Genomic DNA, 436,855 nt, shown 5'->3' on the forward strand with positions numbered 1-436,855 from the left:
TCCCCGCGCGCACACTGGTGGGTGCTGGGCGGGCGGGTGCTCAGTCGCAGCGCCGGATCCTAGTTTGGGACGAAGGGGCTTAGAAGTTGGAAGGCTGGGTGAAGTGGGAGGCTCCGATCCATCCTCCTCTCCCTTCACGCTCAAGCTCACGCAAACACACACACGCACACGCACACCCTCCCTTGGTCCCCCGACCCCAGACCCCCCCTCCCCCAATACCTCTCTGACTTGATCTCCCTCGACGCTCTGCACAGCGCCCAGGGTACTGGTCCCCACGAGCAGCAGCGAGTTCGCTGGGGAGCGAGTGTCCTTGGGCGTGTTCGTGTTGGGGGGTGGGGGAAAGGCGTGACGGGTGGGCTTGATAGGGGGTGGGGAGAGATCTGGAACTGAAAGGGTCTAAGGTTTGGAGCAGGAGTTTTCACATTAGACCCAAGCTGCCCGGAGAAAGGGGGCAAGAGAGGCCTTTCTGCCTAGTGAAGAACGTCTTTATTAAAAAGAAAAAGGAAATTTAAAGAAAAACAACAAATAAGACAAGCTGAAGGTGTTAACATGTAAAATATAGTGAAAAGTTGACTATTTCGTTTTTTCCTGGGTCTCTAAAAAAGAAATCAAGGGGGAGACTGAAGCAGATTACTCGTTTGAATGTTTTTTGTGTTTTTCTTTAAGAAGGGCTAGGAGAAATGACCCCGTCCCCTCGCTGGCCCCCAGAACCCAGTCTGAGGGGCGCTGGGGAGCAGGCCGGCGAGTCACCGCGGGCCGGGCGCGGGGGCGGGCGGCGTGGCGCGTAAGGGGTTAAGGCGCTGAGCAGGGAGCCATCTGGCTGGGTTGGCTGGTTATAACCGCGCAGATTATGTTCACGGGACTCAGAGTTGAAGGCTCCTCTCCCTACCGAACAGCTCCGCGCGCGGCCCCGCGAGAGAGCCCGGCGCAACTAGTTTTCTCCCTTTTTTTTTTTCCTCCTTCTGTTTTTCCCCGTGCTGGGTAGTGGCGGCGGCGGGGTGGGGGAGACTTTGAATGACCCAGCTTTCGTCTACCTTTCTCTTCATGTCGACGTCCCTGGAAACAGTCACACGGATGCCATGGTTACTTCTGCCACGGTAAGGGGAGGCGGGCGCGTTGGTAGGCAGGTTCGGGGCTGGGGGGCCTAGTGGGCTTTTTTTTTTTTAGTGGAGTAACACAGGGGCTCCAACTCCGCACCTCGCCCCACCCCCATCGCGCTGCACTACTTTCCCGGGCTTGTGCCTTCCCCGAAGTTTGTGCTGGGAATCAGCCCCGGCCGAGCGCAACCACACCTCCCCCCCCCATACACACACACACACACACACACACACACACACACACTCACACTCCTCCCCACCTCCTCTCTCTCATCCCTCGGCTGCCCGAGAAACCACCCAATATCTGGGAAAGTGATCAGGTTTAAGGGACCTGGATTGGAAACGGGGGGCGGAGGCGAGGGGAAATGGGGACGATGGAAGGGCAGGGAAAGGATTCAGCAGAACCGCCAACCCCCCCGCCCCAACTCCCCAACACACGCGTGTGCTCCTGCGGAGAAGGCTCCCCGCGCACCCTGTAACAAAAGGGGGTGGCAGACAGATTCCGGGCAGGAAGAGGCGAGGTGCCGCCGCCACTCCCCGGCACGCGCCCCGCGCGGGCTCCCAGCCGCCAGGAGTTCTCCGCACGCCTCCCCTGGCCCGGCCGGGGCGTGGGCTGGGGGAGGGGACTCGGAGCTCAGGACCTAGAGGTTCGCTTCCCAGTGTGGGGAGTTGAGACTCCTTGCCCGGAGCGGACTACCTGCTTTGGAGCCCCCTGCCTCCGCGGAAAGCTTTTCTCGGAAACTACCCCACACCCCGGGCAGGTCTTGGCCAGCGCCCACCCCACAGCTACCCCTAGCCTTCGTCTCTGCGCAGATGGAGCTCCGTGCGCGGGCGGAGCATCTGCGACCCCGCCGAGGAGCGTCGGGCACCCGGGCCGGGCCATCCCTGGGGAATTCCTTGAGGTTTCTCCGAGCCAGCTCTAGGAATTTGAGGCGGAGGTGTGGGAAGCTGGGAGACCCGGGAACCCGCGGGGCTAGGTCGGAGTTAAAAGGGCCCACAAAGGTTCAACTTGCTCCATTGTCCCAGAGTTCTACCCATACTCCGAATGAAATTTGGGGCGCTTGGGAGTTTAAAGTTCGGGGAAAGAGGGCCTGGGGTGGGGAAGAGGACTCTGCTTGTTACTTTCGGGCGCGAGTGGGTGCGCGGCGAGGAGGAGCTGCTTCGTTGGGGGAGTTTGTCTGCTGCGTTCCTCATCTGCGCTTCAAACGCACGGAACTGAGACCCCTGCGCCGACTGGTGAGGATCCCTCTATTGGATCCGTGGCTCGGGGAGATTCCAGGTGGAGAAAAACACGGAACCGGATCGCCTGGTCTCGACCTCTGGCGGCGGGCGGCAGGTTCAGAGTCTGAGCGGAGCCAGCTGCCTGGAAGCAGCCTGAGCGCTAGGCTCAGCTGGAGAGCTCGGAGACTGCGCCCCGTGGACTTGTTTATGTGTGTGAAGAGCAGGGGGCGGGAGCAGGGGGACGGGGGGGGCGGAACTAAAAGGGGGTGGGTGTCACTCCTGGAGTCTGATGTTTGCAACTCAGCCGATTAGAGAAGGTGCTGGGCTACCTGCTTTTAAATAAAGAAATACCCTCTCCCAACCTACAGAATACAGAGCAAGAAAAACATCTAAGCCCTCTGCCCTAAACGTCAGGATGGGAGACAGTGGTAACATAGAGGGAACTTTTCCGAGGGTACTGTTTTCACCCCGCTCAGAAATCCTCCTTCAGACTCAGGCTGTCCTCCGTCCCCCAATTCTTTCCTGACATGTTGCACAAAGAAAGTTGAGCGGTAGAATTCAGGGGATAAAATCCAGCAGTCTCTGCCTTGGGCTTAAACACTGAGACCTCGGTACGACTTTGGAAGTGGGGAGAGATGAAAAGAAAGGCTCTGTGAACAGTGTTGGAGGAAAGTAGGAGGACGGGGAGACAGGGGTGCAGTAGGTGGTGTGTAGGTGAGGACTGCATTGTAGCTAGAAGTGGAAGACTGGTTCTGTGAGAACGGGGTCTGTATTCCTATGGAGGTCAGCTCCAGACCCTTGGATGCCCCGTTCCCTCAGGGAAGGAGGTTCATGATGGAAAGACTCTGCCTGAGGGTGTGCATGGGGGCGGGGCGGGTGTGTGCGGCCAGAGAGCAGGAGCTCCCCTGTGCCCTGTGTGCAGCGGAGGTGTTTCTGAGGAGTGTGTGTGATGGGCATGTGTGTGACTAGCAGGAGATGAGAGCATGTGGGAACATAGGTGTAGCTAATGAGAAATCTGTGCCTGCGAAGGGTGTTAGAGCAGGAGGAGAGGTACAGTGTGTTGAAGACAGATGGCTTGTGCATGCCTGCACAGACACATGCAGTGGGTGTGGTGTGCGAGGGCTGCTGGGCTGTGTGTGGGAGTGAAAGGTGGACGAGTATGGAAGGCTGGGCGGCTCAGGATTACCAAAGGGATATGTGTGGAGGCGGGGAAAGATTATCTGAGGAGAGCAGGGTGCGAACTTGATGAGTATACACTGGGAAGTTTGGCTGGGATGACACTGGAATACACCGGGGATAGAAAAGTGTGGGCTCGGATTCTCATTGTGGAAAGACTGGTCGGGAAGGATGCTGGGATAGAAGGTTTTTGCCTTCTATCTCTCCCCAGCTCCCCAGACAGCAGGGAATTGGAAAAGGCTTAGAATGAGGGAGAATTTAAGGGGAGAAGTCCTGTGTGTTAGCACCCAGTGGGATCAGGGAAGATGTGTGCATGGGAGTGGAGTGCTGGAAGAAATGTTTTGCATACCTAGTGGCAGAAATGCATCCTATATGATGCTGTATAATGGGTTTCTTATTTAATAGAGGAATTCACTGTCAATTAATATTGATCATCAATTAAAATTTGTGGAATGACTGCCGGATTCTCAGCCCATTGCTGAGTACTGAGCCGTAGAGCCGTGCCCTGGAAAAAATTCTTTCTTGGGGCACAGCTCACTGCAGCGATTTTGTCAGGAGGAATGAAGCCAGCTCGATGCTAGTTGAGGTTTCTTCAAAAACTATAATTCAGTTTCTCGAGATGTTTATGGATCTTGGGGGCTAAAGGGAAGCTGTCTTGAAATATATCCGTGGTTTTGTAAAAAGAGGGTGTAAGGATAGGGATGGTGTGTAGTTTTGTGTGTTGGGAGTGAGCTAAAGCGAATCACTGTTTCTTGTAGCGGGTGTGGGCTGGGAACAGAGATGGGTGGGGTGCCACAGTCTAGGTCAGAATGCAGGTCCCCAATGAAGAGTGACTTTGAGAGTGTGTAGTGCCTACTTATTAGCAGAAATAAGACTTGCTATGTGGACCTGGAGAAGGGTGAAGCAGTGATCGGGGAAGATGAGGGAGTGTTTGTTAGTCTTTGATGTTTTCTGGGCCATGAGTATAAAACTAACCTGGAGTGTATGTGCATGTGTGTATATCACACACACACAACAATGGGGCTGGAGTTAAGTGACTAGGAGAAACCTAGCTAGGAGAACAAAAAGGGTATATATTCTGGCTCCTGTGAGGGGTTGGATGTATGTTTTTGCAGGAATTCTGTGTGTCTGGGGAAGGATGAAAATTGTCTTGGATGCTCAGATATGCGTCTTAAGTAAAAAAGGTACAGATAAAAGAAGGTCTGTAGGCTTCGGGAGCCTTCGGGAAGTGAGAGGAGCATGAGGTTGGTTGGGTTCATGCCCTGACCACTAGTGAGGTAACTAGATCAGAGCAGGGAGAAGCGTGTGCTTTGGCTGCACGTACTTGCTTGTCTGAACCAGGTGACAGGAAACCTCATTTATTAGGCTCTAATCATATGAGGGCACATTCTTGGGGGGACTTTTTTTGACTTGTGACATTCTTGAATTCATGAAATTATAGCTGTACCATTTTGACGTTCAGCCTTATTTTTAGGGGAAATTCATTTATGTAAGAGAGAACTGACATAGGATTTGACCATTCGTCAGAAGATCTGGTGGTAGATATTTCTAAGGGTGTGTGGTGGAGGGGGGAGACTCCCCAGTGAGAATGCCTTATTCTAGTCCCACTCTACCCCTGTGGAGCAGTGTGACTTCAGGAAAGTTCTCTCGTCTCTCTGATCCTCTGTTTCTTTTTTTTTTTTTTCCTGATCCTCTGTTTTGTTTCACCTTTTGTATAATAAAATGGCAATGTCTGTGATATCTCAGTGAGGAGCAAAGTTCACTCTGTTTCACCCCAACCAAAGCTTGGTGAGCTGACGTCGGAGCACAAAGCTTTACACTGAGATGAAGTCTAATCGAATGCAGGCGCTAGCATGTATGTGAACCATTGTAAAATGGGATCTATACCTCTTCCCCATGATGGGGCAAGTTGGTGAAATAGTCTTAATGCCTTCTGCATGTCTACTGCTTACCCACTGTGCAAGTAGAACTTTATATAACTGCTTCCGTTTACTCATCCATAAAATGGAGGTAGCCAAACCTGGATTATGCTTGATGGAAATCTGTGTTCATAAAAGGTCTTTGAACTATTCATAAGAAAGGTGGTCCAAACTCGATGTTATTAATTATCAGAGACAGCCATTGTCCTATTCTTTAACAGCTGTGCAGACCACAACTCCAGAATGAATGTGACTTTGAGAACACAGAAAATAGTAATTATCCTTGGCATATTTGAATAAAAGAGGAGCAAAGCCCAGCCATCCTGGGTTACTATGAAGATTTGTTTTTCCCTTAACTATGGGTCCCTGGTAGGCAACAGCCTTTAGATATGTGAAAAGGCTGCATGCAGTACTGCAAGTTGGTACAGCCACTTTCCCCAGAGACAGACATGGAGGCACAGAAGGGCAAGGAAACCCACTGAAGCCTCCGAGTCGTCCCAGAAGTCAGCACATGCTGTCAACTCCTGGCTCACAGTCAGACTCCCATCCTTGAGTTCAGTGGCCATAAATAGTCAGGAGCTAAGCTATTTCCATGAGGCACTAAACCAATTCTGTTGCTTTTCTTGGCGAGATTGGGCCAATTAAGTTGATTGGAAGAGGTCACTGCTGATGGGTCTCACATTCCCCAGGCAGGACAGGCCAGCAAAGTTTAATTACATAACATTTCCCATCTCTGCAATTCCACTCCCAGATGGATCACATATTCAGGCCTCTCCTCTTCCCCTCCATTCAGGACGATTAATTGAGCAGGCAGCTTCTGCTCCAGGCTGCTCCAAACCTTTTCCTGAGCAGTTAGTCCCACCCCGAAAGAGGGAATGTAAATCCACGTGTTGGCTGAAGTGAGAGAGGGGAGTCAGGCCGACACAGAAGGTCTTTAAAACCCACCACCCTGCTTCAAGACCTCACCAGCTGCTCTTTTACTCTTTAATGAGGCAGGCAGTTTCTGGCGGTGGGTTGAACTAATGACCGTTGCTAGGGTTTTAGATTTAGTTTTATTTAAAATTGAGTTTGTTGGAGAAGGACCAAATCTTCTACTGGAGACAAGCCTAAGCCCCATGTGGTGCTGCTGATAAGGTCTGTAGATGTACTTTGTGCATGGACAGGCGTGTGCAGAGTGAGAGGAGAGCATGGGAGGTGTGTGTGTGTACGGGGGGGGATGACGCGTGAGCAGAGTGGCCCTGGGTGGGCAGGACGCATTTGTAGAGCTTATGCTTTGGGTGACAGGTAAATGGGGATCTGGCTCAGATTGGGCTGTCATCATAGTACTTCTTGTGAAAGCGCCAGCTTGTGGAAAAGTTGGGAGCAGCTTCTATTAGATCATTTTTATGTGGAGGTGGAGGATGTGTGAGATTTAAGTATGAGGCCATTGTGGATAGGACCTCCACTCTTTCCTGGGCATATTTCTATTAATACCAAGGCTGGGCAAAGGAAACCTTTCAGAGGACTCACTTAAAAATCTGTGAAAGCACATGTAGATGGCCCAAGATCTTTAAAGTATTTTTTCTGTAGTTGATCATTTTCCATAGCTCAACCTTTCACTCTACCTAAAAATACCAAGGGGCTGGAGAGTGCATGCACCCCTGGGTGGTCAGAATGCATTGGCTGTGTCATGTCCTCATCTGTGCTGTGGTCCTTCTCAAGCAATCTTCACTAGGAGCCACCAGAGGCTGTCTGTGCCTCTGGCATCCCCACAGGACAAACCTCTGACTATACCTGTGGTTTAGCTGGAGAAGGACAGATTTTGAAGTGAGATTGGGTGGGGTCTGTTGTGGTTGCTCACCTTTTAGAAGTATATCAGAGAAGACATTTGTTGAGCCCCAGATCTTTTATAGATTTGGTCAGTCAGAAAGAATTGTAAAGGATTAAGGTTCTTGCTCAAGGCCAGAGCTGTGGAGTAAATGGTAGCTTACTGATCTCAAAAGATTCCAGGCAAAGGTGGTCTTAAGCAGCATGGGGCAGCAGAAAGTCTTCAGCAGCATGGGGCAGCAGGAAGCCTGCCAATTGGAGGTGGGGGACCTAACTTGAGACTGAGCTCTGTCACTAATCAGTTGTTGTGAGACCCTGGATATTCTCTCCAGGCCTTAATTTACCTATCTGTAAATGAAGGGCTTAAACTAGAATATCTCCAAGTCCCATTCCAAGCCTACCATCCTAGGATTCTACAGTAGTCCCTCCATCCTACTCAAACAGTGCTAGTATGCGTTGCTTGAAGTGCATTTTGGCACACCCTAAATGAGCTCCCGTTTTTGTATCTTTGGGGAATGGCTGAGTCAAAGGCAAAAAGGCATGCAAAGAATTTGCCATAGTGTTTTGTTTTGGCCAAGCATGTTCACAAAGTTGGCTTAGCCTGCACAGTGTATACAGAGTTGAAAGGGGTTGGGTTTGGCTTTCTGGTCGGCCTGATGCTAATTAGTCATCCAGCTTCCACATGAATGTCTTTTAGTGTCAGTGTTTCTGACTGAGATAAGTACCCACCTTTAAGATGATTGATGATGATGATGGTGATGATGATGATGATGATGATAGTTAATATTTGCATACTTACTGGGTATGATTACAAATATTGCATGGCATTATCTCAATGCCCCAAATAATCTCATTTACAGATGAGGATACTGAGGTCACATGAGGTTAAGAAATATGCTTATACAACTAGATGGTGTGCTGGCTTTTTATCCTGAAGCCGGTGGCCATCCTAAGTCCATCACCTGCCAGTCAGATTCTGTTTTCTGCATTGTATGTCATCCAGATGGAAGATTTTTCAATTGTCCTCTGCAAAGTCTGTCACCCCTCAGGGTAGCCTGCTCCACTGGAAGATTCATTTTTACTTGAAAGACAAACATTGCTTTCTAGCCACCTGCTGGCAAGCATGTGTCAGATTTGTCTTAGCTCCCATTTGCATGCCCCACTTTACTCCCCATTCTGTTGACAAGGGCATCTGCCCTTCAGAATGGGGATATTGATTTAAGCCACAGTGGCCTCCTTGTAAACCCGAAAAAGATTGGAGCTGGACATCTGGTTTTGAACCACACACCTACGGTAGGTGGTAGGTCCCAGCATTGTTGAGCCCTGTGATAAGAGTTGCATAGAACTAAGTTAAAGAGAATCTGAATGGAGACCATGAGGGCTTTTCAGAATTTGTAAAGTGGCTTTCCTTGATAGGCTAAGAAATTCCCTCCATTTATACCAGGGCCAACGTGAACATAGATATTTGTGCTGAGAGGTTGGAGGCAGGGGTTGCTGCTAAGAACTGGGGCCCCGCAGGCTCTGTTTGATGCAGAGCAGAGCAGCTGTAGTGCCCTCCAGCCCTGGGACATGCCTGCTGCATGCCCTTCTCTCTTGGCAGTATCAGAGGTAAGGAAGCAGAAGGGTGCTTGGAGGTGCATGTTGCTATCTGTGAAGGCTGTCACTGAAGGTTCTTGTTCTTCTTTCTCCCTCCACTGATTTCCCCACCACCATTATGCACACTTATCTTCAAGGCAATTCATGAGAAAGATGTTTTGTTGCTAAAGGTATTGCAGTGTGTAAATAAATGTACAACACTAACCTAATGCTCACGAGGTTGTAGGTGCTCCAAAAAAATGTGTTTATACTTTGTTTAGAACAACTTTTCATGTGTAATGTGTTGCTTTTCTTCTTTATAAGATAACATAGCCCTTCTATTACTATTTTTTGACGATAGCCAGCTCCTTGCAATTTACTTCCCTACCCCCGCCCTGTGTCTATGTCTAAGCCCCCGGCATTTAAAAATATCTGCCCCTCTGGTTCCAAATGATCCCTTAGGGAATATGTTTCACTTTCTCAGGATTATTTCTATCCTGTGTCTAGCAGATCTACTCTTGATGGTTCACAGGGCACGTCCCCTACTTCCACTGAGTTCAAGAGGAAAATGCAGCTCTGGAAATCACCTGATTCCCAATAAGTGTGGTCCATGATTGGGAAGGAGTCCAGCTCCTCTGACACCCAGCTTGCTACCTCAAACAGCCTGCCACACTTCTCTTTGCAAAGGGCTCAAACTAGCTGTGTGGCCTGCAGCAAATCACTCTTCCTTCACGGGCCTCTGTTTCTTCTTCTAGAAAAGGAAGGGCTTAGATTCACTAGAAGGTCAAGTGGGTCCTGCCAGTTGTGACAGCTCACATTCTGTGATCCTGCTGGTTCCTAAGCCTTACTGTGGCCCAGGCATGGGGCTTCCAGGTATCCCCGCTGGTCTGGAGGACTTACAGACACAAATGTGGAGGGGAGGAGGAGGAAGAAATTAAGTTATGTGGTGCCAGCTAACTTATTGAGCATATGGATGAGTGCGTGTTTACAACGTGCTGAAGAAGCAAGCTTGCCAGATTTGTGGCATATCTTGGATTGGAAGTTAGGAGCATAGGGAGAGATTTGTGTGAGATAAAATTGTCTGTGGGTAGCTGAATTCAGTAAGCTAAATCAGAAATATCCCAAACTAAGAGCAAGGAGTCCAGACTCTACTGCTAACTCTACCAGAGACTGTGCATTTAGGGGAGTCCCTGAACTACACCAGGTTTCACTTTTCTTGTGTGGTAAGTGAGAGAGTGATGGGCTTTGGTGATCCCTAAGGTCTTTCCTGCCTCATCATTTTTACGATGCAAATTTGGGATTAGTAGAAAAACCTGGATGGATGGCTCCATAAGAGGATATGACTTCAGTGTAGGGGAAATGTCCCTTGCAGAACGATATGAGTGACAGGAATATACATCTGTTCTTGAATTTGAGACTGCGTTGGACGATATGTTCTGTGTGCCCATTGTGTTTAGAATGCTTTCCCCTCCATCTCCACCAAGGCTATGGGCATCATCCTTCACATCTTTGCTTCACCGTTACCTTCTCTGGGAAGCCCCCCTGCCTTCCCCAGAGAGCCTGGGGCTCCTTCCCCAGCTTCCCTGTGTGATACCACTTAGCAAGGACAGTTTTATTTGCATTTCTATCTTCTCAATAGAACATGAGCTCTGCGGAGAAAGGGGATCTCAGCTTTTCATCTTTGTGTCCCTCAGCACCTTGATCAGTGTCTGCCACAGAAATGTGTTGGGTGAATGAATGCATGACAGGCCATAGTGAGTCCAGACTGTGCAGGGGTAAGAGTCCGGGCTCAGAGAGGTGATGCACTTGCCAAGGGTCCGAAGCCATGCTCTCTGTCCCAGGCCTGAGGTCATGAAGCTCACTGCCTGCTCTCCAGGAAAGGCTGCTCTTTGTCTCTTTAGAGACCCCTCTCCCCCATGTCTTAGTTTGCTTAGGTCTTCTGTAAATTTGGGCTTTTGGTCACAGGGGAATTGGGTGTCATTGCACGTGAAATATGGCAATTTATGTCTAGGCACTCGGAAAGCACATGGTTGAAGATTATTCAGTAAGCATCCCATTGAAACCTGCTAAGTCTCAGGCCCTCTGCTAGATGTTGGAGAAGAGGTGAAGTGAATGCTGCAGCTCTGAAGGAAGGTCTAGTTGCTGTTGAGGGAGACCAGCTGGGTTACATCATTGTGCTTCTGGAGGTCCAGTGTGAGCATGGAATGTCAAATGCAGGGGTCCCAACTGTAGTGAATATTGTTTTTTAGTGTGAATGACGATGGAGGATCCTCTGGCCAACAGCAAGCTGAAAGTTCTGTGTCCAGTCTTCACTTCAGCAGGACAGTGGTTTTCTGGTCCCTGCATTCCCAATGCCAGACCAAGTCTCTGAGCATCTCAGAATCCATTGTGATGTGTGCCCTTGATTCTTCATGGGGAGAGCTTGGGAAAGGTGCTGGGGCTTGGATGTGTAGGTGTGTGTGCTCACAGGTATGCTTGTCAGAAGTCTCCTGCTCATGGCTGCAGTCTGCGGAGACAGGCACGTCTGTGTGTGGCATTAAGCTCTCACTGTTGCCTCAGTGCACAGTGTATTGTCTCTGTGACCACTTCTGACACAGAGACAGACTGCCATCTACTGTCCACTTCTGTCCTCTGAGTCCCTCCTGCTTAGTGAGCTCCATGTCATTTTTTTTTTCACATCCTGTTTTTAATTGGTTCAGATACCAGGAAAAATAGAATAGACATCAGGTCCTTATTTAGTAATTTCTTTGGAATTTAGGAGGGAGCCTTTCAGAAACAGCACATCTGTTAGATGTTTTTCTTATCTGCTTAACAAAAGTGTCATTTTAAGGGGGCCTCATGTCTTTCCTGATCCTCCTGAACGGCCGTGCTAAGTACCACGTGGAATACCATGAGGTGAAAGGCATGGCCCTCCCCCCGTGAGCCTTGCACTCTAGTTGGAAGTTCAGGACAGACTTGTGGAGAAATAGACACTAGGGTGGGGCAGGATGTGTCCGGTAAGTGGCACATGAGTGGCAGGGACCACAGAGGCTCTGGGAGTTTGGAGGAAGGGGGAGTCCTAGCAGGTTGGGTGGTTGGGAAAGACAAGTGTGGGCAGCTTGACTCAGGTCTGCTGTTAGCAACCCCAGGGTTCCGTGAGAGCCTCCTGAGAGAGCTGTATGACGTTGTAGAACGGGCTCTACTGGGAGTTCCAAGACCTAGGAGGCCTGAGGTCTACCAACCCCTTCCTCCCCCCGACCCCCACCCCTGTCCCTGTGACCCAAAGCTGTGGGTCTTGCTGTCTGAGGGTCCTCCATCCCTGATTCTGCATTGGGTACCACACTCACACGCAATAGGAGGTGGCTCCTGGTTCCAGCTTGTCAAAGAGCAATAGCGCCAGAGTCCCACTAGGGTCCCATGCAGGGAAGGGCACCTCAAGGTGTGGTCCTATCTTGACAACTCCACACACAGTGGGAGAGAGAGACTTTCCCCAGAGGAATCTCAGGTGCTATACAAATACCAGGGGGTGAATGGCTTCGGGAGGTGTCGGCCATGCTGCTTCTCTCTGTACATCACCTGGCCCTTTCTTCCAAAAACTGTCTGCATAGTACTTCAGTCAAAGATGGCACCCCAAAAAGAAATTGCAGTAGTAGTTTAGCTGGGCATAGCCCAAGTGTAAGATTCTTTCATGTTAGAATACATTTTACCATTGCTTTATGGAGTCTGTTTGTTTGTTTGTTTGTTTGTTTGTTTGTTTGTTTTTTAACTGAGACTTTTTGATGGTTGTGGATGAAAATGGGAAAAAGTTTTCATCACTCATTCTCATACTTTTATCTCTCTCTCTCTTTCTTAGTTTTTAAATTATCACCAAGGAAATCTTCGGTGTATATTTGAGGTTCTTTTCTGTGTGTGTGTGTGTGTGTGTGTGTGTAGGGAGAGAGGAGGAGGGGGAGTGAGAGAGAGAGAGAGAGAGAGAGAGAGAGAGAGAGAGAGAGAAAGAGGTTGGGAGAACAAGAGAGAAAGCTATTTTAGATTGTGGTCTATTAGCAAGTCTAGGAAATCAAGTTGAACTTGGTTTGGGTTACTGGTGGAGAGACCTCAGCTTGTCACTCTAATTCCCTTGTACTTTTGGCTCTTTACGCATCAGCACTATATCTTTCCAGTCCCGCATTCACTGTTTACATCTCCTTTTAGGGTTGCCGTATAAAATTACTGTCTGTCTACACAAGTCTCCTGAATTCTTTAAGGGACCACTTGACAGAGGCACAGTCAAGGAGAGAGCCATAAGGGAAGGTCCAATTTTAGACAAAGAGAGACAAGAAAATGTTAGAGGGTTGGAGAAGGATTCCAGTGGTTTTTTTTAATGTGCTTTCCTGTGGCACAATGATATCTGGGACTCTTATCCAAAGAGACACAGTGAGCAAGGGCTGCGATAGTGACAGAAAGGGAAGTTCTTCCAAGAAAACCAGCGTGGAGGGAGAGCACCAGTTCTGAGCAATGTCCACGGAGCCACACACCCTTAGGAAATACTTGGGAGGTTTGCTGAGTGCCTGTCAGGTGATTTGCGAAAATAGGAAGAGATGGGGAGAAGAAAGCTCTAGGTGGGGAAACAGGTGGAAGGAGGCCGTGAGGTGAGAAAAACAGGTGCTAACAGACCTGAAAGAAGTCCAGGTGGGTGGTGCTCAGGGGCCATCCTGGGGTGAGGGGGGTAGTAGGCAGGAGCCAGCGGGGGCTTACTCTTTACCCCCTGAGTGATGGGGCACCATTGGAGATTTAAAACTGGCATGGGAGAGGGCACAAGCAGGCTTATGTTTTAAAAATGATCGCCCTGGCTGCAGGGTGGAAGGTGGCTCTTAATAGTTTATCAATGAAAGAATGACGGGTGGTTGGATTGATGGGAAAATGAATAACTGAGTGAACAAATGAATAAAATGTAGAAGGGGAGTATCAAGCCTGATTTTACCTCTGGTTACTCTGACCAGTGCTGGCTCCCAGGGCAATTAAACCAGCCTGGGAGGGTGGAGGGAGGTCGACACATGAATTATTAGCTCTAGATATGAGGAAACGGGGACTAGAATAGTAGCTCTTAGTGCTGAGAGTTTAGGGTGGTTGGTAGTGGGGGGCTCTCCCAACCTTTTCCCTTCTATGCATTTCCATCCTAATTTGACTGAATTCAGGATCAAAAAAGAAGAGGACTCATGGAGTTGCCCCCCAGACAACCTGAAACTGTGACAGTGACCTGCGTCAGAGGGGGCTGCTTGCACTGCAGACCTTTTCTTAGGCTCAAAGTGGGATGTGGACGCATGTTAAGGCTTCTGGGACACCTGAGGGGGACCCAGATTCCTGGACATCAGAGGCACCTGTAGATGATTCCTGTGTGTGTGTGTGTGTGTGTGTGTGTGTGTGCACATGTGCACACACACACGCACACATGTGAGTTTGAAAATCTCCAAAAAATTGCCAAAATCCACAGAATTTCTTTTGACGGAAATGGGTCTATATAGACAGTTACTTGCAAGGTTGCATTGTTTAGCATACACAAGGTGAGTGTGTATGACAGTGACCCAGACAGACACCTGACATGCCATCCAACAACTTGGGATGTGGGAACATAAGAACTACCCTTGGTAAAGCCAAAGAGAGCCAAAGAGAACCTCTAGTGCCATTGCAAATGTGCTTGCTCAGCAGTGACTCTCCCATGTTCTGACTGTTCCAATCTCACCTTGCACTTTCAGATATTTTAACTTTGGCCAATTAAAGTTGAATGTGTAGGCCTGGGACACAAGAATATAAAAATGTTAAAGCTCATCATGCGATTCCAACGTGCAACCACTAGCTTACAAGTATGACTGCTCTGCCCCATCCCTACCCTCTCCAGCTTTACTGTGTGACATCTGCCCCATTCTCACCCTGGGTGTGCTTGTGAGGACACCCCACTTAGTTAAGGGTGTTTGGCTCATTTGAGCTGAGGTCTCCTATTCCCTACCCATCTAGGATTTGCCTCCTCTAGGAGGACAGATCACAGGTGCTCAGCAGATTCTGATTGCTGACCCTCATCTACTAGAGGGGTATTGAGGGTGAAGGGTAGGGAGAGGGACATAGAACAGTATTCCCAGGGCATTAAGGCTGTGCAGGTACTTTTATATATGTCATCTCAGTAGTTCCCGCAGAGGCAGGTGTTATACCAGGCTGGAGGGCACGGTTTCCACAATGCATTCAGAATGTAAGATACTTTGTGGTCTCTGAATGATCAGTTTTCCTGTGCTGGTTCTCCCTGGGAATATGCATTCCAGTCAGAGCCGCTCCTCTAGGTTTAGCTATGGACCAGGGCTGCTGCTGTCTGGCACCGGTGGCTCAATGGGAGAGTGAACACCTCCCTTCCCTCTCAGTTCTGTGGAATCCAACCCAAGCACCAGCCTTGGGATGGTGCTTCCAAGAGGCCCAGCTTGAGGCCTTGCTTTAATTTAACCAAAGGACCTCCTAGGAGCAGTTGTTCTCCTCTCTATTTTCCTGTTGGAAATCAGGGCTTGCAGAAGGGCTGGGGAATGGAAGGTCAAAGAAGGAAGCTAAACATCAAGGTCTGAAAACATGAATAAGGTCTGAAAACGTTATGTTTCCAACCACATATTCCTGGATTGTAAAGTAGACCATGTGGAATCATTGCAATCCCTGGGTTTCTCATTTACAAAACAATATTACTGTGTATGCTGTCAGGCAGGCTGGGGCCGGATGTCTCACATCCAATGCTAAGTGCGTGCTTCTGTAAGCATTTGGGATTTGGGATTCTCCAGACTGCTGAGTGGCCTAAGTGTAGAAGGGTGGAGTGAGCCACGCTGACCAGATGTGAGGACATGGTCTGCAGCAGTGGGCATTGAGATGGGGACAGGCCTTATTCTGCACCAGGAACTTCTAGAGGATTGCACATCACAGACAGAGACAAGCCCTGCAAAGAGCAGTGGGAGCAAAAAACCACAGGGCTCTCGCTGCTCTGTCTGTATAGCATGTGGATGGAACTGAAGTCACTCTTGGCCAGATGTATCTGCCACTACCATCTCCCCCTTCCCCGATTTTCCCTTCCTCACACCAAGTCACCTTCAGCCATGGCTTTTTTTTTTTTTTTTTTTTTTTTTTAATCAAGAGACAGTAATGTTTTAAGGAGGCGGGTAGAGAGATGAGCTAAAGAATTTACATCTGGACTCTAGGCAATTTGTTTTGTCCAATGGAGAACCTGTTCATAAGGGACCATGTAGAAAGTCGCCTATAGTATTGAAGAATATTAGATACATTGACTGTAAGAGGAGTTAAGAGCGGTCCTCCAATAACCCCCCTACAGGATTACGCACAGGCGTTGAAGGAGAAAGTGCTCCTCGGGCTATTTCTGCCTTAGAGCTAATGGTGAAGGAATGTAAACCTCATTAGAGTGAACGAAACTGGGAACTAACATTTAAGCAAGAGGACCCACGTTGTATTTCTATTGCTGTCTATCACAACCTCTGGGAGCCTTCGTGCCTCTTCTGTAAACTGGGATAATAAACCCTACCTCCTTCCCATCAGTCAGGGGGAGTTTCAGATGAGATCATGCATGGGGAAGTGTTTTACAAGCTGTAAATTATTTTACAAATACATGTTCTGATTTAAACTGGTATAAACAGTTTGGTTCAAACAATACTAATAGCTAGCACATTGTTCTGTTTGGAAGGTGGCTGTCCTCCGAGTCAGGCTGGGAACATGTTCCTTAATAAGACACTGCAGCCCCCCGCTGCTCTGGCCACACTGAGAGGTTGGGAGGTAGCCGCCGTCAGGTGGCACCATAAGAAATGTTACAGCTGTGGCTTGGAAGAATTAAAGTATTCCTTTCTGATGATGTCATCTGGGGTATAAGCTCAGGGTAGTGGCATTTGTGAGGGGTGGCTTGTGGGACAGAGGGTTGAGAGTGGACATGCCTAGGGCAGTCAAAATATTGTCCAGGAAAGTCGAGTGTATTTCAGTATGTGTCACCCACCCCTTCTGCAAGGCTGGTCACCGAGTTTGTCTCCAGCTCCTTAGTCTTGGTATATGCTCTGCACAGTTATATATTTGTATCTGCAAAACAGACTTTCCCTTCCATCACCATCGTGGGTCTAGGTGCAAATCTCACGGATGACTTCCCCTAGGGCAGTGGCCCCCGCCTTTTTGGTTTATTTTCTTATCATTATGAAATTCCCTTTGAAACATCCCGATTCGCATTTTGTGAATGCAGTGTCATATATCTTTGAGATCATGAAATATTCAGAGTCCTTTTCCGATTGCTGTTTTAACTGCTTCCTTGTGTTTGAATTTTTCTGGTAGTAGTAGAGTTTGACGTGTCTTTTCATTGTGTTGGCTTTCCTCATGCGGGTAGTTGGTTATTCTTATTGCCGTGTTATCTTCTGTGGCAGATTCTCCTAGATTCCTGGCATGTGGCTTCCGTGCTTGGCTTCAGCTTCTTAAATTGTCTGTGGTTTCTTGAATGTTTACTTTCTTTTAAGGATTCCTTACAGTTTCTGGCCTCTGAAAGTCTCCCATCTTGCTTTCAAACCTAAGCACTAGTTATAAGTCTATGTTTAATGTATTTCTGTTACATATGTGGATTTGATACCGGAGGAGGACGATTGCAGGGGTACTCAGTCTGGCATCTTGAAATGGGAATCCCTTCAAAGTTCTTAAGAATGCTTTGGTCAAGTGAGACGTTTAAGCAGATGGCTACAGTGGAGATGATGGTGATAAAAGCTAGGTGACTTAGCACTGTGCCTGCCTCCTAGCAGGAGCTTGTTTTTGATAGATAAAATTGTTTTTGTTATCTGAATATTATTGTGATGAAAAAGAGAGTATGGACCTCGTTTGAAATCCCATCTCCACCTCCTCTGGGCTGCGAGACTGTCACAATATCTCAAAGATACAATTTCCTGAAGTGTAAAAGGATGACATTATAGTGTCAGAAGGACTAAATAAGGTATAGTATGTATCTCTCTGTGTCTGGAACATGTCAAGATTCAATAAATGTTAGCCATTGCTATCGTGATATTATTATTTTGCATATAATTAACCCCAAAGGGAGGAGGGAACCAGATACAGTGCCATAGTAGGGAATCCAAGGGCAGGAATTGCAACCAGGCTTCATGAGAGACTAAGGAGACTGGAGGCCATTCTGTCTGCAGGATCACTGGCTCTGCTCTCCGGGCATTGGCATCTCACTCGCCCTCTCTGTCATTCTAGACATACCTTAAGCTGACTGTTCCAGGGCCCTAGTTCCCAGTTCTGTAGACAGAGATTCTGATTGGCCCAGCTTGAGTCAGAGGTTGGCACCAGTTCATTAGCTGTGGACCAGAGAGCAGGGTCGTGTCCTGTGGGACATAAATAACTTCAGTGGCCCAAACTTTCCACGAAGGTCGCTGTTCTCAGAGTGCAGGCCTGTGGACTGAGGACTTCCCCCTAGTTACCCACTCACATCCCTACATCACTTCAGAACTAAAAAGCTATGGAAACACGTGAGCATTCCCAGGTGAGTTTAGATAGGGGCAGTGTGAAGGGGGCCAGTCTCTTCTGAGCTAAATTGTGGGGCAGAGCCTCTCCCACCAGGGAGGAGAGCAGCAGTCAACAAAATGCAGACTAATATGGGTGACAAATAAGTGGGCCATGTGGCGCCCCCAGTTAGGAAAGGACAGGTTGGTTGATGTGTCCCCCTGAAGGACTCTTGTCTCATGTTTAGGACCATGCCTGGGCTTTATCTTTGGGTAACGATTCAATCAGGGCTTTTACTGGGAATAGACAGACATGAATGGATTCTGCATGTAGTGTAGGGAGGCTTGGCAAGGTTTGTAGGGCGGCCCCTCCTACCTCCCTCACGCGTGCTGGTGGCCCTTGGAGCCGAACATGCCTTCCGGCTGGCAGTCACTCCACTTATCAGCTCCTTTTCCCAAGTACAAATCTTAGGCTTTTCTCTACAAAGCTCTCCCTGGGCTGTGCCTCTTCAGTTCAAAAGTGCGGATTCTCAGTGTACATACGCAGGTCCCAATTTGTGTGGGCTTTTTCCTTTGAATTCCCCGCATTTATCAAGCTGAACACAACAGTCAGCAAGGAAGGCCTTGGACATAGCCAGAATGGCAGAGATTCAGATCCTTAAATCCTGGGCAGTTAGATAACCAGTCTGTAATCCAGGACGAGGGATTTTAATGGGACATTTTAAAAAATGATTCGTTCAGGATTTGTTCACTTATTTCTTTGCACGTGTGATCATGACACCGGGTGTCACACTGTGCTAGGTCCTTTCTGTATACATTCCCAGTCCCCATAGCAACTCAGCAAGACAGACAAACTTCCCCTACATGACAAATGTAGAAACTGAGGCTCAGAGGTGTTAAGCAGCTTGCCCAGCAGAGCCTGGACCCCAAGCTAGACCTCCCACTTGCTGCCCATCGACGCTCATCTCTTCTGTCCAGCTTCCATTCATCCCTGCTTTAAATAAAGCTACATACCTTTCTGTAAGAAATACACAATGCCATTACTGAAGTTTTTCTTATTTGGAACCTTTTATCGAACTGTTAGATTAATTTTTAGGTTAACCTCAAAACGTTTCAAGCCATCGCCTTGCTTTTCATTCTTCTCTTTGTTTTCTACATTAGCCGAGATTTTGGTTGATGAACAATTTTGTTGCTTATGGAAGAAAAGAAGGAATACACCCAATACCACCTAACATTTGTACATCTGGAGAAACAAGGCGTGGTGGAAGACTCCATCACATGCCAAGCACAGTCACGCTCCTCGAACATGACTTGCTCATCCCTCTGTGACACACTCTGCCTGCCTCACGTTTTATGCTTGAGTGTCCTGACTCCACGGGCTTTCATGCAGTCGTACTTTTATTCATGTTATTCCAAAAGTTCAGGACCTCTTTTCTGACTTTGTTTACCTGGCTGACTATTACAGGTGCTCCTATAGGAAACCTTCCCTGACGCCCCAAATGTCCCTAGTTTACCGTTACTGCATTACATATGATAAGAAGCCGGGGTTGCCCAATGCTCCCCTCCAAATGTCTTGGGAAGCCATAGTTCCCTCCTCTTCAAGTGTGGTAGAAAGCCACTGGAGGGTTTGGAGCGGGGAATAATGTCAACCGCTTGACGTTTTTTCAAAGGTTGCTCTGCCTGTTTGGAGGCGGGGTGGGAACAGGCTGTGGAGGCAGTGAGACAAATCAGGTGCCAATACAATGGGCAAGAGAGCGTGGTACCTGGACTCACATGGTCACAAGGGACACATGAAGAAGCCAGAAGGTTTGGAATCTGATTTGGAAGGAAGGCTGGAAGGACTTGCTGATGGACAAGCGGTAGAGTGTGAGGGAAAGAAAGCTGTGATGAAGAAGGAGCAATCACAGGCCCAGAAGGAAGAGACACCTTTGTTCTTGTGAGGTCCCTAAGCCCCAGCCCCAAGAGAGCTTACTTTCCATGCCTGAGCACTGTGTGTGTCATTACCAGGAACACAAAAAGAAAGAAAGAAAGAGAATGTTCAGTATGCTTCATTTAGCTGCTCTGAAAAACTGAACTCTGCTCGCTGACCTAATGGGCATAAATTCTGGTTCTAAAAAAGCCGTTCATTCAGCAACCAGCTCCTGAGTGCCTGATATGGTAAGGTATTGTGCCTGTGCTGGTGGGGAGTACAAAATGCGTGGTTCCTTACTTCTGAGAACTTGGAGTAGATCTAAGGCAATAAGACATCCCCAACTAAATAAAACTTGAGATACAAATGACAGGGCCGTGGGAATGTTACACGCAGAGGGCAGTGAAGTCCCAAAGACTTCTGGTGGGTGATTGAGGAGACCCTTCGGGGAGGCAAGAGAATTTTAGTGAGTAGATCGGCATAGCACAGACCGAGGCACAGAGGTAGGAAAAGGCACGGAGTGCTTGAGGCTTGGACAGACTTCTACATTGCTCCTTAGATCACCTGAGAAACTATATATTTGACTTGTTTTTAAAAATGTATTGTCTGTTTCTCTCTAGTGTTAGTCAATTTCATGGGGGCAGGACTTTTTTGTATTCCTGCTGCACTTTTATACCTCTAGGACCTGGAATACTAGTACAAGGCCCATGGGAGTCTCTCAGTAAATATTTGTGGAATGACCGTACAACATGCCCAAGGTCAAATGCCTAGGGGGTGCTGGCACCAAGCTTGGAATCACTGTTATTTTGATTCCAGAGTTGGTGTTCTGAACCCCTACCTCACACCACCTTCTTGTTTATTTATAAATAATTTCCCTTCTGCCACTCAACCCTTCTTTTCAGTGCCTTTCATCCTCTACTGTAATTGAATAAATAGCACAGCTGTCATTTACTAAATGCAATGACAGGAGCCCTCCAGATGGTATCCTCGTCCCAGTCTGCCTCCTGAACACAATCCTTTGTTGATGCTCCATTAAATCAGCAGGTATAGTTCACATTCATATGGTTCTTTGATCTCATCAGAAACACAAAACATTTGTCTCTTTAATTCAAGAATTTTGGCTTTTCCTCGATTAACGTTAGGGCCAAAGAAGTACCATAGAGCAGACAGGAACTGCTTCAAGATCTTGTACCTGTTCAGTGGAAAGTGGATGAGACTGACCACTAAAGATGACAGCTAACGCTTTGGGGGTCCTTCCACAAGTAGTTGTAACATACAACGTTGTTTTCTGATTATGAAATCAATTCTGTTCTAATGCATGTCCATTTTAGAGAATTAGGAAAATATTTGAAAAACTAAAGAGGAAGACAATTACCAGGAATTCTATCAACATTTTAGTATATAGCCCTGGAAGTTCTTTTTCTGCATGTGTGTGTTCATGTACATGCATGTTTCTGTGTCGCTGTGTGTTTCCTTTTTTATAAGGGAGCTCATTATACTTTGTAAACAATTTTTAATTGGCGTTTTCCTCTTAATATTGCATTGCATGCATTTTCCTATGTCTTAATGTGTTTTTGTGTGAGAGGATACAGTGTATTCATTCCATCTGTATACGTTAACCATTTCATTACTGTGGCACATTTTCACTGTGGCCACTGTTTTTCTACTGCAGATAACCATCCTTTCATATGCATTTTTATACACATACATGGTTATTTTCTTAGAATAGATTTCTAGACATTACTTGTCTGGGCTTAAAGGTGTTAACATTTTGAAGAAAGGCAGTGATTTTTGAGAGGTTTATCAGCTACGAGTGGGGAATCTGAGTTGACAGTTATCACAGGACAGCAGAAGGGCTCATTGGTCAGCTCCAGTGTCCCTACATTCCCGACACCCTCCAGCATGCAGGCCCAGTAAAGAACACTGTAGATTATGAGAAAGACTGTCACCCCCCTACCCCCCACCCCCGCTTTGTGCCATTAGCTTGATATTCCAGGCCTATGTGATTCCTCGACCTAATTTTTGGATTGCTCTGCTCCTGTCTTCTCCCCCCACCCCACCTCCAGCCTATCAGCGTGTGCACATTTCATAGCGCAGTGGAAAAGAACTTGGGTCCCAGAGCCAGGCCAGCTTGGCTTTGACTCCCAGCTGCATCACTACTAATGGGGTGACCTTGACTAAGTTACTTTACACATTTATTATCCTCAATTTCTTCATCAGTAAAATGGGGACAATAATCTAACTACCTCATTGGATTGTGCAAGGATTAAAAGGTTGAATTGATATAGAATGCTTAAAACACTGCCTGGCCCATAGGAAGCATTTACTAAATGGCAGTTTATTAAATGAATTTTAAGATAAACAAATAAATAAGAGATTATTATTATTAATATCTATATTTATATTGTTTTGACCTCTATAGTCTTTTGCAAGTGTGTTAGCATTACAGTGTGTATGTGGCTTGCTGACAAGACTTTTTCTCGAGTCCTCAATACCAGCTCTCTCCTCCCTTTTAGTGTTTTCCTATCCTTCTCTCTCTCCTTCCCTAAGACACTCGGTATTTTGCAGAGTGTGGGCTTTTCTCTGGCTTCCCAATCTGCCCACATGTGCATACTTCTCCTTCCCATTCCTCTTGGACTCTCCCTCCTTATCAGTTTATTTGTTTCATTTAGGAAGAATTGAAGCCTGGCTGGCAGCTTTTCTAGCTGGCTTTATTAGTGCTGCATTGTAAAGCATTCTCTCTGTTACTTAGAAATCTCTGTGATCCATATTGCACTGTATTTGTTCTCCCAACAGATGTGTTGGGTAGTTGCAGGGTTTTCTCCTACCGTTTGCCTAGCCTCCTGCTGCTGCAGGCTCCCTTCTTGTTTAGGGTCTTTTCTCCAGCTGACTACAGACCAGCGACATCTGATCTCCTTAAAGAGCTCCTCTGCCCAGCAACACCAACACGAGGAGTGGCACGGCCACCAAGACTTTCTGGAGTGGCTGCTTAGGGGGGGAGGATGAGGTTGGGGACCTTGCAGGGTATAGTGTGAATTTCTTAGACAGGTTCCAGGAGCTTTTTTGATGCATGATATGCATGATTCAGCTTGTACTCTGTGGCATGTTAACAAAGCCTCAACCTTGCCTTGTCTGTTGTGGACAATAGAGTGGGGCTCTATGGGACGGCAGGCAACGTAGGAAGACTTCAAGAGTGGGGAAGTGTATGAGTTTCCTTGGGCTGCCATAACAAAGAATCACAGCCTGGGTGACTTAGAAAAACAGGATTCATTACCTTACCATTCAGGAGACCAAAAGTCCTAAATCAAGGTGTGGACAGGGCCGTGCTGTAAATGAAGGAACTATCCCATACCTTTCTCCTAGCTTCTTGTAGTTAGAGGGGTGCCTTGGCTTGTAGATGCAACCCTCCAACACTCCATCTTCATATGGTATTTTCCCTGTGTGTTTTCACATTGTTTTTCTTCTGTGCAGGTCTGACTGTGTCCAAATTTCCTCATTTTATAAAGACAGCAATCAGATTGGATCAGGCCCACCCTAATGACCTCCTTTTAACTTGATTACCTCTATAAAGACCCTATTTCCAACTAAGGTCACATTCTGAGGGTTAGGACTTCAGCATATCTTTTTGGGGGCCCCAATTCAACCCATAACGGGATGGAAAGACCCTGAGGATTCCTAACTCCTCCACATACCCACCATGTGCGGGTCGGGCTATGTACAAATATGCAGTCAGTTCTTTTCAGGATTAAGGTGAAGAGGGGAAAGACCTTTGAGTGGAGTCTCAGTCTCCGCAGTAGTGATAGCCAAGGAGGAAGGTATCTTGCCATCCTTGTCTGAATCCAATCATTTTTTATTTTCAATATGACTCCTGCCTTTTTCTTTCATCAATGTGGGAGTTTCTGAGAGCTGAATAGAGAAAGCCACACGGTGGGAGGCCACCTGGTAGGGGACAAAGGGAGGCGATGGAGGTCTGGGAAGTGGAGGGTGGAGGTGAGGGTGGAGGTAAGTGTGGAAGAGGTGGGGAGACCAATCTGAGTGGAGCACCAGATTGGTGGGAGGCTGCAGAAGGCTGCTTGGCAGCCGTGTGTCCTTGTTCCAACCCTGCCACAGGCTGTGTGGCTTTGTCCTGGGCATTTAACATCTCTGTACCTCCATTGCTCCATGCACGAGATTGGAAGGTGGATGGTTGCTGCCTAATATCCTCTTCCTAGCCAGAACAGAGTTCTTAAAGCCTAATTTTAGAGCAGTGGGAGCCGTTGGCCCTGGCCCCCTGAGAAGAGCACAGCTCTTCTTCTTGTGGAAGCATCTTCCCAGCAGGGCTGCTCTGTCCAAGGGTCACCCAGCATTAGGGTTTCCGGGTGGGAATTCCTGCCCGTTCTCAGGAATTTTTTTTCGCTTTCCCATTCCCGAATCCCTAGCTATAAACTGTTTTCTGTTCTTCATGATGAATCGTTTCCACAAAGTGACGACCGATACTACCAACCACCTGGGCTCAAGGAGCCGATGTTCCCAATTTCCCGACCAACTTTTCTCTGGATTTGGGAATGGGAAAGCAAAAAATTTTCACGAAAACGGTGGGGGGAGGGGAGAATTCCTGCTGGGAAACCCTACCCAGCATGCATCTGCTGCCCTGCCTGTTTATACTGCTCCCACTTCTCCCAATCCCGACTCTTGTTTCTTTCCGCATGTAAGCTTGCTACTCCTTTGCACGATCCCCATTATTCTTTGACTACTCATATGTGTCTTTGATCGTTGTCAGCTCTGGAAGGCTATGCCAAGCTTCTTGGACACAGCCCATGACTGCCTGGGCTATACACTAAGTTAGCAGGAAGGCGACAGCAAGGATGCCTGCTTGCCAGGGTGGGGGACAGAAACACCTCCACACATTTCCAAAGTCTCCAGCTTTGACTGCAGAAGTGCTATACTAACAGATTAAATAAATATTTGGGCTGTTAACTTAAAAATATAAAGGCCTTTCGAAGCGAGCGGCAACAAGCATTTGTTTGAGATCAATAAGAATAGCTCTTTGGGCCACACTGATTCGGTCAGAAGCCCAAACAGTGTTCTGATTACGAGACAAAGGCAGTGGTATTTGTGAGAAGGGGAAGGGGAACAATTACATCAATAGAAGGAAGGCATTTCTATTGGTGCAGGTAATATAACTCAGTGATGTTAATTCTAAACCATGTTTTTAACTTTTAGACCACTGCTTTCTTGTTCTCGTTGCAAGTAGTTATTTGGGACACCAGGTTGCTTAGGCCCAGGCCAAAGGTGATTTTTGCCTTGTTTTTAACATTCCAAGATTTGAGGTATAATATGTATAAGGCAGTCCCCCTGGCATGGCTCCTTTTCTGTTGCTGTTCACAGGGCCTTGATCGCCTGTTCACCTCTCCTCAATAACTAACACACGCACACACACACACACACACACACACACACACACACACACACACCCTGTATTCAAAGGAGCCTATGCCCCGCTCAGACCATTCAATTTAGCCTTTCTGCACCCTGTTATAGGGATAATGTTATAGGAATAATGAGGAAGGGGAAGGGAGGTGTGGCTCAGAGAAGTGAATGTCTTGCTCAGGGGCGCTCAGCAATTAAACAGAGCACATGCTGCCAACTCAAAGACACTGGCATGCAGACTCTGGCTCTGCCCATCTTCTACTGAAGCCCCCTTTATGATGGACAGGGGCAAGGAAGAATAACCAGGGAGAAGGGTGGGGAATGAACGTCAGTACTTAGAATCAAATCGTTCAGAGTCTCGGAAAACAGTACCAACTCTGACTCTTCCCAGACTGGATAAGCTTCAGTGCTATGTGAGCTGGCAGAGAATAAGGAGGGGTGTGATTTCACTGCAGGGCAAGCAAGCTGTTTGCTTATGGATGACTTCTTCCTTCAAGTGTCCTAGGAATTCCCCAACCAGTGGGTGGGCTGTAGGTCTCCAATGGGCATAGAATTTTTCTTAACAGGAATACTACAGTCAGTTTGCATTGGTGCAGGATGCACTACAAGCATTAAATAACTCCTTTCCAGTCACCATGACAACCAGGTGTCAACCTCACATTTCCAAATGCCCTTTAGTAGGCCCACTACCAGCCCTTTTTGAGAATCACTTAGTCTAATATTAACTAAATGAGTGAAAAACCAATGAATGATCAACTACCTTTGTGATTTTGCAATATACTGCAGCGCTCTTTTCTTGCTCCACAAATGGGCTGAACACTGGGGGCTTTGGCCTCATCGACCCCAGGTGGAGCCTGCCAATGTTATTTAATCCATCCCCCTGCTGCGGGCCGCCTGTAGCTAACTACCTCAGGCAGGGCTGACGCTCGCTCTTCAGAAAGCTCTGTGGGCCAAGGTGGTCCTCATTCTGTTTCTGTCAGGCTGTGAGCTCTGGGAGCCCACCTCCACCTGCACCCCTCCTTCATGGAGTGTGACTCGGTCATAGCTCTGGCATTCATCTGCTGAGTGTCCCACTGTTGCAGGGGGAGGTTTGTGTAAGATTCTCTCTTAGCAGCTCAGTGCAGATGGGATGACGAGGACCAGATTCAGTTTCTGAGCTCTGATATTTGCCAAGATTTTTACCAGGCTTCCTGGAATAGACAGGGAAACCACACGAGCTCCCTTAGGTCAAGTGATGTGGGCCCAAGTTCACCAGAGTCTCTGAATGACGGCTCTGTTAGTAGGGCAAGTGATCGTCCTGCAACTGCTCTTCCAGGAGAGACGGGGGAGGGAGGAGCTGCCTTCCTGTCTCCACCACCCAGCTACTGGGTCGCAGGGCCTGGACAGTGTCTGCCTGCTTTTGCTCACCTGCAAAATAGAGAAAATGATCATCCTGCTCCTTTTGCTACAGAGGTATGAAATGAGAGCAAAGGGGAAATATTTATGAAGTGCTTTGAATTCCAGAGAGAACAGGAACTGTAAAAATTCATGGCATGTTAGGATTTGAGGAATTCAGGGTCAGAAGTTAGAAATGAATCTAATCCAGTCACGAGTGTCCTAGTCGCGAAGTTCCGGGGCTTTGTGAACTAGTGGCTGCACTGTCCCTCTTGCCACTCTGGGATGCCTGCCTTCATTCCAGCTCTTTCCTTGATTCTCTCCTCCTCTTCACGACCAAACATCTTTAGTGGAAACTCCATTTCTGCAATTTCTGTCCGATCCTCAAACCCACTGCATTCTGGCTTCCACCATTGATAAACCACAGAGTCTTCTCAGGCCCATGGCCCAGTGAAGAGACCCAGCCTCTTCATACTTGCCTTGTGAGCACACGTTTCCATGTCGTCTTCTTTCTTAAAATTCTCTCTTCCCTTGATCTGCCACACTGTCATGCTTTTGGCCCTACATTTGTGGCAGTGTCTTCTCACTTTTCTTAGCTGACATTTTCTCCTCCCCCGACCCAGGCTCTTGTCTCTCCACACACTCTCCATAGTCAGTTTCAAGCCTTTCAGTGGTCTCCTATATCTTGTATGAGACTGACTCCCAAAGATACAGGTACATTCTTTTAAGCCACAATCCATATATCTAGCTGCCCAACAGATATTCCACCCAAATGTCTTATGGGTCCCTAAAACTCAGTGTGTCCCAAACTGAACAGGGGCTCCCTCTGTGCCCCAAACCTGTTCTACCTACAGTGAATATTCTCCATTGTTGCCCAGCTTAGGAAGTGGAACCACCTGCTACTGCATTTGGTCAAGTGAGAAACCTGGGACTCATCCTCAGCATGTCCTACTCATTTATTCCCCACAATCAGGCAACTTCCAATTCCTCATAATTCCAACCTCTAAATACCTCTTGAGTTTGTCCAGATCTCCTCCTCCCCACTGCCACGACCCTAAAGAAAGCCATCTTATCTTTTGCCATTCTCCACACTTTGCAAAGCTAATTGGGTCATTTGACTACTTGAAATTGTGTAATGGTTTCCTCTCTCCTCCCTTCTCCTTTTTCATTCAGCCATACTGAATTTTGTTGTGTCCCAGAAGGCACAATGCATCTTCTTGCCTTTGAACCTCAGTACTTAGGTTCTACTACCTGGAACCATCTCTCTCTGCCCCATCCCACTCCTCATTCCTGTGGCCTGACACCATCTTTCAGGTCAGCTCAAGCATCACTTCTGTAGGAGGTCGTCCCTAACCTGCTGTCTTATGCTAGGGCCCCTTGCCATGAGGTTCCGTAGAACCATGCACTTTCCATCACACCCAGCTTCTCTTATTCTAACTATTGGTGCAACTTCTTTCTCACTAGACCATAGACTTCTCGAGGGCAGGAACTCTCCCTGCTTGTTCATAGCATCATTTCCAAGTACACCTAAGACAGTACCTGGCTTATAATAAAGAGTCAATAAATAGCTGTTGAATGAATGGATGAGTGAACAAAAGGTGTTTGCCTAGCAGAAACTTGGAACAGCATCAAAGATCAGGGCTGGAATTAAGGAAAAAACTTCCTCAGGGTGGCATTATGAATTCCCAGAAGAGGTGACTAAACCTCCTTCACTTTGGCAAACATTTCTTCCATGCCACACAGCCAGGTAAAAAGTTGAATGAGGCTTAATCCCTTCCCACAAGGAGCTTATTCCTTCTTTGAAAGTCTCTGAAAACAAGCTCTGAAATGATTTTGGCCGGTAGATGAACTGGTCCATCCTTCTCTGTGGCCAGTGATGTAGTAAGGGTGTGTGCATGCCCCCATGTGTGCACACACACACTCAGATGTGCTCACACATATGGACATGCCCCAAACCTTCTTCTCTTTTACAAGATGCTAACTCATATTTCAGTCTGGGCTCTTGGCATGCCGTGGAAAATCCAACTAGTCTTAGGTCTGGGGAAGCAGCTTGGACTGTCATAGTGCAGTTTGTAGTTTGATCTTTGCTGATTTCCTTTATGTCCCCATTGCTTATTCAGTGAGAATTGCTTCTGCACTCTCCTTCCTCCCAGACTTAACACCTGACTAGTCCCTCCCCACCCCCAAACCAGCTTTCTCTTTTCTGTGCTTGGAGTTCATCTTCTCTTCCTCTTCTGGACTCTCAGAATGAATGAAGTCAGAGGATGGAGACTGACCACACCTTGCCTCCTTGACCCCAAAAAACTTTCTTGGAAACTACCCAGAGGCAGCCAGTTCTTAACAGCGGAGGATCCTTGGAGAAGAGGCCTTGGGAAGCCCAAGGCCCAGTGTTTGCCCCAAGTCCCTCAGTTAAGGACATGTCTGTGCTTCCCTCTCAAGGATGTTGCTGTTATTCCCCTGCTAGGGTGACACACAGCGCTGGTCCTGTCCTTCTCACCCCAGCAAGGGGGCTATTTCCTGGAGGTTTCATAAGTGATTCCATTCTCTTTGGTGCTGTTTTCATTTTTAATTATCTTCAGGAAGAAACGTACATACTGGACTTTTGCCTGGCTGTGAAATTTCATTTCCATTTCTTTACACCTGTGGTTGTAATATGAGAAAAAAGACCAGAGCTCAGTTGATGTTCCAGACGTAGGTTATCAAGGTACTTTGACTGTTGTTTCCCAGAAGGAGCTGTGTTCCAAGAGCAGATTTCATCAGCAGGGCCTTCGAGGGGCTGCATTTCTTCAGCTGCTTTCTCTTTGGGGGTCTCTGGCCTCTAATTCTTTCTTCTCAGTCACAGCAGCTCAGTCTGTGCACTCGGTTCACATCTTTAAGTCTGACATTGAAACGATATTTGATTAGCCATTCCAGATGCTCATTCCAATTGTAATTTGTCCTAAGGGGCCATCTTATCCTCTTGCTTTTTCCTTTTTCCTGATCCCACCTGTCAGCTCCCCCGTGAGACCTCACAGAAGCAGAGCTGGTCTCCGTTTTCTTCTTCTGTTACCTCAATGCCAATCATCTGAGGGATTTCTTTATCATTCTGTGTTCCTCTCTACCTCTATACCAGTACTTGCAATATAATGGAGGTACATTTAGCGATCATTTCCTCCCACGACCTGGGGCACCTTCCCAGGGACAACAAAAGAGGGCTAGGTCAATCCCAGCACCCACACCAGATTTAACGTCATTCTCTCCTTTCTGTAATAAAACTGGATCGGAACCAGCAGCCCTGTAGGAGTACATTTCTTTGCCTCAAAACCAGGCCCCAGAGAGCATTTGATTCCTTGGCAGAGAGGTGTAGGCTTAATTAATTTTTCTCTTTTTTCCTTTGAATCTCTTGGAATACACACACATACTCACATTCATGCACAATTGGGTGTATAAGAATTTTAATGGCAGGTGGTGTTAGCAGTTCTTTTCCTCCTGAAACAGACCAGGGTTTTTCCATCTGGACTTTTTAACAGGACCTAAGAATATTGACTTTCTAACCACTTGGATTTGGGTGGAGTGAGCAGAATGGGAATGGGGGAGAAGGTTCAAGGGGGAAATATGCTTATATATAAATCACATGTGAAGGGAGTTTTGAAGTCATTATTGCTTCAGGATGTGTGAACTGTAATTATTTTTTAAGGTCCTGATTTGCCCAATGAGCATTTCCTGGGGTTGCTGCTCCAAGCATGACGTCTTTGCTGTCAGGGGGTCCAGCCTGGTCTGATAGGAGTTTAATCGCTTTAAAGGGGGCCCAGGGTAAGATCCGGTTTCTCCAGGTTCTCAGCTGCTGTCAGTCCTGCTTGCAGCGTGACATCCAAATGACTTCGATGATTAAGACAATGGAGTTCAAATGAAGAAGAGACATTTTCCTCCACTCTTTCCTTTTTATTTCTTTTTAATGGTTGGCTGCACATGGCAGTAAATCACTTTTAGGCTGCAGGGCTATTGGCCATTAAACTTGCTCTTTGCTCTCCTCTGTTTCTTGCTCAAAACAGGCAGTGCTGTTTTGCCTAAACTCTGAACGTGACTTCTCAGCTACTGATGCTCAGCCTTCTAATTCCCAAGCCTGGACCTGCCTTCTTACCATCCTCCATCCACGTCCTCACACACCCAACTCTCCTTGACTCCATTCTTCATGCTTCATCTGCTGCAGCCCTTGGTCAGTAATGGTCATTCCAGGGAATAGTTGTCAAGGGTCATGTCAAACATGGCCCCTCTGTGTTTTGAGAATATTTTCTATCCCCAAAGGGCCTTTCTGGGTAATGAGGAGGGGAAAACTGGGGCAGTCTACAGAAAGAAGCCCTTAGAAAGGAAAACCCTATCTCCATATGGCATGCTGATCCAAGGCTTATTTTTTGGGCTAGCTACTTAAAAAGAAAATTGGTGAACTTGGGAAAATTGAGAAAAGAAAGTTGAAAGACTGTTGAAAATGTTTGAGAGACCTGTGTACAGGGAAACTTTAAAAGGACATGGTAGAGAATTGGGTTTGTGGTAAAACTTTGTAATGGGGTAACCTGTTCTTTCACTGAAGTATGCTTTAGTGCAAGGATGACAAATAAATTCAGCACATGTGCTAACATTCTCAATTTTTGCCCATAGCAGACATCACTAATCAATCACAGCACCCTTTCCCTGTCACTACTTTGCTCATAGCAGACATTACTAATTCCCACTGAGCTTTACAACATCTTTTAATCCTCAACACAGGTCTCAAAGTAGCCATATGTCAATCAATTGGACTTGGAACTTAGATTGAATCCCATTGGCCACCTCCAGTTTAATAGAAAGAACATTGGGGTTAGTCAGAATACCTGAATTCTAATCCTGACCTACTACTTATTAATAATTAATTATTAATTAATAATGATGATCTAACCTCAGTTTTCTCCTCTATATTAAGAAAATAATGTTTATCATGGAGGTCTGAGGTAAGGATTAAGTAAGATAACATATATAAGATAACATACATGGTGGTGCCTAGAGCATTGGCACATTGTAAGCACTCACAAATGATAGCCAAATATGAATTTGAAGTGGCACAGGCACGTTGTGCCCCACCCCCCACAATATATAGAACCATAGATGGTACTTCTTTCATTCTTGCTGCTTCTTTAAACGTCCTCAGCAAAGGCAGATGGAGAACAGCTGGGCCCTCTAAATCTACCTCACTTTAATGTCACATTCTTAATACTCTTATTAAATCTCTCTTTACAGACTAATGAAGTGCTCCCTTGTTACCCTGGGAGAACAGAGTTAACACCCATGTGTTAGGACCTGACATGTTACGTGTGTAGCCGTGTGCCAACACCAGGCCTGCCTTAGTATGTGGCTCTCCAGAGCATCTTCACTGTGATTGAAGAAAGCCAGAAAGAGATCTGAGGAGAGATCTTTGTATAACGTATTTTCATTGTGTTCCCACTGGTGTGATGACAGAGAAGTGGGTTGACACAGAGGTGCTAGGACAGGCTTTAGGGAAGCGATTTCACTATAGTTCACCTCATTCCAAAGTGAAAAGACGGGAGAGGAAGGTGTGGGGCATCCCCAGGAATGCCTTCTCCAAGGTGATATCTGTCAACAGACAGACTAGGAAGGCATTATTTTCAGAGAAGCAAACTCAGGGAGCATTCTTTGAGCAAACTGAACCCTTAATATCATAAATTCATACATCCTGCAGTATCAATGACTTCAAATACCTTTCTCAAGAGAGATAGGTAGATAAATAGATAGATAGATAGATAGACAGATGATAGATAGATACATGATAGATAGAGCATTTAACTATTCTACTTCCTATTCTACTGATCTGCACCCAAAAGGCCAAGCTGAATACATCTCTTCCATGTGGCTTCAAATTCTCTTTGGACTTTGCCTTCCATTCAGGTGTGGACGCTTCATACTAAAGGTCCATCAAGGACATTATGTCCTTTCTTCTGAAATGAAAGGGACAGGACCCAGACAGTTGCACCAAGTTCCAATTCAGTTTCATTAGGCAAATACATAGTGATCAGCTAAATGTGTGCTAGGCAATGCAAGGTGTGAAGTATATTGAAAGGTGTGAAGTATAGTCCCTGCCCTTACACAGCTTAAAAACTGTCATGAGGGAATAAAGAAATACACAAAGGACAAGGCAAAATAGAAAATCTACAAAAGAGACCATCAACATGCCTGGCAGTTACAAGGAGGCAGATTCCAAAAGGCTTCATGAAGGAGGAAGCATTTGAGATAGCATTTGAGATGAGTCTTACAGCCGGGCTCGGATGGATAGGCAGGGATGGCTGAGGGTGGGAGAGTAGAGTAGGGGCAACAGACAGAAGGAGTGAGATGGGGGATAAAGAAGGATATAGGTTACTATGAGAATGGATTTATATAAGGGCATAACCCGAGAGATGGGATTCTTGCTCTTGTTGAGGTTGGGTTTTAGAGGCAGGAATCTGGTATGTATAGCTATGAGAATGAGTCCAGTGTGGGATCTTGGCAGGTCTGTGAAATGCTTGGATAACTGCACAGCTGGCTCGGGCCTCGTTCCATTATGCCACTCACTGGGGTACCAACTTGCTGGGAGAACTTGTCCAGCTATGCCTCTCTGGGCCTCTGTGTCCATACCTGTAAAATCAGGAGGTTGAGTTAGCCCAGTCTAGGTCTGACACCTATGATTTCACGATGATGATGAAAAGGTAACAGGGATATCTGTTTATTTAACATGCCTTTTCAAGATGGAAGTGGGAACAAAATAGTATCTGTTTCCACACGCAAGTAAATTCAGGGATCCCGTTCTGGGCTTGGCCTGAATTTGGTCTGAGCTGTGCTTTGTCTGTCTGCTGCACAGGCACAGGTAGACAGCTGGCTCCTTCCCATCTGGGAGGCCCAACGGGTTCTACATTGCAGGGCCACCAACCTGGAATTTCAGCTGAGTTCAGCAAATGCTTTTTTTATTATTAAAGTGTAGTTGACATGCAATATTATATTAGTTTCAGGTGTACAACCTAGTGATTCAACATTTATATACCTTACAATGTGATCACATGATAAGTCTAGTAACCATATGTCCCCATGCAAAGTTATTACGATATTATTGACTGTATTTCCTGTGCTGTACATTATATCCTGTGACTTATTTATTTTATAACTGGAAGTTAGTACCTCTTATTCCCCTTCACCTTTTTTTACCCATGCCCCCACCCCTCTCCCCTCTGGCAGTAATCAGTTGGTTTGCTGTATCTACGATTCTGTTTCTGTTTTGCTTTCAGCAAATGCTTTTTGACAGTTCCTGTGTTGGCATTGTGCTGGGTTTGGGTGGGAGAGACAGTTCTGCCCGTCTCGAGGTTGATACGTAGACATGGAGGGAGAAGTGGTTCCCTGACCTGGTACTTTTAGAATCATTTTGGTGGATATTTTTAAATGTAGATTCCTGGGCCCCATCCCTTGATGATGTTGATTTAGTAAGTCTGGGGTAGGGCCTGAGAATCTGTAATATGCAATATTAACTGCTCCCAGATGGTCGTGCTGCTGGGCCAAATTTAGGGGCTTTGATCTAAGGAAGATTATCAATTGTCACTACTCCGAATGACTGTTCTACCTTATTTGGACTTATTTTAATTTATTGAACATTTGTTCTTTTGTCCCATTTACTTGATATAGACATCTATGTCCCAGGGGTGGGGGGTGGCAATGGAGAGTATAAATCAGAATATGGTAAGATCTCCATTTCTGAGCATCTTCCCAAGTTAGAGCCTCATTAGGAAGGCAAGCCATTCACATGGGAAATTATATCATCATTATCATCGCCATTCTCTTTGTATTTATTTAAGACTCACATTTAATCAGCCGAGCCTAGAAAGAACCCCTTAAGGTGGACAGGTCAGGTGTGATTATCTTTTTTTTGACATGTGGAGACAGAGGCTCAGAGAGATGAATCGATATGTCCAAACTCACAGAAGTAGCAAGACCAGGCCTCATAGCAAAACTTCTTCCCTCAATCCAGTGCTACTCCCTACTTCATGCTAAGTGAGAAGTGTCCTCTTCCCCCAAGAGTGGTGGATTGTGGACTGGGAAAGGCCAGTGTGGGGAGGGGTTGTTGGGGACAGTGCGTGGAGAGCCGGAATCAAGGTGGCAGAGAACTCAGACTAGAGCCTGTTGCCAAGAGCAGGGTAGCTGACACAGCTTTGATCTGGAATGAATTGTGCTGCTGAGAATGACAGCTCTTTTTATATCTGCTTTCTAACGCAATAACGCCATGACAACCTGTGTTTATGTCATTTTATCTGCACAGGATTCACATGAGGCAGAAAGAAGACAGAATTTGGTACACAGACATTTATCAGTGGGAAAATTAAGGTGGAAAGTAGGAATTTTCCTACATGAATAGAACTACTATTTATTAGATGCCTACTATGTGCCAGGTGCTGTAAATACTGACATTAATCATGATGTGCTCATTTTATCCCCAGAATGGCTCTGCGAGGTAGGTATCGTTAGTCTGATTTTACAGTTGGGAAAACTGAGGCTTACGGAAATTCTGTGATTTGCTCATAGTCAGACTACTAGGAGACTGGCGAGCAAGCCTTTGACTGTGGGTCTGTTTGACTTCCCGGTCCCCCCACATCAGTGCCCCCTACTGCCCAGCCTTCCTAATGGAACTGGATCTCCTGAGTCCCACGCTAGTGGCCCTACTACACTGCTCCATCAAGGGAACCACAGCAGTAGCAGCTCCAGCAGAAGCTTGGCATTTTTGTCACGGCAGCCTCCATGCTTATCTAATAAGAACCATGCACCAGGAGTGGCTACCCAAGGAACATTTCTACAAGAAATTTCTTAGCTCCCTTTCAAGGCTCAGAGAGATGATGGGAGTTGCTCAAGACCATCCAACTTGTAAGTGGCAGAGCCAAGGCTAAAAGGCAGGTCCCCTGACTCCCATCCTTATATCGTACGTGGCTCAGCCTCTCTGAAGAGTGCTGAGCATTCTGAGGTATCACCAGGCTCCGGGCCACCAAAAGCGGGGCCTGGACGAGACCTATGGGTGCCATGGGGCCCATGCTCCAGCCTCTAGGCTAAGCTGCCTTCAGCCTATCCCAGGACAGATCCATAGTAGAGCTCTGCACATCTCTGAGGCAAGCTGCATTATCTCTTAGTGTCACAGTTTGCATGTCCTTCCTGAAAGGCTGACCCAGCTGTGTTCTGCTGTGGCCTCTGGTGAAATGTCTCTTAGTGAGAGTGGCTCTCAGTATTCGGTTTCAGTGCTGTCCCCAGTGTCTAAACTGAACTCGAGCCTGCCCGTTTTGTGCTGTTGAGGTCAAAAACCAGCCTGCAAAGATAATACCAGAAGAATGTGCTGCCAGCCCCAGGGGTGTCTTTTACGACAACTGCTTGTTCCCTCATAATTCTTCTGACAAGTTCGCCTTTTGATGCAGACTTTCCTAGGCACTGATTCATTCCAGAAGTGACGTGTGTGCACACATACATGCTTGAGGGGGATCCAGAAAAGGGGAAAGAAGAGACATGGGAACTCTACATCTGTTCCACTGTGGTAGAGAAATATATTCAGAAACTGCTGCCTACTCACCGAAATGTTATTTGCTTTTTTTCTTCTTCCCGGTAGAGTCTCCTGTTCAAACTTGAACATGAAAATTCCTCCACTCAGAATGAACAGGCAAGAAATGCTGCAGGTTGGGATTTCCCAGGACTGGCAGGGAATCTGAACTCTCTGTACTTGTTAGTTTTGTTCATGGAAAGGATGAGGGAAGAGAGAGGGAGAAAAAGAGCAGCAGGGAGGCACTACCCCTTGAAGTTTTCCTTCAAGCCCTTGAGGAGTGGGGACTTTGCAGGCTCCTTTTCTGGAGCTTTGGGAAGGAAATTAGGAAGAGCTGATCCTGTGATTTGGGTTCTGTGATCTTCATCAGACTTTTTCTTCTCTCCCTCGCATAACCTCATTGCAGTCAAAGAGAAGAGTTTTGTTCTTCCAAACGGGGACATCTAGTGCCTGGGAGGAAGACGTCTTCAGCATGGTGCTTGTTCTTCCTCCACATTTAAGTTACCTATTTTTAGGCCATGTTCCTTTGATTGTCTTCTGTGATTTAATTAATTTATAGAGGGTTACAAAGTTTTCATAAAATCACAACATTTTTAAAAATAAAAATAAAACAGGTAGAAACTTATATCTAATTAGGTACACAAAACCCAGTTCACACTCAACCATTACCTGGGTGTGTGACCTTGGGCAGCTCACCTGAGCACCTTGGGCCTTGGTTCCTTCCGTTGTAAAATGAAGGTACAGGGGTAGGTGATCTCCAAGTTCCTCTGAGTACTAAAATCTTGCTCTTCTGTGATTACTGCTTTTAAAATGCTACCATCATTTCGAAGCATGTATTTGGGGAGATTCCCCCAGGTGAGCGTGACCTTGTGTTGGATTTGAGAGGTTTTATCGTTCAGTCAGGCTGGGATCACTGCAGCTGCAAGTGGCTTTGCTTGCTAGAAGGGTGGAATTCTGAATTTGGCATTTTTTTCTCCAAGGGATTGGCCAATTGCCAGATTCTTCCGTCTCCTACCTCTCACCCTTCCTCAAATGGTTGTGTCTAAGAAGATTCTTTTGATGCACCCTGTAGACCTGTCCATTAATCTTGCTTTTTTGAAACCTTTACATGATGTATGTCCATCCTTGAATTCCAACAGGTAGAGATGAGGTATGTTTCACTGTTCGTTTTATCAAATCGGAGTGAATTTATTGCCCAGTTCGCCGCAGCAGACCGATAAACAGGCCAGTCCTTACGCACTGCCTTTCCTGTCCTCCTTCTCCCTTCTAGCCTAGATTCCCCTTTCCCAACCTCTCCCCTGGATTTATCGCACTGTATACCTCATACACACTTGCAAGTGGAGAGGTGAATCTTTTTCATTTCATTTTCCCAAACTCAGCCTGTAAAGCAACTTCAACTCTACTCCCCACCTCCCCATGGCTTCTTCCCCACCATGGTTTTCCTCTGATGAGATTTTCTCTCTGAGGGAATATTATGGTCCTGTTCTCTGTTCCCAAACAAATTCCCCTGGCTCTTTAAATCTGGTTTCAATCAACATAATCACAGTCTGTTCAGTGATATCAACTCTCTCTTGATTTGTTCTTGTAATTCACGCTGTGTCTTCCACCTCTCGGGCTGTTTCATATATACACACTTAAGTGCATATATATGTGTATATATATTACATGTAATGTATGTGTATTATACATTGAAATAGAGATACATATTTCATCATGTCTGTAATTTCTTTTCATCTTTCTCTAAATCGGTATCTTAATGTACATAACTTAAACTGGATTCATTTGAGAACCCTATGGGCTTTTCTTACTTTTTAAGAACAGCTATCTAAATCAGGGTCAAAAACTAGTTATAAATTGAGGGCAGACTTCTTTTATCATCCTTCATAAATCTCATCCACAGAATGGACTAGTGAAGCGGTGAGGTGGGCAGTTTGCTTCTCCACGTCTCACCAATGCAATATAGTGTTTTCTCCTCAGTCTTCATCCTCATCCTGTTATAGGTTCATTCTTTTAACAGGAAGAAAAGATATGAGGTGGCCCTGGGGATGCTCTGACACATGGAGGCCATAGAAGACATTATAGACACGAACTTGGAAATGGCCACTCAGTGATAGAATCTCAGTCTACCCGCTCCCTGCTGAAATCTGTGAGCCCAATGATTGTGCTGCCCTGGCTGTGCTAGGATACAGGGAAGCAAGCACTATTCTGAGTGATAGTGACGCTCCCCCCACCAACTGCCCCCCCCACCTGTTGGGTCAATAACACTCATCACCTCATCAGGGAGGGTGAATACCACCTAGAATAGAGAAATCAGTTGAACTGCTGAATGGATTTTGTAATCCTGTAACAGACAATTTTGGCAAGTCATGGCTTTAATGTCCAGAGCCAAGCACTTAAGAGAGAAAAGTTTTTTGTGAATTCTGAAAATTTAACTTTACAACATCAGAGCCAGTCTAGAGTCAGAGCATAATGATATCAGAGCCACTTTCCCAAACAACAGGCTAGGAGGAGAGGGCTTAAAGGAGAAGCCACAGAGCTTAGGCAGGCTCCACGGAGGGAGACGGGGAGCGGCTGGAGTGTGTAGCATCCTAGAGAAGGAAGGAACTGTATTGGGAGGTGTCACCATGGTGGGGTCAGTGATGTCTCCCACGGAGCAGCAGATCAGCCATCATGTAGTACATCATGTAGTAGGATAATGGGGAAACACACGTCATTTAACTACAGGCTATGGAATTAGAATTAGATGGGATTTTCTAATTAATCTAGAACTGACCCTCACCAATAAGGCAAAATGTTGAAATACTGGCCAAACCTTTCTTGAAAGTCACAAATTTTGTAGAATATCTCTCTTTCACATTCCAGAATAATATAAAAATAGCTTTGAACCATGCATTTTTATTTTTTTAAATTTTGAGGTAATTTTAGACCCATGGTATCCATTGGGTCTAAATTTCTAAATTACCCATCTCTTTGATTTAGTGAGATACCCTGTATTAAAAAACAAAACCAGAACGAGATGAACCCCATTTCCCTTTTGCACTGTGACTTGTTCCTTAGTTCATTTGAAGAGAGACTGCTGGCATAGAGGTTCTCATGGGGAAATCATATGATCGGGATTCTTACCCTTTTCTTTCTCATCTCCTCTGAGAACATAAAGCTGGACTAACTGCCACAAGCTCCAGGAGGCAGTATCTAGTACATGCAAGTTTTTCAGCAGGAAAACACCCCCTCACCCTGAGTTTAATTCCTGAATCCTGTGTCATGGTCTGTATGCCAAAGTGGAAGCAGGGACATCCGTGTCTCTGGGACATTTCACTGGGAGGCCTGCTGTAACCTGAGTGAACCATTTGTGCAGTTCCTGTTGATAAATCTCCCCGCCACCCATCTTCCCTTGACTGTAGGGTAGGGGGCTTTGTCTGCCTTCCTCTTTACTTCCTGTTCTGGAGGAGCATGCCTCTGCCTTCTCCTAGGTCCTGGGTGCAACAGTTGGAGAAGGGGGACCTGGGAAGGCGGGGTAGGGGGTCATAAATGGCTTTCAACACTGTCCTGCCTTCCCTGTCTCTGCCTATCCACACTGGTTCAGCAGTGCTATGAGATGAGAAGACCTAGTGTTTCCCTCATCTACGAAGTCCAAATGCATACTCTGCCCATGCCACTGAGGCTTGAGGCCTCTCTGCCATAAAATACTGATTGTAAGATGAGTATGCAACTCTGATGACTTCTCATAAAGACCATTATTTTGAAATACAAAATGTGTGTCTCTTAGCTGCTGGTATTCACGGAAGCCGGGTCTGCTGTCAACACCTGCTTTGAGCTCCTTCCTTCCCCACCCTTCCTTCTGGTGACAGAAGTTGCAATTCCTTTCCTCTGTTATTGGTCTCCTCTCTTCTCTCCTATTGCTAGATCTTGCAATAGACATTTTAAATAGTTTATTCATTCACACTATAGTTTTTGTTGCAAACCATGGACTCACTGACTTTAAGGTATTTTTTTGGACTAAAAATTCCTCTGGTTTTTATAGATTGTTTCGTGGGCTATTAACATGGGGCAGACTGCCTCTGGAAACAGTAATTCAGAAAGGGTCAGAACACCTGGATTCACACTTCTTGTGTCATCAACCAGGAAATGACCATGAATATGTCATTTTCCTCTTTGGGCCTCAGTTTCCTAATCTGTCACACAGAAGCACTATGTGAGTTTGGGAACCTCTAACGCAATAATACATATTAGAATTATAACGTAATACTAAAATACAGACCCACAATCATGTTGATACTCTGTTCCCAGCAGGAACATATCAAAAGGAAAGGGACTGATGTTGCAGTGAGAGGATTTGGGGTAGACCACGGGAGAAACAGCAATGCACAGGGACATGGATGGCTGAGGGGACCCACAGCCCTTCCCAGAGGAGGCCTTTCGGAAGGGTCAGCTGCAGTATCGGCTGTTGATTATCTATGGCTCCTCTGTGGCCACACTCTTAGGGAGCTCTTCTTGGAGACAAGGAAGCGGTTCTGGGTGGGAGGCAACTCACCCAGAGAGTGGAGAGAGGGAGGACCTTTGCACTGAGATTTGAACTTGTTTGCTGGGGATAGATTTCTGGGTCTCTATGGAATTCAGGAACAGATCTCTTGGTGGGAAGCCTCTGCTTCCTAGCAGAAGGTAGAAAGTGGACTTTAGGCATCCTGGGGGTTTTTCTGTCTTGGTTGGTGGTAGGAAGACTGGGAGAGATGGAGACACAAACCCCCCAATGCGTTGCATAACCCCAACCAGTCTGATGCAGGAATGCATGATGTACAAGGCAGAAAACCAGCGTGGGGTCCTGAGACCTTGTCTGCATATAGTCAATTTTCACCTGGTTTCATTTTGTTAAATGTGATGTCTGAGATCCTGTCGAGAAAGCATCATCTGGCTAGAGGAATGTTGTTTAGCTAATGGCAAGGTTGTGATCTATACATAATTAAGCTCTGAAGGAGGGTTCGGATTTATTTATTTATTTATTTATTTATTTATTTATTTATTTATTTATTGGAATAATTTGAAATTTCCACACACAGACTTGACCTTCATGGAATTGCTAGGAATACCAGGACTATGTTGATGAAACGAGGGTTCAGGAACGGTGTGGTAGGATAGGCAAGCATGATCAGGCCTATAGTGTACATGAGTAGTTAGGAAACAGAATGAGAGTCAGAGGATGGGGAATCTTCCCAGCTGGATGTTTGCCATTGGACAAATCATTTAACCTTCCTAAGATTCAGTTTTCTTAAATTTAAAATGAAGACAATATTGGCCTTCATGTCTTTCATGATTGTAATGATCGATTCGAAAACTGACAGAGAGATGATATGTTAAGAGTTAATGACCTTTGGGACCCACTACTACCACTAACCTTGCTTTTCCGCTTCAGTGGTTACTTACACTCTGTTCCTCTTTCTGGTCAGTTTTTTTTTTTTTTTTGTCCCTATAATTTGAACCCGTCTGGGGTGAGGGAGTGGGGCTGCTGAATTCCGGTGATGCTGGGGACAGGGCAGCTTCTCAAGGCTGGCTTGACTGCTCTCACTGGTTGCTTTCCCATTTGCACCTGTCTTTTCCACAGGCCCCTGGCAGGGCGATGCTAAGGGATAAATTCTTGGCAGTGGGAAGTGGCAGGATGAGGGACCACTACTGCCAGGAGTTAGAAGCTAGCTATCCTTCTACTTTCTGTTCTAGACAATCAGTGACCTCAGATTTCTAAGTTGATGCCAGTACTGATTTATTCCCAGAGTTGTTATTCAGTGAACTTATTAAGCACAAAAAATAAAATTCTCAAGCCTTCTATTTCTTTGGATCAGGAAAGTGCCCTTTCTGAGGCTCACTCGCAAGGTATATATACAAAGGGTGCCAAAAAATGTATAGACATTTTAAGAAAGGAAAAAACTGTATTAAAGTTGTAATGTTCAATATATACTGATAACAAAAGATGAATACAAGTCATGAGTATACATTTCTCAGTATATATATATATATATATATATATATATATATATATATATATATATATATATTCTTGGGAGGTTTCTTCAGAGTTTCTGTCTTATTTTAGTTCAAAAACAGCCTCTTCTCTCCTAAGTAAGTGGTCTTGCCAAAAACATGAATCTGAACCTTCTTTTTGTCACCATGGGGGAGTTAAGTTTTCTTTCTATTTACCTTTTGCCTACTCAGCTCTTCCCAGATCTTGTACATCTCCTGGTAGTAAATTCTTTTCAATCGAGACACGTAATTATACAACTCATGTGCCAGGTACCATGTTAGGCACTGGACTGCAGCAGAGAATGCTCTGTGGGCCCTGCTGTCAGGAACAATGAAACCCAGTAGTTCCCTAGGGCTTCAGGAGCCCCCTGAGCTGATAGGAGGTTCTTCCAGAGCCATGTTGCAGCCTGGACTTGGCTTCCATAGCATTGGCTAAAGGGCATTTTGGCCCAGCCCTAGTCTCTCCTTCACAAGTCCTGTTGGGTGCTGGTTCCCACTTGCTTTTATTTGCAGGTTCTCTGGTCTTGTGTATTCACTTCTGTTCCTAGGAATTCCCAATCGAATCCTGACCTTAGACCAGAGCTGTAGGATCAGGAATTCTCGTTAGAAGCATCATGGCCTACCAGGTGATGGACTGTACAGAGACGAGACGCAGGTGCAGAGGGGCCACTTCCTTCCCATGTTAGTGCAGGCGCCCTTGTCTGTGCCAGAGAGCTGCCTTCCTCCTGGTCCCTCTTTCCTAAAGAGAGGCTACCACGCTGCTTCCGGGCAGTGGGCTGGGGCTGCTGAAATTGAAATTTTTATTTTCCTCAATGGCATCTGAATTCTTCCTTTGCAGTTACTGACACACAGTTTTGTCTGAGAGATCACCCATGTCGTCCATCATTGCTCAGCACATCTGGAGACCACTCACATACGCAGCCTCAGCTGACTCACCCTGGGTACTTTATTGCTCTTAACTCTGAAGAAGTCTCTTTTTTCTTTAATTCAAGTTTATTGGGGTGACAATGGTTAGTAAAATTACATAGGTTTCAGGTGTACAATTCTGTATTACATCATCTATTGATCACATTGTGTGTTCTGACCACCCAGAGTCAGTTCTCTTTCCATCACCATGTATTTGATCCCTTTTACCCTCATCTACCACCCCCTCCCCCCTTATCCTCTGGTAACCACTAACCTATTGTCTGTGTCTATTATAATGCTAAGCAAAATAAGTCAGACAGAAAAAGACAAGAACCATATGATTTCACCGATATGTGGTATATAAAACTGAAAACAACAAAAGAACAAACAAATGAAGAAACAAAAACTCATAGACACAGACAATGAATAAGTCTCTTTAAAGGGTGTAGGTGAAAAAAAAAAAAAGGGTGTAGGTGGTCCATATCTGGGGCCTTTGGAGATGAGAGAGCGTGAAAGGGAGAACTAATACTAATCATACCAGGACAAAATCATAAATGGTCACGCTTCTTAAGAGCTTCATCTCTTTGACACAGTGTCATTGTTTCTAGGAGCTTTTATTGAGTACCTACTATGAGCCAGGAACCATGGTAGGTACTAGGGGGATCAAACACAGAATGAGAGCTTACAGTCTGTGGGGAGATAGGCAAGTAAAAACATCAATATAAAAGAAGGTGGTAAGTGCTAAGGGGGAGTCTTCTTCAGAGAGGTGATGTACGAGCATGACCAGACAGATAGGAATTAGCCGGGTAAGGGGAGAGGTGGGGAACATTCCTGGCAAAGGAGGTAGTCAGGGGAGTCCTCTCCTAGGTGAGAGAGCACATGCTGTGTCTGCGCAACTGAAGTCCCTCCCTGTGGCTGGCATGCACAGTGTGAGAGGAGAACTGGTGAGAGGGGCACCTGAGAACCAGACCATGAAGGGTCTCATGCCAGGCTAAGGAACTGTGTCTTTACCTTCAAGGTTTTAGAAAAGAACAGAAATTTCTCCAGCTGGAGAGTGACTCAATTAGGTTTCATTTTAGAAAGATCTTCCATTGCTGTGTGGAAAAGAAATGATAGGGATGCTGGGAGAGGGCAAAAGTGGGGTCTCAGAAACCACCTAAGAATCCACTGAAGTAATTCAGGCAAGAGAGAGAACATGGGCTATAGAGAAAAGGGGGGTGGATTTTGAGAAATACGGGCAGAATCAACTAGAATGAAAGATCAATTTGATATTGGGGGCAGGGAAGAGAGAGGACTCCAGCAAGATATCTGGTGAATATAGGTGCCCTTTCTTGAACAAGCACAGGAGGCTGGAAAAGGAGCAGGGTTTGGGGAAATATGGAGACCTCAGTATTGGATATATTGCCTTTGAGATGCCTCTGAGACATTCAAGTGGAGATGTTCAGTGGGCAGTTAGACCTGTGGGCTTGGAGTTTAGGGTTGAGGTCTGTGCTGGAGGTGGGGATGTGGAAGTCATTCACGCATACACCGGGTGCCTGAGACTGTACAATCAGCACAGATGAGAGGAGAAAGACAGGATTTGGGGAAACAACATTGAAAGAGTGAAAAGGTAAGTACTGGTGGCACTTGGACAAAAACCATGAGACAGGACTGTCACCAGAGAAGGAGCTGTGAGAGGTTAAGAAAGGAAGGACTGCATTGCATCTTTCTGATTTTACAATGAGGAGCTCAGTGTTCTAGAGGTGTGTGTCATGAGGGACCTGGTGGTGCAGACGGTGATGATGGAAAGAGAGAATTCTGCCTGTTGCAAGGGGGTTGAGGAAGTGGAGGTAATGGACACGGGCTCTTCTAAGAAGCTGGGCTGGGATTAGGGAGTTGTCCTTAAAGGAGAACAACTAATTCCTTTTCTATTTTTAAGATTGACAACACAGGAATATTATACACTGATTAGAGAACCTGTAGAGAGGGGCAGGTTGAAGATATGGCTGGGAGGGAGCCGTGGAGAAATGAGGCTTCTGAGGAAATAGAGGGAGGGACTAGCCTGTCAGTATAGGTCCTGTTAGACAGGGTTGTGTGAGAAGGACCACTCCACCACTCAGGAAATTATAGCTTACTGAGGGTGGCCACACATCCTGGTTGACCAAGGGTAGGCCTGCTGTGCAGCTGTTATCCCAACCAAACGATTAATAGCGCCCCCTTTCACTTTCACATGTGTACTAATTAGGGTGATAAAGTATCTGGTCACTTCAATACAGTATCTGGTCTGCTTTATACATTTAAGTCGAATTGTGGGTGGGGGTAGGGTTAGAGTTCCTACCTGAGGGATGTTTTCTTTTCTTCTTTTTTTCTGTGAAGTTGGAGGCAAGATTTTCTGTGTTCTCAGAGACTTCAGGAGACAAATGCAGTTTTCAAAGAGCTGTTGTGAGGAATGGAAGAAAGACCTGGCATGGGAATAAAAGCAACAAATTGTTGAGCTACAGCAAGGGCTGAGTTGAACTCGAGAACATAAATTTATTTGGCACCACACAGTGCATATGCATGGTTTGCCCTTCTCAACAGCCTGGGTGTCAGCTGGGAGAAATGAATGTTTGAATTGACCTGAGGTCGGAAATGTACGGGGCAGATGTGACCAGAGTGTAGGGAGTGGCTGAAACAATGGACCATGGGAATAACTTATACCAATAGTTGGCTTTGAATATGAAGACATTAGTTGCAGCATTATTTATGAGAGTGGAGAATTGAAAATACTACATTTCCTGCAAAGGGGATGTAATCCAGTAAATTACGGCACATTTCTATGATGGAATATTATGTAGCTATCAACATTTTGTTTATGAGGTGAGATCAAACAATACGGTGACTGGTTAAATAAAGAAAAATGTATTACAGTAAAAAACACATTGCCATTAATCCCCTCAAAATACTCCCCCTTGCTTCGAACACACATCCCATTGTTCTTGCCACTTTCTGAAGCAGTTGTGGAAGTCCTCTTTCATGAGTGTCTATAGTTGTGCTGTCATGGCTGCCTTGATGTCCTGAATCAATTCAAAACGTTTACCTTTCATGGTCATTTTGACTTTAGGAAAGAGCCAGAAGTTGCACAGTGCCAGATCCGGTAAATAAGGTGGATGAGGACACACTATAATGTTTTTATTTGACAGAAATTGCCATACCGGAAGTGATGTGTGACACGGAACATTGTCATGATGGAAGATGAAGTAAAGACACTCACGAAAGAGGACTTCCAGAACTGCTTCATAAAGTGGCAAGAACGATGGGATAAGTGTGCTCAAAGCAAGGGGGAGTATTTTGCAGGAGATTAATGGCAATGTGTCTTTTACTGTAATAATTTTTTTTAAAATTTAAACACTCACTGTATTTTTGGATCACACCTCATATGAAGAATTTTAATATGATGGAAGAATGCTTAGGTTATAAGATGAAGTAAGAAAGTCACAGAATGATATATATTAAACAATCTCAACTACGTAACGCATAGAAAAACTTCGCATGTGTGTTCAAAAAGCTGGACACCAATATCCCATGGTGATACCTGGGGGAGCTGATAGATTTCTTTATATATTTTTTTGTATTTTTAGAATGTTCTTCAATATGCGCTTATTCCTTTTATAATAAGGAAAAAGAATCTCCCTAGAAAAACATATTTAAGGAAAAAAAATTTTTAAACCTAAAAAGGGGTGTATGCATTCACAATTTAATTCGGCCTCCTCAGAAAACTATAATACTGAGTTTTTATGCTCTCAATCTTCAGGGTGGGGAACGTGACCATCGTGGCCTGGCATTTCACACCATGATTCTGGTGTCATACATGCCTGGGTTTGAATCTCAGCTCTGCTACTAATCTTTGCTATAGTATGGCCACGGTGTGATCTCAGGCAAGCTATTTTCTCCTGGGCTTCGTTTATTTATGAACTAGAATAATACACATCTCCAGTCTCTTCCTTACAATTCCCAATTCTAAAAAGCTCAGAAAACCCAAAGTGATTTCTTAAGACGACAGCAGATTCATTTGACTGCAAAATATGACCTGAATTGACATGATCTTTATCTCACTTAGTGAATATAATTTTGCAGCAGAATATGAACTTACTTAGTCATGGGATGCTGCTCCAGACCCATTGAGGATATTAGGTCATTGCAGTAATATACGGGGTTTCCGATGAGGGGTTGAGCGCTGCAGGACCTGCCTCATAGGGTTATGATGGCATTAAATCAGATTATGATTGTACAGTTCTAAGCACAGTTCTTGGCATGGAGTAGATGCTCAGTCATGTTAGCTATCATCATTACTAAAATTATAATTATTCGTGAGCCTTCACTAAGTATAGAGCGCATGACGTCTTCTTGCCGTCTCTTCCTTCCCGTGCTTTCTTTATTGGGATTTTTGAGAAGACTGAAGTGCCATTTATTATGGGAACTTAGGTTGACGTTGTTTAGGACATAGGAGTGGAAAAATGGGAACTTCCAGCAGGGAAATCTCCTGCTTCTTTTTTTCTTCCAGATTTCTAGCTTCTTGAAGAATAAATCATAGAGAATAATGCCTGTTAACAGGGCACCCAGACAGCTGAAGAGCTAATCAAAGAATAAATATATATTTTTTAAATTTATTGGGGTGATAATTGTTAGTGAAATTACATAGATTTCAGGTGTACAATTTTGTATTGTACAAAATTGTACAATAAATCCCATTGTGTGTTCACCACCCAGAGTCAGTTCTCCTTCCATCACCATATATTTGATCCCCCTTACCCTAATCTCCCTCCCCCCACCCCCCTTACCCTCTTATTTCCTTGATGAAGACTTTAATCTCAAAGCATTTGTGTTTATTGTGGAATTGTAATGTATTTGCAGCATAGTTGGTCTACGTTTAAAGATGTACTTTGCTTTAACCTAAAAATAGTCCAATATATAATGATTTAAAATTGAAGAGTGATTATTTACTGCTTTCTTAGGAATCTACAGTTAAGATTCTTTATTGCAAACCCTAGTAGTATTTTAAAATATAATTCAGCCTTTTCCGAAGTATGCATAGGGTACAAACTGAGATCAGCACTTCTTCCTTTTCTTGGATGCGTCAGTGCTTCATAAATTCCGTGAAAGTGGCATTAGGCAACTACATTATTAACATCACCAAGGCAATGAAAATGTATCATGTTATAGGATCAAAAGTTCCATGTTCTGAATCAATACTAGTGTATTTCCAGACCCTTCATTTAGACCACAGTTAGCAGCTTTCCCCTCCCCTCAACCATGTCACTCTCCCACATTGGGGTAGAAGTCTCTCAGCACCCACTGATTTCTGTGGCTCCATGGATCTCTCTGTGGTGAAGGGTTTTGCCTTCACAATATCAGTGTAGAATCACAGAGCCTCAGGTCTGGAAGGGACTTTTTTGCAATCCCCTCTATGACATCCAATTAACCTGATCACCTAGACTGCTGGCCTGGAATCTCAGTACAGCATTCTTTCTAGTAAACCAAAATAGAACTCCCTGAAATAGATGGCTGTAAATGCTTTATGAGTTGGTCCAATGGCAGAAGAGCTAATCTGCTGGCCAAAAGTGACTGCCTGTTATGAGGTCTCCGACCTTTTTCCACTTCTTTTTTTTTTTGCATATATTATGCACACTTAAGTTCCCTTTGCCTTTTTTTTTAAAGATTTTATTGGGGAAGGGGAACAGGACTTTATTGGGGAACAGTGTGTACTTCCAGGACTTTTCCAAGTCTAGTTGTTGTCCTTTCAATCTTAGTTGTGGAGGATGCAGCCCAGCTTCAGGTCCAGTTGCTGTTGTTAGCTGCAGGGGGAGCGCAGCCCACTATCCCTTGCTGGAGGAGAACGACAGCCTTGTGGTTGAGAGGACACACTCCAACCAACTGAGCCATCGGGAGCTCAGTGGCAGCTCAGCTCAAGGTGCCCTGGTCAATCTTAGTTGCAGGGGGTGCAGCCCACCATCCCTTGTAGGACTCGAGCTGTTGAACCAGCAACCTTGTGGTTGAGAGCCCACGCTCCAACCAACTGAGCCATCTGGCCACCCAGGAGCTGAGCCACAGCTCATTGACTTCATTCTAGTTGTAGAGGGCACCGCTCGCTGGCTCATGTGGGTATCGAACCGGCAGCCCTGTTCCCCAGATCTCGCACTCTGACCAACTGAGCCACCCGTCCACCCCCCTTTTTCCACTTCAATTCATCAGGTCCTCGTTCACCTCCCTACTGCGTGCCCAGCACAATGTCAGGACACATGCCTACACATTCTTGGGTTCCCACTTATCCTCCATATTAATCCATTCATTAGCACCAAATTGCAGGGCTCCTTGCCAAGCCTATCAAGCATAATTGGAGCTCCTGAAGTCAGATTCCCCCAATTACATTAGTTCAGTTGTCTCATTAGCTGCTATGCATCATCCAAACACATCATCAAACATATTTTCCTTCATTATTGTCATTTTCTTAATACAGGTATTGTTGAGAAAGATTGTTTTTAACATATACTTTGGCTTAGCCTGTTGTTTGATCTCCAGAATACAATAAATCTTCAGACTAACTAGAGCGAAGGCTGGGGGGAGGATGGGAATAGAGGAAGCTTAGAAAGAAATAGGTGCAGAGCTTGGGCCAATGACAAGCCACATTCATCTCCCTGGACAGGAGGATGCTCTTGCAGCCACAGGTGGCCTACCTTTGGAAATGACTGGCTTTGTATAAACTATTGCAGCAAAGATATGGTGAGCCTAGAGAAAAGTGTAGTCTGCACTTTGTACTACAGGATGTCTCCCTGTGTTCACAGATAGATGACAGATCTCCACTTCCTGGGTGATCACAGGCATGTGGTCTGTCCTCTGGACTCTTCAGGACTTTGATAATAGAGAGGATTACTTTTTAGGAAGAGTGTAGGATCAAGAGTTGGGAAGCAGGGTTCTGGTTTTAGCTTTACCGCAAGCTGTGACAACTTTTGAGTCTATCACTCACTTACTTTATGCCCCAAATTTCTCAGCTTTAAATAGCAATGCCCTCTCTGTGTAGTTTTCTTAACTCCATCTGCACCCAAAAAGCTAGAGACAGTGGGATTAAGTCTTAAAATGCAGGTCTTGGCATATATAGTTGGTGCTCAATGTATCATCCTTCCTTCCTTTAAGAAGGTTCTACCACACCCCCGGATGTTTCTCTGCCTAAGACGTGTGTGTCTGTTTTGGAAAGCCTTGAGCCCATGATCGGGCCCATGGGATCTCATGTTTTCCCTGCTTGCTCCTGCCTGCACTTGTTAGGTTAAAGGGTTGCCTCACTTCCTGCTTCAATATAGTTTCTGCTCACTCTCCAGAGAACCCACAGGGGCCTGAAGCCTTTAAATACAATGATGCTTTTGAGGAAAAGGAGCTGCGTAGAGTTCTCAGGCTCCTTTGACCAATCTGAGGTCATCTTCAGCCCACCCATCTCAACCCCTCCAGACCTGTGGAAACTCACAAAAAGTAGTGCGAAGCTGTGCATTGCATTTTTCAAGAGTCAAGCTCAGTGGCCAAAAGATGTATCAGAGGGGGATAGGGGAGGTGCGTGGTGTAGGGATCAGGCAAGGAGGGATGGAAAGTCTGTTCACATCCCCAAAAGGAGCATTGGAAGTTAGGTTGGAAAAATCTCTTCAGCCTTTATTTACTCACCATGGTGGGTAGCCACGGGAGGAGGGGGAGGAGGGGGAGCCGGGGTGGGGAAGGAAGACAATAGAACGCTGTGTTGCCCTGCTAGAAAAGCACGCTCTAAGCAAATCATGTGGCCAGCTCCGTCAGAGTGCTGCTCAATTAGCCCCAGTGCTTAAAGGAGGGTCTCTCACAGCTGTCGTGTCGGCGGGTGGGCTGGAGCAAAGGCAAGCGCTCTGGGCACTCAGGAGGCAAACCTGCAGGAATGCTTAATGGGAATTGACCTTGGGGGGAAAGCACAGTGTGCTCCAACCTGAACTAAACTCATCCTTCTCGAATAGAGAGGGCTCGAGAGGAGCTTGGTAGGCTGTTCTCAGGAGAGGCAGTGTGGGGAGACCACGGAGGAGGTGACCAGAAAAGTGAGTGCAAACGTTTCATGCAGAGTGACCGACATATGGAACGTGTTATCCAGAAGGGTTACAGGCTGGAGGAGCTCCTAGAGTGTTTCAGGGGTGGGATGGGGGAGGGGCAGCTTTCAGAAACTCAAGGAGGTTTCCAAACAAAAGGAATTTGAGAAGGCTTGGAGAAATAATGAGAAATGCAAACTTGACCTAGAGTTTCTCTTTCTATCTCCCGGGTTTCTCTCCTGCCTGTCCTTACGTGTTTCCAATTGACAGGGACCCAAGAAGGCCATTGGAGCCATGTGCCTTACTATGTAAATGAGCAGAGCTGACAGTGTGTAGCGGGGTAAGTAGGAACCCCCAGAGCCATCTTTCCCTCCTTTGTATCCAAGGGCACCAGAGGGACAGCATCAAGCCCAGAGCCTGGTTTAGACCTCCTGTGGGCAGACACACAGCTAGCACTGGAATGATCTTAGGATGATGTATTCTGACTCCCTCCCTATGGAGAAGAGCAAACTGATACCTGGGAGGGGGGAAGAAAAAGGCTTGTCCAAGGTCTCACAGTGACTTAATGGGGAAGCTGTGGGGGCCTCCAGTCTTGGGATCCCTCTTAACCCTTAGACTGTCTCCCCTTCTCAGCATCCCTCTCCCAACTTACAGCACAGACATACACATACATACACTCACACACACACTCAAGGACATATCAACAGAGATATACTAGACACACACAGACGTACACACGCTCACATACACACTGCCTGGCCTGTTTCCCAGCAGCACGTATACTGATTGGAATTCTTCTCCACCACCTCTGATGGCAGTGTTGCTGGGCATTGCCCCAGCCACTCTTGGGACAAGGAACAAATGACCTGTGTGACCATGGCCTGTGTCGCGGGCCTCTTCATCACTGCCAGGGAGCTCTTTTTGAAACTGAGTCCTCATGTCTTCATGCTTTCTCATAGCACCTGGTCTGTGGCTACCTGCCGTGTCTGCAGCACCAGCTTGTTCATTTCCCTGGTGGGAGGGAAGCAACTGTACGTCAGTGCAAGGATTTAGCTAGCTCGGGGGGATAGTGGCGGGGTGGAACAGTTTCTAACAGGACTCTAAGTGCAGACACCCTCTGGAACTACTGTAGTAGTGGCCTCGGAGGGGGCATTCTCTCTCATTACCCCCATTTTTCCCTAGACCGGTAAAAAAGCCACGTGTCCAGGGGCCTTTGACTCAGCCAAAACCTCCTGTTCAAAAAAGCCTTATCGGCCTGCCCCCCCGCTCCCCGACACACAGAGATGTCTCAGAAAGTAGAGAGTGGCTTCAAGCCTCTGCATTGCCAATTTGCAAATTTGCAATCAGATCCACTGGATGGCAGTACCTTAGCCCGAGCACACCTTCAGGTGATTGACCGCTCCAAAGGACATTCCTATTCTGCATGGTTCCAGCCTCAAGTAGCTAGTAGTACAAGTAATTATCCTAGCGATCCAGCTCGGATCCATCCTCCAGGAATTGACTCAGATCCTTCTAAGCAAATCTAATGACATGCCATTATTGACACTAAAAGGTGACACCTCTGATCCTCTGTAGTTTTCCCAGCTCTGAGTGTTTGCTTATCTTTTGCTGTGTAACAAACCATCCCAAAACGTAGTGGTGTAAAACAACAACCATTTTATCATTCCTCATGATTTCTATTGGGTAGAACTGGATTCGGTGATTCTTCTGTGCCATGTGGCATGGACAGAGGTTGTCACTTGGTGGTGTTCTGCTGGCTGATGGGCTGGTGCAGACCGTCCAGGCCAGCTTCACGTGCAAGACTAGAGCCTCGGCTTGCTGGCTAGAACACTGTCGAGGGGAGCCTCACTAGCATGGTGTCCTCGGGACTGTCAGATGACTCACATGTCAGTTTAGGGCTCCAAGAACAGGAAGAAGCTGCATGGCCTCTTACAGCCAAGCCTTGGGAAGTCATATAGCGTTACTTCCGCTATGCTATACTGGTCTAAACGGCCATAAGCCACCACACACAAGGGGAGGCCACATGGACACCACCTCTAGATGGGAGGAGCATCAAAAATTGGCGGCTGTGTTTTAAATTAGCAACATGCTTATGGACTGTATCTGGCCCCAATGTATTTTCTGGCTAGATCCTCTTGTAGCGTGATGAATTTACGTGCTTTTGCTATCTGACATATCAAAGGAGCCTCTGTTTACGCTGAAGCTTCCTCTCTCGAGCTTTCAGGGGTGTCTCCCTAGGCCAGTGTCCTGTGACTGCCCTGCAGTCTCCCCACCTCCAGCTCCACCTCCTGAGAGAACGAGCTCCTACAATCATAATAGCAATCAGCTCTTCAGAAACAGTAGTTTCCAAGGTAATGGAGAGCACTGGTCTTGAGGACATTGCAGAACAGGGAGACCAAAGGGATGAAAAAGCCATCAGGTTGGAAGTGAAGTCATCCAGAGTGTTGATAGATGAGAGATGGAAAGGAAAATGCACAGAATCCCAAAGCTCTCAAGGAATGTGGATGTCCCTAGGTGATACGGTGCCAACACTACCCAAATATTTGTAAGAGGAAGGAGGGAAAATGCTGCCTCCATGGGCTACCTCTCAGGCTGGAGGAGGGGAGGCTGTCAGGGCCCCAGCCCTCTCACATGAGTGTAGTGTTAAACATGCTGCGTTGGTCAGGCTCACGTGGGACCCTTATGCCTCCCTGAGAAAGCCCCACTGGCAGTTGAGCCGTGTGGGTGGATTTTCTTCCTTGTGTTCTTAAATATACCATTCTGTGTTGGTTCCAGATGAGCAGCCCAGGCTGATTTTCTGGAGAGCTGGATTTCAGTTGTGGCTCTTCCACTAATTTATTGTTTCATTTTGGGCCCATTACTCTCCCATCGTAAATTTCCTATTATCTGAGTTCAAGATGCCATTACCTGGCTGTGTAGCTTCAAAGGGACACAGAAAACAGGGAGGACCAGAAAATGAGACTGGTAATGAGTATCATGTGGTCTGGTGAAGAAATGACTCAGGGCTGGCAGAGGGTAAGAGACGCATAGAGTACTGCGGCCAGCGAGAACCTTCAAAACTCTGTGATTCAAGGATTCTTCACCTAGGATCTGTGGGTCTGTGGGTTAAGCTTTAGGAAGCCTGTGAACTCACTTGAAATTACTGTGCAAAATTTTTCCTTTATGTGCACATGTATGTTTTTTAGGGGAAAGTGTTTTTTGTTTGTTTTAACTTTTATCACATTCTAAAAAGGTCAACAATCCAAAAACAGCAGGGAACAACTGCTTTAAGCCACCAGCATTATGTTATATGATTCTTAGCCAGGAGGGGTAAGTCCTCCCCAGATGCTGTTTGGAAAAGTGATTGATATTTAGTAGAGGGCCAGGGCTTCATGTGTGGGGGACAAAACTGAGCATTGAAGAACTGTCCTTCCCAAAATACCAGCGGCACCCCTGTGGAGAACTCCCATTAGGAATTGAGACCACAAGATCAGCCATGGTTCTCACGCATCCACAAAGCTGGTTAATAGAAGAGTTGGTTTTCATTCATAAGTCAGAGCAGGAGATGTGCCAAGAATCCATGTTATTATATTTTTCCTTGTCAACTGCAAATATATTAAGGTCGATGAAAACCAAAGAATCAGAAATCTGTCTCACCTTCAAAAATCCAGCAATTTTCAGAAAGAATCCCTGAGTTACTAGTCTTCTTTACCATCAAATAAGGAAAGAGGAATGTTTTCCCTTTGGGGAAACTGAAGCATCAATAAATGAGCCTATTAGTCCCATGTTGCAGAGATGTGTTTCAGCCTCTATGCACTGGTGATGCCAGCCTCAGATGGTGAAATGTCCTGTATGTTTCAGAGGTCCTGTCTTGGATGTCCCTTTCTCTAAAAAAGGAAAGAAGCATTAGTATACCAACGTGGTGCTCACTGCCTCGTTCACTGCAGGCCTGTGGCAGGTGCTTTAGACTTTCTGGAGTGAATTGGAGAGTGTTAAACGTGGTATCTGTCCAAAGTCCTGTGGGGCTGCACAGACGGGTTTGCAACCTGGCTCTGCCTCCCAATTGATGTGTGATCTTGAACAAAATGACTTAATCCCACTGAGCCTCAGTTTCCTCGGCTGAACAGTGGGGTTAATAATCAGATCTGTGAGGATTACTTGAGCTAATCCGTGTGAAGTGTCCTGCGAAGTTCCTAGCATGTGGCGCAGCTCAGTAAATGCTAGTTGTTATTATTAGCGATTATTATGGCTGTGTCTGCTAAAAGACGGCTTTCGCTTCGGGGTGTTGGTGCCAAACTTGCTTTCAGAGGACAAGCTCTGGGTTGGTTTTAGTCTCACCCAGCTGTCCAGAAAGAGTCAGTAGACTGTGTGGGATCGGAGTCATCACATTTATGAAGTGCCCATCACACACTCCAGTTGGGGGGGGGGGAGATTGATTTTCTTCCTGGGTGCACATCCTAGCATCACTTCACAAGTGGGCCACGAGACGCTCAGAAGTCACCACATAGCCAGCTCTCTTGCCTCAGTTCCCTGGTCTGTCAAAGTGTTCATGTGAAGAATGGTGGCCAGAGTGAGCAGAGGGGAGAGATGCTAGCAGAGTAGAAGGAAGCCTTGCCCTCAGAGTCTTCAGACATGGCATTTTCCTAGAGAGGAAATCCAGACCAAAGACAGCCACGGACCATTTACCGATTCCTTATCCTCATGAAAGGAAGTTGGCTGTGAGGGGGAAACATAGGCTATATTTGATACCGTTCTGATCGCCACGCCTAGAGGAGAAAAGCTGCCATCTGACCACACTTACTGCGGCCAAGTCCTCGTGGGGCCAAGCCATTATGGTTTGGTTTGATCCCGGCCTTGCTATTGCTGCTCTGGTTGATGCACAAAGGTTTGGGTGTTGCCAAGCCAGCTGTGGTCTTGGTTTGGAAGAGGCACCCAAAGTGTGAATGGAAGTCGTGCTTTGGGTTTTCCCTTAGCTTCCAGCTCTCAAGAGGAAGCCAACTTCTTTATTCTACTATTTTATGACTTTCTTGGCTAGGTAAACAAGATTGATACTTTATCATCATCATCATCATCATCATTTATTCTAATTATTAAAGATTAATTACTCAGCAACCCATCCCTTGTAGTGATATTAACTGACAGCTATATGGGAACTTTGTAGGTTGTACATGTGCTTAACACATAAACCCAACTCAAACATGGGGCATAAATCTAAAATGAAAAGGTTCACTTGGAGCAGTTCTCTGATACGAAGAGTTCAACACCAGGTGTACCCTCGACTGTCTATGTAACTGAAGCAGCCTTCCCTTGTGTGTTTACACACTTGGAAAGTGGAGTTAACCAGATGCAGAAAATGAAACTGAAACCCAAATGCCTCAGAATATTAAATTATACGATAATTTGGAAATAACCTGACTGTAACCCATCCTCACCTTGGGGAGCTAAAGTGTGTGTGTGTGTGTGTGTGTGTGTGTAGACAAACCCATGTGTATGCACCTTTATGTGCAGTGGCAGATGAGTATTAGTGCCCAGAACAGAGACTAAGTTTACTAGATGGATGCCCTTCTGGCCAGTAGCTGGATTGATACAGATTGCCCCTGCAGATTCTTCCTTGTCTGCCCTCTGCCGATGAAATGAATTTGTAGTATGGAAAGGATAGAGTAAATCGGGGTTTCCTGGGGCTTGTGTCGGCATACCAAGCTCCTTTCAGATCTCTTTGCCAGGATGGGAGCACGCCAGAGGGTTCCTTGGCCCGGGTAGTGACTGCACGCCCTTCCTGTCAGAGCTGCTGGCGCACATTGTTTTCACATGTGCCATACCTTCCATCTTTCACTGCCTCAGGGCCAGAGGAGGGTATGCTTTGAACAATGTCAAATTCCTCCCCAACAGCTGTGCAAAGCAAACTCACAGCTTTCAACATCCATCTCAGGGCACTGAGCTTGTTTTTTGCATGTAGGCTCCTTGTCCATTCAGAGGTCTTCAGTCCGCATTTTCTGGCCTCTAAGAGAGACCATTTTAGAAATTCCTTTCTGAGGGAGGTGAGTCAACCTTCCGAGGTCCTCTGTTTTGTTTTGTTTCATTCTGGAATATGTTTTCCCTGCGGACTGTGTGTCATGTTTCTACTGGGAAGCCAGCATCTCCTGAAAATGGAGGAGCTTGTCCTCCTATTCCACAGACGTTGAGCCGAGAGTTGCCTATGTCAGTCAGTTTGAGAACCCTGAGTAAACCAAGTTGTAACAGAGGAGCTATGCAGCATGAGGGATTTTTACAAACAGAAGAGGAATCCATCTCCTTGCCTCTCCTCTGTCCTGTGTTGACCCTGCATAGACGCAGGCCTGCCCAGGGTTTAGGGGCTCCCAAACAAGGTCTCACCAAATACAGCACAAAGAGGGAGGCTCTTTCTCCTCTAGATCGCTGATGATTTTTGGTTTGGGGAATTTAGAACCTGCTTGTCAGCATCTTTCAGTGGCAGTCATTGACCTGCTCTCTGATCTTGGCTCCGATTTTGTGCCCTCTGAGAAGCTCAATTGATGTATTTGTGCTTCCACAGTCAAGGGATATGAAAATTGCCACCACTCCACAGGTGTGCTGAGAGTGAATGAGGTGGGTTTTGGAAAAGGACGTAGAGCTGTGGGGGAAACGCACACGGCCCTCTTCATGTGAGTTCGTTTCTCATTTACTCCATATGCAGCGAATTCCAAGTCTCTCTTTCCCTTCATCCTTTTACAAGCCTTGCTCTCCCTTGTTGGTTTTGGATTCATCTGGCCTCCGGTGAATTAACCTACGTGTTTCCAGTTTGAATCTCATCATACTATTTCCAGGTTGCCAGCCCCCGCGGGTACCGGGGAATAATTGGTCTGTCCTCACCGGTGTTTGCAGCACCTTCCCTTCAAGCGTCATCTGTGCATTTTAATTAATCTGCCACTTTCCCCTCTCTCCTGCTTCCGGATCATTAATAAAGAGATTAACCAAAACCAGACCAATCCCCAGCGGAGGCTCCACCAGGATCTCTCCCAGCTCCCAGCCTTGTCATTGGTCAGAACATCTTCATGCGGCCTCACTGCTAATTTTTAGGCCTCAGGACCTGTGTTCAGAACAAAGCCTATTTCAGTTAATTTTGCAATTAAGATATGGGGGACAAGCTCAGCTGGTCTTTTATATGGCCTTAGTGTAATATTTCCACCACATTCCTTTCCTTTTTGTCATTCTACTTGAAATCCATCGCTTTCCCACCTCTCTCCCTTTCCACACCCTGAACAAGATGTTAGGGTTATCTGGCAGGATGTGGTCTTTGGAGCCCTTAGCATTAGTCAGAGACCATGTCGTAGCTGCAGAAATTCTCCAAAGATCAGGCCCTTCTGGATACAGCTGGACAGTGTCCCTGTTAACCCAGCCAGAGGATGCATTTGCCTCCCGGGGATGTGGCTGGACCAGAAATCATGAGATCTCTTGAATGTGCGTATTAAAAACTTGGCAAATTTAAAAGTGCTTCCACATTTGATCTCAAGTCCCCTCCCTGAGGAAAGCTAGCGTCTTTATGCCTTCTTCGTAAGTCACCCTGATTTGCAGAACTGATGGCAAACCCAGGGCTTCCGAAGGTACAGCCAGTGGTCTGTCCACAAGCACACGGCCTCTGCGGGGATGGGTGATCTGCAGCGGAACCGGCCTCGGAGAGCCCCGGGCCCAGGCGGGACAGGACTAATAAGCTGAATGTTGTTCACTCATCTCACGGGCAATGTGTCCATGGGAGGTACGGGGCGAGGAGGCCAGAGCGGTGGCCTCCAATCCCTGGAAACTCTGCTGAGGGCTGAGGCTTCTTGTGACGATGCTCATTCTGCTGGTGGCAGCTGTCCTGGCTCCAGGCAGGGAACTTGAGTTTCCTCTGGAAATAAACTTTTGGGAATGTTCGAGAGCAGGGACAGACAGTATAATCATTCAGAGCATCACCTCCAGGGCCAGACTATGACCAGACCATGGCTGTACTTATTATCTGCTTATTAGCTGGTTATTAAACCATCTTGTGGCCTCAGGTTCCCCATCTGAAATGGGAAATGTGAGTACCTACCGCAGAGGAATTGTTATCAGTATTAAAGACTTTATGTACCCGGCACATAGCATGTTTGTTCTCGGTGCTCCCACTCGGCCCAGGCTAGATATTTACTCCACACAGACGCAACGGGCAAGGTCCTTGGTCCTTTCAGGAAGAGGTGCTCCCGTGTCGGGAAAGATACATCAGAAGTCAGCGGGTACAGCCCCCTGTGTGCGTGACAGGACAGATCCTCGTGCTTGCTGCGGGCTCAGCTCCTGTACCACTCGCCATCCCAGCTTCCTTTTCCACTTCAGCTGCTTTTCGAATACCCCCCTACCCTCTGTGTGTATTGTAAACTGAGCCAAAAAGGAGGAACCAGAAATTGCTCTCTTTTGAGTATTTTGAGGGATGGTGAAACCTTGTAGGAATGTTGCCCCAGGGACTGAGAAAACACCATATGTGGGAAAGCATTTCTAAGTGAGGAAAATAGCATATGCAAGTTGGTCAGGATCTTGGAAAACTCCGAGCAGGGGGAATGGGCACTGGGGAGAGTGTAGGAAGAGGGTTTTACTGAGGTCTTTAACAGGTCTTTTTCCAATTATAGCCAAGAAGAGCCGAGGGACTGTAGCCTATATCAGAGCCAGGGCCTGTATTTGCGTTGGGAAAAGAAGGCAGAGTTGATTGGCTTCCAAACCAGACTTGGCGGAGGTCCATCCACTTCACAGGCCAGTAGCAGGGTCTCGGGTAGGTCTCGGTCGTAGTAGGCGCTTATTTAGTAACAGACACTGAGGCTCTGCCATGGACCTGCGCGGTGCTGGGCGTCAGGCGTGTGTGGATGAAAACGACGTGGACTCATCATCAACGTGGAGACATACGACAGTGATGACACGATAGGGTAATTGTTTATGAACTCTAGTGATCCTTCCCTTTTTCATAGCCCCACTCCTGGGACCTGGTCCTACGGCAACTTGTATATATGCACGCACGGCAGGCATGTAGCATCTCTGCTGCCACGGATAACTCAGGTTTATGTTCAGGGCGTCATTCTGTTCCAAACACTGTGCTAGGAGCTTCCATAGAGATATCATCATTTACTCTTCACGATAACCTTGAGTATGCACAAGCCACAGGATTTTTGTTGAGCTGAAGAACCAAGTATCATCTATCATTCTCTACTCTTCCTTAGCAGGCTGAGCTTGGGTGGCTCAATCACCACCACTCCTGGCTTCAGTTTCTTTCCTTATTCCTAAAAATAAGGAGGTTATCTAGGGTCATTTCCAGCTTCCAACATTGTGTTTGGGGAGTTCTACTACCAACATTTGCCAACATTCGTGACCTTGTTCTCTGTGGAAAAAGCTGAAAGGAGATTATCAAATGGTCTTCCCAGGAAGCCTGCTGGTTTCGATGCGGCCTTGCAAATAGTTTAGAAACACTTACCAGGCTGCAGATGATGACAAAGAATCATGGCAAGGTTTGGGATTTGATGGTAAGGAACAGTATAGATCCAGAAAAGGCAGGACCTAGCCTCAGGGACTTTGGGGAGCTGTTTATATTATTAAGTTTTATAACTTGTCCCACCAGCGGTTGCCTGATTTCTTTGTGCTTCGTTAGTGTGTTGGGACTCCAAAAGGGGGCATGGATGTCTAAAAGAGTCAGGAGACCTCCATTCTAACCCACCACATGTCTTGGGATTCCCAAGTGCACACTGAGCTGGGATGGTAGGAAAGTCCACCAGGGTACAAGCAGCAGTATTGTCTGCAGAGAATTTAAAAACAGTCATTAAATCAACTAAAAGTCAGCCTGCTTTTTATGCTCACCATGCTTTGGCAATTCATAGCAATGTCAGTGATAAAAATATTCCTCCTGGATGATCCTGATCTCTCCCACTGCCCCATTTCGTTTCCTCCATCCTTGGCCACTGCTGCCTGGAGGAAAAAAGCAGGCAGTCTCAAGGGCTTTTGCATTTTCCACAACCCCAGGCTCTCTGCCAGACGCAGCTGAAGTCATAGCTCCTGTCCACAGCTCTGAACATGACACCCTGCCACGCAGCACTCTGTGGGCTGTGGCCATCCCTTCTGACCAAAAATGGATTTCTACTCTTACCTTCAAACAATTTCACCGCGATGGAACATCTGAGTTCCTGCAGCCAGGGTTGGCTTCATGAACCTGCAACCAGCGCTGTGGCCCAGCACTCAGCAAGGGGACCCCATTGAACTCAAGGTTCAATGCTCTGTGGTTGCCATCTTGAAATTCTTAAAATTTTATCTCTGAATATGTGTTTTGTATGTGAAGTGCAATGGGACAATGGAGCATGCACTTGGGGACATGCCATGTTGGCTCAAATGCTGCCACACCTTCTGCAGCCACCCTGCCTCAAAATAACTTTTGCACGAAGCCCTGCACATTATGTAGCTGGTTCTACTTTCAGCCACCCTCACTTCCATCTCTGACTCACTGCACCTAGACCCCCACCTCCACCTTGTATGCACTGTGGTGTGGACACTGGGGATAGGCACACACACAAGCAGGAAGGAAGGGGCTCCTGGCCTTGGAGAAGAGTCTTGTGAGTAAACCATGTACAACGCTGTACCTGCCACCACCATCATTCAGACCACAAGCTGCAGGAATGCAGAGGAAATGGCCGCTGCTGCCGCCGGGGAGTGTCGCAGAAAAGTCAGTTTCTTAAACCAGGCACTGAAGAATGGGTAAAATTTCAGCAGGAGAAGTGGTGAAAATGTGCAAGGTGAAAGGGACAACACGCACACATGGGTCATAAAGCTTATTCAAGTAGCTTTCGAATAGTGGAGCAGACGGTGTGTGAGACCAATCGTAATAATGAAAAGGGAGGCTGGGCCCTGAGTGCAAAGGACCCCTCTCTCTTTCCTGTGTGTCTCCCTTCTTCAAACTGCAATTTAGGTTTTCCTCATCTGTAGGAGTTGGATTACAGGCTCTTCTCTTTCTGGTACCCTTTGGTTCTATATGCAGGCCCCCAGCCATAAAGACGCTTCCACAATCCATCGGCACCATCCATCTTTCTTCCTATCAACTCACCCTTGTAAGGACCTTGCTAATCTCTACGTCGACTCTTATTCTACCTGGGACCTCCCCCCAAACCCCAAACCATACCTGATCTCTTTCTCTATGAACAGATATCTTGTGTACTCTGAGATTGCAGTAGCTGAGATTTTGGGGGATTTAATAAATTGAGTTTGATAGATTCTCAGTCGCAAATTATTTTAGTGTGGTTATATTCTATTTGGGCGTAAGGTTTGGGAGCAGGAGGTGTAATTCTAATGACATGTATGCCATACTTTTTAGGTTTTTCAAGTTTCATTTTGTTGATCCTGCAAGATTAAAGGAAATGTCACTTACATGCAGAGCTGGAAGGAGATTAGTTATCCTGTGGGAACCATTTTCCTAGGATAATATGAATCCTAGGGCAGTTTTTAGGGTTGGGCAGCAAAGCTAGCATCCTTTACTCAGCTTTGACCTTGAAGGAGTCAGTTATCCAGAAAGTCGTTCCCATGGAAGAAAGATAGTCTCCTTATCAGAGAGACAGGCCAGGAGCCAGAAGGAAGAAATTGGAGCAAAGTGCCTGCAACATTGCTGGCCTTTGGGGACAAGAGAGCAGTTCTTTAGACAAGATGGGGAAAGTGGCTGCATCTGTGAGTCCTAGGAGCAAGTTAGTTAGCATGGGCAGGTTCAGACATGGGAACATGGTAAGCAGGACAGCTTTTCTATTTCTCGTGCCACCTTTATTTTATTTCCCTTCCGGTTCCCCCCTGGATTTCGTAAAGTCTTCCTGAAACGGAAAAAAATTCTTCTAAGGATTTTTATTTTCCACGCTTGCACAGAACCGTAAAGAGAAAACAATGTACCCCTGGGGGTCAGGGAGGTGGTAGCAGTGGTAATTAAAGAATGGATACCTCTAGGCAGGTGATGTCAATCTCAGAGCACAGACTTGGATCACTCATGCAGCCACCCCTCCCCACCTGGAGAGTCTCCTTCCAGTTCCAAGCTTCAGAAAATCCGAGCGTGGATCTGCTGAGAGAGACCAGCAAGAACAGTATCTTGAGATCAGCCCACTAATTCCACAAAGACTCAACAGAAACCCCGTGTTGAGGTTCTACTATGGCAACAGAATGAGAGCGTTGATGGGTTAAAATGTTGTTTCAACAGAGAGATAACAGAATTAGAAATCTGACCATTAAAAGAAACATTTCGTAATGGTATCTTTAAAAAGCCAAATGAGAAAAATCAATCAGCAAGGAATCTTGCTATTCAGGGCAAGTCCAGCTCATTAATTTGAGCTGGATGTTGCTGCCTCTCCATTTTCTGCTGCTGTCTTATAAAGAGGGTATCTGGGAGCAGTTGGGTGTCCAGGGGAAGCATGTTCTTTGGAGAGTTTGGTAGAACACCATAAAACTCAAGCCTTGTCACAGCGTGGATAGTGGCCCCATGTGTTCATTTTCAAGGTAGAAGAATGGCCCCAGCAGGCATGGACCCACCAGGGTGAGTCCATCTCTGATGCCATAATACGGAAGCAGCCTCAGGGCATTCCTTTGAGAGATCCCAGGGTTTGCAATTAAGGGGCAATCGAGCTCTGTTTCTTGAGATATTTGCCAGGCTGCTGCTGCTCATACAAGACTGTAAATACCCGTTGTCATTTTCAGGTTCAGTTTCTTCACAGTTTGCCAAGGTGGAGTGGACTATACGGTCTTCTCAGGCTCCAGTGATGTTTAAAGAAGTGGCAGGATATCGTCCACACCCAGCAGAAAGCTGCAGATATAGTAGACCTCCAATGCCAACGCAATGGGTCTGCGTAGGAAAGAGCAGAGACGGAGGCCCGGAATGCATTCCTCACTCTGTCTTTGCCTTTGTGACGGGGGTCTTAGGAAGAGACCTAACTCTCTTCTCCTGTACTTTTCTCCACTAGTGTTTTTGGTTTATTTTATTTAAAAAATTATTTGGCCCTGGCTCTCTTGCTTACACAACACGTGTGTGCAGACACCCACACATAGACACATGCATCTTTCTCCATCACAGTCACAATGCTAGAAGAAAGACTGTGGAGGGGAAGGCCCTTGGAGTCTAGGAGAGCAAGGCGTTTCAGAGATTCGGACTTGGACGAGGGCAGCAATTCCCAGGGGTGGGGAAAGAGGTAGATGGGCTCTGTGTCTGGACATCTGACAGAATTTTGTTTGCTCACCTAGGATGGTGACACCTGCTCTCTCTTATCCGCACAGGGACATTCGGCCTCAGGCAGCTGGTCCCAGAATGACATGGACTCAGCTACCACAGCCTGCCATTAACACCTGTGTTTCCTTTACAGATCTTACAGGTGAACAAGGTGATGTCCATCTTGTTTTATGTGATATTTCTCGCTTATCTCCGTGGCATCCAAGGTAACAACATGGATCAAAGGAGTTTGCCAGAAGACTCGCTCAATTCCCTGATTATTAAGCTGATCCAGGCAGACATATTGAAAAACAAGCTTTCCAAGCAGATGGTGGCCGTTAAGGAAAACTACCAGAGCACTCTGCCCAAGGCAGAGGCCCCCCAGGAGCGGGAGCAGGGCGAGCCCGCCAAGTCGGAATTTCAGCCGATGATTGCGATGGACCCGGAACTGCTGCGGCAACAGAGACGCTACAACTCGCCCCGGGTCCTGCTGAGTGACAGCGCCCCCTTGGGGCCCCCGCCCTTGTATCTCATGGAGGATTACGTGGGCAACCCCGTGGTGGCCAACAGAACGTCGCGGAGGAAGAGGTATGCGGAGCACAAGAGTCACCGAGGGGAGTACTCCGTGTGTGACAGCGAGAGCCTGTGGGTGACCGACAAGTCGTCGGCCATCGACATTCGGGGACACCAGGTCACGGTGCTGGGGGAGATCAAAACCGGCAACTCTCCTGTCAAACAATATTTTTATGAGACGAGATGTAAAGAAGCCAGGCCTGTCAAAAATGGTTGTAGGGGGATTGACGATAAACACTGGAACTCGCAGTGCAAAACGTCCCAAACCTATGTCCGAGCACTGACGTCAGAAAACAATAAACTTGTAGGCTGGCGATGGATACGGATAGACACCTCCTGTGTGTGTGCCTTGTCGAGAAAAATCGGAAGAACATAAATTGACATCTTTCCCCATATATAAATTATTACTTTAAATTATATGATATGCATGTAGCATATAAATGTTTATATTGTTTTTATATATTATAAGTTGACCTTTATTTATTAAACTTCAGCAACCCTACAGTATATAAGCTTTTTTCTCAATAAAATCAGTGTGCTTGCCTTCCCTCAGGCCTCTCCCATCTGTTAAACCTTATTTTGTGACCCGGCTCTCAGGAGCCGCTCTGTAAAATCTGTGTACACCAGTATTTTGCATTCAGTATTGTCAAGGCCATGACTGTCATTTTAGTAAACTTGTTAAAATCAGATGATGTCAGAGTTGTGTATAGACAGTAATAACCCCCTCCTGGTATACTTTATATTTGATTCATTAATTAAAAGAACTGTTATCACCTCCATTGAAAACAACACCCGGTAGCTTGGAGCCCCACACTTAATTCTGACCAGCAAGCTCACTGCCGGGAACTTGCTCTCCTTTCTCTGCTGTCAGTTTTGCCCATTGGAATTATGATCTGCTCCAGTGGGATAGTCCTGGAACAATAACGATGAACCTGGCAATTTTAGTTTTGCAAGTTTCTTTTCAGCACATTTGTTGTTTGGGGTTGTTTAAGGGTTGGATGTTTTTTGGCTTTGGTTTCTGTTTTGCTTTTTATAAGTGGTTTTCATCCTTTTAGGCACACAGGAAAAATTTTTTTTTAACTGTTTGTAACAGAATAATTGTATGGTTACCCAGAAGCAAACTGAAATGGATCATGAATAATCTACCCACAGAAGAGAATTTACTCATTGGAGATTCTTTGGCGCATGGCCTTCCCCCCTTCTGGCAGCCCCTCAAAGACTGCATGAGGAATTAGAAAATGCTCAAGCTTTGGAGTCAGACCTGGGTTCAAATTCCAGCTCCTCCCCTGTGACTTGGGGCAGGTTTTGAAGACTTCTGAGCCCATGTTTCCTAGGGTCAGAATGTCAGATAGGGATTCTGCCTACCTTACAGGGCTGTCCTGAGGATTCGGCCAAATAACCCCTGTCGACTTGGTAGCGCAGGGTAGGCATTCGAGAGTGATAGTCCCCGGTCCCTTCCCCTCTTCTCCTTTCTCAGCTATTGTGTTCCTCTATATCATTTTTGGTTTGGTTGAGTCATCACTTGGAAATGTAAAAGCTCAAATGGAAGGAACCTTCCCAGTACTTACTGGGTCCCAGAAGGAGTCACAGCAGTGGAGGGGTAATTGTGGGGATGGCCACACTGTCCTGCCTTGGCAGGCCTGGGGAGGACACTAGTGGCGTCCCTCAAGCCTTTTTCCCACTGGGAAGCAGTTTGTCCTCTTGGGGTTGGAGCCTAAGGACTCTTATCTCCCATCTCATGGGCTGCATGAAGGTTTCACTGTCCTACCATGGAGGCTGCCATTACTGCCTGAAATTTGTCCCATGCCTCCCCTGGATTACCTTGCTTCAAGGTCTGCATGTGCTCTCTCTATCTAGAGCAGCCCGTACCCCGAGATTTCTCTAGCACATGCCTGATAGAAGATGTGTGCTTTATATATTATGAACTCTTGAAACAGGATCACCAAGTAGCACTGACTTTGGTTAAGTCTGCACTCAATTCTAGATGCCTGAAATATGAGGGCCGGAAATGAGGAATTTGTCCTATGCCCGTTATGTGCAGGACACCTTCAAACACAGCCACCTTTAGTTGTCACAAATCCTTTGAGGTCATTATGATCGTCTCCAGTTGACAGGTGAGGAAATTGAGGCTTGAAGATTTGACTTGCTCCTGATCACTGAGCAGGTAAGTGGCAGAGTGTAGATTGAAACCTCTGTTTGAATGATGACGCAATTTTCTTTTCTCCTTACTAGTCCTCCCTTTCCCCCTTCTGCATGTCACATTGCATTTCAGAATAAACATTAAAATCCTAGAGAAATAAAAAGTGTAATTGTCATCGTGGCAACCTTTTGTACCTCTTGCTTCATGAGCCTGCATCAAAAACACAGTGAACCCACTGATAAGCTGATGGCAGCCTTATGATTGACCCAAGCCTAGTTCTCAGGCAGGAACTTGGGTTCCTCTTCTGGAACTTCTACTCTAAATGGGTAGAGGGCTTGTCTAGAGGGTCTGGCTGCCTGGGGAGATGGGCTTGGGTGACAGAGGCCCCACACCCCAGCCTGGGAAACCAAAAACCCTAAACAGCAGGGCTGAGTCCTGGGCCCTGCCTTGAAAGGAAGGAGTTGGCCTGCATGTCAAGAGTGATTCTGGAGCAGCATGCTTCGAGGGTAAGTGTAGCTCTGAGGGAAAAGTGAACCTGGGGATGAGTGAAAACATTCCTGAAAGGAACTCTGGGCTTCGGGCCATGTGACCGCTCGGCCTCTCCCATGCTGGGTGGCAGAGCAATGAAGCATTATCCAGTTCCATTTCAGTAACTTTATTAGCAGAAGAGGGCATTCACGTGCTGCCAAAGTCAACTTGTTAGGCTAATTGGTCCTGGACAGAGCCGTTTTCGAGGTTCATAGCAGGCCTATTTCTATGCAGTATGCACATCTGCTTCTGCGACGGGTTAAACATTAAACTCATCTCTGAGATAGAAGGAGGGCTAGTGTCTGGCTCCTGCAAAACTCCAGTCTCTTTCACCTTCCCTTACTGTTTGGAAATCCTTGGATAACTCCTGTCCTAATGATGCTTTCAGCATCATGAGATTCTACTGCAGAGGTCGGAGCCTGTCCAGACTGGACAGTCCTCACCTCATTTGTGAATGCTACACTGAGAAGCTCTGCTGGCTCTTGGCAGGAGCTTCTCTCCACCCTCCCATCCATCTCTAAGGTTCCCCGATGTATGGGCTGTGTGACCTTGAGCAAGTTGCTTAACCTTTCTGAGCCTTTGTTTCCTTGTTGATAAAATGAGCATAGTGCTTACTTCACAAGACTGTTTTACAGTGTAATGAAAACATCTAGTTCCTGGCGCATAAGAAACCCCTGTACCATCAGGATGATGATGATTATGATGATGACGATGATGACAGTGACAACTAGCTTTTAGGTGATTTGCAGGAAGCCTCGTCGGAAACTCGGGGAAGAATTTCTAAACGTCACAGTGGACATGTATCAATCATACCGCATGGCAGGTAGTCCCCAGGGACTATTCCCAGGGACAGTTTCACTGGCCCAGTCTTACTGACAGGCCTTGAATCCTTCTCAGTGACACGCCAGGGAAAGATTTCTAATTCTCCTCAGCAAAACTACTCACAACCTATGTGATTCTCAAGTGTGTGTGTGTGTGTGTGTGTGTGTGTGTGTGTGTGTGTGTGTTATTTCTTCTCGCGAATTTATGAGACAGCTTGGTTCTTGTTCTCATACTCTCCCTCTTTCCCTCAGCCTCCCTCCCTCCCTCCCTCCTGCTCTCTCATGCCTGTCCGACAATGCTTTCTCCAGGTTGGTGTTTTAGGGTTTAGAGTTTTTGAGGATTTCTTTGTTGGTCCCTTTCCCGTATCTGTGTTTATGTGTGCTTTTTAGTTCATTTACTCAATGTAAAAACCCTCCACTGAGGCTTGGAGAAACCATCTGCATTTATTTTATCACTTTTGAACATGTGTTTGAGAATGAAATCTGTGTATTCAGTTTATAGCTACCTGGAGATTTCTCTGGCTTCACCTGGAAGACCCATCCCCCAGGCTTCAAGCTCTGATGGCCCGGGACAGGCAAAGCCAGTGCCAGGTCCTCGGCTACGCCTGGCTCTACCTCGCAGACCTCCAACTCTGCTCAGCCTCAGGGAGGGTTCTCTGGAGCCTGGAGAACAGTCAGTCGTCTACAACACCCCCCCACTCACACCTCACACCCCCTCACAACCCTGGCCAAATGGCCTTGACCCTGTCAATTCCACAAACCCAGGAATTGCTGCAGCCACTGAAGATTGCTTCTCTCACTGCAACCTTCTTCAGTGTGACCCTCTTCCTCAAAGGCCCCACTCCAAAATCTAAGGAGAACCCAAACTCCTTACACACGCCTTCTCACGTTACAGTGGGTGAGTGGACTTCTCAAAAGGCACATGTGTTTCACAATGAGCTGAAATGCAAGTGCCTCTGTGTTGACTGGAACCCCTGGGTTTTTGGTTGGTTCCAGATGGAGGTTGGCCCAGCTTGGAAGAGCACAGTGACAGAGCAGGTTGAAGCAATCTGAATGAGTGTGGATTTGTTGCCTTCAGTCCTCGCCTGTATTTGGTTACAGTGTATGGAAGGCCAATGAAAAAGCACAGATGTGTCTGCGGTGGGGAACAGGGATACAGAGGAGTAAAGAAGTGGAAAAGGCAATGGCCCAAAGATATCAAAAGTCTTTCCTAGAAGCTGGCTACCGCTGGTGAGTTTGGCTGAGTTGAACTGTTGAGGAGTTCGGTAATGGTTTAGACTGTTCACTTACAGAAGGCTCTGTGGTGAGAAAACATAGAAGTTTATTGGAAAATTGTGAAGCACAGCCTAATGAGTTAGATGGCTTTTCACAGGGAGATGTATGGAGGTGGGCGGGCATGCCTGTGTTTGTACATGTGTGTGTATGTGTGTATTCATGCGTGTGCATGTGCATGTGTGTGTTTGTATGTGGTTGCTTTGATATTCTAACTCTTAATGTGTTGCATTTTTTAAAGGGAAGGTAATGCTTGAAAAGAATGCTCCGGAACACAAGTTTAACCTTTAGGAGACTGAGCTGGGGGCCAGCTGGGGAGCATATGGAAAACGAACATTCTTGGGGCTAGAGAACAGGCTGGTCAGGGTTGAGGATTTGCTGAAAGAAAAGGCATCAGGCTGACTCCACCAGCCAAAGCAGAAGGAGGTGGAGTTGTGGACCTTCTGATTTGGTAGGAAAGCACTAGAAGCTGGTGTGGGGTTAGGGGGTGGAAGATAAGGTCAGACCAAAGAATGAATGATAGTAGTAATCGTTATCATTTACTGGCTGCTTCCTCTGTACAAGGCACTATGTACATCTGGTAGTTTTAACTCTGTTGTGCAGTTGAGGACATCTGGCTAAGAAAAGTTCCGTAACATGCCCAGGTTGTTCAGCTGGTAAGGGGCAGTGCCCAGAGAGGAGCCCAGGAAGTCTGTGCAGTGTGGAAGGACTTAGGTAAGTAAGACAGTAATGGAGAAGATGCTGAGTGCTTCAGGGACCTTGAACGTCGAGTATCAATGGGGTGAGGGGGGTGGCATGCCCTTGGCACACAGGAGAGATTACAGGGTCAATACAGCCGAGATTCCCAACAATTGTCCCACAGGAAGGGGGTGCCAGACACATCAGGATAGCAGCTCACAGCAGTGGACCTCCCACTTGAATTTTACAATCACTATACTGGGGGAAGGTGGTTGTAGTTTCTCCCTAAGAGTAAACATCAGTATTGCTCAGCCCTTTGGGGCTCTTCTAAGAGAAAATTTTCAAATTTGGACAGAACCTTTTATCCTTCCTTATAAGGCAGATATCTGTCTTTTATTCGTTGAACACATTTTGTTTTTTAATTTGTTGAATGCCTATTAGACATCAGACACTCTGCTCAACTGTATGGACTCAGCACAAGAGATGCCAACTCTCTGGGAAGAGCAGTGAATAGAAAGGATAGGACCTTAGAGCAGCTTAGAGCAGCCTTGACAATTTCCACATCTTCTCTATAAGCACCTCCACACAAGGAGCTCACTCTATTTTAAAACAACTCTAACTATCTGATAGAAATTCATTCCCTATGTTGAAACCAAATCTCCAGATAAAACAGCCATAACTAGATTGTCAACAAAAAGGCTGCAGAATACCAGATAAAAAGCAACTAAATGCTGCTTGGCACAGTCAGGGGAAGCTCCACTGAGGTGGTGACCTCTGAGATGGCTCTTAGGGATGAGTAGGAATTTGACAGGGAGGAGTGAGGCGAAGGCTATTCCAGACAGAGGAATAGTCTACCAAAATATGCATAATGGTGATAGGATCTGACATACATAGAGAAAAGTAAAAGGTTTGGGCTAACAAGAATTTCATGACTAGGAAACTGGAGAGAGAAGTTGGGACCAAATAATTCAAGGTCATATGTGAAAGGCTATGAAGTTTGTATTCGATTATTTGGGGACCCCACCATCAGGATCAACTGGAGGACTTATTAAAACTGATTGCTGGGACCCATCACCTGAGTTTCTGACTCATTAGATCTGGAGTGGGGCCTGAGGATCTGCATTTCTAAAAGTTCCCAGGTGAAGCACACTTTGAGGATTGCTGGTTTATTAAACAATGAGGAGGCAATAACGGTTTTTTTTTCCAGCTTTTTTTTTTTTTTGAAGATAATTTTTGTGGCAATGTATCAGATGGATAGACTAGAGACAGACTGATGGCGTGCTAGCTGGAAGACAGCAGTCAATAATACAGGGAGGACTGAGGCTAAGGAGAAGGCCATGAAAGTAGAGAGAACGTCAGGTTAGAGAAGCACTTTGGAGATGTACTCGATAAGATTTGCACATTGGATGTGGAATGAGAGAGAGGGAAGCACTAAGGAAGAGGACCACAACATTCTCGAGGAATCATGATTCTAAATCATAATCAAGAGTTCAGCAAGACGAGTGGTTTGAAGGCGGGAATAATAGATAATGCATTTGAGATGCCCATGGGCCATCAAGGTAGAAAGATCCAATAGACGGTTGATCAAGATAGAAGCATTCTTGAAATTATGAAAGAACAGCTCTTTATTTACAAATAATCCAGCATAAATACGCTTTTTGGTTTACAAATAAGTCTAGTTGAAGTTCAGTGGAAACAAAAATGGGTGGGAGCTCGTCAGCAAATCAGGGTGTGGAATCTGGACTCCCCGATGGAGGCCTGTGGTCAGGTTTCCATGGCAGACTGCCTATTCCACCCACTGCTTCACCACTTTGGAAGCTGGACAAGTGCTTGGAGATGACTGAGGAGAAGGAAATGTGTATGCTGAGGCCCAGCGCACCGTCAGACCAGCGTCACTCCATGGAGGTGTGCCGTAGTGGTCAGTTTGAAGATACCGTCAGAAACAATTCAAGTTAGATTTTAAGGGAATAGTCAGATGGTGGGAAGCTGAAATATAAAGGACAGAGAATGAACAGGGAGCTGTCAGGGCAGGGTGAGGGTGGTGTTATTTACCATATATTTCCATGATTAAAATGCTTGTTGCTATGAAATTGAAGACATGAAATGTCAGTATGCCTCAGGGAAGTCAAACACATTTTCATAGACTCTGAGCATTTAATAGCCCTAATTAAAGCATAAGATCTTTACCCAAAAATCAAAAGCCAGGCTTTGGCAATGGAAGTGTAAACAGGACGCAGTTCATGAGTCACCTCATCATTCTTCAGCTCTGAGGGAAGCTTTTTATCAAAGACCGTAGGCACCCCATTCTCCCTGACAGAGGCCAGTGTTACGCATAGGGCTGCTTTCCCCCAGAAACTCTTCTTCAGGCTGCCCTCACTCTAAGGGACTTTTTATCCTGTCAGACCTGTTCCATTCCAAAGCAGCAAGACTCAGTCACTCCCTGCTGAGGTCGGGGAGGACCCTGGGGTCCCCCTTCAGCTGCAGAAAGGCCTGGGCTGGGGGGCAGGCAGTGGGCAGGGCCACTCCCTCTGAATTCCTGTGCCTCTGGCTCCTGCTGGTAGTTCCCCAACCAGGGAAGGCAGTGGAGGGTAGGTAGCTAGATCTCTGGCTCTGACACCCAAGGGAATTTACTTATAATCTAAGGCATGTTTCTTATAATCTAAGACAACACCTGGGGCCTCATGACAGTAACTTTACTTGGGACTGCAGTCGAGTCATTTGTACTCCACTACCTTCAGTTTTCCTTTCTGAAAAGTGGGTATATAGAATCATTTCAAATTTGATTACAAAGTACCCTGAGAGCTAACCCAGCCTACCTTAAAAATGAGTGGCAGGGGTGAGAGCTTTGAGAGGATACAGGAGAGATAAGCTGGATGGTCTCTGAGAAGCCCCAGAAAGGCCATTAGAATGGCTTCCATCTCCAACCTTCTAAGCCAGCTAGACTTCAGAGAGGCTAAGCAACCCAGCAAGGTCACACAGCTAATATGTAGGGCAGAGACGGGATGAGAGCTAGATCTTCTGCCATCCAGTCCAGAATACCCTCCATTATCCCACTGCCCTAATAGCACCTTCTCAACCAAACTGTAGGAGTGGGTGACATGAGTGCTTTAGACACTTCACTGGGCCAGCAGGAGGGCTTTTATAATGGTGCCGCTGATGTCACTCCAGCAATTTCCCTGCCAGCAAGTGCATTGCTGTTCCCAGGGACTTCTCAGAGACCTGGATTTTTCCACATCGGATCTTAAATTTGCAGTTACAAGGCCCTCCAGAGGCTGTCCCTCTGGTTGGTGTGGTGGTACAATGGCCTAGGCTGAACCCCGGATCCCGCCATTCATAATCATGTGACATTGGGCAAGTTCCCCGATTTCACTCAGTCTCAAGTTTTCTATGAAATGGATATGAGGATAGGACCTACCTCTTGGGTGATAGTATAATGTCTGTAGCTGGAACAGGCAGTGTGATACAGTGAACCAGTAGGGTGGAGCAGGGTCCTGGGCCTTCTTTCAGTGTTGGAGAATAAGGAATTCCTGTGGACCCCAGGGAAAGGCCGTACTAACTGGTACTGCAGTCGTTTGGTATTTTAACAACTGGCCCAGCTGTCCCAACACCTTCCAGTCTGACATCCACTCTGCCTGCTTAACAGGGGTGTCATCGGGAGGGACAGCAAACACGAAAGGCCTCTGGCAGCTTGCTTGGCATCCAGGAAGCTTCCAAGGACGTTGGCTCTCTCCTCAAAAGCCAGGACCTGTGCCTGCAGACCCCACCCCCCCACACACACATTATCCTGCTGCTCATCGCCACCCTCATCTCTAGGGAAGGGGCTCTTTTTCTTGCCCAAATACCTCACACCATAGCCCAAGTCAGTTCTTCCAGTGCTTTTGATTTTTAAGTCCAGACCAAACCTGCAAGCTTTCTAAAGCCCTTGTGAACCTACTCAAGGCTGCAAAAGCTCAGTGCCAGGTGGATGGGAAGGGAGGTCGAGAAGCAAAGGATTTCTGGTTTCTATAGGCTTCTTTGGCAACATCTACCCTTCCTCCTCTTCATGCTGTAGCAGAGGGTGGCTCCACCGGAGCTCAGGCCCACCTCTGCTCCTGGTGGGGCACTGCCCGTCCTGGTCCTTTCATTTTAGCAAGAGGTAAGAGTGATGCTGCACAAATGAGCGAGAGCTCGGTGTGGCCATCGAGAGCGGCAGATGTGAATCCTAGAACCCTAGTCCCTCTGCATGACCTTAGCTGAGTCAAGGGTCTATGGGTACCATCCATTCCCTCCTCCCTCTGTACTAGCTCGGTGTCAGATCCTCGCTTGGGGACACGGACTGCAGCACAATCTCCTGAAGAAATAGACGCAGATAATTGTGATGCAGTGTGATCAACGTTTCAAGAGTTTTCGTGACAGCTTGTTATTAGGGCGCAGATAAGGGACTGTTTGCCTGAAGCCATCACATAGGTTTATGTTGTTGGAACATAAAGAGTGAGGTCAGCAAGAACCAGATCACGGAGGTCCATGATGCCATGCTAAGGAGCTCATCCTCTAGAGAAGAGGGGGTGGGGAGCTATGTCCTGTGGGCGTTAACTAGGAGAACGGCCTTCAATAGCTAGACCTAAGTGTCTCGTCTGTCAAGCAGGGCTCTGAGCTTCATCGCTCCAGCCCCTAGACCACCTGCACTGGCTGCTCTGTTGTGTCTGTGCAGTGTGCAGACCCAGGCCTGCTGGAGGCGGAGGACAGGATGTGACCACCATGTGGTGCCCTGTGGAGAGCCCAAGATGCCATATTGCATTCTTTCTGGAGGATGGACGTGCTCAAAGTCGCGTTGAAGGGAAAGACCTGGAGGGGCATCCTGGCAGACGGAAAGCCAGGTTTGGAGAAGGTAGATACAAGACTCAGGCTGTGGTGGGGCCACTTGATCTGTCGTCCCCTCATCTGGGACCCGTTATGCAGTACCACCCTGTGCATTCCTTGGTTCCCTTGGGCTGGCGGAAGGGCCGGCTCCAGTCATTGCCCTTTCTGGTCTCCTGCAGCTGGAAGTCCAGGTGCTAGGTCTCAGCGCTGGGATGATTGCACTGTCCACATTGCTTCCTCTCTCTCTTATCCTGTCAAACTTCCTCCTGAACTTTTGACACGATTCCTGCTTCTTGTCAGTGTGACTGTCAGCCCAGTGCACTCAGCCTCCTCAGGATGGGTCTGACAGCCTTGTTCAGCCTCTGGAACCCACAGGCCCTGTTCCAGGCCAGTGACCCACATTTCCCTTTTCAGACCCAGGGCAGCAAGACTGCAATTCCTCAGGAGGGTAGGAAGACAGCAGCACAGTTCTGGTGGCCTTAAGAATACAGACTCCTTGCTGCCCCATGGAGTCTTTCTCATTGCTGAACCAACGAGGCAAGGTCCCTCCTCCCTCATGCTTCAGGCGCCCCACAGCAGAGCTGGCTTTTCTCGCTCCTGATCTGGCCTTTTAAAGGAGCTGAATGAGAGTATTCCCAGACAGGAATTTTCATCATATGCCGCTTTCATCAGGCCCCACCCAAATGCTTTCAGGAATCCCCATCGTCTAGAGACCTAGCTCCCTGGCTACGCATTAGAGGTCACTGACAGTGTAGCCCAGCCGCTTTACTGGCTATTTCTCTCTCTCACTAACGCTGAGAATGGCCCAGCTGACTAATTCCCCATTTCTCAGGCCTCCCTTGCACACACCCACCTCCAAGCCTTGGTGAAGGTGGTTCCCAGCCCTCCCCATCCTTCTCTGACCACGGTCTTCATCACACCCAACATTCTCTCCCTCTCTGACTCAAACATGATGCCAGAAAAGAAGAGGTGGCTCATGTATGAAGTCTCGACTCTTGAATTTAGGACTCTTCCCCCTTTGACAGGTGAGGGTGCTGCAGCCCAGGGACAGTCAGTAACTTGCCCATAGTCACAGTTGGTCAACAGACTGCTGGCACTCACACCCACGTGCTCCAGCTCCAGAGCTCAAGCCTCAGTGTTCTCCATACAGAGCTTGTGTCCTTTGACTTGTGAGGAGGCAGAGAGTTCTAGATTACACACTCAGGGCTCCCCGACTCTTGTCCACACGTCTTGATCCCTGAGACATGTTTCTTCTTCCTGGAGTGCTCACCCTCCACTTTTGCTAGGGGGAAAACTCTAGCCATACTTTATAGCTAACTTGGCCTTAATCAGAAGCAACATCCATTCTCTTCCTCAGGCCTGGCTACAGAATTTTGGGGGCTGATGCAAAAGACAAACATAAATGATTAAGAATTTCAAAATCATGACAGCAAGACATTAAACCCCAAGCACAGGGCCTTGTGTGACTGCCCAAGTCACACACCCATTAAGCCCACCTTGCACCTACTCTGGGCTGCAGAGCTTCTCCTCCAAGCACTCTCCACCCCTGGCCATCGCGGAAGCAAAGCCTGTGGCCATCCTTGCTGAAGCCCTAGTGTGAGCAGTGCCTGGCACAGAGTAGATCCTCAATCATGTATATTGAGCTGGAAAGATGCCTTGTATGAAAAGATTATAAACTTCAGAATATGTGACTCTTAGAACAGAAGAGATACCTATATGTCAGGGCCAGATTTTCTGGTGGTTGAAACTTAAAAAAAATATATCTGAAATCCTCTTTAAAAAACAATGCAAGAGTGGGTACAATTATGGGTTTAATTGTGCCCCCCATTCAAGTGTTGAAATCCTAACCCCGGTAGCTCACAATGTGACTGTATTTGTAGATAGGGTCTTTAAAGAAGTAAGTTAAAAAAGAGGTTATTACAGTGGGCCTGAATCCAATCTGACTGGTGTCCTTGTAAGAAGAGGAGGTTAGGACAGAGACACACGTGGAGAGAAGATGGAAGACTGACTATGTAAAGGCACAGGGAGAAGACAGCCATCTACAAGCCAAGGAGAGAGGACTGGAACAGATTCTTTTTTTCATGGCCCTTAGAAGAAACCAACCCAGCCAACACCTTGATTCTAGACTTTCTGCCTCCAGAACTTGTTGTTTAAGCTGACCAGTCTGTAGTCCTTTATTATGGCAGCCCCAGAAAACTCATACAGGTACTTAAAGAAGAAACATAAATCACAACACATTATAAATGTTAAAAGCTGACAGGTACCATAAAAAGTCAGAAAATATAGAAAACCTACTACTAATATTTTATTAACTGTTGAGCATACTTCTATAATGCTTTATTTCCCGTGTTTTTGTTTGCAAACTCTTTATACCTGACAAAAGTTTTATAATATTATTTTCTATAGAGAGAAAAGAAAGATAATTTAGCTTCTTTTGTAACATGATTGATCAAATTTTGTTTTTTAATATTAATATTTCAGAAAAGTTTCTTTCAGGTTTACAGCTTAACCTTGGTAAGGTCATGTACATGTTCAGAATTGTTACCAAATTTAGGAAAACCTCTATTAAGGTTTTCCACATGTCAGCTGAAAAATGTCAGAACATTTCCATTTGTTTTAATGCAGTGATTGATCTTAAATGCTCTTCGAGTTGCCAGCACTCATTAACCAATCTGTCAACATTGTTCACACTGTAGGGTTCTGATATCTTTGTCCATAATAGCAGGTTATTTTGAATCAGCAAAAGAAGGAACATCATTTTTCCAATGTGAACATATAATTTGTCCCTTTCCTTTCATTCGATTATTTAACAATCCAAAGCCTACTCATTACTTCAGAAAATGTATCTTTTCTACTGGAAATTTATCTTTTCCTCTTAATGAATTAATACTGTAGTGTGATCTGAGATATTTTGGTGACAATTTATTTCTTAATATGAGAATAATTTCAATCTTACTTTCACAAGGTTTTAAAAACCGTATAACATATTAATACATTGCTAGGGCACCTCCCAGCCTCGGGAATTGGCCGGAACAAATGAGGGAACTTGAAGCTAAAGCTTCATTAACTTTCTGGTGAATCAGCCCTAGTTAAGGTTGGAGGCTGGGGCTCAAAAGAACTGAACCAACACACAGTTCCAGCCCCACCCTTGCCCCAGACAGTGACACCCATCTTCAGACCCATGGTCCCAGGCTGCAGCACATTTCTGTGAGGTTAGGATGAAATTACGCACATTTTCTGTGTTTGTGTGTACAGAAAGAGAAACAATTTTCTGAACCCAAAATGAAGTTGCCTTAGGGGCATTGTCTATCCATCTAGTCTACCAAAATAAGATTTTCTCTGGTTTCTTGTGTAAAGTTTTTCTGTTTGATTTTTTCAGCAGTCTTACAAGGTTTGTTTTTTGTTGTTATCCATTCCACATAGAACCTCTGAGTGAGAGAGTTGTTAGAAGTAGGTGACAGATGGCCCAGGGCCTGAGTGTCCCTCACAGTGGTTAAGAGTGTGGCCTCTTGAGCCAAACCGCTGGGTTCTGACATGAACTCCATCCTATGCTAGCCATGCAACCTTGGGAAGCCAACTTCTCCGGTCTTGCCTTTCCTCGTCTATAAAGTGGAGAGACAAGTACCCACTAACACAGGACAGATGTTCTAGGGAGAAGTGAGTGAGCTAATGTTGCAAGTAAAGCACTAGTACAGGACTGAGTGCTCACTACAAGACCGTTTTCATTGAGGTTATGTCAGAGACTCAGGGAAGCTGGTAGGAACACAGGCCTCATCCCTGCTCTGGGGGCTCCTCGGATCCCCTTCCCTCAAGCCTCCTTTAAAGCTGCACCTTCTGCTCCTCTAGCCTGGGAACAGTTTCATGTCTAGTCTCCCATTTCCTATCACACTGGGGTGGAGCAGGGGGGTGGTGTTCCTACAGACTCAGGCCTTGAGCTCCTTGCATGCTGAGAGCACGAGAGGACTGTACCTGCCCAAAGGCCATCCAGTAAACACCTGGTGAGTATTCCAGGAAGGCCCAGGCTTCAGTTCCCAGACCATCACTGTCTGACAAAGACCTGCTGCCAAACGTGACCCAGTGTGTGTCAAACATCAACCATGAAAAGTGCAGGTCACACTGCTTCTTCCCAGAAGCCTTTCCGGATTTCACTCCTACATTGAACTCTGCCCATAACCTGTACCTGCTCTAACTCTGGGCTCCGCTTATTCAAGAGCTTGCCCCTACTGTTATGTATAGTGTGTTTCCAAAATTGTGCACTAAAATCAAATATTCAAAAGCTTAATCATAGGCTTATATGACATGGTGGTGTATTTTTCTGGGGATCTAAAAGAAATTGCAATATCGTAATTGTACCTCACCTTTTTTTGACACATTTTTTTGCAGTATATTACCCATATTTTGAACGTACAGTAGTACCTTGGTTTTCGAACATCTCCGTTGACAAACATTTTGGTTTACAAATGCTGTAAACCCGGAAGTAAATGCTTCAGTTTTCGAATACGCCTCAGAGGTCAAACATGTCACGTGGCTTCCGCTGAGTGCAAGATCCTGAGGCCCAGTTGTCGGCTGTTTTCCAATGTTTCAGAACTCCAATGGTCTTCCAGAATAGATTATGTTCTAAAACCGAGGTACCACTGTATTTGTTAAATTATAGTTTTACAATTCAACATTCATTGATATTAATGAAGCATCAATATTGAAAAACCCAATGGTGTCCTAGGTGCCAGATACCAGTCTAGGTGTTTAGGATATATCTTTCATGGAGTTTACTCTCTAATAATGGAAGGAGACAGACAAAAAGGACATGTAATAAACAAGTCACTCTGTCAGATGGTGATAAGTGCTATGGGGAGAGGGGGAGAGAGAAAGCAGAACAGACTATAGAGGGCCCAGAATGCAGGTGGAGAGTGGAATGGGGGTTGCAGTTGGAAACAGGACGGTCAGGAGAGCCCCCTGATATGCGGAGCTTTGAGCAGTCACTTGGAAAGTTGGTGAGGGAGTGAGTCCAGAAAAAGAGCATTCTGGGTAGAGGGCCTACAGTAGAAACGTGTCTGGCTTCCATCGTAGCACAATCTGCTTAGTTCTTTTGAGCATCTGGTTGTGGCTTCTTTGCTCCCCTTGGGCACGCCTAACGACACCTATCTCATTTGTACTGTGTTTACGAGACCTATGCTTTCTACCGCTTTCTTTTTATAAAGCAATAAGGACAAAATTCAATCAAATGTGTAAAATAACTACATGAACTCTGTGCCTGCGGCAAAGGGTGCCGGGCTGACACTGAACTGTCGGCTGGCATGCTGCGCCCCCACGTGGAAGCTTGGCAGGTTTGGCCCCTAGGCATGGAAGTTCCAGTCTGGCATTTGGAAAGAAGTCCAGGCGGGTCGGTGCGCAATGTCCCAACGTGCATGTTGAGCAAAGGGAAATTTATGCAAGTCAAGGACTTCTTGCTCTATTAAAGAAGAGCCCAGGGCAGAAGCAGGGAGTGGGGGAGGGGTGTGCGGTGCTGGTGGAATGTGGGCCACACCCGCTTTCTTCTCAAAGCCAGGGAGGGCTTTCCTGTCCTTGAACCAGAGAGCAGACAGTCTCCCTGAGGCAGCTGTGTGTGCAGGGCGGGGTGGTGAGGGTTCTGGGAGAGGGTGCGGTACCAGGGATGGCTTGGGACACGCAAGTGCACTTTGTACTTCTTGGCAAAGGCCCTTCTGTTCGCTGGATGTGCATGTCTTTTTTCCCCCAGGGTGCTCTGGATGAGAACCTCTGAGGCAAGGCACCCATGCTGCCGTTCCCAGAGGCTTAAGGACAAGCTGTGGAACATGTGAGCGTCTGGGCTCGTGAGCCTGGGAATTGGGGAGGGGGTGTCTGTGTAGGGAAGCTGGCCCACCCCAGTCATAAATGCCATCCTCTTAGGGAAATGCAGGAGTATTTTATTGTTTCATTGAAAACTGAGCCCCCAGTGCAGCTGTTCTGCCCAAGAATTCCAGAGGGCAGGGATGTTGCGGGAAGTGGGGAGAGGGCCCGCTTGTCAAGTATTTGAGATCTTGTTACTGGGGTTGGGGGGAAATCGGATGCGGTTCCAAGGCTCAAATCTTTCTTGCCCCACACTCCAGGGCGCTGGCTCCACTACAGGCTATCAAGACCCAAGGGCCGTGTGTTTAATCCCCTGTCAGCCGAGCAATGGTTTCTGAGCCAATTCTGACAGAGTCTGTTTTCAAATAGGAAAAGATCTTTTTGTTGTTGTTAAACTCTTTGTTTGGAGAGCAAAACCTGCTTCGTGTTAGAGGTGACAAGTTAGGCTATGTTGCAGACAGGACCTTCCCCTCCTGGGTTTGCTGATGGAGGCTCTTGCTCTAGCTGCTCTATCCACCTGGAATGCCCTTTCCTCGGGTGTCCAATTGGCCATCTCCTTCTTGTCTTTCAGATTGCAGCTGCAAACGTCACCTCCCTGAGGATGTCTTCCCTGGCCACCCAGTATAAAGCAGTCTCCCAATCACTCCATCTGCCACCTTCCTGCTATGACCCTCTCCGGCAGCTCTCTCAGCCTGATATCTTGGTGCTCATGAGAATGCAAGCATCTTGAGAGCAGGACTGTCTGTTCTTTTTGCTGCGCCATTACCAGCACCTAGCAGGCATTCAATAAATGTATTTTATTATGTTGAAGAAAGAAATGGTGTTTGAGACCTGGGTTGGGTGTTTTCTTTGATGAAGAGATAGAGAAAATAGAACATGGTTAAACAAAGGAGAGTTTAAGGAGAAGCACCTGAATCAGGAAAGAAAAGTAATGCCTTTTTTTCTTCTTCACAAACAAGCTCTTTGAGATCAGATCCCATCATTGTTCCTGCCAGGCAGCTTGGAGACACTGGGATGGACTCCTAACAGCCATGACTTCAGTTTCCATGACCTCTCCCTTTGTGAATCCCATCCCTATCTCACACGGCCCTGAAATCCCTTTCTTATTTCTAAAATGCTTTCCTACAACCTAATGAGTTTGACTTCCTCCCTTACTTAGGAAGGGGTTGTCATTTTACATTTTAAAAGTCAAAAAGAAAACTTTCTGTCTCTCCAAACGTCTCTAGATTCTCTTGTAGCTGTGTGACCTTGATCAAGTCAATTCCCTTCTCTGGTCCTCCATTTTCTGTAAAGGGTGGAGATGCTGCTCGCTGATGTCCAGGGTCCATGTATTAGGTTGGTGCAACAGTAATTGCGGTTTAAAAGGTTTAAAATAATTGCAAAAACCGCAATTGCTTTTGCACCAACCTAATAGAAAGCTGTGAGCTTCTGATACCCACAGTCTGGGAACATCCACAAAGGGGCCGCTCCTCTTATGAAAAGCCTCAGGAGCCAGTATTCCTGAGAATTATAGGAAGCGGAGGTCTCCTTCCTGGTGCCCAGGCTACTACCTGTTTGTCCCTTGGGGCTGTCCTTCCTTTGTGATACACCAGTACAACACATCATGAGGACGCTATTTGACAAGGAAGGAAAAGTTCCCCGGAGTATATTGACTGCAAAAATGGCCCCAGTTCTCTACCCGACCCTGTATCCAAGTCCTTTTCAGTGTAAGTTCACACACCTCTCATCAAGAGCTGGAGCCTACTCCCGTATTCTTTAATTTGAACAGGCTTTATGGCTGCTTTGGCTAAAAGAATGTACTGGAGTGTCAATGTGCAAGTTTGGAGCTCAGGTTTCAAGAGGCCTTATACAATTCCTTCCTCCTTCTTTGACCCCTGTAACGGCCATGAAGGTAGGTCTAGACTCGCCTGTTATAGGATGAGACACACGGTAAAGTGCCAACTGGCCCAGCCACGTCCATTTTAGATTAACCAACAGCCAACTGGGCATCAGACACATGCATGAGCCCCAACCAAGACAGGAAGAACTGCCTACTTAGCATCAGTCAAGCTGGCTCAGATTAGTAGAACTGTGCAGCTGGCCCATAGACTTGTGTGTAATGATAAGTGGGTGTGTTAGGGCTGTTTGTTATGCAGCATTAGCTGATTGATGACCCTGTCCAGATCTTCACCAATGGCATCCCAGCCCTCTCTTATTTCCCACTCTGGAGCATCCTTGCACATAGTTTGCCTTTCTGCCTCCACACTGCCTAATTTATTTCTTAAAAATACAACTTCCCTCCTGTAAGTACCCATAAAGGTATATGGACAACTGCCTATAGGATGTAATTTTATTTTTCAAGGTCTCTTAAAAATTGGTTGGCAGAAAGCATCAGTTACTTGGGCCAGCCATGGTATCTGACCCTGTCACTCAAAGAATCAATTTTTTGAAACACAGTCCAGATTACATACATTATGTCGATGAGCACACATCCTACCTCCAGCTCAGTGGCATGAGCTATCGGGTGAAGTGGAAATTGGATGCAACAATGAGCACTTTTATGGTCGGGAAGGGACCCCTGTGAGGATGCAGATTTGGTGGGGTGCTCCAATAGAGGGCTCCATGAGGTCACTGGAACCTAGCAGGCCAAGGAAGCAGGAGCCCTAAGGCGTGTCCACACCCATAGATTGGCTGAGGATTGACCCTACCTTCTTGTGCCCTACCATTTCCCTCATGTGTTCAGTAACATTTGTCAGAAGTCTACATAAAGCAGGCAAGCACTGGGCTAAGCCCAGGGGGTGACAAAAATAGATAAGGCAGAGTTCCTGTCCTCAATGAACTTACTAGTTCATAATCCCAAAGGTGCATAAAACAACTAGGAGAGTATGCCAGTATATCATTAGGTTCAGATTCAGTTATTTCTTCTATAATCTGGAGAAAATGCAGATAAATCAGTGATCAACAATTAGGTCAATTAGAAAGATGTTTATATTACTTATGAGCTTATATTTCTTAAATTTTACTCAAATTGCATTTCTCTCTGCCAATACTATTAATATTGATTTCCAGCCCTCTCCCCAAATTCATCTCCCAGTTTTATTCACCTCTATAAGTGATTCCTCTGTTCATCTAATTGTTCGGGCCAAAAATAACAGGCAGCATGTAAAAACAAAACAAATAAACAAACTATACATATATATGTACACTCTGTTTTCTTTTATACTATATCTTATCCTTTGTAATCCTGTAACTCTACCCTCACAATATACACAAAATCAACCAATTCCTAAGATCTCCGCTACCACCACCATCCTAGCACTAGTCGGACACCTCTCACCTAGAGTTTGGCAGAAATCTCCTAGCTGATCTTCTTGCTTCCATCCTTCTCCCCTACATTCTTTACTAATCTGTGTACAGAAAGATCCTGTTCAAACATAAGTCAAGTGATGTTAACCCTCAGCTCAAAACCCTCCAATGGCTTTCCATCACACTCACAATAAAATCCAAATTTCTTATCAGAGCCTACCAGGCCTCAGAGGACGTGGCCTGCACCGCTTCTCTAACCACATCTCCCAGCACCCTCCTCTTCACCAACCCTGCTTGAGTCACATGAACAATACTGGTTCTCCTTAAATTTGCCAAACATTCCTACCTCAGGGCCTTTGCACTTGCTCTTCCCTTTGCTTGTGACCTTCCTGACCCAGATCCTGTCACGGACCATTTTTCATGGCATTGCAATCTCTACTCAAATTTGAACTCTTTAGCGAGAACCTCCTTGAACATCAGAGCTGAAATCACCGCCACCCTTCCTCTCTCCACAATGCCCTCCACCCTCTGCCCCTTTCTCCTGCTCACCACTACCCTATATTATACTATGCATTTGTGTATTCCCTGACTTGTTGCTGAATGTGTGCTACCTGCATGCAGAGGTCTCCGCTGTCTTGTGTGCCTATATATCTAGCACTTTGAACAGTCCCTTGCTCTTCCCAACTGCATAATAAATGCTGGTGGAACACATGGCTAAGTGTTCACATTAATTCTCCTAATATTTCTAAATGTTTCATTTTGTAAAATAACCATTAAGTGAATGGACAAGAGTATAGTATAGCTTACACATGACTTTTGGCATTCAGGAATGAATGGAACCCCATGGCTTCTCTATTAAAACAACAACAACAAGAAGCATTTGTGTTTCCGTCTTCAAATCATGCCTTCTCCCCTCCCAACCTAAGAGGTACTATTGTTATTTCTGTTTTACCAGTGAGGAAACTGAGGTCCGGAAAAGGTTAAGTCAGACTCAGTCTTTTGTTATCTCACCAAGAGGGTCGACCTCTGGGATGCAAATTCTGTCTAGGAACTGTGGCCAGAGAAAGTGATCTGTGGATCACTTCTGAGGCACCCCTTCCTGCCCTTTATGTCCTCCACACCTGTAACAAGGGAGCAAAGAGCCCCTTCCCAGGCCCCGGCCTCTGTCCAGCCTGTCCCTCCCCTTGTAGGGAAGCTGGGACTTGCCTCTGTCTATGAACAGGCGCTGTGCATGTGAGTCTCTGCTTACTAGGAGCACTGCCAGCCTCCAGGAGCCCAAGGCTGCACTCTCCAGCACCTTCTTGTCAGGCGCAAATAAACAGTTGTTAATATCTTCCTGGGCGTATGTGCTTGATGTCATCACAACAAGGAGCTCTGCACTTGGCACAGGCCAGGGTGTAGACACCGAGGCCTCCAGGCTGACAGCTGCATGGGGTCATTTTGAATTAGAGGATGTCTTGGAAAAGAACAATAAAATCCAGCGTCGCAGCCTCTCCTGAAGCCTGACTGCCCAAGGCCTGGGGACTCCCAGGTGCATCTGGGCCCTGCCACTCCTCTGCTTGCAGGGAGAATAGCCCGCAGTGTGCTCAGCTGGGGGCAGCTTGCAGAATCTTGTCCTGCTCAGGCTGCTCCTCCAAATAGGAGGAGAGAGCACAGGGGCCTCCACAGGTGAGTGGCCTCCTGGAAAGTCTCACTTTTTCCAGGTATTTTACTTACATCAAGTCCTTGTTCTCTCGGGGGAGAGGGAGACCACATAGCACAGAATGGGCAAAAACTCTGGAGTCCTACAGAATTGGATCAGAGCCTGGGTTTTGATCCCTGCTAGCTGTGTGACCTTGGGCAATTTCCTTGACCTTGTTGTATTAGTAAGGACTCCAGCAGGGAGCAGAAGCACAGTGAAATTGGGTAATTTGAGAAGGGTATTAACAGACTCTCTACCAAGGTGTGGGCACAATAGGCCACGTGGCACCTGGGCCTAGGAACAGCAGGGCACCATGACCCAAGGAGGGCCAAGAGGATGATGAACAAGGAAGAGAATGCTAGAAAGCTCAGCCACCCAGGTCAAAAATATTTTAAGCAATATTTTTAAAACTAATGTAAAAAGTGTATGGTGAACAAAATATAAAATCTTAAATAAAAACAGGCTCCTGCAAAGCCATGTCCACCCATGTTGGAGGCTGAGGCCAAAGGGAAAAATGGGCTTCCCTATGTACATGTTTCTGTACATTTTTATAGTTATTTTTTCCCAAACCATTCAAGGAATTTTTTTAAATATTGAAAATTAAAAGCAAGTGGATAGAACTCACATTATTTTAAGTATTTTATTTACACCAAAACCAGAATGTATTATAATTTTACTTTCCTGGCTTAAAATGGAAGCAAACTCATCGATAATGTTTTCAGAATCTACTTGTTGATTTAGGTCATTTTCAGTTGAGGACATTGCCATATTTGACAATATCTCTTGACCAAGTGACTATCTTAAATAATTTTTAGCTTCAGTTCACTAAAACTTCTTTCGGAGAACGACACTAACACGTATTCTTCAAAGAAATATCCTCAAGGCCACTTCGAAATTTGGAGATTGCACTAAGCAAAATGTGTGAATCAGTTTTAGAAGATCCAAATGCAATATGATTTTACATTATAAATGTTTGATACTCCATGTTAGTTACAACTATTTCAGATGAAATTTCTATAGCGCTTAAATCATCAGTATATTTAAGAGCTAAGTCAATGACTTCTTTTTGTAAATCAGATCTATTCATGGAAAATAACTTTTTATAGCTAAAAATTCAAAATACAAAAATACTTTGTTTAATTTTCCTATCTCCGTTTAAAATGTGAAATTAGGACATTTAAAATCTTAATTCCTATATTTGATATATACTGGTCTCATCCTAACTGATACTCTTAATGATTCCTACATTTCCAGTTTCCTTACATTCCCTTTCATTTCTTTCTAAATTCAGAAAGTATACTCATATCTCATGATAAAGTTTTACATTGATCAAACATTTTCAATGTTATTTCCTCTTATTTGTTGTAACACCACTTTCAGTAGAAAATAAGGTGAACAAAGAAATAGATTTTGGAAGTATTAATGATGGTTTTGCTTCATAAAGACAGGAAGATAAAATTATAACACATTCCGTTTGGAGTATATGCAAAATATTTAAACCTAAAATATTATAAGTTTTAATACACCTACTTTTCAATTTTTCAGTATTTTTTCAACTAATGATCTGGGGAAAAACTAGCCATTAAAATATTATATTAAAGCATGTTAAACAAAAAAAGGGGGCACTTAGGTTTCCTGTTGCCTCAGGCTCCAATGTGATTCTGTAGGACATGGCCATGAGGGAAAGGGGAGGAGGGGCTTACTGGAACCTGCAGACCGAGAGAGGACTGATTGACAGGAGCTGAGACTCTACAGAGAGGAGCCAGGAGAGCCTCTTGACGTCCCTCTCACATCTCCTGCTGGTGTTCTGTCTGGGCTGGACCCAACTGCATGCCAAAGGGCAAGGGAGCCTGTTGGTGTGGTCCACGGGAGTCACCTGTAGCCCAGAGCCAAGTGAGAAAGAGTGGAGAAAAGATCTGGGGAGCAAATAGAAAGTCTGCAGGACTCTGTCTCAGTCTCAGCGTACATACTCAAACATGGAAGGTAAGTACCCTGCAAGGTTTTTGTAGGAGTAAATAGGGCATTATATATAAACTGCCCAAGACAGAGTAGGCATCTCCAAAACTTGAGCCAATATTACAGTTAAAATGGAAGGAACCACTGCTGGCAGCAGAGGGAAAACCAGGGACTCACTGGTCAAGGAGGGGGCAGGCAGGGTCCTGAGGCCATATGCGACCACTGAGGCAGGACTGGCCCCAGGATCACCAGCTCTGCCTTCTGAGAAGCAGAGGAGGGATGGAAGGAACTTAAACTCCCCAACCTCGGTTTCCTGGCTTGCACAAAGAGCCTGATGGTGACAGAACAATGCCTATCTCACAGGATTTTGAGGGCTGAGAGAGATAATTCATGTGAAAGTATTTTGTAAACTATGAAACATGTTAATTTTCACTTGGGGTGGGAGGGCTGGTGCTTGTTTGATCCTCAAAACAGAAAACCACATAAAAGCTGTGAGGACATATTGTCTCCTTTACTATGAAATCAGACGTGGAAAATATTTTCCTTACTTTAGGATGCCATGTGAATTGTTCTTGTGGGACAGAATGTTACCGTGCAGAAGTAAAGAATAAAGAGATTATAAGACCAACTTTATCCTGTTTTGCCGAGATATTTTAAATTCATGTCCTCCCATTGCCTCTCAGTGTCCCTCAATTCAAAGCATGGACCGTGATTCTCACTGAAGTGCTTTATGCTTTGGAGAAGAGAGTCACCTCGACAAGTCAAGGTTTTGTCAGCCTAAGTGACCTGTCCCAAGAGGAATATGTATTCTATGGTAGAGTTCAGAAAGATAGAAGAATGTAGACACATCACAAATGTTCACCAAATTGGAATGGCACAGAGGATTCTTTTCAATGGCTTGTTTTCCTGTGGGCAAAATGAGTTGGAAAACTGCCACAGTTACATCCCACGGGCAGAGCTCAGCCGCAGGCCCCATGGGCAGAATCAGAGGAAAGTAGGAACTGTGGTCACCCCCAGTGTCTGGATGAAAGATGGGACTTACAGACTCAACGTGACCTCAGAGCCCCAGGACTGGTGGCCACAGGCACACCTGTAATACCTGACCCAGCCAAGGATAGCCTTGCTGCTGGGTGACAGGGGTGGGATCATGTGTCAGCCAGGGGATCTCGCCAGTCCTGCTGTGCTTGGCTTTGACCCTGAGCTAGCCACATCACACCTCGGCCTTTATTCCTCACCCGGGCGATGGGGCCATTGGGCTAGGCCAGCGATGCCACAATCTGGGTGTGCAGGAGAATGGCCTGGGGGTTTTAACATACTCGCTTTCCTAGGCTTTTGCCCCTAGAGATTCTGAGTCTGGACTTGGAGCACAACTCTGGAATCTGTATTTTGTTCAGGCACCCGCGGTAACTTTGAGGAGTGGCCATGCTTGGGAACCACGGGTGTAGGTGGTCGCTTGGGGCTTACCAGCCCTAGCTCTGGCATTCTCTTCCTCTGTGGGTAGAAGCTCTAGAGACCGCAGGTTTGGAGCAGAATTCCATGAAAGGACAGCGAGGGAGAGTTTCTTCTCTGGCACAGGGATGGCATAAGGACAGCTGTGGTAGGTATAAAGACCTGGACTCTTTCTTAGCCTATTCTGAGACCTGGTTGGTTTTTACTGCTGTCACCATGTGAAATTATTATGCTGTCTTGACTGATTCTATGGCTCAGATGCTGTAATTTCTCATCTAACCCCAGTTAAATTCAATGTTAATTGATCTAAAAAGGTTGTAATAGTATCAACACCCAAAATATTGTGTGTGCCCTCTCAATCTGCTGACAATTCCTCTGTGGCCTGAAAACAATGTGCAAGGCACCTGCATCCAGCTCTAGGTTTCTCCTCAGATCGGCTGTTTTGTAGGTAAGCTGTGTCCCCAGAGTCTGCGCCTTCGTGCAAGGAACAATCAATTGGCAAGGGGAGTTTCTAGGAGCTGAGGGTCAGGGAGCCCACAGAAAGTGGGACAAAGTAACAAGCACAACAGGGCAAGCTGAGGCCCAGAGACTGGATCTGCTGTTTGCGCATATGGCACAGCCCCACTGAGCAGGTCAGGCCACAGACCCGAATCCAGGATGAGACCGAAGGCTGCAGAGGCTAGCCCCGAAGAGGCATTAAGATGAATTAACATGACGCCCGAGGCACATATTAACTGGGCTCCATCCTGTAGGGCAGTGGGCAGGGCTCCAGGCAGCACTCAGTGCTGGGAATCAGCAGTCACGCGAGCTTTGCTCAGAGCCTCAGCAACGGCTGGCCCCCAAGGTCCCGCCCCAGGCACAAGGACTCTGTGCCAAGGTGCCAAGTCTGGGGCAGGAAGAGGTGAGGACGTCGGGGAGAGCAGCTGCCCTTACCCAGTCCTGCCTATGCCAGCTGCTGTGCTGTGCCTCTTCCTTCACTATGGCATTTTGAAGTCATAGGATCACCCATTCTATGGGGGAGGAAACTGAGGCTTAGCGAGATTCAAGGTCATGGCTATTGGGTGGCAGGTTTGGTGTTTAAACCTGAGTCTGTGACTACCAAACCTGTGTTCTCTGCCACAGGGTAAATGAAACACCAGGAGAGGAAGGCTGGGCAGAAATCAGTCCATGGAATGTGCCCCAGGACTGGTGTTGGTGTGGCAGGTGAGGCCTCCATGCGTACTCATTGCATCCCCTGCCCTCCAGACCCTGAGCAGTGCTGCTCACAGAAAGCCAGGAGGTTGGGGTGAGGGACAGGGATGATGCCGGCTCTATGTTCTCTCTCCATCAGGCGGAGGTGGTATCCACTCTCTTCCCAGATGGTGAGTACACCTGGGAAGGGCTGAAGAAGTCAGGGCAGTGGTGAAGACAGCAGGACCCTACGCTTGTCCAACCCCACCTGTCTGCAGATTAGAAATCTGAGGTCCAGGAGCTGCCCAGGGCTCCAGCTGGCATCAGCCAACATTAACCCAGGGTCTGCGAGGAATTTTACAGCAAAGACAAGTGCAGTCTGGAATAAAACGAGGGAGAATGAGGCTGCTGGAAAAGAGCAATCGTGATGATGGTGAGGGGTGATCAAGGCTTGGAAGGTGCAGAAGGACGTGCTTGGCAAAGACGCCGAGGGGAGACATTTCGGGTTGGGGCAAGAATGGTGTGTGGGACGGCTCAGAGATGGAGGTGACTGAGAAACAGGTGCTGGAGTCGGGCCAAAGCACGTTCACATCCCAGCTGCCCCCCGTTGAGCTGGGCAATCACGGGCCAGTCCATGACTTACCTGCTCCTCCTTTTCTTTACCTGTGAAAAAGGGAGGAATAACACAAACCTCGTAGGGTTGTGTTGTGAGGAATCATTTAGAGCACATGTGTAAAGCATCTGGCACAGAGATCAGCATGTGCTAGGGCTCCAGAAATACAGCTATGCTCTGATAATTGCTGATGGCGCACAGGCTCCTGGTAGCCAAGGCGGGAGGAGAGAAGAGATGCAGGGATGCTGAGGAGGCGTTGATGAAAGGTCCTCTCACAGTGCAGGAGACCATAAATGACATCACAAACAGACGCTTGCGGGCTGCCCCACATGAGCAGAGGGTGCAGAGCACAGGGCTGGCAGCCAGCTTTACAGAGCTGGGCTTTCAAAGCCAGAGAACAAGCTAACAGAACTGCCTGGCGTGGTGGCTGCTCTGCTCTGACGGGCTTGGGCTACCCACCTGCCTAGGTTCCTTGGACATTCTCCAGAATGCCAGGCAGCCAGACGTGAGGTCATGTATTTACTACAGGGACCTGTGCAGCTGGTGGGGAGGGGCAGCTGGGCAGGGCTCAGCCTGTTCCTGGTGTTCTTGTTGAGGCCCAGGCCGCTTGGAGGCCCTCAAGCAAAGGATGTATTCGGTGTAGGAGTGAGGAGAAAGGGTCCTGCATCTCTGCCCTCCCCACCCTTACCATTTTTTCCTTCTCACTGTCCTGGGCAAGGTGGCCCCTCCTAAATGAAGCTTCTGAGCTTGGTAGCAAGTGTTGGCACAGACACAGCTAACAGGTCTGACAGGCACCACGTGAGAGCAGTCTGCTCAAGCTGCCTTTCAGTCTCTGCCTCAACACCTCAGGCAGTTGAAAGTTCCCAGGAAGTGGTTCTAGGGAAAGAGAATGTGCCCGTAACCTACAGACATGGCCTTCAGGGCTGAGAGGAGATGCAGGTTGTCATGCAGGGCGGCCTGTGGGGTCTCTGCTCCCACTCCTTACATAAGAACGCAGGACATGGTGAGGCCAAAAAGGAACACCCACGGAGCCATAGATATGGGAGTCACACCACTATATTCTCGCTGGCGGCTGGGTTGGAGACACAGGAAGTGGGAGCCACACTGTCTGCAACCCACCGTCCTAACTACAATCTGCGCTTGCCAGCCACCATCTTCTTGCTAGCCCCCATTTTCTGCTAACGTAGCCACATCAGTTATATTAGTGGCCAATGGCTCACTGATTACAGCTGACGGCCAACTAGCCACAGCTGATGGCTATCCAGTCACAGTTGATGGCCATTTACTACCTGAGCCAGCAGCTTTCCACGGGAGGGCGAGAGCCTGGAAACTGCACTCCTGGCGCTGTCCCCACACAGGTCCATCTGCCTCTCCAGGAAGGAAGACCAGGGAAAGGCTGCCCCAGCGGATTGAGTCATGGCGCGAGAATGAAGTCAGCGCATTGGATGGGCTTCTGAGGCCATCTAACCCAGTCCTTGCACTTCAAGAAAGGGGAAACTGAGGCCCAGAGAGGAGAACTTCTCAAACAGTGTGAGGAATGAGTGGTTATAGAAGGCTGACAATGGCCCCCAAAAGATATGTCCTGATATAGAACCTGTGAATGTTGCCTTATAAGGAAGGGAGAGGGAGAGTCTTTGCAGCTGTGATCAAATTAAGGATTTTGAGATGGGGAGATTATTCTGGATTATCTGGATGGATCCTAAATGCAATCATATGTGTCCTTATAAGAGGGAGGCAGAGAGAGACTTGATGACATACAGAGGAGAAGGTGATGAGAAGATGAGCAAGCAGAGATTTGAAGACGCTAACCTTGCTTCGAGTAATGCAGCCACAAACCACCAGGCCCTGGAACAGGCAATAAGAGCTTCTCCCTAGAGCCTGCGGAGGCAGTGCAGCCCTGCCAATGTCCAGTGGAGCTGAACTCAGGCTCTTGTCCCAGAACTTTGAGAGAATAAATTTCTGTTGATTTAAGCTACCAAGGTTGTGGTGATTTGTTATAGCAGCTGCAGGAAACTAATACGGTGATTTAAGGACCAGGTCCCACCCCTGGAGCCATGTTTTTCCCATTGTTACCTGCTGGAGTGATAAGAGGGGTAATGATGGGGGCCAAGAAGGCAGGGATCCTGATTTTCATTGTATGCGCTTTCTACCAGCTGTGGGGACAGAGTCCCAGAGAGCAGTTTCCAGGCTCTCGGCCTCACGTGGAAAGGTGCTGGCTCAGGTAGTAGATGGCCATCAACTGTGATTGGATGGCCATCAGCTGTGACTGGTTGGCCATCAGCTGTAACCAGTTAGCCATTAGCCACTGATATAACTGCTGTGGCTACGTTGTTGGTTGGTTGGTTGGTTGGTTGGCTGGCAAAGAAGAGGATGGCGGATTGTGGATTATGTGGCTCCTGCTTCCTGTGTCTCCAACCCAGCTTCCAGTGAGAATATAGTGGTATGACTCCCCCATCTATGGCTCTGTGGGTATTCCTTTTTAGCCTCACCATGTCCTGTGTTCTTATGTGGGGAGCGGGACCAGAGTCCCTGCATGACACCAACCCATGGGATAAGGACAAAGATTCCCTATTTGGGGGAAGTAGGATGGGCCAGTGAGGGAGGTGCCATAGGAAATGAAGGGCAAATATATGTTCATTCTGTCTCCTGTGTGTGCGCAAGGAGAGGACCAGAAAGACCAGAATGGAGGCAGGGCCCTGGACCAGCGGCAGCCTGCTGCTAATCAGTCTTTAATGCTGTCTAAACACAATTTGGGGTATTTACAGTCGGAAGTTGCTACTGTGTGACATGGAGCATTTGGAGTGTCTCAGCCAGTATCTCCCTCCAGGCCAAGGCGGAGCTCCTGGGGTTGATTAGGAGAAAAGCCACTTGGGGAAAGAATTGTTGGAGCTGTTTAGCATTTCCTCCCTCCTGTCTGAAGGGGCTCCAAAGGAGTGCTGCTTCTGCTGAATACAGGCTAGAAGCCCAGGCCCAGAGCGCAGGCTGGGGCATCCCACTCTCCAGCAAACGGCAGTGGTCAGTCGGCCTGGGCTGCTCTGAAAGCATCCTAGTGGTGGACGCAGAAGGTTGGGACTCCAACCTGCCCCGGCCACTTGTAGCTACGTGGCTTTGGGTGAGATGCTGGGCCTCCTGAACTTGTAAGTGTGAACCGTGAAAGGGCTTTTGGAAGCTGTAGAGAGCCAGACTCGCAGGGCTGTTACTCCTACCTCATTAGCTTTGTTGCTTTTCCTACTAAGCTTCTATTACACCCTAGTCGAGTAGGTTGGATTGGAGGTTGGGAGGGCTGTGATGCCAATGCATGCCTGGCTCAGAGCCTGTCCATCCCATTACTGAAAAACGGCAGCACAGACATTAGCTTAGGGCACATGCACACACATTTCCAAGGCATTGGGTGGATGGGGATGGTGGTGGGCTAGGGAGAGAGCCTTATCCCTTGAGAGCTGTCAGTCTAGCAAGACACAAGGAATGCATACATGGGAAATGACCTTATCAGAAAGTAACACATCTACCAGTGCCCAGTGACACAGCCCAGGCAGACAAGGCCATGCTTAAAGCCCACACAGCTGCGATGCAGGGGCAAGGCGAGGCCACGGCAGAGGACACTTGGCACTCTCCTGAAGTCTGACACTGAGAACGTCGGGACCCAAGGCCAGGCGGTGGTAGGGCTGACTGAGAGAAGTGCCACTCATCTGCCTCAGGGCAAGGTACGAAGGGCTTCTTCCATGGGGTTATCAGGGTGGCCAAGGGAAAAGGAGGGCTGAGTCAGGGATGCTGGGGTCTCCGAGCCTGGCAGTGGCCAGCAGTGATAGGGCCGGGCATTCTGGTGGGAGAACGCTGCTGACCTTAGCACTGGTGGGGGAGTAGGTAGTCCCTAGTGAGGAGGAGCCCTGCTCTGTGCCAGAGCTCTGTGCCACCATCAGCACAGCGTCAGATGCCCAGCCCCAGGCAGGCGGCCTTGGACATGATCACGAGTCCATGTTCTAGGAATTACACAGCAGAGAGAAGCCTCGGTCTCGCAGAGCAAGTCTGAGTTCTGGTCGCAGTAACCAAGAAACAAATCACAAGACAGGCTCTTACAGGTAGGTGACATCTGCAGACTGGGACTTCTCGGGCAGTGGGGAGATAGAGTGTTCATTCTCCTCAGACCATGGCAAGCTGCGGCCATGCAAAAACTTTAGTTGCTTCAGTTTCATTAATGTTTTTCCTCTTCCTCCTTGATCCCTACTTCTCTTCCCCACCCCTGATGTGTTTGGTGTCAATCCTTACATAGGAATGTACTTTTCTAAGATACATTTTAAGTCCATTGTGTGTGTGTGTATGTGTGTGTGTGTGTTTAATCTATGTAAGTGGCATTGTGCCATGGTCTTTCTGTTTCTTCTTTTTTTAAAAACTAAAGTTATGTTTTTAATATCTACCCATGAACCTGTATGTCCCTCTACGTTTTGGTTTTGATAGTCAGTGCCTGGTGTTCCAGGGTGTATCCACCCCCGTTTTACTTACCCAGGCCCCTGGAGATGTATACCCATCTGCACCCAACTCTGTTCCTGTCCCCTTGTGACCAAGGCTGGCGTGATCACATAAAAGCCTACTGAGTTGTACTCACCGTTCCCCGATTTCTCTCCAGAACCTCTGCACCAGACTATCTTCCTGCCAGCGGTGCTTGAAGCTTTCTGTTTTCTTCATCCTTTCAACATCCTTGTTAATCTGATGAAAGAAAAGTTTGGGTTTTGTGGTAGTTAAGAGTGTGGATTCAAATCTCTCCATCACTTACTAGTAACATGACCTGGGGTAAGCCAGTTCTCTGTGCCTTTGTTTTTGCATCTATAAAATGGGGATAGTAATATAATTATCTCATGGGGTTATTATGAGGATTCAATGAATTAATGAAAAGTGTGGTACACATTTATGTGTTTAATAATTCCAAATACTACTAGTACTATTTGCTGCTACTGCTACTAGTACTACCACTTCTAGTGAGGTTTAGCATCTCTTCATATCCTTATTGGCCATTTGGGTTTTCCTCTATTGCGGATGGTTTATTCATATCTTTTTCTCATTGTTCCATTGGGTACCCATGTTTTTCTTGCTGATTTGTGTTTGTTGAATATCCTGGATACTAATCCCATGTTTATTTTTTATTGTTGCAAATATCTTCTCTCAATCTGTTACTGATTTATTATCTTTGATAGTAATGTCTTTTGTTAAACAAAAATTCTGAAAATGTCAAATCTATTTTTTTATTTCTTTGCTATTTGTGCTGTTGAAGTGTTATTTAATAAATCTTTTCCCACCCCAAATTATAAATATATTCTCTATTTCTTTCATGATGTTATAATTTTACTCTTCATATACAGATCATTAATCTTTCAAAAGTTCACATTTACTTTTAGTGAGGTAGGTATGCAATTTTATTTTTCTCCAATATAATTCTTTGCTTTGTGATTTTTATGGTGATTTATACATATATATTTAGGAGACAGATATATAATATTAATATAATCAGGGTTTTTTTTAGCACTGAATTCTATTGCATTGGTTTCTTTGCCTATCTCTGCACCAAAATATTGTTTTTATTACTACATTACTATGGTTTTGTAGTATTTCCATATTTTCTTATTGAATAGGATGATTATCCTGATTTATTTTTATCTTACTGAGTTTAATTACCTATTTATGGATCTATATTTTTTGATACACATTTGGAATGAGTTTATGTCCCTTAAAAAATTCTTATGAGATTTAAATTGGGATTTATAGATTACTTTGGAGAGAATTGATTTTTTTATAATGTTCGGTTGACCATTCATAAATAAGATATATTTCTTCACTTATTTCAATTTTTTATTTACTTTGAGTTTTTAACTTATTTTCATAAAGATCTCACACATCTTTTTTTAAAGCTAATTCTATTTTTTGTTGCTATTTTGTTTTTAATATTTGTTATTTTATAATAATGTTAATATTTGTTGTTAATTTATTTTTAATATTTCTAATATATAAAAAAGCATACAGCAAAGTTTTGCAAGAATAAAATCATACTATTTTTTATAAATTGATCTTAACGTTCATCAATGTAGATGAATTCATCTTAGTTCTGATAGATGGGCTGATGGTTCTATTGTTTCTCTATGTGGAGAATTCTACCATCTGCAAATAATATAGTTTTTCTGTTTCCTTTTTATCATTATTTCTAATGTTTATTTTTCTTGCTTTATTGGGCAGTGCTTTTAGTACCATGTTAAACAGTAGTGGTCATAATGAATATTCCTTGTATGGATCCCTAGATTAAACAGAGTGTGTCGAAAATTTTTCTCTTGAGAATGATGTTCACTGTGAGATTTTGGTATATATTCTTAATCAAATAAAGAGAGTTTTATTCCTGGTTTTGTGAGAATTATTACTATTATTCTAAGAAGGTTTAATGTCTTTTCTGCATCTATCAAGATTATCATATCACATTTTTCCCTAGACCATTATTTTAGTGAATTACTTTGAAAGAATTTTGTTATTCCTTGCTGAAAATATTCATTTTGAATATAATGTATTATTTTAAATACACAATTGGAGTCAGTTAACAAATAGTTTTAGTTGTTTGAATAGTCATATATATGCTCAAAATGAAATAAATACTTTTAATTGTCATTTGTTGACTTTTGAATCAAAGTTATAGTAGCCTCATAAAAAGTTGAGCAGCTTTCTCTCTCTCTCTCTCTCTCTCTCTCTCTCTCTCTCTCTCTCTCTCTCTCTCTCTCTCTCTCTCTCTCTCTCCCCCACCCCGGAAAAATTTGCATAAGATAGATTATATATAGCTTGAAAGCTCAATTACACTCACCCATAAAACTTTTTGGGTTTGCGGATTTGTTGGCACATGTGTGAATTTGGAGGGAGCACTTAATATTTAAATTTTTAAAAGAAAGTTTGATTTATTCATTTTTTCTGATTTTTTTCTTCTGCTATCTTTGCTTTTTTGGAATTTTATTCATTATACCTAAGTTTTCAAATATTTTTCTGAGATACTGTGTTTCCCCAAAAATAAGACCTAGCCAGACCATCAGCTCTAATAAATCTGTTGGAACAAAAATTAATATAAGACCCGGTCTTAATATAATATAAAACCAGATCTTTATAAAATAAAATATAATATGATATCAGGACTTATATTAATTTTTGCTCAAAAAGACGCATTACAGCTGATGGTCTGGCTAGGTCTTATTTTGAGAGAAACACGGTAGCACATTGTAGTTCTTTTGTTGTTTCAAATTCTCTGTTCTGTCTATAGTACTGTTTATTCTTTCTATATTTTTAAGTTGTCTTTTCTCCTTTCTTAAAATTTTGATGTCTTGCCAGAGATTTATCAGAAGTGTGAACTTTTTCACAAAACCAGACTTTGGTTTTGTTAATTTTTCTACTTTTTTTAGTTCATCATTTTGTTAATTTCTACCCTGTTTTTATTTTCTATTTCTTTCTTAGTTCTTTCAGTTTACTCAGTCACTCTTTTTCTAACTTCTTGAGTTGAAAGCTTAGCTCATTTGTTTTTGTTCTTTCTTGCTTTGTGATAAATGTATTTAAAGCTGTAAATTTCTCTCGAAGTGATTTAGTTGCGTACCACATATTTTGACATATGGTGTTTTCATTTTGTTCAGTTTTAAGTACTTCATACTTTTCCCTGTGATTTCCTCTTTAACCAAAGGGTCATTCAGTAGTACACTTTTTTAGTTTCCAGGCACATGGGATTTTTAAAAAAACTGTCCTCTTTTTACCAAGTCCTAATTTTATGGTCAGAGTGTAGTTTGTGTAATATTGTTTCTTTGGAATTTATAGAGGCTTCCTTTGTCACCCAAGTTTAAAACTGACTTTTGTGAATGTTCCAGGTGTTCTTGAAAAGAATATGCATTCTGTATTTATTAGGTGTAAAATATACATGTACTAGTTAAGGCTTATTAGTGCATATTTATATAATTCAAATGTTCCAGATCTTTCATTTTTTTGATCAGTTTGATGAGTTTCATGGAGGAATGTGTTAAAATCACCAACTACAATAAATGATTCATCTATTTATTTCAATAGCTATGTCTCAGGTTTTTAATTTACATATTTCAAGGCTTCATTATTAGGTGCATGTTTGTTGGTGATCATTCTATTATCTTGGTCATTGTTCATTTTACTGATATAGATGGTATCTCTTTGTTCATTTGGATGGAATTTACCTCAAAATCCATTTTGTCTAAAAAAATTGACACCCTGGCTAGGTTTTGGGTACGTATTTGTTTGATATATATTTTCTATATCTTCATTTTTATATATTGAGTATATACAAAGGGTATGTCTAAAACAAAAGAGTGTAAAAATCAATAAAATAGACTCACTACTGAGCTCAAATAGTGGAACATTAGCTTCCTGTATTCTTCTAGATTTCATCATGCTTCCTTAAACTCCAACGTAACCTGAATTTTTCTTTATCATTTCTTTTCTTTATGTTTTTCACATATTCATGTATCCTCACATAGTAAATATTTTTTTCAGAAGCTCTATCACCTAAAGCATACGCATGTGTGACTCTGATGTCTTTTTTCTGGAGCTAGAGATTAGTAAAGGAAGAGTAGCAGTTTGCTGTGTGCGATTACTTCAGCGGAATAGGCCTACTCCTGTGGATTTGGAGGAGCTAATCCCAGCAGCCAGGCTTGGTTTCCTGTCCATCTCTACCTACCTATACCCACTCTGTGATCTACATTGAAAACACAAAATGAACAGGTTATTTATCTCTCAGGCCATGACTCTGTGATTCTCTGAAGGGTAACCTAGGAAGAAATGGGATTAATACGATGTTGGATTAATATTATTTTCTATCTGTAGAGTCACATGGGAAAGAGGTCTGTCATCTTCATGCTGGCTGTATCCTACCAGTATCTTTAGAACTGTGATAGAGAAATATCATATTCCTCACCTCTACCAGGCAGGCAGCAGAAAGAATCAGGGCAGGGAGAGAAGGGGGTTCTTTACAGTAAGCCAATCCTAAGTGGGAATTGTGAGCAAACCTTGTTTATTAATAATTCAGCCGTCACTTCTTTGTCCTTCCCAAAAGAACCCTGACATTTCTCAGGCATCCACCTCCTGAAGGCCTGTTCTTCAGAGAGACTGAGTGTGTTTTTTTTTTTCCATTCTTAACGAGAGATAGAAGAAAGAGTGGCCTCTGCTCTTCTGTTGGACATTGTCACAAATGGATGAGATACCTGGAACTGCTGCAGCCAATTTATGACCATAAGGGGAGTCAGCCTGAAAAGGAAGCCAGCCATTGGAAGAAGACAGAGCCAGGAGAATTGCAGCGTGAGGAGCCAGAGCCCCGACATGCAGAGCTGTCTGCTTGTGACTGCTCATATCAGAGATGGATCTCCTTACCCCTGAAAACTCTTGAGTCGAGGCTTTCTGTAACTTGTAGCCAAAACATCCTAACTCAATCAAACGTAGGAGAGAATACTTCCAAATCACAGTCATAGAATGGAAGAAAGCTAAGAGAGTATCCAGTGTCTGCCATACTTTCCACATAAGGAAACCAAGGCTTGAGTCCATGCTAATTCAGAGCAGTAACTGGAATCCAGGTCTTCTGGTCCCGAAGCGTAGTCATTTTGTCCATGACTGACTAACCAGCATTTGCTACAGTTCTCCCGTAGTGGACAACCATTACTTTTTTCCTGCCCCAAGTCCCTTCTTTGCTGGATTTGCTCCTCACCCTACTCCATGTGATTCTGATGGGGCTGTCAATCAAGGGACACTGCTGGAGGGATAAACATGTGACCCATGTTGACCAATAAGACGTCATTCTTACTCTGACCCGTTTGTTCTGGGATGAGCATGTGACCCAAGTCTGGTCAGTCAGAATCTTTTTCAGGAATTGTTACATGTACTAAAAGTGGCAGGATCAAAATCTTTTCCTGTCCCCAGGATTTTAGGAAAGATCTAAAAGTTTCCTTTCATTTAGATCAAATATTAAATGTCACCTCTGATAACTCAAGCTAAAATTGACCACCAAGCACTCTATCTCATCATACTGCTTTATTTTCTTCATGATACTTCCCGTGATCTGATTCTTTTTGCTTATTTGTTTATTGGTCTATTTTTACATCCTCCTACACTGCCCACCATCATCAAGAATTTGGTAACTCCACGAAAACATAGATCTTGTTTGTATTGTTCACTGCTGTTATCTCCAGTCCTTAGAACAGTGCCTGGCACAAAATAGATGCTCAATAAATATTAACTGTGGTAGATGGTAGTATTATCTAAAATATTTGCTAGCTGTCAGTACAGGGCCCTCTCCTACAGGTCCCTCTTTCCTGTAGGAGGAGTATACGTCCCACACCAGATGTGACCATATGCCTATTTTGGCCAGCAGAAGCCATTGTGAGCATTTGACCAATGCAAGCTGAAGTGATACATTCTGCTACTGAGCAGAAGCTTAAAGAACTAATGTATAGCTTCATGGCCGCTTTTTACCTATTTCTCAAGACCAAGAAAGAGGCTGCTCTCTCAATCTGGTCCAGTAATGAAGACTGATATAGAGCAGAGCTGTAGCCTTCTTAAACTATGAAGGACATATAACATGGGTCAAAAATAAACCTTTGTAGATGTAAGACCCTGAGATTTGGGGAGTAGTTGTTATTGCAACAAAATCTAGGAAAAGCTGATGACACATTTGTTAATTAAAAAGCCAATAAGTTATTTTTTCCTTAAACTAGTGTGAAGTGGGTTTCTGTCATTTGCAATTAAAAAGGTCAGCATTAATATGCTATCTTGTGCTGTTCTCTTTTTATCTGTTTATATTTCATCTCTCTCTCCAGAGTATGAGGAGAGACATCACCTTATTCACCACTTAATCCTCAGGGTCAAGGATATTTGCTCATTACATGTCTGTGTTTTGATTACTGGGTCCCTGCCTCTACAGTCAAGCCATTCAAGACAGAGGAAGAGGAGGGAACTTTCTGGCCTTCAGTAGCTCCAAATTAAGGATATTCTTGCTCAATTCTGGACATTCTACTCTGCCATCTTTCTTTCTTATCTCCACTGACCTAACCCATCTCGTTAAAATGAAGAAATTTTAAATTGCTCAGGTGGTTTCAGGCCAAGGAATTTTACGTATGGGGCCAGGGAAGTGGGGGTGAAGAGAAATGACCTAGAACAAAGGTTTTGGGCCTTCTGAAGCTCGCCTCTCTTTATATGGGGACATGACAATTTACTAATTTTCAGCTGAGGGTACCATATTTTGTTTTTCTAAGTGGAGTAAAGTTTTTGGATCTAAAAAGAAGCTCAAACTTTCTGTAAATAACAGATGGACAGAAATAAGAAAACTCAGGGGGATGATCAGGGCCAGTGTAGTCCTGGGTGGATGAATGATGACAGGGATCAGAAAATGGGCCCAGGGATAAGGAGTCCATTGACCCAGCTGGTCACCTGTGAGAGGAGATGGTTCTAGGTGACTTCACAGAGATGTAGAGAAGACTAGTGCATGATAGGTAGTTACTGTCCAGGCCTGCTGACACCAGGCAACCTGGTTTTGTGACAGAAAGAAAGGATCAATGTTTGACCTGGAGGAGAGAGTTCATGGAATTGGTTTATGGTTCACTTTTGAGTCAGGAACACGAACGCGTCTGTGTGTGTGTGCAGTGCATCTGCGCACATGTACACACACAAGATATTATACAACATCTACCTTCCCCTTCTGGATGGTCCAGAGAGAGGGGTGTGAGTGAGATGGTTTAAAGACGTATTGTGAACCACAGATCACTCTGGCAGTCGGTTGAAACCCATCAACATTTCTCAGAATGACGTTATGAAAATCCATGTAACATAAAGAAACACACAGGAACACAAACAAAACCAATGCTATTAAAACACAGTCATCACACAGACAATAGTTTAGGGGTTACCAGAGGGTAAGGGGGGTGGGGGGAGGGAGATGAGGGTAAGGGGGATCAAATATATGGTGATGGAAGGAGAACTGACTCTGGGTGGTGAACACACAATGGGATTTATAGATGATGTAATACAGAATTGTACACCTGAAATCTATGTAATTTCACTAACAATTGTCACCCCAATAAACTTTAAAAAAAACAAAAAACAGTCAGCAAAATATAATGACAAATGATTGAAAATGTCTTTAGTTATGTATTAAATAACAAGACATTGCAGCAATTATAAAAACTACCATTATTTCAAAATGGTGAGTATGAATGATATTCTGTGATATCTGCAACAACAAGAATGTGATATGAAACTATCTGTGAATTCTATTGGTAACAAGGTGTCATGTGGGGTCTCAGCTCCTGCTCCTGGCAGGTGAACGCACGATATGGTGAGGCCAAAAAGGAACACCCACGGAGCCATAGGTAGGGGAGTCATACCACTATATTCTCGCTGGTGGCTGGTTTGGAGACACAGGAAGCAGGAGCCACACTATCCGCAACCTGCGTCCACTTTTCTCTGCCAACCAATCAACCCCACTTGCTAGCTGCTGCAATCCGCCGTGCTAACTGCAATCCGCACTTGGTAGCTCAGCCACCATCTTCTTGCTAGGCCCCCATTTGCTGCTGGCGTAGCCACAGCAGTTATATTAGTGGCCAATGGCTCACTGGTTACAGCTGATGGCCAACTAGCCACAACTGATGGCCATCCAATCCCAGTTGATGACCATTTACTACCTGAGTGAGCATCATTCCACATGAGGCCAAGAGCCCGGAAACTGCACTACTGGCTCTGTCCCCACACAAGGTCACAATACCACTAATAGTAATGTGATTAGGTGCCTATATTCAAAATAGAAGGACATGCTATACTTCATTTAGAGGTTAATAAAATAAAGTCGTAGTTTTTCCCATCCAAGTTCTTAGATGAGTTCTATTCAAACATGCCTTGGGAGTCATGAAATCTTGGGAAAGAGCCCTTCATTTAGAGATAGTCCACTTGAATTGAAAGAAAAAGAGGCAGTATTTTCTTGGGATCCCATCTGCCCTATCAGTTCAGACCTAAATGCCCCAGTTAGTCAGTGTTTGACTCAAGGAGGCAAGCTGTTACCTGCTCTGTTGTTCTGGCCCGTTGTGCCAGGGAGCCAGGCTGGGCTTTGAATATGCATGATCTGGGTTAGTGCTTGTCACTCCTCCCAGAGTGTCACAGAAGGCCTGGTGGCACAGATGGGCCTGCTCTGTGCCCTCCAACTCAGCAGGCCTGGGAGCCATCCCAGCAGAAACCATGGCACCAATCCCTGCCCCCATCCCCATCTCTAGTCCCTGCCTGAATCTGTGTCCCCACCTACTCTTATATCCTTGAAGTTATATGTCCATGTGGGACCACCACACCCCTTCAGGGATGAGAAGGGAGAGAAAGGGAACCAACTCTAACTATGCACTAAATATGTGTGGAGCATTTTGATAAGCATTTTGTAGACACTGTCACCACAACCCTGTGACATAGATGATAGTACCCCATCTTGTAGATGAGGATACAGAGGCCCTGAGAAGTTGAGTTGCATCATTTGAAGTCCAAATTGGCAGAACCTAGATTTCCCAACATAATGCACAGATTCCCAAAACTGACAGCATGCCATCTCTTTGAAAAACAGCTCATTCAACCTGTGGGTAGCTTTGACTCTTAAAAAGTTCTTCCTTACTCTGAACTTTAGCCTAGTAAGAAAGATGGTTAGTACTAATCATTAGTTTTAGTCAATGATAGAGTGCTCATTTATTCATTCATTCAACAATTTCATTGAGCAACTAGTAGGTGCAGAGAAACACAAAGCCCCATCTCTCTTGAAAATCACATTCCAGTGGAGAAGACAGGCAAGAAAAAACAAATAAGTAAGTAGAAGGCATATCAGATCGTAGAGAGAACTTTGGAGAATGAAGCCGACAAGGGAGAAACACATGATGGGATGCTCTGGTCAAGATGGGCTTCTCTGTGAAGGCGAGATTTGAACAGAGGTCTGCAGGACTAAGGGAGAGCAGTACCCACACAGAGGAAACAAGGACACTCGGCACATAGTCGTGGAGGCCAGTGTGGCAGGAGCAGAGTAAACAGGAAGAAAATGGTAGAAACATAGCGGATGTTCAGCCAAGAGGAGCCTGAATGGAGTATCGATTGTCAGGCGAAATCTCAGCTCCCGCTCCCCACATAAGAACGCAGGACATGGTGAGGCCAAAAAGGAACACCCATGGAGCCATAGATAGGGGGTTCATACCACTATATTCTCACTGGCAGCTGGGTTGGAGACACATGGAGCAGGAGCCACACAATCCACATTCTGCCATCCGCTTCTCTGCCAACCAACCTCATTTGCTAACTGCAATCTGCGCTTACCAGCCACCACCTTCTTGCTAGCCCCCATTTGCTGCCAGCGTAGCCACGGCAGTTATATTAGTGGCCAATGGCTCACTGGTTACAGCTGATGGCCAATTAGCCACAGCTGATGGCCATCCAATCACAGTTGATGGCCATTTACTACCTGAGCCAGCACCTTTCCTTGTGAGGCCGAGAGCCTGGAAACTGCATTCCTGGCTCTGTCCTCACACCGATCATGGAAATATTGACAACCTATTTACCTGGTTGGTAAATAGCCACTCTTCCGAGCTCTCAAGTGCCACCTACTACGACCCTGACCACAGCAGCCACCCCTTTGGAAATCCTGATATCCAGCAACTATATATAAGGGTAGTGCTCGGCAGAGCAGGGCACCTTCACGACTTTCTTCCAGCCATCTAGTGGGCTCCAATTTAGATTGGTCTGTACCCATGCTGTACCTTTTTGTGCCATTTAACATTTTGAATATGAACCTTGTGTAGCAGACAAAGTCAGAGAGGGAGTGGGGACCCAGATCAGGTGGTAAGGACTATGTTTTTTATTTTGAATGAGAAAGGAAAGCCTTTGCTTGTTCTGAGCAGAGGGAAGGCACGGACAGATTACAGGTTTAAATGGCTGATGTGACCGCGAGGTGGAGAATGCTGAAAATGGACTCCAAGGAAGCAAAGACTGAAGCAGGGAGGCCAGTAAACTATTGTCATAAGCCTGCAGAGGTGGTACTGGTTGAGAAGGGGTAGAGCTGGTAAGAAATGGTCAGATTCTGGATATATTTTGAAAGCAGTGCTGACAGTATTTGCTGATGGCGCAAATATGGGTCATGAAGTAAAGCGAGGGGCCAGAGATGATGTCAAAGTTTTTGATCTGAGCAAATGGGAAAGATGGAGTTTCCATTAACAGAGGTGAGAAAGACTGTGGGTGGCCTTTCAGTCTTTGCCTGGCATTTGGATGAACAACAGGCTCTTTGGACTGAGTGAGGCACTGGAGGGTTGAGACAATGAAAGGCTTTTTACCTAAACTGAACAGCAGGGTCATTATATACTGTGATCGAAGTCCTGCAGGAGGGATTGGGTTTGGGAGATATTGGACTTAAGATCAAATTAGATATTCATATAATGTCCAATAGGCAGTGAGAGGTAAAAGTCTGGGCTTGTACTTAAAGCCTTGTGACTGGATGATAAAAGAATGGAGTAAGGATAGGGAAAGAAACAAAGAGATCCAAGGAATGAATCCCTGGGCAGATGTAAGTAAACCAACAACAACAAATCCCGAAAACTAGGAAAGGAGCAAGAGTAAGAATGAACAGTGAAGAAGGAGGAAAATCAAGGACAGGGGTGCACTATGGTCAGATGAAGAAAGCATATCAAGGAGGAGGGCCTGAAACCCACCGTGGCAAAGCTGCTGGTTATCAACTAAGTTAACAGCTGAGAGCCAACCATGCATCCATGGAGCAACATGGAGGTCTTTGGTAACCTGGACAAGCAGTGGGGGCAAAAGCCAGATCGCGAGGGTTCAAGAGAAAATAGGAGACAATTCTTCCTGGTGGACACAATTAAAATGTAAAACTTGTTGAAGGAAATTTGTTCCGAAAGGGAGCAGATCAATGGGACAATAATTGGAGAGAGAAGTTCTTTTAATTTGTAAGATGGGAAATATTACAGCCTGTTTGTATGCTGATGGGAGCCATTTAAGAGAGAGGCACTATGGTGGTGCAGGAAGGGCAGGATGCCTTCCTGAGAAGAAGAGAGAGTGGAGTGAAGGGGAGTAGCCCAGCTAGGAGCACCTGAGGACCCGGTGATGGAGGGCAGGTGTGCAGGCTGGAGGAGGTGGGGCAGGAGTGGGTAGAGGATGTGCTCTACTGGCTCCAGCTTTCTCAGTGAAAGAGAGAGTGAGGAGGAGGGATGAACTGCTGAAGGTTTGAGGGGAGAAAGGAGATAATGAGATAGTTACTCAGCAAAGTGGGAGAATGACTGGGCTAGGAGAAGTCGGGCAAAGAGCACAGACACCCTCCACAGGACAGATGGTCCAAGTATTCGCATTTCAGGTTCCTTTGGAGATGCCATTCAGTCTGACACAGAAGGAATGGAGGTATAGCAGAGAGCTTCCCGCGTGATCTCCAAAGCTCCTTAAAGACAAGGGTGGGTGGTGCTGCTACTGCCCCCACAGGGCTCAGACACTATGTGCGGAATAATGCTTGCTACTGCACTGATGAGGACCCCACACCTAACCTACGTCAGTCCTCAGTTGCCACAGTGTCTGCAATCCCACTATTCAAGCTTCTTTTGTATCTTACCATTTTAAAATGATAGCATGACATACATACAGTAAGGTACATACATCTGAAGCTCATGAAACCACCCCTCCGGTCAAGGGCATAAAACATTTCAAGCACCAAGGAGACTTAACATGCCTTCAGAAGCTTTCCTCCTCCCTTCCATTCAGAACCCTCCCAAAGTAAGCATTACTCTTGTTTGATATAAAAATACATTTTTGCATGTTTTTGAACTTCAAGTAAATGGATCATACGGTGAATATCTTTTATGTCTGTCTTGTTTTGCTCAATATTATGCCTGAGAGATTCATTCCTATTGGTGCATGTAGCAGAGTTTGTAGTTTTCTTTGTTGTATAATATTTCATTATGTGAATTTACCACAATGTATTCCTTCACATACTGTTGATGGACATGAAGTTTTTTTCCAATTGAAGGTTATTACAAATGATGCTAGAATGAACATTTTTTTTATCTGTCCTTTTTGCTGAAATATGTACATTATCTGTCAGGTGTATTTTTAGAAGTGAACTCTGGTGGCTCCTAGAGAACATTAGCTTGTAGAAAAACATCACACAATTTTCTAAAATGCTTACAGCAATGCTCTACAGCTGTATACTGTTCAATTACACAGTAATTCCTTCTTTTCAATGTTTTTCAGTCTTCAGAAGACCCTTCTTATACTACTTTATCCTTTTTGAGAAGATAAATGATTGAAGCCTAGGACAGTTAACATCATTAGCATGCTTACCTGGGACCTGGGAATAGGATATTATGAGCATCAGGTGGCAGCTGGACGATGATGTTAGGAGCCAGGCCAGGGCCTGGTGGCGAGGAAGTGAGAAGGCACCAGAATAAGCTGCCCCTTCTGCCCTGGCTGGCTCTGCATAGAGTCAAGCAGACCCTCTGCAAGGTCAGGAAGGCTTTTCAAGGTCACAGGATACCGAACCCCCCCATACTCATCCCTGCATTCATTCACTCACTGACTTGCATTTTTTTCCCTTCTCCTTATGGTCCACTTCTGATTCATTAATGGCGTTAACGCTTTTTGGGAGGAGGAAAAGGAAAGCTCAAATAGTTTTTGGAGAGCTGCATGATGTAAATAGCACCTTAAATTATAAAGCACTATTGAATTTATACACAATCAAGGATCTTCTAACAGTAAATGGGCAGAAAATAAAAGATTATAGAACCTCCTTCTGTGATAGGCCAGGATCTCCTATGAGTAGGTCTGTGGGAAAGCAGGAGGATGAATACATGGTCTCTCCAGGTTGTTTTGAATCCTGAGGGAAAGGAGAGTGGGTGGGAGCCATAGATGTTTCCCTCTTGAGCATGTAGAAGGAAGCAGGAAAGAGTCAGAATACCCTGAGCAACCAAGTCACTCATTTCAACCTAAACTCCAGCTCTCTACGGAGTTTTCATGGAAGACCAGTTGTGTATCCCTAGCTCTGGAATGGAGTCCCAGAAAACGTTACGAGGGGATTATCTGACTGATCTCCTTACAGGGAAGGCTTTATTTTTATTTTTTTTTAATTAATTAATTTATTTATTAGTTTCAGGTGTACAAAACAAGGTAATACTTAGACGTTCATCATTTATATCCCTCATACTGTGAACCCCCCTCCCCCCATCCACTATCCCTCCGACCTCACACTGAACCATCACATTATATATATAAAATTATAGTTGGCATTCATTAATGTTTAGCTTCTGATGTACAATGCCATGATCAGGTATCCACAGTATCCCTGAGGTGGTCTCCCAAATAGGACGCATGTCCATCGGATACCCAACAAAATCTTTACAACATTATAGAATACCTTCCCCAAATTAATTTTCAAAAGAAAAACCCTGAGGCCATCTTGTGGTTACCAGCTGCTTCCAAATCCCTTCACCTTTCCCCTTATCCCCAACCCCCTCCCACACACCCATCTAACCACTCTCGGTTTTTTCTCTGCGTCCCCAAAACTGACTCTGATTAGTTCATTCACATAGTCTTTTCTTTAGATTCCATATATAAGTGAGATCATATGGTACTTGTCTTTCTCTTTCTGACTTATTTCACTTAACATAATGTTCTCTAGATCCATCCATGTTGCTGCAAATGATAAGATTTCTTTCTTCTTTATGGCTGCGTAATACTCCATTGTATAAATGTACCACAGTTTCTTAATCCAGTCATCTACCGATGGGCATTTTGGTTGTTTCCATATCTTGGCTATTGTGTAAAGTGCTGCAATAAACATAGGAGTGCATACAGATTTTTGAATTGGAGTTTTGGATTTCTCCGGGTAGATGCCTAGGAGTGGAATTACTGGATCATAGGGTAGTTCCATTTTCAGATTCCTGAGATACCTCCATACTGTTTTCCATAGTGGCTGCAACAGGGAAGGCTTTATGAAAAGGAGCTCAGGAAGTACTAGCTGCTGTAATAAATAAATCCTAACGTTTCAGTAGCCTGATTCAACAGAAGCATATTTTTGACTCCTAACAGCCCAGTGTGAATTCCCCTGGTTAGCAAGACTTCACCTCAGGGACTTAGCCTCCTTTTATTTGTGGCTCTGCATCCAACTGGCAGGTGGACAGAATAGTAAAGAAGGCAACTCTCCTTTTTAAAAGTCTTGACTTGGTAGTCACTTACCTTCATCCACTAAGGAGAATTGGTTATCTAGCCATACTTGACCGCAACGTGGAGCAGGAGGTGTGGTCTACGGCAGCCATCTCTACGACAAGACCTATAGCTTCCCGTTTGATTTATGCAGACACTTCATTACACCAAATACCTTCTGCCCCAATTATTTTATGTCCTAGAATCAGGGCCCAGACCATGTCTCACACATTTCTGAACAATAGCTTTTTCTCAGAGAATTTTTTCTGGAGTTTTACAAAGGACCAAGCTTTAATTCATATTTAATTCACTATCTCACTACACCTCCTTCTCTAGTCCTGCAGACATCGCCCCATCTAGCCTGCCTATCTACTGCCTGGACAACTATTACCTCCCCTTTCTTTTTTTCATCTGCAGAAAACCCAGTCAAACTCCTTGGCTCAGTTCAAAAGAATCCTCAACAGCTAATCCACCCCTGTGCGAAAAACAAAAATTAAAAAAAAAATTGTTTACTAATTTGATCCTTGGAGTTGCTTCCTGAGAATGTTCTCTTTTCAGGTGCCTTTGCCTAACTGCCCCTGTAAATTCCAGTACTTTCGTGCCTCTGTACTCCTCTTAACACTTTGTGTCAAACCAGGCAAAGAGAAAATGCCCAGTGCTGACTTGTCAACTAATGGTTTAGCAAGACGAGATTCTAACATTCACAGAAAAATATCTGCTAGACCAACGATCTTCTACCCCCGCCCCACTTGAGCATGTAACTCATCAAAGTTGAACTTTTCTGACACATTCAGGCAGCACAGATTAGAAAGCCGTTTCATCTCCACCCCACTCCCCTTATCTCTCCCTTGTCATCACATGTGAAACGCACAAAAGAACATCTGAGCAGAGAGAATATTTGGAAGAAAGGATTAGATGATCCCCATGGTGTGAGCTCGTGTGTGTGTGTGTGTGTGTGTGTGTGTGTGTGTATGTGTGTGCGCGCGCGTGCACGTGTGTGTGAAAAAGGGAGAGGCTTGCTAAAAGAGCACTCATTCTACATTCACTCTGCTAAGTGTCAGAAGTCAGCTGGCCCATGATCAGTAGTCTCTTAGGCTGGGAAGAGGGTAAAGAGTACACCAAACCTGAACACCCTTTCCCCTCTCCAGGGAGCAAGAGCCCTTTGCTGGGTGCCTTAGCCACCTGGCTAAGCGCATGAGCCAGTGTACTGTAGAGGGGAAAGCACCGGTTGTGTGGTCTGGGAGGCGAGCTCCCCACTGACTGTAACAAGGAAAGTCTCTGCACCTCATCTGTCTGCTACCATCAGGTCCAGAGAGGCATGGAGGGCCAGCTTCCGTGATCCAGTGACCAGGCTTGCCAACAAGGGGCTTTATACTAAGTATATTCCAGACAAATCCCTGGAAATATTATAACCAAATCTCCCAAAGACTTCAGCATCCTCGACCCACAGGTTGTGAATGTCGAAGAGACTTGAAAAGTTACTCTAGAATTACCTTTCCATTTTCTACACAAGACATGTTTCGTTTCTGAGCCCTCAGTTCATGTGCTGAGGTTCCAGAGAGCCATTATGCATCTCTGCCTTAGGAGCTCTGGGCTATCAGGAAAGACCTCCAGGAACCAGTGATGACCCTCAGACTACCTGGGAGAAATGGCAAAGCGAGGGGACCACAGACCAGCTTCCTGTGGGCCAGGTTGAACCCCTCTGTGACCAGACCTAGCTAACACAGTAAATCATGTCCATGACTCTGGCTAGTGGCCCAGGGATAGGCTTGTCACCCCATCAGAGTTTTTCCTTGGTCTTTTAGTTGTAGATGCTGGGAGAATGACTCTGACCTCCTTCTGTAGTCACAAAATTGGGATAATGTAAACATAGAGCTGTCCTTAGCCATGCCCTCCTGACCTCACCCCATCAAAATGAAGAGAGGGGAAAAGAAGGGTGAGGAAGAGAAGGAGAGAGAGAGGGAGAAAGACCTGTTTGAGTGTCCATGGTTCTTGAGGTCAACTTTATGCCTGAACTTCCCAGTTACACAAATAAGGTTTCTGCCACTTGCAACTTTCAGTAGAGTATACTTGTATAAGATTTTATACTTAGTGTAGCTCTGATAAACTTGATGTTCTGGTCTTAGTTAGACAATTAAAGGATGGGTTTCTTTCTATGCAGTGACAGCTGCAGCTCAAGGGAAACTTGACCAGTGAAGGTGAGAGGTGACCTGCCAAGGAGTAGAATGACGGGTCGGAGCCAAGCTGCAGCTAAGGAGGGTGTGGCAGCTGAGACAGAGGGATGGTACAAGGCAGGATTCCTGCAGGGATTAACAGAGATTCTTCAGAAAGAGAACCTGGTAAGCTGGAATTGGAGCCTGAACTAGGCATTAAAGTTGCATGTGACCTGTAGCTTGCAGAAGTCTGGAGTCAAGCTTACTCCTTCTCTTCCTGTCTTCCTCCTTTTTTTGCTCCCTTCCTCCCTTTTTCCCTTCTATTCTCCCTATCTGTCTTATAGAAGTAGGCTCCTTCCATGGGGTAATGTGAGGAGGGGTATGGCTGAAGACCTGGTGACTGCATAGAAATCACTCTCCTGGTGTCTATACATGTTTACTAAGTTCACATCACTTTAACACATTTCTTTCCTTGCTGGGTCGTAGAAATACCCACCATGTTAGTGGTGGTGGTGGTGGTAGCGTGTTGCTAGAAGTTTGCAATATAACCTCACCACATTGGGCCCTTGGAAGTGCTCAAGTGACCAGTTGGCCCAGACTTCACTGGAGGCAAGGAGCTGAGCCTTCCTGTCCTCTCCTCCTCCTCAACATTTGGGGTCCCCAGCACTCTTCCTGGCAGGACTATGGCATCTGACTGGGTTGGAGGATGGAGACAGCTCCAAACCTGATGTCTAGGCTCCATGGATTGCTGCTGATAGAAGGAGCAGGAGGGCTGCTGTAAGGAACTCAGGAAAGGGAAAGGGCTGCGGAGGAAAGGAATAGGAGGCGTGGGGTTGGAATATGTGAACGACCAGGGCGAGGACTGAAGGACCTCGGGAACTGGGTTGTGGAGCCCAGAGGCTGTTGCCTGGTGGATAAGAGCATGAGTTTTAGTGTCAGATACAGATAGGAAGAAAGCCAGGCTTCACTCCTTATAACCTTTGACAAGACACTTATAGCCTCGAGCTCTTCATCTATAAAATGGAAGCCATAGAATCCACCTCATGGCATTGTTATTAGGATCAAATGAAATCATGTACATAGAAAGACACTTGACTTTGTGCCCAGCACATAGTGAGCTCACACACAGGAAACCATCACCACCTGAAGCCTTATGAGCCACACTTGGTCTCTCCATTATTCTAAGTCTGCCATTCAAGGCCGGTTATGATCTTACCCCTTCTCCTCTGAGCAGCCTCCCCTCCCCTAGTGCTTCTGTGTCATTCACTCTCAGTTTCGAGTTAGAACTTCTCTTTCCTCATTTAAAGGTCCAGGAGAAGCACATGGAAGGAAGTACTAATTGTCTATGCAAAATCCATTTTCCTCTTTTCCCTCACCAATAGAACCCTGACTTTGTTGGGAGATGGGGCAGTGTGCCAAGCAAAGAAAACTACATTCCCCAGGCTCCCTTTCAGTTAGGGTGGTCATGTGACTAAGTCATAAGCAGTAATGTGTAAACAGAAGTTAGAGGGTGGGGCTTCCAGAAAGCGCCTAAGGAAAAGAAGCTAACTTAACTGACAGTTTGGTTTTACCTTTCCCTTTTACTCCTTTTTCCCTAGAACAAAATGATGGCTGCAGCAGAGGCTATCTTGCAACTTGGAGGTGGCCTTGAAGAGAGAAGCAGCACAGACTCTCTTGATCCTGCAGGAGGTCGTGTGTTTGCTCCTGATGTCTTCTGCCCAGGCCCCTGCCCACATGGTGAGGAGTACCTCCTCCTAGACCACTTTGCAGATAGTCAGAACCCCAGAATTTCTGCCTAAAGGACCCCCAGCCCATTCCCATGGCTGTGTGCCTTCTTCCCTGGCTCCGTCCTCCCAAGAGTGGCCCATGTCACCAGCGTGCGCTAAGTCCAGGGATGGTCAGGGAAGGTCTCCATGAGGAAGCAATAGTTGAGCAGAGACCTGAATAAAGTGTGGGAGCAAGCAATATGAGCATCTCAGCCACAGGAACCTCAAACACAAAGGACTTAGGTGAGAAAAGATGGGTTGTGTTTCAGGAAGCTCTAGAGCCTGCCCCCTACCACACCCCTGCTGGTACTTACTGTAGCATTTACCTCAGAACCTGCTCCTCCCAATACTTATCAAAGCCACCCATGCCACTGGGGCAAACTTCCTGCTGGAATTCCACTTCTTAAAAATAAATGATAAACGTCTAAGTATTACTTTGTCTTGTGCACCTGAAACTAATAAAAAAAAAATAACCAACTCTGGGTGGAGAACACACAATGCATTATATAGATGATGTATGACAGAAATGCACACTTGAAATCTATATAATTGTCTATAATTGACTAACCAATATCACCCCAATAAATTTAATAAAAGTTGAAAAAAATAAAATTAAAGGTTTAAAATAAATAAATACAATTTGAATCAAATACATTAGAATTTAAGTTCTACACAGTTAGCCTTTGACCCTCTCTCAAATGTTCTCCTCACCATGCTTGCCCTTGCCAAGGCTACAATGGTAACTGGCCTTGTGCCTGGACCTTTGGTTGGTCGTGTCGAAAGGCTGGTCTGTATTATCTGTTCCAGTTGCCATTCTCTCTTTCCTGGAACATGGTTTCCTTTCATCTTGGATTAATTTATTCCAGGTCCTGGGCTCATTTGCCCATTCGGTCTTTGGCATACCAGTCTGGGATGAGTTTAACATGGTTCCTGGCCTGGAGGCAGCCGGATGAATGAGGTGACCTCTAGAGGAATCCACAAGCCACAGGAATTATCAGTGTGTTTCTGAGTCATGTCACCACGAACCAGGCCAGAGTTTGGCACATTTCAGCATCTTGGAGTTCTTTCTCGGCAGGAGGGAGAGAGGGGATGGAAGCAAATTAAGTGTAGGCAGGGAAAACAGTGTGAGTGCTGTCCTCTCTCTCCTGGGCAAGATTTATTGCACGGAGAAGATAGCAGGTGTTCATTAAAATGGGCTTGTTGGTATTTCAATCCATTACATAGTGCTGAGAAAAGATAAGTTGCCGTGAGTGGAGATGCATCTTAGTCACTTAGTTGCCCTTGGAAAGGACCCCAATTGGCTCAGAATGTATTCACTAAAACATAATAAAGTCAGAGGATCTCCAGGGCTTTGGAGATGTGATGAAGGGCCAGCTGTGATTAACATATTTCCTCAGGATCAGATTAGAAATGATAATTACCTCTTCCTTTAGGAAGAGACTGGGATTTGGGGAGGTCGAAGAGGGGAAGGAGGGGGCACATGAGGAACTGGAGACGCACAAACCTTTGCTTTTGCTACAGTCTCCCCAGGAAATCTGGACGGTCCAAAATTTTTTGATAAGATTTCCACAGAGAAGCCAACTTGAAAGATGCCAAAGGTTTTCCCATCTTGGATCTCACTTATGTTCTGGAGTGAGGCAAAGTAGGCAGATACCTTGCTTGTTTCTTTTGGAATGCTCTGGGCGAATTCCTCACGGGTTTGTTTATGTTGGCCACCTACAGTGACTTAAGAGCCTTGAGACAAGAGGGAGTAACTTCCACTCAGAGGTTCTGAGCAAATTCCAAGGATTCAAAGCTACTGCAGGGGAGTTTCTGTGGGAGGTAGGAGGGAGAGCAAGTGGGAATTGATGAGACTCCCAGGATTAGGCATCCAAGAATTGGTACCTTAGTGCAGAGATATTTAAACATTTGTACTTGATGCAGCCTGGATACCTACTGATTACAGGGACTGAAGTCCCCTGCTGTGACAAGCATCACTCCTTTGTTTACTTCCAACATCATAGGGAGGACCAGAGGGCCTCCAGAGAGCAGCTGGGGTTGCCTGTTAGTACACTCAGGAAACTTGGGGGATAATAGCTATTTATAATCTAGTATAAAATTATTTCAATATTGTAGTACTCAGTATGGCCCTGCTGGTGTGTCAATGAAATAGCTCTGATTCTTTATGACGTAGTTAAGGAGACTTGGGCAGTGAGGTATAGAAAGGGGAGGGCGGTGGCTGGTCATTGTTGCTTTCCAAGAAATGACCCACCTCCTAAACACCTCCGTGGGTATCCACCCACATTGCCTTACTCACCTCTCTTCCTCAGTTCCTGTCCTCCTTCTGGCTCATGCACTGGACTAGCTAGGTGTCCTTGAGTGAGTTAGAGAATATCTTAGAGCACTGGGTTTCCATCCGTAAAATGGGGTTATTGTTACGGGTGTTATGGGTTGTAAGAATTACAAATAATGACTATGAAGTGCCTGGTCCAAAACAGGTCTCAATGAGTGGTTGTTACATCTGTACATGTGCCTTCCTTCACTCTCCCTCTGTCCCTTCCAATCCCAGACCCACACTTTGTGTGTAGTTCCCAAAAGTAATTGGAGGGAGTTGGTGGAACTGTAAGCCTGAGCCTAGTGGACATGTTCACAGTTGGCCAGGAGCCTCCCCACCTGCCCCAAGAAGCATCACAGAAGGGCTTGCTCAGGAACAGGCTGACATAAGCTTGCAGGAAGAGCCCTGGGCATGAGAATGAGGGGAGGGCACAGATCTCCGCTGATTGGGATGGTGCAGGCGAGGGGAAGGGTCAGGCCAGGGCTGGGCACCACACGAAACACAGGCAGTGTGAAAGTTTAGGCTGGGAGCCACAGCCAGTCTGGAGCCATGCTCCTGCTCAAACAGTTGGGATCATGTGACTCAAGGGGTCCAGTTCGCTGTTCAGTGAAGCTACACAACCTCTTCTGTCTTAATCATTTAACAAACTGGTCATCCTTTCGTTGTTCATTACACTGACACACTTTGTATATAGTTCCTAATCTCCGTTTTCCTCTCTAGTAGTTTAACTACCTTGTATATTATAATAGCAACTTCAAATCTCTTTTGAAAGTACATGATAGATAAAGAAACAGAAATATCTTCGGTTTTTAAAAATCTCTTTACCAATGAGAATACTTTTATCTGACTCCTTGCTTTCCAAACCACATCCAACTGCCCACATTCCCTACTGATAATGGGCAGATAAAATGCCTACATCGAGTCTTTCCAAAATAAATTCTCATCTGAATTGGTGCTTTTCAATGTGCATCTGATTCTTCATTTCTGCCCTTACTGGAAATAGATTTGAGACAGCAGACTCTCACCAATAGACAAAAGACACTTTTCAGAAAGCCTATTCTTGGTTGCCAGCTCTTAAAGTTCTTTTGGCATTTTCTGACTGAGTGATCCTGGAATATAATTGCCTCCATGTGGCATCCCAAACAGGCAGGAGTATAACCAGAGTCACCATCTTGGATTCTAGATGTGCTGTGATGCTATGAAGTAATCCTCCAAAGCCCAGTAGAAAAGCCAGTTTTCTTCTAAGGGGATTTCAGTCTTGATGATGAAGCATTTCAATCTAAAAGTCTATTCTGCTCCCACAATAAACTCTCTTTTCTTTGGTAGACACTTATAAAGAACCACTCAAGGAAACCACAAAAACCATGAAAAATTAGTTTAAATTAATGCATTTTCTGAAAATCATGGTCTAGAGACTGAAACTTATACTTGGGCATCACTTGATATGTTTTTAATGGAAATGGTGCAATGTTTTTAAAAAACCGCAACGACATACTTACTCAATGTCAAAACAAGGCATTTGTTTTAGAAGCCAAGACATGTTAACAGAAGTGGGGAGAAAAGACAATAATTCTTTAGCGAATCCTGGGCAGTGATAGCGCATTTGAAGTCCTACTCCATAGTTTACTCATCTGGAAATGCACCCCAAATGGAATTTAGCAAACGTGCTGATGTCAAGAATACTAACCAGGCAGTGCCGGGTACTCTGCAGAGATTATTCCAGCACACGAACCCTCCATTTCCTGGCATCTGTGCCATCCTCTGGGAATGGTCTCTCCTGGATTTTAGGTTTCTCGTTGGCCACAACAATCTCTGCCAATGGATCTCATACTGGATCTACGCTTCTTTTAGCCATTAATGATAATGTTCGTCTCCTTAGAAATGTATGTGTTAATTATGACACCACTCCCTCATATTGATCTTCTGCTCTGTGGCTTACCAAGGACAATGCTAAGGAGGAAGCAGGGCAGGGCAGTACCATTTCCATGCTCCAAATGCAGAAAGCACCTCAGAGATGCTATGGGGCTTGCTCCACTGAGACACTAGGCACTAGGACCCAAGTCTGGCTCCAAAACAGAGTGCGTTTTCCATTAGAGACACTCCCTCGGCCCCATATGAAAAACTCTGTCTCCACAAGTCTCCACAGACAGCTGGGAAGTGCACCTCTCCTTTTCCTCCAATGAGCAGTGAAGAGCACAGGCTCGGGGGGCTGAGGCCGACTGCAGTTTGACTCCAGCTCAGGCACATCCTCGCTGTGGACTCAGAAGCAGAGGCAGAGCTTCTCAGAACCTCAAATTCTCAGCTAGGTGGGAAGGAGTGTCAGCGACCCCCGGCCACCACCCCACACACCATCTCTGCCAGATCTGATTAGAAGGCTCTGGATTTAGGGAAGACTGACACAAAGGTTTTCTTTACATCATGAAGGATTTACCAGAGAGCAGAGAGAATGGAGGCTTCTGCAGTGTGACAGGCAAACTCTTAGATTCAGCTTGGTTTGGAGTGGAGAAAATGGACTGATTTTTCTCGACACTCTGAGAATCCCCAACTAATAGTCCAAAATAGGCCTTTATCAGAGCGGATCAGTGTGGCAGGAAAGACCTCCAGGGCCTCACAGGGGATGTCCCTGTGTGTAAGGGGAGTGACGGCTGGTGAACCTGGCTTAATACACAGATCTGAGAGTGCCTTGGTAAGGGCTGAATTTGGTACATATGCGGTGAGGCTGAGACACCTTGGAGACCCTTGTGGACCCAGCCTCTCTACCACAATGGGGAGATAATACTGAGCAATAAATCTAAGCAAGGAAAAAAGAATCAGAAGAGACAGGTGGAAGGAATACAGTAAGTCAGGGGTGGGCAGTTAAGAAAACTGAGACAGAGAAAAGTTTCTGAGAGTCTAGTAGGAATGAGGCCCATGGAAAAGGATTGAAGAGGCCTATTTTAGGGGCCTCATCTGTTTCTCAACTAGCAGCCTCCTTTAGACCAAGCAGATGTGGTTCTTGATAGAAGTTGACAACACACTTTCTGAAGAATTGGATGCAGGCCAACCAGAGTCCATCGTGCTGGGAGAAAACTAGGAGTAGGTTATGATGTGGGTCCATGTCAAAAGCCTGCCTCTTTCCCTTAGGGCTTATGGCTTCATTCCCCTAATTGAGGAAGACATCCTGGCTTGGAAACCTCAGTCCTCTACTCCTTGCTCTGTTAGGCCAACAGGAAGTGAGTGAACAGTGGCGCAATAAAACACAAAATTTCCTGAACTCATCTGGAGAGCTGTCTTTTTGAATTCCCATCTGCCTTTTGCCTAGCACCTCCTTTCTGCAGATAAAGCTGCAAGAGCCGTGGGACGGTCAGAAGAATAACTGGGTTCCACTGTGACTGGGTGAGTCCTGCTGAGAACATCTTCTAGCCTAGTTCTGAAGGGATATGGTTTTGGTGGCACTGCCATTCAGTGCCGTGCAGGAGAACAGGGAAGAAGGGGAGGGGGGGCAGGAGGCTAACCTGATATGCAACTAGGCCTTCTGAGGAAACATCTGCTTTGTTTTCCAGAACGTGTGGCTAAGCCTTGAAGTGCGGGTTCTGCTTTCTGGCAACTTCTGCTGTGGCTGAGCAGATCAAATACCACTGTGAGGGTTGGGGGGCCAAGAGTGGAAATTCGGACGAAACTTACATGGACTGAATTGGGTTAGGTTACCTGAGACACAGATGCCCGGGGCCTGGGTTGCAAAACATGAGCAGAATGGTAACAGGAAAGATAAGCCTAAGCCATCAACACTCATCCACACTCTTCATTTTGGCAATGCTGTGGTGAACCTGGAGAATTGTACATGTCAGGACCGGGATGGAAGTTAGCACCTGATGAGTCGAACCTCTTCATTTACTAGGAAGGAATGACTCTTGGTAAATACATACTTCAGACAAAGGTGAGGCTAGCAGTGGCACAGGAAGTTCAGAAGTAGGGTTATGAGCACTTAGGGAAAATCTTTACCTCTCTTCCCGATTATCCATGAAGATTCATAGACGTGAGAGCTTAGAAGCTGCTGGAATAACATACTGGAGATTATACAGTAAGTCTTCACTTCAGTAGGTCCTTGGATATTGTGATTTTAAGCAAACGACTACTCGTATAAAGAAACCAATTTTGCCAGAGGCTAACTGATATAAATAGGCGTTAAGTTCCCACGACATATTTCTGGTCACAAAAACGTCACCAAATGTCTAAATAAAGACCCAAATACTTCTACCATTAAACATTGAAATAAATCTAAATTATACATACATTTAAGAAAGATGAATGAAAACAAGTAAGATCATTCTTTTCCAACCTGCTGATTCCAGTTCAGGGTCACAGGCGGCCGGATCCTATCCTAGCAGCTCAGGGCTCAAGGCGGGCACCCACCCTGGAAAGGACACCCTTCCATCGCAGTGCCACTCACACCCACACCCACACTCACTCACACTGGGACAAATTAGACATGCCAACTAACCTCACATGCATATCTTTGGGACATGGGAGGAAACAGAAGTCCCCAGAGGAAACCCATGCAGACATGGGGAAAATGTGCAAACTCCACACAGACAGTGGCCTCTGGCTGAGAACTGATTTTTTTTTTTTCCACATCAACATTATAACAAAACGACATTGAATGAAATGACATTATTATATTTGAAGACCCGCTGTGGGTGGATGGATTCTGCGGGGAGTGGCAAGAAAAGAGTAACAATAGTTTAGAAAGAGCATGTTCCAGAAGTAGGCAGGATGAAAACAAGGAGAAAAAAACGTTGCAAAAGAAGAGGTGGACATGAAGATAAAACAAACAAACAAACTGGAAAATCAATCTAAAACTTCAGTATTTTCTTATAGTAACCAAAACAGTTGGAATGGATATACTGGAATCCATTCCTGCGCTAGAAGAACACTTTTCAGAGCTGATAAGAAGGGAACATGCGGGCTGAATGCAATCATCCCATTTTAGGTATATTAAATAAAAAGAAACTCCTATCAAGATACATTTTTGAAATACAAGAATACATTTTAAAATTTAGCACCAAGGCAGGAGGAAAAAAAAAAACGTACAAAGAAATAACAATCAGGCTTATTCCAAAGGTATGTCCTCTAAAAGCCTGGCAGAACATGGATAGATTGCCATAGCCACATTGTTTGGACAGAAAGGATGGTGACCTGGAAATGGTAAATCAGCCAAATCATCATTCCCACGTAAAAGCAAATATTCCGTGTGGGAGGTCAGGTTCTCTGGAAAGCTGCCTCTAAGTTGAAGACTGTATACCTGGCAAACCTGGCATGCAGGCGGGGTACTGGGGAGTGTGCTCCAGAACAACACCTGGAGAAGTGAGAAAAGCAGAATTAGGCAGAGGGAGGAGCCGAGCTGCAATCAGTGGCGATGGAGACCGCCGCCAGTCCCACAGGGAGCTCTGAAGCTGGGGTAGCCCTTTGGAGTCTTCCAGAACTGAAGCAAGGTGGGCCTCACCCTTCTGCAGTGATCAGTGGCTGGATGGGCTGTCCCAGGCCAAAGTAGTGGCCTTGGTCCATACCGCCCTTCCACTGAAGGCAATTCTGATAGGGTCTCAACTGCAGCTGGGCAGCAACCACCTACGTCCTGAAGGAAACTTGGTACATCTTTAACGCAACCTTGTTAAAAAGATTTTTACCTGAAGGTGTATTCTGGCTAACAAAGGGATGACCGCGACAATATAAAAAGGCAGGGAAGTTTTCTGAACTCATTTTTAACCCCAACCCGTTTGGTTATATATTTCAAAACAGCCACGGGACAAAAGGTTCCCGGGTTTCTCCATCTTGTTCTTGTCCTTGCTCCTAGAAATGCCTTCCACAGCCTGATGGTGTCGCCTACTACAACTTACGGCCGCTTAGATGAGCAACTGTTCTGTTTCCTTCCCATTTTTCTTAACAAAGGCTAACCTGTTTACAAGGTTAGAACATACGAGTAGAACATACGATTAGCAAACAACAGACTTTCATTTCTCTCACAGAAAAACCAAGTTAGATATAGCCAAACAATGGCCATTTTCTGGAGAAGGAACTTAGTGATGATTCTCTGCATCTTTAAAATCCTTGCTGAGGATAGCGTAATTCCATAATTCCACAAGTGGAATTACACTGGACAGTGCTGATTTGGAGGGGCCGTGAAAGGGGAGAGAGTGAAGGAAACGCTCAAGAGTATTTCAGACTCTTCTTTTTAAAAAGAACACCTAAGGAAAATAACCATCAAGATGATTTATTGAAATCAACCATTAAGTTGATTTCATTTCTTTTTGGTCTTAATAAGGAAAGACTAATGAACTCAATGGTAAATACTGTTTGTCATCAAGCCTTACTTTATAATAACCACTACTTAGGGCTCGTGGCTGTTTCTCTATTAACAAGTTTAAAAGTTAGTACGTGTAGAGTGATCTCAACTATGCATGAAAATAAGCAAACAGAAAAAAGAATGATTGCAAAGTGTCTCTTAGAAATGAAAGTTTTAGTGATCTGAACTTTATTTACGTTTTGCTTTTTCTAAATCATCTCCAATAAGTATGCATTACTTTCATAATTAAAATAGATGCTATTACAAATCAACGTAGGGGACTGCACATATTCCATAAGAATACAAATAAACTTGAAATGAACCAAAAATATTTTCTATTATTCTTTCTGAAGAAAGGGAATAGGATCAGTAGTGATGTTTTCTTCTTTCTTCAGTGTTTCAGATATTTGCTCACAATTTTTTTCTGTATTTTATAATTTAAAATGTTTCGTTAAAGAGCTCAGAGGAGTTTTTACCGTTTGCTCTGTTTTTAAATTCGGACTGCACCTATCATCTCTCCACTCAGCTTAACAAGTCCTTTGGAAAGTTCTTTCTCAGCCTAAATTCCTACTGCTTCTGTTTGTGTAAGGCAGGCACATCTAGCGGTCATGCTAGAAACATGGATGCTGCTGAGATGATCTGGGCCTGGGGTGGGGGCAAATCACAAAATTCCTAATTCACTTGCAGTGGTAGTGGGAGAACGCTAGGTCTTTTCAGGGTAGAAATCTGCAAATGGTCAGATAAAATCTCCCTTCTTCATGCCATCTAGACCGCCCCACAGGGCTCTGTCTGACCTGGTCCCTATAGCCTGAGCTATGGTCACCACAGGCTTGCACACCCAATCCGCACTGGGTCAGCAGGATGGGATGAAAGCAAAGCGAAAGGCCCATCTATACAATAGAAATAAAACGGATCCCCTCCCCCACTACTAATGCCCTTTACATCACTCTACTTTTTTTTTTCCATAGCACTTACCTCCTTCTAACATTACTATATAATTTACTTTCATTGTTTATTATTTGTCTTTCTGGCTCACCCACAAGAGCATAAGCTCCCTGGGGACCTGAATGCTTGTTGTGGTGAGTGACATGGCCCACAGGCTCCAGAGCCTACAAAATAGTAGGTGTTTGGTGTATACTTTTGAGTAGATGGACTTAAATTTATGGGATGAAAGGATTGGTGAGATACATGAAGTGAAGAAAAGGTAAGACAGCATTCACCACATAATTGTCATTAAAAGTATCGATTTGCTTGAGAGGGCATGAGAGTCTAGGAAAAAACACAGTAATTGTTGATGTTGATTATAGATTTGGGGATTGTGGGTAATTTTACTATCTTCTTCATTGTTTTTTAGATTGTCTGACTTTCTTGGTGTGCAAATTTCACCTCTATGATTATATAAAAATATTCAATTTAAAAAAGAAAAAGGAAAAGAGGTGGGGTCTTGAACCAGCCATGGCAGCCAATGAGTTTGGGTGTGGTTCAGTCAGTACAAAGTGGGTGCCCTGGTGGTGGCGGCAGCCCCTGACTGTGGACCGTTAGTCATTCCTGGAAATATCAACTCACACTGGCAGGCGTCACTGGGGATATCCTCCTTTTTACAGGCCTGGAGTCTCCCTGTCATTAATGACCCCTGAAATACAATTTGCCTCCTACTGGCCGTTTCACTCTCCCCAAATTAACTGAAGCCTGTTGTAAGATGATGCCATGTTTTCATACTACTGTGGCTTGAATCTAGGCTCAAATGGCAAGTTTGAACATGAAGGTGTGATGTAATTGAAAGTTATTACAGGATTCCTTGTGTACGAGTGGCCTGGGGCATGACTGCCTGCTGCTTTTACTAAGAGATGTATCTATGCCCTGAGATCCTCTTAAAAGAAGGGACCACTTTCCAGAGCAAGTGTTGGTGACAGCACAATCTTACATGTGTCCAGGAGGAAACAAGAAACCGTGGGGAGGAACAATGACCAGCCCAAGCACCCACAGGTCCTCGCATCACCGGAAGTGTTGAAATATCAGAAGAGCAAGTCTCTGGAGCATGGGCCGCCTTGCAGCTTCCATGTGGGCATTGAGTGAAGACTAGTCAGACTGATCTGCAAGAAACTGGGGCCAGATCCAGAGGAATAAGGCTGTGCCACTGGTTTCTGGGCAGCAGGTTGGGATGGGTGAAAGGCAATGATGGACGATGTTTGATCCTTGCTTTTAGTTATACTTGAAAATGTTCTCACCATCGAACTCTGGGAGGCTGCTACCAATCAACGATGTTAGCATGGGAATGTGCAAGCTCTTAACCATCTTGGGTTCGAAATGAATTTGTATATGAAATGGCCAATCCCTCATTTCCTGTGACCTCACAATGCCTGTCTCTCTCATCCTATTTTTTGTTTCTCCACAGCATTTATTACTATCTAAAATACTATACATTTACTGGGTTAGTGTCTCTCTCTCCCTAGAACGTAAGCTCTATGAGGCAGAGATTTTGTGTCGTGTATCTCTAGTCTGAGAAAAATGCCTGGCACATAGTAGGTGCTCAACAAATATTGGTTGGGGGGGTGTATGCAAAAGAGAGACAGAGACAGAGAGAGAACCAAAGACAAGGAGAACTGTCTTTATAAAGAATGTTTCAATTTATTTAATTATGTTAAATCTGAATCTGCATAAACTGATGGTTGGTTGCATTTAGTTCAAAGCATCCCTGGGACATGAACTGAAGACAATCCTAAGTTTGAACTTTTGCTACTCACCATCAGGTCCAGTGGCCACAGCAATCAGCCCTGTAACTTAATTTGCATCCACGGATGCAAATGACAGCCCCAGAGGCAAGTGACTCAGAGGGTTTTTGGGGGTGGGCGATGGTGGGAAGGGGGTCAGGAATCACTTATGATGATGGGTGCCAGAACAGTGCCCTGACTGCGCTTCTGTCACAGCCTATGGCCATCTGAAACGAGAGGGTACCTGAAGGAACACAGGGAAAGCCAGTGGTGCCTGGGGATTCTGGGATACAGAGACTCAATGCTTTCACTGAGTTCTGATACACCCCAAACAGGGTACCAATGCCCCAAAAGGATACAGCTCAAAAGAGGACCTAAAACAAACATAAGCATGAAGTTTCTGAGAAGCAGCAAATCTTTCCTGTACTCATTCTCATTGGATTTCTCTAATTTCTCTCTCTCTTTACACACACACCCTTTTCAAGACCCCCCTCAGGCCAGATCCGGGCAGAGGACAGACACACCGCGTGGACGCACAGACACACTTGTGCGTGGTCTCTCACTGCGACAGAGCCCACTTGGTGGAGGGGCTGCCTCGCTCACACGTTGGTGTGCTGAGAACCAGAAGACGCGCTGCTGCCTGGCTGGCTCCTGCCCGAGGGTGCCGAGCTGGCCGCCCGGCTCCTCCTGCTCTGATGCCCCTCTCCCTGGCTCCTGGGGGCCGGCTCATCCATCAGCTTGAGCTTCTCATGCTCCTCTTTCAGGAAGAAGTCCACCAACAAGCTCTTTTCTTTCTTGATCTGGTCACTGATGTCTGTGGGGATGTCTGGGATCATCCAGTCCACGAGGACACTCAGGAACATCACAAGGTTCTGCCAAAAGCAAGAGAGGAAGATTGAGAGGGGAGGCCTGGCCCGGGGACGCTAGTGTGCCACTGTCCACCCCTGCCCATCAGAGTGACCATCTCAGCAGTGGGGCTGGAGTAGGATGCAGCCATGAAGATCACACACCCAGGAGCAGATGCCTCTGTGTTATTCTGGCTCCGCGACTCACCAGCAGGTGATCTAAGCCAATAAGCATAACTGCCTTTTGGTGTCCCCATGTCCTATGTAGAGAGTGCGATAGTAACAGTTTCTACCTCCTGGAGTTGTGTGAGGGTTGAATGGGTTAATACCTCGTGCATTGCGGGGCTCGATAAGTGTTGAGCATTGCTTCTTCGCCTCCTCCAGCCCATCTCATGTGTCCTGCTCTGGCTTCTTGGCCTAGAAGCCTCCAGGTACCCTGCTGCAGAGCTTCTTGGGGAGTGGCCATGAGGCCCAATGGCCTCTCCAGGGCTTTCCCAGGGCTAGCTGCTTCTTTCTTCCTTGCACCTGACCCTCTGCCCTCCATATCAGAGATGAGCCTTTAGTCTCTGCACTGAATTCTGGCCTTAGCTGACCCCACCCATTATTCACACTCACAATATCCTGCTCTCCATTCTACTTTAGCTACTCTAATCCCACTGGCCTGTCTGGGACCCCTGCCTCCACCTCCCCTTTACCAGTTCTAACCTTTTGTTTGCACTTGTAATTGGCTCCCTTCTGTCTTCTGGGCCACGTTCCCTCCCTTATAAATACAGGTAGGATAAGGCTGCATTTTCCTGGGAGCATTTTCCATTAAAGTGGGTGAATATGTTACAACAGAGCCAGCATGGCCCAATAAATGTTTGCTACTTCGATAATCTGGTTTCCACCCATTTCCCCAAGCCACCGTCACCCATACCCTCCCAATAACTCCTTCAATTGTGGTATTCTTCTCTGCCTGACAATTATGTGGTCATGTGTCTTTTCCCCTCTGAGATACAGAGGACAGTGATGGAGCCCAGGACAAGATAACAGAGCACTGCTGTCTTCCAAGCTCCAAACTTATTCACAGCTCTACCTTGAACCCTGTGAGTCCCTTAGGAGCCCAGGGGAAGACTTTGGGGAGCAACTGCTGCTTCCAGAGGCTCCTGGCTGCCTTAGGTAATCTAGAGCTGCTTCAAGTCATACACTCTTCGTTTAAACCAGCTCCTTACTGTATGAGTGAATGTTACAGGTGACATATGGTAAAGTGAGGCGACTTCTGCAGGTGGGGCAGCAGGGGGATGTCTGAGCAATTTTTCAAATATATCTCCCCATCTCTCCAGAGGAAGAATGGCTGTCTTCTTTAGGTGAAAGACTAGCCGGTGGATTTCTACACTTCCTGGGCTGGGGTCGGGGGCAGGATATTTTAGAGCCCTCCAGAGAGCTGCCTTCAGGGAATACAAAAGCCTGAGGGAGTCTATGAGAAAGGGATCTGGGCTTGTGCTCCAGCCCTGCTTGAAGAGCGGCAGGACCCCGAGTGGGAACTGGGGCCTCGCACTCAGAGAATCTCGGCAGTGCAATTGGAGCTGCCCCTATTGTCAGAGATAGGAATCACTGGGCTCAAGTTTGCTATTCATTCAGGGATGGCGGATGGCTCTGGCGGCCCTCCTCACCAGATGTCTCAGGGGCTAAAACAACACTAACAAAGGAGGGAGCCGGCCGAGAGGGCTAGAAGAAAGGTTCAGGTGGGGCCGTTTGTCTGCATTCAAGTTGAGACTCTGGTTTCTACTGCTCTTCCCACTTCCCTTTGTTGTCTGAGGTTTAAATGGGAATCTATGTCCACCCTGCAATTTATTCTACGTCTGTCTTGTAACCTTACTCTGTGTTTTAGTCTCTTTCTGCAAATCCATCAATTAATGGAAGCCCTCTCAAGAGTGCTTCCTGCCTCACCCAGGGAAGGGAGCAAGCACTCACTCTGCCTGCCACATGCGAAGACCCTTTGTGTCACACAGTGCCATGAAAACTTGGGAATGAGGGGCAGGCAAGGAGACATGGCAGCTTGAATTCTAATTGTCTACTCCTTAGCCAAAGAACTCACCTGGAAGATGATGACAAAAGCCAGACGGGCAGACAGAACAGACCAGTACTGTTTGGAAAACTCATATGGGTTCGGGGCCCATGGCGGCTCTCGGTAATCCTTAAACCTGCCCAAAGAGAAATATGCTGTTAAGATTGGGAAGAGATGGAGGGGTGAGGGGTACTTCTCTGAGGGAAACCTCAGGGGTCAAAGTAGCAGGCCAGCCCTTGGCTCTCAAACTTGGGAAACAGGAGGAAGAGGGGAGGAATCCAACCAGTAAGTGTCCATGGAATCAAAGGACCAAAGTCCCAAAAAGCCAATGTCAGCTTAGAAATGTCTTTTCCTACTCTTTCTCCAACATTCCCAAAAGCTTCTTTTTGGTGTTTGGATTCTCCCTCCAGAGGAGTCCAAGAATCATGAGAGGACCCCAAAACAGTGAATGGCTTTTGGCCTGTAGAGGGGAGGGGAGATCCATAGACCCTCATACAGTTCTCTGTAGCCCGTCGGCTCAGTGAAGATACAGGTGCCAGCAGACAATCCTGGGCTTCATCCCCAGGTGTCTGCTTTGAGACTGTGGCTATGAGAGAGGCCAGCCTCACTTGATAGTTGCATTCTTATACCCAAAGGAAAGCTGACAGCAGCCAAGTTGACGGCTGAATGAATTTAGGGTGGGGGAGAGCCGGTGATACGGTTGGTCAGTATCGTCCTCTTTTACTAACCATCTTTACACTTTGTCTAGGTGGCTTAAGAAACAAAATGTCAGTGCCTGATGTGAGCTCCTCAGATTCATGGAGAGGTCCAGGACTTTTCCTCACCGTTGCCTTTTCACCCCCATCTTGGGATGACGCATGAGAAAAATGGCTCATTTTCTCAGACTCACTTTTTTCTAAGCCTGGAAAAATTACAAAAGCTGGTACCAGAAGAATTATGACCCTTCATGAAGCAGTTTCCTCCATGGAATTCAACAAAGCTTTGATGCTCAGTGAAAGCAAAGCAAGCCCTGGGCTGGAGGAAGAGGTGGGGTGGCACCAGGCCACCATGTGGGGTGCACGGCTGCCAAGGCAGGAAGGGTGGGGCCTCTATCCGAGGAGGGGCCAGGAAGGGAAATGAATATATACTGAACAGACAGTATGTGTCAGTCTCTGATCAAGAAATTTTTCTGTAGGTTTTCTCATTTTATCTTCACAACGGTATCGTCAGGCAGGCACTGATGTCCCCATGATACAGGAGGAAACTGAGGCTCAGAGAAGTTCAAGTACTTGGCAAAGGTCTCATGGTCAGCAAGAGGTCAAGGCGAGAAGCCAAGTCTGGCTGAATTCAGGCTTTTCTCCTACCCTCACAGGGCACCTTACTACCAGCTGCAATTTGGGGGGGGGGCGGTATTCAGTGGGTGCTCTCTGTAGCTTCCTTTGCTGTGAATGCACCAGTCGCTCTGAAGGATTCATGTCAAAGTGTGGTGGCTCCCAACTGCCCAAGGAGATATGAGGGAAGAGGAAAAATACAATCTGAAAAGAGATGCACATGAAAAGGCAGAAAAGGCCTAGAAATAGAGTGAGCAACAGAAAAAGACAGAGAGGTGGACACTAAGCATTCGGCTAGGTCTGGGCAAGAGGCCAGGAGCTGCTCCCTCTCCACCCGACTCTCCCTCTTCCAACAGCTGATCACAGCTGTTGCAGGCTTGGTTTGACATTGGGATGAAAAGCAAAGCTAACTGCAGTCCAGTAAAACACCACGGCATTCATCACATCCATCCGTGGCTGAGGACAGAAACACGGCCAGCTCCAATCATGCCTGCTAATGGGAGAGGGGGAGAGCGTGGCTAAAGGAATAAGGACATCTTGGGGTGGGAAAAAACTCAGCTCCCCCACCCTCCTGCTGCCCCACAATCCTTCCCTAGGTCTAGCCCCATATCTCCTGCTGTAATCAAAGTCTGTTTCTCTTGTTCTCTAGCTCCATCTATGAAGGAACAGATGTTCACTGACCTTAGTATGAGAGCCATTGCTCACCCTGCTTTTTTCCAGTCTGAAAAAGAATCCATAAATAATCGAATTCTAGTGTCCCACCTCTACTACTAACTCACACAGCTTATGGAAATATCACTTTGCCCTCCCTGAGTGTCCACAACTGTTTTGAATCTAACAGGCACACCCATCTCATCAAGCATCTGAGGAAAGACTAACACAGAGATATGTCCAGAAAACTCTATTTGAAAATACCCCTATACCAATGGGCTAAGAGTGCTCTGTTAGAAACTACAGGGCAAGCTATCCACGGAAAAAAACAACACACTATTTAATAAATTACACATCTGTTCACATTTTTCTTTCCAAAGCTAACTTTTTAAAAACGGTGACCTACAGTAGTAAGAAATACATTTTAAATTAATGTATAAATATGTCACTGAAATAAAAAGTACTCAAAACATACTTCTCCTTGCTATATGCAAATGAACTGATATTTTTCTATTCTATTCTGTTTTTTAAAATGCTGATCATGACCTACTAAAGTGATTTCACAACCCATTAACAAATCATAGTTTGAAAAACATTGATTCCAACAAGCCTCTGCCACCAGGTAAATGATTGGTTGTTTACATTCCAATATAGATTCAGATTTCATAATTTAAAAAAATTTCATCCTTCTTAGTCAAGCTTATCAAATGTTTTTACTGAGTAACTAGAAGACACTAATTAAACAAAGAGATAATTAGCTTTGAGACTAGAAATGTCCACAAAAGACAAAGTGGCTACAGGACTTAATTGTGCCCCCCCCCCATGGTGACAGTTGTGACAGTTGTCTCTTTTGCTTCTAAGTCCAAGGCAACATTGGCACAACACTGGCAAAGGCGTAGGCTTTGTAGTCAGGTGTTCTGATGCCGCCTCCATCGCTTCAGCTCTGTGCTATCTGGCCTAAAGTTCTGATGGCCAAGGCCGTCGTCTATAAAATGGGCCTCAACTTTCTCCATCTCACAGACTTGTAATGAAGATGCAATATCAGAGAGGGGCACTCAGAACACCACGTGACCTATCAGCTATGCACCCAGTAAACAATAGCTATTCTTTCTCCTTTGACTGAAGGTAACTTATGAAATACACCTTTTATATTAAAAGAGGACAGATATTCTTACTCCCAGTTCCCCCAGCTTTCCAGGGGGATTTCTAATACTCGAGCACAGACACTCTAAGTTTCCCATGGTGCTAATATGAATCGAAAAGAGTAAGCCAACTCCACAACTGAAAGGGGCTTCTCTCAGGATCTCTGTCCAGGTAAATGAAGGCGAGGCGCAGGCTGGTGGAAAGTAACTTCTGCTCCATTCCCATCCGCTCAAATGCTTTCCCAAACGAGAACCTTTCCCCTGGTGGAGGGAGCTTGGTAGATGACAGCCCCATTGGGCAGCCAAGCACTGGGTGACCTCCATATCTGGTCATTTCCTGCATCTGCTGGCCGGGATTCAAGCTCAGGGATATCGTTTCAGAAACCGTTCCCAGATCTCACCCTCACCCAGCCAGTCCTTTAATTTTTTTGAGCCTTAACATTAATTTTGAAAGTTCCCTTTAGCCTTCTAATAAGGAGAGTCTTTCAGTAATGAAACAACCAGTGTGCAAGTATGCATTTGGAGTGGCTATGTCACTTACTAACTGTAAGACCCCGAGGAAGTTATTCCACATCTCTGGATCTCGGTATTCTAATCCATAAAGTGAAGCAAACAAAATGTGTATCTCAGTACTGAGGACACAGACGGTGAACACTCCAGCTCTCTCACCCCAACCACAAATAACAGAATATATATGTGTGCGTGTACACTAAATATTAAAGGGAGACACAGTGAGAGTTCAATAAGACAACACATGTGAATGTGATTTCGGGAGACTTCCACAGAAAATGGACACAATGGTTTCTTCTGGAAGAGAATGACTGAGGTAGGGCTGGGAAGAGAGTCTTTTTCTTTTACATACATATACATATATATTTTCAATATATCTATATAAAATATAATTAATAATTATACATTAATACTTAATGTAAATAACATTAATTATATATTATAAATTGCATATATACAATGCTTATATTTAAATTATATAATTTACATATTATATATACGTATATAATATATACATACAGACAAAATTTTATATATAGACACAAACACACAGGATTAGGGGCTGAGAAGAGTGCCTTTATACACACACACATACACACACACACACACACACGCACATACAGAATTATGTTTACAACAAAGTTCATAATTTCAAAAGAAGAATGTAATTAATAGCAATATTCAGTTGACCCAATACATTTTTATACTAAGATTCGAGAACAAAATCACAGCATTAACTGAGACAGACTTGCGTACAATATAAGAACCAACTAATTTTTAAGCTTTAAGATTTTGAACTTTAAGTTTACATTAATATTTTATCTCGATTGCTCTAACACTATGAAAAATTACATTGATTGAGTTGAATTTATACATTCCCTAAAGAAATAAAGTTTCCATTAACTCAAAATATATTACAGTATTATAAAACAAACCCATGAAACAATACCTTAAAGTTTCTACAAATTTATTTTATGTTAATGCACGGATAAATGTCTAGAAAGATTCACACAAATATATTAACCTGGCAGAGGTTAGAGTGGGGGTGGGACAGAGTTCCAGAGGTTGCCTGTAATGTTTAGAATTGTTATAGGAATAGATTAATATTCTACATGTGTAAAAAACTTTTTTCTTTTAAGCAGGAAAGTATCTTTGGAGCTTATTCCAAGTCCTCATTTTTATAGTAGGGAAACCAAGGTGCAGAGAGGGAAGAGAGACTCAGCTCAGATGTCCCCCTTCCATCTTCCCTTGCAAGGGTGACCAGTGACATCTGCCACAATTCATTACAATACTAAATCACTGGGCAGGATGGGTGCTGAAATATCAAACCGAGGAGTTGGTTATCAACAATCAGTAATTTTTTAAAATGAGGTTTTAATTACATTATGAATTAGTCAGCAAATGCATTTATTAACTCCAATCAGTGACGTGTAAAAATAATTTTTTAACTAGTCCCAGTGGAAATTAATGTTATACTGATGCTAAGTACGATTAGATACGGTAATTTCATACCATCTGAGCTACTTAAAACTGCTTTCTGAATTTGCCTTTAAAAAGGGAAAACAGTATAGGCAATTAGGAACTAACGAGAACCCTGTCAGTCTAATGGTTGACAAAGATCAGGAAAAGCAACACCCAGAAAAGCTGACTCTACCTTTGGTTTCAGCAAAAAGCAGATGAGAGGGAACTCACCTCTTCAAAGACTTGGGATCTGAAAGAACTTAGGTCCTGTAGAAAAACCCAGCAGGAGCCACCCAAGGATGCTGTTTCTGCAGGCCCAGCACCACCAAGAAGACCCTTTGGGTTGACCATGCCCAGGTTGGCTCCTCCAGCTCTGGAAACGAGGTCCCTGGCCAGGCCCTGCCCAACTGATATTTCTGCTCCCTTGCAGCTGAGCTGGGAGCCCAAGCCACCATGTATCTTCCAGGATGCAGTGGTCCTTAGACCTTGTCAAATGGCCACTAATCATGCCTATAGAATGACGTCACAGGACTGTTTATGGAGCAGCCCTGCCAGAGCACTTAGATGGCTGAAACCAACATTGCTCCAAAAATGCTGGGAATGCATCTCAAATAGGAAGCTGGAGACTTGTCCTAACGTTTACTGCTATTTTTAAGATACCTCTTCCCTGGTTAGACTGGGTTGGAGCCGGAGACCTTAGTTTTATTTGACCACATTTATCTACAGAGGTCACTGAAAACTAAGAATAAGAAGGGTCATCGAGTTCCCAACACTATTTGCCAGAAAATCAGGGCAAACTTCATTTCCCACCACAGATGCAGTTTTAAATGCTGGTTTTGGGACTAGCTGTAGAATTGTCTCTGTTTCTCACAATCTCTTTCTCATACATAGTCCCTTCCCCATTTCCAATCTCTCTCTCTCTCTCTCTCTCTCTCTCTCTCTCTCTCTCTTCCTCTCCCTTTCTCACTTCCTTGGTCCCTCAGTTCTGTTTCTTAGCCACTGACAATTCCTAGCTTGCAAAGACATCAGTAGGTCGTGTCTCCACTTCCTAAATCTCCAGAGAATATGATGGCCCAGACAAGTTCCCACAGCATGCACTGAATAGGACCCATTTGAGGCAGAAATACCCATCAACACTTCTCATCCATTAGGAAAGGCAGCCTGTAAAGCACACCTATTTGATCGGTTCTATCTAGATGCTCTGCTGATCCTGTTCTCTAGACATCTGCTCATACTTTAAAGTGGAGTATGTCTTCATTTTAAATGTAAGCCAGTACTCTTCACACTGCGGTCAGAGACAACACCAAGGAAAAGTTGGAGCTCATCATCACTGCTCTCAGTGGCTGTGTGCTGCCCTAAGAGGGAGTCCACACACTTCCAAAGGACCACCATGCCTGTCTTGGTCTGGCACTTGTGCTTTCTTCCAGCCTCCTCTCTCACAGCTGAGCCGTCTCACTCCAGCCCCAACCGCTGAGCATGAACTGGCCCCTCCACCTGGAATACACTGCTGTCCCTGGAACTCCTTCTCCACTGGACACTCCCCTTCCCATCCACCACCACTCCTCCCACCCCACTCGCCACCCAGGCTGGCTTGGTCATGTGAATGAGGAGTTTCAACAAGACGATCTCTCTCGCCACTCTGGTACTGTTCATTCTTCAGGTTTCACCTCCATTGAAGCTTCCCCTGAATGCTCAAGTCTGGATGAGGCACATGGCCTCAGGGCTCTCAGCGCTCCCTGCAGTGACCCTACTTTAAATAGGTAAAGCTATATTTTGATTGCTTATTTACTTACTTAACTCCTCTATCTAGACTCCTTGAGGGAGGCACTGTGTTTTGCTCCCTGTTATACAACCAACGCCAAGCAAATAGTAAGTTCTCAAAAAATAGTTGCATAATAAACCTATAATCTTCACTGGTACTGAATAAGGAAAAAATGATCAGATGCTCCAAAAATCATTTTGGTTTGATTCTGGAATGATGTATTTTCTGTGAATAAAGTGTCTTGGCAGAAATACAGAATTCACTTCCTACACATGCACCCATGCACTCAGTGGCAGAATTTTCAAAAAACGGGCCACAGATAAGCCCTCTACTCATATGGAAACAATGGAGAGAAGAGTTACTGGGCCTTTACAATTGGCTGGAAAATCTAGTGACTCCGAAGGCAGATAAAAGAAATCTTGATCTGATCCATGTGTACTAATAATACCTGGAGTCATGGGCATCTGAATGGTATCCATTCATTTTGACTTTTCACTAGGGAACTACCTCCTACTTGGGGATCACATGCTTCAGTTGGAGATGATTTCACCCCGCCCCCACCCTAATGGTCCCAAAGCCATAGAGAGAGTATTACGTTCCTCTGGTTAGTGATTGGTTCTGGGTAGGACATACATATTGATCCTAGCCAATGAGCTGCAATGAGACTTTTGCTGAGGTCACTGGGAAAGAGGTATAGGCTTTCTTCTCACTGGACTTGGACCCAGAGTGACAATGGCGTGTAGTTGTTGGCAGTCATATAGAGCTGGAAACTACACCACATCAACTGGAATGGAGTTGGGACACAGAGAAACATTTGGTTGGAGCAGACTCGATTGAATCAACCATTGCCTAAAATTAGGCCTACCCTCAACATTTAATATGGGGTCACTCAATTCCCTTTGTGTTTAAGCCTGTTTAAGCCACTGATATATCTGGAAAGCATATTCATATGTGTTACTGGAAGATCTGAATGTCAGGGGCAGCGTCAGAGAACCTCAGTGCTCTGGGCAGACATTTGCTTCTAGACTAACTAAAGAAACAGACAGTGTTAACCTTGGCTCCCCACACGGTAAGTCACACTGGTGTTGCTCCCCCACTGCACAAAGAGGTGGGAGCTTGTGTTCTTGGATAAATGTGAGTTTTACTTCAGTATTTGTCATCAGAAACCTCTGTAATCTTGGAGAACTCTTCAACTTCCTAAACCTCAGTTTCTCTTTATGTAGAATTAGGAGTTTCAACAAGATGCTTTCTATGGTTATCTTCCACTTATAAAAATGATTGTATAATTCTCACTTTTCAATGCCTGCTTGTTTAATGTAAACCTATTGACTGATTTCATAGACCCTGCTGGAGCAGATCTAGAAGCCACCAGAAAAGGCCTCGAGCTGGTACAGACTCTCTGTGCAGTGGAATTATATCTTTTGGATCTGCAGACCAAAATCCAGCACCATGGACAGACAGTCTGGCATACCAGCCTGTGGAGGAGCAGCCCCTGGGCCGTGCAAAGCCTAGTAGAAAATCGGCCTGCATGCTACTTCAGTCTAAGAGTCAGAGTTTTCATAGCCCCAGATGTGGAAGTTTCTGAAACATCTAGGTTGATATAAATTGATATCTGTGAATAAATTTACTCATCTATTTTTGATCTGGGCTTTGATTTTGAATCTTTTCTTGGTTGCTTAGAGTTGAACCCTAAAGTTGTTGCTCCTGAAACAAAACTACCCTTCTATTTAAATCACACATTGGTAAGGTTGTTTAACTCAGCCATCTGGATTGGGAAGACCAACTCGTTTTCTCTCTTTTGTGGTCTCAGACTGTGAATCTGAACTTAAGCAGCCATCTCACACATGACTGCCCTTGAACACCAGGGTGTCCCAGGCAGGAAAGCATGGCAGACATGCCCGGGATCATCAGTGCTGCAAACGCAACTGAAACCTGGCTTCTTCAATAGAGTCATCAACAGCTTTCACATCAGACACTATTGGGGATGGTCCGAGAAAGCCCTACATCTTCCTAGCAATACCTTTTCCTAGGTTTTTGTTTTTGTTGTAGTTATTGTTCTACTTTTTTAATTTATGAGGTGTGATCGTTGATCAAGCCCTTTACGGGGACTATCATTTAGCCACAGTACGAAAGTGTTAAATAATTTATTCGCCTCTGCTCTTCTCCTCCTTATTTGCCCTTCTTAGGTAAATAGTGCAGAGTTTTCTGTTTCTTGGCTTCAAGGACCCCTGTGCTGATGGTTTTCCATCATGACTCTAACCCGGACCTTTCTGGAATTCCAGCTTAGAGTGTCTAGGCGTTAGATGAAAATTTCCCCTTAGATTTCCTACTACTGTTTTAAATGCAACATGATTGAAATAAAATTCATCGTATGTACCATAAAATTTGAGTCTGTTAGTATCTTCCCCATCTCTGTCAGTGGACCCACAATTTCCTAGTCCTCTGACTTCAGTCCAAACTTTGAAGATCTCTCTCAAACTTTGAGACTCTCTCTTATGTGTCTTGTCACCAATTTGTAATGAGTTATATGAAATAACTCATCTTCTCCTTTCATCTTCCACCACCTTGGTCTGTGCCCACCATGGTTCATGTCTGAATGCTGCAGCAGCTCAGCTGCCCTCCCTGAGCTCCCCCAATTTTAGTTCATCTTCCTGTCTGAGACCAGATCAATTTTCCAGAGCCTACCATTTATTCGATCATTCCTTGATATTAAAAAGGTCAGTATCTTCCTATTACGTCACCTTAAATTCTTGTAAGATTTCAAATTTTCCCATTATCTACTTTATCCTACCTATTTGAATTCAACAATTGTTTTGGCTTATATTATCTTAGGAGTTTCTACATATATTTTATTTCTTGGATTATTCCCTATTATTATCTTCTAAGCATTCTCCTTGCTAACAATATCACCTAGTCCCTAAGTGTTTATCTAACACCGCAGATTCATCCCCACCCCCATAACTTTGTCCATGCTGACTCCCCATCTAGGATACTCTCTCTTTCTGTTCTAGAACTCCCCGTGGCCTCTTCGGGAAGCCTACCTCTCTATTCTAGCCAACACTGATCTCCCTCTCCTCTGAATACTTACAATGTTTATGGTCCATATTAGAAATAATCACCGAATAACCTGCTATTTCCTGTCTGTTCTGTTTGATTTCTTCCCAACCAGACCATAAACTCCTTGGTGGTATAGACAAGGTTATACATGGACTGACAAGTAAGTTCGCGAACTTGTTGCAATGATGTTGCTAACCTTTTTTTTACATCAGAGGGATGATTCATTATGAATTTGTACCAACTGGACAAACAGTTCACCAAATTTACTATTTGGAAGTGCTGAAAAGGCTGCATGAAAAAGTTAGACAACCTAAACTTTTTGACAACAGTTCATGGCTCTTGCATCACGACAATGCACCAGCTCACAGGGCACTGTCTGTGAGGGAGCTTTTAGCCAGGAAACAAGTAACTATTGGAACACCCTCCCTCCTCACCTGCTCTGGCCTCCAGTGACTTCTTTCTTTACCCGAAGATAAAGGAAATATTGAAAGGAAGACATTTTGATGACATTCAGGAAATCAAGGGTAATTTGATGACAGCTCTGATGGCCATTCCAGAAAAAGAGTTCCAAAATCGCTTAGAAGGGTGGACTAGGCACTGGTGTCAGTGCATAGCTTCCCAAGGGGACCGAAGGTGACCATAGTGATATTCAGCAATGAGGGATGAAGCACTTTTTCTAGGGGGAGTTCATGAACTTAACTGTCTGGCCTTGTATATTTCATTGTCTGCTCCACAGTGTCCAGAAAAAGGCACTCAGTAAATATTTAATGAGTTATTGAAACTGATTTATAGCAATTGGGTTGGAGTAGGAGGGAAAGGGAAAGGAAAATGATCTAAGTCTAGGTCACCCAGATAATTACTTGGGTCTACCACTCCAGGTCCCCTGCTGCCCTCCCCTTCATGATTACTTTACCTGCAAAACTGAACCTCCGGGTCAAACTGTGAGTTTTCGGGTTGTGTCCCCTCCTTCAGCTGGCTGACGTTGAAAAAGGAGAGGGTATGGTTGACAAAGCCATGCAGAGTTCCGTTGTGACTATAGGCGTACTGGTATACAAGGCGGGGGATAAAGTCGGAGGTGACAGCAATGACAAAAGCCTGAGGAACAGAACCACAAGCACTTGAGGAGAGGTCAGAATGGATGTTGTCCAGGTGGCACTAGGTCCATCTGGCTGAGGGACTGTCCCCTCTTCGGCTCCCCATCCACAGGCACTACTCTCATTGATACAAAAGTCCCTATCTCTGAGCTCAAGTACTGACTTATCCGGTTTTTCCGTCTTTGACATGTGTAAATAAATCTACAAGACAGTGGCTGTCAAGAGAGTAAATTACAACCACTGTAGCAAAGGATACTAAGCCATTTTGAACCATTTGGTGTTGGAAGGAATAAATCAGTTCTGAGATATCTGAATTGACACTGATGTTGGCCAAGCCAAAGCAGAATGGAAGTTTCTGAGAAAATTACCAATAGAGATGAGAGTGCCACTGAGGAACAATGCACAAGCACACTGAATAACCATGTACATCTGCCCCTGAGTGACAGCAGAAAGCCAGGAGTACCAAGGATATGGTTCCACAACTCCCACAATTTGACCATTATCTCTTGGCACCATTTGGCACATCACATCATGGAAGAGGTTCTTTCATTCATTTTACTTTGGAAAAGTGAGACATAGAGGGGAAATGAGTGGGTCCTGCTGGATGGAACCACACATACCCAACATAGCATCTGGCATATCTAAGCACTCTATAAATGTCTACAGAGCAAACCAAACGACAAATGAATGATTGCGTGTTTGAATGTGGAGGTACTTTCTGCAAAGAATATCTTAAATCTTTTTGGCAAGTGTTTATACTGTATTCCATACCAACAATTAAAGCCCTTTAAAAATGTAGTTTAGGGATTGTTTTCTAAATGTATATACGAGTGTGGATGGCCATAACCATATTTGAGAATGAGTAACATAACAATCATAGCTACAACTACTGAGCACTGGCTACCTGTCCTTTCTTCATCTCATTTAATTTCCAGAATGATTCTATTTGGTAGATGCTGTTATTCTCGCCCATTTTTACAGATAAGTGAAGAAGGCTTAGAAAGACCAGGAAAGTATAACTTCTTGTCCTGTTGTATAGACTGAAAGGGCTTGGAACTCAAGGCCTCTTTCTAGTAGATACAACTCCAAAAGTAGCTACTGATCTATTTTCCAAATTGTACTTTATTTCTTAGCCTCAGAATGTGTGCTTCTATATCAAACATTCGAAATGCAACGAGCTGATCCTCTCTGCCTCCCCTCACACCTCTCCAACCATTTTGTGTTCTTAGTAGGGAACCATGTCACAGCCAGAATCAATGTTTCTCTCCCAACATTGGAAAACGGACTGTGGCTTTCTGGGTGTGCACTGAGTTGGCTGATGTTTTCTTGGGCGATGGAAGAGGAGGCCCTGCCTGGCCACCATCCATACAGAATGCAGAAGCAAAGGAGCTGTTGGCTTGGGCCCAGCAGGATTTCCTCTGAAACGTGGACACGTCTGGCAAGGCAGTTAAGGAGATCACAACAGGTAGAACCTCTCTCCTTCCAGTCCTATCTTCACCTACACAGTGCCAGAGTCCATGGGGATAATTAAGACTTTGCACTGACAACTTGGAGGAACCGTAATTAGGAACTACAGCCTGGGCAATGCTCCAGGTATTGTTTAGCTCAGGAGTAGAAAAGGAGATGGCTAGATACATAGAATTCTTTCCTTATTAATCTTGGCTCTGAGGAAAGATCTGATTTGGGCTCTTCAGTGGAAGGTATGCATTCTGGTGGGCAATTACCCTTCTTTCTTTTAGTGAAATTAACATTTAAGTGGCACAGCTCTAGTGATGAGTTAGAAGGCTCGCATACACTATTAACCAGGGGGTTGTATTAAATAAAGCTCCAAATGGAAAAGGCTGGTTTCCTGCTTTGAAGACCTCAGCTCCTCTGGAAAGCCCTTCCCACACAGCTAGGGTGTCATGAGTATAAACACTTACATTGCTGATAACAGAGAACTTGCCGATTCCAGAGAGAATGTCAAACCAAATCCCTGTAAGACAGAGAGGAGGGCATCTGGATCACTCCCACCCTTTGCCCAGTGATGACAACCCTGTAGCTTAGGGTGACGCTCTGCAGGCACATTACCCAGGGAGGTTCGCCCAGCCCTCTAGGAGTGGGGTTGTCTGGGGAGGCTTAGGTGTCCCCCTGTCTGGAAACCAGGGGAACAAGTGGGGGTAGATAATGTGGCCTCTGAAGGCCTCCCAGCAGCTAAAGATTTGAGGATGAGGAGCTCAAAGGGATGAAGAGTCAAGGGTTTCCCCCAGCCCTCTCGATACCCGACACAGTGTGAGGGTGGTGGGGGACGGGCCTGCACAGCCTGTAAGCAGGGGACATACCTATATCTTTGGTTCTCACAGCATCTGGCCTTCTCAACTCCGTGACAAACTTCTTTGCATCAAGCCGAACTTCAATGACATTGTTGAGGAGGGCAAACACAGGTGCCAGAGGGAAGGAAGCCACAAAGAGAGTGACAAAGCCAAACTGGATGACTAAGAGAGAGCAGAAGCATGAGAAGCATCATCAGGAAGAAGCACGATGTAGGTCTCTTCCTCCTTGCCATTTACCGCCCTGGTCTTCTCTTACAGAGTCTCTTTTCCACCTCACTCTCTTAGGCTGCCTTGTCCTCCTGCCCCACAGCCAGGGATATTTCTTCTCAGTCCCTACAGGCCTATTGGCCGATATTATCACTCAGGAGCAAAGTGCTGTATGAGGCACAGAGGAGATAGCAGAAAAGGAAAAGTCTTGACTCTTTCCTTTCTATGACCCTTTATCTAGTGACTAATCCTGGTCACCTAACTCAGAGGTTCACAAACATTTTCAGCAATGGTCCAAATAGTAAATATTTTTGCATTTGCAGGCCATCTGGTCTTGTCACGATAACTTAACTCTGCCATTATAGCATGAAAACAGCTATAGACAAATGGGCTTGGTTGTGTTCCAACAAAACTTTATTTATAAAAGCAGTAAAGAAAGCGGGCTGGATTTGGCCTGTGGGTCATGGTTTGCCAACCTCTGGTGTAACTTTAAAAATCATCTCCCAAATTAGGCTTGTCTTTCCATATCCATAGCCACTGCCTTTTATTTAGCAAGATTATTCATTCATCTCACATTTATTGAGAGCTCACTGAATGTCAGGCGCTGTGCCAAGTATTTAAGGAGGCAAAGGTCTGGTTCTGCCTTCAAGGAGCTGGGTGTAAGCAGAAGAGAGAAATGTACACAGAGATGTGCAACAAGATTTTATGTGTGCCGAGGGAGAAAAAAGAATGTGCCAGAGACAGTGGAACGCCAAAGGAGGGAGAGTGCAAGCCTGTTCAGGGTGGCACTAAGGAAAGTCTCTGTATCGAATACCTACACTTAGTCTTGAAAGATGGGCCTATAGTTCCAGGAAGACTGGAATAAAAAGAGCATTCTAAGCCATGGAAGCAGTGTGAAAAGCCAACTAGAGGCAGCCTGTGCCAATCAGATTGCTGTAAAGAGTCCAGGCGCTCATCATTTCCACCTGGACAATTGCAACAACCTCCTCACTGCTACTTGCTACATAATGCCATGATTCTCGTTCTCTTGGACAAGCTTCGAGATTCTAGAATATTCAAATAAAGAATGAAAAAACAGGATCAAAAATAAATAAATAAATAAAAGTTCACAGAGGGAGAGCCTAACCACAGTAGAAGTACCAAGAAAGAGAACATGTGTGCAAATTTAGCAGAACTGCTTTTGATCTGGCAGTTTGCGTGGATCGCAGTTGTGGGTTATTGCTCTTGCTGATACAACATTGTCACTGCCATCGTCCTTGGTGCCCAACTGATGCTTGGCAGGCCTTAGGAGACTGACAGGTGCCAGTTGTTAGCGAGACACAGCAGAAGGCACAGATTTGTCAAGGTTGAGCCCTTGGAATGACTGCCTGGCTAGCTGGCTGGCAAAGGGGATTGGGGTGAGGGGTCAGGAAGAAAAATATTCAAAAACAAGCTCTGGGAATCATTTAAAAATGCAGGGTCTATAGTATCTTTTAAATGAGGCTTTACTAAAGAATTTACTTTAGAATTGAGGGGTGGGTGAGGGCAGAGGGGGTGGAGGGGGATGGTATTAGCAAGGAAAGCAAAACAGATGTTAGATTGGCTTTCTAAAACCTGTAAAATGCATGTCTGTATTTAAGTGTGTGTGTGTGTGTGTGTGTGTGTGTGTGTGAGAGAGAGAGCATGTGTGTGTGTGAATATGTCTTTTACATATGAACATATCTTTATTTATAGAGTTCTAAGTTGATTTTGATTCTAATGAGCTCAGTTCTATAGCGCAAATGTTCTTTCCATAGGCGACTTCCTCTGGCAAAACTGTACAAGCCCCAGCAAGGGCCTGGGAAGGTGACTGATGGGGGTGGGCAAGGGACAAGTTACTTTTGAGTGACCATAAATGTACTCGTATATATAGCATACCCTCATCACACTCGTGCAAATGGCACTTGGAAACACAATGTCCTTCCGGGATTATAGGAAAAATGGGCCTCTCCACTATTCTTTCTTTCACATGAACTCCAGAGGCAGCCCTGAACTCTCTCTTCTGGGCTTGCCCTGATGATTTGCTTTTCTACCTTCACAAACTCTCCAGACAGAGGCTCTCTTTTGTCTCTCTTCTGTCGACACAAACAACTTCCAGTGGTGGCTCAATGCTAATAGTGCCCACAAATTTTCCCAATCCCACAACACGATGTCTCTCCTGAGCCACTTCCCTTGAGGTTGCCCAGTCCTGAACAGACTTACAAGGCCAGGGGAAAGAGAAAAGTCCAGTCATGTTGGGCCTGAAGTGACAGAGCACTACTGCCCCTCCTCTGTCACTCTTGAGTATCCTGGGCCAAGAGAAGCCACTCTTTGATGATGTCCCATTGCTGCAGTTGTTGCCTGCTTGGACTGCTTATCCTGAGCATTTTCATGAATCAACCCAAAGAAGCAGAAACAAATAGGAAGTTTTGTTTCATCTTCGGTAGAAAACACAAAAACAAAACATACTCTTCTAGCATATAAATGCCAAATCCAAGACTTGCTCTTTGTAGTCAAAGGTCTAAATGCTGTATCGGATGCTTGTCCTTCTGGGTTCACTTCAGAGGACATAATGATACCGGCCTTCACCAACACCAAGAATTGCTTCTAAAAACAGCCAGCCTCCATTAGGATAAGAGCAACGCCGGAAGTCCTCGGTGCACTGCATAATAGAAGCCAGCTTGGCTTGACCAATAACAGAGTAAATCTGGCCAAGCCAAATAGGGAGAAATCCATAGTTGATTTTCAACTAAATCTTTACAAAGCCTGCCATAAAGTGCCCCAGAAATGCTGAGCTGGAAGCACAAAGACTGGAAATAGTCTTGGGCACAGACCCCATTGGTTTTCTCTCTTCTCACTCTCCAGCAGCAAGGAAACTTTTAAAATAATTACCAGCCCTATACTGCCTGATGCTGGAGATAATTAAAATCTTGGCCTTGATTACCTGGGCTTAGGTTAAAATAACAAGGAGGAATGAATTAAACTAACAAGATGGCATCCAGCAAGGACATTCCAGGACAATCGGCTTAAAGAAGAAAAATAGCACATTAGGTAGAACAGAGGGGACACTGGCCAGGATTGATGGAAAAGCTCTTGATGGAATACAACTCTAATTTTTTTATTCTTTTATTGAAAATTCTTCAATGAGAATATCTATCTTCCTAACACACACACACACACACACACACACACACACACACACTAAAGTTTAGATCCTTGGTCTGGCATTCAAGACCCTTTGTGATCCGACCCTAACTTATGTTTCCAGACACATTGCCTCCCCAGCCATGCTCTGTGCTCAGGGCTAGTACTTAGTTGGCATGCTTAAAGGTCAACTCTGTGCTTTGCAACCATTTCAAAACCATGTGCAGTTTCCCAAACTCACCATGTTGTCCACATTTTCCGAGCCTTTGTACATATCACCATTATCTGTAATTTTGCTTCTCTTCTTAATGAATTACTATTTATCTTTCAACTTAAACCTAACTGTCTCTATTAAGACTCTCCTCTCTCCCAGTCCCTACCATTTTATCCAAGCTGAATGAGTGCCATGGGAAGCTCTCCTCCCCACTCCCATAATGCTTTGCACATGTCATTCTATTTGTTTATTTGACTTGCTCCCTAGATGTTAAGTCCTTTGAGACCAGGAACATATTTGATTCTTTTCTGAGTCCTCCCCATTTTGTGTGGCCCCTGTGCTCAGAGGTTATCTGTTTTATAAAGACAAACTTATTTTCATCAGCTGTAAACACAAAACAAACCCCGAAAGAGGCAGACAATTAAGTGAAAAGCAATGCATTTAGTGATGGTTAGACAAGATGAGGACATGAAATAACCTCCACACAGCAGTTTTCAGTGGTGTAATTTGCACCAAAGGCTTTGAAGAAAGTTGGAGTAGAAAAGTTACTTAGGAGAGTCCCATTCTAATAAAAATGATTACAGTAGTTTTTTTGTTTGTTTGTTTAACTTTCTATAGTTTAGTAATAGCAACACAGTCTGTTTAAGGGGACTGAAAACTGGAGACTTAAGAATCCTCCCTTTCATGAGCCACTAAAGAGCAATGCAAAGGCATGATTGAGGGACACACTGGGGTGAGATTGTCTTCTCACTCAGAAGGCAGACACTGAAAAGATTCGGCTAGAAACAGCCCATTAATATAAACACTTATGTAAAAACACAGCCAGAGAAGGTCATCACTGTTTACTTCATCAGCCCATATTTCAAGGTGGTGCCCAGTGATCCCCTTCTCCTAAGGGCAAGGGAAGCCATCTATACTCAGCACTGAGATAATCTGGTATAAAAAAAAATTGCAAGTGTGGATTGCCACAGTAAACAGGATGGGATAATGAGAGAAAGAGGGCATGAGCTGGTTCCTCAGCACAGTCCTCTACTGCTTAGTAAAACGGCAGAAGTCTTGGCAAAAATATAAGAGGGTTTTCAATGCCTATCATTCACCATTGATTCATTCAGCCACCAAGCATTTATGGAGCACATTCTACATACTGGGCACCATGTTCATTGCTAGGAAACAAAGGTGCGTACATCACTGTGCCATCCTTCCAAGAGCTTAGAGTATGCAGTGGGGAAGATGAACACATCAACAGCCCCTGCCAGGGTCACGGAGTTAGAACTCTAATGGCAGTACTGACAGAGTGCAGTGGAGCCCTGCAGCTCACTCTCACCAGTGGTGACCTGCAGGCTTCACAGGTTCATGACCATTGGGCTTGACTTGAAGAACAAGTAGAAGAGGCCTCTGAAGGTCTGCTACGTAGTTGGTAGTAAAGACCTTTCCTGCAACTCCACTGATCCAAATTCACAAACTACTTAGGAAATAAAGACAATGAGTGGAATTCCCTTGGGATTTATACAATGGCTTGAGCTCACTTCACAAACCCTGGAAGTCCTAACAGGAAGGACTATGCCTTGAAGTAACAGCTTAAGTATTAAGAGTTCACTGCATATAAATCAATGTCACACGGGGACAGACCAGCAAGGCACATTTTCCTCATTCCTTTGCGATTAAGGGAGACTTAGTTCCCCCTTTTTCCTCACCCCCACATATATGGAAAAATATTAGCTCCTTCTGATGCAGAGTGGACCGATGACTTCTTGAGTCTTGCTACTCAAGAATTCAAAGTCTAGTTATAACAGCAGATCTCAGGTTGATAGTGTGATACAGACCATAAGAAGCTCTGTTCTCTCCCTTGGGAACAAGGCTAGCTACAGTCAAGGGAGACTCCAGAGGTTAACCCTGCTAATGGTGACAGCATAGAGCTGGAGAATGTGATTCTCAGCCACAGGAGGCGTAAAGGCCTGGACACTATGTTCTCCCTGGAAAAATCTGCCTGTGGCTCCCCTTCCAACCCCTCTAAGCAAAACTCTAAACCTTCAGAGGTCATGGAGCTTCAACCAACATTTCTTAAGCACCTTCCATGTGTAAGCAACATGCTCTCCGGTTCGTAAGATAATCTTCAGTGTCAAGTACGATTACGTCTGTTTTACAGGTGAGAAGACTGAGTCTCAGAGAGGTGAAATAACTTTCCCAGAGCCACACATCTAGCAACTGATGAAGCTGGGAAACAAAGATAGCTTTTGATGCCAACCAAATTCAATGTCCTTTCACTATCAAAAATGTAAATATTCAATCCTAATGCAGGAGTTTCCTTCCCCCTCCCTCGTTACTCTCACACATCTGACATTTCTTTCATTGGGCCTTCTCCAATCTGATTTCTATCTTTTCTTGTACAGATATATTCATTCTCCAAAGTGTCTTTATTCACATACACATGTGTTCTATCCGCTCTGTCTTCTGTGTCATTGTTCCTGTCTGGCCAGTATTTGTGCCACTTCAAAATTCTTACATTAGTGGACCTAGTTTCAGCTTCTCAAAACTAGAGAGAATCGAGTTGGTGAGATCTACTGATACATTTTTGATTTTCAGACAATAGCCTGGTGAATTTCCAATAAATGTTTACTGAGTGAACAAATTAATGTCTTGGCTTACTCACTCTTGTTTACTTTATCTGCCTGCAAAATGGGAATGTGAAGGCTAGTTATTTCTTCATCCTTCCTCCCATCCATCCATCTATCCATCCATCATCCTCCCATCTACTTATTTGGGCTGTGGTCATGCAGTCACTGAGATGGAAGGGCAGTGAAATTAGCCATGACTGGAAAGAAGTTCCCAAACAACAAATCATTACTGAGAACTTTGATTGCTTTATTCCTTCACCCTTATGCCTTCCCAAAAGGCTGTAAAAAAAAAAAAAGTCAACAAGAAGAACACACAATTAGGTTTATGGAATTTTAGAAAAAAATAATTAAAGAACAGAGAAAGGAGGGAGAAATAAATGTGCAAATTCTAAGGACTCATAATGGGGCTATGGTTGAACAAAAACGTTCACTCTGAGCTTCCTGACGTTAAAACAAGAAAAGAAACTGGAAAATGATAGAGTTTTCAGTAAGTTTTAACTTAAAAGACTTCCATTCATTCATTCATTCATTCATTCATTCATTCATTTCTCAAGCACCTGACTGGGCATCTCCTGTGTGTCAGGAACCTTCTGTAGTACACTGAGGGGTGTGGCATCCAGACATACTCTTGCCTTTTCTTTTAAGTCTTTACGGAGAGAGGGACTCCTAGCACAGATAATGAAAAGCAATGCATGCTTCAGAAGCAGAGAGAAATGACCTGTGACTCACCCCACTTCCCAGAAATACTGGAATGAGACCCTGGATGCTGCCTGAACTCATTTAGGTGCCATTTGGAGAAGATGGTAGGTGTCTGATTATCCAGTAGGATGACTCAGTTTGTATAAACAGGATAGCCCAGGAAAGGAATTTCCTGGTTCTTTGAGCCACTGCCTTGTTGCACACACACTTGGAATTCTGTGACAGAATATGCAGGCTTCAGTGCTGATGGTTGGGCAGATACTCTGGAATATTTTGTCACTTATAGCTAAGGTACCCTTGGGACTAGTTTTATATATTCAGCCTCCGTTGGAAACTTGGAAGTTGCCCAGTATGATCCCTACCACCCAAAACCAAGGAATATCAGAGTCAGAAGGAATGTTGGATGCCACCTAAGTCATCGCTCTCTCTGAAGCCTCAGCCCTTTCTGTTCTTTCTTTAATAAGCTGTTACTTTTACCTGACCATTTCCAGGGAGGGGCATTTGGTAATGTCTGGAGCCAGCTCTTTCCATTGCTCTTTATTCTTTGTCTCAGTTGTAAGTCACTGAGACTTGGGGGTATTTGTTATAAAGCATTATCATAGCAGTAGTTGACTATTACATGGGGTATTTTTCCTGAACTATCAGATAATAAGTCCATTAATTTGTGTTACAGGAGACCTACCCTTACTTAAGAGGATAGCATTCCCAAATTACAAGCACTTCAAAATAAGACATGTTGGACCCTGGAGGTAGGAAACGGGGGTAGACTGTCCTAGTTAAATCAATACAGCAAAGGTATCTGGAAAGTTCTGATGAATGGTAATGTCTATAGAGTCCAACTGTCACTTCATCTTTAAGGTCCTCTCTATAGGATCAAGTTTTTCATTCTTTATATTTTTTCCAATTGTTACATTTCCTCTCTATAATCTATTCTCTGAAAACAACCACAGTTCAAAACACGCTTTCATTTTCTTCCTTCTTTATCAAACATTTACTGAGCACCTACTGTATGCCAGGCCCTGTGGTTAAGTGCTATGAATAAATAAGATAAAAGTCTTGGCCTCAAGAAGCTCCCATCACAATTTAGTGAATAACATGAATCTAGACCATTGGTGTTCAGGTGAGAAAAACTGACAGTCGGATCATTTATTGATCTGATCTGATAGGATGGTGATAAAACTTCATCAAGAGATTCTTTTGGAACTTGTCACTAAACTCTTCTTGTAGGATTAAATTTAGGCTTATGTTTTTATGCCAAATTCCACTCTGTAAAAGTCAAACTGCTGCAAGTGTCCAGACAACTTAGTTTGCAGCTCTTAAAGCAACTCAAGTATTTCCTCTCGTCAGGCCCTAAGGAAAACTCCACAACTGGGCTGTGAGGGGCCTGCAGCAAAGCAGCTTTGAAGCCCCATTTTGGGGTTGGGGACAGTGATGATTAATGTCAAGTCTTGCTCCTGGGCCAGCATTCTTTCCTCCCCTCAGAGATGGGGGATGAAGGACTACCCTTGAAGTCCTTCTTAGTAAGCTCTTCAGGAAAAGGGTTTGATATTGGAGATTCCCTCGAAAGCTTGCTTCTCCTCTCACAGGTTTTTCCAGCTTAATCCCTCACTCTCAGGTTTCTCTTTGTCTGGAGCCAGCCCATCCCCACCAGGAATCCTGCCCAGAGGTAGCTCCCTACCCCCAATGCCCTTCCTCAGGCTGACTCCCAGCCTTCCCCCCACTCCCAGCTTCCCCTTCACCTCATGGCCCCTCCCCCATGCCTGCTGGGCCCTGGGCCCTGGTTCCAGCACAATTTAGAAAAATGTAAATATAATACATCTCTCCCTGCTGCCTCCCTCAACTGATGACCTGTCTCACCATTACAACTGACAGGCTCGGAGTGGGCGCAGAGCACTTCCTGTCTGCATGGGTGGTCCTGGGGATCACTGGGGAAGGAAGCTGACAGCTGAGAGAAGGGCCAGGGATCACCATGTCAGGCACACCAGAGGGAGCACGCAGCTTTGGTTTCACTGCTCTCATTTTTGTTCAAAGCCCAAGACAAGGTCCTTTCTGGAATTGGGGAGGTCTAGCTTGTTCTGAAGGAAGCAGAAAACCTCATTCTACCCCATCCCTTCACTGAAGCCCAAATTCCCACAGGTCCTGATAAAATTCTTTCATGGAATTATCTGGAAAGTGGCTCTAGACTCAGTTCCACTAACGGGTCTCTGGGGTGACCTTAGGCAACTCGTATCACTCCCTGGGCCTCTGGGATTCTAGGAGCATTGTCTAGCTGGTATGTATGAACTAGGATGCCAGCACTGGAAGAGCCCCTGGAGGTCATCTGGTTCAATGGTTTGAAACTATTCTGTTGAAGACACTCAATGAAAAATGACTACAGCACACCACTCACTTCTTTGGTGTAGCCAGGTTTTGTGCAGTCTGAAAACTTCCTTGCTTTCTCACTCAAAAATAATCTAGAAATGCAAGAAAGTGAGGGTGAAATTAACTCTATATAATCTTATATTTTTAAAACATTATTAGCAGCAGCATATTACCTGTAACACATTACACAATTGATTATGACCATAGACCAGTGGGCTGCATTTCAGCAAGGAAACACTCATCATCTGGTCTAATTCTCTAAACAGCTAACCCTTCAATAACGATTTGAACTGCACAGGTCCACTTATCCGTGGATTTTTTTTTAAACTTATGGTTTCAATAAATATAGTAAAGTGCCATAAATGTGTTTTCTCTTCTTTATGGTTTTCTTAATAACATTTTATTTTCTCTATCTTATTGTGAAGGTACAGCATATAACACATATAGCATACAAAATATGTGTTAATCAACTGTTTACTGGGTATGATAAAAAAATACAGTGAATGTTGCTGCCGAGTGCCATTCAATAGAAAGGCAGGGATCTTCAATATGGGAAGCAGAACGTTGAACCTTAGTAATAGTGTGACAAGTTTCAACTTGTTCGGTGCAGTCAGTCACATGTGAGCTATGGTTGAGAGAAGGTGTGTTTTAAAGTGTGCCATAAATCATCCTCCATCATGACAACATCCCGTGTCATACGTTGCTTCTGATATATGGCAATTTCTGTCAAATAAAAACATTACGGTGTGTCCTCATCCACCTTATTCACCAGATATGGCACCATGACACTTCCGGCTCTTCCCCCAAGTCAAAATGACCATGAAAGATAAATGTTTTGAATTGATTCAGGACATTGAGGCAGCCACGACAGTGCAACTAAAGACACTCACGAAAGAGGACTTCCAGAACTGCTTCAGAAAGTGGCAAGAACAATGGGATAAGTGTGTTTGAAGTGAGAGAGAGTATTTTGAGGGGGTTTAATGGCAATGTGTCTTTTACTGCAATATATATATTTTTTTACTTAAACATTCACTGTATTGTTTGATCATACCGCATATGTTTTGATAAGGCTTTCAGTCAACAGTAGGCTATTAGTAGTTAAATTTTGGAGGAGTCAAAAGTTATATGTAATTTTCAACTATGGGGGGTGTGCTCAGTGCCTTTAATCCCTGCATTGTTCAAGGGTCAACTATAATGTCAAGGAGGAGAGTGAGGCCCAGAGAGATGATACGACATGCCCAAGGTCATACTGCTAGGTAAAGGCAGAGCTGGGTTAGCACCCAATTCTCACCTGACATCCTGGGAAGATGGGAAGAAGAGATACTGCTCTCACTCTGCCTGACAGTGATCATCTGAATATAAAAGGGGCTTTTACTTCGTGATATGATTACTATCAATAAGTCTTAGTTATCCATGGGTTGGCAGAAACACTTGCCTTTCACAAAGTTTTGACATGTGTGGACTTCAGTCTTCTCTCCCACCAAGATGTTTGCCAGAGCTGCTACCTATGAGTAGCGTGGATGGGTTCATATTACACCTTCTCTTATTTCTCTGACTTACTTCCTGGAAAAGAGTACATAATAGGCCTGGAGTGGGGGAGGAGAGAAGGCAGAAATGACGTGGAGAAGGGAGAGGGGGAGACATAAAAGGAGAAGGAGGCAGAGAATGAGAAATAAGTAACCACCATTCTTGATAATCCACTTACTGGATTATCAGCCCATTAAATGAAAATTGATGGCAGCATTACTAGAAATGAGATTGTTTCTGCCTAGATAAGAGAAAGGGGACACTACATAAATGATATTCTCATTTATTCAGTCACTCCTTTACAGGTTTTCCACAATATGTTTTCAGGGCCCATGCTATGGTGGGTACTAGGAAAGGCCCTGAGATTGGAGGAACCTGCCCTTGGGAAATTAGTTACCAACAAGCATCACTGTCTTAGGAAGCAGCTTGTCTGCAGTCCTGTGGGGGAAATGGGCTAAAATATAGAGAAAGGGGAGAGGGATGAATAGAGAGAAGCAAAGGCACTTTGGGGAGGAGGTGGCATAAGGGCTGGTTTTGGTCAGGTGACTAGGAAGGCACAGGGAATTCCAGGGCAAGGAGAATAATATACCAGGTCAGGCATCAAAGGAGTAAAATGCAGCTTGTGGGTGAGAAATGATCTGTGGGGTTCATTTGGGCTAGACCTGGGGTATGCAAAAGGGCCTAGTATTAAATAAATGGACAGGATGTCCCATGAAGGCCTTGTTAAAGATATGGGACCCTGGAAGTTTCTGAGCAACACTGATAAGACCAACACTACACCTCAGAAAGAATAAACAGGATAGTAGCGAGATGGTGGTTGTCAGTGGCTATGTTGAAGGTATAGCAGAAAACGTAGCAAGTGGAGGAGGCTAAGAGGTTACATGCAGGAGCAGCTTCCAGAATACTCCAGAGGAAAGACCCACCCACTGGACAGGGCTGCGTGGACACAGAAGAATGAAGGAACAGTGATGGGGGGGTTGTTCCTCAGCTAGGGGTCTAGAGGATGGTGGGGTCACAACATGGTAGAGAAGAACTCAAGAAGTAGTCGCGGGAACAAAGTCTCCAGTCAGAAGGCCTGAGAAGTGATTCCCCTGAGATGGATTCTCTTGCTTGGCCTTGTCTGAAGTCCCCAAACAAGCCTGAGATGGCAGCTGGGAGACAAGTCTCCCATTTCCAGCCCTGAGTTTGCTCTGCCTCGGTTTCTAAAACCCAAGGATGTTCAGTAGGCAATTACAGGCCAAACGAAGAAGAGAATGAATAATCCTCTATGACACGTCTCTGCTCGGTCAAATGAAAGCAGCAAAGACCTAACTTCTCTGAAGCAAGCATAGCTAGCTGCATTTTTTTCTATGACAATGTGGCCCTTTCTTTTCACTGTTTGCCCATCTCCCTCTCTGCCGCTAGACGCCGAGGGCCTGGAAGTGCCCAGGCCCTGTTTGGTGCCTCTGTATCCCCAGTGCCTGACACACCACGACCTTTAGGGATGGCTGGGAGGGGAGCGGTACAGAGGGAAAGACTTGAAATTGGAGTTGAGCTTAAATCCAAGTCTGAGTGAGAGCATTCCACTCTGTCCACTTCCGCTAATGACTTGATCCCTGAAGGCAAAGGAGCAAATTAAAACCAGAAGTGACTTTGCTTTGAGGGAAGCCCGGATAATAAACAGGGTTTACTTTGGTCTTGGGAGATGAAAATTGCTGTGTATTAAAAATATATATAAATATGTCCATGGTGAAAAGGGAGGCCGGCCCAAATATCATAGAAAAGAGAAGTGAGGCCTCTATCTCCCTGCCACTGAAAGAAGGGGAGTTTAAGGGCCATTCATTCAATAACTATTTTATTTAGCTCTTACTATGTTTTAGGAACTGTGCTGAGCGTTGTGACTACAGAGGAGTAAGATTCATCTTCTGCCCCTAAAGCATTCACATTTCCTCCTAGACCAAAGCACCTATAAGACAAGAGAGGAACTGAGGATGGGAGAACCAAAAATGCTTCTAAGAGATGTGTCTGTACGTGCAGAGCTCAGCAAGAACTTGCTGCAGGCAGACAGGCCAATTCAGACCTGGGAATGTGAGATAAGCAGATGCATGGATGCGGCACCAGGAAGGGCCCGCAAAGCAGAAGCCAGCTCCTGGACGCCCTGGTCAGGCTACGACGCTAGGGGATTTGAATTTTAGCTTAAAGGAAGTCAGTAGCGTTGAAGGATTTCAAATAGAAAACATAATATGGTCTCAACTGCATTTTAGAAAAGTGAGAAGGAAAGAGGGAAGAAAGAGTGAGAAAGGAAGCTGAGAGACAAGTTAGGAGGCATTTACAGGTAACCAAGGAGGAGTGGCGAGGGCTTCAATGGGAATCCAAACTTCTTCATAGAGGTGAAGTGAATAAGGTAAGGCGCCATAAGTAAAAAAGGCTCAGGATCATACGGAGCAGGTCTCTCCCCCCAGCTAGAGTTGATGCAAAGTCAGAAAGGAGTCCTGGAGAAGAAGACAGGGTTTATGTCAAATCCTGGATGCTCCTTCTGAACTTAGGAGTTCAAGCTAACAATTGGGAGAGGCTACAAGGGTGTTGATGTCCTGGTGTCTGAGGTGGACCTGGTGTCTGAGGTGTCTGCCCCATGCATTTCCATTTCTGAGGTGTTTGCCCCATGCATTTCCATCAGTTGGTTCTTACAGGTCTTGGTGTCCATACCCAGAGAGCCGAGGAGACTGACAGCCTCTGGCCCTTCAGAATAATTATCTGGTTTTCACTCTGAATAAATGAATAAGTAAATACACTATCACCAAAGTACCTCCCTCCTATTAGTTTGACAGGACATAAATTCATGACTAAGAAAAATGAGATTTTCCTCTAATGACTGTGAATAACAGAAGAAATTCGTCTCATCACCCACGTTAATGGCCCAAGGGCCTCAGAGTTTGGGCTGCATTTCAGAAGCTGGAGGAAGACTCTAAGGAGTATAACTGAATTTCTGAGTTAGGAAGACAATAGTGATTATTTTTTGGATGACTAGAGGAACGAAAGTTTGTCAGTTTTAGATAAACAGATGATACAAAGAACGCATGTGAGATGCCAGATTTCTCAAGCATAGCCCTAAGGGCTTAGGGTTCTCTCAAAAGACAAACTTCTTGGAATGTTTATATCTCAGGCTTCTGAATGAAAGTCAGATTTGCTTTGGAGTCTGGTATCCTCAGTCTTTAAATATTACTGCCTCTCACAATAGGATGGGAAGACCCTCCAGGGCTCACTACATTCAGGATCTTCAAACTGTGTTTAGTCAATTTCTAGACTAAAGAGAAAGAAATTGGACTCCTGACAATAACAATGGTGGCTAATATTCTACCGTGTTTCCCCGAAAATAAGACCTAGCTGGACAATCAGCTCTAATGCGTCTTTTGGAGCAAAAATTAATATAAGACCCAGTATTACATTACATTACATTACATTACATTACATTACATTACATTATATAAGATCCAGTCTTATGTTATAGTAAAATAAGACCGGATCTTATATTAATTTTTGCTCCAAAAGACTCATTAGAGCTGATTGTCCAGCTAGGTATTATTTTCGGGGAAACACGGTATGAGACCCTATGTGCACAAGCACTGTTTTTTAAACGACTTTATATTCATCACTTACTTCTCAGAACCACCTAATAAGGTAGGTGATATTATCATCAAACCCACTTTTGAGATACGGAAATTGGGCCTGGCTGACTTTAAACATCAAGCTCAGAGTCATGTAACTTGCTGCAGCAGACTTATTATTCGAAGCCTGCGGTGGTTTGACTCCAGAGCACACTTCAAAGCACACTTAGCCTACACTGCTGGATGAAGTCATCATTTGGTAAAGTTTATTCTGCAGTCTTTTATTGTATATGGGGCAAATACTCCGTTTTTAAAGGGTGAAGAGAATAATCCAGAGTTAAGAGAAATGAATCTATCAGAACTATTGTCCTCATACTTATATAAAATATGAAATAAAATAGTCATATCTCTAAAATGATTGACAGTCAATGAAATGGCCTACAGAATTCACTTTCTGTGAAGCTCAGCTTGACAAACCCATGTGTGATCCAGGCTTCCTCCTCCAGAAAAGACTGAATCAATATCAGTTGGATTGCTGACTGAATCAATATTGGAAACAACTGAAATGCGAATCAGTAGATGACTGGATTAAGAAACTGCGGTACATTTATACAATGGAGTACTACTCGGCCATAAAGAAGAATGAAATCTTACCATTTGCAATGATATGGATGGACCTAGCAAACATTATGCTAAGTGAGATAAGTCAGACAGAGAAAGACAAATACCATATGATCTCTTATATGTGGAATCTAAAGAATAGAATAAATGAACAAACTAATCAGAAACAGTCTCAGAGATATAGAGAAAAAAACTGAGGTTTGTTTGATGGGGGGTTGGGGGACGGGGAAGAGGGTGAGGGGATTAGAAAGCACAATCAGTGGCCACAAGATTGCCATGGGGATGCGAATGACAATTTGGGGAATATGGTCAATAATGTTGTGGAGATTTTGTAGGGTATCTGATGGATACTTGTCTTATTAGGGAGACCACCTCATGGACAGTGTAGGTGCCCGACCACTGCAGTGTACACCTGAAGCTGTAGCTGAATAATAATGAATGTTAACTATAATTTTATATATATATATATAAATATAGTCACAGGATGTGGAGTACTGCATAAGGAATAGAGTCAGTGGAACTGTAACGGCTATATATGATGTCAGAGGGGTAGTAGATTGGGGGAGGGGAGTTATCACTGTGTGAGGGGTATAAATATCTAACTATTACATTGTCTTGTACACATGAAACTAATAAAGAAAATATCAACTTGAATTATTGAAGAGACTGTTCTGCTCTCTCTCCATAATTGTTCCTCTAAGAGCTTAATACATGTTTGATGAATGAGTAAATGAATGAGCCTACCTGTGATTTCCTCATTCCTTCCTTAGTCTTACTATCTCTCTCCTATACTTACTGCCTGTTTCCTCAAGGGAAACAGAGTTCATACACAGTCACAGCTTTGGCCAAGGTATTATAACTGCTCCCTAGTGCCTGACATGAAATGCAAACTTGTCTGGTCTTCAGGGCTGTCCATTAATCCCAGGTCTTTACTTGAACCCTCCCTACCCAAAAACCGACATTTGCACTTGCCAGTCCTTTTCCTTGGAAAGCTCTTCCTTAATCTTATTACTTATATGTAAATCCTCAGAACCAGAAGGAAACTTAGGGATCAAGTGCAACCTCCTACCCAGAGCTGGAAAACTCTTCAGAACATCCTTGACCCACCATCAATCAAGCCCTGCGTTGAAAATGGCCCTTCATTTGACACTTAAAGTTGTAAAAAGCTTATCTACGTTAAGAAACCTTCTATTGCTAATTAAGAAATTCATTCATTCATTCACTCATCTTTGTTTATCAGACATATCATGTGCCTGTTATGTGCCAGGAAATGTACAAGGCTCTGGAGGATATGAACATGAATAAGCCTGAGTCGCTGCTCACTGGCCTTCAGAATCTAATAGGCTGGGTCTGCTGGCAGATATGTGAGCAGTTTTACCACGATTTTGTAAGATACACCGCCAGTATGTATATCACATGCCATGCTGGGACAGAGAAGTAAATAATTAATGATTCCTCTCAGGAGGAATGGGGCTTTATCTAGGAAGACTTCACAAAGGAAGCACTGTGAAAAACTTAAAAATGAGTCTGGAATATTCAGGCCAACAAGGTGGAATGAGGTAGGCATAGGGCCTGGGCATCTCAAGCTTACTGCACGCTGATAATTCTTCCATATCACACAACTTCACGATGCTGAATAACATGAACTCACTCGAAGGGTATTTCTTATGCGGGTAGGTGAACTAATGCTTTCGGAGAGCAGTTTGGTAAAATAAATCAAGAACCATACAATGGCTGTACATCAGATCTAGTAATCACATCTGTGGGAATCTATCACGAGAAAATAATACTAAATGTGCAAAAGATTATATACATGAAGATAGTATATATTAGATCATTAAGGGGGGGCAAGAATTAAAAATGAGCCTCCAACGCACTTCATTGAAATACAGGTAAACTATAGTACATTTATGAAGGGGATTATTTATTATACAGGTATACATGTTGAATATTATGTGACAACTTGGAAATATTTATTCATAGAATGCTAAATTAAAAAAGAAAAAATGTGTACAAGGTGTGATCAAGAAATATGGTGAATGTTTAAATTTTTAAAAATTTATTACAGTAAAAGACACATTGTCATTAATCCCCCTCAAAATACTCCCCCTCGCTTCGAACACACTTATCCCATCATTCTTTTTTTTTTTTTTTTTTTTTTTTTTTGCCACTTTCTGAATCAGTTCTGGACGTCCTCTTTCGTGAGTGTCTTTACTTCATCCTCTATCATGACAACGCTCTGTGTCACACATCACTTCTGGTATACGGCAATTTCTGCCAGATGAAAACATGGTGTGTTCTCATCCACCTTATTCACTGAATAAGGTAAACATTTTGAATCGGTTCAGGACATCGAGGCAGACATGATAATGCAACTAAAGACACGAAAGAGGACGTCCAGAACTGCTTCAGAAAGTGGCAAGAACGATGGGATAAGTGTGTTCAAAGACAGGGGGAGTATTTTGAGGGGGTTAATAGCAAATTATCTTTTCTGTAATATTTTTTTAATTTAAATATTCATCATACTGTTTGATCACACATAGGTTCACAACTTTATTTTTAAAGTTATATACATAACAAAAAGGGTCTATGAAATGGCACCAAAATGCTAATAAAAGCTGGACTTGAATAAGGAAAGTTTGGGGAGATATTCCCTTATTTTTTCTATTTTCAAACTTTCTGCTATATGATTATTTCATTCCCTGACAACCTGTAAGTAGGGTGTGTGTGTGTGTGTGTGTGTGTGTGTGTGTTTTAATTTATAGAATGATTTTCACTCTCCATAATCTTGGTGTGAATTTCTTCCAGAAGTCACCAGGTCTTCTATTTCTCATTTTTTCCCTCTTCTCATTAATTTGTAAGTGCTCAAGTTTGAACACAGAGTAGCTGTCTATTCAATGATACAATGGCTGATAAAGTGGAGCATATTTCCCTACAATCTGCTTTCCTAGGGCCTCAAGGCCATTAAGAGAAACAACACTTGACACTTAACACAGCTTTTATATGTGTTAGACACTATTAATTCATTAAATACAACAACCCCATGAGGTATCTTTTTTTTCTTTTTTTTTTTTTTTACTGCTAAAGCAAATTGAGACACACAAAGGTTAGCCACTTACCCAAAGCTGTCCAGCTAGTTGGCGATAGAGTCAGAATGAACTCAGGGAGTATGCTCAAGGGTCTCTGCTCTTAATCACTCAAAAGAGGAAGCTTTGAAATAGCCAGCTATTTAGACAGAAAGGCATATAAAACCCACAGATAATTGGGTAGTGGGTGTAGGGGACTAAAGTTGGAGGGTAGAGGTTGAGAGAGAGAGAGAGCTCAAGGATTTCTACTGTAAGCCCTTTCTCAAATAGAAGCCTCAATCTCTGGCAGCAATTTCTTTCTAAGAGGATGGCAGGCATAGAATGGTATCTGAAACACAAATAATCATCTCTGTGTAAGTATCTGGTAAGAGAGGGATTAGAGGTAGCACTTAGCTAAAGGTGAAAAGCATAAGGGAGCTATGTGTTTACATAAACCAGGTCTTGATATTTTCTTTGCCTATTATTCCTGAAGCAGATATAATGATTGTTTCTTCTCTGGTGCATTTATTTAGAACACAAAGTTCAAGCTTTGCCTGGAATTTTAGATCCCCAAGGCTAGAACAGATCTTTTGTGGCCATCTAATCTCGACTTTGCCCATCTCTCTATCCTTAACATAGATACACACATTTTTACAAACAGAAGAGAATATGAATTAGAAATAGCAAGTGAGGTACCTGGTGCACAAAAAGGCATTGGTGGTTCCCTATTAAAAGTAATTAAACAAAGGAGGCAGGAGTCACTATGGAAATAAAATAATATGAAGTATTGAGTGATTCTTTTGTTGGATCTGATTAATGTTTCTCCAACACTCTAGATTGAGTAAATGTTTAGATGATATGTCTGACCTCTTGGTCCTATGTTTTTAATTCATTAGTTCCAAGTCTTGGAAAGAGGCTTCTCAAATATCCACCTCAATAAAAAAGCAAGATTATTCACAAGTAGCCAAGAGTTTGAAGGCAGCTGGTCTAAGTTGGGATACTTCTCATAATGGAAAACTCATGTCTTCTGAACCACATGTAAAACAACTGTGTTCTATCAGCCTGTACTACATGCACTCCTGCTTTAAAGCGTTATGCAAGAACAACCAGAGGGTCTTTAACTAGAAATGTACTTTTCACCCCCTATACAAAATAATCCCCAACTTTTAAAAGAGAAGAGCTGACATTTTACTCAGCCCTACCTGATCAGAGTGGGGGACTCTCCTATGTTCTCCATGTCAAAGATGTATACACCTTTGTCCCCAGTGTCATAGGACTACTTTACTCTTTCTTAATGGAAACTATATTCTTATACATCAGACTTCACTATTTTCCTTTCAGCTTTATCAATGATAGAAGCCTTAGGAAGAGACCTAAGAGACCAAACTTCTCATTTCATAGATGATGAGTTCCAAGGAAGAGGACATCATCCTCATATCAGCTTGGTGATAAGAGTTGCTCCTGGTTCTCATACCAGGACTCTTTCTGCCCCATCTTTCTCAATTTTCATGTGGCACTGGAAGTGACATTGTGTAGCCATGAAACCCAGGAAGGAGCAGAGGCTGCCCCAGTCATTTCCCCAACCTCTTGTCTAAATCTGCCCTCAGCAGAAGGAAAGAACCTGAGATCTTACTCATTTCCATGTACTCTGGAGTCAGACCAGTGTATGGTTCCAAGCTGTAGTCTAGGTCCCACTGCTCCGGATGCTTTGAATGGGCAGAGTCAGTTTCTCCAAGTTCTGTCTCACCTTTCAGCTTCCGAAACAGTTTCTTTAGTTTTCTGGAAAAGAAATGGACCAGTCACCAAAAGCCTCTGGAGGTTAGAATTAGTTCTGCAGACAAAAAGGAGAAACAAACTAAATTTTGACATGAAGTCATCTCTGATCCAAGGACAGATGGGGGACACTAGAGAGACTACTTTTCACTTAAAGACAACCTGAGGAGGTCCTTTATCAGTAATAAAAGGCTCCCCTGCCAAGGATCAGGTTTCTGCAAACCCAAAGAAACTGAATTTTTCTTGCTTTTTGATAGGCAACAAGAAACAGTCCTATTGTCTAACAGGTGAGCTATCCACCCCCTTCATGCAGAAGAGAGAGTGTCCAGAAAATAGTAGAAAGATGCTCTCCTTCAAACTCAAATATTTTCAGGTCTTAATAACATAAACAGCATCATCTTTCCATTAAAGCCAAGCTATACATTGTCTACCACTTCTATGGGTTGAAATCATCCCCTCCCCCACCCCCACAATTCATATATTAAACCTCTAACACCCAATGTGACTATATTTCAGCAAGTAATTAAGATTAAATGAAGTCATAAAGGTAGAGTCCCAATCCAATAGGATTAGTAGCCTTATAAGAAAAGGAAGAGACAGTGATCTCTCTCTCTCTCTCTATCTTCACCATGTGAGGACACAGTGAGGAGGTGGTCATCTGCAAACCAGGAAGAAGGCCCTCACTAGAAACCAAACTCTGCCAGTACTTGAACTTTCTAGCCTCTAGAACTCTGAAAAAAATAAATTTCTGTTGTTTAAGCTACCCAGTCTGTAGTATTTTGCTATGGAAGTCTGAGTAGACTAAGTCAACCACATGCAGGACTTTTTTGGTCTAGAATGATAACAAGACAATAAGGCCCGGCATCTCAGGGTTGTTATGAGGATAAGGTGAAACAATGTTTACACAATTCTTAGCACAATATCTGGACATAGTAAGCATTCAATAGATGATGGCTATTATTATTTTAATATTAAATGCTAAAATATACCTAAGGGTATAGTCTTTTCATACTTCCCATTGATACACAATATATAGAGAATTAAATTAGGTGAAGGAGGCAAATATAAGGAAATGTCCCAGCGGTGAAGGACATGCATCTTCTGATTGGAAGGAGCTACTCAGCATAATGATGAAAAAAATAAAAAAATCCCTCCACCAAAGCACATCACCATGAGATTTCAGAACTCTAAGAATGATGAAAAAGATTCTAAAAGATTCCAGGTCCAGAGAGACAAAGATAGATTCTCTAAAAATAATTTGGAATAAAAAAGATATTAGAATTCTCAACGTCTGCTTTTGACACTAGAAAACTCTAGGGAAATGTATTAACATTGAGGAGGCAAATGATTATAGAATAGGATTCTATACCCAGCCAAAGTATACATCAAGTACAAAGGCAGAATAAAGACATTTTCACACATGCAAGGTTTCAAAGAAGTTATCCTTCTGTGAATCCATTCTCATGAAGTTCCCACAGGATGTATTTTACCAACCAAGGATATAAAGCAAGAAAGAAAACAATATGTAATTCAGCAAACATGGAATCCATCATAAAGAGGAAGCATTGGATCAAACTCAGATTGACAGCTATAGAGGTTTAATGAACAAAGAGTTCTGGCTTGAACAGGAGAATGAAGGGTTCTTAAAGGATAGTCTGCAAGAAAAAACAAATGTGACCAATAGGACAGCAGATGTGTTTAATGAGGTAGAGTGGCTAAGAAAGTGGACATTTAAACAAGTGTTACCAATATTGTGTGATTAAGTATTGTGAAGGGAGAAGTTTAGGTAATTATGAAAACATAAAACAAAAAAACCTAACCTGGTCTAAAGCAGAGGAAGTTTTCCGTGAGGAAGAGATGTATAAACCAATTAAATGATGAAAGATGATAGAAGCAGGGTAAGAGGGAGAGTGGTGTGACAGAGGGAATTATTTGTGCAACAGCCGAAGACAAATGTGAGAATGGTTCATAATGCTTAGAGTTCAAAATGCTTAGAACATAGAGAAAGTGACAAAAGATTTATAAAGATAGTGCAAGTTCATGGCATCGATGGCCTTGTAAGTCATGTTATGCAGTGGTTCAAGAGAGAGATTATGGTGAGATTATGGTAGCAGAGCCTAGGGTGATTGCAGTAGACACAAAGAGAAGTAGACAGATTGAGACATGCTTAAGAGGTAGAGTTAAGAAGCTGGTGGTGAATTGTATGTGGGAAGGGAAGAAGAATGAGGAACGAAGGTCTTTGGGCATCTGTGTGGATGGTGGTACAGCTAAGATAGGGAACACTAGAGAAGAGGTAGTTTGAGGAGATGTTGAGATGAAGGGTCCTCTGAGACAACTAAGTGGCGATATCTAGTAAGCAATTTTGTACATGGGTCTAGAGCTCAGAAAGCAGATTTGGGTTGGAGCTCAAGGTCTGAGAATCATCATGGAGAGAACAACTGAAGCCCTACAATGAGCACAACACATGGATGGAGCAGAGAGGAAAACATACCAACAGTTAAGGGATGGATGGAGGGAAAGGAGCTTTCAAAGGGCAAGGAAGGAGCAGTCATAGGAACAGAAGACCACATGGCAAAGAAGTTGAGGGCAAATGAAGAGCTTCAGGAAGGACTTTGTGGTCAGCAGTGTAATACACTGAGGGCATGTCAAAGTGACGAGGGAAAAACAGCAAAATCCAACAACTAGTTCTTATGAATCTCTCCTTCCCAGAAGTTTCCCTCCAGGAAATCTTGGTGACCATTAAAAAAAAATTAATGAAGAAAGTGCCTCAAGAGTGGGATTTAACAGGAATCCTGCAAGTTGTATAACATACAGATGGGCCGTTTGGAAAACTTCAGATTATGATTCTGACCGTATGATGCACTTGCTCGTTAAAATAACTCCTTTGATGTTACCCCCTTATCCTTTTCATCTGCTATGTTTCTGTCCCTTTTTAATGACAAGTCTAAGAAACTGTCTGGAAGGCTCAGAGTCTTTCCTCTACTTGTGCCCCATGGGCTCACCCCAAGGCCATGGGGAGTGTCTGTCACACCTGGGGCCTCCCGCCGCAGGAATCTGGGCCCCAGGCAGTCCTCCACAGACCCTGGCTCCACAGCGACCTCAAGTCTCATTAAAGAAGGCAGAACCAAGCCCTGTAGGGCCAAAGAAGAGAAACACATCAACCTCTGAGCTATGTATTCCTTTTCTTGACACCTGACAAGGGTCAAATTTGTTCCTTAAACTTTGGATTCATGGCCAGATTCCACTGTATTTGAGGAGAACACAGACCTCCTTTGCCTGTGATGGCTGTAAAGAGAGACTGTTTTATGTCTTGAAATGTAATATTTATCACATTTACCAAAAAAAAGCAGAAAGTTTATAAAATCTTACTGGCTGTGTTCAAGGTTATATTAACAGCTATTTTGGGATGTAATCTTGTACTTTTAGTAAGAAAAGGGATGGGGGGCATTTTGCCAGTGGAAGTGGATCTATCTGTTCTGTCTACCTCAGTCTTTGCCCAGGAGAGAATCTGGAACTTGAAAAAAAAAATAGCATTCATCCTTTCTTACACACACACACACACACACACACACACACACACACACACACACACACAAAACACTGGAACTAAGTTTGAGATAAAATTATAGCAAGCAGTTGGGATTTAGTGTGAGATGTTTAGAGACACTATGCAGTTAGGACCCAAAGTCTATCTTGCACAAACACATATGGGAAAGAGAAAGGTGGGGAGTATGTGAGGGGGGCGGGGATGAGTAAATTCCCCATTAGTGGACTCAGGTAATGAACAGCACGAGATCAGATTCTGCCATGTTGTTTACAATGCCTGATGTTATCTCAGAGGGTGCTACTGATGAGTATTATTTAATGTTTAAAAACACCCAGCTCCTCTCTGGAAAGCGTCTGCCACAACTGTGTCAGTCCCCTGGAGCGTGGGTGGCATGAGTAGGGACAGTATGAGGCCTGACCGTGCAACCTAGTTTTATCTGTTTTCATGTCAGAATGGTTTTTCCTTTTTTGGATGTCCACATTTTCTATTTTCTAGATAGTTGAACATATATCTAAGCTGTATTTTCACATAGCCATGTTGAATGAAAATCTTTCTAGAATAACTTTCCCAAGATCACAAAGTGAGTACATTATAAGGCCTGGACTTAAACCCACCCAATCTCTGCCTTTTAGCGATGAGGTACCCCGACCAAAGACTGAAAAACCACTAGTTTGTATAATTTACACTGCTCCTTCCTCACTGGTAGGTTCAACTGTCATTTCTCTTTGGACTATGAAAGATTCCTGCTTATTTCATGTTTTCCAGCTGTTGTACAGGAGGATATTGTTAGGTGCTTGAACACTGGATTGGATGGGACTCGTCTATGAAGAGTGGGTTCTGAGTAGAGAATGGAAGATCCAATCATCATAATCATAGTGATTTCATGTGACAAAACTCAAAATATAACCCATGGAATTATAAAGAAGTTTGAAGATAAAGCACCCTAGGGTTTAACGGAAGAGCTTTTGCTCTACATTAATGAATTTAATTATATAATTATGTGGCATGTGTCCTTTAGCAGACTAGAAACTGAAACGAAGAAAAATATTTTGAAACAGAAGCGACTTGTACTTGTAATCAGCAGTGACTAATTTCACTGACTAGAGGAGAGGTTCATAGAATGTCAGAGCTGAAATGACAGCCCCTTAGAGATGGTTATAATGCCATCATGTTCATCAAGAGACGAGGACAGTGAGACTTAGAGAAGTGACTTGTCCATAGCTTTATGAGTTGCTATGTAATTGCCATCAATTAGCTGTGGCATATTAAACACACATAAGCATAAACAAAAAAATTTAGCCTTCAAGGCCAACAACCATGTGTTCATATCTGTTATGGAGCTGATGGAGTTGGTGGGTGGGAAACCTGCCAAGACACTGTCCAAACATATGCCTGAGTTCTTGCCTCTCTTATACTCTATAAAACGCTCCTGCATCCAGAGTGAAAGGGTTAAGTGGAGGAGCAGATGTCCAAGAATTAAAAAAAAAGGGCATCTCATGCCCATAAGCTATATACAAATCCATTCAAAGCAGAACAATGATTTATTTACTAGAAGGACAGGTATCTTCCCCAGATGTTGAAGGGGAATGCAGACTTTCCCTTATAGCAGTGGTGGAGGGGTTCGATCTTTAGCTTCAAAGAAGCTAGATGTGGCTTTGGAATATCTTTTTTTTTTTTTTTTGGTCTGTGTATTTTCTGGGTGTTTGTCTATAACAACTGCCGTCTCTCTGAGATGGTAAACTCCTAGAGAATAGCAACCATGTGTTTCACCAGCATTGCTTGATGACTATCACTCAGCAACTCTCAGTCAGAAAGCTGGGAACAGGGGACCGTTTCAGAGGGTTCAGTTTCTCGAGATTGATGATTTCCTGGCTGATGGCTAGAGGCGGACTTAAGCAGGGAGGTGGAACAAGATGCCCAGGCACCAATAGTCTCACCAATCCTCCTGCAAGACAAGCATGTGCCTGAGGGCCACCTGAGGTGGTCCCAGTGTGGAGGCAGAAAACCATCCTAAGCATTCAGCCTAATTAGTGGTGGGTAATAGTGATATCTTTTCTGAGCATGGGGATGGCAAAGTTTTATGAGGAAATGTTGAGAATTCTCATTCCCTGACGTAGAGTTCTCATTAAAAAGGGTTTCCTTTCCAGGTAAATTACATTTTCTCCATTATATCTTTAGCTCTTTAAGTCTGTTCCTGAGGAAGACTAAGAATAGCTTTCTCTGGAGATTTTTCAGACAGTTACAGCTCCCCATGGAAGCAGGTGACTCTGGTGTAGTTTTCCATGGAGAAAGGAGTTGAATCATACAGCCTCCAATGGTTCCATTCAGCCCAAGCAACCTAGGACTCAGCAACCTTTCAATAGATTTAGAGAGATTCTGGGCTCTGGCCCTTGCACTGACATGCCCCAAGCCTTTGATCAGGGAGCTGCCATCTCTACAAGCCTTACTTTCACCATCTGTAGTACCATCTAGGTCAGGAGGTGTTTTTGATAAGCCTGAGTCAGTCTGCTGTTTGTTTAGAAAAGATGTCCACACCCAAGAGAAACTGTTTCTTTAAACAAAATAATGGCAGACCACCTTATTACACATGATGGTAGCAGCCTTCTTTCAAGAGACAGACATTGCCTGGAAGAAACCCCTCTGTTTAGGATGCCTTCCTTGACTGCTCCAAAATCCTTGACCTTTACTTACTCTGAATTCTGATGAAGTTTGCACATGTTATCTATTTTGTCTCCCAAACTTAAACTCTAAGCTCTGAGAAGATGAGCGGGATTTAATTTAATTAATTAGTTAATTACCTACAAATCTTGTGCATCGGTTGAAAGAAAAAAGAAAACAGACAAGCTTTTGTTGTAGATCGACTGTTTGTATTCTCTCCAAAATTCCTATGTTGAAGCCTTTAACTCCAAATGTGATGGTTCTAGGAGGTGGGGCCTTTGGGAAGTAATTGGGTTTAGATGAAGTCCGGAGGATAGAGCCCCCTGATGGGATTAGTGCCCTTCTAAGGAGAGGAAGAGACATCAGAACTCTTGGTCTCTCCACATGTACACAAAGAAGAGATCATGTTGAGCGGACAGCAAAGTGGCTGCCATCGGCAAGCCAGGGACAGAGTTCGCATCAAGAACCAAATGTGCTGGCACCTTGATCCTAGACTTCCCAGCCTCCAAAACTGTGAGAAATGAATATGTGTTGTTCAAGCCACCCAGTCTGTTATTTTGTTATACCATGTTTCCCTGAAAATAAGACCTCGCCGGACAATCAACTCTAATGCATCTTTTGGAGCAAAAGTTAATATAAGACCCAGTCTTACATTATATTATATTATATTATATTATATTATATTATATTATATTATATTATATTATATTATATAAGACCCAGTCTTATATTGTAGTAAAATAAGACCACATCTTATATTAATTTTTGCTCCAAAAGATGCATTAGAGCTGATGGTCCAGTTAGGCCTTATTTTCGGGGAAACACGGTAGCAGCCGAAGCTGATGAAGACAACTAGGTAAGTTTACACTGCACTTTTTGTAGGTGTGGCTCTTTGGTATTCTCATCTTTTAATATCTGAGTCACATGAGCCAAGAAGTAGAGACAGTGATTCCCTGCAAGCCCTCCTGCAGTGTAGACAGTGTTATTCCTGGTTATGTAGTTCAGAGCCTGGCTCTCTGACCCTTAAAGAATATTCTGTTAGCCACTTATTGTTCTTAAATTCCTTTGATTCTTGAACTAGCCAGAGTGGATTCCAATATCCACAACTAAGAACGTTGGTCAATGATATGAACAAATACAGCTGGAAAGAAGCAGATTAAACAAGTTTCTTTATAGCAGGGCTTCTCGAAACCATTAATATAATATAATGTACATAGTCAATCTCCAAGAGAGAGATGGAGTGTGTGGCAGTATCTTCACCTAATCCTCTGGGGACTGCCTGTTCCATCCCAGAACAGTTAATCTTGCACGAATTTTGCAAAGAATTCCAGGTCTGGTACAGATTGCCCATTCTGTCCTCCTGAACAGAATTGGTCCAGCCTATAAGTGCTACCCCAGTTATCGCTGCAATTCCCAGCTCTCTGACACTGGGCTGCCTGAAATTGTTCCCTAAACCAGATTCTTTTTCTAACACCATAAAGCAATAGAAGTGAAACACAGAATGGTTTCCATTTTCTTTGACCTGAAGGTCGATTCTCACTTGCTGCACCCTCTTTGTTTTAGGTCTAGTGGCTGTGAGTCGGTGTTTTTTTCACCACTATGGCAACACAAAACCTAATTGAAAGTCACCCTTCTATGAAATTTGTATAAACCCACTGGGAAGAGAGAGAATCCACATAGAAACCCATTCTGTGTTTCACCAGCTATGGCATCCTTTTTCTCCTAAGATCATATATTCCACAGCTTCTTAGAGATTTTTCTGAATGGTTAAATTATGTTTCAAACTTCATGTACATCGGTCCACCATATTGAAAGTCTCTTTTACTTATTCACTGGGAAAACAGATAGCATTAAAAATATTATGCACCTTGAGGTTAGAGGTACCTGATTCCTAGCTCTGCTACTTGCTGGTTACGTGTACTTAACGCAGGGCTTAATCTTTCTGGGCCTCAAACATCCCGAATCAGACTGGCAAACAAGGCTTCTGGGAGGAGCCCTGCCTTATGGGGGAAGTGGACAGAGGAGTAAATAGCCAAGTTATCTGAGAAGAGGAGATGCCATGCAAATCCTGCTAAAAGTCTGGCCTTACTGAGCTAGGCCCTGGCAGCAAGGAGAGAGATGAGAAGAGTTCATTACATACGGGACTCCAATCTCAAAGATGTTGTTCTGAATCAACTGCTTCCCCAACATGATGATACTGAGCTGAATGCAGAGCTCCATGAGGCAGCCCCCGGGAGCACACTGCAGAGAGGAAAAGACAAAGGAAGGAGCGGTTAGACCAAGGGAGCTCAGAGAAGCAAGGGCATGAATTCAGCCATGCTGCAATCGGGATAATGATGGAGCTGGGGGTGACAGGTGCACCTACAAAGCACTAGCCAGGCAGGAAACACCAGTGGCTCTACTTGCCTCTTCCATGCGGTAACCATCGAACACATAAACATAGCTTCCAGGTCTGCCCACAAACCTGAAATCGAGAAGCGTGGGAAGAGTTAGGGAGAAAGAGAAAGTCAGGGGCACTTGAAGGCATGCTTTCTGAGTGGAATAGCTACTACCCAATGTCCTTGAAAGTACTGGTCAGGGCAGCTCACACCTTTTTATCCAGTAACAATCACCTATAACACCTGGGGTGCCAGGGGAGAGGGGCTAAGGCTGTTGCGGGGCTGGGAAGATCACAGGGTGTGTATGTGTGGGGAGGATACCTTCCGAGCCTAAGCACAATGAAGTTTGGATTATCTCCAAGTGCACTGTCTCTGCAACTTCTTCCCTCAACTAGTGTCCAGAACAGAGTTCTGTTGCAATTCCTCTGTGAGTGCTTCTGATTTCCCCTGAAATTAAGGGCGAGATGGACTCAGTTGTAAGTAGAGATTCCTGGAATCAGAAAAAAAAAATCTAGACTTCTTACTGAAAATATTCAAAGGAATAGAAGAAGCCTGCCTCATTCCTCTTCTGAGTAGTGTCGATTTTATTGACTGGGCACGTGGGGGAGGCAGAGAGATAAAAGCCAATCATAGAACTAGACAGGTAGTCAGAAGAACCCTACTTATTTGAAATGTCATTCCTGTGTCCACCTGTTAAAATCCTACATCTATTTAAGGCTCAGCTTAAATGTTTCCTTCTCTGTGAGGTCTTCTTCTCTCTGTTCATCAAGTGTTCACCAAACACTTTTTTTACACCTCTTATTACAGCACTTATTGCAGATTACAGAGTGTTGTTGCAAGACTATCTCTTTCAATGTACCACAAGTTCATCTAAAAGTCAGGACCCTATTTATTTTTTGCCTAGAATATCATATGTATGTCATTTGTTATTGATAATGAATCTAGATAGAAAACACCAATTGAGTTATCTACTAATTAATATGGATAGTCTCTCTGCTACTACAATTTCATGAGAGTCAAGGGCAGAAGTCCTGGGAAGGGGTTGTGGTTTGGGCCACAAACACATTTATAAAAAAATGATCAAATGTGGATGGTGACAGTTCTCACCATTGATACTGACAGTTCTCACTATCAATGTCTGCTTGATAAGTATTTAGTTGTAGGAAAGCTTTCCTGACATACTTGTTGCCTACTGGGAAATCTCCTTGTAGATAGCCAATTAATCTGACTAGAGAAAATATTTTTCAGAAGTTATTTTTACATTCACACCTAAAGTATAATGGAGAATTTGACTGGCCTTAGTTGCTGGTTTCTAGGGAAAACCTCTAAATCCTTGAAATTTCCCTATAGGAGTGTCTTTTTTATTCTTGGTGGGCCCTTGGGACTATACCTAAGTTTATGCTAATGAGATCACTCAGGACGAATGAGACCATGCCAGAAAGACCAACCATGTGATTAGAGGGTTGGGGCTTTGAGACACATAATAGCAGCCTGACCTCAGTTGTGAAGATTGAGTTCAATCACACGGCCAATGATTTGATCAACTATGCCTGCTTAATGGAACTCCAATAAAAACTCTGGACACTGAAGCTTGGATGACCTTCCTGGTTGGTGGTACACATCAATGTGCCAGGAAGCTGCCATGTCCTGAGGACATGGAAGTTTCTGTTTAGGACCTTCCTAGATCTTGCCCTATGTGCCTCTCCCATTTTCTGGTTTGGATGTGTATCCCTTTACTATAATAAAACTATAATTTTAAATATAGCACATTCCTGAGTTCAATAATCTGTTCTAGTGAATTATTAAACCTGAGGGGTTAGTGGTTGTAGGAATTATTGTCTAAATAATGAATGTTCTGGGAACCCCACATCTTGTGGCTAGTGTCTGAAGTGCAGGCAGTATTGGGGAAGACTGTGACCTTAATCTGGGAAGTCTGCACTAACTCTGGGTAGTTATCCTCAGAATTGCATTGCAAAACCTAAGAGCCACTGGCTAGACATGAAATTCCCTCCTGCCTCATCCTCAAAGTTTGGAGACTCAAATTCTTTTTAAGACTCACCCTTCAGGGCCCAGAGCCAAATCCATGTAGAGTTTTCCCTATTTATCAGAATCTGAAGATGCTAAAACAAAATGATTTAGTGTTAAAGCCACTGCTTCATGAACAGAAAGGTAGAGGTGGACATGGGGGGTGGGGTTGAGGATGTGAACTGCCAATAGGGAAAGGCTAACTTTTCTGAGGACCCATACTTAGTAACCAATTTCCCTTCCAGGTATGACAACAATACACTCACCTCCCCTTGAAAAAGGCCACATAGAAGATGGGTGAGTAGGCATTGACAAACTTTAGCAAGAATGCTTTGAGTATCAGGCGTTCTTCAAAAGTCTGTTCTGTTTTTGGAACCTCTGAAAAAGAAGAGCAAAGCTGGTAAGACTGAAAGACAGATTTCTCAACTCTCCAGAGCTCTGACCCTGTGACATGAGCCATTGTCTCTCAGCTTACTCCTTCAGAGTAGAAACCAAGAGACCAGTTCTCTGGCACTTAGAATTGAATTCATCTGGGAGGTCCCAAATGGTTTGCCAGGCAATATGAGGTCCAGGGTATATTACATCATCACCTTTCTCATTACACTTCCCCCCTCCTACCCATTTAAGCAACGGTTTCATGCTACTCCGCAAAGAGGGGTCTGAGCAAACAGAACTTTCTCCCACCACCTTCATCAAGGAAATTCAGCTTTCCCCTGTATAATTGCCACTTCTATAAGATTTTACCTAAACAAAAGTCCCTGAGAAAAACTTGTTAATCACTGAACTAGAGTCAAGAGGCAGCAAAGACTCATCTCAAACATGGCATGGTTCCTCTTTCTCTCTCCATTTTTGGCAGAAAAGCCGTCACCTGTATGTTCTCTGGGTAGGCTGAGTCATCTGGCATTCACTCACTCAGATGATGAAGGATTATCAAATACGTGAAACAAACACAGCCTGAGCCCTAATGTCTCAAACATGGGGCTCCCAGTGTGTTCTATCAGGTCCAAACAGAGGAGTCAGTTCTCCAAAGGACCTTGAGAAACAGTGAATAGAAATCTCATTGGTGCCTCGAGAAGACTCGAATCCCTGGGACGCTCCAGTGGGCAGCTGTGCAGAGTATTTAATGGGGTCTCCACAGACCATGACAAATAGCTTGGCAAAGAAAACAGGTTACAGAGTCATACTACAGGGCCCAAAGCAAAGCACTAAGCCTGCATCATGTGCACTCATAAGTACAGCCTGAAAGTATGCTGAGCACAGGGCCGAAGTGCCAGGCCATGCTGGCCAAGGAGTTCTGGGGCCAGATGAGACAGTATGTGGACATGCCTGGCACGTCTGCCCACCTGACTCACACGTAGCTTTGGTAGGGATCATTAGAAAAGTGGACACAAGACCCTGTTCTAGCCCCTAGAATGCCCTTCCCTGATCCATGCCCTCAGGTACAAATCCTTCACATCCTTTAACATCCAAATCAAATGTTACACATAATCTCCTTCCCAAAGCCTTCCCAGATGCCTTCAGCTGGTAGTAAGCTTTCTCTGTGTTCTTCTATAGTATTTTGTATTTCTGTATTATGCTGTATTTAAAATTATAGGAATGCGCTGTATTGAAAATTATAGTTTTATTCTAGCAAAGGGATACAAATCCAAACCAGCAAATGGGAGAGGCACATAGGGCAAACTCTAGGAGGGTCCATGCCTTTGAAAGTCACAGTGATACTAGATTTCATTGATTGTCTGTCTCTTAATTTGGGTTACCCTCGAAAGTCAAGGATTTAGGAGTAAGTAGTTTATTTGGGAAGTGCTCCCAGGAAGCTTGGTGAAAGAGAGGGGTAGTGAGTCAGAAAAGGGAGGGAACACAATGTGGATGGATTCACAAAAAGGTTAATGCCACAGGCAACTGGGACTCAATCCCAGTGGGGACCTACTAAGACACTGTGAAGCACACCTCAGAATCATTACACTGAGGGGTGAGCAAGCAGGAGTCCGTCACCGGTTGAAGGTCACTGCTGAGTTTGACTCTATGGCACTTCAGCTTGCCCTGTGGGCTGGGCTGAGCATGGCCCACAAACAGAGAATGCCGCAGACAGCTGCAGTGACCTCTGGGGCAGCCAAGGAGATGTGTGTGCTGCACAAGAATGCCTGCTCCAAGCTACTCTACAGTACGGGCATTGTACATGGGTGCATGCATTTGCTATTTCATTTCATTCCTACTATGGGAGGGAGCTATTACATCCCACTTTTTTGGATGAAGGGAACTAAAGCCCAGAAAGGGTAGAGCCTTGCTCAAGATCACACGGCCAGTAAGTGACAGAATTAAGATTTGAAAAAAAAAAGATTTGAACCCACATCTGCCTACCATAGTTTGAAATCAGGATCTTTGATTAATTAATGTTTGCATCACATATTCTCTTTCACCTCTCCATCCTCCACCCCAAAGCCTAACATCATGTACTTAGCAAATATTTGTCACTGTGCAGTTCACATTTATTGAGCACCAGCTGTGTACCAGCACCTTGCCAGGATGAATAATGACTTCACTACTTTTTTAAGGAGCTGCATTTAGCAAAGTCGCTATGAAAGCCTTTTGCAAACTGCCAAGTATCCTCCAGATTTACTCTATAACCAAAAAGGTATCAGCGTCCCTCTAATCATGAAAGCGGGGAATCCTAGGGAGAACAATGCTGCATTTCCACAATATGTGTCCCCACACTACACAGTGAGCCCCTCACTCATTGACAACCCTAGAGCCTTGCTTATTAAGAGATGATACCTAACAGTGTCAGCAATGGTTCCAGCATGAGCAGAGTATTGCTAAGGAGACGACCACAGGCAGACCTGAGCCCCTGATGACCCACGGCCATGGAGAGGACTAACGAATAGAAAAGCTTAGAGACCCAACAGCGCTACACCATAAGTGTGATTTGCCTTGATTTCTTCCTAAGGCTGAAAGGGCATGTGGAAATGAGTTACTCACTTGTCCTATTCCCCGTAAGCCCTGAGAAACATGGTGTCAGTCCTGCCACCCCAGCGACATTGAAAACTGGTTCACTCTCCCAGTTCCCTTTCACCCTGAGGCCCACTTCAGTTCACTTATGTGGGTGAACAGTCCTAGAGCCCACAGAGCACCCTGTCACCCTGTCTGTGGCTAAGCTGTGTGTTGAGGGGAGAGATTATTTACTTGTTTCGTTTTGCTTACAGAGATGGCTGTAGGTGCAGATTTTAGCATCAGACATATTTGAGTTCAAATGCAGAATGTAATTAGAGGATTGAAGTTATATAAAAGAGAAAATGACACCTGCCTCACAGGGTTGCCCTGAAGACATGTTGACAATGCTTATAAAACACTCAGCATAACGCTTGGCATGCAGTGGACCTCAATAAATGATAGCTTCTACTGTCATCATCATCACCGTCACCCAGGTCCAGCAGCCCTGTTTTTAATAGTACAGTTGGGCCATTCATGGTCAAACGTTAGTGTACATGTCTAGCCCCTTGAGGTTCTGGGTATCATTTCCATGTTGACTTCTGACCACTTTCTACCAGTCAATGGTGAGAGTGGCTGGCAGATGACCCTGCTGGCACACAGCTGGGAAAGCTGAATCAACACACTCTGTCCCCACCTTTGCAGAACCACCTCCCAAGCTTCCGGAGGTCCCCCAGGCAAGTTTGGAAATAGCATTGCCTGCCAGGGAATCTGAAGACATTGTCATAATTCTATAGGAGAGGAAGTTGGACAAGCCTACCGTGATAGCCCTCAGCTGGTAGAGAGCTTTTTGGCTCTCTCCTTCCTGCCGAGCCTGGATGGACACACATACAGCCCTGTGAGCTCTAAGTCCTGGCCCACCCACCACTGCCTTGCCCACTTAGCATTTGGGTAAGGATTCGTCTTCACCACTGACAGTTAACACTGCCGCTTCTGTTTGTTCTTTAGTTTATGTATGTTATCAAAGCCCCTCAGATCTTTAACCTCTCAGGCCTTTGCTGTTCCTGCTACAAGTCTTCCCCGACAAAGCAGTCTGTACTTCCCTGTTAATTGATACTTGTCAGGTCCTCCCTGGACTCAAGACCCACGTCCACATCTTCAACCTGATTCTTATTCTCCCTGACTAAAGGAAACAATGCTGAGGCCCAGGTGGAAATGCCTGCCATCAATTTCTAAGGTCACTTTTAGTTTTAAAGTCTCATAACGCTGAACCCCCATGTGGCTGTTAACCCTATCACTTTCCCCAGCCTGTCCTGCCCCACCCCCGCCATGGACAGTTTAGATGGCTTTTTTTACACTGAGCACGGTCAGTGTAATACAGCTGTCGCCAGATGTACTTTATCTACTATGCACATTTATTGAATGAATGAATGACAGGGGAGAAAAAACATTATTTGGAACAGTGGAAAATTTTTGTCATTTATTAAAAAATTCCCTGTCACATTCCAAGGAGGGCAAATCCTTCGGAGGGACCTTCGTCTGCTGAGCAGGATAATGCATATGAAGCTACAAGAGCAGGGCAGCCAAAAGAGAGTCACATTTCCCTGCACGAAATACCGGATGGGAGTGTCGGAGTTAGAGGCAGGACCCAGAAAACCCTAGAGCCAGATGATGGGAGAGGGAAAGGCAGAGAGGGGCTGTCACCAAAGGAGGAATATGACAGGCTGGAGGCGGGGTGCAGTTGTGGAGGTGCCCAGTGGAAATTTTCATTAGCTTCTGCTTTGTGATTTATAGTATGACCCCCTTATCTGCCTTCCCGTAGAATCTTCAGTAAAGATTCATTAAAACCTGCTTTCCTTGCAAGTACTTGAGGAATTCTGGATTTGTTCTTGGGGGAGGGAATGTGCCCAGGGACTGAGTCCTACTTCAAGGTGGGCACTGGGGCATGAACAGAGACTGCCCAAGGCACCTGTTGCATCTGGGTTACAAAGAAGAGATTGGGAAGAGAGAGGAAGAGGATAGAGACAGAGAGAAAGGAGGAGGAGGAGGAGGAGGAGGAGGAGGAGGAGGAGGAGGAGGAGGAGAAAGAGGGGAATAGGCAGGAGGAGGAGGGAAAGAGATGGAGGTGGGGGAGGAGGGGAGGAAGGACAGAAGGAAGGAGGGAAGGAAGGAAGGAAGGAAGGAAGGAAGGACAGAAGGAAGGAGGGAAGGAAGGAAGGAAGGAAGGAAGGAAGGAAGGAAGGAAGGAAGGAAGAGAGGGAAGAAGGGAGGGAAGAAGGGAGGGAGAGAAGAATGAGGGAAGGAGGGAGAGAGGGAGAGGAGAAAGAGGGAGAAGGAGGAAGGAGGAAGGACAGAGGCAGGGAGGAGGAAGGAGGGAGGGAAGGAGGGAGGGTGGATAAACTTTTCAATAGGAATTTGGGCCTCTGTCCAATGTGCCTAAGGTGACAAATTCAATAATAACTGCATCTCCAATCTTGTCTCTCACTTTTAAATATTTTGTGGATAAAAATATTAAAACCGAAATGGGGAGGGGGGGAAGGCAAAAAAAAAAAAAGAAAATATATATATATATATATATATATATATATATATATATATATATATATATATATATATATATATTAAAACCAATGTCACCCAAAATAAGTAATCAGGTCTGAGAAGTTGAAAATTTGGGAAACTTATAAACGTGACTAGAAGGGGATTAAGGATGAGGTATGGAGAGGCACATGTCTTTGATTTTCTTTTATAATCTCCTTTGAACTCTTTGTACTTAAATCTCCTAGTCCCTACAGGAATTTCCTCCAAGGTCTCTGGAAAGAGAATCTGGTTCTTTCAGAGCTCTTTGCTCCAACTGGAAATGAATGGCTCTTTTCCTCCACACTGATAAATCATGGGCCTAGTTATTATTTATTAGTTTTAGTTTTACAAACAGCTTTTGCCTGTGCTGTTAGGGCCATGAGCCACCATAAATAATGGGCATTTCCAATAAACAATCCAAATCTACTTGATAGGCCACTAAATCAGCTGGGTGCCCACACCTTAGAGCCCTGTGGACATGTGGTGTGCTTTGCTGAGCCTTCTGGGAAAGAAGGTCCTCAGGGAACACCTCACAGGGAGGGAGAGAATGGAGGCAGGGTAGGGAGGGAGTATCAAAGCCGTGGAGCTCCAGTTGGATTTTTGGATCTTTTAGCAGCCAACACAAGGAGCCTCACCTGCCTATGACAGAGATTATATGAACAAGTTTTCGCAGAGTCCACTTGGGGTGGGATGATGTCTTCAGGACATGTAGGACAAACTGCACTCAGGCCACTGAGCAGGATCACCTCACAAGACACAAATCTCTGAAGAAGTCTGAATCTGAGCCCCATGAGAAAATGGCCCAGCCTTGTGTTTCATAAGATTCCCAATAGAATGCCTTTAGATTTCAATTGCTACAGGAATGTAAAGGAAAAGAGTCAACTTGGAGAGAGTGTGAGTAGGTAGAAGGAAACCTCTCTCCATCCTTCATATGCTCCTGAAATCCCACGGCCCCCAGAAAGCCACCCCAAGTTGATTAGAAGCCATCTGAGGGTTTTGTGTGCTCCCCACCTGTAGAAACAATTCCCAACACAAAGCAGACTCTACCTAGGACCAGGAAGGACAATCAGATAGAATTCCTGTCCAGAGCCATTATCCACCACCTTTCTTTCAAGTGTTAAACCTCTGGAGCATGGAGTCAAGAAAAAATATGACTACCAATGACCCAGCTGTAGACTGCTTTAGAAAATAATTAGTATGAAAGCCCAAGTTAGTCCCTGGAGGCCAGCTAAGAACTCAAAGTCTCAAGAGCTCCACCCTAATCATATGGAAGCAGAATGGCCAGCAAGGGGGTGCCAGCTGCAGAATCTGAATTTTTGGAAAAGCAGCTTCTCCTAACTTGTGTCCCTAGCAACGCAGCCAGCAGATATGTAAAGATGGTGACGAGACAAAATGAGTTGATGTTCAAGTCGTACCAGCTCTGGCAGTGCTCTGGGCAGAAGAATGGAGGGCCTGAACCTGTGTGGCTGAGTCAGAAAGCGAAGGCACTGGCTCCTCTCCCCGCCTCTCGCCCAGGGCACATCAAGCTTTTGCAAACAGCAATGTTTTCTGACAGCCCAACCATCTGGCTTTCCCTCCATTTGTGGGGGTGTGTGTGTGGAGGGGGGAGGATGTCTCAGGCTCCTGTGTGATGTTGTTGCTTTGTTTGTTCCATGGGGAGGGAATCACCCTAGGAGAAGCCAGCCAGCTGGGTAATTAGGCAGCTAGTTCATTGCCTAAGGGAGCTAAGAGGCTCCAGAACTAAAGATTAAGGATGGGTGTTCCTGAGATATTCCTGTAGCCCTAGAGAGTTTCTCAGCTCAAGGGATCTCTCCTTAGAGTCAAGAAGATGGCTCTTGCTCCCAAAGGTATATGAGATCTACTGTGCTATATAGCAGCTTAGCTCAAGGTGACAGCACCCCAGGGACATCTCATTTTAAGGAAAAAGGAAACTAAACAGAAAGGGAGCACTGGGGGGAGAGGAAGGGGAGAGAGAGAGAGAGAGAGAGAGAGAGAGAGAGAGAGAGAGAGAGAGAGAGAATGAGGATGAATGTTCTGTTATGGGCCCATCATGAGAACGCCATAGCCAGTGCCCACTATGTGCCAGGCACTGCATAGACACCTGACATGGATTCCACATTCTATTGTTACAACTGCCTTATGAGAATTTTTTCCCATGGCAATGATAGGAGCAGGGAGAAAACAGGTAGCTGTGCCCAGTTCATGACTACAGACACTCTCATGACACCAATGGGTCACCTTGCAAACGCACACACTGGTCTGGAAACCAAGCCCTCGGTGAATAGGAAGAGAGTAATTCCATCCTCAGTCCATTCCCTCATGTCTTCCCAGGGTAGGACAGTCCAGAGGAATGTTTTTACCTTTTCTATCATTATCTTCTTTTTGTTTAACAAATATTTACCAAGTGACTATTACGTGCCAGGCATTGGACAGTGGAAATGCAGTGGTGGGCCAACCAATAAGCTTCCTGCCCTGTGGAGCTTAGAGTCTAGAAGAGGGAAGAAGACAAATAAGACCATTTCGGAGAGCAATGAGTAGTAAGTGAATGTGCAGGGAGATGAGAAGGAGAAGGAAAAGGTGACAGGAAGACTGTCTCAGTCAGAGTGGACGTGAAAGGCCTCTGAGGAGGTGACCTCTTGGCTGAGTCCTGGAGGATAAGGAGGGGCCAGCATGGATGAGTTCGGGAGGGTTCCAGCAGGTGGCAGCAGCGAGGGTATGGGCCTGGGGACAGGAGGGACCTCAGGATGTGCAAGGAAAAAACAGGTCTAAGTGACTAGAGCATTCTGAGCGAGGAGAAAGTATTAGGCAGTGGAACTGGAAGGGAAGGCAGGGGCCCATTAATGGGACTCTGTAGGCCACCGGAAGGACTTAAGATTAATTGGAAGCACAACAGGAAGCCACCTTAGGGTTTTGCACAGGGGAGAGGTATTGTGATATTAATTTTAAAAGAATCACAGAAAATGAATTATGTATGTGTGGTAGGGAATGGGGAGGGGACAGACGTGAAAACAGAGAGACAAACTAGGAGTGTATAGTTGTCCAGGCAAGAAATGGACAATATTAGAATGGAAATTGTGAAAATTATGTCTGAGGGTGGAATAGTCAATATTTAAACAGACTGCAGAGAGAGAGAGAGAGAGAGAGAGAGAGAGAGAGAGAGAGAGAGAGAGAGAGAGAGAGAGAGAGAGAGAGAGATATCCGGGATCCAGGATGATGCTTGAGTTTTGACAGGAACATTTGAGTGGTTGGTGGGGCCATTGCCTGAGATAGGAAGAATGATGAAAACAGGTTTGGAAAAAAACTAAGAGCTCAAAGTTAGAAACATTGAGTCTTTTGGTTCTCTGTGCTTTTGTCCTCCCTAAGTCATTCCCCAAGGGTGTGGAGGTTGGACTCGTAATTTCCTAAGTCCTTCCTGTTTCTGGTCTTCTGTATTCTATAGTACAATTAACAAGGCTGGGACAGAGTAGACGAAGACCCTGGGCTACGAGTCAGAAGATCTTTCTGTCCCAGTGTCCCCAGATAAGTGATTTACTTTTCCAAGCCTCACCATCCGGCTTCCTAAAATGGCATCTCCCTGAAACATTTGTTGTAAAGACAAGTGAAAGACAGTACAGGAAAGACAGGAAGCATCAAGCATAGAATGAGGTCTCACACATTTGCTTTTATTATTATAGTGTGGCAAGGCACTCTATTAGACATTAAATCTGTACACTTGTTTCAACTTCCTTAGTGACAGAGGTGCCAGCAAGTTACCTAAAAGTCTACAGAACCCTTTTGCAAGGTCAGGGGTGAGCATTTTGGCATCACTTGGGGTGCCGAGGACCCCTGGAATCACTGAGGGCCATGTGCCCAAGAGAGAGGAGAAGTGGGGTATCATGAGATCTGTGTTTTGCAAGTTTAAGAAGATAAGCTCCTAGGGTGGATTTCCAGGGAGAGAAGGGAGTCCTTGGTTCTGGGTCTATGTGATGGGATGACATCCTGAAGATGCGGAAGGATTTGTTTATGTGCCCTGGAAGCAGGGGACCCTGATAACTGCAGATCCTCAACTGAGCTTACTCTGAAGGAAGGATCATCCTTCCTTAAAGAGCCCAGTGGTTGGTGTGGGACCTGCCATATGGAGAGACCATCTCAGCAATGGTCCAACTTCTTTAGTCAGATGGGACAGGGACAGTATCCAGTAGCAATGATATGCAGCAACGACACCCAACGGAGCGAAGGGCTGGTCACAATCCAGGTATCTCCCTGTGTAAGCACGGATGCGGGGCTGAGCCCTTCTGTTTTTCAGGAGCCCAACAGGAAACAGAATTCATCTCAGATGATTCAAAGGAAGGGATTCTAATGAAGGCACTACTCATAGCAGTGAAAGTACAAGAAGAGATGATGGTACTAGAGCCTAAGGAGGACCCTGAGGGAGGACGCATGCTGCAGAAGTTATAATCATGAAAGAATGCAGTTTTGCTAGAGATGTGGAGAAGGAGGGAATAACCCCAATTCACACTCTCCTTCTGCCTTCTAAGCTCCTTCCATTGCTTCCAATTGGCTGAATCCCACCAGGAGTCAAGTGGGGGAGCTGGGGTGACACAATCTGCTGGGCCTTAGGAACACAGAACCTGGCAGAGAAAGGTGGAGAAGGGATCTGGAGAGGAAGCACGGCAAACGGAGCACCATCACCACCATTCCTCTCCCTTCTCATGGTTTAAGTCTCTGAGTTCTTAGAAAACTCAAAGAAAAGGAGAAAAATATATTGTACTTCTTGCTAGTTGGAGAGATGAGTGCTTTGGTGATTAACTGGAAAACTGAAAGAGCCGTGTTCCTAGTTATGGCTCAAGTTTGGGAAGGAACTCTTGCTGGTTACATTAAGTAGCAGTGTTACTCGTTATACATATATGCAGCAGTGTTACTAATAATAGTTTCGTAGAACTGGAATGAATTGTTTCACTAACTTAGGCTAAAACCATGATCACAGTGCGTTTTATTGGTAGTAGCAGCCCCCCACCATCCTCTCTCCCCTGAGGACACTTACAAAACTTTAAGCCAACATCACTGAGGGGGCCCTCAGGCAATGGTAGAATCTACTCTCACCACACCCCTCCCCTGGCCTCACAGATGGGAAGGAAGGGGGCTCTTCCTCCCCACTTGCCCAAGGCCACCCAGGGAGTCAGGGCTGGTGGCAGAGCCAGAATGCAAGCCAGCAGACCTGACTCTCAGGCCAGATTTCAGATTACCTGCACTATGGTCTCCCCCAACCCCCAAAGAGGGCATAGGTCCCAGGCCGCCCCACACCTACCCACCCATCTCCACAGGTATCCCTGCCCCAGGAATAGTTCCTGTGCAGGCTCAGGCGACAGTGAAGCCCACTCCCCTGGTCCCAGTGCTCTGAGCCAATAAAGCCAGCACTTACTTCTCCCTGAACTCTAAAAACACACATTGTCTACATTTGATGGAAAATTAGATCCATCCATATATACCCCAAATGTTCTTCTAAGAATTTTTGATGTCCCAGCAGCCTTTGGTGCTGAAGTTTCCCCTCCCTTTTCCTTTCTTTCCTCTCTTTTCTCCTTAATAGTAATATATGGCCTTTTGCTGAGGATAGCTTAGAACTAGGTGCAAAATTTTAGACTTAGGACTTTCTGGTGACATTTTAATTCTTTAATTTTTTTTGAATTCAATAAAGCGCATGGCCCCCAAAGTCTATGAACTTATGGAGGTTTCCCTATGAATGCAAGGCCAGGAGACAGGCGACAGTGCAGTCAGAGCTGCTTCCACGGACTCTCCCTGCTTATCCCCAGAGACCCCCACCATCTGACATTCACATGGGTGGGTGCATTGCATTTTAAACCTTCCGGAGCCTTTGGTGTGTTTCCTTTTGCTTTCCAAACACATTTACAATTTCCTCAGGAACAAGAACAGCTACATATCAGACAGTAGAGTGTCATGATCTGAGCAACTACCTACATGCTTGGGGCTGTTTTGAAGATTAGATATACTGATATACACAAAGTGAACAGTGCTTGGCACAGGGGGTGTGTGTGTGTGTGTGTGTGTGTGTGTGTGTGTGTGTGTGTGTGTTTCTTATAGTAATAGTAAAAGGTAACAGTTTTCTTATAGTAATACAGAAAAGGAAAGTTGTGTAACATAGTAACTCAAAAAGCTAGCCCCGGAGTCAGATTACATTCAAATCTAGGCTATGTTACTTGCTAGTTATGCAGTCTTTGGCAGGTCACTTTACTAGAGTCTCAGTTTCCTCTCCTGCATAATGGGTACAATAACAGTATCTAAATCATAAAGCTGACACAAATATTAAATGAGGAAATGTAGGTAAAATGATCAGCAGCGGGCCTGGCCCACAGTAAGTACTAACAAAACATTATCTGTCATAATTATTACAGAATGGATAACAGTCTGCAAATGCAACTGAGTCTAAATGCTGAAAGCACTTTTTCCTTAGGACCAAAAAGATCACGTGAACATCACCTCCTTAATTCTGTTATTTTTACTAACGTGAGCCTAAAGCACTAAGCTAAACTCAAAAGGTTGCAAGGCTCAAAGAGAAGCTTTCTAAACACTCCCCTCCACATGAATGACCAGAAACTCATTTACCTAGAAAATGTTTACTGACTACTTAATACATTGCCAGGCAGATGGAAAACAATACTTTGAAGCAAGAAGGAGCAGCTAACACTGCCCACAGAAGGTAGGAAAGGTTTAATAGGACAGGGCAAATGTGAACAGTGTCTTCAAGGATGAGTAAATGTGTGCCAGACGTTCACCAGACTGGGACAGAGGCTCAACAAATGCCCTCAGGCCTCTCCAGAGGTTGAATGGTCAGATGAAAACACTGGGCATGAACTAGAGACGTAGATTAAATATTCACTGAGCACCCACTCCACGCCAGGCACTTTGAACATACTACTCATCCTCGCCTTTGTTACACCAATACGAATGAGGTATCATTCAACATAAGTTGGAGATTAGAAAACTGATGCTCAAAGAGGCTAAATCATTTGCCCCAGGTCACAGTTAATAAATGGTAAGGTTCGGAATGACCTCATGTGTGACTTACAGTTAACAGGGAAGACATGTGCTACCCAGAAATAAATAAGACAGACTTCACGCAAAAGTCATGGAGTAATGAATGATTGGTTCTCTAGCTAAAGGAATTCTCTTAAACATTACGGGGAACATGCACGTGCACACAAACATACACTCACTCACACACTATTCACCATGTGCCTTGGTCAAGTTTCTAAACTTCTTTAGGCTACTCATAAGTAAAATGCAAGATGACCCATTTCCTGTGCTATTGTAAAAATTATGTGGGACGATGTATGTACAATGACTACCAGTGTCTGGTACATTATGGGTGCTCAATAAAAATCAAGTCCTTTCCCCATCTCTCCTTTCGTTCACTTACTTGCCCTCTCTTCTGGAGCATCTCGGGCAGTGACACTGAGGAGGAGGGTATCAGCAATATTTAAATGCCTCACAAACACAGCCATTTTCATAGGAATGGGAGACTTTGATTTGATACAATAATTATTTTTCAAGTACCTATAATATGCCGGACCCTGTAACTAGGAGAGGTTCAATGGAGAGTGAAGGATGAATTGCACAGCTCCACACACAACCAAAAACTTTGCTCGTCGTTTTGACAGGGAGAGGAAGAGGAGGAGGTGGAGGGGAAGCTGGAGTGAGAGAAAGATGCCGATAAAAAGGAACTGACGGCATCTGGAATATTCAGCCTGCTATAGACACCTGGTGCCAGCCCTGCCTCCCCACTCTGCCTCTTGCGAGAACAATACCCCACTGCTAGAGTACGAATGGGCCCCCTTCCCTGCTAGGCCGGACCCAGGCCTCTGCTGTTCACGATCAAACCCTATGGTTGTCAGGAGTGCTGGACATCCTGCTCCCTAACGTGTGGGCTCAGAAGCTCATTGTTTCAAAGTCACGGTATAAGGAGGGAGCTTCTCTGTTCTCAGTGTTTATGTTCCCCCCCAAATCGATGCTGAAAACTTAATGCTCAACGTGATGCTATGAGGAAGTGGGGCCTTTGGGAGGTATTTAGTCATGAGGGTGGAGCTTCATGAATGGGATTAGTGTCCTTGTAAAAGAGGTTCCAGAGAGACCCTAGGCGCTTCCCCTTATGTGAGGACATTGCAGAAAGTCTACAACCCGGAAGAGGGCCCTCACCAACCTGATGGCACCTGCTCTCAGACTGCCAGCCTGCCGAGCTGTGAGAAATGAAACTGTTTATAACCCACATGGTCTGCGGTATTTTGCTATCGCAGTCCAGACTAGACAGAAGCATGCCTTGAGCTGATCTGCTCGGTGACCCTTGTTGCCTGGTCTCCTGCCCTGCCCGAGCCCTGTCCTGTTGGCCTGGTTGTCCGGGGTCCTCTCGCTTGCTCTCTACCCCAGAAACCAGATTTTTTCTCTATAACCACAACCGAATGGAGAGATCACTGGGGACAAAGACAGTCCTGTCCGCCGCATTCATTGGGATCTGCACCAACTTCAATTACTGATGCTTGCTGCCCTGGGCTGTACACTTTGTACAGTGCGCTTTGGCCGACCAGGCCCCGAAGCTTCGTTCACTTCCCTCGCAACCCGTTCCAGCACCGCAGGCTTCAGCTCGGGCTCTGCTCTCCTCCAGGGCTCTACAGCCTCCACGTTACAGCCGTGCACTCAAGCCCGTGACCGCTGTCATTACGGCAGCCAGGAAGACAATCACTGCCTTTATCTACCACTGCCGAGTCAGTCACTTTCGAGGCATTTAACAAACTCTGTCTTTTGTCATAACGATTTGTGGCAAGAACGGACCTCAGATAGGCCTGAGACCTGGGCCTACTGAGGGACGCTCCCAGGAAAGCGGTCTTCCATGACCCGGCCTTGCAGGAAACACTTGGGAACTTGTTGTTTACACCAGCTGTTTGCACCTGGAGAGCAAAGCACGTAGTCACAGCCCCCTCATCAATCAGGAGATCTGGGGCAGGAAGCCAGATGGGTATTAAACCCAGCGTGAGAATGGCAAAGGAAGCCCCTAAGCCTGGCAGAATCCTCATCCCATTAGGTGGCATTATCCACAGCTCTATGACCCCATGGAGGCCTGGGGGACTCTGAAGCCATACCTTTGCCTGCAGGTATGCGGGTCAGCCTCTGCAGTGTACGACCATCTCCGTTAGCAAGCATGCTCTTTGCTACTAATGAAAACTCCAGTCTGATGCCTTCATTGTGCCTTTCAGTCACTGTCCCATTGTGACAACTTTGCATTTGCCTTATTCATCTCAGTATCTCGTCAAATCCTTTTGTAAACAGGCAAGAGTGGAAATAATGAATACATAACGCTCACTGTAGCCTCTACCAAGCCTTACAGGATGCCTAGCCCATGGGAATTCCTTGAAAGAATTGTTTTGAATGCATGAATGACGAGAGATGATTTCACCAATAACTGCACCCACAAACGTATGCTAAGATCTCCCATGAGGCAGGTACTAAAGGAGATAAAAAGCAAGGTAAGACGGAGTAGCTGTTCTCCAGAGCTTTGTAGCCTGATAGGAGCAAGGGGCAGGGACTTTCCTGCTCACAGAATGTCCACGCATGTCCACACATTTTCTAGCATCTTCATAATTAAGTTGGTTCTCACCAGTGCAGAGTGAGCAGTGACGGATGACACTCCCAACTGAAGTGTTTCATAGCCTCTGTGACCACCCAGCTCTCTCTTCCCCTGATCGGTGTCCATGTGGCCTCCATCAGTCTGTGTCTGAGCAACTAACTGTGAAGCACAGAGCCTTGGCCTCTCACACTAGGCATGTAGTGTGAGCAAGAACACATACACAACGTCACGTCATGCGACTGCGATTTTAAGATTATTACCCTAGCATAGCCTTGTCTATTCTAATACTGCGAAACACACACACACACACACACACACGCACACACACGCACACACACACATGCACATGTGCATGCACACAATTAAAGGAATGCTAACAGACAGGATGTGGTAAATTCCAGTGAGTGGAGTACATAACACATTCCAAGCTGACTCCCACCTTGTGGCCGGTAAGCCACCCAGTCGGTGGTATTGTGTCCCCTCTGCTGTTGCCTCTTCCTGAGTTGTGCCTGAAGATCTCTGTTTGGGTGGTGTCCTCCTGTTGTTCAGGTCTCGCCTACAACGCTGCCACCCCAACAGGCCTTTGCCGACCACCTGATCCAAAGGACACAGCCCCCACAGTTATCACTCTGCCCTGCTTTGCTTTCTCGCCCTCCAGGAAATGTTCTTGTCTACTGTCCATCTTTCCGTTATACAGTGTAAATACAAGAAGACAGGGGCCGACCGTGTCTTTCTTGTTTACAGCTGTGTCTCCAGAATTGGACCTGGCACAAAGTAGGCACTCAGTCAACATCTGAGGGACGAACAAACTAATGAATGATCTGTGGCCCAGGAGTTCAGAAGTGGGTGGGAGGAAACCCACTGAGGGCTGGGTCCCAGAAAAGGATTCTTGGGGGAGGCAAGCCTCAAGAGGTCCTTTAACGGGAGGGTCACGGGGGTCCTCCTGGGCCACAGATCATTCACTCGTTTGTTCATCCTTCAGATGTTGACTGAGTGCCTACTTTGTGCCAGGCCCAATTCTGGAAACACAGCTGTAAACAAGAAAGACATGGTCCCTGCTCTTCTTATATGTACACTGTATAATGGAAAGATGGACAGTAGACAAGAACATTTCCTGGAGGGTGAGAAAGCAAAACAGCAATTATAGCAGTTACAGCAGGCTGAGCAAGGCACAGGGGTAGGAACACACAGGGCAGTCTGGGGTGAGTGTGAGTTGAGTGGGTTGGCTGATGTGGGAGAAGCGGGAAGAAGGTGATTGAGAGCCTCAAATTCTAGTTTATATCTGCACTACAGGCAGAAGGAAGCTCTCTGCGGGGGTTGAATGGCAGGAATACCCCCACCAAACCCACTGTTTGAGAAAGGCTAACCGAGTGGGGATTTCCAAGATAGAGGTCCATAGAAAGAGGACAAAGTCAAGAGGATAGTCATTAGGCTGGGACAACAGTCAAGAAAAGAGTGATAGTCTGTGGACAGGAGGGAAGAAAATGATTAAGGAACGATCGATAAAACTTGGTGCAGAAAAGTTCCCTATTTGCCCAATGCCACACAGCTGCGGGTCGTAGGAAGAAGGAGCCAGGTCTAGAACTCACAGGTTCTTTCCCCTGGACTCCAGAACTCAGTGGTCCTTCCACTACCCAGCCGCACCTCTGAGCCCTCTGGGAACATCCAGTCTAAGACACACAGAAGCAACAACCTGCGACACTGCCTGCAGGGCTCCTGAGTGGAGACCCAAGACACCACTTCAGTCCAGACAGTAAGAAACGTACATCAAAATAGCACAAAAGACACTGGTATTTTAGAAGGAGAATCGGAGTTTGAACCTTAGTATAATGAAGATAGACTATTTCCCTTGCTGACCGCACATATGCATAGTTTTTGTGAAGATGAAATAGGATAACAATATGTTTTTTAGTTTAGAAATACTTTGAGTATCGCTATCACAAAGGACAAAAAGTATTTGCTAGAATTGCATCTCCTTTCCAGGGCACAGGCTTTTTTTGGCGAACTGGACATTGGTTTAACAGCCTGGAGGGGCCTGAACTTTTGGGGTGAGGGAGGAAGTGCTATTAGAAACGGCAGCTTCATGTAGCTTCATGGTACGGAGAATGTGTTATGGCCCAATGCAAAGAGAATTTGCCCAGCCTTGTACATGGGAGGTGCTCACTAAATACTTGCTAATGAGTTTTTGATTGTCAATCACTCCATTTGTCTTCTGTCTTTACCACTATCTGGAGCTGTGTAAGAAAAGTGAAATAAGTAACGCAAATGGACAGCAAGAAGACATTTCTACATCCTCACTGATTGCCTGTTCCTTTCTTCCCTACTTCCTGCGCACACACTCAGTAATCTCCTTTACATTAGATTGTCCAGACTCTCTCTAGTCTGTGGCAACCTATATCCCTGCCTGAGTAATTCTGCAAACGTACAGCTCTCATCACATCACACTTTTCAGAAACTCCTCAGTGGTGGTGGCAGCTATTGAGTCAGGAGTTGTGGAGGTGACATTTCTTTCCACTGCTGGTGTTCCTTCATGTGGAAAGAATGTGATTAGTTGCAAAGCCCTGCCTTGTCTCCTTGCATTTCTCCTCTTGGGTGACAGAAGGGGGCACAGCGTACCTCATTGGTCAGTCTGGAACGTGACACTGGAATTCCTCCTCTACCCACTTTTTCAGCTCTTCCTTTGGGGAGCAAAGGGCTTGCACTAAGCAGGTGTTTGTGCCCTCCCCACCATGTCCTAAAACTGGCAGGTCTGCCCTGTCCACTGTTGCCCACCATTGGGAGGGTAAATCTGTCTGGAATCCAGTGTTAGGAAGCCTATTTGGCTCTCCCGCTAAGCTACCTCCTCCAAAGTGGCCTTTTCAGCTTTAAAGGTGATATCCTGGCTTTTTTCTATATCTGCCTTTACTTAATTTCTCAGCTGGTTCAGGATTATGGGGGCTTTTCATTGGATGCCCCTTTGAACTCCTGCAAACACTGTCCAATTGTCTATAAAAATAAGCAGAGTCCTCAGCCTGGCATTCGAGGTCTTCCACATAAAAACAGGTGTCATCAACACTCTGGGACCAGGTCCCCACTATGCCATCCTGGACATGCCACAGACCGTAGAACAACCACCACATTAGGCTCCTCTGGCATCCTGGAAATGCTTCATGTTTTCCTTCTTCCCTATGCTGAGCTCTGCTCCTTCGGCTCCCTGGCTTGTAGGCCTACCAAAATTCTACCTACCTATCCATCGTACAAGTCCAGCCACATGCCCCTTCTCTGCGTACCTTTCCTAACCCTGAGGGATCTGATCTCCCCTTTTAGTGCCGGAGTTCTCATTCTGTTTCCTCTGCCAGGAACCTTCTTCTCTGGCCCACTCCCTCCTCCCTCTGCACATGCCTGTCTGACCACCACTTATCTTTGAGCTCTCCAGCTAGATGTCTCTACCTCTGAAGCTTCCCCTGAACCCCCAGGAGTGTTGGATGGTCCTCCTAAGTGCTTCCATAGAATCCTGCCTACCACTAAATACACCGAAGTAAAATGCTCTGCCTGCTTGTCTCAAGAAGTGTAGGAAGGAATATAGATAACACTTGTAATTATGTACATGCCTAAAGAGAGCAGAACTGCCACTCTAGATGCTAAATTGCCTATATCCACATAGTAACCGAAGGTAAATGCCCACTGTGAATAGAAGCCAAGATGGGGAAAGGCACTGAAAGAGTAACTGGAATTAGTGAAACCTTTCCGGAATTCTCTGATCCTCCAGGGGAGTTTCCCTTGAAGAGGGGGTCACCCTATCGAGTGTCTAGCTTCTGACTGGTCAGTGAATTAAAGACATCACATATTAATTTGACTTCCCAGAGGTTTTGTAAGAGGCTCAGGCTCTGCATCCCTAGATTCCACTAGGGAGAGGAGTACATCCAGGCCACTCAAAATCAATCAGATGAGGAAGGGGCCTCGGCTCTCAGCAGCCCCCACCCCTTCCCGCCTAATAAGCACAATTGCCAAGAAGTGGTGTGCAGGCAACAGCAGCTTGCGGCTCAAATGACACGTCTGAATACTGAGGCCACTGCATTTTTCTCACTGGCTTGAAGCTTGGGAAGTCTGATATGCCTCTTTGAAGTCTGCTCAGTGCATGGGGAATGTGTGGATTTTCTGGGGCCTCTGACAATATGGGGATAGATAAGACCCTCTTGGGCTCAAGTATCAAGAGGCTTTCTCAACATTATAATCGCTGCTGGGAAAATAAGGAGAGCTAAAACACTGCAATTTTTAACAGGAAGTATTGAACCTGTCTTGCTTCTGAGTTAGGCTAAGAAGAAAAGATCCATGGATTATTCTTAGGGGATAGTGAGGCAATTGACTTGGGCTGGAGGACAATAGATAGAGGATGTTACTAGAAGGATTTCTACCTGAGGGGAGGCCCTTGGTAGGCTCTGCCTACACATAAGCACTGAACTCCCTCATTTCTTCAATTAAAAGGCACTGTACAAAGCATTTTGTTCCCATTCCTTTTCTCATGTTGGGTCATTACCACCAAAACCACACTGATTGACCATGTTCAAGGGAGCACAGGGCAAATACAGAGGTGGTGGCACAATACCGATTTTGGTGAGCCAGCTGGCCACGGCGCCATAGATCTCATCGAGGATGAGGATGACCACGAGGTTGATGATGACCGCTGTAGCTGTCACTGTCACGCGGACATTGGAGCGTGTGGCCTTGTTGAGAGAGAGAGCAGCTGCCGTTGTGATACGATATACAATGACGGCAAAGACAATCGAGAATGTCAGGGCAATCTGTGAGGGGGGAAAAACAGGGAGAGTCACACATCCACTGACAATTACTGAGCACCTATTATTCCCTCAGTCAACGGGATGATTTGCTACGTCAGGTATTATTAATCTGGAGTCCATCGGTGGACTCCAAGGGAGTCTGCAAACCCTCTAAATAAGGGGTGTCCAAATTTTTTTCAACGTTTTTTACCAAGGGCCATATTCGGTAAAATACACAAATAGCCGGCCACTCACTCGAGGTGAAGTATGTATTGCCTCAGCTGGTTTATTTAATTAAATATATTTTTGAAATTTGCTGCAGGCAAATAAAAAATGGATTGCGGGCAGCAGTTTGGACACCCCTGCGCTAAACTCATGCAAATTCCAAGAATGGGTGCATTTTCCAGAGAATGCCTTCATTTCAATCAGATTCCAAATTACCCATAACACACACAAAGAACTAAGAATGAAAATGCTGGATACTATGGTGTGTACAGCACACAGGATGTGAATTTTTTCATTGGAGAGCTTTCAACCTATTATGGAGATAAGATGAACTCCTATTTAACAGTAGTAAATAATACCGAAAAATGTATTAAATGTTAAATGAAGAGTACAGTTGTTAAAGGGACTGAGCACAGAGAAGCAAGTTGATCTGGGTGCTCAGGGAATAGTTTATGGAGCAGTAGGATTTAAACTGGGATTCCATAAAAGGAAACAATGAGCCATTGAAGGTGTTTGAGCTGAGAAGGGCTGATTGAGAAAGAGCTTGATGAGATGGGTGCAGAAAGGTTGCCCAAAGGAGAAAAAAGGGAGAGAAACCAAGAGTGAGATTTTTAGACTCTCAGTCCTCAGGGTGAGCAAAATACAGGGGTACCTCGAGTTTTCAAAAGTCTCCATTGATGAACATTTCGGTTTAGAAACACTGTAAAACCGCAAGTAAATTCTTTGGTTTTCGAACAAGCCTCGGAAGTTGAACATGTCACGTGGCTTCCACTGAGTGCAAAATCCTGAGGCCTAGCTCTCGGCTGTTGTTGAACGTTTCAGAACTCCAACGGTCTTCCGGAACAGATTACATTCGAAAACCGAGGTACCACTGTATTACTCTAAATTTCTCTCCCAGGCAATTCGAAACGGAGTACTCAGATTTCTCATTTGGTGCTGAAATCTCTGGCTGCTGTGTTTAGAAGGAAAATTTAGCAGGCACTTGACCTAGAAGAGCCCTCCATTTCCTCTTTCTAGAACCTGAGAATAATAAGGCACTCTCCCAGACTGTCTCCCTCTCCTCTGCTATCACAGCCGAGGAAGGGCAATTTCCTTGAAGCACAGGATGTTAGGAGACCTGCCCTGAGTAAGCCTCCTAGAGGCACCAGAGGGAGGAGAAGGAACTGTTGGTGTTTAACCTGCTCAGAGAAAAATTCTAATTCATTTCAGTCAAGTGAAGTTTTCTTTCTTAGAATTCTTCCTGCAAAGGAGGCTGTTCAGATCACATTTCCTCTGTGGGAACCGGCTGTGGGAGGCTAAATGGAAAACATGGGTAGAGAAACAGGTAGGTAGAAAGGTTCCCTCTGAAAAAACAAACTATCCTGGACTGCACATCCCCTTCCTAGAAAGGAGGGGTGGGGAGGGGGCTCTGGCTTGGGCAGTACTTTGCAAGCAGTGTGAATGACACTCTGGTGGGCGGCGAATGGGGAATGGGTTGCAGATGTGTCCCAAATATGGATGTCTTCAGACCTCTGGGGGGTGCCTGGAGGTGCTGAAGCCTGGGGTGTGCTGGTGGTAGCTTCAGCTGTTTATCCCCACGTGCTTTACAAATAATAGTCTTGGCTCTGTAAGCCACGGTGTGAAAAAGAGCCCTCCCTGAGGAAGACAGGATGGCAGCGTTCTCTGGGTAGAAGGACGGTGTGTGTATGTGTGTATGCGTGCACTCACAGGCATGCATGTCAGGGTGGAGAAGAGGTTAGATGGGAAAATCACTCTGCGGGGGGGCCTTTTCTGAGGGGGGGGGCGGGAAGAGTAGAAACCCCAGTCTCCAAGACTAGGGAAGAATGACTACCATGTAAGTAGGAAAACCTGGACATGACATCACCACTCTCCAACAATGTAGACATTTTCACTTCCCATTCCTCTGGGATTGTCACTACCAGACAGTAAGGGCGTGGAAAACGTGGTGTGAGATTCTTTTCCCCCAAAATCACTTTTGCAGTGTAGGCCAGTGATGGAAGTAATGATGAGGCGGGGGCGGCCAGGGCATCAAAGAGCGTGTGTGTGTGTGTGTGTGTGTGCGCGCGCGCGCGTGTGTGTGTGTGTGCATGTGTGTGCGTGTGTGTGTGTGTGTGTGCGCGCACATGTGTGTGTTTGGGGTTGGACTTGGGGGAATGACTGGGGGAAAAACAACAATGGCAAAAACATCCTTTGCTTTGGAGTCTTGGGGGTGGTGCATGGAGAAACGAGTGGGGAGGAAATCAGCTTCTATCCTCCTTCTCCAAGAGGCCCAGCTGCTAAACTGGGGAAGGAAGAACATTCTCCCTTGTATTCAAAGTGTGATCCATGGAACCTGCTCCATCAGCTGGGAGTTTCATAAACATGCAGAATCTCCAGCACAACTCTAGGCCTACTGACTCAGAGTCTGCACTTAAACAAGATTTCTATTCAAGTTCCAGATGTATTGCTATCCTCACTAGAAAAGCCCTCCTTGGCACCCACCCGACCTTCCCAGCCCTAACTCTACCATGCCCTGTCCAGCCCTCTGATGCTGTTCTTCGCGACCTTAACTTCCCTGGTCTCAATTTTCTAACCCATGAGAGAAATCAGATTTTGAACCTCTCCTTTGGTGTTTCCCACAGATACCTCAAGATTCACAGTTTGCAAACTGGAAGAGCTTGGAGAGCACCAACCCAGTCCCATAACCATTTTGCAGATGAGGAAACAGGAGTGGAAAGTGAAGTGATTTACTCAAGGTCACAAACCATGGGCTACCACCCCAGTCTCCTGGATCACAGTAGGAATTAAAAGAATTTCAGCATTTAGGGATCAACCATGTCTAGCCTGTAATCTAATATACCGGGGGTGCCAAAAAAAATGTGTACACATGACTTGTATTCATCTTTTGTTAAGGGTATGTATTGAGTATTATAAGTTTAATAGATTTTTCCGTTCTTAAAATGTGTATACATTTTTTGACACCTTCTGTATAAGGAACTGAAGCCCAAGAAGCAGCAATGTGATTGGTCCAACATCTGGAGCGTATAAGGCAGAGCTGAGATACTCGTGGTGATAATACCATCATCAGGAACAGCTGATCCGTTTGCAGCCTCTTGATGTCATTGTTCACTGAATACCATCACTAGCACTAATCCTTTTAACAATCACATAAGACGTGACTTTTGTAGATGCCATTTAGTGGTAGATGACATTTAGTGGTATCCAGGATTTTAACCCTGCTCTATGCCTGCAAACTCTGCAATCATATCCTGACATCAGAACGCATCTCTTCTGGCACTAAATCCAGTACTTTTTCCACCACTTTAGCTGCACTATTTGTTTTATTTGTTAATTTCAACAATTTTTTTTCTGACCACTTTGTGCAAACCATTGTGCTGGGTATATTTCATGTTTGTGACTAGTCTCCCCCAACTAGGCCAAACGTGAAGGTTCATCTTGTACTGCGTTCTGTGCCTCCTGCCATTTCCCAGAGGTACCTCAGGTATGGAACCTATTTAGTTAAGATTTGCTGATCCACAGCTCTAGGCAATCTACCTCCCAGCACATGGTCACATTATCATGATCCCTGTTGCTTCTGGTATTTTCATTCTATAGCTTTACTTCTTGGCATAGCCCAATTGCAATGGAAGCCTAGAATCCAGAGTCCTTTTTGACACTACAAGAGAGAGACAGGAAGGAGAGTAGGTCTGGTCCCTACCCTCCAGGACTTGCACTCTGAAGTGAAGTTGAGAAAACCATTGCACACATACAACAAGGATGAGCCCAATAACAGCTGGACAGAGTCACAGACCTCAGTTCACAAGCTTCTGGCATGCTCTGAGCAGAGAGCAGGGGGATTAGTCAGAGGAAACTCCAGGGAAGCAGCTTTGGGACCCTTTCCTACGGGAAAGGTGTGGAGGAAAGAATGAGGAGGAGCAAGTAGAAATGCACCAGCAGAAGCAACCTCTAGGAGAAGCAACTAGTGGGAGAGTGCCCAGTCTGGGGCATGGTATGTGAGAGGAGCACAATTTTTACAATACACACACCAATGACTTTATCACTGATGGAATAAGTTGTCTCTGGCATCTGCTTAATTATTTTCCCATTCAGTCATTCATAAAACATGTCTTGAGCACCTACTATGTGCCACTCACTGTTTTAGGTGATGGAAATACTGGTGAACAAAACAGACAATCTGCCATCATGGAGTTGATCTTTTAGTGGGGGAAAGATAGACAATAAACTAATAAATAGATAAAATATATAGTATATCTCGTGTGGGAAACACTATGGAAACAAATAAAGCGGAATAGAGACATAGAAAAAGGTCGCAGTTTAAAACAGGGTGGAGAGGAAAGGCCTAGGTGAGAAGGTGACATTGCAGCAAGGACCTACCTGAGCAAGGGGAGAGTTGGAGCAGGAGATGGGTGGTGGAAAACAGGAGGGTCAGCTCTGTGGCATAAGGATGTGGGTTTCTACATCTCACAAGTCCTGAAGACTTTAGAGAGTTGTGAGCAGAGGAGTGACAGGATTGGATCCACATTATAAAGAGCTCAGTTAAGAGGCAGGAAGCAACAGGAAGTCGTTCTGATGGCTGGTTCCCAATGCACAAGTGTAAGTAAATGACTGTCTTGGGTATGGGAGGAAAGCTCAGGCTCCCAGCTTAAGAGGAAGGACATTGCCTCTGATAATCCCCTCCCATATTAAAAGAACACCAAAAGAAGGTTCATTCTAAAAGGAAAAAAACTTCTGCTCAATACACTGGGTTTGAGAAGAAAGAGAAAATACATCTTTGTCCATGCTGGCTTCTATCACGGTGGGGAAGATAGATACATCATGTGGTATTTCCTGGCTCTTGTCATGCCATGAAAAATATCGCCAGCGGATCTGGAAGACTGACATCCCTAAAACCATCCCCATGGCCTTGGTCCTGGCATCTTCTGCCAAGGTTTAGTCACAGGGGGTGAAGGAAGGGACAATATTTGATGCTGGAGTTTGTTGCAGTAGGTGACTCTGGCTTCCCCAAACTCCTTAACAGAAAAATACTCTTTTATAAACACCACCCTGACTCCTTGATCTCGTGGTCCACACACTGTTCTAGGGCCTGGCCTGGTCCTCCCATGTGATGAACCTGGCTTTAAATTGACAGTGGGGATTGCCCATAGCCACTTCTGAGAAACAGCATTTTGTTTCCCTTCGTCACCCTGTTATATTTAAAACCTAATTTTCTTTGCACTCCCATAAGAAGGGAGGGGTTGGGTTTAGTTCCATTTCATTTTATTCTGAGAGTGTAGTCCTGGAGTTCCAATTTAATTTGGTGAGGACTTCCTGTTAAAATCTCCACTTTGAGCCAGCCATTCCCTGATTTCTATCCTCCTCGGCCCATAAAACCATCAAAACCAAAGTTTTTGGCCTAGATGTGAAAATGTCCTCAAGGTAAAAGCAGTTCCCATTTTCCCTTAGAGTTTAGTCTAGTATTCCTCACTATTCTGTCAGCTCCTCAAGGCTTTAAAAAGATGGAAAAATACATTTATCCATTTTTGTTGTTGTTATTTTCGGCAATATGGGATGTTACAAATATCCTAATCTACCACTACCAGAGATAGAAATCTATTTTGCTTATCTATTTTCTTATTTATGTATGCATTTGCTTATCTATAAACCATTTGAGGGAGTATTTGTTTTATTTTCTGTTCTATCTCCAATGCCTAAAAATAGTGTCAAGTACATAGTTGGCATCCATTAAATACTTCTTGAATGAATGAGTGAACTCCAACAACAATACACATATTGTGTGAGGCTTTGAAGTACTAAATTAAACTTTATATCATTCCAGCTTAACACACTGCAATTCACCACATGTGCTTGAGTAAGTTCTAGATGCCTTGCTCTGGTTAAGCAATGAGAAAAAAGCAAATGTAGATTTCTAAGTTCTGGCAAGGCACCCATCACCCTGCACTTCATCTGTGAAACAAGTCGTTGAATTAGATGCTTCCTTTGCTTTCTAAATTTCTGAGACGAGGACATGGTTCCCGTCCTCAGTGGTCATGATGGCAATAATAATGGCAATAATCTCAGGCCAGGATCAGAGTTACCCGTGGCCAGTAGGTCCAGAAAATTAGTATAATTTCAGTCCCATGTTTGTTAGAATAAGCAATCTCTCCCCCACCCCACAACAAATGTGTTGTCCTGCTTAAAAATGCTGTGAGAACACAACTCTCCTTTATAAAACAGAAGTTCCAGTCTTGAATCCTAGAAGGAGTCTACCCATAAAGAGGGGGCAGATGTCTCAGTGACCCGAGGGCAGTCCTCTGAGTTTCACCTTTTGGTATTTTCAGCAAGATGGGGTGCTACAAATACCTTACGTTACTGTTGGCTCATCCTTCCTAGCTCCCAAGAATGACCTGCTAGCACTTTATTGATCTGACTCAAATATGAATCAGAGACACCTCTCTTGCCTTCCCTGAAACAGCTGAGACCATCTGGGTCCTTCAAAAAGGCCCTCTCAAACTCTCAGGGAGAACACAGAGAAATAAACAAGCAACTACAGGGAAACTGAAGAATCAGCTTATAAAGCCCAGGCTGGCTGACTCTTATGGCTTCCAGACTCTGTTCTATTCCAGAAACCGTCAGAGAGAGCTAGCCCACAGTCTGAACAAGCTGCCACAATTCGGTAGCCATCTTATCTGATTACTTATTCCAAGGTCTTGGTCTTTCCCCATGTGAAATGTATCATCTCACAACACACCCCCTGGAAGTTTCAACTGTAGTCAAGGCTGGGAAGATAGAATCTCCTTCTACCCTCATCTTTCTGAGAAAATAGAAACCCCTTCTAGAGCCACTGAAGCTCCCTGACCTCTCCCAAGTCTGGTTTTCTATTTGAAGGAATCACCTTCCCCTCTTCATGTGACTGATACCAGCAATGGCCTCACTAGCAGATAAGATCCTGTCCCTCTACAAAGGGATTGTGGCTTCATCTTTACTAACCCCTCATTATCCCCAAAGCGTGTAGAATAACATACCCACATTATTCATTTAACAGGACCTAACATGCATAAGTCATAGGCAGGTGTTCCCTCAAGGAAATTACCATGAACAAGATGGAGGTGAAGTTCATCAGGTAACCTGGGAAACGATCTTTCCAGGTGAGCTTATCTTCATCATCCTGGGGAGAAACAGGAAAGTAGAGACAATCAGATGGCACAAATAAAAGATATTCATTTTCTCAGTTTGGCATAAATTTTCCTATCATTAATCATTCATCACTCTATATAGGTATTTTTCTAGTCTCTGATGCCTTACCTTCCATATCAACAACAGTCCTCCTAATTTTGTGATACCTAGAAAGCCTGGAAAAACTATGGGGAAAAGAGGACAAGATTTGATTTCAGCTTCATACTGGGCTGAAGTTTTAGTTCAACCACTTGTGATCTTGAACATGTCTCTTAGCTTTTCTGACCCTCTATTTTTTTTATTAAAAAATGGGCACAGTTGCGACACCCATCCTGCCTACCGCACAAGATGGTTTTCTTTGTTTGTTTTGTTTTAATGAGAAGCATGTGAACATGGTAAAGCAATGGACAAATGATAGGTACAACTCAACCACAGGGCAGCATTCTAAAATAGATCATTCTTTAAATAAAACATCAACCATTGACCTTAGATCTTAATAAGTATACAAATTACCCACTATTTTTGTTCTTCAAAGAACCTGTGTGTGTTGCCATTTGATTACTCCAAAATGACTGTGTTTTCCCGTGCTCACCAATGCAGACATTTCAAGGTACAGGTTAAGCTGATACCTTGCAGTCAGTCTGGCTGAGAATGCTACGCTTTCCCTCAGACTAGGTCCAGTTCATCCAGGCCACCCTCCTGAGACAACCATATCTCTAGCCAGAGTCCTCCCTCAGCATACTCTGGGACCCTCCTGTGGTCGGGTGATGCCAACAAGGTATGGAAAGTAAAAATCTCTGCTGATTAACTGCCATGTAGTTTTAGTCCAGACACTTGATTTCTCTGAGCTGCATTTCCATAAAATTAGAATTGATACAGTGTCAATGTTGCTGTGAAGACCATCAGCAGCCAAAGATGCCACAAAAATAGTAAAGAGCTCTAAGCTGGGAAAGCAGGAGTCCTGCTTTTCTACAATGCTTCTGAAGCAAACTCAGCCAGTGAGGGTTCCAGGGCTCCCTGCTCTATTATTCTCTCTCCTCACCACTCTTTCAGAATACACCTGATTTGGCTCTAGCAACAGTGCCATCTAGCCTTTGAAAGCTTGTACTGTAGGCTAAGGACCTTCTTGGCCTGGAAGACTTCTTTCTAGAAATTTTTGTATGTCCACTGTGTGCAGACCTTGGTGCCAGGCACGGTGGGGAAACAGAAGAAAGTGGATATGACCACTGTCCCTGGAGAGCTCACAGTCTAAGGAGACAAAAGTGACACCACACACCAAAAAGCTTTAGGAAGCTCTTGCCAGTGTGGGGGTGAAGGGTATCTTGGGCACGAGCCTGTAGGGAATTAAGGAAAGGAATGATGTGTCTCTCTTATTGCATGTCTGGAGCTGAGCACATGCGATGAGCTGGCTTAATAAATGGGAGTGGAAATGAGTGCTAAGGCTGAAGTCACTTAGTAATTAGAACTTTCATTTACAGGTGATATAAACAAGCGATAGCCAGTTTTTCACAGACTTCATGATTGAATCAGGTCTCTGGACTTCTAGCCCAGCAGACTTTCCATCACACAGTGAGAACAAGGTACAGGCTGTGACCACTCGGAATGAGTGAGAGCATATAAATCTATTTCTGTTAGGACTGGAACAATGCTCAATTCATATTCTTCTAAATTAGGGCCAACATCTAAAGGGAGTAGCACTTCTTTCTTTTTTCTTCAGTATTAATTCTTAGTTTCACTCACCCTAGGGATATTTTCCTTTAAGATTTTGATAAGGAAAACTGACGATGGGCTGGTAGATAACAACACTCAATAGGGATTCTGAAAACAAAACAAAAAAAAAAGGGTGCATGACGTGCTCTTCCTGAGGCCTCCCTTATTACAATGAAAGTTTTGAAGATCCTTTGGCTCTTTTTCTGCTCTCTGGCCTAGAGGTGAGAGGGTCTGCCTTAAAACCCACCACACCAGATATGTTCTGAAATACCAGTGGTGAGTAGAAAAGAGAGAGAACTCAGTTCATGGGTTCCATGTTACCAGTTCCTCCCTAAGGGGGCTTCCAGAGTGAGGAACAGAACAGGAAGTGGTAGAAAAACGTGTGCTGGGTCCCTGAAATAAGGGGAAGAGGCGAGAAACATCAGTCAGTAAGGGTGAGACCGGGTTCATAGTGGCCCTTAGGGCGGAGTTGGACAGTCCAGGAGGAAATGGGGGAAAGGGAAGTGTGAGCAGAGGAGCAGGAAATATGGCCCAAGATGAAATGGGCTCAAATAAATAAGTACAGTTGTAAAGGATGACTAATAAACCTGTGAGAGGAGTCAGGCAACTCAATGGTTTTATTTAAGGTTTCCTGCCAAGCGGTCGTCCACTTTCTTCAGGTCAGGGGCCAAGAGGGATGACTTCGGACCTGCCTCTCCCCTGCAGTGACATCTCTGTCCTGGAGAATGAGTTCTGGTTCAGTTCCACTCAACAAACACACTGTGAGCCCCTTGGAGGTCCAGGCTCTGTGCCGGGTACAGAACACACAGTGAGGAGAAGGCTCAGCCTCGCCCAGAGGAGCTCAGAGACCACCACAGAAACAGAGGAAAGGATCTCCGACCTTACCCTGGCAGGGACGGTGGCATTACTAGCTTGCATAAAAATGCAACTGACTTGGATGTCCTTTCAAAGTGACTACCTCAAAGAAAAATATTCATTTTGATATAGATGTTCTAGTGTTTGTTGACAAATCACCCCCTCTCACCTTCACATTAATGAGCCCTTTTTTCTGGAAGTCACAGCTTCTGACATATACACAGTTCTCACACACTGAGACACTATCTAAATGCTGAGAGAAACACAAAGATTACAGACTGCCTTTCAAGCTCCCAAAGTTACTAGTAAAGATGACAGTGAGTAAAGTAAACTTGACTTATAAAAACTGGCTCTGATGGCAGAAGCTAATTAAAACTCTCCACTCACTGGCACATTAAAAAATGTGAAGATTCAGCGCAAAATGCCCTTAATTTAACTACACTATGTGTAATAATCACAAAACCCGCCTTTGAGATAATAGAAAGAGAAGTAGCTTTGGAACCAGAATATCCGAGTTTAACCCTTGGCTCTAATACTTACTAGTCAAGTGACCTTGGGAAATTCCCAGGACCTCAGTTCCCTCCTTGTAAAGTTATGATATTCCTTATTTGTAAAATATGTAAAATAATACCTATCATACCAAATTACCAAGTGTTTTTATATTAATTGCCCAACCTCAGGAGAGGGCCATACCAGTACACAAAGGTAAGTAAGAACTCTCAGCCCCTCTCTCTCCTTTCAAAAATGGAGATGACATCACTTGTCCCACCTACATCAGAGGTATCATGTGGGTCACATGAGAGAATGCCTGTGAGAGTGCTTTGTAAATTATAAGGCCTCGTACAAAAGTAAGGTGTAATCGGCTTCATGATTACGTCCAAAGCAAGTGATTAGGAAGCACTTAGGTAATGTCTTAGATAATGTCACCATTGTTAAGACAGGAGCCTAGTTGTCATCTGTTCATTTCCTTGTCTCTGCTGTCCTGTTTCTGTCCCGGGATGACGGCTCCCACTTCCAAGTCCCCAATAGCAAGTGGCCCCATGATAGTCACATAAAGCCACAGAAGTGCCCTTTTGGCAAACTGAACAGTTGGAAACACAATCACTGAAAATGCAATAAGTGAGAATACTAGTTAAACAAATCCTTTGGAGAGCGATTCTGAAAAATGGCCAATCACCCAAGTTGTATATTTTCCTCCTTGTTTTAAATCAAGGTATAATTTACATATAGTAAAATTTACCTTTATTATTAGTGTCAGTTCTATGAATTTTGATAAACATATACTGTCTTTTAACCACAACCATAATCAAGATATAAGATAATTCCATTCCCCCAACATCCAACCCTGTCTCTTTGTGGTCTGTCTCTTCCCCCAACCCCCAGATCCTGGTAGCATCTGTTGTCTGTCCCTTTAGCTTTGCCTTTTCCAAAATGTCATAGAAGTGGATTCATAGAGTATGGAGCCTTTTGAGTTTGACTTCTTCTACTTAGCACAGTGCATTTGAGATTCATCCATGTCGCATGTCTCAGGAGTTTGTTTCTTGTGTTTGCTGAGTAGTATTTCATTGTATGGATGTGCCATAGTCAATTTACCCATTCCCTAACTGAGAGATGTTTAGATTGCTTCCAGTTTTGGGCACTTCTGAATAAAGCTGTTTTTGTGTACTGGTTTTGGTGTGATCACAGGTTTTCATTTCACTTGGTAAATACCAAGTACATAGTAGAACTGCTGAGTCATAGGGTAAGTGTATGATTGATTTTATAAGCGACTGCCAGACTGTTTTCCAAAATGGTTGTGCCATTTTGCATTTTCACTAGTAATAAATGAGAATTCCTTCCTCTACTTTCTTTCTTCTCTTTAACTTTATATTTTAGAATAGTTCTGGATTTATATTCTCTATATTATCTTTGAAGTTTTTCCATGGAAACACACACACACACACACACACACACTTCACACCCGGTTTGTCCTGTTACATGGTATGGGTACATTTTTCACAAACGAGCCAATGTCGCAACATTGTACATTATTAACTAAAGTTCATACTTTATTTGGATTTTCTTAGTTTTTTACCTATTGGCCTTTTTCTCTTCCAAGATCCTATCTAAAACATTATATTTAGTCATCACGTCTCCTTAAGCTCCTCTAGACTGTGACAGTTTCTCAGACTTTCCTTGTTTTTGATGACCTTGACAGTTTTGAGGGGTACTAGTCAAGCATATTGTAGAATGTTCTTCCATATGGGCCTGTGTGAAGTTTTAGGCTTTGGGGAGAAAGACCACAGAGGTAAAGTGTCATTTCCACCCCAAGGCTCCTGTGCTCGATGCCTCTATGTGTCATGATTTGACACAGCAGATTGGAGGAGACATAAATAAAGGGAAGACTTGGAGGACAGTGGGTTGAGAAGGAGCAAAACACTATGAAGAGAGGGACGATGAGAAGAAATACAAGATGCTTTTCCATTGGAAGGTCCTTTGGACACTGTCAGAGGTGAAAATCCAGGAAAACCCAGGGACTCAGGGCTCTGAGAGAAGGTGAGGGGTGACAGTCTGGCCTTCAGTAGCTACAGGTCTCAGGGTTCATGAGCTTAATGCCTTTTCATAAGCTGTCCCATTATGTGCCCCAATTACCCTGGGTGTGGCAGACATTTTGAAACAGTTTCAGGTGGAGATTATAATTGAGGTAGCCAGTGTCATAAATTCAGCCACTCACAGAGTGGCCTGTGTTAGAGGGCAGAGATGAAATTCAGGTCACTTCCACTAAATAAATTAAAGCCACAAACTGATAGGAGTTATGTTGTTAATTTCTGGAGCCCCCCCCCATATATGTTGAATAAAACAAAGAAGAAAAACACAGTCGGCCTCAGGTCTGGGGTCAGCAATCTGAAATGGGGCCAAAAAGTTGCATTTGAGAAAAAAACATTCTTTGCTCATTAATCTTATTTCCTTCTCCTCATCATCTTTTTCATCTTCCTTACTAGAGCTGGGCGTCTCATCAGCCTGGTTGGGAGAGCCAGTGGTGCCCCAGGAACCTTGTAGTGTAGTCTAGTCTAGAGGCAGCTGCCTGGGGTGGATTCCCAGCTGGTGTATTTATTGACTGTGTAATTTCAAGCATCTTACCAACTTCTGTACACCTCAATTTTCTCGTCCATAAAAATGAGATTAAAAATAGTGCCAACTATACAAGATTGCTGCTGTGAAGATAAAATAAGGTAGCATGTGGGAACATGTATGGAACTGTGCCCGGTACATAGTTAGAAGTGAATACTTGGTACCTGATGTCATTATCCTCATCATTATTGTTTCATCCACCAGAGACCCTAGCCCTAACTGGGGCACTTTAGGTAAAGGTCCTTTGTCAAAGTGACAAGGAAACCCCAAGTGCAATTTGGGCAATGCTTCCTACAGCACAGACCCAGGGGCAATTCTTCCTGCTCCAAAGCCAAACAATCACCCAATGCAACCTTGTTCTGCCATTCTGGTCCCACTCTCCCCTCAGACACAGCTGCTCAATGTTCTCTCTGCTGGATGAGCCGTCAGGACCTCTCACAAACAATACTTACATTAGGAAGAGAGATCCTACCAGCTGCACCATTTTCTCTCTCTCTCTCTCTCTCTCTCTCTCTCTCTCTCTCTCCAATTCCCTCTCTTAAAACAGCTCCTCCTCCAGGAAGCCTTCATGGCCTAACCAGAGGCACTGGACTGCACACCCTCCCTTCACCGAGCTTGAGACCCCCACAGCTCCTATCGCCATCATGTCAGCCCTCAGAAGGGTCTTGGTCCCCAAGCCCAAGGACACACAGCCTTTCAGGCTGAGTCTCCAGGTCCTGACCCTCAGCCCCATGGACTTGCTCATGACCGACTCCCAGAACCATCTCGGGATAGAGAAAGACTTTTAGGGACAGACCTCAATCTAGGAGGAGAATTGGGCAAAGGGGCACAAGGCAGTCACATGCCACAGCACCTAAGTCTACAGGCCTGCCTGAAGCCAGGGCACAATGCAGTGTAATTTGTGGCTGAAATGGAAAACATTCTTTAATCCTCCCACTGCTTGGTTTTCCTTGCAGACACAGGAAAACAGACTCTGGCTCGCTTCCTCCCATCCTGAGGTCCAGCCTGCTTACTCGGCTCCCTCTGGCTCCCCAGACATCTCACTGCTTCACTTTCTTGATTTCCCAGCTGGCTGCCTTGGCCTTGCTGTGTTCCAGTACCAGGCTGAGCGTCTGTCCTTCCCTTACTCCAACTCCAACTGTTGTGTTGCGTGCCCTGCCTGGATTCAGATCGCAGGCAGCCCCTCCCCACTCACTCTCTTAAGGGGAGACTCTTCTACATTGTGGTAATGCTGAAATGAGTCTTAGATGGGCTGCTCCTAACAAGGTCTGAGAACCTGGCACAGGCAAGTCATTCTCTCTCCAGGCCTCCTTGCCTGTAACAGGAGGAGGCTGGGCTGAAGCCATCAGCACCCTCCACTAGCACCATATATGAGTCCTAAATATCAAACCTTATCTGGAACATCACATAAGACCTTAAGCCAAACGGCCATGGACTTAGAATACATCCTAAACCCTGTGCCATGGTCTCCAGGGCTTAACATGATTGGTGCTCTGGCTTCTTTCAAACTTCATTTCCGACCATTGGACCCCTTGCTTACTCCATTTTAGCAACACTGGCTTCCTTCCTGTTCACTGAACACACCAAGCTGGTTTCTGCCTCAAGACCTTTGTAAGATTCCTCTCCTATCTCTTTACCCAGCTAAGCCCTCTGCTCACCCTTCTGTTCTCAGAGGTAGTATCACCTCCAATGTGACCTTTCCCATTGTCCCAGTCCATCATTAGTCTCTATTACAACACTTAGCACTATCTGAAGTTATCTGTTTATTTATTCGTGTTTATCTCTGTCTCCTTTAGGAAAACGTAAGTTCCATGATGGCAGGCAGCCACTGGATCTCCAGTGCTGCCATCAGCCTGGCCCGAGGAATTCATCTGCATGTGTGACTCAGGAAACAACAGTCTTGCTCATTTGGTAGATCAATGCTCAGGAGATTAGGAGTGAGTACTTGGTCTCTGGTGGGTCAAATTTAGCTCCACTCAGGAAAACCCTACAAAACAATTTTGTGCCACCGTCTCACGTTACACACCAGTGCCAAAACCTAAGGGGGGAATGACAAAGGTTCAAGGTAACTTTTCAGCACCTTAAGAAAAATGGTCAAGTGCATGTCCCATCGGCATGTGCTAATAAGGACAGCTTTTCACATGGAAAATAATACAGGGAAGAGTTTTAGCCTGAGTGATACCCAGCTCTGATTTGGTTCGTCACCAAGACTTTGTGACAGAGATCCTGCCACCACACTTAGCTCTTGCTGGTGTGTCTTATGCCTTTAGATCACACATCATTTCTTAGACTAACCTACAAGCCTCCGGCTTCAACTGGGGCCTTTTCCTGAGGTTCTAGCCCATAGATGGAGAACTGATCTGTAGATTTGCAGAACTGACTTGTTTACAAACCTGAAGTTCTTCATAAAACGCCCTCTTGCTTTCTTCAGGCCAATACTCATAATTCTAATTTTTTTCCTACTAAACAAATATGGAAGAAAACTAGTGGCTCTGCATTCCTGCCTGGATATATTCCCTATATCCCATGATGACACTCTAAGGGGTGTGTACCTACACCTTATTGTGCTGGGGGTGGGGGTGCTGGGAAGTAGGTCCTCAGCCCTGGAGACAGAAGAGTCAGTCGCTCAGCCCCCGGTAGATGCTGAGGCCACAGAGAAGACAGGTTGCCACTGTGCAAGGGTGAGGTTGGAATGGGACACCCGGGGCAATGGCATGACTCCCACATTAGCGAGTCACTGGAATCACGTACATGACTTTTCAGAATACGCTGCTTTCTGGCCCTGCTCCAGATCTTCTAAATTAGAATCTTGGGGATGAAAGAATCGGTTTAAAAATGCTTCCTAGGCCTGATTTGGGAAATAACCGTTCTTCAAGACTCAGTCCTCCCTTGCTGTTTTGGCTCCAGCTTATATTCCTGTGGCTTATATTCCTGTGGCCCCTCCGTGAACAGGTTCTCGGAGAGACGCTCACAGGCAGAAACAAGCTTGGAGGTAACGTTCTCATGCACAGTGTGCACAAGCTGCATTGCTGGCCCAGGCCATCACCAACGGTCTCCCCTCCAGGCCCCTTCCCCTCATCTTCCCCGCCCGCAAGCTGATTGCAAGACTAGAGCAGGCACTGATCAGCGGAGTCCGGGGATACAATTCACGTCCCCTGCACTGTCTTGGAGTAGCTCATGGAGTACGAAGGGCAAGAGCAGAAAGTGAGTCATTGGCCTGTCACCGATCGTGCTTGAGAGGCCAGCAGCCAAAGCATAGTTTGATTTTCAAACGATTTGTTTACTGTGTCAGACAGTGTCTGATTATCTTACTTAATTTATGCAGTTATCTTGAGTTTTCTGAATTTATTGGGCTTTAAAATTCCCCCACTGTGCAGAGAGCCCCGCAGCAGGCGCTGTATTAGAAGACGGTCACTGTCCTCCATCAAAAACAGAGGCGGCAGGCTTCGGAGCGTGAAAAAAAATGACCTTTGGAAACATGTTGGTAACACTTATTTAAGCATGGTGCCCCTTGAAAGATTTCCTGTGCACATGACTAAATAATGAATCTTGCCAACATCCATGTGTTCTGGTCGGAAGAGCAAGGTCACTGTTCATTGTTTTGTTAACAACATCAATCACTTCTGGCCTCCACCCAAGGACAGAGCCGGCACTGTTATACCACAGTTAGAAAATATACATCCAACAGAGTGTTTGTTTTTAACTAGGGAAAACAATTTTCAGCAATTTGCAACAACAGTAAACTGGCAAAAAGACACTGCAATTAACTCTCATCATGGTATTTGGGAACACTGGCTCCTTGAGCATGCAATGTTTGTTGGTGGGTTTGGTTTCAGATTTTGTTCACTAATAGAGAATAGTGGTTAGCTGCTCTTCCTGCTCATTAAAAACAAAGGCAAGAATGAATGGGAAGGGACCCCAACAAGGAAAGCTGGGTAAGACATCTAGAAGTACTTCTTAGATCTTGAAATCTGGGGTCACCGGTCAAGACAGGCATCGCCCTTTAGGCTGCAGGAGAACATAATCTCCAAAGCTGGCCCTGGTACTTCCTGTAGACACACCAGTCCACGGTAACACATGTGGACTAGAGGTGAGATGAGATCCTACCCAGCCATGCATGCCTTTCCCTTGGGGTCAGTACACTCTGTGACCAGGAGCTGGCTCTGTCCTTTTACACTGAGGACATCCTGGACAGAGTCGTAGGATAGTGGTAAACGTCAGTGTCCTCGGCATACTCAGCTTCACCTGGGCATGGGCCTCAACTCACCAGGCCCCAGCACAGAGCCGCCAGTGGAGCCAAAGAGAGGAAGAAAAATCCATGAGGAGGAGGAGGAAATGGAGGAGGAAGGGAGAGGATAGTTGCTCTGTGGTTGAAAGGGCAGGTAGTCTCTGCCCAGCTTTCTCCTTTGTCACTGTCGCCCCATAGAGCCTGGGACAAGGCTGTGCATACAAAGGGCTATTGAGTGGACTAAGCGTGTACAGGTCCCAGCATGGGAGCGTGGACTGAATTGACAGCACAAATCCAGCTCAGACCCATAGCAACAGCTGTGTGTGTCTACCCACCATGCAATGTGGCGAGGAAGGGAAGGACCTGGAGAGTCTAAACCCATACCCTGCGATGCTAATGGTGGAACCCATTGCACTGCTGTAGCTCCCAGAACACATCTCATCCCACTCTCCATACACAAACCTAGTCATCAGCCCTTCTAGTTCCTCTGTCAGTGCTCAGTTCAGATTTATTTCTGACACTCAAGAGGGGTTAAGATACACTAATAAACTGGTGCCCCTGGTGAGGCAGCCCTACCTGCCCAGACAATTGAGCAAAGGCACTGACAATGATTTTATAGGCATCTACTATGTCCCAGGGACAATGCTGTGGCCTTTGTGCTCCAGGACCTTCTGTATCGTGAGAGAGACAGATTGTAACAGTTACAGTGCAGTAAAGCAGTTGCTGTGGAAGCATGGTGGAGGAGCTCTGAACTTTTACGTCTTTGGAACAGATTCAGGAAAATTCACGCATGAGTGCTTGCATACACATATGCACGTGTTTGGGTGTTTATGTGTGCACACTTACACAAACACACATATACACACAAACTCATGCTTGGTGGTGTAGGTGTGCCCCAGAACAATGACTCTCCCGAGCTCAAATACTGGTCCAAGACTGATTGTTCTATCCATCCACCCCCCCATCCACCCATTCACCCATTCATTCACCCACCCACTTATCCATCCATCCATCCATCCATCCATCCATCCATCCATCCATCCATCCATCCATCCATCCATCCATCCATCCATCTGTCATTTACTGTGTGTTTACTATGTTACTGGCACTTTTTAGGATTCTTTACAAAACTGATCTTATTTATTCCTCACAAGAACTTTATGAGATAAGAATTATTAGTCTCACATTTTACATGAGGAAATTAAGACTCGAGAAAGTTAGTTACTTGACCAGAGTTACACAAGTGCACTAGTAAGTGGCTGAGCTGGGATTTTAATCCAGACTGAATAATTCCAAGCTTATTTATTTTTTAAAATCTTTTCTGCATTCCCTACGCTGTGTTCTTTAGAAAACTGGATTTTCCAGGTACTCACAGATGTTCTACATGCACAGTTTCTCTTTCTTTTAGGAAAGTTAATATGCCGGTACATCTTACAGGCTCCGAGGAGATCTGCAGTATCTCTGTTTAATCCAACCCTCATAGACTCAATTGATCATGGAAGCTCTATGGTAGCAAACTATCCAGTTCCATGGCAGTCTGGGAAAAGCTGCTCTACTCCCTTACCTGATCTAGGATCACAATCCAGAGCTTCTGTCCCCCAGCAAGGCATTTTTAACTCCAGCCAGCAAACAATGATTTGACCTTAAGCCAATCAATACTCCTTCCCCTTGTATCTCAATGATGTTCTCCTTCCACAGGCCCTTCACCTCTGTTTTTTCCCTGAGCTATAGCATGTTTCCATGAAACACCGAGAGTGAACAGGTCATTAGACCTCACAGAAGTGAGGGGTTTGGTCTGCAAGTTGGTATTCAGCATCCGCTGGAACCCTCTCAGCCTGTCTCCCGGCTCTGAGTCTTAAACCCACGGCCATGGTTATTCTAGCCCTGCACCAGCCACCTCAGACTCTAGTGCTGGGCTTTCAGAATAATGGCCTTGCTTTCTATACCTGGTCTGTGAATCCCCAGCTTTGGCATTGAGAAGAATATCTATCTGTATTTATTTCTCTCTTTTCTCTTTCCATCCCTCTCATAGTTCTCTTCCTGAAAAAAGGAGACAGACTAATAGGACCAACCCAGACATGAGTTGCCCTGTGCCCAGAAGGGATTTTACTTAGTGTCCCAGAAAGAGACTGGCCCTGCCTCTCCCCACCTGGAGCCAGGAGCCAGGAGCCAAGGGAGACACGGTGGTGTGTCTGCCTGGGGGAACCCGCTCCGCAATGCAGCCTGCTCTACACCCCTGTCCTCCCCGCCCCACGCCCAGGGAGTCAACACACATCGTCTCCTTGTACTCCAGGCCCTGACTCATTGCATTGTTGGGAAGTGACTGCCAGGGAATCTGCAGCCTCAGCTGCTCCAACCAGGCTACTTGCTCTGTACCACAGGGTACAGCCACCTCCCTATGTTGCTGGCTAGGGAATTTATTTTTTCCAATGAGCTTAAGTCATCCCAAATGCTTAACCCCTAGGAGTGCCTTGAGTTGGCTCCCAGAACATGCACGGGGCATCCCTTTACTTAGTGAACAAAATGCATAACTGAACGGTAGAATGTGCCCTCTCCTTGGTCTCACCACCATTTATCCATCTCCAGGCCCTAGGCAAAGGGTAACCAGGGCTCTTGGGGATCCCACACAAGCTGGGTCAAAATTTATGGGTAATGCATTACATTTGATCGTTTCTGTTACAGAAATAGAATAGTGAAGATTGAGGCTGAGAAGGGGAAAGGAAATCTGTCTCCCCGAAAAGGATAGGCAACCTGGAAGAAAGCTACCAAGAAAACGAATGCCTGATAGAAAGAAAGAGACTTTCCTCCCTTCCTCTCTTTCAGTCACATTTTTTCCATCCTCATTCACCATGTAGCCAATAAATACTGATGAGAGCAAAGTAAGGAAGACGAGAGGAAGGAAAGAAAGCCTCAGATTTTCCTGTCTGGGGGCATCCTTACTGTCCTCTTCTCTCACTCCTCTTGAATCTAAAAAGGAAAACATCAGGCAGTTACCCCAGGCCTCTCCTAGTCAAGTGCTCACCATCACCACTGGTTTGTGAAAAGAACTCTTGAACTCTTGAAATTAGGTTCTAGCCCCAGCTTTGCAATTAATTTGCTATGTGACCTTTCATGAGCCAGAAGGAAAAAAAATTTGTTTAAATTCCTCATTACCAAAGTTTACCTTGAAAAAGTAAAATGATTTTCAGAACTATGCTCATTACTACATCCATCTCTTTTCTTTCCTCAAAGTTTCCAGCTCCCCACAAAGCTGGCCACAGATATGTTTTCAAATGGAGACACTCTGGTGAATTGTATAGTAAAGAATTAACCTTAACCAAAGAGAGGTCTGGCTACTGGGAGATGGTTTTGTTTGCCTGGGGTATTTGGCCACCAGACAGTCTAACAATGTGATTTGTGAGGGGTCTTCGAGCCACAAGGTAGCAGTTCTACTCGCAGATGGACTGGAGACTAAAGGTCAGCCATGCGGGATTAAGCCCCAATAGAAACACTAGACACGAAAGCTCAAGGGAGTTTCCCTGGTTGGCAATACTTTGTGAATATTGTCACACATTGATGCTGAGAAAGTAACACTGTCCTGACTCCATGGGGAGAGGACACTGAAGTTCTGTTTTTGGTACTTTCTTAGACTTCACCCTATGTACCACTTCCTTTGGCTGATTTCAACCTGTATCCTTTCTCTGTAATAAACTGTACAGTGGGTACCACAGCTCTCAGTGAGTTCTCTGAGTCTTTCTAGTAAGTTACCAAATCTAAGAGTGGTCTTGGGGAGCCCGGACTTGCAATTGGTATCAGAAGAGAGGGTGGTCATGTGAAGACCCATCCTCCTAACTTCACAGTTAGCTAACTCTTTGTAGCTGGCCTTAACTTTCATGGTGGATAATGTTGATTAATAGATTAGTAAATGGTACTTCCATTGGTGGAGCCATTCCTCATCCAGTATTCCGTTAAACTAACCTAATGAGGACTCTCAGTTCATGAAAAGATTATACAGATATACTTAAATCTAGTGGTCAGCTTTCAGAATTGTGTAAATGCCAAGTACAGATTGCCACAGTGCCAGGGTGACAATTTTTGGAAGTATTGATAATCCTTAATGGAGACAGCAGCTAGGAACTAGACAACCTTCCTCCATGCACCCTCAGAACTTGGTTCATGCTGTCAACATATACTCGTCGCTTTCTGCTCTGTTTGTGTTTTGGTATATATGAGACTATGAATTCCCTGAGAGCAGCAATCATATCTTATACATCTTCTGTTTTCTGGAGATCAAGGCAAAAAGTAATGCACTAAGTGTTTGATGAATGGAACTGGATTTGCTGATCCTTTGAAGATTGTAAGCAGTTGAATCCATGGATATGTGGTTATTACAGTCCCATAAACAAGTTCTCTTTAAACTGTGAGCCCACATAAAATTTTATAAGTCTCCTGCTCCTCCCTAAGAAGATATTCAAAAGAGAAAAACCAACACAGAGGCAGCAGAGCACAGAGCCAAGAGCGCACATGTGGGATTTGGGAGGCCCAGGTTCTAGTGACACCCTCATATTCCTTGGCGGCTACATGACCACAGACAGGTCACTTGACCTAAGACGAGGTCTTCTCATCTGTAAGAGAGCAAGAAATACTGTGCCCTCTGGCCTCCTACAGACAAGCGAGGAAGCAATAATTGTAAAGCTCACACTATTACAAGTTCAGGTCCCACAGACATTTCCTAAGCATCTACTACCTGTGACATATTCTACAAGGCACTTCCTGCCATTGTTTCATTCCACTAAGTCCTCATATTCTGGTGCTGGGGATAATAATGGGGAGTGAGTTCTGACTGGGGGTACAGATGACACAAGATTGGCATGAGTTGATAATTACTGAATTTGGGCGAGGGGACATGAAGGTTCACTCTACTATTTTCTCTATTTTTGTGCATGTTTGAAATGTTCTACAAAGACATGTATTTTAAACAATCATCCTGGCTTAATGTGTGGTGGGTCTTACTAGTCCCACTTTACCCATGGCGAACCAAGGCACGGAGCTAAGGAACCTAATGTGTGTTCCACAGGATGCTAGAAGTAGAGTTGTGTCTAGAAACTGGGATCCTATGTCCATGCAGTTTCCCGCACCCCCAGCTGCCCATGTCTGGGGAAGTAACTGTCCTGCGTGGCTGGTACCTGCTCACTCAGAAACTCACTGGCCCTCATAAAGGTGCTCTTTGAAGGTATAGGTTTGCTTGTAGGGGAGGTGGATCACTGGAAAAAAGTGAAGAGAAAAGGGAAAATAGCTTTCTGCCTTCCTTTCCTGCGCCATGGACCCCTTCCACACTCCATTTGAGAAATTTCAAGGAATATGGGGACTCCTCAAAGTCACAATCACCATCTGCAAACATCTGCTGTCCCCAAGGGCACCAGATAGGCCTTGCTGGAGGCTCCAAGAATGTATAACACACAGTCCTGCCCCTCAGTACCTTCCTCAGATCTGCTCACAAGTATATTTCAAAGGGTATCAGCAAACTGTACAAAGAGGAAAACATCATCACAATAGTGTTCACCCTCAAAAGAATTTGCTCTAAATGAAGAGAAAGAAGTCTGCTTATCTCTTCTGCAAAGGAAGTGTGTGTGTGTGTGTGTGTGTGTGTGTGTGTGTGTGTGTGTGTGTAGAGGAGGCACATGGAGCTGAGTAAAGACAAACACACTTCTCAAGCTGCCCTAGGCACATGGCCATCTGCAGCTCTGGGGCTGGCTGCAGCTTGCATTTGTTTGGATGTTCAATCCTGGGATGTATACAATTTTCCCCAAATAACCCCTTGAAGGGAAAAATAACAGAGTGCAAGTGACACCAACAATACTCAAAAGCATGAAGACATATTGAACCATTTTCTTTATTATGATCCTATTTTTCCAAAGCCTATGTCCTACAAATCTCTCCCATTCCATTAAAAGAAAGTCACCAAATGGGTTGCGTTTTCTTATCCCATGTTTTAATTTTTTCTCAACTTCTTGCAGCAACACATTGGCTGGCCAAACCAATATACCAGGGAGGTTGGAAAACATTGCCTGGTCACCTCTCCAACCTTAGAAACTCCCACAGGTGCCTGTCATGTGACATGCTGCCTCCACACACATCACTGTGTGTGGCAGTCCCCAAAAGTCTCATCCTCGCTAGAGGCCGGAAGGGCGAGCCCCTAAAGGTTTCCTCCACAATTCTACCTTACGTTCTATCATGCTCTCTAAGTCAATTTACTCTTCAAGCCATGTCTGGATTCCGCAGCATCTCCAGGTTTTTCACGTAACCAAGGAACAATGAACAGAGCAAAAGCCAAACCCATGCCCACTACCACCCCCACACCCTCCAATCCAAGGATCTGTAAAAATATATCAACTTTAAGTCACCAGAAAAAAAAGTCAAAGCCGAGCTCTGTAATTGTGGTACATTTACAAGGCATGATCTATCATCCGTACATTCTCCGCGAGGCTGTTCATGCCTCAGGTGGGGATTGTGAATGACAACAGAAGCCTTGTCACTCTCCTGTCCAAGCCTTTCTGAACACTCTTGATTTGAAAAGCTGAGTTCTTGGGTTGGAGAATCAAGTTCTTTGAATAAGTGCTGCCTTAGGCTCATTTCCTCTCAGGTTCAGTGTGGGACTAGTGTGAAGGGGCCTTGAGTGGCAGCTACCTAGTAGTATAAAAGAGTTAGCTCTGTGTGTGTGTGTGTGTGTGTGTGTGTGTGTGTATTTGAAGGGATAAAGAAGTAAAGCAGCAGAGATCCAATTCATCGAAAATTTCTGTACTGAAAAATAACATCCACCTTGGGCAAGAGTCTGGAAATAAATTAAAAGACAGTATGGGAGCAATCATGATCAGACAGAGCCAACATTAGTTTCCTAAGACAGGTAATGCTAAGGTACTTCCCAATTGTTCAGAAATACTACATAATATTATATAATATACTTCAGGAATGCTTTTATTTGAATTTAATTGTTAAATAGGTAATGTATTCCCATGGTTCAAAACCCCGGCGTATGCACAGTGAGGGGTCTTCCTCCCATCATGTCCCCACCTGCCCAGTTCTCACTCCTACCTCTCCATTCCTCAGAGAAAACCACTACTATTAATTTATTGACTAAGCTTATAGGATGTTTAATGAATATAGAAGTACAAATGTGTGTGTGCATGTATACACCTTTTCTCTCTTTTCTTACACAAAAGGAGGTATGCTACACAGCCTTTTCTGTTCTTTCAAAAAGGTTTTGAGGAGGGCTGTGCTATCTTTGTGGACAGGTATCTTTGTTGGGGCAGGGAGAGAAATGCGAACTGGATCACACTATGCAGTAGTGGGTACACGGCACAAGACTGGAAATGGAATTGAGTTCTGCTGACGTTCTGTCCTGGGTCCTTCCTATTGCATTGGCCTGTCCCCTGCATCAGCTATTTGCCTATGCAAGGGAGTACTTCTAAAGTACTGGCAGGCTTATCGGAATGAATTCGTTCTCTTAAGTAGTTTATAATCTTCCTTGGCAATCTTGCACCCACTATTCATTTGCTTAGTAAACCTTTTTCTCATAGATCATGCAAAGATAAACTTTGAGCCCTTTGCTCTTTAAATGACTAAATGACCTAACTATGTGAAAGCCCCAGCCCAGATGTGGCCATAGAAGCCACTTCATAAAATAAATATTAGTTGAGTCTGAATGATCAAGAATTTCTGATTTAATGGAACCTGGATTAAAGAGATGAATCATAGAGAAACAGAATTGGCCCTTTCAGAGCCAGCCCAGCGATGGTTTAGTTTGGTAGCACAAGTGTTTCATAAGCCAGTGGACACTTTCTACTCTCCCACCAGAGAAGCAGAAATAACAGTTTCCTTTGTATTCAATACTCATTTGGGGGATGACACAGATTACAACTGTTACCTGGAAGGTCAGGTGGATCAAGTGGGAGTGAAGTGACAGAGCAAGGTTTGGGGACAAAATGAGAAATCCTCTCCCAGGGCCACCTGCACTGGCCACTCTGGTGCTACGGGAACAACCATCCTGGCCTTTCACTCCTGAGGCGCCCTCCCCAACCAGAGCAACTCTGGTCTGTGATCACATGGGTCTCAGGAAGTCACATTTCTTTAGTGCTCATTTCAGTCACATGCAAAAGATGGTGACCCCCCTGGAGAAAAACAAATTACAGCAATTCCAAAAGGGAAGGGGGACTCCCTGGCAACTAGCTGTTGTTTTAGATGTAGCTTACTATCACTCACCATTGCAGACAGTCGTAGCTAATGGGCAAAGAAAGAAAAGGAAAGGAGAGCAAAACGGCCGTGGGCTGGTAACTTTCTGAATTAATCTGCAAGGCAGACATCTGCAGATGCAAGGTGTCCATCTTTTCCTCATCTTTCCTTAGAGAGCCAACACCGTCATTACCTCCACATAATCACGCACAACCCCTTTCCTCGATACAACCCTGGGCATCTCTCCCCGCTGACCAGAGCTGACCAGAGCTTCTGCAAGCAGCACTGTCTCGAATACAGAAGATGGCTGCAGGATGTTCCCTCCAGGGTCACAGCCTTCTGTTGGCTGTGGGGGCCACCTCTCCCTAGAAGAAGGGGTCCCTGGGAAAAGTGCCGAGCTCTGCTGAGACACGGCGCCTCCTCTGCTGCCAGCTGCCAGCCACCTCTGCCACACCTGAAGCAGGCCACCTGGAATGCAGTGGATACCAGTGTTGGGTTTGAATCCTGGCTCTCCCTTTTGATCCTCGGGCATTATTTCAGCTCTCCAAGCCTCACTTTCCTTATCTGTAAACCTCTGCCTCCTGGGGGAGTTATAAGGAATAAGTGACATTGTCCTTGTGAAATGTTTAGCAAGGTATCTGGTAGGTCTTTGGTACTAGATAAATATTACTTATTTTATCATCACTATATGGCCCTTAGGTAACTATAACCTCTGTCCATAAATTTGTAATTCACTGCCTGCCACTACCAACCCCTCTGCCTACTGCATCAGGCTGGAATTCTGCCCACCGGCTTTTAAATTCTTTCCCCCAGGCTTTCTCCCACACTGTATTCCTACCCTTATTTCCTCCTGTTCCCCATAAGCCATCTTCTGCTCCCAGATCCTGGGGCAGTGTCTGACTACCAGCTCTTATTCTTTAATAGCAATAATCATATCATCACAATAGCAATAATAATAGTGACAGTCTGCAGGCAACATTCACAAGTGCTGGGCACTGTGAAGGACCTTATATACGCCTTCTCACTCCATCTTCATCAACCTATCCTACTTGCTCTTGACAGCCCTGTCAGACAGGTCAGTACTCCAGCTTTAAAGCTGAGGGATGGAAGGTTGAGTTGCCCAAGGTCGCTCTGCAACCTTACTAGAATGTAAGATCCATGAAAACTTACATTCTCATGGCGGTTGCCTGTTGTATCGATTCTTATATTCCCCAAACCTAGAGAGTCCCTGGCTCTCAATAAGTATTAGTTGACTAAGGAGATGAGAGAGTGGATGGATGGATGGACGGATGGATGAATGGATGGATGGATGGATGGATGGATGGATGGATGGATGGATGGATGGATGGATGGATGGATGAAATTCAGAAACTGGAATCTGAGCCTAGGTCAATATGACTCCACAGCCAGACGTGAAACTCTTCCGGCTACCATGTATATATAAATCCTATTTATCCTTGCAAGACCAGCTCCTTCAAAATTTTCTTCCACCTGCAGCTCATTGTTACCCATCTTTTTCATGTGCTTCCATCACATGCAAAGTCTCCACCATACATGTAGCACTTACTAAACTCTCTCAGGTCAGAAACTACTTCTTAGTCACTAAACTTCTTAGTCTCCGCCTTGGCTTAAATCGGGCACTTAAGAAACACTTCCTGGTTGCCTGGCTTCCTTCAGGGGGAGGGATGACAGTCATCCTCTCCTCTAAGCCCCCATATCCCCAAATCCTAGCCTTTCTTATGAGAAAGACGTAGTGAACTGAGCCTTATTCTTGACGTTTTTTAAGGAGGAGCCACACTTGCCCTTGGCCGCCTGACCAAATGTCTCACCATCTGTCAAGTCACTTCTTAGATCTGCTCTAATGCCGGCTGTAGCAATAACTCTGTCTTGGGAGTCGGGAGATGTGGTCTCAAGCCCCAACTGTGCTATTACTTGTTATAAGAGTACCTCCATTCTGGGACCCAGTTTTCCTGTCTGTAAAATAAAGGGTTCCATGATCTCTACATTCTCTGCTGCCTTGGACATCTGTGCAATTCATGTGCTCACTCCATGCTCAGGATCATGGAGAGTAGGACATATCTACTCCAATTGAACAGCCCTTCTAAGGCTGGGAGGTCTACCTATGTGCTATCTCTCCTTTTTCTATAGCTCGCATTGTGATTTCTCCCCAGACTCTCTCTCAGAGAGGGCTCCTGGACCACATCATTTCTTCCACTTCTGTGCCCTATTCTTCTGCCCTTCCTCATTAGGACCTCACTCTTCACCAGGGACCAGACATGTTTCTCATCAGTGATCAGCATGGGGGCAAGAGGAGACCAGAGGAAAGTGGTATTCTGAGCAAGACTTACCAATGACCTCTCCTGAAGGAGAAGGAGCTCTATGAGCACCTGGATACCATAATAAGAAATTCACGGTGGAAAAGTGTCAGCCATAGAAAGAGCTGAATGTGTGAAGAGAAATGAAAAGAACCCTCAGTCAGGGCTTGACCAAGTGGTAAGCATTCTGCGGAACTGTCTTGTACAGATGGGATGAACAATGAAAGGACGCCATGCTGTTTGGTTTTAGAAGCACCCTGCCAAAAGGAAGCAAGTGGGAGTATGGCTCCCTGTTCACAATAATTATTGCGTGAAAAAAAATTAAGGTCTAAAATGTACGGTACATTTTAGACCATTTCATTTACACAACAGACACAAATGCACACAAAGAATAGAAGAAAATATACCAAAATGTTCACCACGATCACATTAGGAATGATGTGTTCTTTGCTTTAAAAAAAATTATCTGTAGTTTTGAATTTTTCTGCCGTGAACAAGGATTATTTTATAAAGAGAAAAGAATATAGTAAGTGATTTTTAAATGCTTCTTGTCCTAAGATTTTGAAAATAAAAATGCTAAAAATAAAAGGTTAATCCTTTTAAAAATGTACTGCAAAGTGACAGCAAGTTGAAAAGAAGAAAACTTCTGAGCACAGGCAGTAGAGAAGAGACAGGGTCTCTCAGGAAAAGGAGGAGGCTTCAGGAGATGTCTGGAGAAGTGGAGTGACGCTAGAAAGGCTCCTGGCACCCCCTAGAAAAGAGAATAAGACACAGAAGACAAACCTCTGTGCATCTGGAGGTCAGACCTACAGGAGACAACCAGGAAACACAAACCAACATGCCCTCAAGGTCAAGCCACGCACTGCTTCAGAATATAAGCAAAGAAAACATTATTCTACCCCGTAAAGTCTGGAGATTCAAGAAGACATTATCCTTTTATGACTTACTTATCCTTTTATTATTTATTACTTAGGATTCTGTTAGTACTCATGTGGGCCTGGTGTCGTCCTCTGAGGAAGAAGAAAGCATCCATTATCCTTCTCCGCCCCTCTTCTTCTCCCCCTTTAGCAATAGACAACTTTGCAGAAATGGGAACAATAGATGTCCCACTTCTGTGGAGGCCCAGAGTTAAGTTCCCCCAGGTGGGTCATTGGGAAACTTCTCCACACTGTTCCCACCTCTGAAATGCAGAGGTCATAAGAGTCCCACCCAGCTTCATCCCTTGCCATGCCACCCACCATGCCATTCATATGATCCTACCCATGGTCCTCTCCTAGCATTGAGAGCAGGGGAAAGCTCAGCTATCCTAACTAAAAATAATGACCACCAATGAGGATTTACACCTTTCCAAGGTACTTTGTTCCTGGGAAAGAGAGAAGGAATGTGTGTCCCATCTTTTCTTTGATAGAAAATAGGGTCCTCTTCGCTGGAGGGTCCCTTTCCAGGATGGCAGCAATATCCCTATGTGGCCTCTTCTTTTCCTATAGTCCACCCCTTGGAATGGGAGGAGGGTGTGAGCAGTATAGAAAGTAGAAAGGCATTTCAGAATGAATGAAAGGTCCTGGAAACAAATCAGCACAGTTTGCATAAGATAAGCAGGAGGGAAGGTCAGAAAGAGGTAGGGAATAAAACTCACCACAGGGAAAGAGTGAGACTGTGGATACATGGCTTCCCTCCCCAAAGCCATCAAACCCCAGGGGCCCTGATGGGACTTGGCTACTTGCTGAGAAGCTCCACTTTCCAATCTCAGTTTAGAGGTAGTGGTCCCTGGATAACCGAAGCTGGCAGATTCTGACATGTGTTTCCTAGGGCTGGCCTTGAAGATGTTCTGATGCTAATTTAGAAAGACTCTCAATGGAACACTAGATGCATAACTTGATCCCTGTACTTCACCTTCCACCAGATGTGACAGGATCATTTATGTTAGGAATTCCGAAGGGCTGTCTAACCAGAGCCCTGGACTAGTGCCTGGCAGTTGGCTCCAAGCCCAACCATGCTTGAGCCAAAATCCTCAGGGCACCAACTGGGTGGTGAGGGTATATCTGGGCTCTGGGTTAGGAAGCCAAATCGTCAGTCCCCTCTCTGCCAAAGGAAAGACTGACATGTCTGTGACCACAGCCTCTGTGTAAAGAGAAAGAAAAAAAAAACACATCAGGCAAACACTGGGGACTGAGGTTAAAACTTTCCAAGGGATTTACTGGAAAACACTGCTGAGGTGGGCTTAACACCATCTTCTATGTGAGACCTTCAGCACTACATGGAGACAAATGGACTTGTCATTGGCCGAGTAAAAATACCTGAAGAGTATTGATTGATGGGCAAAATCATGAAGGAAGGTCCTTGATACTGTACCACAGCCCTTTGCCTGTCGTTTTGGTCAATAATTTTTATGAATGTTTTGGATAGAGACAGCAAGCTTAAAATGTGCAAATATCACCAAGCTGGAAAAAGCAGATAACACACCGGTTGGCAGTAGGAGTATTTGTGAAGATCTCAATGGCCTAGCAAGACTGGCTAAAATTAACAACTTGGGCTTGAACCGGACAATTGTGAGGACCTACATTTAGGCTCAGAAAAGCATGTAGGTGAGCCCACGCCAATGACAGCTCATGTGAACAAGATTGGGGAGGGGGAGGGTTCACTGAATCTGAGCTCAGCATAAGCCGAAAGTGTAATGTGGTCTCTAAAACTTAAATTATATTGACAGGTGTGTAATATTTGGAATAAATCAGATAAGTCTAACTGTATCCACTTTTAGAGTTTTTCTCTGGAACTCTTATTAAAGGGGACATTCACAAATAGGAGAGGGTGACCAGAATAGAAAGGGATCTAGAAACGTTGTTTAGCAAGAAATGGCTGAAGTAAATGGAGGCGCTGTGCTCAGAATGGAAGACACTCAAGGGAGGCAGGACAACTGCCTTGAGACAGCTGAAGAACTGCTTTGTGAAGACAGCTCTGCCTCTGCTATGTGGGCTCAGAGAACTGTGCTAGGATCCACCGGTGGGAATCGTGGGGTTCCTGATCAAAAGGGGGAACAAGCGGCCTTACAACCCCATTTCTAGAAGAATTCAAGCAGAGGCTAAATGAGGACTTGTTAGATATGGCAGAAACCTTACTGGAACCCTTACGTTGCCCATTCAGACTCTGGGGCTCTATCAATTCAGGACCATGCAATGACAAAAGGAGAGATCCCGAGAATGATGAGAAGCAGATAGGGGGTATGATGACTAAACACCTGCTGGAATTCTGTCATGTGGACTAAGGGGACGTGACTCACAGGTAGTATCCAGGTAAAGGAGGGAGACAGGTAATCTTTTACAAGCACTAGTCTCTGGATGACAGGCAGATTCTGCAGGGAAGAGTGCAAAAGCTTTCTGCTGCAGGCTCAAGCTGAGACGTACCCAGAATAGAGGAAACATGCATTACTTGTGTAAGGCTCTGATACCCCTGACACCAGCCACACAGTCTGCACAAAGGGCTTTGCACCGGGGCATTACCTTGTGCTCCGTGTACAAAAGCGATCCCTAAACAGGAACAAGGCCTCAGGTAAACCCAGAACAATCGGCAGAATCCCCATCAATAGACCTGGGATGGAGTCAGCTTGGCAGCATGTGACTCCTCGGAAGTCCCTTCCCCTGTCTACCCTCTGTGTTCTCTTCTGGAAAGGGATGGGGGAGGGAGGTGCTGGAGATGAATTCAGCTGGTCCCTTCTACCACTCACATTTGCTTTGAATTTTATGGATTTTGTGGCTTTTGTTTCAGTGACATCAAGGTCACAGGAAAGAAGAATCAGAGTGAGGCAGAGTGCCTGAGGTGTAATCAATTTCCCACAAGCATGAGGCCAGAGCAGGGTGTCCCTGAGGAAAAGCTCCTTGAGGACAGCTTTTAGAGCTGAGGTTAGACATAGAGGAGACTCAATGACTGAAAAGTCCTGACCCCGTTCGTTTTCCCACTCACATCCCTGGGAATAATGTTAAAAGTGCAAATCCCACTACAAGTTAATGAACAAATTCCCTGCTGCTCTTCGGGTCACTTCCATACGGGAGGAAATTTACTCTCCTCTTCTAACCTTTTCCTTCCTTATTCAGCTTCATATCTTCTTCTTACTCCCTGGAGCCAATTACTACTTACAAGCCCCTGTGGCTATTTTTTGAGTCCATGAGCTATTTATTAAGCTCTTACAGAAGAGTCCTTGACAGCCCTTCTTTTCTCTCATTTCCCTGGTCAACTCACAAACCTACACTTCCTTTGATTGAACCCCAGGAAAGCAGGAGGTCAGCCTTGGAAAGTTTCCTTCATGGGTCCATAGGATAAGAATGATCTGTGCTGGAAAACAGAGCGGTGAGAAGCATAAGTGGAGAAAAATGGAAGAAGAGGCCCATTGCTTTACTTAGTAGATTATTTCTAAAATGGTATCAGTTCCTTGTCTTTCACAGTCTCCTTCTTTCCAAGGAAGAAGAGAGGAAACAGATGCGTAGAGATAAGTTTGGATCAATGGTTTTTGAATTCTTTATTCTAAGATCCAGGCCTCCCTCTTTCTAGGCTTCCTATCCCACTGTTTGGGATTCTTAAAATTTTCCCAACACAAAACCAAAAAGTAGGCTGGGAATTTTGGTCTTTTGACAATTTAAGAGATAAATGAGTATTTCTATTAGAGAAGTATTTAGGCTCTTCTGAGTTATAAGATGTATTCTCTCTCTCTCTCTCTCTCTCTCTCTCTCTCTCTCTCTCTCTCTCTCTCTCTCTCTCTCGCTAGGCAAAGAGGAGGGATATGGAAAGTCAGTGATGACCATGGGGCTGGAGTCCTGGGAGATGGTGGGTCTGAGGTGAAAAGAACTGTGTTCACAGCACTCATGTACACAGGCTGGAGGCCAGGCTAAGAGCTCCTACAGCTCATGCTATTCAATTCCAGTGTCCTGGGAACTTTCTCAGGTTTCCCATCTCAGGTCATGTCCTGCAGGCCAAGAAAGAGTGGCAGGCACTGGAAGAGCCCTGCATTTGTTAAAGCAGTTAGGCACAGGAGCAGACAACAGAGAAGGACTAGCCATCTCTTTCCTTGTGCATTAAGGATTTATAGAATTGTTGCTGTGTGTCTACTGCCATGCCAGGTACGGTAGGAGATAAAATGACTAACTCTTTTTTCCCCCTTCAAGGAACTAACCATCTGGTTTATATCATCTTTGGGTACCCAAGATACTCATCTGAGTAGAACTGAAGTTTAGTCTTACTTGGAGGCAGATGGAAGGATAAGAAGACACTGAGTTTTTCTTTTCCACACTGAGATGTCTCTACTTATGAGGAGAAAGCAAAATGGTGACATATAGGACCCTGGGAACACTGGGAGTTTTGATCATATCACCAGTTTCCCCTAGGGCTGTCTCCTCTCTGCTGAGTTCTTGGACCGACCTCCACCCTGTGTATTCTAAAGCATATTGCCATCCTGGCATGTGAGACACACTATCTCCAGCTCTACGCCCTGTCATCATGAGCCTTCTCATGTCCTTCTCTCTTCTTAACCCCACAATTAAAGATGGAAAACCCAGCTCAGGCAAAATCCTAAATTATCTTATTTTGAGAAAAAACAAACTCAAGTAACAGAGGAAAAATTCAGATGTCTCTATCACATTCTCAAAACCATAGACAAACTGGCAGAGATATGTAAGAGATTCAAAAATAACAAGGGCATGCAATGTATACCCTTTCCACAAGGGACTTTAATCTATGGAGGAGACAAGGCTCAGATCGTGAGGACTTTCCAAACAAACAGATGACGACAGATTGAAATCGGCAGATCAGACATCGGAGGGGGGCCTAGAGTCATCTCTGGGTTGGCCACATGCAGTGGATTTTTCTGCACAACCTCAATTTTAACATGCAGTCTCGTCATTAAATCACATATCTGATTCTCAGTGTAGAAAACAGTCACCATAGTTGTATGCCGGAGTCAAACAGATGATACATGCAAGAAAACTTCAGAGCAGGGAGGACAGAGCGCTCGGCGCGGACAGGGGAGGTTGGAGAGGGGCTTCCCGGAGGCCATGACGTGGCCCTGGCAGGTGGCCCTCATCCTCCAGGTAAGCACACCAGCTGTCCGGCTCTTCAGGGCTTGGCCTGCCAGCTGCCCAGCCTCTACGCCTACTTTCATCTCTCTTGCATCTGCTCCACGTGGGTCCCCGCCCTGCCCCTTGTGGCACAGTGTCCCGACATCTATAATTCACAGCGGCAGATGTGTGCAGGAACAGGAGGGAATAGAGAGAGAGACTGTTGTCACACTCAAAGCTTAGGCAGGCCCAGCATTTGCCCTTGGGCCCTCCAGGCCAGGTGTCCCTCCCACACTCCCATCAGGCCCTGAGGCTCCTAGGCGTACTATGGCACCAAGATCCGGTAGAAGAGACCCCACCAGAAATGTCAGCTGCTCTGGGCTTTTCAGCACCTGGGTCACTGCTAACAGTGGGACCACTGTTCCTCTGAGAGATCAGAGCGCCAATTCACAAATACTCCTTGAGTTCCTGCCATGGGCTAGACACAGACAGTAAAATAATGAACCAGAGAAGGTCTTTGCCATCGAGGAGTTGTAATCCGTGGAGAAACAGCTGAGTAGCAAGAAATTGGTGTAAGAGCCCAGGTGCTGTGCAGGGAGCTGGCCCTCTCGGGGGCACAGGAAGGCTGGCGGTTTGGGTTGGAAGTGAGCCGACTTCCCAACGGGGAATATCACTCCTCTAAGAGCACAACTTCCTCCCAACAACTCTAGTTGCCTCTGAGCTCGACGTCAGCCTTGCTAAAAAACATCACTTCTTCTAAGAAACCCATCTCTACTAACCATATTCCATTCTAAAGCTCTACGTGCCTCTGAAGATGTGGGACACGGCATGCCACTCCCATTTGCAGCTATTTTGGGTGCCCCTGTCCCATATGATTATAGCGACTCCCGTTTCAACCTTACTCACTTGCAAATAAGGTCTATATTGTTTATCATTTTCATCTTCCCTTGGAGGTCCTAGAGAGGCTGGTGCTGAAACCAGGTTTCGAAGCATAGGTTTTGAAGTCATGGGCCCTCAGTGCAAACTCTGGTTTCACTACTTATTAGCCAAGGAAATGCAGGCAGTTACCTATTTTGGTGAGTCCCCATTGTCCTCTCTATACGATGTATATAATTAATATACCCCAGAGATGACACAAGGAGGAGTCAATGCGATAAGGTAGGGAAGAGGGCGAATTCTGCATCAGGCTCTGAGAGGTTCTCAAGAAGTCAGGATTCTTTTGGTCCTAGGTCTGCACACAGCAGAAACTCAGTGTGACGTGCAGACTTCCTGTGCCCACCTTGGCCTGGTTATGAGGAAGAAGCCCTCTCCACTCCTGGGTTGGCCAACAGTACAAGAGGCAAAGAAGGCCCCAAGTATCTGCTAAGCCCCCCTGGAAAAGGGTCTGGCCTCACAGTAGTCAGGCACAGGGGGCTGTCTCTGAACTTGACCATTTATTTAGCAGAGGACTAAGAAAGAACAGTGAGAAAGCTAGGGGCTTCCAGTGTACCAATGAGACTCTCGGTATGTCCGCAAGAGTCTCTGTGAACATGGGAAAAGATGGGAGGAACAAGGTCCAGTGTCAGCTCACCCCTTCCAGTCAGGTCAAGTTCTTTCGTTCGCTACAAATCCCTCCTTCACCATTCTGCCTCCAGCTATCCAGAACAGAGAAGAGAGGGCTCAAGGGAGAGCCAAGGCCTGGACAGCACAAATGCTTATGGCAGCCTTCTCATTCTAGTGTGGTTTCTGGAAATAGCTGCTCTGCCCACAGAGGAGCTGGCCATTTCCCAGATCCTTCAGCTGGAGCAGCACTCCCCTCAAGTGGCAGAAGGCATCATTCTGAGACTGGCTTCTTCCCATCTAGAAAAGGGACAGCTTTGGTATCAGGCAGAGAGACAGGCCAGCTTCCCGGACAAGGTGGGACAACCTCTAACAGCAAGCAGGTGGGCAGACTCCTGCAGGATCAGGTCCTAGGGCAGCTCTCTGGAATGGCAGAGCCCCACTTCCCTTCCCCTTGCCTCCACTACTTGCCCATTGCACCCCGAAGAAATGAAAGCCATACTTGTGCTCTCAGGCCATCAGCCCTATCTGCTGACCCCTACAGAACTACTACCTACATTGTCTGCGTTAAAAATCATCTTTCTTAAACATTAATCTTGTGGTGCTAAATAGCTGCCACGAACAAGAATTTCCAGAGTTCCCCTTACAGTCTTCAATATGTAAAATCCCTGTATTCCTTCTTCCCAAATATGTAGTAAGCACTTACAGTGTGCTGGATTAATGGAGGACACAAAGACAAATTAGACATGGTTCCCCCCATCAAGGAGTATATGATCTAGAAGAGGAAAAAGACTTAGACCATTGAACAGTGCCACAAAGGTGGTCAATTATTACTGGTAATAAAATAGGAGTACGTTAAAATCCTATGGAAGCACAAAGCGGGAGCGATTCATTCTGTTGAAAGTCTAGGGGCATTATAAGGGAAGGCTGGGGACCTGTACACTGAGCACTACCCATCCCTTCCTTGGGTCATGTGGGAAGCTGGAGTGTGGCGTCTAAACCTGGCAGCAAGCAGCCCACCCAAGGACGTCAGCTGCTCTAAATTCCAGCAGGCTGGGGCACTGTCACCAGTGGGAACACTGTTTTCTTGAGGGTTTGTAATGCCGGTTCAATAAGTAGCCTTCAGCCCCTGACTTGTGCAGACTATGGAACTACAATGATCCCACTCTACTACCTCGGCCTCATTTGCATCCCCAAGTCCCACTTAGTGTTTCTGGAAATCCGAGTGTTTGCAAAGATACTCTTGACAGCAAAGGGGAAAGATCCAAATTCAAGTAGAAGGGGCTCAAGGAATGTGTGGGTGTGCATGCACTCACCCTAAGACAGATGGAGGGAAAGTGAAGATAAGAGAGGGAGGCCACCTCAAAAAGGCTGAAAAACATTTTAGCCAACTGAGTGAAGCTGGGTTAGAAATGATTCAACCAGGCACTGTCTGCACCTATTAGAATTATTCACAATTTGTGATACACCCCGTTTAATTATGTGCCCTTTCCATTAAACCTTCAGTTCAAAGGACCTAATCCTGTGCCTGGCTGAGAATAGTTGCTAAGTAAATATGAATCAATGACCTGTAGTTCCTTCACCCCACTGAACATGGAACAAAAGGGAGCGAGAGTTAGTGTAGCTCCACACTGGGAAGGCTGCCCTAACATGAGGATTTTTGAAACCCTGGGATAGATTTCCAAAGAAACATGTGTAATTTCCTTGCTTAAGACACTCTGTGGATGGGATTGGCATCCATCAGTCGGGGCTGGTCAGGTGGAGTCGTGCATGGAGGCTGGGGCACACCCAGTCCCTCTTGCATGTTATGGATGCTGTGGCACGAGGCCAAACCCTAGCAGCACGCAAGGTGTCCTCTGCACGAAGCCATGTTTTGCGAGAATTTGGAGCGCTGCACACATACCCAACATCTGTGAATTTCCATAGCACCTTTCTCCAAGGAGCTTCATACACTTCTAGACATGAGCTCATTCATCCTCTTTCCCTCTGAGGCAGGGAGGGGATCAGCATGATTACCTCTGTTAAACACGTGGGGGAACAGGCACAGAGAAGGAGAGAAACTTTCCCAAGGTTACACAGTAAAAGCAGGACTGCTGAAAAGGAACCTAGGAGGTCTGGCCCAATGCCTCACACTGGTTCCCTCGCCTGCCTTTATCTTGACATTGTGCTGAGAGTCACAAGCATTAAGGAATGTACCTATTACGAGGACCACTGCATTACCATCATGAGCATACAGTAAAATCCAACATGGCCACTAGCTAGTACGAATCACTTCCTACTTCAATGATTGGGACCTTGTGGAGGAACAGAAATGAAGACTGAAATGTAACACAGGAACAACTGTGGTGGGGAAGATGCCAAAACTCTATCCCGCCAAATCGGGGCCTGAGCCTATTCTTTCCCTTGGGGATTGGGGATGGCTTTGGAACATGCAATGCTTCGGGAAATGAAGAGAGGGAAGGAAGCCTGGCCAAGAGGCAAAGACCAGCTCAGTGCCACAGGAGGCCAGGAGCAAGGACAACCCCTCACCAGGAGCACCAGTCACCCTTCTCTGCTTTAATCAGAGGGCTCTGTTAATTAATCCAAAGCCCTGGCTGTTTCCATCAACAAGGATTTTCTTCCAGTCAATCCTTAAAGCCCCAGCTGCCTCCAAACAAAGGCTTGACTCTTGCACTCCCTGTTGAGAGAGGCTTAAAGTAATGACTAATCTAATCCCATCTGCACCTCCTCAAATCCTTGGGAACCTGAATATAAAGGGCTGAGACCCAAAAAGTGAAAATCTCAATTAGGCATGCTGCTTTGCTCAAACCAAAGGGACAATGGTACACGGTCTAATCCAGATTTGCTTATTACTCTGCAAACAGGTCAAAGCGTAATAAAATCTGGGTGTCGCTTTGTTCATTCAGGTCTGGCCTTCTTCCACTCTTGTTCCCTCACTTCCCTAAAGAGGAAACCGTGACCCATGGGTGTGACCCTCCCTCGTCAGAGCTTGTCAAGTGCCAAGAAGACTCCATGTCTCCACCTACCATATTTCCTTCCCAATGATCATCACACCAGTCTCCTAAGTCCTGATCCTGCTGCCCTGCACAGGAAGTGCAAGGTTTATGGGGCCAAGGCCTCAAATTGGTGATTTAATCTCCTGAGATGTGAAATAGAGCTGCAGAGGAATAAGGAAAGAGAACGTGAAGGCCACAGGGTGTATTGATTGGGACAGTAACTAATCATCTCTAGAGAGACCTGTTTCATAGGACGTAGGGAGGAAAACAAATTCAAGGCTATTGAAGGGCAAATGGGATATAAGGAAGCCAAGGGGGAACTTCAAGAAGAATAGTAGTGAGAAAAAGGGAGATATTGATACCAAGTGTAAGGCAGCTGGAGCGGGAAACATATTTGAGAAATAGTTTGGCTAAGAGAGCAGAATCTTTGACTTGGTGTTGGGGAGAGGACAGGAAACACTGAGGACTTAGAGATTTAAAATGCAAACACAAAGGGATCATTTTAGAGTCAAAGCCCAGGAATAGACAGGGGAAATGGGGCCACGAGCACAGAGACAGGCAGGAGGGGGACACTGGCTTCATTTCTGTACCTTCTTGGTGGAACGTGGAATCTGCTGTCCCAAATGTAGGTCTGGCCTCTCAGCTCCTCCAGGGCTGGGCTCCCAGCTCGCCAATGGTGATGGAGGTCCCACTCCTAAGCTCTCACTGACTCTGTCCGGCTCCTAGGACCAGCTCTTACCTTTCCTCCAAACTGACCTGGGATTTTTGAGTTTGGCTGCCTCCCACCTCGGAGACCTGCTCCCCCAACCCCCGTGTAACAAGCAGAGCTTAGACTCCTGCAGGGTTGGCAATGCACAGGGTGAAGGAGAGATGCCTGTCCCACTGTGGTGTGGATCTTCCTTGTGGCCTAGCTTAGGATATGAGTGTTGAGTCACCAGTCTAGTGTCTGGCACATAGTAAATACAAGAAACAGTCATTCAACAGAAACCTAGTTTTCATTCTTCTTCCCTTCTTGAGTCTTCTAATGGAAAATGATTTTTCCCAACCCAGGCAGCTAAAATGTTGCTTGTGGGAGATCTGAGATAAGACAGACTTCCAGCATAAGCTGTGTGTGAGTTTAGCTGTGATTGCTTGCGGAGTTCAGCTCTCCACAGGCCTACATAACCAGACACAGCAGGACAAAGTCAATTCTACATTCACTCAAGCATAGTTTTGCTCTGAGAGTCAATTGGCTGAGTGGACCTAATGATGAAGTCGCTCCTTAATGCAAACACGCTCAACAGAACTCACTTATGGGACTGAGGGAGACACTGAGGGGAAGGTGACAGGGGTCTCCAACTACTCTGAATATAGTCCCAAAGCGAGGATCAAAACCCATGGCTTTGGAACCGCTCACCTCTGAGCCTCACTATTTTCTCACTCAGGAGTCCCCTGAAACACCATACTCAGGGGAAAAAAAAAAGAGTGAGCACTCTGAAATTAGGGAATCCACAGTTGCTACTGACTTTTGATCTCCAGGAGGAAAACGAGGCAGCCAAAGCTCTTGGCCAGCTTCGTGTTGACATAACTTGGCCAGCTCTGTGGATTCCTGAAAGTCTGCATCCTCCACAGGGTGAATTCTCCTGCGCTCTGTGCCTGGCCTCTTCTAGCTCAAGTTGGGGCATCAGCCAAGCCACCCGGAGACAAAAGTTCCAAAGAGAGGTGGTCTGAGGTTTCCTCCTGTCCCAGGAAGACCAAGCACCCTAAGTGCTGCCTCACCTCGTGGCTCTGGCTGGTGAGGACACATATGAGCAAGCTGGGAGTGGAGGTGGCCGCACGCCATGACTTCTACCTTGGGAAAGAGGGTCCCCCACTCGAGGCCTTCACTGGCTTGAAGGGTCAGGCCAAATTTTATAAGAGTTGGAAAAAATGACTCCATCCTGAGCATAAAAACAAAGCTGGAAACCTAATGAAAATCAGAAATTAGACCTAACACTAATTTTGTAAGTTCAGATGGTCCATGGGTCAGCAGGCATTTACTGAACACCTGCTAAATACTCTGCATTGCTCCAGACCCAGAGTGTACGGCAGTGACAAGTCTGACAAGAGTTCCCATCTTCAAGAAGCTTACAGGTAAAGGGGACAGGCAATCGGCAAAGAAGTAAGAAATAAATAAATCAGACCATTTCAGGTCCTGCGAGATCTATGGAAAATATCACATCAGCTAAGACAGGAAGGCCACTCCAGGTAGAACTGGGAATGGGCTCTCTGAGAAGGTGATGAGCTGAGAGCAGAATGAGGAGAGCAGGCAGCAAAAGGGGACATCGAAAAAGAACCTTCCAGAAGACGGAACAGCAAGTCAAAGACCCTGAGACAGATATGAACTACTGTTTTGGGAGAAAGGAAAAAGGGCAAATACAGTTCAAGACTGGTGAATAGGATGAAGTGTGGAGGGAGAGAGGGAGACGTGGGCCAGACTTAGGGCTTATAGTCCATGATAGGGGAAGTCTCTGGGGGGTTTTACTTAGGTAAGTGACATGATCTGATCTATACTCAGAAATCTCACTCTGCACAATGTGTGGAAACTAGGCTGCAAGGGAATGAGGCCACTGGACAGAGCCATCAGACAATTCTCATAATAACTCAGGCAAGAAATGATGGGGATTTGGACTACATTTGTAGGAGTGGGGAGGGTGAAAGGTGATCAGATTAGGGATATATTTCAGTAGTAGAACTGAAAGTACTTATCGATGTATTAACGACATGGTATAAGGAAACAAAAAGAATAAAAGATGACTCCTAGGTTTTTGTCCTTATTTTCTTTATATAAGGTATTCAAGGAGAACACATTTTTATGCTGGACATTTGTAACAAGAAGAAAAATTATTTTATTCTTTAAGCCATTAACTTGTTAGTTGGTTGCTGTCAGGTTGGTAGTGAATACTAAATTCAGGGATATGTATAGACTCCTGGATTAATATTACCTCTGTGGGTTCACTTAAGCTCCTCCTCTATGACATGGGCTCAAAGATCCTAGGCACAGGACTGGGTTTAGACTGAGACCAGCCTCAAATAATTGCAATAATCTACATTCAGGTCCTGGCAGAGGTTCACCATGCTTACGTGTAGGGTGCCCGTTCCTGCTGTGCACCTTACCATGAAACCCCAGCATCCAGAGCTAGCCTGGGTTTCTAGTAAGATGTCAAGAGCCTTGGTGGTCTGCAAGCGATGGCAAGAAACCTTCCTCTATGCCCCATTCCTGGACCAAAAGGTCACGAGGCAGACTGTGTGAGGACACAGCTCTGCCAGGACAAGAAGACAGACTGAGAAAGTAGAGTAAAAACTGATATTGCTGAACATGAATCACACTGTAAAATCTACATCTAAGAGCGACAAAGGATGCAGTCAGTTGGCTTCTTCCTTCCTGAAGCATTTTCCTCACCCGACCCTCTGGGAATCCACTATTTCTGGTTCTTTTCCTATCTCACCTGCCACTTCTTCTCAGGTACTCCAGTTGGTCCTCACTGCTTCAGTCTCTAAACTTTAGACAGGACTAGGCCTGTTCTTGGGCATCTCTCTTCTCTAAAGAACCTCATGGCTGGAAAAAAAAAATCACCTAAATGCCAGTGACTCTCCAGCCCAGACACTCCCCAGAGCATATCCAAGTGCCTTCTCTTCATCTCTGCATGGATGGGTGACAGCTGTCACAATGTAACACGTTCACCACTAAACACCCGACTTCCTCCCCAACCAATAGTCTTCTAATTGTTCAGGCCAAAATCTTGGAGTCATCCTTGACTTCTTCCTTTCTCCTACACCTCACACTCCATCAACAAATATTGAGGGATTTGCTTTTGAAATGGAGCCAGAAGATGAACACATCACCATCTCCATGGCTACTCCGTTAGTTCAGGCCACTGTTTTGTCCCTGTGGGCCACTGCAATAACCTCCTACTGGTTTCCTGCTCTGCCCTTGCCTCCCCCACCTCCCCACAGTCTAGTCTCCACTAAGCAACCAGGCTGAACATGTGAAAATGTTAGTCTGATCATGTCAGTCCTTGCTCAGCGTCTCAGTGACTTCTCATCTCAGTCAGAATAAGTCTGGGGTCCTCCAAAGGTATAGAGGCCGTCCGTGATCCGACCCCACCTACCGCCCTGCCTTCATCTCCAGCTATTTCCTCTCTCAAGGACTCTCTGGCCCTGCCACACGGGCCTCCTTGCTGTTCCTGGAGACAACAAGCTTGCTCTGCACGTGGGCCTTGCACTTGCCGCTCCGTCTGCCTGGAAGAACGTCCGCTCACTGCCACTTGGCCTGCTCGTTCATCTGCATTGTTTCCGCTCAGTCGCCACTACGCCAGGGAGACCACTCCTAACCACCTATCTGCTGCTTCACTGTCTACGCCTTCCTCTGCCATGTTATTCGCATAGTATGTACTGCTACTGAACACAGCATATATTTGTTTGTTTACTCATGTGTTGTCTGTTTCTCACTTCTAGACTGCAACCCCTTTGAGGGGGGGGACTTTGTCTCCTTTTCTCACTGCTGCATCCCCACAGCTCTTGATCAACATGTGTTGCTGTTTTTATTGTTGTTACCATGTACCAGGCACTTTACAGGTGCTTTCATTTTGTCCTCGCAACATACTACAAGGTTAATGTTGTTATACCTCTTTCATTGATGAGAAAACGAGAGGATATAAGTCACAGCCCAATACGACAAAGCCAGAGGGTGGTAGGTCTGGGACTAGAACCAAATCCACTTAGGTCTGAAACTCTCTGCACTACAAGAGAATGTGCTCCAGGGCTCACACCAACCCCTACAGCTTCCAGGATCTCTGCTTCAATTCCCTCATGGAAGACTTTATTCAAAAGACAGAGAAACTGTCAAACAAATAGTCACAGAGAAATGGGACAAAAGGAGAAAGTCAAGCAGAGACAGAAGGAAAATCAGACAGAAGCAGTATCCATGGATTCTCTTTGAGAAAGGATGAGCTGTTCAGATCCATAAGCAGGGGGTGGGCCAGGTTTCCCATGGCAAAGCAAAGTTCCCATGGCAAAGCAAGGGTCGCTGAAGTTCCCGGCATCCCCACGCGGAGCTTACAGAGGGGCACGTTTCAGGGAATCAGACTTTTTCCTTTAGATGCCCTTACTTAGTGAGCAAATCCCTTCTCCTTTCTAAGCTCAGTTTTCCCATCTGTAAAATGAAGGCAATGGCCTGACAGTGGTTCTAAAACCTGGCTACATGTCATAATCATCCTGGAGACATGTAAAGAATATGGCTTTCAATACTTTATACCTGGAGGGATTTTGATACTGGAAGTCTGTGGGGTGACGATGAATTCTGTATTTTTCACAAGTGTTGAATATAAGATCTGTGTGGAATGGCAGCATCGTGGAACCACTGAGAATATGGTCCCTGGGTTCAGAGGCTGCCTGAATTCAATCCTGACTCTGCCGCCGACTGTATTTGAGCGTTTAGGACTTACCCTCTCTGTGGTGCAGTTTCCTCATCAGAGGAATGGCGATATGAAGATTAAGTGTGTTGACCAAGGGTGCTGGTATTTGTAAAGCACGCAGAACAGTGCCTGGTACAGACTTAAGTGCTACATAAGTGTCTGCTGAATAATTATTCAAGCAGCTAGGTTGCTCCTGGCTGTGGACAACCTCTGATGAATTTTTCTGGTTTTGAGATTCCATGATTCTCTGCCCCACTGCTCCCTAGAAGAAAAGGGGGACCGGTCCTCATTAAACCCTTGCCTTAGAGCAGAGAGCACTCAAGCAGCACTGCTGACTCACTATTGAATGAGTCTCAACATGAATTAGGCCCTTTGAACTACAACCTCCAATAACATGTCAGATCAGGCAGGGTCACTAAAATTGACATGGTACCATTGAAATGCAAGTTGAAAACAATCTTAAGATCGTTGCTCATCATTGTTTCATACACATAGAACTCCTGCAAAAAATACAAAAACTCAATCCAGGTCACCAAGAAAATCTCAAAGTACTCCCCAAAATCAACATCACACATGCCACATTCTCTAAATAAAATGCAAGTAAATCAGAAATAACTAAGATACAAAACACTCCACCTCTATATTAATGCAAACGTAAAACACACTTCTAAATAACTCATGGACTAAAGAACTCAAAATAGAATTTTAAAACTCCGAGGGCAGAGCTTTATGGTTGTTTTGTCCACTAATGAATCCACAGGACGTAGAACAGTGCCTGGAGTATATTTGTTGAATTAAGGAATGGGCAAATACATGAACAAGTTAACTGATAAGAAGTTTACATGCTTTTATTAGAAGATGTAAGACTGGAAATTAGTGAGTTAAACATATAACAACAAAGAATAACAGAATAAACCCAAAGAAAGAAGGAGGAAGAAAGTAATAATAGCAAGAATAAAAGAAATGGAAGACAGATAATAGAAAAGATAAGTGTTTAAAAAAAATCTATTTTTTGAAAATACTAATAAAATAGACAAATAAAACATCTGACACACTGATTAGAGTTTTTAAAGATGATACAAACAATATTTGAAATCACAAAGGCAATATAATTGCAGATCCAAAAGTGATTAGTAATTTCAAAAGGCAATTCTATGAAGAATTTCAATGAATTAGAAAATACACACAAAATGGACAATTTCCTAGGAAAACAGAATTTAACAATATGGAATCAAGAAGAAAATAAAAACTGGACTAGAACCAAACCAGTAAAACAAAATCCAAAATTTAAAATCTACCCACAAAAACCCAGCAGTCGACCCAGACATTTCAAAAATAAATTTTATCAGACTTCGGGGAAACAAATCATCCTGCCCTTCTATAATGTATTGCAAAGAATAAAAAAGAAGGAATGCTCTAAACACTTGCAATGAAGCTTTTATAACCTTGGCACCAAAACCAGACACACAGCACAAGAAAGGAAAATTCTAGGCCAACCTCACCAATAAACGTAGATGTAAAAATCCTAAATAAAATACAAATAAATCAAACACAGCAATTTACTAAAGTACATAATGACTAAGTTGGTTTTTTATTGGGAATACGTGTAATACTTTAACTTAGGAGCTCTATTAATGAAGTTCAGTACATTCAAAGGTTAAAGGAGAAAAGCCACATGATTATTCGAATTTATATAGAAAAAGCATTTGATAATTTAATTTACATTATCCTAGGAAAATTGTAATAGAAGGGAAACTTGTTTTAATCTAATAAATGGTATCAACAACAAAAAAACCACAGCAAACATCCTATTTGTGGATAAAATATTAAAACTATTCCATTTAAAATCAGGAATAAAATAAGGAAATTTACATCCTGCATTTTTATTCAACAGTGTACTGGCCATACAGTAGGACAAGACAACAGAAATAAAATGTAAGAATTGGAAAGGAAAAAACATTGTCATTGTTAGCAGAAAATGTGATTGTCTACACAGAGAATCTAAGAGGCATTTCCATTCCTGGCAGTAGTAAATTTGATGTGGAGAATACCCCTTCCAAGTATAGAAAGCAAACTAATACTTGACAGAATATATTAAACAACATTTTCTTTAAGTATGCCTGAACTGATGGTACAAGAAGGAAAGAATAAATTGTAAGTGAATGTACCCTTTTACCAGTTTGAAATGAATAGGCAACTAATAACAATCAAAAATTGTTAGAACTACATGAGAAATTGACAAATTTAATATTTGACTGTCATTAAATTCCAATTATTTTCTCACTTTTTTTTCAACCATGAGTTTTTTGGAAGAAATATTTTCAATTTCAAACACATGGGGATAATTTTGGCAATTTTTAAAAATGTATTTCTAAATTAATTGCATTGTGGTCAAACAATGCAATTTTTGTAATACAAATTGAGTAAAACATGTTTAGACCTGCTTCCTGCTTGGTATACGGTCGATTCTCAAAAATGTTCCATCACAGGGGAGATTTCAACATAACATACTCAGTAAGTGAATATAAGAAAACAAAAATCTAGCAGATCACAGAAAATTTAAAACCACATCTAGCAAAGTTGATCTAATAAATAGATAAAGAAACTGCACCATTGCTACAGAATACATACCAAATCCATGCTTTTCAAGTAAATTCTATAAAACAATCAAAACAATGCCAATATTCATCCGAGAATGCTATAACCATAGTAAAAACAAACCACAGACTGAGAGAAAATATTTGCAATGCATATGAATAACAAGGATAGAATCCATAATATTTAAAGAATTTCTATAAATCAATAGACAAACAATTCAACAGAAAAATGAGCAAACTAGAACAAACAATTCACATGGCCAAAAAGCACAGGAAAAGATGCTTATTCTTACTAGTAACACTAAAAATGTAAAATAAAACCATCATATAGAAAACCATGAAAATTGGTCCCTACTGTACTTTATACACAAAAATAAATTCCAGGTAGTTCTAAGATTCACGTGGAAACGCAATCTTTTAAAGATTTTAGGGAAAAAATGATTATCTTTATGGTTTTGCAGAGTAGAGAAGAATTTCTTAAAACACAAAGAGACACAAATCAAAATAAAACCAGTTGACTAAATTTAAATTTAAAACTATGATGAAATACCATTTAGTAATCATCAACAGGCAAACATTAAAATCTGCTGTGTGAACCAGCAAGAGCTGGTAGGGATTATAGAAATTAGTGGGAGTATAAATTAATTCAGTCATTTTAGAGAACAATTTGATCATATCCTGTAGAGATGTGTATCCTCTAAGAGTACATGATTCCTCTCCTAGAGAAATTCTTACAGAAATGCTTCCAAACATATTGCTGGTAGTAGGAAACAGGAAATCAACCTCAATGCCCATAGACAGGAAAACAGGTAAATGATGATATGTATACTAATATAAGGAATATGGTAATTCAGTTTAAATGAATGCACCATAGCTAAATATATCAAAATGAATCTATTAAAAACATTGCTGAGCAAAAAAGCAAGCAACAGAATAATATGTATAGTGAGACACCATTTGCACAAAGCTTATAAACATTATAAAATATTATATAGTATTTATGTGCATATATGTTCAGTAGAAGAACAAAAATGTCCATGGACATGGTAAACACCAAGTTGAGAATATTGGGAACCTCAAGGAAGGGAAGGAGCAGGGGTGTGAAAGGTAGGACTACACATTATGTTTCAAATACATTTGTAAAGACAGTTTTTAAAAAATGATCTGAAGCACATATAGCAAAATGTTCTTTATGACAAAACTGTGTCTTGGTTGCATGGGTATTCGTTAGTTTACTCTCTAGACTTCAGTGTGCTCAAAATATTTCACAACCTTCAAAGCATATTATCTGACTCTGGGTGGTGAACACACAATGGGATTTATAGACGATGTAATACAGAATTGTACACCTGAAATCTATGTAAATTTACTAACAATTGTCACCCCAATAAATTTAATTTAAAAAAAAAAAGCATATTATCAGTTTCCTCTAACCACTCAAAGTGTAAATTCCTCATTTAATGTCTCCGACAATATTCATTCACTTTCTATTTGACCACTTACAGAAGTGGAGAGCTCACCACAAGAGATTACCTATCCGGGATGACCAGATCTGACCTGACATAAAAAGAGTGCTATTTTTCGAATTTTTTCAGTCTTAGATCCAAAAGAGCAAAAAGTTTGGGAATAAAAGAGGGACTCATTACATAAAGTACGTTTGCATGATTGCAATTTCAAAGCATCAGCTAGTTGCCAGATAAATGTCTGAGACCCCTCATGACTCCTGCATTATAGGATTGCCATCATCATCAATCACAATCTGTACCTACCCCTATCCATGTGACATCACCAACCAGTTATTCCCAGCTTAGCAGGTCACACTCACCATGTGCCATGGCAGCAGCTCTTTCTTTACTTTTTATAATAACATGGTTTTAAATGGGCAGGCACAAAATAAGGTGCTTTTTATAACAATCCTGTTATTGGAAGCTTCAGTATTTACAAAGTCCTCGGATAAAAAACAGCCTTTTACTGAACTTTGTGATGCAGCCAATTCTGTTGGTGCGCAGATTTGACGGTTAAAAAAATTCTTCCCTAAGGAATCTGAAATCTGTCGTTGCTGAAACTTCTACCACTTGGACCTGATTCTGCCCTTGGAAACCCCTAGAGAGAGCTTCTCTGGCAAGAATTGTATGTGTGTGTGTGAGTGTGTGTGTTATACACCCTATATATATTTTCAATTGTACCCCACGCCTTCTGTGCTTTTAAGAAACTCTTTCTATTTCTGAGTCTTCCAAGATTATTCAGGTATGAGTAAACTGCAGGCAAAGATACCTTAGATTACAACAAGAATTATTTGAAAGATACATAAACCTTCAGGTGGTTATGTTTTTTAAACCTTACCTACTTACAGTAATTGAAATTGGAATATCAATTGCCTGTCACTTCTGGGAAAATCATACCTTTGGTTAAGAAACATTTCACTAACAGATTGTTCATCATTATGGCTTTTATAGAGTTTGAATCCAACAAAGTTTCATTGAAAAAAAATATGACACTTTATTTTCTTAAGAGCTAGTGATTTATGAGAACCACTTAGTAGGTATATAGGTTATATTTTATTGGAAATGGAGGTTCTGTGATGATATTTTTTTTAAGGGGTAGACTTGAGTTGTGCTATGTAGGTAGTTATCTTGTGAACAATCATAACTTTAATAGAGGCAAACCAAACATTGGTTAATGTCCTCTGCTTGTGGCAAAAAGAGAAGAGAAAAAAAGGGAAAGAGAAAGTAGAGGAGGGCAGAGAGAAAAGAGGAAGAGAGTAAAGTCAACCCAACTTAAACAAACAGTGAAGATACAAGGGCGCCAGACCTCCGACCTTGGTCTTCCCAGACAAAAACCAGTGTGGCTTCCGCTCCTGACCCTCCATGCTCACATAGTCTGTCCACACAAAGAGGGCCAGGCAGAGTCCTCACCAGATGTACTCATCTGTAGGAGTTCATCCTCCGGAGGGGTGTGTCATACAAGGTCACTTCTGGGTACCCAAATTCATGCTCTATTACATCCGCTTAATCCACGCCTAATACTAGATAAACAACTACAAATTCTTACAAATTCTGACTCTATTATTTTTGGCCACTCTGTGGCTTCCTAAATAGATATTAAAGGAATTCTCCAAAACCTATCATAACTGTTGGCTTTTCCTCTTAAGTCCTGTTGTTTTCGCTTCTCTAGTCCAGCCCTGAGAAGAGGTCTGTGTTTAATTTAAGACAATCTCTACTGCCCAGGTCCAAACTGCCTTACAGAGTTCCAGCTCCCTTCTTTCTACCCATCTAAGATCACAAATTCCTGTAGCTTCTTCCAACAGTCAAATGTTGCCAGGTCAATGAGGTTCACAGGGCCCTTTGGCTTAGGAAAAAAAAATAGTTTGAACTTGCTCAAGGGTTCAAACTAGTCTTCGATTGACACTGAGCCCCATCTCTCAGAGGGAGAGTCACGATGCCACAGAAAGAGAGGTGGCCTTGGGGTCAGGGACGCTGTGTTCTATTCTGACTCTGCAACTGCCTGGCCAGTTACATGACCCTGGAAATATTCTTGAACTTAACTTCCCAGTTCATAAAGCAATTTCTTACGCATTACCTCATTTGCTTCTCCCAAGAACTCTACCAATAGTACAAATATTATCACTTATGTCTCTGCAGTGGCTGCTCATCTCATTCAGAATAAAGCCCAAAGCTCTTGCTGTGGCCAGCAAAACCCCCCAGGAGATCCCATCTCCGACCACCTCTCAAACCTCGTCCTCCCCCACTCTCCCTTTGGCTCCTTCTGTTCCTGTCACATTGACCTCCCTGACCATTCTTCAGACAAATCAAGAGGATCCCTGCTCCAGGGCCTTTGCACTTACTGTTTTCTTTGCCTTATGATCTTTCCCCAGAAACTTACACTGTTTGCTTTCTTACTTCGTGATGATGTCTGCTCAAATATTACCGTACCAGAAAGACCTTTCCTGTTCATTCTATTGAAAAACAGCAACTTTCCTCTCTCCTCATCCCATTTCTCTCTGTCCCCCTTACTGTGCTTCATCTTTCTTTGTAGCACTTATCACCCTCTGATACATTATATATTTATTTGTTTCTCTCTGTCATCCTCTGTCCTCCTCCCACCAGAATGGAATCTCCTTGAGAACAGGTACTCGGCTTTGCTGTAATCCCGTGGTCTAGAACTGTACCCAGCACAGAATAAATACTCAAGAAATATTTTATATTTGAATTAATGGTGCTATCCTTTAAGTTATATGTGAGGGAAATGAGAGTCAGAGAGGACACTACCAAGGACATGAAGTTAGTGACCCACAGTGATGCTCATTCATCTCTCTGAAACTTGGTAGGCCAGGGTTCTACTCCCAACTTCTGCACTTACCAGCCATGTGATCTTGGGAAAATGACTTACCCACTCTGAATCTTGAATTTTATTTAACAACATAGCTTTTCATTGTTTAATAAAAGTGAGATAATATTTCCTGTACAATTTTGAATCTTGTTCTGCTTTAAAAAAAAACACATACTAGTATAACATAAGCATGTGCTCATGACCTTAAATCTTCTCTGAAGTCTTTGGGGGGGGGGGGATTGTTTCATTAAATTTATTGGGACAACACTGGTTAAGAGCATTATATAGATTTCAGGTGTACAACTTTATAATACATCTATATACTCTATTGTGTGGGAAGTCTTTTTTTAAATGACTTTAATATTGCATATCAATATACTCTAATTTATTGAACCATTCTTATATTGGTCAACAGATTATTTTTAAAATTTCAGTGTCTTTAATAATCCTTTGGTAAATATTTCTATATTATATTTTTCTAAATTTCTTAAACATCCTTAGAGTATTAATTTTTATAATGGTTTTGGTTTATACTACCACATTTTTCTCAGAAAGACTATATCAATCTTTATTTCACCAATAATGAATGAATGACCCTTCACAGAATTCTAGTCAACACTGAATCATTACTTACATGATATGTCAAAACTGTCAAAACTGGCATCATTGTTTTGCAAAGATATTCTCTAGTTGGCTTTTGTTGTGTGGTTTTTTTTAGATCCTCTTAGCACTCCTATTTATAAGGGTTTTGGGGGCTCTGTGTCAGGAACCAGAAACAGAGACCAATATATACATTTCCTATTATTTCATCATATGTTATGTTTATCAAATGTATCTGGCCACTAAAAGCAACTTTATTTATGACCCTTCACTTAATAGCGTGTTCTGATATTTGCATTTTGGGAAATGTTACTTTAAACCAAACCATAACATGAAAGAATATCATTGAGGATTTTCCTATGTCCTCTGCAGTGGCCTAATGTGCTCTCAGCTCCCCTCCCCCACCCACCTCCACCCCCAGAGGAGGCTCAGTCAACTTTCTAACATATCAGTCTGATTATCCAAATTCCATATATCTTAAGGGCTTATCTTTGAAACATTGTCCAACAATTCCAGCCTTCCCAGTTTTCCATTGGTCTCTCCTTCCTCTGAACGGGTAGCATATATGGAATTTACACCACTCTGTTTGAGTCTGGTAAACTGTCTTATGTTCATTTTATTCTAAATAATATATTCTAAGTAATAAGATATTTATTGACACACAAAATATCCCTCCCAATTTGGTCCACTTTCATGTTTCAAATACTATCTAAATGTCAAATTTATTTTACTGGCCCAGACTTCTCCCCTGACCTCTGGATCCAACTGCCTAAACGACTTCTTCACATGAATGTTTTATAAATACCTTGATTCAATATGTCCAAAATTGAACTTATGATCTTTCTCGCAACTGTCTCTCCTCCAGTCTTCTCCATCTTAGTAAATAAAATCACTACCTTCCAGCTATTCAAACAAGACACCTGCGTGTGCTTCTTATCCCTTTCCCTAAGCAGACCCAGTGAACTCTACCTGCTAAATATGTTGAGCTGTATCTACTGCTACCTCCTTGTCCTAGAAGATACTGTCGTCACAGCTGTCCATGCACATGTTGTTACATCCTTAATATTCCACACAGCAGCCAGAGTATTTTAAAATGCAAATCTGACCATGCGTGCCCCTGCTTTTAAAAATCCTTCAGTAACTTTCCATTGGTCTTAAGGAAAAGGCCAAATCCTTAACCAGGCCTACAAAACTTTGCTTGATCTGGTTCCTGCTTGACCTTTACCTTCATTTGGAGCCACTCCTCTCAACAGTACATTCCACGATGCAGACATTCTTTCTCTTCCTTGGCCTACTAAGGAGCCAGAAGGCAAACAGTGAGGCAGCGAATGAAAAAAGATGTTATGAAGGGGCAAGAAGTTAAAAAAAGAGATTCATGTAATTCAAAGTGTTCCCTGAAGATGGGAAGACCTCCATAAAAGCCCAAGATTATAGAGGCTTTCATTCCAAAATGCCAGTCCCACTGGTAACAGTGATTGCCATGGAGAGAGAAGACAGGTCCTGTCTGCCACAGGATGTCATCAGAGATACTAATGGTGTAGTCAGGTCTGCAAAGAGAAGGAGGCCTGGCACTCAGGACTCTTCTGTCAGTGACACAGGGCAGAAATAACAGAGGACACTTGCGCCTTCTATAAATAGTTTACCCAGCATTAAGAATTAGTTGCATCCTCCTCTTTTCCAAAGAACAGTTTGATTTGATAGGTTCTCTCACATAAACAGGCGTGTTAATGTGGATTGGGATGGGAGGCCTCCAGGAGAGAAGGCAGTAGTTACACAGGAGCTACAAGTCTCTTTTCACATTCATCTTCTGTAACCAAAGATGAAAACCCTCCGAATAAGATGAGCCTCCTGTTTCCAAAGGACTATAAGATATTCACAGGATGGCTTTACTTATCCAGCCCGACTGGATAAGTATATGGCACCTGGTAGGGCCACATTAATCATTTGTTGACTGATAGATAGATGAGATTTTGGTCTCCTAGAGCAAATTCTCACCTTAAGCAGACAAAGAAAACCAGAAAGTTGGGAGTTATGTTCTTATCAATTCTATTTAAAGAAAATAAATAAAGTGAAGTCCAGAGAATAAAAGTTAGAGGTCTCATAAACATAGGGCTCTTTAATTTACTGACCAATTCCCCAAGATCTGCTCCTCCCTTGAAAGCTAAGTCCTCATCTGACATGTGGGGAATCCAGGCAATGCCTGTCCATGCTCAAAAACATTAAACTGCTCCCTTCCGGCCATTTGGTAACCTTTTTTAAAAATGTGCACAAAACCATCATACACCAGACCATACACATTAGAATGTAGATGAAGTAGGTTGGCCTCCTCCCAATGATTTGTAATATTCCAAGGTCTTCCTTGGGATAGTCCCTGAAATCAATTCATCTAAAAATGTACTTCTAACCCAAATAAAACTATAGAAACAGGTTTTTTGGAGCTGGACAGGCTTTCCAGAGGTGTTCCTGCCTCAAGCATGCCTACATCAGCCCAAGCTAAAGATAATGACCAACTAACAGCCCACAGGCAGTTATTTCTTAAATTTAATGAAAATGTCATGCTGAGATGCAGCCAGACCCTGTGCCAAAAGCCAAAGGTACAAGGTCAAACAGAGGACTTGTCCTCAAAGAGATTTCATCTTGAGAGAGAGAGAAGTACTAATTAATACTTCAAAATGTCAGTGGAAAACTTCCTCCTCAAAGGAATATATAAGGTACTACAGAGGTGTAGTGCGTTGAATTGTGGCTCCCGTAATGCTATGCCCTAGTCCTCACCCCTGGAAACCTGCGAATGTGACATTATTTGAACAAAGGGTCTTTGCAGATGTAACTAAGGATTTCGAGATGAGATCATCTTGGATTTAGTGTGGGGGCTAATTCCCATAACCAGTATCTTTATAAGAGACAGGAGAGGAGACCCAGACACAGGAGAGGAAGCCATGTGAAGACAGAGGCAGAGACTGGAATTATACTGCCACAAGGAAGGAATGCCTGGAGCCACCAGAAGGAGAGAGGCAGGAAATGTTTCTCCAATTTGAGTTAATTTTGGTACATGGTGACAGATAGCAATCTAGTTTCATTCTTTTGCACATGGCTTTCCAATTCTCCCAGCACCATTTATTGAAGAGGCTGTCTTTTCTCCATTGTATGTTTTTGGTTTCTTTGTTGAAAATTATCTGTCCATATTTACGTGGGTTTTCAATTCTATTTCATTGGTCTGTGGATCTGTTTTTCTGCTAATACTATACTGAAGTATCCTTTGATACATGATTGGATAAAGAAGACGTGTTACATATACACAATGGACTACTAGTCTGCCATAAGAAAATATAGAATAATACCATTTGCAGCAACATGGATGGATCTTGAGATTATTATGCTAAGTGAAATAAGTCAGATAGAAAAAGTACAGAACCATACGATTTCACTGATATGTGGTACATAAAATTGAAAACAAAAAAAAGAACAAGACAAACAAATGAAGAAACAAAAACTCATAGAAACAGACAATAGTTTAGTGGTTACCAGTGCATATTGGGGGGAGGGAAGAGGTAGATGAGGGAAAAGGGGATCAAATAAATTGTGATGGAAAGAGAACTGACTGAGTGGTGAACACACAATGTGATATATAGATGATGTATTACAGAATTGTACACCTGAAATCTTTGTAACTTTACTAGCAATTGTCACCCCAATAAACTTTAATTTTTTTAAAAAAAGAGTTTCTTCCCTAGAGTCTCCAGAGGGAGTGTGGCCCTGCTGAAACCTTTATTTTGGTCTTCTGGCCTCTAGAACCATAGAGAATAAATTTCTACTGATTTATGCCACCCAGTTTGTGGAAATTTGTTACAACAGTCCTGGGAAATGAATACAAGGGCCAACAGCTAAGTCTCCCTGGGAAGTAAGAGACGGCCTCTCAGTGGAGATGACATTAGCCCTAAGTTTTCCAGGGCAAGAAGGAGTGTGCTAGATAAAAAGGGGGATAGCATTTTCAAGCACAGAGATGTGCATGTACAAAGCTACTGAGGCATGATTCAGCAAGATGTACTCAAAGAATTTCAAGTGGTTTGGAAATGTCTGGGACAAACAGTTTAAATGGGAGAGTGGGAGGTGAAGTTGGAGAGATGGGTCATATAGGGCCTTGTGGGTAAAGCCAAGAGGCTTGAAAATAATCCCAAACACTCTGGAGAGCATTAGAGGATTTTAAGCAACAGCATGTCATAATCAGATTTGCATTCTGGATGGCTCCCTTTGACACAATCAGAAAGGAGACTGACAAGGGGCAAGGAGACCAGTGAGGGGGTCACTGAAATAGTCTAGGCAAGATGTGATGAGGGGGTGAGGAGCAAGGGATAAATACAAGAGACATTAAGTAGTTAGACACTGACAGACATGGGGTTCATTAGACGTGGGGGTGAGGGGAAGGGAGCAGCTGAGGATGGCTCCAAAGTTTCTGGCTTAGACAATTGAGTCCTTAAAAATTGGTATCATTTCACAAGAGTCAAACATAAGCATTTGTTCTTGTTTTGCTGTTTTACTTATTTTTTAAACCCAAGGATATAGATATTAGATAAACTTTAGTGTTTTAAGGTCTCTTTGGGTTTCAAAGTACTTTAAACATTTCCTTCCAGAAAGCAAATGTCCAAGGCATGGTTCCCCATTTGGAGAAACTTTGACAGGTGGCGAAGGAGAATGCTAAATCCCCTCAACCCTGTGTGCCAACATTATAATCAGCATTGTGACGACACATGAATTAAATAACCAAGAGGGGTCAGTGCAAAGAGAGGTTTATGGAGCTTCCTGGAAGAAAGATGGAAGATGACACATAGTGGGCTCTGAGGAATTGGGAACTCCTGGCTTGTTTATGGAACCACTGTTACCAAGTCCCCTGTGGCTCACACTGACAGCTCAAAGAACCTCCAGATTGTAAGCTGCAAAGCTCTTCTGCTGGGTCCAAAGCAAGGAAAACACAGACTGAATCTTTTTTTCCACCATTCACCATCCACCATCCACACGTAGGCTAAAATAGCCTGAAGTGGGGAGCTGTTCCCAGGGCCCAGGTGGTCCAAAGACGCTAATCTCATTTTCTCCGGGACTCACCTCAGGCCCTCCTTCTGTCTGCCAGCTGGCCACTTCTGCCAGAGAAACGAGACAGAGAAAGAGATGCTAAAACCAGAAGAAACAAGATCCCATATCAGGATGTGGCCCAGAGTCTGCTGACTTTGAGCACCCTCCTTACTTTCCTTGGCCTGCCAAACTTCTGGCCCATTCTTTTCACTTTCCCACATGTGGATTATCTGCCACTCTACCAGATCATTCTGGAAAGGGGCCTTTGTTTGGCAAAGGCTCTAAGGACACAGAACTATTTTAGCCGAATTCACACCATTCTCCAGTCTCTACTGACATGTCCAAGTCTCTGAGTCCAAGGACAGGGATAAAGGAACTTCACATAAGGATTCACTCCATTTCCGGCCGTCCAAACATGGATTAAACAAGGAAAGAGAAGGCAGTGAGGCTGGCTCCAAGACCTTGAGCAAGAGCTGAGGCCGTTGCAGATTGTGCACCAGTCCCAAAAAACATCAGCCAACCCCCAGTTCTGACAAGTTTGGTGCTACTGCCAGCTTTGTTTCTTGCCTGGAAGTCCAGAGAGCTAGAAATAGCCCCAGACACTCCGTTTATGGGATGAAGGATAAAAAAACATGGAGAATGGGTTAGAATATGGTGCTCTTTGTCATTCATGAGTAGTAGTAACTATTGTCATTCCTTTTGCTCCTCCTTCTCTTCTTTCTCTTTATTCTTCTCCTCCTACATCTTCTTCTTCCTCCCCCTCCTCCTTCTTCTTCCTTTTTAATCAGGTCTACTTATTTCAACTCTGATTAAGAATTAATGTTGTTAAAATGTCCATACTGCCTAAGGCAATATACAGATTCAACACAATTCCTATCAAACTACCAAGGATATTTTTCACAGAAATAGAACATATAATCCTAAAATTTATATGGAAGCGTAAAAGACCCCAGATAGCCTCAGCAATCTTGAGAAATAAGAACAAAGTGGGAGGTATAACGATACCTGACATCAAATTATACTACAAGGCTACAGTAATCCGAACAGCATGGTACTGGCATAAAAACAGACACATAGATCAATAGAACAGAATAGAGAGCCCAGAAACAAATCTATGCCTATATGGTCATTTAATCTACGACAATGGAAGCAAGAATTTATGGTGGAATAAAGACAGTCTATTCAATAAATGGTGCTGGGAAACCTGGACAGACACATGCAAAAAAATGAAACTGGACCACCTCCTTTTACCATATACAAGAATAAATTCAAAATGGATTAAAGACTTAAATGTAAGATCTGAAACCATAAAACTCTTAAAAGAAAATATACAAAGAAAGTTTACAGACATTACCCAGAGTAAGACTTTTACTAATCTATCCCCTCGGGCAAGGGAAGTAAGAGAAAAAATAAACATGTGGGATTACATCAAACTAAAAAGTTTTTTTCACAGCAAAGGAAACCATCATAAAACAAAAAGGGATCCTACTGAATGGGAGAAGATATTTTCCAATGATATATCTGATAAGGGGTTAATATTCCAAATCTATAAAAAACTCACTCAACTCCAAAAAAACAAACAACCCAATTAAAAAATGGGTAGAGGACATGAAGAGACACTTTTCTAAAGAAGACATACAGATGGCAAACAGACATATGAAAAAATGCTCAACCTCACTAATCATTAGAGAAATGCAAATAAAAACCACAATGAGATACCACCTCACCCCAGTCAAAATGGCTATCATCAATGAATCAACAAAAAACAAGTGCTAGCACGGATGTGGAGAAAAGGGAACGCTTGTGCACTGTTGGTAGGATTGCAGATTGGTGCAGCCACTATGGAAAACAGTATGGAGATATCTCAAAAAACTGAAAATGGAACTACCTTATGACCCAGCAATTCCACTCCTAGGTATCTATCCCGAGAAATCCAAAACTCTAATTCAAAAAAATTTATGCACCCCTATGTTTATTGCAGCACTATACACAATAGCCAAGACATGGAAACAACTGAAATGCCCATCGGTAGACAACTGGATTAAGAAATTGTGGTACATTTATACAATGGAGTATTACACAGCCATAAAGAAGAAAGAAATCTTACCATTTGCAACAACATGGATGGACCTAGAAAACATTATGCTAAGTGAAATAAGTCAGACAGAAAAAGACAAATACCATATGATCTCACTTATATGTGGAATCTAAAGAAAATAATAAATGAACAAACTAATCAGAAACAGTCTCAGAGACACGGAGGAAAAACTGAGGGTTGTTAGATGGGGGGTTAGGGATAAGGGGGACAGTGAGGGGATTAGAAAGCACAATCGGTAACCACAAGATTGCCACGGGGATGCGAAAGTCAATTTGGGGAAAGTAATCAATAATGTAAAGATTTTGTAGGGTATCCGATGGACACGTGTCCCATTTGGGAGACCACCTCAGGGATGATGTAGGTGCCTGATCACCGCACTGTACACCTGAAGCTGAGGATGAACAATAATGAATGTCAACTACAATTTACAATTACAACAAGTGTAGTACAATATTAGGAATAGAGACAGTGGAAATGTAATGGCTGTATGTGATGTCAGAGGGGTAATAGAAGGGGGAAGGGGGTTATCATTTTGTGAGGGATATAAATGATAAATGTCTAACTATTACATTGTTTGGTACATCTGAAACTAATAAAAAAATAAAAATAAAATAATAAAATAAAAACCTATAGGAGACATCAAAAAAAAAAAAAAAAAGAATTTACATTGTTAGCATTTCAAAGGTGCCCAGTTTCGAATCACAGCATGAACCAGTTAGGAGCCACTACCCTGAAAAAACAAAGGGAAAAGCACAAAATGCACTCCAAATTCAAAGAGCCCTACTAGATCAGTTTTGGGGCTAAGACTGCCTTTTCATAATTCATCAAAAGGGTGTGAAGGGAGATGAAGTGACTATCAATGGAGAGTTCACAGTCAAATAAAATATGGTACTAAACTAAAGAATATCACATTAAAGTATTTCTCAAGTGCTCTTCCGTGGATTAATAATGTTTTCCACAGGTCAACACTGTTTGTGTGTACATGTTGTAAAAATGAAAAAAGAAAATCAGTGTCTCAACAAGAAAACCTTCCCCTTTCTCAGAAGTCAGAGTGACCCTACTTGCCCTCTAAATTGTTTCCAGAAGTTTAAGTTATCAAAGGGAGTTTCATACTTTTTTGGTTGATTATTCACCAACCGGGACACATTTAATCTTGTAGCTAAAACCATAGCTCACAATTTGTCTCACTAATTCCCCTGCCAAAACCTGGCTTTAGTTCAACTGATGAAGTATCTTCATCAGAGTAGCACTCATGATCCATCCATTGCCCCAGAATCCTTTTTCCACATTAGTGGTGGGGTCGGAAGATGTGGACAGTTCCAGGATTTGATACAAAGTAACCCACCCATTCCCCGGATGTGATAAATGGCTCCCTGGCCTGACCTGGACCCCAGAATCTAAAATAATGACGCACCTATGCTCCAGAACATCTGCTCTCCCCATCACACAGGCAAGAAGAACAAAGGCCTCCTGCTCTCCCAGAAGGGGCACCCAAGTCAATGGGACAGTCCCAGTACATGAATGAAGCGACCTGACCCAGTTTCTCTCACAGTGAATGATTACACATCAGCAGGAAAGGCGATTACACTAACGCTGTCTCTGAATCCGAGTCACATGTCCAGGACTACATGTATGTGGTCCTTTCACCAAGCACAAAACCATGTGTAATTAGGAGCCCAGTAACTAAATGAAGATCTTGAGCTTCCAGCAATCTCTCTTACTAATATAACCCTCCTGAAATAACCCAAACCCTCCTCCTCCTAAAAATAATAAGGATGTTCTTCACATGTTCAACCATTAGTCCTTACCAGGACTAATTAGGAAAACTAGAATACATTCATATAATGTATTGATCCAAATAAACCAAAATTCAGGAAAAAAATTATAAGTACGTTCATCCTATGTTAACTACAAGGTAAGGGCGAAGAAAACTGTAATACATCTATATGATGAAATAGTATATTATACAATTATTGAAATGATGCTCACGGATGCTATTTAATAAGATTGCGAACTTCTTATTTTCTAAGACTAAGTGAAAAAAAATCATGCTTCAAGATTAAACATGTAGTATAATTTTTTTCAACCATGTGACAATATATATTGAAAAGGGGGTTACAATAGTTTTCCTGGGAGATGAAATCATGGACGACTTGTTTGTCTTCTTTATACTTACCTTGTAAGATTTTCTACACTTAGCACATATGACTTTTATAGGCCGATAAAATAAAAGTTACTTAATTTGACAAAGCCATGGTTTCAGGGGACTGGTGATGAAGACACTAACAGAGGATGTGCTGAGCTGGAAGGTGGCCAGTCATCCCCAGAGTTATTATGCTGATCGCTGACCCCCATCCTGACACTCCAAGCACTGGGGGTGGAAGAGTCCAGAGCAGTCCCTGGGTCCACCCAGGGTCCTGCAGTCCAAACTCTGGGTGTGAGCAAGCTCTTTCTTGACTCACCATAGGCTGGTTACTTCCCTTAAAATAATCCAGCTGGCAAAGAGCATGCACTGATGTTGGGAGGCTTAATTCATTCATGTTCATAGACAAGCTCTCTGAGAATCTTGGTTGGGAGTCACTCCATTGTTAAGTACATTTCCAGGGCAAACTTCCTGCCACAAATTCTCTAAATTCAATGCAGATGCCCAAATTCAGCATAAAATTTATGTAAGTTGGCTGGTAGACTGTGCACCGTTATAATAAAAATGAATTGGATGTCAAATGTCTACAGCCAACTGGACACCACTATGTCTGGCTTTCCTGCGGAAGCATGAGGTTGGGTCCAACAGGCCCAGAATTGGACAAACTTTGGGCCATTGATAAACAGAACTGCTTGGCCCAGGGTGGGTATTAACTCTTCCAAGGTTATGTATTATTTCCACCACAGGGATGTAAATGGTCAAAAGGTGCCATGAAAATTAGGACTCACCCCCCAGTCATAGACCAAGCAGAAATAAAATCATGAGGCAAAAAATCCCAGATGCGGCATCAGAGTGCTTGGAAAGCTTGCCTAGTTTTGAAGAAAAGCAACAGCAGCAACTCCCCGAAGAGAAATTGACTTTGGACAATCTGTGGGTGAAGAACAACTCATGGAGCAATCTCTTCCTTAGCAGAGGCAGTGACTTGTTTGACAAAGAGCCCTGTTTCGCTGCCTTCCCTTCTCTGTCCCTTTCCCACTCCACTACTGGGGTTTCCACCTCCTAAATAAACTTTGCACTTGAATCACTGGCTCAGGGTCTGCATTTGGGGGAACCTAAGTTGAATAAGGATCCTTTTTTTCTTTTCTTCCTAGTTCCTTATTCTTTGTGAAAGTTAAGAAACTAACGGGTGGGAAAAACACAGAGTCCGCAGCAGACGCCTTGGGTAAGAAGCCATGCTCACCAACTGGAGCATGGTTGAGCAGGCGTGTTGGAGGATGGAGAGGGAGGTTCCTCAACCTCCTCTGGCTTGAGTAATGATTGCTAGAAGGCACAGTCTTGAGGCCTCCATTTTCTCTGTTCACAAAGGAGCAATCCCACCCATGTTCTTTGAAAGCTCCTTTTGACCATCATGTCAAAAGAATCCCAGGGAGCCAGTACACCTTGTGACCCTGGAGGAATTTTTTTAACCAATACTTTTGATTTTCTGGCACACAGAGAGAAGCGTGCAAAGGAAACTGAAGGGCTTGTATGTGCTTCCAGTGAATTCTAGGGAAGTGAAATAATGACCTTGGCCAAGACAGCAAAAGAGAAATTTAATTCACATGCTTCAGACCATATATGGAAATATCATTTAGACCAAAAGAAGAAAAATCCAAACTGCAAGTCAATAATGGCAAACATCACACATCCCAATGGCATGTGCTGGCCTCCATGAGTGACTCCGCTCTTCCAACATTCCCAGTCATTGCACATATTTGGGCCTGTGTTTTCCATAAGGGTCTGCTCTGAAATGCCAGCCTGAATTTGCCAGGTCTTAGCTCTGAGCCTAGATCCACAGCTTCGCCTCCCCCACTGCACTCTCATTTCACAGGCTGCCCTGTCTCTCTCTAGCTTCTTCTCCATAACCCAGGACTCAGGACTCTCCTTATTTGTAACTTCTGAATTTAGATGCAGGCCAGCAGAAATGTATACAATGAGCAGGGGGGAAGGTCTTATTTTAGCCCGAACTTCTGATGCTGAGAATGGGCTGTCAGTTGAAGAGGGCCAGAGATCCCCTCTGACAGCCTGGGCCACCCGAGCAGTCTCTCCTTGGGATGAATAATTCACATGCTCTGCAAAGGGAGATGTTTATGGACACATTCTATGCTTCTCTGGCATCCTCTCCAGGAAGCCCAAGCCACCCTGGAGACTGTAAGTAAAGTAAAGTCTTCTGGATATGAAGCTGTCAAGTTTGTTTTTAAATCCCAAGGATTTAAAAGGGTATCTGTCCATAATCAGAAACCCTCAGTGACCTCCTAACACAGACACACAGAGATAGAGATAAAGATAAAGAGATAGAGAGATACAGATAGAGACAGAGACACAAAGAGAGACAGAGTCCTGGTCAGAGACAGAGACAGAGAGAATACGCTGGGGGCAGATCAACTCTTAAGACTCAAGATAGGATCCAGTGCAGACCCAAGGGCAAGTGTAGAAACAGCCAGCCCACCTGGCACTGGCTTGGCACACACTTTACCATAGACTGTTGCCACCCAGCCCTCCAAGTAAATTTCTGCACCTTTAAAACTCATTATGTATCCTTTTAAACATTTTTGCTCTTGGCCGTCTACGTTTCAATCGAGAACTGAAAACGGTCTTTATGCAGCAGTTCCCAAACTTTCTCAGTTCCCAGTACCCTTAATGCCTCAGCAATTTTTACACAGTGCCCTGAGACTCAAAGAAATACTTAACAGTTCCATTTATTGAGTAGTTAAGTCGAAATAGCTTAATACATATTTATGTCCCAACAAGTTAGTAGCCATTTGGGGAAAAATACACATACATTGAAACAAAAAATAATGTTTTATGTCATTGATAACCCCAATTGCTTACAAAAAAGAATGTGTTTACCTGTTGGACGCTATCCAACTTCTCCAACCATGGAATCAGATTGGACATGACCATTCTCACGTCTTGTTGTGCAATGATTCTGTGCAGAACTTGCACTAAAACCTCTGGAAACGCGGCCTTGCTAAGAGATGATGACGTTGAAAGGCACGTTGTGCGATTTAACATTGACGCTACTGAGGGAGTAGTTCACACTTGACCCCGGTGTCAACTATTGTTGGGCTTTGTTCACGACTGTTTAAAAATTCCTCAATACTTCTGTGAGTTCAGTGTGGCACTTTGGGGGGCCTTGGGGCCTAGTTTGGGAAACACAGTCTTCACACTTAAGAAACTTTATCAACAAAGTGACACTATTTGTCCATGACTTTCTCCTGTGTGCATGTGTGTGCACAGACTCATAAACAAAATACATACAAGTTCATACAGGCATAAAAGTGCATAAGAAAAGGTCTGGAAGGATGTACACCAAACTGGTAACTGTGGCTACCCCTAGGCAGACAAATGACATTGGGAGGAGGAGAGGTCTAGGGAGACATTCATTTTATCTGTAATGTGGAATTTTTCTTGAGAAGAATATTTTCATGTATAATTTATATAAACAAAATCCCCCACAATTTGAACGTACCTATACACCAAAACTTTACAACACCACTTCAGACAGCGCTACATTCTGTGCAAAGACATCAGGAGCAAACTCCAATGAAGGGGACTGATTTACTAAAGTACTCAGCTGGGCTCCATGGGAACCTCAATAGGTTGAGTGTTCTCACTCACTGCTCCTTGCAACATTTCCTTCTTCAGGAGCCTTCCTTCCTTTCTTACTTCCTACAACAGTGATTCTGGGCGGGGGGGCGGGGAGGTGTAGAATCCCATACAGGCTTTTCCATAGTAAACCACTTTTACCACCTTCCCACAATCTAACTGCTCATACTCTACTCACATCATCATTTGATGCTGTGGCAAAGAAGTCCACTGTCCCTTTGGTAGACTGGAGCTGTTGCCTGGAGGCTGCTGGCAAGGATGATATTTCCCAGCCTGCCTTGCATCTAGGTGGAGCCATGACACTGGATCCCACCAATGAGGGAAAGGGAGACAGAACCTTGAAATTCCAAATGAAAGTTCTTAACTACTCTTAGACAACATTCCATCCTATAGTCAAACAAGACTGATTCCCCAACCCCCTTGCAAGCCAGAGAGAGAGAGGGTGGGGGGAGAGAAAGAGAGAGAAGCCAGAGCTTGAAACAATGAATAAAATAAATACATAAAATAAAAATATTAAAAACTAAAATTATAATTATAAAAGTACATAACATTGTCAGGGGGCAGCCTTCAGTAACAATTTTACTTTGTAAGTTGTGTCTCACTCAAGGAGCTACATTGCACAAAGTCACCTGTTTCATTGTCCTTATTACCAAATAGGAGAAATTCAAGTGGAGCAGGGATTAATGCCTTAGCACCACAGGATCTCACAGCTGCCCAGCCCTCCATCTGCTAGTCCTTATCAGCCTAAGGGAGTGGTGTGAGAACCAAGCAGCCTGACTCTGGAGTGCCTTTCAGCGTGGGGTAGAAGCCAGGCCTCTTGTAGCCAGATATTCCTCGGTTCACACAGGAGATGGGAGAGATGCAAGGCCCAAAATGGCTCCAGCACTTCAGAACTCAGCCCTTAATAGTGAGAGTCCATGAAACCCCCAGATAATAAAGAGGATTAGAGACTGTAGGCACTGATGCAAATAAAAAGATTTCAGACATGGACACAGGCTCAGGGCTCACCTTAGCTTCTCACTGAATGAATCTTTGGCAAATTCAGTCCTTTTCTGTCTCAGTGTTTGCCTTTGCCAATCTCTAAGAAGAATCTGTGAGAATTATTTAGACTCCTTTTTGGTTTCTTGGACCCGTAAATGATTAGTCATTGGCTGTCTTCAAAAGAGGGAGTGAGGGGCTTTTTCTCTGTTCCAAGATACATTCTGATAAGTCACTGAAAGCCTCAGTGGAAAGCCTGGATCACAGCCCCTCGCCCGAGTGAGAGCCCAGATAGAACCCCTCCTTCCCTGCTCCCTGGCTCTCCCTTCTCCCTCAGACTTTCTGACAAGACAGTCCTGAGCTTCCTACTGCTATTGCCCCAGCCTCCTGGGCACAGGCCCTACAATTATGCATAATTTATTCCACATGTGTGTTTGTGCGCTTGCCAGAGGCATATTCACTGTAAATGTTTCAATACTTTAAGTTTAGATGAGTTTTCTTTTGAAAGAATTGTCCCCCGGGTGGTGCACTGAACAGTAAATTAACACCCATGTATCCACCGGCCTCCTCTTGGCACATGTTCTAACTTCAATGTTCCCTGTAAAACATTCATTAAATGCAGCACCGCAGACAGCTCCAGGCCGTGATGGGGGGACAGGTGAGTGCATCCACACTGGATAAACTTTTGGTGGACAACAAGCCCCATGAGGTAAACTCCCTGGACTATTTAAATAGGGTTTGTATTAAAGTCCTATTAGTGATATATTTATAGAAGATTGTTTTAGGGCCACATTTGCCATTTCCCCAGTTTGTTACATGTTCTGTTCCTTGGCACAAAAATATGTTTTTCCCTCCACTGTGAAGCCTCCAGTTATCTGATCTGACCTGTGTCACTCCAATGACACCATCACACATGCACTCTGTCTCTCACACACACCTACTAACACACACTCTCACACATGCTCACACCACTAGCACATACCCCCTTGCACTCAAACATTCTCAACAATTCAAGAATGGTCTAAACAACTGAACATTCACGTATTCATTCGTTATGGCAGTGGTCAGCATTCTGTGTTTTTGGCCAATATTTTATTACTCCTCAAAGAAAAACCCAGCTAAAGTGATCGGTAGCTAGTGGGTCCTACACTTATGTTCAGTTACTGACTGGGCTTTTGTGCCAGTCCTTTGCCACTTACTCTCAGGTCGACTGCCCTTTCCTTCTTCTGCTCAAGTAATGGTTACACTATGTCTTCTATTTTGAGATTTAAACCTCTAGTGTAATTGGATTTAACAGTGTAGTTTAGCCTGGGACTTTTCTGAAAGCTTTTCTTTTCTTTGCTTCCTTCCCGTGCTGCCAAACCTTAGTGATTCTGTTTACTATGTATTTACTATGCATACCAGTTTCAATGGTTCTGTTTACTTCAGACCATTTGCATACCTGGCCCAATGACTTGAAGAAAGTTTTTACATCTGCAGATACACTCCTATCCCTGAAATAAACCAGCCTCCGGGAAGCGCCTTTTCCAGGAATTGCCTGACCAACTTCTCGGTTCCTTTGTTCTGCCTCTCCTTAGAGCCTATAAAACCTTTTGGTGGTATTAAGAGTGGAAAGGCAGTCTTTGTGACAAGCAGTCCACTGTCTTCCTTTAATGCTGGCATTTTGGAATAAACCTGCTTTTCTTTCCACCAACCTCGACTTTCAGGGTTTGGCTTTCGTGCAGCGAGCAGCCAGACCTTTTGCATAGGTCAGAGTAGTGACCCATGAAAACTGGTATTTCCCATCAACTGACTTTTAGTTAGATTTGGCCAATGAGGGGCATGGTAGAAGACGAGAGAGCAGAAGGTGGAAATTCAGGGTATTTTTCTCCCATACCACTCTCTCTATCTGCTTCCGGTGGCCTGTCCTGAAGTGACTTCCTGAAGGGTTCTAGCACCGAGTGGGTGGCCCGCTTCTGGGTTCTGGTAATAGTACTAGCCTCCTTGTCCTTTCAGTCCGATGAGTGGTTACAACTCACTGCTGTTGCTAATCTCTGGGTTGTCTTACCACCCTGTTTGTCTCAACTTCCCCAACTCTAAAACCTTTATAATTAGTTCCTCATATCATTTTCCCTCTATTGAACTATGTGGCATGAGCTGGCATGGGCTGGCATGAGCTCGGTTTTCTGACTATTCCCTAACTCATACAAAGTTTATTGAAAGAAAAGGAAGCAAGAGCAGGAATTAGAAGAGGCTGAGTGACAGATCAGAGGGACAAAAGGCAAAGGTCAGGACTGCTCCCCAACCCCACCATCTACAGAGCACTTCAGCATGTGTACTCAACTTAGACCTTTATCATCTTGAGCAAACAGAAAACAATCTTGCCCTCGAGGGAAACTTGAGAAAACCTCCAAATCTATCCAGAACAGATTCTATTCCATAAAATCTGTGCCAGAAAAGGTTCAAACTGATCCAGGTAAAAAAATAAAATAAAACAAAATAAAATAATACAAGAACCTATTCTTTTATTGAATGTTCCAGACTCTATATTCTTCCTTGGAAACACTATATGTGTTTATATTCCCGAATTCTCCCTACTGTCTGTTGAACCTCTTTCCATAAACTGAGCTAATTCTACTCACTGCTGTTCTCAGTGGAAATACAGCAGCATCCCACCAAAATGCACACAAAAACACTAAAGAAAAAGTAGAGTAACAAGTTTATCTCATACTCATCTTTCCATTTAATACCACAGTCCTTCCTGATGTTAGTATAAGGAAAAAGAACCAAGAATAATTTTTTTAGATGCATTTGAGGATCTGTTGAGGGGAAACATGTGAAAGACAGAGGAGTGTAGTGGTCAAGACCCATTGCTCTTAAGACAGACTCCCTGGCTCATGCCGTGTTTCCCCAAAAATAAGACCTAGCCAGACAATCAGCTCTAACACGTCTTTTGGAACAAAAATAATATAAGACCCGGTCTTATTTTACTATAATATAAGACCCTGTCTTATATAAGAGCAGGTCTAACATAATAAATATAGTATAATATAATATAATCCTGGGTCTTATATTAATTTTTGCTCCAAAAGACGCATTAGAGCTGATTGTCCGGCTAGGTCTTATTTTCGGGGAAACACAGCACTCTGGCTCTGCTACATATTAACATTGAGCAAGTTACTTATTTCTCTAAGCCTCAGTTTTCTCATGTATAGGAGATAATACAGTTTTGAGACTTAAATGAAATAAAACTTGGAAAGCCCTGCACACAGTGAGCACTCCATAAAACTTGTAATTTTATCATTATTACCATCCCCACTATGTCCACACCCTTAAAAGTCATGAGTAAATATAGGAATAGCCAAAATACCACTATCTAAGATAAATAAGAGACAGTCTATCCCTCAGAGTTATGGGCTAATAACCAACATCATCTCTCACATCAGCAAAGAAAATCACCATCTCTCAGAACTGCAGAGGCTATCATCCAATCTCTCCATGTGATAACTGAGGCAGAAGAGACCCAGAGAAGGACTCAGCTATGAGCTTGCCAACCTTTGGGCCTTACCACGATGTCCTTCCCCAATGTGACATGTAGTTATCACCTCTTTGCAGTTAGAACATCTCGTTTCAGATCAGCATTATGTTGAATGTGATGTGAATTATTGTCAGAGAAGCTTCATAAAGAGACTTAAAAGACAGTGTGCCACAGCTAACATCATACTTATTGGTGAAAGACAATTTTTTTCTCCTAAGATCAAGAACGAGACAAAGTTCATGTGCATCACTTCTATTCAACATCGTACAAGAGATTCTAGTAAGGGCAATTAGGCAAATAATAATAATAATAATAATAATAATAACAATGAGTGGAAAAGGAAGAAGGACATGATCTTCTAAATAGAAAATCCTAAGGAATCCACTAAAAACTATTTGAATTAATAAATGAGTTCAGAAAAGTTGTAGCATACTACAATCAATATACGAACCTCAATTATATTTCCATATACTAGCAATGAGCAATCCAAAATTGAAATTAAGAAAACAATGACATTTGTAATAGAATAAAAAAGAATAAAATAATTTTGTGTAAACAAATTTAACAAAAGATTTGCAAGACTTGAACACTGAAAATATAAAACATTGTGGTAAAAAATTAAAGAAGATCCTAAATAAATAGAAAGTTATACCATACCATGTTCATAGATAAAAGATTTAATATTGTTAAGATGGTAAAACTTCCTGAATTAATTCACAGATTCAAGTCAATTTCTATCAAATTTCCAAGCTTGAATTTTTTGCAGAAATTGACATGCTGGTCATGAAATTCACGTGGAAATGCAAGACACCCAGAATTATCAAATTAATTTTGAAAAAGAAGTACAAAGTCATAGTCACATTCCCAATTTCAAAACATACTACACATGTGCAGTAAAAAAGACAACATGGAACTGGCATAAGGAGAGACATATAGATTAACAGAATAGAATTGAGTCTAGAAACAAATTCTTACATTTACAGTAAAATGATTCTTGATGAGGGTAATAACAATGGGGAAAATAGTCTTTTCCACAAATGGTGCTGGGACAACTGAATAGCCACAGTAAAAAAAAAAAAAAATGGACCCTTTACATCATACACAAAAACTAACCCAAAATGGATCATAGAACTAAATGTAAGAGCTAACACTATAAAACTCTTAGAAGAAAACCTAGGAATATATCTCTATGATATTGGATTTGGCAATGATTTCTTAGATATGACAACAAAAGCAGAATTGACAAGAGGCAAAATAGATCAATTGAACTACATCAAAAACTTTTGTGCTTCAAGTTGTATCGTTAATAAACAAATTTTAAAAACCCATAGAATGACAGAAAATATTTGTAAATCATATAATTTGATAAGGGACTGGTGTCCAGATTATGTAAAACACTCTTACACAAAAATGAAAAGACAATTACCCAATTTAAAAAACAGGCAAAGGATTTGAATAGATATTTTTCCAAAGAAAACACCCAAATGGCCAATAAGCATATGAAAAGATGGTCAACATCATTGGTCATTAGGAAATGCTAATTAAAACCACAATAAAATAACACATCATATAACTAGGATGGATGAAATTGGAGCCCTAGTGCATTGCTAGTTGAAATGTAAAATGGGTGCAGTCACTTTAGAAAATAGTATGGCACTTCTTCAAAATATTAAACGTACAGTTTACCATATAAGCCAGTATTTCCACTCTTACCTATGTATTCAAGAGAAATGAAACATTCACCCACACATAAACTTGTACACAAATATTCATAGCAGTATTATTTATAACAACCAAAAATAGAAGACATTCAAATGTTCATCAATGATGAATATATAAATAAAATGAGGTATATCCAAAATACGGAATATTATTTGGCAATAAAAAGCAGTGAATTACTGACATAGCTACAACATGGATGAATCATGAAAACATTTCGCTAAGTGAAAGAAGCTAAATACCATATTTTCCACAATTCCATTTACATGAAAGTTCAGAATAGGCAAATCTATAGAAACAGAAAGTAACAGTTGTTTCACATGGCTTGGTAACTATTGGGTATAGGGTTTCTATTGGGATCTCTTCTGGGGGTGATAAAAATATTTTAAACTTAGGCTGTGGGATGACCGCAAAAACCTGTGAATAGGGGCGGCCAGTTAGCTCAGTTGGTTAGAGCACGGTGCTCTTAAAACAAAGTTGCTAGTTCGATCCCTACATGGGCCACTGTGAGCTGCGCCCTACACAACTAGATTGGAACAACTACTTGACTTGGAGCTGACGAGTCCTGGAAAAACACACTTAGAATAAATTTAAAAGTTTTTTAAAAATCTGTGAATATACTAAAAACCATAAATTGTATACTTTAAATGGGTGAATTTTATGGTCTAAGAAGTAAATCTCACTACAGATGTTTTTAAAAAGCGACTTTATAGCTTCAAAAATTTTTTAAAAAGCAATGGTTCTTGGGGATCAGATAGTGCTGAGTTTGATTACCAGTTCCCTCACAACTAGCTATGTGGTCTTCCGCAAGTTCCTATACCACTCTGGGCCTCAATAAATGGTAGCTTTTCATCATTCAAAAGGAAGGAAAGGAAGGGGAAGTACGGATATGCAGCCTCAAAGTTACTTACAATGGAGACAGAGCCATGGTGATCCTTTGGGATGAAAGAAGCACAGCCAAGACCACCAGCTAGACTTTGATTCTTTGTCCCTATCTATTTCCCAGAATAAGGTGCCTTTCCTAAATATCCCACACGAGATGGAGCCCCCAGAGCCTTCTCACACAGTAGGGATTGACCACAGCTCTTTTGTGGCAAGAGCGGTATCCTTCCCATCAGGCAGCACCAGGTGCCCCTCCCTTCATCCCCCACCTTTGGCAGATTTACAGCTAGAACAGAAGTATTTCCAATATTAAAAGAACTGAGGGAACACAGAAGGATGCTGACAATCAAATTGCAGGCCATTTTTATCTTACATTGCTCATTTGGGAAGGTCATTTCCCCCCTGGTGCCCATAAGGCATTAGATGCTTTGAGCTTTGCATTCTCAACAGTGTACTGAAAATAGATGTTGAATGCTAAAACATAAACATATGTATCATTCATAATGCATTCAGATGTTTTTCAATTATTCATGGTTCCTGAGAGTTACTTGACCTATCATGCATATATATCCAAACAATGTTTATACTAGAACCACATCCTCCATGTACACAGTTCCAGCTCCTTGGCATTCCTATCTATGAATTAAAATTAAATGAGTCAGTGGTCAATAAAAGTTACATGTGATTTCCATAAAATTATCTATTGTATATTGCTCGGGGGTGGAGAAAGAAGGTTGCATGGAGTTGCCAAAACTGACAGGACACAGAATGCTTGTTTTCTGATGAGGGTGGCAGTGATGATTAGTCTTTCCTAAGAATGAATTCATTATTTCCCTGAATAATTGGTGGTCTTGGACTTAACTGTCTAGGAAAACGGTAACTCAGAAGGCCACCTTCCTTTCTCTTCGGCCTAAGTCTTATTTTATTTAAAAAAAAAAAAAAAAGCCAGATTTCTGGGCTCAAAAACAACACATTCTTCTCTTTTGCTGCTTGAATAAATTTGCATGTTAACATGAATGGTTTCAACTTAAAGAATGTAAAATTAAACAAAATTTGAATTCAAATCCAAAATGGAGAAAAGACACATGCAAAAACAACAGATTTTCAATCTTGTTGATTTTTTCGGGAACCAGATTAGGAAAGACATAAACACACACACACAAGGAAGTGTGGCACTCAGAGGAGACAGGCACTGCCAAAGAGGAGCCCCCGCATCGGAGCCCCGCCTCACACACACTCTGAGCCGTCACAGATCACAGAAGATTCTGAAGCTCTGTTTCAGTGTCTGAATGCCACCATCAAACTCAGAAATACAGCTCAGAAGACATGTTCACCATCACATTCCTACTTTTGGAGGCCAACCCAGATAAGATGAAATGTAAGGAACATTGTATGAGTAGCTCCAGCAAATGCAGGCATGGATTTGCCTCTACTGGCCCTAAGAGCTATTTCTTGCTTTACCCTTTGACTTCTCATCGCCCTTGAAAGGCGGTATGCGTAATGAATAGATGCAAAGACTGTCAGAATCCCTGATCTACCCACCATTTATTGGCTGAGTGACCTCTGGCAAATGACTTAATCTGTGGACGTAATTTTTTTCATTAGTATTCATTTACGTAACAATAGTGTCGGCCTAAATTTATTGTGAGAAGAGAATAATACAACGCACTTAGAATACTGCCTGACCTAGAGCAAGCATTCAATAAGGGTTAGTGGTCATCGTGCTGGTTGGTATGATGGTGGTGGTTATCATTATGAGATATTTAGGTGACGGAGTCCAGAGAAACCATGCCTGACAGCCATTTCTTTCTTCTCCAACCTGCTCTCCCATATTGTCCAGACATTATCACCCAGGAAAGAGAGACAAATTAAGTCATGGCAAAAAGGCTGCTGCCCTGAGCTCTGACTGCAGGACAATGAGAAATGTCATTCTCTCATTCCACCCTGTCCCACCCATCAAGGCTTTCTCACAATGCAGTCTCTGTCCACGAAGAGGTTCCAAATAAAATGACAATAGGATCTTAAGAAATAAAGAAGACAGTGAGCAACAAGCACCAGCATCTTACCTCATCCTCCCTCTCAGACATATTGGTCCCCAATTTCTGGACAACTGACTTGTCGCTCTCCTTTAGCATTTTCTCTCGAACTTTGGTTTCATACTCAGGTCGGGAGTGTTCCTAAAACCCAAGAGTCAAAGAGTAGTTAGTAAACAGGCAAAAGAGCGACCTTGGCCTGCAGGTTATAACCAGACACCACAAGTACAGTAAAGTCAGGACTTTGGATCAGATTCTATTGGACATGAGCTGCCATAGCACACACAATCACGAGGAGTCTAGACCAGGAGCACAATGTGGGGGAAAGAGAGGGGACACATAACACTTGTTACCACACTGAGAACCAAACCTGGGCACGTTCCTGGGGATGGTGCCGGTGTTGAGAAGGGAGAGAGAAAATGTTAAATGGACAGCTGATACAAAGAGAAGCCACATGCTTTGCACAGCAGTTTCATCAAAGGTAGAGTGACGCATCAGTTCATCCCACCGACTATCCTCATACCTCAAACTTTAAGTTCCAATACGCCAGATCCCAGCTGGAGAAACAGACATGCCCTACAGCTGGGAGTTAGGGCAACAACAAAACAATTTCCTCCCTGCTCCATTATTCTACAAGTTAAATGGCGACTAATAAAAATCAAAGTTAAAGGTGGCCATAGGGAATCTTAAAACTCACTTGCCTGGACCTGTTTCCTGTACAGCCTAAGTGAGTAACTCATTGGCAAGTACACCAGTGCTCAAGAGACATCACTGAGCCATTCGGCAATACAAGCGTAAATAGTGAGTCACCAGGCATGGGAAAGCACACCTAGCTAATCAAGAAGACCATGGTCAAAGCAAGGCAGATGTTGGAGCGGGAAGACATGTGACTTACTTCAAGAATTTAACAGTGAACACCTGGCCTCACTGGCAGGTCTTCCCACAGCGTCCAAGGACAAATATCTACAAGTGCAAGGACTTCATGTTCCTGTATCATTTACCAATAATGCCTAGGCAGGGATTCAGGTGCTGGCTCACAGTGGACTCAGAGGACACATATTTCGTTGACACTTTTCATATATCAGAGATTCCAGACGCCAACAAGACTCCTAGACTGCTCTTTGGCTTACCCAAGATGTGCCACGATGTTGGAGAGGAGAAACTGCGCGTGACTAATAAACATAACCAGTACAACAGGAGGTGACACTATTCAAGTGTTTGTAAGACCCACCATCATCATATCATCACCCGACCTCTAAGGAACAACCAAACCCAAGAGCCACACCCCTGGGTGAATGCAACCCCTGCCTAAGGGGCCTCCCTGTGGAACCAGCAGGACGCTGCCAAGGGACTTGTTGCAAGACTCCTTTGGATCCTGTTTGTGTTTGTTGAAAGGGGACCTGTCAGACCTCAAGAGTCTTTCTCTCAGAAGTGGGCCAATCTTCATTCAGCTCAGTGGACTTCTCTTGTCCTATTAGCTTCTGTCAGTCAAGCCCCAGGAGCTCCTGGGACCTCGTAGAAAGTGTGGCTTCATCTGAACACTCCATCCTCTCTGAAGGCAGAACCCATATGTACATTTTCTCGTTTATCATGGAATCTATGAGGCTGTCAGTCTTGGGGCATATGCTTCACACATAGGACTGGATAGAGTGAGCACATGTGTTCAATACATGGTAATGGAATGACCATCTGCTCAAAGGCAAGCTGACTAATTAGAGCATTAAGGAGAAGAAATCATGCGGAGCCACACAGGCTCAAGAACAAGACTAAATTGGGTATTTCACTTGGTTGGCCATATAACATCACAGCCACAAAGCCAGAGGTCCCATGACCAAGGTAAGGCACATGAATTACTGCAGAGTGTGGAAAAGGCCTGTTCTCCAAGCAGCCACTGCAATGCTTGTGGCCAACCTTTGCAAATGGGTACTCAGCCACCTGGAAATGCTTCCTGGTCCTTCTAGATGCTGTCCCCAGCACCTCATCCACAGTGTCCACAATTTAGGAGCACCTATCTAATACTGACATTTGCTCTTCAGTCCAGGCAGCATGTGGGAATAGATAACTGTGCACAACCATGTGTACACTGCTCCTAGTCAACTCACCGGCATCAAGACTGGGGCCCTAGCCCTCAAAGAGCCTTCAAGGAAGGTTAACCTGTTTCCATCCTTTAAATATCATCTCTCCATAAAACTAGGCTCTAGAAGCACCTACCCTTAACCCTTAGCTCATTCTCCAGTTTCATACGCGGTGTACTGGCTTACACTATAATGGTGTAGCGATTCTTTCTTCTTCCATAGGCATAAAGGCTTACCAGTGTCTGGCACCCATGCCTCTCTCTTGACTCTCAGTATGCTCTGGGTCACCCAGGAGCAATTCCTGGTCTCTTTATGCTCGCTAGAAGCAATGACATGGGAGACAGAAGTATGTTGAATTAAATCTCAAGGCTACTACAAGGCTTGCCTCTTGTGCCATCTCTTTTCCCAGAGAGGGGACCTGAGACATCTGGCCCAATGTCTTACAGCTCAAAAGTAGAAAGGCAACTTGAATTCTTGGTCTTGGTGCATTATCAACCATGGCTTAGCCCATGGAGCCAAGCTAGAAAAGCTGTCACAGTAAGACCCAGCCAGTGACTAGCTGAGGTGACAGTACACATAAGTGGTTATCTCACTCCAAATGGTCTATTTCCAGAATGAAAGCAAAGCAAAGACCCAGAGAAGCATGCAAGAGAACTCACTTCTTCCTCTTCTACACCAGTCAGGTCCCAGAAGTAGCCCAGTCGCATCTGTAATCTCTTCCAGTTTTCAAGAAACATGGTAGCTTAAAAAGAAAGGAAAAATCCTATTAATTTCAGAGTGGATTTTGAGTACTCTGGATTTTGCCAATAGTGGTAGAGAATAAACTTACAGATTTCAAATTTAGGGGCTCTCTTTAAAGGATTTTTTCCCTTCCTCTGACTTCTAGTTGAAAATACTTTCCACATCCTTGACAGTACAGTAGATATGTTTAAAGGGGTGTACACACACACACACACACACACACACACACACAGACATACACACATTTTTCCACTTATATGTTATGAGAAGCGGGTAAACATTGATCTCAAGAAATGAGAAAGGATGGAAGAATAAATAAAATAAGAACGGAAGGGTTTGTAGTGTTTTTTGATGAACCTCATCTTGCCTATGCATACATTCTTTCTTCCTGCACCTTCATTTGCATTCTCACTTTTTCCCCATCTTTTTTTCTGTCCCCAGCACCAGTTCCCTTCTGCGGGACCTAATCATCTCACTCTGGGGTTATGTAACAGTCTTCTAATAGTTCTGACTCCAGAGCCTCAGCCTTCCAACCCATGTTGCATGCAGCTGATAGACTAATCTCCCTTAAGTGGTATTCATTCATTCGTCCATTTCTTAGAAAATATTTTTTAATGCCTACCATATCTACACATTGGTCAGTTTGCCTGCTCCAACCATCACCCCTTGAAGGGCCAGCCCAACGTGCTCCAGAAAGTCTCAACACCTTCTACTCTACAGCCATGGCTTGTTATACCAGGATTGAATGCCTGACCCAGAGACTGCCAATGGACCAGATTCTCTCTTTTGAAAACTAAAACCAAGAGACACAAAGAGAAGCAGGCATGGCAGAAACCAAGCAGCCCCTGAAAGGAGAGAGGTCTGTGGTTTCTGATAGCTCCTCCAGCTCCAGTTCCCCAACAGCCTGGCTATTTTTCATTTCCTGCATTCATGACCTTTCTTTTTGCCTTTTTACAATAAATCTCTTGCAAAGTTGAATAAACTTTTAATCCTGAAAAAAAGAAAAAAGACCAGGCCTCGCTAAGGTATCTCCAATATACAAAACACTTTACCACAATACAGGGCCCAAAGTGATTGGGGCCTTAAGAAGGATGCAGATAAAAAGCTGTGGGCATGCAGGAGAGGCAGTGCTTGCTGCATGTGAGCTGAGTCTTGAAGAACAATGGCATTCAGTCAGTGAAGAAGGGGTGGGGAAAGGAAGGAGGACGACACCTTCCCTGCTGAAGCTTCCAATGGCTTCTGGACGGCCTAAGTTCTCTCTGGATATTGCAACCCTGTGTACCTGGCCAGATCCATGGTAGCATCCCCAGGCCGTCCCACCATTTGTCAGCACGTGCCTCACACCTGCATGCTGTTGACCTCATATCGTCACTGTCCTCTTCATCCCCAACTTGTGTAAACTGACCCCTCTTCTATGTACCTGCCAATGTCTATCCTCATCATTTCCAGACCAGCTCAAGTCCCACTTCTTCCATAAGAGCAGACTCAAGGGTGCCCTCTCCTCCGCATCCCTACTTATAGTCTGCTACCCCAGAAAGGGAAGGGGTCTGACATTCCCTGAGGCCACGTCTACATCTCTACACCACATGCCACAAGAGACTGGTGACCTTTGCTGCATGCCACGCTGTGCAGCTGGCTGCCGTTCAGGCCTGCGGTGTAACAACAGGTCCGTAAACTCTTCCTCAGCTCCCGGCTGCTCTCTACCTTGGGCACAGCACAGAACTGAGCATAACAAACACCCACGAACTGGTTAAATGTGCAGTTACTTAATGCTGTACTTGTTTTACTTGGTGCAACCTGACAGTGGACTGATCTGTATGTTTTCTCCTTGGATTTGAGGCTCTTTCACATGAGTGCACACGGACCTCCCGACACTGGCACCGGCCTGGGGATGCTCTGAAACCAGGCAGGATACCCCTCCTCTTCCTCTGCTCTTCTCAGTGCCTAAGAAGGGCTCTGCACACAGCAGGGCTCAGAGTGCTTCTGGCTGCAGTGTCCATAAAGGACAGATGTCAGACTGTGGGAACAGACGAGAGGGGCAAAAGAGTCACTGAAAGAGAGGTCATAAGGACAAGGGAGGGCTGTCATAGTGACGAAGAGCTGCTCACAGCTCCTGGTGCGCATTACGTGCCAGGCACCGTGCTAAGTGTTCTGCACACATACCTCATTCATTTGTCAGAGAACTAGGGGATAGGTGTTCCTTCACCCATTTACCAGATGACGACCATGACGCTCGAAGGTTAAGTGCCGTGCCCCACGTTGCATGGCACCTTGGTTAAGAGTACTGACTTCAGTGACACAGAGCTAGAGTCACACTGACTTGCCTTGGGAGCCCCAGCTGGAAGGTTCAGGACCGAGGCACTCATCAGGCAGTCTCCTAAGTCAACGTCCTTAATCTCTGCTCAAAAGGAAGTTGAGAAACCCTCTCCTTCACTTCCCTTTGCAGTAGGGCTTTGCTCTCTCCAGAGCTCCCTGGGATTTGAGGCCAGAAGCGCAGAGGAGCTGGGCCTGAAGACTCCAACAGACCCGAGTCCTCCTGACTAGTCCCCTCCATGCACCCCGTCTCGGCAACCCCAACTCCCACCCCACAGCAGCCTGATGAGTCTCTCTGTGGAGAACCAGTTTTCCTTCCCAGCCTTCTTCCTGGCGGGCCTGGTCCATGGCCCAGGCCCACCCAGCACAGCACCACTGATCATAATAATCATGATAATGAGAGGCATTACTATTATTTTTAATTGTAATTTGTAGGCAATCATGCCCAGAGGCTCCTGGCTGCTATACCCAAATATACAATCACATAAAACACAGCAAGGCTGTTAAAAAAACAAAACCAAACTCTACCCTATGCCAGGAAGCTCTGACACAATCTCACCCTTTTTGCTTTCCCTGCACTGCTGTACGAGAGAAAGAGAAGGGAGCTGGGGTAGGGGGAGGACTTCAGGAGGGGAGGGAGAGATCTGTTCGTGACAGCTCTTGAGAAAGAAGAAACAGTTGTTGGGGCTTGAAAGCGGGAAAGGACAACTGAAAACCAAGTTACTCTACAACAAGGAATTATGCATTCCTTAAGCAGTGTTATTAAGCTTCAGCTACTCAATCACAGTAATATCTGCAAGACAAATTAATGAGGATTAGGGTTGCAGTGTATCAAAACATGGAATGCATATTCCAAGTTCCAAATCAGGTCAAGTGGATTTGGGAGCAATTATAAGATGGCCGCGCTTGACGAGAAGACAGCGCTGCCTGTGACGTCCCAGGCACCAAGCTTCAACTTCAGTTTGTTCTACTGACCCTTGCTGCGAACATTGTAGAGCAATATGGCCCCAAGTGCCATTTCCTCTTACTCCCTGTCCCTATTTTCATGGGCTGATCACTGCCCGTGTGCTCCTGGGCAGCAGCTGTTCTCCCTGAGAGTAGAGTGTCCCCTGAAAATTTTCCTAGACGGCCTAGTGATATGGGAATCTTTCCAGTCTGGTTCCTACAGGGAATGGAGAAAGGTTATACTCAGTACTCCCAGCACTGCTGAGAACAAACCTCTCCCTGTGTCCTCACACTTTCAGGGATGAATGATTCACAGCCCCATCCTGGCAGGTCCTTCAGGCCCTGTGGAGTCAGTCATAAATCAAAAAGCCTCAGCAGGACCATTGCCCTGCCTGCCCATGATCCAGCAGGAAAGCTAAGGGCCTGCACATCCAGGATGAGTAAAAAGCAGGTGGCTACTCAAGATGGGCTAAAACATGTTGACTTGGTCCCTTTTTTAATACGTGTGGGTGTGCCTTCTTGGAAATGTTCAGTTACCACAGGGTTGTTATTCCAGTTTGTGAGAATAGAAGTCCGTGTGTGTGTGTGTGTGTGTGTGTGTGTGTGTGTGTGTGTGTGTGTGGTCAGACCGCTGTGGACCACAGAAAGTTTACCACCCTGATGCTCTGAGGGGTGGAGGGGCGGAGAAGGACAATGAAGGAACAATTTGTTCTTTCCTCCACAAATCCCTTTGGTGGAAGATTGAAAACACCACTCTGGTATTACATAAAATCTCTACAGTCTACACTTATGGTATTCTGGAAATTGCACTGAATCTGGAGTCAGGAGATAGGCCCACCTTTACTACCAGCTAACTATGTGATGATGGCTGAGATCCCACCACTCTGAGTGTTATTTTGGATGATAGCTCTGACGTTACGTGTCTTAGTAGATGTTCCTGCAGGTACCTTACGGGTGTGCTAAGGGTTTCCAAAACATGCACTGGTTCAAATTCTGAATAAATACCATGAGACTAATTACAAGGTTAACATTACTACATCGTTTGTAAAAATATGGAAAGCCAAAGAATATCCCTAGTTCTTTTCACATATATGAGTGAAGGAAAGAAATCTATTGATCCTAAAATCCTTCTTGAGACACAAGGACTAAATGCTGAAGGAAGTACACTAAAGGGTCTGGCTGTTCGCGCATGGTCACTGCAGCCGTCTCAAAGTGCCACACATATAAGCAAGTTTCATGATAACCACTTACCCCACAGAGCCATGAAGATGGAGAAGAAGACAGTGGCCGGGTTGTCAAACAGGTGGCTGGCCCGTGCTGTCCCACAGGCTGAGCTGAGGTTCCAGTAATCACAGGACTTGTCACACAGGGGACACATGGTGAAGGCATTCTGCTGGTCACACATCTCTTTGCTGCAGTGGACAGAGGCTACTGGGTCAGGTGGAGCTCAGGCAGGACCCACCCCCAAGCCATCTCCCACTTCTGAATTCAGGACGGAGCTTATCAACTTCATACTCGTGGTATGTTTTAAAAAGGTAAGAGTGGATTCTTCACTGTGGGAGTGTTATTCTTGTATTTTGTCCAAAAAAAAAAAAAATAAATGGGCCACCTTCTGAGGTATGGAGCCCCCGTCACTAGAAGTGTCCCAACAGAAAATTAGTGACAATCTGTCAGAGATTCTGTACACCGACTGGTGCCTTAGAAAGCCCCTTCAAAATCTGTGGCGTATGTGGGGTTAGTGAAGAACATGAACAATTGTGAATAAATCATCGCCTGAAGTTAGATCTCATCATCATCATTCAAGTACAGGCTGTCTTCTTAAACCTACTCTCTGTCTCACAAATATGTGAGACTGGGCACAAGGAGAAACAAACATGAGTATGTGGCTGGACCAACGCAAGCTCTTACTTCTAGACGGAAAAGCCATGTGAAGAAGAATGAAGCCAGACCTGGATTGGAAGACTTTTCTAAGTGCAGCAGCTGCAAGACCATTTGCAGAATGAGGGTTAATAACCTCAGCCTCATAAAAATTATCATAACAATGAAATGGGGTTAGGGAGAACGAAAGAATAGGTAAATTCTTCCTAAGTTTAGATTCCATGATACTTAGAGAGTGAAGGATGAGTCAAATAAATAACCATCACCTACTCTATTTCCCCAAAAATAAAACCTAGCTGGACAATCAGCTCTAACACGTCTTTTGGAGCAAAAATTAATCTAAAACCCGGTATCATATCATATCATATCATATCATATCATATCATATCATATCATATCATATCATATTATAAAGACCTGGTCTTATATTATAGTAAAATAAGACCAGGTCTAAATTGAGTTTTGCTCCAAAAGACACACTAGAGCTGATTGTCCAGCTAGGTCTTATTTTGGGGGAAACACGGTATATTCTAAACTATTCTCACTACATTTCTGTTTAATGGGCTGATGGATATATTTGAAATTCCATTCATTCATTAAGTGGAGAGCTGGATCCAACAAATTTAATCTCACATGAGTGGTTGCAAATAAGAATCAAAGAACTACCAGCCATAACCAGTTTCCCAATATCTCTCCACACCATATATTGGTACGAAAATGAACGAACTTATCATTCTGGTGTGTAGTATCTCTCCCCCACCCCGGGGATGGAGATATGGATAAGCTCACAGTTGAGGGGAAAAGGTGGAGAACTCAAGATTTCATGCAAATGAAGCATTGGCTGTTGTCACAGAGCAGCTAAAGACACGGCAATGGGGAGGCAGGAGAGCTCCTATGCTGAAAACTGTAGCTATGTTTTCTCTGATAAGAGGCAGCAGAGGGTGCTGCAGAGCATGGCTGGCAAGGGGGCAGGCACTGCCAAGGTGAGTAAGCTGGTCCCCTGCGTGCAAAAGAAGTAGATTTACCCCAGAAATCGAAGGGATGCCTGGATCTGGTTTCCCTTCATTAAGAAGTTGAAGTGTTTTACCAAGGGCTGTTAGTGTCTGTCAAGTCCCAGCTTTCAGGCTTGTTTTTAATAAGCTATTAAGTCCCTGGCAGAGAAAGGACTTCTGTGTGAGGGAATGGAAACTGTAGGCCTCTGAGGCTAAATCCTAGATCCTCCCCTGACTTGCTGCTGAGCTCCCCATTGGCAAGTGGCAACAGCAGTGACCCATTCACATCGACAGTATTGAGGAGCAATCGCTTACCAATAAATTCAGCTGTGCTGGTTTCACCTGGACATGTTCTTATTGGTAACTGGAGAGTGAGGTTTGTTTTAAGTCTTCTGGGCCAGATAAGCGTTCGCTGCATAGTTGAGGAGTTGCTACTTTCAGAGAGGGAAGTACCCTCTTGGAAAACAAATTCACACGGAAAGTTGTTGGTCTCAATAAATTCTACTAAAGAGCTGTGCTTTCAAGCCATGTCTGAGAACATGTCAATTCTCAGTGCTGCCCTCTAAACATGTGTTTAGGCACTTTGTTGTTCAGGGGATTTTTTTACACATAGACTTGGGGGAGGGATAATCCTAGTCAGCCTAATCCTAATCCAATATAGTCAGTGCTGAAAGGTCAGGAATTAATAAAGTATTAGCAATCAACTTGGTGCAAAGCACTTTGAAACTTAAGCACTGGGTAAATTATTGGTTTTAAAATTACAGTACAGTCAACCACCAATCATTTTTACAAAATGGCAGCCACTGTAGCATGGATACTCCCCATATCAATTAGATTTGAAGTCAGAATGTTTTATATGTATTGAATTGGGGATTTTTTTTGTTTTTGTTTTTGGTGTTTTTCGGGGGTGGGGGGTGATGCAAGCAATTTGAAGAGAATTCTGGAGAAATTCTGCCTCAGGATGACATTAAAATGACTTGTGTTCTCTGAGAGAGGCTGCCTCTAGACAAGCTGAAAGATGAGGGAAGTTCATTTAGAATTGAAATCATGTCTGGGATGTTTACTAATTGCATAATCCACAGATTTCTAGTTAGTATATTTCTTCCATCTATCATTTTCTCTAGAAAGCCTAAGAAGGTTGATAAAACCACCAAGTGAGTGGTGTTCTTAATGAGGGACTCACTGTTTGCAAGTTAGGTGCTAGCACAAAGGGAGAAGGTACAACAAGGCAATTATCAGGAAATTCAGAAAGAACATCTGCTATTAAAGTCTCAGACCTAAAGTAACCAATTTTTTTTTCAATGTGGTTTAGATTAATCAGCGTTTTTCAATGCTCCAGTCTTTCCTACCCATGTAAGCAAATGCCTAACAAATGGAACCAATCCTTTGGTAGGCAGAGGAAAGTTCTATAGATGTATCACGCACATATGGAATTGTTACTTACAAGTGATACTTGTATCTCACATATCAAAGTTATTGGCAATAAAAGGTCCCATTTAAAGTTCCACGTAATATAAATTTTCTGGTTTTGATATGGTACTGCAGCTATATAAGACATAACCATGGAGCGAAACTTGGCGAAGGGTACATCATGACCCTCAGACTTATCTTGGCACCTTCCTGTGAATCTCTAATGTGCACAAAATAAAAAGGCTTTCAAAGTGATACATCGATAGTAACTACCAAGCTTAATGTCAACACTAGAAACCTAAAATAATCCCAGGAATAGTGCACGTTTTTCTTGATGCTTGGGAATGGCTGATAGATACAGATCCTGAAAGAGTGTGAATTTGTTTAGATTTAGTATTGAGATTTGGACACCATTCCTTTGTTGATGAGGAGTGCTATGTTGTGAGTTTTTATCAGGCCCACAGAGCTTGGACTTTGGATGGATATACAATTATGATTCAACAGCAGTTCTTTAAAAAAAAACATCTTCATAATACACTTAATTTTTTTCTATCATTCACACCTTTTTTTTTTTGCCACATCCTTTCCTGAGTCTGAAAAACTGAAAAACCAAAATTTCCATTTTATAACAGTATATTTCAAACTTTTTTGACTGTGACCTACAGCTTGAAAAAGTCTTTTACATCAGATTCCAGTATGCAAATACGTACATACCCTTTCCCCATAAACACTCTTCTAACTAAATAAAATCTCAGGCAACAATACTTATACTTCCTTCTTGTGATGAAAACGAACAGTACAACATAACTAACGTAACATTCATTTGACTCTACCCTATCTTGTTCTAGTTCATCTAATAGATCACCAATAAATTGATTCCATAATCCACTAATGGGTTGATACCCACAGTTTGTAAACCATTGCGCATTCTGACAGGCAATAAGATACATCTGCAATGCTAATGCTCATGTTTTCCATGCATACATACCTGCACATAAATGAGTGTGTGTGCATATCCATAGATACATCATTGCAGCATGTATAGACCAGCTGCAGTGGTCAATGTCACATGCATTCCTGTATGAGGACCCAGGGCACAAGTTCTGAGTCCTGATGTAAAGCAGCACAATAATCCCCCACCCACTTACACTGGCATTGGTTCTCTATGGGCGGTATGAAGTTTTCCAGTTCTGATCAACTTGAGGTCCAGCTCTCTAGGGATCACAATTGGGCAAGAGAAAAGTAGGAGCCATAGTTTCTGAGAATGCACAGACAAGGCCAGTAGAAGCTACTGGGCTGCTGAGGAGGATATGAGCACCTGGAGGATTTCACAGCTTATTAGAAAAAGCAAAGACTTTTGGGGGCAGGAGGCAACAAAGGTCAAATCCCAACCTTGGCAATTATTAGTTGTTGAAGTCGGACAAGTTATGTGACCTCAGTACAAATTTATCCATCTCTGTTAGGTGAAAATATTACCTATGTTACAGAATTTACAATATTGATCTCTACTGGATCCAAGAAACTAGTACATGAAACCACCTAGCACAAGATAGGTATCTCGTAAATATTAGTTCTTCCCTCATTGTAGATGGCCTGGGGGAGGCAGAACCCCAACAACCTAGCTCCCCGACAACAGGTCCCAGAATTCCTAATCAAGAACACTAGACAGACGATACTGGAGTTTTATATACAAAAATAGAGAAACCCTTGTCTCTTATACAGTAGTCCCCTCTTATCCACAGGTTTGCTTTCTATAGATTCAGTTACTTTGTGTCAACTGCAGTCCAAAAATATTTAATGGGAAATTTCAGAAATACACAATTCATAAGTTTTAAATTGCATGGTATTCTGGGTAGCATGATGAAATCTTGTGCTATCCTGCTCTGTCCCACATTCAAAGGAATGTGAATCATTCCTTTGTCCAGCATATCCGCACTGTGTATGCTACCCACGTAGTAGCCATCTTGGTTATCAGATCAACTGTCACGGTATTACCGTGCTTGTGTTAAAGTAACCCTTATAGCAGCCTAACGCTATGTCACGATGCTTATGTCATTCTCCTCAGTCCATCATGTGTCTCCATCACATAGACATTATACCATTTCACATCATCTCCAGAAGAATGACGAGCACAGTACAATATTTTAAGAGAGCGAGAAAGAGGCTACATTCATATAACTTTTAGTATAGTATATTGTTATAATTGTTCTACTTTATTAGTAGTTATTATTGTTAATCCCTTACTGTGCCTAATCTACATATTAAACTTTAGCATAGATATAATTGTGTAGGAAAAAAACATAGTAAATATAGGGTTGGGTACTATCCACGGTTTCAGAGATCCACTGAGGGTCTTGTAATGTATGCCCTGCAGATAAGGAGTAACTACTACATATCTGCCTGCCCCCATCACACCATTGATGAGGAAAGAAAGTGGGCCACGCCCAGTATGGCTCTGAAGCCATTTGCAGGACCTGTAGCTCCCAGGTCTGTCTCTGGAGAAAAGTTTCATGTATGGTAAGGGAAGAATGATAGAGAGTGAGGACTTTGGAAGGAGCTGTGTGACATGTACTTGCAACTGGAATGAAGCTCCAAACATGGGAATTGAGCCTTTTTCTTTAAAACCATCTTACCTGGGAATATCTTCTTCGATTGTTGCACATCCATAAAGAAATACAATCACCCCAATAATAGACGATGGGATGAGGAATGACGTATATAATCCCAGCCAGGCAAAATACAGTCCGATTTTTTCTCCAAAATACTTTCTGGAAAAGAAAGAAAGTATAACACATATTAACAAACATTATATATTTTCCTCATTCCTCTTGGTTCTAAACCTGACAATGGATTAGCATAAATAAAAAGGGATGGAAATTACATGAGGAAAGGAAGACGTCAGCGCAAGGAATCAACAACTGGTCTTTTCTGAAATGAATTACATTCCATTGGAATCACATATATACACCTATCCTAGCTGCTCATATAAAATAACTATGAGAGGAATCCAGCCCTAACAGCAAACTAAAAACATGCCATAAATGTTGACATCTTCACCAGATGAACATAAATAATATATCATCATTTCATGACTGCCATGGTATTCAACCCACAGAAAAACACACCTTTTGGAACTAGTTTATTTAAACAAAACACACAAATTACATACTCGACGATGTATACTTGTGTACATAAACTAATATAAATGTACTCATGGAAAAATGACTAGAAGAAATTTGATAAAATATTAGTAGTGATTTCTTTAGCTGATGAAATTATGGGTGGTTTTTATTTCTTTTTTATCTTTCTGCATTTTTAAACTCTCTACTTTGTTAATGAATTACTCTTATAATTTAAAAAATTACTTTAAAAATAAAATTTACCAAGCCATATCTGTTTGATCCCCAGCTCATAAAGTTAGTAAATTATCACACTAAACTTCTAAAAAGGGATTTTCTGTTAAATAAATGTTGGTTATGAGACAAATACAATCTACAGAGGAGCAGTATCTTTTATTGTTCAAGAGTCTCTGACATAAAATCCAGGAGGGAGATAAGAGCTCAGCCCACTCTTTGATGGAAGCACTAAAGAGTAAGAACAGTGAATAGAGTTTCTTTATCCACTACCAGATACTAAGTGCTGCTCCCACTTAGGACGTAGACAACTGCAAGAAAATGTAGCTTCCACCCTAACAATAAGAGAAATCTGGATAATCTGTGGAATTTTTTTGAACATGTCAGAAAGTCAAGGTTGCAAAGTAACCAGGTGAACTAATTTTTTTTTTGGAAAAAATAAAGAGACAAGCTCCTCCTCCTCAAAAAAAAAAGAAAAAGAAAAAGAAAAAAAAGATGGGACAATTATTTGGCAGTATATGGGAGGAAAAAGCAGTCACCCTAAAAGTGAGTAAGAAGAAATAGCTAAAATGTTTTAAATTCTGGAAGGGGGAGTGTAGCTTAGCATAACAGATTAAAATAACTGGGAGCTCCAGACACAAGAGTAGTTTATATTCATTCACAGATCCTATCCTCCTTATGGGGAGGATATTGGGAAAGGTAGACAAATGGAGAGGGCCCCCTTAGTTGCATACAGGAGTGAAAGCCCATCCATCTTCAAGGATCATCTCTCATTCAGATCAAAAGCCTTAAGTACCAGGTAATAAGATCAGTAGTCTACTGCTGGGGGAGGGGCAAGAGGGAGACTGCTCTGTGGCAAAGGACTGTTGAGAACTAAGGGCAGAAAGGGAACAATGAGCAAGATTCTCAGCCTTCCATAGCCAAACAGAAAGCATGTGGAAGAGCACATCCCACTGCTGGAGGAATTTGAAGTCTGTGGTACAGAGAAGGTGACTCTGTAATGCAATGACAAAATCCAAACACAGCTCAGCTTCTGACTGGATTGACTCCACTCCCCTCACCAACAGCCATAAGCACATTTCCAGGGGTAAATACCATTTATCTCAGTTTCTGCTGTACTTTCATAAACAATGTCCAGAATTCAATAAAAAATCTTGGGGCACATAAAAAATAATAAGCCCATTGCCAAGAAATAAGGAAATCAACAAAACCAAAGTTGATCTAGATGACAGAATTAATATCAGAGATTTTAAAACAATTATAATTAATATATTAAAGAAGAATCTAATACAAAAAATGGACAACATGCATGAGGTGCTAATAATGACTTTCCTTGATCTGGGTACTGATTGCATGGCTGTGTTCAGTTTGAAAAATTCAGCAAGCTGAATATTTATTGTATATACACTTTTCTATATGTATATTATACTTTGATTTTTTAAATAGTTTTAAAAAGACACCACATGTCCTATAATCTGTAAGCCAACAGATTCCCTGGAGATCACCTATCCTTTCTCTTGCCTTCAAGCCAGACAGCATTTAATCCACGTCAGGCACACATATCTTTCAGGCCCAGTCTGTCACCAGACTTAAAGGGGAGTTTTCACCTAAACGAAGCACAAAGGCCAGGCTAACAAAAGACAAGGCTAGCAGAACAAGGCGGCCAGCCCTGAAATGCAAGGTTGGCATTTGGCAGGTCAGCCCAAGGCAGTGATGGAGGCCAATGAGGCTGCACCATTCCCAAACAATCAGATCAGAAGCTGAGCAAGACATGGAGCAGACATGACATCAGGGCGTGTCCAGGGGAGCCAGCCCTGTCCCCTGGAGAAGAAAATGTCTGCTCTCAACTCCTGCCAAGCCCACATCAGCCTGCCAGGATGGCAGGCAGCACCTTCCTTCCTGGTCTCACAAAAAGCCATCAGGCTTTCCTGGCCCCTCAGGAGGTGGATCAAAGGCAAACAGATTGGGTGCCCTTAGTAATATGGGCTTGTACCTAAAAAGAAAGTTCTGAGCCTTTAATTAAAGTTCACAATGGTTGGTTCTCTGGAAGACATCCTGGAATTTCCCAGCTACAAAAAAAGCCAGGCATGCCAGTAAAGACCTCTCCTTGGTGAAACCATGAGATGAGGCCAACATGACTTAAATATTCAGTCAATTCAAGGTTCAAGTTCCCTGTCAGAATGGTGTCTCCCAGCTCAAGGGTCTCCCCATGGCCATCTCCTTTAAACAGTAGTATCTGGGTAAGCAGGAAGTGTGTGCATCCTTATGAGGGAAGAGTAGAGAGAGCTTCTAACCCAAAGGCTGTTCCCTGGGGTTTTAGACCTTGGAGCCCTGCACTGGTCAAACGTCCAGTTTCATGTTCTCCTGCTGTCCCTCTTTTTGGCTTTGCTCCAGCTCACTGGCCCTTTAATGTTCTTTAAACACACCACAGCTGCTCCCACCTCAGGGCCTCTGCTGGCTGTGCCCTCTGCCTGAACACCCCTTCCTCAGGTTTCACACTCACTTCCTCTGTCTCTGCTCCAACATAGCCTCCTCAGAAAGGCCTCCTGTGATCCCATCCCAAATGTCACCTAACCTCTCACCTTGCTTCATTTTTCTTCATAACACTTATCATTACCTAACATTATTTTCTAAATCTTTGGGGGTTTTGTCCATCTCTATCACTAGAATGCAAGCTTTATGAGGGCAGCTTACATTCTGTCTTGTTCACTATTGTTTCCTTAGTGTCTAGAATATGCCTGGCACACAGCAGTGGCTTAATAAGCATTTGTTTAATGAATAACTAAACCCTCACAGTAACTCCATGAGGTGGTTTCTCAGCCTATCCCTCTTCTATACAGGAAGTGAGCACGGCTCAGAGAAGTTGAGTAACTTGTACAAGGTCACACAGCTAACAATAGAAAAATCCAGACTCCAACTCAGGACTGCCTGATTTCAAGCCTATACTTTACCCATGACATGTATCTCTTAGGTAACCGGGTAGGTGATAATGCACACTTGAGACTCCCAGTTTACCAAGTGTTATGATTTATTTTCCACTTTAATAAAAAAATGAAAGGAACCCTAAGGATGACCTAAAATGGAATTCTCCACTGAGCAATCGACAAAACACTACAATCCCCAGAAACACATTCACATCCGAAAAGCAGTGATGGTAACTGTTCCAATTACTATTTGTATAAAAAGCCATATATGAAATGATTATTTAGACAGTTTCTGTTTATTAATGAGCAGCATGAGAGTTTCCAAGGACACATCAGACGGTGATTAGAGACACATGCTCAAGGGTAGTCCCCCAGTCATTTATCAACTAGTGGCTTCGGCCATTTTATATTGCTTTCACTTTCATTCTTAAATATTGGTTTGTTTTGTTTCGTTATCCACAACCAATCTTTAAATAAGGAAACATAAGGAAAACTGATGATATTCCTGTTAAGGCAGAGCATAAAAACAGCAAGGAGGAAGTCAGTGAATTTATTATTATTTCCAATTCTATCCAATGGGTTTGTCATTTATGGGAGTTAAAGATTGTCCCCAAATACCATGTGTAATCTGCAGAGAAGTCCTTGTAAAAGCAGCCTGAAACTTCCCCTTGTAGCTCATCATTTAGGAATGAAGGGTAAATATTAGACGATAAACCAGTTAACCTTTAACTCAGAGTGCAACCATATCAAATGTCAGGGCATAGAAGTGGTTTTTTGTCTATTTTAAAGCCGTAACATGATGATAAATTTTAATCTAAGTTTTAATATACATCATTACCCAAACCAAAGATGACATACTCTGCTACTTAAAAATCCATTTGTTAGAACATGTTTTTTTCTTGCATAATTGAATGTGCTAATATAAACAATGTGTGCCATCTTTGTTTAAAAGGAAAAGGATACACTTGTCTTTATGTATATTGAATATTATAAAAGATTGTATGTAATGAATTTTATAGTACAATATCCATTATTTCTTTAAAATTTTTACTTAGTATCACTTCTTCATCATTTTCCACATAATAGTGTCTTAAAAACAATTTCTAAGGGAGTTCAGGGGATTCTACACGTGCTACTGTGAAAATGGCTTGTGCAGAGCTACAGATCCACTCTCCACCTGGCTCCACCAGGTCTTTGCCCCAAGAGGGTAACCTCAGGTTCTCTGGCTTCTGGGTTGGCCAATGGGAAGCACCAGCAGAAAATGGAAAGTGGGGGAATAAACACAGTGGGGCATTGACTTTCCCCAACTGTCTGGCCACAAAGCCCTGGGTTGGCAGTGGTGCCAGAGCTCCTGTCAGAGGTCTCCCTACATGGTAGTTTCAGCACCACTCACTCTGGGTTCTGTAACCACAACTTCCTCTAGCCCCTTTGGGCCTAGAGATGCTAACAACTCCCCACTGTTGCTCATCCTTGTGTTCCCACCCCTTGTGGATTTACCTCAATCCTCTATTACCCACTTGAGCGTGTCACCTCGTTCCTAAATAACACAAGGCTCACAAGTCAAAAAAATCGGTGAAGGGAGTTAGATGTTACTGATCTGTTATAATTCTCTCGTTTTACAGATTAGGGAACTGAGGCTGAAAGACATTACCAGACTTGTCCAAAATCATTACCAATAAGTAGGCAGAGCTACAGTTAGAGGCCAGAGCTTAACAAGGGAAAAATAGAGACCATACACTATAAGACTGCTAGAAGAGTTGGAGGTAATATATATGCTCGTATGTGAATTGCTTGAAACAGCACTTGACACACAGCAAATACTCAGAAATGTTAGCTAGCGCCATCGTCAGCGTCCTGTGTTAATTCCCAATTCAGTTGAGAAAAAAAAGGGGATATCGGCTTAAAAATAAGCAATCCTTCTAGCATAAATTCTAAAATTAATCCTGTTTGGTAGATAGAAAAACCAAAGCCCCCTTCAGTATGATGAGAAAGAGGTGCCAAAGTTTATAACGTGGTGAGAGAATGGGGTGAATTCCGGCCCCCTTACACCCCCTTGGCCAGTTGCCCTGGTCAGCAAATAATCTGCACAGTTGTCACAGACTGGCCCTGCTTCAAGGTCCCTCAGAAAGGTGTCACTGTTAAATAAAAATGACCTTCATCTCACTGAGTTACAAATACCCACTGAGACAGCAAAGGAAACATGCTTTAAAAATGCTAAAGCAGAAGATTCCAGCACAAGTTACAGTGGCTCCCTTACTCCACATTCTTCCAAAAAGAAAAGGGGACAGGGAATAGAGTAAGAAGAGGCTGAAGAACTGTTTTAACTTTGCTATTTCATAATGTTTGCAGGTGGCAGAAAACAAACAAACAAACAAAAACCTTTCCCTTATAACAAAAGAATTGCTCTTCAGTGTTCTTCAATATTCTCAAGGGGCAGAAAGACCAGCACTATGAGATGTAAAAATCATACCAAGTAATCAGTTGTATTTTATGTTGAAAGGCTGATGATGAAATGTCTTGATACGCAACACAGCATTTACTGAAAGCTCCTGGGCAATGTTGGTGTCGGTGTTTTTGAAGAAGTCCTGATGCCCTGGTGGAACCTCGAAAAGCTGAGAAGAAGCCCAGCCCTCCCAAGCTACCTCTGCCCTTCACCAAGGCATAGGTCAAGCCCCTCCTGAGCTCCTACCGCCCATGTTCCTCCCTCGTTTTTCATTCATTTGAGAAATCTCACCCACGCCCTGGTAGTTTTTCTTTCAAATTCAAAGTGCATTGTTCACCTTAAAAATAACCTTGTTTAGAATTGTACACCTAAAATCTATGTAACTTTACTAACAATTGTCACCTGAATAAACCTTAATTTAAAAAAGAAAAGAATGCTGTTTGTTCTTTTGCTGGGTATGCACCTTTTTTTGATGACATCCTTTTCCCAAATTTGCTCCCCTCTCATTCTCCAAGGAAGAAAAGAAAAAGAACTTTTAATGAGCACCTACCCTGCTTTTTACACTTGTACATAGATGGCTTAAACCATACTCTGTGAATTAAGAATTATTCTCCCAATTTACAGATAAGGAAACAAGCCTCAAAAAAGTTAAATCCCATGTTCAGGGTCCACAGTTAGCTACACATCTGAATTTCCACCCAAATTTATCTGTCTTGAGAGTCTTTGATCCCTTCTACTGCCCCACTGTTTTGCCAATTCCAAACCCTTTCATTCTACTGCTAATTGTGCCTCCCTCCTCTACCACTAGAATATGACTAATGGATAAGAGAATAGGGATAACTGTATATAACACACATACAGAAAAATAAATCCCACGAAACAGAAATAATCTCCATTGTGTCATCTTGACCCAGAAGATCACTACATGCCCATATGAGTCGTGTTGAAAATTATGGAAGAATAAAAAGGAAAAACTTTCAAATAATTTTTCCACCTATTAAGATGCATTAGCCTGAGCACCATAAATCCTTTCTTTAGGAGTTTATCAGAAGAGTTTTTCCCCCTCTATTCTCTTCAGGGCGGACCTCCTTTGCCTCTGAGAATGTCCATTCCCTTAGCTCAGAAATCCTTTCTACCCAATGCCCTGCCCAGCACCTACTGCAGACGGTGTGGTGAGCGGGAAACGGTAGTAGTGAACGGAGGAGCGTGAACTCAACTCTTTGACATAAAAGCAACTTGAAAAGTAGTCAAAGCTAACACCATCTAAACCCCATCCTCACATATCCAGATTGAGGGTAAAGAATTTTAGGGTTGCCAAGGCTTCATGGGAGACCATCAAAGAACCCACCCCCAAGCCTATCCCATCTCTCGAGCCCAATCATTCTTTCCTCAGACCCCTCCCCAGCAGTGAGCACTGTTGGTGGACACACATCTTCATACCTCACCCGTTACATTCCAGAATTGCACTGTAGTTCTTCTGCATTGTACTGCGACTTTATTATGATGATCAATAATTAATCCTGAAAATGTGCACAGGACTTTATAGTGTATACAGTACCTTCACACATGCGATCCTCCAGACCACTCTTTGGAAAAGAAAGTGAAGGTCACAAATTCAAACAACTGGCCCACAGCTAAGTCTCTATGAGAGAGGGTGCTGGGCCTGATACCTGATACCGTGTCTTCTGCCTCCTTTGCCCGAGCTCGATCGGCTCTACTCTCGTTATTTAAGTGGTTGTGCCTCACCTCCCCAGTCTTCCTGCAAGCATCCCAAGGGCTTATATATTTTATTCTCCCCACCTGGGCATTGTAGAAGTCTCTGCCCTTTCCTAGCCCTTGTTAAATCCCTGCTGAATGCATGATTGATGAACATGTGAAGTGAACTGGCAAAGAGAAGAAAGTTTCGGGTGACTCACATGGACGCCAGTTAGGAATAAAGCCATTCAGAGGCAGTACCAGTCTCCGTGACCAGACTCCTGATTCCCTGGAAGAATCTACATGTGGATAGCCTTTGTCCCCCCATCAGCTCTCTCCCTGCATCTTTTAACTTAACAATTAGAAGATGAGGAGCTTCTTTGAGCTTAGATGCCATCTTGGTCCCAGTGCCTTCTTCTCATTGGTGTGCGAGGGTTGAATCCCAGCAGAACGTGGGGCTTAAGTCCAAGATCACACGCTTTCAGATCACTGGCTTGGAGCCTGAGGCGTCGGAGTGCAGAATAATGCCATAACCTGGAGGACCACTCCAAAATTTGAGGAGAGATGCTCCAGAATACGGCAGGCCCCAAAGAATTCAGCTTCCAGATCTTAGAGAAAGGTCATGAATCCTTTATCCAAACCTCCCCCAACGTTCTTTCAGAGCCCTGGCCATGTGACAGCACGTACATAAAGGATAAACATCTCTTTAAAATACATACAACAAGAATTGAGGTGAAAGAAAGGAAATGAGCTTAAAATAATCAGATGTGAAAATTGACATAAGCTTGAAGGAAATAAAAAAGCATCAGAGTTACAGAGTTCACAGGGGCCACTTAGCTGTTGGCTTGAGGTACCGGCATTAACCAAGAATCCTCAACATTGCAGATGATTTAAAAAAAAAAGTCTCTACATGAGATAGGAGGTCATGGTAGCAATAATCAGCTATGATTGCTGGGCCTCCAGAGAGAAGATTCAATCATTTGTCCTTCACCTCAGGTTGAGGATACACAGAGGAAGACAAGGTCTTAGGGATGAAGGGCAGCAAGAGGTTAAAAGAGGACAGCAGTGTCCGCATGTGAACTTGACCCTCTCAGAGCGTGTCAAGTGGCAGGACAGGCTGAGAAGATGAAGAAACTAATGTGGGACTTACAACAGTGGCTCCTAAGTCATCCTAAGGCTCTTTCCCAACCCTGCTTTCTTATGGTTTCAGGGTAAATGCCATCACAAACATACGGATTTGATTGTATCTGCCCACCCCCATCTTCCTCTCATGCCAGCAAAACGCATACAGATTTCAAAATGAAAAGGAAAAAGACTAAAGAACAGCCAAGGACCAAAGAGCAGGGTATGGTTTTAAGCAAGCTTGGAACATGTTAGGAAAATAATTGTTGCTGGTCAACAAATCCAATGGCAGTGGCACCCAGCCCTGTCACTGACACTGACAACCAGGAATGTTGTCATTAGAATGTCTAACCACCATTAGAGGGCGCAGACATGTGGTCTGCTAGAAAGAACTAGAAAGATATCTAACACTTCCATGGGTAAGGTGACACAGCATTTCCCTGCAGTTTCCAGACCAATGTAGGGGTGAATCCACTTCTGTCCTCAGACTTTATCAAAGGGTTAGTGTCCAGCTGTTTTCCATCTCCACTGGAAATGGAACAAAAAGGCTTCCCTTAGAGTGGAGGGAATGCAATTTCAACATCAAAAGGAATGCCGGTTGTAATTCACTCATAACAATGCATATTAATTGCGTTCCTATAAATCAATCTATTTACAAATATTTATTGAGCGCCTACTCTAATAAGGACTCCATTATGTGTCAGACACTACACGGAATGATTTTCAAATATTATCACCAATCCTTACGACAGCACTACAAGATGGATATTATTAACCACATTCTATAGATGAGGACCAACACATGGAGAAGTTAAATGATTTTCCCAAAATCATAAAGCTAGGAAATGGTAGAAGGAAGAACAGACTCAAGTTCATCCAATTCCAATTTTTTTTCTTTACTGTTTAAAATTTCTGAAGGAGATGCTTTGTACCTCCCCACCAAAACTGCACATCATTTTATGTTGAATAAATGGTGAGTGAATGAATGAATGAGTGAGCATAAATGATAGGTTCTACCACCAATGTTCTTATACCATATTTCATCAACTTTAACATTCACCTTTTAAAAGTATTACATGATGTAATGTGTACCTTACAATCAGCAGACTCTTAGAATCAAAAACAAAAACAAAAAAAAGAATCAAAGTCTCAAACCAGTTCCACATGGAAGTGTAATGAACAATACTGAACAGTGAGATACTATGATTAATAAGAATAAATAAACATATGTGTATGTATATATATATATATATATATATATATATATATACATTCAGATATATATATACGTTCAGTCATTCAGATGACTGAAATATATTTCTCAGGTATACTATTTGGTCTTCATCCACAGTTTCTGGCTCACAAAATTTTCTAAGAGATGAGAGCAACAATGGTGTCTCTTATTCTCAATGAGGGGACCTTTGGACCCCACCCAAGGGCGAGGGCCGGTTGCCAGTAGTAGCTAACCACAAGGTTAGAGGGTTAGAACTTTCAGTTCCACCCCCTGATTTCAAGGAAAGGGATAGGGGCCTGAGGTTGAATTAATTGCCAATGGCCAATGGCTTAGGCAATCATGATTATATACTGAAGTTTCCTTAAAAACTCAAAAGGACAGTTCGTTAGTTCTTTACAGAGAGCTTCCAAGTCAGAAAACCAGAATATTTCCACATGCCTCTGTGCTGGGCACCAAGCTCCACCGGGACAGAAGCTCTTTTGTTCAGGACCTCGCTCTATGTCTCTCTTCATCTGGCTGTTAATTTGTATCCTTTATTATCCTTTGTAATAAATCAGTAATCTTGTAAGTAAAATGTTCCTCTGAGTTCTGTGAGCTGCTCTAGCAAATTAATCAAACCAAAGGAGGAGTTCATAGGAACATCTGATTTGTAGCCCGCCTGTCCCAAGCACAAGTAACAACCTGGGCTTGTAACTAGTGTCTGAAGTAGAGGGTGGTCCTTTGATACTGAGCCCTTACTTGTGGAATCTAAATTTATCTCCAGGTACCTAGTGTCAGCATTGAGTTGACCTGCTGGCATCTGAGAATTATTTGTTGGTATGGGGAAGCCTCCAAAAACATGTCAGAATTGGGTCTGGGAACACTTTCAGACAGTGAATGTTAAGTGCCAAATAAGGTAAGTGTCACAGTCCAGACAGAGCAGTCCAAAAACTGTGGAATCAATTTCAGATTTAAAGACCAATAGAATTTCGATGGTGGTAGGGAACAGTCATTTGAGGCATCTCTCTTGGAAGAGTACATAGGTTTCTTAAAGGCAGGGACTTCATCTGACTTTTGTTTTTGCTCCCCAAGTTCCCAGTTCTGCATTATGCAAGAAGGAAGGGTGGTATATCCCCTCTGAAGTATCAAAAAGGAAAGGAAAGCCCAACCCACCTGACATTCCTAGTGATTCCTGCCCAGAGGCAGAGGGTTGAATCAGATGGTCTCTGGAGACCCCTCCTAGATCTGGGATTCTATATCTAAAATAAGAAACCTGATTGGCTGCTCATTTGATTAAATATGGAAACTTACTGTGCATTGACAGTATCAAATCAAGTGCTCATTCAATGAAATTTTCTTTACTCCCTTCCTTCTAGCCAAGCTTCCCTCTCCCATTCCCACATGTTTTGCTCACTTACCCCCTTCCCAAATGTGTGTGTGCATCACACACACACACACACACACACACACACACACGGTCATTTAAAAGTAAATTAATTTCCCTTCTCTATTCTCAATTTAAATAATCTAAAAAGCCTCCTTTCTTTAGGAAGTACTACATGGTTTTAAAGGACAGGGACAGAGAAAGATCACACACCAGGCAGAGACTTTAATAAGGAGTTTCTGTGATTCTTCCTCCCTCAAAATGCTGTCTCAATAGGTACAATAATCCAAAAACAATTCCTGCGTGCTAAAAGCAATGGCTGAAAAGCTGACGAGGAACAAGCTATTCATACAGTCTCAAAGGCTCTCCTCATGAATTTCTTAATAATTACAAAGGAAAACCAGTAACCTTCCAATGAAGGCATCTGGCAGACAGCACCATGACCCCGTGATCAAAGCTAACATCACCATAAGAGGGACACACACAGACATGGGCCTCCTGGTGGGGTGTATTGGAAAGGACATACATCACTCATGTAGGATTCCCACTAAAAATGCATAATTTGCATCTCATCATTGAGGTAAAATCAGACAAAATCAAATTGAGAGACCATTGACAAAATGATCTTTTACTCTTCAAAAACGTCAATGTTATGAAAGACAAACAAATAATTACCAATTAAAGGAGACTAAAAAGGTATACCAGCTGTAAATTGTAATACAGGACATTATTGGGACAATGAAAATTTCAATATGGAATGTAGAACGGATAATAATGTAACACAATATTAAATTTCCTGGTTTTGAAAATTACACCATAAGAAAAAACAAATCCTGATTTTCAGAAAATACATAATTTTTAGCGATAAAAAGGCATGATGTCTGCCACATTGTCTTAAGTGGCTTAATAATAATATAGTCATATAAACAGAAAGAGGGAATGAGAGAGCAAATGTGGCAAAATATGAACAATTGATAAATCAGAGTGCTGACAATAGGAAGGTCTTTGTATGATTTTTGAATTTTTTTCTATAATTTTAACAATTATGTCAAAAGAAAAAGTAAAAAAAAAAATAAAATTAATTTCTCCTCATTTTCCAGGAGTCATTTAGCCCAGGTCGTGGTCTCTAAGCAGCAATGTCTGATTTCCAAAGCCCCAAAAGCCTTCATAGCAGAAAACGGAGACTGTCTGGTAGCGGGTCCTACCTTGCAGCATGTTCAGTCCTTCCTCTGATTTTAGCAGGGACTGTAAGTGAGCAACGTGATAGTGGGAAATAATTATCTGTGCATAAAACAGTGCGACAACCACAGAAAGTTAATGGCCATATGTGTGGCTGCAGGACGATCCTTCCCTTGTAAAGACACTGGCAGTGCCACACGGCCAGACCCACTCTCTGCCTTCAGGAACTGCGCGTCTTAAATCAAAGTTACAAGGCAGGGCAGGCAGTAGAGCCTGCGCATATTTTGAAGGAGGCTCTGAAAACAAGAATAAAGATGTTCCTGGAAGTCGTTTTGGAAGGGAGAAAGGAAACCTCGATGACATTATGAGATATTGGAACAGGTTGCAAGAGAGACGCCAACGGGCATCCTTTCCTGGACATGGGGAAACCACCTAGGAAAATGTTACAATGTGTAGAATTTACTTTAAAATACTTCATCATACAAAGTGTAAGAGGATTAGTCTTCCTTGACTAAAGCTATGATGCAGGTGTCAGCCAAGATGGCCCAGGTGTTCAGCTGGCGCTCTGTTCAGAAAGCCGATGCTCACAGGTGGCATTTCTATCTTCCTCATCTCTATCAACAAGCGCAGCTTGGTTAATTAGCATACAGAGTGTCAGAAATGGATTTTCATGGGTAAAAATAATGGCCTGTTGATTAGCATAACAAATGTTAGAAAAGGGCTCTCATTTGGTGAAATTAGAGGAATTCAAATTATGTGGCATGGCTAGACATATTTCAGAAATATTCCCACTGTTGTTTATAAATATCCACGAAGGCCGGTACCCCTTGTCCTAGAGATGATGCCTTAGGCTCACCCCCTAAATAGCCCCATGTCTTGCTTAATCTCTGGATTCTGTTTCCTTGACACTGGTTATAAAGGTGACAAAGTTTTGTCTCTAGAATTGAGATTTTTGCCTGGAGAGAATCTTTCATGTAAAGAGATGGTTGAAAAATATAACAGAACAGTAAATTGGGACATCCTGAACAGGTTGTATGAACTATTTCTTTTTTCACACTTGTTAAAAAATGTCACTTATTTCAAAACTTCTTTAGAGGCTAACAATTTCTATCAAGAAAGAATTATGCATGACTGAATTGGCTTAAGTCAGCTTGCGACAGATGAATGAGGTGTGAGCCTGCAAAAACAGAGGGCCAGGCGGAAAGATGAGCTGTGGGTAGGCCTTTTTGTTAATGACCTCTAGCTTAATTCTACTGTGGTGTGAGGATATTTGCCATATGACTTCAATTCTTAAGAATCATTGAAATTTGTTTTATGGGCTAGAATATATGGTCCAGCTCAATAAATGGTCCATGTGAAAATAATCTGTTTGCTGCAGTTTGGCTACAGTGTTCTATAAATTCCAATTAGGACAAGTTCATTCATAATATTGTTCAAGTCTACTATGTCCTTCCTGATTGTCTATCTATCCTGTCAATTACTGAGAGAGTTGAAATCACGAAATATTATTGTGGATTTGTCTATTTCTCCTTTCTGTTTTGTAAATCTTTGCTCCATGTATTTTGAAGCTCTGTTATCAGGTACACACAGTCCTAAACTGGATTGGTATGTCCTCTTAAAGAGTTGGCTCCTTTATCAATATAAATATTACCCATATTTCTAATAATATTCCTTGCGCTGAAGCCTACTTTATCTGCTATTAATAAAGCCACTTCTGCTTTCTTTTAATTAGTTTTTACATAGTGTATCTCTTTTAACCCTTTTACTTTTAACCTACCTGTGTCTTTATATTTAAAGTATGTTTCTCGTAGGTAGTACATAGTTGGGTATTGCTTTTTTATCCAATCTAACAATTTGTACCTCGTAATTTGATGTTTTGGTCATTTATATTTAATGCAATTGGCAATATGGCCGAGTTTAAGACTACCATCTTGCTATTTCATTTTGTACTTGTTCAGAACAACTATAGGGCTAACTTTGTTTTTTTCAGGGATTCCCTGTCTGTTGTCTAATGTCTGGAAACAGTTATCACATATATTTTCACTAGTTTCTAGTTGTTTGTGGAGAAAAGTTACTCCTGTGCCAGATACTCCACCATGGCCAGATGTGGTAATCTGTGTTTAAAAGGTTTCTCAGGTGATTCTGATGTGCTGCTAGAATTGGGAATCATTGCTTTAATTCAAAGACCAAAAGTTAAATGGGTAAAGGCCATTGTGAAATATGAGTGCTGGATACAGGACAATAAGGAATGTTGGAAGTTGTGGGGAACTAGAAAGCATAGGTTTCAACTAAAAATATTTACATTTAATGTTCTTAAAACATTTTTTGGACCACGTTTTAAGAAATGTCTACTGGCTGAAAACTTCCCTGGGCCCACCAACTTGTAACATCCATGAATCTACTCAAGTGTCAATGTACCTCTTAAAATGGAGTGCCTAGAATTGAGCACAATCTTCCATGGTGGACTGACAGCTCAAGGGTGGTGACACCACAATTACCTACAATCCATACCCTATGAGTTCATTACTCCCGTGTAAGACAAGTTCGTGTTTGACAATAAACTGAGAGCTCGTGTATAGCTGTGGTCAACTCACTGCCACCCCACCCACCCCAATTTCTTACATACAAGTGCCTGCCAAATCAAATTCTCTTGGCCCTGAACTGTATTAACGGACAACATTTACCACTATTAAATTTCACCTTGTTGGTTTTGGCTCGGGGTTCCTTCTTGTCAAGAACATTTTGAATCTTGATTCTGTTATCTTTCAAGGTAACTAGTTTATCCAGATGTGTATCAATGGGAAATCAGCTAAGCACGCCTCCCATTCGCAAGGAGCCAGAAGTAGTGGCTAGACCCCATGACACGGCCCCCTTGACTGATGCTCGCCAATCAGTGCTGCCTTTGTTCTTCATAATCTCTACCCCCAGGAGAACAGGGAACAGAAGGAGATGAAGCACAAATAAACCCAGCTCTTAGAAACGTATCATGGCAAAACGCCACGGTGATGGTGAATTTGCAATCAGCATGTGAGTTTTGTATAAATGTTCCCATGAATACACCTGCCACTCATTTCCATAGGTAACAGGTAATGTTGAAAGGGGAGAGGATAGGGCCACCCTAGAGCAAGGCTGTAGGGCCATTATTCCTGCTTGGCTTTCACTCAGAAGCCCCAGCTGTGCAGCTAATTAGCTGTGTGGCCTTGGGCTACTATGTTGTCTTCTCTGAGCTTCAGTTTCCTCATCTGAGGGCTCTCTCTACAAGGACCCAGAAGAAGCTTTGCTTTTCCTCCCACCATGGCACCCTCTCTCCCACTAGAGAACCTGCATATGCTCCATTTCCACAAGGCCTTGGTGGCCCTGGCTACAGCATACTTCTGGGAAAACTAATTAGGGGAACTTTCTCTATCCTTCAATAACATTCTTCAAATCTGATCTTACCAGTTTCCTACTTAAAATCCTTCCACATCACTGAAGCTAAGTATTTAAGGCTAACTTCATGATCTGATGCCTGCCTACCTTCCCTGCCTTCCGTCTCACCCCACCCTCACACGCACTCTTCATTCCAGCCACGCTCAGCTCTTTGCAAACCCACATGACCGCTGTTCTCACCACTTTATGCTGTTCTCCCCTGCCTAGAATGCCCATCCACCTCTCCTACACCCATCTGATATCAAGTCATTATTCAAAACTCAGCTCAGTCATTGCATCTTCCAGGAGGCCTCCTCTGACTCATTTCAGAGCCTCTCTTTTGTCCCTCCTGGGGCCCATGCACATATTCTGTCCGAGTTTTCATCACGCATATATAGGTATTTGCTGAATCATCTTTTCCCAAGTTGACTATAAGCTCCTTAAGGGGCAGGATTTTTCATCACCACCGCCTGGAACAATTCCTACCACAGTGCTGGTGCTTGTTGAATCACTGAGCATTCCGAATGTCGAGGAAATCAATGAGTCACAGCAAGTAGGTTGCTACCTGCCTCTACCATGGGAAGGGCCAGGCCTGCGAGCCGAGCCCTCATCACAGCATCCTGAGCTCAGACTCAGGCTCACAGCAGAAGGCTACATGTCAGACACCCTGATGTGACTCCCCATGCCATTCACTCATCCACCCTCTTTCTAAATCCTCTCCCTGGGAGGAGCCACACTCCCAGGTGTGCTGGCCAAGAGAGGTGCCCGGATGTCGGGAATCCATGAAATTAGGGACGCCTCCTGGAAAAACATCCGTTGGAAAATCCATCCCCAGCCAGCCCTCACCAGGCCTCTCTCCTGCTGAGTTTGCTCGCTGCTTGAAGTCTATGACCCACTAGTTGTTTACGTTCCTAACCCTGATTTCAGGAGCATCTGCAATGTAATTTGAACCAGGGACAGACAGGGCTGTTCTCTGTTAGAGTTCCAAGAGCATAAACAACCTTCCAGGCTGAACTCTGTGTGGCATTCCCCAGCACCACCCCTACCATGGGTCTATAAATACTTCCGTCACTTTCCAAGATCACCTTTAGCAGGTCCAGATGGGGATAACTTGCCCCCCAATCTGGAAGACGTCACTAGAAGTGAACAGATATAGAGTAGATGGGATGGATCAGTAAGGAAAGAAGATGGGAGGAAAAAGAACACAGCTTGATGGTTATTGGAGGGGGTAGAAGGACAAAGTTCAAGGGGACCAGAGAGGTTTGGAGGGAGATGCACACAGCTGTGAAGCCTGGTGATGAAAACCTCAGGCCCTAGGAGGGTGTGGAAAGGGCTGAGGAGACAGCCTCAGGGGGTCCAGGATGAGCTCAGAAACACCTTGTTCAGAAGTCAGGCTCCAAATGAATGGTGAACAGAGTTGGCTGGGCACACGCCCCACCCCTGCACCCATAAGAAGGTAGAAAGAAAAGTAGGGCAAGTATGACCTCAGTCCTTGTAAATCACTCTCACACAGTCTGTCTGCTTCAACCACCACCATTCTTCCTGCCAAAAGCATCTTCACCTACATAGAATCATGTCAAGTCCTTCCTGCCTACTCCTAGGCCAACACCAAGAAAGGGGGCAAGGAACAGCAAAGAAAATCCTGATCAAGGGACGCAGGGCTGGGCATGTTGCCACCTTATTCACTATGGGAAGCCCATTTTGCATCTCACTGCTCACTGGTCCTGCCAGGCAGCTCAATGGAAATTATTGTCACTCTCACAGACAGAGCACTGCTCTGCCTCTCTGCCCCATGTCACATTCATCACCCATGTCTACCTATAGGGGGAGTCCCATTGGTTTATGTTACAAGATGTGCAGGTGTGCAGATAAGAGCCCCAGTTACCATGGAGAGCAAAGCCCTGAAGGCAGTATCCTATGACAACAAGGCAGAGAGACCCTTCCAGTCCTTTTACACACACACACACACACACACACACACACACACACACACTTTTCCCAGGCATCAACCCCACCTGGACAATTCAAAGCCATTTGGAGCAGAAGTCCCCAGGCTGGGCCTCTGGGCCTTCCCTGAGAGTCAGCGGCCCTCATACCAGGTCCCCTGCCGTGCAGCTGCTGTCCACCCTCCAGGCCAGCGGCCCCTGAGATGCCATGCAGACTTTTCCACTCATCCAGAGCTTCTTAAGTGCCTCTGATATACACCATGTGTCCCAACAGGAAAACACACACTCATCAACTCTACGAAATGCTCCAGATGTGATCAAAGCCAGAGAGGCAAAAGAAAACAGAGATTGGGGTGTTCAGGAAGGAAAGGAGGAAGAGCGAAAGCCAGGATGTGGGGACCAGGAGTGCCCCGGGTGAGGGTGAGTCCAACCAATAAAGTCTAGAACTGGGGTCCAACCTTCTGGGTTCCAATCCTTAGTTCCACTTGCCTCCTTGTGAGACCTTGGGTCTTGCCTCCAGACCAGCTTCAGGCTTGAGGGTCTAATCTGTAGAGCCTAGGAAGTTGGCCCTGGATGGGATATTATAGCTCACCTGGCCCAGCCCCCTTGTTGTTGGGTGAGGAAGGCAGCAGGTAAACCAATCTGCCTGAGGTATCCATCACCTCTAATCCGACACATCCTTCTCCTCCCGATTTACATCTCTGTATTAAATGTTAGCAGATTACAGGGTACAAATTAAAGATTCCTTATTTAGAAGTGGCCTCACACATGATACTTCTGTTCCTCTGCCTTATTAATGCTATTAGAGGATTTGGGTTCTTTTTTGATAAAGTGGAGGGAATGGCTATCAAGAACCCCCAAATCTAAAATTGTTAAGTCCCCACTATCTATCACAACATTCCACTAAGGAACCGGATCACTTTATTCTAAAAGATCCTAGAGTCCCTTCACCATCCTATCTGAACGTCTGACCACATCTGTCCGCTAACCACCATCTCCCTTGGGCCCCTTTCAGGAAGCAGCCCATGTGTCTCCCCAACATAGTTTCCCTCCCTCAAAGTGTAGCAAACAGGTTAAGGTAATGGCTCTAGAGTCACGCTCCCTGAGATGTGTGCAAGTGACTTCTCAACTCTGTGCGGCAGCAGCCTCATCTTGAAAAATGAGGACAATGATTCTGCTGACTTCATGGGTTTACCATGAAGATTCAACCAGATGGTGCACACAAAGGGCATGGTGGAACTGGTACATGGTGATGTGGGATAAGTGCTGTGTCAGCGACAGCCATCATCATGCCTGCTCACATCCACCACAGGTGAACAGGGAGGGACGGTTCCCTTCCACTGATGACAATCTAGTGAGCCCTGCAGGTTAGTTAGGATGTGGAGGGGTGAGGACAACAAAAGAGACTCTCAGCTCAGAGGCACACTGCCCAGAATGCCCACACGTCCTTCAGAAAGACAGAGGACATCTATGAAGAGAAATGGTTCTTCTCCACAGGCCCCCCCCCTCCACCTCGTCCCTCCATCCTGTGTGGCACAAAACATAGTCTCAGGTTCTTTCTAGTGCCCCCCACAAAAGAACCTCAGGTTCTTTAAAAGTAAACGCCAACCAGAGCAAGTTAGTGTTGCTGACACGTGTGCACCCATCTAAGACCAACCCTTCAGACATACACGTTTCTTTAGGATAAAGTCCAAAATTCTCCAGTCCTTGGCCCCTGCTTCGCCCTGGCCTGGTCCCCATCACTCCCCCCACTGCAGACCTAATGCTCTAGTACCCTGGCCCCTCTTCCAGAAGGGCAGCATTGGGGCAGCACACACAGTGGCAAAGAGAACCGACTATAGAGCCGGGCTGAGGTGCTCAAATCTTACCTCTTACTTACTAGCTGTGTGACCCACCACCCTCTTCGTGTCTCAATTCCTCTTCTGTAAAATGAGGATACTAGTATCTATCTCAAGGGTTGTTGTGAGTTAGCAAATGCAAAGGGCTTCAACAATGCCTGGCACACAGGAAGTACCATGTAATGTCAGCTATTATCACCCTTCTGCTCACCTTGGCTTTCACTCGTGCTTCTCAAATCTTAGTTCAAATGTCACTTCCTCAGGGAAGCCTTCTCGTTAGGATTCCCTGTATTCCCATCATACCCCAGATCCCCTATTGTGACCCATGTTCCCTGCTAGGGCATAAGCAGCATGGGATCAGACTAGGGTAGACCACAGGTCCAGGTATTCCTGAGATGGTCCTGGTTTATACTTGTTGTCTCAGTGTAGTAGGTTAGATTGGTGTTCAGCAAATATTAACGCTTCTGCCCTTAAGAAAGAATATACTTCCCAGCAACATGGATTTATGCTTGGCCATGTGACTTCTTTGGCCAATACAATACTAGCAGATACGATGTCAGTGATGCCTTAAGAAGCATTGTGTTTCATTCTATTCCTTCTGCTCTTGTGATTCACCATGAGAGGAACAGGCCCCAGGTAGCTTCTCATCTAAAGAGAATGAGCAAACCTGTGGAGAAGCGAATACAATCTGAAGCCTGGAACCATGCCCAGCCAACCCTCAACCTGAAGCAGAGATTTCCCACTCAACCTATGGATACATGAGCAAAGAAAATTGATGACTGTTGTTGTAAGCTGCTGACTACGGAGAGGTTTGTTACACAGCATTATTATGACAATAACTGATTAGTACAATCAGCATAATTACTAATAATGCTCACTTTCACTCTCAAAAGTGTCCCAGGTTAGATGATAAATTATTTAATCACCCAAGGTCAGTCCATATCTGTCTTTTTCACCACTTTAACTCCAGCACCTAAAACAGTGCCTGGAATAGAGAAGGTGCTCAATAAGTATGTTGGGTTAAACTGAACTGAGTTACATGTTTTCTTAAATCTCTTTCCCAAAACACAGAGTCTTCTTCTCAACTGGATGGTAACAGGTCTGAGTGTGGGGCTCTGCCTTCTATTTCTTTCACATTGTACCCATAGAGATGCTTCTGGCTGGCTGCTGGGTCATCAGAGGGCTTACCCTTACCATCAACAGATGTTAAATGTTCAGAGAAGGGCTAGTATATCCAAAGGAGGACATGATTTCACAGGATGTGGTAGGAAGGGCAAATGACCATGGGATAAACATGGAGAATGAGCAAAAGTGAAAAAAAATGAATCCCAGCAAGCGGAATCTACATGAGGCATCAGGTGGGGCTCCCCAGAGTTTGAATGCCCCTAAGAGACACTCTTAGTTTGTAGCTGATTCACTTGTCTCCACTGAGCAGTTTGGCTTCCAACCCCAAGGCTGAGGATTAGGCAGAATATCAGCCTAAGGAAATAGTGCCATTTTGCTAGAATTGCTAACAGCTGGAACGTAAGCCGCTGCCCTCCAGACTAAAATGCCCAAATAACAAGTTCAAAATCCTAGTCCTCCAGTCCCCTCTCTGCCTCTCTTGACAGTGTTCAGTTGAATACAGATTCTATGAAAGAAACCAATGAGGTCGAACCAACAACCCTGAGGCCCTAGTCCTCGAGGAGGGTTTCCTGAGTCCCTTCGATGGACTGGGTGACACAGGCTGAGCGCCACAACCCCTCCACGACTGAGCCAACCATTCTGCCAGGGACAGACAGCAATCCTTGGGGGTTACCCAACTACCCATGTCTTTGAATATCTTTGAATTTCAGAGATAATCCCAAGAAAGTAGTGGAGGACAGCAACCTCTCAGGCAGGGATCTTGCAGGTCCCCCCCCCCCAGAACCCCTCACCCCCACTCGCTACCCCTTGCATATGTCTGTGAATTCCAGACCCACAAAATGCTGTGGTTTTCCGTTTCTAAAACAGAGGCATGTGCCTGTGTGAAAAGCCTGGGCGTGCCTGGCTAATTAAATTTAGCTATCTTGCGGTTGTTGTTTTAACGTGTGTTCTGCCAATGTTATTCAATGTATTAAGATGTTTTGTGTTTATGTTAGTTACATACCCATGTGGTGTGGGTGGAGAACATCACTCAAGGGAACATCATTAGCAGAAACGGGGAGCTCCTGGGGTTCCAGAGACATGTGGTGAAACAGTGGCTCATGGGATCAAACAGTTGGGCTGTGTCCATGGTAACCCCTCGTCCATATACTAGGCCCCTCCCTCCTTCTAGGGCAAGATCAGTCCCTCCAATCTACCCCGGGTCCTTGACTCCCGCAGACAGGATTGCACCTGCCATCAACAGCCTAGAGTTTTTGTGGAAGAGACATAAAAATTCCAACTCTCTGTGTCAGGGCAAGGAACTGCACCAAATCCAAAGAGGCTGAATGACTTGCCCAAAGTTTCGCGAGAAGGTGAGTGAAAAACTGAATCCCGATGTGTTCACTCTCACCTCGCAACTGGAGTATATAAATCCTGAAATGCTCGCAAGCTTTGTTTTGCCACCTGCCTTAATTCCAGAGAAACCCCTCTGACAGCATCTCCTTTTGTTTCCCATTGTCATGATGGCGTTGTGTAGACCTCCTACCCCTACACTGTCTAAAATATCTCCTCCAACCACCTTCCGTAGCCCCAGTGCTTTCTTCTCAGCCTTTCTCAACACTAATCTGAATATTGTAAATCCCAACTATATGTCTTCTCTCCTCACATCTCTGCTTTCTACTCAAAACTCACCTGTCCCATAGTCTCATTTTTGTCTCATCAGCCACACTAAATGCAGTTGCTAACCACTTCAAAACTTTCCACCATGACCTTGCCCTTCTACATACAACTATATGCATTCATTCCCTTATTGGGTGCTACTTTACAGCTCTGTGACCTCCATCAGAACGTTTTTTGTGAATCCCTTGTGTGTCCCATGATTACACTTCAAGCTTCCTGTTTTCCCCCTCTTTTAGCTTTGACACCATACCCAGGATGCAGCCCTTCATCCAGTAGACCCTTGAAGCAGGTAGTGCCTCTGTGTTGTTAACAGACTCTGAGCTCTATTTTAAGAAAAATCTTTGATAATCGAGGTGTCTCGTGAGCTCCCCAAACACATAAGGAGAACAAATTGCAGCTATTCACAGAACAGGCACCTGCTGTATCATACTCATTCTGGTCCCATCTCTGAAGCCTCCTGAGCAACAATTCACTCTCACTGAGAAACAAAAAGAAGGCATTTCCACGACAAAGGCAGCCCTTCACAAAACCCCACAGGCAACAGGAGCCAGACCCTGGGACAGGCTGTGGAAGACGCTTAACTGGTGCAGACTGATAACCGGCTCCCGTGTCTGGCTGCTAAACCTGCATCTGAGACCGAGCAGCAAATTGGAGTCGGGAAGGAAGCTACTCAGCTGACAAAAGCAAAAAGTGACAGCTGACAGCCTGACAGCATGGAAGTAGTCAGAAAAATAAGAGACTCTAAAACACAGAAATGAGAAATCAAAAACCTAGCATTCGGAGGTTGTTCACAGAGGCACAAACCACTCTGCCCAGCTAACAGGCCCTGAGAGTGATACATCACTCCCGCTAAGCACAGAAGAATGTCCACAATGCTGACCCAGGGTAAAGCAGGGCTTGACTGGTCAGTCAGCTCTGCTTACCAGCAGACCGCACCAATTTCCCCTCACAGATTCCTAATTGGAGGGATTAACACTGGGTAGCTAGAAACCCAGCTCCCCTGATATTCAGCTGAATGGACCTGTGTTTCACCTTTGGCAACATGGCACAAGGGAGAAAACAGTTTCTGGAGTCAGGCAAGCCTGGGTTTAATCCCAGATGGCCTGGCTCCATAGTTTTGGGAGCACCTTAGCTCACTGAGTTCAGTATCCCCATAATACTGCAGGTAAGGAGGTAAGAATACCCACTCTGCAGGATCGCTGCGAGGTGCCGAGCTCACACATGCAAAGTGTGTCTGATTTACAATAAAAAAAATAATAGTGTTGGGATAGCCGGTTAGCTCAGTCGGTTAGAGCACAGTGCTAATAACACCAAGCTTGCCCGTTCAATCCCCACGTGGGCCACTGTGGGCTGTGCTCTCCATAAAAAAAATAAATAAATAAATAAGACCTCTCCTCTAAGAGTTTATTAATTTTTTAAAAAAAAAAATAACAGTCTTTTGACTACAGAATATTTGTCAAAAGACTTGAGCTGAAGACGATATCAAATCCTGCTGGTTTAGGGAATATTATAATTTTCCCCCAGAGATCAGATAAGGAATCACTTAACCAAGCCTATGTCCATCACCACACTATTTGTGCAATGCTTTATCATCGCAATAATATCATGGGGCAGGTAGGACAGATGTTACAACCCCTATTTCATAGCTGAGGAAACTGAGGCTCAAGTGAGAATGGCTTGTCCAGAAATTACGTCAACTAGAAACAAAGCTAGAGCTAAAACTGAGTTCTAATTCTTAACCCACTGCTCTGCATCTAAAGGCACAGCCCCAGGAAGTGTCCCGATTTGATAAACACGTGCAGTCACTCCATCCGTCTCTCAATTTAATAAGTGCCAGCCTCACTCCTCTCCATTTCCTTCCTGGAGTAGGGAGCCCTTATTCGTTTGTCTGTCTTTATCTGGATGCCTCTCCAAATCCTTGATCACATACTTTTCCTTCCCTGAAATATTTCCAGCTTGGTTGAGTTTTTCTTTGGGTTTGCTGACCTGAGTTGGGCACCTGAGGTGTTACCGTGATTTGGTAAATCCCTTCAGTGGTCCAATCCTAAAATGTTTGCTGAGAATTTCCAGGGTCTGTGAGTGCTACAACACATCACATGGATGTTTCTAGAAAGAGTTACTGTCACCCCCAACAATTTTTGCCTAAGGCATAGCTGATACCCCTGAGCCCATCATCACAGATAGCTATTTTGGGAGTCAAAGAAAGAAAGCTTCAGTAGATGAGAACTGTTACACACAAAAAATGGCTATTTTTAAATAATTAAAGGACTGACTTACACAACAAGGTGCTCTTGTTCCGTGGAGCTCCAGGGAACAGAACTGGCATAAAAGGAGGGAAGTCAGCAGAATTCTTGCTCTAGCCCGGTAACCATTTCTAGTGGCTGGAAATGTCCTTGCTTCTGAGGCAAGGTGCTCCCTACAAGAAGACAAGTCAAGCAGAGGCTGGGCATTTGCTAAATAAATATGCTGTGAGAGGAACTCTTCCTTCCTTCATTCCGGGGCCAGGCATTGAGGCAGCTGACCTCTCAGCTTGTTCCACCTCTGCGATGATACGGTTTGGCCCCAGGGGTCTGGAACACTCAGAATTTATTGCACACAAGAGCCAAGGGAACACAAAATATTAAGCTTGTCATGTATTTTCAGACTTATATCACCTTCTGATCCTCCTTGGGAAATAGGACATGATATAGGGGAGTGACATAGGAAGCAATGAGCTGGTGAAACAAACAGCTCTTTCCTTTCTTACTCTGCCCATGGAACTCGGGGCAGCCATGGGGAATGTGTGCGGCCTCCTCGTCCCGTGGGATCTGCCATCCATACCATAAGGCTGACACTACAGGAAGATTGAAAGTTCGATCTAAAACCGGAACCACCATTGATGGAAGGCTGCTCTATGGCTTGGGACGCCACGCTCAGAAGACCAAGACGGCCTTTGGGTGCAGTCTGGGACTGGCTCTGAGAGCACCGTACTCCAATGCCCTGTCCACTGACTAGCCACAGGCCAACTGCCGTCTTTCAGGGAGAGTGCAAACTGAAAGAGTGTCACTCAGTGGGGGAAGCCAGAGAAAGGGAGAGTACGATAGATTTCATAAACAGTTAGATTTAATAGACAGCCTGACTTATTTCTTGATCTGTAAAATGGGCCAGAATATATGTAACAGCACAGAACATTATTTTTCTCGTGTCTGCCTTGCCTCAACCAGCTACTGACTGCTTTTTAGCTCTGTCTACTCTGCTCCCACACCTTCGGAGACGAAAGACAAACATTCTCCAGGGCCATGAAGCATTATTTCTTTCCAGCCTGCAAAATGCTTCCCAGTTAAATCCAATATTTCAAATGCTGAGAACTATGCACATATCAAGTTCCCAGTCCCACACTTTACAGTCTCTTCTCTTGGATCCAGCCTAGCTAGCCTCCTTCCAACCCTGGATTCTCTGTTAACGTCCAGGGCAGAGCAAGGGCCAGGGGCCAGGGTGGTACAGAATCCCTAAGAGTGAGGTTTGCAAGTCGAGGTTTGGATGTTACCACTCGCAATCAACACTCAGGAAGGATCAGGCTTTGGGTCAAGGTATTTCTGGCCATTGATATCAGGCTAAACAATAAATCCATATACAGGGCAGCCCAGGCTGGCAACAAAGACACATTCAAGACCTTTAACCTCAGTCCCTCAGAAGGCAACATTTTTAAGTGCCACTATTTCCAGAAAGTCTTCCCTTATTCTGCTAGTAGCAATTATTCTTCATCTGTTGTCCCGTACTTATATGTTGTCACATTTGTACTTATATTATAGTCCTTAAAAGCCCCCCCTTCATCGTGCCTTGCACATGTCTGTCTCCCCACATAACTGCTAGGTCCTTAGGGCACAAACTTCACCTTATTCGTTCCCGCACCATCCATATTTCTGAGCACAGAGACTTGCTCACTGTAAGTGTCAGTAAATGTTTATTGCAGTGAGCTGAATGGCCTTTATAAATCCCAGTAAAGGATCAAGGAGGAGGCAGCAGGGCTCAGGAAATAATTAATCACAGGTTGATTGAGATTTTTTCCTCTCCATTCCCTCCCTCAGACCAGCTGTGGCTGTTCCTTTCTGAGCCTGACCTACTAAGAAGCGTCCTAAGAAAGACTGTGACTTCCTCTGTCTTCCTCTTGGAGGAATTAGATAGGTCACATTACAGTGGGGCTCAGAGACCAACTGAGAGAGGGATGGATCAAATCACACAGCCTCCTCATGGCCATCCTGAAGAACTCTGGCAAGGACAAGGACATCTGTTTTGCAGTAGGAAGAGGGAAAGTCAGTTCCTGTGATACCAGGGTTCTGGACGGGCTTGCCACAGGCAGGGCTGAAAAGGCCTGGGAGGGTAAGATGGTAGAGATGTGCACCAGGATAGGGGCACAGGAACACTCTTCCTGCCCGCAGATGATGCCCAAAGGCTCTTGAGATGGTAGGATCCCACCAACATCACTCTCAGCTCATTATGGAGGTGTTCGTATCTCCAGAGTTCAAGCCAGCACATTCCTAAGAGAACTCCAAAGCTGCCACATGGATGGGTTTCATGCCCAGGGCCTGATTTTTAGGAAGCCTCGCTAGTGACATGGGCAACCCTAAAAGAAGTGGGAATGAGTGAGAGCCATTTACCCCTCTCCAGACTGTAATCCTGATTTGGCATGGTGAGTACTACCCACGCATGATCCCCTTGGTGAATCCCCCAAATCAACAGGCTATAATTCCCCTGAACCCAGTAGATTTCTGGACCCTCATGCTGTCCTAGGCAGGCAGTGGCAGGTGCTTAAAAACAAACTTTTTGTACATCAACTTCAGCAAAGTATAGTTAGGAGCTAAATCAGACAGATGTTTAAAGCCTATTTTGTCTCATCCCTATCAAAACGTCCAAGCTGAGAAAATCAGCTTATGAGCAAATATTAATTTTAGTGAAAAGACAAGTCATGGTCCTCACTAATATTGAATCACAGCTATGCAAATCCAAAAGACCGCAGGTCCCTGGATTCCTCAGGAAACAAAAACTACTTCCCCCTGTGACATTGGGGTGTTAACCCAGAGGAGTGCAGGCAGAATCTACTTCCCTGGCTGTGAAGACCCTTGTATGGCTCTCAAGGGACTAGCAGAGCCATTTCCTGCCCGCTAAGACATTATGTCCCCCATTCTTAGTCACAAACCTTTTTTCTGCCAAGGCACAAGTACTCCTGGCTGAAGTTCCCAGAAGAATCTACTGTGAGTGAGTCCCTCTGGGTACCTCCTGTGGAAGGAACTTTCCAGGCCCCTCTCTCTCTCTCTCTCTCTCTCTCTCTCTCTCTCTCTCTCTCTCTCTCAGCTCAGGTCTGCAGGCCTGGAGGTTTCTACAGCACAGATGGAGAGCCCTGTTGGGCTGGGAGAGATGTATTACTGTCTCACAGTGCAGCCTGCTGGGCATGACTGAAGATGCAGCAGGAGGAGGCGGGCTGAGGGGTGCAGGGAAGGGCATCTTGCCTCCCTACTGCCCACTTCCAACACCTGGAAAGAACCTCTAAGCCCAAATCTCAAGTGCAGGCTTGAAGGCTTGCGGAAGGAGACGATAGCTAGTCTTGGGGCTTTCAGAATGCAAACAGATCTCCCACCCTGCTGAGCTCTCAGTGCTTTAGAATGTTCCAAAGGATTGGCATAGGGAAGAGTACTAGGGCTCCATAAGAGGAACAGAAACTCAGTGCTAAAGACGAGGAGCCGAGCGCCCAAGGAAATAGGTGGGCAATAATCCCTGCCAGGCCTTTGTATGAAGGATACTCAACTTGTATCAGATTCTCCTGCTTCTGTCCATCTTTCAACACAAATCATATGGGTATAATTTCTACGTGAGGCACAAAGAGGGTACAATTCACATTAGTAAGCAGTAGTGGAATAGCCCTGTCACAGAGAGGGGCCAGCGACAGCTCAGGGAAGGCAGCTGTCCTGACAGGTAGGCGGTGGCAGGAAAGATGGAGAAGTCATGCAGGAAGAGAGACATGCTGCTGAAGAAGCACCCAGGGGCCCAGTGTCAGACTGGGAGTAGGAAGTGAGAGAGGGCAGGTGAGGAAGGGGAGGAAGGAGGTGACCTTGACAGAATACGAGAAAGTGAGGTGGGACATTCGGAAGGGATGTGAAATGAGTATAGGATGGTGCCTGCTGAGTGTGGGTAGCTGTTCCCCACCCCCCACTGGTTTTCTCTTTACAAGCCCTCCAGCTGCCTTATCTTGGCTTCCCTGTCTCTGCTTACCCACCTACGTCTCTAATGCTCCTGCCCATCCCCTCTCTCCCCACCACTGTCACTTTCTATCCAGCAGCCCTGTGAAGTCAGAGTTCCGAATACCACTGGGTAGACAATAGCCACTCACCCCAGGGGACACATACAACCCAGTGTCCCCTACCCTCCAGCCAATATCTGAGCGATGCCTGAGGCTGCAGCCTTTCTCACTCTGACTAAGCCGCTGGCCTAGCCCAGGGGCTGTGGGAGCTCCCTAGCCATCCGATCTGTGAGGACAGCGGACAGCCTCCAGCCCCGTCACCCCGAGACCCTGTCTAGACAGATCTGAGTTCTGTGCTCAGGAACTGCCAGGCCCCAGGGCAGGGCTCTGCTCCAAAGGCAATTCTTCCCTTGCAGGTGAGGCTGCTTTGGTGGCCAGAACTGAATGCATATTGGAGCCATTTCCCACTTAAGCTGGCAGCCAGTCACCTGAACTCTCTGGGGAAAAGACAGGGCTCTCTGATAGGGAGAATTTTTATTTTTTCAATCATATTTTTAAAAAAGGAACGAGTAGTTGGAGAAAACAGGCGACAGAGTGGGTGGCCACTTGAGATACAGAGAGGAAGATCAAAGCCCAGCAAGCATGGAGGAAGCAGCCATGGTGTGACCCAGAGAACAGTCTAGGTGGCCGTGCCTCATAAAAGGCAGCCAGGGACTAGGAGGTACTGGGTGAGGAAGCCTTGGTCATAGGCACCCCATGGCCCTGCTCCCGACCCAAGTGCTTTGGTTAACAGTCTTCAGCTGGAACGAACACCTGTTGTCGAGAGACGTCCACCCAAGCTCCCAGTTCCCAGGGAGGGCCCTCACATCTCTGTGGGAGGTGAACCTGCCCAGACTGTGGCCCCCAGGCAGCTTTCTTCATCCCAGAAGAAACTGGAATTCCTCCCTCTGGACTCAATCCTTCTGGCTGCTGCCCCTCTCACAGTCCCAGCTCAGAGCAATCAGGCAGGGACACTCTTTTGTGTTTGCCTGCTGATTCATTCCTTCATCAGAAGAGCCACACGTGACTGGGTGGCATTGAGTCCATTATTTCAGTCAGGGGATCAAGAGCCATCTTTCCCAAATAAGCATGCATCTTTCCCAAATAAGCATACCAAAGTTCCTCACAGACCCCTCAGTTCAGCCTCCCAAGTTAGGACAACGAGAATCCTGAGACCAAAGAGGGACTTGCCCCTAGACAGGCAAAGAAACTTGCCCCACAGAAACAATGGCCCTTAGTGACCAGGCCTGGATGAGCATCAAGTCTCCAGACTCTCAGCCCTGTGCTTTCCCACGTCACCGTGTTGCCTCCCCACGTTCCAATGGGAAAGCTGGACTCTGAGGGCTCATTGGGTTCCTAGAGCCCCCAACCCATGTTATGCTAGTCAGACATAGTGCATTTTAGTAAGTTCTTTGAAAAGACTTCACCAATATTCTGTAGAATCTGGAGAAATTCTCAAAGTAACAGGACATCATTTTAGGGGGAGCACTGGGAAGGGATTCCAGGAACCAGTAGCTCCTCCCTTCTAATTTAGAGAAACCACAAAAAGCCCACTTTCCCTCAGACCAGCCAGTTCATTCCTCATCTGATTTACAAGGTCTTTCCTTCCCTTGGTCAACACGGTGGCCACTTGGGCATAAGCCACGGATCTGCTTCACCCAGATCCTTCTCGCTAGGACTAATCTACAGGACAAAAAGAGATGAAACTCCATTCGCCCCTCCCACACACACGAAGAAAGAGCAGGCAGGGAAAGAGAGATCATAGTGCTGAAGAACTTAAAATGGAAGTTATGGTATATCAGTCTACGTTTTCTGCTGCCCCACATAGCCTCCATTCTCCACCCTGTCGCTGAACTGCTCCCCCATCCATAAGACACAGAGCAGGGGAACAATACAACGTAGAAAAGCATATCTCGCTGCCTAGCCAACAGTCTGCCAGGGGCCAAGAAGGTTGACAGCTATCTTTCAGGATTTACATCTCTACAGTCCTTCCAAGAGTCCCCGCCCACATCTTACCTGATGAGGTCAATAGGTTGAAACTTATAAAACACTCCATAGCATGCCCATTCTTGATACAGCAGCTAAACAAGAAAAATAGGAAAACAGATTAGAGATGGTGGGGGGCAACTGGTCACCATTTTTGTCCATCCTAACAAGTCAAGATTTTACCTCCCAAAGCGATCTTAATGGTTCCATCTGGATGGCTAGAAAGTCAAAATTGAATTGCCAAAGCCCAGCTTCTAGGAAAATTCTCATGAGACACACAAGGGAGGAGTCCAGAGGCAGGAAGCTATAGAAGCTGACTTCTTCCCCAAACAATTAAGGTGACCTTTATCACACTCTGGAGCAATGCTATACCTAGCAATCATAACCCCTCCTTCTTTATTCCCTGTCTTGCTTAGCCCAGCAAAATGAGCCTGGCATTCATTTATTCACTCATTTAACAACCATTTATTGAACACCTACTATGTGCCAGGCACTGTCCAGACATTGGATACAGCAGTAAACCAAACGCAGTTGCTGCTATCATGGAGCTTACACCCTAGTCTGTGGGGACAAACATAATATAAACATATAAGACATAAATGCCATGGAGAAAAATAAATCAAGATAAGTGAGTAGAATATGAAGGAGGTGAATAGGATTGGGTGCTATTTTAGATAGAATGACAAGGTACGATCTCTCTGAAGTGGTGACATTTGAGCTGAGACCTGAAGGAAATGGGGGAGTGTTGCAGGCAGAACATTCTTCTTTGGTAAAGACCCTGAAGAAAAGTACATGTGATACGTCCTGGGAAGAACAGGGGAGTGTGTGGCTGGGGCAGAATATGGGGACAATAATGGAAGATAATGTCAGAAAGTACTGGCCTTAAGTACTGGCAGAAAGTCTGGGACTTTTAGGCCGTGCTACAATCTTTGGACTTTTAAGGAAGCCATTAGGAGATTTGGGGCAATGGGGGACAAATGATTCAGATTATAGGTAGCTCACTCTGGCTGCTGGTGGAGAATAGACTGCGAGCTGGCACAGGAGTGGAGGGGCCATTGCAGTGGTCCAGGGAAGAGTCGATCATGGCTTGACCCATGGAGGTGGTGGGAGAAGTAGTGAGAAGTCATTGACTCTGCTTATGTTTTAAAGGCTGAGTCAATAGATTTACTGTTGGATTGGAGATAGAAGGGGGAAAAAACATGAGAACTTGGCCTGAGCAATTGAGTAAATCGTCATTCCATTTACCGAATTGATAAAGACTGTGGGAGGAATAGATTAGAAAGGATGGAACCAGTTTGAGATGTGCTCATTTCAGATGCCCTTTAGGCATCCATGTGGGGATACTGAGTAAGCAGCTGGATATAAAAGTCTGGAGTTTAAAGGAGAATTCAGACTGAAGATGCAAATTTGGAGTTATCAGAGAAGAGATGATTTGCAAAGTCATTAAATGAGGGCTGCACTCTCCAAGGAAGGGAGAACAGGTAGGGAAGAGGCCTGATTTCGGGGACCTGGGTGTTCCAAAGCTTAGAGGTCAAGGGGATGATAAAGAAGAGCAAAAGAGACAGAGGAGTAGGCGGTGATGTGGAGGAAAACCAGAAGTATGTAGTGTCCAGGAAGCCAAGGGATGATGGGTTTTAATAAGAAGAAAATGACCAGCTGTGCCAAATCTGCTGATGGGTCAGTTCAGATGAAAATGGAGAAGCACCCATTGGATTCAGTGACCTTCAAGTCACTGACCTTGACAAGAGTAGTTTCAGTGGCGGGTGGGGGCAAAACCTGAGTGGAACACATTCTAGAGGTTCAGGGAGGAAACGATGCATTAAACACATCAGGCCATACTATCTTGTGATGGCAACTTTAGTAGAACTGGCACGTGGACAAAACCTACGTATCAGTCCCAAGGGCAAACCACATTTCGTTTCAAACACCTGGCCAGTGAGCTTCACAGATTATCCACAAGTAAATGGAGTGATTTGGTAATAAACCATCATTAGACATCATCTAGATGTCCATGCTGAACAGATATTAGCACAGAATCCAATTATATGTCTAGAACTGACAGATCCATACTACAGTTGCTACCTTGTTGTGTTCTGTATTCTCCTTACACATCACATCTCCTTACACATCACACAGAAGTCTCATGGAATCCTGCCAAGGAAAAGCTACTCTCATCAGGCATTTTGGATATCCAGTTGAACATCAGCCCTACAAGAAGCTATCCTTTAATCTAAGAATCTTTAAAGATATGAAATGAAAACTGAAACAAGAAGTGGCATTCCTATTTAATGGCTACAGACTTTTACTGTCATAATCTCTCCAAACAACCAAAAGATAGAACCAGAAACTATACCTATCCTGATAAAGCAAATTGCCCCCAAAGTTGTCACTATTTGCAAAGTAGGAAACCCAGACACAAAAAGGGATAACACAGAGCATGATGGGCAGAGAAAGGTCTGAATTTATGAGTTTCGATGCTGTTCATTCCAGGCAGGTGGCTCCTACGAATCTTATTGTTATTATTACATCTCCTCCTCCCCCTCATGTTAAGTGTTTCTCCTGCCCTGGGTTTTTATTCTCTCTCCCCAGTGCAAACCCTGGACTCTCCAGCATGTGGTTGTCGCAGTAACATCATTTGTGGCCCCAAGGGAGGCCAGCTTGCGTCAGGAGATACGGGCAAGGCCTCCTCCCTTGAGGGCTGTGGGACGTCACAACCCGCCTCATAGGCTCTGGCCTCTAGAGAAAATGCCTGTCTAAGTCACCTGTTCAGCCAAAACCTGAGCCTGAGAACACCAACCTACCACTGCCCTGGAGGGGAAAACCGAAAATGCTTCAAGAAGCCAATATGGCTCAGCTGGCTCAGGCTCAAACTGAGAGCCAAGCTCACAAGACTGACTCCTGGTTGGATCTTGGATCTGCCATAAAAAACCTCCAGGAAGTCCCTTTCTAGTGTGGTACCCAGTAAGCACAGAGCTATATCCGTTGTTTGTGGAGATAGATGGGGATGAGCCAAGAGAGCTGTTGGAGCTCGATGGCAGACAGTCTGGATGGACACAGAGGAGGAAATCACTAGGCAGCCCTGCAGGAGAGATGGAGCTACGGAGCAAGTCTGGGAAGTGACGCAGCAGTCTTGCCTGGACGCCCGTGTGGCTCTGCCCAGGCCAGCTCACACATCCTTGCAGGGGAGGCAGGGAGAAGGGTGGAGAGTACTCTAGACCCTTCCCTAGCTTTACAAATGTACAATTACACACAGTTAAGAGACCAAGCGGATCGTGCCAAACCCCAGCACAGACGAGCAGTCAGGGTGAAGGGAGGCATGTCCTGGAATCTTGGCCCCATGGTGATGAGCATGGTGTGATCAAGTGCAGAAGGGCATCTGCAGTAACTTGTAACAATCCCTTCAAACTTGCAGGGTCTAGAACCTTCTAACAAAGCTCTTAGCAAATCCGCTTCCTCCCTTAGAGCGACACCATGTCCTCTGCACCCACTGGCCATGCCTGCAAGTAGAGCATGAAGGGTCTGCAGCTCTTTCGCAGTGGACAGTGCCTGATTTCAGAGGCACCGGGAGTAATCAGGCGTGTCAGTCTGACTGCAAACCTTTATGGAAAGAAGCAACAACCCCCAGAGACCGCCCCACCTGATGGATCACAGCATCCAAGTGGCCAGCTCTGCTCCCAAGGGATCATATTTGACAGTGATTCCTCGGCGGCTTAAGTATTTCATGAGACTATAAAGGAACCCAACTGTTAAAACCATCTGCAATGCCAGAGCACAGCAAGATATTTGAGACTCATGGCATTCTCTGAGGCTACAAGCTCCTCAGAAAGCAGCTGGACCTGTGACAGACAGAAAGGTGCCAGCTGTAGCCAACATACAGGCATTGATGGGATAGGATGGACCTCAGTGGGAAAGAACGGAATTCTACTCCTAGATCCTGCAATGACCTGTTTGAACTTTTGGCAAGTCACTTCAACTATCCAGGTCTTCCCATTAGTACAGTGGAAGTTGTGCGGGATGGGAAAAGGAATCCTCAAGTGACACCAAGAAAGGTGGCTTTTTTGTCACAAAGACAGGACTGATTCTTTGCACACCTTTTTCTGGTCACTTCATAACCATCCACAGAGTAGACAATCATTTGCAAAAGCTGGAAAATCCAGGACCAAGGTTTTAAAAACACTCTAATGTTGTGCCTTGGGTTCCCCCTATAAGTGGGTGGGGAAACCCCTGGGAGCCAGGGGGGTCACATAGCTCTCAGAGGATGCTGACAGTCACTCCCCTGGGATCCTCGAGAAAAATAGGCAGGTCTGGCTACTGTGGAACTGGGTGGCTGCTGGCAGCAAGGAGGGACCCAAACACACCCATGCTGCTGCCTCTTCCTGCTGCCCTGCTTTCTAGGAAGGTGGGACACCTCTGTGCTCCAGAGGGAGGGAGAGAGAAAGAGAGACCTCCAGCCACTAGCTGGGGCTGAGTGCATCGAGACAACTGCATGAGGCAAGCTGGAAAAGGAGACTGCATTCTCCAGGGCCTCTGGGCTTGCCTGGGATCTGTGTACGAGGAGCCTGGGCCTCAGGGAAATCATGGAAATAGCCACAAATTGCAGGGAAGAGTAAAGGAGAACATCCAGGTACTGGCAGGATGGGCAGCTGGAGATGCCCTTGCAAATGATCCCAAAAGGCCCCCAAAGAGGAAACCCCTTGCTGTAGCTCCCAAACCTTCTCCACATCCTCCAACAACAAATTCAAGGGTTCTCCTTTGCACCCAACCAAAATCTTGCAAAATCTTTGCACCTTCCCAAAGAAGAGTAGACTATGCTAATGTAATACAAACAAATAAATATGCTGCATGTATTCAGAGGGTTTGGCTCTTTTCTCTTTAAGATACCTTTTAGGCCTCTAGCCATCTACAGTGCAGGAAGGAGCCCTGCACTGTACTGAGAATTCCCCTCGCCATACATAAGAAGTTGTGTTAACCATGCTACAGAGCACTGACCAGGGTTTCAGTCCTAATCTGACAGACATGTATGGACATCGGAACCAATCTCCTCACCTTGCTGGCTATCAATTTCCCAACCCACGTGGACAGTAAAAAGCTTTGTCTCTCATTCGTGATTTCTCTTATCCTTCATCATAGCACAGTGTATTTCCCTAACCATGACCTTGGCAGAGGAAAACAAGGACACCAGGACTGACTAGCAAACCCAAGAAAAGCCACAAAAAAAGGGGCCTCTTGTCTTTCCAAGGCACTCGTCCACCTTCACCGAGGAACATCTTTTTGACATCATCTTTGGGAATTACACACCAAGATACATTTCCGTTCTAGCTGGTCTCTCCCTGCCTCCCAGATTCTGCCCATCTGACAAGTTATGGTGCATACTGGTGCAATAACTGTGGTGCAATAATTATGGTGCAATAATTCTATTGGCCTCAGCAAAACATTTCCTGGAGGAAAATGTGTTGTTAAAAGGTTTTGTTGTTAATAATAATATAGCATCATTGCAAAGACAAATACACATATATTTTGGATAATCTGCAGTTTACTTCTCTCTGCCTCTGTGCAGATAAACAGAGGGCTGGCTGATTTCTCCCATGAGTTGCTGTGTGTTCCTGGTCTCTGGAATGTTCCTGTAAAGTGCTCTGCCTTGACAAGCTGGTTCACCACCCACCCAGCAGGAGGTTTCATAGGTGGGCAATGGTGGTGATCACTTTTTAAAGGGGAGGAATGTGAAATTAGAGAGTGGGAGGGCAGAAAATGGTTGGGGTGAGGGAGGTGAGATGTGGGGAGAAATGCTTCCTCCTTTCCTTTAAATCTGATCCAGGACTTTTCAGGAAATTAAACACCGAGACTATTAGCATCAGATAGAAAACAGATGAGGTTAAGACATCGAAATACTACAGCAGATTCCCTGGGCAGGCAGAGAGGGGACATGTGTAAGCAATCACAGCAGTATTTCTGGAAAAGACCTTTTATGTTTTTAATACTTAACACTTCATAACAGGGACTAATAGGCAGGATAAAAAGAAGGCTGCTCAAAAGGCAACTTGGGGGATGAATGATTTTCCAGACAACAGAGTTGGGGGGAGGGAAACTTCTTGGGCTTCAATTCCTCACCCCTCCCACCTTTGCTCATCAGAGTTGCTGAAGGCTGGGAGACGCTGGGTAGAAGAATGGCATGAAGGGGCTGACAACCAGATGGGCAGTCACCTCTAAGGAGGCTGGGTGATCCTTAGAGCACCATTTCATGCCTGGGAGGGGCAGCACGCCCATAGTCCCAGGGTATCAGCAAACAGAAGACACGGGATCTAGGTGGAGGGCTAGGGAGAGAGCTGTCCAGTCAGGGCTGTGCTTGGCACAGAAGAGAGCCTTCCAAAGGGACCTTATCCCTCCCCTAACTATAACCTCTCATTCCTAGCCATCTGAATGCACAATATGAATGAGCCTCCCTCTCCCTCAGATTTCTCGTCTGTAATACCCCACTTGTCTGCCTAGAGGATAGAAAGAACTTAAAGATGTCCCCCTAAAAAAGATAATGAGTAATAATGTTTACAGGGATGCTGGACTTGAGAGTCAGAGTCGTTCCAAGTCCCACCTCTGTTCATTGTGGCAGTATTATCATGGACAAGGTGCCCAATTCTTTATTTGTCTCAGTTTCCCCATCTATCAATGAAGGACTTTGGACTTTTATTGTTTCTCAGTTAAGGTCCTCTTGTCATCAGGGGGTGGGACTAATGCTTCTGTGTGGGACTTTGGATATATTTCAGGATGGTTGGTGTCACTGGTCCACCAGGCACTAAATACCATCAGCTCCCCCATATACACAGTTATGTCAATGACCAGAAATGACCCTCACATTCCCAATTGCCTGGAAGGCAGGGAGCTGGAGAAGAACTGCTCAAACATATATAAGCAGGTAAATTGAACATAGGACACTTCTGTCTAGTTCCACAGCCACCCATGGTCTTCTGTGCTCCACGCACTCAGTGCAGCAGAAGGCCGGCTTACCTTTCTGTCATTCATGTCATCCCCCGGACTATCATATTCACCCTGTAGGAGAGAAAGGGGTGCTGGATAAAGCTGGTGGAATTATTATACACCGAGAAAGGATTTTCCTTTTTATTTTCTGATGTCATCCCTTTCTTTCACTCTCATTTGAGGAAGGTCAAAAACATGACAAGGTAAGGAACCAAGGTTCCACTTCCTAAGTCATCAACACTTGCAATGTTTCCTGTGGACAGCCTCTCACACAAACACGCTCTCCTCAGATGCTCCAGAGCTCGGAGTGTGCTTCCTCACGGCAGACGCAACTGCAGAGGCTGTGTCTGTACGTGGGCGAGCACATCACAGGAAACCACCCTGTGCCACGTCATGCTCGCCCCTTTCCACAAGTGGCAGAGCCTAACCTCGCATATGCCCACAGCAAAGATGTCAGCGAGGAGAAGGCTGTCATCTGGGAAATTCCTTCGGGCACTCAGGGATCCCCACTTTGGTGGCCTCCTTTGGCACAACTCTGTGACCCAGGCTAAAGATGTGACCAATCAAATAAGCAATGCAGAGGTGGGCGCATTTAGTTCAGGGGCCAGTGAAGTTCATGAACTGTCTTGGAGAATGTCCTTGCATTGTATTGTGGCATGTTTATAACATTACTCCACTCAAGAAAAGCTTTAATTATAATCTCGGTCTTCTTTAGTTAACCAAACAATAGCATAAGGAATTTTGAGTGATTTCCTTCAAAAATGTTAAAGTTAAAAAAAAAAAAATCTGACACATATTTGCATATTAAGGATGAGGAATTTCACATCCACATAGACCTATCACATACAAAACATCACTTTCAATCATATAAGGTCTGACAATCCAGGCTGTGTATTACCCAGGCTGTAGACTTCTCTTCCACCACCATCCACCCACCTTCACCAATTCCTCCCTTTAACCACTTGCAAATCTTGTCTGTCTTCTCACACTTCCCTCTCCCCCCACCCTCCGTACCCCCCACCCCCCCACCTCCCCACCCTTTTACCCCCCCACCCCCGCCCCTAAACTCAGGCAGGGAGTACAGGGGAAGCTCAAACAAAAGCAATTCATGTTGCCATTGGGGAAATAACTGGAGAGATAGTTTGAGACAATTGGCAAAAATCAAACTGGGGCTTATTGTCAGCCATGAGTAGTCCAGGATCAGCCCGCATATTTTAATGTCATGATTCACTCCTGCCTTGCCTTGCATAGATCCACCTGCTGCGTTGCCTATGGTTTTCAACCTTTTGAAGACTAGGGGGAACAAGTCCACAGAAATGGTACTTACGTCATGAAGTGGGTAGGCAGCCTCGTAGATATTATTTGCTATCAGAGAGTTAATACCTATGGAAGAAAGGAAGATGAAAATGGTAACTCGAGGGCAGGGGTTTCTCTCTTATCCTTTGTCTTTTGATGCATAGTAAACCCTCACCCACCTCTCAGCTGAGAAGCACGCACACGTTCTCCTCTATATTCACCCAGTCTAGACATTTTCGTCAAGCTTCCGTTCTTAGTGTAAGAGCAGTATTTTTTCATTTCCCAAATACAAAGGTTACATTTTAATATCAGACACATGGCTCAAACTTCATATTCCTCCAGTCCTCACACACTCAGATCCCTCCAGTCTGATAACTCTCCTCCCCCACCACCACCTCCAGAGCCACCAACGTCAGCTGAGAATATCTGTGCTCAGTGATAGCGTAAGAATGACTATGTGAATTACTGTAATTACGATTAATAAAGGTATATGCCAGAACATCCCACAGCACTTTTTCGGAACTCATTTCTAGCACCTTCCTGTTCCTTCACAGCCGTGCTTATTACTGTCCGTCACTTCTCTGTGGATGTTGAGCTCCCTGAGATGGGGGCAGTGGGGCAGTAGTCCTCAGAGTGCGGTCTGGGGAACCCTGGGAGTCCCCATGGGCCTTTCAGGGGATTCAGAAGGTCAAAACTATCTTTATAATAGTACTAAGACATTATTTGCTTTGTCACTCCTATTCTCTCACGAGTGTAACAGTGCAGTTTTGTGACATGTGATGACATTATCCCCTTCGCAGCTAATGGAATGTGGGCTTGTGTATTCGTGTACTTTAAAAGTTTCTCAGTCTTAACTTCTAATACAATAAATATTGATCGATATAACCCTCCTAAACAAAAGCCCTTTGGGTGCTCTCAATAATTTTTTTTAAATATAAAGGAGTCCTGAGACCCCAAAGTTTGAAAACCACACGAGGCGTTCATTTTTTAATTCCCAACAGTATTTCATAGCACTTGCACACAGCAACCCTGTATATGTTAAATGAATGAATGGCTCTGTCCCTGTTACTCCAATATACTCACAACTGAGTCTTCTGCTCAGCGTCGAGGCATCGTTATTTACTTGTTTTATTCGTGGTTTGATTCAGAGACTATGACGTGGTCTGTATGTTCTATCTGACTCAGGATAGTCTGTCCTGGATCACTAGGTCCCTGATGGAAGAGATTGTTTCTCACTAACTCACAGTATCAAGGATCCTGCAGTGCCAGGCGGCACATTTAATCACGGAGATGGGGAGGAGGGCAAGTCTCTGGTACGTGGTGATTTCCCTTATCTCAAATATGCTTTCTGGCCTGAGCCATTCTTTCCAGAGAGACTGTGGTATTAGTGAGATGAGATGAGAAAATTGGTTTTGGAGGAAAACACTGTGATGTCCAAACTCTAAGTAATCTGCATTTTCAGGGCTCTGGATGAACAAGTTTGAATAACAAATCTAGACAACAACTACTCATTAAAATTCATGGTTTTCCACCTCCCCTTCCTACCCAACGCCGCACCCACAAGCTCAGAGACTACAGAGGCTCTCGAACAATCCTCTCTCCTCCATCAACCTCCGCTTCCTTAAACCTTGCCCCTATTTGCCTCAGTTCTAGGAGGCTCGATGCCAGAAAGACCAGACATGGGCCCCAAGTAGAAGCAAAATCCCTTGGGAAGCCACAGGGGGCTCTCAGCGGAAGTGTCCATCTTCCAATGAATTGAGAGCTGAGTGTTTGGTGCTGCACAGTTACCAAAGGGCCAGTTCTTTCCAGATTTTAAACTTCTTCCTTGGCATAAACATAAAACACCAGAAATAACTCTGGAAAGTAGGGGGATCAGAGGGTAGGTAAAGTGAGTTGCGGGTATGGGGGAGGGGTGCCCCAAGGCTCAATGAGCTGCAGATTTGTCCTCCTCACAAGACTACAGTTTCACTCTGAGCATCATTAATCAGTTCAAGAACCATAACCACAGCCATGTGAAGCCGCCCTACAATAATCAAGGGGAGGAGTCAGTCCCACATCAGGAGGGGGTGGGGGGAGTTCAAAGCTACAAAAGGGCTGTCAACATGGATAGAAGCTGAAGCATCACAGGCAGGCGGGTATGGCTCTCCACAGCACACTACCCCACCCCACCCCCACACTCCCGCATGCACACCCATGGTTGCCACGGCAGCAGTGTACACCCTGAAGCCAGTCCCAAAACTGTACGGGAAAAGTTAAACAGGTGTTGAACTCTTCTGCTAATTCTCAGATTTGCTAAGCCCAGTAGCCCAGTCTGAGAGCATTAGGCTGACAACCTGAATTCCTGGGTCCTGTGGCCAGATCCACTAAAAGATCATTGGAGAGCTAATGTGTCCCCCCCACCTCTCATTTCAACTAAAGCTTCCTCGGAGCTGCATGCCTCAACTGAGTAGCTCACTTCACTTCTAGGACTTTGCTGATTGTTTTGTGCCCCCGAAGGCCTACAAGGTACCTGAGGTCAGAGAGCACACCCCTCTCACCTGTGTCTCTTATGGCACCTAATTCACTGCTGCAACACAGAGCGATAATAGTTGTCAAGAGTAACCACCCTATGGCTAAACTTATCTCAGTGTCTCTTCCCATTTATCACAGGCACCCACCTCCCTCACTACTCCAATTTTCTTTGGTAACCTAAGCTGATGCAGAGATTTTAAACTTCAGGTCATTGGGCCACTTCCTAAGAGAGGAAGCCCAACAAATGGTTCTTTGCCTTGGGGCCAATATGATGCATGCCATCCTTACCCAGATAGCCATAGTCCCTACATACTGTCAGGGAATGTGTCTCTGTCCCCATGTCCTCCTCTTTTTCTGATGGTGTCACATGGGTGATCCAAATCAGCATCTACAGGTCAGAGCAAGGGAATAGGACACAAAAGAGGGAGGAACTGGGAGCGGGGAGGCAAGTGGAAGAGTAACTGTACATCCACGACTTCACCCAAGAATGGGAATTGTTTGGGCCTCTCAATTCAGCCACAGACTTCAGAAACCAAGATTCTACCCCCAAACAAGCATGGAAATCAGTTTGAAAGAAGAAGAAAATAATCAAACGTTTTTTTTTAAAAAGAGTCTCTGCTTTGAAAATTGAAATTCTGAATTTTTTCCTTTCTTTTCAGCAAAAATGGGCTAATTGGTTCCATCACGCACCATCCATCTGGCCATAACAGCACAGCTTTCTTCATTAGGATCACGTCTATAGCCCTTCCTCTCTGCTCTAGACCCAGGGAGAGACAGACCCAACCTCTCGTCCTATTACTCCCAGAAGGGGGGCCGGGAAGAAGGAGAAAGCATGGAGGACATTTTTCTTTCCTCTGCCCACAGACAGAAGCAGTGCCTCAACCCAAACAAAGCATACCTCACTGAGGACCACTTCCCTGATCCCTAAGTCCCATCAAATCACCAGGTACTTCCTGCCTATTGCTGTTCGAACAGTAATCCCCAAAGGAAGCTTGTGCTTCCTCTCTGCCTGGCGCTGACCACAGCTCGGCACCGCCTGATCCAGCCAGGCCCAGCAACATCCATCCTCTGCATCCAAGGCACAGGGCAGGGTGGGCTCAGGCCCAGCACTGGTACCTGAAAACACACACTCACAACACAAACCTGAGCCCCAGCATTTAGTTTCCAAGACATCTCTGGTTTCCCGGACACAAGGGCTCAATCAAAGCACAGTTTATGGGCTGCCTCCCAGAGAGAGTCTCATTAAATCTGCAAGTGACACTGGGTGACAGGGACTACAGCTCTATTCCCTCCAGGCCAAACTCAAAGAAAACTTTGCTCCATTGGGACCGGTACTTAGAGGAACGATGCTGAACTCCTGAAAACCCATTTGGTTTTGATCCCCCCAGAACAGGGCCCAGTCCACCCGGCATAATGCTTTCATCCCTGTACTCCAGCCGGACATAAATCTAAACCAGAGCCCCCAGACGGTGCATTTACCAGAGACTATATTTACCCATCACCAAATTGTCTTGACATGTGCTTAATGACTTAAATGCCTTTAATCCCAAGCCTTTTCTTCTAACAAAATATAAACCAGTTCAGCTGGATGAATGATAAACCAGATGTTTACAACACACAACATGGTCTGGCTTCGGTCAAAATAATTAAGACATCGTCTCCTGAGTGGGGAGAGGAGATGCCCAAAGCATACATTTGTGTAAATGCTCTGACACCAAAATGTCTATGAAAATGTAGCTCCATCAATCTGTAATTTTTCTGTCCATGAAAAGGCAACAATAACTTCCACATGAAGGAGCAGGAAAGGTGTCTGTCCTCTTCTGACATGATCAAGGAGGTTTGCATTTCTTTCCATGGTAAATGCACTTGAAAGGCATTTCGTGATGGGGTAAACTCCCAGGGTCCTGACTGCTGACCCTACGTCATGATTAAGAAGGCATCATGGGTCTGGGCCAAGTGTGTGATCCCTCACGTGCTACCACCATTATGCAGAACCGAACGTCACTAATATATTTAGTCTCTGAACATCATGTGTACATTAGTCCATAAGCCCTCACTTCCAGGGGTAAATAAGAGAGAAATTCCCCATCCCATCCTTTACAAATAGTTTCTCTATTAATAGTCCCATGCTGAATTTTCCTGATTTGAGTGTGTCATTTGTTCCTGTTGGGACCCTAACTGATTCTCTGGAGTGGCCCTCCGCATATCCTTTCTATTATTTACTTTCTTTTCATGTATCTCTCTTGTTAGACAGCCATGTGGCTTATTTCCTCTTCTCAAATATTACCTCAAAAGTAAGTCCCATAAAGACAAGGATTGGTTTCTGTTGTGGCTGTTGGATTCACTACTCTATTCCCTAGTTTTAGAATATGAATGACATAGTAAGTGCTCAATAAATATTTATTGAATGAATGAATAGATGAAACATTGGGAAGACCTCAGCTTCCAACTCTCTGAGAAACCTTCCCCAATAACTTCATCCATTTATTAACTGATTAAAGAACAATGAAAAAAAGCCAAAAAAAAAAAAAAAGTTCAGTTATGGCTCTGAATCTCTAACTTTGGGCACATCATCATCTCTCTGTTGTGAAATTAGTTAACATCTGTTGAACTTTGCAGGGTAATTTAAAGGACCAAATGAAATAATAAGTGTGAAAGTGCCTTGGAAATACACTTTTGGAAATACGCTTGGAAAGTGCCACAATACACTTTACTTGCAAGGGGTCCTTATTATTTGGTTACAGTAATTTGGTTACTTGTACCTTGTAACTTATTATTTGGTTACTTGTACCTTATTTGTACAGAGGTCTCTCATCTGATTATCTCAGTCCTCACGACAGAGAACCCAGAAGAAAAGCATCTAGATTTCATAAAACCTATTCCTAATGTTATATACCTTAAACCACAGCAGAAGCCTCCAGACCTTCCCTCAATGCAGTTTCACTCTCTCTTTACCCCAAATTCTTACAAGCTTGTTTTTCTGTCTCCCAAACAACAAAACAAAACTGATATAGAAAACCTCAAGAGGGGAGGTTACCAGAGTCAAAAATTCAAGAAATCAGAGAGTGTGGGGCAAACAACTTTAGTAATACTCTGATGATGCTTGAGGAAATATTTTTAAAAATAAATAAATAAACTTATGTTTTTAGTGATGATCCTGAATAATCAGAAAAGGTTGTATGTGCATTTACATACAGAATATATGTTGATCTATATAAAAAAGCAGAGAATAGCATGAGAGATTTTAGAAAAATGTCTACACAGAAAGATGTCGCTGAGGACATCAAGTGCTACTAACCATATTCCCCTTTCACTTTGGCTCAAGGTCAAATATGCAGCCCAAATGCGGAAACGAGAGGGCCTTATGGTTTGAATGGTTGTATTCTATTTTTCTCTCTGAGTTCTGACATTCTATTTTAATTTGTGCTTTTCCTGGTTCTTATTTTTTAATTTATTATTTATATTCTGCCGTTTTATTGTTTTTCTTGTAAGCCACTTCAGAAATTTTATGGAACAAGACAGGAATATAAATAATTCAATACATACAACTTGTATATAGCTCCTTGCTTTGCAAAAGTAGGCATTCAAAACAATGTATTTTCTACACTGAAAAAAATTGATAATACTAAATAAATGGGAGTATTTCTGAATTATCTTTAGTATATTTTCCATCTTCTAATTCTAACCTTTATTTTTCCCATCCTTTAATTTCCACTGTAATTGGGTACAATGGGAAGGGGAATAAAGCTTTGTAAGTTACTCACAAAAGTAATGACCATATAAAAGTTAATTTCAAGGGTGAAGGATCAATAAAAATACCTTGGGAAACAGTTCCAAGCACTGTCCTATTCTCCCTTTTTCCTTCTTTTTATGAAGCAACAATTATCTGGAAGAATCTAAGTCAAGTCTATGCCCTTTGTGCTTCTCTATACAACCAGAGAGAAGGGCAACGAAATCAAAATTTACCCCATGGCTCAAAGGTCCATATTACCATGACATTCACAGTGTTATCATATTTTTCATTCTTCCTGATCTTCTAGGTAAGATGGTTTAGATTGGCCAAAGAGCTTAGAAAGGACTTGATTTTCCTAGGCAGAAGTCAAACAACTTGAAAATTGGCCTTCAGGGTTCTCCTCTGCTAGGAAGCAGAGACGTTCAGTCATATGTCCCTTGTTACAAAGCTAGTAAATCAGCAGCAGCTACTGTGGAACTGCCAGACTTTACTTTTTGTGGGGGTGGGGATGGAGATAGGGCTCAAGTGTATGACTTTGGGGGGAAATGAAAATCACGTCCATAACTATATGTACCTACTAAGAAGTTTGCATTTTATCTAAGGGAAATATGGATCTATCTTACCATTTCAAGCAGGTCAGTAAATAATCAGATTTGCATTTTTAAAAGCTCACACAGGCTACATTTTATAGAATGAGTTAAAAATGGGCAAAACTTGGGATAGAAAGACGGCTTAGTGGTTGGGATAGTAATTCAGGTAAAAAAAAAATGCAGTTGACGCGGACAAGGAAAATGGCTGTGAAGAGAAACCTTTACCAATTTTAGAGATGTATGAGAGTCAACCCAACAGTACTGTGTTATAGCTTATGGCTTGAGACATTGAGAGAGCGAGTCTATTGAGATTTGGGTCAGATGGATGGAAGCTGTGTTGCTCTCCCAAAGGGAAATTTCTATGTTCTTTTTGGTTCACATTATGATTTCAGGGCATCTGCATGAAGATGTTGAGTATATAGATGGAGAATCTAGATAGAACATAATTCATCACTTAATTTTCATAATGTCCATGCTTGAAATACAGGTATCAACAATAGGGTTTTAAAATGTATTGTACAGTGAATTGCTTATTTAAGCCTTAAATTATATTAAAATGGCACTAAGAGACTTCACAACATCTGTTAGCCTCAGTGTCCCTTCATGTTTTATCATTTTGTAAATGAAGGGAAACTGAGGCTAAGGGACACAATACAGCCTACCACAATCTAACAACTTAGTGGAGATAGAACTTAAACTCACTTCTCCATGTTTCCCTGCCAAGGTACTAGCAGAAGTGTCCTAGGACCTCAGATTCACCAGATGTCAAAAGAAGGTAGGCTATCCTTTCCAATTCTAGAGTCTATAAATTGATGACTAGATAACTGTTATTCCTGTAGTAACAAACTTCAAAGACTCACCCCAACTCTGCTCCTAGTTCGTAGCATCCCAAAGATGATGGAAATAGAAGTGGAACAAGGAAATACAAGTTCTAGACCCAATTCTGACAGTAACTCAGTATTTGACCCTGGACAAGTCACTTATCCTCTTTGCACCCAGTTATAATTAGAGAAGAGAATTACTGACATGCCTACTTTCTCTCGGGCTATGAAACTGATATTAGATAACTTACGTTGATACCTAGACGTGTACATGGAAGTTAATTGCTCCCCCCTCTGTGTTCCCTTTGCACTCTGTACATGTCTCTATTATTGTACCTAGCAGATTATCTCATAATTATCAGTTTACATGTCTGTCCACACAGCTAAACTAAGAGCCCCGTAAGGGTAGAAATTAGGTCAAATTCATCTTGGCATCTCTCAGTTTCTATGTCATAATGTGACACATAGCAGGTGCTCAAGAAATGTTTTCTGAATGTCAAAAAAGAAAAAAAATGTTTGAAAATTACTCAACAACAACAAAAGCCTTAAGATGTTTGACATTGAGACATCACCAAAAAGCTCAGATCCTCAAAAGAAAAAAAATTCAGTGTTAAAAGAAGAGGGTCTCTACTGACCTTACAACACTCTGGAGACTGTCTCCCAAAATAAACTTAGTTTTTAAGAACTTTCCCATTTACACAACAAATTAACAGCTTCCTATTTGATTTTTACAAAAAAATCTTCAAACTTGATATTATTATCCCCACTTTACATAAAAGGAAACTGAGTTGCAGAGAAGTCATCTGTCCAAGGACACACAAAGTCAGGGACTCATCAGCTACTGCTATGAAACTAGCTGGCTCGGTACGCTTAATTAATTCACTAAACCAACACGACTAAGTAGAATGTGCAAGGCAGACAGCGAGGTGCACTGGGGCATAAAAGATGATGCAGACACATCTCAAGCACTGTCTTAGGAGTCTAAGCCATGGACATAGATAATCAAGGAGATGATCTTAAGAAAGAGATTGAGTTTGATACGAGTTCAGACGAGAGGTCATTAAAGGAGAATGTGTGGGACAGTGCTCTTTGTCGGGGGATGGGTAAGGGTGAGACTGGGGGAAGGACATTCAGGCAAAGGCAACAGCATGATTAAAACAGAGAAGATAGTAGTCACATTAACAGGAATAGAAGCAGGAGTGACAAAGAGAGGGAAAAGGAGAGAGGCAATGGATGTAAATGGACATGTTGATATATTGATTTTAAGGTTCTGGTGAACATCTCAGTGGAGTTACCCATCTGGCAGTTGGAAATGCCGCCCTGGACCTGGTGGGAGAAGCAGGAAATAGAAATACATGGTGGCAAGTGTATAGAGAGTAAGGGGGCTAAAAGAACATGCAGAAGATAAACATCTAAAACATGGGAGAGGGAGAGGAACCAAAGAACACGTAGTCCAAAGGCAGCAACAGAACAATAGCAGCTCATTAAATCAGTTGTCCCTTCCTAGATACCAACACCCAGAAGATGGAGGTTCAGTAAAAGAAAGTTGAGAAGGAAGTTAAGGAAGATGAAAACTAGGAAAAAGGCCATGAAATGTGGGAAGGAAGAAGTCACCTATGACATCTGAGGTTGCAGCTTTGGTCAAATTGGGGAGGGTACGAGAGGACAAAAGGCAGGTCAAGAAATGAGGGTAAATTTAAGAACTTTGATAGAGGCCATAAGAAAAGACAAAATACTTTCTAGGATTTCCTGACTCCTCGTGTTGTCATTGTAATCAAGGACAAATGGCTGCTCAAACTGAGAGCTTCAGTCCTTTCTATGAAATAGAACTGGGCTAATCTACCTCGCTGACTCATGTCCTTGCCTCATCAGCACCATGCTCCAAATAACAGCACATAGAAGATTTGATTTTTAAAACTTAGTATTATTTGGAGTTTTGTAGCAAAATAAGGACATCAAAGCGAACAGTGTCATACATAAGAGCCTCCTGGAGAGCTTCTGCTCTATTCTGATTCCTTCTTCAATACCGTTCCCTTGTACTGAGGCAGCTTATGAACCTCGCAACAAGCTCTCAAATATTAGCTATTATTGCTGTCATCGCTATTATTATTCTGCAGCTTCAATGCCTACCTTTTTCACTAGACTTGTCTCTAAATGGCTTTGGGCTCTTTCTCAATTCAAAGCTGCCTCAAAACACAAAGATTTGCCACAACAGAGTATATGCTGAAGGAAGTTCTCTTAAAAACAATTCTGAGTGATGGTAGCACCTCTGGAAAGAGAGTTCAGCCTGCATAGTGATTCCTGTGGAAAGGACATGCACTTATGGATGTAAGCTCACCTCTTTTCCTCTGCCATCATGTGTGTCTTCCACATAATCCATCAGCATATCTGGACTGCCTGCCTTATACTGCAAGTTCCCAAACGCTGAGGTTTCTGCTTTAGAAACTAATATCCTCAAGTTTCAAAAACAAACCACAAGGCAAACAGATTCGGCCAGATTCGGTGACAAGAATGTCAAACTTTGAAGAGGCACATTCAGACTGATGTGTGGCCTTAGATAAGTCATTCCCCTCTCTGGGGGTCAGTTTCTTCATACATAAAGTGAGGGGGTGATGCTGAATAAAGGGCCTCTACGATGTCTTTCTTCTGGAATGAAGGTCTGGGAGAAGTTATATAACAGTCTGGGGAGCAGCCCCAGCCCCACCAAGAAATGGGGCGCCCCCTGCTCCTGGAGGCAAAGCAGGGTTTCCCAGCCTAAATGAAAGCAGCCTCGTCCCCTCTGTGTGGGGCGTTGGTTTGTTTTGTTCTTTGCTGCCCACCAAGAGCGTTGTTGAAAAGGCAGCTGTGGCCGCCTCAGCACCCCGTCAACACTGGGCCCCCGGGTGGGGGAAGGTGTCCTTACCCATTGTGTTGTTGGCTCGAGAACAGGCTGTGCGCTTCAGGATCTCGTGCACCTAAAACGGATGACAGCAGGACTGTGAGGGCCTTGACCACATGCATCACCACATGTGGGCGGCGGGCGGGGGACCGGGCCACTGGACCCATTTCCAGGGAGGGGGAAGACAAGCATGTGCCAGGCTCATGGATTGCATGTCAAACTCACTCAAACTTGAGTGCTTTGAGGAAACAAAGGATCAACCCCCTCACACACACTCCCCCGCTCCACTCCACCCTGAAAAAATTAAGAAAGGAAAGGGCTATAAATTGACTACAGTTACACGAGGTAAGAAAAACCCACCAGGGAGCCCAGACCCACAGCGCCCCCTGGAGGGTTAGGGAGGAGGAGCCTGGGTCAACCCTGGGGCGGGTGTCTGCACCCTCTGGGGGAACCTCAGGGAAAGCCAGGAGGGTGTCCTCTCCACCAGGCCTGATTAGTGCACGCTGGGGAAAGCACAGGACAGGGAAGCAGATGGATCTGGTTCTAGTCCTGCCTCCTAGCAGAGGGGCCCTGAGCAGCTCCCTGAGGGTCCGTTGCCGCCTTTGTAATGGAGCTACGTCACAGAGTTACTTTGAGGAAACATGAAAGCACTTGGTAGACTGGAAAATGGCCACCTACATGTTAGCCATTGGTATTATTATTTCTCTTTTTCTCCTGCGTCATCTTGCCTCCCCAATCAGAATATTCCCCAAGACACTTCCCCAAGACTCCATGTCTCCGAGCTCACCCTGGCACACAGCAGGCTGCTTGCTCAATGCCTACTGCATGCCTAAATGGACCGACAAACCCCTGGACGACGGGGCTTGCAGGGCACTCTGTCTCTCACATAGGAGGGAAGGGTGCTCAGAGAACTCCCTGCAGAGAAAACGGACACAGGTGGGCCAGCGTAAACCTCCTGGCCAAACAGTTCCTTCCAATGGGTCCCAAGCTTGTCCCTGGCTATAAAGAGATGCGCAGCAAGGAAATCTACTCTGGAACAAACAGCTAGGCAGCTCAGATGCCCACAAAGATGGGGGCACAGGAAAGATGTTTACACATGTGGGCGAGGTCCCCAGGGCAAAGTAGACCCCAAGACAAAACTTAAGGTTCTTTCTCCCCTTTCCACAGTGTGGGGTGGACTGGCAAAAGGGCAGGAGGGGAAGGAAGAAGCTTCCAGAAGAGATGAATGGGAGATGTGTTACTCCATCATCATTCACACTTCCATATTCGAGCCACAGACCAAGAGGAAATGGTAAGTAAATAACTTCCAGCAGAATGTTTAATTCACTTTTAATACAGTGCAGTCATTTAACAGCAATAATAATTAAGAACAGCATTTATGTGGCATTGTATTATTTTACAAGCACTTGGCAATTATTGGGTAATCTCCACAACACCCTATAACTATCCCACAGACTTGAGACCCAAGCCACAGGGAGATTTAAATGGCTTATAATAACTTCAACCAAAAAAAATGAGAAGTTTATGCTATTTTCCATAAAAAGATGAAAGAAATCATATGCCCATTTTAATCTATCCTAAAACACTAGTTAAGGGACTTGAGGTGTTTTCTTGACCATCCTGCAGAGTGAAGGTCATATTTTCAGTGTGCCTTGGACATGGTCATAGCGTCCTCTGATCACGTGTTCCTTCTTATCCTTCTTATCACCCTATTGACTCCAAAGTTCTGCTAGGTATCTAATCTCTATTGCCCCTCCTGTTAAAACTTAACTTTTTCCCTAAGGATTAATGGAAACACACTGCCATGTTTCCACAGTAGCATTCCTTGGGCTCCTCTTTCTCTCCTTTGTCCATAAATGCTCTCTAGGTGGGTAGAGAATAAACTGATCAGTGAATGGAGACCCTACAGCTCAGACGGGGCCACGGGCGTACAGGCCATATACAGATTTTGATGGGAGTCAATCACCCCGCAAATGCAAAAACTTGACTTCAAAAACTTGACTTCAAAAACTTGACTTCTACAGTCAAATAGACTATTGAAGAACAACTATGATCATGAATTCTGACTTTCTATTGAATGGTCCAGTAATTTTATTTTTGGACAAACTGGCTAGCTCTAGAATTACCTGCCATGGAAATGCACAGGACTCCTTTCGGGTTGAAGAAAGAAGCATGATGGCCCAGCAATGAGTCCTCATTTGGACACTAACAGTCTGCATGAATTTTTTTTTTCAATTCATTGCTTCTCAGAGTCTCAGTTTCCTCAACTGTAAAGCAAGGGTGTCACCTGACTAGCTAAAAGTTCCAACAAGCTCTGTGATTCCAAGAAGAGTCTAAATGACAACTCTAGACAACTCTAGAGACAACTCTCTAGACAACTCTAGAGAGAAGACACTCCTCTGAACACTGAGTGAGGGCAATTGTTTGCTATTTCTTTTGCTACTGGGATTAGAAAGCTCCTGGACATGCCTCTCAGTTGCTAGGCAACTCCAAGGAAATGAGGATGGCAGGTAGCAGGGCGGACAAGAGGATGCCCTGCCAAACTGGGTACTTGGTCTTTCCCCACCCCTTCCTGGGCCCACCACATCAGGTTACACACATGATTAACTTGTTTACTTACAATGCGGCTACGGGTGGCATTATCAAAGAAGGTGTCCTTATCCTGGATGTTGTACCTGGAGACACCAAGAAAGCAGAAGGTGAACCATTGCAGTAGCCTTGTTCTGAGATCACTGTCACCCAGGCCCAGAGCAAACTTTTAGAAAGCAACATAGCAAGATGTGGACAACCCATACACTCACATATGTTCACGATGTTTATACTCTGTTTGACCCAGTAATTCTGAAAATCTATCAAAGAAATGTATTCAACAGAGGAAACAAGTTCCATAAGTAAAAACATTATCACGAAGTTACTTATAAAAAAGTTATGGAGATCAGATACAATTCCAAAATCTATATGATAGTTTATCATGCAGCCATTGAAAATTACAATTATGAAAATTTTATAAATAGAAAATTTTTAGACTATGATAGAAAAATATTATACCATGATCAGTTTTAAAACTGAAAGTAAATAAAGAGGATTCCTGCGCATGGACCAAAACAATAAAAACACAACAACAACAAATGAATATAGTTTCAGGGTGTTGGGATTATAACTCTTTGTTTTTCAAAATTTCATTTAATGTGGGCACTATGTCATACCAATTAGATACCAAACTCCTAATTATGCAAGGCCTATGTCTGTTCTAAACTTCAAATATCGACCTTTCACTGAGAAAACACAAAACAAAACAAAATAAAAACAACCCTGTGCAGCACTAACTGTGCTTAGGGCAATGTTAGAGGACACACAGAGCCAGGAAACATGCGCCCAGCCCCCTGCCACCCCCATACACACCAGAGCCCATTCACTGGGGTATGTGTGTTTCCAAATAACTAATACAGCATAGAACGTGACAACACGTAGACCATTGCTATAAGAATTCAGAGAATAGAGAGCATGTTTTTGGTTGAAAAGAACAGAGGATTCTTCAAGAAAAAGGTGTTTAGGAACTGGACTTGAAGGATCACAGAAGCTGAATGAATGGCAGTGTATGGGAGTGGTAACTCATATGCTAGCACTGGCATGAAGGAAAGCCCATGGAAGGGAAACACAGGGTGCAAAAACAACAGCAGGCCAAGAGGTCAACATGCCAGGTCCAGTTCAGCCACTTAAGTCTGTGTGACCTTGGACAGAGCCTGGACCTTGGTTTCTTCTTTATAATAAAGAGATAGTTACATCTGGACAGCCACTTCACAAGGGGGGTATGATATTGTGATTTATCATAAATATATAATTTTGCCTTTGTCTACTGTTCTGGCTCACAACTCCCAAAACCTTTGGAATTTCCTGAGTGATAAGAGCAATGGGAGGATCTTTTGTTGCAATATTTGGTCTCTTGTCCTCAGTTCCCAAAATTACTTCTGAGCCATAAAGGTGGAATGGGTGTCTTGTTATTCATAAAAAGCCCCATTCCAACACACCTGGGTTTGTCATGACTTTTGGAAATCCCCTAAAGATCGGGGTGGGGGACTGGGTGACAGGGAACCAACCATGAATGGAGGGTTGGAACTTTCAGTCCCTGATTCTCGGGAGGGGAGAGGGGCTGGAGGGTCAACTAATCAATTATCAATGATTTCATCCACCATGCCGACATAAGGAAGCCTCCATAAAAACACAAAAGGAGGGGTTTCAGAGAGCTTCCACGTCGGGGAACCAGAATTCTCCTGCATGTCACATGTCAGGCCCCAACTCCACAAGGACAAAAGTTCCTTTGTTTGGGACCTTGCCCTCTGCATCTCTTCATCTGACTGTTGATTTGCACCTTTAATATTTGTTGTAATAAATCAGTAATCTAGTGAATAAACTGGGTTCCTGAGTTCTACCATGTTTCCCCAAAAACAAGACCTTAAGACCTAGCCAAATAATCAGCTCTAATGCATCTTTTGGAGCAAACATTAATATAAGACCCGGTCTTATTTTACTATAATATAAGACCGGGTCTCATAATATAATATAATGTAATGTAATGTAATGTAACATAATGTAACATAATGTAACATGATGTAATGTAATATAATACCAGGTCTTATATTAATTTTTGCTCCAAAAGATGCATTAGAGCTGATTGTCTGGCTAGGTCTTATTTTCGGGGAAACACGGTATGAGTCACTCTAGCAAATTAATTGAACCCAAGCAGAGGTCATGGGAACCCTCTGATTTATATCTACTAGGTCAGCAGCACAGGTAACAACCTGGACAGTCTTGTGACATTGATCCTTCAATCTGGGAAATTTGGTGCTATTTCCAGGTAGTGTCAGAATTTAGTTGAATGATAGATCACCTAGCTGGTGTGGGAGAATTTCTTGGTGGTGTGGGAAAACCCAGACACATATTGGAATTGGCGACTAAAGTTGGTACCAGCATCATAGGGGAGTAAGCACTCAATGAGGGAACATATGAGGTATGATCAAAAAATATGGCGAATGTTTAAATTTAAAAAAATATTACAGTAAAAGACACATTGCCATTAATCCCCTGCAAAAAAACTCCCCCTCACTTCGAATGCACTTATCCCGTCATTCTTGCCACTTTCTGAAGAAGTTCTGGAAGTCCTCTTTCGTGTCTTTAATTAAGCTGTCATGGTTGTCTCGATGTCCTGAATTTATTCACAACGTTTACCTTTCATGGTCATTTTGACTTTGGGGAAGAGCCAGAAGTCACACGGTGCCAGATCCAGTAAATAAGGTGGAAGAGGACTCACCGTACTGTGTTTATTTGACAGAAACTGCCGTACCAGAAGTGATGTGTGAGCCTTTCCATCGTGATCACAAAATACACTGAACGCTGCTGCCAAGTTCCATCCAGTGAAAAGGCAGGGGTCTTCAACACAGGAAGCGGCACATTGAACCTTAGTAACAGTGCGTGACAAGTTTCAGTGCAGTCAGTTGGGTGTGAACTATGGTTGAGAGAAAGTGTGTCTTAAAGTGTGCCATAAATCCTCCTCCATCATGAAAATGCTCCATGACACACATTGCTTCTGGTATATAGCAATTTCTGACAAATAAAAACATTAAGGTGTGTCCTCATTCACCTTATTCACTGGATCTGGCACCACGTGACTTCTGGCTCTTCCCCAAAATCAAAATGTTTCAGGACATCAAGAAAGCCACGGCAGCACAACTAAAGACACTCATGAAAGGATTTCTAGAACTGCTTCAGAAAGTGGCAAGGATGATGGAATAAGTGTGTTTGAAGTGAGGGGGAGTATTTTGAGGGGGATCAATGGCAATGTGTCTTTTACTGTAAAAAAAATTTTTATTTAAACATTCACCATAGTGTTTAATCACACCTCATGTGCAAAAGCAATAGCATATACATGTGTATAGAATTATCTAACATGGCAGAAATGGGTAGGAGATAATATCCAACGAACAGCAGAAACACAGCTCCATGAATGCCATCTCCTCAAAAGAGAAAGATCCTTATATCTTTTCTACCTTTCCATGCTCCTTCTTTTTCCTCTCTTGCTTGATGTTCTTATCATTCCTGATAGTCTTTTATTTTCTCATTAGCTCTTAAACAGAATAAATGCTTGGCTGCTGCATCTCCTGCTTCCCAACCATGACTCTCCTATCCAACAGTTTCACAAATGGCCATCCCTGTGAAGAGCTCTTATTCCCTCTTCCAGGGTGGGGTGTAGGGAAGGAGTCTCCTCAAAGTCAACAAGTGCATGTAGGCAGTTGAAAATACAGAAATCCAGAAGCTTTATCCACCTTCTCTCTGGTTTATCACAGTATGTTGAAACCCTATTAGACTGGAACTGGGCAGAATGGTTCCCCCACAGAAGGTAAACAGGTATCTGAGTCCCATGGTTGTCTGCTCCCTGACCTTCCATGCATCACGCAAAATGACTGAAATGGCAGATTTCCCCATAAGCTATATCACTGGGCGATAGTCAGTAGCTATTTGTGATAATCTCACTTAGGGAAGAAGACACAGGAAATGGTTCATCATGAGTGCATGTTTCCTCCCCTAACTCCTAAGCATGGGACACTCTCTTTGTGAGATGAGTGGTATTTGATTTTCCTTCCCAACCTCTCTCACGTCCATACCCTCACAACTCTAATACTCACAGATACATTTTCTCCCTGGAGAATGGATAGGAGAGGTTTTTCATCCTGTTGTTACTGTGCTCTGGAACCCTGGGCTTCAGGGGCGAGCTCAGCTTCTGCAGAATCTCGTTGAACTTCTTTGTAATGGAGCCTTCTGATCTGATCTCGTACATCTATGAAAAGAAAGGCAAAACAATAGATCTGCAAGGAGGCCACACCCAACACTCAGACAAGTGTGACTTCACAACCAAAGTTGCACCAGGTCCAGGTTCCCTGGAGGGGACCACTCTGGGGAGAGGAGGAGACTGGGAGAAACAAGAAATAGGGTCCTTCCTTTTCCCTATTGCTTTCACAAGGACATGAGCTCTGGGCCCCTCTATGTGAATGGAGGTGACCAGTATAAAGAAATGAGTGAGGAGTCCAAACTTTCTAGATGATTTTGTTATATCATCTTAAGGGAAACAGAAGACCTACCATGTGACAGTCCCCATACTAAGCACTTTACACATATTTGCTCCAATGCTCACAGCAACCCAGCTAGATAGACAATATTAGTCTCATATTGTGATGAGAAAATTGAGGCTTAGAAAGGTGAGATGAGTCAGCAAAGGTCACACAGATAGTTACTGGGTGACAGATATAATTCATGTCAACCTAATCCAAAGTCTATACTCCGCAACGACATCATGTAGCATCACTTTCTTTGTGTGTTCCTCTTAGGAACTATCTTATAAATGAGTCTGCTTTCAAAATATTAAACATCTAATGAATATCTGCCTTGAGTAAGGCATAGAGCTAGTACCAAGATAACCATTGATATTTATAGTACATAAAACTTTCTATGAGTATAAGCACAGAGTACTTTCACATACATTATAGTTTTTGGTCTTTCTAACTCACAAATGTAGTCACTGAGACACAGGGGTTGTACTTCTCAGCAAAGCTGTGACGGATTAATAATGAAGACCACTAATTTTTTACACAAATTCTCCTTTTAAAAAGTGGCATTTCTGTTTCCACCCTCTTAAATCTGGGTGGGCTCTGTGGCATCTTGACCAGTACAGTGGAAGCGACACTATGCCAGTTCCATCCTTAGAGAAGATAGGCAGCTCCCGCCTTGGTCTCCTGCAGCCCGGAGCCACCTGTAGGAAGTCTGCAGAGAGGTGCTGAAAGGATGCAGAAAGGGAAAAGCCTAGATTGAGACCAGCCTTCCAGCTGTACTGCCTAGCATCAGGCATGTGAGGGAAGCCTTCTTGGACCCGCCTGTCCAGCTCAACCCCAAGCAAAATCCCACCAAGTGACCTCAGTCATTAGGTATGTGACCAGATGGAGCAGAAGAATCACCCAACGCAGCTCTGCTCGAGTTCCTGACCCAAAACTCCTAAGACAGAATAAAATGACTGTTTTAAGTTACTAAGTTTGGGCTAATTTGTCATACTGTGATAGATAATCAGAACAAGAACCATCATCCAGATTTTCTGACTTAAAAGCCAGTTTTCTTCGCTATCATGATATCCTCGAGTTGCTTAAATGTAGACAGGCAGTAAAACATGTATGAAAAACTTCTAAGATAGACAGAGATAAAAGCTCCAAAAGACATACAAAGTGCTTTGAGGGTTCAAAGAAAGGAGACAGCACATTCAGTTGAGGAATCAGAAAAATGTTTCATAGAGGGCGTAGTGTTTCTATTGGACTATAACAGAAAGAAAACTTTCTTTTGTTATCATTTTGTTCTTTAATAAAATAATGATGTTAAAGGGAGGGAAAGAACCTCCCCAATCTAACAACCAAAACATAAGCACAGTTTATTTCTTCTAATAAATTTTTCTATGCATTTTGATGTAATTTCAGTTACAAAATTGAGACAGTTCTAGTACACAAACAAACCAAAATCACAAAAGTATATTAACTAAATGTTAACAGTTTCTTTTCACTTCCAACCCAATCCCATCCTCCTCTCCAGAGGAAATTTCTATTAACAATTTGAGTATGTTTTATCCCAACCCTTTCCGAAATATATGTATAACTGAATCCCTTCCTAAATTGTGATTATATTTCACATATGTTTCCACAATTTGCTTTTCTTCACTTAGCAATATATCTATCCATCTATCCATCTATCTATCTATCTATACCTATCTATCTATCTGTATCTATATCTATCTACATCTATAGATAGATATAGATTGATAGATATCTGTAGAGCTACCTAATGAATGCAAAATATTACACCGTAGATGTGAATCCTATTTTTTTTGTCATTTCACTAGTGATGGGCATTTATTTTATTTTCTACACATTCTTTATCCTATTTGATCATACTTCTATTAACATTACCTTATAAATACTTCTAACGAATAAGATCTGAACAGATACAGGCAAAGACATTCCAGGCAAAAAAAAACGTAGAAAAGTTTGAGGTGGGTTTAAGAAGGGCTAAATGGCCTGGTTTGTTTGGAGCACGGGGTTCTGATGGGGACACAGTGACAGTCATGGCAGAAGGGCAAGATGAGATCAGTGCATGGAGATCGTGCTGCACAAGGTAATGGGAAGTCAGCAAAGGGTTTGAACAATGACACAACCAGAGCTGTGTCGAGAAGATAATCGAGTGGGTTATGTAAGAAGAATGAGCCAGCTCTCTGAAACAAGAGGGTTGTTTATGTCTAGGAGCACATACCAGTTCGCAGGCATGACCGATGTGCCTGGCTCTTGATGTACATTAGCACTAACCTGAAACACACACTGCAAAGCCAAGCGTCTCAGTCAAAATCACACAGGTAGTGTAGATCAGATAATAAATGCTGGAGCATCTGAACCGCCAGGGAAAGCCTGTGTCCTTGACTGCTTTGTTCTCCAGCTTCATTGGCTACAACATGAGTTATCGTGGGTAAAAAACAATGTGCCATTTACAACATTGCCTCTGCCAAATCTCTCCTTCACACACATTAGTCACTGCCATGCAAAGAGTCCACCCCTCGGGCATCTGTGGGCCTGGAGAGACCGGGTCAGATAGATGACATTGTCCCAGCACACGTCTCACACGTCATTTAGGGCAGGGTCTGATCAGGCCTGGACCCTGCACTGAGATTGCCGTGTACTAATCATACCCATAACCATGCATCTTCAAATGGCATGTGCATGGAAATTAAAGTTTCAGAGCGGGAGGAAAGCTGATGGACTCTGCCTTCCAGGTGCCTTGGAATGACAGACTTGGACCAACCAAGGGTAGTTCTCCGTTTGTCCGCTTCTCTCCATTTCCACTTCTGGTTTCCTATGCTAACGAGCCTTCACCTACAGCAATAAATGGTCACCCTACATCTTCTCTTGCTTACGTTTGCCAGATCTAACAAATAAAAATATAAGATGTCCAGTTAAATTTGAATTGCAGATAAACAATAAATATTTTTTCAGTATAAGTATGTCCCATGCAATATTTGGACATACTTAAAAATTATACAAGAACAACAATAATTTTTAGGATTAATATGTCCCATGAAATATTTGGGACATATTTATACTAAAAAAGTATTCACTGTTTATCCGAAATGTGACTGTAACTAGGCACCCTGTATTTTATCTGGCAACCCTCCTCTGGTCCACTTCTAATTCAGTCTCCATATTGGATCCACAGTGATGTTTCTGAAGCAAAAATGTGATCATGTCACCTCCTTAGGAAAAAGCCTTCCACAAGTATCCGGTGCTCTTCTGATAAAGAGCAACGTTTTTGACACAGCTCATGGGACTCTCTGGAAGCCTCCCCATGGTCCTGGCCCCACAGCCCCTTCTTCACTGCACCCAGCAGCGGGCCCTCTTGCAGTCTTTCCAGTCGCTGAGCACTCTACACTCTTCCTCTCCTCCCTCCCTCTTCACCAAGTCCTGCTCATACCTGAGGTCTCACTCAGTTGTCACTTGTAGGGGAAATCTTTCCCCAACTTCCTGATAGAGTCAAGTCCCTCTTTCACAGTATTTCATGGGTCCAAATTCCTCTCCTTCATAGCACTTGTCACAGTTGTAATTTTACATTTATTTGAGGGATTATTTAAGTAACATCCAGCTGCTTCACCGAACCATAATCTCCATGAAAGACGGAGATTCCTATTCTTAAATTTGAGTGAATGAATGAATGAATGATAAATGTCTGGGACACCAGCATGGATGACAGCAGTTGCTACCACTGGGGGAGCCCAGGTTGGGGACAGAACAGCCATTAGGTAACAGATCTTGGTAGAAATAAACCAGGCTGGAGAAAAAGCCAAAAGCGTAAAGCCTCTGACTGGCTGAAAGGCTTCCCCAGTGCAAAGGCGCTCAGGAGCCCAGCTCTGGCAGAGGTTAGGGATGTATTCAGTTGGTGCAGATGAATAACCCAGCAATTATCTGAAGGCCTCGTTCTGGCAGAAGGTTAGCTGAGAACCTCCAAGCAGTTCTTGACTCATCTTGGAAGTGGATCTGGTAGAGCTCATTTAGAGAAACAGGCATAAATTGTGACTGTTTCTTGATTGGGGGGTGGGAGGGGTGCTACAAATCCCTGAGAGCAATATTGTCTGCTTCCAGGAAAAATGTAGGTGTAGAAGGCCAGAGTCCCACCAGAAACCTCCGGGTAATATCCACTCCACAGCCCTGACTAAGACCCAGCACACAAAAAATACCCAGGCTGAAACACCACAGCCGACTTATGCTGGAAAGAGATTTCCCAGACTCAGGGACTTTTGCAGGACGGAGCCAGACACATACCCACAATGAGACACACTGGGTGGCCCCATGGCACAATTCCGTGGCCAGTAGGCTTGGAGGACAAAGGACCTGCTTCCTATCTCCATGCCTTTGCATGTGTTGCATCTATTCCTGGAACTTCTCCTCTCCGTTTTCACCTGGATTACTCCTCCTTCTCCTTCACCACTAGGCTCAAGTATCAACTTTTGCAGGAAACCTTCCTCGACCACTCACTTCCTGTCATGCTTCCTTAGTACAGAGTGAACAAATACCTGTGTCATAAAATGTGTCTTGTTCTTCTCTTATTCTTGGTTCATTTATCTGTCTCCCCAACAGACTATAAATTTCTATAGAGCAGGGACCACATCCCGTGTGCCTGGCACACAGTAGGAACACAATAATGTCTGTTGATGAATGACCTGGGTCCTGGTCCTTGCTGACACCGCAAGTCACTCCCCCCTCAGCTTCTTCATCTCTTGAAGAAAGAACTGGGGCATTTCCACTTCCCATATTTCCCACTGTGATGGAGTAACAGGGACCAGATTTACCCCACCTGAAACAACCAAAGCAGAAAGAAAGTGGGAAGGGAAGGGAAGGGAAGGGAAGGGAAGGGAAGGGAAGGGAAGGGAAGGGAGGGGAGGGGAGGGGAGGGGAGGGGAGGGGAGGGGAGGGGAGGGGAGGGGAGGGGAGGGGGGAGGGGAGGGGAGGGGAGGGGAGGGGAGGGGAGGGGAGGGGAGGGGAGGGGAGGGGAGGGAAGGGAAGGGAAGGGAGAGAGAGAGAAAAGAAAGAGAGAAAGAAAGAAAGAGAGAGAGAGAGAGAGAGAGAGAGAGAGAGAGAGAGAGAGAGAAGAAAGAAAGAAAGAAAGAAAGAAAGAAAGAAAGAAAGAAAGAAAGAAAGAAAGAAAGAAAGAAAGAAAGAAAGAAAGAAAGAAAGAAAGAAAGAAAGAAAAGAAAAGAAAGAAAGGTTGATGTGGTCTGAATGTTTGTGTCCTCCTCCCCAAATTTATATCTTGAAATTCTAATCCCCAATGTGATGTTATTAGGAGGTGATTAGGTCATGAGGGTGGAGCCCTCGTGAATGGGATTAGTGCTCTTATAAAAGAGGCCCCACAGAACCCCCTAGCCCCTTCCACCATATGAGAACACAGTAGAAGGCATCAGCTAGGAACCAGGAAGCGGGCCCTCACCTGACCATGCTGGACCTTGGTCTCAGACAATTTCTATTGTTTATAAGCCACCAGACCTGTTCTATTTTGTTATAGCAGCCCGATCACAATAGGACAACAGTTTTCAAGCTACAGGACGTCAGACAAGGAGTTCCTGAGAGACAGGAAACAAATAAGGTGAGTCTATGATTGCTCCAGCTCCCCGCCTTCAGAGAGGCTCTACGCCCCAATGCAGGAACGGGAAATAGACGAAAGCCAGCAAATTTCCTGAGCTGTGGAGCCAGAACTTTAAGTCTGGGGAGACCAGGGCAACTGGAGTTCACAGGACAGAGCACCCAAGAGAAAACTTCACAAAGAATACCAGAAATCTGCAAAAAGACCCCTTGGGCGTGAGGAAACCCAAGACTGAAAGGATTGGGAATAGCACCTATTGCCACCAGCCAGAATGGAAAATTTCATCATTGCCAGAGCACTGGATAGAGTGTTCAGGTCAACTCAGTAGTGGGGGTAATTAGTCCAAGGTTTAGCTCTGCTCCTGACCCACCTAACAAACCATGACAGAGAGGAGTGGATTCAATGGCTTATAAAGTATTGTCCAAGTCGAATACTCTACGGCTTTAAACATGTAATGAAGAAGACACATTCATTCACTGCATAGACTTTTCTAGGCACTTCCTGGATGCCAGGTGCTGAGCTTGGTGCTGGAGAAGTATGAAGATGATGGGGCACCTTCCATATAGAGAATGCTCTGCAATGCACCCCGCCCTTCCTTCCACAGGCACTATTTCATGAGGCCACGAAAACTCTGCAAGGTGTGCCTGAAAAGTAGCATTAACATTGCTCGTTTACAGATGAGAAAACTGAGACTCAGAGGGGCAGGGAGTTGCCCGAGTCCACGGTGAAACCAGGCCTGCAACCCAGGTTTCCTGATTCCCTCATCCAGGCTCTTTCCTTAAACTTCTGATTCTTGGAAGGGCTCCATGACCCCCCGAGAAGGAAGCAGGCTGAAGCTCCCTTTCAGCCCCCACCAATCCCGGCAGCCTGGGCTCTTCTCTTGCATTCAGCAGGATCCAGGAAAGCCACCCGATCCTCTTTATTATTATTAATACAATCAGCAGCGGCATCATTATTACTGTTATTCTTGGACATCAGAGAATTAGGAACATCCTCAGAAATGGTAAGACACATGTTAGCCAGCTGTTCCCCATTATGCCCTCCCTGGGTACATGATACGCCTTTCATGTGCTTAAAATCATAAATAATTTTTAAAGTATGTTGCTCTTATTTTGTATTCCAGGGCTCAAATGTGGTTCTCATAAATGCTGGCTTTGGCCTCATTGTCACAGCTAAGAGATTTACTGAGATGCCTTCTCTTCTTACTTCTTTTTTCCCCTTGTCTCACTCTGCCTCTCCCCTCCAGAGGGGCACAGCAGTGTGGTCTGAGGGCTGGTTTGTTTTCTTCCTACATTGGAATCATGTTCCTTTCTGGGATGCAGGGAGCCAAGGCTATAGTGATGTCTGTCATGGACACATACCTCTTACTATCCCCCTTTTACAGAGAAAGAAACTGAGGCACAGCTTACTAACATGCCCAATGTCAAATAAACAATTAGCAATCCAATGACCCCAGAGATCAAGGGAGATGTGCAACACTATGAGATATAAACAATATCATCTTGATTACCCATGAGTCACTTCTCTACAGTGACCAGGAGGGTCTCTCCATGAACTGGTAGGAAAAATCACCAGGAAGAACACAGACCAGGCATAAAGATGGAGAGAGAACCCAGCTGTGGACATGTGTGCCACTTACACCCCACAGCCCACCAGACATGAATTCAGATTAGCTGTCTCTTTTAATTTATTTGTGCTTTCCTCTGCTCCTCCAGTCACTGGATAGCTGAGGGTCGACGGTTATTCTTTACAGTATCCTGCTCATTTTGAGAGGCAGAGCTGAGCTGAAGTTTATCATCACACCCACCTACACACCTTTAACGTCAAAAAGCTCAGACACAGAGAGGTGCAGAGTGGATGGCCGTGCCGCAAGGTGAAAGCCCATGGATAAAAGAAGTTATGAGGAACAGAAGCTAAAGATGCCGCGGCGTTCGTTTGGCCACTGCTCTCATCCCCCGTTGGTGCCTGAGAGGGCAGAGGGCCGGACGAGCGCACACACGCACGCGTGAAACCGGATCTGAGGAGTTCCACGCAGAAGCGCCTTGACCCTTGCGAATGACTGCTAAGCCCTTCACCAATCAAAATGCACACAGCACTAAGAGCTGCTGAGATCAGCTGCATCCTAGAGCCCAAAGGCAGGCTCTGATTGCACACCAAGCAGCTGACCAGTCTCGTCATCCTTACCTAGGCCAACAGGACTATTTCCTGTCGATAGCAATGCTGAGAGCAGACAGTAATATATTTATAAAATGCACGTGCGCTGATGGCTAACTCTGTATTCACTTAAGGTTTTTAATTCTGTCTCAGTATGTCTTCTACCCATGAATGAATTTTCGCTGACTTTAAAAATGTGGGATAAAATCCAAACTACTTACATGGCTGACTAGGCCCTTACAAGCTGTACCTCCTGTGGCTACCGCAGGCTCCCCTCTGCCCGCAGGCTCCCCTCTGCCCGCAGGCTCTATGCTGCACGCACACTGGCCTCCTCTCAGTTCCACACACAGGTCAGGGTTTTCTTACCTTGGGGCTGCAGGACAGGTCCTTCCCTCTTCTGGGAAGGGTCTCACCTGCCCTCCCTACCTGGCAAACTCCTATTCAGCCCTCAGGTCTCAGCTCCAATGGCGCCTTCCCGCACCCTGCCCCCCATCTAAATTAGTTTCCTCTGGTTGGCTCTCTGTCCACCTACCTCTTTTTCTTCTGTGGGTGCCTCCCAGCTCATAGCCAGCTATCTAACATCTGAATCTTCACCACACCGAAGCCACATGGGGCCAGGACCAGTACAGTCCCCACAGAATACCAGCCCCAGCAGAGTATCTCATACATAGTGATAATCAATATTCATTGGATGGATAGAGGGAGGGATGGATGGATGGATGGATGGATGGATGGATGGAAGGAAGGAAGGAAGGAAGGAAGGAAGGAAGGAAGGAAGGAAGGAAGGAAGGAAGGAAGGAAGGAAGGAAAATGTGAACTTTCAAAGGGTTAGGAACGCTTATACACAACCTAGCCCCCTTCCAGGTACAATTAGACTCTTTCTACATGTTTTTTGGTAACTAAAGGTGACCCAGAGCAGGGATGGCTACTAAGATACATCTACCACTGTGCGGCCACGCCTCACCCTGCAGCAACCCTAAGGGGGTCACCACACTCCTTCCTAATGCCCTTGGATGGAGCCTCAGGGCCCATCTCAGCATCACTCTCCAGCTAGCCACCACCAGTGGATTAAGTCAGGGGGGTGTGACCCATTCTTTCATTCATCAGCAAAGACTGATTTAACGCTTGCTCTATACTAGGCCCTGTTCTAGGTGTTGCTGATACAGCCACACAAAATCCCTACCTCATGGAGCTGCCAGTGTAGTGGGGATACAAACAACAAACAAAGATACAAACATATGGCTCAGTAGGGGAAGTGCTGAGCGTTAGGGATGAAAAAGAGAGAAAGGAATGCAGAGTGGTGGGGGAGTGGGGGTTTGCCTCATACAGGGTGGTCAGGAGGCCTATCTGAGGAGGGACATTGAAGCTGAGACCCCAATGAAGTGCAGGGGCAAGTTCTATGGGTATCTGGAGAGGGTCTCCTGGTAGAGGGAAGGGCAAGCAAAAAGGCCCTGAGATGGAAACGGGTGGCATTCTGTGGGAACAGCAACGAGGCCAGTGTGGCTGAGCAGAGTAAGCCAGTGATGAGTGGTGGGAAATCAATTTCTGTATCAGAAGTGGCAGACACAGAGTCCATTTAGAGTCCCTGACATAGACGCTGCCATTTCTGGCCCCTCTCTGACCAATACACCTTTAATGTCCATGTCAGGAATCGCATAACACCCTAAGGTTTGACCTTGCCCCCACATGAGGCAGATCTGGTCGATGATCCCACCCTGCCTTGGCACCCAAATGTTCCCTTGTTCAGTGCTCTTATCCATGTACTGGAAAACACTCACCCACCACCCTGAGTGAGGGGTCTGGGTGGCTGATTTGTAACATGTGCTGATTTCTATGATGTAAAAGTAGTAGCCCCTGCCCCTTATCCACAGGGGATATGTTCCAAGACCCCCAGTGGGTATCTGAAACTGCTAATAGTATCAAACCCTATATATACTGTGTTTCTTCTTATGCATACATCCCTATGCTAAAGTTTAACTTATAAATTAGCACAATAAGAGATTAACAACAATAATAAAATAGAACAATTTTAACAAGATACTGTAATAAAAATTATGTGAATGTGCATGTTCTCTCTCTCTCTCTCTCTCTCTCTCTCACACACACACACACACACAAACACACACACACACATTTATTGTACTGATAACTGAGAGGACCAACTAAGTGATTGATGGGCAGGGAGCATATATAGCGTGGAGAGGTAGGACAAAGGGATGATTCATGTCCTGGGCGGGACAGAGTAGGATGGTGTGAGATTTCATCACGCTACCCAGAACAGTGTGCAATTTAAAACTTATGAATTGCTTATTTCGGGAACTTTCCATTTAGTATTTGCAAACTGCGGTTGACCGTAGATAGCTAAAACTACAGAAAACAGAATCACGGATAAGGGGGGACTATTGCATACCCACCGTGGCCAATTTCAAGCTATCACGGGTATAACAACCAGCTTTCAAAACTCCTGAAAATGTAATAATCAGATCTCGAGATCTGTTATGAGCCAGCACATCACTGACACTGTTTTTTTCTGGTAAGAAGAGCTCTGCCCATGAGCCTCAAATGCCCCTGACTGCTCTGCCTCTCCCCTCCTGCTAGCCCTTTCCCATATATCCACACATGCAGCCATGGCCAAGCTGGGCAACCATGGAGAGCGACCACATGTCCCAGTCACTCAGGAAAGTCCCAGCTTATGACTGCCTGCTGGGATAGTTATCAATAGCTCTTTCACTCTCAAAGGGCCCAACCTTGGATAATATATTCAATGGTCAGCCTATGCCCTATACCCCACTCTCAGCCCCACCAGCACTGGGTCCAGTGTCTGGGTCCCAGCCAGCCCCAGTCTGGCATGTACTACCCCAATTCAGAGAGACACAAGTGAGGCTTTAAGAAAGAAAACCACCACTTCTATTTCAATATCTTTAAACTGTGAGTCTAAAAGCAACTTAATAAAAAAAAAATTCACTTCTCCTTACATTTTCATATTTTCAGCTTTACTTTTTTCAGCTTCACTGTTAATGAAAGTGTCATTATTTTCCCATATTTTCAGCTTCGCTGTGGTCATACCAGGCCTGAATGCCATCTCAGGTTCCTCACTCAAACCGCAACACTTAGGTGGCACCAATTATTTTTTTTCTGATTTTTGAAGATGAGAAGCATTACAGGAAAAAAAAAAAGTCAAAGTATTCTGCACTCTTTCCAGCCGATTTCAATAGCAATCAAAGAGCATGCACCAAAAGCCCATAAAGATATCAAATATAAACCCTCCCCTCTCAGCTGCGCCTCTATTAAAAACAAATGTTCAGGAACAGACAATGACAACAAGGAGGAAGGCCCCACCTACAGCCATCCCTCTGCAAAGAGCAACAGTTCTGGTTCGTTTGAAAGTTAGTGCTGATGATAATAAAAGGAATCTGTCCTAAAAGACCTTGTGACAGCTGAGTAGACAGTGACCCTCTGCCCGGACCCAGAACCTACAAGTTCTCCATCCTTAATGAAACTCATGGTGTTTCTCTGCTTCTTGCTTTCTCGTCACCAGGAAGGATTCGTGAAACTGTGGAAATAGCCCTAAAGCACCACCTGATAAAGGAAGGAGTTGGTCGAGGTGAGGAGGGAAAAGAGCGTCTCGCCTGTTCCTGAATTTTGCATAGTTTGTACACAGCTGTGAGCTAAAACCCCTGCAATTATACCAACAATCACAGCCGCAAAAAGATCCTGGGGCTGGAGGAGCAAGAATTATTGGACATCAATCAGTCGATCACTCTAGTATTTATTGAGCAGCTATCATCTAGTTTGCAGGGAATACATAGGAAATAAACTATAGTTCTGCTCCCAGGGATTACAGTACATGTGGAAACACAAGAAGGTACCCAAGGCAGTTGAAGAAAAACTAACAGGTATGAAAATTACGGACTATAGGTAAAGATGAGATCAGTTCAGCTGAAGAAATAAATGAGGGTCCACAGGGCAGTGAGATTTGGGCTGCGATGCAAAGGCTGAGTTTGTTTATTGTTTATTGTTTACCTAGGAAGCCTGGGGAGATTATTCTAGGACCATCGGCAAATATTTAAAGCATTTGAAAAGGCTCCAGGGCCTGGAAGAGAGTCAAGTACTCTCCTTTTGACAAGGTCTAAATCCGGGAGCTCAATGTAGGCTCCACAGAGAGGCCTGCTTTGGACGAGAGCAGCCCGGCGTGTGCAGGAGAACAGAGAGAAAACACAGTGATGCGACCAGGCTCAGCGGCAAAGGGCAGCCCCAGGTGAGGAATAGGCACCCACAGGCTAAGTGTACCACCTCATTTAAAACACAGCTTGCAGAGGTGGCGGTTGTAGGACAGTTTTACTCTCATAATAGATATTAGGACACAATTGGAGCTTCGGAGCGTGAATGACCCCAAAGGGTATCTGTCCTCAGGTCCCTCCACTATTGTCAACAATGGAGAAAGAATTAACCAATTCACAAATTGTCATTTGGTTTGCATGTGAAGCACAGCATTTTAAAGCTATTACAGAGGATATAGGGCCCAACCTCCGTACTTTACAGGTGAGAAAGCTATAACCCAGGATTGTTAAGTAACCCCCTGGGCTGGTCCATGGCAGTGACAAAAGAAACATTTAAGTGCGTTACTTCTCCCAGTCCAGCATTATTTAATCTTGGATGGACTCTCCCAGAGCATTTGTTCTCAGGATATCTATTAATCATTGGTTCCCAGGGTTTCTATTAATACACCTATTACTAACCTACTAGTGTTCACTAGGGAACATGTTGAACAAAATTTAACTATTTTCTTTACCGAAATCCTTCTCAGAACTTTTAACTGGTCAAATAAATTGCAATAAATAGTGTTTCTAGAGTTTGTTAGACTTTATTTTTTTTTTTTTGGTAAAAGAAAAAACTATCATTCCATAGTATACACTTTAAGAAAGGCTGTTCTAGACCACACTACCTCAAACCCTAGTTAAGGATTCTTTAGTAAAGTGAAAGGGTAGAAGCATGTCTTTGGAGACAGACGGAAATGGGTTTGAGTCCTGGATCTAACCCCTTTGTGCTGTGTGACCTTAGGTAAGTTTATTAAGCTCTCTGAACCTCGGTTTCCTCATATATAAAATGGGGTTAAGGCTAGTACCTACCTCACATAGTCATTGTGAGGATAAAAACAAAATAATGCATGTAAGGATCTTATCAAACAGCACAGCTCATAGGAAGTATCAGTTATATTTAAAACTCAATTAATTTATTTATTTATCAACTTTTATCTATAGTTAATAGTTTTTTGGGCTTTTTTTAAAATTTATTTTAAGTGTGTTTTTCCAAGACCCATCAGCTCCAAGTCAAGTAGTTGTTTCAATCTAGTTGGGGAGGGTGCAGCTCACACTGGTCCATGCGGGGATCGAACCTGCAACCCTGGTGTCACAAGTATCGTGCTGTAACCAACTGAGCTAACTGGCTGCCCCTAGTTTTTTGTTTGTTTGTTTGTTTAAGATATTTTGTTTTGATTGATATTGTTGAGAGTGGTTTTATGAACCTTTCTCCTTAATGTCAAATGTAAGAAATACGAAATGTGAACAAGCTTTAAAACATGCTAACATCCTTATTTTACAGGTACCCCTTACCAAGGCAGAGGCTTTAAGTTAATCAAACCAGTGATTATCTTTGTAAATAGAAGCATAAATGGGGAAATAATTATTGATTCAAATAAGCAGCTTTTCTTAGCCACACCAGGTCTCCTTCCACCATGCATGCTAAGGTGAGCTTCTCCCAAGACTCTCCAATCTCATCCGAGCAGGAATGTGAACTAGATGGAGACATACCAAGGCCGTGCAGAAGATACTTGCACAAAGACTTCTGTAGACAACCACAGACCCAGCACCAAGAAGTGAACAAGCCTATTTTAAGCAATTGTAGAAGATGCAAAATAGATTCTTGGGATACAGAGAAAGGCAACAAGCCTACCAGAGACCCAGGTCTTAAATTGTCTGCTTCATGGTTCCTGCCCAGAGGAAAAGTGTATTCATTTCCTAGGATTGCCATAACAAATTACTACAAACGGTGTGGCCTGAAACAACAAAACTTATTCTCTCACAGTTGTGAAAGCCACAAGTCTGAAACACAGACGTGCGCAAGGCTGTGCTCCCTCCAATGGCTCTAAGGGAAAAAGCTTCCTTGCCTCTTCCAGCTTCTGATGGCCCAGGCATTCCTTGGCTTGGGGCTATATCACTCCAACCTCTGCCTCCATCTTCACATGGCCATCTTCCCTGTGTGTCTGAGTGGCCCAAATCTCTTTCTGCCTTGCTCTCATAAGGACACCTGTTGGGTCTACCCTAAGTCCAGGATGATCTCATCTTGAGATCCTTAGCTAATTACATCTGCAAAGGCCTTCTTCCCAAATAAGATCACATTCACAAGTTCCAGGGTTAAGGCTTGGGCATATCTTTTTGGACACCACTTTTCAACCCACTACAAAGAGGATTATGGACCTTAAATGTACAAGCCTTGTGATGGTAATTTTATGCATCAACTTGACTGGGATATGGGGTACCCAGATATTTGGTCCAACATTATTCTAGGTGTATCTGTGAGGGTGTTTTTGGATGGGTAGATTGAGTCAAGCAGATTGCCCTCACTAAGGTGGGTGGGCCTCGTCCAATCAGTTGAAGGTCTACATAGAACAAAAAATCTGATCTCTGATGAATAGAGAGAGCTCTTCCTGCCTTCCTGCTGAACTGAGACATTGGTCTTTTCCTCCCTTTGGGCTCAAACCGAAAAATGGCATCTACCTGGTTCTTGAGCCTGCCGGCATTTGGATTAGAACTACACCATTAGCTCTTCAGGGTCTCCATTCTGCCAATTGCAAACCTTGGGACTTCTCAACCTCTGAAATGACTTGGATCAATTCCTTATAATAAATAACACACACACATACACACACAGACACACACACACACACACACACACACACACACACACCCTGTTGGTCCTGTTTCTCTGGAGAACCTTGAATATACAAGGTTCTGGATAACTGAGAAACAAGAGGTACTTCAATCCTGGTCAGGCCAAGTCCCTGAAGCTCATGGGTGGGCACCATGAGCCAGGGGGAGGGTTTTCCTAAGGAATTTTTGCAAAAGTCCTGGTTACCAAATCAGAATCTCCAGAGAGGCAATAATAGGCAACTGAGAACAACTTCCGATCACTGACAAATCTCAATGGAATTAATATTTCCCTCCTAAGGGGCCACTCAGGCTAACTAAAATGTCAAGCTTCTTTGCCTTTTAACTAATATAATATAACTAATTATATTAGTTTATCAAGGTAACACCAATTTTCTCACACTGACCGGAAAATTCTTAGTGGCAGTTACGTATGTTTTCAGTTAATTAAAAAGGGAAGATGAATTATTTTTTAATAATTGCAATTTAGTAAATTAAAATATTTCAAAATATGAATTCCACGGAGAGAATTAAAGTATGAATGATACTTCTACTCTAACCTTCATCATTTCTTTTTCTAATTATAATTGACATTCAAGGGAAACAAAAGAAAATAAACAAACCGGACAACGTCAAACCAAAAAGTTTTTACACAGCAAAGGATACCACCAATAAAATGAAAAGATAGCCTACTGAATGGGAGAAGATAGTCACCAATGATATATCTGATAAGGGGTTAATATCCAAAATATTTAAAGAAGTCATATAACTTGACACCAAAACAAAACAAACAAATGAAAAAAACAACAATGATCCAATTAAAAAATGGGCAGAGGACCTGAATAGACATTTCTCCAAAGAGGACATAGAGATGCCCAATAGACATATGAAAATGTGCTCAATATCACTAATCAGAGAAATGCAAATTAAAACCACAATGAGATACCACCTCATACCTGTCAGAATGGCTAACCTTTATCTTTGGATCAAGTTACCTCATCAGAAATTTACCTACATTACTTTGTAATACAATCCTCCCTGAACTACAGTTGAACATTACATCCTCAGTTTTAACCCAGAATCAATTAAGAAATGGTCATATAAAGAAAATTCCAGAACCCTATATGAACTCATTACTGAAAAAAATGTCCCTTACATGATTCACGTATTTTATATAACAATTAGGCTTTAACAACAGGAACAAGTTTGCCTCCTCTGACAAAATAGATGCTCATTTCTATGGATTGTGTGAGCCACGGTCCTTTCTGCCTTGGCTACCAGGAAACTCAGAATGAAATTTGTCTCATTTGCCTTAATCACTCTTATTTTTTATTTCAATTGTCATTGTTTCCCTGTACTTCCCTCCTTACCCCTCCATTACGATTCTTTTTTATGTGCCCTTTTAAAAAATGACCCATTTGTACTCATGCTTCTGGTTGTAACCCATCTCAAGTCTTGTTTTGGAACATAGGCTAAGACATGAATCCAAGAACCCCAGATTCATGGGGGCCGAGCTAGGAGCAGAACTCACAGTCACCACTTGTCACCCCTGCTGTCTATCCTTTGAAATGGGCGCCTTCAAGCTGTCCCTCCCATGCTGGGGGCCTGAGCAGTCTTCCTGCTGGCTTTCCCAGTGACGGCATCACAGACTTCGCGCATGGAGCCATTACGTTTATGGACGCCCCAAGGACCCATGCTGTAGGAAACAGAAATCCCCCAGCACATAGTCCAAAGGCCATCTGTTCCCACCTCTCGACTGATTCCGTGTCTGGGCTTCTGGCTGGCTTGGCAGATTCAAGGGACTGGGCCTGTGCTCTCCCCAACACTGCAGATGTTGGCAATGAAGGGAACTCACAGGAAGCAGCAGCCCCGATCGGTGCCAACTGTGCTGCCCAACACACTCCACTTAGGAACCACCACACCAACGACAGTAACAACAACAGTCACCTTGTGTTGCATGTGCCTCTATGCTAGGCACCGTCACTGGTCCTTACAACAGCCCTCCGTGACATTTATTACTCCTGGTTTGGACACGATGGGAGCTCTGAGCCTACTTTCCTGAAAAGGTCTGACTTCCTGGAAGTTCACAGCATCCACTTGCATGGTTAGGACTCATAAGCTAAAGTCCGTATAGGCTCCTGGGAGCAGCATACGTGACCCCGGCAATATTAGTCACTCTATTAATAATAGCTACAAAAGCTTGGACAGATGGGACAAAAGTGATTTTCACCCATCCCAAGCATGTCACTTCTTCCAAATTTAGTCGGCTCTGGCTGGATTAACATGATTTCATTGACAAGCATGGATGCAGTTATGTGCCCCTTCATCCATTCCCGGCCTTGTCTCTGCTACAGGCAGAGAATAAGTCAATGTACGGGCTGAGGAAGGGGGGTGTCCATACATATACAATGAAAGTGAATGAGAAATAAACATAGATGTTGACCACAGTCTGGGAGGGCCACCTTGGTAATGAGCAGAGGTGAGAAAGCGCCCATTTCAAACCTTCCCAGGCTGCTCGGGGCCAAAGGCCAGGCCTTCCCACCCCCTTCCTGTGCATGGATGAGTGTCCCTCACAAAATGCTGGCTCCTCTGTTGTTGTTTTTGGAAAACAAATGCTTCCTTCCAAGGTTCCCCCTCCCAGTTAATATCTGTGCTTGGGACTCCAAGTCCCTGGACACATTACTATGGATTTGTCCAGGTTTGAGATCTCGATTTCGTGATTTCCTCCCCATCTTCCTGGTCTCTCCGGACCCTGCTGAGTTATGACACAAACCTCCACCGGCTTAGCTGATCCCATACCGTGCCTCAGTCTTCCTCCACATTCCCCCTGCCGCCAGGATGTGGCTCTCTGCAAATGTAGTTTATTCTCATTGTAGTCACTTCCCAAACCCATTAAAAAGGGAGTAAAATGCCACCGGGCCCAGCACCAATGTACACAGACTGTGTTTCATCCTCCCCCCAGGCTCCTTTCTCATCTCAGAAACTGGGCTTAACCCCACCCCTACGCCTGGGATCAGGTTCTCAGATTAATTTTTAAAAACACATGCATCCTACCCAACATACCAAGTTATGTCCGCCTCTCCTGGTTATGACACCCACTGTGAGGTCAACGGCAAGCCGCTGCATTCTATGAATACAAGGACTATCAGGGTCATGTGACTGAACCCACAGATAGACACCAGAACAGCCCACCTGTGTTGAGTCTGGGGCCCAGAAACCTGTGGGAAAATTCTTTCTGTTGTATCTGAAGCCTTGTAGGAACCACCATCTGGCTTTGCTCTCCCTGGTCCAACATATTTACATGCAGAATCTGTCCTATGCTAATGAGTTGCTATTTGACACAGCATTTAATTAGTGTTTTGACATCTGGGCATGTGTGTTTCTGTTGTGCCCTTGACTGTTGCTGTCTGAGGGCATGAATTGTTTCTGTGTCCTGCAGCGCTTCTCCAAAGACTCCTACGAGGGCACTCCATTAGTGCTGGCTGCCTCTTTGGTCAGGAGGGAAGTTGGTTGGGGCACTAAGAATTGAGAATGGTCATAAAAAATATCTGAGAGCGCAGACACAGGGATACACTCCTGTATTTCCACAGCACTGGCTAAGAACTGGATTCTTACAACACCCTTCTAAGAAAAATAGGACAGGTGTTATTATGTCCATATTATAGATGAGGAAACTAAGGCTCTGAACGATCAAGCAACACCCCCAAACCACACAGCAAATAAGTACAGAACGAAAGCTAGAAATCTGGTCTCCTGAGGACTCGTCTAGGGCAGTGTCTACCACTCCATGCCTCCAAAATGAAAAGAAAAAAGGGGCAGAAACAACCTAAGTGCTCATCAACGCATGAATGGATAAAGACAACGTGGTGCATATTCATGACGGAGTATTATTCCGCCAAGAGAAAGAAGGACATCCTACCATTTGCAACCACATGGACGGACCTTCAGCACATGATGCTCAGCGAGATAAGTCAGAGCGAGGAAAGTACTGTATGATATCACTTATCTGTGGAACCTAAAAATCTAAACTTGTTAAAACAGAGGGTAAAATGGTGGTTACCAGGGAACGGAGGAGGGGAAAATAGGACAGACGTTGTGTAAGGGTACAAACTTGCAGTAAGCAGTAAATAAGCTCTAGAGATCTGATGCACAGTATAGTGAATACAAACATCAGTATCATATACGCGGATAATCACCAAACTTGCTAAGAGACTAGAACGTCATTATTCCAACCACTAAAAAGAAAAGATAATTATATAACATGATAGAGGTGCTAATTATTGCTATAATGGCAATCAAATCACAATATTTACGTATATCAATTAGCATGTTGTACACCTTAAATTTATACATTATATGTCACATATATTTTAATTATAAAAAAATAATAAATATAAAGAGAAAAAGAAGGAGGGAAACTCAGAGATCGCTGTGTTATAATATATCCTCGCTTTAATCATCTCATCTACAAAGTCAAGTGCAGGTACCATCTAAGCAATAACGGTTCAGTTCCAATAGGCTAAATGTATGGCGGCACATAAACTCTGACGGCAGATATGCTCTCAAAGGTATGACTTGTGAAAGGACAAGCAGAGACCACAGGGACAAGAGGCAGGCACTACGTGGGGACTGAGTCTGAGAATGAGAAGAAGAAGGTGGTAGAGAAACAGAGGTGTGGTCGGGTGTTCAAAGAACAGAGGGAGGCTAGGAGAAGGCATTAGGAGAGAGAAGTGGAAAGAAGAGGGAAGAAGGGAAGGAAGAGCATGAGAGTGAAAGAAAGATGGGAAAGAGAGCAAAGAAGAAAGAGAGGCAAAGAGGGGAGTGTAGCAGAATGCACACTTCCTCTGTGTCTCTAGGTTTCCTGCTAAAAGGATCGTTCTAGGGGACAGAAGTAGTAGCATGGGCATTAGAGTTTTGCTCACCTTCTTTCCATGGGTCAGCCAGCAGATATAAAAACATAAGAAACGAGATACAAATAAAATGAGATTAAAAGAATATCAGATAGTCAGATACACTAGAGAAAGGAGAAGAAATATATATATTCAAGTTAGAAGGAAGACAAAGGAAGGGTTGGCCAAGTTAGGACACCATCGGTAGGAAGCAGAAGACTCTGTCCAAGGCTGAGACTTGGATCATGTTGCCATCAGACTGGGAAGACATCGGTGCAGTGGGAGCGAAGGTCCAGAGCAAAGATGAGGCACTGGATTTGAGGAGAGTGGTAGTAGGAGTGAGAGATCTAACAGTAGGAGACCAAGAACACAGCAGTGCAACTGAAGGGGAAAAGATCACAGTGTGAAACCAAGACACTCAGGCATGTGACCCCGAAACATCGACTTTTTTTGGCAGAATGTGTGGAGCTAAATTTCATGTCTATTGTTTAATAGTCAATAGTTCATGTCATTGTTTAATAGTCATGTGTCCACCTGCCATGGAGGTGTTACCCATCTTAATAAACCTATAAGGACAGAACACTCAGCCTTTAACCTTCTCGAGTAGGGGATTCATGAGGACATCACCCATGGTGGTATTTGATGAGTGACTTTTGATCGGGCCAGTGGATCTGTTGATAGTAGAGATGGTGATGAAGGCTGGTGACAATGGTGGTGCAGGTGGCAACAGATGTGGAGTTCTGTTAATGATGGGGAGCGTGGGAAATTGTTAGAATGATGAAGATGATCTCTGCAAAGCTAGGCCACCACTGTAAAATGATATTATGGTGTGAGTGTGTGTGTGTGTGACAGAGACAGACAGAGACAGACAGAGATCACCTACAGATCACTTAAAGTAGAACATCTGCTCCAGGACACTTCCTAGAGTCATCTTAAATGGTCAAAGCCAATACCCACCTGTTTCCACTAAAATGTCTGTTAGAAAAAGAATGCTAAATCTGTGGATATGTTGCCTTTCTCTTTTTGAAGTGTTTGCTATTGCATGCTACTGACATGATCAGCATGGCTTGCTACCCGTTCTCATTACTACATTCACTCTAAAGAAATGCTTGGCAGTGTTGAGACCCTAAGAGGAGAGAGAAAGGAGGTATAAGGGAGAAACAAAGAAACTGGATCAGAGAATTGTTTGGCTTCTTCTGGAACACATCCAGGTGGAGCTCTGAGGGGAAAGCATCTCCCAAACCCAGCCCCTCTCCCCACTCCAGCTCTCCTTCCTGTCCCACCCACATATTGCCCCATGTTTAGGATCTTTGGTGCATCAACTATGATTTCAACTCCATAAAACCCATGCCCCACCTGACCCTGTTCCCAAATTATTCACCTCCATCCAGCCCTCAGGAGGACCCCAAACCCAGAAGAAAGATGTTCATACTTTCTTGGTAGGAACTTTGATCTTCAAGAATTCTGCCTCTCTGGCCAGCACCTGCCACGGAGCGTGTATCCGGACAAAGATAGATCCCTGGTTTTTACTCTGTAAGGTACAAAGGAAGAAGAAACGGAAACACTTAGAAGGACATAACTTAAATGTCTGGCTCCCCAGCTTTCCCAACCTGTTGTTTCTTCAGTTTCTGCTTTTTGTCCTCTTTAAGCTTTACCAGGAGCCCATCCCCTCTGACCCATACCCCATCCACCAGTTCTGTTCCAGAAATGCTCTCATCAAAACCCATAGGGCAGTGTTCCCAAAGTGTGGTCCCTGGAGTTTGGCAGCTTTGGAGGAAAAAATGAGTTAAAACCATAGTGTTCACAAGTTTGAAAAGTGAGCAATTATGAGTTTCACAGATATCCTATTCACTCCTAACAGCAGTTATTCAGTTTATTTTTGCCAGCATTCAGGAAACAGCATGCAATTTGTCTTCTTGCACATATTTTCATTGTTTGTTGTTAAGTTTATATTTTTGTTCTACTACTATGCTGTCATAACCCGAAATCACAAAATTGGTTCATCTAAACCTAAAAGAAATGATATAAATAATAATTTAAATAGTATAACTCAAAATAATATCATAAACATAAATCATGAACAGGGCTCCACTGTGAATATAAAGTATAAATCTTTGTCCCAGGATAAGTGATTCTGTGGGTATATTGATTTCACCCAAAAATAAAAAGTAAGAAAAGGAAATGCAGTAATGAGTATTTCAAAATTAGGTCTTATTGACTTAACAATCCTTTGGCCCTGGTCACAGTGTCTGTTATAAAAATTGGTCAGATTATGACATGAAGCCACCAGTTTCTCTTCATCTTCAAATAAAACCTCAAATTTTTTCAGAACAAGGACATACAGGGGAAAAAAATGCTCTCTAACATTAATCCAATTAATTTTATCACTAAAGAATGAAAGAGACCAGAAAAAGGAGGAAAAATAGGTAAAAGCCTCATCATTTATGAGAAGCTTCTAAAACTGCTTGTAAAATTAATCACAAGCACTGTGTCCACAGAGAAAGTGGAACAAAATGATAGCGAAATTCCTTCATCAAATAAGTGTTGGAAATCACCTAAAACCCATGCGCCTTCATGGGAAGATGCTAGTGTCCTGGCCAACATGCCATTTACGTTAGGATACCGCCTCTGAGGGGCAGAGTGGGACCCGAGACATAGCGAGTGCACTCTACAGAGACATGTTTGCAGATTCTTATCCCATTTACCCCCCCGAAGACACATGCTACAGAAGAAAGGAGGTTTTTATTGACTTACTCTGCATTTTGTGAAGCAGGATACATGGAAACCAGTACTGAGAAGTCACCAACTCTGTGTGCAGCAAAGGTGCACATAAAAACAGTTGTCCCTTTTGAAAAGCATTCCCCAGTTTCAGCCACAAAGACCAGTTGGTGGTCAATACCCACCAACGCCCTCTGTTCTTGGTTTAGTGCTAAGGTAATAGGGGAAGCCATTTACGCACAGCCTCTGACCATCTACTTTTCCAGTGTGCCAGGCAGAGAAAGAGGTGACAAGGAGAGACTGCTTTCCCCACTGAAGTACACTGAGTATGACTGTGCTCACATACCTTTTTGAAATGATGAATAAAACAAAAAGATATTATAGGATGGTCATAATGCTAGTGAAGACTATTTCTATGATCCTGAAGGGCAGCTCTACAATATACTCAGTAATTCAAATATCTAGAACCTACCTCCACTTTGGGAATGAAAGCTGATGATTTATAAGGGTGGGGAAAAAAACCCAGGATTTCACAAGAAATTGAACTGTGGTATGAAAGTCTTAGATGGTCTAGGGTATACAAATACCTGAAAATAAGAACAGTATACATGATGCTTGTTTACTGACATGTGCTAGGACAGAGCTGGGGAGTTATGTGCTGTAGCTCACAGAATCTTCACAGCTATGCTGGGGAGCAGGTACCATCACCATCTCTATTTTACACTTAAGGTAACCAAGGCAGGAAACTTTTAAGTAATTCATTCAAAGTTACACAGAGAGTGTGATTTAAAAAAATAAAAAGTATTTGAATCCAGGCAGTCTGTGCTCTACCTGATTATTATTTCCTCTCATCAGAGACAGATATGATACTCGTATGTTACCTAGCATAGTTAAAAACCACATCCAAGGGCTGCAATAGGATATAAAGACATGCTTTTTAGACTAACATTAAATCAAAGGATGGATAAGGAATCTATGAGACTGTCCTAAGATAAGACCCTCCACCTTCCACTTGCCAAGTGGACATAGTTACGACAAAACACTAGAAGTGGACTTCAGTGAGAAATCCCAATTTTTATATCTATCTATGGTCGTAATATCCAGGACTACTAGACAGAGTCATCAATCACTTGCTCCTACTTCTAACCATAATTTGAGCTTTTCTAATTTAGTGAAAGTAAAGTATAAGAAAAGAAACCCTCTGCAAAGCTGACCTGCAGCCCAGCTCTCCATCATGACCCCAGAAACGATGTTTTTGGTGAAAATGGCAAACAGTACCATCCGTCTTACAAAGATGAAATCGTGACTATTACTGATTTTAAAATACTTTGTTTGGTTTTACTTTTTATTTGTGATGAGCCCTCTTTTTAAATTTTGTCTAGAATTGGTGGCTCAAGTGTATAATAAATGTCCACTAAGTGGACATTTCAAAGTTTGAGAAAGGGTTGGACAGACCAAGGTCAAATCTCACGACCTTGATGGCAGACCACTAGCTGTCCCCTAATAGCCATTCTCTTTTTCTTCATTTTTCAACTAAGCATATGGCCATCCAGAATGAAGACGATGTCGCCCTTGCAGTTAGGTGTAACCATGAAACTAACTTCTGGCCAATGTGGCATCAGCGGAAGTGTAGTGAAGCAGTTTCTGACCACCTTCTTCAGAGACAGCAAGTAGATGCCTTTTGCCCTTCATCTTCTTCCCTATCCCTGAGCTACTTCCTGGAACATGGATATAAATAAGCATCTTAGACCTGGCGGTCAAAGTCAAGGCCAGAAACAGCTACGTATTAAGAGTCCTAACTCTATAAACTATCATAGCAGCCCTGGGCTGTCTCCTGGATTTTTATGTGAAAGATAAAATTCTACCTTGTTGAGCCACTGGGATTTTTAGATGCCCTATCAATGGCAGCCTAACCTTATAGTAACCAATGCAAAATTGTTTTCAATGTGGGGGCGTTAGTTGTCTCCAGCAAAGCACACTTTTTCTCCATTCTCCTCAAATGGAACTTGTTTCAAATGAAAATAAAAGCTGGAATGCAATTTTGTGGTGCTAACATCTAGCCATCATGTTCCTTTTAGGCCATGTAATGTTGTTGCTCTCTCATAAAAAGGAAAATATGAAAGCTGATGTGAAATATTAGCTGGTGTGACTGGTTATGTCTCCCAAAGAAAAAACAAAACCCCCTGCACAGAACCATCACCAAATGCAGAAGCCCTTTTTACTAACCCAGGAATCTAAAATTGAAGGTTAATATAGTTTAAGCTAATAATAATAAAAAAAACGTTCCTTGTTCTCTAAGCCCAACTGACTTCCATTCTGTCCTATATGTGGCTCCCTTCAAGTATAGCAGAGGAATGGCAAGTTTGGGCTTCCAATTCAAAGAGGGTGAGATTTTAATCCTCGATTTTGCAGCTGTGAGACATTGAGCCAGTCACTTAACCAAATGAGCCTCAGTTTCTTGATCTGAATAAGGAATATAAGAAACATTGCTGGACTATTGTGAGAATTAGAGATAAAATATGTTAAGTCCTTGCTATAGGGCCTGGAAGGTGGGCCATTCAATAGGTGTCAGCCATTATCATGGTGATTAGCTCTACCAAATAGAATGACTGCTTCTTCAGGGACATTATCGGATACCTCTTTTATGTTCCTCAAGCACCTAGAACAGGGCTGGACACACAGTAGGTCCTCACTGAACTCCTGTGATTGACAGAAAAGACTTGGGGAAAAACAGTTCTCATTAGATTAAAATTGTGAATAAGTAATCCTGGTTTGTTTACTGCCTTGAAGTTTTAAAATTATTGACAGGATTTTCAAAATATCTTGCATACCCTAAAGGAATTCACAGGTTTGAAATATAGTGCATCTCCAGAATTTGAGGACAAAATCAAAACACATTGTTTTCTGAAACACAAAATTTACCATAAAATATAAGAGATTAGCCATCAGAGTATATAACCCGTCCCTAAAAGAGATTTTATAAATAAGTAACCGATGTGATTGGAGGGGCTTACAAATATCATCAGACAACCAAAATTGAATTTCATGTAAAAGGAGCTATAACTTATAATTTGGTTCTAGTCATCAGAGGAATGATAACAAGCACGCAAAGATTTCTGTAGGAAAACCCAAGCACATCCATTGGGAGGCTGCAAAAATTCCAGTGGCAAGAAATGTGAGATGTATGACAGGGCAGGAAAATTTCTCCAGCTCCATTGAAATGCCCCACAAAAACTAGGCAACTGCTTTCAGTATGATTCCATTTTCATAAAATGCTACAAATTCTGTTTCTCCAGTTCCTGGGTATCAGGAAGAAGTTACCCAAGAAGCGAGTGTGAATATTCTGGTCAAAGGAAATGAATACTCCTCAACCATAACCGGACCCTTGTCTTTCTCGGTCTCTTCTAAGTTGCGTTGTCAGTTGGTTTCCTAGGCCTGCTCACCACTAAGTAAACCAAGAAGGTTCGCAGAAGCCAAGTCGGATCGCCGTCTTGAATATGTGCCCCGCCTAATCAGCCTGTCTCTCGCTCTCTCCCTTCCTCTCTTCCTCTCTAAAGTTGCCTCAGCAGCAGGCCTGATCACATGCACATTCTCTAAGGCTCCAGCACTTCTCCCCCTCCTCCCTGGACTCCAGCCACACAGCCCTTCTCATTGGTTTCCCACTGCTCCAACCAGCTTCCTACCTCAGCACCTCCTCGCCCAGCCAGCCTCCCACTTCAGAACCTCCTCCCACTCTATTTCCTCCACCGCAAAGTCCTCCCCACGCCCCACATCCGCCAACTCCTAACTGGGTCTCCACTGAAACATTAATTCCTCCGAGAGGCCTTTCCTGAACCCCTTGGAATCCCTTCTTGCCTGCGTAGCTCCTCTCCTTCTCCTTTAGAGCATCAACCACTATCGCAACCATTGTAAGTAGGTGTTGAATGCTTGTCTTCCTGGCTAGACCTTAAGCTCCATGAAGATAAAGAACGTGACTTGATTGCTTTGCCCTCAGCGGCCGCCACAATACCTGGAATTTAGTAAATGCTCAGTAAGTATGTATTGCAACTTCAATACACACATATACCTGGTATATGCTGTTTGGATCCTGTGACTAATTTCTAAAAATTGGCTCCCATAGCCCAGAAAGTAGTTGGTGAGCTTTGACCAACCGAATTTAAATCTAGTTCCCTTTTAAGACAATAATTCTATTATCCGTAAGTGTCACTTCTGAATCTTTACTTATACTAACAACTAAAGTTATTCAAGTTTCTACTTGATCATGAACTGTATGAAGACCTTGCAGATGGGCCTCTCTATAGGAATATTCCCTGGTCCTCAAAGCATTTGCAGATCTGCTCCCTTTCCTAGAGGCGTCATGCATGGGCACAACTTCATTCCAGTGTTCACAAAACACAACCGGAACTAAAGTGCAGCTGGGTATACCTGAAACCTGTCTGCCTTACAGGTTTATAAGAGTGGTGCAGCATTAAGGAGAAGAATCAGGGATGCTCTGGAAAATAAGATATTTCAAATATAAAAGTCTTTGGTATCTTTACTTTCCAAGCGTCAGATTTCCATGATGTTATTCAACATCATGTTGACAGCTCAAAGCAGAGCCATATGCTGGGCACAGTGGATTTTGGAAGAGTGAACTCGTATGGCCAAAGGACTCTGGAGATGAAGAAACCTCCAAATATACCCAACATACCTTTCTCAAGTAACAAATGAAGACCTGCAGCTCAAGAAGCTGAGTTGCTTGGGCATGGACATACAGCCAATGAGTAGCAGAACCAGGAATGGAATCCATGTCTCCTGACACCAGGGTTCATCCCAGAATGCCTGTGAGGGACAGTATCACACGGCCCTGAGGGCTCCCAACCCATCCGAGGGCAGCCTGAAGTCCCTCCCTTCACAAGAGATTAGGTAGATGATGGATGGAGGAACGGCAATGGGAGGGGCGATTCACGCCCCCAGCCACCTCTTCAGGCCCTCCGCAGGGACCAGAGGACACACGCTCCTCCTGGTGAGATTACCCTTATTGTTTATGTCCTGCTGTTGTTATCCAAAGATTGCATATGGCTTCACAAGACCACGACCTCCCTCTAGAGAAACAAGAATGAATGGGAGGCAGCCCCAGCCAAACACTGGAAACTGATACTCCACAGCCTTCTTCCCACACAGTCCTGCCAAGCCCCCTCCACGCTGACCCCAGACGCCTGAGTGTACTCTGGTCCAGGCCCTGCTGTGAGCCGAGAACATCAGCTGCAGCACATTGTGGCCCAGGAATAGGGCTGCCCGAGGAAGGGTGGAGGGGTGAGCTTTATATGATGGAGAGGGGCAGAGCAGGGACAGACTCCTCTAAGACATCAGCAAGCCAGGTCCTCTTGGATCAGCAAGGACCAATGTGCTGTCCCACAGAGAGCAGGAGAGAAACCCCCAGGGACTCCCAAGCTCTCAGATCACGCTCTCGGCTGGAGGAGGTCTACCAGGTGGTGCTCAGGTTGCGGCCAGGGACCATGCGCAACACTAAGGAGGAGAGTGGGGTGTACCTTTGAGAGTTTTGACATGAGAGCAAGAAATGAGATGGTCCTCACAACTTCTCCATTGGCGGAACACCATGGCCTGCCTGTGCCATCAGTGAAAGCAAAGTCTTAACTTCCCTTCAGCGATCAGGAACTTCCAACCTATGACTGGGAGCGGGCTCTGCTTGGACCTCCCAGACACACAGTGACTTGGAATTAAGCACAGGGAGGAACGTCCTGACTGGAGGAGGAAAGAAAAAAACTTGCTTTCCTGGGAGGCCCTGGATGAGAGCCAGGGAATATCCTCTCCAACACTCTCCTCCCCAGGCTAAGGTGAGAATGGGTCAGTGATCAGCAATGGTGGAGGGCAGGAACAAATGCTCGCTGAACTCTATCCCAGAGACCCCAAAACACCAGCAGCATGACTCCTCTCATAGAAAAGGCTTCACCGAGTCCCCAACCAAAGTTGGGGAGAACCCTGCCAGGGTCCTATGTAAATGAAAACTCAGTCACTCTTGGCATATTTTTTTTCCAAAGCAAAGAGCCATCACCAAAGTTCCTGGAAGGGGAGGGCATTCCCGGCTGGGAGGATCCCTTAGGGCAGCTACCAAAATAGGCAGGGGCCCAAAAGAGATTTTCTCTGGACCTGCTACCACTGTCTCTACTCTATGCATGGCATATCATTGCACTCCAGACAGGAGCCACCCAGAAAACCTCTGCTCAAAGCCCGGGTGAAGATGAAGTCGTGAGAGGAACACAGGAGCCAGACCTTCTCACACACCCAGAGCTGAGAGAACCTGCTCCCCACCTCACCCCTGAGCTTCAGTGGCCCCCAAGGGCAGCACAGTACCCTGGAAAAAGCACAATATGGGGAGTGAGCAACAGAGTGGGATTATGTGTCCTCTGGGCTTCATTCTACTTTAAAAGTCCCACAGAGGAAATGGGGAATACTCATCACCATGTAGGTAGGAGAGATGGTGGGAAAGCCCTGGGTACTAGGGCCTGAGGACTTGGTCTTGGGCCCCAGCTCTGCCACTTACCAGCTGTACTATTTTTGACAAGTCATCAAAGCTCTTGAAACTTAGGGTCCTGTAAAAATGATTGTAATGCTTCATAATAATACCACCTGTAGGAGAGAAGGATGGACTTTACAAAGGGACACGTGAAATCTTTTGGGGGTGGAAGATATGTTCATTATCTTGATTATGATGATGGCTTCCCAGGTGTGTACAGATGTCAAAACTCAACAGATTAGATACTTTAAATATGTGCAGTTTATTACACATCAATTATACCTCAATAAGGCTAGGGGGGAAAGATTTGCAAAAATGTAAAACAATGCCACACTTCTCTCAATTCTTTTATTTTGAAAAATATCATTATTTTTCATTAAAATGGCATTTATGTTAAATAAACATGTTGTTTATTTAACAGTTATATGTTTTTAGTTTTTAATTAGCTAATAAATTTTCAAAAATTAATAATTCCATGATACCTCAGAGTCAAATAAGATTATATACATAAAAGTATTTTGCAAACTACAAAGTATATATGAAAGGATTGTATTAAGAGCAAGCTCATAGGCAGCCACAGCCAAATCTTGACCTTGGCACTGAAAGTGCAGGGCATGTCCCTGTACCTTGGACCATGAAACACATGTCCTCGACCTCTATGGGGATCCTATCATGCTTCTCGGAGAAAAATCATAGCTGAGCCATAGCTCCTGGCATGTACAATACCAAGTAAGGTTAAAGATAATAGAGAATGTTTCCATTTGGAATTTAAAATGCAGAAAGTAAAAGGCTAAACAGCATCTAGGAGCCAGAGAGCAAATTTCGACCCAAAATGAGGATAAAAATCCATGAACCCTGAAGATGTTGGCAGAAAGGACAAGACCGCTCCCAAAACTAAGGGAGGCTAGGGAGCTGACGAGGCTTCGGGCACACAGGCCCAGCCCAAAATGGAGGGGAAAAGGTCACAGATAAACCATGAGGAAAGACCAGAGGAAAATGCTGCCCTTTCCAAGCTGTCACAGTAAAACTATTTTGGACAGTGGACATCCAGCAAGTGGAATCAGATGCTGCAGAATGCAAACTCTCCACAATGTGCGAGCTTCCCATTCGCCCCCAAGAGGACACTGTGAGCCTGTCAGTGCCCAGAGGAACGGAAGGCAGATGCAGAGTGGTGGGCAAAAGGTCCCCCATTGAGTGGTTGATAGATACTTGGACCAAGGATGATCAGTTGGTCCTGAATGGGCTGGGACGGTCCCAGTTTACATCTTTGCCTCATCATCCTATCCAGTTTAGCATTTTAGCATTATCAAAACTGTCCCAGATTGGACAATAAATCGTAGAGTTTCCTGCGGATCAGCAATAATCACCACTGATAATCAAAAGCCATCAAATGTTTGGGCAGGAATGTCCAGTATCTCCTTCCTGACCTTCATTCCTTTGATAAATGACCCACTCAGAGAAAAGCATTTCCAGGCATTTAAAAACTCATCATATTACCTCTAAAAGTGCCCATATCTCTAATGTCCCTCCTAACTCAAAACTTACGTGATTTTTTTTCCTTTTCTCCTCAAGACACTTCTATAAAACCTTCGTGCTATCAGTAATTAACTCCCCACCACCACAGATGAACTTTGGCCTTCTCTTAGCGATGACATGCCTCTCCTCTAAGGATATTCCCTACTATTTCCTATGATTCACTCATCCCAACATATTTCAATTCAACAAGTATTTACTGGGGAACAACTGTGTATCAGCAATGTGCTAAGAGTTAAGGGTATACAGAAGACATATAAGCCATCGTAACATCACATGGCTTTCACCTTCTTTGGAAACTAGATAAACGAAATCTAACACACAAGACAGATGAGTAACATCATGACTGGGGTGATTAATGTTCAAATGGATTGGGCGACTAATGAATGCTCATTTGTTTGTTGTCTCCCCTTTCACTCATCAATAATTGCCAGATTATGCTCTGAGAGAAATATTCCTCCTAGCTCTCAGTCATGTTTTCAGTAGAATCGACCCCACTAACTCCGGGGTAGGCCCAATTACCTTGAACCAATCAGCATATCCATCCCCCTGGCCGAAACAATTGGTTCTGAAATATGTTTGTAATGCAGTGAAAACCAGTAAGATATAAGGAAATGTTGGCCAGAGTTTCTGGAGAAAGCAGCTTTCTCTTTCTGCCAGAACTCTAGGGAGAATAGTGGCAGTCAATCTGCTCCATAAAGGGAAGGCCTGGGTCAGCCAAGGGACCATTGAATAAATAGTGGATTAAGTGGACCCTGAAAAAGACTGAGCAGAAAGATGAAGAAAAAGAGTCCTTGGGGACATCATTTGAGCTGCTGGATCAAGCCTCACCAGACCTACTTTTGGGCTTCTGATTGCATGAGCTTATAAATTCCCTTTGTTGTTTAAGCCAGTCTGAGTTGGGTTTTCTGTAATGCAACCAAGAGTTCTCATTGATATAAGACACTAGTGGAAGAGCTGACTGCAGGCTAGAGGAGCCAGAGATGATGCGATGGGGAGGGAACTTGAGTTGAACTTTGAACATTGTGTGATGGGATTTACATATGCAAAACGGGGTATGGGTGGCACGAAGAGAAGGAGTAGGATGAGCAAAGGTACAAGAAGGGATAAGTGCAGTATGTGGAAACGAGCCTGCTGGAAGCCGAGTGGAAGCTGAGGGAGCCAGAGGGCTGAGACGTGGCCTGTGCTGACCAATCTGCCCATTAGGTTGCTGTTGTCCATGACCTTCACCGCAGTGATCTCGATGGGTCAACCCTGTATGTTCACCCAGATTCTATGTATCTTCAACCCAAGATAAAAAAATGACAAGAGTCCCCCTTGTCAGAAACCCTGAGAGAATGCCTTTCCCCTTTCGCAGTGGAGCTCAAGTTGGGAACTTCTTCCCATTCTCCAGTGAAATTAAGAAATGCAATAAATGGACAGTGACCATCCATCTGCTCTGGGGTTGGTCTGGGCTGTGGTCAACAGAAAAAAGGAGCAAGCCCCCCATGTGCCACTGAGACCTTCTCCAGGTTAGAGGAGGCAGGTTTCTTAAAGGCTCTTCCTTCTAGGGGCCATTAATCCTTCATAACAGAGAGCTCCTATCAGGAGGCAGGGTTGACTTTGAACACGAACAAAGAAGTTTAAAAACCTTCTACAACATTAGTTACAAAGAACTTGAGCTAAAGAACCCTTTCTTCTCCCCCAGTATTTCAGGGGACTACCCTCGTTGAGCTCCGGAGGGCCAACGTACCACCTGCTCAGCCCCCCTTTGTCTCTGAGACAAAGGGTGGTTATGCAAACCACCCTTCGGAAATGGGTGGGAGCTTCGGATTGTCACAATGATAAGGGAGCACCACAACCATTTAGTAGGAGGACTACCAAACATGTTTCAACGAATGTACTGCAAAGTCCCACAAAAGGAAAAATTATCCTTCCTGAAATGTATAGTACGCCATCCAGAATCACTGCCTTAGGACTCAGGGAGCTGAAGTGCAAACCGCTGTGCTGCCCACAAATCTATGAGACCTGACATAAAAGCCAGCGCTAGCGAGGACCACACCAGTCCTCTACTCCCCCACCGGACGCAGACTTGAGAGATACTAAGGTAGAGCTTAGAGAAACTGGTTTATGAGTAAAGGCTGGTAGGTTAGCTAACATCTAGACCTAAATCCGATATTGACAAGCTGATCAGACGCACTCCGGAAAAGACTCATCACTATAATGATAAGAAAGAATAGAGGAGTCCGTTATTTTGTGGGCTTCCAAAACCGTCCAGAATCAGCCCATCTGTCAAGAGTGCTATGAAAACAATCCATTAGCCTAGAGTGGTTTGGGGGCCAAGGGATGAAGTTAATGGCGTCTCTGAGAAGTAAGGTACATGAAAGGAAGAACTCCGAGAGACTTGGCTTAAAAATCCCAGCTCTGCCATTTACTCCCTGTGTGATCATGGATACATTATGTACTCTCTCTGCGACTGTTTCCTCTTTGGTAAAATATTATAATAATCCCGAAACAACAGTGACCTCACAGACTGCTTGTGAAGATCAGCAACAATGTAAGATGTCCAGCACGATGCCTGGCACATAGTAGGTGCTCAATGCTAATAATAATTGGATTCTGGAGATGATGTCTCTGGCCAGAGGAATTTGAATTGAGGGGATTTGTGCAATCCAGTTTCCAGCATCCTCCCTTTTTTCCCAGAAAAACCTGGCTCCTGGGGCATTTTTTCCCCTATATGAGGCGAGAGCCCGGTTTGGAACATGTCCCGTCTACGCAGCCAAAACAGGCTTTTCCACAGCCCTGACCCTGTCACACACACCATTGTCAAGCGGGTCCTGCCTGAGACCACCGTCCCTCCCCATAGCCTCTAGTCTGGAAGAAAGGGGCTCATCAACCATGCTAATTAAATCTGCAGATGATAACAAACTGGGCGGTGCTGCGAACAGCAGCAGAGAGGATGGGGAAATAAATGAGAAGGGACCTGGGGAGTTTAGAAAATATGGGACAGGAAATAACAAAATGAGATTCAATGCAGAAGCATGCAAGTAACTCCAACTGGGGGGAATAATCAGAAACATAGACACTGGTGGAGAGAGGGAGCTGGAAAAAGGCTGAGGAGATGAGGGCTTGGGGTAGGGTAGATGGCAGGTGGCAAGTGATACAACAGCAGCAAGAGGTGAGCAACAAGAAGGCGTCAAGACTCCTAGAGGTGAGACCAGGTGGAGGATAGGCTGGCCATCGCGGAGCTGGGGCCCCAGGTCCCTTCCGGCAGGGGCAGGCACCCTTGTACAAGGCTCACTTCCAAAGGGATCCTCCAGTCAGGCTCCAGCTCAAGTCCCACCTTCCTCAAGAAGCCCTTCCAGACTCCTAAAGCATGCTACCAGTCTCCTCACTTGTCACTCATCTGTGACATGCAGCACTGCCTTTGACTGACTGTGGGCATGGTTTCCAGTCTGACTCCTTTAGCTCCAGGGGGACAAAGACTCAGCACTGCCACTCACTGGGTCCTCCCAGCAGCACCACAGTGATAACCCTGGTAGGTTTTCAACAAAAAGAAGGATTGATATCATCTCAAATAACAGGACCAAGAGAAGAATTTCTCCCTCAAAGCTCTCATGAGTCAAGAACGTATCTGTGGCTTCTCCATCTTTATCTCTAGGCCCTCGATGCAGGTGCAGGCCTCCTGTAAGGTGTCTCTGAATCAAATGGATGATGTCTATTTAAGCCCTATTCAGACCAGCACACACACCACAGGTCGCTCAGAGTCCAGGGGAAAAGAAGATGAATAATGAGTGTGGGGAACACAAGCAGGCGTGTGCCCCCTGATGTGAGGATGAGTCTTCTGATTGATGCGGGGAGTGGCTGCTCCACCAGTGGTCTCCCTGAGGCACCTGCCCCCTTTCAGCTGGAAACTTCATAATCAATAACAGTTGGGAGAATAAGGTAAAACTCATTCTCGGGGAATTTGGGTAAGGCTCACTGGCCCTGGAGAGAAATTTAACTGTTGCTGGGGCCATTGTCAAGACAAGTTCCTGCAAAAAAGGCGAGAGCCCCTCATCACGCCAAGAATACCACAGTTCTCACTAAACATGTGTGTTCTAAGGGATGAAAGAAGCAAATACCAGAAACTTGCTTTGAGGCACAGCCTACTTTGGCATCAGGGACAATAGGAGGGGAAAGTAAAAAGCCAAACGGGCTGGAAAATCTCCCTCAGGGCCAGTGGATGAAGGTATTTTTAGTGTCTTCTATGCAAAGCAGTTTCCTTATATCCCAAGCCAACAGGACCCTCCACTGCTCTGAGAGTTCTCCGGAGAAAGAAAACCCAAGGTCTTTCCTGCTCATCTATGCCCACACTATTCTAGCATTGCTCGGTCCCCTAGGGCTGTGGAAAAGACAAGGGACAAGCTGATAAGGCACAGAGACCCAGGTCCTGGAGCCAGCTCTGCACTTCCCAACTGTGGTACCTTCGGAATGTCACACCTGAGCCTCCCTGGGCCCCTGCCTCCTGCTTACCTATAAAATGATAGAGTTGAACTCTGAAGATCCCCTCACACTGAAAGATCCTTTGATTTCATGAAGGGCGGGAGTTCTCTTAGCACTTCAGCCTGAAGAACTGGCCTTTCAGTCATTCTATGACAAATGGAATTTGATAGGCTGCAAAGCTCCCAGCCTCCTGGGAAAATGCAGGAGTGAGCTAGAGCACCGCGTCACAGAGACTTTCACCATCTAGACAGAACTGTATTTCTTCATGTCTTCTTTCCCCAAGGCTCCCATCTCTGTTCTCATATCCTAAAACTTGCAAAGACCAAAGGTCCTAGTCAGGGTAAGGGCACTGCTCTGCTGGATGAGAAACGCAGCAGGTACCAGCCAAGAAGGGTAAATACTGAACTCTCGTACTTATCCTAACCAAGGGGGCGCATGCAGTTGTGCAGGTCATGCACTGAGAAACGTCACGTTAAGGAGGTACCAACCATAGAGAAAACATCTTAGAGTTGTATGTTTACTACGATGGTGGTCTGGCAGATGGCAGTAAAGCGTCTTGATCTAACAAAATCATCAAATTAAGATGATTTTCCAAAAACGGAAGTAAAGCATCTTGAGGAATGGAGCCCTGTTTCTAATCTGTGCCATATGACACAAGATACCATATGCTCTAGCTGGGGCCCCAATCATAAACCTGGATACTGACCCACAGGAAAACAACGAGAGAGAGAGAGAGAGAGAGAGAGAGAGAGAGAGAGAGAGAGAGAGAGATTTTAGGTACCTTCAGACAATGAACTACACAGTTCTCACCCTGGCAGGGCCTATAAACTCCTCATCCTCACCCCCTCTCTTTCATCCCTTTTATTGGGTCTTATTTATTTATACCAATATATCGATGTCACTTATAGTAGCCTTGTTGTCCATCCCAGGTTACCAAATATAGAGAAAAGAAAAGTCCCCCCAGTACAAACAATACCGTCACTGAAGGAAGTAACCAAGATGTGCTCCTGCCATGTGCACACCCATGGGCAGTGTTTCTCACACCTGTTCACATTGACTGCTCACAATGGCCTCATGAAGGATGTCATCTCTTCCATTCTATGGACCAGTGCTCGGAGTGGGTAAGCAGAGGCCAAGGTCATACAGATGGAATTGTAAGGCTGTCAGGTTCCAGAGCCTGTTTCTTTCATGATACCATACCTCCTCCCAGGACCATGGCCCTGGGAAAGGGACCATGGCCCTGGAAAGGGACTCGTCCAGAGCCCTGATAGGGCTGGCCTTTTTTGTGGGCAGAAATGAAGGTCTAGGTAGCGTGATTTTTTTAAAAATTGAGATATAGTTCAATACCATAAAACCTACCCTTCTGAAGTGTACTATCCAGTTGTTTTTAGTATACTCACGAAGTGGTGCAACCATCACCTAGGAGGTATGATGGAGCCTTTTCAAAAAGGTCCCTGGGCCTACATCATCCTCTCCTCCATCAGCCTCTTGGTGGGCCTAATGTCTGCTATAAGTCACTGCTGGGATAAATCATTCAAAGCCCCTTTCACAGTTCAGCTAGGTGGGATCAAATCTTCATCAGCCTTTAATGCCCCCAAAAGGTTGCTTTGTCACAGACAAGCTAGTCATTTGGTAGTCCCTGAGTGAGAGAACTTGAGGTTAGACTATGAGCTTCTTGAGAGCATCTCACGGCCTTCCTTAGCAGGACAGGATGTGGGTTCAATGACAGGTAAGCCAGGATGAGGGAATGCCTGGGACACAGACCCTTCAGAGCAAGACAGAGGCAGCTAGAGGGTCCTATGGAGCACTCTCAGAAACAACTGGGTACCAGGAGAGGGAGAACCGAAAACTTATTTTATTCCTAGCTCATTTACCTGGATCTGATTAAAGCTGGCAGACATCCGAAGACTAGTTTCTGGACTGCTTCTCTTGGATGAAGGATAAATTAAAAGAGCTTAGAAGACTGTACATCTCCAGCTTTCTCTGGTCTCAGAAATATTCATGAAGCTTCCTGAGCATGTCCTGTGTGCAAGGTCTGTAAAGGATTCTAAGTGGGATATGCTGGGCTTTCCAGTCAGGGCCACAGTGGTTCTCTTTCTGGGCCAGGACTTAAGAGACCTGGACTCTTCCACTACCCACTGGTAGGTTCTGGAATTCCTCCCTTGGTTCCATTTGTTTCAGTGAACGATTTGGAGTGCAAACTCTGCTCTTGGCACTGTGCTAGGGGCCTAGTTGCTTGATGAACAAGACAGGGTCCAGTCTTCAAGAAATCAGTATCTTATTTGATCCTTTAAAAAATGTAAATATCCATAGGATAAAGTTCTGCTTTGGCTGACTAGTCATTTACAACCCATGTAGATCAGGTTTTGCTTTTGGGCCATGGAAAGGACACTATGTCCTCCTATATTCTCATTCTCTCTCTCTCTCTCTCTCTCTCTCTCTCTCTCTCTCTCTCTCTCTCTCTCTCTGCAGTCTGTTTAAATATTGACTATTCCACCCTCAGACATAACTGATCACTTTTCACAAGTTCCATTCTAATATTGGCCATTTCTTGCCTGGACAACTATACACTCCTAGTTTGTCTCTCTGTTTTCATGTCTGTCCCTCCCCATTCCCTACCACACACACACAATTCATTTTCTGTGATTCTTTTAAAATTAATATCACAACACCTCTCCCCTGTGCAAAACCCTAAGGTGGCTTCCTGTTGTGCTTCCAATTAATCTTAAGTCCTTCCGGTGGCCTACAGAGTCCCATTAACCGGCCCCTGCCTTCCCTTCCAGTTCCACTGCCTAATACTTTCTCCTTGCTCAGAATGCTATAGTCACTTAGACCTGTTTTTTCCTTGCACATCCTGAGGTCTCTCCTGTCCCCAGGCCCATACCCTCGCTGCTGCCACCTGCTGGAACCCTCCCGAACTCATCCATGCTGGCCCCTCCTTATCCTCCAGGACTCAGCCAAGAGGTCACCTCCTCAGAGGCCTTTCACATCCACTCTAACTGAGACAGTCTTCCTGTCACCTTTTCCTTCTCCTTCTCATCTCCCTGCACATTCATTCACTACTCATTGCTCTCCGAAATGGTCTTATTTGTCTTCTTCCCTCTTCTAGACTCTAAGCTCCACAGAGCAGGAAGCTTATTGGTTGGCCCACCACTGCATTTCCACTGTCCAATGCCTGGCACGTAATAGTCACTTGGTAAATATTTGTTAAACAAAAAGAAGATAATGATAGAAAAGGTAAAAACATTCCTCTGGACTGTCCTACCCTGGGAAGACATGAGGGAATGGACTGAGGATGGAATTACTCTCTTCCTATTCACCGAGGGCTTGGTTTCCAGACCAGTGTGTGCGTTTGCAAGGTGACCCACTGGTGTCATGAGAGTGTCTGTAGTCATGAACTGGGCACAACTACCTGTTTTCTCCCTGCTCCTATCATTGCCATGGGAAAAAATTCTCATAAGGCAGTTGTAACAATAGAATGTGGAATCCATGTCAAGTGTCTATGCAGTGCCTGGCACATAGTGGACACTGGCTATGGCGTTCTCATGATGGGCCCATAACAGAACATTCATCCTCATTCTCTCTCTCTCTCTCTCTCTCTCTCTCTCTCTCTCTCTCTCTCTCCCTCCCTCCCTCTCTCAACACTTGAAGTCCCCATGCTCTTAAAGTTTGACCTGTGTTGTTCTCTGGCTCTATGACAAGGCCAGCGAAGCTGCTGACTCTGGACAATTTGGGGGTTGCTGTACAGATGACAAACAATTCTGGGGCTCCGTGGGCAAATACTGTCCAACTAGCTTTGCACCGTGTGCCTGCTGCATTCGCCTTCCCATCCATATTCCTGACCTGTCACTGCCTCGCTGGAGGGGCTGGGGCTGGGGCTCGTCCAGCATGCCAGGGAAATCCAAGGAGAGTCAGCTCAAAGCTTGAAGGAGGCCGGAAGGCGCATGTCCTGCAGATTAGGGAGGAGCTGAGCTGGAGCGTTGTCTCTGGCTACCCTTCAAGCCTTTCTGTCAACACATCAGGACAAATGAGGTGTTCCTGTCAATCACTGAAGATGCATGGCATCCTGACTGAATCCTCCCTGAGCTGATGGGGCTGCTTGGGAGACATTCAGCATTTAAGGAAGCTCCTTACTCAGGGGTGCTGAAGCACTTGGGAGAAAAGATTCTGCACATGACCCAAGCAGGTATGACAAACTACATGGGGAGCTGCAGAGCCGGTCAGGGCTCAGTGACATCCTCACCACCTTCTCAAGGGGCCTCTTAGCCCCTTGAGATGGCAGTGACACCAGCCATCACTGTGGAGCAGTACATTGCCCTACCCCGACTGCAACCAAGGGCCACTTACAGAAGCCCAGACCTCCCCCTCTGCGTGCTCAGGAAGATGGGGATAGAGGCCTCCATGCTCAGTGCTCTCACACATCCATGGAGTCCTCAGAATGAACGAGGAGGGCCTCACTGAGAGGAACCAGACACAGACCCTGCCCTCAAGAAGCTTACAGACTGGGAAACCCTACAAGAATGTAGGAAATAAGATGCAGTCTGGTGGCTACAGAAAATTTAAAAGAGGGAGGCTCTTGGGAAAGATCTTGAGCTTCCTAGTCCTTTCCCCAAATAACCAGGTCACAGGGTCAGTGTCCCAGGGCCCAGGGACTTCCACCTGATCTGCTAATCACTAGCTGGATGAGCTTAGATAAGTAGTCTCCCTTCCCTCACTTCTCTTCACTTATACAATGAAGAGTGGGATGAGGTGATTTTTCCAACACCAGACTTGTCTGCTTCTTTGATGCTTTACATTGAATCCATACAATCCTGTTATCATAGCCTCCTGTCCTGGCTTGACCCCGGACTTGGCCTCTCTCTCAGCTCTGCTGTGCCCCTGTGAAAGCACCTATGGGTGCACAGCTTACCCCCAGCCCTACACGCCTCATGCCCACCTGCCATGCTTTCCAACGTCTCGCTTCCCAGTCAAATCCTCACACAGTTCCAAAGCTCTCCCCTAGCCAGCTCCCCCAGTTCTTCTTTCTCTAAATTCTGTGTATTAATTGCACATACAAAAATCCAGAAAGCTCCCACAAATAAGGTTCATGGCTATTCTCCAGAACGCTCACTTGCTGACCCATTATCTAGGATAGGGATCAGCAAACTTTGTCTATAAAAGGGTAGATGGTAAGTATTTTAGGCTTTGCAGCCCACATGGTCACTGTCACAACCATTCAACTCTGCTGTTGAAGTGCACAAGCAGTCATAGACAGTACACAAATAAATGAGTATAACTGGATTCCAGTATAATTTTATTAACAAAATAAGGGGTGGGCCGGATTTGGCCGGCAGGCCAGAGTTGCCAACCCTTAATCTAGGACACGCTTTCCCAACAAACATATCTCCACCTGCCCTTCTTTCATTTTTATGATTGTTTACATGTCTGTCTGCTATACTGGCCCATGAGCTTCTTGAAAGCTGGCTCTGCGTCTTTTTAATTCTTGAACCGCAGTCTAACAGTATTCCTTGTATATTGTAGGTGTCCAATAAGTGCTTGTCCTATAATGCTCTAACATGATGGTACATATTTTATATCTCGTGCCCTAAGGAGACCAGCATTAGGATTCACTACGAGCTATCATGAGGCAGACAAGCCCCAGTGAGAGAAGGGCACAGGGCTGAGACTCAGCCATGCAAGTTTGTACTGTCCCTGCCAGTAAATGCAGGGGAAGGCAAACTGGCCTGCTGGCCTCAGCACTGCTCCTGGAGGGAACTCCATTCTGCTACATCAAAGGGTGCAGCTCCTGATCAAAAGTTTGGACCAGACACTCCACCTCCTGGATCCATTCCTCCACCTCCCACACTAACTATCCCCGACTGATAGCCCTCTGGGGACTGGGATCATCCATGGAAGGCAGACATCTGTGGAGCTTCCAGTCCCTTTCATCTGAACCTATCACCCAGGATCTCCCGCTAACACATCCATTATGCCACACCAGTGAAAGAGAGCACCCAGACACATCGGGCCACCTGAGTCACAATACCCTTGTGACTGAGTGTGGTGACCCCCATTCTGTAGAAGAGCAGACTGAGCTCAGAGAGGCTATCACTTGTTCAAAATCACTGCACTGAGCAGCAAATCAATCCTAGGGCTTCAGCATGACATGGCCACCAGAAAAAGCTGCTGTGACCCAGGCCACGTCTAGAATGACAGAGAGGAAGACTCCCCTCTATTCTCACTGATGCAGTTCAAGGGGGCAGACAAATCAGAGCCCGTTCAGAGGAGAGAAATGAGAAAAGTAACAGAACTCAAGGCCACATTCAATGAAAAATGCATAAAGCTGTTTGACTAATTAAACTCCAAGGCAAGAGGGACGGGTGAGGGATCACTATACCTGGCTTGGCCAGGGTCAGCTTAGGAAGAAATAAGTGTCCCTCTCAGTCCACTGTATGGCCACGGCCCAAACACCAGTCAGAACCATGTTCTAAAATATGATTAGGTTCTTGAAGCATTATTTTAATTACTTCACCTGCCTTTTTTTAAAGAAGACATTAAATAAACATTCCTCCATCAGCTCCCATTTTAAAGTAAAGAACAAACGGTTATTATAGTGGGTTGAACAGTGTTCCCCCAAACTTCATGTCCACCTGGAACCTCAGAATGTGACCTTATTTGAAAACAGGGTCACTGCAGATGTAGTCAGTTAAGGTAAAGTCATACTGGATTAGGTGTATCCTAAATCCAGTGACTGGTGATCTTATAAGAAGAGGAAAGAATGAATGCACAGGGAAGGTGGTAAAGTGAAGACAGAGGCAGAGATTGGGGTGATGTAGCCACGGATTGCTGGCAATCACAAAAAGCTATGGGGGGAGCCATGAAACAATTCTCCTTCAGAGCCTCGAGAAGTTACCACCCCTGCTGACATCCTGATTTTGGCCTTCTGCTTTCAGCCATAAATGTCTTGCTTTCAGCCAACAAGTTTGAGGTAATTTTTTTATGGCAGCCTTAGGAAACAAATACAGTTATTAACTTAGAAACATTATTAGTCTGAGCATTTCATGGAGAGACAGTCTAAAACGATCCTTAAGAGCATGTAATATGAAGCACGACTGCCCGGGTTCAAATCCCCAGCCAACCATTCACCAATGGTAAGACCTTGAGCAAGTCATTTAACTTTCCTATGCCTCAGTTTCCCCTCCTACAAAATAATAAATGTACGTACCTCATACGATTGTTGTAAGGATTCAATGTGTTAATACATGTAAAGCACTAAGAACAGAGTCTGTATCAAGAAATATACACTAAAAAATAGTAGCGAAAGCCGACCAGAGAGTTTGGGTTTTGCATTTTGCTACAATCACTAATGTAATAGTGGACAGTAATTATGACTCTGTCTATTAAGTGTAAATCACTGTACCTACAAGATTATGTTTGATGTCTTTTCTCTCTAATTCTTGCAATAATTCTGTAAGGGAAGTAGAATAATCCTCATTCTATATATGAAGCAATTGAGGCTCAGAAAGGTTGAGTAACTTGTTCAGGCTCACACAGTGAGAAGTGATGTCATCAAGACTTACACTCAGTTCTGTCTGACCTAAACGCCCTTCCATAATATTATGCTGCCCTCCCCTGCAGAGACCAATTCTGTTCCCCACTGTATTACCAACCCTAGCACCAGGCCTGGACAATGGTAAGCAAGTCGCAAACATTGAATCAATTGATTGATTCATTATAATATGAATGCCCTGGATATAAGCATTATTGACTCTCTTGTAAGTTCAGTCCACACAGCATAGGAACAAGCACTCAACATAAACAAAGCTAGACAGTGGTCTCTAAATGAGTCAACAGATTTATGGGAACATCATGCTCCCACGCTGGTTTCCATAGCATGCTACGTGGACACACAAATTTGCTAGAAACAGTGTGGTTCGTTAATGAGAAGCTAGGGAAAGTGGCACTCCCTGAAGGAATACACTGTCCAATAATTTCATTAAGATTTCAATTTTCCATGGGAGATGGAAGGGGGGTGGGGGGATGGCAAAAGCATACCTTCTAAAATTTTTATCTTGAAGCCAATTGCTAATCATGTTCCGCACAGGCGCAACATTTGGTTGAAAAACAGAAAGTGGAACTAGCCATTGGGAACATCACAAATGGGGTGGCTGGTGCATCCACAAGGATGGAGGACCTGCAAGACTCGAACAGTGACTCCTCATCCTTCTCTATTGAAAACATGGCTTGATAGTAAAGCTGTTTGCACTCTCTGTTCTCAGGTTGGAGGGTGGGCCCAAGAGAAGGGAGCAGAGGCAGGGCTAAGGACCCAAGTGAAGCTGAGCCCATGTTAATAATATTTCTTTCTAACAATCAAAACAACAGATGAAGCTGCAGGCAGATGAAGAAGAGTTGACTACAGCCAAGCATGAGAAACAAAGCTAATTTCAAAGGTCCTCATGTTTTCTGGTAGATTTCTGATGTGACAAGAGAAGAAAAAATCTAAACAGACAAGTGACTAAATAGCTCAGATATGGATAAGAAAAAAAATAATCTTAGGGGCTATAAAGCCAAAAACATTTACCTGAGCTCTCTCCAGGTACAAGGCCTATATGAAGCACTGGGGTTACAGGGATAAAAGATGCCATCCCTACCCTCCAGGAGCTCACTGCCTAGTGGGAAAACAGACGTGAAAACAAAGTATTACTTCGTTTGCAAGGTGCAATAGAAGTGGGGAGGAGGAAACCTAGGGTCAAGGAAGAGTTCACAGAAGGAAGTGTGCTTGAGCTAAAACCAACACATTGAGGGCAATGAGACCATTCCAGGTGAAGGGAAGAGCTTCGACAAAGGCCTGGAGGCAAGCAGCAGCAGAGCAAGGGTAGGTATGACTAGGATGTGTGTCTGGGGTTGAGTCAGAGAGTGGAGAGAATTACTAGCGATAAAGCGAAGACATGGGGAAAAGACCTGCTACCACAGGTTTAAGGAGTGTGAACTTCTTCTTAGGTGCTTAGAAACCATCGAAAGATTTTAAATAAGGATTGACTTGATCAGATTTGCATCTAGAAAGACCAGTCTGATACAGCATAAAGATGGTTTGGAGGGGGCAAATCTAGGGACCAGTTAAGAGATACTGCACTAATGAAAGGAAGATAACAAGTGCTAGAATTAGGATGGTGGTAGTGGGAAAGGTGAGGTGGAAACACGACCTGGTACCCAACTGGACATGAGGGGAGGGAGAAATCTAGGGAGACTTTCAGATTCTGGCCTGGTTGAGAAGGAGAATGGCTAGGACAACACCCAAGACAGAGAATCAGAAAGGTACAGGATCGAATAGAAGACGCTGAGTTCACTTATGAACACGTTGAGCTTAAAACGTTTCTGTATATCCAGGCATTGATGGTCAGGAGACAGATATGAAAATCTGGAGCACCTGGCATAAGTGCAGGTTAGATAAGAGTATTTGAGAGTCGTCATATGGAAATGTAGGTAATAACTTAGACATGGTGACACGGGTGAAATTGCCCAGTAAGAATGTTTAAAAAGAAGAGTAAAGGAAAATTAAAGGGAGAAAAGAAAGCTAAAAACAAACCTCAGAACACTGATACTTCAGTGGTAAATAAGGAGGAAAGACAACTTGAAAGACAATGACAGGATGCCCATAGAAGCAGAGGAAATGCATGACTTTGTTACAGACTTGGGGAGAGAAAATATCCGGGAGGAAGAAGCAGTCAAAGGTGTCAAATGCAAAAGAAAAATCAAGTGAAAAAGAGTATTGAAATGATCTTCTATTCTCCCCAAAGAGAAATAAAAAAAAAAGATAATAGAGAGCATATTATCATAGTCCCTAGAAGTTAGTAGATATTTGATAAATGACGAATGGATGGATGGATGGATATTGACTATAAAGGTTACCTACGACATCTCTTCCAGGCTAACTTAAATAATATGCTACCTATATCTACAGGAAGGAAAAGAAAAGCTATACAGTCCACAGAATAACAAGAAAAAATCTCAGAGCTATTTTACCAACAAGGGTCTTTCAAAGGTCATTCTATCTATTATCCCCCAGCCTCTGGCAGTATGTCAAGAGCAATTTTTAACACATGCTATCAGTAACACACAAAAATCCCCCACATATACACACATCTAAATCAGACTTTCCAGAAGGAAGGGAGAAGTAAGTTTGCATCTACCCTACTACCTCTTACATCTGGCGGGAGAAACGGAAAAACTCGTCATCAGCATAGCTGTTGCCCCTGGAGCCAACAGCACAACCGCAGAGCCAAGTCTCTGTGAAATGCATCAGATCAAACTCAATGATCAATAATAAAATCAACAGCCTTCTCAAAGCCAAAGGGGTTGAAATTCAGAGGGGGCAATCCTGTCATTTCTCCGGGGGCCTACAGCACACTCATTTTCATGAGATTTATCGCTTAACCAATTCTCCGGATGTAGGACAATGTTACAGAAGTCAAACCTTTTGACTAAGTAAGAGGCCAGGGTTGGGGGAGTAATGATCTACCAATTAGAGGGGCATGGACTCCTAGACCCCCTGAGTCCCTCCAGCTCTAACAAGAGAAATCCAAACCACTTACAAGGGTTAACCAATCAAACCAGAAAACCCATCAGCCATACAGCTGGAAGAACGTTCCTTTATTAAACAAACAATGTGTCTGGAACATTTTTGGTCTCATTGTTCCATTCCAGGCTGGAGACTGAAGCTATAGAAATAAATTAGCAATTTCAATAATGCTCATCCTGGGCTGACTCAACTGGCAAATAGAGACTTCTTGGCTGGGGCTGAGAATTGAATTAACTCTTTCAGGCTGTGGATGGAGGTGAGTGAGGGGTGTGATGGGGTAGGGAGGCCAAGAAAGAGATTTCCAAATGTAAACAACTATTGAAAGACGAGGGCTGAATAGCACCGAGAACAAATGTGGAGTCTTTTTTTTTCAAGGGTCTATAAGTATGGGAAGGAGAGGAAAAGGCAAAAGCATCTCTAGCTTCACACTGGCGTTTTTACAACAGCAGTATTTATGGACCCTGACCTGTATCGACTGCAGTCATCACCTCTTCTGTGGTCTGAAAGAAAGGATGCCTCTCTCCAACTCAAGCTTCTATCAGGGCCCCAGGTATACCAGAAGGAAGTAGATTTACATTAGGCTGTGAGCTGCATTCCACAAATGGGAAAGCCAAGTTGGGAGTGATTTCCTGAGACCACTTGACTTTTGAACCCTCTCTTCTGCTCTATCTCCTCCACTTCTTGGGGAAGGAAATTTGGAGAGCCACGGCCCTTCATGATACCTTCAAACAGGAAGGCTAGGATCTGCAGTCCCTCCCCACAGGCATGGAGTAGGGACTTTGCCAGCTTCAGGTCCCGGCCCACTGGCTAGACACAGGACATTCCCCACTTGGTCAGACATCAGAGGGACTAGTGGCCAAAGGACCAGAGCCAGGTGACAGGTCTTCTTTTCCAAGGTCCAGAGGAAACCGACATCAAAGATAGGAGAGGCGTTAGCTGGGTGGTCTGAGACAGCAATTAGGGAGGAGCAAAGGAATGGAGGAAAGGAGAGCGCCCAAACAGAGCCACAGACAGAGTTGTCTTTGTTTTCCTGACTCAAAGCCCAGCAGCAGACAAAAGGGCCCAGGAGAGAAAGCAAGACCTTGTTCAAACTAGGGTCAGAGGGCATTGCCTCATCCTCTATGGGGAGTGCTGTCCACTAAGCAATGATAGGCAGGAGGGCAGAAGACAGACAAAAGGGAAATTCTCAAAAAGAGGATGAGGTTAAGAGCAGGATGGGGAGACCGGAGAGCAAAGAAGGGTGTACGTGGACAGAGATGTCTCCTCGTAATTTTCTGCCAGGGTTCTGCATGAACCCCCTTATCACTAGGGAGTGTCAAGTGCCCACCACATACCCTGCTGGAAGCTCCTAAAACCACCTGCTTTCCCTTCCCTGGCTTCCTATCAGTTCCCAGCTAGGGTGCTGAAAACTGAGCTCAATTAAATATGTGAGGCTCACACGCTTACTCTAATGAAACTGAGGTTCACCCAAGGAAGAAGACACACACACACACCCCTCCCCCCCAGGACAGGTCCACCTGCTGTATTACTGCACCAGACCTGGAGAGGCCGTCTGTCCCAGAGCTTACTCATGAATTTACAACCACTCTGCACAAACATGCATCGAAATGTCACTTAGCTTTTCGTTTAATATGTGAACTGGGTAATTTCTCTTGCTCAGTCATTTATGAAATTGATTGGAAATAGCACGAACACTTGGGTGGGTTTGGACATGCGTGTGTGTTGGACGTCTGCTCAGCTGCTGGGTCTCGGACTGCTCTGCAGGACTCTCTCCAAGCTTGGAGAAGAAGTCCCATGGGGAAGCCTTGTGAGCACTGGACTGGGCACTCGGGTCTTCCCTTCAAGTCCCTGTTCTTCCAGTGCCTGGAATTGAGGCCTTGGCAAGACGTGACTGTCTAGGCCTTGGTGTCTCTGTGAAGTAGGAAGACTGAATGAGATGACTGATGTCATAGGTCATTTCTAGCTCTGACATTTTCTGGGTTTATTTAATGCACTTTAAACAGTGCCAGGTATTTATAATTAGTAACTACAATAGCAAACGTTGATTGACCATGGCCTTTTACCTAATCAAAAGGTCTGTGCTTTGGAACGCTGTATCTAGAGAATTAGTTAAAGCTGTAAATTTCACACAGATGAGTGCGCTGGCTAGCCCAAGGAGAAATTACAGGATTGCTCTTTCTGAATTTTAACCACTGTGTGGCAGGTACTTCTCTGAACATTTTTTATGCATTATCTAACTTAATCCTCAGCCTTGATAAGTACATATCATAATCCCCATTTTACAGAGAAAGAAACTGAGGCCCAGAAAAGAAGTATGTTGCCGAAGGTCACACAGCTAGTAAAAATGGAGATAGAAAACCCCGGTCATCTATGTCCAGACTCTGACCATTTAATTCTGATACTCTATGGCCCTTTCGGCAGGAAATAAAAGGAAGGGCATTTCAAATCTGGGTCTGTCACCAAGTCAGGGTGTCAGGCGATACTAGGTCACAGCCAATGTGGACAGTGATTCTAGCTGCTACCACAAGGATGCTGTAAAATTCATGAGAGAGGAGGATGAAATTACTAGCATCTACTCAGAGCACAAGGGCAGCTTCAGTTTCAAAGGTGCCATCCTCACCTCATCTTCCTAACCAGCCTCATGTGCAGACTGATGGGAATGCCAAGTACAGACCTGAAAGCCTGTCCTTCCTTTCGCTGCATTCCCCACCACTCCTTCCTGCTGCTAGAACTGCAAATACCTCCTGAGGATGAGGACGAGCAATCACAGCATGATGGCAAGATGGCTTTAAGGCAAGCTCAGATCACTAGGGCCCAGAGGACCTCTTTGTTCCAGCCCAAGAGAGCCCCCACTTTTTGCACTATCCCAGAGCCAGTTAGTGGGCAGGGGCAACTCCTATGCCAGGAAACTAACTCTTCATTGGGACCAGGTGAAGGTGTACAGCCAGCTTCGTGAAGGTGTTGCCACCTTGCCTAGTAGTGCGCATTGGAAGGAAACAACAATCACTTAAGTCCTTCTCTCCAGCCCATGACCTAGGACAATACACTGGGCCCACAGATTGCTCCAGGTCATCTGGAGAGAGCCTGGAGCAAACAAAAATGAAGGGAAACCAGCAGGCAGACACACAGACTCACTCTTTCCACCCAGCATGGTGAAGGACGAACACAGTCCCAGGGCAGGGCTGCTGCAGAGGGACCCCAACGCACAAACAGCACCTTCCCATCCACCACCATCAGAACCATGTTCAAAAATCTGGTTCCGATTTGCTGCCGCAGCCATTGCCTGAACCCAGCAGAAAGCACTACATTCTTGCTCTACTATTTCATCTCCCTCTGGTCCAGCCTGCTCTGGCCTCATGTCAGATTCCTATTCCTATTCCGTGGAAGCCGGACGACATCTCCTTTGGGGGGGTTGACCTCTACAGTCGGCCCCAGCGGCCTGGAAGCTTACAAAATCAGTGGCAGCCACCACCCCTTCCCCAGCCCTGGGGTCCGGAAGTGTAAACATTCATGGTGGCCCCTGACTCATACAGAAAGTCATTAGGAAGGAGTGAGGCTTTACAAGGTGTCAGAGCTTTCACCAAGCTTTTCGGTTGGGTGAGCTGATCTCAGGGATTTGCAGAAAGAGAGCAACTGAATGGAAATGTACTAATGATACAGGCTGTGTCTAAGGTTCGTGCTTACTAACTAATGAGCAAGGCTGCACAAAAGGAGGTGACTGGAAGAATAAAAGCAGATAATAACTAATATTTAATGAGCAACTTACCATATGTTAAGCATTGGACTAAGGGCTTTAAATGCATGGTCTCATTTACTTCTCTCAAGAAACTCAGCGAGTAGGCACTTTTTGTTCCACTTTACAGAGGGAAAAGAAGTGAACCTGTGAAAGGTTTGGTAACATGCCCAGGATATCAGCAAGTGGCAGAGCCAAGACTTGAACCCAGGCAGAATACATCCAGAGTTCAAGTCCTTCACGATTGAGCCATACTACCAGCCTTGCCTGAGCTCTTTGGAATGTCCCTTAAAACCATACAATCCTTAATCAGTGACAATGGGGATGATTTTGAGGACTATCCATGGCTACTGAAGACCTCTGAGCTAGTACAGCCCTGCCCCCGTCTGTAACAGACGCTGATCACAAATCAACACAGACTCACTAAACGGGACATCAGTCCCTCAGTGCAGCAACCAAAAGTAGCTCCAGATCCTATCACTATGATGCCCAGGTGCCTGGAGTGGGCCAACAGGACTGCAAGTGAAGTCCCGACCTGGGACTCAGGACCTGCCTTTTAAGAGGAGAGGCCTTGGACAGACAACTTCCCTCAGGCCCTTCCCAGCCTATAAATTCAAGCGCCCCTGACCCTCCCAAGCAACTTTAAAGCAGAGAGGGAAAGCAGAGCCTCACACAGATATTTGTATACTCATGCTCATGGCAGCATTATTCACAAAAGTCAAAAAGTGGAAGCAACCTAAATGTCCATTGACAGATGAATGGATACACAAAATGTGGTGTATACATACAATGGAATATTATTCAGCCTCTAAAAGACAGGGAATTCTGACACATGCTACAAAATGGATGCGTGTTAAAGATACTGTGCTAAGTGAAATAAAAGGACACAAATGACAGACACAAAAAGACAAACATTGCATGATTCTACTTATATGAGATACCTACAGAAGTCAAAGTCATAGAGATAGAAAGTAGAATGGTGGCTGCCAGAAACTGGAAGTAGAGAGGTGGAGGGAATGGGGAGTTAGTGTTTATTAATGAGTTTCAGAGTTTCAGCGGGGGAAGATGAAAAATGCTGGAGATGGATGGCGGTGACAGTTGCATTACAATGTAATTTATGCCACAGAACTGTACACTTAAAAATAGTTAGAATGGTAAATTTTATGTTATTTAAAGTTGTATGTATAATGTATGTACGAGGTCGGACAATGAAGTTCGCAAACTCATCCTAGAAAAAGTGCTGCATCCCTCACTGTTGAATGTCACTATGGTCATCTTCAATATATTTCCCTTGGGAAGCTATGCACCAACACCAGTGCCTAGTCCACCCTTCAAAGCAATTTTGGAACTCTTTTTTCTGAGTGGTCATCAGAGCTGTCATTGTATTTCCCTTCATGTCCTGAATGTCATCAAAATGTCTTCCTTTCAAAATTTCCTTTATCGTCAGGTAAAGAAAGAAGTCATTGGGGGCCAGATCAGGTGAGTAGGGAGGGTGTTCCAATACAGATTTGTTTACTGGTTAAAAACTCCCCCACAGACAGTGCCGTGTGAGCTGGTGCAGCCTTTTCAGCACTTCCAAATAGTAAACTTGGTTAACCGTTTGTCCAGTTGGTACAAATTCATAATGAATAGTCTCTCGGATATAAAAAAAGATTAGCAGAATCATTACAACAAGTTCGCAAACTTAATTGTCATACCTCATGTGTATATGTTATTCAAAATATGCATATTTAGCAATAAATAATTCATGTTATGTCTCTTGACTCTAATAACAATTAAGAAGTAGGCTTGAATCATGAAAAAAGAGCAGAAAAAAGTAAGACATTTAGCAATAAATAATTCATGTTATGTCTCTTGAATCTAATAACAATTAAGAAGTAGCCTTGAATCTTGAAAAAAGAGCAAGGAAAAAAATAAGAAATTAATAAATCCACGATGGAAAAGAGCTACATTCACAAGCCTCAAACCCCACTGAAATGTAATGCTAGATTCCCTGAAATATGGGAAAGTAGAAGTTAAATCTGCCAATATTAAATTATTTAAGTAAGTAAGCCTACCTGACATAGCAGCACCCTCAGTAAAAATGTATGATTCAAGGTAGATCACTCACAAAGGGGCCCTGAGACCGACCCTGAAAATCCACTGCTTCCACGATGGAGCTTATCCCTGGGGACAGCCCCATTGCTCTACAGGACATTGACATCAGTGTCCAGGGAAATGAGGGACAACTATCCCAGGAGGTTCAACTAACCATGTTGCTGAGTCACTATTGGTTTTCTCAGTCATTTTCTTAGTCATTCAACTAACGTCTTATGTGCATCTTCTCTATGCCAAGTACAGTAAGAAGCTCTGGAAGTAAGGAAGGAGGAGAAAGAAGGAAGCGGAAGCACGAATTTTTTTTTGAGCGCTTACAATATGTCAAGCACAGCGATAAGCTCCTTAAAATCACTGTCTTCTGTAACCTTCATGTGAGCTCTGTGGGGAAGACAGGACTCTGTTCACTTTATAAAATGAAAGTGCAAAGTCTTAATGAGAGAGATAAAGCAAACTTTTGGCAGTTACACAGGGATTTTAATCCTGGTTTGTCTGGCCCCAAAGCACAACTTAACAGCTCTTCTACACTGCTTGCCCCTAGAGATGCAGAGATTAATTCCACATGATCCCAGTTTATACACAGCTGGGAACGGTAGGACAAATAAGTAATTGCACTACAAGAAGAGACTTGCTAACATACGGGCCAGTGTACAAGTGTCCCAGAGCCTAGACAGGAGTCAGAACAGCTCCATAAGGATGAGACTCTTAAACTATAAGAGTCTTATAAGTGTCTTTATCTTCTTCCCCAGAGTATAGCTTTCTTGGGAGCCAGGACCATTTCTCCTTTTCTCTACACAGTCCCCTATGCCACACTGAGAGGGCTAGAATTGGGTGTCATGGCTGCTAGATGGACAATCAACCCAAGAATGACAAAGTGGGATTCCCGAGTAGAGGGAAAATGAAACCTTTTAAGTCAGTGTCTGACTGAGAAGTAAACCCTTTCCTTATGGCTTGTAGGGTTTCACTTAGCAAAGTGCCCCTCCAAGGCTCTTTACTGCCTTTTGGTGGCCTGGAGGACTCATGGCAGTTGTGCAAATAAATAATGCAGGCCCTTGGGGCTAAGAGTTAAGAAATGAAAGACAGTCAGAGGCAATGTTCTGTGGACAAGCAAAAGCAGGGACACAGATGGAAAATACTCGTAGGACTCATCAGGTCTGTGCCTTCTCTTACTTGTGGCCCCTGGGGCTTAAAATTCCACTCTTTCGTTTCTTTTCTTTTCTGCTGGGACCTGCATCTTGGGAAAACCAAATCTGCCCAGAGATGATCATTCCCACCAGTATTAAGTCCTTGGCAGCAGAAAAGTTCCCCCAGGGGTCTGGGGAAAGTGGCACGACTTCTTGTGACTGCAGAGCTCATTCTTCTAGTATGACAGCTGCTCTGAGAGACGCTGGCAGCCTCAATGCCAGTCCTTAGGCCAAAGCAGAATGTGCTTCTGTTGGTCACATTGGAACAGCCTTAAGCAACGGAATGAGATCCTATCTTAAAGTGCTTTGGGGCCCATCAGAAGAGGGCCTTCCACTCACAGCCCAAGGAAGAGGTGCACATTCAGAATAGATCAACAGACTGCAGTCTTTATAAATACCCTAATCTGAAGTTAATGATGCTATGGCAGTTCTATCTTCAAGGGTTTTCCTAAAGCACACATCAAAGTTTGCAATAGAAAGAATTCAACCCAGCAAACACTTACCAAGCCCTGTGTAGGGACCAGGGAGTGGAACTGGAAAAAAAAGAGTAACTGTCCGAGAGGTAGAGATGAACATGCATTTTAATTATGTGCAATTCAAGAGGCCCAAAATCAAGGTAAATAGAGGAAAACAGGGGCATCGCAGAGGAAGCAGGAGAAGAGAATTCACAAAGGCACAATGTCTGAATGGGCACACCATTGATTCACAGTTAACGCTGGATAACATCTTGCATGGCCTTACACACAAACCTGAGCTCATGTCCCTTTCCTCCAGTGACTGTCATTCTACTGCACAATGGAATGTCCAGCTACGCACTCACTGGCTGCATCGCCTGCTGTACCCTTCCTCTGGCAGTGACACAGAAAACAGTTTGCCTTCACCACGTTTTACATGCTGCAGCTTGCACGGGATGTGGACTCCCTAACTCACTTCATTGGAAGGGTTGCCTTCTTATTTGCATTCAGACCTCATCGCCGTCTACTCTTTCCATCTTTTGTCCATTTACAATCCTGATATGCGATGTGAGCACATTTCCTTTCAAATGCCTTCTCTTCCTTTGCTACCTCAGCATTGCTTACCATTATCTGAATTTCTTTTTTCTAAAATTCTGATTCCTGTGATATACACTCAGATCATAGCTACCTTGTCTTTGATTTAAAAAAAAAAAAAAAAAAAACCTCAATGAAAAGTGTGGTACATAGGTCTAACCGTGCCCCATGTCCTCTGCTTCCATTATTGCCAAGATGGCACGAACAACTGGGGTTCCTCTTTTGCCAACCAGCTTTTCCTTGTTGTTCAGAATTGAGATCAAAATTTAGTTCCTCTTATTGCCTCTTCTTTATTCAAAAACACACAAAGTCTACAAACAAAGAAACTTAAGAATTACTAAATGTTCCATGATTTCTGCTTTTTAAAATTATATCTAAAGCAGATATCTTCATAATGGAAATCCCCATCACAACATTTTCACAAGTTTTGAGTTCTATATCAATAAAGCATCAACCATAGTTCCTTTCGGCCAAGGAATCTATAGTATACCCCATGATTTTTTACTTCTTTTAATCTCCTCACCTGCTCAACGAAAGAATTTCCACTGTCCTTTCACCTGTGCCTTATTAAATAGTAAACCATCAGGCATTTAATGTTATTAAAATGCAGGAACTTGACTTATATTCTACTCTAGAGGAAGATTTTTCCTATCTTTACGTAAGAACAGACTACATCCGTGGTTTTCAAAATGTGGTTCTGGGACAAGCAGCATCAGCAGCATCTGGGAACTTGCTAGATATACAAATTCTCAGGCCCTACCTGAGACGGAGTCAGAAACTCAGGTAGGGTCCAGAAAGCTACATCTTAAACAAGCCCTCAGGAATTCTAGTTCCAGGAAAGATAAAGAAAGCACACTCCTATGTCTTTTCTTCTGAATACTGCTATAAAACCTAAACAGAATGTATGGAACAGCTAATTGAGAATTTTGAAAAGTAACAGTAGAAGGCAGATTGGGGGAAAAAATGGAATTTGAACTAATACCAAACTGGTGTTTTTTCGCTCTCCCCATCCCCCTGCTTAGACTTAAGGCAGTCCAAAACCAAGAAGTGAGCTTCATCAGCATGGACAGAGGGAATCCCAAGAGAAGCCCTCTAGCCCTGGCTCAAGAACACCAGAAATGAAGACAGAGACACAAAAATGGTAAATATTTGAGTAAATAAGATATAACATTCTTCTCTTCTTGAATTCTTTAAAATAGGTTTGACAGTTGAAAGTAAAAATTCTAACGTTTTCTGGCGAGTCTTTCAATTTATGTAACTGTGATACATAAGAAAATTATGAGACAAAGAAGGGTAAAGGGACTTATAAGATGGTAAAGTTTCTACAGTCCCCTTCAGGTGGTAAAATGTTGATTCTAAGTAGACTGTGGAAAAATTAGTCTATCTATTGTAATCCCTAGAGCAACAACTAAGAAAACTATACAAAGAGAGCTATTCATAAATAAGCTCTCCAGATGATTCTGATAATGCTCACATTTGAGAACCAGTGGACTACAGAAAAGAACTTTAAATTTAATTGAAATCCTGAGTAGCAATCACTTATGAGACTGAACCTCCAGCTTTCAGAGTTACAGTGGATGATTTTTGGCCTAGAAAGAATCCAAAGTGGTTATGATAAGGATCAGGGGGAATCAGAGGGCCGAAGCCATGAGCAAGAAAATAGACCTGTTCCTCAGTCCCATAGTAGAATGAAAGGGCAGCTCTTGCCCTCCACTTTCCTCCTCTAGAATAATAATCAAGGCTGGAGATTGGACATCGTCACCTCTCTGTTTCTGAGGATCACCAATGTCCTTTGTGAGGGGAGTTTGATGGATGAAATTGAGGGGTTTGCTGTCTAGGTCTGAACACCAATTGTAGCAGGAAGTATCACTTGGTACTTCTGTGCCTTCGTTTTCCTCTCCTTATAAGCCCCACCATTCTAGATGATCAGAATGAAGATGAAAACAGTAACACTAAAGATGAGGGGTGCTTAACAGAACCCTAAGTGGGATGACAACTGATATGTGGTGGGGATATTACCTATCTCTAAAGAGAACAAAGAAATTTACAGTTACAATTCAGGTAATTCTCTCAACTTCCTTGTGAATGAGAGAAATAATTTCCCCCAATTAATGATTTTTGGCAACTAAATCTCAAAGAAATTAAATCCCTCTTCTGAAACCTTAACTGGCTGGGATCCGGGTGCATAGAGAAGAGATAGAGGAGAAGAAAATTCTGGATTGAGAAAATAATTCAGGAAGAGATCCACCGATGAAAAAAAAATGTGATTGAAGTAATCCATGATTTTAAGCTCTAAAGAAAATTCTAACTGGAGATATAAATTTGGAAGCTCTCTTACCATAAAGATGGCAATAGAAATGTTGGGAATAAGTCATCTTGAGAATAACAGTAAAATGAGAAAAGAAGACCGTCTTGGAATGAGATCTGAAGAAGCTCAACATTTAAAAATCAGAGAGAATGAAATAACCCAGCCAAGAATACTTAGAGGAAGTGGCCAGGGAAGTAGAAAGGAAATCAGGAAAGTCTGGCATCAGGGAAGATAGTGCTTCAAACAGGAAGGAAGGGTCAAGTGTGCTGAGTGTGGCTAAAAGGTTACAGAAGCTGAGAACTAAACAATTTCTGTTAAGTTTAGCACCAACTGGAAGACCTGGTCATCTACACAAGAGCCTTTGGGGCAGAGAAGTGGGAACACAAGGCAGATTGAAGTAGCTTGACTAAGAGGTAAAGAAATGGAAACAGTATATAAAAATACTCTAAAAGCTTATGAGATACTTATTATAAAGTGCAGGTAAGATAATGAGGTATTGGGAGCACCCTTCTAGTTGCTAGATGGGATGCTGCCTGACTCATGAATTTCTTAATAAAGCCAATTAGATCTTCAAAAAAAGATAATGAGGTATCAGTATTAAGGATATTCAAACAGATGAATGGAATAAATTAGAATCCAGAAAGCAGACACACACTTGATTTATGACACAGGCAACATTGCAGAGCAGGGGGGAAAGATGGTTCTTTCAGTAAATGATGTTAGGTCAACTGGTAGCCATGTGGGGGGAATAATTTAATCTTTACTCACACCTCAAGCCACAAACACAAAAATCAATTTCATGTGGATTGTAGATCTGAATGTGAAGGGTTAATCAATAAAGTCCCTGGAAGATAACATTAAACAAGACATTCATGACTTGGATAGGTGACAATTTCTTAAACAGAACACAAAAAGTACTAATCATAAAGAAAAAAAATCAATAAATTGCAATAAAATAAAATTAAGAACCTCTATCCACCAAAAGATACAATTAGAGAGTGAAAAGGCAAAACCACCAAGTGGAAAGAAGATATTTGCAAAACAGATACTTGTACCAAAACAGGACTTGTACCAAAAATATGTGAAGAACTCCATCAAATCAGCGAGGAAAAGGCAGACAACCCATATTTTTAAATGGTCAAAAGGCTTGAAAAAGAACTTCTTCACAAAAGAGGATACAAAAAAAATATATGAAAAGGTTTTCATCTCATTAGCTATCAGAGCATGCAAATTAAAACCACACTGAGCTACCACCACATATGTACCAGAATGGCTAAAATTAAAATGACTAACAATACCAAGTGTTGACAAATATGTGGAGAAACTAGAACTCTCACACATGGCTGATGAGAAGTATAAATTGGTACAAACACTTTAGAGACAGTTCAGTTGTGTCTACTAAAGCTAAACATATACAGACCATATGGCCCAGCAATTCCACTCCTAAGTTATACCCATCAGAAATGCATTCACCAAAAGACGTATAAAAGAATAGTCATAGCAACACTATTCATAATCGCCTAAAACAGGAAACAACCCTAACATCCATCAACAGTAGAATGCATAAGTAAATTGTGGTGCATTCAAACAATGAAATAAATACCATTATAGTAATGAAACTACACACAGCAGTACAAATGAATCTCATACACTGAAGTTTAAGCAAAAATAGCCAGACACAGAAAATATACCATCTGATTCCATTTATATAAAGTTCAAGCACAGGCAAATGCTCATGTGTGATGCTAGAAGTCAGGATAGTCATGACCTTTGGGTGGGGGCCCCTGACGGAGCGGAAGCCCACAAGGCGCTTCTGGAGGGCTGGAAATGTTGTATTTCATCTGGGCAGCGGTTACACAAATGTGTCCATTTAGTGACAATTCATCAAGCTGTACACTTATAATTTCTGTGCTTTTCTAATATGTTACACTTCAATGAAAAGTTGTTGTTGTTTTTTTTAAGCCTGGCTATGAAGGGGAGGAGTGAGTAGGTGATGAATGGTAACAGATTAAAAGAGGGGTTTCTAAACGCAGAAAAAAAGAGGAGCATGTGAAACCAAACTGCAACCCAAGAAATTGGCTATTTCTCACTGCTGGGGAAGCGACTCCCCTGCTGTCTGCCTAAGTGGGACACTGCGGCTCTTCCCAACATGCGGCCATGCCTAGTAGGTACTTAGCAGACTCACTGATGAGAGCCATCCCTCTTGACAGTGCTTCCAGCTTAGAGGGCCAGCAAATAACTCTTTAACAGTCAGCTCTGATCACATCTCAGAGGACTACAGACTTCATGTTATTAAGAATTCTAACAACTCAGACAAATTGTATGATTGTCATCTTCAAGGGAGGAAACAGATAGATGCACTTAGTGAGGTAGCAGCTACCCCCCCCCCAAAAAAAAAAAAAAAAAAAAGAAACAAAAATCCCCTGGCTCTGCAGAGTCCAAGGATTCTGAAACCCTCAGTCAGGTAAGTCCGTAGAACCCAGGGGAATGAGACGCAATGCACGGTCATGAAAAGGCCCTGGCTCTGAAATGGATTCCTACCTCCATCTCTGAAAGACTCCGTTTCTACAAAATGGGACTAATAGTTTCACAGTAACTGCTACTTCACAATAATTTTTTAAAGAGAATATAACATGCTGGCATATACGCAGGTGATCACAAATGTTTGTTCTCTTTCTCCTCCCCCCTTCCCTAGGGAAATAGAAGGTTCTTAGAAGAGAGAAACAGCTCTGTCTTACAAAGAGCTCCACAAACCAGAGATGCTAAAATCTCTAGGATTCCAGACGTGTGTTCTTAAGACCATGCCGTCTCCTGGAGCAGTATCGCCAGTCTGCAGGACGGCTGATCTCTCTTCCTTTGTGCAGTGGCTGTTCAGATCATTCACGTAATCCACACGGGTTTCTGTGTTTCGACAAGGTTTGGGCGTGTGCTCTTTTCCTGGATCAGATGTTCGGGGGTGGGGGGTGGACCCAGCAGCACAAATGTGTGTGTTTGTGTTTCAAGCTGCAGCTGTTTATTTCCCCAGATGAATTTTAAAATCACTCTAAATTCATCAGCATCTTCTGAGGAAGCCTTCTAACTAGCAACATGTTCAAAACTCAGAAACTGGGGTGGGGTAGGGAGGAAGAGAACTGGGATGGGGGCGGGATGCATGAATTCCACGTCTCACCAGTTCCCTCTGCCACTCAAGTTCTGACAATCTCTCAGGAGCAGCACCCAACTCACCCTCATTCACACCCTTGGTGAACCAAGAGCCTGGGAGGCTGAAGAGGTATCCCTGTGCCTAACTTCCCCTTTAGCTCTGGTTCAAGGTGAAGAGTGAGGAAAAGTGCAGGCAAGCGGAAGACAGGGTTGTTTGGATAGGCGTCAGCTTCTGAGCCCCTCCTAGTCACCGGAGACTTCACTTCCTGTGCCTAATACTTAGGACCCACCTACGGGGCAGAGGATGACTTAAAATGCATTTGTGAACTTGAGAAAGTTACCAAACTTCATGGCCCTCCATCTGCAAAATGAGACGAGCATTAAAGACTCTCAAAGGTGTCTTCCAACTCTGCATTTCTGTGTCATCACGGTTTACAATAAAATAAACTTGAAAAACGGAAATAAAATAAATTTTTCCTTTTCAAAAAAAAAACTAGGGGCACATTCACTCTCCCGCTGCATTTAATTTGTGGCCCCTGCCCGGCTGCCTCAGCCTCCCCTCCCTGGACAGGAAATGGCCCCCCAAGTCCCTCATCTGGAGCCCTAGGTCAGTTCATCTGCTGAGTATTTAATTAGAACTGGTGACGGCTGCTTGGAAAGAGCCAAGGCCAAGAGGGCAGGCAGGCGTCTCCTTGTTCTCGGCTCAGGAGACTAAGAAAAAGCCGGACAGCTGGGACAGGTCTCACTCTAGGTCATCCCCCTGCTGGCAGCACTTGATGGCGTTCAGTGTTCATCAGTTCAGATGTTCTCCCGGGGAGGGCCTGGACTTCAGATTGGGTGGGGCCCCTCTCGGTAGGGGAACTGGCTCTCCCCATCCCATTCTCTTCATGGTTTGCTTTCTGAAGGCCAGAAATCCATGTTTCCATGCCGAGCAAGGCTGTCACAGGGGCTGCAAAGGGGACCTGGACATGTTAGCAAACCCAGGCAGGAAGTAACAAGGAGCAGATTCAACCTGGAAAAATGTGGTCGCTGCATCTGGGGATAAATAATCAGAAACACAAATACTCAGGTGGGAGGGAGATGGCTGGAACAGGAAGCAGCCAGAGAGCATTTGGAGAGGAGCATGCAATGTGATCTGGTGACAAGGAAATTGCTGGGGGATTCACAAGCTGGATGCGCGGAGCTGATACCCCAATAAGAACAAAGAAGGGACAGGGGCGGGGCCAAGCAGCTGTTCTCTGCCTCCCTCGAGGCCAGGACCCTGTGGACCAAGGGGTTGAGATGGCAGCAAAAACGTTCAAGTCAGCCTCTCGTCACTCTGAAGCAAAGGGAGATGTTATCTGAGACGATGGAGAAGTCCCTGGGAAGATGATTGAAGGAACGGGACACAGGAAGCCTGCTCCAGAGGCAGGGGCATGGAAAAGACGACCCCTCAGACATCTCACGCAGCCCACCACCGAAAGTGATCCTGCAGAAAACAGCGAGCTCACCTACTTCTAGATGCCACAGGAGACAAGAGATGGAGAACCCAACTAGCCGAAAACACTGAAATGTGAGATCTGGGAAAAGCCACAGAATCTCTCCCGAATCTGAAAGAAAGCCTGAAAAAGAGCTCCGATTAACAGACGACCAGACTCCCTCCTCAGCCCACAAGGAAGATATTTTTCCAATCTTCCTATTGGCTCTATTGCCTAGGACAGTGGAGCCTCAAAATGAGGCTCCCAAGTCTAATTCCCATGTACATTAGTCCCAGCGGGGCCAATCAAATGCATGCCATGCAACCTGTTCCTTCCCCAACCTATGGTTGCTGTGGAGGGACTGAGGTTAGAGCCCAAGAAGAACTTCCCTCCTGAGTTTTGGGATACTGCACGAACAAGCAACAGAGGCAGTTTGTATTCTCGCTTCCTCTAGGAAATTCACCAGCTAGATGGTGCTTAGAGCTGTGTAGGTGGAGATACCCTCTGCGACTAAAGCGTAGTCAGACAGGTACAGGTGTGCTTCTCTTCAAACAAATTTGAGATTTGAAAGTCCAGGTTAGAAAGCAGATAAATTAGGCTGATTATTTACTTTAAAAAAGGACTCACTGGGGCAGCTGGATGGCTCAGTTGGTTAGAGCGTGAGCTCTGAACAACAGGGTTGCCGGTTTAATTCCCATGTGGGCCAGTGAGCTGCACCCTCCACAACTAGATTGAAGATAACAGCTGCCATTGAGCTTCCGGAAGGTCGGCCAGATGGCTCAGTTGGTTAGAGCAAGTGCTTTCAACAACAAGGTTACCAGTTCAATTCCCACGTGGGATGGTGGGCTGCGCCCCCTGCAACTACACTGAAAATGGCGGCTGGACTTGGAACTGAGCTGCATCCTCCACAACAGGATTGAAGGGCAACAACTTGGAGCTGATGGGCCCTGGAGAAACACACTGTCCCCAATATTTCCAAATAAAACTTAAAAAAAAAAAAAAGAGGACTTGCTGTAACAAGCTACATTAATACACTTAAAATTTGATGAAAATTTTAAAAACATATGTTCAATGGAGCAGGCTAGACTTAGCTCAAACATGTTCACCAGCCCAGTGATTCCAAATGAGTTGCCAGGAACTATTTGGTCTTCTGGTGAGGTATTTGATATGGGGTCTTAGCTCTTGGGTGAGCTTTCCAGACACTCCAGGAAAAAGAAAAGAAAAAAGCAGCTTTCTTTGAAGGGGGGGCTCTCCAGAGCATCTGGACAGCAGGCAGGTGTTGGAGTCTCCTGCTGGTCCATGAAGCCAGGCCAGCAGAGGAATGGAGATAATTAGGGTGGGAAAGTACCTCTGATTTATAGGTACTCCTAGAGACCAGAAAAAGACAAATGTTGTTTTAGGGATCTTTGGACCTGAGGTTAAGGAACTAAAATAGCAATGAAAACAGCTTCTGACATATGCCAGGCACTGCTCTCAATAACAAATGCTATCTCAGTTAATCATTTGCTTCCTTGACAAATGTTAAGTACGCATGATGTACCAGTCTTCTTTGAAACAACTCAAACAGAGAAGACTGCAGTGATGGGAGACAGCATATGCTTTGCCCAAGGTGAACAGCGCCTAGTGGCTGGGTTGGCATTCAGATTCACTCTGGCATTCTAACTTTGCTTTATACCAGAACTTTCTCCTTCAGGGAACCTCCCATCCCTGCCCCTCTGGGCTCCAGGCATTACAGCAAGACAGTTAGGATATGTACCGACTATGTATGCAGACAAGGTCTGTACAGGCAATTTACAATTACCCAAACCAGTGGAGATGAGTGTTAGCACAGATCAACCACAGCCCTTTGTCCTGGAGGGAATCACACGCTGTGTTTGCGGGAGGAAGATCCCAGAATGTCTGTCTGATTCAGCTTGGCTTAGGCTAAGATTAATGACTGAATTAGGTTCCATTTCCTGAGCATCCTAACAGCAGGAGGGAATGACCCAGAATGCAAGAGGCTGTCCGCAGATTAACCACTCAAAGTCCATAAGTAGCCCATACATGGAATAAACCTGCATATTTATAGGGGTCATCCTGCATGACCCCGAGAAATTGTCTGCCTTCTGTTTCCCTCATTAAACACTGACCTCTCCAAATGTGCTGACCATTTCACCGTCCTCCTCCTTCATCCAGCATAAGCCTCTACACATAAGGGACACTCCATCTCAAATGTTGTTTCGCTGTTACAGCATCAGGCTCCAACGTAAGCAGCTTATGACAGCGAGGGTAAAAGAAGGAGGGAGACCTGTCTGGGGCCATGGAGAAAAGGAAAAGAGCCAACATGATGTGATTTCCACAGCCCTGTTCCACCTGCTGGGGCTCCGTACACCCCCATTCGCCTACAGCTTTGATCCCTACTGAAAGTGCAACGTCTGCAAAGCAGAACTGTACTGGTCTGAGGGAAAGACCTCAGAGTGGATATGAAGGAGGTAGAATGAGGGGAAAGCAGGCAGAGTGAGGCTACAGAAGGGAGTGGCTGAGCACGCCAAGATCAGTGCTTCCTGGGCCTAACATCACCCCTCCTGACGCACTCAGCCAGGGTCATCCCAGCCCTCCTCCCAGAAGGAGGAGGCATTCCACAGGCTCACTGTCCTCCCCTCCAGGGCCCCATGGTGGCTCTGCATACCAACCTGCACCCCATGCGCTCTCCAATTCTTGCAGTGTCATCCCCCAGCCTTATCCTCCTGGGATCCCCTGCCACTTATCACCTCTGCCTGCTGGCGCCAGACCCACCCAGCTGTCTCTGGGGTAGTCCTGAGCAGATTGATTCCTGCCACAAACACAGCTCCTCAGTAATTCAAAGGTACCTGCAGGGATCCAGCTGTTCTCTAACCCCTGGCCTCCCACCTAGGCAGGTAAGAGGGAAGATGGGTGGACAGAAGAAGGGACAAAGACGTACACAGAGAAAACTGTCAAGTTCAGAGTTTCCCTTCTCCTCTCCTGAACCTGTGTTAGCTGCTGACAACCCCAGTGGTAAGAGTAAGGATGCTGCCTTCCCCATACCAAGCTCGGAGGGCAGAAGTCTTAGCTCAGGAGAAGTGGAACACCAGTGATTGGGAGCTCAAGCTCAGGTCCTGAATTCCTTACTGTCACCAGTTGTTTGACCTTGACCAAGTTACATGACCTCAGTTTTCTGATCTGCGAAATAGGGGCTGTAACAAAGACTTTATAGGGTTGTTATAAGGATTAAATGAGTCACTCTATGTACCTAGCACAGTAGAAGTGCTTGTTGTCATTACTAACAACTTCAAAAGCAATAGTAATAGCCTCAGGGTGGGGTGGTCTAGATTCCTGAGTCCCTACCCCCCACTTTCCGTGGCACAACGGAGAGAACAGGTATTCCTGGCAACACTGAAAAGGAGACTTCAGGTGACTGCATGAAAGTAGGGTCCCAGCACCACACAGACCTTCTGGATGTAGCCATCATCATGGGACAGATCCTCACACACCAGCCACAGGAAGTAGTCTCTGCATCTTTCTCTGAAGGATTTCGTAATCACATCATAGAGACTAGCCTGGCATCAACACAAACATCGCCAAGTTCATAGCACTAATCATCCTGGGCTGTGGAATTTTCCCAACGGGACAGAACTAGAGGGTGCTAAAGGAAAGAAGAGAGGGAGAGAAGTAGAGAGAAAGAAAAGATGGAAAAATAGAAAGAAAGAAAAAAACACTGCTAACAACACCCAATGCTCTTCCCCCAGAAGGTCACCAAAATCCCCTCAACATTAGACCAGAGGGCAGCCTGTAAAGGGTCAGGTTCACCACACTCCTCTCCTCTCTCTCTCTCTCTCTCTCTCTCTCTCTCTCTCTCTCTCTCTCAAACACACACACACACACACACACACACACACACACACACACACACACATACACACACCAACTCCCTCCCTCCCACTCCCTCCCTTAGGGTTTGCTCTGCTCAGCCCTTTCCTCCGGCCGGTGACTGAGAGGGCTGCAGATAGATTGCTGTGGTATTTTCTTCCCTGACTGGGGAAGGAGATGGGAGAAGCAATGGCAAAGCTACTGCCCATTGAGAAGTAGGAATGGGAGAGGGCTCAAGTGGAGAGAAGGGAGAGGCACGCCAGGAACTTCAGAGCAGGGTTTCCAGGCTCTGCAAGAGTTCAGGACTAGAAGCAGGGGACAGGGTTCCATCTTCTTTGGAAAGCCTTTCCTGCCAATCCCAATTCTTGGGGATCTCTCCCTCCCCTGAACAACTGTACAGTATATTGTCTTTGCTAAACATTATGCTTGGAATCAATTCAACAAACATTGTTGAGTATTTACTATGTGTTAGACACTGTATAAAAAAAATAAAGAGCAAAATACAATCCCTGTTCTCAAAGTGTTCAGTCAATCCAGAACAAGTGAAGCTCCAGGGGGCGAACTGTTTGGTAATGTTGCCCAACTACGGAATGAGGGGCATTAGATTATGGACAGGTAGAGCAGAGCATCAAATAACATTTTTAAATAATGAAGAAGTTAGTCTCTTCAATTATCCTGCAAAGATAAAATGCAGTTTAATGCCAATATGTTTTTAACCTCTCTGATACTAGCTAAGCTTCCCTTTTTTTGTTGGTTTGTTTTTTTATTTTATTGTTTAATTGAGGTATCACTGACATATAATATTATATTAGTTTCAGTTGTACAACATAATAAGCTTCTCAACAAGGAGCAAGCAGGCCCCTCAGCCTTGGACCTTCTGCAGCCAACTGTATCCAGACAGAAATTAACGATGTTATTTTGTTTCGGGTGTGGTTTATTTTTGTAGTTATTATCTATTTGTTGGCCGGTGATATTGGTTCTCCATTTATGATAATATAATATCTCCTTTTAAAATAAATGTAAGATTAAAAAGTGAGCCAATTTAGCCAAAATATGAAGCAACTCACAATATGAGTGTAAATGCCTACACCTAAAACCATGAGACTGGTACGCAGTGGTATTCAAAATCATGACCATGGTATTCAAGTAACTGAAATCTTTTACCAGGGGAACCCAGAAAAGAAGAAATCAGCATACGTGACTTCCTGAGTATATCTCTCATTTCCCAACTAGACAGTACAGCACTGTGCTTCTTGCTTTGGGATTGCCTAATCCACAAGGAGACACATTCTTTCATTCAGAAAATGGGAAGGAAATTCAACTCAGCTCATAAGGAGGAGGAAAAATTGGAAAATTAAAGCAAAATGCAGACAGGTGGGAGAGCCAACTTGGATCCACTGGCAAAAAGGAAAACCCAAGGTAAGAAGGAACCCCACACCATTCCTGCAAAGAACTGCGCAAATAATGATACTTCGTTTTATGACATTGTACGATCTAGAAAGTATTTTCACCCGTGGAAGGTGCTGGCTACAGATAACAGATAGGAAAATAGACCCAGCGTGGCTAAGAGACTCACACAAAGGTGCCCATCTGTGAATCCCACGTGTTGCCCTCCACACACAAAGTTCCCACTGTGTCCTGCTGCTGGGAAGTCCAGGTGGCAGGCAGGAAGTGACTCCCACTGACAGTCACTGGTGTTCTAAACAGTCTGCTAGCAGAGCCGGGACCCCCGCGTGGCCCGCGTTGGTCTGAAGGCGTCCTCTCCGATTCCACGAGCCCAGTGAGGCCAGTACACAGCAATACACAGCCTGTGAGCACGGGTGGGGAGCATGCCAGCAGCCAGCAGCAAATACACACAGACGCTGAGGGCCCCACGGCTCCAGCTCCACGCCTTCAGGGTCTCCTGTGTCTGCACTTCACAAAGAAGACACAACAGAACAGCACACCCATCAAACTCCACTCCCTCTGACTTCCTGTTCCTGAAAAGGTGCTAAACCCCCACAGGCCTTCTCTGAGGCGTGGGAAGACTATTCTCCAAAGGCCTGTGGAGGAGCTGAGTGTAAGTTCCCTGGGCTGGAAGAACTCCGAGACAAGGGAAAAACATAGTTTTGGCTAAAACATCCACAGCCAGACCTACCCCACCCCTCGACACCTGGCAACAAAGGATCCCCACGCGGAAACTCAACGAGACAGCTATGAGAAGATCAGCGGTCACCTAGTCCAGACCCACACCCAACCCCCTGGAACGCTGAACTGGACACACAGTCCAGCTGCTGACCATGGTGGGGTGGTATGCAGCACATGAGATCCCCAACCAGCAATGCTCAAGGGAGACGTCAGAATGGACCCAGGGTTCCCGAGGAGCCATCAGCCATAAGTGGCAATTTTCCTGAATCTTTCTGGGGAGATTCACGACGCTATGGCCATAGCTGAGCTCCTGAGCAAGTCAAGAGGGATGGTGGGACAGGAAGGTGGGGTCTCCACAGAGCACTGTCCACTTCAGAAGACAGCAACACAGCTAACTACCCTGCCAGCTCCTCTTCCTTTTGCTTGCACTGTACTGCTCCTTACACTCATGGTACACAAAACAGGGAAGGCGGGGAACACCACTGCTTTTGTCCGGATGTAAACAGAAGCATTATGATACCTGGAGAAAGGCCATCGCTCCACTCACTCATCATTCCACTCACCCTTTGCTCATCCAGAACAAAGGTCAGCCTTCTTAGCAGAATGCATCGTGAATGTTCATGAGTGTCCAAGCAGGCGGGGGCCTTGGAGACCCACAGGAGCTGCTAGAACACCCCCAGGTCACAGTGCCCACTCACATCGGCTGGGATCCTGAGTATTTGGGGGCAGGGAGATGGAAGGGGGTTTAGACAAGAGCCTCAAGTCTTCTCCGAGTCACCCAGACTATCAGTCACTCTCCCAGAATTCTTTTCCAACCTCTGTTACTACACGTTAGACTTCACTGGGTGACTCTTAGAGGTCAGGCCTGCTTTGCTAATAGACTACAAGGTCCTTGAAGGCAGGGACCATGTCTTACTCACCTCTGCGTTATCAGCTCCCGGCCCAGGATGTGGCACGTGTACATAGATGCTCAGTAAATGTCTGCTAAACGAGAGGCAGGAGAGAGGGGGCCAGAGGCGGAGCCCAGAAGGTCTCCCCTGATAGATGCTTCCCTTCTGAGTGTCTTTGCAGTTGAAGTGACTGCCCAAGTAGTCTCTGACTGACAAGGCCCATGAACTTACCAAATGATAAAAGGAGAAGGGTCTTCTTTCTCCATGTTTGTCTCAGAGCCCGGAATATCTAGCACTGCCATGAAGAGAAATGATTAACAGGATTGAGAGTAACTGGTCCCTGTCCTGATCCTCACCAAACACAGAGACTGATGTGAAGGAGAGCAGGAAACATGAGTGATACTCAAAATATTGAACAACGAACACAGCACCGTGTGAAGTCAGAACAGGCACCAGAAATAGACCCCCTGACAGTTATGCTAGGAGCAACGGTCAGACACGAGCTTCACAGGAAGACAGTAACTGAGCTACGAGGAAGACGGACCTAGCAGAAGGAAGTTAAGTCCATCTGACTTATTTGTTTGCATAGACTCCCTATAATCAATATTTCATTCGTTTAAGGCATTAAATAGCAGCATGAGCTTGTACAAGTCACATCCTTTCGACTTCAGTTCCTGCTCTCTGACGAAACTGAAAGACACTGCAGGCCCTTCCAGTGCGAATATCCTATGATCTTTGTACTTCACAGACTGCACCTGGTAACAGAAACCCAGCAAAACACAGAGCCAGCCAAGGTAGTGCCCGGGCCAGAAGCACTTAGGTCAATCGTTAATTCTTGCCCGCCGCTACTGTAGGAGGAGAGTCATAAATAACCCAAGTCCAGAAACTCCTTCCAGCCATTTTTGAAGGATCCTGGAGACCACTAGAAGCCCTTGTCAATAGATGAAGGACACCAGACATGAAGGCCTTGAGAAAGAGCCACACCCAGCTCCCTTCCCTCTCTAGTTAACCCCTTGACCTGCTTTACATTCCCACTGCCCAGTCTTTTCAGAACCTGGGCAGTGCTTACTTCCAAGGCTGGGTGACTGTGTAGGCCAAATGCCACCCCTTATTAAGAGACTAGCGGGGAGCAGGAGTTAGGAGATCTAGTTTCCAGGCACAGCCCTGCTCTTCACCAGCGTGACAAGGCACTTTGTGTTTCCTAGGACATGGGGACAATAGCTGCTTAACACTTCAGTGGGGCTGCCATGCATAACAGATAAGAATATTGAATGCTAATTTTTTATTATAAACGCTTTGAAAAGGAAGTATAGTATATTTACCTGAGTTTAGGGGTTTGACTTTCCTTCCTTGCCTCTGTCTCTATCCCCATCCCCAGGCTGCCTCCCCTCAGAGATCACATCCAACCAGCCCTGCTGTGGCTCTGCTCTGCTCAACTGTGCAGTCCCAGGGGCAGGGGCTGCTGGGGTTGTCTTTGTTGTGTTCCCTGAAGATCCCTCGCGGTAGGAAAGAGAGGCAGTTGCGAAGCCCAAGGCTCCAGCATGCTGCTTCAGGGTGGGGCAAGTGGGATAGGAACACATCCAAAGCCAGGGGGAAATCACAGTCATTAGCGCAAGTCAACAGCCGTGTGACTGCTACCCACACTCATGCAGGCGTAGCAGCCATCACCTAGAAACAGTACGGACTGGGGCATCATTCAATTCCACATTCGCAGTTTCCCTGCATTTGCTGCAGCCTTTCCTAAGAACACAGTCCCATTCCTGAGACTACTATTTCCTGAGAAGGAAATAGACTAATTTTATAATGGAGTCAGCAGGGACATGGGGACCCTTACCCCGTAGAAATACTCATACACTGCTCCCCTCACTGCAGCACCAAACAACCTGCCCTGAATGCCTGAAGCAGAGCAATGAACAGGAAGACCACCCGGGACAATGTCACCATAGAAAACCAAACAGCACGGTTTTCCTAAGAATCAGGAAATTTCCGAAGTCCTAGTTTTCCCAGCAGAGCAAGATTTGAGAGTTTTGAGAATGCAAGCTCCATATGGCCAAGAGAGAAGGCAGCAGCGGTGGCACCCCAGGTGGCCCTCATGTGCCCGAATCAGCAGTGAGGACACAGGTGTCTCTGTGATCCACAGACATCTCCAACGATGTCTTTAAGTGAAATTCTAATAAAATAGCCAAACATAAGAAAACATAGGCAAACTGTGGATTAGTCGCCTAATAAATACTGAATACTCTTTAAAATATAAATAGGGACACTGTCAATACATGGAGATAGGCATATAAATGAAAAAGTGAAACATCGAATGGAAAAAATGCACCAAAATGGGAATGCAGACTGGTGCAGCCGCTATGGAAGGCAGTGTGGAGGTTCCTCAAAAAATTACGAATAGAATTACCATATGACCCAGCAATCTCTCTCCTGGGTATCTACCCCAAAAATTTGAAAACATTTATACATAAAGACACGTGTGCTCCAATGTTCATTGCAGCTTTGTTTACGGTGGCCAAGACATGGAAACAACCAAAATGTCCTTCAATAGATGAATGGATAAAGAAGTTGTGGTATATATACACAATGCAATACTATTCGGCGGTAAGAAAAGATCATATAGGAGCATTTGTGACAACATGGATGGATATTGAGAGTATAATGCTAAGCGAAATAAGTCAGATAGAAAAAGCAGAGAACCCTATGATTTCATTGATATGTGGTATATAAACCAAAAAAAAAAACACAAAAGAACAAGACAAACAAATGAGAATCAAGAACTCACAGACACAGACAATAGTTTAGTAGTTACCAGAGGGTAAGGGGGGTGAGGGGAGGGAGATGAGGGTAAGGGGGATCAAATATATGGTGATGGAAGGAGAACTGACTCTGGGTGGTGAACACACCATGGGATTTATAGATGATGTAATACAGAATTGTACACCTGAAATCTATGTAATTTCACTAAGAATTGTCACCCCAATAAATTTTAAAAAAAAGAAAATATGCACCAATTATCATCCTGTCTAAAGCATACCCAGATATCAACTAGGGTCAGAAATGAATCCTACAATACTCAGTCAGAGTTCAGTGGATACAAAGTTCCTTTGATCTGTAAGGCTAAGTGAATATTTTTTAATGTGTCCCTGATAAGAACCCATTTCTTTCCATTTATCTTAAAATCCAAGTGAAACCAGAGCCTAAAAGACAGCCTAGCCCAGAGCGTTGGGGACAGCTGAGTAGGTGGGGCCCCTACACCTGCTCTCCAAACTGTCACCAGGTGCAATCAAGCAACGACCCTGTTCCAATGAGACGCCACTTCCAGACTGCTGTTCAGGGCCAGGGGCTGAGCATTGGGGCACAGAGAAGAGTTGTTCAGACCCCAAAAGGCCCCCAGAAAGTTGTTCAGACCCTCACAAGCTCCAGCTGATGAATCTCTAACCGGTGTTTACCACCTACATGGGATGTGGGAGGAGGGTATTTGGAGAAGATTGTGGACCATTGGCCCTAGAGGAGGTAACAATTCGTTCTCATTTTGTTGGGGTGGCACGGAGTTGGAGGCAACCTGAATGTCCATTATCACTAGGGGAGTGACTAGGTAAATTGTGGTGATGGCAAACTGCTCATCCACTTTTAAAAAATGGATTAGATGCAGATGCAGGACATGAATGGTCTGAAAAATACAATGCTGAGAGAAAAAAGCAAGAAACAGAATGGACTATAGAGTACCTTATATAAATTAAAAATGCATACAGTTCTGAGAAACTGTCACAATCAAGAAGAGCCTAAGGACTCTGTACACCGGAAGCTAAACAATAATGAATGCCAACTATAATTTTATATATATGATGTGATGGCTCAGTGCGAGGTCGGAGGGATAGTGGATGGGGGGAGGGGGGTCCACAGTGTGAGGGATATAAATGATGAACGTCTAAGTATTACCTTGTCTTGTGCACCTTAAACTAAAATAAAAATAAAAAAAAAAAGCGCCTAAGGAGACCTAACAACTACATGTACTGCAATATCCAGGGTAGGACCCTGGAACAGAAAAGGACAGTAGTTAAAAACTAAGGAAATCTAAAATACAGATTTTAGTGAATGATAGTGGGTCGGTATTCATTAATAGTGTCATATGTACCATATTAATGTAGAAGTTAATAATAGGGGGAATTGGGTATGGGGTATACAGGAACTCTCTAATTTTTCTGTAAATATAAAACTCTTCTAAACAATAAAGCCCATTTTAAAAATGAAGAAAATACATAAAGGAAGAATGACACTGTACATTTCCCAGAGACACAACGCCCTGGAATGACTGCCTGTGGAGTGAGCAAGCAGTGACGAGTGAGGAGAGGGTATTTAAATAAGTAACGAGAGGGTCCTTCCACAGACCAGTGATAATAATGTACCATGATTGAGAAGTGCGATTAAGTCAACTCTTTGCCTTAGAGGTCTCAAAGCTAATAACAGTGATATATTTTTAGAAAACAGGGAGAGAGAAAGAAAACAAGACAGTAGGCCATGATGGCTACACAAGTGGGGGAGGCTCTGCTGACATGGGGAACATAGGGGAAGCTGAGTAACCTGGAAGAGCCCCTTGAAGGAGTTAAGCAGACCTGGAAGCCAAGGGTGGGGAAGGGAGGGAGGCGTTTTTGGTGGTTGCACAAGAGTGACAACAATCCAGGACCCCCTGCACAGCCCCATCTAACACTGGTCAGTCCCAAGGGCTATCTCTGGGCCCTCCTAATTCCCAGCCAAAGCCAGGAAAATGCAACAGCAACCAAAATGAAACATGATGGAGGGAAGCAAAGATGGGCAGTGATTCTAGTAGTAATAGTAATAATAAAAGTCGACAGGACAGTTACATTTGAATTTCAGATCAACAATGACTAATTGTTTAGTACAAGTATATCCCCAATATTACACAGGACATACTTACATCAAAAAATTATTTGTTGTTGATCTGAAATTCAAATGTGACCAGGCTTCTTGATTTTTTTATCTGCTAAATCTGGCGACTCTAAATAGTAATAATGGCAGTAACACTTACTCGTTACTGTTCTAGATGCTACTTTATTAGTTGTCTTGTTTCATCTTCATAACAACCCAGTGAAGAATGTATTATTATTCCCTCTTTACAGATGTGGAAACTTTGACTCAAAAGGATTACGTCTCTTGCCCAAGGTCCTAAGGCTAGTAGATGCCAGACCTGGGATGTGAACATCAGTATTCGGACTCCAGAGCCCACATCTTGAGTATGATGCCACCTCCCGACTAAGCAGGGGAACAAGGCCCAGGCCTCTGCTCCCTGGCACCGAAACAGGTTGTGAACTGCAGCCTCCCACAGTGGTCGTGCCAGGAACTCCTGGTATGGCCCTCAGAACACACTACTACCTTGAGAAACCTGCCCACCAGACTCCCCTGCCCCCCACCACCTATCAGAGGCATCAAGTGAGCTTTGGGTTTCACAAAGTGAAAACCAGCCCTCCCACAGAAATGGAGCCCCAAGTAGCCCTAAAAGAGCACACTGTCCCAACATGGGGGGGAAATGAGAAAAGCGGCACCTGGCTGAAGGGTCCGGTAAGTAGCATAGGTCAGCACAAGGGTCTGAGCTAGGCCACACGCCATCCTGCCTGGGGACCTCTGGGGGTCCCTTCCAGGTTGGGGACAGTATTAACTTGAATCTTACAAAACAGGCTTCTGATAAGAATGGCACCCCACCCCTCAGCATGACACCTCTTGAAAGAATTGCAATGAGCATTTATTGAGCACCTTCTATGTACGAGGCATTGCGCTGAATGTTTTCATTGCCCCGTCGAATGACAGGGTACATGAAACTACAATCCAGCAGGGCACCTATTGTTTTGGAGATGAGGAACCGGAGACTCAGGGAGGTCATTTATTTATTCAACACTTGTTAAGCACCTACTAACTTATTGTTTAGACTGTGTCCTAGGTGCTGAGGATACAGCAGTGCACCAAACAAGACCCTTGCCTTCATGAAGCAGGTGGGGCACAGAGAACGGACAAATAGATTTCTCATGTTGTTGCAGGTAGCAGGGCTAAGTGCAATGAAGTGCAATGAAGTGCAAAGTAAAGCAGGATCAACGCCTAGAATGGTGGGTGGGGACATTCTAGCCAGGATGGTCAGGGAAGATGTGTAGAAGGAGACAGCATGTGAGTATGGGTCTGAAGTGAAGGAGTGAGTACACAACATCTGGGGAAGGGTGCCTGAGGCAAAGATGACCACCACCTCCAAGGCCCTGAAATGAGTATGATCACCATATACCAATATAAGGCCCGTGGGCTGGAGCTGGAGCGGGAGGGTGAGAGGGGCAGGAGATGAGTTTGGAGAGTATGGCGATGGCAGGTCATTTTTTTTAAATATTACCATGGTATATTTATGTCTTTGTTTGGGATAGAGAGAAATGTAATAAGTCACAAAAAGTAACGTGGGTGAGGAGGTGCTAAAAGGCCAGTCTGCTGAAAACCATTCTTCCTCCTATGTGGTGTACTATATGAAACTCTCACCATCGGGTCACTCAACTTAGTTAAATGGAAGGGGCCAGGACAAGTACATAATCTGATAATGTTACAAAGGAAATAATCCAATAACACAACAAATTATGCATGCTTGGAGTAACTCAAAACCTATCTAAACAAAATAATCCGTAATCCTTACCAATGGGCGTGGGACCAAACACATTTTCATTAAGTCTTCAAATTCTACAACTTTTCTGTTCTTTAAGGTGTATTCCTCAAAACCCCAGAAAGAAATTAAAGGAAAAAAAAGAATCTTCTTTTGTCCCCACACACCATCATAGAGCTGAGGTTTAGAGAAAGCTCCAAAGCTTAAGGAATGTTTGTAAAAGATATGAAATGATACAACTGTTTTTGTTCACTCTCCCCTCCCCTGCTACAAAGAAAAACAAGAACACAGGTGACCTATAAAGATGAGGGAAACAGATTTCCATTTGCAAACCTGTAAGGGGCCATTGAAAACAAGAGTATGAAAAGAAGTTTCAGATCCTACTGAATAGGAGAAGATGTTTGCCAATGATATATCTGATAAGGGGTTAATATCACAAATCTATAAAAAACTCACTCAACTCAACTCCAAACAAACAAACAACCCAATTTAAAAATGGGCAGAGGACATGAAGAGACATTTTTCTAAAGAAGACATACAGATGGCAAACAGACATATGAAAAAATGCTCAACCTCACCAACCATCAGACAAATGCAAATAAAAACCACAATGAGATACCACCTCACCCCAGTCAAAATGGCTATCATCAATAAATCAACAAACAACAAGTGCTGGCGAGGATGTAGAGAAAAGGGAACCCCTGTGCACTGTTGGTGGGATTGCAGATTAGTGCAGCCACTATGGAAAACAGTATAAAGGCACCTCAAAAATCTGAAAATGGAACTACCTTATGACCCAACAATTCCACTCTTAGGTATCTATCCCGAGAAATCAAAACTCTAATTCAAAAAAATTTATGCACTCCTATGTTTATTGCAGCATTATACACAATAGCCAAGACATGGAAACAACCGAAATGCCCATCGGTAGATGACTGGATTAAGAAAACGTGGTACATTTATACAATGGAGTATTACACAGCCATAAAGAAGAAAGAAATCTTACCATTTGCAACAATATGGATGGACCTAGAGAACATTATGTTAAGTGAAATAAGCCAGACAGAGAAAGACAAATACCATATGATCTCACTTATATGTGGAATCTAAAGAAAAGAATAAATGAATGAACTAATCAGAAACAGTCTCAGAGACATAGAGGAAAAACTGAGGTTTGCTAGATGGGAGGGGATGGAGATAAGGGGGGGTGAGGAGATTAGAAAGCACAATCAGTAACCACAAGATTGTCACGGGAATACGAAAGTCAAGTTGGGGAATGTAATCAATAATGTCATAAAGATTTTGTAGGGTATCTGATGGACACTTGTCTCATTAGGGAGACCACCTCAGGGATGATGTAGATGCCTGATCACTGCGCTGTACACCTGAAGCTGAACCTGAATAATAATGAATGTCAACTACAATTATATATATATAGTTACAAGAAGCAGAGTACAGCATTAGGAATAGAGACAGTGGAAATTTAATGGCTGTATGCGATGTCAGAGGGATAGTGGATGGGGGGAGAAGGGTTATCACTGTGTGAGGGATATAAATGATAAATGTTTAACTATTAAATTGTTTTGTACACCTGAAACTAATTAAAGAAAGAAAGAAAAAAGAAAAGAAGTTTCAAAGTTATGAGGAACACATTTAGAGAAGACTATCAAGAGACAACAAGCAATTAATGAGGGGTAACAACAGAAATTGAGCATCTTCCAAGGCCTGATGGTAGGTCGTTTTTAAAGGATCACTGTGGTATATAGAAATGGATGGGTAAGTGAATGAATAAATGGATAAATGGATGGATGGATGGATGGATGGATGGATGGATGGATGGATGGATGGATGGATGGATAGATAGACGTATAGATAAATGGATTTCCATGAATTCCCTTTGGCTGGCTACTGACCAGAGATGAGAATATGTGTAGCTCACAAGTTCATAAAATGTATCCAATGTTTGGTTCCCAAATAATCAACTCAGTTGATTCAGTTCCCAAATAATCGGCTTCGTCAGGGGAGTCCCAGACAAGCACACGCCTTAGTGAAGTAGGTCCCCTACAGGGGAATTTTGATACAAAGTTCAGTAGGCAAACTGGGTCTTCATCTGAAGGAAACCATCCCTGAGAAGGCCACATGGTGGGGCCTGAGCACACCAGGAAGAAATGCCTGGCCTTCAGTCCCTAACAAGACCAACGCCCACACAGCAAAGTGGCACACACACCACCCACTGCCTGAGATCCCTTAGGCAGCGGCACTAGCCACACCAAGACTCTTCCTCTAGTCCTTGGGAAAGAAAATCTGGTTTGCCCACCAGAAAAATAGAAGTCACCTGCAAGAAGAAAGCCAAGGCTGCTGCAGGGGACACCGATGACCGGAGCCCAGCCCTACAGGGCGATGCCATCCCACGACCCTGCGACACCTGCCCAACCTCACCTCCAAGTCCTTCTCAAGCTCCAGCCCGGCCTCCAGCAGGTTATGCTCAAACTCCTCCCGCTGCTCCTTCCTCTCCTCCCCCAGGGCATCGAGTGGGCCGAGCTCAATGTCACCATGGCCCCCCGCATGGGGCTCCTTGCCCGTCTCCCCGTTGGAGACGATGGCCAGCGAGTGGCCAGGGAAGCCGTGGACAGGATGCGCCCCCCGTTTCCGGTAGTGGTAGGCAAGCACGTAGTCGACTTTCCTCTGGTTGTCACGGAAATGCATGCGGCTCAGACAGGCCTCCGAGAACACTGGCTCGTGGGCATCCATGTAGTTGTTGACGATCTGGCCAGAGAGAACAGGACAGGAATGGTGAGGTCAGGTGAGGAAGGAGCAAGAGACAGAGGAGGCTGACCTGGCTCTGGGCCCCGAAAGGTGTACTAGGAGGCAAATCCCTCAGGCCCAAAGGCCCCAACTGCCCCCGTGAAGGGACGGAGTGGCCTAAATCCACCCTCACAGCCCTCCCCCACCTGTCCACGGCACAGACATCGGTGCCATCACACCTGCTCTGGCACCCACGCGCACACATACCCTCACATGCACACACTGCCCACGCAGCAGCAGACCCCTGCATGCCCACAGCACCTCCTCCACACACAGAGCCACAGGCCCACTCCCGCCCTTGCACACACTCACATACACTCAGCCGCTCTGCACCAGCCCTCCTGCACACGTCTGTGCACACACGCCTCACCGTGTACACTCTGACACACACACATGCCCACCGCCTTGCAGGTCGGCAGACCTGCCTGCAGACACACACGTGTGGACACACACAGAGTACTCACTGGCAGGTTCTCTGGATCCATCGGAACAAAGACCAATGTCTCGCCCCCAGCCCAGCCCCCCACTCCCACCCCACAGGGAATCAGTATACACTGTGCTCCTCACAGGCCCACATCTTCCTCTTCCTCCTCCGCTCCAGCTACTGGTGAGGACTCTGCCAGAGATGGCAGCAGGGGGACTGACTCCTGCCCTTGTGCACCCCCAGCGATGGGAGGCTGAGAGAAAAGGAGGAGAAAGAACAAGACAGAGCAGAGGACGAACCTGCCTCCCCTTGGGTGTTTCCCTGTTTATTACTGGTTTGATACCCAGCTGGCTCAGCAGCCACCTGAGAGGTCACCTGGGCAACCAGATGAAGCACCAGGCACAAGGGAGAGCCTTTACAGCTGCCAAGCAGAGGTCTGCTTCCCCAGGCCTGCGGGAGGGGAGCCAGGGAGCCTGCAGACCAGCCGGTGAGGTCACTTGGCCTCACACCTCCACTTCCCTGGCCTCCTCTGACCAGAAGACTCTAGTATGGCTGGGACATTGTGCTGTCATTGACTTGGAGAAAGAGGAGAGGAAAAAGCCCTAACAAAAACCCTGGGGGTCTCTCTCTCTCTCTCTCTCTCTCTCTCTCTCTCTCATTCTCTCACACACACACAAACACAACACCTGCCCCCCAAGTGGATGGTTCCCAGTTAACAGGTTCCTTTGGGGCCCCCAACAGGGTGGGCCAGCCAGAAGCCCGATCCAGGTACTCACAGAGCTGCTGTGGGCACGCCCTCCACCACAGGACTGGCCAGAATCTCGGTGGGAACTGCCCTGAAGATCTGGGGCTCGGGGACCCAGCTCCTTGAGGTACTGCTGTCCATGTTTGGGGCCCTCGCCGCCTTTGGACACTGCCCGAGGGCTCAGCCTGCGAGGGGAGCCAGGGATCAGGGGGATATCTGTGGGGCAAAGGAGGCAAAGTTGCGTCAGGTGATGAGAAACTCGAGATGCAGAGAAAGGAGGCAGGGGGAGGCGCGCCGGGGTGGCCCTAAGAAAATGATTACGTCTCTCACAGCCTTAGTTAGCCAGGGTCACACTGGTCACAGGGAAGGGAATGTGGAGAAGGAACCAGGGTGAGGTCTTGCCCCACTACACACACACACACACACACACACACACAAACACGCGCGCGGTTCTGGAGCCACCAGCAGGAGCTCCTTTGGATGATGGCTGTCATAATCTCTTACAATTCCCAGACAAGAGGAGAGGGGTAGTGTCAGGTGAGCCAGAATGGGTGGAGCCTGCCTGGAAAGACGCCTTGAATTAATACCAAAGGCTTAGGTTTTACGGCCTCCCCTGGGGCAGCCAGACCAGCCAGCATCGCCCCTCAAGGAAAGAGCGAGGACAGACCAAGGGTGGGCCCACTGAAGACAGGAGTGTCCTCTGACAAAAGGGCAGCCCCCAATGCCCTGCAGGGTCTCCACTCACCTGTTGCCTCCACCAAGGCCTCAGAGCTCCAGGGCCCCTTCTCAGCCCTCCCCAGAGCAGCCTTTCTAACAACCGGAAGCAGGCCTGCAGTGCTATCTCAAAAAGCTTCCGGCATCACCTGAAGGGAAAGGAACCCAGGTGGCGATGGAGTTGCAGCCTGTTAGAATTTGAAGGGACTGAAAGATGAAAGCCCCCAATTCTGCTCTGGAGCAAAGCCCCGACGGGCCACCAGTTGCCAAGGTCTTACAGCTGATCAGACTCAACCTCTTCCCACCTCTGAGAAACACTTTCAAGCAGAGCAGCATAGCCAGTGCACCTGAGCTTAAACCTCAGCTCTGTCTCCTGGGCTTAACCCTCACTTCTTGCTAGCTCTGAGAGCTCCCTGGGCCTGTTTCTCCCATTGTAAAATGAGGAAGAATCCCAAACTCGCAGGATTGCAGTGAGAATAAGAACTAGAGCTGTGATGCAAAGTAGTCGTTAGCTTATGGACATGCAATAAAACATGGTATCACAGCTATCCTTATTATTTTCATTTTAAGCTCTGTGTGAGCAGAAATCACACCTTATCCATCCAGCTTGGCCCTTAGCCCCTGTTGAATTCATGAGTTAATTGATTAATTAATGAACAGCAGCTCTTCCAGGTCTCTTGAAACAGAGTTTCCGGGCAGTTACCAGGTTGTGGAGCAGCCCCTATGTGCCCAGCTCTCCTGGGCAGTTTCAGTAAGCCTAGACATCTGGCCCCTGCCCTTGAGAGACAGAATCTTTTTTATGAAGATAGTGCCGACATGCAGAAAACACAATTATGGCCAGCAGAGTATAGCTTTCATCATTTAGTTCTATATATGGGCTCCAATCCATATTCTGGGAGACCAGAAAGGCTAGGTCAAGGTAGGCTTCCAGAGGAATTCAGCCTGAAGGCTGGTCTTGAAGGGTGGGTGGCTTCTGGAAGGCACTCCATGGAGACAGAACACAGAGGGCAGGAGTGGGCATGCACACTCGTGGTACAGCGGGGGGCCTCCAGCTCAGGACTTCAAGGCAGGGGCTCCTTCCTTGGTCTCTGGTCTTGCCCCATCCCTCTCCCTCATGCCTTTCTGTATGCTTGCCCACCAATTAGCCCAGGGCAGAACTGAGGACTCCATACCCCAGGAAAGGCCTGGAAACCTCCAGATACGTGGCTCAAAGCCCAAGACCATCCTGATGTGTAATTGGGCAGACGATAAAGGTGATGCTTATCAAGCCTGCCCTTCCTTGACTACTATATTCACATTCACAGCCGTGACTCGGGGTAGCTCAGATTCAGAGTCAGCCTAGGCTGTAGTCAAACCACTATCCAGGAGCCACCATCCACTAACGGTGCCACCTGGGGGTTGAGGCTGGCCTCTAAGACCCTACTTGCCTCCCTACTTGCCTCAAGCAGAGGCTGCTCCCTCTGCTTGCTTCTGACACATGGATCACGGCTGCCTGCAGCCCTGCTTTCATACCCACCTTCTCCCCAAAACCAGCCTATGGTTCAGTCATTCAGCTTCAGAAAGACATACCAAGCACGAATGACACAGACATGGAGAGACCCAAGAGAGTTGGCTTACACCATGAGAAAAAGCTGAGTGGGTATGTGAGTGAAGGCTGGCCATCAGGAAGGGTGAGACAGATAAACATACTCCAAGGGAATCCTTTCAGAGGCTGAGACGAGGTAAATTGAGGTTGATCAGAAGTAAAGGGCACCATACACAGCCTATGGAACATGTTACCCATTTGGAGAAATGGAATCGTCTTCCCTTCATTGACCATCCACATGGTTTTTGACACACGCTACCTTGAACAACAGATCCAGGTGTTCATGTCTTAACTACCCTCCTAGGCTATGGGTGTCATCAGGTGGGGACATGGCTTACCCATCTCTGGATCAATCAGATTGATGTTCACAAGGCTTGGACCTGGGGCCTCTTCTCTACCCTCTAATTCTTTCCCTGGACACTCTCATCCACTGCTGTGGCCTTCATTATTACCTATGTGCTCATGGCTCTCCAAATTTTTCCTTTAACTCTACTCTTCTCAGGCCCCAGATCACACATTCCCCTGCCTATAGGCATTGCCAGCTGGATGCTTGAGAGCCCCCTCGAAACCAGCATGTCCAAAACCAAACTTAGGATCTTCTCTACAACATGCTTCTTTTTCAGTATCCCCTGTCACTACAAATGCTGCCACCATACTGTCAGCCCACACACAAACCAGAAATCTACAGGCAGCCTTGATAGCCTTCTTCCCTCACCCCATATCCAATTTGTCACCAGTCCCAAGAATTTTACCCCTGATATGTCTCCCGAATTCCTCTGTTTTTCACCACCTCCATGACTACCATCCTACTCCAAGCTACCATCCTCACTCACCTGGATTACTCTAATAGCCTCCTAACAACCCCTCACCCCGCCCCCCAACGCTTCCGCCTTTATTCCCCTTCATTGTTCCCCACAAGGTAGCCAGGGGGTTCTTTCAAAATGTGGATCTGGCCAGGACACCTTCGTGTGTGGAGACTTCTGGTGCTTGCCACCGCTCTCAGGCCTTGCGACCCGGCATAGTCTGGCCTGCGTCCATCTCCCCTCATCTCTCCCCATGTCCTGCGAGATCTCCGAGCTCCAGCCATGCTGTTCTGCTTGCAGTCTCTTTAAGGAGCCATACTCCCTCCCAGCCCAGGATCTTGTGTATATTCTTGCCTGTGGCTGGAACATTCTTCATCTAGCCATGGGCCAGTTATTTTGGTCATTAAAGGCCCAGAAAATCAAAAGTAGCACATTCCTCTTTCAAAGAGCTGCCCATCGAGCTGTAAGATAGGAATATTCAGATACTACTGGCAAAGCTAATTTCCTCCCACCCCAGACACGACTGAAGTTCCACAAGCCAAGGTGGTACAGGCATGGGGCCACACAGACACATGTGAAGTCATCAGCGGAAAGTCTCTGAGCTTCATCCAGTGGACTTCATTGATCAGCAGAGCCAGAGAGAGTGGGGCTCAAAGAGCAGCATTTATTCTGGTCTCACTGAGTAAACATAACCCACCGGTGGCAGCCCATTGATTGTCCAGTCAAAGAACCTCTTTCTATGCCTAAGCCCTTGCCCATATCCCCAAATGCCCACCCCAACTGACCTCCCCATATGTGACTAGCTCCTTTCAGTTGTCCAGACCCTCATAAGCCTCCTAGAGCATTAGGGTTGGGGGAAGGAAGAGCCCTCCTCACCTAGTCAAAGTGTAACCAGATGAAAATGAACAGAAGTCTCCCACTAGGCATGGAAAGAGGGCAGCCCCACCTTGGCAGCAGCACCTGCCAACATCCACATCTGCTCCCAATCCATTCTCCTACTCCACCCTCAGAGAGATCTTTTTAAATTATACATCAAACTACTCCACCCTCCCACTCAAAGCCCTCCAATAGTTCCCCGCTGCCTGAGTATAAAATCTTTACCATGAACAGAAAGGTGCTACATATATTCTCCAACCTTCTTCCAGCCTTCTTTCCTATTCCCCTTCTCAGGAAACTAAAGTGTTCTGAATATTTTTATCTACTCGATTTGTGGAGACCTTGAAGCATAGTGGAGCCATAGGGGCATTTGAAAAGGGGGGAAGAGGACTGTACATTTTGAGGGTAAGGAGAAAACGAAGGGAAGGAGGGCTGTGTTCTGTTCTTGGCGTGCTGTTTGGAGGCACCTACAGCCTGTCTGAATGGTCCAAGACCACAGCGGACAGTGTTTATCAGGCTGAGAATAAGAAAATCAATGCCAGATGGTGATTTGAGAACACTTTAGCACAAGGGCAGGCTCTACAGAAGGCCACCTGAGAAATATGGAAGTCCATTTAACCACATTGTTCTCTTTCCCAGTCTACAGCCCTCCTAGGACTAGCCATCAGCACTGTGCCACATGGCAAGCCCCATACAGAGCCAGGAGTGAGCTCAGATTCACTGTGCCTTGGTGCCTAGACCTAGCATTGCCATCATTTGGGGAAAAATACTTTTTCTCTGTGCTTAGTTATTCTTTCCATGATTGGTGGAGAGGGTGTCATTACTGTATCTTTTCCTCATAGGATGAGTGTGATGACATAGTAAGAGAAAAGATCAAATTCCTGGGAAGTACATGAGCTATGGAAATGCGAAGGACCGTTATCAAATCCCATTAGCCAGTGCCTGCCCCCTCCATCTGTCTCAGCCCAGCCTGACTTCTCTGCTTCATTTCAGCCACTCTCTCCAAGTCCCCAGACTTCCCTTTCTCTCCCCCCACCTGCCTGCTTACCATTCACTTCCTCCTTGAAGCTTTCCTAGACTATATAGGAGAAGCACCAGCTATCTATCCCCCATTACAACAAGTAAATTTATTTGTTTACTGATCTGGGACCACCACACACTTTTTTGGCCTTTAGGTCCAATTTTGGCTCTTGTAGGGATGAACTCTGTCCCTTCCAGTTGGATGCAACCTCCACCACCCATTTGGGCTGCAGGTACCTTAGGTTGCACTATAGATCCTGAGGAAGGAGCAGGATCAAAGACTTCCAGAGAAAAGAAAAGAATAGAAACTAAGGCAGGAAACGCCCAAATCTAAATGAAAAAGTCGGTAGAGCTTGTTTTTAGAGTTCTCTCAGCACGTGCCTCCTCACTGACTCTTCCCTGACCTTGGCCAAGACCCCTCCCCAGCTTTGGTTCCCCCATATTCTATGCCTGCACTTTCCCATCCACCATCAGGTTCTTCAATACCCATTCCTTCATTTAGCTGTGAGCTGTCTTAACTGAGAAGCTAACTTACAGCAAAGTACAAACAGCCCATGCTGACATCCTGATAAAATAAAAGTGAAAGTATTTTGAAAACTTTAAAGGGCCCTGCAGATGTCCCCAAAGTCACCAGCTAGTATGTGGCATACTCATAGTCCACACTTTTAACCACTAGGCTATACTGTGCAAAAGGAAGAAGGACAACTGAGACTACTTGATAATTCCCTTCCTGATTATACATTCTTAACATCCCTCACCCCTTTAAAAAAGCCTTTTAACAAATAGCACTGTGGTTTGCCGTGTGGCTGATGAGATGAAGGTATAAATGCCCCTCCATCTATGTCATGATGAAGTAGACAATCTACAACATAATTGGTCAAAACTGTTCTGTTAGCTAGTTAATTATACATTGCCATGAAAAAGCATGATGATACAATGGTGAGCAAATGTTATCCTCCTCCAACCCCTCTTTACACCACACACACACACACACACACACTTTAATGAGGTTGATTGACTCCTCTCCTCGGTGTGCTTAGTGGGTTCCCTCCATGTCCTTCACCCTCCTCTGCCACCCACAAACATCTTCTGCGTCTGGCCTTTCCCCTCCTCCTGGGTGTAACCAAGATGATAATCCCTTTCTTATTCCTGTCTCTCCAAAGAAGATGGAACAGATTTCTGATGCCCAAAATGGACTGGGTCTAAGGTTAAAGCCTAAGACAGCTCTTTCAATCATAGATCCCCAGCTCAGACTGCTGAAGCCTTCGGATCTGGATAAGATCTGAGGGTTAGAGAGGGATTCAGCAGATGTGAGACATATGGGTGAACCTGAGAATTTTATAAAATGTTCCAAGTACATTGATAGTCTATAGGAAACTGCTCAAAATTTTTCTCCATATTACAGCATTATTAATGAGTAAGTTCATGTTACATAGACAGTAAGTGTTGCCTGTTAGGTTATGCTGTCCATGGGAACAGGAAAAGTGGCTATCTTGTTCACCACTGTATCTTCAGCCCCAAGCACAGGGATTAGCACATAATCAGCTTTGGGAGCAGCGCGACTACCTTCACACAACTTGGGAAAAAGGAAGTCCCAACAGCAAGCATCAACTGAGATGGTCACACCATGTAGAAGCTTGAAGAAGTGTTCATAAACACCCTTGACACTCCTCTAAGTCTAACATCAAGGGGGCCAGGCTTTAAGGGGACTGGAGATTCCATAATAATTAGGGAGGAAAGCTTAAGAGGCACATTTTTTAAATTTCCCATAACTCCACCTCTAGTAGGCTGGCCTAGCCAAATATAGATTACTCTTACGTAAAACCAGATGCATCTTCATTTGACAATCAGAAAGTTATGATCACCACATTCCAAAGAACAGAACTAGGAGAAGTAGTTCTGGAGAACGAGAAACAGCAGCATACATGAGCTGCTCTGTAGGGGGGGGAGGAGATGGTCATGGGAAGCCAGACTTAAAATACTAGGATTCAGTACCTGGGAAAAGTGAGGACAATGGAGACATAGAGTGGTTCCCAACCTTGGATGCACATTGGAATCACCTAAAAAGATTAAAATATTGAGCCCAGGTTCCACCTCAAGATTTGGAGTTAAATTGTCTGGGGTACTCTATTGTACCACCAAGGCTGAGACCATTAGTCTATAAAATCACTAACAAAATTAAAAAGCTGAGCACAGATCTAGTCACAAGGTCTTAAAATATTAGAAGGAAGAAGAACCACCTGGAACTTGAACAAGGTAAGCTTAGGACAAGTAAAACAAAGTGCCATTTAGCACAGTGAAGATAAATATTTAGAACCAGAGATTTGCCTCGACTTGGGTGTTTTAAGAAATGGATGATGCATCGAGTGATCAGGCATCTACATCATCCCTGAGGTGGTCTCCCTAATAAGACAAGTGTCCATCAGATACCTTACAAAATCTTTACAACATTATTGATTATATTCCCCAAACTGTCTTTCATATCCCCATGGCAATATTGTGGTTACCAATTGTGCTTTCTAATTGCCTCACCTTCTCCCTCATCCCCACCCACGTCCCTTCTAGCAACCCTCAGTTTTTCCTCTATGTCTCTGAGACTGTTTCTGATTAGTTTGTTCATTTATTCTATTCTTTAGATTCCACATATAAGTGAGATCATATGGTATTTGTCTTTCTCTGTTTGACTTATTTCACTTGGCATAATGTTGTCTAGGTCCGTCCATATTGTTGCAAATGGTAAGATTTCTTTCTTCTTTATGGCTGTGTAATACTCCATTGTATAAATGTACCACAGTTTGTTAATCCAGTCTGGGTATCATTTTTCTTTTTTTGCCTACCGATTGGCATTTCAGTTGTTTTCATGTTCAGGGTATCTTTTGATTATTTCCTCGATGCAATGTCCACTATAATGTAATATATGTATAGTCATAGGATGTGGAGCACAGCATAAGGAATAGAGTCAGTGGAACTGTAACAGCTATATACGATGTCAGAGGGGTAGTAGATCAGGGGAGGGGGGTTATCACTTTGTGAGGGGTGTAAATTCTAACTATTACATTGTTTTGTACTCCTGAAACTAATAATAAAAAACAAACAAACAAACAAAAAAGAATACAAATTGGTAGTTATAAAATAGTCATGGGATGTAAAGTAAAGCAAAGGGAATATAGTCAACAATATTGTAATAACTATGTATGCTGCCAGATGGGTATGAGACTTATCAGGGGGATCACTTAGTAAGTTATATAAATGTCTAACCACTATGCTGTACACCTGAGACTAATATAAAATAATACTGAATGTCACTGTAATTAAAAAATTAGAAAACAATAAAAAAACAAGTGCAAAAAAAAAAGATAGCCAGAGACAAATGAAAATGAAAACACAACGACCCAAAAGCAGTCCTAAGAAGGAAATTCATAGTAATACAAGCCTATCTCAAGAAACAAGAAATATCTCAAACAATCCAAACTTGCACTTAAAGAAACTAGAAAAAGAACAACAAACAAAGCCCAAAGTGAGTAGAAGGAAGGACATAATTAAGATCAGAGTGGAAATAAATGAAATAGTCTAAAAAAAAATACGAACTATCAATGAAATCAAGAGCTGGTTCTTTGAAAAGATAAATAAAATTGATAAACCTTTAACTGGACTCATCAAGAAAAAAAGAGAGAGGACTCAAATAAATAAAATCAGAACTGAAAGAGAAGTGACAGTTGACACCACACAAATAGAAAATATTATGTGACTATATTATGAACAATTATATACCACCAAATTGGATAATCTGGAAGAAATAGATAAATTCCTAGAAACATACAATCTTCCAAGACTGAATCAAGAAGAAATAGAAAACATGAACTCACCAATTGCTACTGACAAAATTTAAAAAACTCCTAACAAATAAAAATCCTGGATCAGACTACTTCACAGGTGAATTTTACCAAACATTCAAAGAAGAATTAACACCTATCCTTCTCAAACTGTTCCAAAAAATTAAAGAGGAGGGAAAGCTCCCAAGCTCATTTTAAGAGGCCACCATTACTCTGATTCCAAAAACAGAAAGACAGTACACACAAAAAAAATTATAGGCTGATATCCCTGATAAATAGATGCAAAAATCTTCAACAAAATATTAGCAAACTGAATTCAGCAATTCATTAGAAAGATCATACACCTTGATCAAGTGGAATTTAATCCTGGGACACAAAGTTGGTTAAATACCTGCAAATCAATTAATGTGATACGCCACATAAATAAAATAAAAGATAAAAATCATATAATCATATCAATAGATGCAGAAGAAGCACTTGACAAAATCCACCATCCATTTATAAAAACTCTCAGCAAAGTGGGAATAGAGGAAACATACCTCAACATAATAAAAGCCATATACGACAAACGCACAGCTAACATCATAATCAACGGAGAAAAGCTAAAAGTATGCTACTTAAGATCAGGAACAAGACCAGCATGCCCACTTTCACCACTTTTATTCAACATAGTATTGGAAGTCCTAGCCACAACAATCAGACAAGAAAAATAAAGGCATCCAAATTGGAAAGAAAGAAGTAAAACTATCTTTATTTACAGATGACATGACACTATATACAGAGAACCCTAAAGATTCCACCAAAAACCTATTAGAACTGATAAATGAATTCAGAAAAGTAGCAGGATACAAAATTAATATTCAGAAGTCAGTTGCATTTTTATACACCGATAATGAACTGTCAGAAACAGAAATTAAGAAATAATCCCATTTAAAATTTCATCAAAAAATAAAATAAAATACTTAGGAATAAACTTAACCAAGGAGGTAAAAGACCTGTACTTGGAGAACTATAAGACACTGAAGAAAGAAATTGAAGAAAATACAAATAAATAGAAGCATATACCATGCTCATAGATAGGAAGAATTAACATCATTAAAATGTCCATACTACCCAAGTAATCTACAGATTCAATGCATCCCTATCAAAATATTAATGGCATTTTTCACAGAACTAGAACAAATATCTTAGACATAGTATGGAACCACAAAAGACCCCAAATAGCCACAGCAATCTTGAGAAAGAAGAATAAAATTGGAGCTATCATGCTACCTGATATCAAACTATACTATACTTCAAGGATTTAGTAATCAAAACAGCATTATACTGGCATAAAAACAGACATATAGATCAATGGAACAGAATAAAGAGCCCAGAAATAAACCCACACCTATATGGTCAATTAATCTATCACAAGAAGGCAAGAATATACAATGGGGTAAAGACAGTCCATTCAATAAATGGTGTTGGGAAAATTGGACAGATACACGCAAAACAAAAACAAAACTGGACCACCTTCTTACACCATATACAAGAATAAATCCAAAATGGTTTAACAATTTAAATAGATGACCCCAAACCATAAAACTCCTAGAAAAAAACATAGGGAGTAAACTCTCTGATATTGCTGCTAGTAATTTTTTTTTTTCTGATTTATCTACTCAGGCAAAAAAAAAGAAAAGAAAAGAAAAAATAAACAAATGGGACTACATCAAACTAAAAAGTTTTTGCACATCAAAGGAAACCACCAACAAAATGAAAAGACAGACTACTGAATGAGAGAAGATATTTGTCAATGATACATCTGATAAAGGGTTAACATCCAAAATTTATAAAAAACTCAACACCATAAAAAACTAAAGATCCATTTAAAGAATGGGCAGAGGACCTGAACAGACATTTCTCCAAAGAAGACATACAGATGACCAATAGACATATGAAAAGATGCTCAACATCACTGATCATCAGAGAAATACAAATTAAAATCACAATGAGATACCATCTCACTCCTGTCAGAATGTCTATCATCAACAAATCAACAAACAACGATTATTGGAGGATGTGGAGAGAAGAGAATCTTTGTGCTCTGTTGGTGGGATTGTAAATTGGTGCCGCCACTATGGAAAACGGTTTGGAGGTTCCTCAAAAAGGGAAAAATAGAACTATCTTATGACTCAGCAATCCCACATCTGGGTATTTATCTGAAGAAATCCAAAACATTAATTCAAAAAAGATACATTCATCCCTATGTTCATTGCAGCATTATTTACAATAGCCAAGATACGGAAGCAACCTAAATGCCCATCAATAAACGACTAGATAAAGAAGATGTTGTACATATATGTAATAGAACATTTCTCTGCCACAAAAAGGAATGAAATCTTACCATTTGTGACAACATGGATGGACCTAGAGGGTATTATGCTAAGTGAAATAAGTCAGACTGAGAAAAACAAATACCAATAGATCTCACTTATATGTGGGATCAAAAGAACAAAATAAACAAACAAACAAAATAGAAATAGCCTCATAGATCCAGAGAACAAACTGATCATTGACAAAGGGGTGGGGAGTTGGGGAGCTGGGTGAAAAAGGTAAAGGGATTAAGAAATACAAATTGGTAATTACAAAAAGTCATGGGGAGGTAGAGCACAGCACAGAGAATATAGTCAGTAATGTTGCTACAACTACATATAGTGCCAGGTGGGTACTAGATTAATCAGGGGGATCACTCCATAAATTATATAAATATCTAATCACTATGCTGTTCACCTGAAACTAATATAAAATAATACTGAATATCAAGTATAACTGAAAATAAATACATAAATAAAAAATTTTTTAAAGAAAATAAATGGGTGCTACATGAACCCAGAAGCAAGGGAGGCCTATCAATGGAGAAGAAAGAAAAGTTACCATGCTTGGCAAGCCATGAGCATGCTTCGGCCCTCTGGCTATAGAAATGGTGTGAGCGTCAACCAGAGGTAGGACCCTCCATTTGTACAACTTCAGTTTGGCTACCTGACTTCTAACACATACTTTAGAACCGTGATCATACTACCGGCTTGAGAGTCAGAGGAGATAGAAGTGGGTTCTACACAATCCAAGTAAATTTGAATGCTGTCATTAAATATAGTTAACTTATGCCTAAATTACACGATACAGTTTATAGGTGAACTGAAGGCACATCTACCGGCTGTTACAAACAAGAAGGCAAGCATCTTCCTCTAAATTGACAACACAGACATGTGACATTCCAGGAGGAACCTCAAGATACGTATGTAAGACCAGCATGATACAGCACTCATTTCAAAAGCAACTTTTTAGAAAGGTGGTCCTCAGGTAGAATGCCATCATTTCACCTAACTTCAGAGGATCAGAGACGAGTCCCGTAACTACCTGAGTGAAATCCTTCATAACAAAATTTTTATTGAAAGATATTTTTACTATGAAACTGTATCACTAGTTCATGTATTTAGTTTTATAATTTCTCTTTCCTTTAGTCCAATGTATTAATTTCATAAGGACGTATACTTAAATTCTGAAAAGGACTGAATTCCCCAAAGAGAAATCAAATTCATATATAGTGTCTAAAAACAAATCAAATTGCTTGGAATTCAAGGACAGATGAAGAGAGTATTTCACATTTAAAGGAAAACTCACACTGTCTTCACACTGCATTCTCTAACTCATATTAGCCAGATATCACTTTTAATTTAAAAAAAAAAATTTTTTAAAGAAGCAACCAAATCTGTTAGTCAGCTACTGTCTCACCAGCTCACTATTCATTTATTCATTCATTCAAAACCATTTAATAAGTATTTACCACTTTCCCTGTCTTGTCCGAGGTGCTGAAACTTGCAGATCTCAGAGCCTACTTGGGGAAACAACGTGTAAATCTGTAACTTTAATACATTAAGATAGCATGAATATGCCACACCAAATTTATCATTTTTGATAGGCCCCTATGACAAAGACTACTACCTGCCAACCAAAATCCATGTTCTCCTCTTCTTTCTGAACACACAGCTAGACCATATTTCCTAGCCTCCCTTGCAATTAGACATGGCCATGACACTGAATTCCAGCCAGAGGAATGTGAACAGACTGATGTGTACTACTTACAGGCCTGTCCCATAGAAACCTCCTATGCATGCTCCTGCATGTTCTCCATACTCTTTTCCCGTTTTAGTAACGGAAATGAAAATTCTCAGGGTCACCTTGGAAATCATAGTTCAAGTTGGCTGAAACCCCAATACCTCTGGTCCCTGAAAAGCCACATAGAAAAAGCCACTTCACCAACTTGTTTACCTACCAAAAACTATTCTTCAGCAAGAAGTGAACTGCTGTTGTGTTTTACGCGATAAATATTTTTCAGTCTATTTGTTAGAGCAGCTAGCTGAGCATTATGGTAATTAATAAAGTACCCTTCACTATCAATGTAGATAAATAATAAATAACTCCACTTACAAGTGCAGCAAGTCAGCCCACGGAAATACCATCCATGTCAAATACTCATACATCAGAGACTTGCTCAACCACAGGCTTTCCCAAATGTCTCCCAACCTGAGATTTAACAACCCCTCACACTTTTGGACACTACAGGTGGGGAGAGATACTCAAAGGCAGAACCTGGATATCGTCTTTGACCCTTACTGCAGCCTAGCACCTAGTAGGTACTCAGTGAAAGAGTGAATACAAAATTGAAATGCTGGGGCGACCAGATGGCTCAGTTGGTTAGAGCGTGAGCTCTGAACAACAGAGTTGCCGATTCGATTCCCACATGAGCCAGTGAGCTGTGCCCTCCACAACTGGATTGAAGGACAACAACTTGGAGCTGATAGGCCTTGGAAAAACGCACTGTTCCCTAATATTCCCCAATAAAATTTCTTTTAAAAAATTGAAATGCTGAAAGATAAACAGGGAGGAATCTCTGGGCAAAGTTGCCTCTTCTATGCTCTGTGGTATAGAATAGTGCAACTCTCCCTTAAGGCAAGAATTAAGATTAAGAGCTTAGCTTCTCATTAAAAATAACTAAATTACATTGAATTGAAACCATAAAATACCTAGAAGAAAACATAGGAAGACACTTCACAGACATTACCCGGAGTAAGATTTTCACTGATATATCCCCTCGCGCGAGGGAAGTAACAGAAAAAATAAACATGTGGGATTACATCAAACTAAAAAGTTTTTTCACAGCAAAGGAAACCATCAATAAAACAAAAAGGGACCCTACTGAATGGGAAATGATATTTGCCAATGATATATCTGATAAGGGCTTAATATCACAAATTTATAAAAAACTCACTCAACTCAACTCCAAAAAAACAAACAACCCAATTTAAAAATGGGCAGAGGACATGAAGAGACATTTTTCTAAAGAAGACATACAGATGGCAAACAGACATATGAAAAAATGCTCAACCTCACTAACCATCAGACAAATGCAAATAAAAACCACAATGAGATGCCACCTCACCCCAATCAAAATGGCTATCATCAATAAATCAACAAACAACAAGTGCTGGCGAGGATGTGGAGAAAAGGGAACGCTTGTGCACTATTGGTGGGATTGCAGATTGGTGCAGCCACTATGGAAAACAGTATGGAGGTATCTCAAAAATCTGAAAATGGAACTACCTTATGATCCAGCAATTCCACTCCTAGGTATCTATCCGGAGAAATCCAAAACTCCAATTCAAAAATCTTTGTGCACTCCTATGTTTATTGCAGCACTACACACAATAGCCAAGACATGGAAACAACCGAAATGCCCATCAGTAGATGACTGTATTAAGAAACTGTGGTACATTTATACAATGGAGTATTACTCAGCCATAAAGAAAGAAATCTTACCATTTGCAACAACATGGATGGACCTAGAGAACATTATGTTAAGTGAAATAAATCAGACAGAGAAAGACAAATACCATATGATCTCACTTATATGCGGAATGTAAAGAAAAGAATAAGTGAATGAACTAATCAGAAACAGTTTTGGAGACATAGAGGAAAAACTGAGGGTTGCTAGATGGACGGGGGGGTTGGGGATAAGGGGGAAGGTGAGGGGATTAGAAAACAGTTGGTAACCACAAGATGGCCACGGGGTTTTGAAAATTAATTTGAGGAACGTAATCAATAATGTTGTAAAGATTTTGTAGGGTATCCAATGGACACGTGTCCCATTAGGGAGACCACCTCAGGGATGATGTAGATGCCTGATCACTGCAGTGTACACCTGAAGCTGAACAATAATGAATGCCAACTATAATTTTATATATATTAATAAGTATTTACCACATTCCCTGTCTTGTCCCAGGTGCTGAAACTTGCAGATTTTTTTTTATTAGTTTCAGGTGCACAAGACAAAGTAATACTCAGACGTTTATCATTTATATCCCTCACACTGTGTGAACCCCCTATCCCTCTGACTCGCACAGAGCCATTACATTTCTACTGTCTCTATTCCTAATGCTGTACTCCACTTCTTGTAAGTATATACATATATATATATATATATATATATATATATATATATATATATACACACACATATATATACATCTGAAACTGTTTGCTAACAAAATGCTTTTTGATGAAAAGCTTGCTGACAAGAACTTCTGCTTCCAGTAATGATAAAATAACTGGTACTGGGGTAGACATTGTTCCAAAAGCAAATTAAAAACAGGACAAAATACATAAGTCAACCATTTTCAGTCACTGAACATCCATTACCAACCCCTGAGGGAAGAAAAACTCACATATGAAGCCTCATCAGGACAAGTTATTGACTGGGGTTCAGGGAGCTGGAATCCAAGTAAAGCAAAGAGGGCCCACTGAACCAAGGAAACAGATATCAAGGTTTGGAGCAGCTAAAGCTGCTGAAATTTATGGGGCAGAGTACAAGAGAGGAGGAATCTGTGCAAAGGAAGGTCCCCAGAAGTCTCTTTGGGGATCTTCACGAGTTGTTAGCTGACAACAGGCTTCACATGCAGAGTAAGATATGTGAGGCTTAACAGAGAGAAGCTGCTACAAGAGTGGAATCAAAACAGATAAGCTGGAGGACCAACAAGACTGGGAGATGTTGAAGTTCTATCCCAGCCAGATCTCATTAACTTGTCCTAACACTACAGGCGTCCAGCTGAGATACCAGGGGCTTCATTTTAGGGGTAAGAACAACTAGAGAAAAGTTTATTTTAAATTGTCCATAAAAAATCCTAAGGCCAGCCCTGAAAATATCAGAAGGGGAGACAGAGTTGAGGGTTTGAATCTTACCACAATAGAGAAAATTATGAAATACCTTGGATATTCCACAATTATACCCTAATAAAGTCGGCGGGGGGGAATCCTAAATAAGCTCAAAGTATTCAACCAGTAATTGAACTGCCAGCTAGAATTTTTTAATTTTTTAACCCTTCTGGGAAGAAGATAATGTATCATGCACAATGTCCACTTTAACATCAAAACTTACTAGACATACAAATAAATAAGAATAAGTGACCCATGAAAGAGATAAAGCAAGTAATAAAAATTGATCTCAGCCCTCTGGCCTTTTTCATCTGGTCCAGAGGGACCAGGAACCAAGGTACCCTACCCACCCCCACCCCCATGGAAGATTCATACCCAGGTTGTCCTCACAGGAAAAGGCTGCTCACGGCTTCTGGGGTGGCCTTGTTCATGAACACAGACAGAGCCTGTGCTGGATCTGGCCCTGTCAAGGGGACTGGCATCCTGTTCTCATCACTCCTTCCTGGCTCCTCTGTTTAGTCCTGAAATGAATAGGGCTTGATCACACACACACACACACACACACACACACACACACACACTGATCTCAACATAGCCCAAATGTAGGGTTTAACAAAAACTTTAAAGCAGCTAACATAAACATATTCTAATAGGTATGATCTTAATAAGTGAAAGACGAAAAAACAGTGCAGAAAAATAGAAACTAAACATAAATGAAAACAAATATAATTATCCCCATACTTCCTGTTTTCAATACTTTACTACAGAATACTATGGTATTGGCATAAGGATAGATGTACAGACCAATCAACAGAATTGGGATTCCAGAAATAAGCCCTTGAATTTCAACAAAGATACCAAGAAATGGAGAAAGAAATGGGGAAATAATACTAGGACAACTGTATATCTGCACACAAAAGACTGTACCCTTTCCTCACACCATACATAAAAATTAACTTTTCCAAAATGGATTACAGACCTAAATGCAATAAATAAAACTGTAAAACTATTAGAAGACAACGTAGGAGTAAATCTTCATAACTGTGGGTTAGGCAATGGTTTCTTAGCTATTATATACCAAAAGCACAAATAATCAAACAAAAAAATAGACAAATTGGCCTCCATCAAAATTAAAAATTATTCAAAAGACACATTAATAAATTGAACATACAGAATAGGAGAAAATATTTGTAAGTTATATACCAGAAAAGGGACTTATATTCAGAATACATAAAGAAATTTTATACTCAACAAATAACCCGAAAGACAACCTAACTTAAAAATAAGCAAAGGATCTGAGTAGACATTTCTCTAAAGAAGATATATATATGGCCGACGAGCACATGAAAAAAATGTTCAACATCATTGGTCATTAGGGAAATGCAAATCAAAACCACAATGAAATACCACATTATACATACCCACTAGAATGGCTATAATTAAAAAGACAAGCAATAACAAGTGTCAGTGAAGATGGGGAGAAATTAGAACACTTATACATTGCTAGTGTAAATGTAAAATGGCACAGCTACTTTGGAAAATAGTCTAGCAATTCCTTAAAAGTTAAACATAGCTTCCATATAACCCAGAAATTCCACTCCTAGGTATATATCCAAGAGAAATAAAAAACATATGTACACATAAAAATTTGTACTTGAAAGTTCATAGCAACATTATTTGTAGTAGACAAAAAATAGAAATTCAAATGTCCATCAACTGATAAATGGACAATCAAAAGGTGGTATATCCACACAAAGGAATATTATTCAGCCATAAAAAGAAATGAAGTATTTATACGTGTTATAATATGGGTGAACATTGAAAACATGCTAAGTGAAAGAACCCAGACACAAACACCACTTATGCAAAATGTCCAGACTAGGCAAATCCATGGAGACAGAAAGTAGCTTAGTGGTTGCCAGGAGTTAGAGGGAGTGAGGGTGGAATGTGAATAACTGCCAATGAGTATGAGGTTCCTTTTTAGGATGATGAAAATGTTCTAAAATTAGATAGTGGTTATACAACTCTGTAAATATACTAAAAATTACTGAATTGTACACTTTCAAAGGGTGACTTTTATGGTATGTGATTATGTCTCAGTAAAGCTGTTATTTTTTAAATGGAGTTCCTAGAACTGAAAATTATAATAACTAAACAGAAAAATTTGTTGAATGAGCTTAATAGCAACTGGAGAAGGTGGAGAAGGCAGAGAAAGGATCAATGAAATTAAAGATAGATCAATAAAAGGTATCCAATCTAGAGAACAGAGGACTACAGATTGAAAAACTAACAGAGCCTCAGGAACCAGTGGGATAACATCAAACAGTCTAACAAACATGTGATTGTCATTCCAGAAAGGAAGAGACTGAAAATAGGGCATAAAAATAAGTGGCTTGAAGAAATAGTGGCTGAAAACGTCCCAAAATGTGGTAAAATACAATAACTTCCAGATTCAAGATTAGCAAAATAGAGCAAAAAAGAGAGAGAGAGAGAGAGAGAGAGAGAGAGAGAGAGAGAGAGAGAGAGAGAAAGGAAAGGAAAGGAAGGAAGGAAGGAAGGAAGGAAGGAAGGAAGGAAGGAAGGAAGGAAGGAAGGAAGGAAGGAAGGAAGGAAGGAAAGAAAGAAAGAAAGAAAGAAAGAAAGAAAGAAAGAAAGAAAGAAAGAAAGAAAGAAAGAAAGAAAAACACACCTAGTTATGTCATAGTCAAACTGCTGGAAACCAAAAATAAAAATTTTGAAAGCTACCAGGTTAAAAAGATATTATACCTGAATAAAAGAATGAATAAAATAAAAATATGAATTAAGGCTGACTTCTCATCAAAAGAATGGAGACCAATAAAGTAACACCTAGAGTGCCAGAAAGGAAAAAAAAAAAGCTGTTAATGCATTATTCTATATCCATCCAATTAAAGTATCATTCAAAAATGGATTAAATAATGACATTTTCCACAAAAGCACAAGCTGCGAGAGTTTGTCATCGGCAGAACTGCACTTCAAAAAATGCTAAAGAGCGTTCTTCAGGCTGAAAGGAAATGATAACAGATGGAAATTTGGATAAGGACTGGTCTGATGTTAGTGTGTTGTATCCCTTTCTTACATAGGGGAGGAAAAAATTGAAACTATTAAACACGGAGTTTTCTATATGCTGCAAGCCACCACTCATAGTAGAGGTTTAACACATTAACTGTTTATCCAATGGTTTGCAAACAGCATTTTTAAAAATATAGGGTAGAATGGACCAGAAAAGAAGAAAATAGAAACATACTTTTATTAAAAATGAGATACAACACAATAAAGGTCCATGTGATAAATAGTATACTTTCTAAAAACCTATTAATGAAATTACAGCTCATTATGTTGGGCAAAGTCCTACATAAATGTCACAAATATCACAATGACTTTCTTAAAATTTAATGCTGATGAACTAGTCTCCTTTTATTAGACAATGAGATCCATGTAAGTTGGCTTTTTTCTGACCTGCCTGTCAGGAAGCTCACAGATAAATTTTTGCTCAATTACAGTACCTATTCTTAGTCCAGGTCTTGTGATATAACAACATGCTCCTAATCCTTCATGTTTTGACATTGTTAATTTATCTTTGTTTTAAGTTTTATTGTATCTAGGCTTTCTTTTCTTGTAAATTGTTTGATGACTAATAAATAATAAATAGAAATGTTTATCTTATATAGGCAAAACTCAAGATGGATTAAAAAAAGGAAGTAGGGCAAATAATAATTACCAAACGATTAAAAACAGGTAACTTTTATTCTTATTTTATGTATTTGTATTAAAATTTTTTTCACAATGAACATGTATTATCACATTTTAATTTTTTAAAAACCAGCTTTTTTAACGCTATTTTTATGAATAACAAGTATCAGTGAGGGTGGGATTTATCCCTTTGTCAGTGAACAAGTCAGAAGATTTAAGGGCAGTATGCTTTATTCTTATGTTCGCTGAACAGAGGAAGGATCTGACCCAGCTAAGTGTGAGAACTGGCAGCCTTTAGTAGTTTCAGCAGAAGTTAATCTAGACGGAGAGTCGTCAGCCAGACAGACTTATAAATTATTTCCTTAAGTTTCTGGAGGAAGAGCAGCATTGTCAGGAGCTAAAAAAAGACCTCCAGGACATCTTGAAATACTGGAAGTATAAACGGGGCCATTTCATTGGTGTGTTCTGAACAAGCCTATGCTTGACCCCGCCTCCTCCTTCCCATGTGCAACAACAGTGCATGTGGCTGCTAAAGCATTACGATCATCTTAGGGTACCAGGAACCTAGGAATCTAGAATGCAAGGTCTGGAGAAGCAGGTGTGTGCCTTTATTGGTCTTTGTAAGTAAGTCCAGCACTGGGCATAGTATTTGTCATGCAGTCGGTCTCATTAGAGAAAATGATGGACAAGCCCCACTTTAGGCCCCGTGTCTCTGGCCCTCCAGCCTTACCCCACAATGGAAGATGGCGGAGAATGTACACATTGAAACTGAACCAGAACCTGAGGTTGGTGTTTGGAACCCACTCTTCCCCTCACATAGCCTCTTTAATCAGCCAGCAAAGTGTCCTGGGTTCCCACGCAAGGGCAATTCAGAAAGCATTGGGGGCTGCTGGAAAGGACCATATCAGGTCCTTGGCTCCCAAAATGATGGTTGCATGGCAGGACACAGTGAGAGGAACAAATGGGACCTGGATGCCCAGCAGCTGGGGAGGGTGACAGACAGACAGCTGGGCAAGGGCTCTGATACCAGTTCCAAGAACAAAGTCCAGGCAAGTGGAAGAAGCCAGAGTATCATAGATCTCTGGGAGAACTGTGACCTTGTCTGAGATTCCTCTTGCACCTGCCACTTGCCTTTGGGCTCAGAACTAACCTTGCTTAATGGGACCTTCTGTCCTGGACCAGAGTCCAACATGGTCCCTAGGGGTATCTTTCCATATATGCTCACAAAGTCTGGGGACTATGAGTGACACCTCCCTTCCAGTCCCTTTGGCTTATTGTTAATGCTAATGGAGTGGGCACCTCCCCACCTCATGCCTCTCTCAAGAACCACCAGAAACAAGACGCCCAACAAAATCCCTATTGCAGACAACGTCAGCCCTGCCCAAAGGCATCTGTCTGCTCAGTATAATTTGGGAGGTGCTGCAGAGTAATGTCCTCCCCTCCAAACTCCACCTCCATTTACTCTGCTTCTAAGAAAAGCCCCTGGGAACCAGGTGCCCGAGTGTCCCCCACCCTCAGGTGCAAAAGCCCTTCCTGAGGGCAGCTTTGGGAGAGGGCTAGAGGAAGAGGTGCCAAAGTCAAATTTGCTGGGGGTGACTCTGAACCTCTGTCCTCAGCAGACTGTTTCTGAATTAAACCCTGCTAGTTGTTCGCCTGCCCTCAAACACTAAACATCCTACAACTTGAAACAAGGAGAGGCAAAATCTCTGAGGTAGGAACTGGTAGTCCTTCACCAAAAAGCCGCTGTACCAATACCTCTTTCTCTTGTCCTACCTTCTGTCTCCTGGATAAAACTCGGAAAGTACTGCTGCGTCCCTCGGCTCCCCCACCCTTGAGGGAAAAGGCATCAGCTCCCTGCACCACCCTCTCCAGGTTCCCATGAGGTCACCAATCCCGAAGAGCAGGAGTTGGGATGCGGTCTCCTTCCTCTCCAGCCCCTCTCCCTCCTACAACTTGCCAGATGTCCAGGACCTGGGCCCCCAGCAGGAGAGACTCACCGCGCAGCCCGGGGCTGGCCATGGTGCCGGCACAGGACGCAAAACCCGGAGTGGCCCGCGGCTGCGCCTGCGGCTGGACAGGCTTATTCCGCGGCGGGGCTAATTCCACGGCGGCTCAGCTGGGTCCGGACGTGCCCGCCCCTTGTCTGCTGCCACCGCCTCCTCCCCCATCCCTCCCAAGGCCACGCGGCCCTCGCTGCCAGAGGCCGACCGGGGGTTCTCACGCCGCGCCCGGGGTGCGCGGCGCACGTGGAGAAGGAGCGCGTCTCCGCGGTCGAGTTGAGTCGGGGTCACGCTCGAGTGAATGCAGCTGCGGGGCGAGACAGTAAGTGCTGCCCGCTCTCCTCCTCTGGGGGAGGTGCCTCCTGACCTGGGCCGGGTGTGAACATGCCGCCGGATTATCTAGCGAACCGGCTGGCTGATTAGTTTCCAATCCCACCCGCAAAGCTTCCTGCCTGCTGCCCTGTGCCGTGGACACTGTCCGCGGTCTAGAAAAAGGTGAGGGTAAGGGTGGGCTGGGGATGAGAGGCTCCCTGCACACCTGCCTTCACTTGACGCTAGCCAGCTATCCCCACCTTTTTCTAGACTAAAAGGAGCAAAAACAGAGAAATACGTGCACAAGGGACAGATAGGACAGGAAGAAGAGCTGCAATAGGCAGGTGGAGGGGTCGGTTGTAGATGAACTTCCCCGTGAGTCCCTAGGGTAAGGGTTGAGGAGGGAAACTGTGGAAGCCCCAACTGTGGAAGAGAAGACCTCCAAAGGGCCATTCTGGATGACGGCATCTACATTCCAAGATGCCCTGGAGCTAAACAAGTTCCTTAATACCTGGGACCCCAGAATGAAAAGGTATGATGTTAAAGTCGAGTGTGCTATCTGTGACCACTGACTTTTCGGTGTGAAGAATATTATCTCCTACACTGATAAGATCAGCTGATGGTGACTGCTCCCCACTTTATTGATGAGCAGCTTGCGGCAGTAAAGGGGAGCGGACAACACAGAATGAGTCAGGAAGAGAGCAGAAGGAAACCCATAAATGTTAACATCTCAATCCCAGGCTTTGTTCTGCTCACTAGGAGTAATCATGGCTAATGTTTATACAGGACTTCCTCTTCCTCAGACACCTTTCTCAGGGCTTTAACCCACAGTAACTATTTCATTCCAACAACCAGCCTATGAAATAATTACTGCTATTAACAGTATGCCCAACTTACAGAGGAGGAGACTGCAGTGTAAAAGGTCCAGCAACTTGCCTCTAAGAGATATGCCAGGGTTACACAGCAGGCATCCTGCTCCAGAGTCTGTGCTCAAAACACTTCACCATTCGGCTTCTTTCTCTCCCAAGCAATGCCGCCTCCCCATTCACTTCCAGAGAACTTCTCCATCTCTTTTCAACGCCAAGACAAGTGGAAAACTTTCCACCTTAGTTTCTTTATCCATTCCCTTTCTTCTCCCCCTCAGGCACTTTCTTATCCCTTAGTCTCTCTATACTCCCTCCTTGAGACTACCCATAAAACTCTTATTTTGCAGGACTCTGTCCTATCTGATGTGAGCAAAA

At 44.3% G+C, this 436,855-nt stretch overlaps 2 protein-coding genes across 2 annotated transcripts; one reads left to right on the top strand and one right to left on the bottom strand.

Annotated features, from left to right (window-relative positions):
• Positions 1-858: 858 nt before the first annotated feature.
• Positions 859-65,908, top strand: NTF3 (neurotrophin 3). The gene is made up of 2 exons (XM_081060239.1): positions 859-1,097; positions 64,810-65,908. Exons 1-2 carry the CDS (start codon positions 1,080-1,082, stop codon positions 65,602-65,604), a joined length of 813 nt encoding a protein of 270 aa, XP_080916365.1. The 5' UTR covers positions 859-1,079; the 3' UTR covers positions 65,605-65,908.
• A 59,970-nt stretch (positions 65,909-125,878) lies between these two features.
• ANO2 (anoctamin 2) lies at positions 125,879-435,601 on the bottom strand. The gene is made up of 25 exons (XM_081059630.1): positions 435,300-435,601; positions 413,541-413,725; positions 411,975-412,301; positions 356,682-356,780; positions 335,253-335,404; positions 331,193-331,247; positions 328,597-328,648; positions 318,071-318,126; positions 316,774-316,815; positions 309,805-309,869; positions 278,880-279,014; positions 273,218-273,378; positions 268,627-268,709; positions 265,926-266,036; positions 199,764-199,838; positions 192,298-192,493; positions 172,861-172,972; positions 170,598-170,655; positions 170,332-170,432; positions 161,847-161,992; positions 142,189-142,341; positions 141,790-141,842; positions 139,687-139,868; positions 128,911-129,016; positions 125,879-126,860 (listed from the first exon to the last, which is right to left on the bottom strand). Exons 1-25 carry the CDS (start codon positions 435,319-435,321, stop codon positions 126,588-126,590), a joined length of 3,000 nt encoding a protein of 999 aa, XP_080915756.1. The 5' UTR covers positions 435,322-435,601; the 3' UTR covers positions 125,879-126,587.
• Between the last annotated feature and the right edge of the window lie 1,254 nt (positions 435,602-436,855).

This window comes from Rhinolophus hipposideros (assembly GCF_964194185.1).
Source record: "Rhinolophus hipposideros genome assembly, chromosome: 9".
Lineage (NCBI taxonomy): Eukaryota > Metazoa > Chordata > Mammalia > Chiroptera > Rhinolophidae > Rhinolophus > Rhinolophus hipposideros.

Bases quoted from the DNA above. Each gene is read 5' to 3' on its own strand.
- ANO2 (XM_081059630.1), bottom strand. From the start codon at position 435,321: ATGGCCAGCCCCGGGCTGCGCG. The intron at 412,302-413,540 runs GTGAGTACCTGG...CTCTCTGGCCAG, and splicing joins GGCGTGCCCACAGCAGCTCT to ATCGTCAACAACTACATGGA. The intron at 268,710-273,217 runs GTAAGTGGTTAT...TTTCTTTTTAAG, and splicing joins CATCTTCATGGCTCTGTGGG to CTACCATGTTTCTTGAAAAC.